The 576,716-nt window shown below is 44.2% G+C and overlaps 2 protein-coding genes and 1 non-coding gene across 7 annotated transcripts; 2 read left to right on the top strand and 1 right to left on the bottom strand.

The window, feature by feature from the left end:
• The first annotated feature begins 97,799 nt into the window (after nt 1–97,799).
• LOC126081602 (spidroin-1-like) lies at nt 97,800–98,171 on the top strand. Its single transcript, XM_049893561.1, has one exon. It carries the CDS (start codon nt 97,800–97,802, stop codon nt 98,169–98,171), a length of 372 nt encoding a protein of 123 aa, XP_049749518.1.
• On the top strand, nt 97,828–486,735 carry TNS3 (tensin 3). Of its 5 annotated transcripts, XM_049894028.1 has the most exons (31): nt 97,828–98,025; nt 151,596–151,707; nt 178,188–178,225; nt 228,168–228,206; nt 276,377–276,429; nt 280,275–280,446; nt 283,013–283,063; nt 284,846–284,968; nt 290,342–290,406; nt 294,503–294,586; nt 302,224–302,336; nt 302,906–302,966; nt 303,780–303,855; nt 329,901–330,030; nt 330,430–330,495; nt 331,635–331,739; nt 366,994–368,244; nt 395,684–395,856; nt 397,283–397,409; nt 397,507–397,590; nt 448,465–448,639; nt 450,343–450,983; nt 451,679–451,765; nt 461,956–462,087; nt 467,342–467,437; nt 470,523–470,600; nt 472,359–472,436; nt 478,571–478,739; nt 481,337–481,405; nt 481,508–481,534; nt 483,654–486,735. In XM_049894028.1, exons 6-31 carry the CDS (start codon nt 280,297–280,299, stop codon nt 483,796–483,798), a joined length of 4,356 nt encoding a protein of 1,451 aa, XP_049749985.1. In that variant the 5' UTR covers nt 97,828–98,025; nt 151,596–151,707; nt 178,188–178,225; nt 228,168–228,206; nt 276,377–276,429; nt 280,275–280,296; the 3' UTR covers nt 483,799–486,735. The 5 variants fall into 5 exon arrangements, with proteins under 5 accessions (XP_049749985.1, XP_049749981.1, XP_049749982.1 ...); XM_049894024.1 differs by lacking the exon at nt 97,828–98,025 and having other exon boundaries at nt 448,468–448,639; XM_049894025.1 differs by lacking the exons at nt 97,828–98,025; nt 228,168–228,206.
• LOC126082310 (U6 spliceosomal RNA) lies at nt 331,062–331,168 on the bottom strand. Its single transcript, XR_007518547.1, has one exon. It is a non-coding gene; the product is annotated as a U6 spliceosomal RNA (small nuclear RNA).
• Nucleotides 486,736–576,716: the final 89,981 nt, after the last annotated feature.

Below are 576,716 nucleotides of genomic sequence, written 5' to 3' on the forward strand. Positions count from 1 at the left end.
AACTGTCATGGCCGAACACAACAATTTTGTCCCACTTTATATGTGCTTGATGGCTTTCTCAGAAAATGAACTGGCATGCAGCATTTGACCAGACAGTGGGCCTCAGAGCGCTTTTCGTATAGTTTATCCATTCATATCTCCTGTTGTGTTCTTCAGCAAAAGGTAGTTTGCAAAACACTTCAGATAAAGAAGCTTAGAAGACTCGTACTTGTGAGCAAATTTCTACAGGTAAAAATACGTATGTGTGCAGGGATGTTTGTATGGGAAGAGTGGTGTGTGTGTGTGGTTAGCATCAGAAATTCAGCGTGATTCCTGCCCTCAGAAGACTTATAATCCACATGGGAAATACGACTTGAATTCCCTGTGTTCCTGGAGCTTTCCATGTGGTTGATGCTCAACAAGTTACATCATCTGCCATGTGTCTGTCTCTTCAATACTCCTTGAAGACAGGGAGTAGATTTCATTTCATTTCAGAGGTTGACACCCAGTAAGCACTCAGTAACTGCAGAGATATCGCATGTAGAGATATAAATCTGGACAACTCCAACATTGCAAAATTACGCAGTACAGAGGAGTGCTGTTGTGGCTCAGAGGGGAGAGAGAGGGAGGATAGTTTGGACAAACGGCATATTCCAGCCAGTTCTTCCTGGTGACCTGAAAAGAGGAAGGAGAGCAATAGGTGACTTAAATTCAAAGGTGGAGAAGTTTAAAGCATATTGAAAAGGTAACTTCTCTGTGTTAATTGCTGTAAGTTCTGTGAGACCAGAGACCACATTTAAATGAATAATTTCTTTCGTAAGGATCAGCACAAAGCTCGTGCCTATGAGGCAGAGTTTAAAGATGTCCCAAATGCCCAGCTTTTCCAAACTGCTGTACCACTCCGTCATCTCTAACACCAACTACTCCTTCTCCCCTCAGTATTCTCCCTCCCATCTTTGAGTTCTGTAATTTGCTGCAACGTCTCACAGAACTCATGAACCATATCAAGAAAATAGCTCAAGCAGTTGTGGAGGCTGGCAAGTCCCAAATCTGTGGGTCAGACCCATGTGACTGCAGGAGTTGCTGAACCCAAAACCCAAACCAGCAGGTCAGACCACAGGCTGCTGGCTCACAAGGCTGTGGAAGCTGGCAAAGCGGGTCAGACGATAGGCCGCCAGCCCACTGGGCTGCGGAAGTAGGTGAATCTCAGAATCAGCAGGTCAGATGGCAGGCCACTGGCTCAAGTCTCATGAATCAGAGATCAGGCAGTGATGAGCCAGATGTAGGATCCAGGTGCAGAGAGAGCCCTGCTAGAGTGCCCACATATGTATCTTGGATGCAGGTCACACCCCAGGAAGGGCATGACTTGAGTAAGAGTGGGAATTGAGTCATGCCCTCCTGCAAGGCCGTGACTCAGGATATGCCCTACACTAATCCTGCCTCATTAATGTGTAGAGGTTAGGATTTATAACACGCAAAAATGGAAGGTAATTAGGATAACTTTATCAGATCACAAAAAGGAGGACAACAATACACTACTGGGAATCAGGGTCTAACCAACTTGACACACAACCCCAACCATCACAGGTTCTGTATACCTTATTTGCATAGTCCCACTCAATCATTATGTGTGAGTCACAAAGACCATGGCAAGAAGGGCTATATTAAGTTATCCATTGCACTGCAACATCTGTCTCACAAATTTTTTTTTTTTTTTAGAGCACCTAGCACAATGCTTGGCATAGAAAAGGTATTCAATAAATATTTGTTTAGAAGACTGAATAGAAAATGGACATTAACATTTTTTAAGCACATGAAGTCAGGTACTTTACTCAGGGACTGTATATATCCAGTACATAATTTCCTCCAATTCTCATCACGTGAGATACCTACTGTTGTACCCACTGAATAAGTAGAGACAATAAGACTCAGCTAGTAAAAGCCAAGAGCAGGATTTGAACCCTGGTCTGTGTAGAAGCCCAAGGTATTTTTACTCTGCTGTGCTGTTTAAGTCGTTGGCTATTAACATGTAAATCATCAATATTTATATCCATGTCAGATTTTCTTTAAATGATTGCGAATGAGAATTGCTCAGCGAAGTTAGATATTTTAAAATATCTCAATCATTGAGTTTATGATACATCTTCTTCAGGCAATCGATCCACTCTTCTGCAATATATTGTCAATTCAATATTTAAAATATTCCTGAAAAAAATCATACGCAGTTAACAGTTGACCACGCCATTTAAAAATTGCTCTATTGTTTATTATCTTGTCTCTCAACTCTTCTTTCTTCTCCTGATTGGGTGCCTTTTTACACTTTGAGTAGAAAATCTAAACCATGAGAATTTCTCCCCCACCTCAGTAACCCTTTGCACTGGCCTGCAGCAGAAGGAGACAACTGAGCAACCTCTGAAGTTTTGAGCAACACTTCCAATACTACCCAGATGTTGCCTTTTCTCTCCTTTGTCTACAATGTCCAGGGCCACCAGCCTAGTCAGAGTCACCTCTTGTGTGTGTGTGTGCACGTGTGTGTGTGCGTGTGTGTGTGTTGCCTGCTCTACTGCAATCAATTTCAACTAGTCTCTCTCCTTCCACTTGTGTACATTTCTCCCACAATCCCTTGCCCACGTGCTCTGTTTTAAAAGTTAATCATATGGTATCATGCCCCTGCCTGAAATCCTCCAGTCATCTCCCATTGCCCTTAAAATAGAACCTAGCTCCTGCCTAAGCCCGTGAAAACTAGGTCCATGGCCCATCCTCTCTGCCTGCCTTTCCCTTATCCTTCCCCTCAGACACAAAGGCCTCTTATCCAGCTGGAAAGAGCCGTACCCTCTCACCCTGTCAGGACTTCCTAGTTCCTATCTTCTCTGCCCCGGTTCTAGGCTCCTTCTGGTCTGGCCAATATAACATTTCAGATACAGTTCCCATAGAGGCCCTGAACTTCATCTGCTTCTGTACACTCTACCCTTCCTTTCTAGCAGTACTCAGACTTCTAGCCCTTCTTTTTATTTTTAGATGTGGCTCCCTAGGGATTGCCCATCTCCCCATCTAGAATGTGAGCCCATGAGGGGGCCTGGTCTGTCCTGCTCTTGATTGTACCCCAGTGCCCAGTAAGGGGCCGGACACAGAGCAGGACCTCGGCAAACATCTGAGAATATTTGTGCAGATGAGGGGCAAGTGCCCCCCTGGAATTGCTCTTGGGACAGCTGACCTCTCTGAGCCTGTGGCCCCTCGTTCCTCATCCATCCTCAGCAGACCCTCCTTTGACCAGGGCCCCAGGAATGCAGGAACAAGGCCTGCATCTATGATGGGACAGGACGATGACCCACATGTGAAGTTCTGAGCACACACTACCTCTGGCTTTCCTGCGATCTAATGAAAACAAGCTGAATGGACTGCAGAAACTCATCACCCACAGGTTTCTAAGGCACTCGACAGAAATTTAGGAACCCCTGGGTGGTGTAAACAGTTAACATACTCAGCTGCTAACTGAAAGGTTGGAGGTTTAGATCCACCAGCAGATACCTTGAAAGAAAGGCCTGGCAATCTACTCTCAAAAATCAGCCACTGAAAATTCTGAGGAGCACAGTCCTATTCTGGTATACATGGGGTTGTCATGAGTCGGAGTGCACTCGATGGCAACCGGTAGATACAAATTTAACTAAGGAAACTCGTACAGAGCCTAATTTCATTCTCATCACACTTTTGCTGGGAGAAGTTGGGTATGCATAGAAATGCATTCCTTATTTACAATCTCCATTTTCAAATCTTTATCTATCCCCACCTGTTCCTTTTTGCCAGGAGGTTCCATGGCTGCATCCCTCTCCCCTCCTCCCATTACAAATGGCCACTCTTTCATCTGTCTTTCTGCCCCAGGGACACTGGCCACCCCCAAATCTCTCTGTCTTCTTGGGCCCTTTTTAACTTGCCCCTTTGATGTGCCTTTTCTCATTTGCTTAAAAAACACAAGATTCTTTCAGCCAGCAATCCAAAGGCCAGCTGGGTGGCCTTGCTTTTTTTATGCAGGAGTGTTGAGAAACTCCTGTCAAACTCTGAGGGTAATTAGCCTTTATTGCTTCTCATTATGAAGTCAATTGTCACTCAGCACAGATGTGGCCCACTGGCTTCATGGGGAGGGGAGGGTGGCTGTACTTCTCTGTTACCTGGTTAAGGGAAAAAAAAATTCCTATTTCTATCTTCATATTCCTTGGCTGAAATGGGGCAATTGTCCCCCAAAGTTATGATATTATTAATGCTGTGCATTTTCTCCAGGGAACATAGTCAGAACCCTAATATCCAATGATCTGATTTGGCTGTTGGAGGATAAACAAACCATCAATTGGGGGGGAGGGGTAAAACAATAATTACCAGTTTAATGATCCTCCTATGTTGTGACAAAAGTACTGACGCTTTTTAACTTTTTATTCTGAGATAATTGTAGATCCACAGGCAGTTGCAAACAAAGTACAGAGGTCCCTTGTACCTTTTCTCCAGTTCCCCTCAATGCTTTATTTTAGGTAACTGTAGTGCAATATGAAAACTAGGAAGTACACATTGTACAATGTGTGTATATACTTCTATGTCACTTGATCATAGATTTGTGGAACCACATCCACAATCCCAGTACAGCTCTCTTCCATCACCACAAAAGCTTCCATCCTGCCACCCCTTCACTGTTATTCCCATTCCCCTCCCCCACCCACCATCCCTAACCCCTGGCAACCACTTATTTGTTCTCCAAATACCGGTGTGAAAGGCAAGAAAAAGATAAGCTCAGCAAGAGTGAAAGACTTGAAGAAACATTTCATCAAAGAGGATATAAACCAAAAAAACCCAAACCCGTTGCTGTCGAGTTGATTCTGACTTATAGCGACCCTATAGAACAAAGTAGAACTGCCCCATAGGGTTTCCAAGGAGCAGCTGGTGAATTCAAACTGCCACCCTTTTGGTTAGCAGCTGAGCTCTTAACCTCTTCGCCACTGGGGCTCCAAAGAGGATATACCAATAGCAAATACACTCATGAAATGATTATCTACATGATTAGCTATCTTTAGGGAAATGCAAATTAAAACCACAATGAGATATCACCACATGCCTATCAAGACAGCTAAAATAAAAAATAGCGACAACACCAAATGCTGGCAAGGATACAGAGAAACTAGACCTGTGGTACATGACTGGTGGGAATGTAAAACGTTGCAGCCGCTCTGGTACTTGCTTTTATCAACTTAAATATTTCTAGCGCTTATTCTCTAACACAAATCTCTTCAAATCAGTCCCTGTTGAAAGTCTCAGGTAACAACACTGCCTATCACCCAGTGCCCCCTAGGTGCCCCTGGAGAACATTAAAAAGAAAATGTCCACCCTTTTAACCGAGGACTGAAGTCACTCCTGAGGTTCTCCCTTTAGCCAAAGATTAGACACGGTTATAGAACAAACAATAATATGTAGATCAACCATGTATTTGAGGCTAAATGGGTACGCCAGCCCAGGGACAAGGACAAGAAGGCAGGAGGGAACAGGAAAGCTGGATGAATGGAAATGGGGAAACCAAGGTCGAGAAGACGAAACTGTTGATACGTTGCGGGGTTGGCAACCAACGTCACAAAACAATATGTGTTAGTTGTTCAACGAGAAATTAATTTGCTCTGCAAACTTGCACCTAAAGCACAATAAAAGAAATAACAATACTAATAAAATATCCGCACCGTGCCTGCCAGTCCTCACCCAAATAATACTACTAATAAAATATCCACACCATGCCTGCCAGTCTCCATCCAAGGCACCCAGAGAAGGCCAGGCTCTGGAAAGCACTAACAACACTGTGCGGATTCTAAAGAGCCGCCAGAGCAGGAAACGACAGGGTCCCAGCAATTTATTTTGAGGTACAATGCCCCTCAGGACCAGGACCTTGTTGTCTCCCCCGCATGCATGTGCTCCATGGACTCTGTGCCCAGAGCCAAAATGCCATGGCTTCCCGCCCTTCTATGCTCTGTCTGCCCTGTGCCAATCCTCTGAAGCCCCTGGCCCCATTCTGGCAGACTCCAACCCATTTCCCACTGCCTGGAGAAGTCTGTCCCACACACTCCAAGAGCACTGCTGCTGCCTCCAAATCCTGCCTACTCCTCCACCGTTGCAAGCGCTGATTTGAATTTAACTGCATATAACCACATACCTCTCTTCCCCACTAGACTGCCCTCAAGGGCAAACCAGGTTGTATTCCTCTGCATGCCTTTTACGTCTAGTATGCAGAAGGTGCTCAATAATCGTTATCAGATTAAGCTAAGCACTTAACATGCCTGGTGAGGACACTGCTTGTGTTACTTCACTTCACAGATGAGATAATGAAGAGTTGAAGTCCAAATTCATTACTAATATACTGTGAAGAATTTTCCACTTTACAAAATCACGTGTGCTTGTTGTGGAAAACTCAAAACATATCGCCTAAAAAGTTAAAGAAAAAAGCAATCCCTATACAAGCCCACCATTATTGCTAATATCTTGGTGTTATAATTTTCCCCACACTTGTGATACCTCAAGTTTGCATGATGCTAAGAAAATGTTTCAAACTTAGGCTAAGAATAAAAGGAACATCAACAAGGAAAGCGAGAAACCAGAAGTCTGAGGCCAGCTGAGGGGAGAAGGCAACCAAGGCTCAGCTGTAAACCCACCTCTGATCCCCCATGGATGGCACCAGTCTAGCCAACTGCCCCTGTAGCTCACATCCTAGAAGCAAACTGAAACCCTATTTACACGTTGTTAAAAACAATTCCCCCAGTCTGTCTCTGGGGAAAAGAAAGAAACATCAGGAGTGTTAGTAGCTAAAATATAACAGAAGCTAAGACAAAAAGCCACCACCCATCTGTCAGTTTGTCATACTGTGGTGGCTTGTGTGCTGCTGTGATGCCGGAAGCTATGCCACCTGTATTTCTAATACTAGCAGGATCACCCATGGTTGACAGGTTTCAGAAGGCCTTCCAGACTAAGAAGAAAAGCCTAGTGATCTACTTCAAAAAATTAGCCAATGAAAACCTTATGGATCACAACAGAATATATTCCAATATAGTGCTGAGAAGATGAGCCTCCTAGGTTGGAAAACCAAAAAACCAAACCCAGTGCGGTCGGGTAGATTCCGACTCATAGCGACCCTATAAGACAGAGTAGAACTGCCCCATAGAATTTCCAAGGAGCGCCTGGAGGATTCGAACTGCCGACCCTTTGGTTAGCAGCCGTAGCACTTAACCACTGCACCACCAGGGTTTCCCCTAGGTTGGAAGGCACTAAAAATAAACAATGGCCGCTACAATGGACTCAGTCATACCAGCAATCATAAAGATGGTGCAGAACCAGACAATGTTTTGTTCTGTTGTACATGGGGTATCCGTAAGTCTAAGTTAGCTCGAAGGCATCTAACAACAACCTGTATTACATTACAACACTAAACAGTTCATTACTACACAGCCTTTTGTGATAATTACAGCAACTATCGTATATTATCATGTATTGGGTCCTTACTATTTCCAGGAATGGCACAAAGTTTTCACAAACTTTTTTTGTGTGTGTGATTTTTAAAGTTTTGGGCCATTCCTGAAAGTGTTATACCGCCATCCTCTTTTCTAAGGAGCAATCTGGCTGTACTTCCAAAACAGATTTGTTCATCCTTCTGGAGGTATATTCAGTATTCTTCAACACCATAATTCAAATGCATCAATTCTTCTTCAGTCTTTCTTTATCCTTGTCCACCTTTTGCATGCATATGAGGTGATTGAAAATATTATGGTCTGGGTCAGGTGAAACTTAGTCCTCAAAGTGACACCTTTGCTTTAAACACGTTCAAGAGGTCTTTGCAGAAGATTTGCTCAATGCAATACATTTTACTGACTGCTGATTCCATGGGCGTTGATTTTGGATCCAAGTAAAATGAAATCCTTGACAACATCAATATTTTCACCATTTATCATGATGCTGCTTATTGGTCCAGTTGTGAGGATTTTTACTTTCTTTATGTTGAAGTGTAATCCATACTGAAGACTGTGGTCTTTGATCTTCACCAGTAAGTGCTTCAAGTCCTTTTCATTTTCAGCAAGCAAGCCTGTGTCATCTGATTATCAAAGGTTGTTAATGAGTCTTCCTCCAATACTGATGTCCCATTCTTATTCATAGAGTCCAGCTTCTTGGATTATTTGCTCAGCATACAGACTGAATAAATATGGTGAAAGGATACAACCCTGATGCACACCTTTCCTGACTTTAAACCGCTCAGTATCCCCTTGTTCTGTTCGAACAACTGCCTCTTGGTCTATGTACAGGTTCCTCATGAGCACAGCTAAGTGTTCCCATTCTTCCAAGTGTTATCCATAGTTTCTTATGATCTACACAGTTGAATGCCTTTGCATAGTCAATAAAACACAGGTAAACATTTTTCTGGTATTCCCTACTTTCAGCAAAGATCCACCTGACATCAGCAAAGATATCCTTCATTCCATGTTCTCTTCTGAATTGGCTTGAAATTCTGACAGTTCCCATTGATGTAAGGTTGCAGTTGTTTTTTAATTATCTTCAGCAAAACTTTACTTGTGCGTGATATTAATAATATTGTTTGAAAATTTCTGCATTCCTTTGGATCATCTTCATTTGTATGAACACAAATATGGATCTCTTCCAGTCAGTTGGCCAGTTTTCGTGGCATAGACAAGTGAGCACTTCTAGTGTTGCATCCATTTATTGAAGCATCTCAATTTGTATTCTGCCAATTTCTGAAGCCTTGCTTTTCACCAATGCCTTCAGTGTATCTTGGACTTCTTCCTTCAGTACAATAGGTTCTTGATAATATGCTACCTTCTAAAATGGATGAGGAGCCCTAGTGGCACAGTGGTTAAGAGCTGTGATTAGTTACAGATGCTAGCCAAAAGGTCAGCAGTTCAAATCCACCAGCCACTCCTTGGAAGCCCTATTGGGGAGTTCTATTCTGTCCTATAGGATCGCTATGAGTCGGAATCAACTGGACAGTGACGGTTTTCACTTCCTCTGGGTAAAGTGACTCTGTATTCCCTCAATCTTTTTTTTTTTTTTTTTTAGTTCTTAGTACTAATATATTTTTTAATATTGATCGTGCTTTAAGTGAAAGTTTACAAATCAAGTCAGTCTCTCACACAAAAACTTATATACAGCCTGCTCCCTCCCTCCACTCTCTCTTTTCGTGTCCATTTCATCAGGTTATAACCTGCTCTACCCTCTCATCTCCCCTCCAGGCAGGAGATCCCAACATAGTCTCAAGTGTCAACTTGATCCAAGAAGCTCACTCCTCGCCAGCATCCCTCTCCATCCCATTGTCCAGTCCAATCCCAGACTGAAGAGTTGGCTTTGGGAATGGTTTCTGTCCTAGGCCAACAGAAGGTCTGGGGGCTATGACCACCAGGGTCCTTCTAGTCTCAGACCATTAAATCTGGTCTTTTTATGAGAATTTGGGGTCAGCATCCCACTGCTCTCCTGTTCCCTCAGGGGTTCTCTGTTGTATTCCCTGTCAGGGTAGTCATCAGTTGTAGCAGGGCACCATCTAGTTCTTCTGGTCTCAAGCTGATGTAGTCTCTAGTTTACGTGGCCCTGTCTGTCTTTTGGGCTTGTAATTACCTTGTGTCCTTGGTATTCTTCATTCTCCTTTGATCCAGGTGGGTCGAGACCAACTGATGCATCTTAGATGGCTGCTTGCTAGCGTTTAAGACTCCAGACGTCACTCACCAAGGTGGAATGCAGAATGTTTTCTTAATACATTTTATTATACCAATTGACTTAGGTGTCCCCTGAAACCATGGTCCCCAAACCTCTGCCCCTGCTGTGCTGGCCTTCGAAGCATTCAGTTTATTCAGGAAACTTCTTTGCTTTTTGTTTAGCCCAGTTGTGCTGACCATGCCTGCATTGTGTGTTGTCTTTCCCTTCACTTATAGGGTCACTATGAGTCGGAATTGACTCGATGGCAGTGGGTTTGTTTTGGTTCACCTAAAGTAATTCTTATGTTTTTATCTAGTGAATACCCCTTTCCCACCCTTCCTCCATCCCCCCTCTCTTAACCATCAAGGAATATTTTCTTCTCTATTTAAGCTATTTCCAGGTGTTGATCGGAAATGTCTTAGCTAAAAACTTTTTCCCAGTCTGTAGGTAATCTTTTTACCCTTTTGGTGAAGTCTTTGGATGAGCATAGGTGTTTGATTTTTAGGAGCTCCCAGTTACCTAGTTTTTCTTCTGCATTGTTAGTAATGTTTTATATACTGCTTATGCCATGTATTTTTTTTTTTGTGTGTGTGCCAAGTATTAGGGCTCTTAACGTTGCCCCTAATTTTTCTTCCATGATCTTTATCATTTTAGATTTTATATTTAGGTCATTGATCTACTTTGAGCTCGTTTTTGTACATGGAGTGAGGTATGGATCTTGTTTCATTTTTTTGCAGATGGATACCCAGTTATGCCAGCACCATTTCTTAAAAAGACAGTCTTTTCCCCGTTTAACTGTTTTGGGGCCTTTGTCAATACCAACTGCTTGCATGTGGATGGATTTATGTCTGGATTCTCAATTCTGTTCCATTGGCCTATATATCTGTTGTTGTCGCAGTACCAGGCTGTTTTGACTACTGTGGCGGTATAATAGGTTCTAAAATCATCTAAAATCATGTAAAGTAAGGCCTCCCACTTTGTTCTTCTTTTTCAGAAATACTTACCTTATCCGAGGCCTATTTCCCTTCCATATGAAGTTGGTGATTTGTTTCTCCATCTCATTAAAGAATGCCGTTGAAATTTGGATCAGAACTGCATTAAATTTGTAGATCGCTTTTGGTAGAATTAAAAAAAAAAAAAAAAAAACCCAAACCCGCTGCCGTCAAGTTGATTGCAACTCATAGTGACCCTACAGGACACGGTACAACTGCTGGATAGAGTTTCCAAGGAGCACTCGGCAGATTCAAACTGCCGACGTCTTGGTTAGCAGCCATAGCACTTAAGGACTATGCCACCAGGGTTTCCTTTGGTAGAATAGAATAGATATTTTTATAATCTTAAGTCTTCCTATCCATGAGCAAGGTATGTTTTTCTACTTATGTAGGTCTCTTTTGGTTTCTTGCAGAAGTGTACTGTAGTTTTCTTTGTATAAGTCTTTTACATCTCTGCTAAGATTTATTCCTATTTTATCTTCTTGGGGGCTACTGTAAATGCTATTGATTTGGTGATTTCCTCTTCGATGTTCATTTTCTTGGCATAGAGGAATCCAACTGATTTTTCTGTTTATCTTGTATCCCAATACTCTGCTGAACTCTTCTATTAGTTTCAGTAGTTTTCTTGAGGAATCCTTAGGGTTTTCTGTGTATAAGATCATGTCATCTGCAAATAGAGATACTTTGACTTCTTCCTTACCAATCTGGATGCCCTTTATTTCTTTATCTTGCCTAATTGCTTTGGCTAGGACTTCTGGCACAATGTTGAATAAGAGCAGTGATAAAGGGCATCCTTGTCTGGTTCCTGATCTCAAGGGGAATGCTTTCAGGCTCTGTTTCTTTATGTGATTTGGTATTGACTGTTGTTTCGAGCCATCTAAAAGTTATTGTATTAGTTTATTTTATGTTTGCTTACTGTTTCATAGCTTCTTGCTTTGTTTTGTTTTGGTATGCCCAAATGGGTTGCTTGAGTGAGCTAGCTTGATTATTTTCGCCTTTGGAGCTCTGACATCCTGTCCCCAGATGCCTAGAGCAGTTATCATGTATACCAGTATAGGAGTCCATTCACTTTTCTTGTATGAATTCAGCTCAGATGTCCAAGTAACTGATCATCAAGTGTGTGGTACAGACTCTGTCCTACAGTCTTGGAGGGGCAGGGGTGATTGGTGTAGGTATCAGAAGCTGGTTGCAGCTGGGGGTCACACTCTGAAGAAGGCAGGGGGCTGAGAATCATTCCCCATGCATCTCTGAGGAAAGCGTGTCCTTGTCCCCTAAAGCCTACAGGTGGGTGGGTTCTGCAGATGGACCATGGGAAACCAATGCTTTTAATTGTAAGGACTGGGATATACCAATTATCCTTGGACCCCTGTCGTGCGTGGCTGTGTGACCTGAGTGGAGCTACCAGTTCTTAGGCCCCAGATGTGGGTAGGTGTGGATCCTGTTTAACAGGCAAAGCAATGTCAAACATCAAACACCCACTTTTCCACCACACAGCTGAAATGGTTGGAGTCTGCCAACAAGGGCCTATTCTCCTGAAATAGGCCCACACAGGTCCATGCAGAGGGGAAAGGTACTCAAAGTCCATGGACCATTTATGCCTGGACAGGAGCCATTTCTGTTCTGAGCTCCCCCGCTTAGTGGAGCTGGCAAATAATTGCAAATTTATTCCTTCTCCAAGGCAGGGAGGATGGCTCTAGACGTTGAACTGGGCCTATCTCAGGCCCAGGGGGATCAACAGCCACTGAAGCCAGCTTGGGGTGGAGCATGTTAAAATATATGCAAGTACTTTAGCTTTTGCCAAGAGTGCCGTTCTTCTCTGGCTCAGGAGGTGTGAGTAGGCTGTGTGGCTGGCTGCTTCTCCCTGAGGAAACTACTGCCAAATGCTAGTACTAGCCTGCCACCGCCACTCCAGGGAATGGTGCCTGAGGGCTCCCTGCGATTCAGGTCGGGTAACTCCTCTCCGCTTCTGAAACGTCTCTTCCTCCCCCTGCCCCTCAGTTCATTTTCTAAGCTTGCTTTTGATGTTCAGGGCTCCTAGCTTGTCATAAATATACTCATTTCACTTGTTTTTCCTGGTCTTCATTGTAAAGAGGGCTCCCCGGAAGTGTCTGTCTAATCTGTCATCTTGGCTCCACCTCTCCTTCTATGTTACGATGCTTCCTGTGTTGTTCAATATTTTGTCCATAGAATCCTTCAATATTGCAATTCAAGGCTGGAATTTTTTCTTCAGTTCTTTCAACTTGAGAAATGACAAGTGTGTTCTTCCCTTTTGATTTTCTAACTCCAGGTCTTTCCATATTTCATTGTAATATTTTACTTTGTCTTTTCGAGCTGCCCTTTGAAATCTTCTGTGCAGCTCTTTTACTTCATTTCTTCCTTTCGCTTTAACTATTCTACTTTCAAGAGCCACTGTCAGAGTCTCTTTTGACATCCATTTTGGTAAAAAATTAAGTTAAAATTAAATTAAGGGTAATTCATGGTTTATTTAACAACTTGTAGGTACAAATAGAATTGATCTCTTATTTTTCAAAGTGAAACAGGCTTGAGTCTACACATACCAGAAATAAAAAAAGAAATGAGTATAAAGAAAAGCGTCATCTTTACCCACCTCTGCCCCACCCCTCATGAGCTATGCCTTCATTGTAGCTCCAGATCATGTAGAAGCTGAATGAAAAACTGAATTCTCTTAAACATATGTGTAATATTTAAGGAATTTTTCCAGGATGTATAACTCACATTCCGATTGAGGCAGCATTTTCACAGTCCCTCCCCAGTAGCATTCTGCACATATATTACAAAGGGGCCATTCAGCAATCAGAAGCTGAGGCTTGAGCAGCCTGCTGTAGGTCATGTAGCACATAAGGGGGGAATTCAGGTCTACTTTTTTTTCTGCTGCCAAGTCCAGTGCTTTATGTTTTATAGAAGAATCTAAATTTCCAACAAAAGCCAGAGAATCAATTAGCTAAAGGTATCATATTCTTCTTTGTAAGCTATCTTCAATCCTTCCTGAAACAAAATAGGCATGCTTACATAAATGCATATTATGCTTTAGCTAAAAAATTTATTGTATCAAATCTTTCCCACTTATTTGCATCACACAAACTGAAAGCACTCAGGTCAAATTTTTGATATAAGAGATTGAGTGAGTGGGGAATTTTTTTTTTTTTTTTCCACCATTTGCTAGATTGATGCTTGTAGAAGAGCTGGAGAGGAGGGGTTGACAGGGGTGGCACCACAAAAATGAAGACGCACAACCCACACAACTGCCCATTGACCAGTCTGCTGATATTTTGAAAGCAAGGGCTACACTCACTCACCTGTACCTATCCTCAGAAGTAGGCTCCATGTACACACTTAATAACTGCTCAGAATGTGGTTGGATGGATGGACAGACAGACGGATGGATGATGAATGGATGGAGAGATGAATGAATTGATAAAGTAATGAATTGAAAAACTTGATTTGCCCTGTGACTGTCAAATTAAACATCAACACCCATCAAAGAGCAGGATTTGAGCCATAGATGGTGACAGTAATTTGGGGAACCAGCATCATATATCATTCAGTCCCCCCCCCCCCCCCCCCCGCCAAAGAGCTGGCCTAGGTAAAAGGGAAAAGTCATCTTTGATGAATTACACTGTTTGGTGAAACACTTTACAAAGATAATTCTCTCTCTTTCTCTCTAGTCTCTAGATTATTTCTATCTCTACTCCTACTTCTTTGCTAAATAAAGGAACATGCAGAGAGAACTGTGAAGCAGGGAGAACTGCCTAGCATGCTGGTAATGTTGCTTGAATCTCACTGGACCATTGAGACCACGCCCAATGCCCAGTTCATGGTCTGAGAGGCCCTGACTGCCCTAGGCTGACCACCCCTCCTTCCTCTGTGTTGTAAGAGTTCCTTGTACTCAGCACTCACTCCCTGGGAAGCCCCTGGGAGGTACTCAGCAAGCTCTTCATCTGTATACCTCCCACACCCCCATGCTTGGCACAGTGTCTGGCACAGAGTATGGATTTGATAAATGATTAATCAATAGAATGGATGTCTACTTGTTGCATTGTGTTGTAATGGAGATAAATGTATCTGTTCTCCATTAACGCAAGAACTGTCTTGGCCATCTTGATACTTTAAACCAAAAAAATCAGTTGCTGTCAAGTTGATTCCAACTCATTGCAACCCGATGTGTGTCAGAGTACAACTGACCACAGGGTTTTCAAGACTGTGAACTTTAAGAAGCAGATCACCAGGCATTTCTTCCAAGGTGCCCCTGAGTAGTTTCAAACCACCAACCTTTTTATTAGTAGCCAAGCACTGTCTGGTTCAGAGTTGCTGTTCAACAAATAGCCAATACCATTCATACTAACAAACACAGTTTAATGCCTTTCAAATATAAAGAGTTGTATTGCTGAAGTAACTCAGTTATACAGATTCCTATGAAAGGCATTGAAAAGGGAATGGACCACATGTCAAAATGACCTGGGTTAAAATCCCACCTCTACATGGGGAACTTGGTACAATCATAAGGCTCAGTCACTCAACTCAGGGCTGGACCAAGAGAGGTAGGAGGAGATGTGAGAACAGCTCTCCCACATGAATTGTGCATCTCTCTGGATTTGAGTTTCCTCTTGGTGATGCTGCTGTCCCTGCACAAAGTACTGATGCTGTGTGTTCTGTGCAGCCACCGAGAGACACAGACTAAGGGCACCCCCTTCTCTAGCAGACTTTCAGTCTCTTCAAATTCAAAATGATGTGCTTAAACCAGGTGGTCTCTAATAGTTATTTCAGTTCCACATCATTGAATTTCTGAGAGATGAACAAAGGAGCTTGGGGTGTGTTTTGGGGTAATGTCTGCAGGACAGGAGGTGTTGGGGAGGGGTCTTCAGAATACCAGAGTAGGGTCTTGGAAAGTCTAGGTCGGGTCTTCATTATATTCCTGCCCATCTCTACCCTCTACCTTCTACTCCCTCACCATCTTCAGGGACTCCTTATTTTAATGTTTTGGCAGATCCCAAGCAAGAAATGCTCAGTTTAGGAATCTTGACTACTCAAAATATGTTTCTGATAACTGCATCTCCAGAAGCAACATAATTTCATCAAAAATTAATAGCTTCTAGCAACTGGTATTACAAATTTAGATAAAATTTTAACCAAAAGCAGATATTTAACATTTTAATGGGATATCATCACATTTATGAATTCCAGTAGGCTTTTAAGAGTATTTCTTATATAGTTTAAGGGACTCTTATTACTATTATGGACCCTTAAGAGTGTGGATTAACTACTCATCCTCTACAAGTCCACTCATTGTTATGTTAATGAGGCTATATCAATGTCCAGAGTGTCCTAAACTTAATCACTTCTAAATTACAAAGAGTAGAATGGACACAGACACAAACAGACACAGACACAAACTGACACAGACACACACACACACACACACGGAAAGACAGACAATAATTATCTACAAGCTAAGGAACCAAGGAATGCCCAGGGCAACTGACAAAGAAGAAATCAACATGGCTAGGACACTGATTTGGACTTTTAACCTCCAGAACTGTGAGAAAATATATTTCTGTTCTTTAAAGCCACCCTCTTGAGGTATTTATGTTACAGCAGCACTAGGAAACTAAGATAGGCACTAAGTCAGGAAGACAGCACGGTATGACAGAAAGAATTTGGACCTTAAAATGAGAAAGAAAGCTCTCTGTTTAAGTTCTCACACTTTCACTTACTAATCTTGTTACTTGAGCCTCAGTTTCTTCACCGATAAAACGAATCTTACCTGGAAGTCATGTGTTGTGATGCACTCACAGGTTGTCCCAGATTCCTGAATAGCCAGAAGACCATTAGAAAAAGGGCACCAATCACTATTACTACGTATCACTACCTAGCACCATAGCTGAGGGACCCCCAAAGTCCCTCCCCTAGCAGTTTTTATACCCTAAAGCCCATGTGATTTGCAGACACCTTGGCGCCTAGCCCTGAATTGTATCTCTGCAATCCTGCTGACAAACATCAGGCCTTAGAAAGTGGGGGCACAGTTTGTTCCAAGGCCTCATCAAGTGATGAGTTGGGGATTCCCAATTTATTTACACAAGTTTAAGTGTTGCTGAGCTGTTTTTTAAAAAAACAAAAGTCACTTTGGTTGCTCAGGATTTCCAAGGGTATTTTCAGAACCCAGAGACAAAAGGCCAAACCAAGTTCTTTGTCCCACACATGTTTAAAACACCAAACACGTCACCTGACACATCATCCAAACTCTGCAAATGCAACTCTGAGTTTTGCTGCTAATGCTTTTTGCCTATAATTCTGTTGTTCTTTGGTCATAAAAATAATTTGTTTTCATTACAGAAGAGTCAGAAAATAAAGACAGAAATGAGCAACAAGATGGTAATTATGTTAATACCAGTATTCGTATTCCAACAGTGTTAATATTTTGGTTCATATACTTCTAGTCTTAAAACAGATTTTTAAGATAGTTTGCATCATGTTATATGAATATTTTTCTTACTTTCTATTGTAAGAGGAACATATGTCCATATAGTTAAGATTATTTATAAACATCACTCCCACAACTAGCTACACATTTTTCCATCATATGAATGCATTCATAATTGATGTAGCCATTCCCCTGTTTTTGAACATTTCATTTTCATTTTTAAATATATATATATATGAATAATTCTATAGTAACTTTCCTAAGCATAAATTTTTGTCCATATCTTTTATTATTTGTTTTGTCTAGACTTTCATGGAGTTAATTATTTGGTCAGATTGAAGCTTTTGACATATTTTGTTGTGTTGTTTTCCAGAAACACAAAGCCAGTTTAATCTCTCCTTAGGAATATCTGATAACTAAGTTAAGCATTATAACCTTAAAAATCTTTGTTAGATATACTAGACCAAAAAAAAAAAAAAAAGAAAGAAATGGTAGCTTGTCATCACTTTTAATTTCTCTCTCTTTGAATCCTAAAAAAGAAATACACTTCCCTTCTCATGTTTACTTGCCAATGTTATGGACTGTCATCATGTCCAAGTATGGCCAAGAAGAATCCAGTCTTTTGGTCAGGGAGAATAATATGGCTTTTCCATATGTATTTATGGAATGACCAAAGGACTCTCTAGATATGTCCTATTAAAACAACAATATTGCCCACTCTGTGCAGTTTACTTTCTAAATACATTTAGAAGTTTTATGTTGAGGCGCTCCACTCTTTACACTCAATTAACTAATTCCTAGAAATAGTCCATTGAATTGATTAGCAATTTCATTACCTTGGGATATAATCTTTATGAGTGGGTAGCTTCTGACTTTGGTAAGTCTGAACACGCATGAATTTTCCATCAACATAACAAGTGCTATAAAGTGTTAATTATTTTTGATAGTAAGATCACATTCAAATTTTAGGGAGCTATAAAGGGGAACCCCCATGTGTCTGACAGTTCGTGGTACTGTGGGGGCTTGTGTGTTGCTGTGATGCTGGAAGCTATGCCACCGGTATTCAGATACCAGTAGGGGCACCCAAGGAGGATAGGTTTCAGCTGAGCTTCCAGACTAAGACAGACTAGGAAGAAGGACCCGGCAGTCTACTTCTGAAAAGCATTAGACAGTGAAAACCTTATGAATAGCAGCAGAACACTGTCTGATATAGTGCTGGAAGATGAACCCCCCAGGTTGGAAGGCACTCAAAAGATGACTGGGGAAGAGCTGCCTCCTCAAAGTAGAGTCAACCTTAATGACGTGGATGGAGTAAAGCTTTTGGGACCTTCATTTGCTGATGTGGCATGATTCAAAATGAGAAGAAACAGCTGCAAACATCCATTAATAATCAGAACCTGAAATGTACAAAGTATGAATCCAGGAAAATTGGAAATCATTAAAAATAAAATGGAACACATAAACATTGATATCTTAGGGATTAGTGAGCTGAAATGGACTGGTGTTGGCCATTTCGTATAGGCCAATCATATAGTCTACTATGCTGGGAATGAAAACTCGAAAAGGAATAGTGTTGCATTCATCGTCAAAAAGCAAGTTTCAAGATCTATCCTGAAGTACAATGCTGTCAGTGATAGGATAATATCCATACGCCTACAAGGAAGACCAGTTAATACGACTGTTATTCAAATTTATGCACCAACCACTAGGGCCAAAGATGAAGAAATAGAAGATTTTTATCAGCTGCTGCAGTCTGAAATTGATCGAACATGCAGTCAAGATGTATTGATAATTACTGGCGATTGGAATGCAAAAGTTGGAAACAAAGAAGAAGGATCAGTAGTGGGAAAATATGGCCTTGGTGATAGAAACAATGCTGGAGATCGAATGACAGAATTTTGCAAGACCAATGACTTCTTCATTGCAAATACCTTCTTTCACCAACATAAACGGCGACTATACACATGCACTTCACCAGGTGGAACATACAGAAATCAAATTGACTATATCTGTGGAAAGAGATGATGGAAAAGCTCAATATCATCAGTCAGAACAAGGCCAGGGGCTGACTGTGGAACAGACCATCAATTGCTCCTATGCAAGTTCAAGCTGAAACTGAAGAAAATCAGAGCAAGTCCACGAGAGCCAAAATATGACCTTGAGTATATCCCACCTGAATTTAGAGACCATCTGAAGAATAGATTTGACGCATTGAATACTAGTGACCGCAGACCAGATGAGTTGTGGAATGACAACAAGGACATCATCCATGAATAAAGCAAGAGGTCACTGAAAAGACAGGAAAGAAAGAAAAGACCAAGAGGGATGTCAGAGGAGACTCTGAAACTTGCTCTTGATTGCTGAGCAGCTAAAGCAAAAGGAAGAAGTGATGAAGTAAAAGAACTGAACAGAAGATTTCAAAGGGCCTCTCGAGAAGACAAAGTAAAGTATTACAATGACATGTGCAAAGAGCTGGAGATGGAAAACCAAAAGGGAAGAACATGCTTGACATTTCTCAAGCTGAAAGAACTGAAGAAAAAATTCAAGCCTCCAGTTGCAATAATGAAGGATTCCATGGGGAAAACATTAAATGCCACAGGAAGCATCGAAAGAAGATGGAAGGAATACACAGAGTCATTATACCAAAAAGAATTATTCAATATTCAAACATTTCAAAAGGTGGCATATGATCAGGAACCAACGGTACTGAAAGAAGAAGTTCAAGCTGCTCTGAAGGCATTGGCAAAAAACAAGGCTCCAGGAATTGATGGAATATCAATTGAGATGTTTCAACAAAGAGATGCAACACTGGAGGTACTCACTTGTCTATGCCAAGAGATATGGAAGACGGTTTCCTGGCCAACTGACTGGAAGAGATCCATATTTATGCCTATTCCCAAGAAAGGTGATCCAACCAAATGTGGAAATTATAGAACAATATCATTAATATCTCACACAAGCAAAATTTTGCTGAAGATCATTCAAAAACGGCTACAGCAGTATATCAACAGGGATCTGCCAGAAATTCAGGCCGGTTTCAGAAGAGAACGTGGAACCAGGGATATCATTGCTAAAGTCAGATGGATCCTGGCTGAAAGCAGAGAATACCAGAAGGATGTTTACCTGTGTTTTATTGACTACACAAAGGCATTCAACTGTGTGGATCATAACAAACTATGGATAACATTGCGAAGAATGGGAATTGTGCTCATGAGGAAGCTTTACATAGATCAAGAGGCAGTTGTTTGGACAGAACAAGGGGATACTGATTGGTTTAAAGTCAGGAAAGGTGTGTGTCAGGGTTGTATTCTTTCACCATACCTATTTAATCTGTATGCTGAACAAATGATGCCAGAAGCTGGACTATATGAAGAAGAACGGGGCATCAGGATTGGAGGAAGACTCATTAACAACCTGCGTTATGCAGATGACACAACCTTGCTTGCTGAAAGTGAAGAGGACCTGAAGCACTTACTAATGAAGATCAAAGACCACAGCCTTCAGTATGGGTTACACCTCCACATAAAGAAAACAAAAATCCTCACAACTGGACCAATGAGCAACATCATGATAAACGGAGAAAAGATTGAAGTTGTCAAGGATTTCATTTTACTTGGATCCACAATCAACAGCCATGGAAGCAGCAGTCAAGAAATCAAAAGACACATTGCATTGGGCAAATCTGCTGCAAAGGACCTCTTCAAAAGTGTTGAAGAGCAAAGATGTCACCCTGAAGACTAAGGTGTACCTGACCTAAGCCATAGTATTTTCAATCGCATCATATGCATGTGAAAGCTGGACAATGAATAAGGAAGACAGAAGAAGAGTTGATGCCTTCGAATTGTGTTGGTGAAGAATACTGAATACACTGTGGACTGCCAAAAGAACGAACAAATCTGTCTTGGAAGAAGTGCGGCCAGAATGCTCCTTAGAGGCAAGGATGGCGAGACTGCGTCTTACATACTTTGGACATGTTGTCAGGAGGGATGAGTCCCTGGAGAAGGACATCGTGCTTGGCAGAATACAGGGTCAGCAGAAAAGAGGAAGACCCTCAACGAAGTGGATTGACACAGTGGGTGTAACAATGAGCTCAAGCATAACAACTATCGTAAAGATGGCACAGGACCAGGCAGTGTTTCGTTCTGTTGTGCATAGGGTCGCTGTGAGTCAGAACTGACTCAACAGCACCTGACAAGAACAACATCATAAAGGCGATGATGTGTGTTGTACATCTGTATTCCAGATGCTTAGTTTTGAACACTCGCTCAAAAAGTGCATTGTTCTCATACATTTTTAGTAGGAGTACAAATTCTATGGAGGATATTTTGACAATATCATTCAAAATTACAAAACTGCACACATTAGACTCAAGAATTTCATTAGAATCTTATCTTATACTCATACATGAACAATGACAAAAGCACAAGGTTATTTTCAACAACATTTCTTACAATAGAAAATGATTGGAAACTATTGAAACATCCATCAAGTGGGAACTAGTTAAATACATTATGGCATATTAAGCAATGGAATACTAGGAAGCCATAAGAAAAAAATGATGTACTGATATGAAATAATCTTCAAGACACATTGTTAAGTGAAAACGGCAAAGTGTAGGATATGATATGTAGAGTGCTACCATTATGAGAAAAGAAGCAGGAAAGAAAAACTATGTATGCATTTATATGTGAATATACAAGAAATAGGTGTGGAAACACATACATACACACTAAACTTGGCTGCATCTGGGGAGGTGAACCAGTGGACTTAGGTGGAGTGGAAAGTTGGTATTGCGTGACCTTTTGTACTTGCTGGACTTTGAACTACGTGGTATTACTCATTCAAATAAATAAAATGATTTTAAAAATAAGAAGAGTAAAGGAAGTAAAAGAAGACAGGAAAAGGGAAAAAAATCAATTTGTAAATTCAATTGAAGATCAAAGATATAAAGACTGCCAACATACAACAATAGAGAAGCCATGGACTTGTGATGGTTAAGGTTGTGTGTCAACTTGGCTGGGCCATGATTCTCAGTGGTTTGGCAGTTATGATGTAGTTTGACAGTTGTGCAGTGTTGTAATCACCTGTATGATGAGATCTGATATAATGTAATTACCTCCATGATAAGATCTGCTATGAGCAGCCAATCAGTTGAAAGGAAGTTTCCTTGGTGGTACGGCCTGCAAAGCTTGTTGGCTTTTGCTTAGTCTGTATCCTGCATCTGGCTCGTCATCATCTAACCTCTGGTTCTTGGAATCTGAGCCAGTAGCCTGCAATTTTACCTGCCTATCTTGAGTTTATCAGCCCCTGCAGCTACATGAGTCAGCATTAGCCTCCGGCCTTACCCCGACCCACAGAGTTGGGACTTGCCAGCCTCTATAACTACATGAATCATTTCCTTGATATAAATCTCTCTCCCTCTCTCTCTCTCTATATATACATATATGCCCTTCACTGTCATCAGCATTCCTTTTATCACTACTTGATTTAATTCTGTGTCACATACTAGTCTTCAGCACAGATTCAAGTCCACGTTGGACTGATCACTTTCTTGTCTCAGTATGAAATGTGTGGAGAGATCCAGTCTACACATGCTCAGAATTCGGCGTTTACAGCACTTCTATTGCTCTAGTTCTTTGCTGCCTGACCAGTTTGTAAAAACGCTAAAGCTTGAGTTTTCTTCTAGAGATACCGTCAGTGAAGCTTATCCTGTGTCAAAGTCATCTGTCTTCCCTCAGTAGGACCTCATACAATACAGTTACAAATCTCCTCGTTACCCACAGACCCCAAAATATTGCTTCGGTTGTGTCAGCTCAGCTTCAGCACAGGGGCTTTGATACAGGCTCATGAAGCTACTGTTGCCCGATTACCTTAACATGGCAAAGGGAGTGGAATTTTACACCCCTTTGTCAGAAAAAAAATGACCAGGGTCCAAGCTGTAGTACGATATCCTTTCTCAGTAAGCTAAACATGCAATTTATCAAGCAAAGCAGGACATCTGAGAGGATGAAAAGGGCCTGAAAAAATAATTATGCTAAGTCCGCAGACACCAACCAGTACTCTCCTGGGCAAACCAGGGCAGAAATACGGATGTCTTGCCACACCCTGTGCAATGGGATGAAGAACAGCTGATCTCAGCACCAATCAGAAGTTTTTCCTATTTTAATTATGTCACAGCCTATGTCTACTTATTTCCTACTATGAGCTACAAAAACAATTCGTAGCCCATTGTAGCTGCTCCACGATGACTATGTGGATTAGAATCACTTGAAGATAAAACTTCACCTTTGTGCTAGGTGCAGAAGTCCCTGGGTGGTGCAAGCAGTTTGCATTTGCCTGCTAACCGAAAGGTTGGCAATTCAAACCCGCCCAGTGACACTGTGGAAGAAAGGCCTGGCAAACTGCTTCTGTAAAGATTACAGCCAAAAAAATCCTATGGAGCAGCTCCACTCTATAACATATAGGGGTCAACATGAGTCGAAATCAACTGCAACAGATTTTGTGTGTATGTTTGTGTGTGTGTGTGTGTGTGTGTTTGGTGGGTGCCCCTAAGGGTGAGCACCTGTAAGTCCTATTTTACTCTGAAGAGAAAACACAATTGAATATAAGTGGCATAAGGGCAGGACAGTATGCTCTGGTTCAGGAACCTCCCGGGCTGCCACTCCATCAGACAGGATAAGAGCCTTTTCAACTAACCTTCAACAAAGGTTCTTTCAGCACCCATTAGGTCCAGACCCTCTTTCAGATCCTTGACGCATGAGGCCACAGCAACTGTGCACTTACTCTGTGCCAGCTGTGGGACTGTAGGTTTATGCATATGCCATCACCCTCACAAACTCCTGTAGAGTTAGAGATTATTAAGCCAGTGTTACAGGCGAGGATATTTCACGATAAGGCACAGCTAATTAGGAGAGTGGACATGATCTCTACTGAGACTGCTCACAAGCACTTGTCCCACTGTTACATCACAGATTTGTGGTGGCCACACTAGACTCGTTAATGGAGGTTCACGTATACTGTAAACTTCTTGAAAGCAGGGACTGTGTCTGACTCACCGTTATATGATGACCCGAAGGCCTTCTGTTGTCACTTGGTATTCTGACATGAGCAAAGGACTGCATTGGAGAGCAATGGATTCATGAATATATGACTGTTCCAGGCCTTTCTTGCCCCAGCCTACCCCCAGTGAAAGGACGGAGGACTCTCGCTTGAGCTCATTCTTCCCTTTCTTTTGATGTGGAGAATATAGGTTACGGGAACAGCAGTGTGGAACTGGGGGAAGGCCAGGTTTAGGAAGAGACACAGAAAATTACAAATGAGGGGAGGGGCTGAGGGCGCCCCTTGGAGAATCAGAGGGTGACAGGTCCAGAGGATCTGTGGGATACAGAAAAATAGGGAAAAAAAGAGCAGAATGTGCAATATTAGGCCCGATTTGAAATCCCTTCTATGGTTTTCAAGGGACATACACAAAGATGGGAATTCTCTCTTTTTTTTTAAATCAAGGTTTTTGTTCTTGTTTATTTTTCTAGTTTAACATTTTCATTTGTCTTCAACTTGATATTTTGCTTAACTCCCGCTCCCTTATTCTCCCTGTCCCTGATAACCACTAATAAACTTCGGTATCTATGTATTTGTCTGTTCTAGATATAAGTGGAATCATACAATATTTGTCCTTTTGTGTCTGACTTATTTCACTCAGGAATATGTTTTCAAAGTTCATCCATGTGGTGGCATGTATCAGAACTTCATTTCTCTTGATAGCTAAATGATGTTCCATTGTATGTATATGCCAAATTTTTTTATCCATTCTTCTGTTGATGGCCACTTGGGTCGTTTCCATGTTTTGATTATTGAGAGTCGTGCTGCAATGAACATCGGAGTACATGTATCTGTTTGAGTCTCTGCTTTCAAGTCTTTTGGGTATATTTCTAGGAGTGGAAGTGCTGGTCATATGGTAGTTCTGTTTGATTTTTCGAGGAACTGCCAAACTGTTACCATTTTACATTCCCACAAGCTATGGATGAGGGTTTCAATTTCTTCACATCTTCACCAGCACTTGTTATTTTATTTTGTTTTATACTAGCCATGCTAATGGGGGTAAAGCAGTGTCTCATTGTGATTTTTATTTGCTGAATGTCTTCTGAAATACTATTTTGGTCCTGAATGCAACACTGGACTAATATTGACCCTGAGGGGTCTTGACTTTTATTTGTTTTTCCCCAAGATCACAGAGACCCCACAGGAAACAGCAGAGGGACACCTGGCACTCCTGCTTGCCCAGCAGCCATTCCCTCCCCCCTGGTCCCTGCACCACAGCTTCCTTCCAGGGAGGACCCCTTCCATACCTGCAGTTCACAGGACCCAAACTCCCAGTTTCTGAATCAAACCTGAACAATCAGCATCTTCTCCTTCTTTAGCCAGGATTGGTTCCAGGACAGGCACGGACCCTTAGCCAGGCCATAGAGGCACAGACATGAAGATTTTCAGGCACGGTTGGGAAAAAGAAGCTCTTTCTCTACAACTTATAGGATGTGAGCTGGGGCCTGCTGGTTGTCATCTTCTTTCCATAAGAGGAAAGGGAAATTACTCACAGCCAATGTTTGGGTCTAGTCATGCCCAAAGCCATTTTTTTTTTTTCACACTTTATTTGAGGGAATTTCCAACTTAACCATAAGTGGAGTGAGAGGATAATGAACCTCCACATACCCACCAACATCACGCAGCCAAAGCCAAACACCTATGTCAGACAGTTAATCCCCTTTTTCATAAGGTTCTGTCAACTTGCAAGAGAAGGATTCTTGACTAATAGAATAATATCCCAAATGAGTGTACAATAATGGTAATACTAACAACAATTGAAATTAAAAATTGTTGAGTGTTTACTGTATGTTGTCAAGCACGGTTCTAAAGGCTTAGCCTATCTTCATTCATTTGGTATTCATAAAAACTTCATGAAATAGGTACTATTTCATCTCATTTTTATAGACAAGGACCAAAGCAGAGAGATAAGAAGTGTCTGCCCAAGAGCACATATCTAGTGAGGACAGATATCTTCACTACTACACGACTCAGACAAAGCCATCAGGCACAAGAAAGAGAATCCAGCATCAACCAGACTTCCCTGGAGCTTCCAAAGTATCAGTTTGAGCCATAGAAAACTGTAGGCCAAAAATGGTCAAAAATAAGCAATTTCATATGATTTAATCCAATAGACAAACTGCTTTTCACATGGCTTAACCCATTCCACGGAAACCCTGGTGGCATAGTGGTTAAGTGCTATGGCTGCTAACCAAAGGCTTGGCAGTTCAAATCCACCAGGCGCTCCTTGGAAACTCTATGGGGGCAGTTTTACCCTGTCCTATGGGGTCGCTATGAGTCGGAATCGACTCCACGGCACTGGGTTTTTTTTTTTTTTCGGGTAACCCATCCTACAGCACCAGTGAGCCCCTCATCCATAATGGGTCTTATGGTAGTTCTAGCGAAATGCAGATAGGATCCCTGTCCTCAGGGAGCAGACCCCCAGAAGAAGACATGGAGCAATGAAGTGGCAAGGACAATCTGCCTAATCCATGTGCAGAGAGCTGAGACTTAGAGTTCTGGAACCACAGACAAGCAGAGACAGAGACAGCACTTCCCAAATCCCGGTACCTTTTCCTGCTGGGACACAACTGAACCACTTGTCTCCTACAATTGAGTGGGGCCATATGACTGGGTTCTGGCTTGTGGAATGGACTAGTGGGGATGGAATTCACTTCTAGACCTGGCTCCAAAGTCTCCCTTGCAGATGGCCATGCTCCTCCCTCACCGGCTGGCTGGATACAGAGGACCTGATAGAGAATACCGAGGACCGAGCTCAGCCCTCAAGGGCTGCACAGAGCAGAGTTTTCCCCACCCCACCCACCACCAGCCCACGTGGCTGGGGACATAACTGAGAAATCATCCTTGATGTAAAAAGCTCATGAGATTTAGGGGTCATTTGCTACAGTAGTTAGCTTCCTGTTACTGATGCATGTGGCTACATTTGACTACAAGAGTCTTCCCAAGGAAGTAACTGAATCTAGAAGGTCCTTAAGGAGAGAAGGCCTAAATGCTGGATGAGATGGGGCAAGGCAGGGAGCAGTAATTTCCAAATAGAAAGAGGCCGAAACGGTAAAAGGCATTTTTTTTTTTTTTTAAGGAAACTGCAAGTCATTTTACATAATTTGAAAGTGTGCGATAGTGCAGGACCTGAAGCCAGGTAGAAAGCAGAGTATAAAGAACTTTATGGGCTCAGCTTTGAAGTATAAAATTTATGTTAAAAACACAGGAAGTTATGAAAGTTTTTTTGTGTGTGCGTGTTTTTTTTTTTTTTTTTCCTACAAGGAAGTAATATGATCAGATACACATTATTGTTCTTAGGTGCTATAGAGTTGATTTCGGCTCGTGGTGACCCATGCGATAGAGTAGAACTGCCCCCATAGAGTTTTCTAGGCTATAACCTTTACTGGAGCAGATTGCCAGGTCTTTCTGGAATGATCATTCTAGCAACAGTGTTAGGGAAGAATTAGGAAAGTAAATTTAAAAAGGGAGACCAGTTTTAAGGTTATTGTGGTAACACAGGCAAGGGTTACAAGGACTTTAACTCAGACAGAGGCAGGAGAATTCAGTATAGATTTGAGACATGATAAAGAGACACAATCCAGAGGCCTGGTGGATGGACAAGAGGCAGAACAGAGAGAAAAGAGGTCACAAGGACCCCCAGCTTTCTGGGGTGGTGCCATTTACCAAGAAAGTGGACAGTGGAGAAGAGGAGGAAGGGTCTCTAGAAGGGGGCTATGGGTAACTTACCCAAAGAATTTGGTCTTTGCCTTCAATTTCTGAGAGACACTCTCTAAAAAAAAAAAAAGAATAAATAGAAAAAATAAACCTGGACTTCAAGCATCTTCAGTAAAGACCCCAGAAAACACCTAACTAACAGGTTAGGTGAGGTGATGAAGTAACTCTGGGGTGGGTCTAGACAGGATAGAAAGATTCACCTTGTGATCATCTTGTGATATCAATTACCTCAGTGGAGAGGGACTGGAGTTTGCACTACTAATGAGATCCCCAATAAAAGCTCTGGGCTCTGAATCGTAATGGGCTTCCTGGTTGGTGAAAGACATTGATGCACATGGGAGGACAGCATATCTTTTGGGGCATGGAAGTTCCACTTTGGGAACCTTCCCAGACCTCATCCTGTGCGTCTCTTCATTTTTATCCTTTTTTCCTACAATAAGATGGTAATCATAAACATAGCACTTTCCTGAGTTTTGTGAACTGTTGCAGTGAATTATCAAACCCATAGGAGTACTAGGAGATAGCAAGGTAGAAATGAGGAGGAACGAGAAGCCCTGAGCTTACAGCTGGTATCCTGAGCGGGTAGAGGGATCCCCTGAATTTGTAGCCAGAAGGTCAGAAGTAAGAAATCCCGGGGAGGGGCACCCAAGCTTGCATCTGGCATCCTGAAGGGGCAGTGGGAAGACCCCAAATTTGTAGCCAGCATGTTAGAAGTGAGGGTGTCCTGAGGACTCCCAAACTGTGGCTGGCATCCTGATCCCAGGTTTGAAGGCCAAATTCTGGGCTGGCTTCAGCCTCAGTGGCTTCCTCTTACAGAAGCAGCAGGGCTCTGGTTCCACACCAGGCTCTGAACACTTCCCAGGCATTTCTATAACATTGCATGCACTTCTCTGAAGAACTTCAGCATCAGTCCTGTGTGAAAGCAAGATGGGTTTTATTCATGTTTAACCACCCCACTACACCCACTCCAGAACACGTCCTCCATTCCCAATGGTATGTATAAACAACATGTAATGGCAGCATGGTAAATGGAAGGCATTTTAGCCTCAAAGGAAGCAGCCTTGGATTCAAGTATTACCTCTTTGCTAAACAGCTATGTGGCCTTGGGCAAGTTGCTTCACTTTCTGAAGCTGTTTGCTTACTTGAAAATAGCATGCACCTTCTTTTAGAAGGCTAAAGAAAATCACATAGAAGCAATGATGGGCACAGTGCCTGGTCGCTCTTAGTTCATCCTCCAGAAGAGCAGGGGAGCCTTTCCATAGTCTCATAATGTGTGTATCTGGGATCACCAAGGTACCAATTCCTATTTCCATTAGGCCTTATAGGAGATACATTGATGGTCCTGGGCAGATTTGCCTGGAATAATACCCATTTATCATTCTGTCCATCTGTTGCTCACATCCAGGGGAACATGTGTGGCACTGAAGATATAAAAATGCATATAGCTTCAGCTCCCAGATAGTTCACACTTCAGCAGGAGGAAGGAGGCACAAAAAGGTAAAAACCTATTAGAACACAAAGAGATAAATGCAATAATAACAGCTAACATTTGCCTAGTACTTTTCCCGTGCCAGGTGCTAAATGCTTCCCATATAGCAGCTCACTTAATTATCATAATAACTTGACAAGGAACACAAAATTATCAACCTCATTTTACTGATAAGAGAGTGAGTCACAAAGCTGTTCCAAGTTCACAAGGCCACTAAGTATAGAGAAAGATCCAGACTCAGGCAGTCTTGTGCCCAGTTCACACACTTAACTGCTTGTCTGAAGTACTAGTTCAGTGGGCAAAGTCCTTGGGCCTACAGAGAAGGAAGGTTTAAATCTACCTGGTAACCTTCAGGTTAAGTTCAGGAGGACGAATAGGATTTTTGTGGACAGTCAAAGTGGAAAGGGAATTCCAGACAGAAAACTCAGCTTCGGCAACAGTGCAGTGGCAAGAAGCTTGAAAGCTGAAGGCCAACCTAAAGGACAAGTCTAGGGAGGATGTGGTCTTTCCAATATCTACAAAAGATCTTGCTGAGATTTTGAGAGAAATTACGATAAACCAGTGTATCAATTTGGTGAGAATTGACATCTTTCTTATGTTGAGCTTTCCAATCCATGACACAGTGTGTTTTTATGTTCTACATGTCAAATAATGATAATCCTGCTATTTTATTACTATCATCATCACTTTCACTTGTAAAAACCTCAGCATCCCATTCCTCCAAGAGTGCACAGACAAGGACATGCAGCCACACTCAAGTGTGTAGTCCCTCCTGTGGTATGTGTCCTGTGGACCTCAGGGGCTCAGAGAAAAGGAGACCTTATCTGCACCTTCCATAAAAGATGGAAGATGCTGCATTTGAACCAGCCTTGAAGGAGAAGAGGAATTCATCAAAATTCATAGAAAGAGGAAGAAAAGCTCTGCAGGCAAGGAATAGTGTAATCAAAGGAACCAAGGAGAAAAAGGAAGGGTTTCCCACATGCTGTGAGGTATACCTGTGGCTGAGGCAAGGAACACCTGGGTGAAGGACCTTCCAGAGGGGCACTGGGTGAGAGTCCTTGGAGTCACAGGGATCCCTTCACACTCCCCTATACACACACATACACACAGACACCATTTGCCAAAACTGACATGGTCATGGTCAGATGTGTGGGAAAAGCTGGTGAGAGAACAGCAGATGCAGTGAGCCTGTCTTGAAAAGTGTGTGTAGGTACAGGTGTGCATAGAGGTGTGTGCACATGTGCATGCATGCATGCGTCTCTATGCATGTGTACATGTACACATGTGTGTATGTGTTAAGAAATGTCTGCAGCATGTTCAGCAAAACCTTAATGATGATATCTCACTGAGAAGTAGAATCTCGAGATATTTTTATTGCTTTCCTATGGCTCAAATTCTTAGAGAGTGTATCTCATTTTTTAATCAGAAAACAAAGCTATTTTATTTTTGCAAAAGAAGGCTTCTTATAACATGGTTGTGATGAGGGAGCTGGAGGTAGGACACCAGGCCAGAGGGGAGCGAACTCTTACAGGTTGCACACAGGAGTGGTGACTAGCTTGAGGCAGGTGGCACACAGATGGGGGTGAGAGAGAAAACAGGACAGGCCCCCCTGGGTTTGCTTGAGCAGTGGGCAGTGGTGACACTCACAGACAAGGAAAGTACTTAGAGATCAGGTTTGGAAGAGCACCTAGTTGCATTGTGGCTGTGCTGAGGCCAAGTGGTAATGGAGGCAGCTGTGTGTGAGACAGCCCTGGGGTCATGTGAAGGGCTGACTCCAGATGAACATCTTAGGTTTTCCCGATGCCTGGATTTTGACCCAATTGAGAAAAGGCAAAGGCAGTGTTCCAACCTGTATTACATGGAACCTGGGCTAAATTACTAAATCTCTTGGAACTTCAGTTTTCTCCTCTGTAAAATGTGGCTATTAAAAATAACTTCTTCATAGTTTTTAGTGTTTTCCAGCACCCCGACTTGGCACATAGTAAGTATTCAATAAAATTAACATCAGTATCACCATTATTAATGAATGTTGCCCCTCTCTCCTTCCTCTGCGGGTGTTTATGGGGAAAGTAGAGCTCCTCAAAGCAGCTTGCCTTTCAAGCACATTCAGTGTCAGCCTCGGTGAGTCCCACTTGGAACTTAGCAGGGAGACAACACAACCCAGCCCCCCAGTCTTTAAGAGGGATCGGTCACCCAACAGCAGAGACAGGGAACCCTGAAATGCTGCAAGGCATCTGCTTTCTGAACATCAATTAGACTACTGTTGGACAAACAACTCTTCTTTTCCATTGTGCGAGAAATGTCAAAAAGCCCTTCTTCTTCCAGGCTGATGGAAAATTCATTCCTACATTCTTGAGGCTCCCTTTAGCCCTGGGTTTTACTAAGGCCCTGGAATTTTTTTGCTCCCTCAAACCTTTATGTATAAAAAACATGTAGAAAAGTGTACAAAAAAATTAATAATAATCATAATGAATTATCACAAAGTGGACACATCCATGTGGCCACCTCCCTGGTCAGGAAAGAGAACATTGACAGCAGTGTGGAAGTGGCCCTTCTCCCCTGCAAGCCACCATCTCACCCTGTCACCAAAGTCACCACCTCCAGGCCTCCAGCTGCCAGCATCCTGGCCTGAGATTGCCTTTCCTTCTACAATCCTCCATCTCGGTGTCTGTGTCACCTGCTCTGCCAAAGACAAGAACTGGAAGTGGGAGGCAAGCTTAGGAGCTCACAGGCAACACCACATTCCTCCCCCCAGCCCCCAAGCTCCAAAGCATGGATTTGGTAGACAACCAGCTTTGGCTTGTCGCTGGAGTCCCTTAGGTGCCCTCTCTGGGGTATAGGATGGTGGATAACACTAGTCCTGGTCCAGGATCAGGTATTTGTCCTTCTGTTCCACTTCAGACTTTAAAGAAGTATGTGGCTTTGGGAATATCACCCAATTCTACAAATGAGAATAGACTGAATTATTCCTCACATTCGAAGATGTCGTAATGTGAGGGTTTGGTTCCCATTATTTCTAACTGCGAACACTCTGTGATGTTAGGGGTTAGTTCTTGGAGAACCTTGGGAATCCGAGTATTTTACTGAAGTCCTCTAATTTTCAGTGCCCTGCATCTATTTCAGGGATTGGAATATAGGAATGTAATGCAGTCCTACAATGGTACCAATTTATTCCTGTGAGTTGTAGGGTGATGATTACTGGCTGGGAGTGGAGATTGGCAGGGAGAAAACTGGATTTATGGCACATTTTTGATGTATTTTTAAATCATTAACAGCATCAATAAAAATCTTGTGCCTTCATGTTCATTTTAATTATTTTTTTCACCAAAATTAAAAAAAAAAAAGTATCCGTAACAGCTGGTGGGGAAAGGAGAAAGAATTTTGATAGCCAATGTGAAAGGAACATCAGAAGGAATTTCTGAAAGGGCACAGTGTAGGGTCATTCCCAGTTCTCTCAGAGCAGTGATTGACCCCTGCCCCCAAATAGGGAAATTTAAATATTTTAATACACTCACTTTTTTATTGTGGTAAATATGTAACAAAACATTTGCCATTTCAACATTTTTTACATGTGCACTCCAGTGACATTAATTATATTCATCCTGTTGCTCAAACATCACTACTATCCTATTTACGTATTTCCCCATGACCCTTAACAGAAGCTCAGTGTTCCCTGAGTGATGAGTCCCCCTTCCCCACCTCTTGTCCTAATAAACTTTGATCTGTATGCATTTTCCTATTCTAGATATTTCATACAAGCGATACCAAACAATACTTACTCTTTTGTGCCTGACTTATTTCATTCAGCATAATATTTTCAAGATTCATCCATGATGTAGCATGTATCAGGATTTCATTTCTGTTTATGGCCGAATAATAATACAGTCACTTTTTAATAGCCCATTTAACCCAATGATTTGGTACCAAAGGATATAGGTATCATTCAAATACTGCTCTCTCTAATTAAGACAATGTACTGTTAATAAAGTTTGCTTGAAACCAACAAACTTATATTGAAAAACAACTTCACATTAAGCAGGATGGCAAGAGCTGGAACTCGGAGAGCAGTGCTTCAGTCATAGCCTCAAAGACCCCATAAAAACAAAAAAACCAAACCCGTTGCTGTCAAGACTCATAGCCATCATATAGGACAGAGTAGAACTGCCCACTGGGGTTTCCAAGGAGTACCTGGTAGATTGAAACTGCCAACCTTTTGGTTAGCAGCCACCAGGGTTTCCTCAAAAAGCTCAAGGATGAAGCTAATCAGCGTGTGGTATGCTAGAGAAGTGGAAGATGTAGTGGGGGGCTGGGGTAGAAGTGGGTTAATTCTGCCCAGAGGAGCCTAGGAGCTCAGCTTTCAGGAGGAGACACACTGGGGTTTGCCCAGTGGATAATACAGATCAGGTTTATAACACCTCGCTTTTATGCTTTGTCTTGCAAACTGCTTTCAGACACACTGAAAAGACCCCAGGCTTCTGAGCCAAAGTGCCTTGGAGCAAATCCCATCTCATGAGCCTCAATCCTCCTCTCGAAATGAGTGGGCACCTTGCAGATGAGTGGAGCATCTGGTGTCGTGGAGGAGGAAAGTCCCAGGAAAGGAGATTTCTGGAGCTGGGATGGACCGTAAGATGTCTAGGTGAAAAGGATGTGGTAGAGACCTCTAGGAGGGTGGGATCAAATATGAAATCGTCAGGTTTAAGAGAGAGCCCTGGGGGTGCAGTGCTTAAGAGCTCAGCTGAAAACTAAAAGGTCAGTAGTTCAAATCCACCAGCTGCTCCTTGAAAACCCTATGGGACAGTTCTACTCTGTCCTACAGGGTTGTAAGAGGCAGGGTGTGTCCAATTGGGACAGCAGAAATGGGGATGGTGTCTGTGGATGAGCTGAAGTGATTATTCATTGGCCCAACTTCAGTGGGTTTAGGGCACATGACATAGGGATTGGCCTTCACTGGCATGAAGTTGGACATAAAAATGTAAAATTAAGTGAAGACATGAAATATGAAATAAAAAATAAGTAATCAGAAAAAATATATGAATAGGGATGGGGTCTGGGGACGATGGTTTCGGGGGACATCTAGATCAATTGGCATAACAAAGTATATTCAGAAAATGTGCTGCATCCCATTTTGGTGAGTGGTGTCTGGAGTCTTAAAAGCTAGCAAGTGGCTGTCTAAGATGCGGCAATTGGTCCCAACCCACCTGGAGCAAACGAGAATGAAGAACACCAAAGACACAAGGAAAATACTAGCTCAAGAGACAGAAAGGGCTGCATAAACCAGAGACTCCGTCAGCCTGAGACCAGAAGAACTAGATGGTGCCCAGCTACCACCAATGACCTTCCTGACAGGGAAGAAAACAGAGAGTCCCCAGTGAAGCAGGAGAAAAATGGGGTGCAGAACTCAAATTCTCGTAAAAAGACCAGGCTTAATGGTCTGACTGAGACTGGAGCAACCCCAGAAGACATGGCCCACAGGCTCTCTGTTAGCCCAAAACTGAAACCATTCCTGCAATCAACTCTTCAGACAAAGATCAGACTGGACTATAAAACATAAAATGATGCTCATGAAGAGAGGGCTTCTTAGCTCAAGTAGATAAAAACTAAATGGGCAGCTTCTGTCTGGAGGTGAGATGAGAAGGCAAAAAGGGACAAGAGCTGTTTGAACGGACGTGGGAAATCTGGGGTGGAAAGGAGGAGCATTCTGTCACATTATAGGGAGAGCAACTAGAGTCACATAACAACGTGTGTAAAAATTTTTGTATGAGAAACTAACTTGAACTGTAAACTTTCACTTAAAGCACATTTAAAAAAAAAAGAAAGAAAAAATATGAATAGCTTTCCATTGACTATACTTGTTTATTCTGATTATGTAATGTGGCTTGGAACTGGATTAATTTATGAATTTTTAGGTAAAGCAGCATCACGATAAACTCCAGAGGGCTTCAAATTCCAGTCGTGACCGCTTGAAGCCTTTTAACATTAATAGAAACCATATACAGAAAAAGTGATTGTATGCTTTATTTTATATACTAATTTCACCACCTTAAAGCTCAGGAACAAGGCAGAGAACTATTTTGGAAAGAGGAAGAAGAATTAGTATTTGTGTAGAGCTTTAAGAGCATGTTAAAAAGTTGAAATCTCACAAATACATTTTTGAAGAAAGTCTTATAACCTTATTTTATAGATGAGAAATTTGAGACTCGGGGATTCTAAACGGCTATTTCAAGACTGTGGAGATGGTGAGTGATAGCCCTGGAATTGAAGTCCAGGCGTTCTAGCATCAAAACCCACACTCTTGGCCTTGACTCTTTTCTGTCTCTCAAGCTAAGCTTTGCTTCTGAAACTTCTTCCCTACAAATCTTCCAGTCACTGGGCTCTGGGAGATTTGTTCATCTGGGGATAGAACTGGGCAAACACTCATATTTACTTACCACAAGTATGACATATTTTAGAAGAACCATGATTTATTTTACAAAATTCTTGTAAATTGGGCATTTGGTCCATAGTTCCTTTGTGGTTATTTTGAGGTTTTGTGTTGAAATGATTATAACTAGAGTTCTCCTGAGAAAAGTTGAAAACATTTAGACAGGACATCCGGGAGCCTGCTGTCTAAGGGACTTTTTAGGGGGCTGGTAAAGGAAGGAAAGGGTCAGCCTAAGGCCTGGTGTACTCGTGGGATCACAATGGGGTTGACCAGTCCTAACCTCTGGGAGGAAATCCAATAGGGCTGGGAGTGCAAGGGCTGTATGGTGGGTGGCCTGGCCCTGCCACTACAAGCTCTATGACCTTGGACATGGGGCCTCTCTGAGCTTCAGTTTCTGTTCTATAAAATGGGTTAATAACCCCATCCTTGTCTGCCATGTCGCAGGGTTGTTGAGAGGATCGGTTTGTCTAGAAGTGACTCATGAAGATGGTATAAGCTTCACTGAGGATGGTGACCCTACATGGTGAGTGCAGATAACGGCCCATCATGGTAAGGGACCTCCTGTCCACTCCACACAGGTGAAGGAGGTGTCAGTCATGCTATTTGGCTGGTAGGAATGGAGTCTCAGGGAATGGGGGCAATCAACAGTGTTGCTCCCCAGGGTTGTCCTGGGGCCGTGGGGGAGATGAGGTTGTGCCATCCCCCTGACACTCATAGCACCATTGGCCAACATATAAATAGTACCCCATCTGGGAGAAAGGAGGTACTAGGGAGGGGACACAGGAGAAATTACTGCAGTGTTCAGAGCAGAAAAACAAACCCAGCTGAGCCGATCTTAGTTCCTACGGACCCTGGTGGAAAAAAAGGGAGAAGATCAGGGTCAGCACACCAGGGAAGGAATGCAGTGTTGATTAGATGCCTCCTGTACTCTAGACATGGGGACAGTGGTGATTCAGTGTAGAATTCACACTTTTCATGCAGGAAACCTGTGTTCAGTTCAGGGTCAGTGTACCCAGTGTGAAACCATCACCCATCTGTCAGTGGAGACTTGTGCGTTGCTATGAATGCTGAACAGATTTCAGCAGAGCTTCCGGTCTAAGATGGACTCGGAAGAAAAGCCTGATGATCTACTTCCAAAAACCAGCCAATGAAAACTCTGTGGATCACAACAGTATGATCTCCAACCAAATATGCGGATAGTGTAGGACTAAAAAAAAAAAAAACTTCTTTTTTTTTTAGGCAGAGTTTTATTCATTGTTCATGGGGTCACCATGGGCCTGATGGCAACTAGCAATAATGACTACTACTCTAGACACATTCACACCCGCTCACTCCTTTAATTGTCACAGCATTCCTGGGAAAAGCACTTTGTCACCTTTTTAAAGTTGAAGATACAGAAATTCAGAGAGGTTGTTACTTGCCCAAGGTCACAGCTGGCAAGCAGCCAGTGTGGAACTCAGCACAGTTCTGGAAGTGTCTAAAGCAAATTGAGAGTGCTGGTGTCTAGCTTAGGTGCTGGGAGTGTAAAATGGCCATGATGTGCTTTCTGCTTTCAGGGCACCTCAATGTAACAGGAAGGTGAGAGGCCAACTTCCAGTGCATCTGATTTTTCCACTGTCACACCTCTTGTGAGCCAATTGGCACAGAGAAGATCCAAGTTGGCTCCATTTCACCTTTCTGAGGTCGTCCTAGGCTCAGACACGGATCCTTCCTCCAAGAAGCCACCAATAAATTGAAGATCTTCTTGAGAGGAAACTAGTTTGGCAAAGCCAGAGAGAGGCTATGGCAGTCTGCAGCCTGTTAGCAGCACCCCTCCCTGTGACTGCCCAGGATGGGGTCACGGTAGGTCTGAAAATTATAGAAAATGCCTTTAACCTACAGGGCGTGAGGGCTGCCAATCACCTGAAATAGGAAATGAGGGAGCCTCAAGTTAAGGGCAAAGGTGCCCAGAACCCATCTAGCTGAAGAAGGATGCACACAAGTCAGGCCTCCTGTGAAAGATGGAACAGACACATCGAGAGTTTGCTCAGGTAATTAGCATAAGCATGGAGGGAAATCTTCTTTGCTCGTGGAGTAACACCTCCTTCTCCTAATTTAACAAACACTAGCACTCACAAGGCTCAGAGAAGCTGCCGTGGAGGCTGCAAAAACAAGTAGGACTTTGCCTCTGCCCATAGTGGAGCACGTTTCATCGATGTAGTTACCCAAGGTGCTGTTCATGTTCTAAGGCAAGAGAAATGCATGCAGCTCTGCCGGTGCAGTGGCTAAGCACTACAGCTGCTAACCAAAAGGTTGGTAGTTCGAATCCACCAGCTGCTTCTTGGAAACCCTATGGGACAATTCTACTCTGTCCTATAGGGTTGCTATGAGTTGGAATAGACTCTATGGCAATTTGTTGTTGTTGTTGTCGTTGTTTTTTCATCCATTTTTATAACATGTTGATTCCCTAGCACCCTTCAAAGGAGACCAACGAGATTTCATTTCTTATTTCATGAAGAACTCAAGAGTTTTAAGAAACTGATGTGGTCTAGTCCAGTGCAGTCTTTGTTCTTTTCAAAGCTCAGATTGTCCCGTCTTGGCCATTAGAAGCCTCTTCAAATGGTTTTTCGTTCCTCGGACATGCCCCCAATAGCATCAGATGTTGTTGTAGTTAGCTGCTGTGAAGTCAGCCCTGGGCTCATGGTACAGCAGAATGAAATGCTGCCACCTCCTGTGCCAGCCCCATGGTTGCAAACTGTACCATTGTGATCCATAGGGGTTTCATTGGCTGATTTTCGGAAATAGATCACCAGGTCTTTCTTCCTTGTCCATCTTAGTCTGGAAGCTCCACTGAAACCTGTTCAGCGTCATTGAAATACCCAATCCGCCCCTGACAGATGGGTGGTGGCTGTGTGTGAGGTGTCCAGGCTGAAAATTGAACCCAAGTCTCCAGCATGGAAGGCGAGAATTCTACCACTGAACCACCACTGTCCCCCCACAAGTAGCGTTAGATAGTGTTCTTTTTTTCTAGTAGGACAAGATGTTCTGGGCTGAACTTGTACATTTCCTCTCTCAGAGCAGGAATCAGGAATTAAGGTGTTGTGGGAATGGTAATTTGAGAACACAATCTGAGTACAGCCCAGCCTCTTCCCCAAACATACGTGGAGGTCATTTACACCAGCAATTATTAAGTTTTTGGAATAGGACAATCACCTGGGGGGAATATTTTAAAAATGCAAGCTTCTGGGCCCTACCCAATTCAGTGGGTCCAGGGTAGATGCCAAGAATTGTGTTTTGAACACACTCCTCAAATGATTAACATGGACTATCATGAGAAATGGAAACCCTGTTGGTTAAGACCTGTGATTGCTAACCAAAAGGTTGACAGTTCAAATCTACCAGGCTCTCCTTGGAAACTCTATGGGGGCAATTCTACTCTGTCCTATACGGTCGGTATGGCTCAGAATGGACTCGATGGCAACCGGTTTGTTTTTTTGGTTTATCATGAGAAATTAGGTCCAGCAAGGAAAGACCATTGAAGGCTGTGGGAGAGGAGAAGTGTGAAGGGTTCTCCTTTTGACATTTTCAAGGACAAAAAACCTCAGGCGCTTACCAATTATCGCTGTGTGTGGTATCTTCTGCCAGACCTTTGAGTCAACATTTCAAAACTTTTTCTCTCTCTTTGGGTAATTTTCTGCTTCCATTTTCCTCGGGTGGTGGGTGAAAGGAGCAGACAATTTATGGATTCTTTCAAAACACAGTTTTCTCATCATCTCAAATGACTCTGAATGTATTTCTGAATACATCTTCAGAAAGAGACACAGATATTTTTAAACTTCAGTACAAGTTACTCAACAAAAATAAGGAAGAAATCTTAGAATGAAACCCCATCCATCTTCTGTGGTTTGGTTTGATGAAAGTCTGAGTGAAACATTCAACCCACGCATTCATCTTGGGTGGGAGGGAGGAAAATAGATATGTGGGTTGCGAGGGTACCTCTCAACATGTCAGAGACTTTCCCATAACTCTAGGCTATATGGATTTGCCTGTGAAATTATAGTTTTGCAGTCATTTCTGTTTTCAGCATTCATTTTATTTATTTTACTTTATTTGCGTTGCTATTCTATAGTCCAGCTGTTCTTCCTTTGTATGATATTGTCTAGAGAATGGGTATAGAGACAAATGGGACCCTCTAATTATGAAACCTCAATGAGATGAAAGAGATTTTAGAGATTGAAATAGGCAGGCCAGTGGAAGGCAAACATAACCAGATGTCTACTCCCCTACCCTGAAAAAGGCTTCCTGGGAAAACCAGGCATCTTCCAGGGATGAGGGAGGGTCCTTGCCAGGGCACCTTTCAGGAAACAGCTTCTCTTTTGATAACAAGAAAAGGACAATTCTTCGGCTTTTTTTTTTTTTTTTCCAATTATGAAATATGGAAGGCAGAAGCAAAAACTGAAACAGAGCTCCAAAGCAAAAGCTCTCTCTAAAAATGAGAGGAATTTGATGCCCAGGTGGTGAGTTTCTCTAGGGCAAGGGGTTAAGGGTTGATTTTTTGTTTTTTTTTTGTTTGTGTGTTTGTTTTTCCGGGTTCTCAGTGCCATTGTAAACTAGATGGAGTTCACTTCTACTCTGACACACATGGGGTTGCCATGAGTCAGAATGGACTCGGCAGCAACCGCTCTTACTACTAAACACCTTGCATAGCACATAAACCCACTGCCACTGAGTCAATTTCAACTCAGGGCGACCCTGTACAGCATGTCAAAGTAATTAATTAATAGCTGAGTGATGATTCCTCACTTCATCCAGTATTAAATCAATAGAAAAATCTCGCCCTGTGGTCTTCTCATAACGTAGGTGTTAATTATAGTCAGACACGGAGACTCCCATAAGCTGAAGCCCCCATTTTAACCTTGTGTGTTTTTAACTAATATATCTTAACAGCATTCTTTTCAAATTCTCCCACATAACCAAGAATCTACTTAGAGAAGGTACTCCTGATGAGGAAACCCAGGCCAGAAGTGTGAAGCATCACTGCCAAGGCCACTCAGCTCTGAATTAGCAGGGCTGCAACTGCTGGGTTGGAGCCCATGGTCTTTCCTGTTGCTGTATTACTCCAGAGAGGTCAGGTCTCATGCCAGGAAAGAGAGAGACTGACACTTTCTTCCTTGTTGTCCCTTGTACTCAAGGAGCCCTGGTGCACAGTGGTTAAGTCCTCAGCTGCTAACCAAAAGTCAGTGGTTCAAACCCACCAGCCACTTCGGTGAGAAAGATGTGGCAGTCTGCTTCCATGAAGATTATAGCCTTGGAAACCCTACAGGGCAGTCCTATTATGTCCTAAAGGGTCACTATGAGTTGGAATCAACTTGACAGCAGTGGATTTTTATCCCTTACGCTAGTTGTCAATTCTGTTTGAACATTCCAAAAGCTTAGTTGGTCTAGAGGAAGATTATATTTTAACATTTCCCCAAAACAAAATCCCTATTGGCCAACCTCCAGCCCCAGGACAAGAAGACTTGATTTGTTTTGGCCAAAAAAAAAAAAAAAACTCTGTGAGAAACACACCCTGTGCTTTGTGCTATGTCCAGTGCACTGTGGGTTTTCAATGATAGTGCTGGTGAGCAAAGGGCCCTATGGCTGAGCAGGAGAAAAGGCAGCATTTGGCCTGGCGGGCATGTAGCCACCCTCCATTTCCAGCCTTTTCCAGCCCTTTGTTCATACTCTGATATTCAGGCTCCTCTCATGAACAAGATCCAGACACACATGGTGCCTGGCTGCCAGGGCTGACTCCTATTGCGGCTATACAGTAACTGCCTCATGAGGGAGCAGGGGTTTTGCTGGTGGCCCTTCCCTAGTCCTGGCTGAGGCAGCCTTCACACGAGGTAGGTACCTCTTCAATCTCACTTGATTGACAGATTTGCAGATAGATTTACATAAAGGAGGTAGGTTTCATTGCTGTGACCCTTTGACTTGTTTCCAGAATTCTGACAGAGTTGACTCTGCCAGTTTCTGCCTTTGTTGTTGTTATATTTTTGGGAGGGACGGAAGCCTAAAGCTGCTCACACTGCAATCTTAATCCACACTCCACCTTTTTACCACTTCTAGCCAATGTTTTACTAGAAGTTTTAGCCAGAGCAACTAGGCAAGAAAAAGAAATAAAAGGCATTCAATCCAAAAAGAAGTAAAACTATCTCCATTCACAGATGAATGTTTAGATAATCCCTATGTTTAGATAATCCCAGGATATCTTCAAGAAAACTACTAGAGCTAATAAATGAATGCAGCAAAGTTGCAGGGTACAAGATCAACACAGAAAAATCAGCTGTGTTTCTATATACCAGCAATGAGCAATATGAAAAGGAAATTAAGAAAACAATTCCATTTTCAATAGCATCTCAAAGAATAAAATACCTAGGAATAAATTAACCAGGGATATCAACTCAATTGCCGTTGAGTTGATTCCAACTCATAGCAACCGTATAGGACAGAGTAAAACCACCCTATAGCATTTCCAAGGCTATAATCTTCATGAAAACAAATTGTTACAACTTTCTCCCATGGTATAGTGGGTGGGTTAGAACCATTGACCTTTCAGTTAGCAGCTGAGCACTTAACCACTGTACCACCAGGGCTCCTTATGAAATACTATAGACTGAAAACTATAAAATATTGCTGAAAGAAATGAGAGAAGACCTAAATAAATGGAAAGAGATCCTGTGTTCATGGACTGGAAGAATTAATATTGCTAAGATATTAATATTACTCAAAGAGATCTACAGATTCAATGCAATTCCTATAAGAATTCCAGACTTTTTTTAAGAAGAAATGGAAAAACATATCTTCAAATTTATATGGAATTGTAAGTGGCCTCAAACAGTCAAAGCAATTTTGAGAAAAAGCAAAGTTCCCAATTTCAAACACACTATAAAGCTACACTAATAAAAACAGCGTGGTACTGATTAAGGATAGGCATATAGACCAACAGAATAGAATTAAGAGACCAGAAATAAACCCATACATCTATGGCCAATTGATTTGAACAAGGGTGCCAAGTCCATGCAATGGATACAAGAACATTCTTTTCAACAAATGATGCTGGGACAACTGGATTTCCACATGCAAAAAGAACGAAGTTGAACCTATACCACATACCATATATGAAAATTAACTCAAAATTGATCAATGAGCTAAATGTGAGAACTAAAACCATAAAAAATCTTCAAAGAAAACATAAGGATAAAGTTTCAAGACCATCTTTTTTTTTTCTTTATATAATTTGATTTGTGGTAAAATACATAAAACAAAAGAATTTGCCACTTTAATCATTTTTAAGAGTACAATTCAGTGTTATTGATTCCATTCCCAATGTTGTGCAAATATCACTACTGTATTTCCAAAAGATTTCATCACAAAAGGACAAATATTGTATGATCCCACTTACAGGAAATATCTAGAATAAACAAATACATAGACACAAAAAGTTTATTTAAAAAAGTGTAAAAACCCACTGCCATCAGGTTGATTCCAACTCATAGTGACCTTATAGGACAGAGTAGAACTGCTGGATAGGGTTTCCAAAGCTATAAATTTTTACGGAAGCAGACTGCCTCATCTCTCTCCCATGGAGCGGTTGGTGGGTTGGAACCTCTTACCTTTTGGTTAGCAGATGAGCACTTTAACCACTGTGCCACCAGGCAACTCTTAAAAGTTTAGTATGGGGCATTATTGATGAATGGGTACTGAGCTTATTAGTAGCAATGAAAAACTTTTGAAAATGTAACCTGACCCTATGAATGCTAGTAAATTTCCATTAGGCAGAAAAGACTGCCTTAAACTAGCCCAAGCCAGACTTGGCCTGCTCCACATGTGCAGAAGGTCCAGCTGTGACTGTTAGTTGACCTCAACAGAGGATGCAGCAACAGGTGGGATGAATCAAAAGGAAAATCATCACCTAGACCCCATTCTGAAGAGAGAGGTCCAATGAGAACGTGTCACCTCCTGTTTCCTGGCTGCCATAATTTCTGCAACATCTTCCCTATGTATTCCTTTTAGAATTTTCCCTCCCCAGTACACCTGAGCAGCCACCATTTTGCTACCCAAATCACACATAAGCCCTGCTTCCCCATAGCTTGGAAAGTCTGATCTGAGGAACTTCCTCCCGGCTGTTTACTCTGCGCACTGCAATAAAGTTACTTTCTCTTTCTCAAAGGCCAGCGTCCGGATTATCTGCAGGTCTGAGTGCGCTGGACAGAACCCACCTTGTAGACAGTGGTGATAGTTACCCAGTATGGTGAACATAACTAATGCATAATTAATGTCACTGAATTGTGCACTTAAAAATGGTTAAAGTGGCAATTTTATGTTATATATTTTGCCACAATAAAATTATACATATTTTTAAAAGCAATGGAAGTGAGCATCTTTGTTCTTGACCTTAGGGGAAAAGTTTTTAGTCACTCACCATTGAGTATGACCTTAGCTGTGGGTTGTTCATAAATATTCTTTATCAGGTTGAGGAAGTGCCCTTTGATTCCTAGTTTGTGGGGTGTTATTATCACGAAAGGTGTTGCATTTTGTCAAATGCCTTTTCTGCATTAATTGGGATGATAATATAGGTTTTTTCTCTTCGCTTTATTAATATGGTGTATTACATTGATTGATTTTCATATATTGAACCACTCTTGCATTCCTGAGATAAATCACACTTGGTCATGTTGTATAAGCCTTTTAAAATGCTGTTGGATTTGCTTTGCTAGTATTTTGTTGAGGATCATTGCATCTACATTCATTAGAAATATTGGTCTATAGTCTTCTTCTCTTGTGATTTCTTTATATGACTTTAGTATCAGTGTAAAACTGGCCTCAGAGAATGAGTCAGGAAGTGTTCCCTCTTCTGTTTTGGAAGAATTTAAGAAAGATTGGTACTAATTCTTTAAACTTCTAACAAAATTCACAAATTGTCTTAGTTATCTAGTACTGCTATAACAGAAATACCACAAGTGGATGACTTTAACAAACAGAAATTTATTCTTTCACAGTCTAGTAGGCTAGAAGTCTGAATTCAGGGTGCCAGCTCCAGGGGAAGGCTTTCTCTCTTTGTCAGCTCTGGAGGAAAGTCCTTGTCATCAGTCTTCCCCTGGTCTCAGAGCTTCTCAGTGCAGGAGACATGTTCTACTCTTGGTGCTTCTTTCTTGGTTGTGTGAGGCCACTCTTCCCTCTGCTCACTTCTGTCTTATATCTCAAAAGAGATTGACTCAAGAAACAGCCTAATCCTGTAGACTGAGCCCTACCTCATTAACATAACTGCCTCTAATCCTGCCTCATTAGCATCATAGAGGTCAGGATTTACAGCACAGAGAATTATCACATCAGATCACAAAATGGTGGGCAACCACACAATACCGGGAATCATGGTCTAGCCAAGTTGACACACATTTTGGGGGCATACAATTCAGTCCATACACCTTCCAACCTTTTCAGGTAGTCTCTTGTTTGCCCCACTTTTTATCCCTTACTTCAGGTAGAAGCCAGTAACACATTTTCCTTACATATTTCTTTTTATTTTTGGGGGGGGGCTCTAACAAACAGGAATTTATTTTCTCACAGTTGAGACCAGAAGTCTCAATTCAGGGGAAGGCTTTTTTCTCTGTCAGCTGTGGGGGAAAAGCTTGTCTCAGCTTCTACAGCCCCAACACTCTTCAATTCCTTGGCCATCTCCATTTGACATCTATCTTTCCCCCATTCGTGCTCGCTTCTCTCTGTGCCTAATCTGCTTTTTTTTTTTTTTAATTGTGCATTAGATGAAAGTTAGAAAATTAGATTGCCATTCACACATAAAGTGTTTCATGGCCTTGATTCCATTCCCCACAATGTGTCAGCACTCTTTCCATTTCTGCACTGGGTTCTCTATTACCTTTCGTCCTGATATTCTACCCCTTCTGCCTTCTCATCTTTGTTTTTGGGCAAATATTGTCCTTCTAATCTTGTATAATTGATTGTTCTAAGGAGCACTTTCCTCTCAGGTGTTGTTGTTTATTTCATGGGCTTGTCTATTGTTTGGTTAGAAGGTGGTCTCCAGGAATGGCTTCAGTTTCAGGTCAGAAGGGTGTCTTAGGGCCATGACTCAGGAATTCATCCAGTTTCTGTCAGACCAGTAAGTCAGGTCTTTTTTGTGAATTCAATTTTTTGTTCTACATTTTTCTCTTGCTCTGTACAGATCCTATGCTGTGATCCCACTCAGAGAGGCCAGTAGCGGTAGCTGGGCACCATGTAGTTCCTCTGGTCTCGGGGTCATGTAGGCTGTGGTTCCTGTGGTCCATTAGTCCTTTGTACTAATTGCTCGTTTGAGTCTTTGGTTTTCTTCACTCTCCTTTACAGCAGCTGGGAAGAGATCAATAGTTGTATCTCTTACGTTTTTTCTGACAAATACCCCCTGGGTATTCACTTCAGCTCTGGGAGAGTTCTGGGTTAGGCAAAACAAAAGTAAGTCCTGTGACTCAGTCCTTCAGGGTACCCCCAAATGGGTCACAACAAGCGCCTACAACTCTTTGAGAATGAAGCCTATTCTGCTTTCTCTGGTATGAGGACCATGTTCCAGGAATGCAGGTGTTGTCTTTAAAGCCATGAAATTTTAGCTGTTTTTCCCTGGAGTAAACATTTGCCTGGTTGCTATAAATTTTTTTTACTGGTTTTTAGAGTTCTGATAAAGTTGATTCTGACAGTTTTTGTCAGCTTATTCATTGCTTTTATGGAGGGATGGACTTCTGGAGTTCTTTATTCCACCATTTCCATTGACATCTCTCCTCAAATGTATTTTTCCGTTTACTAATTATCTTATTGGCCATGTTCAAACTGCTGTTTTTTCCTCTTATTGAAGTTTTAGCCAAACACTATATTTTATGTTTCTAGAGATTTTATTTTATTCTTTGTCTAATCCTACTCTTTCTTCTTTTTTTTTAATACTTTCCTGTTCTTTGATAATGTTTTATTTTCCCTCCTTTATCTCTTTTATTACTTTAAGTAAAAGAAGCCCTGATGGTGAAGTGGTTAAGTGCTCCAGAGTTAACCAAAAGATTGGAAGCTTGAAGCCACCAGGCGCTCTCCCTGTGAGAAAGATGTGACGGTCTGCTTCCATAAAGGCTACAGCCTTGGAACCTGTATCAGGCAGTTCTACTCTGTCCCATAGGGTCGCTATGAGTCAGAAAGGACTCAACGGCAGTGGCTTTCGTTATTACTTTAGATACACTATCTTTTATCTTCACAAGGAGATCATTCTATTAGTTCCAGTTTCTGGGGTGTTACTTCCTCTGCTGACTCAGCTTTGTGGTAGCTCATTTCCTTACGTGGTCTATAATTTTTTTGTTATGAACCCTTCTGTGGGAATTTATTCTGCAGGAGACCTCAGTGCTCAGTGTGTTGAGTTGTAAATTTGCCTCTATGTAGTGATTTGGGCCATACTTCTTTTCAGTGCCCCAGGGAATTCAATGGTTCTGTACCAGTTTTGGGTCCCTGGAGCAGTGATTCAGAGCTCAGCTGCTAACCAAAAGATTGGTAGTTCAACTCTGCCAGCCTCTCCTTGAAAACCCTATGCGGTAGTAGTTCTACTCTGTCCTATAGGGTCACTGTGAGTCTGAATAGATTTGCCTGCAAAGGGTACCGGTTTTTATATTAATGTCTCAGATTGGAGTTATGATAAAACCTGCTGCCGTTAAGTTGATTCTGACCCTATAGGACAGAGTAGAACTTCACCATAGGGTTTCCAAGGAGTAGCTGGTGGATTCGAACGGCCCACATTTCGGTTAGTAGCCGAGCTCTTAACCACTACACCACCGGTGCTCCAGAATTATGGTGCAGGGAATACAAATTCAGATCTCTTACCCATGGGCAGCATAGAGCAAAGCAGTAACTTCTCAGGGACAATCTTTTTTTGTTCCCCTCACTCGAACCACAGAAAGAACCAGAAGAACTGGATGGTGCCCAGCTACATTTTGATCAAAGACTCTATAAAAGAATCCTGATCAAAAGGAGGAAAACACAGAACAGAATTTCTCATGGACTGTAGACTTTCTGGAGTTATGGCGGGTAGGTGAACCCCTAAAACTATTGTCCTGAGATAACCTTTAAACCTTAAACCAAAAATATCCTCTGGAGTCATTTTAAAACCAAACAATAGTGTAGCTTAACTAGTAAAAAAGGTCTGCCTTGAGCATTATGCTCTTTTAAGACTTATCTATATGGGATCAAAGTGACAATAGCAACTTAAAAGATTAGATAGGAACTTTAGGGGGCGGTGAGTTTACGTTAATAAGGGAGTAACAACTCAGAAAAAGAGGGTGAAAATGGTTGCGCAACTTGTAGAATGAAATCAATGTCACTAAATAAGACACGTAGGAAACTGTTCAATTGGTGTGTGTTTTGCTGTGTATATTCTCAACAACAACAACAAACTAAATAAAATTTAGAAAACACACACACACAGAAAGACTGGTATCTTCTTCTCCATCTCTTCTGTAATCTGTGAGGACAGAGCGCTTTAAATCTACAGGCTTCATGCAGGATGTTAGTTGCTCCCGTGGTTGTCGAGTGGCTGGATCATGTTTATTCTCGGGCGAGCATTATTATAGCTCCCATCACCTCTCCTGGGGCCATAATGGGTCAGCTTTCTCTTACAGCTCTAGCTTTACTATCTTATCTTTGTTTCTATCTTAAAGTGATCTTTTTATAATTTTGTTATACGGCTACATATTTTTTTTTTCTCACGATGTTTTAGTCGCTATTTCTAAGTTTTGTGCATAGAGGGAGGCATCACCTCAGTCTACCATATGGCTAGGCTGTGCACCCAGTAGTAGATGCTTTAAAATGAAGAAATGCAATGAGTTAGTGGAATATGCATAGAAATGCACATATATTTTTGATTAATCAGATGTTTAGTAAAATGAGCAATGCCATTGCTATGTTTTTTGGTGCAATGGTTAAGAACTTGGCTGCTAACCTAAAGGTCCGCAGTTCAAATCCACCAGCTGCTCCTTGGAAATCCTACGGGCAGTTCTACTGTGTCTATAGGGTCGCCGTGAGTCGGAATCGACTTGACAGCAATGGGTTTTGGGTGTTAGGACAGTGCATCAGAACCTGTCCTCGTTCTGAAAGGACATAGCCTTGGAAGGAAGGAAGACAGAGTTGCACACATATAATGAGGGAGCGAAGGAAGAAGGAGCAAAAAGGAAGTGTAAGGAAGGAGAAAATACAGAGTGCGTGTGTGGGGCTCCTGCCTCCAAATCCAAAGGAGGGAGGAAGCCACTCTTAAATCTCAACTCAGCGGCATGGTGCATAATCAAGCCTTTCCTGCAGGGCTACAAGCTTGGAGACTTGTTGAGGTTCCTCTAGGAGGGTGGCGACTGGCAGAGGGTCCAACCCAAGTCAAGGCTATATAAAATAAAATGTATTCGGTGGCTGCCACATTGTATATTCTGCCTCAGTCTGGGCAGCAGCTGAATTTCTGAAGAAGCTATATGGAAATGATCTTTTTTCAAATGTAGTCAGATTTTAAATTACAGAGAATTTATGCTCCAAGGCACCTCTTTTGGTAGCCTCTACCATACACAGCTGTGGCATTCACTGGCCTGTGAGATACTCCTAGGCCACTGTGGACACCATCCATGGTCACTGATATCTAGGTCACTCTTGAACCCCCACAACCTAACATAGAATGTAACACACAGAACAGGCTCAACAAACATTTGAAAGAAACCACTGCCATCCAGAGCCTGTGATCGGCTTCATGTGCCCAGTGGTTCTTCATACGTAAGTCATTGGAAGGCCCTGGTGCTTTCAATCCTGCAGAATCCATTGAAAATATCTTTTCCTTATGAGCAGCCCAAAGGCCCTGAATGGCTTCAGGTATAAGCTGCTGAGAGACAGCAGAGCACGGGATCTCTGCCTATTCTCCACTTCATCCCCATTATTATTATTATTCATTTATTTTCCTAATAGGAAGATGCCTAAGTAATAAGGATTAGCTCTATTCACATGGTCCTGCCTTCCAGAGGACCACTTAGCTTACAGCTGGAGGGGAGCTTGTTTCTGAGCCAAACTGAGTGAGTAAGCTGAGTGGCTGGGAAGCCTGAGTTGCAGGTGGAGACACTTGAATCAAAGTGGCCAGCTGAAAATTAGGCAGGACGGGGGTGGGGGGATATATATATACACACATATACACACACACACACACACACACACACACACACAGGGAAGAAGGTGGGCTTAGAGGAAGCTTTCTTTGGCTCCCCCTCTGCAGCAGACTGAACTGTTTTAGATACACTGGCATTTCATTTTTCTAGTAGTCCTTCAAGGTCTGTGTTACTAACCCTAATTTTGCACATGGAGAAATAGAGGATCAGGCTCCAGCTCCTGTTACTATGAGTGGCAGAGCTAGGGTTTATTTAACCCAGCTATCTCACCCAGACCTGAGCTCTCTTTATCAGCAGCTCCCAAACTCTTATGCTATATAAGTGTATGTTATGCCACTATCTTGAGGCTGTCTGCCAATTGTTCAGATGTCTGCAGCCGATTTTTATGGGCTGGGGTCAGCATCAGTTCATTCCGGTCTAATGTGTTTGCAACTCCTGGATAACAATCAACTTTACCCAGAAATGGGTTTCCCCTACTTGGCAAAGAGCAGAGTCATGAGATTCTAGTGACATGAGTCAGTCTCACACAGCTTGTATAGCTCTGTGATCTCACATTCAAGGCCCTCTGCAGTCCCCCCGCAATTGGCTTTGTCACCTCCCTTACATGCCCTTCCCATCCAGCTAAAGGAAAGTATTTATGTTTCCCATGCAATTCCCACCTCCTGCCTTTGCTTCTCCTCTTTCATCTGCACAAAGTGGCAAGGAGAGAGAGCCGTCTTTCCGTATCTATCCATCCTTCAAGGCCCTCCGAAGCAGAGTCCTCCAGGAGGCGTACCCACTGAGAAATGACCACTCCTTCCCTGATCATCCACTCGTTGCCCTCTAACAACACACTAGCCCACGCTGATTTAGGAACAGTGATTCAGGATCACTCTGTAGAATCACATAAATTGAAACTGTGATAAAAACCAAACCAGTTGTTGAATCTATTCTGACTCATGGCAGCCCCGTGTATCACAGAGTAGAACTGCACTCCACATAGGCTGTGACCTCTCTGCAGCAGATCACCAGGCCTTTTTTTCTGAGGCACCTCTGAGTGGGTTCAAACTGCCAATCTTCCAGTTAGCAGCCTAGCTGTTAGCCATTTGCACCACCCAGTGACTTCTTGGAAGTGTGATAAATTTAAGCCACAGCCTTTTACTTAAAGCTCCTACCTGGGTGCTGGGCCTCTACCATCCATGTGCTTGCTAAGCAAGCATTTACTGTACAGCTACAATTTGCTTTTTTCTGTATGTTCATGGTCCCTCCTCTGAAGAGGAAAAACAGCCCAATCAAAAAAGGAACAGGAGACCTTCAGAGTAGGGATCCTGAATGGCCAAAAAAATAGAAAAAGATGCTCAACCTTCCTATCAATCAGGGAAAAGTGAACTGGAACCACAAGAAGATGCCCTGTCACATCCATCAGCTTGGCAAACATGAACGAGTGTGACAGCACAAAATGCTGACCATGAAGTGGAGGCACAGGAATGGTCACCCACAGTGGCGGGAGTGGTCATTGGAACTGTTAGTGAGAGCCACTTGGCATCACATTGGAAGGTGGAAAGTGACCCACATAACTCCAGCAATTTCCCTCCTAGATACATGTTCTAACAAAACTCTTGTATATCTGCCCAAGGAGACATATCCAAGAATGTTTATGGCAATTTTGCTCATAAGAAAACCTGGAAACAACTTCTTAAGGAGCTTAGTCCTGTATGGGAGATGCACTTGTAAAGATGCTATGAAATGTAACGTGGTGTGCTACAATACAGACAGAAACTGAATTTTATGTGAGAGTAGAAACACAACTGACAACTGACTTATAAAGGGCAGGTAAAATTTTGTCACACAGAAAAGGAAAGGAAGGGCGTCCCAGGACATAGGAACAGCAGATATAAATATATGGGGATAGTAAACAGCATGTGTAGGTCCGAAGGTCCATGTGGTTGTATTATCGAGATATGAAGGTGGTTTGTAGGGGTTGAGACTAAAGGATCAGGTTAGGAGGAGACTGAGAAAGCTTTGGAGGCTAGCAAGGAGTTAGAACTTTATCCTGTAGCCTCCATAGGAAGCCATCCAAGGTTTTCAAGTGAAATCTCAGATCATTATTTCTGAAAAATTAGCACTGATAGTAGCATGGGTAAAGAGGCAAGGTGGTAGAAGTAGGGAAACCAGTAAAGATGAAGATGGTGGGGCCCTGAGGTGGACAGGGGCAGGGAGAATGTATGGAGAAGAAAATAACCTGGATATTTTGAAGTGCAATTGATCCCACTTGTAACCTATTTCTTGAGGTAAGCAAAATGTCAGTGATGACTGGACTGGTGTCTTTAAAAAATCAGTATCATAAGAAGATGGGTGTCATGGGTTGAACTTTGCCCCCCCAAAAATGCGTGTATCAACTTGGTTAGGCCATGATCCCAGTAGTGTGTGGTTGTTCTCCATTTTGTGATTACAATTTTATGTGAAGAAGATTCGGGTGGGATTGTAACACCACTCTTACTCAGGTCATCTCCCTGATCTAACACAAAGGGGTTTTCCTGGGGTATGGCCTGTACCAACTTTTATCCTCTTAAGAGATAAAAGGAAAGAGAAGCAATCAGAGAGTTGGGGACCTCATATCACCAAGACAGCAGCACCGGGAACAGACAGTCATTTGGACCTGGGATCCCTGTGCCTGAGAAGCTCCTTGACCAGGGGAAGATTGAGGACAAAGACCTTCCTCCAGAACCAACAGAGGGAGAATGCCTTCCCCTGGACCTGACTCCCTGAATTTGGACTTCTAGCCTACTAGACTGTGAGAAAATAAATTTCTCTTTGTTAAAGCCATCCACTTGTGATATTTCTGTTATAGCAGCACTAGATAACTAAGACAATGGGGATTATGCCAGGTTTGAAGACTCTAAAAAGAGAAAAGAACTAACAGAGTGCATGAATTTTGATTAGGTGTTGCTTCAAGGGAAAAAAAACCCAGCTATAATAGACATTTTGGGAGTAATTGGGGAGATTTGAATACAGACCAAATATTAGATAATATTAGGGAATTATTGTTAAGATTTCATGTGGGATTATATTGTTTTGATTATGTAAGGGAATGTCTTTATTCTTAGTACAGGCATGTTGAAATTTTTAGGTCTATAGTGTCACAAATTCTATGATTTAGTTTCAAGTGCTTCTGAAAAAAATGAAAAGAAGAAAGAGTGAGAGAAAAACATACAGAGAAAAAGCAAATAGTCAAAATGTATTAATCAAAAAATCTAGGTAGTGGATAAAACAGTGCATGCTATGTGTCTTAGTCATCTAGTGCTGCTATAACAGAAATACCAAAAGTGGAAGGCTTTAACAAAGAGAAATTTATTCTCTCACAGTTCAGTAGGCTAGAAGTCCGAACCCAGGGCACCAGCTGCTGGGGGAAGCCCCCCTCTCTTCATCGGCTCTGGAGGAAGTTCCTTGTCATCAGTCTTCCCTTGGTCTGGGAGCATCTCAGCACAGGAACCTCAGGTCCAAAAGACACACTCTGCTCCCGGCACTGCTTTCTTGGTGGTATGAGGTCCCCATGTCCCTCTGCTTGCTTCTTTCTTTAATATCTCAAAAGAGATTGGCTTAAGACACTATCTAATCTTGCAGACCTCATCAATATAACCGCCACTAGTCCATCTCATTACATCATAGTGATAGGATTTACAACACATAGGGAAATCACATCAGATGACAAAATGGTAGACAGTCATACAATTATACAAGGGACATGACCTAGCCAAGTTGAAAGATATTTTGAGGGGACACAATTCAATCCACGCCACTATGCTGTTCTTTCAAGTCTCCTAAATGCCTGAAATTTCTCATAATAAAAATTTAAAAAAGAGGAAAAAATGAAGAATATAGTACCAGTATAAAAGGATATGAAATAAAGGAGATGCTGGTCATTTGCTTTCTTACGCGGGACTTAAGTCTCCAAATTTTCTTACTAGTTTACTTTGAGACTAATTTCAGAAACACTTTTGGAATATGGCTGGAATCTGACAGTGATGAGAAAGGAAGGTGGCAGAGCTCTGCACTCACAAACACCTCTTCTTTGTGATGATTTAAGGTCTGGCAAGGCACATAACCAGGGAGACTTCATTCACCAACGTTCTTACGCCAACCACATACAGAAATTGTAACCACAGATATTTAAATGACAAGGCCATCTAAACTTTCCTCTCTCTATTTTTGAAACTTTTGAACATAAGAGTTCATTTTTAAACAGGTTCTTCTAAATCCGCTAATACTGCCCAGACCCAAATCTTCTAGCAAAAATGGAACCAGTGCCTGAAGGCACTCAGACACAAGAGTTTTTGTTTCTTTTTCTTTTCTTTTCTTTTTTTTCAGTTTTCCTGTAAGTGACAGCCATAGCGAATGCCACAGAGGAGAGGAAAGCAGCATTCTGTGCCCGCTGGGCGATCAGGGGCTTGGAAAAAAATGCTTCTGCTTGACATGGCCTTAAAAAAAATAGTGAAAACTTCTTGGTCTTTAAAGAACAGGGCAGGAATTAGAGCAGTGACCTGTGTTTCAGCTTCAAAATCATTTGGTATTGCTTTTCTTGGATGACTGATTTTATTAAAAGCCCAATTTACCCTCAGATTTAGTGCTTTGATGGTAAAGTCAGGGAAAACTCCAGCAGCCAGACGATGTAGGCTCACGATCACCAGCCTGGGACCCAAGGCATCATGTCCTCACCACAGAAAGACCTCCCCGCCTCAGCAGGGTCTGTGGCACTTGGCTGAAGAAGTGGATTTCCCACAATGACACAGCTAGAGAGGATCAGATTTAGTGCTTTGGCCCTGCCCAACCAAGAAGAAAAATCCCTAAGAACTTTACAGGCCATCAGTTGGAATCCACTAGCCACTCCTTGGAAACCCTATAGGGCAGTTCTACTCTTGTTCTGTAGGGTTCCTACCAGTTAGAATCAGCTCAATGGCAACAGGTTTGGTTTTTTTTTTATTGCCACCTCAGAGGTCTGCAACGAATACTAATGTATCCAATGAGAAGATGGGAACGACTGCTCCATGCCTGGGACTACCCTGTCCTCTGTCCTATCCTGTCTTGGCCCCCAGGCATTTTCCATGAGCCCTCCCCATGATTTCTTGGTATCTCCTGTGACCCAGTGTTTGTCTCCATAGACAAATGGGCTCGGCTTACTTGGGAAAAGTGAATCACCTGGCTTCCAGCCCCCATGTAGGCAGGTTTCCCTTGCTGGCAGCATTCCTGTGTCAGCTCCGGAATGGTTGCACTTCTGAGTCAGGTCCTGAGTGGCCTATGCCTCTGTGAGCACTCCATCCCCCAGTGTCAAAAAAAAAAAAAAAGTATCCTTGGTCACAAGTGCTGCTGAGAGATAACCAGCCCTTCTCACATCCAACTTTTCTCCAAAACAAGGTCAAAGGAGTCTCCTGCCTTCCACCCTTGCCTCCGCAGATCCTCAGATGGATTCCAGACCAGCTGTGGAGGAAACTAGGGCTCCAGAGCCTGTGGAGCTGCTTGGCCTGAGCGCATCTCACAAGATGCCTGCCATTCCTCTCCACCCTCATTGATTCAGAGACACACTTGCCCCCTTGGGGCCTGTGCCTGGTGAGCTAGGAGCTGACATTTCAGGAAAAGCGCACACCTCAGGAGGCCATGCCAGAGAGGGTAGGCCACCGAGCAGATGAGGCCATGGGCATGATTTGTCTAGGACTGAGGATGAGCAGGCAAGTGAGAGCCCTGGACTTGGACACAGAGCTCTGGGTTCAAATTCTGGGCATACCACTTCACCTCTGTAAGCCCCTCTCTCCTCATGGCAGAAGTGGGTCACAATAGCGTCGTCACACAGGAGTGTGGCGGACATTCAACAGCATAAACAGGACCCCTGCACAGGAAAAAATTTAAAAAACCCGCTTCCGTAGAGTTGATTCCGATTCATAGCGACCCTATAGGACAGAGTAGAACTGCCCCATAGGGTTTCCAAGGAATGGCTGGTAGATTCAAACTGCTGACCTTTGGGTTAGCAGCCAAACATTTAACTACTGTGCCATCAGGGTTCCAAAGACACACAATAAATGACTCTGATACAGAAGACCAAGAAGTATACAGAGTACCTCAGATTAAAAGAACTTTACCTGGACATTCATTTTCCTATATACTTCATTCTTGTGAAATATGAGTTCATAGACACTCACCCATACACACCTTAAACAGTAGCTGGCATCTAGTCAAGTCTGATTTGGCAAGTGAATTGATTGTACACTTACCCAAACTCACTCTTCCTCCCAGTGAAGACCCTCGTAGGATTAGTTTACACAAAACTGACCACTTGACTAATTGCTCATACTTGACTCATTTATTCAAGCCTCAGGCAGACTGAGCAGTGGCCTCTGACTGCATCTGTATAACTCTAATGGGGCTTCCCAAAGGAGCTTGAAGGCCATCTTAATCACCGACTGCTAGGGTCTCTAAGTGTCAGAGTTAATAACAAAAACAACAGCAATAACTAGTCCATACGGGGTGGCTAAAATGGGCCAGGGCTTATCATCCTGAGTATTTTGCATCCATTATCTTGTTTAATCTCCATCATGACCTTGTAAAGTAGGTGTTGTTATCTCCGTTTTACAGAAAAGGAAACTGAGGTTCAGAGAGATGAAAATCCTTGTTGTAGTTCACATCAAAAACCCAAAACCCATTGCCATCGAGTCGATTCCAACTCAAAATGACCGTACAGGACAGAGTAGAACTGCCCCATAGGGTTTCCAAGGAGCGACTGCAGACCCTTTGATTAGCAGATGAGCTCTTAACCACTATGCCACCAGGGCTTCTTAGTTCACACAGCTAGTGCAAAATGGACCAGGATCCAAATCCTCATTTCTTTGACTTGAAAACTTATATATTCAATAATTTTTTCTAAAGCGTTGATCAAGATCTTGTTCTTTCCTTCCATTCCTCTTTGTTTCTTTAGTTATTTGTTGTTGTCGTTGCTTCCTTACTAAAGAGAAGGCAAAGATGAATGTTATATAAAAAAAAAAAAAAAAAAACTCCACTTTATCATCTTGGAGAGACTCAACTGGGACCCATGGTTTGAAGCTTAGAAGGAGAGGCCTGTGGCCAGGGAGAAGAAGGTCACAGAAGTGGGAAGAAGGTATAAGAACCACACTTAGGCCATCAGCTAGGAACAATCTCCCTGTAGTGGGATCACCACAGGACCTCACACCTGGCCTCACTTCTGCCCTCACTGAACTTGAGAAGCTGTCTCGTATAAAAAAAAAAAAAAAAGGAAGGATTAGTAAATATTCCTAAAGCTGGATGTTCTGATGTCTCTCAAAGGCGATTGTTACCATCTGGATTCAACAGCTTTGATGCCTCTATCCATTTATTCTTTCACTCAGTGACTAGTACCAAGCAAGTTGTAGCCACACCTTGTATGGCAGCCCCACTGAAGCTGGCACTGGATTCAGGCAGAGTGGGGCTGGAAGTCTGACTGCCATTCTCCACCTGTGTTTCAGATTATCCTCGTCTGCAAAGTAGGGAAAATACAACATAACTCACAGGTTGTTGTAAATATTCATAAAATAAAGACTAGAGCCACCCACCACAGCTTTGGAGGGTCTGGGGGTGGCTTTGATATTGTAGGGCTCCTGGGGGCAGGTCCTGCCCCTTCCTTGACACTGCCCACAGCCTTGGTTTACCCCTTCTCTGACACATGGGGAACTCCCCAACCTTAGCTGTTGAGGGATTTCTGTTCCAGCCACCATCTATGAGCCTTGGGCCCCAGGCCCAGGAGGACAAGCAGCTCTGGTGCCAACGTGTCAGTATAAAGGGGCTTCCTGTTACTCTTGGAGTCTGAGAAAACAACCCTTCCCAGCCAGCAAGTCCCAAGGGGACTAGAAAGGCAACATTCAACAAGAAAAACAAAGACAAAAGCCCTGTAATGGAGGTCTGACCTCCTCGCTGACAAGGCACAGTAGGTGGGAAGGAGGGCAGGAAGAGTAATCACGATGCTCTCGAGCAGCTGCCAGAGTTATCCAGGACCGATTTCTGTGAGTGTAGCTTCACTGAACAACTAGAAAGAATGGCTTTGTTTTAAGAAGAGGAGCTCCTGCCCTCCTGCTACACTACTGACCACTCCCCTCCCCGGCATTCAGTTAGGGAAACTGCTAAGAGCCTTGCAAGCAGTTGCCATGGATTTAACTTAAGCAAAATGTGTCATTTGCTGATAACAGCAGCATGCTTTCCACTGAGTGGGTGCTCATACCTGCTCACCTTGTGAATGTCTTCTGGTATAGAGGGAGTCTGAGGTAGAGTGGGTTCCTGCAAAAAGGCCTTGGGAGTCAGGTCAACTTGCTCCACCACAGTTATATATACAATATTGGATAAACATCTGGGTTAGGAGGGTCAAATACTCCTCTTGGAATTGAGGGAAGAAGACTTCTTGCCTCATGTTGACCTTGAGGCATGATGGCCCCATCCCTGTGTGTCCTGTAGGGGTCTGCAGCTGGTGCAGCCTCGGTGTGCTCAGTGATGCTGGTCTCTCTCCAGTTCCTCTGGCTGTCTCGGCTGTCATGGGCACTGAGGCCCTGCTGAGCTCTGCCCCACTCCTCATGGTCCCTAGATTCAGCCTATACCCCTTGCCCTTGGCCTCCTAGTGCTAGGCCCCACTGAAGACCACTTAGCTTGGCTCCTGTAGGCCCCATGGCAGGCCACCTAGTTTTCAACACAGGAAGACTGAGGCATCCATTTCTCTCTGTCCAAGCACACCCATCCATCCTCTTCACCCTTTTGTCCCAACAAGGCAAATTCCAAAGGCAGAAGGGAGGGTTTTATTTTTCCAGCACATTCCAGAAAGCTGGGCCTGCAACACTAGGAGAAGCTGCAGAAGGTGAGAACAAGGCAGTGCGATGATCACCACTGGTTGGGCTTCCTGCAAATCTCACTGTAGTGCCAGACCAGCGAAATCGCCAAGGTCTTGAGGAGTTTAGCTGGGGAGGGCATGAGACCATGAGGCAGGGCCTGGCCTATATCATAGATCTCACTTTGGGGATCATCCCTTTTGTCTCCTGGCACTTCAGAGAAATGTATCACATTTCTAAATACTAGTCTATGTAGTTGAATTACTGTCCTTGTCTGAAAATGAGGAATTCACCTATTATTTTTCCTACTTATTATCTTGTTTAGTTTCCTATACATTTTGTCTTTTCTGTCTTTAGTGTTCCCTCAAAATGCAACTTCTCAGTCATATCTCCTGAATATTCTGATGCCCTTTAAATGACAGAGAAGAATGGGAAGGAAATGGCTGAAAGGTTCACATTAAAAACAACTAAGGATTTCTTCATCTATGATCAACATGTCAGCAAGCATTATTGTGCCTTAGTTATACACTAGACTCTGGATAAACAAAATGAGTATGGCACAGACCCTGGAGAAGGCACCCTGGGACACAACAAACGTACAATGAGACTCGCAAATGTCTAGGACCTAAAGGAAGGATCAGCCTGGGGAGAGGGGTGTTCTAAAAAAAAAATTCAAAGACAGGGTGACATTTTGAGCTTGGCCACAATGAAACTCATGTTTTGAAAATATCGTTTTAGCACAGTGGGCTAGCTGATCAGAGGAGACTGAAGACAGGCAGATGAGTCAGGGGTTGTTGCAACTGTCCAGTCAAGAGATTATGAGGCAGTGTCAGTGGAGGTGGGTGGATTGAAGAAAGTATTTAATAATATTGGTTTAATAGTATCATAATACAAATAATTAGTACCCCTTGAGTACAAAGAGCACTGGTGCCATAGTGGTTAAGAGCTCGGCGACTAACCAAAAGGTGGGCAGTTCAAATTCACTAGTCACTCCTTAGAAACTCTATGGGGGCAGTTTTACTCTATCCTACAGGGTTGCTATGAGTTGGAATTGACTCAATGGCAATGGGTTTCATTTTTGTTTTTTTTGAGCACATAGCATGTGCTAAAAGCTCTACATGCATTATCTTAGTTAATTTTCTCTGTTAGGAAATCATGCCCCTATTTTACAGATAAGAAAACTGAGGCTTACTAAGTTTCAAGGTAGTAAGGTCAAACAGCTAGTTACATGAAGGAAGATGAGATTTGATCCAGGCCATGTGCTGCCAAAGCTCACACTTACAACCACTGCTTCCCTGTTCTACACAAGACAGAGCCCAGCACCAATTGTTTGAAATGCCAAGGGAGTGAAGGGCATCAGAGACAGGGCCAAGATGGCTCATGTGGCAGAACCGCAGGGATGTGCTGTGTTATATACAGTCAGTCCTTGTTATTCACAGATTCAGTGTCTGTAAGTTTGCCTACTCACTAAAATTTATTTGTAACCTCAAAATCAATACTCTTGACACATTCAGGGCCATTCTTGTACATACACAGAGCAGCAAAAAAATTGAATGGCCAAACACACACATTCCCAGCTGAGGTGGAACAAGGTGACGGTCTGCCTTCTTGTCTTAGCACTCATATAGTAAACAACTGTCCTTTCCGTGATCTATTTAGTGCCATGTTTTTTGCATTTTTGTTGTGATTTCACCATTTTACATGACTTCCAAGCATAGTGCTGAAATTCTGCCTAGGGTTATTAAGTGATTTTAGAAAATGTGTGTGTTAGATAATTTCATTTAGGCATGAGTTATAGTGTTGTTGGCCATGAATTCAATGTTAAGAAACCTACAAAGTATATTAAATAAGATGCCTTTAAACAGAAACACAGATAAAACAAGGTAATGTATTGATTGATTGAAAAAATGTTGTGACCGGAGGCTCACAGGAACCTAACCCTGTATTTCCGCTAGGAGCAATGGCTCAACGGTCACTAATTCACTGTTCGTGTCACTTGATACAACATAACTACCACTACTAACAAGAATCAACTGTTTTATATATATATATATATATAAAACCGTTGCTGTTGAGTCAATTCCTACTCATAGTGACCTGATAGGACACAGTAGAACTGCCCCATAGGGTTCCCAAGAAGTACCTCGTGATTTTAACTGCTGACCTTTTGGTTAAGGCCATAGCTCTTAACTGCGATGCCACCAAGGTTTCCATATACATATATATATATATACCTGTATATATATGTGTGTGTGAGTTACATATATATGTATGTATGTGTATATATATATAACCGGTTGCTGTTAAGTCAATTTCAACTCATATTGACCCTATAGGACAGAGTAGAACTGCCCCATAGGGTTTCCAAGGAGTGTCTGGTGAATTTGAATTGCTGCCTTTTTGCTCAGCACTGAGTTCTTAACTGCTATTTTTTTTAATGCCACCAGGGCTCTTGTGTGAATACCTACATATACATATATATATATATATGTATATATATGTATAGGTAGATATACATGCATACACGCATGCACGTGCATGTACATATCATACACGTACATTAATATTTGCACAGAAAATACTGGAATGACAAACCTGAAACAATTAGGAGCTGTAACCTCTGAGAAGTTCAACTGGGAATTTGGGTGCAAAAGAGGAGAACATCTATTTTTCACTTTATATCCAGTCTTTAACATTTGAGTTTTTAATATCTATAAGCTCTACTTTTATAACAATAAAATAAAGACAATTTTAAAATCGGCCTTCTTCTGACTCTCAGCGTGAGAATGAATGTACCCTGCGGGTTGCACATGAAATTCTCCGCTTTCCACAATAGCTTGTCCATGCTTACCAGAGGGCTGAGCAGTAATATTTTCTTAGGAAGCTCAGATTAGCAGTTTAGTGTTTGACCCAGAGCACTCATGGGCATTCAGAAAGAAAATGTAAACAGTTGCAGTGAAGAAACTTGATTTACTTTGTCCAGGAAAATGAGGCCACTCAAAGAAAGGAATTTCAAGGGCTCTAAGATTCCTGCAATGAATCTGTGTAACTCAGTCTAATGGTTGAATAAGATGAAACAGCTGCTTTTGATTTTAGAAAATCCCCCAAACCCAACTGAGACCAAACTTGAGCAGTTATTTTTGAAGATGAAGTAGTCCTGGATCTTTTCAGAAAGCCAGGAGCATATCTATGGCAGCTCCTTATTCTTACACAACCCTTCACTTCCTGTTTCCTACAGAAATTGAGTGCTGGATTTTAATCCACATGGATCTTTTCTCAGGCACTTCCTGATCTCATTCGTTAAAAAAAAAAAAAAAAAATCATGATACTTTTCAAAACTTTCAAAGCTGAAGAGAAAAATCTAAAAGGGTTTGTGTCTAATGAATTCCCAATGCTAGAAAGAGTTAACGTAATATTTCTTCCATGTTTCTATTTGACATTCTGTACACTGTTTTGACTGAATTTTTTTTTAAAGAAAAAAGAGAAACTTCAGCTTGGTAGCAATACTTTAACTCATTAAGTATCAAAGCTGTTTGAAGTAAGGACCTGCTCCTCCAACTGTCTGCCCCAATAATCTTCTTTTGCTCAGTCCCATATCCTCGTGATTCTCACCTTCTTTCTCAGTCAGCATTGCCCCAGCATAAATCTGTCCTTATCCGGGAGGATTGAAGGTGCTCCGGCCCCATCCCCTGGGACTCAACTTCAGGTACCTTTCCACTGTTCCCTTTTGGACTTGTTTGAGTAACTGGGCTGCTGATTTACTAGGTCCTTGGAGTCCTGGTGGCATAGTGTTTAAGAGCTACGGCTGCTAACCAAAAGGTCAGCAGTCGAATCCACCAGGCACTTCTTAGAAACTCTATGGGGCAGTTCTGCTCTGACCTATAAGGTCTCTGTGAATCTGAATGACCCGCTGGCAAGGGGTTTGGTGTTTGGTTTTTTTTTTGAGATGGAGGCAGTGTCTTATCTAGGGTATTGCCCAGGTCCTTGGCAGGGGCGCCACTGAATAGTTTCTATTAACTTGGCATGGCCCCAAATCCTTCCTCAAGAAGCTCAACTTGTATTTTTTGAGTTGGTATTCTGGTAAAATTACCTAAAAGAGGAGTGTTGGATGTTTAGACAGGGGTGCAATTTCAGTGTTTGCCATGGGCACTGTTTTCTACGGATATACCACCGGCCATACGAGGTTGATAGAAAGAAAGTGCTCAGAGGCGCCACACACCCAGGGCCAGTGCAATACCTGCTGTTAAGCCTCTGCTGACAAGGCTCCACCTATAATGATCATCCTGGACCCACGGACCTGACTGGCTCCCCTTTCCCCGAGGCCCTGTGGCACCATCACCAGTCATGGGTATCCAATAGCTATTACCCCAGTCATGAGGTTCTCTTCTCCTTGGCAGCGATCACTTTAGGAATGGACTTGGGGCAAAATTCTGGCCAAAAAGGAGATTAGGTAAAATCTGCTATGGGGGTTTTGTTGTCCTCACTCTTAATGTGTGACCAAGGAAGGGACACATCTTCCTCCGTCTTGTGATTTTTGGCATTGTTGGGTGAGGATGTGCAGTCTAGAACCTCTGTGGCATCTCAGGACCATATGAGGACTAGCCGGGTATGTTCAAACAAAACTGTGGGAAGATCCCAGATCCTGGAACCACCAGACCTCCAGGGCTCTTGGCATAATACTCCATATTAATGATGTCAGTTGCCTCCAATTTTCTCTTACTTGCAGATGGGCCTAGTTAGGAAATCAACACATAAATCTACTGTTCAGTACAGGTCAACAGGAGCCTAGAGGATGGGCATCCAAACCAACCTGGGGGGTGAGGAAGAGAACACAGAAGAGGGAAAACCTGGCATAAACGGGTGATGGGAAACTAGAAGTTAGCCGAATGAAGTGGAATGGACAGCAAGGACATTCCAGGCCTGGAAAAATGCTTTGAGGCAGGGATGGAGGTAGGAAGCAACAGGGCGTGGGAAAGCATGGTGTGCTGGGGAACTTCATGATGTGCTTTGGGGTGAAACAGAGGATGAGAGCATAGAAAGAGATGAGGCCACAGAGCTACGAAGGTCAGATCAGGAGGCGTTCCAGTGCAGTTTTCTCATTCCCCAATGTGGCTATGGTAGGCTCCAGAAAAGTTGCTTAATTATCAGGCATATTTAAGCCTAAAAACATGTTTATTTTAGTTTTTATTATTTGCTTTTGTTTACAGAGACAAATATGTACTAAGGAAAAACATTACCTATCTGTAGATCTAGTTGAGATGTTGCCCTCACACAAAAGAGAATATCCACGAGATAATGTCTGAGCCTTCTGTAACTGCAGTTAGTGGTAGCTCAGTTTGCCACATGCTTCCAGCTCCATAAACAGCCTGAGACCTCCATCAGCGCTTCAAATCAGCTTCCAGACGGTCAGGAAGTTTTTCATCCATTTGACAGGAATTTATCGTTGTCCTGGGTGGTGTAGTGGTTAAAGCTACGGCTATTAACCAAGAGGTCTGCAGTTTGAATCCACCAGCCACTCCTTGGAAACTCTATGGGGCAGTTCTGCTCTATCCTATAGGGTTGCTATGAGTCAGAATTGATTCGATGGCAACAGATTTGGGTTTTTGTTTGTTTGTTTGTTTAGGCTTTTCAGGGGGCAGTAGTGGTTCATTTCTTGCCTTCCACGCGGAAGACCTAGTTCAATTCCCAGCCAACTGACCTCATGCACAGCCATCACCCATCTGTCAGTGAAGACTCAAGAGTTACCATGATGTTGAGCAGGTTTCAGTGGAGCTTCCAGACTAAGATAGACTAGGAAGAAAGGCCTGGATATCTACTTCCAAAAACCAGCCAGTGAAAACCCTATGGATCACAATGGTCTGATCCCATGGGGCATGGGGCATCATAAGTTAGGGGCCAACGTGATGGCAGCTAATGACAACAACAATAGGCTTTGGAGAAGGAGACTCTGGGTGGTACAGTTAACACACTTGACTGATAACCAGAAGGTTGCAGGTTTGGGTCTACCCAGAGACACCTCAGAAGAAAGGCCTGATGATCTATTTCAAAAAAATCAGCCATGGAAAACCCTATGGAGCACAATTCTACTCTGACACAGATGGGGTCAACCATGAATCAGAATCAACTTGATGGAAAGTGGTTACTGGTTAGGCTTTGGGGATGCAAAATGAATGAATAAGACACAGACCTGTTTCTCAAGTAGTTTATCATTTAGTGATGGAGAACAGAAATATTTCATTATGTAATAACAGTAACTGGTATTTACTGAGGAATTAATTTCACTGATACTAAGTGAAACCCTTTCTATGAATTATGTCTACACTCCACAAGAATCCTTCCATTATTGCTGTGGCAGACTGAAATTTTCAAAGATGGTTGCACCAATATATTTTTCCCACCCACATGCTCTTCTACGGTGTAATTGGCGCTCCTCCTACAGCTAGGCGCTGCCTGTGTCCCCTTCCCGTGGAGCCGGGCAGCAGCTATGGCTGCTCCAATCAAGAATATGACCAATGGGGTGCTAGTAAATATTTAACAACTGGCCCTCTGGAAAAAAAAAATTAAACCTGATTTTTAGCATTTGCCAATTCCTCTGGTGTAAATACTCCCTCTGTGGTCAACTTCAGACTGCTAGTGTGATGTCATGGAGCATGGAATTGGAAAAAAACGTGCAATAGCATACCATTATATAGTATTTCCACCACACAAATACAATGACATACATAACCACCAGAGTACAAATTATCATAGTAATATATAGTAAAATACTTTGGAAGTGATTCCTTTTGAGAATTCATTGCCTTTGTTTTTAATATAATTTACTTAATTATAAAAGAACAATCCAAACCCCTTGCCATTGAGTCGATTCCAACTCATAGCAACCCTACAGGACAGGGTAGAATTGCCCCTAAAGAGCTCCCAAGGAGCAGCTGCTGGATTCCAACTGCCAACCTTTGGTTTGTAGCCATAGCTCTTAACCATTGCACCACCAGAGCACTACTTAATTATAAGTTTATATAATTTCATTTTCAGTAATGGCTGTGTTTAACGACTGGCTAGCAAAATTCCTGAAATTTAACAGTAGGCTCTGGTGAGCCAGTCCTGGCCAGCTCCAGCACATTCCATCCAAGGCTAGGTCAGAGAGAGGATGTAGCCTCCCCCTAGCTCATACTCTCTTGGGTCGTTTGCCTTTGGAACCCTAAGCCCACCATGTTACCCTCGAGTTACCGTGAAGCAGCCAGGCTGGAGAAGCCACGTGCTCATGCTAGAGAAAGAGATAAGAGAGAGAAAGAGAGAGAGACCTGAAGATCAAGCTGTTTGAGTCTTTCTGTCCCAGGCATAAATATGGGAGTGAGGAGCCCAGCCCAGCCACAGCCTGACTGCAACTATGGAGAGACAAGAGACCCTAGTGAACTACCTCGCTGAGCCAGTCAGCCCCTAGAACCGTGAGATAATACTAATAACAATACACAACCATTACTGTTTACAACCACTATGTTTCGGGTTTATATATAGATAACTGACAGATTATCAGCAATAGATAATCAGAACATTCCTGATTTTACAGAAAAGGAAACAGCCCTGGAGTAAATGTGAATGTTTCTCAAAGCGGTGAGGGGCAGCGCAGGAGGCGCACCCAACCCTGCATGACACCAACGTCCTGCCCTCATTCTCGCCACCAAGTTGCCTCTTTAAGCACAGCATGACACAGGCAAAATTAAGTAAATTTATTTTAGAAACCAAACTGGCCTCAATCTTCTGTAAGCCATTTTAAGGCAGGAAGCGGAGTGTGTTAGATCCTGAGGCGCAGTTCTCTCTGAGGCTCACTGAGTTTAGCGAGGCTGCTTGGTTAAAACGTGCCATTTCCCTCCACCCAATAACTGAGGCTGCGGCCACGGGAAGCTCACCTCTCTCATGCACCTAGTTATTTGCTGGTTAGCAGCATGTTAGCAGTTCGGGGTGTAGAGATAGACGAGCCCATCCCTGTCTTCAGGTTGCTTATGGTCTAGGGACAGAGGCTGGCTGGTGGGGTCAGGTGGACACCTGGGGTTCCTGATGAGGGGTGCCACAGGGCCATGGGCCATGCAGCACAGGCAAGGAAGCTGCTCTCCCTTAGGGAGGTCCAGGAAGCTTCCCCAAGGAGCAGACCTTTGTAGAAGAGGAGGTAGGGCGGAGATTTGCCAGGCATAGGAAGCATGAGCAGAGGTGAGCAGTGGCACCCAGTATGGTACAGAGGGCTGAAAGGAGAGGGCTCTCCCCTCAACAGCTGTGTGTGCCACCCCAAGACACCACGGCTCCATCCTGTGAGCAGCCAGGAGCCTGCCTTCCTGGAAGAATCCTGCCCTTGTATGGGGATGATTGTTAAACTCATCAACCTCCTTCTTCCCAGTTTCAGTCTGCTGAAAGGCAAGGGCCCTCTCCTAGGCCTGTCTTCTGCATTTTGGGTCCCATGGGACCTGAGGTTTACACTTTATTGGATAAGCTCTGGAGTTGCTCCATTCCCACGCTGTCCCAAGCCTTTGTAACAGCTGGTCCCACACTTGAGTATATTTTTGTTTTAGGGATTGCACACATGCAGCGTCCCATCAAGATTTTCCCGGATTTCATATCAAAGGTCTTCTCACCAGTCCATACTGAGCCACATCTGGGGAAAAGCTACTGTTTAGAAACATTCTGCCATCCTGTGGGAAGGGTAAGATCGCAGTGCTTGGCTCCCGCTGCCCACTGCCCATCTGTCTCCACTTCCCTGTAAAGTGGAGCTCCCTGTGACCTGTCAGCGGGGCTCACCCCACAGCGTGGGGTGCTGCTGGGCATGTGCCCACCCTCACTTTTTAGAAAACATGGAGAAAATCTGCTTCTTCGCAACCTCAAAAAAAAAAAAAAAAAAGAGAGAGAAGAAAAAGAAAATGCCTCCAATTTCCACAATTTCAGCCTTCTCCATTTTATACGGCCAAGATGTTTACCTGTGAAAATGAACGCCGCCACCCAAGGCAGAGCGGGGACTGGAAGCTGGGCAAAGGGCGCTGAGAAGATGCTTATAGTAAAAGCACACCAGAAAGGAAGGCAGACGCAGGGCTGACCTCTGCTAACTTGAAAAGGGCCAAATTCCATCTCTTTCAAGGGGTTTTCTACATTTTTCATAACCTTTGCCCTAGCAATCCTCCTCTTGGAGAGAAAGTATTGTTAAAAAAAAATCTAAAATATGGGAAGGCGTGGCAACTGCATTTTATAGCAAGATGTTCACCACAGTATAATGTGCGACAATAAAAAATAAGAAATCAACCAAACGTCCATCCAAACAGAACGTTCAACAGATGATGGCCCATTCACGGGATGGCGCGGTGTGCTGCCTGTAAGAATGGCATTCACAAAGGGCTTGCTTATGTTATCCTGGGTGAAAAACACAATGCAAATCTGAAACATACATAAGACTCTCAACTCTGTTCAAGGGATTAAACCCAGATGTCCACTACCCTCATCTCTGTATAGTAGGAATACGAGTGGTTTCTATATTTTTTTACTTTTTTCTGCATTTGCTACCATTACTAAAAAATGATCTCTCAGATAATGAGACTTAGGCAGACAGACGGGAAATTACTTGAGCAGCCACCTCTCTGGAGCCTTGAGGTGCACTTACTACCTGGTGCTCTGTGTGTGGGTGGGTTTTCTGTTCTGAGTGCCCCTGTGGCCAGTGTCTATGTTCACAGGACAGCAGGCACCAACTCTATGCCTTTTACGGTTGACAACTCAAGCCTTTCCCCTTCTTCTTCTCCCACCTAAAACTTAGACAATTTTATCTACTAAGGAAATTTATCTACAATTTTATCCACTATGTTACCCTTTAACTACTAATAAATTTTTATCCTTCCCATCCGATATGGAGCCCTGGTGGTGCACTGGTTAAGAGCTTAGCTGTTAACCAAAAAGTTGGCAGTTCGAATCCACTAGCCACTCCTTGAAAACCCTGTGGAGGCAATTATACTCTGTCCTATACGGTCGCTATGAGTTAGAATCGACTCAACAGCAACAGGTTTGTTTTTTTGTTTGTTCGTTTATTTGTTTTATCTGATATTAAACTAACAGCTAGACAACACGCTTTTTCTATAACAAACTTTCAAGACTCAGAAGAGTTCGCCTCCTCTGGTATTCAGACTTGGCTAATGTTTCTATGTGTGGACTTGGCTTGTCTTCTCTGTTACTCAGTCTTTGCTGGGAATTACTCCTGGAAGTGACAGTGTAAGACATCAGAATACTTGTATTGGGGATTTGGAGGAGAAGGGCAGCTAGGATGAGATCAGCAACCTTTTTCTTGAGCAGGGGTTACTTTAGATTTCTACGAAAGATTAAAATTCCTAGACTGGAAGAGGGTGGGTGTGGACTAAGTCACACAAGCTGTGTGTCCACAGTGCAGACGGGCACAGTGGCAGCTGCCAGCCAGGGGCCATGGACTGCAAGCTTTTCAAGGTTTGTCCTCAGGCCTGAAAAATTCAGGGCACCTTGTATCACTAATTAAAGATGATCCATGTAAAGGGCAGAAGTTCCTGGGTAGCCCAAATGCTTAACACTTTCGGCTTCTAACTGAAACGTTGGCAGTTCAAATCTACCCAGGGCCGCCTTGGAAGAAAGACCTTCCAAAAAACCAGCCATTGAAAGTTCTGGGGAACATAAGTGTACTCTGATACATACAGGGTCGCCATAAGTCGGAATCAACTCAACAGCAGCTGGTTTGGTTTGGTTTTGGTTTTGGCATGTAAAGGACCTATTGTTATTAGGTGCCGTTGAGTCAGTTCCAACTCACAGTGACTCTATGTACAACGAAACGAAACACTTCCAGGTCCTGTGCCATCCTCACAATCGTAAAGAACAGCAAGGCTCAAAAAGAGGATTTGGTTGAGTCCATCTCAACCTCTAAGAAATTCTCCTGGCAGAGACAAACTGATTGAGGGACATAAGTCCTAAATGTCCTAGCCGTCAACAAAACTCATCTCAATAAACAAATCCCAGCCAGGAGGGCAGAATCCTGCTTCCAAGGAGAGCTGGCGCTTTGTACTGCTGAGTAATTGCAGAGATCACCCAACGGCTTGGTAAGACTACACATTACTTTTCTGATTGTGTAAATATAAACCAGCCAAGCAGGGCAGCAGCTAATCGGCTCCTGAGTGTCTGAAAAAAGAAAGCAATAATGGAGTCTGCTCCTGGGGACTGGCCACTAGCTCTCTGCTTTTCCCCAAGAACAAGGAGCTGTTTAGTGGCCTGGGGGGCCATTTCTCAGGTTGAAGTAAGTGATAGAGTTTCCTTTGTCTCCCTTAGCATGTGGTTTGGGACTTTGGAAGAATTAGAATTAAGAAGCAGAGTCCTCCACCTTTGGGAAGGATGGTGCCCCATTTCCCCCTTTCAGCTTTGCACGTTCCAAGCCATCCCGGAAAAATCCTTCCCTTTAATGAGCTCCTTGCTCACGGTATTTAAGGTGGGAGAACTGCTGATCATTAGAAATTAATTAGTCCCTCAGATCTCATCTTGAGCACCCCTGCCAAGTTCATGTCAGGGTTGAGAAACCAAAAGGACATTTTTTTCCCCCCTTTCTCACTCTTTGGAGAATCATTGAAAATGATTCATAACTGGCTGTGGGCAGCTTACCGAACTCTTGGAGGAGAGACAGATAGGGTACACACTGGCTTGGCCTCTGGGGTCAAACTCGAGTTTCGTATCCAAGCTCTGCCCCTGTACAGAACACAGCCTCCGTCTCTCCATCTATATTACGGGATCACAATAAGCAAACCTCCTTCATAGGGTGGTTATGAAGATTAAAAGAGCTGACACATGCAAGTACCTAAAAAAACCATACAATAATTGTTCAAAAATGTCAATGATAATCATTAATCATTTCTTTGGGGTTCAGTTTCATTACCGCGCAGGGTTAGGGTCAGAATTCAGTGAGATAAACCACATATCACGACTGGTTAATAGTGAGCATAAAAATGTATAAGTAATGCACATTACTGATTCTTTCCAATCACAGAGTTCACTCCTACGAAAAAAAGGGTTGTGAAGTGTCCCATGCAAGAAAAGGGTCTGGCACGTGAAAGAAAAGGGTCTGGCACGTGAGAAGTCCTAATAGGTATTCATTCACCCCTATCTTTAAAAGAAAGGAGGCTGAGTGATTCATTTTAGTTTATAGAGCAAATTTGGGAGGGGGGGAGCTAAACAAAGAATTCCAACTTCCTGAATGCTACAAGTGTTAGCTATATTATCAATTGACCCTTTTTCTCTTTCACCTATTGATGTTCTAACTATAATCAAGTAATTTACAATTTCAAATGGAGGGCATGCAAAACTTTGTCATCACATAAATTTTTGAAGTCTTGCTTTGAACAATCTACAAACTTGAAAAATGCCTGGAGCAAAAAATTAAGTAGATCTATTGATTGAGTTAAACACTGGCAGAACATCCTCTTGAGATTGATAAAATTCTCCTATGTTAACAGTGCAAATTTACAGATTTATAATTGTGTAAGTAAACCAAGAGGCTAATGTTTGACTTTAGGTGTGCTAATTTCACACTGGTCATTTGAACATGCTTGTGTCTTTATGGAGCCCTGGTGGGGCAGTGGTTAAGAGCATGGCTGCTAACCAAAAAGTTGGCAGTTCAAATCCACCAGCTGTTCCTTGGAAACTCTATGAAAGTTCTACTCTTGCTATAGGGTTGCTATGAGTCGGAATCTACTCGACGGCAACAGGTTTGGTTTTGTGTGTGTGTGTCTTTATGCTCAGTCACCTGTCATAGAGCCATTTTCTGTGAGTGAGGAGTAGAGAAACCTTTGCCTCCAGAGACCAGATCCAGCCTTTACTGTCTTCATGTTATTACTCTGAGGATAATGTTCTTATCATTGCTGATATAGCCCAGGTAATAACCTTAGACTTAAATGTGTTGACATGGCTATCCCACTCAGGGTAGATCTTCCAAAGTTGATCAGAAAGGTTAAAGAACTGGGACCAACCGATCAGCCTCCTAAAGGACACTGGCCTGGGTGTTTCCGGTTTTGTACTCGGAGACACCCACCTCTGAGGTGGCATGTCAGCAGGCGCACTCCTGGAGGTGGGCCCTTTGAGAACAGGTATACAGCAGATTGCAGGTGAGGGCACCTCAGGTCCGAAGACAAGTGTCCCTAAAAATCACTCAGATGCTCAGAAGCACATAAGTAAAAGTGAACATGCTAAGTTTCATTGGCCATGGAAAAACCAGTTGTCACCAAGTTGGCTCCAACTCATGTGTGTCAGAGTAAAACTGCGCTCCATAAAGTTTTTGGTGGCCGATTTTTCCAAAGGAGATCACCAAACCTTTCTTCTGAGGCACCTCTGGGTGGCCTCAAACCTCCAGACTTTCAGTCGGCAGCCGAGTGCACTAACCATTTGCACCAAACCACTCAGGGACTCCAGGCCAGAGAAAAACCACTTAAAAGTAGATGAGTGGCCAATATGGCATGGAGTCTAGAGAGACCAGATTTAAAAAAAAAAAAAAAACTCTTATTTTATGTTTCATGCTGTAATTTTTTTTCTTAATAAAATGCCATTTGCAATTAAAAAAAAAATAATAAACACATGGCAGGCAATAGGACCCTGGTGAGTAACTCTAGCATATCTGTCCCTGCCTTGAACGGGGGAGATCTAGCCACAGATGTTGGCCGCCACAACTATAATTAGCACAGATGGCTCAGGTGGGCCCATATTTAGCAACATGTCCATAGTTAAGCAGAACACAAATCTCACCAGCCAGTCGCTGTGCTGCTCTAGATGTTCGTCTTCCTGCATGCTGGGTCCTCACCCACCCCCGGTCCCAGAATTCTCCTCACTTGGCCATTTTTGGTCAGCCCTATCCCTCTACATCAGTGATTCAGTGGTAGAACTCTTGCCTTCCATGCGGGAAGCCTGGGCTCCGTTCCCAGTCACTGTACCTCATGTGCAGCCACACCCATCTATCCGCGGGGGCTTGTGCTTTGCTATGACATTGAATAGGTTTCAGTGGAGCTTCCAGACTAAGACAGATTAGGAAGAAAGGCCTGGCAATCTATTTCTGAAAATCAGCTGATGAAAACCCTATGGATCACAATGGTCTGATCTGCAACCAATCATGTAGATGGCACAGGACAGGGCAGCGTTTTTTTCCTTTGTGCCTGGGGCCACCATGATTGAAAGACTGACTTAACAGCAGCCAACAACAACAAATCCCTCTGCTGCCCAGATCCTCTGTGCCTTATCAGAACACCCTGGACTCACCGTGCCAGCAAACCCACTGTGATGGTGAAGGTTGTGTGTCAACTTGGCTGGGCCACGATTCTCAGTGGTTTGGCAGTTATGATGTAGCCTGGCTGTCGTATAAAGATATAACCATCTCTTGACCAGATGGGATCTGCTGTGAGTAGCAATCAGTTGAAATGGAGTTTCATTGGGGTCATGGCCTGCATTCAATATAGGTGGATATTCTGGCAAGGCTCACAGGCTCTTGCTCAGTCTGGATCCTGTTTATCTGACCTCCAGCTCTTGGGACTTGAGCTAGCAGCTTACCTGCTGATCATGGGATTCATCAGCCTCCACAGCCTGTGGGCCAGTGGCCTGCCGTCTTACCTGTAGATCTAAGGGTTTGTTGGCCTCCACATCTTGTGAATGAGCAAATCTACCACCCCATGGCATCTGGTCTACCTAGTCCTCAAGTTTGAGGCCATTTTAGACAGAACACTGGAGAAAGTAGGCTTCTTTCTAAGTCTGTTTAATACTTAATTAAATCCAGCCTAACATACCTGATAGATGGCCTTTATAGTCCCATGGGGCACCTGGGGTGAGGTACAAGTGCACCCTTTATCTCCCACCCAATCACACATGTCAACATGAAAAGGAGGAAGGATGATGTTGCTATAGAAATGGCCCTGGCTCTGCTTTGTTTCATTACTTTTTAAGTAAATCCATCTCATCTGCAGTCGTTTATTATTCATAACAAATTGCACTTCTCAAAACTGATAGTGACACAACAGGGGTCTGGACCCCAAACTCTTTCATCACACCTATAAAAGGAGCACTATTCAGAGCTCTGGTGGTGGAGTGGTTAAGAGCTCAGCTGTTACCCAAAAGGTCAGCAGTTCGAATCCACCAGCTGCTCCTTGGAAACTGTATGGGGCAGTTCTGCTCTGTTCTATAGGGTCGCTTTGAGTCGGAAGTGACTCAATGGTAGTGGGTTTTGTTTGGCGTAAAGCAGGGGCCTTACAAGGCTTGGTGCTGGGCAGAGTACACAGTACTTCTGGCTGGTAGACTAAATAGCATGAAGACATTGGAAGATTCACCCCAGAAAGGAATGTTGGCAAGTGAAATTATTTACTTAGAGGTTGATACTAGGTTGGTAATTGGGACTTTCCGTGCTATTTGGAAGAATTTTGGCATCCCAGCTATGTGACTAGAGCTGACCGGGTGAAAAGGCTACTTCATATCACTCTTGTATGGAGAAGTAAAATTTGCTTTACTTAGAAATAGCATTCACATTTAAATCAAGTAGAGGAAGGATAAGGTTACACGGGGATAACCAAAATATAAAGCAACCCTTCCACAGTCTTCATCATGAGGTGCTTAGAAGCTAATGGAGCCCAATACTGCAAGGATATATTATTCAAAACCATTGGAAAATTTCATTTTTTTTTTTTTTTTCACATTGTGAAAGTAATGTAAGCCCATAGGGGAACACTAGAAAACTAAAGAAAAGTATAGCATAAGACTGATAATTGTCAGAAATCCTACCACCGAGAGAGCCAAAAAACCAAAACCCAAACCTGTTGATGTCTAGTTGATTCTAACTTACGGTGATACCATGTGTTACAGAATAGAACTGTATTCACCATACGGGTTTTTCATAGGATTTTCTTGACTGTAATCTTTATGGAAAGATTTCTGTAATCTTTCTTCTGCAGCACTGATGAGTGGGCTTGAACTACCAAATTTTTGATTAGTAGCTGAGTGCAAGCTGTTTGTGCCACCCAGGGACTTCACTCAAACCTATTGTAGTTGGGTCAATTCTGACTCATAGCGACCCTATAGGACAGAGTAGAACTGCCTCCATAGGGTTTCCAAGGCTGTAAATCTTTACAGAAGCAGACTGCCACATCTTTGTCCTGCAGAGTAGCTGATGGGTTCGAAACGTTGACCTCTGGGTTAGCAGCTGAGTCTTTAACCACTGTACCACCAGGGCTCAACTTACTAAAAGATAACTCTTAATAAATCTTTCCAAGATTTCTTCTAAGCATGTTTTTACATATATAAGCATATAATGTCTATACAAATATACACTGTGCCTTTTTTACACTTTAGATAGTATTAGCAAAATCTTCTCATGCTATGAAAATTCTTTGGAGCCATCAATTTAAATGACTACATACAGTCCCAATCATGTGGAACTTAATTATTTATCGCCCCCCTCTGCCCCCCATTCAGAGACAGTCAAGTCCAGCAAGCCAGGCTCAAAGCCAGTGCTGGCTGAGTTCAAACCTAACCTCTCTGAGCTTCAGTTTCCCCACCTGTGAAATGGTCGCAATCATGGTCCCTACCTCATACAGCTACTGAGAGGATAAAAGCAGTTAATACTTAAAAAGTCAGTAAAATCATCCAGGCCCATAATATATCCTCAGAAAATGTTAACTTATTGTTATATTCCTAATAATTATAGGCGACTTTACCATGAACATCTTTGTGCCTAAATCTCGGATTGTATCTCTGATAACTTCTTGGGATTGACTCCTAGAAGAAAACAATTTAATAAGAATGAATAAACATTTTTTTTTTTTTGCAACATGAATTAAGGTTTCTTTTTTAAATAAAGAAAAATTTAAAGAAGACCAAAGAATGATCCATAATTCCAGTACTCAGAGAATCTTAGCTAACATTAAAAAAGAACAACAACCAGAAGCAAAGTGTGCCAATAAATAAAAAGGTCAGCAACATAGGATAAAAAAACCCATAGGATAGTAAAAAATAAAATGAAATATGAAAGCTGTTCTTGTCCTCCAAATTAAATTTTCCACTTCAAGTGACCTCTGGTGATCCCTTTTAGATTTAAAAAAAAAAAAAAATGCATCTAGCTGGGCACTTGTGGAGCTTGTATCCTATAAAACATTTTTCTTTCTAAGTGTACACCAAAGGGACCATATTACATCTTGATTTTTTTTTCATTTAAAGTAAACATGGGTACTCATTAAATATCAGCATGTATGGGTCTATCTTGTGATTTTCATGGCTACGGGGTATTTTGACACTTGGGCATGACTGATTTCGCCAATACTCTGGTAATGAGGGAAACTGTGGTGGCATAGTGGTTAAGCACTATGGCTGCGAATCCAAGGGTCAGCAGTTCAAATCCCCGGGTGCTCCTTGGAAACTCTATGGGGTAGTTCTACTCTGTCCTGTAGGGTTGCTATGAGTTGGAATCGATTGGATGGCAATGGTTTTTTTTTTTTTTTTTTTTTCTGGTAATGAACACTGGCACACCTGGATTTTGCTGAAAAATATAGCTGGAGAGAAGTTCCTAGTACAGACGCAATACTAAACAGATAATGTTTGTTAATGGTACGAGCCTGGTACTATTCTTAGAGTTTTAATCGTATTACCTCATTTTGTTCTCACCACAACCCTCCAAGTAGATACTATCGTAAGTCAGAATCCACTTGAAGGCACACAACAACAACATTCTCCCAATTTTAAAGATAAAAATACGAGCAAGAGAGATCGGTAAATCACTCAGTATCTCACATCCAAGAAAGTGGGTTAAGATGGAGAACCCGGGCTAACTCCTGAGAGTGTGTCTGTGGAGTAAAAAGCCCAACAGAAGAATTCTTGGACTGTGGGCATTTCCAGTTGCCCTTCAGAAAAACTGGGTAAAATTCAACTTCTTGTAAGGATTACAAGAGTACATTTTACCCATCTCCTCAGTCGCCAATATACCACGCTGTTAATTTCTGTCCATCTAAAAGATAAAACAGAGCCCTGGTGGTAGAGTGATTAAGATCTTGGCTGATAACCAGAAGGTTGGCAGTTCAAATCCACCAGCTGCTCCTCGGAAACCCTATGGTACAGTTCTACTCTGCCCTACAGAGTCACTATGAGTTGGAATCAACTTGAGGACAAGTTATTTGAAGAGGTTAAAAAAAAAATTATGTTAATGTACATTTTTTTAAGGATGAGTGAGGTACAGCATTTCTTAAGGTGATTGGCTGTTTCTCCTCATTTCTTCTAACTGTCGTATTCATATTCTGTGTCCACTTTTAAGTGTTTATGTTATTCTTATTTATTTTCATGAGTACAGAGTGAAAAATTTGAGAGCATCAGATACATACTGACCAATCACTTTCTGGGAAATTTTTCTCATGTTGTGTTCTCACCAGTAATGCTTTTGTGTGTTCATCTCACCACACCCTGGGGTTATCTTAATTTAATTCTGCTATAATGAGGTGTCCAGTGGAAAAATCTATGTGAAATGACGAGGCTTATTATTGCTAGTCAGGTGGGCCATTAAAAATCAACCAATGAATTATTTAAAAACTGTTGAAAGAACAACTGTTAACCATCAAGAAAACAGCAGAGTTTCAAAATCTAACACACCCCCTAACACTAAGATGAATTTTAAGTGGACCAAAGGCTTAAATATTAAAATAATAATAATAATAATAAGGTATCAAAAAAAAGGGGGTGAATATTTTTATAAACTTGGAATGAGGGAGACTTTTTAGAGCAACACATGAAGCCCAGATTCTGTTTAAAAAAAACCACTGACAATTTCAATGATGTCAATATTTTTCACCAAAACCCTAAAGCCAAAATTAACAGAAAAATTACAGTGATACCAGTTGTGGCACATAAAATAACTGGCCACTGTAGTAATAAAATTTAAGCAGGTACTGAGGACACACTATGGACCAGGGATTGAACTGAGCACTGAACTTAGCTTCACAACCACCCGTTAGGTAGGTGCTAGTTTTATACCCATTTTACAGATGAGCAAAGTGAGGCATAGAGAGATGGAGTAACTTGCCCAAGAAATACAGCTATCAATGGAGCAGTCAGAATCCAAACTCAGCCAGCCTGGTCCCCTATTCTTCACTCATACCCATTAGGTTACTTGCTTCAAACTCTTAGTTTATAGGGAGCTCTTCAAAATTATTAAGAAAAAAAAAAAAACTAATAGAAAAAGTGGGCAAAAAATAGCTAGAAGTTGTGCTTAAATTTATGCTTTTCAAGGTCCATCATGGTGCAGTCTCTACCTCAGTTTATTCTTTTGCTGACCAGGAATGCACTAAACAAAAAAAAACAAAAAACCCCAAACCCATTGGCTTTAAGTTAGTTCTGACTCTTATAGTCCCCACAGAACAGAGTAGAACTGCCCTGTAGGGATTTCAAGGAGCAGCTGGTGGATTGGAACTGCCAACCTTTTGGGGAAGGAGTTTGGGGTATGTACATAGCTGCTGTCACCTGTTCTCTGCCCGCAGGTTGTTGTTCTTGTGTGCCCTCGAGTCAATTCCAATTCATAGCCACCCTGTAGGACAGAGTAGAACTGAGTTACCTAAACTGTAATCTTTACTTGAGCAGATCACCAGGACTTTTTTCCTGCTGATTTGCCGGTGGGTTCAAACTACTGACCTTTCAGTTAGCAGCGAGTGCTTAACCATTGCACCACCAGGGTCCCCAGGTTGCTTACCTATAGAACAGCCAATTGAACCAGAGATTGGTGGTTTTCAAGAATTTTCCATTTATTGTTGTCAGATCACCTCTAAATCATGGCCCCCTCACATACAACAGAACAAAATGTTGCCTGGTCCTGCTCCATTTTCACGATCATTGGTATGCTTGAGTCTATTGATGCAGCCACTGTGTATTTTGCATGCCATCCAACCTAGGAGGCTCATTTTCCAGCACTATTTTTTTTATAGCTGGTGGCACAGTGGTTAAGAACTCAGCTGCTAAACAAAAGGTTGGCAGTTCGAATCCACCAGCCATTCCTTGGAAACCCTATGGGACAGTTCTGCTCTGTCTTGTCAGGTCGCTATGAATCAGAGTTAACTCAACAGCATCAAGTTTTGTTCTGGCATATCAGAAGATATTCTGGTGATCCATTGGGCTTTCACTGGCTAATTTTTGGAAGTAGATCACTAGGCCTTTCTTCCTAGTCTTAGTCTAGAAGTTCCACTGAAACCTGTCCACCATTGGTGACCTTGCTGGTATTTGAAAATACCAGTGGCATGGCTTCCAGCATTGTAATAAAAAAAAATAAAATAAAATAACATGACCTTTTTTTTTTTTAATAATTTTTATTGTGCTTTAAGTGAAAGTTTACAAATCAAGTCAGTCTCTCACATATAAACTTATATACACCTTACTACATACTCCCATTTACTCTCCCCCGAATGAGTCAGCCCGCTCCCTCCTTCCAGTCTTTCCTTTCATGACTGTTTTGCCAGTTTCTAACCCTCTCTACCCTCCCATCTCCCCTCTAGACAGGAGATGCCAACACAGTCTCAAGTGTCCACCTGATACAAGTAGCTCACTCTTCGTCAGCATCTCTCTCCAACCCCTTGTCCAGTCCCTTCCATGTCTGATGAGTTGGCTTCGGGAATGTTTCCTGTCCTGGGCCAACAGAAGGTTTGGGGACCATGACCGCTGGGATTCTTCTAGTCTCAGTCAGACCATTAAGTCTGGTCTTTTTATGAGAATTTGGGGTCTGCATCCCACTGTTCTCCTGCTCCCTCAGGGGTTCTCGGTTGTGTTCCCTGTCAGGGCAGTCATTGGTTGTGGCCCGGCACCGTCTAGTTGTTCTGGTCTCAGGATGATGTAAGTCTCTAGTTCATGTGGCGCTTTCTGTCTCTTGGGCTCATAATTATCTTGTGACCTTGGTGCTCTTCATTCTCCTTTGCTCCAGGTGGATTGAGACCAATTGATGCATCTTAGATGGCTGCTTGTTAGCATTTAAGACCCCAGACACTACACTTCAAAGTGGGATGCAGAATGTTTTCTTAATAGAATTTATTTTGCCAATTGACTTAGATGTCCCCGGTAGCCATAGCCCCCAAACCCCTGCCCTTGCTCCGCTGACCTTCGTTTATCCCGGAAACTTCTTTGCTTTTGGTCCAGTCCAGTTGTGCTGACCTTCCCTGCATTGAGTGTTGTCCTTCCCTTCACCTAAAGTAGTTCTTATCTACTATCTAATCAGTAAAGAACCCTCTCCCACTCTCCCTCCCTCCCTCCCTCCCTCCCCCCTCTCGTAACCACAAAAGAATGTGTTCTTAGCTTAAACTATTTCTCAAGATCTTATAATAGTGGTCTTATACAATATTTGTCCTGTTGCATCTGACTAATTTCACTCAGCATAATGCCTTCCAGGCTCCTCCATGTTATGAAATGTTTCACAGACTCATCACTGTTCTTTATGGATGTGTGATATTCCATTGTGTGAATATACCATGATTTATTTATCCATTCATCTGTTGATGGACACCTTGGTTGCTTTTAGCTTTTTACTAAACAGTGCTGCAATAAACATGGGTGTGCATATATCTGTTCGTGTAAAGGCTCTTATTTCTCTAGGATATATTCTGAGGAGTAGGATTTCTGGGTTGTGTGGTAGTTCTATTTCTAACTTTTTAAGGAAACGCCAGATAGATTTCCAAAGTGGTTGTACCATTTTACACTCCCACCAGCAGTGTATAAGAGTTCCAATCTCTCCACAGCCTCTCCAACATTTATTATTTTGTGTTTTTTGGATTAATTCCAGCCTTGCTGGAGTGAGATGGAATCCCATCGTAGTTTTAATTTGCATTTCTCTAATGACTAATGATTGAGAGCATTGTCTCATGTATCTGTTAGCCGCCTGAGTATCTTCTTTAGTGAAGTGCATGTTCATATCCTTTGCCCAATTTTTAATTGGGTTGTTTGTCTTTTTGTGGTTGAGTTTTAACAGAATTATACAGATTTTAGAGATCAGGCACTGGTCAGAGATGTCATAGCTGAAATTTTTTTCCCAATCTGTAGGTGGTCTTTTTACTCTTTTGGTGAAGTCTTTAGATGAGCATAGGTATTTGATTTTTAGGAGCTCCCAGTTATCTGGTTTCTCTTCGTCATTTTTGGTAATGTTTTGTGTTCTCTTTATGCCTTGTATTAGGGCTCCTAACGTTGTCCCTATTTTTTCTTCCATGATCTTTATCGTTTTAGTCTTTATGTTTAGGTCTTTGATCCACTTGGAGTTAGTTTTTGTGCATGGTGTGAGGTATGGGTCCTGTTACATTTTTTTGTAAATGGATATCCAGTTATGCCAGCACCATTTGTTAAAAAGACTATCTTTTCCCCAATTAACTGACACTGGGCCTTTGTCAAACATCAGCTGCTCATATGTGGATGGATTTATATCTGGATTCTCAAATTCTGTTCCATTGGTCTATATGCCTGTTGTTGTACCAGTACCAGGCTGTTTTGACTACTGTGGCTGTATAATAGGTTCTGAAATCAGGTAGAGTGAGGCCTCTCACTTTCTTCCTCTTTTTCAGTAATGCTTTACTTATCCGAGGCTTCTTTCCCTTCCATATGAAGTTCGTGATTTGTTTCTCCAACTCATTAAAAAATGTCGTTGGAATTTGGATCGGAACTGCATTGTCTGTATAGATGGCTTTTGGTAGAATAGACATTTTAGTGTGTTAAGTCTTCCTATCCATGAGCAAGGTATGTTTTTCCACTTATGTAGGTCCCTTTTAGTTTCTTGCAGTAGTACTTTGTAGTTTTCTTTGTATAGGTCTTTTATATCTTTGGTAAGATTTATTCCTAAGTATTTTATCTTCTTGGGGGCTACTGTGAATGGTATTGATTTGGTGATTTCCTCTTCGGTGTTCTTTTTACAACATGACCTTTTAATCAACGAAACTAATACATAAAAGGAGCCTAATACTGAAAGATCAATCTTATTTTCTGTATATAAACTTATTTTATATGTGCAAATTCAAAACGTTTCTTCTTGCAGGAAGCCCAGAAGGAACAGGGAGGGAGCTTTCCTGAATATAAGCCTTGATAAGGGGAGTGCGGCATAGGGGATGAGGGTTGCAGGCTTCTTCACTAATTTATCCCTCTGGTCCTGTTAGATAAGACAAATAAAGTCTTGATTCACGTGCAAAGAGAGCAGGTCCTAGTTTGTTGTTATCACTTTTAGAGACATTCTTATGCAGAATGGGGATTCTCTACTTTTAACTAGTTAACTAGTCCTCAGGGCTGAAAGTCTAGGAAGAAAGTTTCCTTTGAATCGTTGTTGTTAGGTGCCTTCAAGTCTGTTCTGACTCATAGTGACCCTAGGTACAATACAATGAAACACTGTCTGGTCCTGCACCATCCTCACAATCATTACTATGTTTGAGTCCATTGTTGCAGCCACTGTGTCAATCCATTTCATTGAGGGTCATCCTCAACAGGTGTCAGGATTGAAGGAAGACTCATTAACAACCTGCGTTATGCAGATAACATAACCTTGCTTGATGAAAGTGATGAGGACTTGAAGTACTTACTAATGAAGATGGGAGACTACAGCCTTCAGTATGGATTACACCTCGACATAAAGAAAATTAAAATCCTCACAGCTGGAGCAATAAGCAACAGCATGATAAACCAAAAAAGTGAAACAAAACAAACAAAAAAAAACGCTGCCATCGAGTTGATTCCTACTCATAGTGACCCTATAGGACAGAGCAGAACTGCCCCATAAGGCTTCCAAGGAGCACCTGATGAATTTGAGCTGCCGGTGTTTTGGTTAGCAGCCAAACTCTTAACCACATCATGATAAATGGAGAAAATAATGAATTTGTCAAGGATTTCATTTTACTTGGATCCACAATCAATACCCACAGAAGCAGCAGTCAGGAAATTAAAAGACACATTGCATTGGACAAATCTGCTACAAAACACCTGTGTTTGAATCGTTAACCCAAACCGGCTGCCATCAAGTCAATTCCTGCTCATAGCGACCCTATAGGACAGTGTTGAAAGAGCGTCTGGTAGATTCGAACTGCTGACCATTTAGCAGCCAATCTCTTAACCACTGCACCACCAGGGATCCTTTGACTCATTGAGACTATTCAAATGATTGGGTTTCTTATCAAGAAATTTGACTTCCAGAGGTCCAATAATTCCAGTTGCTCATGGAGTGAACTCCAATTCATGGCAACCCCAAGTGGGTCAGAGTAGAACTGTGCTCCTCGGGTTTTCAGTGGCTGATTTTTGGAAGTAGAAGTAGCACCCCTGGATAGACTTGAACTCCCAACCTTTTGGTTAGCAGCTGAGCACATTAACCCTTTGCACCACAAAAGTCCAATGGTGGCAACCAATACTCACTGTGCAGTTGTGAGCTCTCCGGAGGCAGTGTTCTTGTGACTCCATATGTCTCGCTCTTCGTCTTTGCCCAGCTGCTCTCCTGAGCTGTGCAGATGCCTGAGACTTACCCAACCTGGACGCAGCCACCAGCCCTCTGTGGGTCAGCACAGTATCACGTGCTTGGCTCAAACAGACCAAAAAGGCCAGTGCCAAGCTCTGACCTTCCTAACCAATTCCATGCTTACTGGGAGTTCACTTACACAGATATGGAAAGAGGGCTTTAGTGCGAGGCCTGCAGAGCATGGAGAGTCAGGGACACACTTGGATGTGATGCTGTTTGATCATGATTGTAAAAATACATTCCATAAAATAAATCTGACTCTATCCTGGGTGGAGCTTGGGGTTTCTGGAGGATTGTTAGGCAGCCTCAGCATAGGATAACCATGTTCCTTCTAGTGGTGGGCTCCTGGGGCCTCTGCTGCAGGCACTCCCAGAGTCCCACGAGTAACACAGGTATCAAGGGAGGTCAAGCGCAAGCAGCGGCGACTCTGTAGGTGTGAGTGAACCTCACTACTAGGACCCGCACTGGAGATACTCTTCTGCCTCTTTTGGTAGAAAACAGATTTTTAGTTAAGCACCTTACGAGTCTCAGTGCTTCTTGTGGCCTCTCAGATTGCAAAGATCTACTCAGTTGCCAACGGTTCACTCCCTCATCCCCGCTGAGGCCTGTGTGAAGGGGTCCTCCCACCTATCCAGCAGCAAAGGTGGGTCTGGCTGGTTGGTGCAGTGAGAGCTGGGATCTGTTAAGACTGTTTCTTAGAGCACAGTTACTGCAGCTAAGGAATTGGGCAGATTGGATTCTCTCTGAAGAACTGCTGAGAATAAAAACTCCTTGCCGTTGAGTTGATTCTGACTTATAGCAGCCCTTATAGGATGGAGTAGAACTGCCCCATAGAGTTTCCAAGGAGCGCCTGGTGGATTCGAACTGCTGACCTTTTGCTTAGCAGCCCTAGCTCCTAAGAGCCTAAATTCTTGAACTTGTGTAAAATCTAGGGGTTCGTCTTTCCAAGGAAAGACTGGCTTTAAACAGAAAACAGCCTCAGGTTAATGATGTTTCAGGAAAGCAAAGGGCCCCTTTCAGATTATCCTTGCATTCGTTTCTCATGTGGTAATTACAAACACATGGATGATGCTTTTGTGTTTTTTTTTTAAGAGCACATTCCTGGACCCAACCCTGGAATTCAGAAGATCTCAGTTCAGGAATCTGAAGACTTAACTCTGCCTCTCCTTCAAAGTTCTCTTTATATCTGCCGGGCTTGCAATCCACACCTCAGGCAGGAGGTTTTTGGACATCACAGAAGGTATGGTGGTAAATGAGGTTCAATTAGCATGAAGTCAAACCAACTTTTTTTTGGTGGAAAGATGGAGAGAAAACTTATCTTTGCTTACATTCTTAAGTATCTTATATTCCAGGCCTAGGTTAGCCCTGGGTGACCAATGACAATGGAATATAATCAGAACACCTGGCCTTGCATCACTGTCCTAAGTGTAACCTATAAAATGTATTGACTGACTTATTTAGCATTCGAAACAGCCCTATGGGGGAGTTCTATTATTTTCTCCATTTATCACAGAAGAGGAAACTTGACAGAACGATTAGTTAACTTGCCAAAGCCACACAACAAATAACTGGCCACTAGGATTTCAAAAAGGAACCCTGGTAGCAAAGGTCAGTGGTTCAAATCCGCCAGCCGTTCCATGGGAGAAAGATGTGGCAGTCTGCTTCTGTAAAGATTTACAGCCTTGGAAACCCCGTAGGATCACTATGAGTCGGAATCAACTGGAAGGCAATGGGTTTGGTTTAGGTTTTTGTTTTAGTACTTCCAACCTAGGCAGTCAGCCTGGCCCCAGTGTCTGTGCTCCGGGGAGCTTATAGTTTGGTGGAGAAGATAGACATGCCAACAGAACATGCCAATGACTGTGGCCAAGAGTGGATAAAGGTGTGCTTAGCTCTGCAGAGAGATATTTGAGCAAAGGAAGAATTCCATCAGCCTTTATCAACATAAAGCGCAAGGCCTGCAGTCCGAGAAGCGTTTCAGCGGCCTCCGGTGGGTCAGGTCACCTGGCCTGGCTTGCTCCCTGTAGCAACACTGAGGATGAGCCGTGGCTGATGCAGCCAGGGGCAGGCCCTGGTACCAGCAACAGATGCGTTCTTGAAATGTTGCATGTGCATATTTTATAAATAAATCATGTTTTACATTTCCAAAGCAATTTATGTTTTGAAAGAACCTTAGCAATAACCAACCCTTTATAAAGTAGTAGCATTTTATAAACAATACCTGGAACATTTTTTGTGTGTGTAAATTTGCAGTTGCATATACTAGAAGCCTGAAGCAAAACACGTCTGCATTGCTTCTCCATTTAAGGAGATACTCGCTAAGGAGAATATAGTCATCTTTTTAATGCACTTCTGAGCAAGTTTATTTATTCGTTTGCTTCTCTCCCTTCCTCCTTTTCTGTTCTCTTTTCTTTTGTCCTCCCTAGTGTGTTCCAAAAGACCACCCCTCTGAATACATAAGAATTTTTTTTACACCATAAGGCACATATGGCAAACCAAACCTGCTGCCATCAGGTCAATTCTGGCTTATACCAACCCCAAAAAACAAAGTAGAACTGCCTGTAATGTTTCCAAGGGGCAGCTCATGAATTTGAACTGCCGACCTTTTGGTTAGCAGCCGAGCTCTTAACCACTGTGCCACCAGAGGAAGTCGGGAGGGAAAAGTTTCTAACATTTGACATTATTCTTACCTAGATCCAACTTTGTAGCAAAAACCACACTATACCAAAACCAAACCACCCTAGGTCTTCTGCGTCCTGCACATTTTGGACATGGAAGAATGGAATGATTCTTTGACCAGCTTTACCGCCTGCTGGACATTTCATCTTGGGCAAGACACTTGCTCTCTCAAGTTAGTTTCCTATGACATGTGTGCTAAGAAAGGCTATTTGGGAATCTCAAATAAAATATGTAAAAGCACTTTGTAAAGGAAAACTCTGCTCAAATATTAAATATTGTTTTTTGAGGAGAAAGACCAAAATCAGATTTAAGTATAGTCATAGCATATTTCTCTTCATTTCATAGGCCACCTTGTCTATATGCTATCTCCTTGCTCATTGGATCCTTCAAGATTAGTGAGACAGGAATTATTATCTCAATATTGTAACAGAGGACACTGGCTTAGAAGGAAAGGCAAATCCCCATCTCACTCACAGTGACTGGCTGAGCTGGGGCTATAACCCTGCTCTCTCTACTAAGGCTAACCGGTGGGAGACACCAGGCAAGGGTGTTGTCCTTTAAGAACCCAAACAAAATGGTGCACTCTATGTCCTTGAAGACATAATTCCTACAAGCGTTGACCAGTTTTTATCTGAGTCCTAGAGTCCTATGGATATGTGCTTAAATGGAGGGTATAAAAAAAAAAAATTTTTTTTTATATGTGTATGCGTGGTATGTGTGAGTGTGTGGGTGCATGTATGCATGTATGTTTGTGTATGTTTAGGGCATGGGAAAGAGCCAGTTCCTGAAAATGCCACACTGTGTAGCTACTTTGATCTTATCTTTCTGCTCTTGGATTCCTAATCCCTCCCCCACCCCCAGGCCCTGCTAGCAGGGTCCCAGGCTGATGTTTAGGAATCCACAGGATGTTGACCTGAGACCCTCACCACAAAACCTTCTTCTCCAGGTCAGGCCAGCTGGTGGTCCACAGCAGTGATGGCTCTGGATTCCCACCCTTTGTTTTCCAAGGCCTTCCACCCTTCTCTGCTGGGCAAATTCAGAAGATGGGTTTTTCAATTTCCTTTGATGGTATTTTGGAATTAAGTTTTGCATACATCTAAGTGATGATGTTTACTCAGATCCAAAGAGCATTTTAAGCTCTGTGTGTACACGAGGAGAACTTGCACAGATAGAGAAATGGGTGAAGTCAAACCATTATTACAGTGCTTACATTAGCATCAGAACAGCACTTCAGTCACTGTGAGCCCCGGGTGGGGGTTCCCCAGGGTTTGGGGCACCAAAGGTAGCTTCGGGGTTGTCCAAGGAGCCAGCTCCTGTTTGGCCCAAGTCCAGTGCTGGTTCAGAAGTGGGACCAAGATTTAAGGACCCCTCCCCTCCTAGCATTCATTTCTCAGCAGAAAATGGGGTCATTTCCCAGAAAACTACGAAGCTGTGTGTCTACTTTTTAGAAACAGTGGTGTATTGTTTAAAGGACATAGGGCACAAACAATAGGAAGGGTGTTGTGGGAATGAAAGTCATTGCCAAATGCATTGAGGACTTAGGAGGTCACAGTATAGACCAGGAGCAGACAACATAGCAATAAGCTCTGTGTGATGGTGGGGTGGGGAGGCTCAGAAGGCAACTAATCCTTACCTGGTAGAAGAGTCAGAGGGTTCCTAGGATCAGACATCTGAAGGGAGTGGTAAAGGAGCTACACAGAAAAGAGGAGTGGAGAGGCCTTCCAGGCAGTGCCAGGGGCTGCTGAGTAAGTGCGCTTTCTCTTATGTGAGAGCATGGCAGCATGGCAGATCTGCAAAGAGCTTTAGGGTTCTCACCGAAAGTGCTGAATAAACATGAAGTATCTGGGTAGGCTTTTCCTTCTCTAATCCATAATTGTTTAAATGCAAAAGACAAAGCAAAACCACAAAGCCCCAGCCAATGGTCTGTCTGCTTTAGCATTTATTTCTATGTTGCAGTCTACAAAAACACAGAAGAGAATTGAGAGCCCTCCTCACAGCACCAGTCCCTATAGGTATTGGAATCTTATTAGACCATAGACTAGGGGCCCTTACACAGGGTTCTTGTCCTCCTGTTCTACACCCAGCCAATCGCCAAGGCCAATCCAGGCTGATGTCATTTCCCAAATGATCTTGCCATACTCTGTTGTTTGAGTTCTTACTATGTGTCTTACAAGCTTCATGAATGCAATTTCACGTATCCCTTATAAAGATGGTATGAGTTTAGTTGTATTAGCCCCATTTTGCAGATTATAAAACTGAGGCTCACGGAGGTGTCTGTGGTGAGGCTCTAAGATTCTTACTCAAATGTACCTGAAATCAAATGCCCTGATCTAACCATTCCGTGCACTGGCCTCCTCTGTATCATCACCTCTAGCCTAAGCTTGTAACAACCCCAACTGCTCTCGCCTCCTGTCTCATCCCACCCAGGCCATCTTCCCACACTAACTTCACACCAGCCTCATGTAACTATCTCCACCTCCTGGACACCACGCTCTTCTAGGATCCCCTGCAGTCTGCAGCTCCTCCATACACACTCCCTCTAGTAATATGAACCCAGCAAACCCCTCTCCTCCATGCAGCTCTTCCAGGAAGGCTTCCTGGCTGTGCCCCCATTGCCCTTAGGGAGACGTGAGTCAGGGCCTCATAGCATGATGTTACAGCTGTCAGGGGCTTGCCAGGGGTCCACCAAGCAGGGCCACTCCTATTACTGAAAGCTTCAAACCAGGGCCTGACAAGTGGGTGCCAGGGACAGTAATGCAGAAAGGTCTGGCACTGAGGGTAGAGGCTGGAGAACCTTCCAGTTGGAAGATGCTGGGATCCTCAGATCCACTCAGCATGGCCAACTGCCATGTAATCCAGGCTTTAGCTACTCCGAGCCATAATCACAGAAGCAGAGGGCAGCAGAGCCAGCACACGGTAAGGACTCAGTAAGGACCCGTGAAGTGAACAAACCCGTGGGAGCCCAAGCGGCACAGCACTGGGCACATAAGGTGCACTCACAAAGGTTGCACTCGGTGGATGATAAGCAAAACTTTTAACAGCATCTAACTGCCTTGTGTCCGACACATAGCAGGTGTTTGGTGAACATTTGTTGAATTCGTGTATCCATGAACGAATAGACAATCTCCAGGATGCTTTTAAGGCAACAGTTGGGGCCACTGATCAATAAATTACAGGTAGAATTTGGCTGAAGATGCACAGAGGTGTTCACAGGACCCAACTCATGTTTCTCTACCCTTTCCCTGTGGAATGCTTTCAAATCCACCTGGGAAAACATGCCAGCCACAGGCGCTGCTCATGTCTCCCTCCCCTGCACTGGGGCGGGATCCTGCCACTGCTCCTACTAGGCTGGCCTCTTTCACAACACAAAGCCCCTAAGCACCTTCCCGCTGTTCACGCTCTGTCTTTGATTGTGGGCACCATCCTCTTGGTAAAGCCAGCAAAGACCAACTTTCAGTTCAGTTCACATCTTGAAGGTGTTTTTTCCACCCTGATTCTTGTCTAAAGTGTCAGCCTGAGATTGCTGACTCACTTCCGGGAGGTTTTCCTGCACTTCCGAGAGGCTTAGTGAGGGCGCTTAGTGAGGGCAGGCACATGACCAGCCACCTTCTCCTGAGAGTCCCTTTCCTGGCAAGCAGCCCTAGGAAGCCTGTTGTGGTGTCTGGCCCTGTAGGTGGTGCTCTCAGGGTGGCAGACGTGCCGTGGGTTGAGAAAAGAAGGTGCTCTTGTGTACATCACCCTGGAACACTGCCCTGGATGGTTTCATTCTTCTGTTGTTGGGTAGGGAAAAAATTACTTTCACGGGTAGGCCAGATTGACACAGGGTAGGTTGGTAAAAAAGTGGACTTGACCACAAGATCCAAGCTTGGCTACTCCCTGTTTGTTAGTCCTGTGGGTGGGATGGGGGTTGGAAGCAGAACCACAGCGGCCTAGAGGGGCTGGGTGTTCTGTCAACTCTCAGCTGTCCTGACTAGGTTGGTGCCATCACCAGCGCCTTCTGGACAGGGGGCTGGTGATCTCCCTCTTTCCCAGGCTCTGTTGGTCCACTCTCGTGTCTTCTGGATCAGGATTCCTGAGGACTGGCAGCTTTAGCCCCTGACTGAGGCGCGGTGCTCCGATCACTTGCTTCCCATCCAGAGGTGACAGTAATAAAAAGTACATGCCATCACTGTCACTGACCACTGATGATGTTACCTTTGATCATTTGGCTGAGGTAGTGTTTGTCACCTTGCTCTGCTGTAGAGTCACCCCCTCCCCACACTCTGCTCTTTGGAAGGGAGTCGCTATGCACAGCCCGCACTTAGGGGTGGTGATTAAGCTCCACCTCCTTGCGGGGGTTGTTGTGGTTGTTAGGTGTCATTGAGTCGGTTCCGGCTCATGGTGACCCTATGCACAACAGAACGAAACACTGCCCGGTCCTGCGCCATCCTTACAATCGTTATTATGCTTGAGCTCATTGTTGCAACCACTGTGTCAATTCACCTCGTTGAGGGTCTTCCTTTTTTCCGCTGACCCTGTACTCTGCCAAGCATGATGTCCCTCTCCAGGGACTAATCCCTCCTGACAACATGTCCAAAGTATGTAAGACACAGTCTTGCCATCCTTGCCTCTAAGGAGCATTCTGGCTGCACTTCTTCCAAGACAGATTTGTTCGTTCTTTTGGCAGTCCATGGCATATTCAATATCCTTCGCCAACACCACAATTCAAAGGCGTCAGTTCTTCTTTGGTCTTCCTTATTCACTGACCAGCTTTCACATGTATATGATGCGATTGAAAATACCATGGCTTGGATCAGGCACACCTTAGTCTTCAGGGTGACATCTTTGCCCTTCAACACTTTAAAGAGGTCCTTTGCAGCAGACTTACCCAATGCAATGCGTCTTTTGATTTCTTGACTGCTGCTTCCATGGCTGCTGATTGTGGATCCAAGTAAAATGAAATCCTTGACAACTTCAATCTTTTCTCCGTTTATCATGATGTTGCTCATTGGTCCAGTTGTGAGGATTTTTGTTTTCTTTATGTTGAGGTGCAACCCATACTGAAGGCTGTAGTCTTTTCTGTTCATTAGTAAGTGCTTCAAGTCCTCTTCCCTTTCAGCAAGCAAGGTTGTGTTATCTGCATAACGCAGGTTGTTAATGAGTCTTCCTCCCATCCTGATGCCCCATTCTTCTTCATATAGTCCAGCTTCTCAGATTATTTGCGCAGCACACAGATTGAATAGGTATGGTGAAAGAATACAACCCTGGTGCACACCTTTTCTGACTTTAAACAAATCAGTATCCGCTTGTTCTGTCCGAACAACTGCCTCTTGATCTATGTAAAGGTTCCTCATGAGCACAAGTAAGTGTTCTGGAATTCCCATTCTTTGCAATGTTATCCATAATTTGTTATGATCCACACAGTCAAACGGCTTTGCATAGTCAATAAAACACAGGTAAACATCCTTCTGGTATTCTCTGCTTTCAGCCGGGATCCATCTGACATCAGCAGTGATATCCCTGCTTCCACGTCCTCTTCTGCCTTGTGGGGGTATCTACATAAATTATTTGGAATTCTTCTGTAGGGAGTTTTGGTTTCCCTCCCTCATTGATTTATTTATTTAACCATTTATTTATATCAGTATAGACTCATGTGTACTTTATATTTTAAATTATATTCCATGTGGAATTGTAATCCATATTGGCTGTTAGGAAACACTGGTGGCATAGTGGTTAAGAGCTACGGCTGCTAACCAAAAGGTCTGCAGGTCGAATCCTCCAGGTGCTCCTTGGAAACCCTATGGGGCAGTTCTACCTTGTCCTGTAGGGTCACAATGAGTCAGAATTGACTTGATGGCAATGTTTTTTTTTTTTTTTTTTATTGGCTGTTAGGAGCTTTTTCAAGGGCTTTCTGTGTCCCTTTGACATGCCCTAATCCTTTTGTTTTTTGAACCCTTCCTGACTGTCATGGGGCAGTGTATTGTTCTGTTGTACATGGGGTCACTATGAGTCAGAACCAACTCAATGGCACCTAAGAACAACCACAGTCTTACTCTCTAGCCCTGAAATGCTCCAGACTCATCTTGTATACTCCCTGTCCCAGTTTAAAAAAAATCATCCATTTCTCCAAGGAGTCTTGGTTTTACTTGTTGAAGAATGGTCTTAGAAACCAAGACCTGTTGCTTCTTGGTTTTCTCTGAGGGCATATTAAAATACAGAAAAATGTTCATTTTGAAGGAAGCTGGATAATATTGATGAATTCATGGGTACTAAAAGTTTTGCTCTAGAGGAGAGACTGAAAGGTCTGTCTTAAAAGGCTGCTAATGTGTGTCTGAACTTGGGCAAGTACAGCTGTCCTGGGCTTCAGTTCTCTGAACTGTCAGAGGAGGGCATGGCTCTTGGAGGTGCTTTTTGCTTTCTCACATCTTAGGATCCTCTTCCTGAAGACGCAATGTGGCAATATAATCTAACAGGTATGGAAAGAATATTAACTCCTTCAGGTCACTAGGCTCTGTTCTTAACATCTCTGGACCTCTGAAATGTCTTCGGGGCCCTGGTGGCTCAGTAGTTAAGGGCTCGACGCTAACCAAAAGTTCGGCAGTTCTAATCCACCAGCCACTCTTTGGAAGCCCTGTGGGGCAGTTCTAATCTGTCCTATAGGATTGCTATTAATTGGAATTGACTCGACAGCAAAGGGTTTGGTTTTTAGAAACATGTTCATTCTTATGTTGTCATCCATTTATTCAACACATGCCTTTACAGAAGACCAACCACAAATATGCTCTAAGGTGAACACTGAGGATACGAAGATACAAGATACAGCCCTTCTCCTGAGGAACTAGCTGTTCAATGAAGAAGGCATCAAGGAATACCCAGGTTATTTAATAGTATAAGAAGGTGTGTACAGGATGTTCTGGAAAGCTAGAGAAGGGCTTCTAAATCAGTGTGGGGGATGGCAGGGAGGGCTTCCAAGACAAATCATCACTGAAGCTGGCTTGACATCTAAGTTAAGGAATGGCGGGCTCGTTAAACCCTTAAATGGTATGTGGAAGAGATTGATGATGGTAAAAGACAACGAGGAGGAGAAGTTGCCAAGCTGCTCCCTTATCCCCAATAATAACTTGCTCCTTAAGGTGACCAGTCATCTTCCATTTGCTGCAGATATCTCCACAAAGCTGGTGGAGATGAGCTCATGCATCCAGATTTAGTTAGGAATGCATTCAGCTGCAAGGAACAGAAAAATTGACTTCAGGGGGCCTTTAACAATAAACATATCAAATGTTCACTTAATGGGAGGTCTGGCTTGGCTGTTCAAGGACTTTTAGCTGCTCGAACATGTCTTTGTCTTTATTTCAGTCTTTTTTCTGCTCTGCCATCATCAAGTGTTTGTCTTCATGATTTTTGCTTCACTGTTCAGAGCCCCAAGTCTAAGCATCACTTGAACACCAAAGGCAGGAAGGACAGGGCAAAGCCCATGCTTTCCCTGGTGAAGCTCTGCCTTTTTGCCTAAGAAAGGGCAGCACACCTTCTCCCCTCCTCTAGAAGGGAGACAGCTGGGTGAGGTGAGCAGGCTACACATGGATGGGTTGGTAATCAACAACAGGGTCTGTAATCCTTCAGTTTTAAATATGGAGACAGCACTGGAAGGCCAGTGAGTTAGTTATACCCAAGATACTTTCAGCTTCTGAGTTCCAGTTCTAGGACACATCAAAGCATGATGTAGTGGATCTGTGATACACTGCCCAGGTCTCCTTCTCTGAAGACTCGTCAGTCCCAGGTGCTAGGAGTGCTGCTGGGGGCCAGCCATTGGCTGTCAGCCCCCTTCCACCATTGCCTCAACTGCCAAGAGTTGCCTGGTCCAAGGCCTACCTCCAATGACTGACCCATTGACCCACGTGGGGTATAAAGACCTGGGTCCTTGGCTCTACTACGGGACAGTTCCATCCCAGCTCCAGCCCTCCTGGAAGGGTTGGCTCACAACATTGTGGCTCCATTTCTCTTCTGCCTGATTCTGCTTCCTTCTTGCCTTCCACAGGTGTTGATCCCAGGGCACCCCTGATTATCTTCAGCTTAGAGTCCATCCCTGGAAACCTGAACTGCAACACAGAATTCTTACTGTGGGTCCATAAAGTGGCTTCCAGGGGTCCATGCATGCAGAGTCTGGGTATGAGTGTATTGTTCTGGGGAGAGGGATACCATGGCTTCATGGACTCTCAACAGGTTCTGTGACATGGGGAAGGTGAGGTGCCCTGGCAGGGACTGGCAAGTATAATGCTCATGTCTTTGAGCTGCAGGAAAGGACTTACTGCACTTCTGGTGTGTTTGGGGAAAGAGAAGAAAAAGAAGGAAAGGCTGAGGTGTTCCAATAAGAGTCTCAACCAATATCAGTTGACATCAAGTCAACTTCCACTCATGGTGACCTCATGTGTGTCAAAGTAGAACTGTGCTCCACAGTGTTTTCAGTAACTGAGTTTTCGGAAGTATATCACCAAGCCTTTCTTCCAAGATACCTCTGAGTGGACTCGAACTTACGACCTTTGTTTAGCAGTTGAACTCAATAACTATTTGCGTTACCCAGGGACCCAGGGGTCTCAAGGGGCACAGTATGTTAAATAAAACATAGGCATGCGTTCCCACTCCTTAGAATCTGTTGTTAAACCATTGCAGAACTATGTAACTACATATTTTATAACATTTCCTGCTAACCCTTTTAGTAGCTCTTTGGAAAGTATTAATTTTCGGTGAAAGGAAATAAGAAAAAAATTCAAATAATTGCTCATATACGTCCCTTGATCTAGGGTACAAAATTAACAGACTTCTGCCATGGCAGAGACAACCTTCAAAACAGGAGCAGCAAGGTCAGTGAGAATGGCTAGGAGAAGGAGGAGCCCTGGTGGTGGATCATGCCCAGGCCCTTCCCAGCCCCTGCCTCTCCTCCATTCTCTCCTGCCTGGAAGGTTGGAAAGTGGGAGTCCACTCTTAGCAAATGACTGCTTGTTCTTGAGCTAAATCAGTTCTAGACTTGTTTTCAAAGTTAAGATATTTTTGGCTGTGTAAGAATGGAAAGAAATGCACGCTTGCTCCCTTTTTCCGGTAACTGCTGTATGCCCTGTTTTTACTTAACTTCTTGGAAAGTCAACTTCGTGGCTGTGAGGTGAGAGGCCCTGGGTGTGGGAAGGCTTCCTGAGCACAGCCTGGAGGACTGTTCTGGTCACACGCCTGAGGCTGCCCCACACGCATATCTGTGCGAGGTAGGGCCCTGCACTCTGAGAACCAAGGAACTACCACACACGTATGGCACACAGCACAAAGGAATACCTGGTTACCGGTATTCTTCTCCCGTCTCCTACTCTGCCAGGGAGTGTCAGGACAGATGCCACATGGATACGTGGTCAAGTCACCATGGCCACAGAACAAGGCTGTGGTGAGAGGCTAGCCAGCCTGGCAGGGGGCAGAGGGGTTGGTCCAGGGATCATCTGGCCTTGGGGGACAGCAGCTTGGGGGCATTTAGAAGAGGCTCCCTGGCAGAAGGAGTCCCAGAGTGGTGCAACTCTCTCGGCTGCTAACTGAAAGGTTCGTAGTTCAAATCTACCCAGAGGCACCTTGGAAGAAAGGCCTGGAGATATGCTTCTCAAAAAGTAACTATTAAAAAACTATGGAGCACAATTCTACACTGATACACATGGGGCCACTATGAGTCTGAGGTGACTTGGTGGTTAACTGATTGTTGGCCTGAGGGACAAAGAGCCCCAGCCCTGTTCTGAGTCCTTCTAGCTGTGGGGTCTTGGGCACATTTATCAGTATGAGCTATTGCAAATGAGTATCTTAAGTTCATATCATTGATTTATGCAGCCGACAACGGATTTGGACATTGTCAGAGCTTCTGGGGTGCTAGATGGAGAGCTCATGATTGGCTCCAGGGCTGGAATTTGCCCACAGTTTAGTGGGGAAGACATTTTTGCAGTGATAATTCAGGACAGTTGTACTGAATGGATGCGGTGAGCAGGGCAGCTGGGGGAACGTGGAGGGAGCAGCTTTGAGGCAAGACTGTCCTGGGTCCTTACTATGTTGTCACTGACCAATTAGGTGACCTTAGGTGAGTTACATAGGATTTTGGAGCCTGTTTTCTTAGCAATAAGGAGCCCTGGTGGTGCAGTGGTTAAGCATTCAGCTATCAATCGAAAGATGTGGCAGTATTCTTCTGTAAAGATTACAGCCTTGGAAACCCTATGGGGCAGTTCTACTTTGTCCAATAGGGTCACTGCGAGTCAGAATCGAGTCGATGGCAATGGGTTGGGTGGGTTTTTCTATCAATAAAAGAGAGAATAATGGTACCGCTAAACTACTAACTCCCATTTCTCCATCAGCACTCAGCTCCAAGGACCTCCTTCCAGCCCAGAGAGTGGGTCTAGGGTTCCTTCCTCAGTTCCCCCTGCCTGACCCTGTTCACTGGTGAACCCTTGAACCCAGAGCTCTGGGAGGGCAGATAAGGTCGGCCTCATCTCTACGGGCCTGGTGTTCAGGAAATGTTCATGTCAGTCTAGGGTGAGAATCTTAACCTGCTTTCTACTTCCAGAGATGCATTGCAGGGATTTCAAGTTTTCACAAAAAGGCTCTCGAACTTCACTGCCTGGTAGCAGTGGGTTTGGGGCATCACAGGAATTTGGTGTCTGTACTGATAAAATGAAAGGGGTGGCTGTGTGCCTCCTCCCTGGCTGCTACAGTTAGTCCAGGATCTCAAAGCTTCTGATGGCTACTTTAAAAAAGTCCTCTGGGGGCTGATTTTTCTTACTCCAATGTCTCCACAATCCCTGGCATGTTCTGGAGACTTGCTGGCCGAAGTCCAGCAAAGTCCTCTTCCACCTGTGAGGGAGACTCTGGGTAGGGGCATGGAGGGCTGGGGGTGTTTGGAGGCGCTGACCCTAAATCGGAAGCAGTTCCTGGTGACTGCTCTCTAACTTGACCTCAGCTCTCCTCCAGGGCTTTTCTAAGGCCATTTGTTCCAGGGGCAGATATAATCCCTGTCCCTCTTCTGCAAAAACACCGAGTGGTGGCTGCCTTCCGGGAATGTCTTTTGTCTTTCCTGTGTGAAGGAGCTGCGGCCACAGGATTGGGGAGTTGATGAATCTGTTCTGTGTGTAACCTCCATACTTCTAATTTCTGCAGAAGGCTCTGGAGCATGAGTTTGTTTTACCAGGTGACCTACAAGAGCACGCTGTCCAGTCCCCAGATTTCACAAATGGGGAAACCAAGGCCAGGAGACTGAGTGAGGGGCTATACCGGGCACGCTAGGACCCACGCCTCTTTCCCCTGGAATCCCTCTGCCGGAACTTCCCTTATGGCGGCCTGTCTAAACCTTTCTCACTAGTCCTGGCTCAGCTTAGAGTCACATGACTTTAAAGGCTTTCCTGATCCCTCCGCCGCTCTTCTGAGAGGAACCGTCCAGGTGCCCCTAGCGCACCTGGGGCTTTTTCTATCATGGACTCACTACCTGTGTCGTCATTGCCCACTTTATGTACACGCCCGCCCACTTAGCTGCTTGAGGGAAAGTCAGCCTTGCTCCCCTGGGAACATGATAATGACACTCGCTGAATGAGTGAACTCCTGGCTGCGCAAGAATCAGGACTTGAACCCGCCTCCCCAGGTTCTCTTCCCTTGCCTCAGAGACAGTGATTCTCAGAAACTCTAGGAGCCCGGGCTGTTGCATGGGGGTAATAATTACAGTTTCCCAGCCCACCGGGTGACCGGCGACCCAGGGCGCAGGCAGCCCCGCGGGCGGGCCGGGCACTCGGTCACTGCGTAGCTTTGTTCGGGAATGAGCCAGGTGGGCCAGCCGGGCGGAGGCAGCGGCGGCGGCGGCGGCGGGGCGGGCGCACAGACGGGAGCGGCGGTGGCGATTGCCCGCTCCGCCTCGAGGGGGCCCTGCGGCGGGCGCGGGCCGCGAGCCAGAGAACAAGTCGGCGCGCCGCGCTCCGCTCGCACTGCTCCGCGGACCTCGCTGCCGGCCATCGCGTCGGGACCGCGCCGAGCTCTCGGCTCAGGTACAGGCGGCAGCGCGGGCGGCGGGCGCGGGGTGGGCGGCCACGCGCCGCCGCCCTCTTTGTTTCGGGCTGGCGGTCTGCGCTTTGGGCGCGAGCGGGGACAGGGCTCGGGACGCGGAGAGGAGGGCTCAGGACACCGGGACTAGAGCGCCATGCTTGGGAACCGGTGCTTGGCACGGGGATCGGGGCTTGGGTCCAGGCCCCGGCGCCGCGGAGCGGCCCGGAGCCGCCGGCAGTGCTTGGAGCCCGGCGGACTTCGCTCCCTTAGGACGGACCGAGTGCCAGGAGGCCGGCTGCGCTCGGGCTGCCATGGGGACCGGAGCCCTTCTCCCGCTCTTTTCAAGAAAGCTCTGGGCGCGTCTGACTCCCTCTCTTCATTTTCCTGCGCTGGAATGGGGAGGTGGGGGTGGGGGGTTGGCTGGAGTGGGAGCGGGGGGCTGCGTCCGGCGCCAGGGTCCACCTGTGGCACGTGCCTCCTGGCACGCGGGCTCTGCCGCTGACAAGCAGAGGAGGGAGGGGCCCCGGCACACGGGGCCACCAGCCCTGGGGTCTCTGAGGGCGCGGTACTGGGGCCGGCAAGTGAGCCCAGGAGTCGCTTGCTGGAGGTGATTTGAACTCGGTGTGGCTGGAAGCGACCCAGTAGCTCGACTCTCACAACAGTGCAAGCAGGTGACCCTGGACTCTCCAACTTCGTTAAGAAAAAAAAAAAGCGTCACTTGGGGGTGCGAGGTGAACAGATAGCTCTGTTGAGAGGGGTCACGGCGTGCGTAGAAGCCGTTCAGATTCTGACAGCGTGGATGTCACTCCACACTTTGACCCCCCGATAGCGTTTCCCCCGTTTTTGCACCCCTTGTAATATTAATGCAACAGTAGTGAGGGCCCTTCACAGGTACTGAGAAGTGTGAATGCAAAAAGTTATCCTCAGTCACGTCCAGCAGAACTGAACTTGTTGACAACCGGGTATATTTCCTTTAGGCTTTTCGTCTGTGCGTGTTGTTCTTTCTAAAGTACTACAGTTGTTTGCCTTTTGAATGAGATTTGCTTGTCCTTGTGATTTTGGTTCTTCTTTCGGGACTGGGAGCTTATATTTGCAAAGCGATCAACAAGTATTAAAAAAAAGGCTTCTCAATGCCAAGACCTTGAGAGGCCTCGGGCGGGCCGGGGCGGGGTGTCGTCGCGGGACCTGTGGGCCTCGCAGCTGGAGGTTGGAGGGGGGCAAGATTCAGGCCCCAAAGAACCGCGTGGAAACAGGCCAAGGGTGGTGGGCAGCTGCGCATAGCCCTCCTACGGGGAGCTGGCCCTGGAACCGGTCGACTCAGTGACCACTTAGTCATAGGAACCTGCGGTGCCTAGGGCGTGTTTGCTTTTGCTAGGCACTGTGCTCCATGTTTTACAAGCACCCATTTAATTCACCCCTGGAGGGAGCTGGGATTATTGCCCTATTTTACAGATGTGGGAACCGAGGCAAAGAAAGGCTAAGTATCTGGCCCAAGATCTTGAGAGGTAGTGGGGCAACCTGGGATCCCAGGCCAGGACTGGATTCTGGAGCCCTATTGCTAGTCACTGCAAGGTCACTGCTGATGAGATCCTAATGCATGTCCTAGATGTAGATATCTCAGCTGTGGCTGCCAGAGCTATCAGCAGCAACAGATGAATTATTCCTTTAAAACCCACCAAGAAGATAGAAAAAGTAGTAGCAGGAAACTCTGTAGTCTTGAGTGCTAATAAACTAGCTTTTACAAAGTAATACTTGAGAACCTAATGTTTTTCAATTCAGCTACTTTGAAAATGCATGTATTTTGCAGGAGGATAAAGGGCAAAGCCCTGGTGACGCAGTGGGTAAGAACTACCGTGAGCTAGAGCTGCTAACCAAAAGGTCGGCAGTTCGGATCCACCAGCTGTTCCTTGGAAACCCTATGGGGTGGTTCTACTCTGTCCTATAGGGTTGCTCTGGGTTGGAATTGACAGGACAGCAACAGATTTTTTTTTTTTTTTTTTAATAAAGGTCAAGGTCAAGATATGTCCCCTTGAGGTGCTGTTGGTGGAGATAATACTGACCAGGAAAGGAGGCAATAGGGCAATAACAGTGAGCGAAAGGTGCTGAGAGGGAAAATGTCTGAAGTATCACTTGCAGTGGTAGCTCCTGTCTGTATAGGGTTTTGTACACAAGGACCCATTTTACAGATGAGTAAAATGCGAAGTAAATTTTTAACAGCCCCACAACAAAACACAGGATAGTTAGGGACCTGAACCAGAAAGCAGTTTTCTGCCTCTAAGGGAAAACCCTTTATTCTCTCTCCCCCTGGCCCCAGGGTACTAACTTCCCTATGTGGAAGGTGCAGTAAATTCCAGGAAGAAGAGGGTACAAAGGGAACCAGTCCTCCCTTCCCTGGCAGAAAGTTACTTTGTATCTCAGAAGACAGTGGCTGGCTGAACACAGTAAGAGGGTCCGTTTCTCAGGAAGAGGTCCTGAGCGAAGGAGGGACTGTCTGGGTTGAGTAACGGTGGGTCTGGTGGGTCAAGTCCAGGCAACAGTAGCTAGGGTGGGGTGGGGTCTGGCTGAAGCCTTGCTGACCCCAGGTGCACAACCTAGGACCTAGGTAAGTCCAGGGTCACTGACTAACCCAGACCCCTATAAGCCATGACCCGAGTGACCTAGGGCCACCCCTTGTACCCAGAGTCCTTTGCAGTCATCCTCAGTTGATCCAGAATGAGGTATTCTGGTTGACTGGCTAATTAAACAGAAATCTGGGTAAATCAAAGTTACTGTTTGTTCCCCACGATTGGCAAGAGTGTTAAGAACAACCAGTGCCTTCTGCATCCTCTGTGGTTTGAGTACTGTTCTAGGTGTTTAGATACAGTAATATCTTTTAATTCTCATGGCAAAAAGGTGAGCTGGGCGTTTGTGGCCTTACCTTTTCAGGGATCTCCGTGCCCCGAGAGCAGTGGAACTGGTATTGAAATGCAGGACTGTCTGTTACAAGGGATATGTTGTCTCACTGCCTTTAAGATACCAAGACAATAAAAATTGCTTACTACTGAAATGCTACTGAAAATAAGTTAACTTCTACTGTGTGCAGAAAATATTTTTGAACCTTACATTATGTTGAGTCTCCAAGCAACAGGCTGGTTTCTCGCTATGCAGAGGAGCTAAGGGTAGGGAAACTTAATTTTCTTGATATCTGCCATTTCTTATAAAAGCAGGAAACTAAAATAACTCAGTTTCTTGAACTTTACTGTTTGAATTCTGTATATGGGGACCATGCTTGGTATACATCCAGCACTGAGATACGAGGCTCAGTGTTGATCTCAGAATGAAACTAAAATTGGTATCCCTGGTGTCCAGGATGCCCTTGGAGCAAGCCCTGCTGGGGGCCTGGGATTCTCCCATTAGTGAGTGTGCCAGGCCTCCCTTCTGTTGGTCATACCTTCTGGTGACATCTGAGCTCCCACTGAGTGCCAGGCCCTGGCTCAGCCCTGCCTGGGGTAGCCAGCTCTCTCAGCTGGTGTCCCAGACCACCCTGGGGGTTACCTCTGCCGAACAGGAGGGAGGAGGCAAGAGAATCACTAGTGCGTGTTTGCTGTCTCATTTGGGGACAAATGACAGCACCCACTAGGAGGCCTCAGAGTATCTCACTGTCACGGAGGCAGCAGATAATGACCCCTTGCTGTTGTTAGGTGCCGTTGAATCTGTTCTGACCCATAGTGTCCCTGTGGACAACAGAACAAAACACTGCCCAGTCCTGTGCCATCCTCACAGTTGTTGCTGTGCATGAGCTCCTTGTCGCAGCCACTGAGTTAGTCCAACGTGCAGGCGCCACCTGTCTATCAGTGGGGGCTTGCGTGTTGCTGTGATGCTGTACATCAGCATCATAGCATTTTAAAGAAAGTCGTGACGCAGTGTTAATATATTTTGTCCCAAGTGGGCAGAATTAATTAAAAGTTGCACTTAAGGCGTCTGTTTCAGCGATTGGGAAAATTCCCTCGGGTGGCGCGTTCCCTGATCATGCCAGGGAGTTCTCAGAGACACCAGCATCGGGAGAGAAGCCCTCCTCTCCTCTGTCTGTGTGTCCGTGGGCCTTTGTGGATGCAGCCACGGGTGCTCGGCTGGCGGAGGCCTGGGAGCCTCATGCAGCATGTCTCCTGCTAGCAGCCTGGCAGCTTTGCCAAGAATGTTTTTGTTGTTGGCTGCCATTGAGTCAACCCCAGACTCATGGCGACCCCATGCACAATGGAATCAGACCGTTGTGACCCATAGGATTTCTTTGGCTGATTTTCAAAAGTAGGTTGCCAGGCCTTTCTTCTTACTCTCTTAGTCTGGAAGCTCCGCTGAAACCCGTTCAGCATCGTAGCAATACGTAAGTATCCACTGACAGGCAGATGGTGGCTGCACCGGAGGTGCGTTGGCCAGGAATCCAACCCAGGGCTCCAGTATGGAAGGAGAGACGTCCGTCACTGACCTGCAGGGCACTTTGTAGTTGACCTCTCATCTTCTCCCATCCTTGCAAGACGCACTCACTGTCTCTGTTTCCTGGAAGAGGCACCGAAATGGAGAGAGCTGAAATAACTCGCTGTGTCTTGGAGATAGTAAGTCCCACCGGGCCTGAAACTGGGTCTACCTGTGACAGAGCTTTTGCCTGGAGGTCACGCACAAAAGACGAATGGCCCCTTGGCATTCTGGACCTGAGCCTGTGAGGGCTGGAGGTGGTGCTTCGTGGGATACTGGATTTAAATCCAGGTCAGCCTGCCCATGTTGGGGCCTGCTATGGCATTTCATAGCCACTCTGGCTGTAGGCCTCCAGCCTCCTGCAGGAGGTGGCTGTCCTCACGCTGCACCCAGAGGGGGAAGTGGTAGCTTCATGAGTTTGTAGAATGTTCCTCACCCAGGTCCAGAACTGGCCAGTGTCCCAGCCGTGGCCACTTCCTCAGACACTGAGGCCTGGCCTTTACTTCTTCTCTTCCTTCCTCCCTCAGCTCTAATAATGGCACGCGTTTAAGCTGCCTCCCCTTCCTCTTCCTTTTCTCCCGTGAGAGATAATAACACTTAATAAGCCCTGGTGCTGCAGTGGTTAAGAGCTACATAGAGCTATGGCTGCTAACCAAAAGGTCAACGGTTCAAATTCACCAGCCATTCAGTGGAGACCCTATGGGGCAGTTTTACTGTGTCTTATAGGATCACTATGAATTGGAATTGACTCCAGGGCAACATTTTTTTAAATGGGTTTTAATACACCCTTTGCAGGCCGGGCCTTATTTTTGATTTTCATAAGTTAGACAGTGCCTTCCAGCTGCCTGATATGTGCTAATGACGGTGGCCTGCTGATAGTGCCCCAGGCGGCTCAGTTCCACCGCCTGGCCAGGCCTCCCCCATGGCACCAGGAACACTGGCAGGGGGACCAGGAGGGTATGGTGCTTCATGGTGACAGCAGGGTGTGACTTGGTGCCTTTTGTGTGGCAGACTTTATGAAACCGATTACGAAAAATAAAAACGAATCCCTGAAATTTTGAATGTACAAGAATGAAGTGTTTGCAATAGTTTAAGAAACAAAGTGCTCTCAGGAAGTGACCATGGCCAAGACTCTTTAAGAGCGGCCTGCGGTGCTGTTTTTACAGGAGAGGCAGGGTCGTACGTACGGCACTTGGGAAGCAGGTTATTTCACACCTGAGGATTCAGGCATCCCATGCTCTTGCCCCATGACCCTGGAGCACATCTGCAGCCCGCTGCATTTTACGCAGCTGAGAGCTTTCTAATAAACTGAGCAGGCCCACATCTGGCCTGCCACGTCCGCCCTGGGGCTGCGCTGGGCCATTAGTGAGGGTCTGCGTAATGTACACATTCCTCCCGGAGCCGCCAGGGCTCCTGCCATAATGCACAAAAGGCCGCGATTGATTGGGTCCTGCTGGCATTCCTCTCCACTTTGTAATCCGTCACCTTTCTCCAGTATTTCCCTGAGCATTCAGCCCTTTCATAGTCGGTCCTTTTGGACATAGATCAAAGACGCGTTCCAGCAAGAGGCAGAGTGGTGTGAGGAAAAGAAGCCGGGCTTTGGCGTCACTTGGACCAGGATAAAGCCCTGTGGCCCTGGACAGGTTCCTGTGACTTGCCTCATCCCTTCTCTCCTACCCTGCACCCCCTGGGGGTGACCATGGTGGGCTCAGGGATGGACATCATCTTCCTGGAAATACAGTGCCCCCCATGGGATGTTATTTTGTGTGGCTGAAGGATTGGGGCTGTGCATTTGTGGGGGGCGGGGTGTCTGGGGAAGGGTCAATCCGTATATGTGACCCGAGGCTCCAGTGCTTTCTGGTGAATTTCCATAGCCCCAGGGCTTGAAAAGCAGAGGTTCTCCTGCTGGGAGAACCACTTCCCCATTCTTGAACGTGCTATCTGATAACCTTAGGGGTGCAAGCTCTGTGATAACAGCATTGAAGTAATGGCTTGCCAGAGGCTAGAGGTGACAGATGGATTTGTCCTGATAACCCATGGGACAGGTGTATTTTCAGCTCAGCTCTTGTGGAAGAATCTGAAGAGACAGTGACCAGTTGGAGGAAAGGCGTGTAGGAGTTGATGCTTTGACTGGGCGAGGGGTGGGAGGAGGCTGAGAGGAACTCTGAGCTGCTTGGGGATGTGTATTTTTCTTGTCCTGAGCAGAGGAGTGGAGGGAATTTGTCATCTCTAACTCTGGTGGCTTGGTGGTTAAGACCTATGGCTGCTAACCAAGAGGTCGGCAGTTCAGATCCACCAGGCGCTCCTTGGAAACTCTATGGGGGCAATCCTACTCTGTCCTATGGGGTCGCTGTGAGTTGGAATTGACTCCATGGCAATGGTTTTTTTTTTTTAATTGGGGAGTATGGGAAATTCTCAAGTAAAGGAGATGTCTTTGCTTCCTAAATTGGACCTTTTTCTACAAAATAGTTTTCTTATTGTTCTGTCTTTCTATGTAAAATATGCTCATTTGAGGTTTGAAAAGATGGAAAAATACTAGGGAAGCAGGAAAATTTTCTTTCTAATATCGCCAGCCGAGAGACTAATTTATATGGGGGATATATTTTCTATGTTTTTTGAATTTACCGGGTGGAGCTCATATCATATATATTGTTTTGTATTCAGTGTGGCGGTGTACCATTATCCAGCCTGTAAGTAACTCTTCATACGCACGTCTTGATGATAGTATAAAACTCCACTATATGGATGTGGAGTCTTAGGGTATGGCAAGTGGTTAACATGCTCAGCTGCTAACTGAAAGGTTGGGAGTTCGAGTCTACCCAGAGGTGCCTTGGAAGAGAGGCTTGGGGAACCCACTTCCGAAAAAATCAGCCATTGAAAACCCTGTGGAACACAGTTCTGCTCCTGGGGTTGCCACAAGTTGGAGTTGACTTGGCAATTTTTTTTTTAAGTTTTTATATGGATGTAGCATACTATGCTAAAGCCTTTTCGATTGGTCATTTACATCCTGGTCCCCCGTTCCCGCCCCCTTCCACCACTCTGCCTTTTTTTTTTTTTTTTTCCTATTTTAAACAATGTTGCCTGAACATCCTTGTACAAAACCTTTGGGTAAATCTTAGTGCGGTCGTTGGAAGAATGTCTAGCAGGGCGATCCAGGTGGAAGAACAGACACTTTTCGAAGCCCCTGGACATATCTGGTCAAACTGTAGTTGAGAAGAGGTATGCTCCTTGGATCCTTGCAGTGCACGTCGGTGTCCCCAGACACTGGCTGGACTGGAGCCCATGGGGGAAACTGGGCCCACAAGAAAAGGAAGAGAGAGCCTTCTGACCAAGCTGCTCTGACAGATTGTGTAAACGTCATGATTAATGGAATGAGAAGGCAGGAAGAATGGCTTTCGTTTAAAAAAAAAAAAAAAAGCCTTCAGGGTTGCTTGGTTTTATTTCCAATTAAAAGGGTCTGATTTTGTTTCTGGAGAATGGTTTTAATTTGGAGAAATGATTCCGTCTGGGAACTGCATGCCAGAATCTATGATCTATGAGTGCAATTATACAGGGTTTCCTGACTGAACGACACAAACAGGCCCTGCTTTGGCTCATCCTCGGGCAAACGGAGTTTAAAGCAGCCACGCTGTTGGAATGAGACTTTGTCGTGAGCGGGTTTGTAAGCTCTTCTGATCAGTAAATAAAACTTGCTGGGGACCAGCGGCATTCACAGAGAGCGTGTTGCTGAAATGCCTACACAGTTGACTGTGGTTAATTTTTACCCCTTAAGATTGTGTTCACAATTATAAGTCAGGAATGTAAACAACCAAGACCTTTTTTTTTTCCTCGGAACATGTCGGACCAGAATGACTGGCATCTTTTCCAACGTGGGCTTATGCAGAACCGGTCAGAGTAGGAGGTGTGCTTGCAGGCGTGAGCAGGAGGGAGGCTCACACCTGCCTTCATCAGATGTTCCTGGAGGCTCCCTGGCCAGGCACAGGCTCAGGCCCCGGGAGAGGACCGAGGCCTGCTTTACTTGAGGGGCGAGATGGTTCTTCTTTCGAAGGGGATGCTTGGACTGACGCAGGTCGGGGAGGAGATCCTGGGACCTCCTGGGGAAAGAGTGATCTACATCAGGGGACCGTGGGGCAGAGTCCCTGGGCAGGAATGTGCTTGGTGGATCCAGGAGCAGCAAAGGAGATTCAATGAGGCATAAAGGGAAATGAAAAGACACCTTCTGGGAGCCCTGGTGGCACAATGGTTAAGTACTCGGCTGCTAACCAAAAGGTTTGCAGTTCAAATCCACCAGTTGCTCCTTGGAAACCCTATGGGGAGTTCTACTCTGTCCTGTATGGTCACTATGAGTTAGAATCAACTCGATGGCAATGAGTTTGGTTTTTGGTTTTAAACCACAAAAACTCAGGCCTTAAACAACTTTTCCTGTTGGTGATGACAACTCAAATCTACTACTCTTGTTAAAGATGAACGTTCACAAGCTATGGGGCATACGAGGAAAAGCCCCTGATAAGTAGGAGAAAGTCAATACATGATAATGCAGTATTGGTTTCTAGAAGTGAAAATGTCTCCCTGATCATTGATAAATGGCTCCCTGGAACCAGCTTAGTTTTCCAGTTGTCCTGGGTGGAGGCAGAGGCATGGATGAGGCCAGGGGAACTCCTTTTTATGCTCAGTGGTTTGGACTGTGTTCCTACAGACCTGGTTACCCGTCTGCATTTATGCTTACATTGTAAATACCATACTTGGTTGTATGCACATTTCGACGGGCGTGTGTGTGTCCTGGCTCCTTAACCAACTTTGGGAAGAGCACTAAGAGGAAATGACCGTTGCTCCCTCTCTACCTGCCATTGTCTTCATTTCACCCTTCTAGACCCAGGAGCTGGTGACGCTGGCTCCTAGGCCTCCCTTCTGGGACCAGCATAGTGCTCACCCCACAGTAGGTCGCAGGAGCTCTGGGGTGACTGAAGGATGGTCCCCGCCTTCTGGGGGTGTACAGTTGAGACCATTAGCATGTGGGCAGCTCAGGAACAGCCTGTGGGTGGAAGTGATTGGGAGAAGGTGGCTGAGGCTTCGAGAGGCTTCAGGTGAATCAGGAGAGTGGGGTTCTTGGCCTGGGCATGCCCCCTTCATGCCTGGGCTTCAGGTGGTTCGTTAGAATGGGTGATCTCAAGGGAGCCTTCTAGTTTGTTCTCTGGTCCATCTATCCATCCGTCCATCATTCCATTTGAAAACCAAATACTGAGAGGACTGGAGAAGTATGGAGGGGAGGGATTACAGGGGGAGGGAGAGATGAAGCTGTTTGTGCAATTGGTGAACTGCTGGAGGTGAGTCACCAGAATGCCGAGCAGCAAAGGTCGGGACGGAGTGACTGCTTTAGGGAAAGTCATCTGGCAGCTACATCTTACATGACCTTTTCTGAGGAAAAACAGGGTAAAAAAGAGGAAGTCATTGCAGGAATCCAGGCATGAAGTGAGGAGATTGAAATGAGAGATACAGAAAGGAGGAGGGGTGAAAGCTGAGGACGCATTCCAATGGGAAGGATGAGGTTCCCTTAGGAAAAATGAGAGGCTTGAGAAGAATGGAAACTGTTTTGGAATTGAGGGTGGTGGGAGAATTTTCTCATATTTTCAGCAGTATTTCTCAGTGTGGTCACTGACAACTGAGTCACCCAAAGTGCTTGTTGTTTTTGTCATTGTTAGCTGCCACTGAGTCGATTCCAACTCATGGTGACCCCATGTGTGTCAGAGTAGAACTGTGCTCCATAGGGTTTTCAAGGCTGTGACCTTTTAGAAGCAGATTGCCAGGCCTGTCTTTTGAGGTGCCTCTCAGTGGGTTTGAACCATCAACCTTTCAGTCAGGAGTCCAGCACTTAACCATTGGCACCGCCCACACACTCCAGAAAGCTTGGTAGCCATGTAGATATCCACCACCCCCCAGGCCCACCTGATCAGAATCTGTTGGGGTGGGGCTCTCCAGAGAACTAAAAACCCACTGCCGTCGAGTCGATTCCGACTCATAGCGACCCTATAGGACAGAGTAGAACTGCCCCATAGAGTTTCCAAGGAGTGCCTGGCGGATTTGAACTGCTGACCTCTTGGTTAGCAGCCGTAGCACTTAACCACTATGCCACCAAGGTTTCCTCCAGAGAACTACAAACTAGGAATTTACAGCTTCCCAAAGATGGTATAGGCTATCTCGGAGGCAGTGAATTCACTATCTGGGTAATGTTCGGAGCATCAGGCAACATTAGACCTTAAGGGGTCTCATGCCATAGGTGGGGAGTAGGCCTGGGTCGCTTACGGACTGTCTGTGTCTGAGGTGTCAGGGATGCTTATTATGCATCCATCTGTCCGTCTACCTACCCACTCTCCTACCCACCCATCTACCTGTCTGCCCACCCATTCACCTGTCTGTCTATCGATCCATCCATCCATTGAGGGAGATGTCTCATGAGCAGATTGAACAAACTGTATGAATGAAAATACAGAGAGGAGCAGAAGGCAGAGGGTGGGGAAGAGGGCACTGCACTTTAAGGATGAGGAAGGGGGAAGTAGTCGGGAATGGAATGAGTAGTCAGCGAGACAGAAAGACGGCGAGTGTGAAAACCAGAGGAGAGGGGATTTCGAGAAGCCTAGGGTATTGTGCCACAGCTTTGATGTCCTCAGAGAGGCAAATAGGTACGGTCTAGGAGAAGCTGGGACAGGCCGGGGGTGGAGGTGGGGGTAGGGCTGAAGCAAAAAGGGGGATCACAAGTGTGGGAGGTGAAGAGAGTCTGCCACAAACTTTCCAAGAGCGAAGTGTACAAAGGATAGGTGGGTTTGTTCTAACGGGGTGGGTAAAATAAGTAAATAGGAATAAACCAAACTGTGTTGTTGTGTGCCATGGACTTGATTCCAACTCATAGCAACCCTATAGGTCCAAACTGTAGGTCATTGTTATGGATTGAGTTATTTCCCCCCAAAATGCATGTCAACTTGGCTAGGCCATGATGCCAAGTATCGTGTGGTTGGCCTCCGTTTTGTGACCTGGTGTAATTATCTTATGTCTTGTAAATCCTAATCTCTGTGATGTTAATGGGAAACCCTGGCGGTGTAGTAGTTTTAGTGCTACGGCTAGTAACCAAAAGGTTAACAGTTCAAATCCACCAGGTGCTCCTTGGAAACTCTATGGGGCAGTGGGGCAGTTCTACTTTGACCTAAAGGGTCACTATGGGTCAGAATCGACTCGACGGCAACAGGAGAGAGAGAGGATATTAATGAGGCAGGATTAGAGGCAATTATGTTAATGAGGCAGGACTCAATCTACAGGATTAGGTTGTGTTTTGAGTCAATCTCTTTTGAGATATAAAAGACACAATGGAGCAGAGAGGAGAGGGACCTCCTATCACCAAGAAAGAAGAGCCGGGAGCGAAGCGTGTCCTTTGGACCCAGGGTCCTTGTACTGAGAATCTCCTAGACCAGGAGAAAATTGATGACAAGGACTTTCCCCCAGAGCCAACAGAGAGAGAAAGCCTTCCCCTGGAGCTGGCAGCCTGAATTTGGACTTCCAGCCTTCTCAACTGGGAGAGAATAAATTTCTGTTTGTTAAAGTCAACCACTTGTGGTATTTCTGTTACAGTTATAGCTATAGATAACTAAGACAGCCATTGTAAAAAGCATAATGAACTTTAAAGCATTTTGTGTATTACCAGAGGCAGTATGACAATATGACAACTTTAAAGGATGAAGTTCGTAGTTCTCACTCTCTAGCAAAACACATGCTCCTATTTCTCTTCCCATCTAGGTTTCTGCAGCTTTTCAGTGTTAGCGACATCGTGTCTGTTTAGTTTTCATGCAGATATTTTTCCTAAACGCAGATTACATCCTAAGCATTTCCTCATGTTTCTGCATTGTCTTCACAATTACAATTTCACTGACTTCGTAGAACTCTCTGAAATAATGACCACGCTTTGTGTGATCATCAAACTACTAAACCAAACCAAAACCCACTGCCGTCGAGTCGTTTCTGACTCATAGCGACACTATAGGACAGAATAGAACTGCCCCGTAGAGTTCCCAAGGAGTGCCTGGCAGATTCGAACTGTCAACCTCTTGGTTAACAGGCATAGCACTTAACCACTATGCCACCAGGGTTTCCATCGAACTACTGGGAGGGTTAAAACCCCAAATCAGTTGCCATCGAATTGATTCTGACTCATGGCAGCCCTGTAGGGCAGAGTAGAGCTGCCCCATAGGGTTTCCAAGGCTATAATCTTTACAGACGCAGACTGCCACAACTTTTCTCCTGTGGAGTGGCTGGTGGGTTCAAACCGCCCACCGTTCAGTTAGCAGACAAGTGCTTACCACTGCCCCACCAGGGCTCCTGGCACTGGGTTGGTTCCTTGTGAGTAAGTGATTCTTGTCACAGCTGTTTCAGAAAGCAACCACTCAGCCTCCATCCCGCCTGTTGGGAGTGTGGGCCCTCCGTGATTTTGCTGTGGCCTGGGGGGCAGTTCTATGCAGCGCAAACTCCTCTGGGTGAGATGGCACTTGGCACAGGCCCATGCAATGCACGCCTCGGGGAGCCACATTCCTTCTGCCCGCGCCCAGGGCTGGCTGCCAGGAGTTGCTTCAAGAGGGCCAGGGCGGGGCAGACTTGTGCCAAGCCAGATCTTCACAAGCTGGTTTAGCCATTTGTCTGCAGTAGATTCCCGATTCCCAAGACACTTCGTGCAAAGGTAAGCATGACAGGCCACAGCTGCAGGTGCTGGTGAATAGTGAGGTGCACAGAGCCCATGGCAACGCTGACCTTGGCCCTCTGCATCTTTGGGACCACGACGCTTGCAAAGTGTTTGGCCCTGCTGTGGCTGAATTCGGCTTCGCAAGGAATAACGGTCTAGTGGAGCTCCAGACAGACTCAGGTTTCGTGTTTTGGTGTCAATATGAGTTTGACCAATGAGCTGGAGCTGACAAAGACTTTCAGCGAACTGGGATCTCCATTGTCCTATGTCCCCTTGACCTCTTGGGTTGACTGCCTGGTCTTTTATTGGTACACACTGGCTGTTTCCACTGAGCTTTGTTATTAGACTGTGCATTTTGTGGACGGGGATAAGGACATCAGCTTTTCCATCTCCTCTGGTGCCAGATGGCACTGAGCAAATAGGGCCTCAGCTTGGGGCTCTTAGGAGCCAGCTGGCCCCTCCCGTGTTTACTCTGTGGTGGAGTGCAAAGGGAGTTGAGTAGCAAGTGTGGCATTGATCCTACCTGTGTAACCCTGGGACAGGCACCCACCTCTGAAGTATTGAAACCGGGTCGATCCTAAGGACCTCACTGAGTACTTAGGGGCACACAGTGACTTTTGGCATCTAAGGGTCCTCATTAATAGAGATTGGGTGTCATAGTTATTCCTTTTCTTTCATTTTTAGTTATTCACCTTTTTAATGAGTATTGAATCCGAAAGACACCAGTAACTGGGCTCTGAGCTCCACCACACTGCCCCCAGCAGATTGACTGAGAAGCAGTGGGAACTGTGGAGCCTCCTAAGCCCTCCCCAAGTCCAAGTCCTCTTCCCTGTTGGCTGTCAGCTCCACTGGGCAGGGACTGTCTGGATGGGCCACTGCCCACACTCAGTGACCACGCCCTTCACCTGCACATACTCTAGGACAGAGGAGTGCAATTTTTCTTTGTATCTCTCTTTCCTCACTGAAATCTGCACTTCTCCGAGGACAAGAACCAAGGCTTCTTTACCATTTGTAATATAATAAGAGCTTTGAGTAGGTGCCTAGTGTTAGCTGTGTGGCCTTGGGCAGGCGTTAGTCATTTACAGCTTCTGTCTTTGGAAAGCAGGAGGAGGAAGGCTGGGGTGCCTAGTCCAGCCCTAACCAAGCTGTAGCAACAACAGTAAGGTCATTATTTCACCGTCCAAGGGGACAGTTAAGCGCACAAACAGGCACATTCTAGAAGTTGATTCTTTAGCAGGAGGGAGGGAGATGCTTATATATTTTCCTAAGGTTTTGTGAATTTTTCATAGCCACGATTTTCTTTCTTGAAGTTTTGCATTGCAGTTATATTCTACTACCTTTGAAAGGAGAGTAGTTTACTCCTTATTTTACAGACCTCAGGATCTCGCCTGTTTAGTGTCTTGGAAAGTGTCCACGTTTGAATCGCCATGTTATTGAATGTGTATTCACTGCCTGCTGGGAATGCATGAAGGCTGCCTGACTGTAGGTGCAAAAATAAAGACATCACTTTACCGTTCTTTGTAGAACAAAAGGACATTCTTTTCGGACGGAGTGTGTTATGGGACTTCCTTGAGAGCCATATTGCAAAATGGCAGGAATTGTTTCCTTTGTCTTGCTCTAAAATGAATTCCATTCTTGATACAGACCCGCTAGCAGTGTGTACTCTCTTGTCTAATAGTAAATGAAGGGTTTTCCTTCTTATAAAAATGCAGGACTTAGAGCATTCTCTTGTTGGAAAAAGAGTTTCCTCTCCCACTTGTCTGCTTTCTGCTGAGGCTATCCAGATCATGTTCACAAATTCTTTATTTGGTGCTGGCTGCATTTAAAAGCCTGGCCAGATTTTGAAGAAACGTTTTGATCTGCTGTATAGTACACTCGGTGCCTGGAAACACACCAGCTAACTGTTCAGATGAAGAAAGGATGATATGATAGCAGACCACATTGCGAATAGTGTGGGCTTTGTTCATCAGACCCGGTGGGAAGATAGCGTGTCCGGGTACAAGTTATCTTTACATCAGCTGATCCATCTGTCCTTCCTCAGACAGGCTGTGGCCCATCGAGGGGCCATTGTCTTAGACCAGTTGGCGTTTGGCCTTGGCCCTGGGTTAAATGCATGGCACAGTATCACATTGTTATGGGGACACGGCTTCCCCCATCATCTGCTTGGGTTTCCATAACACACTGTTCTGTTTCTAGCTTAATGAATGGGGGGTTGAACAGTGTGAATTCATCAACCTCAGGCTGGTTGCTATGAATATAATGTTAGCACCTGAGGGTGCAGGAGGCAGGCAGGGACGTGGCTGGCATTTATTATTTACCACGTGTCAGGCCTTGTGCTGGGGGCTTCACAAGCTTGTTCCTTTGTTCATTCATCCGTTCACTCACTCTTCTCTTTCATGCAGTAAACATTTATGAAGTGCCAACCGTGTCCCAGATATAATTAACCCTTTCCAAACTCATGAGAGACTGAGACTCAGAAGGGTAAAGTACATTACCCCATGTCTCAGCTCAGAAATGGCAGAGCAGGGGCTCCAGGTGACGGATGCCACAGTCTTTGTTCTTTGTCTGTGTTGGGTTTCCTCTGGAGTCCCGGGTTCTTCCTGCCACAGTGTAAGGATCTCAGATACCCCTTTCACACAGCAAGACCACCATCACTGCCCTCCTGCTTGCCTCGACCCACTGTGAGTATACCAGGCCCCCTGGAGTCTGAGGGTTTGTTTTACTGTGAACAGGCTTTTCTTTGAAGGAGACCAACTTTCCTTTGTCACCTTTAAAAGGACTCAGCCTCGGGCTCTTGGAAGCACCTTGGCAATCTGCTTCCTTAAAGATTACAGACAAGAAAACACTATGGAGCAGTTCTACTCTGTAACACATGGGGTCGCCATGAATCAGAATTGACTGACCCCACAGCAGTGGGTTTGATTGTTTTGGTTTGCATCTGTGACTTAGTATAAATGGAAAGGAACCTTCAGATGAAGTACATGCAAGCTTAGTGGATGATCCGTGAACTTAAGGAAAACTTTTCAGGGAAGTTGAAAGAATAGTACAATGAACCCATGTGTACCGTTCACCTAGATTTGCTGTTTTATTTTTGCCATCTTGTTCCATTTACTCTGCCTGTCTTATTTGAAAATTAGTGTATGCAGCATGGGCTTCATCCCGAAATTCATTAGCATGAGTTTCCTAAGAACAAGGACGTTCCCACATCCCACAGGACCTCAAGACCATTGTCACACTAAGAAAGTTAGTACTGATTTAGTGACATCAGCTAAGATCCAGTCCACACTCAAACTTTCCCAGTTATCTCCAAAGTGGTATATAGCTTTGCTTCGATCCAGTGATGGTTTGCTTGTTGTCCTTGATTACCTGTCTGTGGTCTGAAGTCTAGGGTAGTACTCTGGCTCTCTTGATTTTGTTGTTGTAATGTTGTTATTATTATTTCATGACCTTGGGTTTTTGAGGAGTCTGGGCCGATTTTCTTGTCGAATGCCCTACAATCTGCATTTGTCTGATTCTTTCCTTGTGATGAGATTCAGGACAGACATTTTTTAGCAAAATTGTCACAGAGGTGTGAGGCGGGGACCTCTGTCTCACATGAAAAGATGTCGGTTCGCCCCACTCTTGGCCATGATGGGTTTGATCACTGGGTCTAGCCTCCCAGATCTTTTCAATGTCAATCCCTTTTCCTCTCTGTGCCTTTGACACTCTGTAAATATCCCACTTCCTTGCAATCTTTTGCCTAACGGTTTTAGCATAAAGGGTGATCCTTGCCTGAGCCAGTTATTGTATTGGGGGTCATGAAATGGTAGCTCTTAATTGTTTCTAAGCACGTTCAAAACACTCATTACCTTGCAAATAATCAAATAGTTAATCAGCAGCCCCTCTCTCCTGGGTAGCAAGCACTTCCCTGTCTGCAAGGCAGTGGAGAGTAAGTGACAGTTTTATTTATTGTGTTTATTCCTTAAATGTTTGTAGATATAGCAAAACACAGATGTCCATTAGCTTATCTTCTTCAGGTCATAAATCTGAAACAGTACTCTGAGGTGCTTTCAAGTAGTGCCCTATGCCATGGTCACCTCTTTCCTGTGAAGGTGACCGTAGCTCTTATTGTAGCCACTGGTTTGGCAGTTGCCCTGGCTTGCCTGCCGCGGTCCGGAGCTCATGTGGCGTCTGTGCTGACATTTGTCTGGGTCAGTGGTTCTTAGTGTATGATCATATAACCACCATCAGCATCACCTGGGCATTGTCAAACTAGAAATGCAAATTCTCGGGCGCCGCCCAGACCTTCTGGTTCAGAAACCTGGGGGCGTGGAGGTCCCTCCAGAGGACTGGGCTGCACACTCAGGTTTGAAAACCACTTATCTAGGTTAATCCTTGTTCCAACATATAGCACTAGCACTGAAACTCCAGGGACGCTGTGGAATCGGCTACCTTGAAAAGTCAGCTTGACTTTGCAATGTCTTAAACATATGCTATCAGACTGGCTGGCTGCTCTTCTGAACCCTTTTACCACCTCCATGAAGAAAAAACTGTGTTTATGATCCCTGGGTGGTGCAGACAATTAAGTGCTTGACTCCTAGTGGAAAGGTTGGCAGTTCAAATCCACCCAGAGGCACCTCAGAAGTAAGGCCTGGTGATCTGCTTCTGAAAGGTTGCCCTGGAAACCCTGTAGAGCAGCTCTGCTCTGCACGTGTGGGTTGCCATGAGTCGGAATCGACTTGATGGCCCCTAACAATAACACGGTCCTCATACTTAGGAGGACCCTTTTTAGCTCCCTGAACCCCACTGTGTATTCCTGCCCAAGATTAGAAACCAAAGAAAACCCAGCATGGGACAGGGAAATGGGGATTGCATTACCAAGCGTGGGCTGTGCCTGATTTCAGCATTGTTCGTATTCGACTTTGTCCCCAGTAGCTGGCCTGATACGACTGTGTTCTTGCTGCTTTGGGGAATGAAGGTCTGCATTTTGGAGGTCACTGTCTTTTGTAACCAGCTCTGCTGGTTCAGGATAAGTTTTTATTTTTCATCAAACAGGTGTAGGTTGAGCTGCTTTTGTGAGCAAGACAGTGCACTTTTCATACACTGAGGAGTCCCAGAATGCAGAGTCCAGGAGTGGCTGTTAGCCAAGTACACAGGTGTCACAGGCTATCACAGGGGATGTGTTCATAAGGGCAGAAAAATGTGCTGTGGGATGGTGAGGAAGAGAGAGCTAGGAAATACCGTAGGGGTTAGAAGCAGGGAATTTGGCCCAGATATAAACCTGTTGCCACTGAGTTGACTCTGACTCATAGTGACCCCCATGGGACAGTGTAGAACTGCCCCATAGAGTTTCTAAGGAGCAGCTGGTAGATTTGAAGCACTGACCTTTTGGTTAGCAGCCTGAGCTCTTAACACTGTGCCTCCAGGGCTCCAGACCAGATACAGTCAGGTTCAAATAGTGGCGTTGTTGCTCGTTATCTTGGGAACCCTGGACCATTGAATTTTCCTCTATAAGCTTCATTGAGGGTGGAGTTTATTAGGTCCAAAACCAAGCCCACTGCTGTTGAGTCAGTTGTGACTCATAGCGACCATATAGGACAGATTAGAACTGCCCCATAGGGTTTCCAAGGCTGTAAATCTTTATGGAAGCAACTGCCTCATCTTTCTCCCACAGAGCAGCTGATGGGTTTGAACTGCTGACCTTTTGGTTAGCAGCCAAACACTTAACCACTATGCCACCAGGGCTCCTTTAGTTAGGTTCAGTGGATGTTTATTAGTTTGTATAACTAGAACAACCAGAGATAGCGTGGGCATCAGGCTTGGTTTGATCAAGCAACTCAGCTGTTCATAACCATCTTTCTTCTCTGCCTTCTGAGTTGCCACCTCCATACCAAGGCTGACTCTTCTCATGAGGGTGCCAGCTGTCTCCTATTTACTTCCAGAGAGAGTGTATCTTCTCTACAGCCACTGAGCAGAAGTCCTAAATCAGTCCTTACAACCACGGAAGCCTTGCACTGACTGGCCTAGACTTAAGCTGTATAATCTTCCTGGAGTCAGTGACTGGGGCAGAGAAGGAGGGCATTTTATGCTGGTTGGCATATGGGAACCGGGGAAGCCACTAACAGTGGTACTTCACTCAATGGCCTCAACCCAGGGCTGTCATGACTTAATACGCGGAAAAGCTGATGCCCCTGCTGGCACGTAGCTACTGCCTTACAAGTGGTGGCCGTTTGTTATAACATACCCCCTTCCCCTCCAAGGAGAGTCAGGGGAAGGTCTTCTGTAAGTGAGCTTGAGTGGACCCTGAGGGAAGGTAGGGTTTCCATAGGAAAGGCTGGGGTCCTGTACAGAAAGGTACTTGTTGGCCTTAGGGGCAGAATGCTTGGCTGTTGCCATTGAGTCTTGTTCCATTGTTTACCAGCCCAGGACCCCGGAGCTCATCACTTATTTCTTGCATTTCAGTTTTTCCTTCTTAGAGGAATGTCTTTCAGGGTGGGGATCAAATGGGATATTAGGGACAGTACTGGTCCTCCCTTGCATTGGTGGACTGCTTCTCAGCTTAGAAGCCAGTTTTACATGTTTTGTCTGGTATCCTGTGTCTAGTTCATGCCTTCGTTGACTTTAGAATCTTTTCACTGGCTGAGGTTTTGGTGGTCCTTGACGGGTAAGCCCGAGACTGGAGGAGGCTCTGTTTCTAGCCAGTTCCATTGCTGTTCCTGGGATGAGAACCTGCCATCTTTTTATTTTACCTTATTTTTCGTTTATTGTGCTTTAAGTGAAAGATTACAAATCAAGTCAGTCTCTCAAACAAAAACTTATATATACACCTTGCTATGTACTCCTGGTGGCTCTCCCCCTAATGAGACAGCACACTCCTTCTCACTACCCAATATTCCCTGTGTCCATTGAGACAGCTCCTGTCCCCCTCTGCCTTCTCATCTCCCCTCCAGACAGGACCTGCCCACATAGTCTCATGTGTCTACTGGAGCCAAGAAGCTCACTCCTCACCAGTATCATTTTCTGTCTTATAGGCCAGTCCAATCCCTGTCTGAGGAGTTGGCTTTGGGAATGGTTCCTTACTTGGGCTAACAGAAGGTCTGGGGACTATGACCGCCAGGGTCCCTCTAGTCTCAGTCAGACCATTAAGTCTGGTCTTTTTAGGGGAATTTGAGGTCTGCATCCCACTCTTCTCCTGCACCATCAGGGATTCTCTGTTGTGTTCCCTGTCAGGGCAGTCATCAGTTGTAGCAGGGCACCATCTAGTTCTTCTGGTCTCAGGCTGATATAGTCTCTGGTTTATGTGTCCTTTCTGTCTGTTGGGCTCATATTTACCTTGTGTCTTTGGTGTTCTTCATTCTCTTTTGCTCCAGGTGGGTTGAGACCAACTGGAGAAGCTGCCATCTTGACCTGCTTGAACTGACCTCCATTACTTCTTGGTGATGCTAATGCGGCTGGCAGGGGCCTGGCCCTGGTCAGTGTCAGAGACTGTTGGTGGTTGCTGACTGAGGTAGCTGTTAGGGACATGAACAGTAATGGCCTTGGTCATCGTGGGCAGGGCTAAAGCAAACTGGCACAAGAGGCCTGGGCCTGGGGTGGCTTGGCATATAAGTGGTTGTTGAGTTGAGTTGGCCTCATGTATCCTTGGAGGTTGGCCAGTTTTGAAATCTACCTTCCCTGTGCAGTGGCAGGCCTTGAACTTACATGCTATTCTCACTTGTCTTTAGGTGAATAGAAAAGAGCAGTGCATAGCATACCAGACTGTCTTCACCTGTTCTGTGCACAGGTAGGAACTCTTCTGAAAAGGACATGACCACGATTCCATCTCCACAGATGTCCACATGGCCTGTTGTCAGATTTTGCCAGAATTTGGCCCTTAAGTAGACAGTGCATTGCCAGGCTAACAGGTGTGGTTGTTCCAGCGTTTATGGCAGCCAAGAGCTGAGTCTACCTTCGAGCTAATAATTCTCATTCCCGTTCTTGGAGTCTGCTTAAAATAACCAGAAACGGTATAGATAAAGATGTTATTTCCAGAATTGCATTTACGAACAAGTGGTTGACTTTTCCATTTTCAAGGCGGTTGAGTTGGCCTCCTCCATCACTCCTTGGTGATGCTAGTAGTCTCTTCCCAGACCCCACCACCTGCTACAAGACATGGATGAGGCTTGTCTGTCGTGGGCCCCCACTTTGTGTATGGTGCCATTGCAGCCCGGCTCTCCTCAGGGTAGCAGGTGGCGCAGGTCATTTTACCACCAAGGAGACACGGTTAAGCGGAAGGCTTTGTTGCAGTTACATCTGAGTTCCTGGGCAGTCTTGACCTTTGCTGAGGTTCGGTCGCCTTCCTTTCCCCTCTGCAGGCCATGCACAGGTTGGCATTGGCAACTGTATCCGTTATCTGTTGTTGTGAAACAAACCAGCACAACTTAGTGGTTTACAACACATTTTATTTCTCAGGATTCTGTGGGTTACTGCTCTAGGTCACTGCATAGTTTGGCTCAGTCAGCTGGAGGTTGGCTGGAAGCTGGGCTCTGCTGGGATGTTTGGGCAGCTGGGTTTCTATCTCTGTGTAGTCCTGTGCCCTGGGCAGCTTCTCAGCATAGTGAACACAGGTTCCAAAGGGCTAAGGTAGAACCGTAGGCCTCCTCAGGACTGGGTTCTCAAACTTGCTTACTGTTGCTTCCAGCACATTCTGTTGGCCAAAGTAAGGTCAGCTCTGATTCAAAGGGTGGTACCTAGACTCCATTTTGTAATGGAATTTGTGCAAAAATATGGTGGCCCCATTTTTCATTCTCAAATGTTGCTTGAATCTTTAGTCATTGAACAAATGTAAAAAATGGCTTGCTGTTAACGACATGGAGTCTTGGTGGCGCAGTGGTTAAGAGCTCACCCACTAACTGAAAGGTTGGCAGTTTGAATCCACCAGCGGCTTCTTGGAAACCCTATGGGGCAGTTCTGCTCTGTCCTGTAGGGTCGCTATAAGTCAGAATCGACTCGATAGCAGTGGGTTTGGTTTTTATTAATGATACATGGAAGGCACTGCACAGCCTTCCTCCAAATGTTGGTGTCACGTTCTGGAAGCTGTGCGATGGCCCGTGGCATCCAGACACAGGCGTGAGGGCAGTGAGCGCTCTGCCTCCGAGAAGAGGCTGAGGGCTGGGTCGGTGGCAGATTCTGGGAGGCACCTACCAGCCATCGTGTCCATTCACAACACCTGGTGGCATGCCGTGCAGCCACATTGACCACGGTGCCCCAGACCCGCCCTGCAGCTTCAGCCTTCTTGGGTTTCTTTTAATGGCCCTCAGCATTGGGCACGGGCCAAAATGAAAAGTTTAGTAACTAAGTAGATAACACGGAGTCCCTGGGTGGCACAAATAGTAAAGCACTCAGCTATTAACCAGAGGGTTGGTGGTTTGACCCTCCCCAGAGGCCCCTTGGAAGAAAGGCCTGGCGATCTATTTCTGAAAAATCAGCCATTGAAAACCCTGTGGGGCACATTTTACTCTGTCACATGCAGGGTCACCATGAGTCCGAATTGACTGGCAACTATTTTTTTTTTATAAAAACAACTTTCCAAGGGATCTAAACATTCTGTTGTAAGTACACAACTATTGGATACAAATAAACAAAGTTCAAATGTTGCCATCTACAACAGAAAAACAACCTCTCAGGGTTGTATAGGAACAGAAAGATGTTCACATCTATTCTGTTCTACCACTGCCCACCCCCCGGCCACCAGCCCTCCCCAGAGGCACCCCTGTGAGGGGCCCTGCACTTCAGGGGACCTGAAAGAAAGGTTAATTGATTAAATCCTTGTGGAAAATGTTCATGCCAGGCATCCCCCTGAGTTTTCCACCTTCTGCCTTTGCAAATGCAGCCTGCACGCATCCAGCAAGTGAACATGGTCTGCCCGGGCACTGGGTCTCAGATGGCCTGGGGCTGCACTGTCCAGTACCACCACAGAGGGCCATTGACCACTGAGAATTTGGTTAGTGTGACGAGGGAATGGAACTGCACGTTTTATTTAATTGTAATTAATTTAAATTAAAACAAAACAAAACTGTAGCAGTGTAAAGATATTTTCCCATTAAACAGAACTTTATTGTTTTGGTAGACCTGCATTTCATTTTATTCATTGATTGAGGAATCCTGAAAGTATAAAATACACACGGGATTTTGAAGACAGTAACAGAAGTACAAAATATCTCATTAATATTTTGTATATTGATTGCATGGTAAAATTATAATATTTTGAATACAATAAACCGGTACCAAAAACCTGTTGCTGTCGAGTCGATTCCAACTCATAGCGACCCTATAGGACAGAGTAGACCTGTCCCATAGGGTTTCCAAGGAGTCTGGTGGATTCGAACTGCTGACCTTTTGGTTAGCAGCCATAGCTCTTAACCACTATGCCACCAGGGTTTCCTTGAACACAATGGGGTAAATAAAATAAATTATTAAAATAAACCCCTCCTGTTTCTCTTTACTTGTTTTCAGTGTAGCTTCTGGGAAAGGCGAACTTGCTTTGGTGGTTTGCATGATATTTGTAGTGGACGGTGCTTGTGCAGGGGCGACAGATATCTTGGCTCTGAGCCCTCTTAATCCTGTGGATGGGACACGTTGCTTCTCAGATGACATGCCCTTGTCTTGCTGAACGAAGCACTTGGGAGTAGGGGTGTAGCATGGTCCAGACCCAGATTCTCACTTTCGGGGCAACACTTGGCCTTCAGGGACATAGAAACCAAAAACCAAACCCAAACCCAGTGCCGTCGAGTCGATTCCGACTCATAGCGACCCTATAGGACAGAGTAGAACTGCCCCATAGAGTTTCCAAGGAGTGCCTGGCAGATTTGAACTGCCGACCTTTTGGTTAGCAGCCGTAGCACTTAACCGGTACGCCGCCAGGGACATAGAAGGCACTTTGAAATGGAACGTCAAGTTGTGTGTGTGTGTGCTGTCATTTTAAGAGATTTTGTGTAGGTTTTCCAGATAGTCCAAGGGATGCATGACCTCCTGAAAGTGAAGACCAAGGATTTGAGTGAAGTAGCCAGCTCTGGAGTTGGGGACCTGAATCTGTTTTCAAGGCGCAGCCTTGTTCCTGAATCATCCTCTTCGTGTCAAGAGTGTCGGCTCCATGTTCTCGTCAGGTGGCACGGAGCAAGCCTCACAGTCTATCAGAGCCTTGGTTTCCCACCTATAAAGTGGGGTGATGGATACTGTTACGACTGCAGTCTGCTGATTTAGAAGGTCATTTCATGGAACTGTGATGATCCAAAGATGCTCCGTGAGCTTTAGCTCCTATGCACAAACATAAGGGCAATTATATGTATTGTTATTTGTGTTCAGGAGTTTGGCTTGTTTCTTTTTTCAATATATCTTGTATTGTGAAAATTTTCAAACCTACAGAAAAGTAGAAAAAAATATAATAGTGAAACCCATCACCCAGATTCAACGTTTATCAAGGTTTTGCCACACTTGCTTCATCTTCCTTCTTCTCGTCCTCCTCTCACGGCCCCCCTCCCCCGTGACAATTCCAGACACCATAGCTTATCAGCCCACAACTTAGGTGTATGTCCTTCCTGAAAGCACAGGCATTTTGCTCACATAACCCCGTGCCTTCCAGGCTTCTGAGTGATGACAATAATTGTCATCCCCACCCAGTTGTCACGTTCACATTTCCCTGATCACCTCCAAGAGGCCTTTCTACAGCTGGTTTGTTATCATCAGGGTCTTAGCAGGGTCACACCTGGCATTTGGTTGTTAGTACTTCTTTATAGCAGTTTTCATTCCTTTTATACCTGCCCCCGTGCCATCCCGTGTTGAAGACAGGGGTCATCATTAGCTGCTGGGTTGAGAGGTGACAAAACGGCTGTGGTGGGGGAGTGAGAAGAAGAGGGGGTGTAAGGACCTTGTGGTGATGGCCCAGTGTGAGGGCAGCCCTGGACAAGTGGGTGGCGTGACGTTTGATGTTTGCAGTTGGATCAGTGGTGATGTCATTGACCTTGGCCATTGACCTTGGTGGAGGCCTCAGGACAAGGCAAGCAGTGAAGGCTGTTCTGTGCCTTGCTGGCTCACTGATGTTTACAATGAGAGTGGCTGTTTTAACCCTCTGCCTGGCCCCTCCAGCTGGCAGGCACCTGTATGTCCTTCTGCCTCTCCCTGTCTACCCCTGTGCCTGGCACCCTCTGTGCTCCTGGGGAGGGTCAGTGCTGGCAGCTGAGCCTTTGCACACCATGGTGCCAGCACCCCACGAGCCTAACCCAGAGCTTCTGAGTCCAAAGCTCTGGCATGGGCCCTGGTGATTCTGACTCAGCGAGTCACAACTGTGTACCAGAAACTTCCTCGACTCCACCAGGCAGAAGTGCCTAAGGTGCAGTGACTAAGGCTGCTTCTGCTACCAGGACTCTGCCCCCCCCCCCACCTTGGGGAAGTCTTCCACCTTTTTGATTGTGTATACCATCATTACAAATCTGGACATGTATTCCCTGATGGATGTGTATTTAGGTATATATGAGACACGGCTTATGGACAGTCAAGTGAGAGATCAGTATAAATGGCGTTGTGATGTTCACGTCCACCTTTCTGTGGCTTCTTGTGGGCTCCCACTGCAGCCATTTCCTTGGGATCTTTCCAGAGGTCTTCCCATGCCCTGGTCTGTGGAAGGGCTCCTGGAGGTCATGTGATGCTCCCTTCTGCTCCGAGTTCTTGGAGGTAACTACGAGCCTCCTAAAGGAGGCTGCGTCTGATACCCTGAGCATGGTTTTCCTGCAGGGGTGTGAATGGGGGATCTTCCCAAACAGTGATCCTTGGGCGGAGCAGGCACGGGAGGGGGTACAGGGAACAGCGCCTGCAGTGGGGGCGCCAGCAATCCCCTCTTAGGTACAGGCACTCCGTACATGCAGCCAGCCTGCCCAGGGAGGTTTCCTGTGAGGACTCGGGAGCCAGTTGGAATCTGCAGGCTGGTTGAGTCAAGGTGAACTTGAGCAGCACCAAGTCCTTAGAATTAAGAATCTAAGAATCGACGCCCTGTCCTCTACCCTACGCACATGTGTGGATGTGTGGCCCTGTGTGTGTAAAGGGGAGGCCCCTAACTTCAGAGCTGGACCTCATTTCTGGGGAAGCTGGGGCGCTACAGGTGGGAACCCCTCCGGGTAAGAACTGGCTTGGTATCCTTTGAGGAATAGGAAGCCCATCTGAGAGGAGGGTGCAGACTGAGAGCTTTGCTTTCTGCTGTTGGGTAAGAACAGAAGAGAAAAACAATTGAAGCAGCCTAGGAAAGCATTCCTGGAGGGGATTACTTCTGAGGTGACTCAGGCGGCTCTTTTGATCCTTCCATCCAGCGGGCTTGTTTTCGCTTGTTGTTATCGGGACAGCAGATTCCCTTTCCTTTCATGTGAGGGGAAGCCCGCACAGGGCTCCGTAATCCGGGACTTCGTTCTCGCCTGCAGGAAGCACTGTTGGGCCTGCAGTGGAGGGCAGGCCCTGCCCCTTGCTGGGGCCCCAGTGGTCTGGGTGGGCACCCCCCAGAAGCTGCCACAGGCGTTCTGTAGGAGCCTGCTCATTACCCTCCTACCTGGATCTCCTGAAAATAGGCAGTGCTTCCAGTTATTTTTTTTTTCCAGTTATAGACATTCTCTGGAGCATTCTATAATACGTGCTTTTCAGACCATAGGTATGATCCCTTAGTGTAGTGCGTGTGTCATTGGCATTTTGGGTGGAATAATTCATTTTGGTTGGAGAGGTTCGTCCCAGGAATTGCATAGCATCTGCACCTCCTCCCAACAAATGCTAGTGCCATGCCAGCTGTGATGACGGCTAAAAAATAAAGACGCCTGCCATTTCTAAATGCCTCCCTCGCCGTGTCCTCTTGGTGCCGGGGAGCGTGCAGGTGGAGTTTCCCATATCTTTTTATTTGTGGTAACACTCCAGGCCTGGGGGTGTATAAGGGGAGAGTCCAGCCTGGCAGGGCATTTGTCACTTTGGAAATTGGGCTTCTGTCAGGGCCTCTGTGTTTGTCTGGGAAGGGGTCTGCTTCTTTTGCTTTAGCTAAGGACACTTTATTAGCTTCCACCCCATGGGTTAATTCGGACATACTTCCATTGAGCAGAATTATTGGGCTAGAAAAAAGAAGTCAAACAAACAAACACAAAAGTAAGACAACCTTCTCGCTGGTTGGTTAGAGCAACCCTGGTGACAGCCCCTGATGTGCCCTGAAATCAAACCTGGAGACTCCAGTGAGGCAGTCCCGTGACCTCTGGGTTAGGGCTCTGCTCTGCCCTCTGTTTTCTGTGTCAGCCTCGGGTGCCTGGTTCTCCACTTGCCACCCCCCTGCCCCCATCTCAGGGACAGGGCACCTCTTTGGTTCTCCCACCACACCCCTGCTGTGTCCCAGTGTGTGTGTGGGGGGGGGGCGGGGGGGCACAGCGGTGCCAGACCATTGGGAGAGACTGCTGTCCAGAGGGTCCCAGTCCCCCAGTGTGTCTAGAAGTGGGAGATTTGAAAACAATTTGCAGACCTCCCTAGGGTAGCCAACTTTTTATTTTATTGAATAAAGAGAACTGGTGAAAAAGTACCACATTTGAATTTAAGAGGATCTCCTGAATCAGCCGCATTGGGGCTCATTTTGACCAGAACCCCTCTCTGCCCGACAGTCACTGGGGTTTATTTTCCAAAAGAGGGGATTGGAGCTTAGAGGAATCCCAGTGCTCACTTCACGCACAAATGCCTCCCCTTCACCTGTACACCTGTGTGTGTGTGTCTGTGTGTATGTGTGCCTGTGTGTGTATCTGTGTGTATGTCTGTGTGTGTGTCTCTCTGTGTGTGTCTGTGTGTGTCTGTGCATCTGTGTGTATGTCTATGTATGCATCTGTGTCTGTGTGTGTGTCTGTGTGTGGGTGGAGGGGTGTGATTTCTGTAACGCAGGCAGAGAGAGCTGTTATTTTCTTTGTTGTTGTTATTTTATTTTATTTTTTGCTTCCCCAGGCAAATTGTTTCTCACCCCTGGGGCCTCCTGGCTTGGCCAGATTACCGTTAATGCATCCTTAAGCCTTCCTTTTATTTGCCAAATCCCCGTTATTTTGTTAGAATCTATGTTGCAGCCAAAATATCCTCAGGGGAAAAACAATGGAAAAAAAAAAATGACTGGGGTGTGTCAGAAGAATGAGACAGGGGATACATGCAAATGAGTAAGCCTGGGTAATAGTGCTGCTCTCTGAAATGTCTGCTTAACCGTCTCCTCTTTTACCATGCAAGCACTTTAACACTCTGCGATGAGTTTGTAGAAGGAAAGAAGAATGTGCCCATCCACACTAACTGAAAAGCTGCTTCCCTTCTCCATGGGCCCTTCAGTCTTGGATCACAGAAACATTTTTTGAATTTTTTTGCATAACCGTGCATAGCATTTGGTAGTTTTTTTTTCCTCTTAACATTCCTTAGCAGAAATCACGTTTTGGTATGGCATAGTCTCTGCACATGTAAGGGTTAATGTTAGCTGTTAGCTGCTGTTGAGTTGCCCTGAGTCATGGGCACCCCACGCACAGTGGAATGAAAGAATGCCAGGCCCTGTGCCATCCCCATGATCGGTTGTGGGTCGGACCGTTATGATTCATGGGGTTTTCATTGGCTGGAGTTTGGCAGTAGATTGCCAGGCCTTTCTTCCTACTTTGTCTTAGTCTGGAAGTTCCCCTGAAATCTGTTCAGCATCATAGCAGCACACAACATGAGATGCATTGACTGTGAATGGAACCCAGGTCTCCCACACGGAAGGCGAGAATTCTACCACTGAACTGCCCCTATACCTATAGTGCTGTTCTAGGCTTGGGGGACACTGGGTGAACCAGGTGGGCCCCTGCCTTCTTGCAGGTGACATTCCAGGGTAGGTGATGGACAGTAAACACACAAATGATTAGAAGATATAATGTTAAGTAGTGAGGCGGACAAGGAGTTCACTAGTATTGGCAGGGCTGGGGGTGTATTTTAGATGGACTATCCTGCAAGGCCTCTCTGAGGAGGTGATGTTCTGGCAGAAATTTGGAGTAAGTAAAGGAGTCAGCCAGGCAAGGATCTAAAAGGAGTGAGTTACAGGCAGAGGTATGTGCAACTGTCCTGAGGCAGTAGCTAGCTCAGCAGGTTGGAGAACTCCAAGGTGACTGTTAAAGGAACAAGGGGAGAAGAATGGATCAGAGGGGGCCAGGGGGTGGCTCAAGATGGTCTGTAGGCCCATGACAGAAACTTTGGTTTTTTTTCTTTTTTTAGGGATATAAATTTTCAAATCCTGTGGAGGGTTTTGTGCTGGGGAGTTGTAGTGGCCTGCTTTCTGTTTTAAAGAGATTAGCCTGTCACTTCTGTGGACCGTAGCCCATGGAAAACAGGAGTAGACAAGGTGAGACTGGTGGGTTTATTGGTGATACAGACTGGGGTGATGGCAGTTGGGGCCACGAGAGCCAATCCTTTCTGGGATACATTTTGCCGGGCTGGCTAGTGCATTGGATGTGCGCCATGTGAGAAAGAGAAGGGTTCTCAAGTACCGGAGTACTTGGTGGCACAGTGGTTAAGAGGTATGGCTGCTGACCAAAAGGTCGGCAGTTTGAATCTACCAGCTGCTCCTCGGCAACTTTCTAAGGCAGTTCTACTGTGTCCTATATGGTCACGATGAGTCAGAATCCACTGGACAGCAATGGGCTTTTCTTTTTCTTTTTTTAGAGTATTTAGGAAATGGCTATGTTGCTGGAGGGAATGGGAAGACTCAGTGGGGAGGAGTTAGTGGGAGGAAATCAGGAGTTCTGATTTAGAGGTTTGAGGTTAATGTGCCCGGGGCAGCCACTTGGAGAGGTGGAGAAGGTAGGAGTATTCAGAACTCAGGAGTTCAGGGGAGGAGCGGGGCTGGAGAAGGACATGGGGCCCTCAGCAAGTGATGGGGTGGGGCTGGAGATGACAGTTAGGGAGAGTGTGGACACACAGGTAGGGGGAGTGTCCAGGACAGAGCCCAGCACCCTAGGGAGTTGGGGGAGTCCAAGAAGACACACCCCCAAGAAGGCATGGGAGGAATGCTGAGATGGGGACATCCAGGACACCTGGCCATGGCAACCAAGAGGAGTTGGGGGAGTGTAACAGAGAATGTGAGTGAGATGACGACTCAGGGTCTGTCACTGGGGATGTGAGGGCAGTGAGGAGCTGGGGGAGGGATGAGAATCACTCTGAAGTTTTCCAATCAGGGAGCAGTATGAGGAAGGCATGTTGGAGCCATGAGGGTTTTTTAAGGATGACGTGTATTACAGTGTGTTGTACACTACTGGGGAAGTGAGAGCAGGGAGAAGAACGTTGGTGGAGCTCGAGACCAGGAGAGCAGGGCCACCATGACTTTGGGGGCCTGGGGCAGCCTGCTGTGCATCTGGAGTTTGAGCCTGGGCTTCTCAGCTTAGGTGCTGGGTGACCTGCGTTCTCTGAACTCTGGTTTGCTCAGAGCTTGAAGGCGCGGGGATTGTTTGGAGCATGAGCTGCAGTGTTGGTGCTCAGCTTACCCAGTCTTTCCAGGAGGCCAAGCCATGAGTGCCTGTGGGCATGGTTTGTGTTTTCTGTGACTGTCCCCTTCTGACCTGAAGCAGAGCAGGTTTGTCGTGTGGACCTAGCCAGTTGATTTGGACACTTAGGGTGATGCGTAGTGACCCTGTGGTTCAATGGTGTGGACCTGAAGAGCCGGCGGAAGCATCGCCCCTGGTGCGCCCTTTTTCCTTCTCTTCTCTCTCCTAGTGGGAGCTGTCCTCCCCGCCATCGAGGTTTTAGCTGAAGCAAATCTTAAATCTGTCATTGGGTGCTGATTAACTCTGAGTGTCTCACCTGACCAAACCTGTTCTTTCACCTTAATTCCCAGATGAAGTCATCGCCACTTGCCTAGTCATCCTAACCCCCTTGCACTGTGGTCCTCACTTCTTCCTCCCCACACCTCCCCAGCTCTGCTGCCTGCTTGGTCTTCCACTCACCATTGCCCTCACCACCAGGACTCAGTGCCCTGATCCCCTCTCTGTGGGCTGTTTCAGAGAAGGCTAGCTGCCTCCCTCTCCATCTCTTTACTAGGTCCCACCTTTTTTCTTTATGGTCTTCTGGCCCCATTTCCTCCAGGGCTAAGTCTAACTGTGAGCCTAGCAGGAGGACCCAGGACTGCTCTTTTACCTAGAATCACCGTCTAGCCAGTAGGCTTTATCTTCTCCCTTTTCTTGCCCCCTTAATAAACAGGTGGGGAGTGAATGAATGAATGGGCAGATGAAGGGGTGATGTGGATGTTTGTAAACCAGCTAATCAAAAAATTCAAAGGGCAGCAGATAACAGACCCAAATCTGCTTGGAGCTCAGCCCTTGTGACCTCAGGGTGTGGCCTCTGTGTGACTGTGGCCTCAAAACATGGCCTCTGCACCTATTGACTCACTTGTTTGTTCCATAAATGGTGGTTGTCAGCCTCACCTGAGAAACGTGCAGTCCTGGCCCCTAGTTTATAACACGAGAGGCATGAGATGCAGGCCCACAGTGAAAAGCAGCAGTGTCCAGTCAGAGCCCTGTCCTGTGCCCCAAGTGGCCAGCTGGTGATTGATCACTGCCATTCCAGATGGGGACAAGTGGGCTTACAGGGCGAGCTGATGCCTCCCTGCCAAGATGGGACTCGAACTGGATTTTTCTTCACTTGAATTAAAAAAAAAATTTTTTTTTTGGTTGTGGAGAATATACACAGCAAAACATACACCAATTCAACCATTTCTACATATACAATTCAGTGACATTGATTACATTTTTTGAGTTGTGCAACCATTCTCACCCTCCTTTTCTTAAATTGTTCCTCCCCCATCAACATAAACTCACAGCCCTTTAAAGTTCCTACCTAATCTTTAAAGTTGCTGTTGTCTCTTTGATATCATATAGATAGTTCTCAAGACAGCATAATGCTCAAGGCAGACTTTTTTTTTCTTTACTAGTTTAGCTAAACTATTGTTTGGTTTTCAGAAGACTTCAGGGGATATTTTTGGTTTAAGGTTTAAGGCTTATCTCAGGTGAATTGTTTCAGTGATTGACCCAGCCTCCATGGCTCCGGAAGTCTGGAGTCCATGAAAATTTTAAATTGTAATCTGCGTTTTCCCCCTTTTGATCAGGATTCGTCTATAGAATATTTGATCAAAATGTTCAGTAATGGTAGGCTGGCACCATCCAGATCTTCTGGTCTTATGACAAAAAAGGCAGTTGTTCAAGGAGGCCATTAGCCACACATTTCATGTCCTCCTGTTCCTGACTGTTCTTCCTCTGTCGCTCCAGGCAAATAGAGACCAATTTTCCTGCCTTGGATATGTGCTTACAAGCTTTTAAGACCCCAGGCACTATGCAGTGACCTAGGAGTTGAACTAGGAGGTAGAATAGAAGCGCTAAACACGTTATTAGGCCCAATAAATGATCCTAAATCTCCAAACCAAGGAAACAAATCCTGTGAGGTTTTTGGTTGTACATAAGCAATCTCAGCAGCTACTCTCTTTTTTTTGATGTTGTATATGTATCTATCAGATCAACAGTGGAAACCCTGGTGGTGTAGTGGTTAAGAGCTATGGCTGCCAGCCAAAAGGTCGGCAGTTCGAATTCACCAGGTGCTTCTTGGAAACTCTAAGGGGCAGTTCTACTCTGTCCTACAGAGTCATTATACCAAAAAGAATTAATTGACGTTCAACCATTTCAAGAGGTAGCGTATAATCAGGAACCGATGGTACTGAAGGAAGAAGTTCAAGCTGCACTGAAGGCATTGGTGAAAAGCAAGGCTCCAGGAATTGACAGAATACTAGCTGAGATGTTTCAACAAATGGATGCAGAGCTGGAGTTGCTTACTCCTCTATGCCAAGAAATTTGGAAGAGAGCTACCTGGCCAACCAACTGGAAGAGATCCATATATATGCCTATTCCCAAGAAAGTTGATCCAACCAAATGCAGAATTATTGAACAATAGCATTAATATCTCATGCAAGCAAAATTTTGCTGAAGATCATTCAAAAGTGGCTGCAGCAGTATATTGACAGGGAACTGCCAGAAATTCAGGCCAGTTTCAGAAGAGGACGTGGAACCAGGGATATCATTGCTGATGTCAGATGGATCCTGGCTGAAAGCAGAGAATGCTGGAAGGATGTTTACCTGTGTTTTATTGACTATGCAAGGGCATTTGACTGTGGATCATAACAAATTATGGATAACATTGTGAAGAATGGGAATTCCAAAACACTTATAATTGTGCTCATGAGGAACTTGTACATAGATAAAGAGGCAGTTGTTTGAAAAGAACAAGGGGATACTGAGTTGTTTAAAGTCAGGAAAGGTGTGCATCAGGGTTGTATCATTTCACCATACCTATTCAGTCTGTATACTGAGCAAATAACCTGAGAAGCTGGACTATTTGAAGAATGGGGCATCAGGATTGGAGGAAGACTCATTAATAACCTGTGTTATGCAGATGACACAACCTTGTTCGCTGAAAGTGAAGAGGACTTGAAGCGCTTACTGATGAAGATCAAAGACCACAACCTTCAGTATGGCTTGCGTCTCAACATAAAAAAAAAAAAAAAAATTAAAAATCCACACAACTGGACCAATGAGCAACATCATGATAAACGAAGAAAAGACTGAAGTTGTCAAGGATTTCATTTTACTTGCATCCACAATCAACACCCATGGAAGCAGCAGTGAAGAAATCAGAAGATGCATTACCTTGGGCAAACCTGCTGCAAAGGACCTCTTTAAAGTGTTGAAAAGCAAAGATGTCACCTTGAAGACTAAGGTGCGCCTGACCCAAGCCATGGTATTTTCAATTGCATCATATGCATGTGAAAGCTGGACAACGAATAAGGAAGACCAAAGGAGAATTGACACCTTCGAATTGTGGTATTGGCAAAGAATATCGAATATACCATGGACTGCCAAAAGAATGAACAAATCTGTCTTGGAAGAAGTACAACCAGAATGCACCTTAGAAGCAAGGTTGGTAGCTTGTCTTTTCACTTTTTTGGTTAAATCTTTTGATGAACAAAAGTTTTTAATTTTTATGAGGTCTCCTATTTATTTTGTCTTTGGCTGTTTGTGCTTTTGTTACATTACATAATCCATTGTTAAAAGCTAGGTGAGACTGCGTCTTACATACTTTGGACATGTCAGGAGGGATCAGTCCCTGGAGAAGGACATCACACTTGATAAAGTACGGGGTCAGCGGAAAAGAGGAAGAACCCTCAAAGAGGTGGGTTGACACAGTGACTGCAATAATAGGCTCAAGCATAACAACGATTGTGAGGATAGTGCAAGACCGGGCAATGTTTCGTTCTGTGGTACGTAGGGTCACTATGAGTCGGAACTGACTTGATGGCACCTAACAACAACAACGTATGTACCTGTCACACAACTTTTGCCAATTGAACTTTTTACATGTGTACAACTTATTGACATTAATTACCATAACTGGCTGTGCAGCCCTACCCTTAATGAATGTGATTCTTTCCATCATCATTAACTCCCCTTTTCCTCCTCATTCCCACCCCTGGTAACCACTAAGAAATCTTGATCTCTATACATTTGACTGTTCTTGTCTTTTTATATAAGTGAGCTCATACAATATTTGTCCTTTTGTGATTGATTTATTTTACTCAGCATAGTATCTTCAAGCTCCATCCATATTGTAGCATGTATCAAGAATTTGTTTCTTCTCCTGGCTGAGCAGTATTCCATTGTATGTGTATACCACATTTTGTTTATCCATTCATCTGTTGATGGGCATTTAGTTTGTTTCAACCTTTTGGCTGCTGTCGGTAGTGTTGCAGTGAACATTGGTGTACAAGAGTCTCTGTCTTGAGTTTCTGTTTTCAAGTCTTTTGGGTATATACTTTGGAATGGAATTGCTGGGTCATGTGGTAACTCTACGAGGCGCTCCTTGGGAACGCTATGGAACAGTTCTGCTCTGTCCTGTAGGGTTGCTATGGGTCAGAGTCGACTCAACAGCAGTGGGTTTTTTTTTTTTTTTTTTTTTTTATGGTAGTTCTATCTTTAGTTTTTTGAGGAACTGCCCTACTGGTTTTCACAGTGGTTATACCATTTTGCATTCCCATCAGAAATGGGTAATGTTTGAATTTGCCCACATCCTTGCCAATATTTGTTATTTTCTGTCTTTTTTTATCTTAGCCATCCTAGTGGAAGTGAAATGGTATCTCATTGTGGTTTTGATGGCTAATGATATTGAGCATCTTCCCATGTGTTTGGTGGCCATTTGAATATCCTCTCGGTGAAATGTCTATTCAAGTCCTTTGCCCATGATTGGGCTACTTGTCTTTTTGTTGTTAAGTTGTTGAAGTTTTATATATATTTTGGTTATTAGATTCTTAGTGAATATATGGTTTTCAAAGATACTCTCCTAGTTGGTAGCTTGTCTTTTCACTTTTTTGGTTAAATCTTTTGATGAACAAAAGTTTTTACTTTTTATAAGGTCCCTTTTATTTATACTTTGTCTTTAGCTGTTTGTGCTTTTTTTACATTAGATAATCCATTGTTAAAAGCTAGTTCTGACAGCATTGCCCCTGCATTTTCTTCTAAGAATTTTATGGTTTTAGTTTACACATTTAGGTCTTTAATTCCTTTTGAATTTGTTTTTGTGTATTGTGTGAGGCATGGCTCCTCTTTTACTTTTCTGCATGTAGAAATCCAGTTTTCCCAATACCATTTATTGAAGAGATTCGTCTTTCCCCCTTGAATGGATTTAGTATTCTCATCAAAAATCAATTGCCTGTAGGTGGCTGTTGGCTTTTCATATATGCCCTGAATCTTATTGGGGAATTCCACTTCTATTCCAATCTTCTTGAGGTTTTCATCAAGAAAGGGTGTTGGATTTTATCAAACAATTGTTCTGCATCTGTCGAGATGATCATGGGGTTCTTTCCTTTGTTCTATTGATGCATATTTTGTTGATTTATTTTCTGATGTTGAACCATCCCTGCATTCCGGGGATAAACCCCACTTTGTCTTGTTGTGTGACTCTTTAAATATGCTGTTGAATTCTGTTCACTAGTGTTTTGTTGAGGACTTTTGCATCTATATTCATAAAAGATATTAGCCTGTAATTTTTTTTTTTTCCTTATAGTGTCTTTCTCTGCTTTTGGTATCAGGGTTATGTTTGCTTCATAGAATGAATTAAGGAGTAGTCCTTCCTTCTCTATCTTTTGGAAGAGTTTAAACAGTATCGTTGTCAATTCTTCTCTAAATGTTTGGTAGACTCCCCCAGTGAAGCCATCTGGTCCAGGACTTTTTTTTGTTGAAAGGTTTTTGATCACTGATTCAATCTCTTCACTTGTTATGGGTCTGTTGAGACTTTCTGTGTCCTCTTGAGTCAACTTGGGTAGGTTATGTGCTTCTAAGGATTTCTCCAATTCATTTAGGTTATTCAGTTTTTTTGCCATACAGTTGTTCCTAATATTCTGTCAGAATTCTCTTTATTTCTATCTCATCAGTTGTAATGTAGTTTTCTAATTATAAAAGCAATATAACATTGCAGAAAGTTTGGGAAATGACATGTAAAATCACCCAAAAACCCACCCTGGAACCCATCATGGACTGTCTTTTGGGAAAAGTGTTCCCCAGGCTTTTTCTAAGTTGATATACACAGGTTGGGGAAATGGGAAGAATATGATTAAATAGCTTTTGTAGAGTTTATGCTCAAGTCCTAGGGAGCTCTTTATCTACAAATACCACAAAGAACTTCATCCAGCACCAAGACAGCAGTGTGCAGGGGTGGGCTGGGGACAAGGGGAGGGACCTCATGCTTCCTTCACTCAGCCTCCAGCTGGGTGTGTGCCTTAACAGCTGAGCCACCATACCCTCAGCTAGGAGATGAGGATAAAGCAACCTCCTTGCAGAATACTCCAAGAGCTTCATGAGCAATGTGGGTGAGCATGCCTGGCCCAAGTGGGTGTGACTGAGACTCCATTAATGCCTAGGTGGGAGAGTGGTACAGAACAACGTTGCTACCCTCTTTACCATGTGGCGTTCTTGACCACCTGTACTCTTCTCCCCTCCGTGCTAGTGCCATTCTCCTGATACTGGGCAGGGCACACTGCCCTGCTCTCCTCTTGGATAGCTTGGTGGTCCCCATGCATGTGGAGTCCCTGCTACTGCTGTCCTGGGCCTCTGCACACCTTGTCTCCTTTCACTCTCCTGAGAGTGCTGCCAGGTTGGACCATCCTTGTGCCCCTGGGAAAATCAAGGCACAGAAGGCTGGGGCCTGCCTATACATGGCCTACATGCAACAGACAGTGGGCTCTGCCGACCAGTGTGGCCACTTGAGGACCATGCTCTGGGCTTGGATGGAGAGTTGGGTTTTTCTTAAGTTTTTTTTTTTTTCCCCTCAGCTGGAGCACCCTTATTTATTTATAGGCAGCAAGTTTATGCTATGCTGGAAACTACTCAGGGTCAACTTTGGGCATTGCAGGGATTCTTTCAAGGCAATTTTGTGACACTCAGTTGGGGAGTGAGGAAGGAGATGGTATCCTCTACTGAAATCCAAGGCAGCAGCATTTTTATTAGCTCCCTATGAGCCCAGTGAGGAGCTTGCTGGGATCAGGGCCAATGTGTCATTTTCACAGTGACAAATTTATAGCTCTCCATCTATGTTTGGCCTCACCCAGTCTAGGAGGTGACCCCAGGACAGCCCAAGAGGCCCTGTTATCTGATAGGCTTCTCCAGAGCAAGCCTGACTCATCCAGCCATGTTGTTCTCACTAAACCCTTTGCCACTGCGTCAATTCCACCTTATAGTGACCCCATAGGGCAGAGTAGAATTACCCAATAGGGTTTCCAAGGAGCGACTGGTAGATTCAACTAACGACCTTTTGGTAAGCAGCTGAGCTCTTAACCTCTGTACCACCAGCTGGGATAAAAGCACCTACTCACATTGACAGTAACAAACAAACAATAAAAAAAATTCACTTTTAAAACCTTAGTAAGAAGTTAACCCTTGCTAATACTGATCAATAAAGCCAAATTTAGGCAAAAGCTGTAATATCTATTAAGGACTTCCCATCTTAGCCCCCTAAACCCTTTTGGCCTATGTAAGAACCCTCCTAGCAGGGCAAGAAGGAATATTTAGCAGGCATGGTACCAGAGCCCCTCTGTGCGCTATCTGGCGTCAACCTTATGAGAACTGTTTGAGGTAGGTAGTAATTTTATTATTCCCGTTAGCAGATGAGGAAGCTATGGCCAAGGACAAATCATACACCTGTGGGCCTGAGTGCAGGATAGGGGCGTTCTGGTCCACCTTCGTGCTCTCACTCCTGGACTCCGCCTGGCCGCATTGTTCCAGGTTATTGCTTTGTCCAAGAGCCTCATTGCCTAGGGGTTCTTAACCTGGCTGCACATTGGAATCCCACCAGAGGGAGAGGGGGGATCCTGAATAGATACCAGTGTCTGAGGTTTGCTCCCAAAGATTCTGCTTTAATGGTAGTGAGGAGTTCGGACATGGGTATTTTCTTTTCCCCCCATAGGCTCCTCCAGAAAACCCTAAGGTGCAGACAGATGAGGAACTGTCCAGGTGGATTCCAGGTGGGACACCAAATGCCTCACTAGATTCTAGTGGCCAAAGTCTCTATAAACAAAGCCCCAGGTGTGGCCCAGTGGTTATCACTTTCTGGTTTAAGCCAGGGGTTATGGGGACATTTTTGGTCCAGAAAGGAATTGGGGAGGAATAAAAGGACCAGGATCAATTTGTGGGATTAATTTTAAAACACTGTGAACCATGATCTCTACCTAGTTGTCCTTCATCTCACCATTTGAGCAGACTATTTTGTGGGCCAGGGGCCATGGCGGTCAGAGGCCCTTGTGAACCTGAGAGGCTGCTGAGGTAGAATGTTCCAGCAAAGGAGGGAAGCTCTGGCATCAGAAAGACCTGGGTTGGTGTCCTGTCTCCACTCTGGTGGGTAGGAAGTAGCATGAGCTTTGAGGCCACCCCACTTGTGGATTCAGAGATGGCTGTAACATGGCAGGTGCTGCAACACCCAGCAGGTTAGTTAACTTCCTGGGCCTCAGTTTCCTTGTCCCTAAGAAAAGAGGATAATCCTCTCTAAGCAGCTGAGATTTCTCTGGAGAGGTGTGTAGGGCACTGAGAGGGTTCACAGTGGGACATTATTATGTCTGAACTGCTTTTTGGTTTTTCCTCTGTGTCATATAAAACTTAGTCTTTGGTATTTTTTGTTGTTTTAACTGTGGTGAAAATATACATCACAAAACATTTGCTATTTTAACATCTTTACATGTACAGTTCAGTGACATTGTATTCATCATGTCATACAACCGTCACTGTCCCTTCGCAAAATTTTCCATCACCCTGAATAGGAACTTAGTGTTCTGACACAGTGACTCTCTCTTCCCCCTTCCCTTCCGCCCCTGGTAACCGCTAATATTTGTCCCTTTGCAGTTGACTTATTTCACTCAGCATATTATTTTCAAGAGTCATCCATGTTGTAGCATGTATCAGGACTTTTATTTCTTTTTATGGTTAAGTAATAATCCATTATTACCATATACCACATTTTGTTTATCCTTTAATCTGTTGGTAGGTATTTGGCTTGTTTTTACCTTTTGGCTGTTGTGAATAATGCTGATTGATGTTCAAGTATCTGTTTGAGTCTTCACTCTCAAGTCTTTGGGGCATATACCTAGGAGTGGAATTGCTGGGTCATAAGCTAATTCGGTGTTTAACTTTTTGAGGAATGAAGTATTTTAATATGATATTATTGAGGAAAAGTTTAAAAGGCCAGGTGTAGTACCAACAATTTTGTCCACTTTCTTTACTACCTGCAAGAGAGGGAAAGTTACTGTCCGTTTTTGGTGATACCAGGGCTGAAGTTAGTAGAGTGAGCTCTGAAACTGTAGATCTCAGTTTTGCTTATAAATGAACTCCATGGAGTCAGCTGATCTTAATAGATGCTTGCTAAGGAGTGGAAGAGTAAATCTGGACTCCTTAACTGTCTCCCCTTGTTACCTAAACAAAGGGCAGTTAACAAGTTCCCTTTGTAGTTTCTGAGGCTAAAATTAGAATGGGACACTTGTTTTACATGTGAGGAAGCCAGGGGTCAGTGGTTGCATGGTTAGACAGAGGGACTCTTTCCTCAACCCTTTGCTCTGCTCTCTGGCAACACCTGATCGGAGCCATTGAAAACTTATGAAGTGGGTTTGGGGCACTTGTGGGGCCCTAGGCTCTGAGGTTACTTACCTGTATGACCTTGGGCAGATCTATAAGCATGAGTGTGAGAGTGTGTGGTGTGAGCATATGTGCCTGTGGGTGGGTGTGTGTGTGTGTGAGAGAGAAGAAATTCTCTCTGAGCATCTTCCAAGCTTAAAATTCTCTTCCTTGTTGCCATTTTAATGACAGTGTCATCTTAAAATCTTTTAAATTTACTTGTCTGTTATTTCTGGTTTTAATACCCCCTTGTTTCCTGCAGATATTCTTTTCCAAGGGGAAGTGTGAGACTGTGAGTATTTGGCAGGGGTCCACTCTCACCCTAACCGAAGGGTGTCCTCAGCGCTTGTGAGGCATGGAGATGGGGACACAGAGTGTAAGAGGCAGTCAACGGTGTTTGCTTTTGTAAAAACCCTCCCTTTAAGTTTCAGGTTTGAGGCCGTGGCCTGTATGTTCCCGTGAACAGGAGTTTGTAAACCCTGGGCTTCCGATCCTTCTTCACTTACCGTATTCGTCCTTACTTGCTTAGGACCCCAGCCTGCCAACCCACAGGGCACATCAGTAAGGAAAATACTTCCCCTCCTGCTGGGATGTGAGCCTGCATCCCACCAGCCCTCTTCCTCAGGGACCTCGGAGGGGAAGACTGAAAGGAGGGCAGTGGGGCTCGGCCCAGCTTCCAGGGTGGGCCTGTGTTGGCTGCACGACATAACTGTCCTAGGGGCCGTTTCTTTTGCTATGTTCTGAGTGTTCTTTAAAGAACTGGTTGCTGTTTTGAGCAGGGAAGTGGGGAAAGCACGTATTATAGGATGTTAATTTTGTAGGGGAAGCATTTTTTTCTTTACTTCTCAAAGTCAGGGGGAAGGAAAGCGGAGAGCGGAGGGGGAAATGGAGCACAAATGCTTATTTCCTTAACATCGACAAAAACATTCTGCTAAGGATATAAAAAGGCACCATCTGTTCCTTATAAAGGCCACGAGATGTGCCTGTAAAATGATGACACTTGGCACAAAAAGAGTCCAGAAACTGTTCAGGTTCCCAGAGGTCATGCGTGGCTCTTGCAGACGACATCTGATGAGGCTTTCTCTGGGATGAGCGGTGGCTTGTGTTCAGAAAAAAAATTGCCCAAGCTTTGTAGCCAGTAAGTACATTTGGGTGAAATTGATAGAATGTGTGGACTTCCCTTGAGGTGAAGGGACTCATCAATCGACAGGTATTTATTGAGCACCTGCTTTGATTTTTATCAGGAAGAAGCAGTGCGTGGAGTCATAACACCAGAGTAAAATCCTGTTTCTACCCCTGAGTAGATAATAACTCTTGCTTGTCCCTGGGTGGTACAGACGATCAATGAGCTGTCTGTTGACCAAAAGGCTGATTGGAATTCACTAAGAGACTGTGAGGAAGAAAGGCCAGGTGATCTACTTCCAAAAAACCAGCCACTGAAAACCCTATGGCGCACAGTTCTACTCTGACACACGTGGAGTTGACATGAGTCAGAGTAACTTGGTGGCAACTGGTACTGGATTTATGTATCCTCTGCTGCTGTCTGACTGTTCACCTGCAGCATCCTTAAGCCTTGTTACGGGCCTGCTAGGTAGATATCCTGTCCCCTAAGGATGTCCCCTAGCTCAGGAACCTGGGAGGACGGGTTGGGGAGGGTGCTTGGCTGACTGCTGGGATTTGAAGCTGCTTTCCTGGCTGTGATGGTCTCACTCTGTAGTCTCCTAGGCCCTCCTGTCATCCCTGGGGCTCCTGTGTCCCCACTTGTTTTCTGGCCACCGCTAATCGCTATTCAGGGGAGTCGGTGGGCAGATGTTTGAGATGGACATGTAAAGCATTTTTGTTATTCCCATGAGCCAGGAAAGGGAAGCCTCGGAAATAGTCAAGAGCAGTAGTGCCTTGGGAGATCCCATTGGTCCCTGTGGCTCTCTGGAGGTGGGACTAGGGCACAAGCTGGCTGAGCAGGGAAAGGGATGAGGAGAAAGGCCTCCAATTTTAGAAAGGATTTCCCTAAGCTCTGTGTTTGAATCTGCCGGGTCCAAGACCAACACAGAGTACCTGGGAACTGGCCTCCAGCTGGCCAGCCTGGAGAAGGAGCTGAGACCAGGCATGGAGACTTCTGGAGATGACAGCTTGGTGATTTCAGAAATCTCTTAAAGAGAAGATAGTTGGTTTTCACTCTCAGAGGTCAGTGGGCTTTAAAACAGTACTTCTTTAGATAGCACTTAGGCGCCACCCTCACACTCAGGCCATCAGGGTCACAGAAGAGGAAGAACCATCTATGGGCAATGGGGTGTGAAGGGTGGCGGACAGACAGGAGTCTTTTGCCAAGGGTTTTTGGTGACCCAAACAAGGGTTTTTGGTGACCCCCAAAGGGATAGGAGCAAATTTGAGAGATGTGGTTTGTATTCAACTCCTTCCATCCTATTTCTTCATTCATTCGTTCATAAAACCTTTATTGACCTCCTGTTATGACAGGTATTAGAATATAAAGATAAATAATAGTTCCCTTCTCACCCGCAAGGAGCCCTGATGGTGCAGTGGCTAAAGCGCTCGGCTGCTAACCGAAAGGTCAGCAGTTCGAATCCACCAGCCACTGCATGGGAAAAAGATGTGGCAGTCTGCTTCTCTAAGAATTTACACCCTGGGAAACCCTATGGGCCAGTTCTGCTCTGTCCTGTAGGATCACTATGAGTCAGAATCAACTTGACGGCAGTGAGGTTTTGGTTGGTGTCACCCATACCACCTTTGAAAAATGGAGAAGTCTGGAATTGGGAAAATACTTAAGCAAGCATCTCATCCCCTTGGATTACTTTGGAGGGATTAACTCAGTGCTCTTGCATTACATATTTCCATGCAAGCATCAAGCCACCAGGGTGGTTTTTTGGAGCCATTGCATTGCTATTGGCGAGTTGTGATCATGTCTTTAGTTTCTCTTACTGCGGCTTTTCCCTGGAGGTCTTTCTGGAATTTCATATAATCATAGGGCTGCAAGAGGCCCCAAGAAGTCATTGAGTCAACGTCCCCAAATTTCCAGGTCTCCAAACACAAATGTGTTTCTCATCTGTGTGCTTTGACAAACTACATATCAAATATGTGTAGTTTACTACTAGTAATAAACTGCTGGAATGTTTTGAATGATATACCTTTAAAAAATAAATTCAAGCAGATTCAGGGTATCCCTATTATAAAAAGCCAAATGCAACTTCTTGTCTTCCAACCTGAGTGCACTCATGAGTGGCTTCCGAGAGCACAGACCTTGGTCCTTAAGTTCAAGGCACTTAAACATCTTTGGGAGTTATCTGTTCTTTGCTGGAGCTCAGGTGAGTTTTGCCGGTTCCTGTGGGCACCAGAGTCAGGGTGGTAGTAGATCCAGTCTGACTTCTGGAAAAAGTTTCCTCATCGGTGCCCTGACAGCGGCATAGCATGCTTTACATTCTGTTTGTAGACACGGCTCTGTGACAGATCCTGTGTTTGATGTTAGGGAATTAGGGATGAATGGGATACAGCTGTGTTCTCAGGGAACAACCACCCCCCCCCGCCCCCCCGCTGCCCAGTCTCCTGGGCAAGATGCGTGGGGATGTAGAAAAATAACCGAGAGGTGTTTGCAAAACTGAACCTTTGAATGAACTATAGACAATCCAGAGGAATACAGTCATGCTTCACTTAATGTCCATGACACGTTCTGTAAAATAGGACGTTATGTGATTTGGATGTTGGGTGAACACTGTGTTATATACTTAGCAAAGCTGTATGAGATACCTTTTATTTCACTTCCAGAGCGTTAGCTCTCCTTTGCCTCTTGCTGCTGCTATCACTAGCATTGGCTTTGCTAGGTTTGGGAGCCATGATGCACGTCACGGTAATATTTTCGAAAGAAAATTAAACAGAGATAAATCCAAAACACTTAAGGACACATGCAGTACATGAGATTGGATAGAATAGAAGCATACACTGTTCATTTGAACTTTTTATTTGTAAGTAGGGAAAGTTCACATTAAAATAATAAAAGGTACAGCACTTACATAAGACAGTAAGACAGGCATTCATTATGACTCTCAAGACATGTGTTATAGGTTATATTTGTACTGCACCATTATACGCCTGGCAGTGTACACAAGAGGCAGGAGATACACGTGTTGTGTGCAGGAAGCTGTTATATTTGCTGCATACGGATATCTGAACTCTGTTTTAACCTTATGGAACTGCAGATGTATACGCAGTTGGAAGTTGTCTGAATGGACATTGTGGGGTGCATGGCTGTCATGATCTAAGTAGGGGAGGGGACAAAACACAATCAATGTCTGCCAGGAAATTGATTTGGTCAGGACTCTGAACCCAGAATGGTATGTTCCAGTCCAGGAGGCAGTTCTGTTGTGGTTGAAAGTTGAAGAACAGCTTTGCTATTTAGTCTCCTGGGTGGAAAGATGGATATTCACTGCCAGAACCTGAGAGAGTCCCTGGAATCCAGGGCTGGGATTTGTGCACGTGTTAGTCATAAGGGCCCTAGTCTAGCCTACCCAGCCTGCTATCCAAATCCAAGACATTTGGGATTGCACGTGGAGTTGGAGATTTGAGGTTGCAGCATTGTATCTCACCAACTAAGGTCATTAGTCCCGCACATGGGCTGGCCCTGGGGGGAAGGTCAGGGAGGTCCCATGCCAGGTGTATGTTGGTAAACCAGGGGCTCCTCGCCAGCAGCTAGAAGACCCCTGTGGCCATTTTCTCTCCTCTCCTCTCCTCTCCTCTCCATGCAGGGACCTTCATCTGCTGCACCCCACAGAAGTGAGGAGGTGTCCTCCAGGTGGACACACGCATGCTCAAGGCAGACTTTTCCTTCCCTTAGGAGTTACAATTGCTATAAAATGTTTCCTTGTAGGAAGCTAAGATCCCCCTCCCTGGGGCAGATGTGTGGCAGTCTGACAGGCACGTGATAAGTGTTCTGTCTGTAGTTATCCCCACCCTCAGGACTTCCTTTCTTCAGGTTCAGTGACCCTTCCACTTTACAGATTCCCTGTTTACCCTTCATATGGCATATTTTTCTCTCCATTATGATCACCTTCACCTCTCTCACACTAGGGTTTTTTTTTTTTTTTGTAATTTATTTTATTTTTGTGTTATTGAGGATATACACAGCAGAACATACACCAATTCAACCGTTTGTACATGTAAAATTCAGCAACATTGATTATATTATTTGAGTTGTACAACCATTGTCACCCTCCTTTTCCCAGTTGTTCCTCCCTTATTAACATTAACTCACTGCCCCCTTAGCTTCCTACCTAGTCTTTCGAATTGCTGTTGTCAGTTTGATCCCATATAGATAGATCTTAAAAGAGCGCAGTGCTCAAGGCAGACATTCTTTATTAGTTAAGCTAAACAATTGTTTGATTTTTAAGAAGACTTCAGAGGATATTTTTGGTTTAAGGTTTAAAGATTATCTGAGGGTGGTAGGTTCAGGGGTTCATCCAGCCTCCATGGCTCCAGGAAGTCTGGAATCTATGAGAATTTAAAATTCTGTTTTGCATTTTCCCCCTTTTAATCAAGATTTCTTCTATAGAGTCTTTGATCAAAATGTTCAGTAATGGTAGCTGGACACCATCCAGTTCTTCTTGCCTCATGCAGAGGAGGCAGTTGTTCATGGAGGCAATTAGCCACACATTCCATTTCCTCCTCCTGTTCCTGACTCCCCTTCTTCCTCTGTTGCTCCAGGCAAATTGTGACCAATTGTTGTGACTTAAGTGGCTGCTTGCGAGGTTTTAAGACCCCAGGCACTACGCAATGAACTAGAAGGTGGAACAGAAGCACTAAACATGTTATTAGGCTAATTAACTGGGATGTCCATGAAACTGTGACCCTAAACCTCCAAACCAAGGAACCAAATCTCATGGGATGTTTGGTTGTGTGGCCTCAGTAGGTACCTTTTTTTTTTTTTTTGCCATTGTTGTAAATATATCTGTCACATCACTTTTGCCAATTCAGCTTTTCACAGGTGTACACCTTATTGACAGCAATTACCTTAATCGGTTTTGCAGCCCTACCCTTAATCAGTGCAATTTTTCCATCACTGTAATTCAAACCTCAGTACTGCATAAGTAATAACCTCCACCTGTCTCTCTCTCTCTCTCGCCCCTGGTGACCACTAAGAAACTTTGGTCTCTCTACATTTGCCTGTACTTGTCTTTTTATATAAGCGGTGTTATACACTATGTCCGCTTTTGTGATGGACTTATTTCACGCAGCATAAAGTCTGTAAGATCCATCCATATTGTAGCATGTATCAAGACTTCATTTCTCTCACTGGCTGAGTAGTATTTCCATTGTGTGTATGTACCACATTTTCTTTATCCCCATTCATTTGTTGGTGGGCATTTAGGTTGTTTCCACCTTTTGGTTGTTTTGGATGGTGCTGCAGTGAACATTGGCATGCCAGCATCTGTTCGAGTCTTTTCAAGTCTTCTGGGTGTATACCTAGGAGTGGAATCGGTGGGTCATGTGATAGTTCTATTTTTAGTCTTTTGAGGACCTGCCACTCTGTTTTCCGCAATGGCCGTACCATTTTGCATTCATACCGTCACCATCAATGGGTGAGAGTTCGAATTTGCCCACATCCTCACCAACATTTGTTATTTTCTTTCTTAGCCGTCCTAGTGGGAGTGAAATAGCATCTCATTGTGGTTTTGATTTGCATCTTTCGGATGGCTAATTACGTTCATCTTTCCGTGTGTTTGGTGGCCATTACAATGTCCTTGTGCTAGGTTTTTAATCTTTTAATACACAGACCCCAGAGAAGAAAACCACAAGCTGGATGTAATTTGTGGAAGGAGAATGGCTCTGAGCCGGAGTTGTGGGGGATAGGGCAGCTGCAGCTACCCCTGGTGTGAGAGAAGGAAAAAAACGGTTGCCATGGAGTCGATTCCAACTCATGGTGACCCTGTGTGTATCAGAGTAGAACTGCATTTCATAGGGTTTTCAATGCTGATTTTTTGGAAGTTGATTGCCAGGCCTTTCTTCCAAGGCACCTCTGGGTGGGGTTGAACCTCCCAGTGCATGGCATCACCATTTGCACCATGCAGGGACACCCTACCCCTTGCAACACATTTGCTTTTATGCTTTGCTTGAAATTCTCACCTGGTCCCTGGCCTTCCTCAGCAGGGCCAGGCTCCTCTTTTTTTTTTTCAGTTGCAGAGGCTAATTAGGAAAAAGCCTTTCTGCATTATTTTATTTCCTCTTTCCATTCCAAATAGAATAATTGCTAGGTGGTGTAGATTATAGGTAGATATTGACCATTGCAGATGCCGGCTGACTGGACTTTATTAAGTCATTTTAAAATTCTGAAACCTGAAGAGCCTAGGGTGTTGAGACTTTTCAGAGCCCTTTGGTCAGCATTCTTGGAGTGGTCTGAAATCCTAGTAAAGCTGAATCCAGAGCCAAATGGTTTGGTAATTCCAGTCAGATGGCAGTGCAAGGTTTGGCTTCCCTGGCTGTCCTGAGAGGCGTTTCTCCATCCACTTTTTCCTGTGTTTGGCTAAGAAGCCTTTTGCCTCTTTCTCCGCTCTATAGTCTGGGGAGGGGGAGGAGAAGGCTAATTCATGTCAGATGGAGGGGAGCTGCGGGACCATGCGCTCCCTCGCCTGGCTTTTGTTTCCAGTTTCTGACTTCCTCTGCCAGGCAGGGTAGAAGTGAATGTGGAGGGCCAGCCTCTTGGCTCTGACCAGGCCAAAGCCCTAAAGAGCCTTTTCAGACTGCACACAATCAAAGTTTTTCTTTGGGACATCCCGATACGTAGGGTCAGCATAGTGTGTTTCCTTCACACTGATTCTCTGAACCACCTTCTTGGGAGGGCTCCGCACTCAAGGTTGCGCTGGGCCAGGCCAGAGCCAGGCTCACCAGCAGGCAGCCTCCAGGAAGATGCGGCTGTGTGTCCTGACCCAAGGGCCACGAGCAGTGTTCACCCCCGAGTCCCGGCAGCGGCTGTGGCGGCGCCAAGTGAGTGGCTGGTTGGTTGGCGAAGTGGGCATGGGTGGCCCTGGGGTGCCGGGCCAGGGCTTAGGCGCGGGGGTGCTTGGGGCTCCTTCAGGCAAGCATGCGTACCTACATTCGCGTGGGCTCCTGTGCGAATGGAGAGTGCGTATGTGTGTGCATGTGTATATACATATGTGTGCGTGTGTGTGTGTGCGTGCACGTGTGCATGGGACGGGGAGAGGGAAAGTAGGGCTTTGCCTGGTGGGAGCTGTTGTAAGCACCTAGGAGAACCCCATCAAGGTGTTAGATACTTTAGGCTTAACTATTTCTAATCCAGTTGCATCTTTTTAAAGCTTCCTTGAAACATTTTCTCTGGCATGGAAATAGGAGACTATTGCACAGCCTAGGTGCTGTGCCATTGCTTCGTGCAAGGAGAAGGGCGTTGCAGATCTGCGCTGATATCTGTGGCTGGGCTGAGTGGTGGGGATAGGTATTAGTGTCCTTAGGATCAGCATGCATAATGCACAGTACTTTTAAATTCACAGGAATGTCCTTCAGAGGGTTTAGATTAACCTGAGCGGATGAGGGGAATGGCTCTGAGTGTAACGATCAGGCATTTCCATCATTTGTTTTCCCTGAATTTTTGAAATGTTCTGAGGAATGGGGAGCTACCAGGATGTCAGCTATTTCATATGGCTGGAATTGCATTGCATTCCGACGTTCAGTTTAATAGCTGAAAGCTCTTACTTGGAAGCCTGGGAACAATGAGTGGCTTGTGCGTGGAGGGCGTCCTGTGGTGGCTGTCAGAACTGGAGCTGCAAGATGGGCTGGGGGACGTCTCCCACGACTGGCCTCAACTCTGCTGAGGCGGGAAGTTTTCGCGGCTGTTTAATTTCAGAGGAAAGCTGATTCGGGAATGTGGTTTTGTTCAGTGTCTGCCTCCATAGAATGCTACTGGAGATTCCTCAGGTACGGAAATGTGAGCCTAAATCGTCTTCCGGCAGGTAGGGTTCAACATGTCGTTAAGGGAGGCCCTAATTTGGCTTGTTCTGATGCTGCTGCCTTGAGCTTTGTAACTGTTCTGCCGCCGCTGCATTTAGCAAGGAGAACCTAGCAGAGGACTGCACGGTTTTGCGTTTCTGCAGAGCCCGCCCTTGCTGAATTTTGCAGAGGTTTTTTCTTTCTGAAAAGAGACCTCACAATCAAAATCAACACTAATTACTGTGTACCCCTCAGGCAGTCCTTGTGGAACCAGCAGTCCTGCTCTCTACCTTTCCAGCGTTTTGCTCCTAACAATTAAATGCAATTTAGATTCCTGAACTGAGCTGGCTAAAAGCTTCAGTATTGCTGCCACCTCCCCCTGTGGGTTCCTTGGTCCCACCTCTTCCAGAGAAACGAAAGCTCAGTATCAGGTGAAAACAAAGGCCTTCTAATCCCGTCTGGTCTCATTTCACAATAGAGATGTTATGTACAGATGAAGCCTGAGCAGATGTTATTACACTATCTTAAATGGATTCCTCAGAGATCCAGCAATCGAAATGGCTTAGGCTGCAAAACAGTGCCTCTGGTGTTTCCTTCTGTGTGTCTTCTAGCTGTGGCCCAGCGGGCAAGGAAACTGTAGGAAAACAGTGTCTCTTTCTCCCTGATTGGAAAAAAAGGTATTTGTAAGGACTAAAAGGTCAGCACCCCTTCTTGGCCCGAAGTCTATTGCCAGTTCACTTGTTCAACAAATACTAATTGAGGGCTCCCCGTCCTCTGCCTGCCAGGCGCTGTGGGAGGGCCTTGGGGTACAAGGGGTAAAGAGCCCAGCCCCCCTGCCTTTAGGAAGTCACACTGGGCCCAAGAGAGATAAGGCGTTTATCCTAGGAGGGGGAGAGAGTGTGTCAGCTGACAGATTGAGATCTGAGTGCTTTTTCCCGTCCCAGGAGTTGAATCTGGGTTTGAGTCCCATACCCTTATCAAGTGGCCCTTAATGCTCTTTGCATATTAACCATCTCTGTTTTCAAAGCATTGATGATCATGAGAATGGCAAAGAAGGCCATACCAGTGTCATGAATTCCCTAATCATCAGCAGCATTGTTCCTCATTTTCAGTGCTTTGAATATGTGACCCCTGCTCTCAGAAAGTACACAGCCTCTTTTAGAAACCAGACACAAGCATATGAACAAACGCATAGTTACAGTGCCTTAAATGTATATACGTCCCTATGTTAAATTGTATTTTTGTGTACAGTCGTGGTTCTCAACCCTGGCTGAGACTAGAATCACCTGGGGGAGCTTTGAAAAAAATACCAGCTCTCTGGCCCCACCTCCAGACAATCTGATGTCAGGGATGGAGCCTCAGCAGTGCTGTTTTTAAAACCCTTCCCAAGTGACCCCCATTGACAGCCAGCGTTCTTAGCAAGGATCCATAGTGGAGCACTGACTCATTTACGGTAAAACCAAAAACCAAACCTGTTGCCATCGTGTCCATTCTGACTCCTGGGGACCCTATAGGACAGAGTAGAACAGCCCCATAGAGTTTCCAAGGAGTGCCTGGTAGATTCAAACTGCCAACCTTTTGGCTAGCAGCCTGAGCCACTATGCCACCAGGGTTTCTGGGTCATTTACAATAGCTCTGATACAAGTCATCAGCAATCCAGAGGGCACGGATAGCAGGGCACTCTTTCCTTTTGAGATGATCAGCTGGGGCCCGGAGAGGTTGTGACTTGCCCCAGGTCACAGAGCTTGTATTGCAGGAGGCTGACCTGGTTGGTGCTAAGACCTTTGCTGATTTCAGTGTCGTGATTTGCCGTGGAGTAGGCTTCAACTCACGACGACCTAACGTACACCAAAACGGAATGTTGCCTGGTCCTGTGCCATCTTCCGGATCTTGGTATGTCTGTCCATTGTTGCAGCTATTGTGTCAGTCCATTTCACGGGGGATTTCCCTCATTTTTGCTGACCCTTCACTTTACCAACCGTGATGTCCTTTTCCAGTGATTAGTCTTTCCTGATGATGTGTCCAAAGTAAGTGAGGCGAAGTCTCACCATCCTCACTTTTAAGGAGCACTCTGCTGTACGTCCTCCAAGACTGATTTGTTCAGTACGCGTGCCGTTATTGTTATTTGATAGCCTTGACAAGAGCAACAAGTACACAAGGAGATATGTGATTAGGCGGCAAGACTGCCGTTTGAGTGCTGAGGGAGGACACGATATTAAAACCTGAAGTGGAAAGAATGGACTTCCTGGAGGATGGTGGGGCTGGGAGTCACCGTGATGGAAAACTACAAGTCATCGGCATTCCAGAGGGCATGGATAGCAGGGGAAGGTTGAGGGTGGCTGAAGCGTGCTTTCATTTTGGAGTGGCATGCAGGATTCAGTCCCATGCCAGTTCCAGGCCATTGGTAGTGACTTGCTGGAGTTCCTAGACCTAATAACACACTTCAAAAGGCAGGAAGCAAAAACCGGTAGAACCACAAGGAAAAACAGACAAATGGGTAAATATAGTCAGATATTTCATGACCCCATTCTCAACAATTGATAGAGCAAGTTGTCAGAAAATAAGCAAGGCTATAGAGGATTTGGAGCCCTGGTGGCTCAGTGGTTAAGCTTTCATCTGCTAACCAAAAGGTCAGCAGCTCAAATCTACCAGCTGCTCCTTGGGAACCTTACAGAGCAGTCCTGCTCTGTCCTGTGGGGTCACTAGAAGTCGGAATTGACTCTACGGCAACCGGTTTGGTTTTATCTTTTGATATAGAAGATTTGAACAACTACAGGTCCACAACTTGACCTGACATTTGTAGAACATTTGACCCAATAGCAGCAGAATACACATTCTTTTCAAGTCTGCCTGGAACAGTTATGAAGGTAAAAAGTACTTGTACCATTTGTTCCGTGTCCTTGAAAACCTTTTGTCAGTTCACTTTCACTATTCTGGTGGTGAATTTTTTTCTAATTACTGCCAAGTAGATTCTGACTCCTGGCGACCCCATTGTGTCAGAGTAGAGCTGTGCCCTGTAGGGTTTTCAGTGGCTGATTTTTGGAAAGTAGGTCACCAGACCTTCTCCTGAGGTGCCTCTGGGTAGACTCAAACTGCCAGCCTTTCAGTTGGTAGCCAAACACGTTAACCATTTGCAAAACCCCAGGACCCCAACAAACCATGGCCCATTGCTTATATCCACTGCAGGAATATGTCCAAATCCACACAGTGGTTACAGAAACCATTTCACAGAGAAAAGAATATTTTCTGCCTTTTTGGAAACCAACTCTTTACAGGAACAATCTTTGTTTTCAAGTAAGGTACATGTGAATGTCACATTTGGTGGGGAGTTAATGGCCTCATTGAATACATATGTGTTATAATTAGTGACAGAATACACTGTCACATATCAATACATAGGTATAATGATTGGCATTTGGTTTCTAAAGCAAATTGAATTTTTATAAGATTATCAGGTAAAGCTGTGAGCCTTCACTATGCAAACATGAATTTGGAGAATGATCGGGTAATTTCTTCCTAGAACTAATGCCTGTCACTGAGTCCATCCCCTAAGGTGTTTAAGATGCCTTATGTCAGGCTGATCTTGGTCAGAGTTGTAGATCTTTGTGATTCTGGGACACCTTGAAAATCATTAGCATCTTTTAACCATAATTTTGCTGTTTTCTCATCGTTTTTTCCAGAGGCAAAAACATTAAGCATTCTGGAAGTGCACGTGCATTACTTGGTCATAGAAATAGGTGGTTGGAAGCCTCGTGTGGAAGCCTAATGCAGTATCACATTAAGCCATGTCTTTTAAATGCTCCTGGTGCATTTACAAGGAGCCCTGGTGGTGCAGTGGGTAAAGCAATTGCTAACTGGAAGGTCGGTGGTTCGAGCCCACCAATGGATCTGTGGAAGAAAGACGTGGCAGTTTGCTTCTACAAAAATTTACAGCCTTGGAAACCCTATGGGGTCCGACCATGAGTTGAAATCGACTCAACAGCTAGGGTTTGGGTTTTTGGTGCGTTTACAAAGGGGGTTTAGAGGCCCTGGGTGGGTAACCTTCCATCAAGACTTTACAAGGGAGAATGCCTGGCGGGGACTCGAAAGCTCGCCTCTGGAATTTTATTGTCACCAGGATGATTTCTCGTTCTGTTTGCTTGGTAAAGTTCGTGATTTAGCTGTTTACAAACTTCCACTAGATTTATTACCGCCTGAAGGGGAAAAGAAAAAAAAAAAAAACAAAACTATGAAAAGTTAACAGTCTCTTCCTTTACTTTTTCAGCCCGAGAAACTAGCTGCAAGTCCACACAGTTTTAAGAAAAAGGTCTTTAAGAAGTCCAAAGTTTGTGGAGTTTGCAAACAAATTATTGACGGTCAAGGTCTCTCATGCCGAGGTAAGTCCATGTTTGTAATTTGTCTGGTTAAAGCAAAGCAGAACAAACTACCAAACAAACAGAAAAGAAAAGAAAACATTCTTTCGGGAGTTTCCAAAAATTAAATCATGGAATTCCCCTCCTTAGCCTCTGTTTACCCCTACTCTTACTTGGCAGGGAGCAACCTTATTTATGAAAATATGTGCTCATGTGAAAAATTTTTCAGCAAGAGCAAAGCTATTCATATGGAACAGTGGGCGACAATTCTTTGGTCTGTTCTGCAGTGTCAGTAACTCCGCTTATTCAGGTTGACTTTCTGAACTCTTACTGAAGTTTACAAATGACATTTTTATATCCTTCTGAGGTCAAGGTTCATTTTGATGTGCCTTATTTCAGCCTGTTAAGGTGTTACTCATATCACTACACCAAGCCACTAGCTTTCTGGTTTGATATTTAAACGTCAGGTAATTAGGGGAACTTACTAATAGTTTTGTGATTGTACATGTATAATTTGTACAGTGGATATGTGGCTATGATTTCTCTTGTTTCCCTCGAACCCCTGGAACTGGGGCTGGAGGAGAGGCTTACTGGTGGTTCAGCAGGTATGCAGTCAGAGACAGGAGGCGGAGTTGGGGGCTGGGTCCTTGGCAAATGCTTGGGGTTGCTCTTGGACATCTTATATTTATGGGGTTTTAAATTTCCAGAAAGATGCTTACCTGTGTTTTATCGACTCCGCAAAGGCATTTGACTGGGTGGATCATAACAAATTATGGATAACACTGAAAATAATGGGAATTCCAGAACACGTAATTGTGCTCAGGAGGAACGTATTTATAGACCAGGAGGCAGTCGTTTGGACAGAACCAGGGGCTACTTCGTGGTTTATAATCAGGAAAGGTGTGCGTCACGGTTGTATCCTTTCACCATACTTATTCAATCTGTATGCTCAGCATATAATCTGAGAGGCTGGAGTGTATGAAGAAGAATGGGGCATCAGAATTAAGGGAAGACTCATTAACAACCTGCGATGGCACAACCTTGCTTGTGGAATGTGAAGAGGATTTGAAGCACTTACTGGTGAAGATCAAAGGCTCTACAGCCTCCAGTATGGATTGTTGTTATTGTTAGGTACCGTCGAGTTGGTTCTGACTCACAGTGACCCTATAGGACAGAATAGAACTGCCCCATAAGGTTTCCAAAGAGTGGCTGGTAGATTTGAACTGCTGTCCTTTTGGTTAGCAGTTAAATTTTTAATGACTGTGTCACCAGGGCTCCTCAGTATGGATTATACCTCAACATAAAGGAAACAAAAATCCTCACAACTAGACTAATAAACAGCATTATGATAAATGCAGAAAAGATTGAAGTTGTCAAGGATTTCATTTTACTTGGATCCATAATCAATGCCCATGGAAGCAGCAGTGAGGAAATCAAGTGATGTATTCCATTGACCAAATCTGCTGCAAATGACCTCTTTAAAGCATTAAAAAGCAAAGATGTCACTTGGAGGACTAAGGTGTGCCTGACTTTAGCCATGGTATTTTCAATCCCCTCATAGGCATGTGAAAGTTGGATGATGAACAAGGAAGACCAGAGAAGAATTGACCCTTTGAATTATGGTGTTGGTAAAGAATATATAATATACCATGAAGTTCCAGAAGAATGAACAAATCTGTCTTGGAAGAAGTACGGCCATCGTGCTCCTTAGAAGTGAGGATGGCGAGACTCTGCCTCACGTACTTTGGACATATTATCAGGAGGGACCAGTCTCTGGAGAAGAACATTATACTAGTTAAAGGATCAGCAAAAGAGAGGAAGACCATCAAGGAGATGGACTAACAGTAGCTGCTATAATGGGCTCAAACACAGCAAAGATTTTGAGGATGGTGCTGGATCAGGCAGTATTTCGTTCTGTTGTATATAGAATAGGCTCGTTATGCTTCAGAACTAACTCCACAGCATCTAACAACTAATAACAAAAATTTCCTCTTTGGGAAATGCCCAGGGCCTTGACTGCTGGACTTCTGTTATTGTGAGGCTGCCTCCTCCTCTGTGGACTGCCTGGCAGATAGTCTTTGATGGCTATTTTGGAGTAACATGGCCGTGAAAGGAAAATGCATGCTATTCAGACTTTACTGTGTGTACAGTGTGACCAGGAGTCTCTCAGGGTCTCTTGAGATTCCTTCAGAGTTAAAGGGTCTGGGTCACAGCAGGAAGACGCGTACACTCTTCTTCTCTGAAGAGGCCCTCTGAGGTGGCCAGTCTCGATGAGCCGGCTCTCTGTGGGACTACTGCATTAGCACCTCCTCTTCCTCCCCTTACTGTCTCCTTGTGGCTCCCAGCGCTGAGGCCTAGTCTTGCCTCCTGGACAACCCAGAAGTCCACCCCTCTAACTGCCTCCCTGCCACCCCCAGCTGTCGCTGTTGCAGGGTGGGCTTCTCAGAGCTTGTAACTCCCCTTCGCTTCCTTTCCTGGATGCAGTCTTCTTGTGATGGGGGCTTTGGAGGCACCTCTTCGCCCTGAGAGGGTGAGGCTGGTCATCGGGAACTGAAGCGTCACTCGTCTGAGTAAATATCAGGCAGAGATCAGCTCCCCTGGATAGAGTTGTACTGAGTGATCTCTCTGAGGCTCCCCTCCACTCTATCCCACCCACCAACAAGCATGCTTTTGGAGATTCAGAAGAGGGGCTCAGAGAGTCCTGCATCTCCTGTGGACACGCAAGGCACGAGTACCTGGCCTTTCCTTGTGACCAGGAGGCGTCAGCTGTGGGGTGCTAATGGGAACCTCATAGGGCTGCTGCACTGCTGTGACAGAGCGTGGAATACATGTGCACCATGGGGCACCCAGGGTCTATCCTGTATCGGGCAGATCCCATGGCAAAAAGATGGCATGGTCCAGTGGGCTAAATGAGGATTTATTTAGAGTTATGGGTGTGGGAGAACCACCAGGGAGAGTGCATCTACTGAGGGTTGTCGCAGCTGAGCTGTTTCCACCTCAGACCTCCAGGGAGGAGAGAGGGAGCTAGTGCCATACCTGGAGGGAGAGAGTGGGCATTGTTGGTGATCCGGAGCAGAACCTGAGGGATGCAGCCAGCCAGAAGTGACCTTGCAGGGAGTAGCCTTCCTCCCCTCTGTGTGTGTGATCACCCCTGGCTTCCAGGGGCTGGAGCCAGCCAGCAGCCAGAGGGCCAGTGTGCCATTGGCGTCATTGAAGCCAGCCTCCAGTGCAGAGATCAGATGGATGTGACATTGTTTGATGAAAACTTGCGTGAGCCCGTGTATGAATGACATCCTGGCTCAGCCCACGGGAGCTTTTGCTCATCTCCTATGTCATCTTCACACACTGGGTGTCAAACTCAGGAAAGGTGCTCTAACCCTAAGATGGTGGCTTCTGTTTGCACAGCTCTCTGCAGTCTGCAGATGTAAAGTGGTGAGAAGGTGCGTTGCCTATTCTCTGGGAGACACCCTTCTTTATCCAGGCTTGCTCCAAATGCCTGGGGGTGAGCCTCTAGGTGTCTTGTCCTCCACTGTCAATAGGCCCCCCTCTGGCCCCCAAGAACACAGTGGGGATTGGAGTCCTACGAAGTCTCTCCATATTTGGAACCCCATTTTCTTGTGCATTTCAGCTAGGTTGCACACTTAGTTGTGATTTCTCAAGGGTGGAAATAAGGAAAATGAGAATCATCATTGAATCAGGTGTCGTGTGGTCCGTGTGGCTGCCCTCCAGATCCTTCTCACACCCTGGGGTGGGTGAGCTGGCTGAAAGCCCTGGGCCTCACTGGCTCAGAGAGGGTGGTGGCCCTGTTGGCAGTACCTGGAGGGTACAGTGAGAGTTCACAGCATCCAACAGTGTTAGCCTCATGCTGTCGTCTCTCATTTCCCCAGTGGAGGTGGCATGGCGTGGGCAACACCCACAGAGGACACCATGTGGTCTATTCTTGGTTCATCACCCTGTGCTTTGGCATGGTCGGCAAGCCCACCATCCAGGAGGCACGTATAACTGGTCCCATGCGTGTTACGTGGGAGACGGTGCAGCTCTGACTTGGGAGCACAGGCTGGTGGCTCAGACAGACCTGGGCTGGAGGTCAGGCTCTGCTACCACGTATTTGAGTGGCCAAGTCTCTAACCCATCTGAGTCTATAAAATGGGCATGATGATTTCTGCTCCAAAGGGCTGATGGGGAGCTTAGATGAGATGGTGCAGGGAAACCTTTCAGGCAGCTTTCTAGCAACCAGTTTTGTTTTTGATGTTAGGAGGCTTTCTCCTGAATGCACCCATCTAAGGTGTCGTGGGTGGCCCAGCTTGGTGGATGTCACACTTCTTGTTGGGTTAGCAGCTGCACACATGCAGATCACGAATGTAGACCTCGTGTAGATGAGCCAGAGCTGGGGGCCCTTTAAATAAAATGGCCTTGTTTCCCAAGATTTATAACACAGACTTCGGTTGCACTGTGTTAATTGTCTCATTTGAAGAGTAGTTTTTCTTTCTCTTCTTGATGTGAACGAGGCCTGAGTTAATGAAGAACTATCCCAAACATCTTTTTTAATACTTCAGAGGTTCTGTTTTTACCACCTGAAGAAAGTATTTATTATTTTCAAAGTGAATAGACCCAGTGAAGTCGAAGTAGCTTTGAGAAGGCCATGCGCCAAGCACACAGGATTCACACGTGGCCGGTGTATGTTCAACAGCAGGGAGCCTGTGTTTCCTCAGCTCCCGGAGGGTGTTCACTGTCTCCTGGAGCCTCCCTCACTTTGTGGGGAGCACCTGTGTCGGGGCTCCGTTATGCTCCCCTGTCCTGCAGGTCCCTGGATTTATCTTCTAGTTCAAAATGGGCTCTGTTTTGTGGCACTTTTGATATGTAGCATGTGAACTGTTAGGGAGGGCCCATAGGGGCCGATCATGGTGGTGTGGGCACGTGTATGATCATGTGTACGTGGGTGTGAGGGCCTGCCTGTGTGCACGTGTTACGCGAGCATGAGTTCCAGGGAGTGAGAGTAAGGCTGAGAGCAGCTCTGCGCTCGGGACACTTTGTACAGTTCAGCTGCTTCACGGCATCCATGGTCTGGTCTTGAGAGAGAGGGTGAGAGTGAGTGAGTCAGAGAGAGAGGGTGTGCTGCTTTTCTTGTTGAACGAGAAAGGCAGCAATAGTATTCAAGACTGGCCAGAGGTGCATTATGCTTGTCTCGTTGTATATCATGTGGCTGTTTTTAGAAAGATGGCAAGGAGTGCTAACTACCAATAATGCTTTTTTTTTTTTTTCTCAACAATGTGTTATGGAAATTTTCAAGCATACACAGAAGTTGAGGACGTCGTTCTGCTTTAACGGGTATCAGCATTTGCCCATCTCATCTTGGTTGGAGTTTTAATTTGCTGTGAAGCAGAGGGATCCTGGGGGCAGGTGCCCCCTTACTGGGATAACTGAGGCATCCTTTGGCCTGGAGTCCTGCATGTATGGTAACTGTTCAACATGGACATGCAGATGGCTGAGAGCGAGCTATACTTTTGTAGCGTGATCTTCATGCCATGTGTGCTAACATTCCTCTCTTTTAAGAACCCAGGTGCAGCACCTTATTCCCCTAGGTGACCTAAATTCTAGGTCAGTAGAGATAGGTTGGCAGTTCCAACTCAGCCTTGGAAGACAGGGCCTGGTGATCTCCTCCCAGAATGCCACAACCTTGAAAACCCTATGGAGCCATTCTGCACTGCACACGTGGGGCACCATGAGTCACAGTTGACTCAAGGGCAAGTAACAACCAAAACAGAGATAACTTTTTTGATACATCTATTTTTTTTTCTTAAATAAAACCGTTCATTAACATTATCCCGTTCGGTGACCTTCGCTTTCCTTTCCATAATTGGCTCACCTTTCTCTTTCTCACTTGCCTTCTTTCCTACATCTCATTTTCCCTAGCAGGAACACCTTTGTGCCACTGTGGCCTCTGCCGCTGGGTCCTTGTGCCCGGGTCCCCTGCTCTGAGCCTTAGCACAGAGTGTAGGCTCAGGTGAACCAGAGCACAGAGGTACGTTCTTCCTCACAGGTTGCTGCCCTGTGGCTCTGGGGCTGCCATAGAACAGCTGGTTCTAAGAAAATGTCAGCGGGGAAGGAGGTGAAAACTTGGGCTCAAGTCCTGGGTCTGCCACTGGTATCCTAGGTGACTTGGATGTTTAGCTTTTGTGTCAGTTTTCTCAACCATAAAATGGGTCTCATAAACAGAACCCATGAATGGGTTGGGTCAGCTGTGCAGAGAGGTGGAAGGGGCAGGGCCATGCCAACCCCTAGAGGCCAGCTCCCTGCCCCCCAGGCCATCCCTCAGTGCTGGGGCCAGTGCTGGCGTTCCACCCCAGAAATGCTGAGCCTGCCCACAGGGTGCTCCTTCAGCTCTTCCTCCAGTGGCGAAGCTGGTGTGAGTGTCCCCAGAGAGTTCTCTCTCCAGCTCACCCCAGCGGGCGTGGACAGTCATATGGTGTGAGTGTCCCTGTGAGCTCTGTGTCTGGCTCAGCCTCCCTGGTTGGCATGGACAGTCACTGGTGTGAGTGTCCCCGCGAGCTCTGTGTCAGGCTCAGCCTCCCTGGTGGGTGTGCACAGTCACTGGTGTGAGTGTCCCCGTGAGCTCTCTCTCTGCACAGCCTCCCTGGTGGGCGCGTGCACATGCACCCTCCTCACATGGCTGTGGTACCTGCTGGCTGTCCTCCCCTTTCCTTGAGCTCCTCAGGTTGCCTCATAAAGGCAGTGCTCCTCTGCTTTGGGCTCCCAGGCTGGTGGGCCCAGTGTGGGCAGTCTGTATGAGGCGCTGGCTCCTGGACCATTTCTGGCAGCTAAGTGGTGGCAAGTGTCTTCCTGAAGCCTTGGCTGCCCTCTCCTGAGATCCGGTGGAGGCCAGGACCAGGGCAGGCTCCGTGAACTGTGTGGTCCACCTCATCCATGTTGCTCACACCTGGGCACAGGAATGATGGGTACCAGGAACATATTCTGAGGAGCAGTGCAGGGTGGACCCACCTGAAGGATGGCCCCCACCTTCTGGAGGAAGGAGTGCAGCCCCTCAGGGAACGCATGGTGCAGGGCCAGAGGTGGCATAACGGAAGGAAGGGCAGCAGCTGGGTGCTGTTATCCTGATTTCTGGAGAGTGGAGTTGCTTCTCTTTTTTCCAGGAGAGGGTAGTTTCATAGTGATACATCAGCCCGGTTGGTATCCTGTCCTTGGGTGTACGTACATACGTGGGGCCCCGGACAGCTTCTCCTAGATTCTTGGTGGAATGTCTGTTGTCTTTTCTACGCGAAGCAGTTTTATAGAACTTCCTCACATTGTGGAATCGAAAACATGCTATAAGAATTGGAAACATTGTATTTATATACATGACGGTATTAATTATTTAATAAACTACCAAAACCAAACCCGTTGCCATTGAGTCAGTGATTTTGTTTTAATTTAGAGAATTCTATGTGTTAGGAGTCTTTTAGATGTTATCTTTTTCATCATCATTTAAGTTAAATTAGATTGTTTATGCAGCCTACTAAGAAGAGGTTCCCGGATGACCCAGCCAGCCTGCCGCTCAAAGACAGGATCGCCTATTTGAGTACGGGAAGCACTGATGCATAGGCTGAGCTGGGCTGTGAGAAGCACAGAGCATCCCAGCTGTGGGGACGAGAGGTGCTGAGATTAGTGCAGCTGGGGTGGCCAGGAAAGTTTCCTGGAGGCGGTGAAGTGAGCCTGGGCCTCGGATGTGTAGTCAGGACTGACTGTGTGTGGAGAGTGTGGCTTCAGAGGCTACACCAAAAAAAACCCAAACCCACTGCCATCGAGTCGATTCTGACTCATAGCGCCCCTATAGGGCAGAGTAGAACTGCCCCATAGAGTTTCCAAGGAACGCCTGGCGGATTCGAACTGCTGACCTCTTGGTTAGCAGCCACAGTACTTAAGCACTATGCCACCAGGGTTGGAAGAGCTGAAATTCGTTGGGCAAACGCGCCTGAAGGTTGGCATGTGAGGTCAGTGGTGTTGAGCTCTGCCGTTGGACCAGACCCCCTCCATCTCTGCTCTCTGGTCTCATGGTCTCTTTATTCCCTGCTTCTTTGGAGGGGGGCTCTAGGAAGCTCATACGGATAATCTGGGAGTGGATTATCAGCAATCAGGAATATCAGAAAATGGTAATGCACGGCAGAGGCTGAACTGAATTTTATGGACCTGAATTTTAAAGCCAGAGAAACTAAGACTATGTATATGGAACCCATGCAGAGAAATCTAGGAATCTCATTTGTGAGCAAAAATGGCTTCAAAATCCGTTTGTCTCTCTCTGCTCCTAATTTGGTGGAGCCCTGGTGGTGCAATGGTCAAGAGCTCGGCTGCTAACCAAAAGATTGGCAGTTGGAATCCACCAGTCACACCTTGGAAACTCTATGGGGTAGTTCTACGCGGTCCTGTCTCTAGGAGTCGGAATTGACTTGACGGCAATTTTGTTTTGTTTTGTTTACTCATAATTTATCATGAATCGTAATCTCTCCCTTTCTTATGAAAGCAGAGTTGAGGTGTAGGAATACTCAGTTCACAAGTTTGTGAAAAGGAAGTATGACCGTTTGATAAAGATCTCGGCACTATGCCTACCAAAAAAGCCAAACCAAACCCATTGCTGCCGAGTTGATTCGTACTATGCCTAGCATGTAGTAAAACCCAAAAAGCCAGACCCGTTGCTGTCGAGTGTATCCTAACTCACGGCAGCCCCACGTATTACAGAACACAGCTATGCCCCGTAGGGTTTTCTTGGCTGTCATCTTTGCAGAAGCAGAGCCCCAGGCCCTTCTTCGGTGGCACTGTTGAGTGGGTTTGAACCATCAACCTTTACGTTTGTAGTCAGGCGAAAGCCGTTGCACCACCCAGGGACCAGCACGTAGTATATGTGTATTAAATCGTAGGTATTATTATTTTTCTGAGATTTTTCTCATGGTAATGCCTTTGGTGTAATGGTTAAAATTTTAGGATCTAGAGTTTTGTTGTACGCTACGGTTGCCACCAGCCATGTGTGGCTACTGAACACTTGAAATGTGGCTGATCCAAATTGAGATGTGCTGTAAGTATAAAATACACTGGGTTTCGAAGACTTGGTTTGATAAGGGGAATGTGAAGTATCTCATTAATACATTCACAGTAATGGCTGATGTTGAAATGGCAACATTTCAGACATTGGGTTAAGGGCAATCTATTATTAAATTTAGTGTCATCTGTTTATTTTTACTTTTTTAAATGTAGCTACTAGAGAATTTTAAAAAAGTATATTTTTAATTAAAATTAGAAATACATGTTTTTAACCAGCCCAGGCTGGGTTGAATGCTGCCTCAGCAAGACTGGGCCTAGAGATACTGGGGCTTGAAAGAGTGTTGGGATTCAGAGTTTGTAGTTCTCTAGTTTAATGCAAGCTGCAGTATTGGGTCCAGGGTGCATCCAAAACTGCAGGGAGAATCCCAGCATCGCCTCCCTTGTCTCAGAGAGGGTCAGGCTGCCCGATCAGCTCCCCTGTGGGTAGCTGGGGCCCAGGCCTGCCTTTCCCTAAGCAGGGTGAGCGGAGCAGAGGGTAGACAACCTTATCAGAGCTTGGGCGGTAGCCCCACCTCTGCCCCTGTGCCTGCTCTGCCTTCTGGAGGCCCGGCGCCACCTGCATGGCTGTCCACGCCCTGCCTTTCCTCACGTGATTACCCAGGTGTGTCTTTGCCATCCTTTCTCCTGTTTTGACCCCCATCTCCAGGGTGCCCTTGTCCTATTGCTGCCCATACCTAGAGAATGGCTCTGGTGACGCTGTAATTACCTAGCACGAGTGATGCACACAGTGAGATCCCCGAATTCTGAGGTTGTGCCCTCCCTGGTGTGTCTGCCAGCACTCCCCATCCCTCCCTGTGTGCTCCCTGAGTGGCCACACCCCCAGCTCATGCCTAACCTTCTGCCTGGAACACTCTTCCCCTGGCTGGCTGCCCGCACCTTCGGGTTCAGCTCAAGCATTCGTTCCTCAAATGCCTCCCCACCCATAATTTTCCTTTGTGTTCTGCTGCCCTTGTCCTTCCTATCACTGCCAAGAGTTAGTGATTAGCTAGCTATCTCTGCTCCCAGACTGGAAGCACAAGAGGGTCTGGCTGGGGTGAGTTGGTTGAAGGACCAGCCCCCTCCTGCTCTAGCTGTGTCCTCATTAGTCTTAGGGTACCTCTCTCTGAGCTGTCTTTGTTGAGCAACTACTGCATCTCAGGTATTATGCTCAAGGTGAGGCCCTCAGAGAGTTCAATGTCTAGGAGTAGACATAGGGTTATTCACAGAAACACAATCCAGTGTGATAAGAACTTCAGCCCAGGTATTTACAAGGTGCCCCAGGAGCACTGGGAGGGGACAGCATCTGGGGATGGGGTGTGGCGGGGAGGGGGGGGAGGTGGGTAGCTCCCTTGTCAGGAGATCACTGAGTTTACATGTTCTGTTTGCATACTTACCTGTCTGCTCCACTGGACTGGGTGCTCTTACAACACATGTGGTCTCTTCTTTATTTTTGTGGCCAAGCCTGGGCTGCAGACCCAGGAGGTGTGCCGGAAATGTAAGTTGCCTGAAAATCCAGATGAATTTGTGTGGATAAATGCCTGGCCCATCCATCCCTTCTTCTCTGGCAAATCCACATCAAATGGTTTAAAACAGTATTTTGACTTCCTTTTTTTTTTTTATTAAAAAGGAATTTATTGGGTAAATAAAGGGGAACCTCTTGGAGCCCACCAGCAAGAAATAAAGCTGATCTTGTGAGCTGGAAAGGTATCCGGTGACTCTTCTGCCTCTCTCTGCCCTTTGGAGCCTCGTAGCCTCAGACTGCAACTTTGAGTGTCTGCTCCATTTTCGTATCTCTTTTTTTTTTTTTTGTAGTAAGCATATATGGAGCCCTGGTGGCCTAGTGGTTAAGTGCTACGGCTGCTAACCAAAGGGTCAGCAGTACAAATCCGCCAGGCGCTCCTTGGAAACTCTATGGGGCAGTTCTACGCTGTCCTATAGGGGCGCTATGAGTCGAAATTGACTCGATGGCACTGGGTTTGGTTTGGTGATGCAGTGGTTAAGAGCTCGGCTGCTAACCAAAAGGTTGACAGTTCCAAACCACCAGCCGCTCCTTGGCTGGTGGATTCGAACCCCTATGGGGCACTTCTACTCTGTCCTGTAGGGTCGGTCTCTATGAGTTGGAATTGACTTGACAGCAGTGTGGTGTTTTTTTAAAAAACATATGTAACAAAGCATTTGACATTTAAACCATCTTTACGTGGACGGTTCAGTGACATTAATTATGCTCTTCGTGTTGTTCAGTCATCACCATTATCCATCCCCAAATTACACCATCTCCCTTAAGGGATGCTCGGTGTCCCCTAAGCTTTCAGTCCTCCTTTTTGTAGTTCTCTGCTAAACAATTTGAGGTAATAAGCCCCCCAAGCCTAAGGCCAGGCCCAACCCTGAGCCCAGCCAAGAGTTTACTCTGTTCTCCCAGAAAGGCTCAGGCTTGCCCACACCTGGAAGGCACACACGCTTGTTTTGCTTTGGCAACTTGACATTATTTTCCAGAAGCCCAAGAAGGGACAGTCAAGCACTCTGCCCCATTCCCTGGGACCACATTTCTTCCGTCTCAGCCCTCAGATGGAAAGCAGTGCAGCCATGAGAGACCTTGTACTGTTTCCATTTTTTCATGGTCCATAAGCCTGCTTCCCATCCTTTGAGTACAACTTCCAGTATGCCCAGTGTCTTGGCTTGCTTAGCCACCATACGCACACACTTTAATCTTCTCGGATTTGGAATGGAATCCTTCCTGTTTTCTGAGTCTGTGGCTGGAAGAAAGGCCTGGATGTCCCCACCCCCCTACCCCCCAGCTTTTTCATAAGAATCTGGCTATCCCTCTTTTAGGTTTCCATGTGCTACGAGCAACTGGGTTGTCTTAGTTAATTTGGCTAGAGGATTTTTTTTTTTAAACTTTTTGAGTAATGTAGCCAAACTGATAAATCCATGTTTTTAATAACGGTGATCTGGAATTTTTTCTTGAATCATGCGATCATTGATTTGCACAATTTTATTCAGATCAGTCGCATGTTGCTCTTCAGTACTCATTGTGTGACTAAGCTATTGACATGGAGAATTCAGTTAGCAGCCAGTTCACATGTTCTCCCAATTAGTAAAGGAACAGACTGTGATGTTTGACAATACCATGCAAGAATCAAAGAGATGTGATGTTGGCTGCCCTGAAGTGCCGCTAAGGAATGTTGAGAGGGGTCCTGATTCCGGGAGGTGGACTCCAAGGCTGGGCCCTCCATGGGGCTTGCAGACGTCTGCTGGGCCACGTGTGGACAAGCAGGTCCCTGAGTCCTTGCTGTACCCTGGGTACCTCCCTACAGCCACATCATCTCATACTGACTGCCGGGTGCAGGGTACGCACAGCCACGTGCACAGATGTACACCGGGTGCCCACAGGGATTGTGTCCCTCTGTCCCTTCCTGGTTGTCTGACTTTCATGTGGTGATGAGTCATGCTCACTGCTGAGCTCAGTGGTACCCGTGGCTGAGCTCAGAGCTCCAGCGAGACCCACTCATGGGTAGGATGGGGTGTGGTACCTGCCTCTTCCCCCAGATGTGCACCGTGTGTTCATAGAGTTTCCTGAATTAGACCTTAGACTCTTCCAGGGAATGGCATCTGCATCTTTCTCAACTTTTGCTTTTTAATATCCCATAGTGTATACCTTGATGTGTTCAAAGTAGACACATAAATAGTCTCCTTTGAAGCCATCACTTGTTGGGTGGGTGATCTTTGCACATTGAGTAGGGTACAGTTAGGGACCAGAGCTGGTTCCAAGAAACAAGGTGCCAGGTGGTGGGATGCCTGTCTCGGCATCCCTGGACTGTTCTTACCATACCGTAAGGCAGGCAGTGAGGTCCAACCACCTGGTTCATGGCTGTTGGGATGATGATATGAATGAGTGGATATAAAAGTACTTTGTTGACTAGTACTATCTAAACACTAGTCATTAGTCACCATTGTAGCTGATCCAATACACAGTGGTTGAAGATGAAGGCTACCTTTTTTTTTTTTTTTTTGAGAGTCAGCCCAAAGGCTCAGCATATGTCTTCAGAGCAAGGCAGAGCTGGGTTCAAGTCCCAGCTGCACTGCTTACCCCCTGTGCCTCAGTTTCCTCATCAGTAGCATGAGGATAATAACTAAAGCACTTCAAGGGGTTGTTGTGAGGAATGAATTCCCATATAAGCACTTAGCATGATGTTTATACAATAATAATCCCTTGGGTAATAACTTGTCATCTTCAGTGAGCGTTAATGATCATTTTTTGAGAACAGAAAATCAGTAAGTGGAAATAATTGGAGAAAGATTTAAGACTGAAATTCTAGGATTATGATATAATATGTTGTTGTTAATTGCCGTAGGGTTGCTTCTGAGTCATGACCACCCCGGGTGCACAGAGCAGAACTGTTCCACGTGGTTTTCAGTGCTGTGACCTTTTGGAAGTAGATCGCCAGGTCTTACTTCAGAGGTGCCTCTGGGTGGGTTTGAACCACCAACCTTTTAGTTAGTCCAGCGCTTAACTATTTCCAACAGCCAGGTTGCCTGAATAAAATAATATAAATAAATAATAAATATAAATAATACAAAATAAGATAAACAATATAATCATAACATAACATGTTTTTTAGGGGGGTTGTTTTCAAAATCTCCCCCAAGTGTCGTTTCACGTTCTCGGGAACATCTAGAAGGAGATGGTATCGTATCGCGTGAGATGAATGGGAACAGCTATCTGTGAGGGCCTGGAGATGATCTCTCCGGCATTGACTCTCTGGGGAGGGCAGGGGCGTGTGGGGGTGGGTGATGGGTGATAAGGAAGCACCTCGCACAGCCTGCCCTGGAGGAGGCCCAACCTAGGGCTCTGGGTGGTGTGGATAGAAGGCGAATGTCCTGAGCCTGACTCCCCATTTTGGGCCACATGTTTAGTGGAGCACCGTGTGGGGATTTTAGCTTCCACACGGGCTGTTGTAGGAGGGTACCCCATAAGGAAATGGCATGGAGTCGGGGTGCAGACTGTGCACAGTCAGCAAGTCTTAGGGTCTCCACAGCCCTGAATGACCTCTCCACAGGGCTAGTGGAATAGTGACCTCACTGACTGACTTGCTGACTAACTGGCTGAGTGATAGATTTTGATTAATGCCCCCAACAGCTTGTACCAGAGCCCTAGTTGATGCTGGCCTTGCTGGCTTTCTGCCACCTTGTCACTCAGTGGCTGCTACCCTTCTGCTTGCTCCTTCAGGCCTTTCTTGATACCCGATATAAAATGTCAGCCCATACGCCTCCACCTCCAAGCTTTCCCTTCTCACCTGCTTTGCTTTATTTTTCCGTAGCATGCATCACTGCTATCCGATTTATTTTTTTGCTTCTTATTTTCTCATTTTTACTTGCTTATTTTCTTTTGCACTGGAATGTACGTTTCATGAGGGACTTTTCCACTGTTCCCCAGTTGTATCCCAGGGTCCAGACCCCTGCCTCCCACATTGGAGATGCTCGATAAATATTTATGCAGCTAAGGGATGCGTCAGTTGTAGAGATGTTAGTGAGTACCTGTTGAATCAATGAGGAACAAAAGGTAAAAAGGATTTAGTGCACTTTAACTGCTGCTTGGCTTCACATGTTTCAAAAAAAAATATCTAACGTGTTCAAGATGGGCAAAGATCCCCTCAGGTTTCTGAGCCCACATGTTCTTTCTCCCGGTAGAGACTTATCTCGAGGAGAAGGTTTTCATTCTGTGGACGGGATTTTCTCTTAAGATTTGTAATTACATCTTTCCTCTCAGCTTTCCTTTGTAGATCAGGGGATTGCAGTACATTTCTGGCCTGTGTCCCTTGTAAGATGAGTGTAGTGATTGGGAGGGGACTTGCTGGAGATTGTAGAAAGAAAACAGCACAGCAGGGGCTTGTATTACATGATAAGGGGTTCCTGTTTTCAGGGAACATTAATCAGGCTCTAAATGTGACTCTTTGATATGATTTAAGGATAAAAAAAGTCCTGTGTAAGTGTACCAGAGCCATGGTGGTTCAGTGGTTATAGAGCTATGGCTGTTAACCATAAGGTCGGTAGTTCAAATCCACCAGCTGTTTCTTGGAAACCCTCCAGGGCAGTTTACTCTGTCCTATAGGGTTGCTTTGAGTAGAAATCAACTCTAGGACAACGGGGTATAGAAATGTACTGGTTTAAATTGGGATAGAAACATTTGAGCTAAGTTTTTTACATATGTGTTATGTGTGTGTGTGTGTCTTCAAATAAAATAATTTTAGCTGTTGTTTTTATTAGCATTCTAAGGTGTGGGAATAGAACCTGACCTCTTTTCCCTTCATGTAGATGTATGTATAGATGGGAGTAGTGGTGGGAAGTGGGGGGTGGGCTCACTGACGTGGGAGTCCGGATCCTGGCAGGATTAGTGGTTAGCTCTTTCACGAGAAGCTGTGGTCCTGGGTGGGTTGCAACCCTTTTCTGGTCCTCAGTGTTGTGGTCTTTACATTTTGCTATTTGAATCTGTAATCTCCGAAATTTCCGCCTTTTCTCAGTACATTTATAAACAAGCAACCCCCCCCCCCCAAAACACAAACTATTTGCTGTCAAGTTGACTTTGACTCCTGATGGCCCAGTGAGTATCAGAATAAACTGTACTCCAGAGGGTTTTCCTTTCTTTTCTTTCTTTTTTAACTTTATTGTGCTTTGGGTGAAAGTTTACAGCACGAATTAGTTTCTCATTCAAAAATTTATACACAAATTGTTTTGTGACATTGGTTGCAATCCCTGCACTATGTCAGCATTCTTCCCCTTTCCACCCTGGGTTCCCCATGTCCATTTGTCCAGTTTTCCCATCTCTTCCTTCCTTCTTGTCTTGACTTTGGGCAGATATTGCCCATTTGGTCTTGTATACCCGATTAAACCAAGGAGCACGTTCTTCATGTGTGTTGCCGTTTGTTTTATAGGCCTGCCTCATCTTTGGTAATCTTTGGCTGAAAAATGGACTTCAAAACTGGCGTTAGTTCTGAGTTAGTAGAGTGTCCAGGGGCCATAGTCTTGGGGGTTCCTCCAGTTACTGTCAGACCAGTAAGTCGGGTCTTTTTTCTGTGAATTTGAACTTAGTTCTACGTTTTTCTCTTGCTCTTTCTGGGAACCTCTACTGTGATCCCTGTCAGAGTGGTCAGTGGTGGTAGCTGGGCACCATCTAGTTTTTCTGGTCTCAGGCTGGTGGAGGCTGGGGTTCATGTGGTTCTTTAGTCCTTTGGGCTAATATTTTCCTTGTGTCTTTGGTTTTCTTTATTCTTCTTTGCAACAGACAGAATGGCACCGATAGATGTATCTTAGATGGCCGCTCGCAAGCTTTAGGGCCCCATTTGCTACTCACCAAAGTAGGATTTAGAACGTTTTCTTTGTGAACTATGTTATGCCAATTGAACCAGATAATCCCCAGTCTTCAGCTCCAGCAACTTGGTCCCTAAAGATGTTTAGATGTGTCTAGGAAGCTTCTGTGACTTTGCCTTAGTCCAATTGTGCTGACTTCCCCTATATTTTGTGTTGTCTTTTCCGTCACCAAAGTTGACACTTGCCTACCATCTAGTTAGTGATTTCCCCTTTTCATCCTCCCCCACCATGTAACCATCAAAGTTTGTTTTTTTCTGTGTGTAAACCTTTCTTGAGTTTTTACAATAGTGATTTCATACAATATTTGTCCTTTCGTGATTGACTTATTTCACTCAGCATAATGTCTTGCAGATTCATCCATGTTGTGAGATGTTTTGCAGATTCATCATTGTTCTCTATTGATGCTTCGTATTCCATTGTGTCTTTGTACCATAATTTGTTTATCCATTCATCTGTTGATGGGCACTTAAGTTGTTTCCATTTTTTTGCTGTTGTGAATAATGCTGCAGTGAACGTGGGTATACATATGTCTATTTGTGTGATGGCTCTTATTTCTCTAGAATATATTCCTAAGACTGGGATTGCTGGATCGTATGGTATTTCTAGTTCTAGTTTTTTAAGGAGGTGCCGTATCATTTTCCATAATGGCTATACCATTTTACATTCCCACCAGCAGTGCAAAACAGTTCCAGTTTCCCTGCAACCTCTTCAAGATTTATTATTTTCTGTTTGTTTTGATTACTGCCAGTATTGTTGGGGTGAGATGATACCTCATTGTGGTTTTGATTTACATTTCTCAAATGGTTAATGATCGGGCATATTTCCTTATGTGTCTATTTGCCACCTGAATATCATCTTTGGTGAAGTGTCTGTTTATATCCTTGACCCATTTTTTAATTGAATTATTTTCTTTTTGCTGTTGAGCTGTTGAAGTATTTTGTGGATTTTAGAGATTAGACCCTTTTTGGCTATGTTGTAGCCAAATTTTTTTCCCAGCCTGTAGGTTCTCTTTTTACTCTTTTGGTAATGTTTTTTGATGAGCATAAGTGTTTAAGTTCTTGGAGCTCCTAGTTATCAAGCTTGTCTGTTGGTGTTTGTGCATTCCGAGGGGTTGCCAAGCCTTTCTTCTGAGGCACGTCTGGGTGAACTTGAAACTCCAACCTTCCGGTTAGCAGGGGAGTGCTTAACTGTTTACACCACCTAGGGACTTCAGTATATCATAAACATTCACATGTCGAGCGCTGCATGTACATGCTATTTATTGGCAAAAAGGTATGCCTTTTACATATATTATGTAAGTAATCATACGTAAACATGATGTGATGTTTTGGCGGAAGTGTCCTTTCTTGGCTCATTTCTTGAGAAGCAGAGAATGGTAGAGGTGAGCATGGACCCTGGACAGACTGCCTGGGCTCCCACTGTGCCTCTCTGCTCTTGATTTTTCTCTATGAGTCATTTTGAGGAATAGCAGATTAAATTCATGGAGAACACACAGAACATTGCCTGGCTCAAGAAAGTGTTCCATAGTGTTAGTGATGGTCATAATAGTCATGGTGGTGATGACAATGGTGTTGGTGATGAAGATGATGATGGTGGTGATGGTGATGAAAGAGGAGGGGAAGGAGCATATTTTTTGACCCAGGACATTATTTTTGCTCTTTCATTTTTGCCTCATTCTTGACTTTCAAACCCCTGACTCTCACATTTTAACCTGCTATTTTCCCACAAATTTTATACATGGCTAAATTAGAAGAAAAAAAAATATTTATTTATTTATTTTGAAGGTTGTACAACTGTTTATTAAGTAAATTCAAGCATGTATCATAGCAATATAAAGAAGGAAATATAAAATTGCAACTGTCTTGAAATCTCGCTACTACAAGTCCCAGTATAGGCCATATAAAATAGTGTGGATTCCTGTTGTTCTTGTTATTCGACTCCAACTCGTGGTGATCTAAAGTGTAACAAAACAAACCATTACCCAGTCCCACACCATCTTCATGACCACCACCATACTAGACAGTGTTATGTTGTGACCCATGAAGTTTCCATTGGCTAACTTTGAAAGTAGATAGCCAGGCCTTTCTTCCTAGTCTGTCTTAGTCTGGAAGCTCTATAGAAACCTGTCCAGCATGGGTGGCCCTGCTTTTAGGATGAAGATGCCAGATCCTCGACATAGCCAACCAAGACCATGCTTTTGGCCTCAAAAAATTTATTTTTAAGAAATTGTTATATTTGCATGTAGAGGCTTCTGTATCCCTGCTTCTGGAGCTTTATCTAAGGTGAAAGCTGGATGGAGGCAGAAATGGTGGAGAGCAGTAGGTTTAGTGTCTTCAGTGGTTGCGTCATGCCGCCCAAACCCCAGTGGGTGCTGCTGTTGTTCTCACATCCTCACAACCAGCTAAGACTCAGTGGTAACCTGTTGCTGAGTTTCCCTGGGTGGTTTAACATGGTCCTGTGTACACCAGTAATCCTTTCACAAACCCAAACTGGTTATATTCCTGATAAGCCAGAGGAGAGCATGGGTGCATCTTGGCATTGTGGCGCTGGGTAGGGTGAACTTATTTTTATGGTGCTGAGAGTAGTACATTCTGGGGGACTCACCCATGAAAAAAGTGGATCCAGGGAAGATATAGAAATGATCCCCTTGAGAGAGGTAGTTTGCCTGGGTCTAGTAGTGGATTAGAAGAGAATAGATGGGAATGGAAAAGAAGACAAAGAATATAGAAATGCCGTATAGAAGAGACAACTGTAGAAAGACTCCTAAAGAAATGAAAGTTGAGAAACAGAGCAAAAAAGAGGCTAGAAGGAATATGGAGTGGAGGAGTTGCCTGAGGAAAGTTCTATAATGAGCTATTACATTCCATTAACCCAACATGTATTAGGCACCTACAAGGATAAAAAGATGAGAATGCCATGTGCTGTCCTTGAGGAGCTCGTGCTCTGGGCTGAGGGTCCTGTTTTGAGGAGCTCTCAGTCTACAGGAGGGAAACCTACCTTCAAGGAACTTCAAATCTGGTGTGGGGAGGTGTCCTGCTTTCGAGTAACTTGCAGCCTTTGGGAGGGGGAAAGCCTTGGCTTTGAGGAGTTTCCAGTCTTGGGGGTGGGGGAAAGTAGGTAGAGGGTCCTTCCTTTGAGGAGCTGAAAGTTTTGGGGGACCTGCCTTCAAAGACCCCCAGGCTACAGCAGGGGTGTCCTTCCTTTGAGGAGCTCTCAGTTTGGGGAGGTCTTTCCTTTGAGGAGCTCCCAGTTTGGAGAGATCCTGCCTTTGAGGAACTCACAGTCCAGGTGGAGGGTCTTGCCTTTGAGGAATTCACAGTCTGGGAGTTGGGTCCTGTCTTCAAGAAGCTCAGTCTATAGTATACTAAGTCATTATAGATAAAGGCTTGGAGATAGCTGGGCAGATTGGTTCATTCATTTGAGAGTTATTTCGTACTTGCTGTGTGCCAGGTACTGTATTAGAACTTGAAGACTTGGTGACTAGTAAGACTAAGAAGGCAAGGCAAATATGTGGATGGGTGCATTGGGAGACTCTACTGCTATGGAGGTCCAGTCCACTTGGTTTCATGGAACCTGTTACCAGGGACCTACAAAGCCTTCCGAGAGGCTAGTGAACGTGAGGTTAGACTCTGGGAGAAGCAGAGAGTGACCAGCAAGGGCTCATCTATCACATGACAAATATGTGTAGCGTGTTGCCTGAAAGATTCTAACAACCCTGTACAGCAGTGGTCTGGTTCCCAAGGCCCTTCAAGACATTTTGAAGAATAGCAGTTCCAGGACAACAATTAAAAATGTGGAATGCTTCAGAGCCAGACAGTTCCCGAGGGTTATTCCTGGAGTGGGAACCAGAATTCTTAAATCTGACTTTGGAAACCCCCATTTGACAGTGGAGCAGATGTGTGTTGTACAGACCCTCAGCTGTTGAGACAAAGCGTTTGGGCAGACTGGAGTTGTGTGTCATCGATTCCAGGAAAACCCATGAGAAATGTGCTTGCCACACACCCCCTCCGAGACCCAGGAATTTAAGCTGTGGGTGGAGGGGGAACTTTTGACAGGAAAATGTTCTCAGTGGAGACAGTAGCACTGGCTATCATGAATGCTTTCACTTGATATTTCTCAACTTTTAATTTTTGCCAATTAGCTTATGAAAAGTGGCATTAGTAGCATTTCATTTTTATCATATTTTTCGTTCTTCTGATTATTACTGAAGTTGGACATTTAAAAGTCATGGAGAAATCCTCTGTGACATTTCTGTTTATTATTTAGTAAACCAGCTGTTTGAATCCTTTGATCATTTAAAAATTAGGTTACTTTCTTTCTTGGTGTGTAAAAATTCATTATATTATGAATATTAATTTTTTTACCAGTTATATTTAGGCAGAACGTTTGTCAATTTTTGATGGCATTTGGCATACAAAAATGGCAAGTTCTTGTCGTCCCACCTTAATAAATTGCAAACGTTGTTTGTGGTGTGTTTATCATGGAAACATTTTAATGTTTAGTTTGTTCAGTTATACCTATCACTGTCATTTAGTTTATGTTTTTGTTTCTTATTTGATGATTCCTTCCCCACTCCGAGGTCATGCATGTATGTGTTCTGTTCTTTTTCATTCTAATGCTAACATCTGCTTTTCCAATTTTGGTCCAATTTCATGTTTGGTTCAGTAGAGCTTATATTATTTATGCTATGTTTTTCACTGAGTGAGCCAGTTTTCCCAGCATGGTTTATTGTCCTGTGATCTGTCTTCCTTACCTGATTTGTGATGAGTCCTCTGTCCTATGCCAAGTTCTCATGTACAGTGGGCCCACCGGGCATGTCTGTCTTTTAAGAAGTTTGTTTTGCTAACTCCATAGAGTTGCAGATCTTTTAATCTTGCATATTATAGGCATTTTCACATATTACATTTTCAGAAACGATGATTTTCAGTAGCTACCGATCTTAGTTATCTAGTGTTGCTATAACAGAAATACCACAAATGGATGGCTTTAATAAAGAAATATTTATTTTCTCATAGTAAAGTAGGCTAAAAGTCCAAATTTAGGGTGTCAGCTCCAGGGGAAGCCTTTCTCTCTCTCTTGGCTCTAGAGGAAGGTCCTTGTCTTCAATTTTCCCCTGGTTGAAGAGCTTCTCAGGTGCTGGGACCCTGGGTCCAAAGGATGCACTCTGTTCCGGGTGCTGCTTTCTAGGTGGTATGAGTTCTCCCTGTTGCTTCTGCCTTTTGTATCTCAAGAGATTGCCTCAAGACACAATCCAGTCTCACAGGCTGAGTCCTGTCTCACTAACACAATTGCTGCCCATCCTCCCTCATTAATATCACAGAGGCAGGATTTACAATATATAGGAAAATCACACAATACTGGGAATCATGGCCCAGCCCAACTGATACACATATTTTTTTGGTGGACACAAGTCAATCCATGGCAATACCTAATATTTAATTTTGGATATATTGGTTTTTCTTTTTTTATTGCTTAAACCCGTTGTTGTCCAGTGGATTCCGACTCATAGCGACCCTATAGGACACAGCAGAATTTCCCCACAGGGTTTCCAAGGAGAAGCTGGTGGATTTGAACTGCTGACCTTTTGATTAGCAGCTGAGCTCTTAACCACTGCACCACCAGGGCTTTTCTTGCTTTTTTTTTTTCATGGCAGAAAGTCATCTTTGATATCATGCTGTTCTGTGCCAACTACATATGAAGAGGGTGAGTGCCAGAGAGGGACCGTGACTTGTCTGGGACTAGCAACGCTTATGAGGGAGTCAGGGCTGGACTGTGCTCCTTCCAGTGCCTCAGATTGCCTGCACCTTCTCTGTGTTCCCTGGGATTAAAAAAACCCATTGCTGTCGAGTCAATTCCAACTCATAGTGACCCTAAAGGACAGAGTAGAACTGCCCCATAAGGTTTCCAAGGAGCATCTGGTGGATTCGAACTGCCAACCTTTTGGCTAGCAGCCGTAGCTCTTAACCACTAAGCCACCAGGGTTGCCACCAGGGATTCCCTGGGGTAGCTCCTATTATGTGTTTTCGTCATTGGTTTATCACATTTGGAGCCTCAACTCTTATAACACGAATAGCAGGCACCGTCGTAGCTAGTGCATCAGTTTTTTTTTTTTTTTTTATTGTGGTAACAAAGCATTTGCCATTTCAACATTCTTCACATTAATTATGTTCATCATGTTCTTCAACCATCCTCTCTATCCCCAAATTATACTATCATCGCTCTTAAAAGAAGCTCAGTGTCTCCTAAGCATTGAATTCCCCTTTCCCCCTCCTTCCGCCCATGGTAACCACTAATATACTTTGATCTGTATGTACTTGCCTGTTCTAGATATTTCATATAAGTAGGATCATACAATATTTGTCCTTGTGCATCTGACTGACTTCACTTAACGTGTTTTCAAGGTTCATCCATGTCGTAGCATGCATCCGAGCTTCATTTCTCTGTATGGCTGTGTAATAGTCCATTGTTTGTATGCACCACTTTTTGTTTATCCATTCATCTCTTGATGGACATTTAGGTTGTTGTGTCACCTCTTTAAATGAAACCTCATGGACCTTTCTGACAGGGATCACAATACAGGGTCCCAGACAGAGCACGAGAAAAATGTAGAACAAAATTCAAATTCACAAAAAATGACCAGACTTACTAGTCTGACAGAGACTGGAGGAACCCCTGAGACTGCGACCTCAGAAAAAACTCAAAAAGTAAACTCACTGCCGTCGAGTTGATTCCAACTCATAGAGACCCCCTGTGATTTCCAAGGCTGTAAATCTCTGCAGAAGCAGTCTGACGCACCTTTCTCTCACGGAGCCTCTGATGTTTTCAAACCACCAACCTTTCAGTTTAGTAGACTGCAGACACCGTGCTAACTCAGAACTGAAGCCACTCCCAAAGTCTACGTTTCAGCCAAAGGTTAGACAGTCCTGTAAAACAAACAATAACACACGTGAGGAACGTGCTTCTTAGTTCAATCAAGTATACGAGACCAAATGGGCGACATTTGCCCAAAAGCAAAGACTAGTAGGCAGGAAGGGACAGGAAAACTGGACAAATGGACACGGGGAACCTGGGGCGGAAAGGGAAGGGGGGAGAGTGCTGACACATTGCAGGCATTGCAACCAATGTCAGGAAACAATTTGTGTATAAATTTTTGAATGAAAAACTAATTTGTGCTGTAAACTTTCACCTAAAACAGGATAAAATAGAACGAAACAAAACAAAACCCCGTGGGTGTGCTCTGTTCCCCACTGAAAACTGAGCGGAGGGGTAGCTGCAGGCTCGGGTTCCTTCAGGAATGCTCTGTCACTTAATTTGCTCTGTCGCTGGGACAAGTTACTTCATCTCTGAGGCTTCAATTTTCTATTTAGAAAATGGAGATAAAAATGTGGTTTTCTCCCTGACTATCGAGGGGATGTGTAAGGCACTTGGAACAGCACCAACTGCACTGTGGCAGCTAGAGTGCCTTTGCATGCCAAAGAGCCCTCATACTCAAGCCAAACGGTGGTTCTTCTGCACACGCAGGACAGTGGCTCTTCTGTAGTGGGGAGTCCCCAGGGGGGCGGGCTCCCAACTCAGCATGTCTGGGCCTGGCTCTGCTCTCTGAGTTCTCGGATTTCTCCTTGTGGGATAGCAAATATGAAGGGCAAAATACTCCTATATTTTGTGAAAGGACTCAAACAGCCAACTCATAAATGGCCAGTTTACTTCAGGATGAATTACCGCTTTCTTAAAGCCATCAATGAGCAAAAGTTTTTTTTTTTTTTTTTTTTTTAAGGTGACACTCAGTGCTTGGAAGACCTCAATGAGATGACACTCTAATATGCTGTTGACGAGAGTGTTAATTGGTTAATTTTTCTGATATGTGATTTGGCAACATATGCTGAGAACCTTAAAAATGACAATACCACTTGGCACAGGCATCCCTTGCCTTCGATTGGCTCCTAAGAAATCGTACATGCTGACATATCAACAAAAATATATTTAGCTGGTTTTCCCTTAAGCATGTTATTGCAAGAAGACAATTTAGAAGTCCTTTGAAACTCCCACTTATTTTATGATTTTGCCCATCAATGGTCCATGGCTCTCTGTGACGGAGTAGGCCACCCACCATGAGTGTGTCACACCAGTATCATCCTTCCACTGACCATTGTATTAGTTATCTACTGCTGCATAACAAACCACCCCAGATCTCAGTGCCTTACACAACAATATATGTCTATTATCTCCCACGGTTTCTGTGGATCAGAAATTGGAGTGTAGCTTGCATGGGCGTTCTGGCTCAGGATCTGTCACCAGACTGTGGTCATCTGAAGGCTTCACTGAGGTTGGGGGACTGGCTTCCAAGGTGGCTCAGTAATGCTGGCAGGTTGGTGCTGGCAGTTGGTGGGGGAGGCCCCATTTTCTGTCCAGTTGGGCCTCTCCACAAAGCTGCTTGAGTATCCCCATGACATGGCAGTTGGCTTTTCTCAGAGTGAGTCATCCAAGACACCATAGCAGGCACGTACTGAGTTTTTATGAGGTCACACACTATCCCTTCTGCCATACTGTATTGTCACACAGACCAGCTCTGATTCGTGGTAGAAGGAAAGTACCTGGAGGTGAGGATCATTGGAGGCCACCTTGAAGGCTGACTACCACACGGGTGTAATGATCCAGTCAAGTGCTGCTGAAGTTGACTAGCCCGTAAGATTGAGTGTGTGGACAGAGTGTCCTATGGTGCCAGGAGAATGCTTCACTTGCTAATTCTCATCTACCAAAAAGCTGAAGGGCTTCTCACCCATTCCCTTTATCTCAGTTCTTCCTGCCGGCCTCAGGCCTCTGGCTGTTTTTCTGTCTGGGTTTTTAATCTAGGGTAGAAACCCCCTTTTTTCCAGTCTCAAGGTTATCTTGATTTGAAACTTATTCCTCACCTTGGTGCAATGTACCCATTAGAAGATATAGAATAACTGCTTGTCTTCGTGAATAGTCTCACACACTTCAGAGGCATGGAAAGACTTGCACAGAAGGTGATGGTGGGATGTCGCAGTATCATTCCTCATGTCTAAGTATTTCCTGGTCCTGCTGTCTCTGACTGAAAACGATGGGGCTGGAGACAGAGCCTGCAAGCCGCCACTGGGGCTGGGGACAGGGACAGGGCCTTTATGCTGCTTCGTTGGGGCTGGGACCGGGACAGGGCCTACATGCCACCATGCATCTTGTTGGCACAGCTGAAGGTAGGGTGGGAGGGGAAGGGCCTTTGAAATTCCCATCAGTCCCAGCTCTAAGTCTTCATCCTTAGCCCGTCCAAGCCAACACATGATGTGCTCTGGTCACACAGTTGGCCCCCGGGAATTGAGACATGGATTTATTTTGACAGTCAGTTCTTAGGTTATCCGAAAGCAGAAGGGGTACAGAAATCAAAGGCATTGACTTCTCAGTAACTTAAAGGTTCCCATCTCAATGCTTATAGGGCATTTTCAAGTTTCCCTCTTTTTTTCAGAGATAAACTATAATTTCTGGAAACCCTGGTGGTGTAGTGGTTAAGTGCTACAGCTGCTAACCAAAGGGTCGGCAGTTCAGATCCTCCAGGCACCCGTTGGAAACTCTATGGGGCAGTTCTACTCTGTCCTATAGGGTCGCTGAGTCGGAATCGACTTGATGGCACTGGGTTTGGTTTTTGGTTTAAACTATAATTTCTAGGCCTTCACGAATATCTCTTACTGCCCAAATTCACTGCCTTTCTTCTTTGAGATCACATTTGGCTGGATATATCCTTTCAGAAACCACTCTGTTTGTAACTCCGCTCCCAAGAAATGGCCCCTGAAACCATCATCACCACCTCTGCGAAGGGTTTCTAACAGAGAACAATTTTAAGTTGGTTCTTAGACACAGGCATTGCGTCCTGTTGAGATGGTGGATCACAGGTGTAGGTGAACAACTTTGCCCTCCCAGGGAGCGGCACTGGGCGCACTTTGAGAGCCAGTCATAGGATCTGCAATGAGACCTTCTCAAGGGTTGAGAGAGTTTGGAGAAGTAATAAGCACTGCTGCAGGGACTGCTTAACACACACATTCTTTCGGTTTCTTTTTCAGTCTGCAAGTATTCCTGCCACAAGAAATGTGAAGCCAAGGTAAGCATTGCCTTTCTTTTCTCACAGGACTTTTTATAGCCTAATTGGCCTTTGTCAAATGATACGCATAGAAAGTGGCGAGAGGGACTATTTGGAACATGGCCACTGAAATGAAACTCTTAAGAAACGGCTAGTAGATAAATTGTGATGGGTCGTATACATTTTTGTCTCAAGAATAAACTGGAGGGCTATGAAACCCATGCTTTTAGTTATAGAAAATAATTCTTAAGAATTTGATTTCAAATAAGAATGAAATCATTTTCTCCTGGTCCTGTCACCAGGACATTCTCGGTGACAAAATGATGCCTTGTTCCTTGTTCCATTGACATACTTTTCAAGGGAGAGAGGGCAGTGGGGACGGAGAAGGTCTAGGATGTCAGCCTGGTCACATGGATCTTTCTGACTTTCTCTTGGAGGATGGTTATTCATAGATTGACTGGGATTTTCAGCTTGTAATGGACATCTGGGGACTCTGAATTAAGTGACGTTATCCCAAGTTTGCACATTCTCTGAGGGAGTTGACTTGCTGAATGGCCTTCCTTCCACCTAGCATTGGGGACCTCAGTGTACTATGCTGCGTTTAGGGCTTTGATTAGCAGGTAAGTGAGATGGCAGAGAAATGGCACCTGGAAAGGTGCAGGTACCTGATGGTTTTCTAACTGGGTCACAGTGGTTTAACCTCCTAGATTTCTAGGTCTTGATGTTGGTCAGCAGTGGAACCTGGGTCTCTCAGCCCAACGCCTTTGTAGTTAACCATCAGATGTTCCTTTAGGCTCCTTTCAGTGGCTGTAGGCCTAGGGAGGTGAGGTTTTATAGACTTCTGGAATCTTGTTGCTGTATGGGCTTCATGGGTCAACTGTTCCTGAGACTTTTAAACTTATTCTCAGGTTCTGAGTGAAGGTGGTGCTGGAAGCCAACTTCATGTTCATGTGAACTGGCTTCATGTGGGTGGATTCCTACCCCCCTCCCCTGCCCCAAACACACACACACACACTCACACACACAGAGTTTGAAGAACTATAAGGATTACAGAGATGAAATGACTTTTCTTTTAAAACTTTTTATTTTGGAGTATTTTGAATACATGCAGAAGTAGAGAGGACAGCAAAATGTACCTGCTGTGCTCATTCCCAGACCCCAAGCCAGCACTCCCTCTTGTCCCTTCCAAGCCCCCTCCACTCCCTGCCTCTTTCAAGATGTCACAGGAGATGGATTTTGAGCTGTTTTAAAATGAGGCACCTCCTGGTAGAGCTTCATGGACGCGTCTGCTGACACTTTCAGTCTCACTCTGGAGAAGGCTTCCCGTTTTCAGCTAAAGCAAGACATTTCTCACTCATACTCATGGGAGTGGTGGATTTCCTACTGTGGTTTATTTTAGGTCCCCTTTGCTCACAGATATATTTCCTGGCTGCACTGTATACTTTAAAAATATATTTTGTTATGTTTTTGGTGAAGATTTATACAGCAGTTTAAGTTCCCATTCAATGGTTTCTACACAAGTTGCCCAGTGACACTGGTTATAGTCTTCACAATGCGTGAACATTCTCACTATTAACGGTTTGGCTTTTCCATTTCCATTAATCTAATTCCTCTGCCCCCTTACATTCTTATCTTTGTTTTAAAGTAACTGATGACCATTTGGTCTCATATTTTTAAAAAGAATGCGATACTTACAGGTGATATTCATTATTTTCTGAGCCAATTTGTTATTTAGCTACAAGGTGACCTCAGGGGTTCGTTTCAGTTCAAGTTTTGAAGAGTATCTCAGGGCAATAGTCTTGGGGAGTCCTCCACTCTTAATCTGTCCAATAGGTCTGGTTTTTTTTAGGAATTTGAGGTTCTGTTCCACATTTTCTCCCATTCTATCAGGGTGCATCTCTTGTGGCCCTGATTAGAACAGTCAGTAGTGGTAGCTGGGCACCATCTAGTTCTTGTGGTGTCAGGGTAGATGAGGCTGTGGTTTGTGTAGACTGTCCTGTAAACTACTTTCTTCCTTGAGTCTTTGGTTTCCTTTTTTCTCTTTTGCTCTGAACGAGTAGAGAACAGTGGTTGTATCTGAGGTGGCTGCTCGCAAACTTTTAAAACTCTGAACATTACTCACCAAACTAGGATTTAGAGCATAACTTTATAAACTATACTACGTCAGTTGACCTAGATGTCCCATGAGACTGTAGTTCTTGTCCTTCAAACCCAGAAATCCAATCGCACGAAGTATTTGAGTATGTCTAAGAAGTATCCATAACTGTGCCCCTACCTATGTGCTTTATTATATATATGAATATATGTGCATACAGTCACATAGATGGATGTGTGTATATATGTATGCATACATTCACATATGCACACACACACACACACACACACACATATATATATATACCTATACACGTATGGAACCCTGGTAGCACAGTGGTTAAGAGCTCAGCTGGTAACCAAAAGGTTGACAGTTCGAATCTACCAGCTGCTCCTTGGAAACCCTATACAGCAGTTCTACTCTGTCCTACAGGGTTGCTATGAGTTGGAATCAACTCAACAGTAGCGGGTTTATATACATATAATCAAGCCCTAGTGGCACATGGTTAAGCACTTGGCTGCTAACCAAAAGGTTGGTGGTCAAACCTACCCAATGGCTCTGCAGGAGAAAGATGTGGTGACCTGTTCCCATAAAGATTACAGCCTTGGAACTCCTTTGGGACAGTTCTCCTCTGTCACACGGGGTCACTATGAATCGGAATCAACTTGGCCTCACCTAAGCAAACAACAACATACATATATATGAGTCCCGGTGACACAGTGGTTAAGCTCTGGCTGCTAACCGAAAGGTTGGTAGTTTGAACCTGTCAGTTTCTCTGTGGGAGAAAGATTTGGCAGTCAGCTTCTATAACGATTTACAGCCTTGGAAACCCTATGGGACAGTTCTGCTTTGTCTTTTAGGGTCACTATGAGTCGAATTCAACTTAGTGGCAATGGGGTACACGTATATGCCTATATATATACCTATACCTGCACATAATTTTTTTGTTGTTGTTGTTTTTGCTGCTGTTTCAAAATCATATATGCCATAGTAATTACCAACAGGTCTTTTTTTTTTTCTTGTGAGCTTTTTATTGACATTTTTCACCTTTGTCAAGCTGTGGACACTTCACCCTCGTTCAGTGTTACCTTTCTGTAAAAACAGCGTGAGACAGTGTCTGACCTCTTCTAACTTCACAAGGGGGAAGTAGAATCAAGATCAACAGCCCAAAACTCCCATGGCAATCTCTACTTCTCTGCTGGGATCAATAATTCATTGCAATGGCCACACAGAACTGACAGACAATACTCATGATTATGGGGTTAATTAGGGAAGTAACAGGTTACAATTTAGGTTCAGGAACTCTCAGGATACAGCTCTTCCATCAGGACAGCCTTTTCCCAGCTGCGCTTGCAGGCACGCCTCTCCCTGGCCCAAAGGCACTCAGCTTTCTGTCTCCATCAGCCGGGAAGCCCACCACACTGACTCCTGCTGCTAGGTCTCTGCTGCCAAGACTCTGCCACCACTTTTCGAGCTCACTCTCTATCTCCTGGTTCCCGGAGCTTCTCAGCACAGGGTTCCTAGGTTCAAAGGATGCACGAGCTCCTGGCTGTTCTTCCTTCGTGGTGGTGGGATCTTCTCTTTTCCTACCTCTGGGGTGGCTCATTTCAAGTCCAGTGGGTTGATAAAACTGACCAACCCCTTTGGTGGGCCATGATTACCCTATCATACAGCCCTGCCCCATCACTTGAGTGGGAGTTACAAGACCATGGCTAGAAAGACCACACTAAAGCGATCCATTGCACCATACTGTCTCATCACCAAAAATAAGTGTCTACTGCCTAGAGAATGAATCCCCTTCTCCCTTCCCCACCATCCCTGGTAATCACTAATAAATATTAGTTTCTGTGTATTTACTTGTTCATGTCCTTTCATAAAAGTGAGGATATACTATATATATATATATATATTTCGTGATTGACTTATTTCTCTCAACAGAATTTCCTCCATGCTCATCCATGTTTCGGGATGTTTTGGGAATTCAGTTTTCTTTATCACTGAGTAGTATTCCATTGTATGTATGTACCATATTTTGTTTATCCATTCATCTGTTGATGGGTATTAGGTTGTTTCCATCTTTTTGCTATTGTGAATAGTGCTGTGATGAACATAGGCATGCATATGTCTGTTCATGTCACTTCTATTAGATCCTTTGAGTATACTCTTAGGAATGGAATTGCTGGGTCATATGGCAGCTCTACCTCTAGTTTTTTGAGGAACCTCCAGACTGTTTTCCACAATGGCTGTACCATTTTGCATTCTCACTAGCAATGGATGAGGGTTCCAATTTTTCTGCATCCCCTCTAACACATGTTGTTTTCCATTTTTTTATCTTGGTCATACTAGGGAGTAAAATGATATCTCATTGTAGTTTTGATTTGTATTTCTCTGATGTCTAATGATGCTGAGCATCTTTTCATTTGTCTGTTGGCCATTCGAATGTACTTTTTGGTGAAGTGTCTGTCCATGCCCTTTGCCTTTTGTTTGGGATATTTGTCTTTTTGTTGTTGAGTTGTAGAAGTTTTCTGTATATTTTAGATATTAGACCCTATCTGTTATATTGTTCTCAAAGATATATTTTAGATATTAGACCCTATCTGTTATATTGTTCTCAAAGATTTTTTCCCAGTATGCAGGTTTTCTCTTTACTCTTTGGATAAAGTCTTTTGATGAACTTTTATAAGGTCCCAGTTACCTATTTTGTTTTCTCTCGCTTGTACATTCATTGTTGTGTTCGATAATCTATCATTGAAAAAAATTAGGTCCCAAAGCTTTGCTCCTATATTTTCTTCCAAGAACTTCATGGTTTTAGATTTAACATTTAGGTCCTTGATCTATTTCAAATTAGTCATTGTATATGGTGTGAGGTATGGATTTTGTTTCATTTTCCTGCATGTAGAAATCCAGTTTTGTCAGCCCCATTAGTTGAAGAGACTGTTCCTTCCCTGCTGATTGGATTTGGCACCCTTGTTGAAAATCAATTGATCATAGATGTTTGGATATATTTCTGTATTTTCAATTCTATTCCACTGGTCTATGTGTCTATCATTAAACCTGAACCAGGCTGTTTTGATTTCTGTAGCTGTGTAGTATGTTTCAAAGTCAGGAAGTGTGAGGCCTCCTACTTTGTTCTTTTTCTTTAAAATTGCTTTGGCCATTCAGGGTTTCTTGTCTTTCCATATAAAATTGAGGATTGGTTTTTCCATTTCTATAAAGAATGGTGTTGGAATTTTGGTTGAGATTGCATTGTATCTGTAGATCATTTTGAGTTTTATTGACATATTAAGTCTTTCAACCCAAGAGCATGCAATATCTTTCCTGCTGTTTAGCCTTTAGCCTCTTTCAGAGCCCTGGTGGCTCAGTGTTTAAGAGCTCAGACGTTAAACAAAAGGTCAGCAGTTAGAATTTAGCAGCCACTCCTTGGAAACACTATGGGGCAGTTCTACTCTGTCCTATAGGGTTGCTATGAGTCAGATTCTACTCAATGGCAATGGGTTTAGTCTCTTTCATCAGCGTTCTATAATTTTTGTTGTATAAGTCTCTCACACCCCTGGGTAAATTTATTCCTGGATATTTTACTCTCTTAATGCTATTGTAAATGGAGTTGTTTTCCTAATTTCCTTTTTAAATTTCTCAGTGCTCGTGTATAGAGACCCCACTGAATTTTTGTGTTCACCTTGTATCCTGTATCTTTGCTCAATTTCTCCATTAATTCTAGAAACTTTTTAGTCAATTTTGGGGGATTTTCTACACATAGGATCATGTCATCTGTGAATAGGAGTGGTTTTACCTCTTCTTTTCCAGTTTGGATACCTTTTGTTTGCACTGTGTACTTTTGATCTGCGCAATTACAGGTTGAAGCAGTGATTCCTGTACGTAGCAGTGCACGGGGAAGTAGATCCTCTGGGGAACACTTCCAATTCTGCAGAGGATTTTAATGTGTCCCCCAACCACGAGGCCCTCGGTTTCAGTGACCCATGTAACTCAGCACTGATTGTGGGGTAGAAGGAGTTGGAGAGCCATCCTAGAGAGATGTGGCTTGTCCTGTCACTTGCCCATCTTCACTTGGGACAGTATGGTTGGGCCACCCACATCTCACCTGTAGCTGCAGAAAGGAGCCTCTGTCTTAAACTGGGTCCCTCCCTGGCTGCTTGGGGGATCGAATTCTTTGGTTTAAGGAATATTCCAGAAGTTAACTATCACTGATTATGGCATTTCTAACCACAGCAATTGGTAGTTTGCCTGAGAGATAGATATACTTTTATTCATATCAGATTATGGTAGGGGGAAAATGTATCCATATTCATTTTATCTGATAATACAACCCTGAATGGTAGGAGAGACTGTCACCAGCAATAACAAAGCTCCTTCTTATTCCAAAAATATAATGCTATCATTGTCAGGGATATCAGGGCCTGGAGTTCTCAGCTGTGCCTTGGGGCTAAGCACGTGGGAGAGGGCTCACCCCTCAGGAACTGAATGTGGCTGCTCCAGAACTTGAACTTGACTGTACTTGGGGTTTTGGGTTCTTGATTACCATGTATAAAACCACCCAGTGCTGTCGACATATACACTGGGTGGTTATATATATATATATATATATATTTATATATATATATTTATATATATATTTATATATATATATATTTATATATATTTATTCATATATATATGGATATATGAAGGCGCCCTGGTGATGCTTGGCTGCTAAACTGGAATGTTGGCAGTTCAAATTCACCAGCTGCTCTGTAGGAGAAAGATGTGGCAGTCTCCTTCTATAAAGATTACAGCGTTGGAAACCTTATGGGGCAGTTCTACTGTGTCTTATAGGGTCGCTATGTGTTGGAGTCAATTCGACAGCAGTGACGTTTACACAAATGTATATGGTAACTGCATGGACTCCCTGATATGTACGTATATATGGCAACCATATCGGCTTCCTAATATATATATATATATATACAAACACACGTGTATGTATATATATGTATAGTAATATCATGGGCTCCGTATTATATATACATATATATGGTAACTGCGTGGTATACTACTGTATACATATATATGTGGTAACCACGTGAGTGCTCTACTACATACATATACATATATGGTAACCATGTAGGCCCCTAATTACATAACATACATGGTGACCACTTGGATTCTTTATATATATGGGATCTGCATGGGGTTCCTACTATATACACACATGTATGTGGTAACCACATGGGCCCCCTACATAAACTGCATGCCTAGATTTCTTGAGAGTCAGTGAGGCTTTTGGTAAGAACACAGGCTGTGACCTAATGGCAAATGTAGTCTGGCGGGTTACTTGACTTCAGTGAATCCCTTGACCTTAGTGTACTCCTCTACAGAGTGGGAGTACTTGTGCTTGCTTTCACAGGCCTGGTGGGAACACTCAGTGAGGAGGGGAGGCTAAGGCTTGCCCTCTCTCCGGAGTGCTGTTAGTGCGTGGTGACCCCAACTGCCATTGCAACCACTGTTGCTGCCAACGTCACCATCATAAACCCAAAACCAGGCCTGTGATATTCCTTCTGCTAAAGACACAGAGAGGGCCAAGCTATAGGCATGGGACCCACTATCCACAGCTGTAGCTCCCCACAGGGCAGCTTCTTGCCTCCTTCATGGCCAGTGTGAGATACAGGCAGGAACCAGAACCAAGAGCCAGGACACTGAGAAGTCCTCCTGGGTGAGGTCACTGTGTCCTGAGCCCCAGGGCAGCATCTTCTTTCCCTTGAGACTGTGCAGCTCACAGAGCAAATGGAGGCAGAGACCTGGGTCTCAGCCGGGGGTTCTTTATGTCTGCTTATGCAAATTTCTTCAGTTTCTTTATGTGTAAAATAGGTTAATAATACTTGCTATATTGCACATAATGATGACTTTCTTTTAGCTGCTAATTATGATACTATTCACTATTTATCTTGTAATGTTTGCAAATTTAAATAATTTATGTACAATTACTTGAAGGTTTGGGATTCTGAATATTTTTTTTCTTGTGACGCTGGGTTTATTCACTTGAGCTACATGTGCTGTGTTGGGCATTGTGACTTGCTTTTTCCTAGCCGGCAGTTGACTCATCAGCATGAAAAAAAAAAAAAAGAAATGGGAGAAATGAAGCAATTTTAGAAAGGCTAATTTTGGTGAGGAGACAAAGGGGAAGAAGAGTTTCTGGGTGGTTTCCGCAGAAGTGGAAGGAAAGCCAAATCTGTGTCTCACTGAGATGAAGGTGGCTCTGTGGAGCTTTGGCCAGCAAGGCGTGGAACAGCCAAAGTGTGGGGCTACGAAGGCAATGAGGAGCTGAGGTGTGGGGCAGCTGAGGCATGAAACAGCTGAGGCATGGGGAAGCTGAGGCATAGAGAAGCTGAGGCATGGAGCAGCCGAGGCTTGGAGCAGATGAGGCATGGGGCATCTGTGGAAATGGAACTCATGGCCTTGCAATTTGACAACGACTCAGACTTTGGCCTCTTTTATATCAGCCTGCAACTAGACTTGGAAACCCTGGTGGCGTAGTGGTTAAGAGCTACAGCTGCTTACCAAAAGGTCAGCAGTTTGAATCCACCAGATGCTTCTTGGAAACCCTATGGGCGGTTCTACTCTGTCTTGTAGGGTTGCTATGAGTTAGAATCGACTCAATAGCAGTGGGTTTGAGTTACAACTAGAGTCATCTGCTTTTTGAGACGTATTTAATTCATGGTATTAAGCAATATCTTTGCATCATCAGAAGTCATATACACCTTGTTATTGATTGAATTGTGACCCTCTCCCCTAAATTATGTTGAAGTTCTAATCCCCAGTACCTGTGAATGTGACCCTGTTTGGAAATAGGATCTTTGAAGATGTTATAAGTTAACATGAAATCATACTGGAGTAGGGTGAGTCCTAACCTAATCGGAGTGCTGAAAAGAGGAGCCACAGAGGAAGGTTTGCCATGTGAAGATAGAGGCACAGATTGGAGTGATCCTGCCACAAGCCAAGGAATTCCTGGGCCGCCAGAAGCGGGCAGACACAAGGGAGGATCGTCCCCTTGAGACTTCAGAGAGAATATGGTAATAAAAATCAGCTGGCATTGTTGAAGAATTATCAATGATGTGCTGAGAGCTTTAGATGCGTTCTCTTTTACTCTTTACAGAGATCTTATGAGGTACTCTTATTCTTGCCCCAGTTCTATAGGTGACAAAGGTGAGACTGGAAGGAGTTAAGTCACTTGCCTGAAGTTACAGGGTAGGACTCTAGTGCTATGTCCTATTCCTGAGCCAATCTGAGGTACATGTTTAAACCTCCACCCCTTCTCCTTCCTTCTCCACCCCTTACATTAAGGGAGGAGGCAGTTAATTTTTAAGCTAGCCAATTCAGCAGACATTTCCTGAATTTTGTTCTAGAACACTGCCCTCAGGGAGCTTCCAGACCTTCATGGACCACGTGGGGAGACCAGATCAACCAGAGACCTGGTGCTGTTCTCCTATGTTTGGCAAATGAGTGTCTTGGGTTTTTCTTTTTTTTTTTTTTGGTTTGTTTTAGAAGTTGTCTCTGGAATCAGGAGAGTCATTAAGCATTTTTTCATACCACTTCTTTTAGGATTACTTTTGTTCTTTTCCCTTCAGTTCCCTTCCCTGGGAGGTTGTCCTCCCAAATCATTTTTTTTTTTTTAATTTTCATTGTGGTAAAATATATACATATATATAAACATAAAATGTGCCATTTTAACCATTTTTAAGTGTACAATTCAGTGACATTAATTACATTCACTGTGTTGTGTCACCATCACCACTATTTCCAAGTTTCTGACCACCCCAAACAGAAGCTCTGTACCCAGTAAATAATAGCCCCCATCCCTCTTCCCCCTAGCCCCTGGTAACCACTAATAAATGTTGGTCTCTATGTATTTGCCTATGCTGGATATATCCTGTAAGTGGGATCATGCACTATTCACCCTTTCGGGCTTCACAAATCTTTTTTTGACCCAGGCCAATTAGAAGAAATATCATTGTATACATTTCATCTCACTGAAGATATATGTGTACTGGTGTGGCTCTTTTCCTACCGGTCACCATCTTAGCTCAGGCTAAGAGTTTGAGGACCTGGCCCCACAGTGAGAATTCCAGCCAGGAGAGGCTGGGGCATGAGCTCTTAAAATCCATAAACCATGTGGGTCTGTGTTATGAATGGGCATAGTGTTTTGTACAAGCACAGACAGTTACTCCTTTGATAGGAATTACTGTTTTTTTAACCTAAAATGATCTTGGCCCTGAACAGGGACATCAATTGTGGACCCTTGGAGCTTGCTTGGACTTGCAGGTGGCTGTGATGAACTAAATAACAACATCAACTAAAGAACACAGCACTGGTATGGTCTGGACCCTCAGTTTCTCGAACAGCTCGTGGTCTCAGTGGTGGTACCCATGGTCACTGTTGACACAGGAGGAAAGTGCAGGTTTCAAAGCCGGTTGTAACGTGGCCGGAGTGACATGGCCAAGTTGGCTTGTATAGTTAAGAGTATAATCCTTACTTCATACTGGCAGATTTATTCTTTAGTGTGGTTGTTATATTTGTTTAGTACTTACTAGGTGCTCTCCCTCTCTTCCCCCTCCCCTGGGGCCCTGATGATGGAGTGGTTAAGCATTTGGCTGCTAGCCAAAAGGTCAGCAGTTCGAATCCACCAGCCACTCCTTGGAAACCCTGTGGGGCAGTTCTACTCTGTCCTGTAGGCTTGCTATGAGTCAGAATCGCCTTGACAGCAACAGGTTGGATTTTTGGTTTTTGGTCTTCCTCACCCAAAAAAAACCAAAAATGAATTATAATATTCTTTTGAAATAGAGCATTTGTTTTAAATAAATAATATAATTTAAAAACCTGTCCTTCTGTTTTCCCTAAATCATCAATTTTAATTCCACATTGTGTTGTCGCAAATAAAGTAAGCCTTGACACACACCTAGAATTAATGTGCACGTGTTTGCCACGTCATTGGACCTGTGGCTAGTTACCCAATTAGCAGCAAATCGCCTGTCTCGTGGGGCAGGAGCCAAATAGTGTGGCAATTAGAGAACCAGGCTCACATCCCGAGTCCCCTGTTATTAGCAGATGACACTGGGCCAGGCTTGCCTCCTGATGACTCTCCTCACCTGTACAGTGAGAGTAACTTTTCACCGTAAAAGCACATGGTGGTGTTAGTGAGAGGACAGGAGATATCAATGTCATTTTATAATGTAATGTATTTTGTTGTTTAAGCTAGTCCTTTTGAGAAGCCTTTGGAAACCTTCTTGTGAACCAGATCCCTCCCACTCCTGAGCTGAGTCTGCCCTGAGTCAGTAACTCTCCCTGCTTGCCCACAGCCACCGGTTCCATCCACCCTTCTCCATCTGGGAGGGCTTGTGGGGCCCACCATTTGAGCGATTGCCAAAAATTCTTCGCTAACAACGTCATTCTGTGAGGGGAGCGGGTAGCTGAGATGGCCTCTTGGTCAAAGTGTTTCTCAGAATTACTTCTGCAAATGCCATCGGAGCTGGGAGCACATATTTTCTAAAAACTTCCTTAGTGGCAAGACTTTTTGGGAGGATTTAACTTTTGATGATTCCACAATTATTAGGGCGAGAATGCTGTTCCAAGCTGGTGACCTTTAGTCACAAAAGAATTTCTTTCAGAGGTTGAGACAGATTCTGAAGTCCATTCCCAGAGAGGTTTGGTTTAGTTTAGCTTTAACTAATGACCCTTCAGGTGACTTGTGAAGAACTTCAGTCATTTAAATGTTTACATTCTGGAAGATGTATTAAAAAGCAACCGTGACTGATGGTCACACTTAGTGTGTAATCTGTTTCCTTTATTTTTGGAGACCACATCAATAGAGGCCCACAAAGCAAAGTAAGCTATGCCCAACGTTTTTAGGACTTGGTGGAGAAGGGGAGGAGTGGTGGTAGTAATGGTTTGGAATCTTTTTAGCAAATTAAATTCCAGTTTGGAATGGGAACCACCTTGTGACATGTGAGATGATGAAATGCAACTCTATACCGGATCTTTCACAAGCTAAAGTTCATGTATGTGAGGGTGTATGACAATGGTCCTGGCAAACTGAGCTGCACGTGATCCCTCCATGGATGGCCAGTCAGGAGTTAATGAGTGTCTGCCGGCTGGGGGTCAGGGGACACGTGTCATGTGACAACTGTCTCTAATGGTAGACTGAGGACATCAGGTAATAGGCTGTCCTTGAATTCAAAGCAGATGTCAGGAAGCACTTCCACGCAGAGGATAACACTCATGTGAATGGACTGTTCTGACCGGGTTAGAAAGGAGCTGTGAGGGCCAGGCCCGTGGAGCACTGCTTAGCGTGGTCCTCAGGAAACAGTGCCACAACCAGGGTTGCGGGAGTAATGGAGTGTCTGAAGATGTTCTTGATCAAGGGCGATTTACTTGCTCAGATGTAAAAAAAGAAAACAAAGAAGAACTCTTTGGTGCGTAGTTTCCTGCTGTGTGTGTGAAGGGACTGAATCGATCAGAATCTGAAATCTACGAGGTGATTGTTTATGACCTTATAGTTATCTTCTCTCCTGCCTTCTTTTCGATAGAACAAAAGTGAAAAAATGTTTATTTCCAAGTATACCTATCAGAAGCAACCTTGAAAACCTGAGAGCCCACAAGAGAACAAATCGCAGACCTGGGTCTGAATTCTGACTCTGCAACTTGTTAGCCAAATGGACTTAGGTCTCCCATTCCTCATCCACAAAGTAGGAATAAAAGCACCTCCGGTGAGGTGTTCTGAGAACTGAATTAAATATTAGCATACACAAAGCCCAGGGCTCCGTGTCTTCTGAAAGAGAGCTTGCCCCCTTATGGATATTTCGTTTAATTTGCATTTATCTTAGAAGGAATGTAAATATTTGAAGTTTCACTTTCTAGAAACCATTCTTGCTGTAATTGTAGTAATTTTCCAAATATTTAAGCTATCTCATGAAATGTCAGCCTACCACTAGCATTTTATTTATTGACTGTGAAAGCTACACGAAGCACCATTTATTTTCTGTGTTTTCTTCCTGAGAATGGGGTCTGCTCTTTCAAGCAAACAGATCCTAGTTAATTGGCTTAGTTAATTCCTCTAGCTCAGCCTGGCCCAGTCTGAAAGTAGTTCCATATGGCCAGGCGCCGAGGAGGGGATTGCTATTTCCTGAGACCGGGAAACAGAGAGGGTCTCCCCTGTACTGCTCTGGTTGGCCTCGTGACCCGCCCCCCACCTGGCCAGCGCCCCTCATCTGCTCCTCCATGCATCTTGAACCCCATACTTGCCTGCCCCAGCACCCGCTTAGCCCTGGGAGAGTTCTCTGTTCCTGGTCCACTGATACTGAAGCCAGGTGCTCAACCCAGCAGAATTAGGTCCCTTCGGGTGCCATCAGCTGCACATCTCAGGTACGTGGTACAGCTTCCTGTCTCCCTTGAAGAAAACAAAACCCAAACCCACTGCCGTTGAGTTGATTCCAACTTATAGCGACCCTACAGGACAGAGTAGAACTGTCCCATAGAGTTTCCAAGGAGTGCCTGGTGTATTCGAACTGCCAGCCTCTAGGTTAGCAGCCGTACTACTTAACGGCTATGCTGCCAGGGATTCCCTTACTTGATGAGCCAGGTGCTAACCCCTCATCTGCTCTCTCTGTCACATCAGGCCCTGTCTGCACCTGCCTTTCTCTTAAGCACAGGTGTGTATGGATGTCTTCACCCATCCTCTCTGCTGGTGATGGGCCACCACCCTGGTTTCTGAAGGCAGTCCCGGTGTCCTCACGATGTCCCAGCGTAATCACTGGAAGCACCACCTTCTCTCTCCAAAGGGTTCTGCTCAGTGGTGGGTGGGTGAAGGTTTGCAGCCAGCTGGGGCAGGGGCTCCTTTGTGGCCTTTGCTGATTTCTGTGGTGAAAATACTCCCCCTGTGGCTCATTTCCAGCTACCCATGTGGCGTTCATCATCTTGCAGAATTCCTCAAAGGATAGCATTCTGTTCCAGCACCCCATGGCTCTGGCTCTGAGGGTAAGCTGCATGGTCTCACCTCTGGCCTCTCCTTCCTGCCAAGATGACACTCTCTGACTGGTTCTCCACAGACCTGCTCCATTCCTCACAGAACATTCCTCAGGGTCTCTCCTTCCACTGGCTTCTTACTACTGTCTCCAGAAGCCTGTGGCTTATGTCTAGAAAAAAACAAACCCTTCATTCCCCCATGTGAGTTAGCACTCTGTTCATTGACTTCCTTTTTCCAACACACTTCTTTTCTATCTCCTTTTACTCACCACCATTCATTTTTTTTAACAGTTCAAAATCTATGGTATATGCCCTACTCTGCCCCTCCCCCCCATTATGTCACTAATCCCTCTTTCTTCTGGCTCAGGAGTATCTCCCTATTATGGATTGAATTGTGTCCCCCCAAAATATGTGTTGTAAATCCTAACCTTTATGCCTATGGTTATAATCCCATTTGGGAATGGATTGTCTTTGTGGCCCATAGTTAAGTGCTTGGCTGCTAATGAAAAGGCCTGCTGTTCGAACCTAGCAGCAGTTCCTTGGAAGAAAGATGTGCCAGTCTGCTTCCATAAAGATTACAGTGTTGGAAACCCTATGGGACAGTTCTACTCTGTCCTATAGGGTGATTATGAGTCGTAATCAACTCTATGGCAGTGGATTTGGTTTTGGGTTTTTTTCGTGTTTGCTGTGTTAATGAGGCAGGGTTCCTATAGGGTGTATCTTGTGTCAATCTTGTTTTTTTTTAATTGTACTTTAGGTGAAGGTTTACAGAACAAACTAGTTTCTCATAAAACAGTACACATATTGTTTAGTGACATTGGTTAACAGCCCCATGACATGTCAACACTCCCCCTTCTCAACCCTGTGTTCCCTATTATCAGCTTTTCTGTTCCCTCCTGCTTTCCAGTCCCTGCCCCAGTGCTGGAATGCCCCGTTAGTCTTCTTTTGTTCCATGGGTCTGTTCAGTCTTTGGCTGAAGGGTGAACCTCAGGAGTGGCCTAATTACTGAGCTGAAACGGTGTCCGGGGGCCATACTCTCAGGGTATCTCCAGTCTCTCTCGGGCCAGCAAGTCTGGTCTTTCTTTTTGAGTTAGAATTTTGTTCTACATTTTTCTCCATCTTTGCCTGGGACCCTGTATTGTGATCCCTGTCAGAGCAGTCAGTGGTGGTAGACAGGCACCATGTAGTTGTACTGGACTCAGTCTGGTAGAGGCTGTGGTAGATGTGGTCCATTAGTCCTTTGGACTAATCTTTCCCTTGTATCTTTAGTTTTTCTTCATTTTTCCATACTCCTGAAGGGGTAAGACCAGTGAGCAGAGTATCCTAGATGGCTGCTCACAGGCTTTAAGACCCCAGATGCTACTCACCGAAGTCAATTTGAGAACATATTCTTTACGAACTTTGTTATGCCAATTGAGCTAGGTATTCCCCAAGATCATGGTCCCCACAGCCCTCAGCCCAGCAATTCGGCCCCTCGGGGAGTTTGGGTGTATCTATGGAGTTGCCATGGCCTTGCCTTTTACAGGTTGTGCTGGCTTCTCCAGTATTGTGTACTGTCTTACCCTTCACCAGAGTTTCCACTTATCTATTAAGTGTTTTTGCATCCCCACCCCTACCTCGTAACCATCAAATATTGTTTCTTTTTGTATGTAAACCTTTTCATGAATATTTACAGTAGTGGTCTCAGAATATTTGTACTTTTGTGATTGTGAATCAATCTCTTTTGAGATTGGCTTGGCATCAGTCTTCATCTTTACTTCCTAGCTTGCTTGAATAATCTCTTTTGAGATATAAAAGACATTAATCAAGGAAGCTAGGAAGCAGAGATGAAGATTGATGCCAAGCCAAGAGGCGATCTCCAGGAAACCAGGGAACAAGTGGAAGAGACAATGACCTTCCCCCAGAGCCAGCAGAGAGACAAAGCCTTCCACTAGAGCTGGCACTCTGGATTTGGACATCTAGCCTCTTAAGCTGTCAGAACATAATTTTCTGTTGTTAAAGCCACCCAGTTATGGCATTTTTGTTATAGCAGCACTAGGTTACTAAGGCAGAATTTGGTACTAGGAGAGTAGGGTGCTGCTCTAACAGAGAGCTAAAATGTGGAAGTGGTTTTGGAATTGGGTAATGGGTAGAGGCTGTAAGAGGTCTAAGGTGCCTAATAGTAACAGCCTAGATTGCCTTGAAGAACCTGTTGGTAGAATTAGGATCATCAAGGGAAATTCTGGTGAGGGCTCAGAAGAAAGTGAGCTATAGAGAAATTCTCTATCATCTTGTTGTCTTTAGGTGCTGTTGAGTCGGTTTTGACTCATAGCGACTCTATATGAGAGTAGAACTGCCCCATGGGGTTTCCAAGGAGTGGCTGGTGGATTCGAGCTATCGACCTTTTGGTTAGCAGCTGTAGCTCTTAACCACTGCACCACCAGGGCTCCTCTGTTGTCTTAGAGAATACATATAATGCGTGTTGCTGGAAATATGGACATTAAATATGCTTCTGTTGAGGCTTTAAACGAAAATGATGAACGTGAATGGAGGAAGGGCGATGCTTTTTATGTAGTGGCAAAGAACTTGTTTGAGTTATGTTCAAATATTTGGTAGAAAGTAGAACTTGTAAGTGGTAAACTTGAATATTTGGCCGGGGAGATTTCTAAGCAAGATCTTAAAGGGGCCATGTGGTTCCTCCTTGCCATTCATAGCAAAATATGAGAGGAAAGAGGTGGACTTAAAAATGAAACTGTGCAAAATGAAAACGAAAGATTTGAGAAATTCCATTGCACAAACTACAAACTAAGGACATGTGTCCTAGAACGTTCACCAAGGACATGACTATACAAACTTTTGTTAAAGAGGTTAAACCTGTGACTAATGGATCTAACCAATACCACAGGAGAAAACTCATCAGCTTAGACTGAAGGGGACAGAGAAGGAATGAAAGGAAAGAAAGCTGTCTGTCTCTTGGAATTCTATAGGCAGGAAACAGGCCAAAGAAGCTACATCTGTTGTCCTCCAGGAAAAGAAAAGGACCATCTCTGGAGCAGCTTGAAGATCAGCAGAGCTGTTGGAAGATCAGCAAAGCCTTCCCAGCTTCAAATGGTGGGGCCATGGTCTCCTGGATCTCAAAGAGTAGGGCCACAGCCTGCTAGGTTTCAAAGAGTTGGATCTTCGCCAACTCAGTTCTGGAGTGTGGGGCTACTGTTAAGGTGTGCCAGGGGAATGGGGCCACCACCCAAAGCTGAAGGGGTGGGCCTGCCAAGCCCAATGAGTAGAAGAACAGGGACTGCCTGGGTCAAAGGGGTGGGATTGCCACTCAGTTGAACTAGGAGAATGGGCCTTCCAAAGCTGAGGGAGTAGAGTTGGTGTTGCAGTGGGCCTAGAAGACGGAGCTGAAGCCCAGGGCCGAGAGGCCTCCACTCAGAATCTAGAGTTCATTGCCAGTGCCTAGAGTTTGTAGGGCAGGGCCATTGCCCAGATGGTCTAAGAGAACAGAGGATTATTTTCCAGCGTTGAGAACTAACGTAAGTTGTTTCACTGGGTTTTGAACTTGCTTGGTGCCTGTTACCCCTTCTTTCCCTCCAATTTCTCCCGTTTGTAATCTAAATGACTACCTTGTGCCTGTCCCACCACTGTACTTTGGAAACAGATAACTTGTAATCTAGATTACACAGTTTCACAGATGAAGAGTAATTTTGCCACAGAATGGAATAAGCCTAAGGTTTCACTCATATTAATTTAGATGATTCAAAAGATGAGACTTTGATCCTGGAGTTAATTTAAGACTTTTGGGATGATGTGATGGGGAGAGTGTGTTTTACATATGCCAAGGACACGGATTTTGGGGGGCCAAAGGTTGGAATGTTATTAGTTGAATTGTATCCCTCAAAAATATGTGTTGTAAATCCTAACCTCTGTGCCTGTGGTCGTAATTCCAGTGGGGAATGGGTTGTCTTTGTTGTGTTAATGAGGGAGAATTACGGTATGGTGTATCTTGAGTCAGGAAACCCTGGTGACATAGTGGTTAAGTGCTACAGCTGTTAACCAAAAGGTCGGCAGTACAAATCCACCAGGTGCTCCTTGGAAACTCTGTGGGGCAGTTCTACTCTGTCCTATAGGATCGCTATGAGTCGGAATTGACTTGATGGCAATGGGTTTGGGTTTTTTTTTTTTTTTTTTTTAATCTTGAGTCAATCTTTTCTGAGATATAAAAGTGATTAAAAAAGCAAGCTAAGAAGCAGAAATGGAGGAAATAGATACTAAGCCACATGAAGATTGCCCAGGAGCAGAAGTTCAGAAGAGACAAGGATCTTCATCTAGAGCCGACAGAGAAAGCCTTGTCCTAGAGCCAGCACCCTGAATTCAGACTTCTAGCCTTTAAACTGTGAAAAAATAAATTTCTGTTTGTTAAAGCCATCTGTTTGTAGTAGTTCTGTTATAGCAGCACTAGATAACTAAGACACTTCCCAACTCCTAAATCCAGGACCCCCTGTTTGGCTCTGTTCTTCTTGCCTCTGAGTGGCATTCCCAGTGGTGGGCCAGCTCTTCTGCTGTCCAGTTCTTGCTCTTCTGGCTTGCAGGGTATTCTAGGGGTCTTTCTGTATTACAGCTTCCTTCCTCCTTCATCCTCTTATTCTCTAAAGGTGGAGATTTAGTCCTTATAACTCGCCGACAGTTACTTTCCTGTGTCTTCCTTTAGGTGGGTATTCTAGTATTCTATCCCTGCCGACTCTCCTCTTAGCCTTGGTGAGAATTTGGTGTCTTCCATTTGTGAACGCTGTCCTGGCATGCGGTACAGAGGGTGAGAATATGCCAAGTTCTCGTTTTTGTAAACACCATAAGCAGTGTTTCGTCTTTAAATTATCAGACAGTTTTGACCATGATTTTTCTCTTATGTTTACCTGGCTTGTTCTGGCTTCTAGCAATGTTATCTCTACAGTAGCAGATTTCAGAGTGTTTCTTCAGTCTTGAGAGATGCTTCCAGATGTGGTCCCGGAGCATGACCTTGGTCTCTGTCTCGCCTTTCCATGCGTACACCCTCTCTTGTCTTCCAAAGCCCCATTCTCAGGCTGGGAGAAGTGGTCCTCACTTCCTCAGTCCCAGAGGACTAGGGAGTCTCTCTTATTCTGCCAGGGTAGACACCTTGGTTGGTCTGAGACATCAGCCAGTCCTCACAAGTCACCCACGTCCATGACACTCAGACTCTCCACTGTGCGTGGAAGCATCCTCTTCCAGGCATTGCCTCCCACATGTTGTGAGAGCATGTGTATACCTGTGTGCTGCCTCTAGCTGAGTGTAGGACAGAGGATGAGCCCTGGGCCCAGGACTCATCCTCATGCTTTCTGGTGACTGCTTCCGTGTGCATCTGTCGAGGCTTTGTGTGGGGGTCTGTCTTAGGCTGGGGTCTCTAGAGAAGCAAAACCAGTAAAGCGTATGAATATATTTACAGAGAGAGATTTATGTCAAGGAAATGGCTCAAGTGATTGTAGAGGCTAGAATGTCCCAAGTCTGTGGATCAGGGTAGAGGCTTCCCTCGATTCACTTAACCACAGGGGCTGGTGAACCCAACAGAAAGCAGGTCTCTCACTCATAGGCTGTGAAGATCGATGAATCCCAAGATCTGCAGATAAGCTGAAAGCTTAAGTCCCAAGAACCAGAGTTCAGATGAACAGGAGGCAGCTGCAGGATCCAGAGCCAGTAAAGAAGCCAGAATGTCTGCTTATATTTGGATGCAGACCACATCACCAAGGAAACTGCCTTTGAACTGATTGGCTACTCACATCATGGGAGTGATCACATATAACACTGAGAATCGTGGCCCAGCCGAGTTGACACACAGTCTTAACCATCACAGGGTCTGTGCACGTGCGTTTTCACACCTCCCATTTTGAAATTGCTCAGTGTTATATACAGAGAAGAAATTTTCTAATCAAGTTGCTGGATTTATTTTTTTGGGTGGCTACTTCTGGAGGATAGGTTTCAGATGAAAAACGCCATGTCTTCTTCCTTCAGCCCTCTTTTTAACAGCAGGGCCAACATATATAACTAAGCATGCAAGTCCCTGCCTCCTCATTTTAATTTGTAAAATACAACTTCAGTTTCATCATGTGTTTTTCTTTTTCCTTTTCTTTTTTATAAAGCTGTTTATGTCAGCCAAGCATTCAGGAGGGGCTTCCCTCACATTTTCTTCAAGCACAGACCCATCCCATGGGCTCCCTCTCCCCGCTTCCTCAGAGGCCGCCAGCAGAGTTCACCCTGGTGTGCTCTGAGGCTCTTTGATGCCTGTTTCTCATGTCTCTGCACACCATCCAACTCCTAATCCCCCTCAGAACTTTCCAGAGCCCACAGGCATCCCTTCTGTTCTTACTAGAGCTGTGTGCCAGACTATGAGCTGTTAACCCTTCCTGCACCTACAAGGCGCCCTGGTGGTGCAGTGGTTAAGAGCTGTGGCTGCTGACCAAAAGGACAGCAGTTCGAATCCACCAGCTGCTTCTTGAAAATCCTGTGGGGCCTTTCTACTCTGTCCTATAGGGTCGCTATGAGTCGGAAGCAACTCTGCAGCAATGGGTTTGTTTTTTTGCCCCTACAGACGGCCCCCGCTCACTCAGAGAATCACAGAAGAATAACTCACAACTGTCTTTGGGGTGTGGGGAGTGACAAGGAGGGGAATAAAACATACTAAAGTCAGAAATTCCAAGTCCTGAACCTTTATCTGTAACCTTTCTGTCCTTTCAGAGATTTCATTTCTTTCTTTTTCTTTTTTGTTTTTTAAATGATGGGTGTGACGCTGTACTCAAGATGAATGGGGGAAGGGGTAATACTATTCATTTTGGATTTAGCTCATCTTCAAAGAGAATCATTTGAAAATGCATGTGATACTATTCCTTTAACAGCCCTTGGATTTTTAATAGCTTTTATCCAAATGTCAGGCCTCCCCTGTCTCCACTAGCAGCCCCTTTCAGAATTTCAGCTCTCTATGGTTTGATTGAAGCCCCAACATGGGGATGAATGCCCTGGTCCTCAGAGAGATGTGGTCTGGGGCCCTCCTGCGCCACAGCCCAATGCAGCCCACAGACCACATCCCTCAAAGCCTGGTGATTTCTTTTACTAGTGGAAGTAGCCAGCTGATAATGTGATGTTAAAAACATTCTCCTGCCTCATCCTTTATAGAAATGACAGGTGGGAAATGTCGTGAGTGCCCAGCAGCCAGGAAATGGGCTGGTTCTGGGTATCACTGTGGCTCCTGGAGGGATATTTCCCACCACTGCAGTGGGAGTTTCTAAAAAGCACAATCTTCCATCTGTACAGAGCCTTGTTTTGCGTGGTGGACGTTCCAGGAACAGGTACAAGAGTGTATCCTTGTGTAGAACCCTGAGCTCTGACATAAGGAAGTCTGGACAGGTACCTAACTGTCAGCTTTCAGCTGAAGGAACTGAAGGTTCAGAGGTGTGGCTCCCACATTCTGCCCGTGGGCCAGAGGCCTCACATCCATGAAGGCATCACAAAGGCAGAGGGATTGAAAAGGGGGGAGAGCCGCCCCAGGCCTTTTCTAGCATGTTAGTATTAACGGCCCTGTACCATATGCCAACCTCTAAGCAAGTCATCATGGGATACAGTGGGGCCAGAAGACCTGTTCCCATCCCTGACCCTGCAGGAGTGCACGTTGTCCTGCTAGACATGCCACTCCACGTGCTGCACTGGAGAGCTGCTCTACACTAGATAATGCATTTAGTAATCCTGTGAACTCACCTGGCTCTTGTATTTATGAAAAAGATATTGCATGTTGTACTGGTTAGTGATTAGTATGTAACAGATGTCCCCCAAGTTTAGCAGCTTGAGCAACTAAGCCACCTACTATGTCTCACAATTCTCTGGGTTGGTGATGTGGGCTAGGCTCAGTGGGCCTTGGCCCAGCTTTCTCAGGGTCAGCTCGACTGCTGGTTGTAGGCAGGCTCATCTGGGATAGTGCGATGGGACAACTAGGCTCTCTTCCATTGGCTCTCATCCCCCAGCTGGCTAGCCTGCTTGAGTACAGTGTCTTGAGTACAGTATTATACCCATGCTGGTAGCAAGGACATGTCCATGTGCTTCTTCAAGCCTCTGTGTGCACCTGGCTTGTGATGGTCCTGTGGGCCAAGGCCAGTGACATGACCACACCTCTTGTTCATGTGGGACGGCATTTCTGTGGGCGTGGACACAGGGATGCACTGAATCTCCTGAGGCATACATTCCTTCTTGACAGGAGAGGGCTAAAAGAGGAAGTTGTCTCTCCGTTGTCCCTCAGAATCAGTGTTCACTAAACCAAATATAGGCATTGAGTAGATTGCAGAGGTGGTCTTTTAGTAATGACCGTTTGATGCTCCACCTCTTGGTTGAAACTCAGACTAGTGAAGGGCTGGCTGCCTCCCCAGGACCTGTCTCTGCCTAGAGTGGCCTCCCTGTGGAGCAGGGGTCCCTCAGTCTCTGAGAGGCACTTGGAGTGCTTTGTAATTATGTCTGAGCCCATTGTTGTGGCCACTGTCTCAATCCATCTCATTGAGGGTCCTCCTCTACTTTTACTTTGCCAAGCACAATGTCCTTCTCCAGGGACTGGTCCCTCCTGATAACACGTTCAAAGTATGTGAGAGGAAGATTGGGAGATGAAGATTGAGAGATTGGATAGATAGTAATCCCATTTGCAGGATTTTGTAAATATTGATTTGAGCCCTGGTGGCACAGTGGTTAAGAGCTAGGGCAAGCTATGGCTGCTAACCAAAAGACTGGCAGTTCGAATCTACCAGCTGCTCCTTGGAAATCCTATGGGGCATTTCTACTCTGTCCTATAGGGTTGCTATGAGTGGGAATCAACTCAACAACAATAGATTTGTTTTTTTGTTTTGGTAGTGGAAGTTTAGCTTTGGACAGCGTCATGGATTGAATTGTATCCCCCCAAAATATGTGTATCAATTTGGCTAGGACATGATTCCCAATATTGTGTGATTGTCCACCATTTTGTCATCTGATGTGATTTTTCTATGTGTTGTAAATCCTATCTCTATGATGTTGACGAGGCAGGATTAGAGGCAGTTACATTAATGAGGCAGGACTGAACCTGTACAAGATTAGATTGTGTCTTGAGCCAATCTCTTTTGAGATATAAAAGAGAGAAGCAAGTAGAGAGACAGGGGAACTTCATACTACCAAGAAAGCAGTGCTGGGAGCACAGCATGTCCTTGGACCCAGGGTTCCTGTGCAGAGAAGCTTCTAGACTAAGGGAAGATTGATGACAAGGATCTTCCTCTGGAGCTGACAGAGGGAGAAAGCCTTCGCCTGGAGCTTATGGCCTGAATTTGGACTTCTAGCCACTAGACTGTGAGAGAATAAATTTCTCTTTGTTAAAGCCATCCGCTTGTAGTATTTTTATTATAGCAGCACTAGATGACGAAGACACACAGCATGAAATCTTTTAGGTTTGACCAGTTGCCATTGGGTCCACCCCAACTCATGGTGACCCCACGTGTGTCAGATAGGACTGTGCTCCATAGGATCTTTAATGGCTGATATTTCGAAAGCAGACCACTAGGTAATTCTTCTGAGGCACCTCTGAGTGGAGTTGAACTGCCAACCTTTTGGTTAGCAGCCGAGCATGTTAACTGTTTGCATGTTTGCACCACCCAGGGACTCCACTTTAGGTTTGTTGTTGTTGTTGTTGTGTGCCTTCGAATCTATTTTGACTCATAGCATCCCTATAGGACAGAAGAGAACTGCCACATAGAGGTTCCAAGGCGTGGCTGGTGGATTCAGCTGCCTACCTTTCGGTTAGCAGCCACCAGGACTCTGAGTTTAGGTTTAGTGGAATATATTTATATGGATATTCAGAGTTAGCTAGTTGGTCATACGCAGCCTAACGCTTATTATTATTTTAAGATTCAATGAGAAGTTGTGAACTATTAAAATTTCTCATTGTTTTCCTTTTCTTGTTAACGCTTCCCTAGATCAGAGGATGGATAGTTCATTGAGTTATCTTTAGGCACTTCTGATAACATGTTTTTGAGGGAGATTTCCTTCAGCACCAGCTTTATGGAATTCACCATTTTCTTCCTTGGATAAATGTTTATGTTTGTGCCTTTTCTTCCTTATTAAGCTGAATTCCTGAAGACAGCTTCTAATTCTTGTTTATCTTTGAATGTCCTGAGGTTTTGAGTAGATGGCAATAGTATTCAACAAGTAACTCTACAACGAATGAATTAATGAATGAATGAATGACTAGGAGGTTGAGAGCACCGACCAAAAAAGAATTTGAAAAGTGTACAGCTCATTTATTTGTGCTATCGGTTTTCTTTCTCAGCTGCCATTGGAAGTTGACTGTGAGAGAACAAGCATTTAACCCCAGAAGGGCATTTTTGTGTAGGAAGTTGTACAGTCTCCTCCCTTGAGGTTTGCACTTTCTCTGTATTAACAGAAGGTCAGTAGAAATCAAGATTCTGATCTGTGGAGCCTGTAGCTGGCTTCAAATGGAAATCTCAGAAGTGGCATTGACCTATGAATTCTTCTTGGCCTCTGAGAGAGGAGGAGGTTGGGGTAACATTAGCTAACGTTATCTGCTCGTGTTTTGCTCTCTGTGAGCTCTCAGGCCATCGTAATGAACTGCCCGATGAATGAGCCTCAGATCCAACAGAGGCAGGAGGACTGTCTCATATTCAGTAATGTGATGGCTGGAACCCACCCTTTCCTGACATAAAGCTTGCATTGTTCAAAGTACAGTATACATGTCTGCTCCAAGGAATTTGCTGTGCTCACCCGTCTTTTTAAAAGCCTCTGACGGTGCAGTATTTTAATATTACTGCCTCCTAGGATCTTTTTACTTTGAAACAAGAAGGGAGATGTTTCAAAGGTCATGGGGGTAGTAATCATTTCTAAACTTTTTCTTCGAGAAAAAATGAAAGCAGATGCTTCATTTTTCTTGGAACTTTGGTGCAGCTGATCATTTTATTTCTCTTCATTCTGTTCACCTGAGCACAGGAATTGTAGCTATTTAGGGTTCCTGTGGGTGAGGTCTTAAAATTGCCATCTTGAAAAGTCTGTGGGAGTGTGTTCATTCCCCTGTCTCCTTGTCCGCAAAGATGTCCTCACCAACACACTTCTTCCTTTAAAGTGTGTGTGTGCGTGTGCTTGCTTGTGCATAGTTTAATTAGTGTGATTAAAAAAAAAGGTGCCTTATTTAAGGGCATTAAGAGAGAGCGTACATGAATAACCCCATTCTGTACACACAGTGTAGGGATAGAGAGTGAAAGAAGGGTGGAGTGCGGGGAGAGAGAGGAAGGGGTCCCTGATGGTGAGAGAGAACACATTGTATTTATGAGTCTCATGACAAAGGACGCCTTCAGATTTTGGTGTCAAGTGTGGGTACCATTGCAACAGTGTTATTAGCTGGCATCAAGTCAGCCCCTGACTTGGGGGAACTCCATGCACAATGGAACAAAACGGTGCCTGGTCTTGTGCCATCCCTGTGATTGGTTGTGGATCAGACCGTTAAGATCCATTGGGTTTTCATTGGCTGATATTTGGAAGTTGATCTCCAGGTCTTTCTTAGTCCATCTTAGTCTGGAAGCTCTGCTGAAAACTGTTCAGCATCAGAGCAACACAGAAGCCTCCACTGACAGATGAATGGTGGCTGTGCTTGAGGTGCACTGGCTGGGAACTGAACCCGGGTCTCCCACATTGAAGATGAGATTGCTACCAATGAACCACCATTGGCCCCCATTTAGGGAATGGAAAAAGTGGTCTTTGTAGGCAGTGGAAGCAGCTTGAGCACAGACTCCTAGATAGGAAGGTTGGGGTCAGGCTGTGGTTGGAGTGAGGCTGTGCTCACTTTGGCTGGAGTTGAGGACAACAGGAGGAAAGGGTGAGTGGATGGACATGGGTAGCCCACAGTGTCGGGCTTTGATGCCGACTGTGCAGGGTGTGCAGGGCACTGCCTGCCTGTGTGCCTTCTGCAGCCTGCACGGAGGCCTGGCTTCCAGGTGAATGGGGCTGAGGTCCAGCCTGTGTGCCACTGTGCAGCAGAGTACAGGTGGCTGCTTCTGCCCAGTAGGGGTGCCTTCTTCTCCTTGATGGGCACCCACTACCATTCTAAGGAATGGTGGAAGAGCCACTTAGAAGGGTCCAGTACCACCATTGAGGATTGCTTCAATTTGGGAGAGGCTGGCTAGATCAACAAATTAGCAAGCAATTGTAGGGTGTATTCTTGTGATTTGCGCATGGAAATTAAGAGTTGCTGGAGGTAGTTTGGAAAGTTCTTGGTTTTGTCAAAAATAATTTTAAAGTTTTCAGTTATTAGTTCCTGTACACCTTCTTGGAGCCCTGGTGGTGCATTGGTTAAGAGCTCAGGCTGCTAACCCAAAGGTTGGCAGTTTGAATCCACCAGCCGTTCTTGGAAACCCTTCGATTCCGACTCATAGTGACCCTAAATAGGGCAGTTGTATTCTGTCCTATAGGGTCACTGTGATTGGGAATCAATCGGATGGCAACAGGTATACCTTGGGAGTCCAGTATTTTAACTTTTGTTTTAAACATGAGTAAACTGAAGCAAAACATATTCCTTCACTTGTTTGAGACCACCAGTTGAGTTGTTTTAAATGTTAACTGTGTCGAGCATGCCATCTAAACATATCTTTCTTAGGGACGGATAGAATTACTCCCAGGAGATGGCTGACCGCCGGGACATGTGGATCTCAACATAATCACAAGGGCAATTTCAGAGTGTCGGTGGATACTCAGATTTTACTCATTCTTCTCATTCCTCTCATCTTAGCCCCAACACCTCCGGGGCCTCCTCTGAGTGTGAGGGAAATGTCTGCTTTTATTTCCCTGTCTAGATATCATTACAGAGTCAGTCTTGTTAGTGCAGCTGTATTGTCAGAAATTTGTCTCAGGAGATAGACTGGAAAACACTGTAGAATTTGAGTGTCAGGAGAGACAGGGAAAGTCCATCAAGTCCTCAGGATTCACCAAGATTTTCTTAATTCATCATTGTGCCATCCTAGGAAGGAGAAGATGGCAGGGGTTCTGCCCCCTTCCCTCCACCTCCCACTCTAGTCTGATAAGTGAATGTTTATTTCATAAAAGGCTTTTCTGTTATCACTAGGTTCACAACCACTCTGTGAAGTAAGCTTGTTCTCATTTCACTGATGAGGAAAATAAAATTCAGAGATGAAGGTCTATGCCCTGGGTACTGCAAAGGGTTAATGTGTTTGGCTTCTAACCCAGAACTACCTCAGAAGAACAGTTTGGCGATCTACTTCTGAGAAGTTAGCCACTGAAAATGACTCACAGTTCTATGGGGCTGCCATGAGCCAGAGTCGACTTGATGACAATTTGGTTAGCGGGGGAAAGGCAGTGAGAGCACCGTGATTTAAGTCTCTTGATGGAAAGTCCAGAGCTTTTTCTGTTCAAATCCAGCTGAGTTTATGGGGCTTAAAACTTTTTGTGTCTTTTTTAAAATAGATTTTTGTTTAAAATTGAAGTCACATTTTATAAATGTACAGCTGGACAAGTTTTTATACTGAACTTTTCTAAGTAATCACAACATGGATGTGGAAACAGAGTGTGGCCAGCGCCCCAGGGCTGCCCTGTTCCCTTACCCACACACACACCCTTTAACACCATAGTGTAGTTTTGCCTGCTTTTGTCCTTCAGTCGAATGAATCACACAGCATGTGCTCTCTTGGGTCACTCCTTGAACAATACCATCAGAGTTTGAGTTCTAGTTGCCCTGTGTCCTTGATGGTGTTGGGTATTGTTGCTGCCATATGCTTTTTAAAGTTGTTAGGGATGTTTTTCTATACTTGCCCCCCTGTTGAGACACCATGAAGAACAACATTCTAGTGGCCAGCACACTCATCTGGACCTGCCCGGGGTGGCGTGAGTGTTTCCTGGCTCACTAGCTCTTTTTGGACTCCTTGGCCTCTGCTTTGGCTATCTGTTGTTGCATAACAAATTATTCCAAACCTAAATAATTGTTGTTTTAAGCAACAATTATTTGTTTGTGATTGATTCTGGGAGTTCACTGGGCAATGCCTCCTTCACATGATGTTGGCTGGGGTGCTGGGGTGGCCAGAAGGCCCCAAATGTCCTCACTCCCATTTCTGATGGTTGGCTCTGGCTGCTGATGAAAAGCCCAGCTGGGACTTTGGGCTGCCCTTGGTGTTCCTCCTTATTGGTCTTTCCATATCGCTGCTTAGGCTTGTTCTTAGCGTGGCCATTGAGTTCCAGTAGGCAAAGGCGTAAGCTGCAGCTCTCTTAAGGCCCAAATTCAGAAGTGACACCATATTTTATTGGGTAGGCCATAGGGCAAGCCCAGATTCAAGGGGAGGGGGCATAGGCTCTACTTCATGGCAGAAGATACTATGTGATGCTGCCATCTTTGAAAGTACAGTCTAGCTGAATGTTAATATCATGCAGGCGAGTTATTGCAGAAGTAATTGCCTGTCTATTCAATTATTTAAGATGTAAATTTTTCACAGACACAAATTACAAATCACTTATGACAAGCTGATCATGCCATAATTGGTGATCATGGCTCTGAAGTTGAGAACAGGATTTTTCTTGTGGAAATAGATCAAAAATTTTGATGCTGCTAAATGTTGATCCTTGGGGTTTCAAATGATTTTTAAAAAGATTAAAAAAAAAAAAGAAAGAAAACTTGTTAAAGTAAATGTTAACTTTTATCTTCCTACAGTTAAGTCGGACATATGAGCTTTTCTGCTGGTTCTTTAGCAATCCATTAATGTTTTATCAATCATCAGGCACAATCTTTTTCTCTCTTTTTAAGAAGACACAGGAATCTGATAAGTGCCCGTCCAAGAGATCTGACCTTGACTCTAGTGTTGCCTAGTTACCTGGGTGACATTGGACTTTAGACAGGCCATTTAACCCTGTGGGCCTCAGCTTCCCCCGCCATAAAATAGGCATGTCAGATGAGACACCCCTTCCCTCCTGTCAGCTCTGACCATATAGAACAGATGGCGTTACAGGGATGTGTCCGTGGTGGTTCAGCAATCTCAATGTGCTCCCATCACTGATACGTAGATGCAGTAGATACTAGTTGTACTGAAAAGTGAACTTTTTAACCACTTTGAGAAGAATTCCTAGGATATTTTCCAGCAATAAACTCACATTAGATTTCTGATCAGGGACAGATATTAGTAATAGATGCTGAGGGGATGGTGGTAGATCAGCAGTAGAATTCTTCCCTTCCATTCAGGAGACCCAGCTTCAATTCTGGCCAATGTGCTTCATGCCCAGCCACCACCCATCTGTCAGTGGAGACGTGTGTTGCTGTGATGCTGGGCAGGTTTCAGTGGAGCTTCAGATTAAAATGGAATGGGAAGAAAGGCCTGACCATCTACTTCCAAAAATAACCAATGAAAACCCTATGAATCACAATGGTCCGATCCAAAACCAATTATGGGAATGACATAGGACCAGGCAGTATTTTGTTCTGTTGTGCATGGGATCGCCATGAGTCAGGGCTGACTTGATGGCAGCTAACAATAACAACAGCGGATGCAGAGCTGTGTTTTATTGTTCTATCTATCATACTCCCTACCAGTGGGACTGTTTGGCTGAAGCCAAGGAGGACCCAGCTCTGGCCTCATGGGCTGTGTGGGCCATGGACCTCAGTTCATTGTGGGACACTTGGCATTGAACAGTTCCAGAGCCAGTCCTTGAACCACTCTGATAAACACATCGAGTGTTTGGATGGGCGCTCATGATGGGCTTAGCTGATCTCATCAGGTGTAAGAGCACAACTCTTTTCTCTAAAAGTTATTAGAAACCAAAGAAACTCTAATGACTATTTTGTCAACTGGCTGAGGAAACTAAGGCCCAGGGAGGTAAAGGGAGCCTAGACTGAGGACAGGGAGGAGGCCTGAAATTTTTTTTTTTTTTTTCAAACCACACCACAGGCATAATCTTCACTTGCTGCTTCTTAGCATTAAGGGGAAATGGGATAAAATGACTCCAGTGATATTTCTTCTCTTACCCTCCATTCGTGGCAGGCAGGAATGAGAAGGTTTAATTGCATTTGTGGGGAGGCATGCTTTCTCATGGGGCTTAGAGCAGGCTAAATTGGGCTTTACTGCTTAGTGGGATAACAGAGTTTACTGAGGAATGTGAACCTAATTAGGGACCCCAGGGTCAAGCCTGACAAAGGGTACACAGAAGCAAAGTTAAGGAGGAGCTCTTGAAGGAAGCAAATAAGGTTAATAAAGTCTTGAATGTTGGCATTTGGTGTAGCCATTATTTTGTGCAGATTCTGTGGTTGCTGTGAGGTTTGTGTGCCTGCACTGGGTCTCGTCTCCTCCTCGGTGGAGCTCGCTGACCCCAAAGGAGCATTTTCTGACCGGCCTTGAATGAATGAAGCACCCCACGGTCGCCCCTGTCCGCAGCCCTCCCAAGAACGCCTGTGCTACCTTAATTCTGCCTTGGCCCTCTCACGCCTGCGGTTTTGGTGTTCCAGGGGAGGATTACCCCTCTCATGGGGTCAGCACCCAGGAGAGGGGCCTCTCTTCTCCTCATAGCCCTGTCCTCCCATTTCTAATAACCAATAATCATGATAATAAAAAAGTAATTCAACAGACTGTTTCTCTTTTCTCAGTCTCACGTAACGAGCGAATACCAGCAGTGTGCTTATTTGTATTGACCAGCAAAAGAAAACGAAAAGAGGCTTTAAATAATAAAAGCTCCCCTTCCAGACATGCCCCCAGCCCTCCTTCCAGCCAGACTGCCCCTCATCGTAGAGATGGAGAAGGACAAGTTTCCCCCTAGTGCCTGCGCCAGGGCCTGAGAGAGAGAGGTCACCTGTAGCTGTTTTTATGATTTTGAACAAGAGAGTGCTGCAGTCTTGTTTTATTTAGTATGAATTTTCTTCGCAAGAATCGTTCATGTAAAGATAAAACAAAAGTAAACTTAGCTCCAGATTTTGCCCTATTTATCTTGAAATTCAAATTATTATGATTCAAAGAACTTCATTTAATGATTGAACTTGTGGGCACAGTGATACCTTTTTTCTTGGCTTGCCTCTGCCGAGTTGCTTCCTAACTCACCTGCAAACTGACCCCAGTTGGTGCTGACTCTTCCATACCTTGTGGCTCTTGTTTTATACCTGAACGACACAAACGGTTAAGCACTTGGCTACTGACTAAAAAGTTTGGGCTTTGAGCCCACCCACAGGCACCTTGGAAGAAAGACCCGATGACTTACTTCCAAAAAATCATCCTTTGAAAACCCTGTGGAGCACAGTTCTACTTGGACACACCTGGGGTCACCATGAGTTGGAATCAACTCCACAGCAATTGGTTTGGTGTTTGTTTCAGGCACTTTAACAGCTGTTCGTTGAGACTCTTGAGTTGATCCATCCTTTCAAGATGTGCTCCTGCCATCTATCTCGCCACCTTGACAGCACAATGTGGAGAATCACCTGTGGGCAGGATTACCTGGTGAACAGGTAGGACAGAATGGCAGAAGGGGAGAGCAAGCCGCCAGGCTGCCATTATAGCAGCTGGACATGTGAAAACATACTACACATTTGAGTTTACTTTCAGTTCTCCCTCTAGGCTTCTGTGGTGGTCTGTGAAGCTCATTCATTGACCTGGTACAACTGGAATTTTTGATGATTCAGAAAAGGTTGAGTTGAAATTTACCTTTGCGTACATGCTAATGGGTGGAAACTAGTGGAAGACATCACTCTTTATATGGCTTTGTCCTATGAAAAATTTAATAAGAAACAAGAAAGCAGAGTTCATTGTTGTGTTGTATTAATAAAAATGAAATTCTCTGGAGCACATGGAGAATTGAATTCTAATTTCTCTCTCCCAGTACTTTAATCTTCCCAGAGAGGAAGCAGAGAGGAATGACTGCAGTTTTAAAAGCCTGTCTCATTCCTCACTGAGAAAGATCTTCCCCTCAGCACCTGGCTTTCTGCCTCTGTAGGGGGTGCATGATGGTGTCTGCCTCTCTTCCTGGATTGCCTAGAAGTCAGAGGAGGCATTGTGAAAAGGCTTGTGGGCCCAGGGATTTTCACTCACCTCCAGGGTAATAAAATTTGAGTGCTGAGCTTTTGTTGCACACACACACCCACAAACACACGCGCAGGGAACACAGAAATATACACACGGACACATACAGGTGCACACAGACATACGCAGGCACACATGTGCACACACACAGCATGGGCAAACGGGCACATGCGTACGCACACAGGCATACACAGACATACAGACACGTATAGACACAGTTACCTGGGACTTGGAAAAGTCCTCCTCCTCTCCTCCTCAGGTCTTTTGATCTGCTGGCTTGGAGACAAGGTTATCAGTACCAGTGAGCTCCATGTGTGGGGGCCAGGCATGGCCTTGCTTGTTTGTGGTTCCTCCTTGGTGACAGTAGATTAGGCCCAAAATATAGCCAAGAGAAGGCCATAAGGTGGCTCTGAAGCAGGCCTATTGGAGCCCCCTTTGCCCTCCTGTGGGAGGGCTGTCCTGGGGGACCCTGGCCTTGTCCTGGGCATTCTGTGGCTGCCTGGCGGGAGCCCAGCTCTGCCCTCCCCCCCGCCATCCCTGTATTGTTACTTCTTGTGCAAGGTGCTCCTTCTAGTGACAGGAGGAGGAGTTCCCAGAAGGAGAACTTGGTGCATGGAATCCAGTTCACTCTTTGTGAGCATCTGTACCTGGTGCTTGACCTTGTTAGGCCTTAGGTCCTTAGGCACAGAATGGGTGCCCATTAGCTGGCCTGGTCTTTGGGAGGACCGATGGGAATGACAGGCAGACACAGTGCTGGACCCTGTTGTAAATGTTTATGGATGATTTAAGTGTGCAGAGCAGATGAGCCTTGGGGAGCCTACTCGTGGGCACTGATAGAAGGACCTCAGTCCTATCTATCCCCCAGCTCCCACTAGGCACACTCAGCACCAATTCCCAGGGCAGAGGCATGGGGTGTTGGGCTCTTGCCCTCTTCCCCTCTCCTGGCCTTCATCAAGCTATGAGTGTAACTGAGTCGTTCATGGGGGAGCATCTTTGGAACAGTCCCACGTGATCGAGCAACATTGGAATCTGTATCCACCTGGAGCCCTGGTGGGAGGTGCCCAGGTCTCAGTTCCATCTGGGAGGTGGAATGGTATCTGAGATCCCAGGTGCTAAAGAAACCTTGGCTGCTGAATTCCAGGTTGGGTGGAACCAACCTGGGAGTGACCCAGGACCACAACGTTCCTCTTGTCAAGCGAAGATAGCCAAAGAGCCAGACCACGCTGTACAGCATTTGATCAGGGTGAGCATGTGTGACTTGAGTCCCTCATGAATCCCTCTCTCCACAGCCAGCTCAGTTACCTGGTTTCTCCAATGCCAGAGGTGTGGGCAGGGTCTGCAGTTTAGAGGGGTTCTAGGAGGGCAGTGGGGAAGCCACTCTCCAGGACAGAGGCCATGGGGAGCAAAAGGAATACAGGGCCCCAATCCAGGGCTGACCAGGTGACCTAGAGGAATAATTTTCCCTGTGTAAGAGGTGACAGACATGGCAGCCACTGGAGCACTCTCGTGGAGTTGGACAAAGCTGGGCACCAACCCCAGCACCTCTGCTTGTGGCCTATCATTAGGCATGTTACTTAGCATTTCCAGGACTCCATTCTTCACCTGGAGCCCAGGTGGTGCAGTGGTTAAAAGTATGGCTGCTAACCAAAAGGTCAGCAGTTCAAATCCACCAGCTTCTTCTTGGAAACCCTATGGGGCAGCTCTATTCCACCCTGTAGGGTCACTATGAGTAGGAATTGACTCTATGGCAATGGGTTTCGTTTGATTTTTTTATATTCTTCACCTAAAAAATGCACATCATAACACCAACTTCCTTGCATGACTGCTAGGACTAAATTAGATACGAAGCAAGCACTTAACGAAGTTCCAGACCCTTTGTGAGTGCCATCCGTATTATTACTGCATTGTTGTTGTTGTTTTTAGTTGCCTATGAGTCATCTCCAACTCAAGGCAACCCAGTGTACAACAGAATGAAATGTGTCTGTTCGTATCTTTTGCCCATTTTTTAACTGGGTTGTCTTTTTGTAGGTGAGTTTTTGCAGTATCATGTAGATTTTAGAGATCAGGCACTGATCGGAAATGTCGTAGCTAAAAACTTTCCCAGTCTGTAGGTAATCTTTTTACTCTTTTGGTGAAGTTTTTGGAAGAGCATAGGTGTTTGATTTTTAGGAGCCCCCAGTTATCTATTTTTTCTTCTGCATTGTTGGTAGTGTTTTGTATTCTGTTTATGCCTTGTATTAGGGCTCCTATGGTTGTCCCTATTTTTTCTTCCATGATCCTTATCATTTTAGATTTTGTATTTAGGTCTTTGGTACATTTGAGCTTGTTTTTATGCCTGGAGTGAGGTATGGGTCTTGTTTCATTTTTTTGCAGATGGATATCCAGTTATGCCAGCACTATTTGTTAAAAAGACTGTCTTTTCCCCATTTAACTGTTTTGGGGCCTTTGTCAATATCCGCTGCTCATATGTGGATGGATTTATGTCTGGATTCTCAATTCTGTTCCATTGGTCTATGTATCTGTTGTTGTACCAGTACCAGTTTTGACTACTGTGGTATAATAGGTTCTAAAATCAGGTAAAGTAAGGCCTCCCACTTTGTTCTTCTTTTTCAGTAATGCCTTATTTATCCGGGGCCTCTTTTCCTTCCATATGAAGTTGGTGATTTGTTTCTCCATCTCATTAAAGAATGTCATTGGGATTTGAATTGGAATTGCATTAAATGTATAGATCGCTTTTGGTAGACTAGACATTTTTATAATGTTAAGTCTTCCTATCCATGAGCAAGGCACGTTTTCCAACTTACGTAAGTCTCTTGGTTTCTTGCAGAAGTGTACTGTAGTTTTCTTTGTATAAGTCTTTTACATCTCTGGTAAGATTTATTCCTAAGTATTTTATCTTCTTGGGGGCTACTGTAAATGGTGTTGATTTGGTGGTTTTCTCTTTGATGTTCTTTTTGTTGGTGTAGAGGAATCCAACTGATTTTTGTATGTTTACCTTGTATCCCGATACTCAGCTGAACTCTTCTACGAGTTCTGGTAGTTTTCTGGATGATTCCTTAAGGTTTTCTGTCTATAAGATCGTGTCATCTGCCAATAGAGATATTTTTACTTCTTCCTTGCCAATCTGGATGCACTTTATTTCTTTATCTAGCCTAATTGCTCTGGCTAGGACCTCCAGCACAATGTTGAATAAGAGTGGTGGTAAAGGGCATCCTTGTCTGGTTCCCAATCTCAAGGGAAATGCTTTCAGGCTGTCTCCATTTAGGATGATGTTGGCTGTTGGCTTTGCATAAATGCCCTTTATTATGTTGAGGAATTTTCCTTCTATTCCTATTTTGCTGAGAGTTTTTATCATGAATGGGTGTTGAACTTTGTCAAATGCCTTTTCTCCATCAACTGATAAAATCATGTGATTCTTGTCTTTTATTTATATGGTGGATTACATTAATTGCTTTTCTAATGTTGAACCATCCCTGCATACCTGGTATGAATCCCACTTGGTCATGGTGAATTATTTTTTTGATATGTTGTTGAATTCTATTGGCTAGAATTTTGTTGAGGATTTTTACATCTAAGTTCATGAGGGATATAGGTCTGTAATTTTCTTTTCTTGTGGTGTCTTCACCTGGTTTTGGTATCAGGGGTATGGTGGCTTCATAGAATGAGTTTGGTAGTATTCAGTCCTTTTCTATGCTCTGAAATACTTTTAGTAGTAGTGGTGTTAACTCTTCTCTGAAAGTTTGGTAGAACTCTGCAGTGAAGCCATCCGGACCAGGGCTTTTTTTTGGGGGGGGAGTTTCTTGATTACCTTTTCAATCTCTTCTTTTCTTATGGGTCTATTTAGTTGTTCTACCTCTCTTTGTGTTAGTTTAGGTAGGTAGTGTGTTTCTAGGAATTCATCCATTTCTTCTAAGTTTTCAAATTTGTTAGAGTACAATTTGTCATAGTAATCTGATATGATTCTTTTAATTTCAGTTGGGTCTGTTGTAACATCGCCCATCTCAGTTCTCATTCAGGCTTTTTGCTTCCTTTCCTGTTTTTCTTTTGTCAGTTTGGCCAATGGTTTATCAATTTTGTTGATTTTTTTCAAAGAACCAGCTTTTGGTCTTATTAATTCTTTCAGTTGTTTTTCTGTTTTCTTTTTCATTTAGTTCTGCTCTAATTTTTATTATTTGTTTTCTTCTGGTGCCTGGGGGCTTCTTTTCTTGCTCTTTTTCTGTTTGTTCAAGTTGTAGGGATAATTCTTTGATTTTGGCCCTTTCTTGTTTTTGTATGTGTGCATTTATTGATATAAATTGACCTCTAAGCACTGTTTTCGCTGTGTCCCAAAGGTTCTGATATGAAGTGTTTTCATTCTCATTGGATTCTATGAATTTCTCTATTCCATCCTTAATGTCTTCTATAATCCATTCTTTTTTGAGCAGGGTATTGTTCAGTTTCCAAGTGTTCGATTTCTTTTCGCTGCTTTTTCTGTTATTGATTTCTACTTTTATTGCCTTATGGTTAGAGAAGATGCTTTGTAATATTTCAGTGTCTTGGATTCTGCTGAGGCTTGCTTCATGACCTAATATGTGGTCTATTCTAGAGAATGTTCCATGTGTACTAGAAAAGAAAGTGTACTTGGTTGCTGTTGGATGGAGTGTTCCGTATATGTCTGTGAGGTCAAGTTTGTTTATTGTGGCATTTAGACCTTCTGTGTCTTTATTGAGCTTCTTTCTGGATGTCCTGTCCTTCACTGAAAGTGGTGTGTTGAAGTCTCCCACTATTATTGTGGAGCTGTCTATCTCACTTTTCAATGCTGTTAGAGTTTGTTTTATGTATCTTGCAGCAGTCATTGGGTACATAAATATTTAATATGGTTATATCTTCTTGGTATATTGTCCCTTTAATCATTATATCATCCTTCCTTATCCTTTATGATGGATTTAATTTTAAAGTCTATTTTGTCAGAAATTAATATTGCCATTTTTTTGATTGTTGATTGCCTCTTTTTTGAGTGTTGTTTGCTTGATATATTTTTTTCCATCCTTTGAGTTTTAGTTTGTTTTTGTCTCTATGTCTGAGGTGTGTTTCTTGTAGGCAGCATAAAGATGGATCGTGTTTTTAATCCATTCTCCCACTCTCTTCTCTTTATTGGTGCCTTTAGTCTATTTACATTCAGCGCAATTATGAATAGGTATGAATTTAGTGCTATCATTCTGATGTCTTTTTGTGTGTGTTGTTGACCGTTTCTTTTTCTCACTTAATTTTATGTGCCGAGTAGATTATATATTGTCCTTTCCTCATATTCGTTGGTTGATTTTGTTTCTGGTGCGTCTCTATTTTTTTCCTATATTTTATTTTGATGTCTAGGATAATTTGTCTCCTTTGTGATTACCTTAGTATTTACCTCTATTTTTCTAAATTTAAACCTAACTTTTATTTCTCCGTATCCCCTTCTGTTCCTCTCCATGTGGAAGATCTATGACTCCATTTCTTAATCCCTCTTTATTTTTTTAATGTTGCCTTCTTTTTCATGAAAACATCATTGTTTCCCTATTTTGAGTGTTTTTTTTTTTTTTTTTTTTTAATCTGGATTTATTTTTGTGATGTCCCTGTCTGGGTTGACTTCTGATTGCTCTGCCCAGTGTTCCAGTCTTGGGTTGATACCTGATATTATTGATTTTCTAACCAAAGAACTCCCTTTAGTATTTATTAGTTTGGTTTTCTTTTTACGAATTCCCTGAACTTCTGTTTATCTGGAAATGTCCTAATTTCACCTTCATATAAGCCATCCCATTGCCTTCTTGCCTGTATGGTTTCTGCTGACTAGTCCGAGCTTATTCTTATTGCCTCTCCTTTGTAGGTGACTTTTCGTTTATACCTAGCTGCTTTTAAAATTCCATCTTTGGTTTTGGCAAGTTTGATTATAATATGTCTTGGTGGCTCTCTTTTAAAATCTACCTTATGTGGAGTTCGATGGGCATCTTGGATAGATATTCTCTCATCTTTCACAATATGAGGGAAGTTTTCTGCCAACAAATCTTCAACAATTCTCTCTGTATTTTCTGTTATCCCTCCCTGTTCTGGTACTCTGATCACTCGTAGGTTATTTCTCTTGATAGAGTCCCACGTGATTCTTAAGGTTTCTTCATTTTTTAAAATTCTTTTATCTGATATTTTTTCAAATATATTAGTGTGAAGTGCTTTATCCTCAAGTTCAGAAATTCTGCCTTGCAGTTGCCCAGTTCTGCTTCTCTGACTTTCTATTGAATTGTCTACTTCTGCAATTTTATTGTTAATCGTCTATAGATTTTTCCAGCTTATTAAATTTTTCATTAGGTTCCTGAATAATCTTTTTAATTTCTTCAATTGCTTTATCTCTGTGTTCCTTGACTTGTTCTGCATGTTGCCTGATTTCCTTCCTGATGTCTTGAAGGGTTCTGTATATCAGTCTTTTGTATTCTGCTTCTGGTAATTCCAGAAAGTCACTTCAACTAGAAGATTCCTTGATTCTTTGTTTTGAGAGCTTGTTGAGGTGATCATGCTGTTTCTTTATGTGACTTGATATTGACTGTTGTCTCCAAGCCTCCTGTAAGTTATTGTCTTAGTTTATTTTATATTTGCTTACTGTGTTGTAGCTTCTTGCTTTGTTTTGTTTTGATATGCCCAAATGGGTTGCTTGAGTGAGCTAGCTTGATTATTTTCCACCTTTGGAGCACTGATGTCCTGGCCTCAGATGGATAGAGCTGTTATCACGTATATCAGTCTAGGAGTCCATTCACTTTGCTTGTATGACTTCAGCTCAGGTGTCCAGGTAGCTTATCATCAAGTGTGTGGTATAGGCTCTGTCTTACAGTCTTAGAGGGGCAGGGGTGATTGGTGTAGGTACTGGTATTTGGTTGCAGCAGGCGGTCACACTCTGAACAGGGCAGGGGGCTGAGAATCGTCCCCCATGTGTCTCTGAGGAAACACATGTCCTTGTTCCCTAGAGTGTACAGGTGAGTGAGTTCTGCAGAGGGACCATGGGCACCCAGTGTTTTTGGTTGTAAGGACTGGGAGGTAGCAGTTATCCTTGGACCCCTGTCATGGGTGGCTGGGTGACCTGAGTGGAGCCACCAGTCCTCAGGCCCTTGATGTGAATAGGTGAGGACCCTGTTTAACAGGCAAAGCAATGTCAAACATCAAACACTCACCTCTCCACTGCACAGCTAAAACTGTTGGAGTCTGCCAACAAGGGTCTATTATCCTGAAATAGGCCCACACAGGTCCATGCAGAGGGGAAAGGTACTTAAAGTCCATGGACCATTTATGCCTGGACAGGAGATGAAAATGCAGTATATTCTAAAGTGATTCCTCCCCTAGAATTTGACTTCAGCCACCCTGAAGGAATAAGTGCCCAATGTATACACTTGATGGTGATTTTTACTGAATTTTATGTTTGCTTTCCTTGATGTGAATATTTGGGCTCCCCCAATTAGTGTAGCTAAAACTGTCTTTTCCCCTAGTTGCAAATTTATTCCTTCTCCAAGGCCGGGAGGATGGCTCTAGGGGCTCAACAGGGCTTATCTCATGCCCAGGGAAATCAGCCATTGAAGCCAGGTTTTGAGTAGGGGCGGGGGCGGGGGGGTGGGTTATGGTAAAATATATGCAAGTACTTAGCTTTTGTGAGCAGGCTGTGTGGCTGGCTGCTTCTCCCTGAGGAAACTGTGGCTGAACGTTAGTACCAGCCCACTGCCGCCGCTCCCAGGAATGGCTCCTGAGGACTCCCTGAGACTCAGGTCCAGTAACTCCTCTCTGCTTCTGAGTTGTCTCTTCCTCCCCCTGCCCCCTGTTGATTTTCTAAGCTTGCATTTGATGTTCAGGGTTCCTAGCTTGTCATAAATATACTCATTTCACTTGCTTTTTCGGGCCTTTGTTGTAAGAGGTCTCGCTGGAAGTGTCTGTCTATTCTGCCATCTTGGGTCTGCCTCTGGTAAGTTTTTTTTTTTTTTTTTATAACTTTTATTAAGCTTCAAGTGAACATTTACAAATCCAATCAGTCTGTCACATATAAGTTTACATACATCTCACTCCCTACTCCCACTTGCTCTCCCCTTCTTGAGTCAGCCCTTTCAGTCTCTCCTTTCTTGACAATTTTGCCGGCTTCCCTCTCTCTCTATCCTCCCATCCCCCCTCTAGACAAGAGTTGCCAACACAATCTCAAGTGTCCACCTGATATAATTAGCTCACTCTTCATCAGCATCTCTCTCCCACCCGCTGACCAGTCCCTTTCATGTCTGATGAGTTGTCTTCGGGGATGGTTCCTGTCCTGTGCCAACAGAAGGTCTGGGGAGCATGGCTGATGGGATTCCTCCAGTCTCAGTCAGACCATTAAGTTTGGTCTTTTTATGAGAATTTGGGGTCTGTATCCCACTGATCTCCTGCTCCCTCAGGGGTCCTCTGCTGTGCTCCCTGTCAGGGCAGTCATCGATTGTGGCCGGGCACCAACTAGTTCTTCTGGTCTCAGGATGATGTAGGTCTCTGGTTCATGTGGCCCTTTCTGTTTCTTGGGCTCTTAGTTGTCGTGTGGCCTTGGTGTTCTTCATTTTCCTTTGCTCCAGGTGGGTTGAGACCAATTGATGCATCTTAGATGGCCGCTTGTTAGCATTTAAGACCCCAGACGCCACATTTCAAAGTGGGATGCAGAATGATTTCATAATAGAATTATTTTGCCAATTGACTTAGAAGTCCCTGCAAACCATGTTCCCCAGACCCCCGCGCTTGCTCCGCTGAGCTTTGAAGCATTCATTTTATCCCGGAAACTTCTTTGCTTTTGGTCCAGTCCAAGCTGACCTTCCATGTATTGAGTGTTGTCTTTCCCTTCACCTAAAGCAGTTCTTATCTACTGATTAATCAATAAAAAACCCTCTCCCACCCTCCCTCCCTCCCCCCCTCGTAACCACAAAAGTATGTGTTCTTCTCAGGTTTACTGTTTCTCAAGATTTTATAATAGTGGTCTTATACAATATTTGTCCTTTTGCCTCTGACTCATTTCGCTCAGCATAATGCCTTCCAGGTTCCTCCATGTTATGAAATGTTTCAGAGATTCGTCACTGTTCTTTTTCGATGCATAGTATTCCATTGTGTGAATATACCACAATTTATTTACCCATTCATCCGTTGATGGACACCTTGGTTGCTTCCAACTTTTTGCTATTGTAAACAGAGCTGCAATAAACATGGGTGTGCATATATCTGTTTGTATGAAGGCTCTTGTATCTCTAGGGTATATTCCGAGGAGTGGGATTTCTGGGTTGTATGGTAGTTCTATTTCTAACTGTTTAAGATAACGCCAGATAGATTTCCAAAGTGGTTGTACCATTTTACATTCCCACCAGCAGTGTATGAGAGTTCCAATCTCTCCGCAGCCTCTCCAACATTTATTATTTTGAGTTTTTTGGATTAATGCCAGCCTTGCTGGTGTGAGATGAAATCTCATCGTAGTTTTAATTTGCATTTCTCTAATGGCTAATGATCGAGAGCATTTTCTCATATATCTGTTGGCTGCCTGAATATCTTCTTTAGTGAAGTGTGTGTTCATGTCCTTTGCCCACTTCTTGATTGGGTTGTTTGTCTTTTTGTGGTTAAGTTTTGACAGAATCATGTAGATTTTAGAGATCAGGCGCTGGTCGGAGATGCCATAGCTGAAAATTCTTTCCCAATCTGTAGGTGGTCTTTTTACTCTTTTGGAGAAGTCTTTAGATGAGCATAGGTGTTTGATTTTTAGGAGCTCCCAGTTATCGGGTTTCTCTTCATCATTTTTGGTAATGTTTTGTATTCTGTTTATGCCTTGTATTAGGGCTCCTAGGGTTGTCCCAATTTTTTCTTCCATGATCTTTATCGTTTTAGTCTTTATGTTTAGGTCTTTGATCCACTTGGAGTTAGTTTTTGTGCATGGTGTGAGGTATGGGTCCTGTTTCATTTTTTTGCAAATGGATATCCAGTTATGCCAGCACCATTTGTTAAAAAGGCTATCTTTTCCCCAATTAATTGACACTGGTCCTTTGTCAAATATCAGCTGCTCATACGTGGATGGATCTATGTCTGGGTTCTCAATTCTGTTCCATTGGTCTATGTGCCTGTTGTTGTACCAGTACCAGGCTGTTTTGACTACTGTGGCTGTATAATAGGTTCTGAAGTCAGGTAAAGTGAGGCCTCCCACTTTCTTCTTCTTTTTCAGTAGTGCTTTGCTTATCCGGGGCTTCTTTCCCTTCCATATGAGATTGGTGATTTGTTTCTCTATCCCCTTAAAATATGACATTGGAATTTGGATCGGAAGTGCATTGTCTGTATAGATGGCTTTTGGTAGAATAGACATTTTTACTATGTTAAGTCTTCCTATCCATGAGCAGGGTATGTTTTTCCACTTAAGTATGTCCTTTTGAATTTCTTGTAGTAGAGCTTTGTAGTTTTCTTTGTATAGGTCTTTTACATCCTTGGTAAGATTTATTCCTAAGTATCTTATCTTCTTGGGGGCTAATGTGAATGGTATTGATTTGGTTATTTCCTCTTCGGTGTTCTTTTTGTTGATGTAGAGGAATCCAAGTGATTTTTGTATGTTTATTTTATAACCCGAGACTCTGCCAAACTCTTCTATTAGTTTCAGTAGTTTTCTGGAGGATTCCTTAGGGTTTTCTGTGTATATAATCATGTCATCTGCAAATAGTGATGACTTTACTTCTTCCTTGCCAATCCGGATACCCTTTATTTCTTTGTCTAGCCTAATTGCCCTGGCTAGGACTTTCAGCACAATGTTGAATAAGAGCGGTGATAAAGGGCATCCTTGTCTGGTTCCTGTTCTCAAGGGAAATGCTTTCAGGTTCTCTCCATTTAGAGTGATACTGGCTGTTGGCTTTGCATAGATGCCCTTTATTATGTTGAGGAATTTTCCTTCAATTCCTATTTTGCTGAGAGTTTTTATCATAAATGGGTGTTGGACTTTGTCAAATGCCTTTTCTGCATCAATTGATAAGATCATGTGGTTTTTGTGTTTTATTTATGTGATGGATTACATTAATGGTTTTTCTGATATTAAGCCAGCCTTGCATAGCTGGTATAAATCCCACTTGATCATGGTGAATTATTTTTTTGATGTGTTGTTGGATTCTATTGGCTATAATTTTGTTGAGGATTTTTGCATCAATGTTCATGAGGGATATAGGTCTATAATTTTCTTTTTTTGTAATGTCTTTACCTGGTTTTGGTATCAGGGAGATGGTGGCTTCATAGAATGAGTTGGGTAGTATTCCGTCATTTTCTATGCTTTGGAATACCTTCAGAAGTAGTGGTGTTAAGTTTTCTCTGAAAGTTTGGTAGAACTCTGCAGTGAAGCCGTCCGGGCCAGGGCTTTTTTTTGTTGGGAATTTTTTGATTACCGTTTCAATCTCTTTTTTTGTTATGGGTCTATTTAGTTGTTCTACTTCTGAATGTGTTAGTTTAGGTAGGTAGTGTTTTTCCAGGAATTCATCCATTTCTTCTAGGTTTTCAAATTTGTTAGAGTACAATTTTTCGTAATAATCTGAAATGATTCTTTTAATTTCATTTGGTTCTGTTGTGATGTGGTCCTTCTCGTTTCTTATTCGGGTTATTTGTTTCCTTTCCTGTATTTCTTTAGTCAGTCTAGCCAATGGTTTATCAATTTTGTTAATTTTTTCAAAGAACCAGCTTTTGGCTTTGTTAATTCTTTCAATTGTTTTTCTGTTCTCTAATTCATTTAGTTCAGCTCTAATTTTTATTATTTGTTTTCTTCTGGTGCCTGATGGATTCTTTTGTTGCTCACTTTCTATTTGTTGAAGTTGTAGGGACAGTTCTCTGATTTTGGCTCTTTCTTCTTTTTGTATGTGTGCATTTATCAATATAAATTGGCCTCTGAGCACTGCTTTTGCTGTGTCCCAGAGGTTTTCATAGGAAGTATTTTCATTCTCGTTGCTTTCTATGAATTTCCTTATTCCCTCCTTGATGTCTTCTATAACCCAGTCTTTTTTCAGGAGGGTATTGTTCATTTTCCAAGTATTTCATTTCTTTTCCCTAGTTTTTCTGTTATTGATCTCTAGTTTTATTGCCTTGTGGTCTGAGAAGATGCTTTGTAATATTTCGATGTTTTGGACTCTGCAAAGGTTTGTTTTATGACCTAATAAGTGGTCTATTCTAGAGAATGTTCCATGTGCGCTAGAAGAAAAAGTATATTTTGCAGCAGTTGGGTGGAGAGTTCTGTATAAGTCAATGAGGTCAAGTTGGTTGATTGTTGTAAGTAGGTCTTCCGTGTCTCTGTTGAGCTTCTTACTGGATGTCCTGTCCTTCTCCGAAAGTGGTGTGTTGAAGTCCCCTACTATAAATGTGGAGGTATGTATCTCACTTTTCAATTCTGTTAAAATTTGATTTATGTATCTTGCAGCCCTGTCATTGGGTGCATATATATTTAATATGGTTATGTCTTCCTGATCAATTGTCCCTTTTATCATTATATAGTTTTTAATGAACAAAAGTTTTTAATTTTTTTTTGAGGTCCCATTTTTTTTTTATTCACCTTTTGCCCTTTGTGCTTTGTTATTACGTTAGATAACCCATTGTTAAATGCCAGGCCTGGAAGCATTGCCCCTGCATTTTCTTCTAAGAATTTTATGGTTTTAGTTTTCACATTTTGGTCTTTAATCGATTCTGAAATTGTTTTTGTGTATGATGTGAGGCATGGCTCCTGTTTCATTTTTCTACATGTGGAAATCCAGTTTCTCCAACACCTTTTATTGAAGAGATACTTCTTTATCCATCAAATGGACTTAGGACTCTTGTCGAATTCAGTTGACCATAGATGTGTAGGGGCCCACAGAGTTTTCATGGGTACTTTTCAGAAATAGATTGCCAGGACTTTCTTCTTAAATCTGTCTTTGTCTAGAAGCTCTGCTGAAACCTCCCACCCTGGTTGACCCTGCTGGTACTTGAAATACTAATGGCATAGCTTTCAAGCATCATAGCAACATGCAAGCCTCCGCAGTACACCAAACTGACAGACGCGTGATGGATTACTGCATTAGGTGGCAGAACAACCTTCTCTTTTCAACACATTTCCTTTAAAAATTGTTTCAGGAAAAACCAGTTAGTACTCGAGGAGGCAAACTTCAGTGATCTGGACAAAAACACTCAATGCGAAGTAGATTGTTTGCTGGGGATGTTGGGCTTATGTGAGAGAAGAATGCAGGTTAGGAGGCTTGTCAATAAATACACGTGTCCATTTCTTAAAGGCCGGAGAGAGCTGCCAGGCCGTGTCGTAGCAGGCAGCCATGTGCACAGGTGGGTGTGAGCAGCCCCTTCCTTCTTGCTTCCCAGCACTCTATGCTTTTCCCTCTCAAGGTCCTTAATCACACTGCACTGCAGTAGTTTGTTAGTTTGTCCGTCTCCTCCACAAGCTGGGGCTCCTCAAAGGCAGAGACCCAGCAGTGGCAGCAGTCTGTGTCCACTGGTACTTTGTTGGTGGTGCCAAGGTGATGAAGTGGCGGTGGGGAGGCACGAGGGCAGGGAAGATGGCCTGTGACCGCTGCACCTGGTCTGCAAGAATCAGTTGTGTTAAAGTGTACTTATCGTTGACCTGTTCGGTAGTTATATCCTCTGCTGCATTGTGGGCAGATGCTACTCATGTGGGGCCCTGAAATGTGACAGTGACAACCAGCCAGGGACATGAGAGCAGCAGAGCCAGCTGGTGTTAAGTGGCTCTGCAATGTAGACTGTTGAGAGCTCCCAGGCTCTAGACCCCATGTTTGGGGTTGGAGCCCTATGTAACCTGGACACTCACCTAGGAAAAGCTGTAGTGGCCAGTGCCCTTTGGTGTTTCTGGGACTGATCAATATACAAAATTCGAGTGGATTTGCAGCTTGTGTTTTGCATAGGGTAGCCCGAAATACCTTAGGGGTGGGATAAACTGAGGTTCCCAGACGTAGAAACAAGAGGAGCTAGGAGCTCGATAGCTGTGTTCTAGTTGCCAGGCTGAAAAGCGCTCTGTGTCTGCAAAACACTGTTCAGTTTACCAAGTCACCTGGGGGTCACCCTGAGCTCTGGGCAGCACCTTGGTGTGCACTGTGTGAGGACGGAGGAGCAGGCGGGCAGCTCTGGGTAAGGTGCCTGGCTTCACGTGGGCACCAGCTCACTGCTCCATGGTCAAGGTAAAGGATGAGAGCCAATACCCAGGTCTGCAGTCAGTGCAACGGAGGGTGGCGCTGTTGTGTACCTTCTTCCTCTCAATGTGCTCTAACCCCCAACAGGATGGTTTGAAAGGGAACACTCATCCTTGAGCAGATTGCATCGTTTCACGATTCTGTCAAGGCATGACAAATAGCCCATCTTAGAAAGGGTTTATTTTCCTCTTCCTTATTCTAAGGGAGAAGAAATCAGATGAAAATTCAGTGTATTTTGAAGTGATTCCTCTCCTAGAATTTGACTTCAGCCACACTGAAGGAATAAGTGCCCAATGTATACACTTGATGGTGATTTTTACTGAATTATGTATTTGCTGTCCTTGATGTGAATATTAGTTTCCTTTCTCTGAGTAAATGGCTTTTTGTCTCCTGAAGATACTCTTTTCTCTGTGTTGGTGCTTCATAGGTATTTTCATTTGTGAATTCATTGTAGCCTAAAGTCTTTGTGTTTCATGACCCATTTAAAAAAAAAAAAAAAAAAAACCATTGCTGTCGAGTTGATTCTAACTCATAACAACCCTATAGGACAGCGTAGAACTGCCGCATAGGGTTTCCAAGAAGCCACTGTTGGATTTGAATGGCTGACTTTTTGGTTAGCAGCTGAGCTCTTAACCACTGTGCCATCATGTGAAATCAGAGCGTGGGTTGTCATTGATTCTCTTGGGGGAGTTTGTCCTGTGGTCGGGATGCAGGTGCGGACAAGCAGCGCTTTGTGTGCTTCCCCTTTGGTTCTTTGTCCTAGGGACCCTCCCCCCACCACAGGCTCCTGAGATCACTTCCTAACAAACCATGTAATGTCATATATTTGTTGCATGTATTTGTCATGTCTTCTCACTAGGATGTAAGCCTCATGAGGATGGGGATTTGCCCATTTTGTTAGTAATTCATCACTATGAAGGAACAACAAGGGCCTGGCAAGAGAAGGGACTCAATAAAAATGTGTTGAACAGATGAGTGAAGTAGATGAGATCAGATATGTAAGGGGAAACTCTTTAGTGATGTTAGCTCTTGAGGTTGGATCATTGTGATGGACCAGGCAAGGTCAGATTCTTGGCAACCCCAGGTCACAGAGAACATCTGTCATTTTCTGGAGGATACCCTTGGGCCAGGCCAGGTGGACAGGTGCTAATACCTATACCTGGCCACAGAGGGGTGAAGGGTGCATGGCACACGTCTAAGTTCTGGGGCTGGATACTTGAGATGGCTGCCATTTTTGAAACCCAAGTTTCTAACATTGTATAGGGTTTTCTTTTCCATTATCTCAACAAACAATTTCTTCCAGATACTGAATTTGTAAAAATAGGACCTCTGATTCCTTGCACATTCCTTGCCAACATGTCACACATGTAGAGAAGCATTGTGATACATTTGTGCTCCAAGTGAATACTGTGTTAATCCCATTAAGCACGGAGTTAACCACGGGCTCCTTTCCTGGCTGCCTCCACTGTCCATGAGTGAGTAATCAGTTTATAACTCCTCCTATTTCCAGAGCCACTTGTTTGGATTTTTGCTTTGCATTTGTTTGTTCATTTATCCCCTCATCCGTTCATAAAACTTCAGTATGCGTGTGTGGAGCTGAGAACACACAAATAAATAAAATGCTGTGGTCCCTGCCTGCAGGAATTCTCAGTGTAGGGGGAAGCAGACCCCAGGTCAGTTGTCCCGCCTGTGTGAGGCCCACTGAATATGTGGGTGAGTGGAGGAACTCAGGCAGGGGTGGGGTTCCATGAAAAAGAACCACTGCCCTAGACAAGAGTATGAATCAGCATGCTGGTGGACTAATAATTCACAGACAAATGAATGACCGTGTGTCATCTACTTCTTGAGGAACTTACTAGGTTAGGTAACTGAGTACTATAAATAGTTGCCATGGCAAGAACAAAGGTCACCCTGCTACCTACTGCAAGCCACAAAGCAGATGTCAGATTCCGGGGGTTTTTCCTCTGCACATTTCGGAAAACTATCTAAGAATGGGGGCGTTAGGGGCCCGGGGGTGGGGGGAGGAAGTAAGGAGCAGAAGCAGCTCCATGGGAAGCTAACACATGTTTCCCGGGACCCCAGGGTCCTGGTGGACCTTTCAGAGTCACGCAAAGCACACCTGGTTCCCCCACTCATCCAGGACCCTCTCTACTGCAGGGCCAAAGTACTCTTCTGCTCCTGCAGGCAGAGAACTTGTCCTGCGCCAACCACTGCTCTGAGCTCCCCAGACGTTGTTTCTTAATCCTCCCCAGTGAGGAAGGCACTATTATTACCTTCATTTCTCAGATGAGGAAACTGAGAGAGATTAAAGATCAGGGTTATTGGCTAGTAAGTGGTGGAGTGGAGCTGCTCCCTGAACATTGACTCCAAAGCTGGTGTCTCCATCCTTGTTGGGTCAGCAGTCTCAGTGACGTTAGCTCTGTCTCTCGTGACTCAGATTAGGTGCCATCTCATCACATTGATTTGTGTCTTCTTTCTGTCTTTGTAAGCTCAGAGTTCTCCAGAGGATGACAGTAGAGTCAGAGGAAACGCCTTCCCACTGTCTCATGCATTGCACCTCTAAGCCTAGAGCAAAATGTTGTTATCAGCTGTCCAGTCCGCCCCAACTCATGGTGACCCCATGCACAAAGGATTGGCATGCTGCCCAGTCCTGCTGCACCTCCATGATCTACATGGTTTTTATTGACTGATTTTCTGAAGTAGACCATGAAGCCGTTCTTTCTAGTCCATCTTAGTCTGGAAGCTCCACTGAAGCCGGTTTGACATCATGGCAAAACCCAAGCCTCCACTGATAGATGGGTTGTGGCTGCACATGAGTACATTGGCCAGAGTAAAACCTGGATCTCTGCCGTGGAAGGCAAGACTCCTACCACTGAACCACCAGTGTCCCCTGGACAGCCTTATAAACCATAGGGCCGAATGCCCACATTGATACCACCACAGCATTTAGAGTCTGTTTTCAGTTCCGCGTGTGGGAACAGTTCTAGAAAAGGCTGTCTATTTGAATTTAAGTCCCGGATTGGGGGGCCGTTTGCTGACATCCTTGTGAGGAGCACTGGGCGGTGTGGAGACCCCGAAGGAGTTCCCCTTCCTTCTCTGAATCCTGCTCCCTGTGCTGTCCAGAGAGGAGGGGGCTGGACTCTGCAGAGGTCCTTAGCTTGGAAGCCTGTGAGTCCTTTGAGTCTGAAGGTGAAGTTCTGTATACAGAGGCAGTGTGGCTTTTTCTTGGGAGGGGTGTTCCATGATTTTCATGAAATCCTCAAAAATGACTATGACTTAGAAAAAGTTGGAAACCCTGGTGGCGTAGTGGTTAAGAGCTCAGCTGCTAACCAAAAGGTGGGCAGTTCGAATCCACCAAGCTCACCTTGGAAACCCTGTGGGGCAGTTCAACTCTGTTCTGTAGGGTTGTTATGAGTCAGAATTGACGCAGCGGCAAAAGGTTAGCAAACGTTAACACAAACCTGGATTCTAAACTCCAGGTTTTGTCAGGTTTGGAATTCTAGAGCTTTGTGACAGTGGCCATGATCAAGGATGGTTTCAGTTTTTGGAAACCTGGATCACTCTATTGCTCTGCCAGATTTTCTCTTGAGCACCCCTTCGCTAATCAGTCTGCTTCTGTCTTTAAGGTGGCGGTCCCCTGCTGTGTGCAAGTCCCCTGGGAACAGGTATGTCCTTTGCATTTGTTTAGGTTGCTACAGTATCTTGTGGGAGCAAGTTTCTTCCTTGACTCTGTGTGAACCTAGCAAGCTTGCCAAGACTGCCGCTTTTGGGGAATGGGCCCAACTCTGCCCTCTCTGGGGAGTACAAGGCTCTCTCTGGGACCCACTCACTCCGTGTGCCAGTAGCTTTTATTCTTGAATCTCCCCACGGGGACCTAGGACCACCCTGCACCAACCCCGGCCTGCCTTCCTCATGAGGAGAGGGTCCATGCGCCTGTGTGTGAATAGTAGCTGACTTAGGGCTCATGTCCAAAATGGGAAGATAATTCATATCCCCACTTGCCCACTTCATTCTGACACCATCCACCCACCTGGCACTTTTTCTTTCTGACCCTAACCACCCAGAGTTGGGTCTCCACAAGTTAGGGCTCTGTCCTTCCAGCCCCTGCCAAATAGGCAAACAGCCTCTCTGCTGGTTCCCACGGCCTTCCTGGGTTGGATAGTGTGCTAGAATGACTCACAGAACTCACAGAAACTATTACCTATACTTACAGTTAACCATTTATTATAACTAGAAAGGGTACAAGCATAGAGACCCATCCGGCAAGGTCTGGGAGAGTGCCACCATGGGGGCCTCCATTGTCTCCAGGGACGTGCTGCTCCCTCTCCTAAGCATGGATGCTCTCCCTAATCCAGGAGGTCCCAAAGAGAGAGCTCCAAGGTCCAGAGTCCCCTAGTCATTGGAACCCAATGAATATGCATGACTAGTACCTCAATGCAGCCAATGAATATGTGTCCAGCCAATGAATATGCATGATTGCATCATGCCCCCTCCTTTCCTGAGGTTAGTTCACCAGGTGTGGGGCCTGTGCAGCCCCTACTTGCCAGGCTATTTTAGAAAACAAAGACATCTCGAATGCTTGGGTTATTTTCAGAAACCAGAGTCAAAGGTCCAAAGCAAGTTCCTTGTAAGAACTGCCCCTAAGGATGCATTTCCCAGAGCCTTAGTTTCCTTAGCTGTGAAATGAAGACCCTGTGTTTCCATTTTCTTAGCTATAGAGTCGCAGACAGGAAAAGTACCTCTGTCACAGGCGGTTGTATGAATAGCATAGGGTTGTGGATTTGTGAACCCGAAGCTGTGACAAATACTATACTTTTTTAATCAAATTAAACATAAACATACTGATGGAACTTCCTCTTTGGTTTGTATTAATCCAAAAACCGAAACCAGTTGCTGTTGAGTGGACTCCGACTCATAGCGACCCTACAGGACAGAGTAGAACTGCCCCCATAGGGTTTCCAAGGAGCGCCTGGTGGATTTGAACTGCCGACCTTTTGGTTAGCGGCCTTAGCTCTTAACCACTATGCCACCATTAGGTCAGTATAAATAGTAGCTCTGTGTATTTTCTCTGCCTTCGCCAGTTGGAAGTGAGGGGAATAGGGCATTTCTAATGGCTTTTGGAGGTGGGTGGGGCACCCATGGGCTACACGCTGTTAAGTACCACAGGACGAGGGCTGTCCTGGTCTCTTATTGCAGGTGGGGAGTGACTCACAGGTCCAGGTGAGGCGGCTGCTTTGCTGAAGGGAGTGTGCTCACTTCCTAGCTGCATCAGGAGCTCAGGAAACAGGTGCAGGTGCAGCCTCCCTCAGGGCATCTGCCAGGTGTTTCCCTAGACCCCCCAGACTGGACACGGCCTCGGGTCCGGGCCCAGATTTTGTCATAGGCAGCACTCAACTACTTGGGGTTTGGTCAGTTTGCTGTGGTGTCTCTGGGCTGAGAGACCAGAGCTGGCTGGTCTCTGGTGTCTCTGGGCAGGAGCTGGCCCTTCCTTCCCGGCAGCAGCAGGAGAGCCTTCCCTCTGGGCTCAGCACTGCGGCAGCCGGCACAGTGCACTTACTGTCCTGGCTGAGTGGCTGTGCAGTCTCCTGCCCTTTCTGAGCCTCAGTTTCCTCGCTTATTCAGTGGGAATGGGGGTGCTGCCCTCACCGAGATGACGAGCAGGTAAAAGAAAAGGAGCTGTCAGGGGTAGGTATGTGCTTGGTGCTGTCATGAGGCTCCGCTAAATGCCTCCAGCCTCTGGTCCCCTGCTTTGAGAGAGCCAAGTGTGACTCGAGGCCACAGGAGGGTGAAGCCATATCCCTCTGCATCCCGGAGTGTCCAGGATGGGGGCATGCATTGCAGCTGCCAGGGCTTGGGCCCTCAGGGGGGCAACGTGCTGATGCCCAGCCCCCTGCTTGCAGCCTCAGTGGGGCCCTGCAGGGACGTGGGGTCCCCACTGCTCCACTCTTGCCTATGACACGCAGTAGCCGTGTGCTTTGGGGACCCATCTTTGTCTTTGGACAGTGACTGACCTCCTTGGGCTCATCCTTAGCAGTGCAGACAGTGAACCTGCCCAGCTGCTCAGCAAACACTGGAGTCCCTGGGTAGTGCAGATGGTTAAGTACTCTGTTGCTAACCAAAAGGTTGTAGGTTTGAGCTCACCCAGAGTTGCTTCGAAAGAAAGGTCTGGTTATCTACTTCTAGAAAATCAGCTATTGAAAACCTTATGGAGCACAGCTCTACTCTGCACATATAGGGTTGCCATGAGTCGGAGTTGGTTGGTCATAGGCCCAAGGAAGGGGAAGCGGGAAGAAGCCTGCAGTGCCAAGAGCTGATGCCCAGGGCAGCCCACCCGGGGCTGTGGGTGACTCCCTGAGGCTGGGGCTGATGTCTGTTCAGCTTTAGCTGCGGGCTCCTGGGGCTCCCTTGGCAGCCCTAGGCTTGTTGGTGAGCTTGGCCATGGGTCCTGGATGTGCCACATGTGCACCATCTCTGCAGGGGTCTGTGGGTCTTACCCAGCAGAGCCTGCTCATGCTGCAGGGCTGTTTGCACTGTGCACCGGAGCCCTGGGGTCCTTCCAGGAGCCCCACAGTCACTGGGGGCCACCCTATCCCTTTCGCTCAGAGCACCCCTTTGCTTTTGCTTTCTCCTGTGTGGTGAGTGAGTTGAGTATTCTTTCAGCCCAGCCCCTACTCCCTTCACACCACCCCGCTCAGTGGCTCTGAGTGTGTGTGTCTATTATGTATGTAATTTTACATGTACCTGGAATCGACTCGACGGCACTGGGTTGGGTGTGGGATGTTTCACTATACACATGTGTGCATGTACTCATTTCTCTGAGCGAGCTTGCACTTTATACTAAGATCTGTGTGACTTTGCTAAATTGCATGGACCAGTGGGTCTCAGAGTGGGATATTGATGGATGCCAGCCACATCAGCATTCCCTAGGAACTTGTTAGAAATGCAGATTCTCACCACAAACCTGTGGAAGGTGGCGCAGGGTGGCGTGGCTCCACTGTGACCTGCCTTCATGCCTTCTCCCTTCCCTGGTGGCAGGGCTGGATTATCCAATAAGCAGGGTAAGCATGGTGCTTGGGCTTCAACACCAACCCATATGAAATTGTTCACTACAGAGTAGTAAGTAAGCACAAGTAAGTCCATGCTTACCTTGCTTACTGGGTCACCCGCCCTTGTCAGGGATTGTAAATTTAAAAAGAGGCTTTGATTCTATAAGATGGTGCTGTGGGGCTGGGAGGGAGACAGATGCCAAGCCATACCTAGAAGCAGAGTCTTTGATGTGGAGAAAAATGGATAATCTGCCTTGCAGGCAGGTGGGCAGGGTGGGGCACGAGGAGAGACCCAGCCCTGCCACAATGCATTTCAACAGGTGAATAGTTTCCTCACTATGATGGGGACAATGCTGCCCCCGTCCTGGGCACTGGGAGATGAGTGCCAGCCTGGGTCCAGGTTCCGGCAAGGGGGGAGCTCTTTGAACCCTGGCTCCTTGCTGCCTCCTGGAGCTGGGCAATGTGTGTGGAAGGACCTGTGTCTCTGTCCAGGGCGGTAACAGCAACTGCAGGGGTCACGCTCCCCACAGATTTAGTGAAGGGTTTCCACCCTCATGTTCTCACCTCTTGGGACAGGAAGCACAGGATTCTTTTTCTCTCCTGGCCCTGCTCTGGCTGAGAGCCTTTGGATTGGCACGTGTCTTTAGTTGACACCAGCATTCCCTGAGGGCACCTTGGGAGTCGTTGGCCTAGTGGGTCATGGGTTACCTGAGACCCTGTTTTTTCTCTTTGTTGCCATATATTGAGAATCTGCTTTGTGTCAGACCCCCTGACAGACACATTTGCATTTAAATTTAACTCATCCATTTTGGAAACAAAGAACTGGGGCTCAGAAAAGTGACCTGATTTCCCATAATCCAAAAAAAAAAAAACAAACAAACAAACCATTTCTTTGGAGTCGTGGTGAACACATGCGTGGTTCACCATGTGCTACGTAGGGTCAGGTTCCCATTTGACAGTTTCTGCAGAAATTGTTCAGTGACCTTAGTTACACTTATCACAATATGTCAGTGTTTGCTTTAATTGTGGTCTGTTTGTTCCCTTTCCTGTACTCTAGTTTCCCTGCCCCCTTATCTTCTCATCTTTGCTTTTGAGTAATGATTGACCATTTGGTCTCATTCTGATGGTTTTTAAATAGAGCGCTGATCTTACGGGTAATAGCCTTTATTTTGTGTGCCACTCTGCTAGTTCGCTAAAAAGTGGTCTCAGGGGATAGGCTTGGTTCTAGATTTAAAGAGGATCCCAGGGCGATAGTCTCAGGGGGTCACCTCTTCTCTATTATTCCAGTTTGTCTGACTTTTTTTTTTTTTTTTAAGAATTTAAATTCTGCTCCACATTTTTCTCCCAGTCTGCCTGGGACCATCTATTGTAATCCTGGTGAGAATGGTCAGTGATGGTCAAAAACAAAACAAAACCCGTTGCCACGGAGTCGATTCCGACTCATAACAACCCTACAGGACAGAGTAGAATTGCCTCAGCGTTTCCAAGGAGCAGCTGGTGGATTCCAACTGCCGACCTTTGGTTAGCAGCTGTGTGCTCAACCACTGCGCCACTGGGGCTCCTATCCACTTTTTCTGGTCTCAGCGTAGATGGGGTTGTGGTTCCGCTAGGCTTGTTATGTCTTCTAGCTGAATTGGCCTCTTTGTCATTATGTAATGTCCGTCTTTATCTCTTTTAATGAATTTTGATTCAAAGTCTATTTTGTCTGATATCAGTATGGACACCTCTGCTCTTTCTTGTTTATTGGTTGCTTGGAATATTTTTCTCCATCCTTTTATTTTCAGCCTGTTTGTGTTTCTTGTATACAGGAAGAGAATGCATCATTTTTTTAAATCCATTCTGCTACTCTTTGTGTTTTGCGTGGGGCATTTATACCATTCATATTTACTCATTTTGCTATTTGGTTTTTGAGGGTTTTGTCTATTCTTTGTTTTTTTAATTCGAATTTTTATGTCTTTGTATTTGGCTGCTTTCTTGTAATGAGCCTTTTTGTTTTTTTCTGAATTTTTTTTCTCAGTGATTTCTTAGTGGTTAACACGTTACATTACACAACTTACAGTTGCAACAATGTTTAACATATGAACAACAGTTAACATACAGCCTTAACATAATAAATTTATTCCTGATATGCCCCTCCCTCCCCTGTTTCTCTTTTCCTGTCTCCATTGGTATCAATATACAGTCTATATTCGCTAAGTTAGTTTATACTTGCTTGTTATAAATTTGCCGTTTGTATTGTTTGTGGGATTTAATTATTGAGTTTATACCCTGAAAATATCATATACTTATGATTGCCTGCTGTTGCGTTTTTTGGTGATCTCTCTCTCTTATTTTTTATTTATTTGTTTATTTCCCCATGTATAAAAAAATAGGAGTATTTAATGATCTTGTTTTTCCATTTGGAGTACTCCCTTGAGTAATATTTGCAAAGCTGGTCTGGTAGTGGCCAATTCCCAGAGTTTCTGTTTGTTTGACAGTGTCTCAATTTCCCACTGATCTTTGAATGACAGCTTTGCTGGGAAAAGAATTCTTGGATGGCAGTTGTTGTTCAGTATTTTATATATGTCACTCCGTTGTCTTCTGGCTGCTAGAGTTTCTGGGGAGAAATCTGCATTGACTGTTATGAAAGACCCTTGGTATCTTATATTGTGTTTTTCTCTTGCTGCTTTTGAAATTCTCTCTGTGTCTTTGTTTTTCAAGAATTTTATTAGGATATTGTGGAGAGTGATCTTTTCATGTTTCTTCTAATTGGGGTTCATGTAGCCCACTGTATTTGTGGATTTGGTTCTCTGTTCAAGTCTGAGAAATTATCTCTGATTGTCTCTTGGAAAATTGTTTCTATGCCTTTGTCGTTGCCATGGTGCTCTGGGATTCCAGTAATTCTAATGTTAGATTTCTTAATTGAATCCTGTATTTCCATTTGGGTTTGTTCACTTTTCTTTGTTCTTTTCTCTTGTTTTCTTGAGACTTGATAATTTCAGTTATTTTGTCTTCTAGTTCATGTACCCTGTCTTCTATTTGACTGTTGTATGTTTTGCTTGCTTTTTTCTAATTCAGTTGCTTTATTCATCAGTTTCAGTAGTTCTCTCTTTTTTTTTTTGATGTTTTCAATTTTCTTATTGTCTTTCATTTTGTTCCTCCATTTGTTTCCCAATCTCTGCTAGTTGGTTTTCCGTGTTTTTTGCTTTCTTTAAGTGTGTTTAGCACTATTGTCTGAAAATTATCAATTTTTTCAGTTACCGTGGTCTCCATAGGAGAAATTTGCTCTTCCTTATGTTTTGCTTTTGATTGGTCCTTTTTCTTGTGTGATTTTTTTTTTGTGTGTGTGTTTTATTATTTTTTTTATTGAACTTGGGCTATTTTGTTTTCTTTAAATTTTGTATTCTGGCTTTTGTGGGAAAATTTTCTGATTGGGCACTGTCATGGCACAGCAGCCAAGTGCCTGGCTACCTACTGAAAGGCCAGGGCCTACACCCCACCAGCCACTCCATGGGTGAAAGATGTGGCAGCCAGCTTCCCCAAAGACTCACAGCCCTGGAACCCCATGGGACTGCTCCACTCCATCCCACAGGGTCACTATGAGTCAGAATTGACCTAGCAGCTGTGGGCTTGGTATCTCCTCCTGAGGGCACTCTTACCCTTTTTTTCCTTCTTTTTTTTTCAGCACTAGTTCAGGAGTGCTAAATGTTCAGTCAGTGGAATTCAATAGGCATGTGTGGCAGGGGTGGGGGTTAGCTAATCACAGATGCTGATGTAAGCAGTGGGGTTCGGACTTCCCTGTGTTGAAGAGGGGGCACTCTCTCTGTCTTTCCCTCCCAGGCACCCCTGCACAGGTTCTCTCACATTGTCCTGCTGTGGGCAGGGAGCCAGTCATTTTTTCTGCATTGTCCAAATATTCCCCTCACCCTGCTGCCTTTGCAGTTCCTCTCAGTGCTAGTGCCTGTCCATCTCTGGCCTCAACGAGATTCAACAGTACTTTCTCTCAACCCCATGGTCTTCCTTCACCCTGTACCGGATGCATGGCCCACGGACTCCCATGGCCAGTTTCCGCTGCCTTAAGAAATCAGGCTATAGCTTCCTCAGATTGGGGTGTTGCCCAGCCCCACCCCAAAACGTCTGCCATGAGCTAGTGCTTCAGATGTTAGTTGGTAGGCTCTCCCAGCTTCTGTGCCATCCCTGCTCCTCCTCCCCCCCCCCTTCTGGACTCACCCCAGCTTTCCAACACCTCAGCTGCCATTCAGAGTTCTGAGTTCTCAGTCTGGGCTTGTTTTTATTTGTTGTTCAGTGGATTAGTTGCTGGGGGAGTAAATGGGAGCATCCACTCACTTCACCATCTTGCTCCATCCTTCCTGTAGGATTTTCAGTGGCTGATTTTTTCTTTTTGGAACTAGATCCTGGGCCTGTCTTTTGAGGTATCTCTATGTGGTCTCATACCTCCAACCTTTAGGTTAGCAGCCAAGCATGTTAACCCAGCAACTCCTTTCCAAGGTCATATAGCTGTCAAGAGGCCATTAGAGGACCTTGCTCCTGGCTTCCTCTGCCTGCCCTTTGACAATTACTTTTCCACAGTGTTGGAGACCAGGTAGGTATGTTCATTAGCCTTCTTCTAGTATTTTTTATGTGCCACATTTTAGAATCAAGGATGATTTGTGTAGGAAAAAAATTTCAAGTTTTATTAGTAGAGCTTGGAAGGAAATTAATGATTATTTAGTGCCTGGGATTTTTCAGACCCCCAGGTTGGTGTTTCTGGCCCTCAGTGCATCATTAAATTATCAGAACATCTCTCTGGGATGTACACCATGGGCAGGAGTAGGTGAGTGACTTTCCCAAGGTTACCTGGCTCATAAATGAATAGAAAGGACATATGAGAATTATAATGAACATCCAGACCTCTTTGGCCATGCCACACCACCTCCTGATTCAGCCCCTCCCGGCCTGACCTAGACAGGGTCTCCTTTGTTTTTGTTCCCTCCCAGTCTGTCCTCACATGTTATCGGAGGCCATGGTGAGTCAGTCGCCCTTGAATCTGTGAGTCATCAGCCTTTCAGAGCAGGTGGCCTGCTGGGCTTGACACGTTGCTCTTCCGGCACTCTATCTGAGGCTGTGCTCTGGGCCCGGGCCTTGGGTGTACTGGGGTGTAAGTGTGCCTTCAGGGCCTCTCTGTCCTTCCTCTGATTCTGGGAACTGTGCTGCTCATCCCTGGGCCTGCTGCTGCTGCTCCACATTGGCATTCAGCTGGTTCCAGGCTCTACTCTTCTCCTGGGACTGCCATCACAAAGTACTACACACTAATGGCTTATAACAACAGTACTTAATCCCTCATATGTCTGGAGAACGGGAGTCTGAACTCAGGATGTCAGCAGGGATATATTCTCTCTCCCAAGGCTCTGGGGGAAGATCCTGTCTTTCCCACTTTTGGTGGCCCAAGGAGGTCTTTGTCTTGTGCCATCACTCCAGTCTCTACCTTGTTCTTCATATGACCGTCTTCCCTCTGTGTGTCTCTGCATCTCTCCTCCTGTTTTATAAGGACACCACTCAGATGGGATTAGGACCCACTTGGAAGCTCTGATGGCATTGTGGTTAAGAGCTACATCTGCTTACCAAAAGGGCAGCAGTTCGAATCTACCAGGCGCTCCTTGGAGACCCTATGGGGCAGTTTTATGCTGTCCTGTAGGGTTGCTATAAGTTAGAATCGCCTTGATGGCAACAGGGTTTTTTTTGTTTGTTCATTTTTTTGGTGCTTCAGCATGACTTCATATTAACTGATAATGTTTTCCAAGACCCTATTTCCAAACAAGGTCACATTCACAGGTATGGGGTTAGGACTTCGGTGTGTCCTTTTGGGGGGACACAATTCAATCCATAACACTGCCCAACCTCCCCTCTGCAGATGAAGACCTGAGGGCCTTGAGCCCTTCCAAAAGTTTCCAGAATAGCTTCCTTCCAGGACATTTTAACACTGAGCTGCAGGGTTTGCCTCAGTGCAGTGGTCCTGGCCTAGTAGCGGCTGTGGCATGCTTGCTTAGAAATGCTTGGGCACATTACACTGGTGTATTCAGAGGGGAGGCGTCAACCATGGCTGTGACAGCAGGATTTGACAGCATCCCCTGATGGACTGTACTGGACTTGGTTACCTTGGTGATATTATACTTGAGAGAGCCGTTTGTCTGTTGGAAGTGGGGTCTTCATGATGCCCGGGGCATTTCAAACACCATGAGGGAAGAAGTCTTTCCCATGGTTGTAGTGCCTTGAACCTTGAATACTGCCCACTCCTCTATTACTTTTCCTTTAGTCGAACCTTCTTTTGTTTATCGCAGTGGCTGACAAAATTGGGATGTGAAGCTAGGTTAATACATTAGACTAAGAATGGTAGGTAGTGAGGTTGAGAAGAAAGCCAGGAGGCTGACCTACCTTTTGTAAGTGCTAGCTGATTCAACATGTAAACAGGCTCCTAGTTTGTGGACAGCCAACTTAAAAAGGAAACCTCAGTTGTTGGATGTGTCTTATCAGGAAGAAGGGAGATAAACAGGAATCCTCAGAGAAAGTATATGATATTGGAACCACACAGCGTATGGGCTGAGCTCTGGGGACATGTCCTCACCACAGTTGCACAGTAAAGACTCAACGCCTGTTCCCTGGGTAGAGTCGGATGATTATTCTAGAAGAAAGTCAAAGACAAGCTGCTGCAAGTGGCTGCCCCAGTGTTTGTAGTTGGAGGACCTCTGGCTCTATGTCAATGAGGCCCTTGATTCTGCTTTTAGACATAAAAGGATTATTGGTGGTGCTCAAGTCTGTTTATGCCACGCTTGCACTACCTATTTATGGGATGTGATCTATTGGCTAATAAAGGGGATGCACCATTGTTTCTCCAGATAACTGTGATCACTAGTAACTGGAGAGATAATCAGGCTATGTAAGACGGAGTCTTAAGTTTTAACTGTTCCTATATATCGCCATCAAGGTCCCTAGGTAGCGCAAAAGGTTTGCACTCAATTATTAACCTAAAGGTTGGCAATTCAGACCACCCAGTGGTACCACAGAAGAAAGGCCTGACGACTTGCTTCCAAAAAGATTACAGCCAAGAAAACCCTGTGGAGCTTAGTTCTCTGCAACACATGGGCTCACTATGAGTTGGAAATGACTTGATGGCAATAGGTTTAGTGTTTGGCTTCTATATCTATATGTGTGTGCATACTTCATATATGTAGAGGCACAGTTTGTACTCATAATTGAGCTTGGGACTGGCATCCAAGTGGGGTTGAATCTATTTATGACATGCTAGAGCCTTATGACCTTGAATGGAGCCCTTCAACCTTTCTGGGCTTTACTTTCCTCTTGTGTACAATGGAATGTTACCATGTTCCCTACAGGGTGACCGTAAGGACTATATGAAATGATGTATTACATTCTTAGTGCTCATCATGACCAATAGGAAATACTCCATGAAGGGAACAAAGCCGTATTCATTGTTTAGTGGGTTCAAAAGGGCAAAGAAGTCCTTTTCCTTCAAGCAGCCTTTGTATTTTTGTTCATTTGTTCCCCCGCCATCTGAGGGAGGGAGCAGGTTGATCAGTACCAGAGCGCGTCACCTGCTTCCTGAGTAGGAAGGCTCCACTGGCTTCCAGAGCAGGTGGACTGGAGCCCCTGTGCCACCGGAAGCTGCTGGTGACTAGATCCACCCTCAGGCTTTGTGTTACTCAGAGCAGCTCTACACATTTCAGACAGACTTTTTCAGTTGCATCATTTTGAGGCCTTTGTCTCTGTGTTGTAGGCCTGTTATATCCAAAATAGTGGGGGAAGGGGGAGTTACATACATATGCGTACATGTATATGTATATGTATATGTATACGTATACGTATATGTATATGTATATGTATATGTATATGTATACGTATACGTATACGAATACGTATACGTATATGTGTGTATATATATATATATATATGCGATGTTTTCCTTGTTGTTGAGGAAAGAAAATCCCTTTCTTGGTCTCTGCCTCATGGGCCTCTTCCCTACCCTGACCCTGAGTCCCTGGGTGGTGTAAACAGTTAACACGCTCAGCTGCTAACCTACAGGTTGGCAGTTCAGGCTCACTCAGAGGCACCACGGAAGAAAGACCTGGTGATCTGCTTCTGAAAAATCAGCCATGAAAAACCCTATGGAGTACAATTCTGTGTTGACACACAAACTGTAGCCAACTCAATGGCAACTGGGGGATGCTTCCTTGGGAAGATGGGAGAATGTCCTAGTTACCCTTCTGGCAGTGAGGAAGACTGGGGTGGGGTGGTATCATGGGGAGTGTAGGCGTTGAAGGCCTTGGTTGGAGTGAGGACGTTGTTATGGATTGAACTGTGTCCCCTAAAAATGTGTGTCAACTGGGCTAGGCCATGATTCCCAGTATCGTGTGGTTATCCTCCATTTTGTAATCTGACGTAATTACCTATGTGTTATAAATCCTAACTTCTAAGATGATAATGAGGCAGGATTAGAGGCAGTTACGTTAATGAGATAGGACACAATCTACAGGCTTAGGTTGTATTTTGAGTCAATGTCTTTTGAGATATAAAGGAGAGAGTCAAGGAGAGAGAAGACGGACCTATTACCACCAAGCAAGAAGAGCCAGGAGTGGAGTACCTCCTTTGGGCTCAGGGACCCTGCACTGAGAAGCTTGTAGACCCAGGGAAAGATTGATGATAAAGATCTTCCCCCAGAGCCAAAAGAGAGAGCTGATGCTCTAAATTCAGGCTTTTAGCCTCCTAAATAGTGAGGGAATAAATTTCTGTTTGTTAAAGCCATCCATTTGTGGTTTTTCTGTTATGGCAGCACTAAATAACTAAGGCAGAAGACAACAGAAAAAGAGTCCAGGAGGTGAGGCTGGTCTGTGGGCACGTCATGAACCCAGGACTTGGCAGGCATAATGGAAGCATCTGGGGCCATCACAGGGGAGATGTCTGTCGAATGGTAATAGCAGGCCAGGGGGCAGAAGTAGGTCTCATATGCAAATTATCTGCATGTCATAGTTGGAACTGGGAGTCGAGGAGGGAATCCAGGCAGAAAAGGGCTGAAGGCACGGCCTTGGAAAGACTTCATGGTAACCTCTCGTTAATGGAGGCCTGGGTGCTGCCAGACACCATAACCTGTTGATCTAATAATGCTGTGCTTGGAGACTTAGAGGAAGGAAGGGGCTAATAGGAAAGACAGCCAGTGGTCAGAAGTGTGGATGGGGCATGCGGGCCCCAGTCAGTGATTTGTAGGATCTGTTCACGGTGCAGTCTGAACAGTGGCCTAACAGGTTTTTATTGGCATTCAAAGGCAGAATGGTTCCTCTCTCCCACCTTATCTTTACTTTTCACACAATATCCAGGAAGCTGATGCATATCAGCACATGGAGAATCTGAGCCTATTTCCCAGGTGCAGGTGTGGCTTCCTCCAGGAGGTTACTGGTTCCACCTCTGTGGAGCCATTCTTGCTGTCAGCTTCCTGGGCCACTCCCAGTGAGCCCCGTGTTTGGGGAGGTGGCCATGGGGCCACCAGCTGCCGGTAGACAACCTGAGTTCTGTGCCTGGGAAGTCCACCCCTTCAGTGGGGCCGCCTTCTCTGAAAGAGGCCTGTGTCCCCACCTTCCCGGACCATGTGTGGGGTGCTGCAAGCAGCAGGCCTTGTGTTCCAGCAGCAGGTTCAGCTGCTCAGGATGCAGGTGTGAAGCCCCACCTTGTTGCCCCTGCTCCCAGATTGATTGTTTTTGCTCAGCCATTGTGGTTCCTTATACCAGAGAAGAGGTCGTATAATAATAGTTACTGAAATATGAGTCAGCTGTTCATTGAAATCATGGCGGTTGTACTTCCCTTTGTTTAACTCAAGTGAAGACAATGGGTTGTTTCTGTCCAAGGGGACATCAGGAATCAGGTTACACAGACTGAAGTCAGAACCTGAGAACTGGCTTCACTACTGTCAGCTGTATCCTGGTATCTGTGCATGCAGGCTGTGCACGTGTGTACATGTGTAGCACGCTATGTGCATATGTGTGTATGTATACATGTGAGTGCATGTGTGTGTGCGTGCTGTGCAGGCATGTGTGTGTTGGAACTTTGTTCAGTATGGCTGGCTTAAACTCACAAAGTCAAACAGAGGAAGTGATCATGGGCGATGAGATTAGAACAAGCTCAGACTCCGAGTATCTAGAAAAGCTATGCAGCAGCAAATACTTCCATTGCAGCCATTCTTCCTCTGATGGTGAAAGACAGATTCTCCCAAATAGGGTATTTAATTGTTTCAGAAAGAGTGGCCACCAGATTGGGTGATATTCGAGACGGATGAAGACAAATCTACTTGAATGGCACTTACTTTATTCTATGTCAAAATTAGATAGCAGCCACACATTTTAAACAGAGCATACAAGCTTTTCATGCATATAGTATTGGCTTGGGGCTCAGTGAAGAAGACAATGGATGTACAAGAATACAGCAGAGCAAATCCTGGACCACTCCAAGCCTGATGCTACGTCAGCCTTTCCTGACGAGCCTAGTCCACAGTTATCCCTTTCTGTGTCTGGATTTCTTGTCCTCATAGTCAGTGAGTGCAGACATTTGGCCTGCTCTGGCTATTTCGTGCTCAGACGTTATTTCCCTCACTGTAGTTAACTTCAGAGACACAGACACACGTGCCACAGTGGAGCCTGAGCTGAGTGCTGGGCCCTGCTATCTGGAAACCATATACATACATAAGCATGCACACGGATGTCTAGACCCACTGTTGGCCCGTCAACTTCTATATTGCTCATTGAAACTAAATTACATCAGGCCTGCAGAGACTTGCAAACATCCTTGCCCCTGGATCTCTCTTGCCTACAGGAAATAGAGAGAAGAGGCTCAAGAATACCATTGGCTGAAAGTCCAAGCGTTCAGTTTGGTCAAGAGAAACAAACTTAATGGCCCTGGTTCTGGCAAAAACCTGTTGAGACTCAGAAATAAAATATATATTGATGCTTTCCCACAATTTCGAGTTGAAAATAAATTATTCCAGAGTTGTGGCTTCTAGTTGACTGATGTACATAGCACCAGCTCTTTGGAGGAAAGCGGCAGAGAATCATGTTTGAAAGTGATACCTTGAGAGGATGGAGATGTAGGAAAGGAGGGTCCTGGTACTCAAGGATGACCTGTGGGTCCTCTTTTCCCGGGGCTGCGTCCTAGGCAGCGGGAGCCCTGCAGAGCCCCTCCCGCCTCACCTCATAGAAGTTGTGAGTACTGGCGCTGGCTGGCTGGTTCTTTGACTCCTCAGAGGAGGTTCTGACTAACATGAGGTCCAGGATTTACTAACTGAAGAAGAGTGGGGACCTGATGATGAACTGGGTTGTAAACTGGGGTCTCTATCCCCAGGTACCCTCTCATCCCAGTGGTCCACACTCCCGCTAGATGCTCTGGGGCAGCTTGGAGCAACCACACTCCCTGGGCTGGGCTTGCTGGCAGTTATTAAGTAACTTCACTTCTCAGTTACTTATTTATTACATCTTTCTCAGTTCCCATTGTGAAGGCCAGGGAGCTGTTTGAATCTAGGACCCGGTCAGGAGAAAAAGTTTGAAGGCATAGTCCTGAACTATTCTCAGATTTGCTTTTTCTTATCTCTGTGTATTCACCCCTTGGGTGATATCTCTTGATGACTTTATTTCGATAGAATTAGTTAAGAAATGAGAAGAGACCACACCGTGATTTCAGACTTCTTGTCTTCAGAACTGTGAGAGAGAGTAGATCTCTGTTGGTTGAAGCCACACAGTTTGTGATAGTTTATGTGGCGGCTCTAGTGTGTCAGGTGTCCTCCCTTCACCTGTTCCATATTGCTCATTTGTTCACCAAGTGTTTCTGGAACTTCGTTATGGCCTGCAGCATCAGGAGGGAGCTGTTCCTGGCCTGGTCAGGCAAGGCCCAGCCCATACAGGGGCACCTATGATGGAGACCCCTCATAGGCTTCAGCAAGACGTGAAACAGCGTGGCCTGCTGAGGGGGCCAGGGGATGAGGACCACATTCCCCCGCAATCTGTCACGTACTGCCGGCATGGAACAGATATTGAGGATGGGCAGAGAAACAAAAGAGGACGGTTGTGGACATTAGTTTGGAAGAGGTACCTTTGCATATGAGCTGAGCTGCAGACTGGGTAGGACTAAAGCTGCCACCATTGGATAGTTTTCAGGGAGGGGAAGTGAAGCCCTTGCTGTAGAGGGAGGGCTCCAGGCGTGGCCTGAGTGTGTCTGGCATTAACGCAGCAAGAGTCCAGGGCTGGGACCTGCTGACACATCTCCCTTCTTCCTGGAAATGACCCCATGCTTGAGCAGGGGCCTGGATAGCGAAGTGTCAGAGCTAGACCTGGGTCCTGGACCCCTGGGGCAGGTGCCCTGATCTTTGCCCACCAGCCTCTCTTTTGAGCTGCTTCTCAAAGCATTCCACAGGTGGCCGTACTGCCATCTTGATGCCATGGCCGTCGATTTTCCATGAAGTCAGTGGCATGTCCTACCCTCCTGTCCTTCTAACCACAGGCTAAACTTTGGTTTATATTTTTCTTTGATTTTGCCATTTCGTCCCACATCTAAAACAGCCTCCAGCCCTTTGGCGTTTTTCAACATTGGAGGACAGAAATTGCTTGGGTTTCTGGGAAAGGCCCTGAACTCCTGAGGAGGCTCTCTGGTCTTCCACAAAGTCATTTGCATTTCCTCCCCACAGACTCTGCACACAGCCCAGGAGCCTTCCTCATGTTTGAGTTCCTTGACCTTCTAAGAAAGGGGGAAATCCTAAACACATTTACAAAACAGCAATGCTGAGCTTCAGATTCAAAACCCAACCCCCTTGTAGCTTTGTGAGCCCAGCTTTCATTGCAGCGATTGTGGACCTCCTTTGCAGGTGGAGGGGATTGTGAAAAATTAGCAGCAAGGAACATGGTAACTCTGGTGTCAGCTTATGGCCCTGCCGGTCAGCACAAAAGCATTGGCTAATGATTAAACCCGGGGTGGATTGTCCAATAGGCAAGGCAAGCATGGTGCTTACTTTGCTTACCAGATCATCTGTAGGAAAAGATCACACGTTTTTGCACCAAATCAAAGATTCTACTTCTAGGTATGGCTGGTATCTATCTTGCTCCCAACCCTATGGCACCTTCCTACAGAATCAAAGCCTCTTTTTAAATTTACAGTTCCTGACAGGGCAGATGACCGAGTAAGCAAAGTAAGTCCAGGCTTCCTTGTGCTTACTTACACATCTGTAGTGAACCATGTCACGTGTGAAATTGATCACTACAGAAGATTTAGTAAGGATGCTAAGCACCTGCATAGTCCACCCCTGATTATAGCCCACATCTCCACGTGGAGGTCTCCACAGGCCTGGGTTACCCATGGGTGATGGACATGTCTCTGTACTACTCTTGCCTCTGAGAGGTGGGAGTCCAGGGTATCTTCTGACACTGCCCTGAATTCCTGCCCGGCAAGTTCCTGACCTTCCTTGGATACCAGGTTCTCATCCCTGAAATGAGAGAGTGGGACCAGGTCTGGTGCTCGCAGCTTTTGTGTCCGGGTTCACCCCATGCTCGGGCAGCCCTGGGGTGATGAGTTTGGCTCCCAAGGTGCCCTCCAGCTGAAACATTGACTAGCCTCTTAGGTTTGAAAACAGGCAGTGCCTCCCACAGGGATGGGACAATTGAGAAATGTTTCTGAAGAATGAATGGCCACCAGATTTGATGACTGGAAGTCTGCTGTGGATGAGAGAAATCTAGATAAATGATATGTCTCCTTGCTTGTCATCTCGTAGAAATGGCAGTAGCTGTTTCACTCGTTCAACAGGGAATACCACATGCTTATTTTTCTAATGTGCCAAATTAGTAAAAATGTTACCATAGCATACTAATGGCAGCAGACATCCCAGGCCCGCATGGAAGACCCTTGACTTCGTAAAGGAGGCATTGTGTTGGCACAGTGGTTAAATTACCTGAGAGCATTTTACCCGCAAGACAACCACTCACTTATTAAAATGCACACAACACAGTCACACTCTCTTTCCACAAACAAATGAGTAGACAAAAAACTAATTGAGGAGAGACAGCAATGGGGCATGAAGTACACCTGGGCTTGTCAGCTTGGCAGCTCCGGTTCCAGTCTCAGATTCCTCCCTAAGTTACTGAACAGTTACCCTCGAGTTGATTCCAAACTCATGGCAACTCCATGTGTGTTAGAGCAGAACTGCTCCATGGGATTTTCAATGGCTGATCTTCTGGAAGTAGATTGCCAGGCCTTTCTTTGGAGGCTCCCATGGCTAGATTTGAGTCTCCAGTCATTCCATTAGCAGCCAAGCACTTAACTGTTTGTACCACCCAGGGATTCCCCTTAAGTTATACATAGTCTTATTCTCTAAGTGTCTGTTTCCTTGCTTTCTCCCTCTCTTCCTTTCTCTCTCTCTCTCTCTCAATAGAGAGACACTTTGTTCAGAAAGAAAAGGGGAAAGGGAAAGGGTCTATTGAAATAGTGTGGGATGGGGACTACTACAGTAAGGGGAACACTTCTACTATAAGATCTGCAAAAAACCAGTTGCCACAATTTGCCGCCAACTCATGGCGACCCCCTGTGTGTCAGAATAGAATTGAGCTCCATAAAGATTTCTACTTTCTTTTGAACGTAGATAATCAGTTCGTTCTTCCGAGGTGCCTCTGGGTGAACTTGAACCTCTAACCATTTGATGAGCAGCCAAGCATATTAACTGCACCACTGAGAAGCTCCATAAGTTCTTCAAGCCTCTTATAAGCTTTTGTTTTCTCTCCAAATGTGGGTGTTGGCTAATAGGATATCTGTGGTGTCCTCTTGCACAGATAGGCTTTTATTCTTTAAGCTTTTAAGTGGTTAGATAACCAGGTACCTACGGCTGTCCCGTTCCTCAGGTCACCGAGAGTACATTTAAGCTTTTGGGGTGGAACCTCATTTGTACTTTTGTGGGACCAGGGTTTGGGCATGAACCTGCAGGCTGCACAATGTCTTCATTCGGAGAAACTAGCATCGATTCACAGTTCTCACAGCTGCTTTTCACGGTTTATTGTTTTGCTCTTCTTGTGAACTTGTTTAAAACATTCACTTCCCCAAGACTATTTATTGTGAAACAGTTTTTGTAAAAGAAAAAGGAATTTTTGTCCTTATAAGAAACCATGTGTCATATATGGGGTGGTTAAGAGCTATGGTTGCTAACCAAATGTCGGCAGTTGGAATCCACCAGGCACTCCTTGGAAACCCAATGAGGCAGCTCTACTCTGTCCTACAGGGTCGCTATGAGTCAAGTTCAACTCAACAGCAATGGGTTGGGTTGTACAGACAAAAACAGCAACAATTGGCTTGGCATTTTCTGTTTTAGTTAAAAGCGCCTCATTTAGCTAACAATCTCTTTTCCTACCAGTGTCAACTGTGGCTGTCCCCAGCCTGCCCCTCTCCTGGGCACTCAGGAGTGTGAGGAAGTGGGTGGCCTGTCTTCCTGGAAAGAACTATGTCTTAGTCATCTAGCACTGCCATAACAGAGATACCACAAGTGGATGGCTTTAACAAAGAGAAATTTATTTTGTCACAGTCTACTAGGTTACAAGTCCAAATTCAGGGTGCTCCAGGGGAAAGTTTTCTCTGTCTGACAGCTCTGGAGGAGGGTCCTTGTTCTCAATCTTCCCCTGGTCGAGGAGATTCTCAGGCACAGGGACCCCATGTCCAATGGACATGCTTTGCTCCTGGTGCTGCTTTCTTGGTATTAGGAGGTCCCCAACTCTCTGCTTTCTTCCCTTAGCTTTTATCTCTTGAGAGATAAAAGGTAGTGCAGGCCACACCCTGGGGAAACTCCCTTTACCTTGGATCAGGGAGGTGAGCGGAGTGAGGGTGGTGTTACAATCCCACCCTAATCCTCTCAACGTAAAATTACAATCACAAAATAGAGGACAACCACACAATACTGGGAATCATGGCCTAACCAAGTTGATACACACATTTTTGGGGGGACATAATCCAGTCTGTGACATACTGGGTCTTGGGTCTGGAAAGCAGGATGGGGCAGGGAAGAATCAGAGACCTTGGGGTGACAGACATGGGTGTGCATCCAGGTGAGAACAGTTACTAACTTTGTAAATTTTCTGATCTATTGAATAGACTTTTAAAAATAGCTACTTATTAAGAAACAAAACAAACAAACAAAAACCAAACCAACCAAACAAACAAAAGCCTCAGTAGTTACCTTCAGAGGACCCTGGGAGCCAGTTGATTCTGAAAATTGGTTAATTAAGGGAAAGAACCAAGCACATAGCCTCCTTTTCTCATATGAACGATACCTCAGGGTTTCCAAGTAGATAAAGAGGAAAGGTTCTCTTTAAAGAGGAACCCCAGCTAATAAATGTTAAAAAGTGATGAAATTAAGTTGTTACCATTTTTCTAACCCCTAGTATATGAATGTTGGCTGCAGGCAGTGATCAGCAGCAGCCTCTGCCCCCACAAATGAAAATCAGCTGCATGCCATGTGCCTCCTGCTGGAAGGACACTGTGCCACCCTGCATGTCCTTGCCACAAAATCTAAACAGCTTCAGATAGAGTCTCAGACCTTTCTACAATTTACGGGAAATGCAGGGGCCAGAACCATGTCTCAGATTATACCAGAGCAGCTGGTAAAATCCAGAGTTTCTACTGGGCAAAAATAACCCCCGTTTTTTTCAACAAATAAATGGGAGGAGGAGGAGAAAGAACCTATATTTTATAGCAACTGAAGAGATATAGCAAATAAGCATTGCAAGGCTTTATTTGAAACTTCAGACAGACAGTGAGGGTAAAAAAAAAAATAGCAAAAAAAAATTATGATGCAGGGAAATTTGAGCTGAATAGATATTTGATCTAATCAGGGAATTTATTGTCAAAATCCTGGTATTTTGTTGTTCTGTTTTTTAAAAAGAAGCCCTGGTGCTACAGTGGTTATACAGTTTGGCTGCTAACCGAAAGGTTGGTGGTTCTAACCCACCAGCGACTCAGTGAGAGAAAGATGTGGCAGCCTGCTTCCCTAAAGATTTACAGCCTTGGAAACCCTATGAGGCAGTTCTACTCTCTATAGGGTCGCTATAAGTTGGAATCCACTCGATGGCAGTGGGTTTTTGGTTTGGTATTTTAGAGATGCATACGGAAATATTTATAGGTGAAAAGATGTGATGTCTGTTGCTAGCTTTAAAATAGTCCATTGAGGCGGGAGGGGCAGGTGTATCCATGGGGCGCTTTGGGGCCTGAGTTGGTAATTGTCGAAGCCAAGTGGATGGTCCCCGGGGGTTCAGGATCCTCGTCTCTCTGCTTCAGAGCTGTAGGGTACAGATGTTGTGTATGAAACACAGAGCTCAGGGGTGGCAGTGGACCTTGCTCAGTAGTCAATAGCTGTTTTATCATTATTGTTTAAATCACAGCCCGGTGTTTTCCAATCACTGCCCTGGTATCTTCCATTGCCTCATGACTGAAGACTGCTGAGTCCTTAATGTGGAATGTTGACATCTGGAAGGACAGTCTCTTAGCCCGGCTACACTGTGTCTTTTTGATGAAGTGTTTAGAGGAAAGCCTGCTGAACTCATCAACAAATGACACAAAGTTGATACATTGTTTTTTTAAATGGAAACATTTACCTCCTAAAGCCTTATAAAAATTTGTTCCAAATAAAGGGTTGTTTTAAACTGGCCAGCTGAACCCTTACTTCTTTTTCCCTGGGAAAATCATATACCTCCATTGTCAGGAGAACTAACTTTAATGTGGATTGCTCATAGGAAGAAATAGGCCAACGCTCTGACATTGAGTGAGTGCAGATTTTGACTCAATACAATGAAAATTTTGGAAAATTAAGACAGTTTAAAATGGGCTTGGACTGCCTTATGCGGTAGTGAGCTCCTTTTCGTTGGAGCTATTCAAATAGAGGCTGGCTGTGTTGCTGCAGGTGTGGTGCTTAACGTAGTTGAGAGATTGGGTGAACCTGACATGGAGGAACGCTCTCATGAAGCCGCACCCTGTGCAATAACAAGGTCGTCAGCCCAGTCCAGGCTGTGTTAGGTCAGGGTTCTCACGGTGGTCCTGGACCAGTAAATAGCGTTAGCATCCACCTGGGAACTTCAAGATGCAAATTATTCAGCCCCCTCCCAGACCTGTTGAATCAGAAATTCTGGGGTAGGGCCCCCAAATCTTTTAACAAGCGTTCTAGGTGATTCTGATGCAAGCTAAAGTTGGAAACAGTTATTCCAGAAGGCACTGTCTTCCCAGGGGTAGGTGAGAGTCTTGGGCTCTCACCTTGAGAAGTCAGGAGTTCCTGGTGCCTGGTGGTGTCTAACGGAGCCTTGGGTGAGGAGTCTGAGGACTCAGGCAGCTTTGAATTGTGTAGGTCACCTGACTTTTAAGAGTCCTTCCACTTGAGGACCTCCTGTTCTCTGGTATCTTTCTCTCCTCCATCCTGGGCAGGGGCGGTCTGTGGTTTTCTTCAAACCGCTCCAGAATGCTGGGTTCTTCAGACTGTCTGTCTAGAAAGTAATCCAAGCTTCTCAGTGCAAGACATTGGCAAGCTGGTAGAAATTGTCAGGTGGAAAATAGATACCTGGAAGCGGAAAAGCATGTCTTCAGAAGCTAGTGTCCAAGCATTAGCTTGTCATCTGCTAGCTTTCTTCTAAGGAGAAAGGATTACTCCAAAACTTTGCTTCCTACAGACACATAAGCCAAACAAACCAACAAACAAAAAAACGTTGCTGTTGAGTTGATACTGACTCATAGTGACCCTATAGGACAGAGTAGAACTGCCCCCTAGGGTTTCCAAGGAGCAGCTGGTAAATTTGAACTGCTAACCTTTTGACATATATACATAAACCCAAACCCAGTGCCGTTGAGTCGATTCCGACTCATAGTGACCCTATAGGACAGAGTAGAACTGCCCCACAGTTTCCAAGGAGTGCCTGGCGGATTCAAACTGCCGACCCTTTGGTTAGCAGCTGTAGCACTTAACCACTATGCCCCCAGGGTTTATATATGTTTATGTATATATATGTGCTGGGCTGTGATCATGATTCTTTTAATAATAATATAACCAAAACCAAACCCACTGCCATTGAGTCGATTGTGACTCATAGCAACCCCATAGGGTTTCCAAGGCTGTAAATCTTTACGAAAGCAGGCTGCCACATCTTTCTCCCTCGGAGCTGCTGGTGGTTTCCAACCACTGACCTTTTGGTCAGCAGTTAATTGCTTTACCCACAGCACCACCAGCACTCCTGAATGTTATAAACCAAAAAAAAAAAAACCAAAACCCAGTGCCGTCAAGTCAATTCTGACTGATAGCGACCCTATAGGACAGAGTAGAACTGCCCCATAGAGCTTCCAAGGAGCACCTGGTGGATTTGAACTGCAGACCCTTTGGTTAGCAGCTGTAGCACTTAACCACTATGCCACCAGGGTTTCCAGCCTTGATGTTATAATGACATGTTTGTTATGTGGGGAGATTAGAATTTGAAAGTTTTTCAATAGAAGGAAACTTTGCTGGGTCCTGCGCCATCTTTGCAGTCATTGGTATGCTCAAGTCCACTGTTGTGGCCATGTTCAGAGTGACTGACTGGGGTTGTGAAGGGAGCCTTCCCTCCATCCCATGTTTCCTTCCCTGTCTTCCTCTTTTTTAGGTGAAGAAATACTTTTTGTTATGTAATAATTTATAAAAAGAAAAGAATACATTGTGTGAACAGTTCTATGACCACAAATTTTATAACTTAGATAAAATGAACCAGTTCCTTGAAAGACTTGGCCTGCCAAAGATCATCTGAGTGGGACTGTATCTGTTAAAGACATTGAGTCAATAACTAATAACCTTCTGAAGCAGAAAGCATCAGGCTCAGATGGTTTCGCTGGTGAGTTCTGCTTAACATTTTAGAGAAGAATTAACACCAATCCTCCTCAACCTCTCTCCTCCCCACTCTCACCGCCCCCCCGCAAAAAAAAAGCAGAGTGAGCACTTCTCAGCTCACTCTATGTGGCCAGTATTACCCTAATGCCAAAACTAGACAAAGACGTTATTAGGGAGGACAACTATAAACCAATATCTCTCATGAACATAGATGCAAAATCCTAAGCTTAATATTAGCAAATCTAAAACAGCCATATGGAGAAATAAAAGAATATATGCAAAGGACGTGCAAGGCGTAAAGCGTAATTATAAAATGAACACCTGTGAGACCAACTCTCTGTTTAAGATGTATAATGGGTCCTTTAAATAATGACATCCATGTGACACTGATCAGTTTATGCGGTGGTGGTGGGTGTGACTCTGAAGCAGGTGATCCAAATAACCCTGCCTCAGGACGTGGGCGTTGTGCCATTGCCGGTGCCCTCCCTCTCACAGTTCTGGTTGTGAAGTGATGAGTTAAGTCACTATTGGATGGGTTTAGTGACCTTTACAGTTCCGGTTATCACCAGGATTTGAAATTGGCCCAGCCATGGTCACCTTTTGCTTTGGCCTTCAGGAAGCTCAGAACTCAACAAACATGTGGTTATATAACTGACTGAGGTTTTGTGGGCCACCCCTGTCTGATCCAGCTATGCTTTTTGTGACCCTGTTTTTGTGATTATTGATTTTTTTCTATTTTAAAATTTGTGTTAATTACTCTTAATTTATTTGGTAAGTCATCCTCAGTTCTTTTTTAAAATGAGGTGGAACAAAAATGAGTGAAGTAAGGAAGAAAGTGGAGAAGGAGAGAGAGGAAGGAGGGAAGGTAGAAAGGAGGGAAAAGAAGAAAGGGAGGAGGGAGAGAATGGCATTGGGTAGGAACTGGACACCTGCTAGGTTTTATCCCCTGGCCTCCCAGGAACTCAAGGCAGGTTTTTCCTCCTGAAAGAAACTTGGGAGGAGGTGGAAGCCCAGCTGTGGTCAGCAGGTGGGCTAAGGTGCTGTTCGTTTCAGGGCTTCAAAGTGGTTCATTGCCCATTGAACCCCTGCTGAGAATTTGCATTTCTAGCCTCCATATACTGAATCAGAATGAACCGGTGGTTTGTAGGTCTGGTTTGTTTCTGCTTCTCAGGGAGGTGGGTCCCAGCTAGTTTTCCACCAGGACTCACTGTGGTTCAGCCCTGCTCTGTGGCAGCCGTTCCTGGTTAAACCGCTCTCAGGGCCAGTACTTATTGCCTTAATCCAGTGCCTTGGCAGGGGATGGCCCTGCTAGCCTTGGGCAAACATTGTCCTTGTGCGGTCGATTAAGCCAGTGCTCACCTTTATCGTGGCACTCTGAGGCCTTCCAGCTCCCACCTGCTGTTGCCCTTGAACCTCCCACCCTCCTGGTGCTTTCCCAGTGCTAGTGGCCAGCTGCCTGCACTGCTGTGTTAGCAGATGGAGGAGGCGCTTCCACTGTACTCAGGGGAGGAGGAACAAAGCAAGAAGGAGCTGCTGCTGGCCACGAGAAAGGCCCTTCTTCAGACCTCCTGGCTGGGCTGCCTGCCCTCTCAGCACCGTGAGTCCGGGGGTGCAAGGGTCTGGGGCTGGTCCCCTGAAGGATACACCGCGTGCACGCGTGTGCTGTGACCTGCTCTGTTTCACTGTGTGGGGAGGGGCTGCTACAAGCCTCACGTACCAGTCCTCCCCAGCCCTGATGCTGCAGATATTGGTGGGACTTTCCTTTTTCCCATGGGGAGGACTGCTTCCCTGCCAAAGACTGGGCTCTGTCAGCCCTTCTTGGGATGTTGAGCTTGTGAGAACAGGAAAATGGAGCATCACAGATGTCATTGTAAAATTCTCGTCTTATCCCCCGTCCCCTGGTTAATGCTGGCCTTCCTCTGGCTGGTTTTTCATCGTCCTCCTTGGCTAGGTTAAACCTCCTGGTTCCATATGTTCCACACCAGCCCTGCTCCTGACATGGGGTGCAGGGGTCTCTGAGGATTTGGTTAAAGACAAGCACAGATACAATCTGAATCTGAATGAAATATTTGTTTCTTAGAGTTGAGTGCGATTGCAAAATGGTGTTATTTTAGCTTCTCACTCTCAGTCTATGTATTTTATCTGGCAGTTCTTGGTGATATGGCTGTTTGTATTTAAGAGCATTAAGAAAAAAAATCAGACTGGGCAATCTTACTTGTCAGCTTTTTCTAGTATTGTCATCCTGGAAAGGAACAACATCTGACCAACTGTATGCTTTGTGGAAATTCCCTCAGCACTCTGCATCTCATTTCTTCCTCTGTAAAATGGGTATAGTCTTGCATGGCGATAGGGTCTCATAGGGCCTTGTGGGGAGGGGGCAGATATACTTTTCAGGTACCTGTATATGCCAGGCACACAAATAAAATCATTGAATAAACAGCTGATATTTATTTAGCACTTATTATGTGCCAGACACTGTGCTAAGCTCCTTACAAGTGTTTCCTTATTTAATCGTCCCAACAATGCTATTATTATCTCCACTTTTCAGATGAGGAAACTAAGTCACAGAGGTTGAGTAAATTCCCAAGGTCAGACATTGAGTACAGAAACAGAGCTGGGATTCAAACCCAGGCAATAGGATTTCAAAGCACGTGAGCTTCACCCCCCACACCACATGGCCTGGGAGATGAGTGAATGAATGAATCAGTGAACGAACAAGTACACGCCTTTAAATTTGTCCATTGAATATGCCTGGTGGTTGCCTTCAAAATTTTTGAAAAAGTTTACTCTGCTTTGCCTGGGGAAGCAAAAACAAATGTGCAGAGTGTGTCAGCCTGCCCTGTTTACTTGTCCTTTCCCTCCAAAGCCCAGCAGCCATGGGCTATGACCTACGTCACCAGACCTGGGCCCAGCCTGGCTTCCTTGTGAGTTTGGCTCTGGTTACGCAATGCCAGTTTTGTTCATCTTTTGGAACTGTTTACAATGCGGGTTTCAGGATTTGTCAGCACTGCCGGAACAGGACACAGTCCCTAGCGACTCCGGGGGAAGCTGACGTTCTCTCTGCATCTCTACGCCTTTGCCGAGATTCCTAGTAAGGTATCTTACTTTGGTTTTCATCCAAAAGAGAGAAAAGACAAGAGATGGCAGGAGGCACAGGCACAGGTATTTAGTCTGTTCTAGGTCAAGGATCCTGTTGCTATCCCTCACTCCTTGTTGGTGACTCCAGGTGAGCTGGGCAAGGGATAGGGCTGGTTGCTTCTGGCTGGAGCCAGAGGTCTGGCATAACAGGGAGAGAGATCTTCCCCCTTCAGCTGACCTGCCCAGAGCAAGTGGCTGAACACCTCTACTTTAGGCACTTCAACTTTAGAGTGGGGGCTTGATACTGAAATCTTGTCTCATGGGGTAGTTTTGGAGAACAACATGAGAAGGTATTTGCAAGGATCTTTGTTGTTGACCTAGCACCTGGCTAGGCACGGGTGGAGTGAGTCTACCCTGGTTGAAGAGAAGAACCTGTTTTTATAGCAATGTGTAGCTAAGGCATATTGTTAGTGTTTACTGAGTTTCCTGAAGTTAAACAGTAACTACGTTGCTATTCAGTTGGTACTTTCTTCCTAAATAAGTCTCTCAGGTCAATTTATTCCATATGTTATGACTTTGTTAAGGAATGGATAGTTATTACTTTTTATCCTGATCTCTTTAGGATGAGAAGTCTGTTAAAGTAACTTGGGTACATTTATTTCTATTATCCGAAAAATGAAGCTAATTCAGTATTTGTTACTGCGGTGTGAACAGTATCATCACAACTCTTAGAATGGCCCTGTCATTCCTTAGACATTTGGGAGCTAGTGGTCAATTTATTCCTTCTGTCATGCCCCAGACCTTTGTCCTCTTTCTGTCCTATGCGCAGGACCCTGTGTGAGTGCTGGTGGGGGCAAGACAGGGTGCGCCTCTGCTATTATTTTCATGGGAGAAAAATTCACAAAATTGGGTATTTCAGTATAGTTGTGATGAGCACAGTAAAGAAGACTAAGATAGAATGGGAACTTAGGAAAGGGGCTGGGCAGGGCTATCTGGAATACTTGCCGGGGAAATGACATCTTGAGATGAGAACTCAAGGGTTTGCAGGGGTTAACCCAGTGAAGTTTGGGTAAGTGAGAAGGGGTCATTCCTGGCTGTGAACAGCGTATGCTAAGGCCCTGGGGGAGGGGGGGGCTTCGTGTGCTGTGGGAACTGAAAGGAGGGCTGTATAAGGGCAGGCACTGGTTCACTCAACACCCCATGGGCTAGGCCGACTACCCGCCCCTCACCCCAGAGCAGTGGGTATCAGTGAAGGATGCTGCACTTGGAACGTACCATTTAACTACAGAAAACAAGCTTGCTTTGCCTACTTGGAGTTGGTATTCTTGGGTTCTTTCCTACCTGTAGGGTTTGTACCTGGTACCAGGTACATAGTGCCTGTGTTATAAATGCCTGTTGTGTGATCAGGAATGTAGGAATTCTATCACCTCACCTGCAGCTTGGTCCTCTTCTCTGCTATGAGCATGAGAATTATCTGCTCACTTCAGTGATTCTCACTGAGGCACTTCTTCCTTTCTCTTTTCCGTTTCACTAGCTCTGACAGCTCAGTGAGGTCCCAGAGAGCGTGTTGTCTTGAATGTTAATATCTCTACCAATGCCGTTCTAAGTGTTAGAGAGGCCTTTGCTACTTTAATCCTCCCAACCATGTTGTGAAGACGACTACTGCAATTATTAACCCATTTCATGCATGTGGCATCTGAGGCACAGAGAGGGCAAGCTACCTGCCTAAGGTCACACAGCTCATAAGTGTTGGTGCCTGGATTCAAACTCTGGCTGCAAGGCTCCCCACTCCAAGTTTGTCATCACGGTTCTGTTGATTCGCAAGTATGTCCAACTGGCTGTGCTGTGTGATTGATTCAGTGTGGCATTTGTGCCCTGGCTGGAGGGGCCATAGTTTGGATCATCAGGCTCGGGGGCAGCCAGGCCCATCTCCTCCTGGCTGGCCTTTGGCTCTCCACAAGCCACACAGTGCAGACTTGTCCTCTCACAGGGAGGCCACGGGGCTGGTCTGGAGGCCGTGCTGAGTGCCCTGATGGGCAAGGCTTCACGTCTGCAGAGGCTGGCTAGGAGAGGGGTTGGCAGCTGCCCGCCCTTGACCTGTGTTTGAACCCCGGAGAGGAAACATATGTGAGGGCTAGAGCCTTCAGCATTCCTTACTTAGAAGGAGGCCCTGATCTCCATGAGAACAGGCCAGGTGGTGCTGGTGGGGGCCTGTGTTCTTTGTCCTGGGGTGAGTCAGTGCATTGGTCCAGGCTGCCCTGTAGCCACAGCCCCAGATCAGAAGGAACCTGGCAAGGTGGCCAGAGGGGCAGTGAGGTGCTGAGGTTAGGGCCATGAGCTTGGACTCCAGCCCTGACCACATTGCCTGCCTGCTGTGTGGCCAGGGTGTGCTCCCAATATTTCCGGTGGCCTAAAGTGGTAATGGTGGCAGAACGCTGGGCTCGGTGTCAGCACGTGGCAAGGACACAGAAGACAGCACCTGTCATCCTCACCCGACCCTCAGCCCCAGCCTGGACCCCATTACCTGTAGGCTCTGCTTGGGCCCTGCCTGTAGACTCTGCTCGGGCACACAGTCATGAGGAGCTGATGCTATCTCACTCTTGTGTTTGATTTTTGAAGTATCGCTTTTGACAGAAACCTATAGAAAATAAGTTAATTATGCTGATCAGAGATTAAATTTTCAGAACCTTAGTTAAGTTATAGATCATCAGCATTTTTTTTCTTTTCTTTTCTTTGTGGTCTGGACACAGATAGACTTATTTTTGGCTAATAGTACTGTGTTTTCATAGTAGTATAGATGTCTTTTCTCTGACATCGAGGCATTTGTTAACCTGCTTCACTTTTTACATTTTATAGTGTGATCTTCAGGGTGTTTTCCTCGTGTGGTGCATTGATTATACTCTTTTTTATAAGGTTATCGAAGCCAAATGTCTACCAAATAATAATTGCCATCCTGTTAAAGGAAGCGTTGGCAAGGATCTCGACTTGAGGCCGCACAGTGTGTTTGAAGGAGCAAAGGTGCCAGAGCCAGCCTGATTTGGGTTTAAACCTGCTGTTTATTCATGCTGTGTGACATTGGACAGGTTACTTAACTGCTGTACAGACCTGAGAGCTAAGCCCAGGTCTGTACAGGGGGCAGCAGTGCCCATTGAGTAGGACTATGAATGCTAAGGACCAGTCACTTACAGTGTCTGACTCCTTGCTTGGCAACAGGTGTCTCTCTGTCGTGCTAATCAGATTAATAACACGATCAATAATCATTCATACCACTGACACCTCCCGTGAAATGCGAACCAGAAATCTGAAACATGGGGATGTATGTTCTGAAAAAGAAAAGATTTGGAGACATTTAATAGCTCTTATCAAATCATTAAAGGGCAAGATAAAAAGGGCTATACTGTCCTGTGTAACCCCCGGGACAGATCCAGGACACTGGCTGGGAGCGACAGGAGGGGTTCAGCCCAGAAGGAGACACTTTCTAAACATGGTGAGTGCTGTTCCAAGATGGAGCGAGCTTCCTTTTCTGCAAGTGGTCAAGCAGCTCCGAGTCTGGCGGTTACAGCGTGGTTTTTCACATCTCATGGGGACTTGGAATAGATGACTGCTCCGTCTTCACTGGGGTCAGCTTTCTTCAGCTTCACCCTGCCCTGACCTCTCACCCACCTTCCCTTGAATCCTGTGACCCTTCCCTTGGACTTCCTAAACATGGAACAGTGGGTTCCTCTAGGAAAAGAGGAACCATACAGTTTACTATCTATGCATCAACAGTAATGTGCTTCATAAAAAATATGGGAAAAGGAGGTGGAGACAAGATGGCAGAATAGATAGATGCTTCTGGTGAGCCCTCTTTACAACAGTGACCCGAAAAAACAAGTGAAACGAGTATACTTATGACAAGCTAGGAGACCTGAACATCAAAGGCAGGCTTAGAAAATGAACTGAGGGGCAGGGGGAGGAAGAGATGGTTCAGAAGCGGAGAGCAGTTACTGGACCTGAATCGTCGGGAGCTCTCGGGCACCATTCCCGGGAGTGGCGGCGGCTGGCTGATATTAGCATTTGGCTGCAGTTTTCTCAGGGAGAAGCAGCCAGCCACATAGCCTACTCACACCTCCGGAACCAGAGAATAAAGGCGCTCTCGGCAAAAGCTAAGTACTTGCATGTATTTTACCGCTCCCCCTGCTCCCAAGCAGCCTTCAGTGGCTGACTTTCCTGGGCCTGAGACAGGCCCTGTTGAGTGCCTAGAGCAATCTTCCTGGCCTTGGAGAAGGAACAAATTTGCAACTTTGGGAAAAGATAATTTGCCAGCTCCACTAACCTGGGGAGCTCAGGACAGAAGCGGCTCCCGTCCAGGCATAAATGGTCCAAGGACTTTGAGCATCTTTCCCTTCTGCATGGACCTGTATGGGCCTATTTCATTAGAATAGGCCCTAGTTGGCAGACTGCAACTGTTTCAGCTGTGCAGCGGAGAGTTGGGTGTTTGATGTTCGACATTGTTTTGCCTATTAAACAGGGTCATCACCTACCCACATCAGGGGCATAAGGACTGGTAGCTCCACTAAGGTTACCCAGCCACCCGTGACGGGGTCCAAGGATAACTGGTACCTCCCAGTTCTTACAATCAAAAGGATTGCGTGGCCATGGCCTGTTTGCAGAACCCACCCACATGTACGCGTTAGGGAACAAGGACACGCTTTCCTCAGAGACGTGTGGGGGATGATTCTCAGCCCCCTGTCTTGTTCAGAGTATGACCCCCTGATGTAACCAGACACCAGTAGCTATACTGCTCACCCCTGCTCCTCTAAGACTGTAGGACAGAGCCTGTACCACACACTTGATGATAAGCTACCTGGACACCTGAGCTGAATTCATACAAGAAAAGTGAATGGACTCCTAGTCTGATATACATGATAACAGCTACAGACATCTGTGAACAGGACGTCAGAGCTCCAGAGGCAGAAATAACCAAGCTAGCTCACTCAAGCAACCCATTTGGGCATATCAAAACACAACAAAGTAAGAAGCTATGACACAGTAAGGAAATATAAAATAAACTAATTCAATAACTTATAGATGGCTCGGACAGCAGTCAGCATCAAGTCACATAAAGAAACAGACCATGATCACCTCAACAAGGCTCTCAAAACAAAGAACCAAGGGATCTTCTAGATGAAAGTTCCTTCCTGGAATTACCAGAGGCTGATTACAAAAGATTAATATACTGAACCCTTCAAGACATCAGGAAGGAAATGAGGCAATACGCAGAACAAGCCAAGAAACACATAGATAAAGCAATTGAAGAAATTAAAAAGATTATTCAGGAACATAATAAAAAATTTAATAAGCTGGAAAAATCCATAGACAGACATCAATCAGAAATTCAGAAGATTAACAATAAAATTACAAAAGTAGACAACTCAATAGAAACTCAGAAAAGCAGATTTGAGCAAGTGGAAGGCAAAATTTCCGAACTTGAAGATAAAGTACTTAGCATTAATATATTTGAAGAAAAATCAGATAAAAGAATTTTAAAAAATGAAGAAACCTTAAGAATCATGTGGGACTCTATCAAGAGAAATAAGCTACTGGTGATGGGAATACCAGAACAGGGAGAGATAACCGAAAACACAGAATTGTTGAAGAGTTATTGGCAGAAAACTTGCCTGATATCGTGAAAGATGAGAAGCTATCTATCCAAGATGCTTATCGAACTCCACATAAGGTAGATGTTAAAAGAAAGTCACCAAGACATATTGTAATCAAACTTGCCAAAATCAAAGATAAAGAGAGACTTTTAAGAGCAGCTAGGGATAAACAAAAAGTCACCTGCAAAGGAGAGACAATAAGAATAAGCTCAGACTACTTGGCAGAAACCATGCAGGCAAGAAGGCAATGGGATGACTCATTTAAAAAATTGAAGGAAGAAAATTGCCAGCCAAGAATCATACATCCAACAAAACTGTCTCTCAAACATGAAGGTGAAATTAGGATATTTCCAGATAAACAGAAGTTTAGGGCATTCATAAAAAACAAATCAAAAGTACAAGAAATACTAAAGGGAGTTCTGTGGTTAGAAAATCAATAATATCAGGTATCAACCCAAGACTAGAACACTGGGCAGAGCAATCAGAAGTCAACCTAGAGAGGGAAATCAAAAAATAAATCAAGATAAAAAAAACACTCAACACAGGGTAAAAGCAATGTCATTATGTAAAAGAAGACAACATTAAAACAATAAAGAGTGACTAAGAAATGTAGTCATAGATCTTCCATATGGATAGGAAGATAAGGTGATACAAAAAAGTAAAAGTTAGGTTTAAATTTGGAAAAATAGGGGTAAGTAATAAGGTAACCACAGAGGAGACAAATTATCCTACACATCAAAATAAAATACGAGAAAAAAATAGAGACTTAGCAGAAATAAAATCAACCATAATGAATATGAGGAAAGGACAATATGTAATCTACTCAGCACATAAAATTAAGTGGGAAAAAGAAACTGTCAACAACACACAAAGACATCAAAATGGTAGCACTAAATTCGTACCTATCCACAATCATGCTGAATGTAAATGGGCTAAATGCCCCAATAAAGAGACAGAGAGTGGCAGAATGGATTAAAAAACACAATCCATCTATATGCTTCCTGCAAGAGACACACCTTAGACTTAGAGACACAAACAAACTAAAACTCAAAGGATGGAAAAAAAAATATATCAAGCAAAGATGAAAAAAGAGCAGGAGTGGCAATATTAATTTCTGACAAAATAGACTTCCAAGTTAAATCCATCATGAACAATAAGGAAGAACACTACATAATGATTAAATGGAAAATATACCAAGAAGATATAAACATATTAAATATTTATATACCCAATGACAAGGCTGCAAGATACATAAACTCTATCAGCATTGAAAAGTGAGATAGACAGCTCCACAATAATAGTAGGAGACTTCAACACCACTTTCGGTGAAGGACAGGACATCCAGAAAGATCAATAAAGACACGGAATATCTAAAGGCCACAGTCAGCCAACTTGACCTCATAGACATATACAGAACACTCCACCCAACAGCAGTCAAATATACTTTCTTGTGCACATGGAACATTCTCTAGAATAGACCACATATTAGGTCATAAAGCAAGCCATAGCAGAATCCAAAACATTGAAATATTACAAAGTATCTTCTCTGAACCATAAGGCCATAAAAGTGGGAACCAATAACGGAAAAAGCAGGGAAAAGAAATCAAACACTTAGAAACTGAACAATACCCTACTCAAAAAAGACTGGATTATAGAAGACATTAAGGATGGAATAGAGAAATTCATAGAATCCAATGAGAATGAAAACACTTCCTAACAGAACCTTTGGGGCGCAGTGAAAGCAGTGCTCAGAGGTCAATTTATATCAATAAATGCACACATCCAAAAAGAAGAAAGGGCCAAAATCAAAGAATTATCCCTACAACTTGAACAAATAGAGAACAACAAAAGAAAACCTTAGGTACCAGAAGAAAACAAATAATAAAAATTAGAGCAGAACTAAATGGAGAAGAAAACAGAAAAACAATTGAAGGAATTAACAAGACCAAAAGCTGTTTTTTTGAAAAAATCAACAAAATTGATAAACCATTGGCCAAACTGACAAAAGAAAAACAGGGGAGGAAGCAAATAACCCGAATAAGAAATGAGTTGGGTAAGATTACAACACACCCAACTGAAACTAAAAGAATCATATTAGATTATTATGAAAAATTGTACTCTAACAAATTTAGTTGTTCTGCCTCTGGGGAGAAATGGCTGAATTCCTAGAAACACACTACCTAGCTAAACTAACACAAACAGAGGTAGAACAACTAAATTGACACCTAACAAAAGAAGAGATTGAAAAGGTAATCAAAAAACTCCCAACACAAAAAAGCCCTGGCCCAGACAGCTTCACTGCAGAGTTCTACCAAACTTTCAGAGAAGAGTTAACAACACTACTACTAAAGGTATGTCAGAGCATAGAAAAGGATGGAATACTACCAAACTCATTCTATGAAGCCACCATATCCCCGATACCAAAACCAGGTAAAGACACCACAAGGAAAGAAAATTACAGACCTATATTCCTCATGAATGTAGATGCAAAAATCCTCAACAAAATTCTAGCCAATAGAATTCAACAACATATCAAAAAAATAATTCACCATGACCAAGTGGGATTCATACTGGGTATGCAGCGACAGCTCAACATTAGAAAAACAATTAATGTAATCAGTCATATAAATAAAACAAAAGGCAAGAATCACGTGATTTTATCAAATGTTGGAGAAAAGGCATTTGACAAAGTTCAACACTCATTCATGATAAAAACTCTCAGCAAAATAGGAATAGAAGGAAAATTCCTCAACATAACAAAGGGCATTTATACAAAGCCAACAGCCAACATCTTCCTAAATGGAGAGAGCCTGAAAGCATTCCCCTTGAGGTCGGGAATCAGACAAGGATGCCCTTTATCACCGCTCTTACTCAACACTGTGGTGGACATCATAGCCAGAGCAATTGGGCTAGATAAAGGAGTAAACGGGATCCAGATTGGTAAGAAAGTAGTATCTCTATTTGCAGATGACATGACCTCATACACAGAAAACTCTAAGGAATCCTCAAGAAAACTACTGAACCTAACAGAAGAGTTCGGCAGAGTATCAGGATACAAAAATCAGTTGGATTCCTGTACACCAACAAAAAGTACATTGAAGAGGAAATCACCAAATCAATACCATTTACAGTAGCCCCCAAGAAGATAAAATACTTAGGAATAGATCTTACCAGAGATGTAAAAGACTTATACAAAAAAACTACAAAGCACTTCTGCAAGAAACCAAAAGAGAGCTACATAAGTGGAAAAACTTACCTTGCTCATGGATATATATAAAAATGTCTGTTCTACCAAAAGCGATCTATAGATTTAATGCAATTCTGATCCAAATTCCAACGACATTTTTTAATGAGATGAAGAAACAAATCACCAAGTTCATAGGGAAGGGAAAGAGGCCCTGGGTAATTAAACCATTACTGAAAAAGAAGAACAAATACGGAGGCCTTACTCTACCTGATTTTGGAACCTATTGTATCACCACAGTAGTCAACACAGCCTGGTACTGGTACAACAGATACATAGACTAATGGAACAGAATTGAGAATCCAGACATAAATCCATCCCCATATGAGCAGCTGATATTTGACAAAGGACCCAAAACAGTTAAATGGAGAGAAGACAGTCTTTTTAACAAATGGTGCTGGCATAACTGGATATCTGTCTGCAAAACAAGACCCATACCTCACTCCATGCACAAAAATGAGCTCAAAATGGATCAAAGACCTAACTATAAAATCTAAAACAATAAAGATCATGGAAGAAAAAATAGGGACAATGTTAGGAGCCCTAATACATGGCATAAACAGTATATAAAACATTGGTAACAATGCAGAATAGAAACTAGATAACTCCTAAAAACGAAACACCTAATCTCATCCAAAGACTTCACCCAAAGAGTAAAAAGATTACCTACAGACTGGGAAAACATTTTTAGCTATGACATTTCTGATCAGTACCTAATCTCTAAAATCTACATGATACTATAAAAACTCAACTACAAAAGGACAAATAACCCAATTCAAAAATGGGCAAAATGTGTGAACAGACATTTCACTGAAGAAGACACTCAGGTAGCTAACAGATACATGAGGGAATGCTCACGATCATTAGCCATTAAAGAAATACAAATCAAAACTACAATGAGATTTCATCTCACTCCAACAAGGCTGGCATTAATCCAAAAAACACAAAAGAGTAAATCTTGGAGAGGCTGTGGAGAGATTGGAAAACTTCTACACTGTTGGTGGGAATGTAAAATGGTATAACCCCTTTGGAAATCGTTTTGGCACTCCCATAAAAGCCTAGAAATAGAACTACCATACGATCTAGCAATCCCACTCCTTGAGTACATCCTAGAGAAATAAGAGCCTTACACGAACAGATATATGCACACCCATTTTCATTGTAGCACTGTTTACAATAGCAAAAAGATGGAAGCAACCAAGGGGCCCGTCAATGGATGAATAGATCAATTATGGTATATTCACACAATGGAATACTGCATACAACAGTGATGAATCTGTGAAACATTTCATAACATGGAGGAATCTGGATGGCATTATGCTGAGTGAAATTAGTCAGTTGTAAAAGGGCAAATATTGTATAAGACCACTAGTATAAGAACTCAAGAAATAGTTTAAACAGAGAAGAAGATATTCTTTGATGGCTACAGGACAGGGGAGGGATGGAGGGTGAGAGAAGGCTATTCACTAATTAGGTACTAAATAAGAACTGCTTTAGGTGATGGGAAAGAGAACACACAATCCAGCTGAGGTCAGCACAACGGGACTAAACCAAAAGCAGAGAAGTTTCCCGAATAAACTGAATGCTTCGAAGGCCAGCGTAGCACGGGCAGGGGTTTGGGACCAGGGTTTCAGGGGACAGCTAAGTTAATTAACATAATAAAATCTATTAAGAAAGCGTTCTGCATCGCATTTTGGAGAGTGGCGTCTGGGGTCTTAAATGCTAGTAAGCGGCCATCTAAGATGCAACAATTGGTCTCAACCCAACTGGATCAAAGGAGAAGGAAGAACACCAAGGACACAAGGTAATTATGAGCCCAGGAGACAGAAAGGGCCACATAAACCAGAGACTACATCAGCCTGAGACAAGAAGAACTAGATGGTGCCGGCTACAACCGATGACTGCCCTGACAGGGAACACAAGAGAGAACCCCTGAGGGAGTAGGAGAGCAGTGGGATGCAGACCCAAATTCTTGTAAAAAGACCAGACTTAATGGTCTTACTGAGACTAGAAGGATTTCAGTGTTCATGGCCCCCAGACCTTCTGTTGACCCAGGACAGGAACCTTTCCCAAAACCAACTCTTCAGACAGGGATCAGAGTGGACAATGGGGTGGAGAGGGATACGGGTGAGGAGTGAGCTTCTTGGATCAGGTGGACACTTGAGGCTATGTTGGCATCTCTTCCCTGGAGAGGAGATGAGACGGTAGAGGGGGTTAGAAGCTGGAGAAATGGACAGGAAAAGAGAGAGTGGAGGGAGGGAGCGGGCTGTCTCATTAGGGGGAGAGTAACTGAGAGTACGTTGCAAGGTGTATATGTTTTTGTGTGAGAGACTGACTTGATTTGTAAACTTTCACTTAAATCATGATAAAAATTTTAAGAAGTATATATGGGAAAAGCTAGCTAGAAATCTACAATAAATAATAGCTACCTCCTCATAAGTGTTGAGCAAGCATTTAGCGTGTTTTGTCTTTATTCCATGGAACAACCTAACGAGGACATTGTTAATCCCACCTGACAAATGAGGTAACTGAAGCTCATGAATTCTCTGGCCCAGGATTATACAGCTGGCAGGGGGCAGGATTCATAATTATAACCAGGTCTGCCCAATTATGTCACAAATACGACATTTCTGAAATGTTAGATTTGTCAGAATAATCAGCCTACAATGAGTTAGGTAAAAAACCTAGGAGCTCTCATTGACTAAGAGCTGGTCTCATGCTCGCCTGCAAGTCAGCTGGGCTCGCCCATGATCCTGTCTACAGAGGGGCCCATCCAGGAGCTGGAATCCCACCTGAACTCCAGTTGTGTGCAGTCTCCCTGAATCTTTCCTGGACTGAGCCCTTTACCACGATCCACCCCTGCCCTTCTCGCATTTGTGAGTGTTGTGTTACTGGCTGTGTTTGCTTGTGCCCAGGTGGTGGGCACAGGGCTGTTTATGTTACAGCCCAGCAGGGCACACTGATGAAGCCTAGACTGCCCTGATCCAAAATGCTCTTTGGCACACTCTTCTCTGGGGAATTTCCAGTAGCCTTTTGCCTGAGTAATCCCGGCCTCAAGACCTCTTGCCAGAATCCTGGGTTTCCCTCACCTCTCTTCCATGTATCTATGTGTTCAACCTCTGGGGTCTGCTCCTCACTGGCTGTGTCACCGCAGCAGGGAGTCTGTCTGACCACAGGTCTCCTTTGATTGCATGCACCCCCTTCAGAATGAGGCTGTGGTAACAAGTGGCAGAAAACAGTTTTCCCATGTAGGCATTTAGGCTGGTAGCACAGCTACCACTGGCAGGTCTGAGGGCCCACCCTCTGTAGGACCCGATGGAGCTGGGGTGACCATGTTAGCAGTAGGCATTCCCTGGCTAGCATTTGTCTAAAGGCCCTGTGGGAATCCATAGCCCCAGGGTGGGGTGGGGGCTATTATCACCTCCAGTGTTATCATGGGAAAGATAAGGACGATAAGGCTCTAACTAGAGCAAAGGGTTACCAAGGTCATAGAGTTCAAAGTGGCAGAGCCTGAATTTGAACCCAGACAGTAGAGCATAGGTGGCTGACTAAAGTTGTTTCTCCCAAGAAAAAGTCTCTTAACTTCCATGCCATTCTGCCCATGTTTCCCCATCCCCATGTACAATGCACAAAATGGTGTCCAGAGGATTTTCTCTCTGTTGATAAGGTATAAGACCACTAATGGCCAATAGATAACTGTTTTCCTTTGAGTGTATGACCACATAGGTTGATTGCTATTGCCACATTTATTTGAAATAATAAAAATAACTTCATTTGAAAAAGAGATGGTTATTAATAATTTCAAAAAGTAGATTGAGCAAGATAGGCCCTTCAGGTAGTTCATCCACGCCTCGATCTGAGGGAATACCCTGGATTGGATTTATGGATGCCAGGACTGGGTGGACCTAAAAAGTGCTTGATCCTAGGTCATCTTTTATCAGAGAAGAACCTGGTGGCCATGGGGGTTTAGTGACTTTATCGAGGCCATGGAACCAATTAGTCACAAGACAAAATCAGAACCCAGGCAGGAAGAAAGGCCTTCAAACAAGAGCTGCCAAGGCTGAAGCCTGGGTTGGCTCATCTTTCCAGGCTTACTGATTCTTCTCATCCTCCTCAGGCTGTTCCTTAGCCATGGATTCTCCTTTGTCTAGTTCTTTTTCCTAGCACCCTCAGAAGTTGAAGGCAGTGATAATAAGCCAGAGTTCACTGAAGTATCTGGCCAAAAGGGACAGAGGTGAGCAGGTGTGGGCTGGGCTGAGGCTGAGTGGGTGATTTCTGCTGAATCCTGGGAAGCCAAAGCAACCCAAGTGCTGTGTGCATATGGCTCATTGAAGACTTAGATTTGATCACAGCTGATGATGGGTCCGTCCACTGGGGTGGAACACAGCTGAGTGCCTGCAGGTGAAAGTGGCTGAGCGATGAAGACTTCAGACCATTTTCCTTTTGCAAAGAGAGATGGAGTGGAGCCTTTTTTGAGAGGGTGAGGGCTAGTTCAGAGTCCCTAACAGGATCTGCTTCGTGGGGAGCTGATGCTGCTCTGTGCAAGCCAGGGCCCTCCTCACAGCTTCTGGTGAGCCCACTGCTGCCCCCTGCAAATTGGGGCCCTTCTTCCATCTCTGGGGAGCCCATGCTGCCCTCTGCAAGTTGGGGCCCTCCCTGCAGCCCGTGGGGAACCTGTGCTGCCCTCTGTAGGCTGGGGCCCTCCCTGCAGCCCCCCGGGGAACCTATGCCATCCTCTGTAGTCTGGGGGCTTCCCTGTAGCCCCTGGGGAACATATGCCACCCTCTGTAACCTGGGGCCCTCCCTGCAGCCCTTGGGAAACCTGTGCTGCCCTCTGCAGGCCTGGGCCCTCCCCACAGCCCCTGGGGAACCTATGCCGCCCTCTGTAGTCTGGGGCCGTCCCCGCAGCCCCTGGGGAACCTGTGCTGCTCCCTGCAGGCCTGGGGCCTCCCCACAGCCTCTGGGAAACCTGTCCCGTCCCCTGTAGGCTGGGGCCCTCCCAGCAGTCCCTGGAGAACCTGTGCTGCCCCCTGCAGGTCTGGGCCCTCCCCGTAGCCCCTGGGGAACCTGTGCTGCCCTCTGTAGGCTGGAGCCCTCCCTGCAGCACCTGTGGAGCTAGCATTTCATCAGGGTCCTTCAGCAGGAAGGCCGCCTACCCAAGGTTTAATTCTGGGGAAAGTTAACAAGTAAAGCTAAAATGGTTACTGTGAACCTCCCAGACTGGACAGGACAGGGTGTGGAAAGACTGCAGGTGTGGAGGCACTGGCGGAGCCCAGTTCTGGCCCTTACTAGTGTGCCGTCTCCAGGCACCATGCTGCCTTCTTGGAGTTGTTTATGCGGGTATGGAATGACCGTAGTGTGACATGCCTTGAGGAATCTCAGCAGACTGTGTGTGACACGGTCTGGTCCCGGGGTAGCTAAGGAGGACAGGAGGATGCCTAGGCTCCAGGCATGAGTGGCACTCAGGTTCCCTACAGCTGACTCCTAGCAGCCTGGCCAATCCCTCAGGGTGACGCCCACTCCTTGACACCCCACGGCCCATGCACATGGCTCCCCAGCGCAGGGTACTCACCTGCCACCCTCTCCACAGATGCCGCCTCATCTAGGAAGAAGGGGATCCTTCTTCTGTGGCTCACCCCTCACCCCTCAAATGACCTGCAGAGCTTGGGGTCCCTTGGGTCTGAGTTGGGACTGCTCCTTCCACCCCTCCTGCCTGCCTCACTGGGATTACTCCTGTGTCAAAGCCCAGGGGACTCATCCCTGCTAGCATCCGGCCCTGGACAGTGGTGTTGCTGGATCCCCAAGAGAGGTAAAGCCAGTGTGGCAGTGAGGGTCTGTGAGGTGGGCTGAGGTAGAGAGCTAAGAGGGAACAGGAGGGGTTCAAGTAGACCCGTTTCCCTTTCCTGGGTTTTCCATACCGGCCTACTCAGCATTTTCTTGAGAATAGACGTTTTTGTTAGGTGCCGTCAAGTTGGTTCTGACTCATAGCAACCCTGTAGGACATAGGGTTTCTAAAGAGCTGCTGGTGGATTCGAAACTGCCAACCTTCGGGTTAGCAGCCAAGCTCTTAACCATTGCGCCACCAAGGCTCCTGAGAATAGATAGGTTAATTTGAGGTGCCCAGGCTGTACCCTCCCAGCTGACTGTTGGTATAGACTTGGACGTGAATTGTCCTCCATGATCCTTGCTTTGCTTATCTGTAATATGAGGTGTTGACAGCCATCACTGGTGCAATACCGTTGGAGGAAAGAAAAGTGACCATACGTAAGAAAGCTTCGCAAGTTAAAAAGCCCAGGAGCCACGTGTGTGTGGCTGTGCGCGTGCGCACATGAGTTATTCTTAATGCAAAGAGTGTGAGGAAGCTGTGAGTGATAGATCTGAGCAGATTTTTAAAGAAACTTGCCTGTCTCCTCAATTAAGTATGGAAGGCAATAAGAAACACAACACAACCTTCTTCATGGGACGTTTTCCTGAGACAAAGGATTTGAGTGCCCACTTGTATGTAGTGGCAGCTCACTTTGCCCACCTGTGTTCTCTCTCTCTCTTATTTTATTTTTTGGTGAAAATATACACAGCAAAATATACACCAATTTAACAACTTCTGCATTTTCAACTTGGATACTTTAATTACGTTCTTCAAGTTGTGCAACCATTCTTGTTATCCTTTTCCAAATTATTCCACTACCATTAACAAACTTACTGCTCCCTAAGCTTATCATCTCACCTTTTGAGATGCTGCTGTTAACTTGATCCCACATAGATAATTCTTTTCAAGGGCAGAGTGCTCAAGGCAGACATACTTTTCTAAGTAAGCTAAATTATTGTCAGATTCAAAGACTACTTCAAGGGATAGTTTTGGTTTGAGGGTTAAGGTATAAAGATTATCTCAGGGCAAAGCTTCAGGGGTTCATCCAGCCTCACTGGCTCCAGAAAGTCTGGATCTCATTGAGAATTTGAGATTCTGTTTTATATTTTCTCCCCCTTTTGATCAGGATTCTTCTGTGGTAGCTGGGCATCATCTAGTTCTTCTGGTCTCATGATGTATGCCTACCTGCTTTCCTTTTTTAAAATTTATCCATATGTTTAGGAATCTCTGGGTGGCACAGATGGTTAAACATTCAACTACTAGTGGAAATATTGGCTGTTGAAACCCATCCAGAGGTGACTTGGAAAACAGGCCTGGTGAACTGCTTCCAGAACCCTATGGAGCAGCTCTGCTCTGCACACATGGGGTCACCATAAGTTGGAATTGACTTGATGGCAACTAAGAACAACAACATCTATATCAACTATTTTTGGTGCTCTCTGTTCCTTTGTACAGATCTGAATTTCCATTTGGTATCATTTCTCTGCTATTAGAAGCACTTCCTTTAATGTCTCTTGTAGCGGAGGTCTGCTGGAAGCATATTCTCTCAATAGTATTTGTTGTTGATGGTATTGTTGTTGCTGTCCCAGCACTTTAAAGATGTTATTTCATTGTATTTATTTTTCTCTTTTTCACGACAGAAAGACAGCTATAATTCATTTATTTGTTCCTCTTTAAGTATGTGTCCTTTATTCTGGCTTCTTTTAGCATGTTTTTTCTTATCTTTAATTTTCAGGAATGTGATTATTATGTGTGGCATCATTGTGCTGCAATGGTTAAAGCTCTCAGCTGCTAACCCAAAGGTTGGTGATTAGAACCTACCCAGTGGCTCCATGAGAGAAAAGATCCAGCACTTTTCTCCATGTGAGGACTACAGCATAGGAAACCCCAAGGGGCAGTTAGTTCTCTGTCCTACAGGGTCACCATAAGTCAGAATTGAGCCAGCGGCACACAAACACCAAAAGTTGTCCACTAGTCTTTTGGAATCAATAGGTTGATGTGTTACAACAAATTTCAGCAAGCTTTGACTGTCATGCTTTGACTGTCATTCTTCAATTCTTTTTCTGAGAAATTCTTTCTTTTCCCTTCCATGAAGTTCCAATTACATGTATGTTATAAAAAGCCACTTGCCATTGAGTCAATTCTGATTCATGGTATCGGAGTAGAAGTGTGCTCCATAGAGTACTCGTTGGCTGAAATGTTGGATATTGATCTACAGGCCTCTCTTCCAAAGTGCATTGGAGTGGACGTGAACCTCCAACCTTTCGGCTAGCAGCTGAGTGCATCAATAGTTTGTACCATCAGTATTCCACATGTACCTTACAACTTGATAATTTAACACTGGTCACTGAGTCTTTCTTTCTTTTTTTTTTTTTAAACCACTGTGCTTTCTTCCTCTTCTTTGGGTTTGATAATTTCTATTGGACTGTGTTCAAGTTCACTAACACTTGCTTCTCCTGTTATATTTAGTGCCCTGTTTGCCTGCCCAGTAAATTTTCCATGTCAGATATTGTACATGGTGTGGTAGAGCTTCCATTTGTTCTATCTTTTTTAGAGTTTCTTTGTCACTGCTTAGAGTCCCCATCTTTCCCTATAGTACTTTTATTGTATTTAACATAGCTGTTTGAAAGTCATTAAGAAAATTTTTTCTTGTGCTTTAGGTGAAAGTTTACAGCTCAAATTAGTTTCTCACTCAAAAATTTATACACAAATTTTTCGTGACATTGGTTGCAATGTGTCAGCATTCTTCCCCTTTCCCTTCCACTCCATCCATGTTCCTTGTGTGTATTTGTCCAGCTTTCCAGACATTGTCTGATGTTGTTAGTTTTCTAAGTGAAGGACTTCCTTTAGTATTTCTTATAAGATTGGTTTGGTTTTTACAAATTCTCTTAATTCTGCACACCTGGAAATGTCCTAATTTCACTTTTTTTTTTTTTTATTAGAGAGAGTTTTGCAGGATATATTATTCTTGTTAAGAATTTTTTTTTCTTTCAAGGTTTTATATATGTCATCCCATTGCCTTCTTGCCTGCATAGTTTCTGCTGAGCAATCAGAATTTAGTCTTATTGTTTCCCCTTTGTAAGTGACTTTTTGTTTTTCTTGAGCAGCTCTCAGGATTCTTTGTCTTTGCTTTTGGCAAGTGTGATTACAATTGTCTTGGTGACTTTCCTTTGGGGTCTATCCTGTATGGGGTTTGTTGAACTTCTTGGATCATCAGCTTTTCATCTTTCATATTTGGGAAACTTGCTGCCAGTAAATCTTCAACAATCTTCTGTGTGTTTTCCATTTTCTTTCCCTGTTCTGAAACTCCAATTGTGCACAAACTTTTGCTCTCCATTGTGTCCCACATAATTCTTAGGTTTTCTTCATTCTTTTCTCTGATTTTCCCTCAAACAATGTGGTGTCCATGGATTTGTCTGTGGGCATGATAGCTCTCCTCACCTTGTCTGGGTGGGCAGGGCAGCAGCAGGTAGGCTGAGCCCACTTTGCTGTATGCTGGTTTTGGTGAGGTGGCTGAGGGTGGACTGGGCAGCTGTTTTCTGCCTCCTGATGTTGGTCCAGTGGTGTGGGAGCATTCACAGCCCCTTGCCAGATAGGCAGGAGTGTCATATCGGGAGTGGTACAGGTTTGCTTTCCACTGTTTAGTGGTGGGAGGTCTGGTGGTCTGGGCCTGGTACTGTCTGGGTCCAGCAGGAACATGGGGGAGGTTACATATGGGGCTAGGTAGAAGGGAGAAAGAAAAGAAAGAGAAAAAAATAAAAAATAAACAACTGACAGATCAGTGGGGGCTGGTAAGTGGGGGTGGGGCAGACCCGAAGATTGATGGGAAGCAGGGGAGGTGATGTACAGGGCCATGTGGAAGGATAAAAAGAAAAGAAAGAAGGATAAAAAAGGAAAAAAAAATGGCACAGTGGGAGCTGGTGGGTGGGGGTGGGGCAGAACCAGGGTGACAGCAGACTGGTGGCTCTCTAGCTGCAGCAGTACTGCGGGGCTGGCAGAAAGTGGGGGAGGTGGTGTATGGGGCTAGGTGTAAAGAAAGGAAAAGAAGAAAGAGGAAAAAAAATCTACTTGATGGGAAGGGGTAGGAGGGAGGGAGATCTCGTATTGTGGGCCTCAGTGGTGTGGGCTGCCAGGATGGGAGGGTTTTTGCATCTACTCACCAGGAGGGTGAGGGGTGGGAAAATGTGTTTCTCTGGTTACCAGGTGCTCTGTCTCCTGTTGAGAACTCTGTGAAGTTGCCTTTCTGTACTCCCTGTCCAGAGTCGTTGCTGGCTGCGTTCCAAGATGGTGACTCTGTAGTGTTAGCTGGCAGAGGGCCTCTGCTCTGTATCTCTCCTCGTTCTCTGTTTTTTGTTAGTTTCTTCTTCTACTTGGTGTTTAATCTAGATCTTTATCCCCTCATTTGATGCTTAGGACTCCACGATTGATGTTTGTATCTGTTTTACTTAGTTTTTCTGGTCTCTGCTGGGGAGGGATGGCATGACACATCTGTCTAGGGCACTATGTTGGCTCTGCCTCTGCAAGTCTTTTTTTTTTTTTTCTTTTGTGCTTTAGGTGGAAGTTTACACCTCAAGTTAATTTCTCATATAAAAATTTATACACATTGTTTTGTAACGTTAGATGCAATCCCTGCTATGTAATAGCACAGTCTCCCTTTCCACCCCGGGTTCCCTGTGTGAAAATAATTTTTTTGATAATTCCTAATTAATAATCAGGATTATCTTGAGTTTTATTTTTTCTGTACTCTTTTTTCTCCCCTTGATTTTGGGTCACATTTTCCTTTTTTGCATGTTTACCCATGTCTCAACTCCTATCCCTGCCATCCTCGAATGACCCCCGGTATCTCTATTAGCTATCACTTGTCATCACTTGCTGCCTGTTAGGTCTTGTGAAGTCTCACTGTGCACTTGTGCAGGCTTGCCCTCTGACAATAATGTGTGGTGAACTACACACAGAATTCCAGATCTACTGGTCTGCCTTTTTCTATCCTTTCTGTTACTTATCCTTCAAATTCCAGCCTCTTTAGAGGTTTAAAACTTTAGTACCTGCTCCACAGCTCAGCAAGCTGTACTGTGTTTATACTTATGTTCTACCTTCCTTGATACAGCACCCTCATGCTTCAGGCCCAATCATTCTTTCCTGCCACTCTCTTATTGCTCAGCTGCTTGTGTGCATGTTGCCTTCTGTGGGTATGTGGACAGAGGAGGAAACGGGGAGCCAGTGCTGTCTTGAGGTTACCCCACGAGGAAGGGGTAGGACCAGGATTCATAGCCAGGGTGGCGTTTCTAGAGTGCCTGTGGCATACAGATTGTCAGGTAAAGTATTTATTTTCAGAGTTGAGCTCCAGCTGCCTATTTGGGGTTTAAAAAGGTTAGTAACTCCTAGAGTTAGAGCTTCTAGAATGTCAGGGAAGGGGGAAGACACAAGACTTCCATCACAGGGCTAGTGGCATCATGGCAGGTGAGAGGTCTGCAACATGTGGACATGACGCCACTCCCTGGCTCACACCTGCCCTCCTCAAGCTGAGGAGTGGGAAGACTGGGTAGCCAGCAGGCTCTGCTCATTTTCTTCTTTGCGTGTTGTTAGTTGTTGTTGTTGTTAGGTGCCATCATGTCAGTTCTGACTCATAGCGACCCTATAGGACAGGGTAGAACTGCCTCATAGGGTTTCCAAGGAGTGGCTGATGGATTCCAACTGCCGACCTTTTGCTTAGCAGCCGAGCTCTTAACTACTACACCACCAGGGCTCTGTCTAGACACAGTAATTAACTGAGATGGTGGGACAACATTGTCCAGGGGCCAGGTCTGGTCTCTGGTATTTGGTTACATAAACTCCTTCTCATTAGTTAAAAATCCCATTCAGAATGTTCTTGACATCTTCAAAGACATAAAGCCCTTTTAAGCCCCAAATAAACTTGTTGTAGTTTGACAATCCATAGAATTTTGGGCACTATTAAAACAAAACAAGTGTGGCTTGTGGAGTAGCAAGGGCAGGGTTTCTGTCATGATTGTTGTATGCTCTGGTTATGGAAGCGAGGGAAGAGCTGAGAGGGTAGGAGTGTGCCTACTGCCACTCTGAGGCCTTTAGAAGAGGGCCCTACCCTGGATCTCCTTTCTTGAACTGTGGGTCCTTGGGGCCAATGGAATGTGCCAGCAGGAGCCTGCTCCCCACTTTCCCCTCCTGACCATGCTGAGGATACCAGAGGTTGTGGGATGCCCTGCCCAAATGTCCTGTAGCCCGCTTCCAGGTGGGCCTCTTTCCTACATCCATTCTCGGGGGCGGCCGTGGGGATTGGGATGTGCAGGCTATAGTGTCCACACAGGTGTGAACCAGGTCCCTCATGATGCAGGACAGAGGTGGAATAGGAAAAGAAGGGGGATGAGTCAGGCTTTGGGCCTGGTTCTCTCCATCTTCATGGAATAAGAGAACTCTAAATTCAAACCTGGCCTTCCAGGACATTATAAAGTATATTCATCGTGATAAGAGGATTGAACATGGCTTATTAGCAGTTTGTTATTATATTGTCAGGTTGCTGGGCATACCTCCTAAAACAGTATATACATGGAAGGGTTATATAAACCGTGAAGTAATTATATCCTGATGCTTTTCTCCCTGTTGGATACGCTTAAACAAATGAGCGGGTAATTGAGAATTCCCTGAAAATCATTCACTGGTTTTTTCAAGTAAACAATAATAAATAGTAATAATGGCTGACATTTATTGAGTGCCTGCTATTTAAGTGAGGAAAGCAGTTTACATGTGTCTAATGACTCTTCACTTCCTTGTCCTGACTGGAGGGATATTCCTGCTGTTACACCAGGGAAGCCCCTAAACCCTTCCTATTGTCTGTTAATGGAATTGTGTGACTTGGCGATCGGAAGTTGTGGGGTGGAAATGCGTTGATACGGTGGGGACCCTTCTGAGGTGATAAAATGGGCTGTGAGTTAACCAGTGTTTGACTTGCCGTTTATGATTAAGCCACGGAGCAGCTGTCATTGTTCCTTCTCTGAGGCATGTGAACATGAGAACCTGCAGAAGGAAACTCACACAACCCGCTCTTGTGATTTGCAGGCTTCTGGGAGCTCCCTGTCCACAGCACCACCCTGCCAGCATAGGAAGCCCAGGTGAGTCCATGTCCCCAGGTCCTCCTTGAGCCTCCCTGGGAAACTAGGGTGGGTATTAATTTATTCTGTGGTAGTTTCTTTTTAATTTTAAAAATAAGTGCCCAAAGGTAACAGTTTATGCCCCTTTTTGTGGATGTGATCTCATGGCATTTTAGACATAAGAGTGGTGAGTGGTTTGATTGTAAAAATATGACTTTTGGGGTGGGGGGGGTGGGTTGGGAAGAATACCAGAGTTGACTGTAGCATCTGAGGAGACAGCCCCCTGTGCCTCCTTCAGAGGAGGTGCCCCCGAGAGACCGCCCTTGGCCAGGAGCCCCTCTTCGTTGATTGACTTTGGCTTAGGAGATACATTATTTTTTTATATACCAGTGTTCAAAAATATGATTTAAATTTTAAAAATAATCAGAATTCTTTTGTGTCCATGTCTGAGGTGGAGAAAAAAAAAAACCTGTGTTAATTTTTTGGCTCCTGATTTGAATAAATTCACTGTGTAAAATAAACAACATGATATGGGATATTTGATGATGTTGAGGTTCTTTAGTGTGATAAGAGCCTTACAGATATTTGTAAAAAGCATTCTTATATTTTAGAAATAAATACAAAGTATTTATAAATGAAATGATATAACTGGGATTTGCTTCAAAAGAGTAAGTGGTGGAAGAAATATTTGGAAATATAGGTGGGAACAAGTTGGCCATGTGTCGATAATTTTGAAGGTGGGTGATGGGCTAATGAGGATTTATTAAACTATTTTTTTGTTGTTGTTTTTAAACTTTTTCATAATTTAAAAAAAAATTATAATAGGAGTAATAAAAGGCAAACAACAGCCAGTGATGGCCCCTTTGATGAATTCACCAACCAACCAAGTGCCTCTCCTGCCTTCCTTCTCAGGCTTTGCTCCTCGCTGTTGCCATCTTGGTTTTGTGCCTCAGCACCTCTCCCATGGACCCTTACTCCTCCTGCTCTGGGCCTGTTGTCTCCATTCCATCCAGACGCTCTGGGCCCATTTTCTCCATTCCATTCATATACTCTCGGCCCTCTTACAACCTCTCTTGGGATGGCGCTCTGGACCTGTGATCCCCAGCAGCTTGCTGGTGGCCTCATATATGTCACTAGGCCTCATCCCTTCTTGTTGGCAACACTGGAAGCTCAGATCCGGCCTCTTTCTCATGTGATGGGCTTCTAGGGGGCAGGACCAGCATATCTACATTCTCCACCAGCACCTCAGGAACTTGTACCCAAGGTAGCTGGGCTGGACCTGAGGTGCGCAAGCACTCTGCCCAGTGTGCCCACAAAGAGGAGGCTTCTGCCTGTCTTGTGCCTGTAAACTCATCCCCAAAGCTTTTATTCCCCCAACTTGTTTTCCCTCATTGTTAAACTAAAATATGCATATTGGAAATTATTCAGGAAAGGTAGAAAATGTGAAGAATGTGTAAAAGTCATCTGTAATCCCCCCTTATCCTTCCAAACATTTTCTTCCTGTGCATGAAACATGAACACATACAAACACACATTCACATCCACTCTTAGGGGAAGGGGATGTTGCTGTGTCGTTTCGTAACCTGATATTTATCAGATTCTGCATTCCCACTGGAATTGCTGGGAAGTGCAAATGGTTAATGCCCTGGGCTACTAACTGAAAGGAGGTTCAATTCTAGCCAGAGGATCCTGGGAAGAAAGGCCTGAAAAATCAGCCATTGAAAACCTTATGGAGAACAGTCCTACTTTGACACGTGGGATCATCATGAGCCAGCATCTTTTTTTTTTAATATTCCCATTGGGTTTTATTCAGTCTCTCTGCCCATCTATCTACCCATATTCTATATATATATAGCAATATCATTGTTTCAAAGGCTGTATAGCATACTGTTTATTTAACCAATCCCTTCTTGCTGGATAGTGAGAAGGTTGTCATTTTTTGCCCAGCAGTGAACTGCAGTGAATCTCATTCCAGTTATGTATCAACTCATTTTCCATGAACTGTCCAAGGACATTGCTCAGAATGATTTGTGGTCAGGCTTGGAGCCAGGGCAGCCTTTTGAGAATACAGCTCTGTGGCTGCATTCACTCCAGCTTGAACCTCGCCCTGTGGTCACACCTTTCAGAGGCCTGTGCTGGCTGGAGCCCTGGGAGGCCCCAGGAGGCCACGGGGTCCTTGTGTATGAGGTAGGAGGGTCACATTGCTGGGAACCACAGTTGGCACAGAGCAGAAGGCTGCAGAGGTCCTTGTCACAGGAGTCACGCCCGGCTGCTTGCTCTCCCCCCACAGAGAACCAGTCATCGCCAAGTCCTAAAATTCTGTGAGCTTGAAGTGTTAAAAAGCAAAGATGTCACCTTGAAGACTAAGTTGCGCCTGACCCAAGTCGTGGTGTTTTTGATCCCCTCATGCGCATTTGAAAGCTGAACAATGAATAAGGAAGACCGAAAAAGAATTGATGCCTTTGAATTTTCACGTTAGTGAAGGATATTGAATATACCATGGACTGCAAAAAAAAACAAACACATCTGTCTTGGAAGAAGTACAGCCAGAATGCTCCTTAGAAGCAAGGATGGCGAGACTGCGTTTCACATACTTAAGACATTTTATCAGGACGGATCAGTCCGTGGAGAAAGATGTTATGCTTGGTAAAGTAGAGGGTCAGCAAAAAAGAGGAACACCTTTGATGAGATGGATTGACACAGTGGCTGCAGCAGTGGGCTCAAGCATAGCCACGATTGTGAGGATGGCGCAGGACCGGGCAGTGTTTCATTCTGTTGTACGTAGGGTCGCTATGAGTCGAACCAACTCGAAGGCACCTAACAACAACGACAACAATGCAACCTGGCCATTTCTGCCTTTGAGTCCAGTTCCTCCTCCCATGACTCATGGTCTCCTACCTGGACGCAGCACGGCCACCTGGCAGGCTTACTTTTCGGCATCCCATGCGCCCCTGGCTAGCCCATGTACAGGCTTTCAGCAGAGCTGGCACAGTGCTGTTTGCAGTAGAGGGTCTGCCTACTCCCCACCCCTGTACCATCAGTTCTGTTCCTGGCCTAATGAGCTTTATAGATAAAAAGCCTCTTTAATTATTCCTTCCCAGCTCATCCCCTCCGTAAGGGTCAAGTCCAGCCTCCTTGGGGCCTACGAGCCCCCTTGGTCTGGCCCTCCCTCGTCACTGCCCCAGGAGGCTGCAGGCCCACCCAGAGAGCATGTATATGCAAAAATGAGTTGATACATACAAGATGTAAAGCTCTCCCCTGTCTGCAGCCTTGGCCTCTGCTCATGCAATTCTCCCTGCCTGGCCTTCTTCCCAGCTGCCTTGTGTTTGCCCAGAAAGAACTTTTAAGCCTGATTTGAGGTTCCCTCCCTGCAGGGCACCTAGGTCTTTCAGAGCCCTACCCCTAAGGAAACCAGGGCTAAAAAACCAGTTGTCATGGAGTCAGCCCCGACTCACGGTGACTTCATGTGTGTCAGAGAATAATTGTGCTCCTTAGGGTTTTCAGTGGCTGAGTTTTTAGAAATAGTTTGCCAGGCATTTCTTCCAAGCCATCTCTGGGTAGACTCCCACCTCCAACCTTGCACCACCCAGTATTTGCCTACTGCACCCTGCATGCTTCGCTGCTGCAGACAGCTTTTTCTGTATTTCTCTGTTAGTAGCTTGCGATGGCCCAGAAATGACCTTGAAGGAATTGTTTTAGATTACATGTCATCCTGTGATTAGAAAACAGCTCAGGAAACATACACGTAGTTAAACTCCCCCTCCAAGTGCTTGTATGAAAATCCAGCACACTGGCTGCCTGTCCTCTTTTTTCTCTTCCTGGCCCCTTGTCCCTGCTTCCTGACAAGCTCTCCTCCTCTCTCCTAGGCCGACCACCCCAATCCCAACGATGGAGGACGGCCATGAGCTGGACCTCACGTACATCACAGAGCGTGTCATCGCTGTCTCCTTCCCCGCCAGCAGCTCCGAGGAGTCCTATCTCCACAACCTGCAGGATGTCACACGCATGCTCAAGTCCAAGCATGGTGACAACTACCTGGTGAGTGTAGGGAGTCTGGGCATGGGGGTGCATGAAAGTAGCAGGCCTGGGGAGGCGCCGTGCAGGCACCGCAGGTGGCCCCAGCATTGGCAGGTCTGTTATACACATGGCCTCACTTGCTGTGGCACGCCGTGAATGGCAGGTCCTTTGCGGTCCCTGTCCCTAGTTTACTAAGGAGGAAGCACTGGCCTGTGCTGTTGCCACTCTGCCCTGCTGCAGGGACAGGTGGACATACTTCCATGTGGGACTGTCTGCATCAGGGATGACCACTGCCCCGCTCCTGCACGCATGTGGCCATCACCCACCGGGTCAGGCCTCTTTCCCATTGCCTGAATATTCTTCTCAGGCTATCACTGCAGACAGCCACTCCCACTGGGTGGGTATAGCATCACCAGTAGCAAAAGTGATCTCTGACTCTCCCCGTGAAAAATAAATTAGGAAGACAAAGGACTGGGTGCCCAAGAAGCCAGCGGCTGCCCTGGAGACAAGTATAGAGTTGATTTTCAAAGCTCATGTGTAAAAGTTGGTAGGAGGAGCCAAATGGGAGGAGAAGTAGAAGAAATGCCTCTTCTTGATGCTCCCTGTCAGATCAGCTCCCTTATTGTCTGTTCTCACTGTTGCTAGTCTATGTAGAGTCTGCTGGCTCTTCTGCCTTCTCCTCTTGGCATCATTGTTTGCACTAAAGGCAGCTTCTCAGCTCCCCCTCTGTATCGAAGCTAATCCTCACCGTCAGTGAACAAGGACATGTTGTCAGCATTATTCTTGCTCAGCAGATGGATAAACTTGAGCTCTGGGACCTGTGCCCTGGGGAGCCCTCCTAGTCCTACCTGTGCAGGCCTCCAGGATGACCTCTCCTATATAGGCACAGGGTACGGCTTATCAGAGCTCCTGGATGCACTGAGGACCCTGTCTGTCCTCCTGACATCTGTCCTTACCATCTCCTGCCTATTAGATGTGACATCTAGACCCCTGCTGGCAGTCACACGCCTCTGATAACTTCCCTCCCTTATCTCTGGGACTTCTCCCTTGATCACAGGGTAGGTCTCCTCATCTGGAACCTTTATTGAGCCTCCTGCAGGCTCAGACCTCCCTTCTCCAGCATCCCCTCCTCTCATCCCCACATGCTTTCACCAAAGGGATCGTGGAGAGATCCCCCACAGACTGGGGCCTTGGGCTGCTCTTCCATTGACACTGGATGGGGCCCAGTTGGGGCCAGAACACCCTCCCACTTCCCTGTAAAATGGCCAGGGCAGCGGTTCCCTACTTGTTTTCGGATGAAGACCCTTTTGAAAAATCTAAAGAAAGACACATGGGCACGTCTTGTACAGACCCTGGATTAAGAATCCTGGAATGGGCTGGTCTGCATTTCTCCTCATACACTGAAAGGGCTCTAACGTCATGAATTAGATTCTCAGACGATTAAATGTGGGAAAAACAATTCCCCAAACCATGTATGAGACCATGCCATTGTGATGCGTCTTGTCACTCCCTAGTGGGTCATACCCTTTAAGGAGGGCTGTGCCTATGATAATGCTAACATGCTGGGAAGTAATTGTGTTTAGTATGTGCAGCAGCAGCCTGTGCCAGGGATAAAAATCAGCATGGGCCCTAGAGTGGGGCAGAAGCAGTACCCGGCTGGGTGACTTTGAACAGGCCAGTCTCTCAGCATTCCTCCAGCATCCTGTCTCTGAAATGAGAGGTGCCTTTAATGAATTTTTAAGGTCTTTTGCTGCTTGAACATGGTCTTTTTCGCTTTCGTTGCATATTTACTACCTTTCCGCAAACATCTCTGCTTTTTCAATGAAATTAAAATGTGGTTCTTAGTTGGTTGGAACCCTGGTGGTACAGTGGTTAAGCATTCGGCTGCTAACCGAAAGGTCAGCAATTGAAATCCACCAGCTGCTCCTTGGAAACCCCATGGGGCAGTTCTATTCTGGCCTATAGGGTCACTATGAGCAGAATTGGCTTGACGGCAACAGGTTTGTTTGTTTTTTTTTTTTGGCTTCCTTGGTTGGTTATATATATATTAGGAATACGGTCCTTGCTGATACTTTCCAGGTATGGTCCTGCCCGCACACTGTGGAATGGAGTCCCTGGATGGTGCAAATGGTTGATGCACTCAACTGCTAACCAGAAGATTGGAAGTTTGAGTATTCACTGAGGTGCCTTGAAAGAAAGGCGTGGTGATCTGCTTCTGAAAAATCTGTCATTGAAACCCATATGGAGTGCAGTTCCATTCTGACCCATGTGGGGTCACCACGAATCAGAGTTGGCTTGACGACAGTTGGCTTCCACACTGTCCAGCCATCGCACAGCTAGCCTTCTCCCATGCTGTACCTCTCTCCTGAGTAAGCTTCTGTGTTCCAGGGGCAGGGCAAGTCCTGTAGGATTTGGTATGCCATCCTGATTTTATTTTTTTGTTCTGTGACCAAACATGCATCTGTGCATTGTAGTCTTGTAATTCTCAATACGTGAAGGGCAAACAGCATGAAAAAATGCAGTTGCTTTCTCTTTTGATCTCTGAGGAAGGTGACTTGTCTAAAAGTTTTCTCCTTTCCCTTTGTAGGTATTAAACCTTTCTGAAAAGAGATATGACCTTACGAAGCTTAACCCAAAGGTATGGATTTTATTGCTTCATGTTCTGAGTTTTATAAAATGCAGATGATGCTCACCTAGCTCATGCAAAAATAGTCTGTTAAAAGTCTGTGGGATGTGACTTGATAATAGGTATTAGGAACTGTTCATATCCATTTGTTGTGTTTTTTTAAATTATTATATTTTTTTAAATTTTGAAGTAATTATGGATTTACAGGAAGTTACAATAATAGTACAGAGAAGTCCTGTGTCACTTCACTCAGTTTCTCCCATGATGCTGTCTTTCGTAACTACTAGTACAATACCAACACCAGGAGATGACATTGTACAACCCACAGATCTAATTCATACTTCACTTGTTTTGCGTGACTGGTGTGTGTGTGTGTTGGGGTGGGGGGTTCCTCTGCCATTTGGTCTCATGTGTAGATACGTGTAACCACCACCAGTCAAGATACAAGACTTCTGTTACCACAAAGGTCTCCCTTGTGCAACTTTGTTATAGTCGCAATTGCTCCTTCCCACCATTATTATTTGCAATGACAAACATTTGGGAATGTTTTTAAAAATGCAAATGTGTAAGTTATGCATGTATTGGTTTATTTTGCAGCCATTAGAACAAAAAAATTTAAAAAAACCAGTAAATTGCCCCTTTAAATACTAGTTAACAAAAATAGAATGCAGAATTTATGTAAAATGTTATTTCAACTAAGGAGTCCAGGTGGCACATTGGTTAAAATGTTCAGCTGTTAACCAGAAGGTTGATGGTTTGAATCCACCAGCTACTCCTCGGGAGAAAGATGTGGCAGTCTGCTTCGGTAAAGATTTATAGCTTTGGAAACCCTATGGGGCAGTTCTATTCTGTCCTATAGGGTCGTCGAGATGGAATTGACTCCGCGGCAGTGGGTTTGGATTTGGTTTTTTGGTATTATCTCAAATGTGTTAAATACACATAGAAAAAGAGATTTAGGGATTCATGAAAATGCTGTTGTGGTTACTTCTGAGCAGTGGAAGGAGTATGTGAGTTTTCCTTCTTCCTGAGAGTTTTCTGATGTTTTCATTTTTTACGTTATTTCTATTGCTTTTCTCATCCAATAGAGCTTTGCGTCTCCTCTCCCCTTAAAAAAATGAATAAAATGAAAAATAAAAATCCTAGTTGGCCAAAGTAGGTTTTAGAGCTAGACATATTTATCATGGTTGCTCAGAGTTGCTCTTTTTTGCACCTAGACCCACTATATTCGTTATCACGTGATTATTAATTTCTTCGTTTATGTCTGAAATTATAATTAAGATTCAAAGGCGCTTCCTCTTCTGTGGGCTCATTTCTCTCCGGTGAGGCGTGTTGCTGTCTCCCAAGTATGCGTGATGGTCCTTTGTCTCTAAGGTGCTGTCTGCACAGAGTGTGGGGAAACGGCTAACTGCATTTTCCCAAACCGTGATTTTAGTTTTAGCAGGGGAATTTTGGCAGCGGCTTGGGCCAAGAACTCCTGTTTCAGGTCCTGCCAGCTCTCAGCCCCTCCCCACATACCCTTGCACCATTTTCTGCTCCTAAAAGGCCTGTTGGGGATTGTCGTTCCTGCTGCACGAGAACAGATAAGACCCTTGGAGAGACGTCTCATTCAGGCAACATTATACTTCATGTTTTTCTTTCTAGTGAAGGAGCCTGGCTACACTTCTCATTAGGTTTTAGAAAAGGCACACGCAGCATCATTCTTTACTCCCAAACAAAATACATTGACATAAAAAACACAAGATGGCTGTAGAACCTTCAGAGAGTGGAAACTGAAGAAGTGTTCTCTCATTGCAGACGATGGATGTGGGCTGGCCGGACCTGCACGCCCCACCCCTGGATAAGATGTGCACCATATGCAAAGCCCAGGAGTCCTGGCTCAACAGCGACCCCCAGCATGTGGTGGTCATCCACTGCCGGGTGAGCGAGTGGAGGGCGCCCCCTGTAGTTGTGAAGGTTGTGGGTTGAAGGTTGATGCTGGCTGCGTGGACGTGTCCACGAACCGCATGTTCACTCTCACATTCACTTGTGTGATGTGCTCTGAATATGTTTGTGGTTAGGTTTCCTACTTGTCTTTCAAAAAGAACACCAAACCTCCCAGAGTTTGACTTCAGAGCTTCTAGAATTGAGATCCCTGAAGGGACATTTTCAACTAACAAATGATACTACTGAAAGTGAATTTCTTCCTTCCCTCCCTCCTTTGTCCTTAACCATGGAAAGCCCCCTTTTTAAAAAAGAAAAAGGCACTTTTAAGATACATGGCATCAGATTTTCTGTTCCGTCTGAGTTACAGTGATTAACTGGTTGACATGTGACTATGGGCGTGATGCTAAGCATGTCTCAGTAAGCATGTCATCTTTTGTAAGCGGCACCAGCCTGCAGGAGAATCTACCGGTGCGTTTTCACAGGCTGGCCGGCCGGCCCCGGCTGTGGTTGCTGCGGTATGGGCAGCCTGCTCTGCTCCCTGGGGTCCAGGCCCGCGGTGCAGCCAGGGCATTTGTCCTGGGGGCCACCTTTTAGGCTTTCACCTCTTACCTCCCGGCATCTTTCTTAATTCTCAGGTTTCTCAGCTGCCTTGGGATTGGTTTTTGCCTCTTACTGAAAAGAGTTCCTTTCTCAGCCCTGGTTTCCCAAGTTTGGTTGATGTTCAGAGGGGCAGAAGTGAAAGCACATTTCCCTAAGGGGCAAGGAGAATTGGGGCTTAACCCTCCTGTGAGATACTTTTACTATAAAGGAGAAGTTATGATCACACACGCAGCTTAGATTTTTGCAACGTGTGGGAGGAATGGTTTGACAGGAAGTTTGCCAGTGGGGTGGAGGCAGAGTCCTTTAAGGGGCAGTTCTCTATTTCTGACATCCTGCAGTGCACGCTGTGACCCCCAGAATGTCTAGAAAATGTTGGTGTTTCCATCCTGAGACAGTTGTATTCTGATTGTTTAATACTCAAAAGTTGCACAAAAATCCATTCAATTATGGAATTCAGTTTTAAAAAAAAAAATCATTAATTTTGTTGTTGAGAATATATGCAGCAAAGCACACATCTGAGCTTTTTCAAGCACTATGTTAGCTTAAGGAGTTTCCCCTCAAATGTGTGCTTTGGTACAAACTGGAAAAAAAAAAGACATTTTAGAAATAATTCTAATCAATTAAAGCTAAGTGCATGTTTTTTTCATCCAGCCTGACCTGGGTGTTTTTACTCACTGATGGGCCGTTGGTGCCTAAGATTGGACACCTAGCCGTTCCCAGGCATGATTCCCTAACCAGCTGGTTCTTGAAACAAGACCACAGCAGCGTCAGTAGCATCTTTGTACTTGTGAGAAATGCAGATTCCAGGGCCCCACCGTGGACCTACCAGGCCTGGATGGGGTCCAGCAATCTGTTTTTTTCTGAGAATTCTGGTGCGCTCCAGAGTTCAGGAAGCAGTGCCCTGAACTATTCATTCAGTTTCACTTTTCCATATCGATTTCGTTGATGAGATAAATTGTAGTATTATTTAAAGCATCTGGATAACAAGCGATGAAATTCCCACACAGAGATTTCTAAAATCCTTCTTGTTCCTAAGCAACTCTCGGCCCTCTGGGTAAATCTCGATAATGGAATTAATTGGAGTCATATTGAAACTTATTAAAAATAATTTGCTCATCACTTGTGCTATTCTGGTGTCATGTAAACTATTCTTCAACCATCTAGACAACACACTCTGAAAGATAAGTTCTCTTTTAATTTAAAATGACTGATGTTGTTGACATTAACAGAAGTTTATCATAAATCACTGTTGGGGTGAAATCGCTGACATTTGCCAAAATCTGCGTGCTTTGCAGAATGTGCGTTTCCTTTAAAGTTGTGCCGGAAATTGCTAGCATAGTTGGGTCTGTCTTGGCTTGGATGGGACAAATGGAGAAGCTAGCATAGCAATGTTTCCCCTTCTCTTTCTCTTTAATTACGGTAAACTATATGTAACACAATATTTGTCATGGTAACCATGTTTAAGTGCACAATTCAGCGACATTAGTTGTATTCACCATGTTGTACAAGCATCGGCACTGCCCATTTCCCCCATTGTCTTATTCGATATAAAGGATATGGTTTTTGTTTGTTTGTCCCATTCCCTCTGCCCCTCCCCACCCCGCCCTCCAACCCGAGTTATTGATTTAGGAGGAATAGCCTGTAGTTCCTTGGGTAGATTTCATCCCTACTATACTTTTGTTTTTGTGTCGACGGTGAAGAAAACACACAGCAAATTGTGTCACCCAGTGATTCCGTGATTTTTGTTAAAAACGGATGAAAACTGTTCAAGTTCAAGAGAATGTTGCTTGTGCTAAAGGACTTCCTATCTATGAAGTTGTTGTTAGCTGCCATTGGGTCCGCCCCTGAGTGATGGCTACCTCATGCACAACGGAATGAATACTCTATCCAGTCCTGCTGTATCCCCATGACCAGATGTGGCCAGGACCCTTGTGAGCCATAGGGATTTCATTGCCTGATCTTCTGAAGTAGATCTCCAGGGCTTTCTCCTTAATCTGTCTTAGTCTAGAAACTCGGCTGAAACCTGTTCAGCATCATAGCCACATTCAAGCCTCCAACGACAGATGGGTCGTGGCTGCGTTTGAGGTGCGTTTGCTGGGAATTGTGCTCAGGCCTCTAATGTGGAAGGTGAGAATTCTAGCACTGAGGCACCACTGCTGCCTATCCATGGCTGGTAGCATAAAAAAACAGTGATAGACTGAAGATGGTAGTGGGAAAGGCCATCCTCCTGCCTGGTTCTGACTTGTAGGTCAATTTATGTCTTTAAAAAAAAAAAAGTTTTATAAGATAATTATACCAGTAGCTGTACAATTAATAACTGTAAAGAAACATTTAAGGATTTAAGGATTTAAGCATGCCTGCATTGAAAATCTAGAAGGCGTGTGCTTTGCTTTCCTGAGACAGTGTGGAGAATCCTGAGTAACATACACATGTGATTGTGGGTTTATTGGAATTGGGATTTGGATTTGCTCTGTCATTTCTTTTAAAGAGTGGACTTAAGGACCTACATGTTGGTACTCTGCCGTTTTGACTTTAAGCAATTCTAGATCGAGATCGACAAGTTTTTTGTTTTTTTGAGTTTATGTATATTTACTTGTTTGTCATTTCATTAAAGTGACAACATATGATACTTGTTTTTTGTGACTGACTTATTTTGCTCAACATAATGTCCTTTAGGTTCATCCATGTCCCAAAATGTTTTGAGAACTCATTTTTCTTTATTGCTGAGTAGTATTCCATTGTATGTGTGTACCACATTTTACCTATCCATTCATCCATTGATGGGCACTTAGGTTGTTTCCATCGTTTTGCTATTGTGAATAGTGCTGTGATGAACATAGGTGTGCATGTGTCTGTTCATGTCACTTCTATTAGATCCCTTGAGTATATCCCGATGAGTGGAATTGCGGGTCATATGTCAGCTCTACCTTTAATTTTTTGAGGAATCACCAAACTGTTTTCCACAATGGCTGTACAATTTTGTATTCCCATCAGCAATGGATGAGGGTTCCAATTTCTCTACATCCCCTCCAACACATGTTGTTTTCCATTTTTTTTTTTTGCCTTGGGAGTGAAATGAAGTCTCTTTGTGGTTTTGATTTGCACTTCTCTGATGGCTAATGACATTGAACATCTTTTCATGTGTCTGCTGGCCATTTGAATGTCCTCTTTGGTGAAGTGTCTGTTCATGTCCTTTGCCCAGTTCTTGATTGGGTTATTTGTCTATTTGTTGTTAAGTTGTAGAAGTTTTCTATACATCGTAGATATTAGACCCTTATCAGTTATAGCATTCCCAAAGATTTTTTTCCCAGTATGTAGGTTGTCTCTTTACTCTTTTGATAAAGTCTTTTGATGAACTTTCATGAGGTCCCAGTTACCTATTTTGTTTTCCATTGCTTGTGAGTTTGTTGTTATGTTTGATAATCACTGAAAAAAATTAGTCCCAAAGCTTTGTTCTTATATTTTCTTCCAAGAACTTCATGGTTTTAGATTTAACATGTAGGTCTTTGATCTATTTTGAATTAGTTCTTGTGGATAGTGTGAAGTATGGATTTTGTTTCATTTTTCTGCATGTGAAAATCGAGTTTTGCCAGCCCCATTTGTTAGAGACTGTTCCTCCTCCATCCAATGGACTTGGTATCCTTGTTGAAAATCAGTTGATCATAAGCAAGCTTTTCCTTAAAGAGTTAGATAGTAGATATTTTAGGCTTTGTGGGCAATGTGGTCTCTGTTGCAACTGCTCAGTTCTGCCATCGTAGTGCAAAAGCGGTCATAGATAACACGGAAATGAATGGGTGCGGCTGTGCCACACTGACATGTGAATTTCAGATCAGTTTCATATGATACAGATATTACTATTTTGAATTTTTCGAACATTAAAAAATGAGAAAACAGTTCTTAGCTCATGGGTCGTAATAAAACAGGTGGTGAGCAGAATTAACTAAAAAAAAAAAAATTTTTTTTTTTTTTTTTTTTAGTTTTTTTTTAACTAGTGGGCTATAATTTGCCAGCCACTGTGAATCGCCTCGACCGCAACGGGCTTGGTTTTGGTTTGTTGTAGGTCATGGCGGTATGTTCGAGAAAGTAGCAATCCATGGTCTGGGTGAGAATGGTCTGTCATATGGTTTTGGTGGTTCTGGACAGTGTTATCCTGCTGCTGGTAACACTGGTCTGTGGTGCCAGAGCCGGCTGGCCCTGTTTAGGATGTGGGATGTCTGTGGTTACTGACTGGTAACCTGTCTTTTTCAGTACCACCTGTCTGGAGGAGTGGACCGTGTGTCAGTGAGCTGTGGGCTGTCAGGGGCACTGACAGTGTGCCTACTGCTGCTCTGGACGACTTGAACTATGTGTGCCATCCTGACCTTCGCCACCCCAGAGCAGGCATCATTTACATTTCACCTGGCTAATTAGGTTATGCTAATTGCCTCTGCCCCAGGCACAGTTTCTTCTGCTCTAATTGGGAAATGGTGAAATTACTGTCTGATGCTGAGCTGTGCCGCTCTGCCCTAGGGGCTCCTGCAGGTGCCCTAGTTAGTATCTGCCCTTGTCATCTGCCTCCCCCCCTCCCCATGCAGGCTCCCACTGCAGAGGCTGCCCTTGTATGAGGTGCTGAATCTACCTCCGCACAGGAAGGCAAAGGAGAGAGACGCCGGTTTAATCTTGACAGCAAACTCCTTATCGCCTGTGCAGTGTGTGAGCATTGTCCTATTCTAGTTACACCTCTGCCATGGGACTCGAGCAACTCAGCTCCTGTTTTGTCTCCTGCAGGGTGGGAAAGGACGCATAGGAGTGGTCATCTCCTCCTACATGCACTTCACCAACGTCTCAGCCAGGTAGGATGAAGTCCGAGAGCCACCTGCGGGTGCTGTGGGGCCCTAAGGCTAAGGGGGAGGGAGGCCAGCACTCCAGGAGCTGCCCTGGGGTCTGAGGGCTCCCTGAGTAGCCACCCCAGTGTGCTGCACCTCTGAGACCCAGCGTCAGTGCTGCCAGGTTGGGTTAGGGGTTTTACACTGGGGGAAAGGCCCTTTCATAGTTCAGAAATTACTTATAATTGATTCGTGGAGACATCAAAAATACACTGAGCTCACTGTCATTCTCTACTAAAAATAATAGAGGTAAGTATTACTGTTGTTAATAGCAAGAAGAGTGCCATCTCACTCTATGCTGCCACACCTTGTAAGTGATAATGCCAGTAGCCACCATATTTTGCAGGCACTGGCCTTTGGGAAGGAGCCCTGGTGACATAGTAGTTAAGCGTTGGGCTGCTAACCAAAAGGTTGGCAGTTTGAATCCACCAGCCACTCCTTGAAAACTTGATGGGGGCAGTCCTACTCCTTCCTATAGGGTTGCTATGAGTGAGAATTGACTCGACGGCAGTGGGTTTGGTTTGTTTTGGACCTTTGGGAAGCACTTTACCGGTATTCATTTTCTCACTTAATCCTGCCAGCTAACCTGTGAGATAGTTATCATCATTCTCATTTTACAGATGAGGAAACCAAGGCTCAGAGGGGTTGGGCGGCTTGTTCTCAATCATGCAGCCTGGGAGTGGGCAGCCAGGTTTTACCTGGGGGATGGGGCTAGGAACGCACTGTCTTGCCTAGCATAGTGTCCAGAGCATTTGGTTCTCAGAAGGTGAAGACCATTGTGGAGATATCCCTGGCCTCTGCCTGCTCCCCAGGCCATGGGTGATGGGCACAGCTAGGCCGGGAGGGGTGTTCAGCTGCCAGCCAGCCCTCGTGGCACTGGGATGAGCAGGGTACACTCAGATACCACCTCCTGGCACACAGATCTCCACTTATGCTGGAAATTCAGCTCAAAAATATCATTCTTTCTGGGTTTTAAATTTGCATCTGCCCTCTTTTTTCAATGCCCACTTTGTGAAGTATGAACTGTTCCTTTCTGAGGAAATATAAGCCCATTCGTATTAGCTGATAAACCTTGTCTTTTCTAGCATTAGGGGGTGAAATTTGACTTTCTGAGTGTTTTTTCTGGAAACAAATTGGGGAGCTTGTGCCTGCTGGGAAGGAAACCCAAGCCCCAAGTGAAAATCAGATACCCTTGCGGCGATAATAAGTGTTTGTGTACGTGCCAGCCCAATTGAGATTCCTGGACACATTGAAGCACTCCATTCAGCCAAAGACATTTGGTCAGAGACCAAATTGAACCTGGTAGAATCTGGACGAAGACTACCCTCTGCATTTCTGCCCCCAACAATGCAGTTCTTTATGGAACTGAAGGTCCAGGTACTCTGGAGAGACCTGTCCTTCTTAGGAAGGATGGTGAGAGATGGGTTTGTCACATAAAATGTGTCAGTGATCTGTTTCTGAAAGCGCTGCTTGTTCAGAATATTTAGCCTGTATTTCAGCTGTGTGGTGGCATGCAATTTACCTGAATTTCTCTGAGCCTTTGTGTCCTCATCTGGACAGTGGGAATAATAGTTGTACCTTAGAGTTCTGGGAATGTGGAATGTCATCATATGTAAAGCAGTCTGTCTCAGTCATCTAGAGCTGCTGTAACAGAAATACCACAAGTGGATGGGTTTAACAAAGAGAAGTGTATTCTCTCACAGTCCAGTAGGCTAGAAGCCTGAATTCAGGGCGCTGGCTCCAGGGGAAGGCTTTCTCTCTCTCTCAGCTCTGGAGGAAGGTCCTTGTGATGCGTCAGTCTTCCCTTGGTCTGGGAGCATCTCAGCGCAGGAACCTCAGGTCCTCAGGCCCAAGCACGCACTCTGCTCCCTGCGCTGCTTCCTTGGTGGTATGAGGTCCCCAACTCTCCGCTAGTTTCCCTTTCCTTTTATCTCTTGTAAAACAAAAGGTGGTGCAGGCCACACCTCAGGGAAACTCCCTTTACATTGGATCAGGGAGGTGACCTGACCAAGAGTGTTATGTCCCACCCTAATCCTTTTAACCACAGGCAGACATTATGATTTAAAACACATAGAAAAATCCCAAATGGAGGACAACCACACATGGCCTAACCAAGGTGACACATATTTTGGGGGGACACAATTTAATCCATTACACACTTAGAACAAGAAGCGTGCACAAGTATTAGCTGTTATTAATGCTGCAGTTATTAATAAGAGCAATAGAGTTAAATACGTTTAAGTAAAATGGGATAGCACTACAATAATGTTTTTTAACATGCTTTTCTAAATTCACACTATTTTGTAAATGTCTGTCCTTGATAATACTATTATTTTAACGGCTACTTAGTGCTCCATTAGATGGATATAATAATGTGTATTTAATCAGTGGCTGATTTTGTATATGCAGGTTGCTCCCGGTTTTTCTTTAAAACCTATGTTGCTTCTATTACTCTCTACTCTGTAGTATGCCATGATAAATGCCTTCTTCTGTTTATCTCTTTGATCATTTCTATGATCTTTTTCTTTTAGAGTAGGTCATAGGAAACACACATTTTTAAGCCTTTATCACAAATTGTGCTCCAAAACGGAACGAAAACGGAAGCTTCAAGTCACAAAGGAAGAACAACATTTGTGTAGAAGCACCCTAAGAAGAATAGTTCATAAAAATAAAATGAATCATAATGTCCTTCATGCTAATGGTGATATTAATATTATACACAAATATTGTCCCAAAGGCATTATCATCATTTAATAAAACAAGTGAATTCCAGAAAAAAGGAGGCTTAAAGTGAATGAATGGATATGTAACTAGAGTTTTCAGCGTCAATAAAAAGAGCTCTAGTCAATATATTAAATAGACTTTAAATGGACCCTTTGGTGTATGACAGTCCCATCAACTCAACCCCTTATTCAGACAGACTCAAGCATTGATACCCGCTCTGTAACCTATGGTGGACGTCAAGCCACACTGAATTTAATTTTGAGTATTTGCTTTGTCCTTCTGCCTGCCTCTCTACATATATTCCCCTAGTCTTTTTCCCAGGTCTTGGGGGTATCACAATTCTGGAACTGTATATAAATTTTGTCTGGATGGGCACATGTTAAGGGGAGGGTCCAAACTTACATCAGATTTTCAAGATTTGGCTCAAACAGTCTTAGGACTTTGGGCTTAACTGCACTGATAAAAAAAAAAATTCTTTTTTTTCACTGATATTCCACTATTAATTTTGAGATCATGTCAGGAAACCTTAAGGCCCAGTATGATGCTCCCTAAAAGTTCTTTGAATGCTACTCTGGCATTGGGAATTCAAATACATTATTTGGAAAAGGTGGTATTCCTTCTGTGACATTAACTTCAAAAAAATGCCCTGACTACTCCTAAGACATGAGGGTGCTGTTGCAATGCCCCGCTGGGCTGAGCACTGTGCTCTCAGCCCTTGTCAAGCCTGTTGTTGGAAGAGATTTACTAATCTGGGGCTTGCTGGCCATCCCACACCTGTCCCAACCTGGCTCCTGAAACCTGGTGGGGTGGCCACCAGCTGAGGTGTTCTGGGGCTCTGTTTCTCGTGTCTGTACCCCTGCTGGTTTGCCAAAGCTTCCTCGTGAAGCTGGGACTCAGCCTGCCTTGTTGTCTCCTCCTGGGGAGCCCCATGTAAACTGGCCTCATTTGTTTGGGAGGCAGAGTGGAAACGGGCTGCTTTTGGATGCCAGTCCTGCTGCCGGCCACCCGGGAAACCTCCAGTGGGTTATTATTATGTGAGCCATGCCTGCCGTACATTTAAGTCTCAGACCCTGAGATAAGATGATAGCATTCCAGCTGAGGTTTCAGACCCTGCTGATGTGGCTTTCACTTTGAACCGAACATACCCCTGGGGAAATGAATTCTAAGAAAAGATGGTTGAAGTGGGTATACACACAAGGTGTAGCAAAGGAATGGGCTCCTTTAGGAGTGGTCACTCAACGCGGCCACCAAACGCCTGCCACGTTCCACCTGGGTGTGCCATGGGAACACAGCTGAGTTAATGCGCCTGCTCTCTCTCTGTCTCTCTCTGCTTCCCTAGTGCCGACCAAGCCCTTGACAGATTTGCAATGAAGAAATTTTATGATGATAAAGTTTCAGCTTTAATGCAGCCATCCCAAAAACGGTATGTATCTACCATGCTCCCATACCCCCCCCTCCCTGAGCCAGAGGAAAAAGGTAAATGGGATTTTACATTAAGAAATGCCAAATGACACTTTTCCCCTGAAGAGACAGAAGAGACCCTCCTCTGGCCCCCTACTGGGAATGGCTGGCCTAAGTCCTGCCAAAGAATCTGAAAACCAAAAACCTGTTGCCGTCAAGTTGATTACAACTCATAGCGACCCTATAGGACAGAGTAGAACGGCCCCACAGGGTTTCTAAGGGGCACTTGGTGGATTCGAACTGTCAACCTTTTGGTTTAGAGCACAGTGCTTAACCACTGAACCACCAGGGTTTCCATAAGTTTTCCAGGAGCAGCTGGCGGACTCGAGCTTTGGACCGTTTGGTTAGCAGCCTGAGCTCTTAACCACTGCACCACCAGGGCCTCTGTGAAGAATCTGAGGGAGGAGCTTTTTTATGATGAGAGGAGAAATTAAGCGAGGAAAAATTGTGTGGTGGTAGTGGTGGTGGTGGTGGTGGGAGCCACCTATGGCACTGGCTAGCTCCGGAGAGATAAACGGCTGCTTTCCTTCTCCACACTCTCAGCAATTTGGGTCTTCTGCCCCTATGGCAGGTTTTCATTTCCATTATTACTATTCTGAGACTTGTTTCTATCCAGGCTCAGTAAACAAGATAGGTAGTAAGTATTTTAGGCTTTGTAGGCCATCCGGTCTCTGTCACAGCTGCTCAGCTCTGCCGTTCTGACAAGATAGCAGCCCTAGACAATACGTCAATGAATGAGCACAGCTGTGTTCCAGTCAGACTGTTTTATACAAACATGTGGCCAGATTTGGCCCCAGGGTTATCATTTGCTGACCCCTGTCCTAGACAGCAGCCTCCCTGAAGCCAGGGTAGTACCATTTTTTCTATTGGCACACTTCCTCTTTCTCTACTGCGTGTGCTGTACCTGGTCCATGGAAGATGCTCGGTCAGTGTTGGGTAATGGCCATGGTGGAGCAGGACATTCTCCTTTTTCTGTGTGCCTGACAGGCTGAGGTGAAGAATGAGAACTTGAGGAAGCTCAGTGTCCAGAGGCAGTAAGAAAAGTTGGTAGGCGGCTTTCCTTCCAGACCCACTTGCTCTGCAGATGGTGATTTAACACAGCCAAGGACATAGCGACACTCCTTTTTTTTTGGTAAATTGAGTGACAGTTTTTAAAAGAATTGCCAAGGCATTTGCCAAAATGAACGTTCTGTCCTAGAGACACCTTCGTTGTGTGTGAATTCCAATCCGTCCCTCTGTTCTTGCCTGTGCACTGAGGGCCCAGTCAGCTGATGTGGGTGGAAAGGTTCTGCATCAGGGAGGCAGGCCAGAGGTAGATGCTGGTCCGGAGCAGGGGCTCATTATTTCAACTTGGGACCACCAAGGGCACCTTTGGCTTTTATCTTGAGTGTTTCCAATGGCATGGGTCTGTTTGTGTTCACACTAGAATGTGCTGGAGAAACATGGACTCTAGATGTGGGCCTGGCCTAGCCTACTATGAGCAAAAGACCCCACAGAGAAGGCAAGTCGCTTGAGGAAAAGCCAAGGTTCTATCAGTATTATATTTAAGTAACCCCTTGCTCTGTCTTGAACCATTAAGTGTCATTTCTCTGTTGAGCCGTTTCCAAAACAGGACCATTAATGGGACCTCCTATGTAGGAAGTGAGGAGTGACCCATGCAAAATGCCTAGCACACACCAGGAAATTATATTTGCTCTTATTGTCTTCTCTTGGTTCTTATTACTGACTGCTCTGACAGCTTTCTAGTAGCATTAAAAGAGAGTGAAAAAGGAGAAAAAATCTGATTTCAGTATGCCCCAAATTTTCACGTACAATGAGTATACATAAGGTCACCATGAGTCAGTCAGAACTGACTCAATGCCAACTAACAACCACAACAACAAAGCTTTCATGTATCCTTCCCATCATTATATATTTGAAGGTCTAGCAATTTACATTTCTGTAAGGTTGGCTTGGGTTTGATTTTGCATTCCAAGACTGTAATCTCCCTGTACCCAGAGGTCACGAGAAATGACCCTTATTCCTGGCTCCCTGCCCTGTGCCTGCACTTAGGGGATGCTCACCGAATTGTTATTTATTAAGTGGTTGAATAACCAAACGAACACATAAAAATGAATCTAGAGGAATATTTCAAACCAGGGCTAAATTTCTTGGCATTTCATGTCACAGTGAGGTGGCTGCATTTGTAGGTACAGGCTCGGTAGTGAGAGCTCTCACCTGGTCCTAAAAACCCTGTGTGGGAGCTTTGTGGGCTATTTTAGGACTGAGCTCAAGAAATTATTTCAAAATCTCATAATAATGAGAGTGAATTAATTAGCTTGGCATTTGTGGCTCTAAGAAGCTTACAGCTTTAACAGTAATTTCCCCAGCAGTCATCAACAGAGAAATAACAGAGCTTCGCTGGAGCCTTTACATAATAAATATTTGGTTTAGCTTGCTTGTTATGCATGCAGTCCATTTGGTGGGAAGTAAATTCTCTGTTACTTTGCTCATTACATGTAAAAAAGCCATCAAGCCCACAGGAGCCAGGTCAATGATGGCCTGTTAAGTTACTTGTTTCCAGCAGGAACTGTGGCCATGGGCAGTCCTCTTTTTGTACCTTTAGGCTTCAGCAAACAGGGCTACCATGGGAAGCAGCTTTTCAAACCCTGATGTTGGCCTCCTGTTGTTGTCGGCTCTGTGCAGTCAGCCCCTAATGCATGGTGACCCTATGCCCAATGGGATTGGACCGCTGTGAGCCATAGGATTTCATTCACTAATTTTTGGAAGTTGCTTGCCAGGCCTTTCTTCCTAGTCTGCCTTAGTCTGGAAGTTCTGTTGAAACCTGTTCAGCATCATAGCAACACACATACCTCCACTGATGGACGGGTGGTGGCTGTGTGTGAGGTGTTTTGGCTGAGGATCAAACCTGGGTCTCCTGCATGGAAGGTGAGGATTCTACCAATGGACCTGTCCTCCTGTTACCCAGTGATAATTGTTGATGGTGTGTCAAAGGTGTCTGTCAGCTTGGAGGCCCGTGTATAGTTTAATTTATCATCAACATAAAGGAAGTGATTCATTAAATTATTGAAGTTGTTGACCTTCTTCCTTTTCTTATCCTTTCTTGTGAAGAAGAAAGAGTTGAGAGAGCAGCACCCATGTCTGGCTTCCATCACTTTGTGTTTGATAGGGAAGAATGGCTGGTGACCAGTAATTCCTTGGGACAGCTAACATCTGGGGACGAGGTATAAAAGTGACCACCGGGGGCCCGGGTTGGGTTACGGAAGTCTGTCATCCCCATGTCCTCTGCGCACTGTTGTGGGTGTCCCTTTGAGGTAAAGGGAAGAGAGATCAGAAGTTGTGACATGCAGTAATTAGGATTTCCTTGATATTTCCAATAGGTGGAAATGATCCTAACCTTACAGTATTGTCTGATCTTTGATATTCTGTAATTTTTGACGTGATTTTTTACCCACAAAGTGTCTCAAAGAACACTCGGACCTAAGGCAAGGGAAGTGGGTGTCCAGGCTTTTTCTCACAAGGGCGTTTGCTGCTTAGCGAGGGCCCACTGTGACAAGCCAGGCTTACCGCGCTTTGTGATATGGAGACCCCCCAACCTGTCCCCACATGCAGATGTAGAGACAGAGAGGGTTGGCCTTGCTTCAGAGCTGAGCAGCTTCAAGCCAGCTGGCCGCTTCTCTGGACCACATGCCCCAGCCCTCTTGGGCCCTGAGGGTTGCTGCCACCTGACAGTGTGTAATGGGGGACAGAGGCTGGGACCTCTGCATGTGCCCATTACCTGCTTCTCAGGCGCCATTCCTGGCTTTTAGATCTAGCGCGACTCCTCTTGGCAGCCATCCTGCGGGCTCGGTCTCATCATTCTGTCCTTCAGCAAAGGGAGAAGGAATCCTGGGGGGTGCGAATGGTTAATGTGCTCAGCTGCTAACTTAAAGGTTGGAGGTTCAAGTTCATCCAGGGGTACCTGGAGAGAAAAGCCTGGTGATCTACTTCCGAGAAACCAGCTATTGAAAACCCTGTGGAAACCAGCTCTACTCTGACATACATGGATTCCCCCACTCTCTTTGCTAATTGGGAGCATCTCAAGGCCACCACGCATCAGAACCCTCCATGTTTGTATGTAGATGTGAGATGTAAAGCCAGTTCCCCTCAGGTGCTGGGGTCCATGCGCACCACAAGCCCAGGGAATGTGCAGAAGGGGTGGAGGGAATCATCACACCTGGAGTGGTCACCTGTGTGTGATCCACCCGAGCAATTGCCAGGTGCTGATAGAGTAAAACACCTTCCTGTGACTAGAGCTACCCAGTGCCGGAGGGAGGGAAAGCTGCGGTTCAGAGAGATGGATGATTCAGTCAGAGGTCCCTCTGATCAAAACATCTGTGATTCAAAAAAAGCATAATAATAATAATAATAAAAGTCTATGATTCCCTTACCTTGCTGAAAACTAGGGAAACCAAGAACCATGAAATCTGCAGTGGGTGAAATTTGTGGTCACTGTTGTGTGCTGTCAACGCGATTCCGACTCAAAGTGACCCTATAGGGCAGAGTAGAACTGGCCCACGGGGTTTTTGAAACTGTAATCCTTACTGCCACCGTGTGTCCGTCAGTTTGTCGTACTGTGGTGGCTTGCATGTTGCTGTGATACAGGAAGCCTTGCCACCAGTATTTCAAATACCAGCAGGGTCACCCTTGGTAGACAAGTTTTAGTGGAGCTTCCAGTCTAAGACAGACTAGGAGGAAGGACCTAGTGGCCTACTTCTGAAACATTTGTCCAGTGAAAACCCATGGAACCAGCAGTCAAGAAATCAAAGGATGCATTGCATTGGGCATATCTGCTGCAAAAGACCTCTTTAAAGTGTTAAAAAAGAAAGTCACTTTAAGGACTAAGGTGCACTTGACCTAAGCCGTGGTGTTTTCAGTTGCCTCATATGCATGTGAAAGCTGGACAATGAATAAGGAAGACCGAAGAAGAATTGACACCTTTGAATTATGGTGTTGACAAAGAATATTGAATATACAGCAGGCTGCCAGAAGAGCAAACAAACCTGTCTTAGAAGAAGTACAGCCAGAGTTCTCATTAAAAGCAAGGATGAAGAGACTTCATCTCACATACTTTGGACATGTTATCAGGAGGGACCAGTCCCTGGAGAAGGACATCATGCTTGGTAAGGTAGAGGGTCAGCAAAACAGAGGAAGAACCCTCAATGAGATGGATTGACACTGGCCGCAACGGTAGGCTCAAGCATGACAAGGATTGTGAGGATGGCGGAGGACTGGGCAGTGTTCGTTCTGTTGTACGTAGGGTCACTTTGAGTCGGAACCATACCTGAAGGCACCAAACAACAACAGTCCTTATGGGAGCAGATTGCCAGGTCTTTTCTCCTATGGAGCATCTGGTAGGTTCAAACCGCCAACCTTTTGGTTAGCAGCCAGACGCTTAACCATTGTGCCACCGTGGCTCCTTCGGTAAAATTTAGGAGATTAAAAATAATTGAACTGTTCACCCATTTCTATTTTAAAGTACAGTAGAAGTTAAGAAATCTTGTCAAGGAAGAAAATGCCAGAAAGGGCAGCAGTGTGGGCGCCCTCTGGTGGCGAGACCCACTGTGTGGGCCTCGTCATCTGGGCTCTCAGGGCCTGGTGACCCACCCCTTGAAGTCCACCAGCAGCATTGCGAGGTTTTGTGCTGTCTTAAACAAGAAGAAAGTGTTTGCCGTCAAGAAAGTTGAAGTACTGGAATGCCTTGTTTTCTATGAAAAATAGAAGCATAACTTCCTTTCTAACACTCTCCTATTTTTTTTAGTGTTTACCAGAAATTTCTTTTTGTTCAGTTTGCTTTGTATACGGATTCAGCTGTTTGACATAATGGCCTGTGTCTGAATTGCCAGCATAAATTAGAGATTTTTTTTTTTTTTTTTTTTAAGATAAACGAGGTTAAGCTTAGTGGCCATTTCAGATGTGGGATGGCGTGTTCTTGGTTCAGAGGGAAATGGACTGGGCCTGGGTGGTTGGAAGCCTGAATAGTCCTCTGCGAGCAGTGTTGGCATTGACCTCTGTCAGTCAGTACTCACTGACTGCCCCCGTTTGCTAGGTTCTGCTGCAGGCATTAGAGATATACATAGATGATTAGACTGTGGGTGTTTTGGTTTTTTATTTATTTTTTTTCTCTTGCAAAGACTGCAGTACTTTGGCAGGAAAGACATGGGAACAAATAGATTGAGTGTAAGGTGTTGCGTGCTATGGCGGCATGTGCTTGCAGGGTGCATTGGGGATGCATGCAGGGCATGGGAGGGGGTTGAGAAGCCAGGGAGAGGACCTGGAGGGAAGGAGCTGCCACATGTTAGTCACGTGCACGAGAGATGAGATTTGCAGGGAAAACAAGAGACTCTCCAGGTGGAGGGAATGGCCAAGGCGAGAGCATGGCTGGTGTCTATACTCACTTCTCCATCATTACTGCCACATCTGTCGAGTACCACGAAGATACAACCCTCCTGCTGTGGAAACTTCTCTCGCAGCCCCCGCATGCACAGAGAAGATGTCTGAAGTCAGCATTGATACAGGTGCACAGTGTTTAATTAATCACTTTATCAAAGAAGAGGAAGTAGAAAAAAGAAGTCATGTCTTCCAGGCATGTAGTAGGTGTTGACTTAGCCAGAGTGGAGATGGGGGCCTGAGGAGAAGCCAGGGAGAAAATACAGATAGAAGCAGTGCAAGAGTTCAGAAGCCGGGGTTTCATACATGTATTTGAAGGTCAGGGGACCTCTGGCCAATCAGATGTGGCCTCTGCAGGCTTCACTATGGTGGGAATCTATTGGCCATGAGTGGACTCCTACTCATGGTGACCTCACGTGTGTCAGAGTAGTGCTTTTCCGGGCTTTGATGGCTGAGTTTTCAGAAGCAGATCACTAGTCCTTTCTTGTGAGGCATCTGTGGGTTGACCTGAACTTCCAGACTTGCAGTTAGCAGGAGTGTGCATTAAACATTTGCACCAAGCAGAGACTCCATGATGGGACCAAGGATGGTCATGGGTGTGCTGAGAGAACACAGGTGATGGAGGTGGAATGGCTGGACAGGTAATTGTGCCGCCTCAGAGGGCAGCTTCAGCTGGAGGGAGCACACACATTGTGGCAGGTCCTTTGTGCTCCTGCCTCACCTTCTCTGGACTTCAGCCACAGGGTCGTGATGCCCAGCACATGGATGCGTGGAGGGTATGGGGGCTCCTGCACCTGGGACTACACAGCCTCAGGCTCGTGCCACAGCGGGGATCCAGCGTGGGCAGCTGCGGGCTAAGAGGCTGCTTTATGGTCCCGGATCCCTGGTTCCAGGCACACAGTAGGTGCTCTGTGTGGAAGTCCCCCAGAGGTGTATGATGGATTTCCAAGTTCCTCCCTGAGGCTCTGTAGGGAAGTTGGCCAAAGGATGCTGAAAACTCGTCATGTTGTCAGCAGCTAGGATGGCATCCCCCCGCCCCCTCCCCCCCAGAGCCCTAAGTCTGGCAGGCTCTGGGTCCACATGTCTTCATCCTCCCCTTCCTGGCTGTGCTTACACGTGGGGTGGGGCCGGGGGTGCCCCTTGGAAGCTCTGAGCTCCTGTCCTTTGCAGGTATGTGCAGTTCCTCAGTGGCCTCCTGTCTGGGTCGGTGAAAATGAACGCCTCGCCACTGTTCCTGCATTTTGTCATCCTGCACGGCATCCCCAACTTCGACACAGGTGGAGGTGAGTGATGGCATGCAGCGGTGGTGCTGGGATTTGCTGACGCAGGTGCAGTGGTGCTCCTGGCTTTCTGGATTGAAGCAAGCCTCCCTTCTCCTTCTTTGAGGACCAGCAAGTTTCTGTTCCTCAGTGGTTGTCATGGGCCACCACCCTATAGGCAGAGCAGTGTCTTGGTCTGATGAGGCTGACTAGCATCAGAGGACGGGTGTTCAGTGAGGTGGGCTGGAGTGTCCTTTTCCCCTGGCACTCTGTGGTGACATCCTGGGCCAGCAACACCTACGAGTTCTGAGAGGATCCGAGCAGGGAAGAGGCCTCAGCCCACCCACTCATCTCAATGACTGTCCTCCTAAGTCACATCAGACACCTCATCTCCCGAAGCCCCTTCAAAGTGACTTGACAGGAGGACACAGAACTGCAGCCTGTGGTCCCCTTATACCTGAACCTCTGGGGCAGCACGAGCAGGCTCCTTGCCTGCTAATGCCCCTCTCTCTGTTTGCCTCATGCCTGTGGGTTCCTGCTGCCGGACACTGCCCAGGTGGGGGGTGTCTGACGGCTAACTGCCTCTCTTTCAGTGTGCCGGCCCTTTCTGAAGCTCTACCAGGCCATGCAGCCTGTCTACACGTCGGGGATCTAGTAAGTGTGTTCTGACACCTGGAGGTTGTGGGGGGGCCCGAGCTGCTCCTTCCGCAGGGAGAGGGTGGGGTGAGATAGCTGGCAGAGAGCCCAGAGGGGCGCACAGGGAGACTGGCTACCAAGTCTCCCTCACCACCTCTACCTCCTTCCAGTCTGAGTGCTGTCACTCCAGACTGGCAAAGGGGCGTGGGTGCTGGGGCTTCGAGGGGAGAGAGGGTCATTTGCCATTTGAGAGTGAACATATGGGCAAGAGTCCCATGACAAGTACTGGTTGCATTTTTTCTCTGTCCTTTGGATTTTAGACACTGGGTTACCACACATACCCAGCAATTCTAGGGATTTCTGGGCTTTTTTTTTAGTTTTGAAAAAGCCTTGTATGGGCACGAGTGGAGAGCTAATAAAGGTAAAAAATGTTCCCATTGTAGGGTCACCACTTGCAATAGCTGGTGTCCATGTTTCTGTACTCGCTCTGGACTCTAAATGTTGCTGCCACATCGGCAGTCGCCCTTAGGGTTTCTACAGCAGTTGCAGCAGTCTGCATGCCCCACACACCAGGGCTGGGCCGGGCCAGGTGCTTGCAGGTCACGGCCCGCCCCCGGAAATGCTGTCCAACCCTCCCTGGCCTGGCCACTTTTTGTACCTGTTTGCACTCATTTTCATAGACTAGATTCTTAGATGGCTGGGTTGCTGAGCAAATCAGGCCATGTTGTGTAATTGCTGGGTTTTCACTTGTAGTGTTGCTTTTCTCAAGATGTTTTCTTCCCGTTACATCAAGCACTTGCACACTTATTCACGCTTTTGTTTATCCCAAAGCAATGTCAGCCCGGAAAACCACAGCAGGGTCTGCATCGCCATCGAGCCGGCGCAGCTCCTGAAGGGGGACATCATGGTGAGTGTCCCCAAGTCTGCCGGGGCTGCCCTCCCTGCTCAGGGACAACGATGCAAAGGGAAAACCATTTTATCTTAAAACATTGTCCCCCCCCCCCCCAAAAAAAAAGCCCATAGGAAAAATGAAAAATAACCCTTACTGTAGGCATTTGGTTAATTTTCGAACGACTTTAATTAAAGAGGCAGAAGAAATCTTTGTCCTCATTTCTCTTTCATTATACAGCCACTAGGTAAACTTGAAATTAAAGTCCTGACTGAGCCACAGAGCATCTGAGGCCTCTCACTTCCTGATCGTGTTTGCAGTCTTAACATGACAATGAGACCTGCAGGGTGTAGGTGCAAGAATAAAATATTTATCATTAATAGCGAAAGGGTGAAATACAGGTAGTGCATTTACGGCTTGGCTAATGATCAAAACAGTTTTGAATCTCGGGTAATTTGGTTCTTGGCTGAGATTAGCTGCTAAATTTTTACCTTTCATGTATGTTGAAAGTAGAAAAGTTTATAATTTTTTCAAATAATATTAGGACAGATTTTGTATAAAATAAGGAAAACCTTTATGGTAAGTATCTGTTGCTTTAAACATGCATGTTGGTGTTGTCAGGTGCCATCCAGTCGGTTCTGACTCATAGCAACCCTATGTACAGCAGAACAGAACACTGTCTGGTCCTGCCTCATCCTCACAATTGTTGCTTTGTTTGAGCCCATTGTTGCAGCCACCATGTCAATCCACCTTTACAAGGGTCTTCCTCTTTTTCGCTGACCCGCTGCTTTACCAACCATGATATCCTTCTCCAGGGACTGGTCCCTCCTGATAACATGTCCAAAGTAAGTGAGATGAAGTCTTGCCATCCTCGTTTCTAAGGAACATTCTAACAGTACTTCTTTCAAGACAGATCTGTTCATTCTTTTGGCGGTCCACGGTATATTCGATATTCTTTGCCAATACCGTAATTCAAAGGCATCAATTCTTCTTTGTTCTTTCTTACTCCTTGTCCAGCTTTCACATGCATATGAGGCAATTGAAAACACCATGGCTTGGATCAGGCACACCTTATTCCTCAAGTGACATCTTTGCTTTTCAACACTTTAAAGAGCTCTCGTGCAGCAGATTTGGCCAATGCAGTGTGTCCTTTGATTGCTTGACTGCTGATTCCATGAGCATTGATTTTGGATCCTTGACAACTTTAGTATTTTCTCCATTTATCATGCTGCTGCTTTTTGGCCCAGTTGTGAGGATTTTTGTTGTCTTAATGTTGAGGTATAATCCATACCGAAGGTTGTAATCTTTGATCTTCATTAGTAACTGCTTCATGTTCCCTTCACTTTCAGCAAGCAAGGTTGTGTCATCTGCATATCGAGGGTTGTTAATGAGTCTTCCTCCAATCCTGATGCCACGTTCTTCTTCATATAGTCCAGCTTCTCGGATTATTTGCTCAGCATAGAGATTGAACTGTTGTTGTTGTTAGGTGCTGTTGAGTCAGTTCCGACTCATAGCGACCCCATGCACAACAGAACAACACACTCCCCGGTGCTGAGCCATCCTCACAATCATTGTTATGCTTCAGCTCATTGTAGCAGCCACTGTGTCAATCCACCTCGTTGAGGGTCTTCCTCTTTTCTGCCGACTCTGTACTCTGCCAAGCATGATGTCCTTCTCTAGAGACGGATCCCTCCTGACAACATGTGCGAAATATGTAAGATGCAGCCTTGCCATACTTGCTTCTAAGGAGCATTTTGGTTATACTTCTTCCAAGACGGGTTTGTTTGTTGTTTTGGCAGTCCATGGTATATTCAATATTCTCGGCCAACACCACAATTCAAAGGCGTCAGTTCTTCTTCGGTCTTCCTTATTCATTGCCCAGCTTTCACATGCATATGATGCGATTCAAAATACCATGGCTTGGGTCAGGTGCACCTTAGTCTTCAGGGTGACATCTTTGCTCTTCAACACTTTAAAGAGGTCTTTTGCAGCAGATTTACCCAATGCAATGTGTCTTTTGATTTCTTGACTGCTGCTTCCATGGCTGTTGATTGTGGATCCAAGTAAAATGAAATCTTTGACAACTTCAGCCTTTTCTCTGTTTATCATGATGTTGCTCATTGGTCCAGTTGTGAGGATTTTTGTTTTCTTTATGTGGAGGTGTAATCCATATTGAAGGCTGTGCTCTTTGATCTTCATTAGTAAGTGCTTCAAGTCCTCTTCACTTTCAGCAAGCAAGGTTGTGTCATCTGCATAACACAGGTTGTTAATGAGTCTTCCTCCAATTCTGATGCCCGGTTCTTCTGCATATAGTCCAGCTTCTCGGATTATTTGTTCAGCATACAGATTGAACAGGTGTGGTGAAAGAGTACAACCTTGACACACACCTTTCCTAACTTTAAACCAGTCAATATCCCCTTGTTCTGTCTGAACAACTGCCTCTTGATCTATGTAAAGGTTCCTCATGAGCACAATTAAGTGTTCTGGAATTTCCATTCTTTGCAATGTTATCCATATTTGTTATGATCCACACAGCCGAATGCCTTTGCATAGTCAATAAAACACAGGTAAACATCGTTCTGGTATTCTCTGCTTTCAGCCAGGATTCATCTGACATCAGCAATGATATCCCTGGTTCCATGTCCTCTTCTGAAACTGGCCTGGATTTCTGGCAGTTCCCTGTCAATAGACTGCTGCAGCCATTTTTGAATGATCTTCAGCAAAATTTTGCTTGCATGTGATATTAATGATGTTGTTCTATAATTTCCACATTAAGTTGGATCACCTTTTGTTGAAAATAGGCCTAAATATGGATCTCTTCCAGTCAGTTGGCCAGGAAGCTGTCTTCCATATTTCTTGGCATAGACGAGTGAGCACCTCCAGCGCTGCATCTGTTTGTTGAAACCTCTCAATTGATATTCCATCAATTCCTGGAGCCTTGTTTTTCACCAATGCCTTCAGAGCAGCTTGGACTTCCTCCTTCAGGACCATCGGTTCCTGATCATATGCCACCTCTTGAAATGGTTGAACATCGACTAATTCTTTTTGGTATAATGACTCTGTATATTCCTTCCATCTTCTTTTGATGCTTTCTGCATCGTCTAATATTTTCCCCATAGAATCCTTCACTATTGCAATTCGAGGCTTGAATTTTTCTTCAGTTCTGTCAGCTTGAGAAACGCTGAGCGTGTTCTTCCCTTTTGGTTTTCCATCTCCAGCTTTTTGCACATGTCATTATAATACTTTACTTTGTCTTCTCAAGACGCCCTTTGAAATCTTCTGTTCAGTTCTTTACTTCATCAATTTTTCCTTTTGCTTTAGCTGCTTGATATTCGAGAGCAAGTTTCAGAGTCTCCTCTGACATCCATCCTGGTCTTTTCTTTCTTTCTTGCCTTTTCAGTGACCTCTTGCTTTCTTCATGTATGATGTCCTTGATGTCATTCCATAACTCGTCTGGTCTCCGGTCACTAATGTTCAGTGTGTCAAATCTGTTCTTCAGATGGTCTCTAAATGCAGGTGGGATGTACTCAAGCTCATATTTTGGCTCCCGTGGACTTGCTCTGATTTTCTTCAGTTTCAGCTTGAACTGGCATAGGAGCAATTGATGGTCTTTTCCTCAGTTGGCCCCTGGTCTTGTTCTGACTGATGATATTGAGCTTTTCCATCGTCTCTTTCCACAGATTTAGTCGATTTGATTTCTGTGTGTTCCACCTGGTGAGGTCCATATGTATAGTTGCCATTTATGTTGTTGAAAGAAGGTATTTGCAATGAAGAAGTCGTTGGTCTTGCAAAATTCTGTCATTCGATCTCTGCCGTTGTTTCTACCACCAAGGCCATATTTTCCAACTACTGATCCTTCTTCTTTGTTTCCGACTTTTGCATTCCAATCACCAGTAATTATCAATGCATCTTGATTGCATGTTCTATCAATTCCAGACTGCAGCAGCTGATAAAAATCTTCTATTTGTTCATCTTTGGCTCTAGTTATTGGTGTATAAATTTGAATAATAGTCTAATTAACTGGTCTTCCTTGTAGGCATATGGATATTATCCTATCGCTGACAGCGTTGTACTTCAGGATAGATCTTGAAACGTTCTTTTTGGCGATGAATGCAACACCAGTCCTCTTCAAGTTGTCATTCCCAGCATAGTAGACTATATGATTGTCTGATTCAAAATGGCCAATACCAGTCCATTTCAGCTCACTAATGCTTAGGATATCAATGTTTATGTGTTCCATTTCATTTTTGATGATTTTCAATTTTCCCAGATTCATGCCTCGTACATTCCAACTACCGATTAGTATGGATGTTTGCAGCTTTTTCTTCTCATTTTGAGTTGTGCCACATCAGCGAATGAAGGTCCCGAAAGCTTTTCTCCATCCATGTCATTAAGGTTGACCCTACTTTGAGGAGGCAGCTCTTCCCCAGTCATCTTTTGAGTGCCTTCCAACCTTGGGGGCTGATCTTCCAGCACTATATCAGACAATGTTCTGCTGCTATTCATAAGGCTTTCACTGACTAATGCTTTTCAGAAGTAGACTGCCAGGTCCTTCTTCCTAGTCTGTCTTAGTCCGGAAGCTCAGCTGAAACCTGTCCTCCATGGGTGACCCTGCTGGTATCTGAATACTGGTGGCATAGCTTCCAGCATCACAGCAACACTCAAGCCCCCACAGTATGACAAACTGACAGGCACATGGGGGATAAATTGAAGAAGTATGGTGAAAGGATACAACCCGTACACACATCTTTCCTGATTTTAAACCACGCAGCGTCCCTTCGTTCTGTTTGAACCATTGCCTCTTGGCCTAGGTACAGGTTCCTCTTGAGCACAATTAAGTGTTCTGGAATTCTCATTCTTCTCAATGTCATCCATAATTTGTTATGATCCATACAGTTGAATGTATTTGTGTAGTCAATAAAACACGGGTAAACATCTTTCTGGTATTCTTTGCTTTCAGCCAAGATCCATCTGACATCAGCAAGTTGTCCCTCGTTCCACGCTCTCTTCTAACATGGCTTGAATTTCTGGCACTTCCCTGTCGATGTACTGCTGCAAACATTTTTTAATTCTTTTCAGCAAAATTTTACTTGTTTGTGATATTGGTGATATTGTTGAATAATTTCTGGATTCTGTTGGATCACCTTTCTTTGGAGTTCAGCACAAATATGGATCTCTTCCAGTTGGTTGGCCAAGTAGCTCTCTTCCAAATTTCTTGGCATAGATGATTGAATGCTTCCAGCATTGCATCCATGTGTTGAAACATCTCAGTTGGTAGTCCATCAATTCCTGGAGCCTCGTTTTTTGCCAATGCCTACAGTGCAGTATGGACTACTTCCTTCAATACCATGCTACCTCTTGAAATGGTTGCGTGTTGACCAATTTCTTTTGGTAGAGTGACTGTGTGTATTCGTTCCATCTTCTTTTGATGCTTCCTGTGTCATTCAATACTTTGCCTGTAGACTCCTTTAATATTGCAACTTGAGGCTTGAATTTTTTCTTCAGTTCTTTAAGCTCAAGAAATGGTGAGTATGTTCCTCCATTTTGGTTTTCTGTATCCAGGTCTTTGAGCGTTTCATTATAATACTTTACTTTGTCTTCTTGAGCCACCCTTTGAAATCTTGTGTTCAGTGTTTTACTTTATCATTTCTTCCTTTCCGTTTAGCTGCTCTGTGTTCAACAGCGACTTTCAGAGTCTCTTCTGACATCCATTTTGGTCTTTTTTATTTTTCCTGTCTTTTTAATGACCTTTTGCTTTCTCCATGTAAGATGTCCTTCCTCAGCTTGTCTGGTCTTTGGTCATTAGTGTTCAGTGTGTGAAACCTGTTCTTGAGATGGTCTGTAAATTCAGGCGAGATATACTCAAGGTTGTACTTTGGCTCGAGTGGACTTGTTTTAATTTTCTTTGCCTTGAACTTGTATGTGAGTAATTGATGGTATATTCCGCAATTGGCCCCTGGCCTGGTTCTGACTGATTATATTGAGCTTTCTCTGTCATCTCTTTCTGCAGATGTAGTCTATATGATTCCTTTGTATTCCATTTGGCGAGGTCCACCTTGTATAGTTGCTGTTTATGTTGTTAGAAAAAGGTATTTGCAATGAATGGATCCTTGATATTGCAAAATTCCATCATGCAATCATCCTCATTGTTTGTGTCACTAAGGCCATGTTTTCCAACTACTGATTCTTCTTTGTTTCCAGCTTTTACATTGTAATCACCAGTAATTATCAATGCATCTTGATTGCATGTTTGATCAATTTCAGACTGCAGAAGTTGATAAAAATATTCAGTTTCTTTATCTTTGGCATTAGTGGTTGGTACATAAATTTGAATAATAGTCACATTAACTGCTCTTCCTTGTAAAAAAAAAAAAAAACTAGTGCCATCGAGCTCTTCCTTGTAGGTGTATGCATATTATCCTATCACTGACAGCATTACACTTTAGGATAGATCTTGAAATGTTCTTTTTGGTAATGAACATGATGTTATTCCTCTTCAATTTGTCATTCCCCAGGTATGCATAAACCAAAAAAACCAAACCCAGTGCCATCGAGTCGATTCCGACTCATAGCGACACTATAGGACAGAGTAGAACTGTCCCATAGAGTTTCCAAGGAGCGCCTGGTGGATTTCAACTGCCGACCCTTTGGTTAGCAGCCGTAGCAGTTAACCACTACGCCACCAGGGTTTCCGCCAGGTATGCACAGAATACTGTAAATATAATCTTTACATAGTCTTTGTTGTCCTTCTTTAACAAGAAGGTAAGAATGTGCAAGAGTTACCTTTTTATTTTTATTATAAATGACACAGTCAAAGGTTTTGAGGATTTTCATTAATTTCCCCTAAAAATTTGCATTTTAAAATCCCTTGGTAATGGATGGTGAACTTTTTCCTCCCCCGTTCTGAAATCTCGCAAATTCTCACGGAGTGAGATCCATAAAAATGAAGATCCCATGTCCTCAGTCGTAAACTCAATGCCCCATAAGGAAAAACTTTTCTTTCCCCACTCCCTCCTCATGTAACCACTAACAATATTTAGTTTCTGTATATTTGCTTATTTCATATAAGTGAGATCATACAGTATTTGTCCTTTTGTGAATGACTTATTTCACTCAACATAATGTTTTCAAGGTTCATCCAAGTTGTAGTGTATATCAGGACTTCATTTCTTTTCATGGCTGAATAGTGTTCCGTTGTTATCCATTCATCTCTTGATGGACATTTTGGTTATTTCCCCCTTTTGGATACTATTTAAAGTGCCACAATGAACATTTTTTACATTCCATGAAGAATGGAGACGTCTGTGGGGAACCACAGGGACTAACTGGCTTTAGAGTCGCCCAAGTCTGAGTTCCAGCCAGGTCTACCATTTAAAGGGAGTCTGTGCCAGTCACTCAAGCTCTCTGAGCTTGAAGTTCCCCTTCTGTAAAGTGAGGATCATACCTTGTGAGGATTTAATGAGTTAATGCACATAAATCTCTTAGGATAGCACCTGGCAGAGGGTAAAGGCCCAATCAATGTGGGTTTGTGTCATGGTCATTATCATTGTTATCCACTAGACCAGATTGTGGCTTGGCTGCCAGGTGGCCACCTGCCTCCTCCTTCTGGGCTGGTGATGCTTTAAAAGAACCCCTGGGTAGATCCCTCCACAGTGGTGTCCAACCAACCTTCTTGCCTGTAGCCCTATCACATGCCACCTCCTCCCTGCCACCACAGCTGCTGCAACAGCCTAGCCTTTACTGCAGCCAAGAGCTCCCCTGTTGGCCTCCTAGGCGAGAAACAGCTTCTCGGAGGGTCAACACCACCAGAGCCTGAGTTCCATCATGGCACCTGGGGTGTGGCTCTGCCAGGTGGGGGAGGGCTCTTCGGAGGGGACATGGAGTGGGAGGGAAGCTGTTTGGCCTTGGTTACAGGGAGGCCAGTCCAGGAGTGAGATGGGGCAGGTGGAGAGGAGGCATGAGTGGGTGAAGGCAGTGCCCACCGACAGATGTGCCTGGACTTGGCTGTGATGCATTCCCATGACTGCACGCTATTCCTCGGTGAAACCCCTTGGCATTAGGGGCAGCATGAAAGCTGTGTGCTGTACAAGCTCAGGGAAGCACAGTTCCTGGGTATGTGAGGGCAGTGCTGCCCAAAGTGTCTTTAGATAAAGGATGATGCATTCTGGGCACCAGAAGCCACAGGAAAGGTACCTTTCATCATGTGGCATTGGCCCCTGGGTGTTTCCAAATGTATCATTTATAAATGGCATTTCATCCGTCAGCTATACAGGCCATTCACTGTAGGGTCTGGACATTTCTGGTCCTTCTTTATTGCCCTCATGAACAGTTAATTTCAATATGGCAGGAAGTTTGGAATAATTATTATTTGGACCTTCTGAGAAATCTCGTGTCCAACTCAAAATGATGAATCTCTTCAGTGCTGAGCAGAGACATTCTAAGTGGGAGCTGCAAGTAAAGGAAAATCTTGCCAGCAAGCATTTGTGGGGCCCCTGCTGTTTGCCAGTATGGAATGAGGTACTGCAGGCCTGTGACAAGAAGGTGCTGATGGGCTGAAGACACAAAGACAGGCAGCTCTTGTCCTCAGGAGCCAACAGTCTAATTGTTGGGGTGCTCTGTGGATTCCCTGTTTTACAGCACTTGAGGACTCATGAGGTCCTGAGTGGGGCGTAGGGTCCTAGGACTGTGTGTAACAGTTACTGCAGGCAGGGTAATCAAGGGGAAAGAGGCCCTCATAGCTGAGAAGAGAATAGAGAATCCAGGGCTAGAAAAGTAGATGGAAATGGCCGGTTCATGTTAGAACACAGGCCACCAAGAAGAGCATCAGGGTTGGAGAGCCAGGAGCTGTTGACATGAGGAACACATTAGAAGACCAACGGCCAGTTCCAGGACTGTGCTAGGAGCCCACTCTAATGGTCAGGTGCAGGCATGGGCCTGACTTCTCAGAGGTGAAGAACTAGAGAGTGTCCCCGAGGCAGAGCTCAGCCTTGAGAAGCTAGAAGGTTAGAGCAGACGTGACAGGTGTACAGGTGCACCTGCCGGATTCATAAAAGAGAAAACCCACTGCCGTCGAGAGGCCTGCGTTAATGGGTGATGGTAATGACTTCACGAAGCGTCAGCACTTACAGTTGAGCTTGTATCCTGGAGGAACACAGGGCTGTGCTGATGTGGGCTGCTGCACGAGAGAAGGAAGCCCGGCATGCTCTCCCCTCTTCTCCTGGCTTACTTGTGACCTCCAAGACCAACATGCCCAGCCTGCCCTTGCCATTCCAGCCCATCTCTGCTCTGTTCTCTCTGTGTCTTCCCCTCACCTGCACTTCACTGTTGGTGCCTTCATTTTGGCCTGTAAGCAGTGCCAGGCCAGGCCCTCTCGTGATTCTTTATCCCTCCTGGGTACCAGCTAGTTTCTGTCCCTCTCTCTCATCCACATTTTCAAATTCGGATGGTTTGCACTCACCCCCTTTCCGTTCTCCACTCAACTTAGTGACCTTGGTGCTCTTCACTTCTGCCTGACAGCAGGGGTCTCCACTTGGCCATGTCTGTAGCCCTCACCTTCTGGCCATCTTCGTTGCATTCCTCAGCATCTGTCGTTCTATCCCTGCCTCTGGTGAGAAGCCTCTTCCTTGTCCACCCCTCATTGGAGCCCCTCCAGCCCCTCTGTAGCTATCCACTCCACTGGTGTCTTCTACACTCCAGTCTTCAGAGCACAGCTCCTCCTTCCCTTCCGACTGTTCCTGGGTCTCCTCTGCCTTTTATTTGCCATGGCCCCCAGACTCAGCCTTTGATATCGATAGCCTGCTAAATTCTGCTTGGCTGCTCCAGGCTGCCACCAACACCTCTTCTGCAGAATTAATCTCACCATCCTGTTCTATGCCTGCTGATTTCCAGGACTTCCTGCCCAGCCCTTCCCCAAACTAGAAATGTGACCTCCATCCTTGATATCGCCCTTGCCCCCTCCATATCTAATCAGCCATGGACTTTGCATGTAGAAGGTTTCCTGAGTTTTCCTCCCTTCTCCCCAGGACCATAGATGATTACACTCCCCTCTGACCTGTCCTCCAGGAAGCACCATTTAAAGCCCAATCTAGCCACAGCATCTCCCTGCTTCCATGGCCGTCTGCCCAACCCCCTTCCCAAGACCACAAATCCCTCCTTGTCCCTACTCCCTTCTAGTCATTCAGCTCCGGCAGTATGCATTAGTTGTCATGTTTTGCACGTGCCACCTGTCCTTTTCCTCTTGCCTTGTTAATACTGTCCCATGCACACCAGTCACCTGTCTCTTTGTGCCCACAGTTTTGCCTCCCCAGTGGATGCTGTGCAATGCGAAGGCAGAGCCGTTTGTTACTGACCTCACACTCCCCAAGCCGTCTCCATTTTGGTCAGAGAGTGGACAGACACACAGCACATGTCTGAAAAGTGAGAGAGGAGGCAGGACGGCCCACACATGCTATAGTGCTGGTCAGTCGCTGGGCACTGTGCCAAGTGCTTTGTCGTTGTCCCATCCTCCTCCAGGCAAGGAGCCTGAGGCTGGGAGCAGAGGAACAACTGGCCAGGGCCAGGCTAGTAGGCTGAGCCAGGCTTTCTGCTCAAAACCTGCTCCCAGAACTACCACACTCGCAAGCCTCATGTCACAGGGACCTGCTGTCCTCCTTCTGTTCATGGTGGCAAGCAGCGTGATGACTCATGCGTGTGTGTGATTCCAGGTGCACTCACAAGCATCCTGAGATTCAGACCTTGGCTCAGCAGTGCAGTTTTTTGGGTTGAGCATTTCATGTATGGAGGTGCTGTTCCCATGAGTTATTTGTTGCCCTGTGAAATGCTGGTGAATTCAATACCCCTATCTTTTCACAGGAGAGACTTACTTTGATAAAATGATTCCTTTCTTGCTGCTTTGTTCACTCCTAACATGGACTATTTTAGGGTTGTTTTATTATCTGATTTATACTTCCTGTGTTTTTGAGTCATTTTTGTAGACTCTGCACTTATTTTCTGAAATGTTATCAGATGGTGGGAGGATGATGTGGGTGACAGCTGAAAAGTGGTGTTTTTCCATGACAAAGGATCATTTTTCCTGGTGCTGTTAATAGAAGTGATGAGCTAAGAGGTTTAGTTCAGTTACCTATCTTTAATAAAACTAAAAGTACTTTTAGTATGTGCTTATTAAATAAAACCAGTCTAGGATGTTTGGGAAGATTCATTATGAAACAAAGTGTTGCTCATCACCCAGCGCCTTTGGCGATGATTTGTCTCCAGCATTCGTTTACATCACGTAATCACAGCATGGGCCCTGAACTGGGCCTGTCCTTGTTACTGCGTGAGCATTCTTAGAGGTTGAATGGGCCATCTTCCTTCCTACTATTAAATCAGTTCTAGGTTTCTTGAGGCTTTGTAACACAGAAAGCCTGTCACCATCAAGTTGACTCCAACTCATGGCGACCCCGTGTGTATCAAAGTAGAGCTGTGCTCCATAGAGTTTTCAATGGCTTTGAAAGCCAGGCCCTTCTTTTGAGTCACGTCTGGGTGGACTTGAACCTCCAACCTTTCAGTTAGCAATCCAGCGTGTTAACTGTCTGCACCACCAGGAACTCCTCCATTCTGGCCCCTCCGCCATCACCAAATGAACCAAAACTGTCCTAGGAAACATAGAGAACACATGCTGCTTTCATTTGGCCCCCATCCTTACGTTTTGACATATTACATTTCTTGATACATACCTCTGCAAATTCACCGAGCATAACTTAAGTCAAGACGGCTGCAGATGGGGGAGGATCACTGAAAGGGTATTTTCTGTGTGAAGGTTCAAATATGCAGGCAACTTCATTCCTCAGGAAGAATTTGGCAGCAGTCATAACTTGGAAAAGATCCTAAGCAGCAGAAAATGCTTCATAGATTTACCACGCAAAAGTCTACAGATGCCTCAGCCTGTTTTCTCCATCTGGGTATTTTCTTGGGCTGCAGTGGCGCTCTGGAAGGTGGAGAGTAGCTTCTAAAGGGTGACTTGCTATTTGCCATCAGCATCCTTGCATCGGGTTCTCTTCGATTTTTCCCCTTTTTAATTTTGGTAAATGGCTGCCTACTTTGCAGATAAATTTGTCTGTCTTTCCTCATGAGGGATTCTGCATTGTGACATGTTAACAATGATTGTTGTTATTAGTTGCCTCCAAGTTAACTCCGACTCGTGGCGGCCCCATGGACAACAGAGTGAAATGTCGCCCTGTCCTGTCCCATCTTCACAATTTTGTCGATATGTTCTAGTCCACTGTTGTAGCCACTGAGTATTTTGAGTGCTTTCCAACCTAGGAAGCCTATCCAGCACTTTCGAGCAATCTCCTGTTGTGATTCACAGGGTTTTTATTGGCTAATTTTCAGAAGTAGATCACCAGGCCTTTTTTCCTTGTCTATCTTAGTCTGGAAGCTCTGCTGAAACTTGTCTATCATGGGTGATCCTGCTGGTATTTGAAATACCTGTGGCGTAGCTTCTGAGATCATAGCAACACACAAGCCACTACGGTACAACACACTGACAGACAGGTGGTTGTAACAAAGATGTTTGTTGTTGTTGGGTGCCGTTATGTCGATTACATGGGTGAAGTTAAAATAGAGCTAAGGGCTACCGTCACCTCTAACCACTGCCTTAGAAAATGTCTTGGGAAAGCGGAGCTACCTTTGTTATTCCTTCACTGAGGCTGACTGTGGATGACGCTACCCTGAGGGGGGACTGCAGACTCCAAGTAGACCTGTTGCCTGCCCTCCCTGTAACACACTTCCTGCCCCAGAGCTACTCCCCAACACAGAGCCAACCCATCCCGTCTTTGCAATGTGCTTTTCTCTAAGTCAGATTCTTAATGCCTACTCTTTCCTAAAGTTCAGGACCTCGCAGCATTCAGTAAACACAACGTTGTCAAGCAAGGGGGAAGTGGATTCCTGAGCAACACAAAAAGCAACCCAAGCTGCAGCGTGGTTATGTAACCTCACTCAGGAATGCACATGGTCTGAGGCTGGCAGGGATCTGGCGGGGAGCCAACAACCTGATCCAACTTGTCCCCCGCCCAGTCTCTGGTCCAGGGCTGGTAAACAGGTCTCCTGGCATGTTTCATCTTGCTTCTTCTTCTGGAGCAAACCCATTGACCACTTAAGTTTTGCCTTCATGGTTGCTGGGCTCTGCGGCCTAACTCCAATGACCTGAATGCTATGTCAAGGGGATGCCTCCTCAAGAAGCTGTCTCAAGCAAATAGCTCTATAACGTGCTATTTCCTACCCAGGCTCTCATATAAGATCAGGGAGAATGAAAGTGCCCTTTGCTCTTTCCTGGGACTTTGCTCCTAGGGCAGATAGATGGTTTATATAGACTTCTATTATATCCATCATGACACTATTTGTGATGATCTGTGTATGTCTTTCTGCCTTCCTTGATTCGGGGCCTTTTAGACCCGGGCAGGTCTTAATTCACCCTGGGATCTCAGCTCAGTGGACTGGTTTCTATTTTCATTTGCAGCCAATACCCACTAACCTTTCGATAGTTTTGCATAATGGATTACAATATTGTGACCATTTGAAATCACTTTCAACCCTGAGTGAAATCATGGTTAGTGTTGGCCCTGAATGACGTAGGTACTTTGGCTTGTGCAGGTTGGCTATCAGGCTTTTTAAACATTGAAATTTGTGGTCATAGCTCATGACCTGAGGACACTGCTTCTTGGTGACCTGGATAGACTGGGGACAGCAGGAAAGTGTTTGGATACAAGGTGGGGCTCTCTGTTCCATCAGGTGGTCCTTTAGGGTCCTGCTTTTTTACTATTTTCATTAACAACATGGGGAAAGTTGAATCTGAATAGGAGCTACTGCTGAGAACAGCTGGTGTACAGGCAGGGAAGAGGACCTGAAGAATCTTCAGAGCTGACTTCTGAGTCTGGAGCGGGTGCACTGGGGGCTGCCACCTCCAGCCTGGACTTCCTTGGCCCAAGGCATCTTTTCTATTGTTGATGGAGAGTTTGAAATAAAGATATATCCTTGGAGCCTAGGGATTGACTAATGAGCATGTCCCCAGCCTTTAAACACCAGGTTGATTGATAACTTCTTTGAGTCAGAATTCAGCCTTGTGCCTGCTGTTTCCCGTGGTGTGCTCCAGGAGTAAAGGAGTTCAAGGCTGGCCTGCGCTCCTGTTCCCCAGCCTCATTGGGCACAGGCGTGCTTTTAGGCAACTATTGGGAAATGAGATTGGCCCAAGTTGTTCAGTCAGACTAAAATATGCGAACCTTCCCATCGAGATCACTAGCCAGTCAATACAACACATGTGAGTACTTATGACCCTTCCTCTCTAGAAGTTTATAATCATATGTACATACAAAAATAAAATATACGTAATTTGGGATTTACATATTGTATTCCTATGTAGTATCAATTTAATCTTCATAACTAAATAGTGAGGTCACTGTTATACTATCCGTTGTACAGCTGGAAAACTTAAAATCCAAAGAGACAATGTAACTTTTGCAAGATCTGAGAGTTGCCAGTGTGTTGTGATGTAAACATCTGCACCTATGGGCTCAGGTTCGAGTCCTGGGTCTCTTGTAACGACATATTGACAAATGAGTGCTACTGGATGCATTGCTTACTATTTTTTATTTGGCCACGCTAGAAAATTAGAGTATAATGCTTTTCTTTTGTTAATTTTATTCATTTTGTTGTAGTTGCTCAGAATATATGCAGCAAAACATAACACCAGTTTCACAGTTTCTACGTGTACCTGATTAATGACATTGATTACATTTGTTAAGTTGCGCAGCCGTTCTCACCCTCCTTTTCAGAGTTGTTCTTCCCCCATTAACATAGATTCCCAGCCCAGCAAGTTTCCTGTCTAATCTTTTGAGTTGCTGTTGTCAATTACATCTCATATAGATAGTGCTTAAAAGAGCGTAATGCTCAAGGCAGTCTTTCTTTTTAGTAGTTAAGCTAAACTATTGTTTGGTTTTAAGAAGACTTCAGGGGATAGTTTTGATTTAAGGTTTAAAGATTATTTCAGGGCGATAGTTTCAGGAGTTCATTCAACCCTCATGGCTCTAGGAAGTCTGGAGTCCATGATAATTTTGAAATTCTGTTCTACATTTCCCCCTTTTTGATCAGGATTCTTCTATAGAATCTTTGATCAAAATGTTCAGTAATAGTAGCCAGGCGTCATCCAGTCCTCTTGGTCTCATGGCAAAGGAGGCAATTCCGCATGGAGGCAGTTAGCCACACATTCCATATCTTCCTCCTACTCCTGCTTCTCCTTCCTCTGTTCTCCAGGTGAATAGAGACCAATTGGTGTGCCTTAGATGGCCACTTGCAGGCTTTTAAGACCCCATGCACTATGTAACGTTCTAGGAGGTAGAACAGAAGCATTAAATATGTAAGTAGGTCAGTTAACTGGGATGTCCCATGAAACCGGACCCTAAGCTCCAAACCAAGAAACCAAATCCCGTGAGGTTTTTGTTTGTACACAGAAAGCATCAGCAGCTATTCTTTTTTGTCGTTGTTGTTGTAAATATATCTATCACACAACTTTTGCCAATTCAACTTTTTGTACCTGTACAACTTTTTGACAGCAATTACAATAATTGGTTGTGTAATTCTACCCTTAATGATATATTTCCATCACTGTTAGCCCCCCTTTTCCCCCTCCCTTCCACCCCTGGTAACCACTTTCTTCTCTATACATTTGCATTTTCTTGACTTTTTAGATAAGTAATGTCTTAATTATCTAGTGGTGCTATAACAGAAATACCACAAGTGGATGGCTTTAACAAATAGAAATTTATTATAACCACAGGCATAGAGGGTAGCATTTACAACACGTATTTCGGGGAGACACAATTCAATCTGTAACAAGTGGTCATACCATAATTGTCCTTTTGTGGCTGACTTTTTTCACTCAGTATAATGTTTTCAAGTTGCATCCATATTGTAGCATGGAAAATAATTCATTTCTCCTACTGGCTGAGTAGTATTCCATTATATGTATGTACCATATTTTGTTTATCCATTCATCTGTTAATGGTTTTTTAGGTTGTTTCCATGTTTTGTCGATTGTGAATAGTGCTGCAGTGAACATTTGTGTACAAGTCTCTGTTTGAGTGTCTGCTTTCAAATCTTTTGGGTATATACCTTGGAGTGAAATTTCTGGGTCATATGGTAGTTCTATTTTCAGTTTTTTGAGGAACCGCCCTACTGTTTTTAACAATGGCTGTACCATTTTGCATTCCCATCAGCAATGGATAAGGGTTCCAATTTCCCTACATCCTTGCCAATATTGTTTGTTTGTTTTAATTTTACCCATCTACAATGCTATCTCATTGTAGTTTTGATTTGCATATCTCTGATGGCCAGTTACACTGAGCATCTTTTCATGTGTTTGTTGGCCATTTGAATGTCCTCTTTGATGAAATGTTTATTCAAGTCCTTTGTACATTTTATGGTTGGATTATTTGTCTTTTTGTTGTTGTCAAAGGTTTATATATATTTTGGTTATTTGATTCTTGTCATACATATGCTTCCCAAAGATATTGTCCTAGCTTGTCTTTTCACTTTTTTGGTAAAGTCTTTTGATTAACAAAAGTTTTTAATTTTTATGAGGTCCCATTTATTTATTTTGTCTTTTGCTGTTTGTGCTTTTGTCATTATATTAGATAATTTGTTTTTATAAGCTACGCCTAGCAGTGTTGTCCCTGTTTTTGCTTCTAAGAATTTTATGGTTTAGTTCACATTTAGGTCTTTAATCCATTTTCAGTTTGTTTTTGTATATGGTGAGAGGCATGGATCTTGTTTCGTTTTTCTGCATGTGGAAATCCAATTTTCCATGCACCATTTATTGAAGAGACATTTCTTTCCCCATTGAATGGACTTAGCACCCTTGTCAAAAATGAGTTGACTATAGATATATGGGTTTATTTCTGGATTTTCAGTTCTCCCACCATTGGTCCTGGTAGTACAGTGCCTAAGCACTCAGCTGTGCCCCATGTCTTAGCAGATGCCCTGCTCATTGGGCAGATCACTTTCTCTGTACTGAAGTTGTGGGGGGTTTATGTGTCTGCCTCCCTCATGGGCTGGAGATTTTTTGTGGCCTTGCTTTATTGGTTTTTTTTTTGCAGAGCATATGGGAATTTTTTTTTAAAATTGTGCTTTAAGTGAAAGTTTACAAATCAAGTCAGTCTCTCATCCAAAAATTTATATATACCTTGGTATATACTCCTAATTGCTCTCCCCCTAATGAGACAGCCCGCTCCTTCCCTCCACTCTCTCTTTTCATGTCCATTCCACCAGCTTCTAACCCCCTCTTCCCTCTCATCTCCCCTCCGGATAGGAGATGCCAACATTATCTCAAGCGTCTACTTCATCCAAGAAGCTCATTCTTCACCAGCATCCTTTTGTATCCCATTGTCCAGTCCAATCCCTGTCTGAAGAGTTGACTCTGGGAATGGTTCCTGTCCTGGGCTAACAGAAGGTCTCCGGGCCGTGACCACTGGGGTCCTTCTAGTCTCAGTCAGACCATTAAGTCTGGTCTTTTTATGAGAATTTGAGGTCTGCATCCCACTACTCTCCTGCTCCCTCAGGGCTTCTCTGTTGTCTCCCCTGTTGGGGCTGTCAAAGGTTGTAGCTGGGTACCATCTAGTTCTTCTTTTCTTAGGCTGATGTAGTCTCTGGTTTATGTGGCCTTTTCTTTCTTTTGGGTTCGTAATTACCTTGTGTCCTTGATATTCTTCATTCTCTTTTGGTCCAGGTAGGTTGAGACCAATTGATGCATCTAGCGTTTAAGACCTCAGACGCCACTCTCCAAAGTAGGATGCACAATATTTTCTTAATAAATTTTATTATGCCAATTGACATAGGTGTCCCCTGAAACCATGGTCCCCCAACCCCGACCCCTGCTATCCTGGCCTTCGAAGCGTTCAGTTTATTCAGGAAACTTCTTTACTTTTGGTTTAGTCCAGTTATGCTCACCTCGCCTGTATTATATGTTGTCTTTCCCTTCACCTAAAGTGGTTCTTATCTACTATCTAATTAGTGAATACCCCTCTCCCTCCCTCCCTCCCTTTCCCCTCTCATAACCATCAAAGAATATTTTCTTCTCTGTTCAAACTATTTCTCGAGTTCTTACAATAGTGGTCTTATATAATATTTGTCCTTTTGCATGTGACTAATTTCACTCAGCATAATGCCTTCCAGATTCCTCCATGTTATGAAATGTTTCCCAGATTCCTTACTGTTCTTTATTGATATGTAGTATTCCATTATGTGAATATACCATAATTTATTTATCCATTCATCTGTTGATGGACACCTTGATTGCTTCCATCTTTTCGCTATCGTAAACAGTGCTGCGATGAACATGGGTGTGCATACATTTGTTCGTGTAAAAGCTTTTATTTCTCTAGGATATATTCCAAGGAGTGAGATTGCTGGATCCTATGGTAATTCTATTTCTAGCTTTTTAAGGAAATGCCAAATCGATTTCCAAAGTGATTGTACAATTTTAACATTCCCACCAGCAGTGTGTAAGCGTTCCAGTCTCTCCACAACCTCTCCAACATTTATTTTTTTGGATTAATGGCAGCCTTGTTGGAGTGAGATGGAATCTCATTGTAGTTTTGATTTGCATTTCTTTTTTTTTTTTATGTCTAATGCACTGGGTTTTTTTTTTTTTTTTTAATGTCTAATGATCGTTAGCATTTTCTCACATATCTGTTAGCTACCTGAATGTCTTCTTTAGTGAAGTATCTGTTCATATCTTTAGCCCATTTTTAATTGGGTTATTTGTCTTTTTGTAGTTCAGTTTTTGCCGTATCACGTAGATTTTAGAGATCAGGAACTAATCGGGAATGTCATAGGTAAAAACTTTCTCTCACTCTGCAGGTAATCTTTTTACTCTTTCGTTGCAGTCTTTGTATGAACATAGGTGGTTGATTTTTAGGAGCTCCCAGTTATCTAGTTTCTCTTCTGCATTGTTAGTAATGTTTTGTATACTGTCTATGCCATGTATCAGGGCTCCTAACATTGTCCTTATTTTTTCTTCTATGATCTTTATCATTTTAGATTTTATGTTTAGGTCTTTGATCCATTTTGAGTTAGTTTTTGTGCGTGGTGTGAGGTGTGGGTCGTTTCATTTTTTTGCAGTTGGATATCCAGTAATGACAGCACCATTTGTTAAAAAGACTTTCTTTTCCCCATTTAATGGCTTTGAGGCCTTTGTCAAAAATCAGCTGCTCATATGTGGATGGATTTAAGTCTGGATTCTCAATTCTGTTCCATTGGTCTATGTATCTGTTGTTGTACCAGTACCAGGCTGTTTTGACTACTGTGGCCGTATTATAGGTTCTAAAATCAGGTAGAGTGAGGCCTCCCACTACATTCTTCCTTTTTGGTAATGCTTTACTTATCCGGGGCCGCTTTCCCTTCCATATGAGGTTGGTGATCCGTTTCTCCATCTCATTAAAAAATGTCATTGGAATTTGGACCTGAATTAAATCTGTAGATCATTTTTGGTAGAATAGACATTTTTACAATGTTAGGTCTTCTATCCATGAGCCAGGTATGCTTTTCCACTTATGTAGGTCTCTTTTGGTTTCTTGCAGAAGTGTTTTATAGTTTTCTTTGTATAAGTCTTTTATATCTCTGGTAAGATTTGTTCCTAAGTATTTTATCTTCTTGGGGGCTATTGTAAATGGTATTGATTTGGTGATTTCCTCTTCTATGTTCTTTTTGTTAGTGTAGAGGAATCCAACTGATTTTTGTATGTTTTTCTTATACTGAATACTCTGCTGAACTCTTCTACTAGTTTCAGTAGTTTTCTTGAGGAATCCTTAGGGTTTTCTGTATATAAGATCATGTCATCTGCAAATAGAGATAATTTTACTTCTTCCTTGCCAATCTGGATGCCCTTTATTTCCTTATCTAGCCGAATTGCTCTGGCTAGGACCTCCAGCACAATGTTGAATAAGAGTGGTAATAAAGGTCATTCTTATCTGGTTCCTGATCTCAAGGGGAATGCTTTCAGGCTGTCTCCATTTAGGATGATGTTGGCTATTGGCTTTGTATAAAGGCCCTTGATTATGTTGAGGAATTTTCCTTCTATTCCTATTTTGCTGAGAGTTTTTATCGACTTTGTCAGATGCCTTTTCTTCATCAATTGATAAAATCATGTGATTCTTGTCTTTTATTTGTATGATTGATTACATTAATTGTTTTTCTAATGTTGAACCATTCCTACATACCTGGTGTGAATCCCACTTGGTCATGGTGAATTATTTTTTTGATATGTTGTTGAGTTTTATTGGCTAGAATTTTGTTGAGGATTTTTGCATCTACATTCATGAGGGATGTAGGTCTATAATTTTCTTTTTTTGTGGTGTCTTTACCTGGTTTTGTTATCAGGGATATGCTGGCTTCAAAGAATGAGTTTGGGAATATTTCGTCCTTTTCTATGCTCTGAAATACCTTTAGTAGTGGTGTTAACTCTTCTCTGAAAGTTTGGTAGAACTCTGCAGTGAAGCAATCCAGGCCAGGGCTTTTTTTGTTGTTGTTATTGGGAGCTTTTTGATTACCTTTTCGATCTCTTCTTTTGTTATGGGTCTATTTGTTCTACCTCTGTTTGTGTTAGTTTAGGTAGGTAGTGTGTTTTTTAGAAATTCATCCATTTCTTCTAGGTGTTCAAATTTGTTAGAGTACAGTTTTTCATAGTAATCTGATATGATTCTTTAAATTTCAGTTGGGTCTGTTGTAATATCACCCATCTCATTTCTTATTTGTGTTATTTTTTTCTCTCCTTTTTTTTTTTTTTTTTGTCAGTTTGGTCAATTGTTTATCAATTTTGTTGATTTTCTCAAAGAACCAGTTTTTGGTCTTGTTAATTCTTTCAGTTGTTTTTCTGTTTTCTATTTCATTTATTTCTTCTCTAATTTTTATTATTTGTTTCCTTCTGGTGCCTGAGGATTTTTTTTTTGTTTTTGTTGTTCTCTTTCCATTTGTTCAGGTTGTAGGGATAATTCTTTGATCTTGACGCTTTCTTCTTTTTGTAAGTGTGCATTTATTGATATAAATTGGCCTCTGAGCACCACTTTCACTGTGTCCCAAAGGTTCTGATCGGAAGTGTTTTCATTCTCATTGGATTCTCTGAATTTCTCTATTCCATCCTTAATGTCTTCTATAATCCAGTCTTTTTTGAGCAGGCTATTGTTCAGTTTCCAAGTTTTTGATTTCTTTTCCCTACTTTTTCTTTTATTGATTTCTACTTTTATGGCCTTATGGTCAGAGAAGATTCTTTGTAATATTTAAATGTTTTGGATTCTGCTAAGGCTTGCATTATGACCTAATATGTGATCTACTCCGTAGAATGTTCCATGTACACTAGAAAAGGAAGTATACTTGGCTGCTGTTGGGTGGAGTGTTCTTTATGTCTATGAGGTCAGTTGGTTGATTGTTGCATTTAGATCTTCCGTGTCTTTTTTGAGCTTCTTTCTGGATGTCCCGTATTTCACCAAAAGTGGTGTGTTAAAGTATCCTACTATTATTGTGGAGCTGTCTATCTCACTTTTCAGTGCTGATAGAGTTTGTTTTATGTATCTTGCAGCCCTGTCATTGGGTGCATAAATATTTAATATGGTTATATCTCCTTGGCATATTGTCCCTTTAATCATTATATAGTGTTCTTCCTTATCCTTTATAATACATTTAACTTTAAAGTCTATTTTGTCAGAATTTAATATTGCCACTCCTGCTCTTTTTTGATTGTTGTTTGCTTGGTATATTTTTTCCATCCTTTGAGTTTTAGTTTGTTTGTGTCTCTAAGTCTAAGGTGTGTCTCTTGTAGGCAGCATATAGACGGATTGTGTTTTTGAATCCATTCTTCCACTCTCTGTATCTTCAATGGTACCTTTAGTCCATTTACATCCAGCGTAATTATGGAGAAGTATGAATTTAGAGCTATCATTTTCATGTCTTTGTGTGTTGTTGATAGTTTCTTCTTCCCATTTAATCTTTTGTGCTGAGTAGTTTATATATTGTCTTTTCCTCATTTTCATTGCTGTTGATTTTTTTTCTGCTGAGTCTCTATTTTTTTCTTGTATTTTATTTCAATGTGTGGGATAGTTTGTCTCCTTTGTGGTTACCTTATTATTTACCCCTATTTTTCAAAATTTAAACCTAGCTTTTATTTCTTTGTATCGCCTTGTCTTCCTCTCCGTATGAAAAATCTATGACTACCTTTCTTAAAAAATCCTTCTTTATTGTTTTAATGTTGTCTTCTTTTACATAATAACATCTCTGTTTCCCTGCTTTGAGCGTTTTTTAATCATGTTTTATTTTTGTGATTTCCCTGTCTGCGTTGACATCTGATAGCTCTGTCCAGTGTCCTAGTCTTGGGTTGATACCTGATATTATTGATTTTCTAACCAAGGAACTCCCTTTAGTATTTCTTGTAGTTTTGGTTTGGTTTTTATGAATTCCCTAAACTTCTGTTTATCTGGAAATGTCTTAATTTCTCCTTCATATTTGAGAAACACTTTTGCTGGATATATGATTCTTGGCTGGCAATTTTTTTCCTTCAGTCTTTTACGTACGTCATCCTATTGCCTTCTTGCCTGCATGGTTTCTGCCAAGCAGTCCAAGTTTATTCTTATTGACCCTCCTTTGTAGGTGACTTTTCGTTTATCTCTAGCTGCTCTTAAAATTCTGTCTTTATGTTTGGTTTTGGCAAGCTTGGTTATAATATGTCTTGGTGACTTTCTTTTAAAACCTGCCTTTTGTGGAGTTCGATGAGCATCTTGGATAGATACCTTCTCATCTTTCACAATATCAGGGAAGTTTTCTGCCAACAAATCTTCAACAATTTTCTCTGTATTTTCTGTTATCCCTCCCTGTTCTGGTACTCCAATCACTCATAGGTTATTTCTCTTGATAGAGTCCCACATGATTCTTAAGATTTCTTCATTTTTTAAAAAATTCTTTTATCTGCTTTTTCTTCAAATATATTGGTGCCAAGTGCTTTAACTTCAGGTTCAGAAATTGTGCCCTCCATTTGCTCAATTCTGCTCCTCTGACTTTCTATTGAGTTGTCTAATTCTGTAATTTTATTGTTAATCTTCTGAATTTCTTTTTGCTGTCTGTCTGTGGGTTTTTCCAGCTTATTAAACTTTTCATTATGTTCCTGAATAACCTTTTTAATTTCTTCACCTGGTTTATCTGTGTGTCCCTTGGCTTGTTCTGCGTATTGCTTCATTTCCTTCCTGATGTCTTCAAGGGTCCTGTATATTAATATTTCGTATTCTGCATCAGGTAATTCCAGGAAGGCATTTTCATTTACAAGATCCCTTGATTCTTTGTTTTGAGATCTTGTTGAGGTGCTTATGGCCTGTTTCTTTGTGTGACTTGACATTGATTGTTCTCTCTGAGCCATCTATAAGTTATTTTATTAGTTTATTTTATGTTTGCTTACTGTATTGTAGCTTCTTGCTTTGTTGTGTTTTGATATGCCCACATGGGTTGTTTGAGTGAGCTAGCTTGATTATTTTCACCTTTGGAGCTCTGACATCCTGTTCCCATATGGCTAGAGCTGTTATCAGGTATATCAGTCTAGGAGTCTATTCATTTTTGTTGTGTGAATTCACCTCTGGTGTCCAAGTAGCTGATCATCAAGTGTGTGGTATAGGCTCTGTCCTACAGTCTTAGAGAGGCAGGAATGATTGGTGTAGATACTGGTATCTGATTGCAACAGGGGTTCATGTTCTGAAAAATGCCAGGGGCTGAGAATCATCTCCCCAGTGTCTCTGAGGAAAGTGTGTCCCTGTTCCCTAGAGCATACGCGTGGGTTGGTTCTGCAGACGGACCATGGACTGGGAGGTACCAGTTATCTTTGGACCCCTGTCGCAGGTGGCTGGGTGACCTGAGTGAAGCCACCAGTGTGTGGAGTGTACCCCCTTCCCTGAACAGGTCTCTCTCCATTGGTCCCCACTGCAGTAGACAAGGGCCAGCACACTTGTGAGAGGTCAGTGTGGTGAGTGTGGACATGAGCATGGGAGCACAGAGGAGGGGTAAGTGTGAGAGGCTAGGGATCCTTCAGATAGATGTAGGGGTTGTGTGGTTAAGGTGCCTTTGCTGTTGCAAAGTAAACTGCAGTTTTAACATTTCTTTGACATTCTTGTTGGCTGGTTACACAGGCTTTTATCCAGAGTCCTGGAGGACAGGGTGGTAGGCGTGCCCCCTCTGTATTTACAGCAGTCCTGCCTCCACTCTGCAGTGGGAGTGAGTGTTCAGGAATGTTTGTCAACATGAAACATCCCCTAGTGGTCTTATGGGAATTTTTTCATTTATTTATCAGGCTGTTTCCTTGCAGATATGACAAATGTAAACAGCTCCATGTCTGTCCAGAGGGTCACAGTCCTCACATCCACTGGCAAGGGCTTCCTGAAGTTTTTTTTTTTTCTGTCTTTAGTGGAATAGTTCCTCTGATTGACTGGGATAAGGGAACCTTGTCCTGCAAAATTCTTCTGCATCACTAGTCTATATCATACTGGTTATAGCTATTTTGAAGTGCCTGGGTGGTAAAAAAAAAAAAAAAAAATTTTTTTTTTTTGGGTGGTAAAATAATTAACACCCTAGGCTACTAACCAGAGGGTTGGAGGTTTGAGCCCACCCAGAGGCACCTCGGAAGAAAGGCCTGACACTCTATGTCCAAAAAATCAGTCACTGAAAACCATATGGAGTACAGTTCTACTCTGACATTCATAGGGTTCCAATGAATAGAAATTGAGTCGATGGTAATTTTTTTTTTCCTCATTTACTTTTGTAAAGCTTGTAATACTTAAAGCTGTCTTTCTCTGAGATAAGTACCTTTCAAAGAATGTAGCTACCTCAGAAAGGGCCCAACCCTTGAATTGCCAGCAAACCCACCTCCCCGCTTCACCGGGGATGGCGTCAGCTGCCACCTGGCTGTCTGTTTGATCTGAGAACAGAGTTGGACCTGTCACTGGGCTCTGACCCTCCCTTGGAAAGGTACCTTCTCTCTTGATCCATATGTGGGGCAGGGGCTTCTGTCCCTTTGTCTGGTGAGTGGAAGGGCCCCCTGCCTCTAGTACTTTGCCCCTACTATCCTCATTCCAGTCAATTATGCTATGGGCCAGGGTCCCTCCAAGTGGTCCAGGCTACTCACAGACACCTGAGGGCAAAGAGCCCTCCCCCAAGCAGAGATGGGGAAGGTAGATTCTCCCCACCCATTGTCCAATAGTGCAGACACCTTGAAACTCGTACTTCTCACCTAGGTTATGAGCACAGTCACCCAGAAAGGCTTGGGCTCTGTCCCAGAGGACCTGCTGAATCCTACCTCCAAGGGGTGGCGTCACCATCTCAATTTTAAATCACTTCAGTAGTAAAGACTGATAATCAGTGGTAAAGACTGATATCCTTAGTGACCACCTCCAGGACGTCTGGACAACCTGAGCATGTGAAATTAAACACTTCTGTCAGTCTCTGTCCCTCTGTCTTTCTTTCTGTCTATGCACATAAGCATTTATCATATTACAGATGGTAATGGCCAGCTGTTTCTTCCTTTGTGAAAATAGAAAGGCTTTAGGTTGAAAAATGGAGAAATTAGATAAAAGAAAACCTTCCTCAGCTCACTAGCTGTTAAAATTTAGGAAAAGGGGCCGTAGAATGTCGTTCTCCAGTGTCTTCCAAAACACGGCACATTCTCATCATCTGAACGGGTTTACTAGGTGCGGCCCTTCTGAAGGCTAAGAATCATGGCATTTCAGAATTTAGGTCCCATTAAAATGTCACAAGAGGGAAGCGCAGTAAAAAGTCCTATTAAATAGTGCAGCCAGCATAACATTAAGTGGTGCCTCTGTGTGTAGCCAGAGGTGTTTGCAGAGACCCCCAAGGGACCCCGGGATTAGGATTTGACTCCACAGTGTAAACCCCCAGCCCCATTTATTATAAGTGGGAGATGACAGTGCACACTACCACAAAGGGTAGTTCATGGTTAGTGACAAGCTCCACAGTGACAGCTGTTGTGTGTTTTCTTTCCTTCTTTACACCAGGTCAAGTGTTACCACAAGAAGTACCGGTCAGCCACCCGCGACGTTATCTTCCGCCTGCAGTTTCACACCGGGGCTGTCCAGGGCTATGGGCTGGTGTTCGGAAAGGAGGATCTGGATAACGCTAACAGGGGTAAGGCTCCTGTTGGCCTGCGTGGCGTGCGGGGAGAGGCCGCTGGAGGAGGCACATACCTGGCATGCGTGGGGGTGCTCTTATGCTTGCTCCTTTGTTTCTTCTCTATTTTACTATCCACTCCCCAGTCCTCCCTTCCACATAATTTTAGCCTATTAACAAAATTATCAGCCTTGGGAAAAGCTGATAACTGGTCCATCAAAGAAAAAAAAAAAAAAACAATTATAGAAAAGCAATGAAACTACCACCACTTTCTTTGCCCCTGGGTATGTTTGTTGCTGATGTTGGAATAGCATTGTACTACTGGCTGGAATACAAGGACAGAATTAATCCAGAGGATCCACACCAGATTTTTGTTCCATTATCTCCAGATTTGCTGAAATACACTTTCTGTTTTAGATGACCGTTTTCCTGACTATGGGAAAATCGAATTAGTCTTCTCAGCTACTCCTGAGAAGATCCAAGGTGGGTAGACTAGATGAACGAGGTGACCCGATGTGGGTGGAGGGTGAGGACGGTGGCGGATGCATTTGGTGGTCGTACAAGATTTCCAAATTTGTGCTTACGTATAATCTTCCTGATAAAAAAATGGGGGAATAGAGTTGAATATTGGACAGTGGGGAGGGGGTGGCTTGGAGAGAATAAGGCGGTAGATACCCAAGAGATGGCATGACTTACCCACACCACTCAGCCGGGTGGGGACAGAGCTGTGTCTGGAACCTCCACGCCTGGGGACCTGTCCTGTTGGTGGTTTTAAAGTTCTAGGCTTTGGTTCCCATGAGATTGGGCTAATTGTTGACTTCCTCCCTAACAAAAAACCAAAGGTTTTTTTTTTTTTTTTTTCAAAAAAAAACAATTAAAAGCACAGTAGCCTGCAAGTGTTTATGTGAACCAAACTCTCCTTTCTTATAAAAATACATTTGAAAAGAAATGAGCCCCTTTATGGTCAAGAGGAGTGATTCAGTTTCATCACCAGGCCCATATGCATAAATCTTTTAATTGCTATGGAAAATAATTGCCTTTTTTTTTTTTTTAGTATGGAACACTTCGTGAATTTGCATGTCATCCTTGCACAGGGGTCATGCTAATCTTCTCTGTATCCTTCCAAGTTTAGTATATGTGCTGCCGAAGCAAGCACAATTGCCCTTTTTTTAATGAACAGGCATGAACAGTTAGATGTAAGACTTGTGAGGTGAAATCATCTTGGTGTTCTTAAAATGATTTAAGGAAGGAGCAGAGACCTGGGAGTCCAGAAGGCCCAGGCAAAGGCTATGCCTCTCCCATGTACCCGCTCTGGTACTTAGTTCTCCCTCTAGGCCTGTTTCCTGGTGTTGGCCAGGACCTAAGTGTTCCTATACTTCAGTGGTAACACTCAGAGCCCAGCACACAGTAGTCAAATGACAAATCCTCAACTTTCCTTTCCCCTGAGTGGTTTTAACTGTTGTTCGGTTGGTTGAAAATACACAGCATCTCTGATTAACACCATCACCTATAGAAGGAGGGTGGTGAGTCTAGGCGCCTTACTTCCACCACTCATCTCTGGCGGGTCAGATGGGCAGAGGTGCTGGGTCTCTGGGACTAACTGTTTTCCTGTGCCCTTGCAGGGTCTGATCATCTGCACAATGACCACGGAGTGATCGTCGACTACAACACCGCAGACCCACTGATTCGCTGGGACTCCTACGAGAACCTGGGCGCAGATGGAGAAGGTGCGTGCAGTTATCTTGTGTGAGAGTCACTGGAAAGAAGGGAATGGAGAAAGCAGCTATTGCGTTTATAGCAGAAATACACCACAGTATGCTCAGAAGGTGGAAATGCTGCTGTATTTTCAGAGGTGGAGAGCCCCCATCACTGTGAGGGCAAGCATGACAAACAGGCTGGTAGAATTTGGGTCAGTGCTTTGCATAACTGTGTGTGACTACAGGGATGGCCAGTCAATGACATCACATATAGGGCCTCCCCTGCCTGAAACGTTAGGTTTGGATATTCCTAGGGACCACATCCCCCAATTCCCTCCTCCCTCCCTGTTCGTATATGGTGAGTGCCAAGTGTCTGGTCCTGGACAACCTTCTTCCTATTCTGTGACCTTATGGACAAGAGCCATTTGTTTTTGCTGCTGTTTGCTTGGTGTATCACTGTAATCTCTGCTCTTGTGAGTCCATCTCACCTAATCCTATTCTCTGTCCACCCATGGAAAGTACCACTTGGGTCACAAGTAGAAGCAGGAAGGAGGAAAAAGGAATGAAGATACAGCGGTATGCTGGAATTATTTAAAGAAACAACCAAAGTTGATTTCAAAGAAGAAGAACGAAGACTTCACCCTGGCTCATAATAACCTTACTTTTTCAATCACTGACTAAGAATCAGACCTTACTTTAACTTTTTGTTAAATTAGCTATGTCCAGATGTAATAGAGATGCAAGCAAGTATTGGGGAAATAAAAATCACACTGCCCCATCTTTGTGGATCGCTGAACTCCCGGTGGCTCCAGAAAGATGACCTCTGTGATCAGTACGGGAGAGTCGCTATTATATACTCCCCTGATTGCACGTCCTCTGCTGTACTTATGCTGGGAGAGGCATGCTCCTTCTTGGGCTTGTGGGATGACATTGCAACTAAAGAAAGTGTTAGGGCTCAGAGTAAACCTGGAAGAAAGGTCAAGACCTAGAGATGGACTTTCAGTGCTAAACCCATTGAAACCCATTGCCATTGAGTCGATTCTGACTCAGCAACCCCATAGGACAGAGTAGAACTGCCGCATAGAGTTTCCAAGGAATGCTTGGTGGATTCAAACTGCCAGCCTTTTGGTTAGCAGCTGTAGCAATTAACCACTATGCCACCAGGTTTCCTTTCAGTACTAAGGGCATTCATAATAAGAAGAGGAAGTTTAGGGGCCTGTGGGCAAGGCATTGGGGAAGAGGAGGATCTTTCTGTGACCTACAAAGTATCAGAGCATTCTTTCTTGATGTGTTTTATTCAGGATACCAGTCCTTCAAGGTGCCAGCATATTACAAGAATTATAGCTGAAAACGCTTGGGAAAACTGTGCTGTACCTTAAAGATGCACGTTAGCATCTTAAGGGCTGTGAGAATTCCTGCAGAAATGATCCACTTTAACTTTATTCAAACAAGGGTTACCAACATTTGACTACAGAACCCTTTTTTTTTTTTTTTAACCAATGTATCCATTGGTACAGTGTAACTCTTTTCTGTAGAGCACTTCTGAGGTTTTCCATTGGAGGAAAGAAAGATGAAGGGGTGGCTCATGCAGAAGCGAATAATTAACAGAAGGGTAAACTGAGAGTAATTTGGAGAGGGGGTCAAGAGATTCAGTTGACTCAGAATCTTGAATGCCAGGCTGATTTGACCACAGAAATTGTGTTCTCTGTGAGAACTGGTGAGTAGGGCAATATGATAAGAAGATGTAAGTATTAACAGGTCTGAGCAGAATCTACCAAAGACCAGACACCCAGCCGGGGAACCCAGCATTATTGTGAAAGTTGTGAAAAGGAAGAGGCTGAAATCTTTAGGCAGTCCACATTCTGTTGATGGTAGAAGGTGCCTTGTCTGCTGAGGGAAGTACCAGCCTGGAGAGTCAGTGATGCTGGGAAGGAAGGGCTTCTAAAAGAGCAGGTCACACAGGTGGGTGGCTTGCGTATTAACATGCTGAGAGGGGAGCAGGAGGGAGTCTTGTGGGTGGCCCTGAGGAGCCCTGGGTTGCAGGGATGAGAGGGGGCTGCTTCAAGGGAAAGTTCTGGACACTACGACTCACTTGGACCCTGTCTCCCACCTTGTGGGAACAGGCTTCCTGTAGGCCAGGCACATAGGCAGACTTCATCATCCCCATTCCACAGTGGGGGAACTGAGAACCAGCAAGGGGTCCAGGGCCGCGCAATTCATTGGAAGGTCCACAGTGGCTTGTGTGGGAAAACAAGACAAAAGTACAAACAAGACAAACAGCTGAGTATCAACCTTGGTGAATTATATGAAAATTTATGGAAAATGTATAGACGTGTGAGAGAGATTATATCTAAAAATACATACATTATAGAATATATGTGGATATATACATTTAGGAAACCCTGGTGGCGTGGCGGTTAAGTGCTACGGCTGCTAACCAAAGGGTCGGCAGTTTGAATCTGCCAGGCGCTCCTTGGAAACTCTGTGGGGGCAGTTCTACTCTGTCCTATAGGGTCACTATAAGTCGGAATCAACTCGACAGCACTGGGTTTGGTTTTGCTGGTTTTTGATATACGTTTATGTATGTATGGTGGTGCAAATGATAAGGGAAAATTTGGCCATTCAAGTTCATTCAGAGGCTTCTTGGAAGAAAGGTCTGGCAGTCTACTTCTGAAAAATCAGCCATTGAAAACCCTGTGGACTGCAGTTTTTCTCAGACACACATGGGGTTGCCATGAGTCAGAATAGACTCAACATTAGCTGTTTCTAATGTGTGTATGTGTGTAGAAAGAGAGTGTATAGATTATACGTATATATGTGTATATATAAATATATATATGTGTGTGTGTGTGTATATATATATACACATGGTGGGCAGGTTTCAGCAGAGCTTCAGACCAAGACAGACTAGGAAGAAAGGCCTGGTGATCTATTTTCAAAGACCTGCCAACAAAAACCCTATGGATCAAAATATTGTCCAAAATAGTGCTGGAAGATGAGCCCCCTAGGTTAGAAGGTGCTCAAAATGCAAAATACACTAACAGTGGATCATACCAACAGCAGTGAAGATGGCACAGGACTGGGCAACGCTTCATTCTGTTGTCGAGCTGACTCGACAACAACTAACAACAACAACGATATAGGAGGGAAAAGGAATTTGTTGGAAGGCCATGAAGTGGCTCACAAAGTGGAAAACCAAGCCATCTAGCTGCTGGTGGTTTTGGAAAGGACACAGGCCGTGCTCTTCTGTGGGCTGGGTTGCGGAACTCAGGGGTACTCTCAGCAGGGACACCATGAGGATACTTACCTGGCTCCAGCCATTTCTGTCCCTGTGCCTCTCAGCTCAAGGTTCAGAGTCCAGAAAGAGAGACTAAACAGCCCTGGTTGGGTCACATGCTTGCCTGCGGCCAGGGTGGGCAGGAGCCTTACCGACAGTCCCTCCAAGGATGCAGTTGGTGAGGAGGGTTATGTTCCCAGAGGAACGTCAGAGGGCCATTCCTGGGGAATGGGAAGGTGGATGCTGAGCAGGAACAATCACAGACGTCCATTTCAGGCCAGCATTTAGCTTCCGGTGGCTTCTCAAGGAGTCAGCAATGGAGAATTCATTGACAGTCCCCATTGTCTTTGTGAGGCAGTGACAGTGTCTGGATCCAGCATATCCACAGAGTCAGTTCTAGAAGGTCAATCAGTTCTAGAAGTGCTGTGCTATCTAAGAGTTCTCAGACTCTCTAAGCAGATGGACCTCATTCCAAGCAGTAACCCCCGCCAACTCCCCACAGACAAGAGACGAAGTGCCATTCTTCTCTCTGCCTCCCATGCTCCCGTATCCCCCGGGCCTGTCTCCCTCCATCCTTGAAGCTCATGAGCAGAGAGACAGGTTAGCCAGTAAACATGGTACACACCTGCTTACGTTAAGCAAGGTATGCACGGGCTTACTTGTGTTTATTTAATAATCTGTAGTGAACAATTTCACATGGGTTTCACCACATCCTTGGCATGGTAAAAAACAGGTGAAATTGTTTGCTACCTTTGGTAAGTACACACAAGTAAACCATGTGTACCTTGCTTATTGGGTAATTCGGCCCTGCCATGAGCCCCTCTGAGGAGCTCAGTCAGGGCAGCAGTCAGATCCAAGGGTCCAGTCTCGGTCTGAGCCCAGAACTCTCCACACAGCATTCTGGTCCTCTCCCAAAACCTGGGTGGCGACAGGCTAGGGTCCCCTGAGCCACCCAGAGGAATTCCTGCAGAATTGTAGCCCAGGAGTTACAAACGAAACACGAGCTTTTTCTGTGAACTCTATTCACTTCTTGTGACAAAAAATTGGAGTTATGGAATATGTCTGTGGCATTTGATTCCATGGGATAAGTTTTATGCTTTTATCTTCTTATTATAAATCAGGTGTTTCTATTAGTATTGTTGAAGATACAGACTAGCAAAAAGTAAAACTGAAAAAGGACCACCGCTCTTGCTCCCTAGAGATAAAGCTCTTACCGTTTGGTATGCTTTAGGAATGAATTTTATATACCAGGTAAATGTTTAACAACAGTGGGGTCGTTCTCTGCATTGTTGTTAACCTGAATTCCCACTTATCCACATATCTAAACATCTGTCCATGTTTTTAGATCATTTTTCCTTTCCCCTAGTCACCGGCTATACTGGATTCCACTAGAGGGATTACCAAAATGCATTTAATCTCTTATGGTTGAGGTGATGTGAGTTCCTAAGCTTTCCCTGTTGGAAACAGTGCTGCCTCGACAGCCCTTGCTGCTAAAGCTCTGCAGAACCCTCAGACTTTTCATCCTCCTGCCCTTTGCCAGCAGGTACACATGGTCACCCTCTGATGGGAAACTTACTCTCCTGGAATTTCCCTCCCATTCTTCAACTCCTCAAAACTCTTCTACTGCCTACATGATTTTGAGGCTCTTTGGGCCTGGCAAAGTCTCACTTCCCTGGAGGGACCCTTGCTCTACCCAGCTGGCCCCAAGACTCCTGCAACTGCCCAGAGCAGGCTGTTCTTGGCTTGGGTCCTTGGAGAAGGACGCAGATGGCTACTGCTCCAGCCACAGGCTGGGGCCCTGCTGGAGCCGGGAACAGCGTTCCAGGCATGTTTTTTGCCAGGGCAGCAGCTCCATCCAGTCTTAGTTCTTGGAACTGTTTATAGCTTTCAGAGGCAAAGGACAGTTTGTCAACCCATAAAATGCTTTCCTCTAGATGGAAGATGATGTATTACAGTGCTGTCTTTCCAGTCCACCCTGTCTCTGGTCCTTACTGGAAATAAACACAGAGACCTCAACTTTTTAACTACCTTCATCCCTAGAAATCTGTGCTGTCCTGGAATGCAGCCTTCCCCATCTGCCGTCAGCTGGGGTCCTTGTTAGAAAAGCCTCCACCTTTTATCTCTGAACGTTTTGTTCTGCTTTCTTTACTGAGAAAGAAGCGGGCATGAAATTAATTCAAATGTGGGCCAGGGACAAGAAGCGTCTAGTTGTCACAGTGGTCAAGTGCACGTGTGGCCCTGGTGGTTACCCTGGTGGGGTCTGGGTGCTGGGACAACCGGGCCCATGGGGGTTATGGCTGCGTAGGCACTTATTACCCCTGAGGAGGAGAACCGGGGAAGGGAAAGAATGTCTTTGAGCAGATAGTGTGGCAGCCTGCCAGAAGCTTCACATATGTGATTATATTTACTCCCACAAGAGCTCGTTTTAGAGTTAAAGGAAACAGTTCCCAAGAGAAAGCAAACGCTAGATCCTCACGAGGTGTCTCAGTGCCCATCCATGGTGACAGCAGTGTCTGGTAATTGTGGATGAGGCTCAGCAAGCTCATTCTGTGCTCGAGGTCACAAAGGAGAGGACCATGGAAATGGGGCTCGAGTCTCACCCCAATTCATTACCAGCTTCATCCCTGCAGTTAGAACCCTTCTGGGGGTCCCTGGTCAAGGCAAGTCCTGTAGACAGCAGTTTGAGGAGAAAAAGGTAGATTCAAGGGTACTGGGCAGCTCACCAGCTTCTGGAAGGTCAGGGAGCAGGGCAGAAGGAGAAGTGCCAGATGTACCATCTCTCAGAGACCCCATCATTGCCACACCCCACGTGTTGTTGCTCGAACTGCCTGGAAAATGCAGACATCACCACCAGTGGGCTTGAACAAGCCTCTGGCCTTTGCCATTGTGTCAGGGTGTCACAGTGCCTCAGCCTCACGGGGTCCTGGAAGTGGGATTTTTGTTCTCTTGGTCTCTGGTGGACAAGGAGGCACAGTGGCATTGGAATGGGTATTGGGCCAGCAGTCCAGGTGTCTGCCTCCCACTTCTTCATCTAGGGGGGTCGGTGGCACCGCCATATTGTATATTAGAGACCAAGAAAGAGAGGTGTGGTGGGTGTGCGTGGGGTTGGCTAACACCTTCTCCTCCGCCCGCATCGAGTTCCCTCCTCTCAGGGTCTGCTCTGTTTTGTTCATTCTTTACACCCTCATCAACTGCATATTTAGCTGGACCCTGGGAGATAAGGATGCACTGAGCAGATACATCCCCTGGTTAAAGGGGCTCCCATTCAAGGATGTGGGAATAGAACAGGTGCACAGGCTTCTCTGATGGGGAACCCAAGAGAGGCAGAACAAGCAGTGGAGGGAGGTGCAGCCGCCTCTGCTAGGAGTAGTGTCGGAGAGTGTGGCAGGGACTGGGCCACAAAGAGTATGTAGGAGATTGGTGTCTGCTAACATAATACTTGCTGGTTTTGCTAATTTCTGAAATTCTTTTGCTTCCTTTTGTCCCTCCTGTTGGGCCATGCCCCTTTGGCTCAGGGACCGTGTCTAGTACCTTTCAGGGAGTGTGTAAGAGCCAGAGCTCCAAGCCAGACCAACTGGGATTGGCTTCCCCACTTCTCTACTCACTGGATGTGGCCTTGGACAAGCTACTGAGACTCTTTGCCACAGTTTCCTCCCTTGCAAAGCAGAAATCAGAATAACACTGTCGTTGTTGTTAGGTGCCACTGAATAGGTTCCAACTCATAGCAACCCTGTGTACAACAGAACGAAACACTGCCTGGTCCTGCATCATCCTCACCAATGTTGCTATGCTTGAGCCCATCATTGCAGCCTCTTTTTTGCTGACCTAGTTTTACGAAGCATGATGTTATTCTCTGGGGAATGGTCCCTCCTGACAACATGTCCAAAGAACGTGAAACAAAGTCTTTCCATGCTTATTTCTAAGGAACATTCTGGCTGTAATTTTTCCAAGCCGATTTGTTCGTTCTTTTAGCGGTCCCATGGTATATTCAGTATTCTTCTCAAACACCTTCATTTAAAGGCATTAATTCTTCTTTGGTCTTCCTTATTCATTGTCCAGCTTTCACGTACATACAAAATGATTGAAAACACCATGGCATGGATCATGCATGCTTTATTCCTCAAAGTGACATCTTTGTTTTTTAACACTTTAAAGAGGTCTTTGCAGCAGATTTGCCCAGTGCGACATGTTGTCTGATTTCTTGACTGCTGCTTCCATGGGTGTTGTTTGTGGATCCAAGTAAAATGAAATCCTTGACAATGTCAATCTTTTCTCCATTTATCATGATGTTGCTTATTGGTCCAGTTGTGAGAATTTTTGTTTTCTTTATGTTGAAGTATAATCCATACAGAAGGCTGTAGTCTTCAATCTTCCTCAGTAAGTACTTTCACTTTCAGCAAGCAATGTTGCGTTCTCTGCATATCGCAGGTTGTTAATGAGTCTTCCTCCAATCCTGATGCCACATTTTTCTTCATATAGTCAAGCTTCTTGGATTATTTGCTCAACATATAAATTGAATAAGTATGGTGAAAGGACACAACCCTTGCGCACACATGCTCTGATTTTAAACCATGCAATATTGCCTTGTTCTGTTCAAATAACTGCCTCTTGATCTATGTATAGGTTCTGCATGAGCACAATTAAGTGTTTTGGAATTCCCATTTTTTGTAGTATTATCTATAATTTGTTATATCCACGTAGTCGAATGTCTGCATAGTCAGTAATATACAGGGAAACATTTTTCTGTTATTCTCTGCTTTCAGCCAACATCCATCTGACATCAGCAGTGATACCCTCATTCTACATCTTCTTCTGAATCTGGCTTGAATTTCTGGCCATTCCTGGTCGATGGTTCTGCTGCAATCATTTTTTAAATATCTTCAGCAAAAATTATACTTGTGTATGATGTTAATGTGGGTTTGGATGATGTTAATGATATTGTTTGATAATTTCTACATTCTGTTGGATCACCTTTGTTTGAAATGGGCACAAATATGGATCTCTTCCAGTCGGTTGGCCAGGTTGCTATCTTTCCAATTTCTTGGCATAGATGACTGAGCACCTCCAGTGCTGCATCCCTTTGTTGAAACATCTCAGTTGCTATTATGTCAATTCCGGGAGCCTTGTTTTTTGCCAGTGCCTTCAGTGCAGCTTGAAATGGTTGAATATTGACCAGTTCTTTTTGGTAGAATGATTCTGTGTATCCCTTTCATCTTCTTTTGATGCTTCCTGACTCATTCACTATTTTCCCCATAGAATTCTTCAATATCGCAACTTGGAGCTTGAATTTTTTCTTCAGTTCTTTCAGCTTGAGAAATGCCGAATGTGTTCTTCCCTTTTGGTTTTCTAACTCCAGGTCTTTGCGTATTTCCTTATAGTACTTTGTCTTCTTCAGCCACCCTTTGAAATCTTCTGTTCAGCTCTTTTATTTCATCATTTCTTTTGTTCATTTTAGTTTTTCAACGTTCAAGAGCAAGTTTCAGAGTCTATTCTGGCATCCATTTTGATTTTCTTTCTTCCCAGTCTTTTTCATGACATTTGCTTTCTTCATGTATGATGTCCTTGATGTCATCCCACAACTCATCAGGTCTTTGGTCATTATTGTTTAGTGTGTCAAATTTATTCTTGAGATGGTCTCTAAATTCAGGTGGGTTGTACTCAAGATTGTATTTTGGCTCTCGTGGACTTTTAATTTTCTTCAGCTTCACCTTGAACTTGCATATGAGCAATTGATGGTCTGTTCTGCTGTTGACTCCTGGCCTTGTTCTGACTGATGATGTTGAGCTTTTCCATTGTCTCTTTCCACAGATGTAGTCAATTTGATTCCTGTGTATTCCATCAGATGAGGTCCATGTGTATAGTTGCCGTTAATGTTGTTGAAAAAAGATATTTGCAGTGAAGAAGCCAGTCTTGGAAAATTCTATCATGTGATCTTTGTTGTTGTCTTTATCACCAAACCCGTATTTTACAACTACTGATCCTTCTTTGTTTCCAGCTTTCATATTCCAATGACCAATAATTATCAATGCACCTTGATTGCATGTTTGATCAATTTTGGACTGCAGAAGTTGGTAAAGATCTTCATTTTTTTCATCTTTGTCATTAGTTGTTGGTGTATAAATTTGAATAACAGTTGTATTAAATGGTCTTCCTTGTAGGCGTATGGATATTATCCTATCACCGGCAACGTTGTAATTCGGGATTGATCTAGAAATGTTCTTTTTGACAATGAATGCTACACCATTCCTCTTCATTTTGTTATTCCCAACACAGTAGATCATATGATTGTCTGATTCAGAATAGCCAATACCAGTCCATTTCAGCTCACTAATGCCTATAATATTGACCTTTACGCGTTCCATTTCACTTTTGATGAGTTGTAATTTTCAGAATGTACATTCCATGTTCCTATTATCAGTGGATGTTCCGGCTGTTTCGTCTCATTTTTGAGTGGTGCCACATCAGGAGATGAAGTTTCCGAAAGCTTGACTGTCTCCATGTCATTAAGGTGGTCTCTACTTTGAGGAGACAGCTCTTCCCCAGTCGTATTTGAGTGCCTTCCAACCTGAGGGGTTCATCTTCTGGCACTATATCAGACCATGCTTCATTGCTATTCATAAAGTTTTCCCTGGCCAGTATTTTTGGAAATAGACCGCCAGATCCTTCTTCCTAGACTGTCTTAGTCTGGAAGCTCTACTGAAGCCTGTCCACCATGGATGACCATGCTGGTATGTGAAATACCAGTGGCATAGCTTCCAGCATCACAGCAAAACACAAGCCACCTTAGTACAACAAACCGACAGCACTACAATTGCTGAAATGATTGATGTGAAGCAGTGTGCCATAAAGGTTTAGCTATTATTCCCTCCACATCTCTGAGCTTGGTCGAGAACTTAGTCTAAGTAGGAGGTCATTGAAGATTTGCAGAACTAACATGAACTCTGGTATACCTGTGAAAAAAACACATGTCTTCCCAGCTTTCCTGCAGAGTGGGGCAGCTGGCCACAGCACGGCAAAATCTCGGTAATACCAGGGTTTATGGCAAAAGGACACCTCTCTTTAAACTTTGTGATGACCTCCCTGTCCCACTCTGGAGCTCTGCTGTCTCATCAGCCTCTTGTGTGATGGCTCCCAGGTACCCAAGTTCTGATTGCCCAATTTTCCGTTGGAGACTATGACTATTACTAACTGTGTGATGACCCACAGCCAGGCCAAAAGACCTTTTTGTCACAAGAGGGCTGTTGGATTTCTTACCATAGCAGGATTTGCCCTGTGGTACCCAGATCAGATTTGTTGTCACAGGCTGAAGAAATCCTCCACACCTTGCAGGGGGTCTCTAAGTTTGGAAAGCTACCCACAAGAAAGCAGGGGGCAGAATAGGTCCCAGTCAGTTCTCCTCCAGAATGGCTTAGGGGTTAAGGCGTGTTGAAAGACTGGCCTGTTGATCACAAAGGTGCTCCCAGAAGGGCAGTTGCCATGAACAGCCTTGTTCTCCTGGAGTTTAAGGAAGTTACCAGTGCTTGGGGCATGTCGTGCTGTGGCTGTTACACCACTGCTCACCCATTCCGTTAATCTTTTTTCTTTTTTTCCGAAAAGGAGTCTAGACTTCCTTTCTCTTTCTCAGCATCTTCAGTCCTCGACCTCTGCAAGATGGATTCTTTGCTCAGTACTTTGCAGTGTCGCTGTCTGTAAGGCACTGGGTGCCCCCATGTTGCCAAGCACCTTGGAGGACTTGGCATCTTCTCCTCACTTGACTTCTCTACTGGCTGGGTACTGCTGGCCATATCCCCACCTAGAAATTCTTTGCTCGCTTGGATGAACCAGGCTGTCTTTATAAACCTCAGTTTCTGCATCTGTAAAATGGTGTGCTTTAATTAGGGATTCCTAAATTATCCTCCAACTCAATGATTTTTTTTTTCTCTTTTACATGCATCGCCCATTTCTTTGTTGTTGTTATTAGTTGCCATCCAGTCAGCTGTGACTCATGGTGACCTTAGAGTCAGTGCTTACTCACAGCAACCTCATGTATCACAGAACAAAACATTGTCCAGTCCTGCGCTATCTTCATGAGTGCCTTTAAACCTAGGGAGCTCATCTTCCAGCACTATATCTGACAATATTCTGTTGTGATTCACAGGGTTTTTATTGGCTAATTTTCAGAAGTAGATCACCAGGCCTTTCTTCATAGTCTGTCTTAGTCTAAAAGGTCTGCTGAAACCTGTCCACCATGGGTGAGCCTGCTGGTATTTGAAATACTGGTAACATAGTTTTCAGTATCACAGTGGCATGCAAGCCACCACAGTTCAACAAACTGACAGAGGGCTGGTGTCCTATTTCCTTAGAGCCTGCTTGCTGTGTGCCTGTTGCTGTGAAGGGTTTGGGGAGGGAAAAATACAGCAGACACTCTTATTGGGAAGATAGATGTGCAACAGTCATCATAGAATGTGCCAGGTTCTGTAATTGGGGGTGTGCCAGGAATTATGAAAGTCTGGAAGAGAAGCAGCTACTCAGCTTGTGCAGTCCAGAAAGAGTCACAAGAGGATGACCCTTGCTAGGCAGGGATGCAGGGAGATGGCAGGGAGATGGAATATTCTCGGCCAATTTACCAAGCAGTGGCAGGGGCAGCCTAACTGGAACACAGGGTGCATTGGGAGAGGTAGCAGGCACTGAATGGCAGGAATTGTAGCTCAAGCCCAATGGGGAAGCACCACAGTGAGGAGCCTGGCTCTTTTCTGGGTTGTTAGTAAGGATTCAAGGAGTGAGTTGACCAGAGCAGTGATCCAGAAAGGTAGCACAGAAACCATGCGGAAGGTGCCTGGACAGCCACAGAATCTGGAGAAGGGGAGGGCAGAGAAGTGGTTTCTGGAGCTCCCTGGCCAAGCTGCCGAAGACCTGGGCTCTTGGTGTGGCTGTGGGATGGAGCATAGATGAATTCTGATATTTAGGAGGTAGAAGAATAAGAGTCTATGATAGATTCTAAAGACAGAGTGGGGCCAGGGAAGCTTCAAGAATGATGCAGAGTTGGACATGAAGACTTGTTCTAACCAGTTGCCATGGAGTTGACGTCAACTCACGGTGACCCCATGTGTGTCAGAGTAGAACTGTGCTCCATAGGGTTTTCAGTGGCTGGTTTTTTGGAAGTAGATCACCAGGTCGTTATTCTGAGGCACCTCTGGGTGGACTGAAATCTTCAGTCTTTCGGTTAGCAGCTGAGTGCTTAACCGTTTGTACCACCCAGGGACTCCTTTGTCCTCTTTACCTAGGTTTTCTGCCATAGCTAAAACCCTTGCCAGTCGAAGGGAGTGCAGAATGAGGGCCACTGCACCGCCAGATTTGGGTTCTGCTAATTTAAGTTGATACCTTTAGAACATTCCAAGGCTTCAGACCTGGCTTCCCGGACAACCACAATTGTTTCAAAGCTCCCACAGTGGCTGGCTGGAACAGGCAGCCTGGAGGAGATTCAGAGTTTTCAGTACATTCACGGTAAGACATGGTTTTGAAAGGGCTCAGGGTGCTCTGCCAAGTCCCCAGTACTCAGGATCCGATGGAGACAGGTTGGATCAGAAAGCACCTAGCCGTGTCGTTGTGAGGAGCTGGCCAGAACAGGGCCCATTGGAAGAGCCATATCAAGTTGCAACTTGTTAGGTGTGGCCATTTTGAAAATGTATTTGAAAGCCTGTCTCCCCAGAAACTGTTGTTGCTTTTAAGATTTTGAAAAGTGAGCCAAGTTTTGAAATTTAGTGGAAGGAGAAGGCTCTTGAAATCTGAAACATAAAACTTCAAGCCCTGGCCCTGGTCTCTGGTAAGCTCTGGGCTGACAGCTCCTCAGCCTACCTGAAACCCTGGTTCCTCATCAGTGCAATGGTGTGTGATACCTGAGCACCCCGCACTTGGCCTACCTGATCAGGTGTGCTTCAGCCACTGTCTGGACATGGTAGTCACCTAAAGAATAGCATGGCTCTCTGTACCCAGGCAGGAGCATTTCTTTTTTTGTTTGTTTGTTTTGTAGTTTCTTTTTTTATATTTTTTAATTTTTATTGTGCTTTAAGTGAAAGCTTACAAATCAAGTCAGTCTCTCATAGAAAAATTTATATACACCTTGCTATATACTCCTAATTGCTCTGACCCTAATGAGACAGCACACTCCTTCCCTCCACTCTCTCTTTTCGTGTCCGTTTGGCCAGCCTCTGATCCCCTCTGCCCTCCCATCTTCCCTCCAGAAAGGAGATGCCAACATAGTCTCATGTGTCTACTTGATCCAAGAAGCTCATTCTTCACCAGTATCATTTTCTTTGCCATTGTCCAGTCCAATCCCTATCTGAAGAGTTGGCTTTGGTAATGGTTCCTGTCTTGGGCTAACAGAAGGTCTGGGGACCATGACGACCAGGGTCCTTTCAGTCTCAGTCAGACCATTAAGTCTGGTCTTTTTACGAGAATTTGGGGTCTGCATCCCACTGCTCCCTCAGGGGTTCTCTGTTATGTTCCCTGTCAGTGCAGTCATTGGTTATAGCTGGGTACCATCTAGTTCTTCTGGTGTCAGGCTGTTGTAGTCTCTGGTTTATGTGGCCCTTTCTGTCTCTTGGGCTCATAATTACCTTGTGTCTTTGGTGTTCTTCATTCTCCTTTGCTTCAGGGGGGTTGAGACCAATTGATGCATCTTAGATGGCCACTTGCTAGAGTTTAAGACCCCAGATGCCACTCTCCAAAGTGGGATGCAGAATGTTTTCTTAATAGATTTTATTATGCCAATTGACTTAGATGTCCCCTGAAATGGTCCCCAAACCCCTGCCCCTGCTATGCTGGCCTTTGAAGCATTCAGTTTATTCAGGAAACGTCTTTGCTTCTGTTTTAGTCCAGTTGTGCTGACCTCTCCTGTACTGCATGTTGTCTTTTCCTTTGCCTAAAATAGTTCTTATCTTTATAATTAGTGAATACCCCTCTCCCTCCTTCCTCCCTCTCTCCTCCCTCTCTTAACCATCAAAGAATATTTTCTTCTCTGTTTAAACTATTTCTTGAGTTCTTATAATAGTGGTCTTATACAATATTTGTCCTTTTGGAACTGACTAATTTCACTCAGCATAATGCCTTCCAGATTCCTCCATGTTATGAAATGTTTCACAGATTCATCACTGTTCTTTATCGATGGGCAGTATTCCATCGTGTGAATATACCAGAATTTATTTATCTGTTCATCCACTGATGGGCACCTTGGTTGCTTCCAACTTTTTGCTATTGTAAACAGTGCTGCAGTGAACATGGGTGTGCATATATCTGATCATATAAAGGCTCTTATTTCTCTAGGATATATTTCAAGGAGTGGGACTGCTGGATCATCTGGTAGTTCTATTTCTAGCTTTTTAAGGAAGTGCCAAATCGATTTCCAAAGTGGTTGTGAGGAGCATTTCTTTATAGCTTGCCCAGAAGACCAGGTTTTTCTTAAGCATTGCTCGTTTAGGTAGTTCATGTGAAAAGCAGCTGTCAGAATACAGCCAGCACAGTGTCAGATGATGACACTGGCCACTTTACATAGGCGGTCTTACCCTGCTCAGGGCTTCAAAACACACCCTCCTTTTACTTGCTTGACTTATAGCTTGCAGCCCCCAACCCCAGGGATCTGTTTTGGGAATAATCATGTGACCCAAGCAGCAAATCCTCCTGACCGTCACTTGATAAGGGACAACTGGTACAACTTAGCAGCTCTTCCATTAGAAAGGAGGGTAACTGATTCGTCTTGTCTGGAAACCATGCTGTCCCCTCTGTGTTAAGAGCTGTAGAAAAGTATTTGGCTGTTAATTTTTTAAAGTACCTGGGACCCTGTGAGAAGAACAAGAATGGTGTGGAGACAGTTTAACAAGTCATCCCAGGCCCTGAGCTGCCATTGCATGGAAAGTCAGTTGCCCCCCTGAGTGATACCAGGGGGTATTGCTGGTGGTAGAACAGCAGGGACAAGTGAGAGGAGACCCCCAGGGGGGAGCAGAGAGCTGTGGGCAGGGGGGAGAGCTGGCTGAGGTGGTACCTGCCCTGCTGTGCCCCCACCAGCACCTTCTGTCACCTTTACACTTTGTACCTGCCGCCTCTCTGGGGGCTCCCACACGCCACACTCTCCATTGCTCCTGACGCACTACCTAACTACCGCCAAGGTGCTCACCATTGCAGGCCTTAATTTTCTTGGCTGGAAAACAGTGGTTGACCTTTCATTTTAGAATTCAGTAAATCGAGCTAGCCCTTGAAATTCAGAAAAATCACCCCACTATTCATGTAGCCCTGTATAAGTTTACATGAGTTCCCCCGTTCAGCCTTCTCAACTCTGGCCCTGGCATGAAGGAGCCAGACAGTGGACAGGGGCACTGGGAAGTCAGCCTGCCCATGTCTCCATAGGTAGCGCTTGGCCCCTGACCCATGCACAAACCCTGGGCCTCTCTGCCTCCCAGGAGGAAGTGGGAGAACTGCAGCTTCAGTGCCCTCTGGGCCCCTGACTTCCTGCTGGACAGAGCCCCCTGGGCACATGGGCATGGATCTGAAAAGTCCGTGGTTTGCTCATGCGACTGCAATCACTGGATCTTCTTAGAGCCATGCCACCGTATGCTATTTCTGTCTCATTTTTTCTCTAGTATTTAAAATCAGTGTCAGTATTGACAGTAGGCTGTGATGGCCACGGCCTATTTAATCAATACACATCCGGTTATTTACACTTGTGTCCTAGACTGTAGTCCCTAAGGGTGGGGTTCATTGGACTCTAATACCCACCTGAGCCTTGCCTTGGGGACTGACAGCTTTCATATTATTCTGGGGAGCTCTCTGAACAGAGACGTGAGATTGGACGTGACTTTCAGCCCCCAGATTCCCTGACTCTGGACTCATACAACTTCACATAATAGGTGGAAGCTGCAAAGTGCAGATGTCAACAGTGGCTGCTGTGATGGGTTTGTATCTCACCCTTTCTTCTTTTAAACCTCTAACTGACATCTTTTTACCAAATCACATCAATTAAGTCCCAATTCCTGGGTATGCTCTTCCTTCTTTCTCCTGCCTTGTAGAATTGCAAGTTGACTCTGAATTTAGCTGAAATGGAACCTGGTGGGTTTTCTCCATTGCCCTTCACGGGGAGAGAGAGCCCTTTCTCTTCATTGCCAAGAAGAGGCAGGATTGAAAAGTTCTCATTCCACCTCCCTGTACGGCTTGAATTGCACTTCTGCCAAGTTAAGGCGCAGGCATTTTAGCAATGGCTCCAACACCGGCAGGAGTGCCAACTTTAAATACGTGATGAACTGAATCAAAGGCATGAGAGAGAAGAGGAGTGGGGCCAAGGAAAGAGCCATACCATTTCCTCACTTGCTCTCCTGTGCCTCCACCCCAACACACTTGCATGCCCTCTCCTTCCTCCTCAAACTTTGGCAAGACATGATTGTCAGAGGTGAGTGGATCAGACTCATGTGTTAGCATTCTCCCTTCAATAGGACCATGTTTTCTGTCATCTCTTCCAGCTTAAGCAAGGTCTGGGAAGGCCTTCTGGTTTACCAGTATATGCCTTTATCATATACTCCCTTCTTTGGAAAGTGCTGCAGAGCAGAAAAGACTTAGGGTCCTAAGGAGAGGAAAAGCTGGCAATGGATGAGGAAAAAGAATGAGGGTGTTCATAAGGAAGAGCAGCTGGGAAAATCTCTTTGACATGGGTCTATTTATTTCACCTCTGTAGAAACAGACATCTCATACACAGAGGTGTGCCCTCCCACCTGTGCCTGGGCCCCAGGGTAGGTGGTCTGGGCTGAGGAGACCCTCACTCTCATGCCTGTTCGCTTGAAGGAAGTAGCTCTCATGCCATTTCTTGTGGTACTGTCTTGTTGACAGAGCTGATCTTGGGAATAATGGTATTCCTGGGGTCAATAGCTGTCAAAATGTATGTCTTGTAGCTCTAGAATCCAAGTAGATACCTGAGAAACTGCTTGACCCTCTCCCCACCCATCCCCCTGATGAGACCCTCCACAGCCATGCTCTCTGCTTTTATCTTTTTATGTATTTTTTAATTGTGCTTTAGATGAAAGTTTATAGAGCAAATTAGTTTCTCATTAAACAATTACTACGCATGTTGTATTGTGACATTGGTTGCCAACCCCATGGTATGTCAACATGCTTCCTTCTTGACCTTGGGTTCACTGTTCCCAGTTTTTCTGTCCCCCCGCCGTCTTGTCCTTGCCCCTGAGCTGATGTGTCCATTTTGTCTTATGGGCCTGTCTAATCTTTGGCTGAAAGGTGAACCTCAGGATTGACTTCAGTATCTTTTTGTATTTTTAATATTGGGGTTCTGTACAAGGATTTATTTGAAGATTGTTTTACACATGTAGATTGCCTTAAAGGCTGTCTCTGGGTCCTGAGTAGCAACCGGAATACTCGGTGATCATTCCACCCAGTGACAACAACCACTCCATGGGTGTTATGTCATTTAGCCTGATCAAGTCATACACAAAAAACACGTACGGAGTGTTGGCAATAATGAAAGCTATTTTAATTACAGACAGCAGACAGTATACAACAGGAAAAGCTCTGCTATGAGCAGTCCCTTGGCTCAAAAGCCATTCAGGCAAAAATGACAACTCTTTTATGCACACCGCACTTTGTGCCGTGGGCGAGGGACTTAAAATTGGGGGGCTGCCTTCTGCAGGCCCTCCTGGCCAGGTGAGCTTAATTAGGTGGGCTAAGAACTTCTCTTACACTTGCTTCCCACTAACACCACAGCTAAGAGACAGAGAAAAATCCTTCCCCCAGCCATTTTTTGTACCCCCAACCCTACCTGTCCCATTACATGCCATCCTGACTACCCGAGGAGGGGATGTTTAGACATCGTGGTGCCTAGCCCGGAATGGCATCTCTTTCACCCTACTGACATTTAGACAAACCATTAGGCTTTGGGGGATGCGTGGTCGTTTGTTCCTGAGGCACAAAGATACTGTCGGGGGAGGAACAGGGAAGACATGGCCACCTGGTTTGTCTGAAGGGTTGCTTCCTCACAAAGATCAAATTTTACCGTTGAAATTTGTAAACCATTGCCCTATATGGTTGTTTTGGGGACTGTAGTTAAAATCGTGTTTAAATCTTGACAGACAAGAGATTTGATGGTAAACACACACACAGTTTCATATAAATAGTAAGTTTTCTATCCTTTCTCTAGGCCTGAAGACAGGGAATGGCAGTTGTTTTATTCTGTTCTCTGAGATGTCATTAAGGGCAGTGTGTATTAAAGTAGAAGGCAGAGGTATAAGACAACCAGTGAGTGTGCTCACTACTTAGATTATTTAACATGTTCAACACAGACGTGGAGGACATATTTGTAAAGCATCCAGCTGTATCTTTAAAATTAGGGTCATTTTAATAGTGATGTGTGATGTTACATAAGTAGAGTGATCTTCAAAACATTTGCTCAGTTGATCATGTTCATAGGGTCAACTTTGACCAGATTTTTGTAAAAGCTGATATCCCTAACTTCCTTTTCTCTGCATGGATAGTATACTGAATGAAAGACTCACTAAACACAGCAAAAGTGATAGGCTTGCCTGGGTTTGCTGCTCCAGGACAGAAATAACCTTAAGAAAGTGATCATTATCCAGTACCTTTACTGGTGTAGGGTGGTCTGCATACAGGTCCCACAGACCAGGGTAGGTGACAGGTAACCACTTCGATGCTTGGAGTCAGAGGTATGTGTCCGAGCAAGGGGCCCTAGAGCAGGGCCGAGGGATGGGTGCCTGGTGAGAGAAGCGAGGTAGCTGCTCTGGCTGGAATTGGGAGCTAAGACTTCAATGATTAAGGTCTGAGAGATTGACAAGAAGCATAAGGAAGAGCGATTGACAGCAGAGGCCATTAATGGGAGGAGCCACTGACCACAGGAGCTAAGGAAGGGCTCATTCTGCTCAAATAACCCACACATCTCCTGCCTGTAGCCTGTCCCTCACAGGTGCTGATGACCTGTGCAGTCAGTGGTCTCCGTCCATTTAATGGGGCCCAGACAGATGGACAGCTGTCCCCGGAAAGTTTTCTTCCAAATAGCTAAGAGCCAGAGTTTGTCTGGTTGTTGCTTATATTTACATAATTATGACTTGTTAACAAGAACAACATACCCCGGTAAATACTGTGGCCTTTGGGATTTTATTATGGAAAATGAAATAGTTGAGAATGCATGGTGGTGACATTCTCTGGAAAACTATACTATGAAAATTCAGTATGAGCTAATTTGTTACCTGGAATCCATTCTCATGGAAATGATGCCTAATGGTTAGTGCACTAGCAATACTTTGGTGTTGATCTTGGGAATTCTGCCATTTCAGTAATGTTGCTTTGCCATTGGCTATTATCAGTGGTGGTACTTTGATGCTGAGCTGGGAGCAGGCCCCAGGAAGCAAGGAATGCTGCTGGGCTTCTGCACAGGACAGGACAGAAAGAAAAAGAGGTAGGGTGCCCCGAGGGGTATCATCCATCTGGAGTTCTTTTCTTTACTGGGTAGAGTGGGGGCTGTGAGAAGACCATCTTTCTCTTAGTGTCGGTGGTTAATTCTTTATTGTTGTGCATATAGTTTTTAAAGTGTTGCGCTCTCATTCATCCTAAGTCATAGGATTTGGAAGGTCCCCTGGAAAGCCAAGGCAGTGCGATCGCTTGCTGAGTACTTCATGTATGCTGGTGAGGCAGGCTTTGTATGTCCCTGGACTCATAGCCTCCCTCCCTCCTCCCTCCCTTTCTTCATCCACTGTGTCCTGAACATCTACAACACTACCTGTTGGAGATGCACAACCCATGGGACACTCACAGCCCCTTGGAGAAGGCAGGCACACACTGTAATGGCTAATGGCTGTTGTTATTAGAACTGTTATTAGTCCCATAGACCTGATGCTGGCTGCTAGCCGGACACTGTTCTGAGCCTGTGGCTTGTACTAACACGTTCAATCTTTACCACAACCTGGCAGGTAAGGAACTTCCTGAGGTCAGGTGGCTGGTTTGGGGAGGCCCTGGAGTGTTGGCCAGGCTGACTGGCAGGGGTCAGTGCAGGCAGAGGGACTGGCCTGACTCAGGCAGTGGCTGAAGTGTGTGTGTATGCTCTGGGAGGTACAGTGTGACCGGTGGATCTGGGGCCGAGTGTGCACTGGGGATGGTGCAGGAGGCAGGGAAATTGCGGAAGGAGATTAGAGATGAATTCATAGACAGAAACATCTAATTTATTTGTGGGGGTGCCAGCAGATCACCTGCTGAGAGGGGTGGCAATCAGGGTTGTGGGGGCTTGGAGGTCATAGAAAGGCTGCAAGTCTTTGCTGGCAATGGGCACAGCTGCTACAGTGGACAGCCTGGTGTGCACGGGGGAGGTTGCAGGGCCACAGGCCTCTTCCTCTGGTGACTCTGGAGGTTTCACAACAGGGTGCCATAGGGCACTAGGCAGGGTAGTTAAGGATGCACTGAAGGGTTAGGAAAGGAAGCACGGTAGAATCGATCTTACACTTGACATTGTGCACTTGGTGCTGGCATTAAATGTACATGAGCTCAGACTCCACCATGAAGAGAGAAGGAGATCAAGGTCTTTGGAGAAAAGCAGGGAACTTTAGAGGATGTCACAGAAGTTAGGTCGTCGGACACCATATTTGAAGAGTGCCTATCTGGAGTTTAAGGTTTACAAAGTTTGGTGACAAGGTTAGTTTGTAAGGAAAGGTAGTTAAAGCTAAGCAGGAAGTAAGTTCTCTGAAGTCCAAGGAGTACAGGCCAGGGTGGCCACCCAGTGTTAATGACTTCCAGGAGAAGCCACGGAAGGGTATTTGATGGGGGCGCTCTAGTTTGGTGCCAAAGTTCCTTATAAATTCAGGGGCTGACTGGAAGTCAGGGATAGTAGTGACCACAAGGGCTGTAGAACGGTGGAGCCAGAGGGCACAGTTGTCCAGGGGGAAATGGCTTGTGGATGGAGGTGAGCATGGCCTGATGCAGGAGCTGCATGTGGGGATAGGAGGCCGGGCAGGTGAAGGCTGGCCCTCCTTGGCCTCTGAATGAATGGGCTTTACAGGCAGCGTAGCTACCCTCCCAGAAGGCGCCTGGGAGGGCCAGGTCTGGCCAGGCCAGGTCGGGCAGGGTGCAGACATGGGAACAGGGACCCCTAAGTGTAGTGGGAGGAAGAGTCCCTGGGGAGGAAGTCCAGGCAGAGGCATGAGATGGAGACAGAGGAGGGGCTAGGGAGACCTGGATTTGTTAAAGTCAGTGGTTTTATTTTTTCAAATCATATCTTTATTCCCAGAAGATACATTGACTTAGGCATCAATTTGATGTGCTCTTCCTTGTGGTGCCATTTCCATGATTCCGTCAGCATCCACTCCGACTGGCTATCAGGGCGGTGCTTCCTCAGCAGTCATCAGTGGCATCTCGTGGACAGCAGCACCCCAGATCCGTCAAGAGTGGGTAGTTCCTCTCAGTGTTAGCTTTGTCTGGGGCCCTGAATGTGAGGGCTATCTGCCTGCAGCATCTGTCTCCTTCCTCATGGCCCAGATTTATTCTGAGATTCCTGTGGACAAGGCAAGAGGGTCTCTTTCTCCTTTATGCTCTCTGCTCTCAGGTCAGGCTCTGTTGCAGAAATCCCCTCTTCACTCAAGGTGAGAGCCAGTGTCCTTTCTGAACTCCCGGCATTGAACATGTACGTGTGTGTGTAAGAGAGAGAGAGATACTGATTGCCTGTGCTGTTTAAAACTACCATTTTTACCATGTGGTTCCTCAGCCTTAGAATATTCTTATTTTTAATTGAGATAAATTCACATGACATAAAATGCACCATTTCTACCATTTTAAAGCATACGATTCAGTGTTTTTTAGTATATTCGCAAAGTTGTGTAACCATCACCGTTATTTAATTCCAGAACGTATCCATCACCCCCAAAAGAAACCTCATATCCACTAGTGGTCACTCACCTTTCCCCTCTCTTGTCCCTCAGCTTCTAGAAACCACTAATCTAGCTTCTGTGCCTGTAGATTTGCCTGTTCTGGACATTTCATATGAATGAAATCATGCCGTGTGTGGCCTTTTGAGTCTTCTTTCCCTTGGCATAGTTTTTTCAAGGTTCACCCACATTGTAGCATGTATCAGAACTTTACTTCTTTTTATGGCTGAATGATATTCCATTGTATGTACGTACCGTGTTTTGTTAATGGGCATTTGGATTGTTTCCATCTCTTGGCTATTATGAATCATGCTGCTCTGAACATTCACATGCAAGTTTTGACTTAAGGATATTTTTGTAACTCTCATATTTACTACTTTTTAAAGTTTAAGCTTTCTGTACCATCTTCCTAAGGGGCTTCCACTTCTGGAAGTTTATTCTGTCTTGGAGTTTCCAACAGAAATCCCACCAAACGTTTTGCAGGCCTTCTGCTTCACTTTGCCAACTGTTTTCAGAGATACTTGGGAAATCTACCCAGGCTTTTCTTTATTAGATTTATAACCCCACGCACAAAATTACAACTCTTCAGGGTTAAATGATTTGGAGACTTTCAAAGTACCATGAACCACAAAGCTCCCGTCTGGCCAAATGTCAGCAGAGCCTCAAAAGACCATGTTGTTTCCGGAGAACTTAATGCTTACAGCCTGACTAGGCTCCATGTAATCAAAACCAGCTCGTGGGGACCAGATGGAAATGACAGCCTTTTGAGCGAGCCACTCAGTGGCTGTCAGCAACATAAACAGCAGGATCTGAAGGCCACAGTGGTGCCAGGTGCTTATAACAGCTCATTTATAAAGTTACCGTCAACACGAAGAAAACCCACCTTCAGCCACAAAGACCACTGAGCAGCATTAAAAGAAACACTCCTTTGAACCCATAACCAGTTCTGCAGTTTCTTTCATGCAAGAAAGACCCTGGTCAGTTTAAAAATGCTTATGTTCTCTTCTTCAGTATTGGTGCTTTAGCGGCTGTTTTTCTTGCACAGTTGGCAAATTTACGAGGCCAGAGCCTGAGTCCAAGATTTCTGTACAAGGCTGAGACTCCAGAGCACATACACATGTAGGGTCGGTTACAACTTGGCAAGGTCCCAGACGCTCAGGAGAGACACAGACATTTGCCTCTGTCCCAAACTAGATCAGTCAAGCCTGTCTTTCTAATCTCTTTTATTTTGATGGGCCTTCTTTAAAGAAAAATATTACGTGATCAGTTAGTTGCTGCCTTTATGACTGTGATGATTTTAGGCAATTTACTGAGCACAGGCATCACCCTCTGCCTACGTCGATGATCTCACGTGGGCTGATGGAGTGGTGACTTTTATAAGGGCTCTGATTCTGTGGTAAGGCTGAAGGTGGCGGAATAGGTTTTGGTTGTTTGCCCTGAAAAAAAAAAAATTTTTTTTTTTTCTGGTGGGTTCTATTCACTCAAGGAGTGAAAATGCGGGTGCCCTGTGGTGATACCCAGCCAAAGCCAGATGAGTAAGACATTTGCTAAATCCACCTTGGTTGAATGTAACAAGTCCTGAGGTGAAAAGGAGCTGCTCAGCAGAATGCAGGGGCTTGGGGTTGAGAAGGAAACCGTGCAAAATATGCCCTACGCAGTCCACGCTGCAAACTTTCTCCTGGCCACAGGGAGCACGGAAGATAGAAACGGCTCCCAGAAGATGGAGGTCATAAGGCAAACCTTTTCCAGCTGGATTTTGGAGAGAGCAAATGGAGGCTGAAACTGTTTGTAAACCGAAGCAGGTTAGGTTTAACTTTCCAACATCAACTTAGATGGGGAGCCAGAAAAGCTTAGAAGTGAAGGCAGGAATCTGGCAGAGTTCTCTTTGGAAAAACACTTTTCTCCGCCTCCTCAGCCTCCAGAGTTCAAATTTCACTAAACCTGATTGCACTAAACTCCACCCTCGTGTTTACATTGCACAGGCCTTTTTGGCTGAATCAAAGTCCCACACTTACCCAACAAGATCATTTACCTTTGGCAATAGCTGGAGCAAAATTGGGGAGCCTGTTGAGAGAGGAGGCACACTCCCAACCCTAGTTGCTTTTCTGCTGCTGCTGAAGACTTGCTGCAAGGAAAACTGGGTCTAACACAGAGACAGAGAGCTGCTGGGCTGTTTGAGGACAGGTAAGCAGGGTGCGTGCGTCTGCGTGCAGTTCCATCCTGGCACACAGATCTGACACAGAGCCAAGCTCCTGGCAGAGGCTCGCACACTAGACCAGACTCCAAACGGGGCGTAGGTGGTGCGAAGCAGCAGAGGGCAAGCCTTGGAGTTAAATGATAGGTGAAGAGAAGTTTTAGCCTGGGAAGAAGGAGTGTCGCTCAGGACTTGTTTCGGTTTGCCCTTAGGAAAGAATATTCGTTGGTACATTCAAGGAGTACATCCAAAGAGGCTTACTGGCGTCTTCTTTGGGAGGGTCCAGGGATGAGTGGAAAGGTGTTGGTTGGTGTTTGGAAGCTCTTTGCCCAGCATCACGCCTGGCTGGCTAAGGTCGCCTTTGGTTAAGCTGACAGCACCTCCTGTTTACCTAGCCGGCTCAGGTCTGAATGTGTTTTCACAAGTTCAGAGTGCCTGAAAGGAACTCGTCTACAAAGTCAGAAGGCTGCAAAGATAAATGTCTTTGGTATGACAAGGCCATGTCGGTGGTATGGTCTTCCCAGGGGTGGCCCAGGAAAAGGCTGTCTTATAGGAGCAGGACTTCATTCTGTGTAGGGTCTTGGTGGTACTTTAGCCAGGCCTGGGGGCCACACGTCCTAGCACAAGCCCACTCTGAGCTCCGGCGCTTGGTTACCACAGCATTCCGGAGCCCTGCCCTGAGGGCCTCCAGCAGCACTTGGCATGCCGCCCGGCACTCACAAGGCACGCGTGTCTCTGAGGTGGAAGGTGTTCCCTCTTCTGAAAGGTGCTATATGGGGCGTTTCTGTTTGGAATGTCCCACGCCTGCTCTTGTTTTTATTATTTCTGTGCTACTCTGTGTTTCTCTAAGAATGTACAGCATGCCTTGTTTTTAGAAAAAAAATGAAGACATTGCTCAGCTTTGCCCCACTGTCCAACCTGGCAGTCCTTTACAAGGTTTCTGGGGGTGCCCTCCTACTGCCAGGCCTCTCTCTTGCCTTAGGGCTTCTTGCCTTACACTTCAGAGGGGGTTTGTGTGTGTGTGTGTGTGTCTGGGTGCTCAGCAAGGAGTTTGCTCTCAAAGGTGAGACTGACGCACCAAGAGAAGTTATGTCTTAAAATGGAGTTATGTCTGGCTCTCTGCCTAAATAAAGGAATAGAGGGTGCTTTCTATAAATAAAAAAAAAAATTTTTTTTTTTTTTAGAGATCGGAAATGCCAATGCTTCTGAGCCCATGGGTTCTGAGCAGTTTATCATCATCTTCTGTTTTTGTTAAAAAAAATAAAAATAAAAAAGTCAGAGGAAAGGGCACATTTTCTCCAGCCCTGGAATATATCATAGTCATAGAGCCTCTAGTTTTGTAAATTAAAGGTAATATTTTCAAAAGCCCAAGCGTATTCATCATCTCTTAGCTCTTGACTTTCCCTGCAATGAAAAAGAGTTCAGTACAAAGGCAGGGAAACTTCAATTATGACAGAGGCAGAATCCTGTTGCAATAAAATAAAAATAGACTTTATTATAGTGAGAGATTACAAATGCAAGAATTAATGTCCCAATGAAAAAAGAGAGAGATTTTTGCCTTTTGGTGAGAGAACACCTATTGGCCATGAAAGAAAGTAGTCTCCTGCCTGGCCCCAGGTATCTTTCCTGACTTGGGAAGGGGTGGTAGTTGGGTGCCTGCAGTATGCGTCTACACAGTCCCCTCAGGGCCAATACTGCACGCCACCCCCACCTTCCCACTCTGCCAGAAGGTGGAGGCTTTCTCTGCTGCGTCACCAGCCCACTTCTCCCGGTCTTTCTCCTGCCTCCAGTCTACATTGAAGACGCTCTGAGCACTGGGGCTCTGTCCTAAGTCCTTGCTTCCAGCCTGCCTTGCCCTGTGGTTGATTTCCACATGCTTCTGAGACTATGATAGTGGCCACTGTGTCGGTGCCCACTAGAACTTGCCTACTCCAAAAGCACAGAAAATCTGGAATTCTATCAGCTGATTCCCCAGCTGCTCGTGTTCATTCAGGAGCACGTCTGGGGGAACCACCTCTAAGTACCTCAGTGGTCCTGTGGTGTGTGGAGATAGGACTCCTGGTGTGCACCAGGTGGTCCTGAGGGAGTAGAGCCCTCTGTTCACATACCTGTGACTGGAGCACGCGCCGACTTCCTCTGCCCCATCACATGGTTGTAGTGTGAGCGTCAGGTGAGGAAATAGATATGAAGTGCTTAGAACATGGTAGCTGCTCAGCTAGTTTATTACTGCTGCTTTTGTCATCATCATTGCTATCAGCGAGTGAGGAAACTAAGAGTCAGAAAAAAACACTGTGCCTTAAACACAGTTGTACAGCTACTAAGAGCATGATCGGGGTTGTTTATCCAAAATTGGGAAAATTGATGCCTGGGAAGATTTGACTCATGTCAAACAATGACTTATGGAACTTGCAGATAAATTAAAAATATAAATCAACCCTTTACTTTAGATTTATATTGAAAACAATTTATCAGTGTAATTACCAAAATAAGCTGACCTGAGTTATAAAACCAAAAAACCAAACCCACTGCTGTTGAGTCGATTCCGACTCATAGAGATGCTATAGGACAGAATAGAACTGCCCCATAGAGTGTCCAGGGAACACCTGGTGGATTTGAACTGCTGACCTCTTGGTTAGCAGTCATAGCACTTAACCACTATGCCGCGAGGGTTTCCAACCTGAGTTATGTGTACTCATTAATTAGACACTTTGCAACAAACACTCTGATTCCCAAGTTCTGCACCCAGAGGGTACATAGATATGAATCATGTGTGAATCTCAGGACTTCATCTCTGGGGCAAATAAGCGGGGTGTGCAGAAACTCAAATTTGCTGAGTGCCTGGTGTGGGCCATGCCCCTCACATCCATGAAGTTCCGCGGTGACCCTGGTGCAGGTGTCCTTGTCACCCCACTGCTGAACAGTCAGCTGGGAATCAAGCCCAGGAAAAGCATGCTAGCTAGTCTAGAGGGGAAGGGAGGACATGCCCATTATTAACTCTGATGAAAAAGTCAAAAGCTTTATGCGTAGGGAGGCCCAAAAAGACTGAGGCAGGTACTCCAAGCCTCAGAGTTCCTAGCACCTTGTGGACTCTACAAAGAAGAGGGAAGACCCTTGAGGGACAGGAGGGGCGGAAGAGGGCAAGGGAAGGGGAGTGGGCCACTGCAGGGTGGGGTCCTTCACACTGGAGTCTCATTTCTCTTTTGCTTTCATGATCATTTTTAAGAAATTAAGGTATAATTTACATACAATGAAATTCACTCCTTTTAGTGTACAAGTCTATGAGTTTAACAGACATTCTCTCAGGAAATTCTCACCTCAATCAAGATACAGCCTAACAACTCATTCCTTCACACCCACCAGGGCCCAGCCCCACAGATCTGTCCTCTGACTACGTTTTTGCCCATCCCAGAATGTCATGTAAATGGAATCAGACACTACTTGGCCTTTGAAATCTTGCTTCTTTCACTTGGCACAGTGCTTTTGAGGTTCATCATGCCATTGCACCTGGATGATCATTTGTCTTTGAAAGCAAACTCTTTCCTTCTTCTTTAACCCAGGGTTTTCCACAACCTTTCTCTTTGGGAAGGCTATGGTTATGAGAAACCCTCCACTGGAGCTGAGCCCTGCTATGTCAACATGGTGAATCCATTTAACTGGGTGGCACCCAGTGAGTCATTCGGATGGCGGGCTGGAGAGTGTCCACCACGAGGCAGGCACCAGTTGGGGTTTGGCACTGTTGGGAAACCAGTGTTCAGAGAAATTGCCCTCGCTCTCCTGTGGTGATGCAGGGCCTGGGCAGTAGGGAGCCTTTTGTTTCTCAGGGACTCCTGAGCCCATGGGGCTGCAGGCACAGTGGGGCAGTGGGGAGGGAACTGAGGTGTACGTGCAGTGGAACCAGTACCTAAAGTTACTAACTGTAAGGACAGAAATGCAAAGCCTCCAGCAAGCACTTGCTTTTTCAGCTTAGGAAATGGAACATAAAACTGTGACCACCAACACAACTGCCACTAAAACTCAGGTTTTTGTCCCATACCAAGACCCACTGCCATCATGTCGATTCTGACTCATAGTGACCCTGTGGGACAGAGTAGAACTGCCCCATAGGGTTTCCAAGGCTATAGTCTTTAAGGAAGCCGACTGCCACATCCTTGTCCCGTGGAGTGTGGCTGGTGGATTTGAACCACCGACCTTTTGGTTAACAACCAAGTGCGTTAACGACTGCACCGCCAGGCTACATTTTCTGTCCCACACAGTGAACAATTTCAGTGGTTAGGGAGGAAAAGGCAAGGTGCAGGGGATAAGGGTGAATTTAGAGCTTAGTAGTGTCTGAAGAATGTGTGTGTGTGTGTGTGTGTGTGTGAGAGACGGAGGGAAGGAGGGAGCATATGAGGCATGCTTTAGATATTTTATTTGTAGAAGTTACTGAGAAAACATTCAGGTGAATTGCTTTCCAAAATTGCTGACTCATTTATAGGGTTGGACAGTTTTACAATTCCAACATTTTAAAGGAACAGGAAGCATGGACTTTGGAGTGGGACAGATGTGAGTTTGAATTCCAGATGCTCTATTCAGTAGCTTTTTACAAATCTTAAATGTTAGCACAACCTCTCTGAGCCCAACTTTCTCCTGTCTACAGTGAGCTTTCAGTTCCTGCCTCACAGGGTTGCTCTGGGAATTACATGAGATCCTGAGTGTGAAACTGCGCTTGGCACATATGAGGTGGTTAGAAAAGGTTTTGTCTTTGGAATGTCAGCTTGATCTCCACAGAAGGGGCATTTCCAGCATTCTGTCTGTCCTGGAAGATGATGGAAACCCCATGTGGTATCACTCACCTGAGAGTGGCTGCTCCTTTGCGCACTTCGTCTCATGTATTCTGCTCTGTCTTTCTCCTGCCTCTGTTAACCCATCTACTCAGATACTTGGAGCTCTGGTGGCCCAGTGGTTAAGATGCTCGTTGCTAACCAAAAGATCCGCAGTTCGAATCCACCAGCTGCTCCTTGGAAACCCCATGGGGGCAGTTCTACTCTACCCTGTAGGATCGCTATGAGTTGGAATCGAATCAGTCGCAAGGGGTTTGGTTTTTTGGGTTTGACTCAGATACCTATAACATGTTCCCAGCTCCTTTTGCATAACGTTTACCCCCAATGCTAATAAAACTCTGAGAAGGGAAAGGCCATTTTTTGTTCCTCTTTTTACCCCCCCTCAAGGGCAAGTCCTTTCCCCAGCACGTAGTAGGAATGGAGCTGAATAGTGGTTTTAGATCTCCATTGATAACAAGGAATGAATAGCAAGTGCTTAGTAAACTCTTATTAACTTCAGTGAGAAGGATTTTCTCTTTTTCTCCACTGAAGACTTGTAAAAAGAATACTGTTAGTTCTTTTGAAAGAAAAACTGCTCTTCAAATAAAGCTGTCACAAAAATAGAATATGAGGTGGGTATGGTCAGTGCATTGAAAGAAAAAAGATTCCAGGTAGCTTGCTTGTTTTAATACATCAAAAAGTTTCTCTTTTTTCAATTTTCGTGTGTGTGTGTGTATGTGAGCAGGACTAATGGGTGGTTTAATGTATTACAGTCAGGTATAAACCCCTTTGGCTGTTGACCGGTCAGTGCTTGGAAGCAGGTGAAGTGTGAGACCCAGTCCTTCCTTGACTGATTGTAACATACCTGTGAGCACAGGTGGGCGTTAGTTAATCACTGTTCAGCCAGGATGGGAAGGAATGTTTTCATCTTTTTTTTTTTGGTCTTCCCTTTGTCTTAGACGACTTTCAAAATATTTTCTGAGTGCCTCTTCCCTGCTTGTGGGAAAGCCATGTTCCAAAAGTAAGGTGAGGCGGGAAGGGTAGGGGTGGAGGTGGGGATGGGGAAGTCTATTGTTGCACTTCTTGCCCTTTAATGAAGCGAGAGTGTCCACTTGGTATTTTCTTCCTAACTCTTTTCCAGAGCGTCCACTTCGTATTTTCTTCCTAACTCTTTTCCAGATGATCAGTCCCACTGGTGTGTCATTCAGAGGAAATCATCAGAGCCGTGCTTAAGTGTTTGTCTGTTTTTTAACTAGGCTCCAGCCACAGGGATGTTATTGCCAGACAATATGCAGGTTCCCTTTGAAAGCAAGGCCCTCTGGTGGGCTGGTGTGGGGGCAGAGCATGTGTTTTGCCCTGGCCTGGAAAGGATGAAGCTCCTAGCCCCACCTGCACCTGAGATGCTGGGTGACCCTGGGCAAGTCACTGCTCTCCTCTGGGTAACAGGTTCTTCATTTGCAGAAAGAGGGCTGATTCAAACGACCCTAAGCTTCCTTTGAGCCCCGAGTTCTAAGGTAATAATCTGGCAACAAAAAGTTAAAACATACCATTTAAATATTTAAAAAAGAAAAATGCAAAGGGCTGGCTAAGTGACTTCATTCCACCTTCCAGACCGCTTTGTCTGTATTCAGGCTCCACTCCACAGCAGCAGTTGACACTGATAGAACGTTAAGTTCCAGGACACAGCAGAACTTTCCAGTTTGCCTGGAGGGGCTCCTGCTCCCTGGCCAGTGGGGCCCATGCAGTCAGCAGCAGGAACTACAGATGGGAGGGGGTATGATAGGCTGCATCCTTTTTCTGGTCTGGATCCAGAAAGCTCCTTTTGGATCCCTTTCCAAAACCGGAAACATCATAAGTAGCAACCTGTCATCCATTAAATAAGGGCATCCTCTAATTATTGACTGTAGTCTTTGGGGGCCTGTACACAGCAGGTGTTGAGCTCACTTTTTGTGGAGAAGTTGGCAGTGACCATGTAGTGCCCCTTTCCGCCAGCTACCCTGTGGGGTGTCATTTCTAGCAGGGATTCTCTTTCCCTTGCTTTTATACTGCAGTATTTAAAATGGGTATTGGAAAACATACCGACAGCAGAAAGTGTGTAGGTAACATGGCTGTTTTCTCCATATAGTCATTCAGAGGTAGTGAAAGTCTCCTGTGAGAAGGTGGGTGAGCACCCAGCCCTGCCACTTCCAGCTATGTGGGTGTGAGCAGTGGGATGTCCACCTCGTAAGTGGCAGAGAAGAATTCCGATTGCCATCTGGTGGGCCTCGACTCATGGTGACCCCATGTGTGTCAGCGTAGAACTGTGCTGCACAGGGTTTTCAGTGGCTGATTTTGACAAGTAGGTCACCAGGCCTTTCTTCCTAGTGCCTCTGGGTGGACTCAAGCCTTCAGCCTTATGGTTTGCTGCCAAGTGTGTTAACTTTTCGCATCACCTAGGGACTCCGGAAGGACTAATGGAGATCAAAATGCCAAACAGCATGTTGCCATTTGTTGTGCACCTTCTGTAGGCCAGCAGTTGTGTCTCAGTCATCTGTATGCCAGCAGTTTTAACACACTGTGGCCACATACGTAATGTTCAGAGAACCTTGGTTTTCTTGCTGCTGCATCCTGTTCCTTGGTGCATTTGGCCAACCTTTAGGATCCCAACTTTTTCTTTAAGATTTTTGGAAACTTAGATCGGGTGACTTCAAGTCACTTTTCCAATTTGTTCTGTGGCATGTGAAGACCAGCAAGGAGAGTGAGCAGTGGCCAGCTCCCATGGAAGTCCAGGCTAGCTTGTCCGTGCTGCCTTAGAGGAATTGCTTTGAGGTGCAAGAGCGGGGGTCCCCCATGGCTGCAGGCAGCCATGGGCCGTGGGGGCAGTTCTGCTTTCACACCCTAGTTTGTTTATTAGTTTGTTTTTGGTCGGTTCGTTGGTTGTTTCTGGGCTTTTTTTTGCTTACTAAGGCAGGCCGTGACAGCCCCTCCACATGGGACCTTTTCCTTTGAGGCCTGCGTTTGCTCATATTGGGTGATTTAGAAGTTTGGATAGTTCTGTTTTGGGAATGAACTGGTTTTGTTCATATTCTTTTACTACAGACATCGTATCCATTGGTCACTTCGTATCTAAAAAGTAACTCGTGTGTGGCCTGGTTTAGAAAGAGCCCAGCATGGTCCTTACGGTGTTGGGTGGCGTTGGGCTTGGCCTCCACCCGCCATAGTGCTGTGCTTTTGGGAATTTTCTATCATTTAGCGCCACTTCTGTGGAAAGGCTGTTGTGACACCCATGTCCACCTAGGTTGTCAGGATTCAATGAGATGGTGCTTTTAAATGTTCAGAACTGGGCCTGGAGTACAGTGAGCATCTTCAGTAAATGGTAATTGTGTTGCTTTTAATATACTTTAAGATTTCTACTAATAGTAAAAATAATAAAAATATGATTACTCATAACTCCTAGCCAAAGGAATGTCCTGTTACTTACCATTTCACAACAATACTATCTTCCATGTGGGACTGGCCAGTGGATTCCACCCCAGAATGACTAACAGGTACTTTCTGGCAGTATCTCAGTTCACACAAGAGGGATTTTTTACAACTCATTCTTGGGGTCTTTTTTTTTTCCATCAGGTCACAGAATTGGCTCATTTTTATTTGTATTTAGGGGGAGGGATGTGGATGTTATGGGCATGTGATCTTAGTCACATTAGTTCTCTGGTTGTAACTGGCACACTGCTCCCTGTGGATGTTTGGCCTTGTGGTCTGTGCTCTGTGCTCTGGCAGGTGGCCCTCCCGTGAGGGTGATGGGTCTGTGTGATGCCTACAGAGCAAAGCCATTTATCGGAGCCTCCTCCTCCTCCCTCACACCCTGCAGAATAAAACGTAAAGCCCAGGATTTATGTTAGTTGTTTCTTCCTGGTAAGCAGAGATTCTGTAATGGGAGCCCAATTAGCCTGGCATTTACTCAGGGCCTATAAAGACATTTATCTGAGTGCTATCTCTCAATTTTCATGTCAAACCTTCAGGAGAACTATCTGCCCACACCCTCATGTTCATAGCTAGAAACCTGAGGCGCAAAGTGATTCATCAAGTTGGTAGATTAGATCGATGACGGGGGTCCCTGGTGGAGCTGGGATGTGCTGGTTCAAACCTGGTCCCAGGCGTTTTCAGCTGGGCTGTTGTTTCTCCACACTCTCCGCATGCCTTCACGCTTGACCTAATGAGGCAATATATGGGTTACCTTTTACACTGTCAGAGCTGTATGATGGCATTTGCACACACCTTGTAATCTGGAGCCATCTTTCCAGCTGTCCTTTCATTTAATTTGCTCAGAGCCCTGTGAAGTAGGTGTTTTTGTCCGTGCCCGTTCTTGAGACTTGCCCAAGGTCACTTGCTGAAGCGCTTTTCAGAGTGTGGTGACCTCCATGCCACCTCTAGTGTGAACAGGACCACAGATTCAGGGCCTTCTGCTGTGTGCTCGTGTGACTCTGTCTGAGGAGGCAGGCAGCGTGGTGCAGCAGGAGTACATGCAAGCTCCTAGAGCCAACAGACCTGGGTTCTAGCCCTGCTTCTGCTTTGTAGCAGCTGCCTTCACTTGGACAAGTTATATATTCTCTTTGAGCCTCAGTCCTTTATTGATAAAACAGGAATGACAATATCAAATTTTTATACTGTGAAAATTAGAGAAAATGTGGTTATGCGTCTGCCCTATAATACCAGTATACCAGTTGCCATCAAGTGGACTCCAACTCATGGAGTCCCAGGTGTGTCAGAGTAGAACTGCCCCCCACAGGATTTTCAGTGGCTGATTTTTTGGAAGTGGATCACCAGGCCTTTCTTCTAAGGTGCCTCTGGGTGGACTTGAGCCTCCAGCCTTTCAGTTAGCAGGAGAATGCCCTATAGACGGCAAATACCCCGTTACTCTTACCTTATATTCATCCCATGGCTGAACCCAGAGGATGGCCTTTTACTTGAGTTCATGTCACCAGTTGCCTGTTCTGAAGAGCATGGTTTACAGTAATTTTTGTTACACTTTTAACACCCCCTCACTCCTGAGCTCTGCCTCAAGATGAGGTCAGTGAGGTTCAGGTAGGGACCATAGCCTGAGGTCTCTACCTTCCATCGCCGGGGCATGTGCTCAAGGCCAGGCTCTCCAGGGCAGCTCAGAAGACAGGCCTGTTACGTGGAATATGTGCGGCTCATGCCTCCAGACCCCCAGGTGCCTGCACAGTGCCGGTTGCAGACCATCAGCAGCTGCTTGTTGTGGTATGCCAGCAACCTCGGAGTCCAGAAAGCAGACAAGGCGGGGGAGACCAGAGGGAGGAGGGAGGCAAGCCTCTGGGTGGACTGTTGAGGAGGTTCTGTGCTGGAGGTTGAGATGCCTGGCCGAGGGGGATGAACGTCAGTAGTTAGCAGTTTATGGCTCAGGGAGTTGCTGAGTGCCACCATGAGTGCTGTAATTAATAATAGTAACAGAGCATTCAGCTTTTCCCACCCACATTTTAGGCCCAAGCTTTGTTTTCCTGACATTCCAGATTGATTGAGATCAGGGCGTGAAAACCAGCCCCAAGTGCCAGGTGGCCCTGCCGTGAATTCATGGGCACCTAGATAGCCCGTAGATACTGCGCTGAATAGAAAGGCCTACGTTTAGACTTTAACAGGTTCCAGGATGTTGAGAGAATGGCTGATTTGTTAATCAGATGCTCTGTGGATTAAGAATCTGTTAAGCAGCACATAGTAGGCATTTAGTAAAGGCTAGTAAGACAGATTTATGACTGGAAGCTCTCCTTTGTCATACACGAACAGTGGACTCTTGGGGATTGATGAGCTGAGCTGTGTTTCACATTCAAAATCACGATGGAATTAACAGTGGGCCATTGAAAGGATGACTGAAGTGCAAGGAATTCCAACAGGACTCTTAGTGACAATTTTCTTTGCATAGAAAGGTAGAAATAATTCTAGCTCCTGAAGATTTTTGATTATTTTAATGCTTTTCCTCATTTAACACTTTGCATTGCTGCAGTATAAATAGAATTTGGGGACCTGAGAGGAGTCCTTGTCCTGTTTGTTACGTTATATTATGAATTTATTTATAATTTATCCCAGATGGGTCACCTGTCCCTGATCTCCACTTCTGCTCTCTCTGCAGTGCTCCACACGCAGGGGCCCGTCGATGGCAGCCTCTATGCTAAGGTGAGGAAGAAGAGTACCTCAGACCCCAGCATCCCAGGTGGCCCCCAGGCTGTTCCGGCCACCCACAGCCCAGACCACAGCGACCACACCCTGTCTGTCAGCAGTGACTCAGGCCACTCCACCGCCTCAGTCAGGACTGACAAGACTGAAGAGCGCCTGGCTCCTGGCACCAAAAGGGGCCTGAGCCCACAGGAGAAGGCCGAGCTGGACCAGCTCCTCAGTGGCTTTGGCCTAGAAGAGTCTGAGAGCTCATTCAAGGATATGACTGATGCTCAGAGCAAATATAGTGGGACCCGCCATGTTGTGCCAGCCCAGGTCCATGTTAACGGGGACGCCAAGCTGCGAGACAGGGAAACGGACATCTTGGATGACGAGATGCCCAACCATGACCTGCACAGCGTGGATAGCCTCGGGACGTTGTCATCTTCAGAGGGGCAGCCCTTGGCCCACCTCGGCACCTTCACCTGCCACAAGAGCAGCCAGAACTCCCTCTTGTCTGATGGCTTTGGCAGCAACACTGGTGAAGACCTGCCTGGCAGCCTTGGCCCAGACCTGGGCATTGGCATGGACCTGCTCTACGAGCGGTCCTTTGGAAACCGGGAGCCCCGGCAGCCACCGGCCCTGCTGAGGAAGCCCTCTGTGTCTGCACAGACGCAGACCTACGGGCAAAGCGGCTACTCCACACAGACCTGGGTGCGCCAGCAGCAGATGGTAGCTGCACACCAGTACAGCTTCACGCCCGAGGGGGAAGCCAGGCCCATCAGCCGCAGCACAGCCGAAAATGCCGGCCTCATCCCGACCCAGCCCAGAGTGCCAGTCACCCCCACCCGCGGGGCTAGCAGCAGAGTGGCCGTCCAGAGGGGTGTAGGCAGTGGGCCGAATCCCCCAGAAACGCAGCTGCCACCTCTCGGCAAAGCATTCAAACCCGTATTTGCAAATGAAAATGCCATAAACGGGGTTGGCATAGAACTGAACTCGGTTGTCTCACCAGGCTCCCCCACCCTGGACATCGACCAGTCCATTGAGCAGCTCAACAGGCTCATCTTGGAGCTGGACCCCACCTTTGAGCCCCTTCCAACCCACATGAACACACTGGGCAGTCAGACCAACGGTGCCGCACCCCCAGACGGGGTGGCCAGCCGGATTCGGGCCAGCGGCAGGCTACAGGACCCAGGAGAGGGCTCCAGCAGGATGCCCGGGAGGCAAGGTGAGCTGATGTGCGACAGGGTGCTGGGACTGGGCGTGTCCGACTTTTCACAAAAAGTCAGCACTAGGACTGGGCAGGTCAGACTTTTCACTACTGTTAGCTCTTGGTGAAATTGACAGTCAAGAGGCCCTTCCATTAGATCTTACACTCAAACGTTTTGACATAGGCTCACTGATAGCAGGTTTGGAGCACGGGAAGAAGGGCCAGGTGGGGCTGAGCAGAAGGCAGGGTAGGGACTAGACACTACCACATGGAGAGGGTGGGTCATTCATCCATCTGACAAATACTTATTAGTGTCTATGAGCAGTGGTGCAGCAGGCAAGGGATAGCAGGGCTCAGAGCCAGAGCGCCTGGGAATGGGTCCTCGCAGGGCCACTCACAATCTGTGTGATGCCAGGCCAGGTGCTGAACTCTTCTAAGCCTCAGTTTCTACATCTGCAGAATGGGCTCAATAATGAACCCTGTCTCACTGTGAAAATGGAGGTGGTCACTACAGGAAGGATACCCAAGAGTGTGTATGATTGACAGGACAGGACAGGGGTGGGAGGAAGAAGCAGGCACCACACTGAGTCTAAAGGTTGGTAATGAAGATGACAGTCCAGGGGGACCCAGAAGTCGATAAGCAGACAGCGTATAAAATGGTGGGAGGCCAGGAGCAGGAGAGCACAAGGTGGGTCGTGGGGAGGGAGCTACAGCACCTCCCTGTGGAAGCAGGGGAATGGGGAACGCGGAGGGGGAGGAGGCGATGCCCCCTGGATGTGGAGGCTTGCTGACAGCAGGTTCAGGAGTGCTGTGCTGTGGGCCTTGGCAGGGAACCTCCAGCCACACGGCCAGTCTGCTAGGGAGCAGCAGTGCTAGCCTGGGGGCGCCTGGCCTGGTGGGCTGGCTGCAGCGGAGGTGTGGGTGCCTGTGAGCACCTCCAGCAGGAGTGCATACCATCTGCCACAGCACATGGAGGGCAGGAGGGAGCCTCCCTAGATGCTTGCCTGAGCCCAGCCACAAGGCGCTGGACAAGCAAGGGAATAGCAGTTCATGAGGGTACGTGAGTGTAACATGGCGAATGTTGAGGAATGGCTATTATAACATGCTCTTGGTGTGGAGAGAGTTGTAAAGGGTGGGGAAGGTCCCCAGAAAGGGACTGTGGTCGGCTCGGGCCTGGAAGGACAGAGAGGAGAGGTACTCCAGGCAGGGGCTGCCAGAGAACATGCTGTCTGGAGAGAGGGACTTGGGAAGACTGGGCCAGGTGGTCGGCACTTCACTTTAGAGAGCTACCAGGCAGTGCATTCTTGGGTGACCAGGACCACATGGACGACCTCCTAGGGAGAGCTTCCCTTAGGGACCTGGAGTGTAGTGTCTGCATGATGCAAGGGCTTCCACCCACTGCTGGTGTGTGAGATGTGCCTTCCCAGGTGGCTTCGTAAAGGGGGCCTGCTTCACAGAGTGGATAGCCTACAGTGGCAGTGCATGAAGGGGACATTGGTTGTTTCTTTTGTCCTGGCTTACCCCATTTCTTCTGGTGCTCCTAAGTGAGGTCGTGAATATCATCCAATACAGTGCTAGAAGATGATGCAGGACCATGCAGTGTTTCAGTCTGTTATACATAAGACCACCATGAGTCAGAGCACACTTGACAGCATCTAACAGCAAAGTGAGATCATGAGTATCAAATCAGCATGGTGTACTAGTAACACTGATAAGAAAAAGCAGCATTTACACTGGGCGTTGTTCCCTCAGTTGCCAGGATTGTTTTGCTATTGAGTTTACAGAGGGGTCAGTAGGTTAACTGACCTGCCCAAAGCCACACAGGTAGCGGGGGGGTGGAGCAGGAACTGGAGCCTGCAGTGTGGACTCAGGGTCAGATGGGCCCGGCTTAACCCTGGCTCAGGCCTGGAAGCAGGATGGGGAGTAAAGCGGGCACAGTCTCTGTAGCTGTCCCTGTTGGCTGCAAGGCTGAGAGGCACCATTGATGACTGTGGAGCTTTGGTGGGTAAATCATATCACGTCCATGAATTTCTGTGTGTTCCACCTCTTTAGAAGGAAACCCTGTCACAGTGGGAGGAGTTCACGGGCACCTCTCTTACACAGAGACCCTAACTGAACAAACTGCGTGGCATTCCTACTTGCATGAGTAACTTGGACCCTTTCTATCATTAACTGGGAGAGGAAGGAGTCGGGAAAGTCTTCCACGAGTAGATTATCAAACACTATGCTACAACAACTCAATGATAGAGCAACAACAGCACTAGTGGCAATGACTTAATGGACATCCAGGCCAAAGAATTTAAATGTATTGGCACATTCAACCATATATCTTCAAGAAATTCTGAGTTGATTTTTTTTTTCCAGGTAAAATGAAATTTTTTAAAATGAAACCATCCCAATTCTCCTGGCCCATCACTTATCTAACCAAACCTTTTTAAAATATATTACCTGGAGAAATTAAAGTCAGAAGCCTTTTCTTCTAGATTAACACCTCTTCTGAGATTTGGCAAAGATTGGAGGCTTCTAAGTGTATTTGTACATATGGGGAAAAGACTTCAAAACTCAGGGCAGCATACAACAGCCTCTTGAGGTTAATGTATTTTTCAGTTGACGGAATTCAGCACTTAGTAACACCTTGTTCTTGCTGTAACAAAGTGTTGTGATGCGAGGAGTTTTTAAGAGGTCATTCATAGCCTCCAGCCCTCAGGGTGACTGTATTTAAAGTATATAATAATAACCACTGAAATTTTGATTTTTCTACAGTCAGGAGGATAGCTGAAGCAAAGGAATGGGGAGGAGAGGTGGAAAAAGAGAGGGACAGTTTTTGACCCTCTTTAATTCCTTTTATTATAAAAATAATTTAATGAAAATTTTTAAATTAAAGAACTTAAATACCTCAAAACTAGACCACTAAAATTCAATGGACATTTGGTTATTAATCATATAAATTTAAAGAATTTATTAACCCATTCATTTTTTAAAGTTTTTATTGTGATAGAATATATGTACCATAAAAGTTTCCATTTTAACCATTCTTAAGTGCACAATTCAATGGCATTAATTGCTTTTACAGTGTTGTGCAACCCTCACCACTATTTCCAAACCTTTTTAATCACCCCAAATAGAAACTCTATACCCATGAGGCAATGCTTCCCCACTAACCCCCCCCATACTAGCCCCTGGTAACCCCTACTCTATATCTCTCTGAATTTCCTATTCTAGATATTTCATATATATATATTTCAAATGCACAGTATTTTTCCTTTTTGTGCCTGCTTCATTTCACTCAGCGTAATATTTTCAAGGTTCATCCATGTTATAGCATATATCAGAACTTTATTCCTTTTTTAATGGCCAAATTATATTTTATTGTATGTATATGCCACATTTTATATATCCATTTTCTGTTGATGAACACTTGGGTTGCTTCCACCTTACAGCTATTGGGAATAATGCTTTGGTGGACATTGGTGTACAACTGTCTGTTTGAGTCCTTGCTTTCGCGTCTTTTGGGTATATCCCTAGGAATAAAACTGCTGAATCATAGGGTAATTCCATGTTTAACTTTCTGGGGAACCACCAAACTGTTTTCCACAGTGATTGTACCATTTTACATTCCTACAAGCATGTACAAGTATTCTAATTTCTCCATATCTTTGCCAGAAACTTGTTATTTTCTGTTTGTCTGATAATAGCCATTCTAGTAGTTATGAAGTGGTATCTCAAGGTAGTTTTGATTTGCATTTCCCAATGACTAATGACATTGAAAATCTTTTCATGTGCTTAATGGCCATTTGAATATCTTTGAAGATCTATTCATGTCTTTTTTCTGTTTTTATATTGAATTGTTTGTCTTTTTGTTGTTGAGTTGTAGTTCTTTATATACTCTGGAAATTAAAACCCTTATCAGATACATGATTTGCAAATTTTTTTCCCATTTTCTATGTTGTATTTTCACTTTCTTGAAAATGCCTTTTGATGCACAAGAGTTGTTTTTTTTTTTTAATTTTGATGATGCCACATTTATCTATTTTTTCTTTTGTCATGTATGCTTTTAGTGCAAAATCTAATAATTCATTGCCAAAACCAAAGTCACGAATATTTAACCGTATGTTTTCTTCTAAGAGTTTTATGGTTTTAGCTCTTATATTTAGGTTGTCAATCCATTTTGAGTTAATTTTTATATATGGTGTGAGGTAGGGGTCCAACTTCATTCTTTTGAGTGTGGAAACCGAGTTATCCCAGCACTGTTTGTTTAAGAGACTATTCCCATTGAGTGGACTTCATATCCTTGTTGAAAATCAACTATTAACTCATTTATTTATTTTATTGTGCTTTAGGTGAAAGTTTACAGAGCAAATCAGTTTCTCATTCAAAATTTTATACAGAAATTTTTTCATGATATTGGTTGTCATGAATGTGTCAGAACTCTCCCCCTTTCTACCCCAGGTTCCCATTTCCATTAGTCCAATTTTCCTGTATGTTACTGCCTTCTCATCTTTGCTTCTGGCAGGTGTTGCCCATTTGTCTCATATACTTGATTGAACCAAGAAGGATGTTCCTCACATTGTTTTATAGACTTGTCTAATCTTTGGCTGAAAGGTGAACTTCGGGAGTGGCTTCAGTTCCAAGTTAGAAGGGTGTCTGGGGGCCATAGTCTTCGGTGTTCCTCCAGTCTCTGGCAGACGAGTAAGTCTGGTCTTCTTTGTGAATTTGAATTTTGTTCTACATTTTTCTCCCAGTCTGTCTGGGACCCTCTATTGTGATCCCCATCAGAGCAGTCAGTGGTGGTAGCTGGGTACCATCTAATTCTTCAGGGCTTGGGCTGGTGAAGGCTGTGGTTCATGTGGTCCATTAGTCCTTTGGACTAATAATTTTCCTTGTGTCTTTGGTTTCTTTCATTTTCTTTTGCACCAGATGGGATAGGACCAATAGATATACCTTAGATGGCTGCTTGCAAGCTTTTAAGACCTCAGATGCTACTCACCAAAGTAGGATGTAGAACATTTTCTTTATGAATTGTGTTATGCCAGTTGATCTAGATGTCCCCCAAGACCACAATCCCCAGCCCGCAGCCCCATTAGCTCATTACCTCAAGGTGTTTGGATGTGTCTAGGAAGCTTCTATGACTGTGCCTCCCTTTGTGCTCTATTATATATATGAATATAATGCTGTACATACAAATATGTATGTAAAAATATCCACAGCCTAACCAATATATGTGCATGGGTATACTCCTATATACCATCTTGCCCTACTTACTGTACATATCTGCCTATGTATCTACTTGTAAATTATTTGTTTTTACTGTTGTTGTAGAGTTGAATATGCTATAGTATTTACTGTGGTTGCCTCTTTTTTTTTTTTCCCCTTGTGTTCCTCTAAGTGTTTTCCTTTGCCTTGGTCAAGTTGTGCTGACTCCCCTTATATTGTGTATTGTCTTTCTCTTCACCAGAGTTAACACTTGTCTACTATCTAGTTAGTGATTTCCCTTCTACACCCCTCCCCTCCCTTGTAATCATCAAATATTGTTTCTCTCTCTGTGTAAACCTTTTCTTGAATTTTTATAGTAGTGTTCTCATACAGTATTTGTTCTTTTGTGATTGACATATTTCACTCAGCATAATGCCCTCCAGATTCATCCGTGTGCTGAGATGTTTCATGGATTCATTCCTGTTCTTCATCGCTGCTTAGTACTCCACTGTGTGTATGTACCAAAATTTGTTTATCTATTCATCTGTTGATGGCACTTAGGTTGTTCCCATCTTTTTGCTATTGTGAATAATGCTGCAGTGAACATGGGTGTGCATATGTCTATTCACGTGACAGCTCTTTTTTCTTTAGGATATGTTCATAGGAGTGGGATTGCTGGTTCATATGGTATTTCTATTGCTAGCTTTTAAGGAAGCGCCATATCATTTTCCATAGAGGTTGTACCATTTTACATTCCCATCAGCAGTGTATGAGAGTTCAGTCTCCTCTCAACCTCACCAGCATTTATTGCTTTCTGAATTTTTAATCAGTGCCTGCCATTCTCACAGGGGTGAGATGGTATCTCATCGTGGTTTTGATTTGCATCTCTGTAATGGCTAATGATTGTGAGCATCTTTTAATCCATTTATTTTTTATAGGAATCTTGGACTGTTTGTTTAATGTTTTTCGTAGCTTTAGAACTATAAAGATGTCAGAAGATTAGATATTAAGAAATTGGGCACTAATCTTCACAGACTTCAGTAAGAGTTGGAAATTACTTCCTAGTAGGAAGCTGGTTAAAAACGAGCAACTTTCCCTAAGCAATGATTAACTAATAGTAAAGTGGTAGCTCACACCCATTCGGAATATGACTGAGCAAGACATGCCCCATTTGTCCCCAGCTTCGTTTCCTCATCTAGAACGCACTTCTTGTTTTAGGTAACCTCTAAACTGGGAAATGTAACGAGCTTTTGTGACTCGACTATATTTAATGTAAAGAAGATGGAGAAGGGAAGAGCCATTCTCAGGATCACTTATACAGCAGTACATCGAATTCCATTCAAGAACATCTTGACTTGATAAAAATCCCACCTAAAGAACGCTTAAATCTGTAGCTGTAAGCCATTCGAGTTGAGTGGGGAGAGGGAACATTCCTTTACTCCCTGGCAGGTATAAGGAATGTTGGAACCCATTTGATTTTAAATTTAAATTTTAGTATTATTTCTCTCAATTGGAAGAGGCTAGATTGGCTATTAATAGAAAAAAAAATTACTAGATGGCATGGAGATACTTAAATGTGTGGTAGCTCAACATCTGGCTACGAGTCCCTGGAACATTTTCAGAAGATTAGAGGGTAATGGAAACCTGTGCTTTGAAGGAGTGCCGGATCCCGAGACCACAGCCATCCCCCTCAGTCAGGGGCAGCGAGATGGCAGGCTGAGCTCTTCCATGTGTGCTCTCAGTTCCATTATACCATGTAGGAGGGCCCCGCGAGTCGCAAAGGCTTTATGAAGTGCCCAGGAATGCAGCCATTACCCCACCCGGTGTATGGTTCCTGTCCCTGCGTGCGTGGGAACAGCAGGACAGTGAGGGTTTGGCCCAATGGACAGCGCAGCATGATTTGACCAGCGCCCATCTGGAATCTTGCTCAGACACAGGAAAGGCTGGTCTGAAGCTTCTAGAGGGCTCTGTCTTCTGCATAAGCAAATCTTTCCTGGCTTACCTTCTATCTCCTCCCCAGACTCTGACCACTGCACTATTGTCTTCATTCTGGCTGTAGATAAAAGTTTGTCCCAGAGGTGTCAGCATCCTAAAGTTAGCAAATGTGTTCACTCTTTGCAGATCATGCCCTGAACGTAAGAAAGACAACCAATTCCCTGGGTGGTGAGGGAGTTGGGAATATATTACCCAAATATCCTCATGGGAACTGCTGAGTTTCCTGTACAGCTCTGTAGGCAGAAGCCCACCCACTGGGGGTCTTGTTATTTCTGAGATGAAAAATTACACATCAAAATGGCTGAGAATTTCCTGAGAAAGTCTTGTTCATACTAGCAAGATAATGAAAATGCTGAGGAATAAGAAAAAAACAAGGATATAAAAGCTGCTGTTCTGAGCACCCTCTCTATTCTAAGCCGTGCCCGTGACTTACTCATCCTGCTGCTGGCATGTCCACGGATGTGATAAATGTGTCAATAAAAGTCCAGTGCTGTCTGGGCAGCTCATGACAGCACAACAGGGTGGAGTGCGGGAGAGACGTCAAGTCGCACTTCAATGACCCGCATGGCTCTGTGGAGCACCAGTGTGGGCGGCAGGGAGGTTCACCATGCAACAGTGTGGATTAACTTGCCCCACCCAGAAGACAGGCAGACAGAGAGGCCTCAGCTTCCCAGCCTTCCTGCTGAAAGACAAACCGCCTGCCTTGAGAGAGCTGTGGAAGACAGAGGCCAGTGGAATCTCAGCACCAGTGCCATATTGTGTCCCTCTTTAACTTGGGGTGAAGTGGGGAAGTCGAATTTAGGGCACTGCTCCCTTACAGCACTGGTTGCCTCCTCACCTGCTTGACTGTCAGGGGAGGCATCTCCTGCTCAAGTCTGACTCCCTCCAGCAAGTTGCTGGGTCCTGGGCGTCTGCTGGCCCCATAGTGTCTCAGGTACATCTGTCCTGTTAAAAAAAAAAAAAAAGCAGGGGGAAATTTAGACCCATGATACTTGAATAACAAAAGAATTGACTCAACCTGGGAGATTTAAGAATCCATGGATGGAAAAGCCCTGGTCTGTTTTTTTTTTTTTTTTCCGTATCTTGAGGGCTTCTTGCTTCAGGCTGTCAAAATATCTTATTTATGTTTAACGAACCCCAGAGAGATGTTTACTTGTGTTTTATTGACTATACAAAGGCATTCAACTATGTGGATCATAACATATAGTGGAATAACATTGTGAAGAATGGGAATTCCAGAACACTTAATTGTGCTCATGAGGAACCTATACGTAGACCAGGAGACCAGGAGGCAGTCATTTGAACAGAACAAGGGGATTCTGCATCATTTAAAGTGAGGAAAAGGGTGCATCAGGGTTGTATCCTTTCACCATACTTATTTAATCTGTATGCTGAGCAAATAATCTAAGAAGCTGGACTGTATGAAGAACACAGCATCAAGATTGGAGGAAGACTTATTAGCAACCTTCCATATGCAAATGACACAACTTTGCTTGCTGAAAATGAAGAGGACTTGAAGCACATACCCATGAAAATCAAAGACTACAGCCTTCAGTATGGATTACACCTCAACATAAAGAAAACAAAAGTTCTGACAACTGGACCAATAAGCAACATCATGATAAACAGAGAAAATAATGATATTGTCAAGGATTTCATTTAACTTGGATCCATAATCACCGTCCATGGAAGCAGCAGTCAAGAAATCAATGAATGTATTGCATCGTACAAGTTTGCCACAAAAGTTTTAAAAGGCAAAGATATCATTTTGGGGAATAAGGTGTGCCTGACCCAAGCCATGTTATTTTCAGTCACCTCCTCTGCATGCAAAAGCTGGACAATGAATTATGAAGACCGAAGAGGTGATGCCTCTGAATTATGGTGTTGGTAAAGAATATTGAATATATACGGAGTACATGGAAAGCGAACAAATCTGTCTTGGAAGAAGTACAGCCAGAAAGCTCCTTAGAAGCGAGGATGGCAAGACTTAGCCTCACATACTTTGGATATATTATCAAGTGGGATCTGTCCCTGCAGAAAGACACTATGTTTGGCAAAGTAGAGGATCAGTGGAAAAGAGAGGAAGACCTTCAACGAGATGAATTGGCACAGTGACTGCAATGGTGGGCTCAAGCATAACAACGATTACGAGAAGGGTGTGAAATTGGGCAGTGTTTTGTTCTGTTGTACATAGGGCTGCTGTCAGTTGGAACTGACTGTATAGCACCTACCAACCTCAGTCAACCCCAAGCCCATGATTACACAATCTGGCAGGTACCTTGCTCTGTTTACAGGCAGTGAGTGCTATGCTGTTTCCACTAGTGCTTTTAATTTCCTTATGGCTTTATTAATGGTAATCTAGATCTGATAACTTATTTACATTGAAAATATTCAGAGAAATATCAAATTTTAATAATGAATAGTGGAAAGCCCATTGATTTAAATTATGCATTAAACTGCCACTACAGGAATCAAAGAAACATAGAATTTTCATTTGCTTTCTTCCTAATGTGTCTTAGTCTGGAAGCGCCACTGAAACCTGTCCACTATGAGTGACCCTACTGATATTTGAAATACTGGCACATAGCCTCCAGCATCATAGCAACGTGCAAGTCACGACAGTACAACAAACTGACAAAAAAAGCAAAACCAGTCACTCAAAGAGGACATCATGGTTGGTAGAGGGAAACCCTGAATGACATGGATTGACATAGTAGCGGCAGCAGTGAGCTCAAACATAACAAAGATCGTGAAGATGTGCAGGACCATGCAATGTTTCCTTCTGTTATACATAACGTCGCCATGAGCGGGAGCTGACTCGACAGCAGCTAACAACAGCAAAGGAATCAAATATAAAAACTTGAAGGTTGCTTTTCAGTTCAGAGAGCCCACTTTGATTCCACGTGTAACAGACTCGTGGAGGAGGAGGCATGCAAACAGGTTACCCTCCTTTCAACATGTCAGGATCACTACTGAGGGCCGGGAGGGAACAGTGTGCAGAGCTCAGGAGGGGCCTCAAAGAGAGGGAAGTGGCTGGGGGCGTGGGAAAGCATGGCACATTAGGGAAGTGCGTACAATTTGGGGTTGCTGGAGCAGCTGCACAAGGCAGGAGTGGCAGGAAGGGGGGTGAAGAGGAGTGCCAGTACGGCAGCAAAGGAGGCAGGAGGAAACCCACAGGTCCTGAGTAGAGCCTCATTGTGCTCTTGCTTATTAGACCCTCCCTGGTCCCACCAGTGGAGAGGAGGAGAGGACAGCTTGCCCAGGTGACACCGAGGCTGGGAGCTACGTTCGGGCCTGTGGTAATGAGGCCTATGAAAGATGATGGAGGGGTGGCAGGCAGGGCATGGGATGACCTTGCTTCCAACTGTGCCAAGAAAAAGTTTGGGGAAAGTGGGGCTTGGCCATAGCTCTTGTCCCCAGAGTAGTCGGGCATTAGGAGACAAGAGAAGTGCCCTTTGGATTTGGCCGGTTAATGCTTTGGCTTTTGGGGGTTCAAAGCTGTGTTGGGAATACAGAGATCTGTGGTGGTCTTCCAAAGCTCCATACAGGTTGATCCATGTACTGAGCATTTCAACTGAGTAGTGCCCAGCTGGGGCCCTTGTGCTGTGAGTGCCAGGTCCCCTGAGTGAGCATGGGTGCATGCAAGCACAAGGTGATGGGACAGAGGTGGAGTAGCAAAACCTAAGAGGAGGGGAACACACCCACAACCCTGCCACCCTGCTCTCCCCCAGATGAGCAGAAAAGGAGAGTTGGAGGAAGGCTGTCCAGGCTCTTGGCAGACCTTGCACCAGGGCACATGATGTGCTCATGTGTTCCTCGAATGGGCATCCATGCTGCATGGGAGAAGAGGGGCAAAGGGGGCACCCCTGCCCTGGCCACATCATGTAAATGGCATGCCTGACCTGCAGGGCGTCCTTGGTTCTCGGCAAGTATAGTCTCAGGATTGTTTGAGGAGCAGCCGCTCAGGCCCACAGCAGCATGCCAGGCCTCCCCCAGAAGTAGCCGCTGCGCAGGCTGCGAGCAGCAGGCTGAGGGCACAGCCTTGAATTGAGCTCCAACAAAGTGCTGCGAGGCTCTGGGGGTCAGCTTCCAGAAGAAGGGTGCTGGGAAAGTGACTGGGCTGTATGCAAAAAGGCAGCGGCTCTCATCAACCCAGCCTGCATTGAAGGCACTTCCTGATGTAGTATCGCAGAATGCGATCAAGACCACATTCCAGGTCACAGAGGCCAGCTGACTTCCGCAAGGCCTCCCAGACAGTTGGGATCACACGGGGCCTCTAGGGCCCTGCTCTCATAGTCACGCTGGGTCAGTTTCCGTACATTCCCAGGCATGGTGCTTCCTCCCTGGCCCTGAGTCAGAATCTAGTCTTGACAGTTCTGGTGTGGGGGCAGCTTCCCTCTCCGGCCTGCTGGACAGACAGTGATGGGGACAGTGACAGCCTTTTACTCAAGACTCAAGGCCCTTCCTCTTCCTCATCCTCTTTAAAGACAATATGAGTGTTTCCAGTGTGAGTAGTTTACCCTCAAGTCCAGATGGCAGACAGACACCAACATGCTCCCTGGAGAAAGAGGCAATAAATGACACGTGACCAGTAGCTTAGTCTTTGATCCCTGTGTCACTCACAGGAGATGCGGCTCCTTCACAAGCACCATCCTTGAGAGTTGCCACTGATCTGAGCAATGAGGTGTGTGAACAATCCTTTCTGCTGCTTTCCCTGGAAAATACAAAGTTGTTTGTCTTCAACGCTGTATTGTAGCATTGTTTTGTGCTCATTCTATTTTGGTGTCTTTCACTTGATGGGGTGATGTGGGCATGTGAATGGATACACTGGCAGACCTTTCGTTAGACATCAATATTTTGGTTACAAGTTGCATGCAATCTGCTTTTGGGTTGATTGAATTCATTTGAAAAGCTCTAACAGAATAGAGTTTAAGGGCATTTATAAATACCTTATAGGTCCCTGGGTGGTGCAGACAGGCTGCGCTGAAGTGCTAACCTAAAGGTTGGCGGTTTGAACCTATCCAGAGACACCTGGAAGATAGGCCTGGCGATCTGCTCCCATAAAGATTATAGCCAAGAAAACCCTATAGGGAAGTTCCAGTCTGTAACACATAGGATTGCCCTGAGTTAGAAGCAACTCTACAGTAATGGGTTTGGTGTTTTTTTGTTGGCTTGCTTTGTTTTTAGCTAAGAGTAATTCTTTAAAATGTGGATCGTTTCTTAGCTGATCTGTTTTGTGTGTGTATATTGGCATCCCTTGTGGTCTCTCAAAGGAATGTACTTCTGTCTGTCTGCCTGACTCCATCTCCCCTCTTCCTCCCTCACTTCTTCCATCTGGGGCAGGGGGGTCATGATTATGCTTTTCATGAGGAGTTTACAGGCTAGGGCTGGAATTGCTGGCTACTTTCTCTGCTTCTAGAGCTTAAACTCCGTCACTCTAGCCCTGCCTTCATGCACTGCCCTCTCACCTTCTCCTTAAACGCCCTGATTTCTCCTGCAGCTGCCTGGTCAGGCCAGTACCCACCAGTACCTACAGGGAGAGGGATTGAATGTTTCCACACTGGACCACAGATCCCATTGCAAAGCTTCCTGATGCAAACATTGTATGTTGTGTTTTGAAACCTAACCCACAGCACAGTCATTTCAAACTGTTTTTAATGCAGTTTAGTGTTACTCAAACCGAAGACACACTAGCTCTTGAGATGCGCCGTCGTGGAGGTGGACTGGCGTTTGAGTATTCATCCATGTTACATGTGACTCATTGGGTAAGCCCATGGGGGACTCAGAATTAATTAATGTCATTTTTCATGACAGTGGGTCTGTGCCTGTCAGGGGACCCTCTGAATTGTCATAGGCCACCTCAGGGGTCACTCTTCCACTGAGAGTCCTCCTCTGACCACCCTGCTTCCCAGAAGCTGGGCAGGTCCTTTTCCTTATGCCCAGTGTTTTCTCCCACTTCAGCCCCACAACCTGGGACTATCATTGCCCCGTTGGTTCTCAGCCTCCACCACCTAGCAGTGACTCCTGCAAGGCAGGAACTGGGTCCTCATTCCAAGACCTGTGCACCATAAACCAAAACCAAACCAGTTGCGCTCAAGTCAATTCCAACTCATGACAACCCCATACATGGGTTTTCAATGGCAGATTGCCAGGTCTTTCTTTTGAGGCACCTCTGGATAGATTCAAACTGCCAACCTTTTGGTTAGGAGCTGAGTGCTTAAGTATTTGTGCCACCCAGGGATTCATTGTGCACCACAGGGAATCAGGAGGCAGGAGATCTGGGAAGGTTGGTGTGTGAGTGAGGGTTAAGGGAACTAATGATATTTCTATGAGGGAGTCTGCCTTCTGTTAGCCATCACAGTAGAATCTTCTCATAATTTAAAAAAAGAAAAAAAAATTAGATCTCTCTAATTCAGAGCTTCAGGCAGTAGAGGTGAACTTGGGCACCATGAGTGTCCTAACAAGAGAGCCCTGTCCTGGTGTCAGGACTGGCCACAGCCCCTGTCAGGCCCCTCTTACACTGGTGCTCCAGGACCGTGACCGTCGACAGACATGTATGTATAAGTGCATACTGAGGTACCGACTCAGCTCCCTGCTGCCCAGAGCTCTGTGCTTTTGCATTTGGAAAGCATTTTAGATGAGAGCTACATGGTCATCGCTGGGAAACTGTGTTACCATTATTTTCTTTTATTACATAAAACCAAGGAGCCCTGGTGGCACAATGGTTAGGTGCTTGACTGCTAACTGAAAGGTCAATGGTTTAAATCTACCCAGTGGCTCCGTGATCTGTTCTTGTAAAGATTAAAAGAAAAAAACAGCCTAGAAAACACTATCGGAGCAGTTCTACTCTGTCACATGGATTCGTTATGAGTCAAAAATCAACTCGACAGCCCCTAACAACAATAACATCACATGAACCCAAGCTGGAAATTCGAGAATTCATGAATCAGTTTTTTTTTTGCTTCAATAACTATCCTTCCTCAAACCAGCCAGATTCCAGTACCTGCCCTGCCCCTTTTGACGGGCCCTCTGTGGACATCCCTGAGGTACCCTCTCCACCAGGTGCAACCTTGACCTCAGGCGCTTTCGGCTTGGCCTGGGTTGCCACTATGGGATGTACCTCCAGCAGAGCTGCTCAACCCTTTCTGGCTGCAAGTTCTGCTTTTTCTAACGAGTATTTCCTAATGCCATCCTTGCTATCCTGAAATGAAGGTCACGGCTAATATAAACTTAAACAGCTTATAGCTAAGAAAACCCTATGGTGCAGTTCTACCTGTAACACTTGAGGTTGCTATGAGTTGGGATCCGCTTGACGGCAACGGGTTAAACAAATATTTTTAAAAAAGGCTATGTAATACCCTGGCACAAATGTTAAAGGATAAATAAAAGGAAAGTGATTTATAATAAAACAATGTGTGTTTCAAGGTGAAAACCTTTGGGACAGGCCTGTTCTAGAAAATGAGTACCACTCCCTTAGAATTTATTTATTTTTGTGGTAAAATACTAACATAGAATTTACTGTTTTAATTATTTTAACACATCCAATTCAGTGGCATTCAGTACGTTCACGGTATTGTGCAGCCATCACCACTGTCTTTTTCCAGAACTTTTTTTATCACCCTAAAAGGAAACCCCATAGCCATGAGCAGTTACTCCCCACCTCACCCTCCCCCAGCCCCTGGCAACCACTGGTCTACTTTCTGTCTCTGTGGATTTGCCTGTTCTGGACATTTCATATAAATGGATCATGCAATATTTGGCCTCATATGTTTGGCTTCTTTCACTCAGCATAGTGTTTTCAAGGTTTGTCCATGTGGTAGCATGTATCAGAACTATACTTCTCTTTATGCCTAAATAGGATTCCATTGTATGGATATACACAAATTTTGTTTATCCATTTATCTACTAATGGACATTTGGGTTATTTCCACCTTTTGGCTATTATGAATAGTGCTGCTATGAGCATTTGCATACAAGTTTTTATTTGAATACTTATTTTCAATTTTCTTGGGTATACACCTATAAGTGGAATTGCTGGGTGAGAGCTTGGTCAGCAGTTCGAATCCACCAGCTACTCCTTGGACACCCTATGGGCCAGTTCTCCTCTGTCCTATGGGGTTGCTATGAGTCGGTATCGACTTGATGACAATGGGTTTGGGGTATGGTAATCCTATGTTTAACTTGCTGAGGAACCACCCTTTCAGATTTTTGAATCTCAGCTTTGGAAGCCCCTGTCCTCTGATGTGGATAGGACTGGACAGCTCCCAGTGTCTCTGGAATCTGTGGCCTTAGGTAAAACAGAAGCCAATTGTTTTATACAGGCGTGATCTCCTGACAGACAAATGTCCTGGGAAGACAGCCTCTTTGGCTCAGAGAGCATTGATCCAACCTTAGGTGGTGGTACAGTTCTCTACCCATCAGGATAGAAGAGGTTATGACAAACCTTTCCATAGTCTCAGGGACTTAAAGCAGCCCCGTTTTACTTTTGATCATGAATTACGTCCTACGCCCATGCGTCCTGGCTAGCCTATACCTCATACAGGGACGGGTCTAAGGAAGCTATCTCTCTGTGCTTCCATGGCTGTCCAAGCAGGGAGAGGGCTGGAGAATCACACTGGTGCCCTTACCTTCTGCCTAGAAGTGACGCAAGAGGCATTTCTGCTCACAATCCACTGGCCTTGCAAGCCTGTGGTCCCTCCTAACTTCAGAGTGGGAAGCGCCACCCCACCATGCAGCCTAATGGTGGCCAGCACGAATGACCATTCGGAGGCACGTTGTGGTGAACCATTGTTTAAAGAGAATGACATGAAGATCAAATGATTTGAAAAATAAAAGGTAACAAACAAAAGGGAGATAATTAAAATAAGCAAGAATAAATGGAAGGCCAAGTGCTAGCATTCTGTTGACGGTCCTCTTAGTGATAGGAGTAATGCTGAGGGGAATGAGGATCCTGCTCTTTCATTTCTGTGCAGCTTTTTACAGCTGCTCTGTAAATTATAGTTTAATTTAAGGAGCATGGATCACATTTCTAATATTGGAAGAGCATGCTTCCTAGTTTTTCAGACATATCATTTCCCTTTTGAATATGTCTCTTTAGAGGAAATGCTGCCACCCAAACAGGCATACCAGTGTTTCCCAGAATTTTCAATTTTGCAGTAAAAATAGTAGGATTCTCTTACACTGCCTCTTGTAGTAATTTTGCTGGTGCCTGTCCACCCACTTAAGTTCTTGCTAAGACTCTGGGACTCGTGGCTTCAAGAGAGGGGGCCTCAGAAGGAGAGAGCCGCTGTCTAAGTAGAGGTTATTGTTTCTTGAGTGTGTCAGTTACCATTCGGGGTAGTAATTTTCTAATAAATTATGTTGGGGAGAACTTCGTGTCACCTAGCTCTTCAAGAATACACTCTACAGATTAAACAGCCTGCTAAATTAATCCCTATTTCAGTTTATGGGAAACACAAAACAAAGGCTCTTTCAGAATCACTTCTGGGAACATTTAAGCTGAGAGGAGTGTTTGGGTGTTTCATTATGATGCCATCCACCGCCTTTTACACACTCTTTAGAAAATACTTGTGTTTAATGAGCTGAAATCAGGAGGCCTCAAACCAACTATGAAGCAGTCTTTGGCGATGATTTGGTTTTGCTCCTAGGAATGCTAGGGTGATTCCAGAACCCACTCTGCATGCCTTTGTGACCCAGAACTTCAGTTCTTTCTTTTTTTTTTTAAACTTTTAATTGTGCTTTTTAAGTGAAAGTTTACATATCAAGACAGTCTCTCAAACAAAAACTTATATACACCTTGCTACATACTCCCAATTGCTCTCCCCCTAATGAGACAGCCCAGCCCTCCAGTCTCTCTTTTTGTGTCTATTCTACCAGCTTCTAACCCCCTCTGCCCTCATCTCCCCTCCAGACAGGAGATGCCAACATAGTCTCAAGTGTCCACCTGATCCAAGAAGCTCACTCCTCACCAGCATCCCTCTCCAACCCATTGCCCAGTCCAATACCTGTCTGAAGGGTTGGCTTTGGGAATGGTTCCTGTCCTGGGCCAACAAAAGGTCTGGGGGCCATGACCACCAGGGTCCTTCTATCCTCAGTCAGACAAATAAGTCTGCCCTTTTTACGAGAATTTGGGGTCTGCATCCCACTACTCTCCTGCTCCCTCAGGGGTTCCCTGTTGTGTTCCCTGTCAGGGCAGTCATCAGTTATAGCTGGGCACCATTTAGTTCTTCTGGTCTCAGGGTGATGTAGTCTCTGGTTTATGTGGCCCTTTCAGTCTCTTGGGCTCATAATTACCTTGTGTCCTTGGTGTTCTTCATTATCCTTTGCTCCAGGTGGGTTGAGACCAATTGATTCATCATTAGGTGGCTACCTGCTAGCATTTAAGACCCCAGACACTGCTCACCAAAGTGGGATGCAGAATGTTTTCTTAATAGATTTTATTAAGCCAATTGACTTAGATGTCCCCTGAAACCATGGTCCTAAAACCCCCACCCCTGCTACGCTGGCCTTCAAAGAATTCAGTTTATTCAGGAAACTTCTTTTCTTTTGGTTTAGTCCGGTTGTGCTGACCTCCCTGTATTGTGTGTTGTCTTTCCTTTCACCTAAAGTAGTTTTTAATCTGCTATCTAATTAGTGAATACCCCTCTCCCGCCCACCCTCCCTCCCCCCTCTCGTAACCATCAAAGAATATTTTCTTCTCTGTTTAAACTATTTCTTGAGCTCTTGTAATAGTGGTCTCATACAATATTTGTCCTTTTGCAACTGACTAATTTCACTCAGCATAATGCCTCCCAGATTCCTCCATGTTATGAAATGTTTCCCAGATTCATTACTGTTCTTTATCGATGAGTAGTATTCCATTGTGTGAATATACCATCATTTATTTATCCATTCATCTGTTGATGGGCACCTTGGTTGCTTCCAGCTTTTTGCTATTGTAAACAGTGCTGCAGTGAACATGGGTGTGCATTTATCTGTTGTGTAAAGGCTCTTATTTCTCTAGGATATATTCCAAGGAGTGGGACTGCTGGATCATATGGTAGTTCTATTTCTAGCTTTTTAAGGAAGAGCCAAATTGATTTCCAAAGTGGTTGTACCGTTTGACATTCCCACCAGCAGTGTATAAGTGTTCCAGTCTCTCCACAGCCTCTCCAACATTTATTATTTTGTGTTTTTTGAATTAATGGCGGCCTTGTTGGAGTGAGATGGAATCTCATTGTAGTTTCAATTTGCAATTCTCTAATGGCTAATGATTGTGAGCATTTCCTTGTGTATCTGTTAGCTACCTGAATGTCTTCTTCAGTGAAGTGTCTGTTCATATCTTTTACCCATTTTTTAATTGGGTTATTTGTCTTTTTGTAATTGAGTTTTTGTTGTATCATGTAGATTTTAGAGATCAGGCACTGATCAGAAATATCATAGCTAAAAACTTTTTCCCAGTCTGTAGGTAATCTTTTTACTCTTTTGCTGAAGTTGTCAGATGAGCGTAGGTGTTTGATTTTTAGGAGCTCCCAGTTATCTAGTTTCTCTTCTGCATTGTTAGTAATGCTTTGTATACTATTTATGCTGTGTCCTTATTTTTTCTTCCATGATCTTTATTGTTTTAGACTTTATATTTAGGCCTTTGATCCATTTTGAGTTTGTTTTTGTGCATGGAGTGAGGTGTGGATCTTATTTCATTTTTTGCAGATGGATATCCAGTTATTCCAGTACCATTTGTTAAAAAGACTGTCTTCCCCATTTAACTGCTTTGGGGCCTTTGTCAAATATCAGCTGCTTATATGTGGATGGATTTATGTCTGAATTCTCAATTCTGTTCCATTGGTCTATGTATGTTGTTGTACCAGTACCAGCCTGTTTTGACTACTGTGGCAGTATAATAGGTTCTAAAATCAGGTAGTGTGAGGCCTCCCACTTTATTCTTCTTTTTCAGTAATACTTTACTTATCTTGGGCCTCTTTCCCTTCCATATGAAATTGGTGAATTGTTTGTCCATCTCATTAAAAAATGTCATTGGAATTTGGATCGGAATTGCATTAAATCTATAGATTGCTTTTGGTAGAATAGACATTTTTATAATGTTAAGTCTTCCTATCCATGAGCAAGGTATGTTTTTCCACTTATGTAGGTCTCTTTTGTTTTCTTGCAGAAGTGTTTTGTAGTTTTCTTTGTGTAAGTGTTTTACATCTCTGGTGAGATTTATTCCTAAGTATTTTGTCTTCTTGGGGGCTACTGTAAATAGTATTGATTTGGTGATTTCCTCTTCAATGTTCTTTTTGTTGGTGTAGAGGAAGTCTTAGGATATATGTCCCATTTACAGATTTGGGTCTGAGATCCCAGATCCGAGGCTCAGCCTAACTCAAGGCAGATGTTAAGAGGACAGGAAGCCTGTGTGAAGGTATCGAAATACCCTGCAGTACATGGGGCACTGGTGGCATAGTGGTTAAGAGCTTGGCTGCTAGCCATAAGGCCAGCAGTTTGAATTCACCAGCTGCTCCCTGGAAACCCTATGAGACAATTTTACTCTGTCTTATAGGGTCGCTATGATCGACCTGATGGCAACAGATTTAGTTTTTCTTTTTTTTTGTTTGGGTTACTGTTATAGGACCTGTGCTGCACCTATCCCTTTGGTGTGCTGCAGCGGTTCCAGGTCATGTCATAACACAGTGAAAAAAAAGAACATTACTCAGGCGACAAGGAAAACCATGCTTTCCCTCTCCTCCTGGAGGCCCTAGTCTGCAGGCAGGTGTCAGCATCTCTAGGAAACCCTGGGCAGGGCTCGTTCTTGGAGTCACCTAGTCCACGTGGTTCTGTTACCTGTATTCTCTGCATGGAGTTCGATTTCTGTTGTGACTGCGACGGGTGGGTGGGGCTCTGATTTCCTTTTAATAGCTCAGGAGGGGAAGTCTTCGAGTTCTGTTGCAGCCCCTGCACCAAGGGTGAGGCACGTCGTGGGTGGGAGGCACTCACCCTTTGCCCAGAACACCTGTCCCGAAATCCCCCAGGAATCCAGGCTTGATTTTTTCTTTTGTCTTCCGTTTTTTCTTTGCATTTCCAAGAAGTGAAACCAGCACCTTTAGAGGAGCGAGGGTTGAAGAGGAGCTGTCCGTGGAGCACCTATAGTGCCGGGCAAAGGCGACACAGAGTCTCTCTGTCACATGCAGGCCACACACCCTCAGCACGCGGTTACAGCCGCACTATTTATATAGCAAGAGCAGCCCTGCGCAAACACTTCTCGGGGCAGAGTGCATTCCTTTTTTTTTTCCTTTTCTTGGATTTGACTTCTTAACTGAAAAGTAAAAATAAGTATAGTCATGACCAGTTTTATGGAATGGATGTTTTAATGCTATTTGGAAAATAGATTTTAAATATATCATTATTCCACTCATTAAGCATTTCATGATTCAAATTGCCCAGTCGAATTCACTGGCAGTTCCTTCTTAGCTGTAGCTGTGGCTCAGTTCTGGGTGGCCTTCACATTTCTGTTTGACACTTATATGGAGATGCTAATCTGATAGGCCTTCTGCACCTCACACCTCCCTGTGCCACAGGTGAGAGGGAACAGTTACAGGGAGCAGACAAAGACATGAGGGGCCAGTGCTGGCAGCACCATGGCCATCCCACTGGGAAAAGTGTGGGTCATGTGGTGTGGCAGTGTGAGGTGACCAGTGGTAGCACAGATGGCTTGGGAGAAGGCCAGTGGATACAGAGATGCAAGAGACTGTGGCAGATCAAGACCAGGGTGAAAAGAAGAGATGGGGCTTACTGTTTAGTTCAAGTGCTCATGATTTCATATTAAGTATATAAAAAGTAATTTGGAGTCCTCGGAGGATAGAAGTGGGTAATGCGCTCAGCTGCTAACTGAAAGGTGGAAGGAAGGCCTAGAGATCTACTTCTGAAAAAATCAGCCATTGAAAATGCCATGGAGAACAGTTCTCTGACACACATGGGGTTGCCATGAATCTGAGGTGACTCAATGGCAAACTAGACTGGTTAAAAAGTAATTTATGAATGCAAGCCTTTATATTAAACCTGTTGGAAATGATCATGATTTAGGACTAAGTGTGGGAAAAGCAATTTGAAAATATAGATACTTAAAAATGCATAAAAGTTTAAAACTACACACATGTGTGTTGGAATACAGGACACCTGCTTCTCTCTGGGTACGAAGATTTGACATGAGCTTTATTTTCTTCTTTCTATTTTTGTGTATTTTCCAAACTTTTTACACTGACTTTGTAATCAATCAGAAAAGAAAGTAGTACCAAAAGAAAAAAAAAAAACTAAACCTATTAATAAGCGGCTTTTTTTTTTTGGAGAGACAGGGTTTGAGCAGGGAGTGTGTTTGTTTTACTAATGGGCCGTGGTATCTTTTGGGGTGGCCCAGGATTCAAGTGTTCATTCCCTTGCTTCCTTACCCTTTTAAAACTCATCCACCTAGCAAAGAAGCATTGAGTTCTCAGATGAGTCAGGGTCAGGGCCCTCTGAAGCCATTTGAGCCAGGTAAGGCTGATCCCAAGGAGCCCTGGTGGTACAATGGTTAAGTGCTCGGCTGCTAACCCAAAAGTCGGCAGTTTGAACCCACCAGCCAGCCACTGTGCGGGAGAAAAGATATGGCTATCTGCTTCCATAAAGATTCACAACCTTGGAAACCCAATGAGGCAGTTCTACTCTGTCCTACAGGGTCACTATGAGTGTGAACCTATGGCAGTGGGCTTGGTTTTTGGTTAAGGCTGTTGCCGGTCCCACCTGCCAGGGAGAGGCAGCTGCTCAGTGTTTGCCCTCAGAAAGGAAACTGTGGGCCCCTCCGGCAGGGACGTGCACAGGTAAGCTGCTTACAATTTACACAGAACTTCCCAAAAGAGTTAAACATAGATTCCAGTGGCACCTAGAATGCAAATGGAGTGCCGAGGACAGCATCCTTGCAGTGACCACAGCTGCTCACAGGCCTCTGGGTGGCAGGAATGAGGCAGAAATGCTTTGTTCCCTACCCCTCTGAGACAATGGCACTCCAAGTCCTTAGAGTTGCTTTGGTGTGAAGATGACCCTTGACCCGAAGTCAAAAAACCAATAATGTATTGGTATCAAATACCTGGGCATTGAAGTCACAATAGAGGCAAGCCTGAGGTGTTCCTGCCTGTGGGAGGGTCTGCTCCTCTACCCTGGTTTCACCCATGGGTGGCCCCTGACAGTGGTTCTGTGAGGCAACAGGGCCTGTGTACCCCAAGTCCCAGCCCGGGGCTCCCTGCAGTCCTGGGCACTTGGTGGGAACCAACCTCAGGTTTCCTGAAGTTGGGCCAGACTGTAGCCATTGGATGGGTCAGGGAGGGCAATGCAGAACACTATGAAGGGGCTGGGGGCTGTCAGCGAGCCTCGCACAGGTAGGCCAGGCAGCTTTCAGGGGAGGTGGAGGAGCCACCAGTGAAAAGAAGGGTTCCCTCTGGCTTCCCCTGCCTCTCCCCAGCTCATGGGAAATAAGCCATAAAGAAACTCCCCTTAAATAGAGCAGCTGTGGTTCCCCCTTATCGCAGGAAAGCAGAGTGCCAGGGCTTTCTGTTAAGCATCTCCCAAAGGGTAGTGAGGGCTTGTTTTTACACAGAAATGAGGTCCTGGAGAAACAGGTCAGTGGGTTGCGATATGAAAGCATGAGCTTCCTCTATGGTATTGAGAACACAAAAAGTATATTCTAACACAGTGCCTATGGTAAGTATGAGCGTGGCCAACAGCTTGCGCAGCTGCGGGGTTATCCTAGAGCACAGAGGAGTATATATGTGTGTATGAAAGAGAGAGAGAGACAAAGAACTAGAGAGGAGAAATCTAACCCTCAGCCTCAAAGCAGCGCTGTTTGGAATCCTGGGTCATCATTATTGAAAAACAAAGGGAAAATTGAAATCCCTTTAAAAGCTGCAGTGGGAGAGCAGGAACATGGCCTATTCCTAGACCTTCTCAGCTTATACAAAGATAATCTGTATGTTGTTTTTTCTAATTTTAAAAGTCTCACATGTTAGCTCAGGCTGCTAATCAAAAGGTCAGCAGCTCGAATCCACCAGCCGCTTCTTGGAAACCCTATGGGGCAGTTCTACTCTGTCCTATAGGGTTGCTGTGAGTTCGAATCATCTCGACAGCAACAGGTTTGGTTTTTTGGTTTACATGTTATTAGAGTGGCATTTCTCAAGCTGAAGGAACTGAAAAAAAAATTCAAGCATCCAGCTGCAGTATCGAAGGATTCTATGGGGAAAATATTAAATGACGCAGGAAGCGTCAAAATAAGATGAAAGGAATAGGCAGAGTCACTATACTAAAAAGAACTGGTTGATGTTCAACCATTTCAGGAGGCAACATATGATCAGGGACTGATGGTACTGAAGGAAGAGGTCCAAGCTGCACTGAAGGCACTGGTGAAAAACAAGGCTCCAAGAATTGACAGAATATCGATTGAGACATTTCAACAGGTGGATACAGTGCTGGAAGTGCTCACTTGTCTATGCCAAGAAATTTTGGAAGACAGCTCCCTGGGCAGCCCACTGGAAGAGATCCGTATTTATGCCTATTCCAAAGAAAGGTGATCCAAATGAACGTGGAAATTATTGAACAATATCATTGATATCACACGCAAGTTAAATTCTGCTGAAGATCATTCCAAAGTGGCTGCAGCAGTACCTCGACACAGGGAACTGCCAGAAATTGAAGCCAGATTCAGAAGACTTGGAACGAGGAATATCATTACTGATGTCAGATGGGTCCTGGCTGAAATCAGAGAATACTAGAAAGATGTTTATCTTTGTTTTATTGACTATGCAAAAGCATTCAGCTGTGTGGATCATAACAAATTCTGTGTAACATTGCAAAGGATGAGAATTCCAGAATGCTTAATTGTGCTCACGAGAAACCTGTATATAGACCAAGAGGCAGTCGTTCGAGCAGAACAAGGAAATACTGCATGGAAAGGTATGCATCAGTGTTGTATCCTTTCGCCATATCTATTCAATCTGTATGCTGATCAAATAATCCAAGAAGCTGGTCTATATGCAGAAGAACCGGGCATCGGAATTGGAGAAAGACTCATTAACAACCTGCGATATGCAGATGACACAACCTTGCTTGCTGAAAGGGAAGAGGACTTGAAGCACTTACTAATGAAGATCAAAGAGCACAGTCTTCAATATGGATTACACCTCAACTTAAAGAAATCAAAAATCGTCACAACCGGACCAATAAGCAGCATCGTGATAAATGGAGAAAAGATTGAAGTTGTTAAGGATTTCATTTTATGTGGATCCACAGTCAACACCCATGGAAGCAGCACGTTTCACATACTTTGGGCATGTTATCAGGAGGGATCAGTCCTTGGAGAAGAACATTGTGCTTGGTAAAGTAGAGGGTCAGCGAAAAAGAGGAAGACCCTCAATGAGATGGCTGAGACAATGGCTACAACAATGGCCTGAAGCATAATAACGATTGTGAGGATGGCGCAGGGCTGGGCAGTGTTTCGTTCTGTTGTACATGTGGTGGCTATGAGTCGGAACTGACTCAACGGCACCTAACAATTACGTGTTATTAGAGAAAATTTCAGAAAATGTAGGCATTTACTAAAATATTAATAGTACCTAAAAGAACCAGGGAGAATCTGTACTAACATTTCGGTTCATTTCCTTATGTTTTAAGTCAAAATAAGTCATGCCACATACATATTTTTGTGCTTGCTTTTTTTCATTTAATATTTTAGCATATTTGCTGATTTTAAGCCTCATAAAACGAGTATTTTAATTACTACATAAATATTTCATTTTGGGTTGTTGGTCTGCTTTTAAACATTTTAATATTTGCTGCACTGACATTTGCTCTCTTACCTCATTTAATCACCACATGACCCTGTGAGGCATTGCTCTCATTTCACATATAAGACGATGGTCAGGGCACAGCTCTTGTGAGCACAGAGGCAGAATCTACACGGCAGTCTGGCCCAAGCCTGACCCGACCCCAGCCGCCTCTTGTACTGGACTCTGAGAGCCCACGCCTCTGGCCAGGGGGCCTGTGGTCAAAGGTAGCATTAACCGGGTTCAAGTTCTGGCATCCAGGGGACACTGTAAATGAGATTTCTGATTGGTTTTCCTTGTTTGACCATCCAGGTCAGACAATTTTAGGACAGCAAGGATTTTCTCCAGGCTGTTTGCGCTCAGACGTCACTGCCAGCCAGGTTCATGCAACACAGTGCCTTGTTCTGATGTCACTCTTCTTTTCAAGATAAATCACCATTTATTAGCTTGCCAGGTGAACAGGAGGAATATACTTTCCTCTTCCCAAATCATATCTCTGAGAAGGCTGAGAAGCTACACGGCCTCTAAATTTCCAGGCTGGAATGGATTGCTGATGTCATTTAAAGAGCAGCTAAGCCCTCCAGTTCACAATTACAGATGGATTTCTTGAAGGTGAAATTATTTCTCATGCTGTCACGCCCCTAAGCCTGTCTCATCCTCACTACAGCCCACCTGTCCCGTAGACACCTCTCCTCCTTCCCGTCACTAATGCCTGCATGAGCTTCCTTCCCCTACTTATCTTCCTGAAACCCTCTGTTGTGATTGTGGCACCTTGACTGCTGAGCTGACACAACATTGCCTGTGACCTCTGCCCCAAGTCATCAGGGACCCCAGTCTTCCTTTGTGGCCTCACACCACCCTATACCTTTATCTCTCCTAGGACTGCCATGACAAAGTACCACAAACCAGGTGGTTTCAAACAACAGAAATTCACCCTCTCACAGTTCTGGAGGCTGGAAGTCAGAATTTAGGGCATCAGCAGGGCCGTGCTCTCTGATGGCTCCCGAGGAAAAATCTCTGCTAATCCCTTCCAGCCTCTGGTGGCCCCTGGCATTTCTTGGGTTGCAGCAGCATTGCTCTAACCTCTGCCTCCATCTTCACATGGCCATCTCCCCTGTGTCTGTCTATCTGTGTCCTTTTTCTTTTATAAGGACACTGGTCACACTGGATTAGGGCACACCTGACTGATTGCTTCTGCGAAGACCCTTTTTCCAAACCAGGTTACGTTCCCAGGTACCAGGGGTTAGGACTTGAACATGTCTTTTTGGGAGAACAATGCCCGTCTCCAAACTTCTTCATTGATGGCTGCACATACATGAGTGGCAGGGCTGTGTTAGTTGCTGGGGTAGGACCGGGGCCCCTCTCTGTCTGCAGCGTTCATCCTGTGGTGGAGGAAAGGTGAGCGTCATGGTTAGTAGGACTGTCAGATGTGTGATTTTCATTTAATCCCTACCCCAGGGTCTGGGCAGAGAAAAGCATGTATTATGCTCATTTCACACACAAGGAGGCAGAGACTTAAGGCTGTCACGCAGCTGCTGAGCGCTGGGCATGGGATTGTGAATCCCACTTTGGGATGCCATGCAATGCTGCCGCTCTCCTCTCTCGCTTCCAGCCCTATCCTAGCCCCCTGAGTGTGCAGCTGGGAGCTGGTGGACATGGCATGATCTGGGAGAGAACTTGAGCCTCAGAGACCTGGGTTTGGATCGTAGCTAGCTCTGTTCCCTGCTGGGTGGTTCTGAGCAGATATTCTCACTGGTACACACTGTGGCTTCCTCCTGTATAGAGTGTAGGCATGGGCCACCAGAAATCCATACTGGGGCCTTGTAACACATGGTAGCCTGGAGCTAGGAGAATCTCCTGAAAGGGGTTAAAAACTACAAATCCCAGCCCTGCTCCCCATCTCCAAGCCCCTCAAAAACAAGGAATCGGCATAGGTGAGTATGTAGTCTTGGCACTTAGATGAAGGTGTTCCCCCCTCACCGCCAGGGTTTCTCATTGCTGTGAATCTAACAGTGCTGAAGGAGTGTCACTGTGCTCTGCATGGAGCTGCCATGGAATGTGTAGTCATGGAGACACACCAGATTAGGCCTCAGAGCACAGGAGCTCACTCCCAGAGCTGGGGACATGGAGGCGCTCCCTAGCATTCAGTGGCAACATGGTCACATTCCCACATGACCTTCCACAGGGCTGGGAGATACAGTCCCGTCCCTCAGAAGCCATTCTGGAAGGTCAAGCCTGGCTACAGGAGTGTGTATCCAGGGACTGCTGCTCTGTCGCCTCCCCCGTCCATGCTGCTGTACCTGCTGGAGGTGCACGTTTGTGTGCACTAGCCCATCTGTCTCCCAGTAACACAAGTAATGATATATGAAGGGCCTTTTAGAAGTTTCAACCCTGGATTTTAATTGTGAGTTTTCACAGTCAGCTGAAGCCAGGTGTGTCCTTTCTCCCGACAGGCCCTATAGTTGACGACCCCCTGGGTGGAAGACACCGGAAGCTGAGCCTTGGGCAGTACGATAATGATGTTGGCGGGCAGCCATCCTTCTCCAAATGCAGCTGGGGAAAGACCACTGGTGTGGACCAAGATCCAAGTATGGCATCCTTCCTCGATTCAGCGGATACCAAAGAGGTAGATAGCAGGGCCCCGAGAGGCTGACTTAGCCACTTCCCAGATTCCAGCCATGTTGATGTCCCGGACCTCAGGGTGAATGTGATAATGCTGAGTTTGGGAGCTTAACATACCCCACCATCACCCTGGTTCCTGTCCTGCCTCTCCTCCCCATCACACACATAAATTTCTGCTTTGAAAATCACATAATATGGTTAGAAGATTTGTTGATGGGTCTAGGTATGAATCCTGGCTCACCCCAAAAATTGTTGTGGCGTAGAGGCCAACTCACTCAGGTCACACGAGCCTCTGTTTTTATCTATAGAATGGGATGCTAATACAAATCACGTAAATGGTTGTGATGCTGGAGATAATGCAAGCGAAAGCTCGGCCTTGATCAGAGCTAAGTGAGGCGACAGAAGAGCATGGGCAAACAGAGACTTCCTCTGAGGTCATCACGTTGGGTCCCGAGTCCTTCATCCAAGGCCTTCATGAAGCCCAGGGAGGGATGCAGGAAAAGTACATGTCAGAGTATGTTTGTTACTCTTGGGTAAGATCAACAGAGGAAGGGTGTGCTCTTCTGGGTAGCTGAAGCTTTTCATAGACAAGTTGGGTACTGCAAAATGATTACTAATATAGATTCTATTTATTCTCAGGTTGAAAAAATTGGAACAAACAGAATAGATGAAAAAAGAGTTACTCACAGTTTTCACACACATACACACAAACAGTGTTAATGTTTTGGAATATTTCCTTCCAATCCTTTTTCTATGCCTGTTTTTAGTTAAGTGCATATTTTTACATGTCTGTGCATATACCATAGTTAAAAATTCCTTATCCTGCTTTTTTCACTTCATGCTACAATGGCCATTTCCTCCTACTGTTACAAACTCTCTATAAACTTCACTTATTAGCTATCTAAAATTTTATTAAAGGAATATTTATACATTCCTTACTGTTGAACAGTAAGGTCCCTACCAAACCAAAAATCCATACCCATTGCTGTCGAGTCAATTCCAGCTCATAGCGACCCTGTCCTGAAGTAGCAAAAATGGCTTGCCCTCAGCTACCAACCTAAGCGTTGGTGGTTGGAACCCACCCAGTGGTAGCGCGGAATCAAAGGCCTGGTGATCTGCTTATGTAAAGATTACAGCCAAGAAAACCCTATGGAGCAATTCTACTCTGTAACACATGAGGTTGCCATGAGTAGAAATCAACTCAGCATCAACTAACAACAACATCAACTATTGAACATTAAAATTTTTGTCCCAATTTTCCATGGCTTGAAGGAAAGCCTGGTTTTTGGGGTTGTGGATCTGGAACTTGGCCTCGTCATCACCACTCTCAGACAAGAACTTGGGGCCAGCCTAGAGAAACCCACAGCTGCTTGAAGGTGGCATCCCCCTGTTCCTCCATGCTTATATTTTCTCCCTTGTGCCAATTTCAGACAGTGATCACCAGTTACCCTTCAGACATTGATGTGATCGATGGCAGGATGTTCTCTCCAACCAAAAATGGCGGTGAATCAGCCTCTTCAACACCAGCATTTCCTGTGTCACCAGAAACACCGTATGGTAAGAAAAAAGTAGAACAAGCTAGACACTGACTCAGTGATATTCCATCTTTAAGGAGGAGCATTACAACAGGTCCTTGTTATGCTTTCTTTTCCAGTGAAGACCCCTCCCCACTATCCTCAGTTCCAACCCTTGGAGCCTAAGATGAGTAACCCAGCCAGTCTGTACAAAGGAGCACATGGTAAGATATTCACCCACTTCTGACATGTTGTTAGAAACGTCAGCTTCCTTGGCTCTGGTTACTACTCTGCATAGCCACCATCTTTACAAATGTGTCCCCTTAAGCAGAAGTGTTTCGATTTGCATCAGCTCTCTAAGCCTTGGTGAGGATGGGTCATGCAGGGACAGGTGTAGGAATGCTTTTATGAAACCAAGTGGGGGTTTAGCAGCACACCATTGACTCTCTGCCTGCAATCCTGGTGGGGATCATTTCTGTTAGACTCTTTCCATATGCCTATGGAGGCATGTGTTAACAGGAAGGGTCAATGGTGCTTGTTGACAGCTTAGCGTTAGTGCTTCTAACTCCTAGTGGCACTGTGGCCAATCTGGAGTTGAAAGGAATAAACTAGAGTACCCTACCCACCCTCATCCAGAGAGAGCGGGTCCCAGCAGCGTCATCCTGCCAGAACAACCCCACACCTTTCCCATGGCTGCCTCCTCACCCAGGCCTTGTCAGAGCCCCTGGTCACTTCCCACAGTGGCCATGCTGTCACAGGCAGTTTCCATGTTGTTTCACTTAGGACCATGTTCAGTACACTGCACTGGTCCATCTGCAAAGTCATTGGGTCTGCCCTTGTACAGCCAGTGCAGGGGAAAGTTGCAGTGGGGCAGAATGACCAGGGTGATGACTAAGCACATCTTCCTATTGAAGGTCCTTTACTCCTTGTCTTGAGGTTCTAGAACAGGGTTGAGATTGGGCAGATGGAAAGAAGATGCAACCTAAAGCCCTATCTACGTTCTAAACCACGCTTCACCATAATTTTGTATTCTTTATACTTCTGCTTTTCTACCCTGGTGAAGAGAATGGAGGGTTCTCTGTTAATCATTATTAGACACATTTCTCGGGAATGGGAGTTTTACAGTAAGCCTTTTGTAAATGCTGCCTCTTACCAATGAGACGTTGTAATAATGGCCGCTATCTACGTTTTCCTTTTGTCTCCAAAGAAAACCATCTATGTATTAATTAGTAGAAGGGCCATTTTTCTTCTAAAATTTCTCTTATGGTTTTAAGACCATAAATGCTTCTTCTTGTACATCAACTATCCAGTTGCCATGGATTCAGTTCTGATTCATGGGGACCCCACGTGTCTGAGTGGAACTGTGCTCTATTGGGTTTGCAGTGGCTGATTTTTTTTTTTCAATTTTTATTGTGCTTTAAGTGAAAGTTTACAAGTCAAGTCAGTCTCTCACACAAAAACTTATATACACCTTGCTACATACACCCAATTGCTCTCCCCCTAATGAGACAGCCTGCTCCCTCCCTCTACTCTCTCTTCTCGTGTCCATTTCAATAGCTTCTAACCCCCTCTACCCTCTCATCTCCCCTCCAGGGAGGAAATGCCAAAATAGTCTCAAGTGTCCACCTGACCCAAGAAGCTCACTCCTCACCAGCATCCCTCTCCCACCCGTTGTCCAATCTAACCCCTGTCTGAAGAGCTGGCTTTGGGAATGGTTGCTGTCCTGGGTCAAAAGAAGGTCTGGAGACCATGACCACCAGGGTCCTTCTAGTCTCCATCAGACCATTAAGTCTGGTCTTTTTACGAGAATTTGGGGTCTGCATCCCACTGCTCCCTCAGGGGTTCTCTGTTGTGTTCCCTGTCAGGGCAGTCATTGGTTATAGCCGGGCACCATCTAGTTCTTCTGGTCTCAGGCTGATGTAGTCTCTGGTTTATGTGGCCCTTTCTGTCTCTTGGGCTTGAAATTACCTTGTGTCCTTGGTGTTCTTCATTATTCCTTGATCCAGGTGAGTTGAGACCAATTGATGCATCTTAGTTGGCCACTTCTTAGCATTTAAGACCCCAGACGCTGCTCTCCAAAGTGGGATGCAGAATGTTTTCTTAATAGATTTTATTATGCCAGTTGACTTAGATGTCCCCTGAAACCATGGTCCCCAAACCCCTGCCCCTGCTACACTGGCCTTTGAAGCATTCACTTTATTCAGAAAGCTTTTGTTTCTGGTTTAGTCCAGTTGTGCTGACCTCTCCTGTACTGCATGTTGTCTTTTCCTTTCTTATCTACTATGGAATTAGTAAATACCCCTTTCCCACCCTCCCTCCCTCCCCCCTCCATAACCATCAAAGAATATTTTCTTCTCTGTTTAAACTATTTTCTGAGTTCTTATAATAGTAAAAACAATTATAATAGTAGTCTTATACAATATTTGTCCTTTTGCAACTGACTAATTTCACTCAGCATAATTCCTTCCAGATTCCTCCATGTTATGAAATGTTTCACGGGTTCATCATCAATGTGCAGTGTTCTATTGTGTGAATATACCATAATTTGTTCATACATTCATCCATTGATGGGCACCTTGGATGCTTCCATCTTTTTGCTATTGTAAACAGCGCTGCAGTGAACATGGGTGTGCATATATCTGTTCATGTAAAGACTCTTATTTCCCTAGGTTATATTCCAAGGAGTGGGATTGCTGAATCTTATGGTAGTTCTAGTTCTAGCTTTTTAAGGAAGCACCAAATCGATTTCCAAAGTGGTTGTAACATTTTACATTCCCACCAGCAGTGTATAGGTGTTACAATCTCTTCACAGCCTCTCCAACATTTATTATTTTGTGTTTTTTGGATTAATGCCAGCCTTGTTGGAGTGAGGTGAAATCTCATTGTAGTTTTGATTTGCATTTCTGTAATGGCTAATGATTGTGAGCATTTCCTCATGTATCTGTTAGCTACCTGAATGTCCTCTTCAGTGAAGTGTCTGTTCATATCTTTTGCCCATTTTTTAACTGAGTTATTTGTCTTTTTGTAGTTGAGTTTTTGCAGTATCATGTAGATTTAAGAGATCAGGCACTGATCGGAAATGTCATAGCTAAAACTTTTTCCCAGTCTGTAGGTAAACTTTTTACTCTTTTGGTGAAGTCTTCGGATGAGCATAGGTGTTTGATTTTTAGGAGCTCCCAGTTATCTAGTTTCTCTTCTGCATTGTTAGTAATGTTTTGTGTACTGTTTATGCCATGTATTAGGGCTCCTTACGTTGTCCCTATTTTTTCTTCCATGATCTTTATCGTTTTAGATTTTATATTTAGGCCTTTGATCCATTTTGAGTTTGTTTTTGTGCATGGAGTGAGGTATATGTCTTGTTTCATTTTTTTGCAAATGGATATGCAGTTATGCCGGCACCATTTGTTAAAAATACTGTCTTTTCCCCATTTAACTGTTTTGAGGCCTTTGTCAAATATCAGCTGCTCATATGTGGATGGATTTAAGTCTGGATTCTCAATTTTGTTCCATTGGTCTATGTATCTGCTGTTGTACCAGTATCAGGCTGTTTGGACTACTGTGGTGATATAATAGGTTCCAAAATCAGGTAGAGTGAGGCCTCCCACTTTGTTCTTTTTCAGTAATGCTTTACTTATCTGGGCCCTCTTTCCCTTCCATATGAAGTTGGTGATTTGTTTTTTCCATCTCGTTAAAGAATGTCGTTGAAATTTGGATCGGAATTGCGTTAAATATATAGATCACTTTTGGTAGAATAGACATTTTTATAATGTTGAGTCTTCCTGTCCTTGAGCAAGGTATGTTTTTCCACTTATGTAGGTCTCTTTTGGTATCCTGCAGAAGTGTCTTACAGTTTTCCTTGTATAAGTCTTTTACATCTCTGCTAAGATTTGTTCCTAAGCATTTTATCCTCCTGGGGGCTATCATAAGTGGTATTGGTTTGGTGATTTCCTCTTTGATGTTTTTTTTGTTGGTATAGAGGAATTGAGCTGATTTTTGTCTGTTTATCTTGTATCCTGATACTCTGCTGAACTCTTCTATTAGTTTCTGTAGTTTTCTTGAGGATTCCTTAGGGTTTTCTGTATATAAGATCATGTCATCTGCAAATAGAGATAATTTTACTTCTTCCTTGCCGATCTGGATGCCCTTTATTTCTTTATCTAGCCTAATTGCTCTAGCTAGGACCTGCAGCACAATGTTGAATAAGAGTGGTGAGAAAGGGCATCCTTGTCTGATTCCCGATCTCAAGGGGAATGCTTTCAGGCTGTCTCCATTTAGGATGATGTTGGCTATTGGCTTTGTATAAAGGCCCTTGATTATGTTGAGGAATTTTCCTTCTATTTTGCTGAGAGTTTTTATTGTGAATGGGGGTGTTGAACTTTGCCAAATGCCTTTTTCTGCATCAATGGATAAAATCATGTGATTCTTGTCTTTTGTTTTATTTATGTGATGGATTACATTAATTGTTTTTCTAATGTTGAACCATCCCTGCATACCTGGTATGAATCCCACTTGGTCATGGTGAATTATTTTTTTGATATGTTGTTGAATTTTATTGGCTAAAATTTTGTTGAGAATTTTTGCATCTAAGTTCATGAGGGATATAGGTCCATAATTTTTTTGTGTGTGTGGTGTCTTTACCTGGTTTTGGTATCAGGGATATGCTAGCTTCATGGAATGAGTTTTGGAGTATTCAGTCCTTTTCTATGCTCTGAAATACTTTTAGAAGTAGTGGTGTTAACTCTTCTCTGAAAGTTTGGTAGAACTCTGCAGTGAAGCCATCTAGGCCAGAGCTTTTTTTTTGTTGGGAGTTTTTTCATTAATTTTTCAATCTCTTCCTTTTTTATGAGCCTATTTAGTTGTTCTGTTTGTGTTAGTTTATGTAGGTAGTGTGTTTCTAGGAATTCATCCCTTCTTGTTTTTCAGATTTGTTAGAGTACAGTTTTTCATAGTATTCTGATATGATGCTTTAAATTTCAGTTGCGTCTGTTGTAATATCACCCATCTTGTTTCTTATTAGGGTTATTTGCTTCCTCTCCTGTTTATCTTTTGTCATTTTGGCCAGTGGTTTATCAATTCAGTTGATTTTTTTCAAAGAACCAGCTTTTGTTCTTGGTAATTCTGTGGATTATTTTTCTTTTTTCTATTTCATTTAGTTGTGCTCTGATTTTTATTATTTGTTTTCTTCTGGTACCTGAAGGCTTTTTTGTTGTTGCTCTCTTTCTATTTATTCAAGTTGTAGGGATAATTCTTTGATTTTGGCCCCTTCTTCTTTTTGTATGTGTGTACTTACTGATATAAATTGACCCCTGAGCACTGCTTTCGCTGTGTCACAAAGGTTCTGATAGAAAGTGTTTTCATTCTCATTGGATTCTATGAATTTCTTTATTTCATCCTTAGTGTCTTCTATAATCAGTCTTTTTTGAGCAGGGCATTGTTCAGTTTCCAGGTGTTCGATTTCTTTTCCTGTTATTGATTTCTACTTTTATGGCCTCATGGTCAGAGAAGATGCTTTGTAATATTTCAATGTTTTGGGTTCTGCTAAGGCTTGCTTTATGACCTAATGTGTGGTCTGTTCTAGGGAATGTTCCATGTGCACTAGAAAAGAAAGTGTACTTGGTTGCTGTTGGGTGGAGTGTTCTGTATATGTCTATGAGGTCATGTTGGTTGATTGTGGCATTTAGATCTTCCGTGTCTTAATTGAGCTTCTTTCTGGATTTCCTGTCCTTCACCGAAAGTGGTGTGTTGATGTCTCTTATTATTATTGTGGAGCTGTCTATCTCACTTTTCAATGCTAACAGAGTTTGTTTCATGTATCTTGCAGCCCTGTCATTAGGTGCATAAATATTTAATATGGTTATGTCTTCTTGGTATGTTGTCCCTTTAATCATTATATAGTGTCCTTCCTTATCCTTTATGATGGATTTAACTTGGAAGTCTATTTTGTCAGAAAGTGATAATTGCCACTCCTGCTCTTTTTTGATTGTTGTTTGGTTTACATATTTTTTTCCATCCTTTGAGTTTAAGTTTGTTTGTGTCTCTAAGTCTAAGGTGTGTCTCTTGTAGGGAGCATATAGATGAATTGTGTTTTTTAATCCATTCTGCTACTCTCTGTCTCTTTATTGGTGCATTTAGTCCATTTATATTCAGAGTAATTATGGATAGGTATGAATTTAGTGCTATCATTTTGATGTCTTTTTTTGTTGTTGACAGTTTCTTTTTCCCACTTAATTTTTTGTGCTGAGTAGATTATCTTTATATATTTTCCTTTCCTCATATTCGTTGTTACTGATTTTGTTTCTGCTGAGTCTTTTTTTTTTTTTCTTGTATTTTATTTTGATGTGTAGGATAGTTTGTCTCCTTTGTGGTTACCTTATTATTTACCCCTATTTTTCTAAATTTAAACCTAAGTTTTATTTCTTTGTATCACCGTATCTTTCTCTCCATATGGAAGGTGTATTATTACATTTCTTAGTCCTTCTTTATTGTTTTAATGTTGTCTTCTTTTACATAATAACATCACTGTTACCCTGTTTTGAGCATTGTTTTTTTTTTTTTTTAATGTTGCTGTTGCTTTGTTTTTTTGATTTCCCTGTCTGGCTTGACTTCTGGTTGCTCTGCCCTGTGTTCTAGTCTTGGCTTAATTCCTGATATTATTGATTTTCTAACCAAGGAACTTCCTTTAGTATTTCTTGTAGTTTTGGTTTGGTTTTTACAAATTCCCTAAATTTCTGTTTATCTGGAAATGTCCTAATTTCAGCTTCATATTTGAGAGACAGTTTTCCTAGATATATGATTCTTGGCTGGCAGTTTTTTTCTTTCAATTTTTTAAACAAGTCATCCCATTGCCTCCTTGCCTGAATGGTTTCTGCCGAGTAGTCCGAGCTTATTTTCATTGGCTCTCCTTTGTAGGTGACTTTTCATTTATCCCTAGCTTCTCTTAAAATTCTCTCTTTATCTTTGGTTTTAGCAAGTTTGATTATAATATGTCTTGGTGACTTTCTTGTAACATCTACCTTATGTGGAGTTTGATGAGCATCTTGGATAGATATCCTCTCATCTTTCACGATAGAAGGGAAGTTTTCTGCCAACAATTCTTGAATTCTCTCTATATTTTCTGTTATCCTTCCCTGTTCTGGTACTCTAGTCACTTGTAGGTTCTTTCTCTTGATAGAGTCCCACATGATTCTTAGGGTTTCTTCATTTTATTAAATTCTTTTATCTCATTTTTCTTCAAATATATTAGTGCCAAGTAATTTATCTTTAAGTTCAGAAATTCTTCCTTCTACTTGCTCAAGGAAACCCTGGTGGCATAGTGGTTAAGTGTTATGGCTGCTAACCAAAGGATTGGCAGTTCAAATTTGCCAAGCACTCCTTGGAAACTCTATGGGGCAGTTCTACTCTGTATAGGGTCACTATGAGTCAGAGTCGACTCTGTGGCACTGGGTTTCGGGTTTTGGTACTTACCTAATTCTGCTCCTTTGACTTTCTGTTGAGTTGTCTACTTCTGTAATTTTATTGTTAATCTTCGAAATTTCTGATTGCTGCCTGTCTATGGATTTTTCCAGATTATATAAACTTTTCATTATGTTCCTGAATAATCTTTTTAATTTCTTTACTTGCTTTATCTGTGTGTTCCTTGGCTTGTTCTGCATATTGCCTCATTTCCTTCATGATGTCTTTAAGGGTCCTGTATATTAATCTTTTGTGTTCTGCCTCTGGTAATCCCAGGAATCCACTTTCATCTAGAAGGTCCCTTGATTCTTTGTTTTGAGAGCTTGTTGAGGCCATCATGGTCTGTTTCTTTATGTGACTTTATATTGACTCTTGTCTCCGAGCCATCCATAAGTTACTGTATTAGTTTATTTTATGTTTGCTTACTGTGTGGTAGCTGCTTCTTTTGTTTTGATATGCCCAAATGGGTTGCTTGAGTGAGCTAGCTTGATTATTTTTGCCTTTGGAGCTCTGACACCCTGTCGCCAGATGATTAGAGCTGTTATCAGGTATATCAGTCTAGGAGTCCATTCACTTTTCTTGTATGAATTCAGCTCAGGTGTCCAGGGAGGTTATCATCAAGTGTGTGGTACAGGCTCTGTCCTACAGTCTTAGAGGGGCAGGGGTGATTGGTGTAGGTACCAGTATCTGGTTGCTGCAGGGTGTCACACTCTGAACAAGGCAGGGGGCTGAGACTCATCCCTCACGTTTTGTGAGGAAAGTGTGTCCCTGATCTCTAGAGCGTACAGCTGGGTGGGTTCTGCAAACAGACCGTGGACACCCAATGTTTTTGGTTGTAAGGACGGGGAGTTACCAGTTATCCTTGGACCCCTGTCACAGGTGTCTGGGTGACCTGAGTGGAGCTGCCAGTCCTTAGGCCCCTGATGTGGGTAGGTGAGGACCCTGTTGAATAGGCAAAACAATGTCAGACATCAAACACCCACCTGTCTGCCACACAGCTGAAACGGTTGGAATCTGCCAACAAGGGCCTGTTTTCCTGAAGTAGGCCCACACGGGTCCATGCAGAGGGGAAATGTACTGAAAGTCCATGGACATTTACGCCTGGATAGGAGCCGCTTCTGTCCGGAACTCCCCCGGTTAGTGGAGCTGGCGAATTATCTTTTCCCCCGGTTGCAAATTTTTTCCTTCTCCAAGGCCGGGAAAATGGCTCTGGGTGCTCAATAGGGCCTATCTCAGGCCCAGGGAATTCAGCCGCTGAAGCCAGCTTGGGGGCGAGGGGCATGGTAAAATGTATGCAAGTACTAAGCTTTTGCCGAGAGTGCCATTGTTCTCTGGTTCCGGAGGTTTGAGTAGGCTGTGTGGCTGGCTGCTTCTCCCTGAGGAAACTGTGGCTGAACGCTAGTACCAGCCCGCCGCCATCGCTCCTGGGAATGGTGCCTCAGGGCTCCTTGCAATTCAGGTCCAGTAACTCCTTTCCGCTTTTGAACCATCTTTTCCTCCCCCTCCTCTTCAGTTCGTTTTCTAAGCTTGTCTTTGATGCTCAGGGCTCCTAGCTTGTCATAAATATACTCGTTTCACTTGTTTTTTCAGGTCTTTGTTGTAAAGAGGGCTCGCCAGAAGCGTCTGTCTATTCCTTCATCTTGGCTGCACCACAGTGGCTGATTTTTTAGAAGTAGATCACCAGGCTCTTTTCCTAAGCATCTCTGAATGAACTCAAACCGCCAACATTCTAGTTGCCCATTTATACCACCCAGGACTTGCACTTTATACACAGTGTATAACCATTAAGCTAGCCATAGTTCTAAACAATTATGACTGAAATTTAGAGAACAATTATATGCAGTGTCATTGCATTTTTATTTATGCATTATATGAGCAGTACACAAGATGAAGTGTATATATTCAACTCTAACAGACTCACATATATAGGTTATTGTTGTTAATTGCAGTCAAGTTGATTCTGAACCATGACAACCCCATGTGTGCAGAGTAGAACTGCTGCATGGGGTTTTTAAGGCTGTGACCTATTGGAAGCAGATCGCCAGGCCTGTTTTCCAAGGTGCTTTTGGGTGGATTTGAACCACCACTCTTTTGGCTAGTAATCGAGCACCTAACCATTTCAACCACCCAGGGCGTCACGCACATATATAGCCATTCGTGTATTATATATTTTTATAAGTTAGATGCAAGCAAAAACAGGATATCCCTTTCCATCTCTACCCAGCCCCATTCTTCCTCTTTGCGCTAACCACACTTGAATCTATGTTGCTTCTTAACTTGAATGGATTTGTTGGGTTTGAACTAGAACTGAGCCCTTCTGATTTGGAATTCAGGCATCTCCCCATGACACCAACACCATGTTCATTAGAAACATACTATGATAAGCAGCGAATGGTAGATGATAAACACAGGAAAGGAAATATCAGAGAAGACTTTCGAACTCATGACAAAGGCGTTTAGAATTATTATGTTGAGCATCAAGAGAATATTGAGCCTCTTCTAAACTTGACAGAGACCTAGGAAACTGGAGTGAAGGTGATAGGCTCAACCTAGGGTGCTCAGTAACCTAGCAAATATATGCCAGTGTGATTCTCCAGCTGCAAGGCTGTGTAGGGCAGATGTGGACCACTATGTTCTGTGTCTCAGACCACCAGGCCAGTTAAGAGCACCATCCCTCATAGGTATAACTGCAGGACCCCACACACCCAGCATGTGTTAGAATTCCAGTCCCGCCAACATGCCTAAGTACGTTCCATGTGCAGAGGATCCATATGGAGAAGTAGAGGCTTTGTTACTTAAATAAAAAGGAGATATGGTAACTTTGATCTATTTAACTTCAAGAACACCTTAGGAATATTAATATGAGTATTTTAGATTTTTTTCTCAGTTGTCCGCAAAGAAGGTTAGCTTCAGGTAAGACCATTAGAAACAGAGGTATGCACTCAAAGCACTGTAATGCTTTAGTTACAAGCAGGTCACTATGAGCCTTCTGCCTTTGCCTGGAGATCAAGCCCACTCTCCAAAGTCAAGCTGAATCGTTGAATTCCACTGTAGTCTCAGTAATAATAGTGGTAGCTCACATGTATGAAAACATTTGTGTGCCAGACACTGTTGTACACACTTCACAGGAAGTATTTCCATTAATCTTTTCTATCATGTTATAAAGGTAACTCTTATACTTATCCCCATTTTAAAGATGAGGAAACTGACACAGAGGAGTTAAATAAATCGCCTAAGCCACATAGCTAGTAAGTGGCAAAACCAGAATTCCACACCAGTCGGTCTTATTCCATAGCCGTACAGTAATTTTTCTGTTATATTGACATTTTTTTGTTCCTTGTCAGATTACACTGGGCTTGATTTTCACTCTTCAGTGTCTAATGTGGATGCAACATAATGAAGTAGTAAAAGTTCATGAAAAGTCTGAGAGGTCCTGCTTTTAAATCCAGACCCAATCATGCAATAACTCTGTGACTGTGTGCTTAGGTTAGCTCAATGAACATCTGTTTCCTCATTTACAAAATACAGACAATAATACCTACCATGCATGACAATTGTGCAGTTTAGAGATTGCATCCATTAGGCATCTAAAATAATGTCTGGTCATGTACTTTTAGAACTAGGTAATGTACATAAGTGAAATTATTTGCCCTAAAATACCATTGAGGCAGAGGCTTCTGCTTCCTGGAAGGAGCAATAGACATACTTCTCCCTATTTCTCCTATTAATTACAGCTAAAAACCCTGAACATTATGTATAAAACAAACAAAAAGACTCTGAAAGGGAGAAAGAGGCAGATAGCTAGGCATCTTGGGATTTGACGCAGAACACATCTTCCTGGGCCACTAAACAGACGTCATTTAGAAAAAATTGAAACCATGGGGAGTGTGCTTTCCAACCACAATGCAAGCAAACTAGAGAACAGAATAATAACAGAAAGGTAACGGGAAAATCTCCAAACACTTGGAAACTAAAATAATCCATGGGTCAAAAAGGCAATCAATGGAAATAAATATATTGAGCTGAATAAAAATGAAAATGTAACATATCAGAATTAGTGAAACACAGCTAAAATAGTGTGGAGAGGAAAATTTATAGCCATAAATACATACAGTAGAAAAAAGGAAAAGCCTCAAGTGAGTAATCTAAGCTCCCACCTCAAGAACCTAGAAAAGAAGAGAAAAATAAATCCACAGAAAGCAGAAGGAAGGAAATAATAAAGAGCAGAAATCAGTGAAATTGAAAACAAAACAGCAATAGAGAAAATAAGTAGAACAAACAGCTGTTTCTTTGAAAAAATCAGTAAAATGGACAAACCTCAAATAAGACTGACAAAAAAGAGAGAAGACACGAATTACAATATCAGGACTTGAAACCGGAGTTTTCACTGCAGACCCTGCAGACATCAAAAGGATAATAAGGCAGTAATACAGGAGCTCTACACACGTAAATTTGACATTCCTTGATAAATGTAAGCTGACACAACTCACCTATAGTTAGGGTCAGATTATCCAATAGGCAAGGTAAGCACGTTGCTTACCTTGCTTACCAGATCAAAGATGTGATGAAGTTCACGTGAAATTGTTCACTAGAGATTAGTAAGTAAGCACAAGTAAGCCCATGCTTACCTTACTTACTGGGTCATATGCACCTGTCAGGGATTGTAAATATGTAAAGAGGCTTTGATTCTATAGGAAGGTACTGTGGGTTGAGAGAGACAGATGCCAGCCATACCTAGAAGCAGAGTTTTTGATGTGGTGGGAAAAAAATGAAATTATTCACTACAGAAGACCTGATAAGCAAGGTAAGCACTCCACTTACCTTGCCTATTGGATAATCTGTCCCTGCCTGTAATGATATAGATAATTTGAGTACCCTATAACTATTAAGGAAATTGAATTTATAATTTTAAACCTCCCAAAAGAGGAATTTCCAGGTTCAGTTGGTTTCACTGAATGGGAGGTTCCTCCAAATGCTTAAAGAACAATTAACACCTGTGAGGTGTGGCATCACCTTGCAGCAAGCCATTTGGGCTTTGCTCTTGGTTCTTTCTAGCTATACCAACACCTGAGGCTAGTGAATTGGGGCTGACCAGACCAAGAGGCCCATGTGGGGGCTGCACAAGACATGATGTAATCTGTCATGGTCACATGGTACAGCTGATACAAGCCCTGAACATGCAGGCTCAGGTGGAGCTTCCTGGTTGGTGACCATGCCTGAGAGAGGATAGCAGTCCATCTTTGAGACGTGGAAGCTTTGTGCTGTGACCCCTCCCATACCTCACCCTATGTATCTCTTCATTTGTGTCCTGTTTGGATAGTAAGTATGGTTTATTCTCTTTGAATTCTGTGGTTGTTCCAGTGAATTAATGAACCCACAGGGGCAGTGAGAGCTAGCACAGGCTGCCTATTTGTCAGTCTGAAAGAAGGTGTCCTTCTAATGTGTGTGCTCTGACTCAGCTCTGGGTGGCTGGGGCTGAGAGGGAGCATGTAGCATGAGTGGCTGACAACAAAGATAGAGAAGTGGGAAGGTAAGGACTGGATCCATTGCCACACTTGAGGAATTTAATTCATACGGAGCCTTACACTCAGGTAGCAATGAAGGTGGGATGCGCCCACCATGCCACTTGCTTAAAGCAATAGCAATTCTACACAATTCCTTCCAGAAAATAGAAGAGGAGGGAGCACATCCCATTAATTTTTTGAAGCTAGTATTACCCTGATACAAAAACTAGACAAAGACAAACCACAGAGAACTATAGACAAATATTCCTCATGGAGATAAACACCAAAATCCTTAACAAAATGTTAGCAAATAGAATTCAGTAATATATAAAAGAATTATACAGCATGACTAAGGGGGATTTAATCGACAGATGCAAGGTTGGCTCAACATTTGAAAGCCCATCAATGTAAACCAGCATATTAACAGGCTAAAGAAGAAAAACCACGTGTTTGTATCAACTCAGGAAGAAAGCATTTGATAAAATCTAATGCCCGTTCATGATTAAAAACTCTCAGCAAAATAAGCACAGAGGACTTCCTCAACCTCAAAAAAATCGTCTTCCAAAAACCTACACCTCCATTGCTCTGACTCAACATAGTGCTGGAAGTTCTAGCAGCTCAATAAGGCAAGAGAAGGAAATAAAAGACATAACAGATTGGAAGGGAAAGCATAACACAGTCCCTGTTTGCAGATGATCTGATTATGTAGAAAATCTCGAGGGATCTACCATGAAAACTAGAACACATAAGTGAATTCAGCAATGTAGCAGGATATAAAGTAGACATACAAAAATGTAAAAAAAAAAAAAAAAAGAAAAATCAATTGTATTTCTATGTACTGGCAATGAACATGGGGAAGCCAAAAGTTGAAATATACCACTTACAATATCTCAGAAAAAGATCTTAGAACAACTGATTACAGAGCTGAAATTCAAACAAAGGCCTGGGATTCCATGACTGATGCCTGTTCTCTCTACTTCATTATATGACATTATCATGAACCAGGACAATTACTGCTTATAACATGTTAATTTCACACCTCCCAGCACTTATTAATTTCAGCACTATACTTTGTAAGGAAGAAACATAGTTCTGTATTCACATAAATTTGAGAAACAGCATTTCTCCTCTGGCAGCATCTCAATGAAAGTTATTAAAGACCTGGAAATCCTACAGTTTGTACATTTATCAGATAGATTTCCTTTAGCCAGGCATTTTGTAAACATATTTAACCACAGAACCTGTGTCCCACATTATAGCTGCTTACTTTCTTTGGACCTAGAGTTTCACAGCTTTTAACTACAAAAATAATACTCAGCTTCAAGCTTGGTGAAAATCCAGAAAGCAAGCTAAGATATATACCAGTGTTGCAAATTCACAGAGAAAGCTGAGATATATACCAGTGTTGCTAATTCAGAAAGAAAGCTGAGATATATGCGACAGGGGCTAGAGTTATTTCAACCGGTCACCCTGTAATTGGCTCTCCTTTGGAAAACATTTTCTTTTTGATCTCTTCTTGACAGTATAAAATAATTGGAACTATACCCCTTTTTTCCTGTTTAATTATTAGCTAACCAGTCATAAAGAAAGGAGGCTAAAGTTACTAAGTAGATGTTTTTGCACTTTGACATCAAAATATTTTGAAAAATTCTAGGAATCCCAGCATTTGGATTCTTGTCATGTTACCATGTGTAAGTAGGCCTTGCTATAGCAAAATCGTGCTGTCACGTCACAACCCTGCTGCCCTAAGCACCCTTGATGGAGGGAGGTCTGGATAGACCTGGCAGAGTGAGGCTCAGTGATGACTCCCACCCACTGGCAGCTGTGTGCCTCTAGTCAAATGCTGGATGCCCGCGTCTCTTGACCCCAACGCTTTCTAACTGTGTGATCATAGGTAGGTCTTGCAAGCTCTCTGAGTCCTGGTTTCAGTCCTGTAAGATAGAATGAATAATTCCTACCACACATGGTTATGGGGAAGATAAAGTGAGAATGTATCAATGAGGCACTTGGCCCAGAACCTACATTCAGTAAATGTCAGATGTTAGTACCATTGGTAGAACATTAACAGCAAAGCAAAGAAGCAGTGTCCTAAGTGAGGGAATCAGTGATAGGCGCTGTAACAATAGACAACGGTATGAAGCATGAGTTATGGCGCCGGGCCCGTGGTGCCCTGGAGACCAGAGTCACCTTCTCTTGCCAGATAACTTGATTCTGTGGTGTGGGTTTGTGCCCAGAGCACTGGTCTTTTAAGTTACAACACCACTCCAGGAACGTGGTCAATATTTAAATATTTACTCAAACAATTAATATTTGTGAGTTTGGTTCCTATTTAATTCTCACAGGAGGCTGTGGTAAGAGGCTATGATAACATGAAGGGTTGGGACCAGGTATCGGGAGATGGCAGAGCAGCTACAGATGGTGGAGGATAGTCAGGACCAAGGCTGACCATGTGAGGAGCATCTGTGAGCTTCATGAGGATGAGAACCGGGCCTTACCTACCCGGGCACACCTGGTTACCTCAGGTACAGCAGGGACACAGCGGTCCCCAGGATGGTGTCTGTTGGTGATTGCTGAGACAGCCCACGTGGCATCTCAGGAAACTCAGTTATTTGTGGAGAGCGTCCTTAGATCTCGCTGCAGAAATTCCAGATGCAAGCCTCAGGGGGAAATGCTTTTTTTGAAAACAAAAACCATTTTTGCAGTTTATATAAAGAGGTCATTTAACCTCTGTTCTCATGTAGGCAAAAGAATGAAAAGTATGAGCTTTCAGCTGTAGATTATTCTGTTGTTTCTTGTCTGATACTTAGCCTTGATGATATTTTCAAAATAAATGAAAACAAGTGAGGAAACATTTTATGAAAAACATCTTACATCTCTGGTATTTCTCAGCTTCCAAACAGTTCCATAATAGCTTTTTTTTGTATCTAGGTGAAATTCACATAGTATTAAAGTAACCATTCTAAGGTGGACAATTCAGTAGCATTTAGTACATTCACAGGCTGGGCATCCATCGCCTCTGCCAAGTTCCAAAACATTTCCATCACACAACGATTTTACAAATGATGTTTAGATGGCATTCGGAGACTTTTTACTTTAATGAAGATCATTAACAGTTAATGTCATCTTCACAAAAATGCCTTTTATCTTTTGTGATTTCCCTTTCAAATTCAGTTGACCAGGAGAGTAGGATTTAATCTTTTTAGGGACATGGCTTTCAAGAGTTCAGTCTTCCTTCTCCTGCCAAGCAGAGGGCTTTGTGAAGGTCCCGGGAGAAAGGGCTTCAATCCAATTACCTGTTTGTGGGACTGACAATGAATGAGAACATATGAGGTTTTTGTCATGACTTTAAGAAGGGTCACCTGGATTTGGTTAATGCTAGTTGGACCCCTTGAATTTGGTAGGTTTCGAAGGGCAGAAACAAGTGTGTGTTTATGGCCAAAGAGAGGAAGAAAGGGAGTACCCGAGGATATATTGTTGAGAGAGCAAGAGAGAGGGGTGGGGAAAGGAAGAGGGAGGGAGGAAGATAGAGAGAGAGAGACAGAGAGATTGCATTACTACTTTGGTATATTGCTTTATTTTGGTTTCAAAAAAAATAGTCGTCATTCTTCAAAGCTTGACAAATCATAAAACACTTTTCGCAGCCGTCCCTCTTCCTTCCTGTGTCCCACACCTTTTTTCTTTTGAATTTTTATGAACTTTTGATGAGAATGTACATATTAAGAATAAAAATATGTACTGAATGTGAACATGTTGGCCATTTATAGATGCCCTTGATTACTTTGAATTTTACAGAACTTAAAAAGCAGATATGTGTGTGTATTTTTATCTATGTGTTTATATTCATGTGTATTATCAGTTGCTATTGAGTTTTTTTTTTTTAGATTCCGACTCATGACGACCCATGTGTGTCAGAGTAGAACTGTGTTTCATAGAGTTTTCAATGGTTGATTTCTTAGAAGTAGATCTCAAGGTCTTTCTTCCAAGGCACCTCTGGGTGGACTCCAACCACCAACGTTTTGGGTAGTAGCTGAGTGCATTTACTATTTGCAATACCCAGCGACTCTATTTATGTGTATATGTGTAGGTATATACATGTTCGTGTACCTATGTGTGGGTATCTGTCACATTTTGATTTGTGCAAAAGAATGTGTACTGGCGAGGTGGTGAGGTGACAGGATAACCTTTGAGCCCAAATGCCTGGTGTGGATTATCAACATTGCCCCAACCCCTGCCCCAGATTAAGAAAATGAAAATGTGACTGCTCTAAATATATTTAAAAGTAAGCATCGGTGATGGGTTCATGCTGGTCAGCATAAAGCACTGGCCCGTGGATGTGCCACTAGAACTCATTGAGATGGGGACATTAGTTCATTCGAGTGAAAAGAAGCTCAGAAATGAAGTGTTGGCTTTCAGCACTGACACTTCATCAGAAAATGAGTCAGCTTGGAAGTATCCCCAATGAGCCAAACTACTTCTTGACCATAACTAATGTTCACTTCTGTTTCCTTGCACTTGGTTTAAAGGAATCTTTGTTTTCCTAAATGTACTTACCAGCCCATTTCATTTCTCCCCGTTGGATGTACTGCCCTTGAACCTCAGCATGTGAAAGTTCCTCTGACTTGCTGCCAGCAGCGTTTTTTGCCCTTATCCTGATTCTATCCCCCGCATGCCAGATGTGAAGAATGGTGTTTGACTGCAGCGAGGGTGCTGTTAGTGAAGGAGGCCAAAGGAGGAGAGATTCCTTTAGCAGTGGGTTGTCAGTGGTGTGTGAGAACAGCCACATATCTAGACCTCACTTACCGGCTATGAGATGAGAAGTAAATACCTTGAGCTGGCCTCTGTTTTCTAGTTTGTCAGAAAGAACAACAATAGCGGCCTACCTCATCTGTTATTGGTTTCTCCCTAGGAGTGAGCAAGTTGACATGTATGGATGTGCCCAGGGCATGGTAGTCGCCCCCCCAGGTGATGTGGGGTTTTGAGTTCTAGAAGTCAAATTCTCAGTGCTGATGGTGGAGGCAGTGTTGTGAGGAAAAGAGCTGTCTCTCCTTTGATCATCAGATAGTGAGCCTAACTTCAGTACTTGATTGTTGCTGTTGTTAGTTGCTGTCGGGTTGGCTTTGACTCATGGCGACCCCATGTACAACAGAACAAAATGTTGCCTAGTCTTGCACCATCTTCATGAGAGTTAGTATGCTCGAGTCCATTTGTTATAGCCACTGTGTATTTTCAGTGTGTTCCAACCTATGGGCTCATCTTCCAGTGCTATATTCTTCCAACCTATGGGCTCATCTTCCAGTGCTATATTCTTCCAACCTATGGGCTCATCTTCCAGCAACATTCTCTTGTGAGCCATAGGGTTTTCATTGGCTAATTTTCGAAAATAAATTACTAGGCCTTTCTTCCTAGTCTGTTTTAGTCTGGAAGCTCTGCTGAAACCTGTCCACTATGGGTGACCCAGCTGATACTTGAAATACTAATGGCATAGCTGCCAGAATCATACCAACATGTAAGCCACCACCATACAGGAAACTGAGAGACGGGTGGTGGTCAGCACTTGAAGTGTGGTGATAAGTCAGCGTTGTAGTATTGCTTCATCATACTTCTGAAGTCTCCATGGGCAGGCGGGAGTCATAGGAGGGCCTCATTTTACCAAGGAAGAGACTGAGGCCCAGAGAGCAAACTGAGTTAAACTCCATGGGTCTCCAGTTTTCATTTTCCATGGCCTTCATGAATAAAAACAGCTGGACTCTCTACAAGACGCATTTGATGGAAAATGAGGGGAGAAAATGGAGACCTAGATGGAAAGGCTTGCCTTCAAGGAGGTTACCGTAACAATGGCAGCCATGTCCTGTTCCAGGCCCAGGCCGAGCCCAGGGCTCTGTGGGAAGGAGGGAGGGAGTAAGTGAATGTACAATAAAGTGATCATGGGTAGAAGATCCTCTTATTACCATCTTCAGAAACATTGAGCTAGACCATCCGACTTCAAAACCCCCAATGCCTTCCTGAAGTAGCTCCACGTCTTTGTGACACATTGCTGACTCTTGGAGGGGCTTTCCTAGGAACTTTATTTGTCCTCTCTTTTGATCAGATGAAAAGCTACATGAGGGAAGTTGTCATGACACTCAGGGCATTTTCGCCCTTGATTGTGACAAAACATGAGAATGAACAGCAAGTAAATTGTGGATTGGGGAACGAATTAAAAATCAAGTGACTTTTCTTAAGCCTCAGAGTATGGTTGTGGTCTCACTATCTGCTACATTCAGTTCAGCATCTCAGTAAAAACCGTGGTCATCATCGGACAAGAATAGGCCACATGTTATTATAAACTTGTGTAGGAAGGGGGTGGCAGAGGCTAGCATGATGATATGGAAATTTCTTGGGCTTACTGACAGGTGGATTTGAGTTCAAAGCTGCAACATTGTAGCTGTGTGATCTTGCATAAGTTCCACAACCTCTTAAAGCACCTTTTAAATTTAAGCAAAATAATTTTTTTTAATACCCAGGTGTACTGTGCATGGAGTTGAGGAACAGTCTCTTAAAAATGAAGCTAGATTTCAGCTTATATATATTGTAAAAAAAGTAAATATACCAAAAATTTGTCTTGAAATTTAGTTTTTTAGTTAAAAATGTGTTTTCTTGTTAAGGCATTTCCAAAGGCCCTTCATTTCTCAAAATTGTTCTCAGCCCTGAAATGGAAGAAGTGTGTCTGTCTTGGCCCTGGAGCCCATTGCAAGCCTGGGGTCTAAAGCCAGTTTACCTCCTAGGGAACTGCGCCACAGGTGGGATTCATCTCCAAATACCATGACACTAAGGCCTGTCCTTATCTCCCCAGTGCCCTGAACAAGGGATGAAGTATGGCCGGGTTAAGATGGCCTCTTAGAGCTGGGGAGAAAGTGCATGTGGAAGCTCTCATGTATAATGGTGAGAAAGATAAGTTTGTATTGAAAGCATTCCCTCTAGGGCTGCTGGCATGCTGACTGTCCTCCATTCTGCCCTGTCCCTGTCCCCTGCTGACCCAGGCATGCCCCATGGTGGGGCCGAGGGGCAGGAGAGGTGAAACACCCAGATGTGTTCTTTGGAGCACCTTCTGATATTATTGCCTTGGGCTGGCATTCCCTGCCAGAAGATGCCAGCATCCTGCTGAATACACCTGGGAAAGTATGGGGTTATGAGATTTCGAGAAGGGTCATAGGTCTTGAGTCACTGAGCAGGTGTGTGTTGAGGGACCCAGAGAGTTACAAATGCAGTCTTGCCTCTTGCCACTTGTTACTGGTTGTGGTCCACCCTGTCAGAGCCTATGGAAGTACTGACAGCAGGTGCCTGGATGCACCAAAAATTTGGTCTCCCCCTTGACAGAGAGAGACACCATGTAAATCACCCTTATTAGGTAAAGAAGCATCACATCTTTGGTTTGAATCCTGTCACATTTTGGTATCTAAGCATATACATACGACAAAGCACAGCAATGTGTTGTATATGTTCATATTTATGCCTAGATTTCATTATTTACCATTTTGAGCACTTTTTATATGCTATTCACTTATAGATATAAATATAGAGAGAGTGAGCAAGTTTATAAAAAAAATCTGAATGCCATGGAAATAAATAAGAAGTCCATAGTATGGACAAAAGGAAAAAGCTTTCAGACTTCTTAGGACCAAGCCAGTACTCTGAAGGGGCATTTTGGGGCGAATTTTGTGTCCCCTTAAGGGAACCAGTGTGTAGCCAGGGCAGAGATGGTTGTGCCTAGCTCTGGAGTTTTATTCCTCCCGAAAAGCATGGGCCTCAGCTACTCTGAAGTCATAATATGTAACTGGGGTTGTGGGGAGTTTGCTTTTGTGTTTGTTTGTAATTCCTTCTCTACAAAAACAAAAATGGTTATTCTAATCAGAACTTAAGATCCTACCAACCATAAAAACCAAACCCATTGCCATCGAGTTGATTCCAACTCACAGCGACCCTATAGGACAGAGTAGAACCGCCCCATAGCGTTTGCAAGGAGCGCATGGTGGCTTTGAGCGGTCGTACTTTTGGTTAGCAGATGAACTCTTAACCACTACGCCAGCAGGGTTTCCTAAGAGCCCACAGAGAGGTGCTTTTGCATGGTGCTGGGGCGTAGGAGATTCAGGAAGCCAGGAGAAGGAGTTGGAACAGAACTGGGAGATGCCAGCATGACATGTATGATTATTTGGGGTCTTTTTGATACCTTTTTAGTTCTGTTTTAGTAAGGCAGACCCTGTTGCTGAAGACGTCTGCTGCAGATAATCAGAGTCCTCCTCTCCCATCACATGGCTGTTGCTTCACCTTTGTTGTTGCTGTTAGCTGCCATTGAGTCAGCCCAGACCCATGGTGACCCCACACACCCTGGAGCAAACGTTGCCTGGTCCTGCACCATCCCCAGGATTAGTTATGGATTGGACCATTATGATCCATAGCATTTTCACTGAATGATTTTTGGAAGTAGCTTGCCAGGCCTTTCTTCCTAGTCTGTCTTGGTCTGTAAGCATCATAGCAACACACAAGCCTCCACTGACAGATGGGTGGTGGCTGCACACGAGGTGCATAGGCCTGGAATCGAACCTGGGTCTCCTGCATGGAAGGTGAAGGTTGTACCCCTGAACCGCCAGTGCCCCCTGCTTCACTTTTAGACCCTTCTTTTTATATATAATAGAGAAACCTGCAGGTGTCATGAATTGCCACGAACTGCACCTTTCTTTGTAGCAGCTTATACATAAAAAAAAAAAAAAAAAAAAAACCCATCGTCACTGAGTCGATTCCGACTCGTACCGACCCTGTAGGTCAGACTAGAATTGCCACATAGAGTTCCCAAGAAGCGCCTGGTGGATTTGAACTCCCAAACTTTTGGTTAGCAGCTGAACTCTTAACTACTGTGCCAGCAGGGTTTCCTAAGCTTCCAAATATCCCTTGCTACACCATGTACTAAGTCCTGAGAAATATACCATATATATCCCAATTATTGGAGGAAAACTAGCCCTGGGTTCCGTTTAACTGAATGGCCATGGAGGGACCAAAGTACAGAGTCCAGGTGGAGTGACTGTGCAGGGATAAGTGATGGACCTTAAACGCTAGTGGGCAGGCAGGGTTGGGCTACCTGGAGCAATTAGCAATTAGCCATATGGAGAACTGCCAGACTTATCAAGACCACGCCTTAGGAGGGTGCAGACCCAGTCTGGGGCTATGAAATAGGCAAGAAAGGAGGAAACTCTTAACATTCCCCTCTTCCCACGCCCCCTTCCTTCCTGGACCTTAGTTCATGACTCTGCATCCTGACCTGGCCCCACCCACTGCATTGCTGCCCCTTTTCTCTCACCTAGTGGACTGTCTCCTCTTCCTCCTAAAGACAAACTGGTTGCCTCCATTTCCTCCTTCCTTCTCTCTTTCCCTCCCTCCTTCCATTCTTTCTTTCTTCTGCCTCCTTCATCCTCCCTTTTTTCCCCCTCCTTTTCTCTCCTCCTCCCTTCCATCTTCTTTCTCTACCTTGTCCCAAAGGGAATTTGGACCCCTCCTTGCAGCTGCAGCCCAGGCCTCATCTTCTCTCACCTCCAGGTTGCTGCCCAGAGTTGAGCAGGTTTCCACCATTCCCACTCCACCACTGGTAGGGGGTATGCAATAGGGGCCATGAATGTGTGGGGATGGGCTTTCTGCTGTGGTCAAGCTCCGCCAGTTGGCATGAGTTTTGTTTCCACTCAGCAGAGGAGGCTCCAGGTCATCCTGGGAACAGGGCTTCTCTCTCCCTGGCATTTGGATGGGCCTTCCTGATGGGCAGAGAGAAGGGTGTGGTGCAAGGGTAGGGGTGGCTCCTAATCCTGCGACTGCCACAGAGTGGGTCTCATCTGTGACTGGCACTCTCAGGTCTGGGTGCTTGGAAACCGTTGGAAAACACGGTCCTACTCTCCCTGTTTTCAGGGCCCCCACCCCAGTCCACTCTTGAATGAAATTCAAAGGTGATCTAAGACGTAAGCCAAATGGCATCAGCCTGCTGCTTAAAGCTTCCATGGATGCCCCCAGCAGCCTTCATAGTCAGCTCATGCACAAGCCTTTCCGCCATGCCCTTGCTCACATGACCAGCCCTGGTCACTGATCGCCTGAGGCTGATCACTGTTAGGCTCCAGCAAGGCTCCACGCTCCATGCTGGGTGGTCCTTCTGCCTAGAGGCCCCTTTCCTCCAGAGTCTACCTGGTTACATTCCTCTCTGCATCCAGAGTCTACCTGGTTACATTCCTCTCTGAATCTCCTGATCTGTCTTGAGGTCTTCTACTGATTCAGGACAGCTGCCACCTCCCCCCCCACCCCCTATGGTTATGGGGTTGTTCTTGACTTTCAGCTTTCTGAGGACGGGGTCTGTTTTAGACTGTGTTTGCTCATCTTTACGTTATCATCTAGCATATATACAGCTGGTTCTGGGTAAAAGGTTTTTTTTTTTTTTCCAAATAAAGTTAGTAAATGAATGAATGAAGAAGGAGCATATCGATCTTTTAGTGAAAGAAAGCCAGCACTGTGGCACCACAGAGGGTGTGAGCTGAAAGAGTGCATACAGGCTGGGGAGCAGCCTGTCGGGTGTGTGCCCACGGGAGACTGGAGGGAAAGGTTGGGCATCTGTGTCTGTGCCTGATCCTCCTGGTCACACATGGGGTGGTAAGTGGAGTCCCAGTCAGGCACAGAACTGAGCTGCAGAGCCATTCATGCCATTCCCTCCTACCCCTATACAGCTCTCAGTTCCTAGATGACGGCGGCATAGCTTCTGGGGCATCTTTTCTGAAGGTGCTTTTTCGTCAGCAGAACTTCTGCTGCAACAGAACATAGGCATGAATCCCCTTAACCCCTGCCATCCAGCCTAGCAGAGAGAAGAGGAGGAAGAAAGGCCAACGGATCTCAAGAAGGCTCTTAGTGTCTGTAAGATCCAACTCAGGACAAATGGCTCAGACACAGCGGCATGGAAGCCACACAAAATGTCGTCCTTGTTATAGCAGGGCTGGCCATTCCTCCTCTGCCCGTTGCTGGGGACCTGCCCAGACCCACCGAGCCTGTGGTACCCAGCAGGTCACAGAGGAAATGGGACCCACCCTTAGAAGGGCCGTCACAGTCCCGGGCCTGGTTGCACAGCAGTCACTCTGCCTTGCTCAGAGGGACCTCAGCCTCTGGAAAGGCCACTCCATCTGCTGGTTGGGCTTGCTGTGTGTCTGTGTGAGGCATTTATGAGAAGCATCCTTTGCAAGAGCCTGCTGCTCTACAGACACATAAACAACCGGGAGGAAGTGCCCTAGGATGGGGTCTCATGGAGGTAGCCTGTCTTTCTTTGTGAGGGTTGTTTACCATGTCAGTGTTCATCAGGTTGAGTGTATCAGAGGGCAGGGCAGGGGCTGGGTGCGATTATCATTTCAGCTCAGTGCCATTCACCAGATGTTTTCTGCAAATCTACTGGTGTGTACTGGGAAACACACAGATGCATGGTTACATTAAACCAGCTTCTGTCGAGTCGATTCTGACTCGTGGTGAACCTATGTGTATCACAGTAGAACCATGCTCTACAGGGTTTTCAATGACTGATTTTTTGGAAGCAGATCTCCAGGCCTTTCTTCTGAGTTGCCTCTGAGTGGACTCGAACCTCCATCCTTTTGGTTAGCAGCCGAGCCCATTAACTGCCCCATCCAAGGAATCCCACAGTTACATAATGGTGCACCAAAGGCACTGCGTGCAAAAAGGAGGCATCAAGGAGGAACACGGGGGACATCTCTTCCAGGGAGAATTTCTCAGAAGTCGTGTCAGTGCTAGCATTTGAAGAATGAGTGGGATTTTGCCAGACCCAAGAGATGCAAGAAGCAAGGGGTAGCTGCCTACTATGTGCTGTGCAGTTCATGGCTATGAACATGAGTAATGCTCACTGCCCACCCCCAGGAGCTTAACAGTCTCAAAGGGCAACACACCTGGCAGAGCCCCTGTGCTGTACTATGTGGACTCTGCTACAGGCGTGTTTCAGGACACAGGGGAAGGAGCAGACATCTATTTGATTGTGGGAGATAGTGTACCCCAAAGTCTATAAAAACATCGTGGGGTCATTTGAACTGGGTATTGAAGAATGCATAGGAGTCCTTCACCAATTGACTAGGAGCTGGGGGCATTTCATATAGAAGGAAGAACATGAGCAGAGGAGGTGGAAAGGTACAATGTGTAGAGACCAGCTAACAGCCTGTTGGTAGGATAGGCTACTAATCAGGTAGAATGGGCTCAGAACAGGAGCTCTGGGCAGGAAGTCCTGGTTGGAACAGGGCAGCGGCAAGGCTGGGTCTGCATTTTCTAAGAGCCTTTGGGCTACCTTGTGAAGGGCCTTGAGGCTGATGCTAGGGTCAGATCAGAGGCAAAAGCCACCATGGGGTGGGGGTGAGGGGTGGAGATCAGGGTATGGACTCCAGCAGCGGACAGTGTGGGGACAGGCCAGTCCCAGCATTTATCAGGGACATCCTCATTGCGAGGACTTTTTGGACTTCAGTTCCCCTCTGCTCTAATCTGATGCTGGAGGCTTGCTCCCTGCAGTGGGTGTTGAGCCCTGGAGCCATCAATCCAGACCCTGAGGGAGGCGACCTGGAGGTGGTGCAGCCCTGGAGGCAGGTCAGCCCTTTGCAGCTGTTCTTCCTGGTGTCCTTCTCCTAAGGAGTCCTGGACTCTCCCCTGGGCTCACTGCCTGTCCCTGGACAACACTGAGGGAGGGGCTGAAGCAAAGTTCCCTTGTGCTTCATCAGGGAGGTTGCAAGAGATTAAAAGGGGGAAAAGGAAAAAGAGAGCGAGAGAGAAAAGGAAGGAAAGGAAAGCAGCCAGCCCGTGGGTTGAGGCGGAGTCACTGCAGTCAGAGCACTGAGTGGGCAGGCCGCAGTGACAGCCAACGGAACAACCCCGGGTTCTTCCAGGCCGGCCCGCGCTCCAGCCTCCTCTGAATGGTCCCTTTGGAGGTGGCGGCCCCGCCCCGCCTGTCCCTGGCGGCTCCCCCGGGACAGGCCGAGCCAGAGTGGCCCTGCCCGGGTGCGGGACGCTGCTGGACGGGCGTCCAGGCCGCGGACGGGGCGCCCAGCACCACGCCCGCCGGCGGGGAACTCCCGTGCCGCCCACGTCCTCTGGGCCCGTCCCCGGACTTTCGGGTGCCTGGGGCGTCCAGGTAAGCCAGGCCGGCACGGCTTGCGGGCTTCTTGCGCGCGTGGTTCTGGGCTCCAGGCTCCAGGGCATTTTCTGTGCTTCCCGGCCCCTCGCCAGACTCCGGAGATCACGGAAACCCAGTCTCTTGGGACGGTGGGGGAGGGGAGGCGGTGTGTGCTGGGGATGGGTTGGGGACGTGGTGGGATGCAGCATGAGGTGGGACGCAGAAGGGTGAGTAAGGCAGGGATGTGATTTAGAGGAGGGCAGCCTGCCCCCCCCCCCCAGAAGACAGTGTCCCTTGTCATGCTGTGACAGCTCTTAAGCCCCTGAGGCTGTGGAGCCAAACTTCCAGCCCTTGAGCTAGAGGGCTTCTTTCTCCTTCCAGAAACTGGGAGAGTCCTGCTTTGTCTTTGCTGAGATTCATTTAGGGTGAACAAAAGCCTGGTTTACAGATGTGGGGCGGTCCTGAGCCTGGACTGCTCCCAGCCCAGCGTGTTCTTTTGTTAAAACCAAGAACCCACTGGAGGGCTGTCATGTCCCTCCCCCCAGCCCTGGAGGGGTCACTGACGGCCCCACACCATAAAGCGCTTTCAGGCGCCTGCAGAAACCTGGAAGGCTGCACATTTGTGGCACTGAGTGTAACTTCCAAAGAGAAGCAGTTGTTACTACTAAATACTAAAAACAAGTGTTAGCAGCAAATGTTGGGGTTTTAAAATGAGACTTACTGTTGTCCATTCTGCTGCTGGAGCAATGAACGGGAAGATTTCTATGCAAGTCCATGACATTAAAACAAAACCATTGCTGAAATGACTTGTCCAAATAATCTCCTCACTGCGTCTCACCTCTGGAATCTCGCTGCTGGGGCTGGAGTCCAGGGGGAGCTGGCCCAGACTCTGAAGGGACCAGAACTGCAGGGACAGCTGCCTGGTGCAATGTGGCCTCCTGACCTCCCCAGGCTGGCCCCTGGGTTGCAGGTTCTCATGGGCCCTTGCATTTTGCTGACCCCATGGCTAGCATGAAGCTGTGTGTACACTTTAGCTGGAAGAATAGGGGAGATTAAGAGGGAGAGGGCCAGGAAAACCCAAAACACTTTATAGTGGTGGGAGCTATGTAGTTGCTCTAAAAAGAACGCGTCCACGCAGGTCTGTGCCCACCTCTCATCCTTCCCCATTGGAAAACGTTGTTGTGTTACCCCTTCCAGGGCCAGGAGATCTCTCTGCAGTTGAAAGAGGATGCCTTTGCAAATGTTTCCTGTTGTTTTAATGTAATTTAAATGTCGTAGTCAGGTTTATCATTCCCATTTTTCCACAAAGACCATGCGTTTGTCAATGTATTAGAAATTGTCTGGTTGGAATAGGAAAATTTTTCTAACCCTATGGGTGAAATGGAGAGAATTCTGATTTGTTTATATCAAGAGACGGACATCATTTTTTCCCCCGTATCAGTGCATGGTGATGGTGGCTGGTGGGATCCTAGGAGTATGTTTTGGGGGACTTCCTGTGGAATGGCCTGCTGTCCTTAAACTGCCTACAAAGCAATCATGTGGCTCCCCTATAAGGCACAGTGAGCCTTTGCAACAGGCTCCTCTGCCTTCCAACAGGGGTTTTATATTGTATTTGAGGGGAAAGCAGTAGTTACTTAAGGGGAGGATAAATTTGAATAAATTAGGGCTGCTGAATTTGACTCTCCCTGGTGGGGGGAGGGACATCCAGAGGAAACAACAGAGTTTTACAAGTCAAAGAGACCTATTGGTTTTCTCTGGACAAGTTTCTTAAGCTCATCTTTCAGAACCTCAGTTCGCACATACATAAGATAGACCCAACCGGCTCCCCTGGGGTCGGTTCCTACTGATGGTTACCCCATGTGTTGCAGAGTAAGACTTTCAAGGCTGTGACCTTTCAGAAGTAGATTGATTACCAGGCCTTTCTTCTGAGGTGCCTAATGGGTAAGTTCAAACCACCAGCCTTTTGGTTAGTAGCTGAGAGCTTCATCGCTTATACTACCCAGGTGCTCCTATTCATGAGACAGGGTAATAAGTTGTTGTGGGAATACTCTTCTGAGGATTAAATGAGACCATGCCCGTATTTAGCTTAGCAGAGTACCAGTGAGTAGTACATGCTTGGTAAAAAGCTGCTGTTTTGACCTCTATTATTTGTCTCTATAAAGCAAGTTGATAATGTGTAATATAACCAGGATCTTGAAACACTGCTGCCCGCTTTGCCTCTTCTCTCTCCTCCCCTTCAACCCTCATCTTAAAATAATAATGATATTATCTAAAGGCATTATTATTATTATCGTAGATGTTATTGTCTATGGCCAAAGACATAGAGCTGCCCATCTGAAATGGAATCAGGATGGGTGGAGGTGATATTTTGTATAGACAGAAGGGTGTTAAGTGATGTATCTAAGCCAACCATATAGGCATTAGAATGTAGATCTGGACTTGAAACTCGGGTCTTTTTGACTCCAAGTCAGGTAGTCTGTGGACAACATCACACACACTCCCTTAGCATAAGGCTGATCTGAGCCATTCTTTACTCTAGGTATCCTCTTTCCCCAGGAATTACTTGTGATTAAAAGCAACTGAATCACAGTTTACATTAAGAGCTAGGGGACTAGAAGACCCCATTTCAGAGGCCACACTTTTCCTATTTCCTAGTTAAATCCCACTGTTCACTGTCCTTTAGCCAGGAGGTATGTTAAGCATGTGGCACTGAGCAATCAGGGAGCCCAGTTAAACTTCCAGTTCTGCTGCTGAATAGCTCTGTGACTTTTGACCTGGAGCCTTGTTCTTTGTCTTACATTTGCTGCTAATTGCTGCTCCTTGAACCTTAGGTGGAGAGGGCAGATGGCTGGATGGGAAAGGTGGACTGGGACGAGGCCCCAGTCCGTAAGACAGAAACAGGATGTTCCAAACTTGGGATGGAAGAGAGGACAGAGTTAGCAGGCCTATGGTGAGAATATGTTTTGGACTCAGTTGGGCTTAAGACTAGGCTTTCTCTGGTGACCAAGTGCTGATAGAGCTCGTTTATAGCCCCTAGAAGGTAAAGGAGGAGAAAGGTCTCCGCAAAGACAAGCTTGGTCCTGGAAGGTCTGGGTCTTATAATCTATACCTTGTTGATCTGCTTAAAGGAACACACCAGAAGTCACACGACCTAATGTCAGTTGTACTTTAAGGCAGTCTGTTTTAGGATTTTTTCCAATAGTCCCATCAGTTCTGACCCTTTTGGCAGCAACAAAGTCTTGGCTGCTTTTGTAGCTTGCACTACACTTTGGCTGCGGGATATAAAGGCAGGAATATAACGGTAACAATTAATGGGAAACCTGAGTGATACACTGTTTAAAATGACATTGTTTTCCTGAAAGGGGGAGAGCCTGATATTTCATCTCCTTGGCGAGTAGAAAGGAGCCCTGGTGCCATAGTGGTTAAACGCTCAGCTGCTAACAGAAAGGTCGGCAGTTGGAACTTACCAGCTGCTCCATAGGAGAAAGATGTGGCAGTCTGCTTCTATAAAAATTACAGCCTTGAAAACCATATGGGACAGTGTTACTCTGCCCTGTAAGGGTCCTTATGAGTTAGAATCGACTCGATGGCAACAGGTTAGTTAGGTTAGGGCAGGAAGAAGAGGAAATAGGAGTGGCATCTTGCTGGGTGGGTGCATGGTGGTGGAGAAGCCCTGTGGACATGCTTTTGTTGCATGCACCTCCAGCTGGCCTATGTAAGCAAAGACTGTGTGTTAGTGCACACGGCTACCACGATCACAGATAATATTGATTCAGGACTCAGACCACACCACCAAGACCCAGTTCCTTCCTCTCACCCCTCAGCTCTACCTCTCTGTGAAGGCTTCCATGGCAGGAAAGCTTCCTCCCCTCCCAGGGAGATGGCTGAGCTAGCTTAGGCTCATGCCCTCCCTGGTCTAAGCTCCTAGGAATGAGAGAAATTCTATTTTTTTTTTTTAATAACTTTTATTAAGCTTCAAGTGAACGTTTACAAATCCAATCAGTCTGTCACATATAAGTTTACATACATCTCACTCCCTACTCCCACTTACTCTCCCCCTCTTGAGTCAGCCCTTTCAGTCTCTCCTTTCTTGACAATTTTGCCTGCTTCCCTCTCTCTCTATCCTCCCATCCCCTCTCCAGACAAGAGTTGCCAACACAATCTCAAGTGTCCACCTGATATAATTAGCTCACTCTTCATCAGCGTCTCTCTCCCACCCGCTGACCAGTCCCTTTCATTTCTGATGAGTTGTCTTCGGGGATGGTTCCTGTCCTGTGTCAACAGAAGGTCTGGGGAGCATGGCCGCCGGGATTCCTCCAGTCTCAGTCAGACCATTAAGTTTGGTCTTTTTATGAGAATTTGGGGTCTGCATCCCACTGATCTCCTGCTCCCTCAGGGGTCCTCTGCTGTGCTCCCTGTCAGGGCAGTCATCGATTGTGGCCGGGTACCAACTAGTTCTTCTGGTCTCAGGATGATGTAGGTCTCTGGTTCATGTGGCCCTTTCTGTCTCTTGGGCTCTTAGTTGTCGCGTGGCCTTGGTGTTCTTCATTTTCCTTTGCTCCAGGTGGGTTGAGACCAATTGCTGCATCTTAGATGGCCGCTTGTTAGCATTTAAGACCCCAGACGCCACATTTCAAAGTGGGATGCAGAATGATTTCATAATAGAATTATTTTGCCAATTGACTTAGAAGTCCCCGCAAACCATGTTGCCCAGACCCCCGCCCTTGCTCCACTGACCTTTGAAGCATTCATTTTATCCCGGAAACTTCTTTGCTTTTGGTCCAGTCCAATTGAGCTGACCTTCCATGTATTGAGTGTTGTCTTTCCCTTCACCTAAAGCAGTTCTTATCTACTGATTAATCAATAAAAAACCCTCTCCCACCCTCTTTCCCTCCCCCCCTCGTAACCACAAAAGTATGTGTTCTTCTCAGGTTTACTATTTCTCAAGATCTTATAATAGTGGTCTTATACAATATTTGTCCTTTTGCCTCTGACTCATTTCGCTCAGCATAATGCCTTCCAGGTTCCTCCATGTTATGAAATGTTTCAGAGATTCGTCACTGTTCTTTATCGATGCGTAGTATTCCATTGTGTGAATATACCACAATTTATTTACCATTCATCCGTAGATGGACACCTTGGTTGCGAAGTTCTATTTTTTAAGAGTTCCCACATATTTTATCACATTTTAATATATTTTATCAAGTCTAAAAAAAAAAAAAAAAAAATTTTTTTTTTTAAGACTTATGGATTATAAGAGAAACCATTCAGTTATACACCACTAAGGAAGAAGAATGAGGCTGTAATGGTTCAGTGGTAGAATTCTCCCCTTCCGTCAAGAAAACTGGGTTCAATTCCCGGCCAGTACACCTCGTATGCGGCTACCACCCATCTGTCAGTGGAGACTTGCGTGTTGTCATGATGCTGAACAGGTTTCAGTGGAGCTTTCAGATTAAGATAGACTAAGAAGGAAGGCCTGATGATCTACTACCAAAAAATCAGCCAACGAAAGCCTTATGGACCACAAAGGCCTAATCTGCAACCAATCATGGGGATGGTACAGGACTGGGCAGTGTTCGTTCCATTGTAGATGGGGACCCCATTCATCAGGGGCTGACTTGGCAGCAGCTGGCAACAACAAGGAAGAAAAGACTTGCCAAGTAAGCTAGTACACACCATGGATTAAAAGCTACGTGCTAATTTCAAAAACGTTGTTACGTGAATCACGTCACCCCTACTGGAATGGCAAAGATTAAAAAAAAAAAAAACAGAAGATAACAAGTGCTGGTGAGGTTGTGGGAAGATTGGATTTCTTATCCATTGCTGCTGGCAATGTAAAATGCCGCAACTGCTGTGGAAAGCAGTATGGCATTTCCTCAAAAAGTTAAACTACCATATGACCCAGCAATTTCACTCCTAGGTATATACCCTAGGGATCTAATAGAAGTGACATGAATTACAGACATACACACCCATGCTCATTGCAGCTATCTGCAATAGGAAAAAGATGGAAACAGTGCCCATCAACGGATGAATGGATAAACAAAACGTAGTACATACATACAATGGAATACTACTCAGCCATAAAGAAAAATGAGTGCCTGAGTCATCTCGCAACATGAATGGGCCTGGAGGACATTGTGCTGAATGAAATAAGTTAATCACAAAAGGACAAATACTGTATGATCTCACTTTTATGAAATGACAAGTATAGGTAAATATACAGAGAACAATGTTCATTGGTCATTACCAGGGGCAGGATGGGGTGGGGAGGGGGAATCATTCTCCAGATAGTGGTCACTTTTTGTTTACGGTGATGGGAAAGGTGGCATCACGGAATGTTGGTAAAGTTTGCACAGCTTGACTAATGTCATTGATACCACTAGGCTATACACAAGAAAAGGAAGAATTGGCAAATGCTATGTTACGTATAATTTTGCAACAACAATAACCAGAAAAGTAAAATATAAAAAAGGGCTACAGATGCTGATATTAGACATAACCAATCACTTTACAGTAGTGTGGGGTGCTTGTTGAGTGCTTATGTGCCTAATGTCAGGGGAATAAGGCTGTAGCAGCCGCTACCACCAAGGATATTAAACCTGCTTTGAAGATACCACACAACCTTTAAATAAATACACAGGGACACAATAGATGGTCCCAGATAGAATGGGAAAAAAATGTAGAACAAAACTCAAATTCCTAAAACAGCCAAACTTACTGGAGGAACCTTCGAGACTATCACCTTGAAATACCCTTTGATTTCCGTACTCACACCACTCCTGGAGGCCACCTATCAGCCAGAACACAGAGTGGCTCACAAAAAAATATCAACTGTGATTACTGCGCCCCTCTAAACAATCATCTAAATGAGACCTATGGTCAAAAAATTAAAAAAAAAAAAAAAAAATATTGACCTATGGTCAATATTTACCCTAGACTAAAGATGAGAAGGTAAGGGGTGGTAAGGGGCGGGGAAGGGCAAGGAACCTAGCTTCATGGAAACAGAACAACCGGAATGGAAATAATGAGAATGGTGACACATGGTGAAAAGTGCAACCAGTGTTACTGAAGAATATATATAGAAATTGTTAAATGAGAACCTAATTTGCTATGTAAATTTTCTCCAAAATCACAATAAAATATTTAAAAGGAAGAAGAAAAATTGGTGCATTCAGACTGTGATGTTGGTGAAGAATATGGAAAATACTATGGACTGCCAGAAAAACAAACCAATCAGTGAGAATGGCGAGACTTTGGCTCATTTACTTTGGATATATTGTCAGGAAAGACCAATCACTAGAAAAGGACATCATGTTTGTTAAAGTAGAGGACCGTAGAAAATGAGGAAAACCTTCAATGAGATGGATTGGCACAGTAGCCACAAAAATGGATTTAAACATACTAAGAATCACGAAGATAGCACAGGGTCAGGCAACATTTCATTCTGTTATATGTGAGATTGTCATGAGTTGGAGCTGACTTAATGACAATGAACAACAACCATTTACCAAGAGATTACATTTTCCAAGTGAGAGCACCAAGGTTCCAGCCCACAAAGTCTGTATGCAAAGTAAAACGAACGAAGTTTTGACTAAAGAACCAAGGTTGAAAAATCCAAGAATTGTGTTCAATTCGCAGGCCAGTCTCATACCAGCTGGGTGATACGTGTTGGATTTCTAACTGGTGCAAGTTAGGGAAGGCGCTTAAGCCTTAGCTTCCCTGTGAGTATAGGATAACGATGGCACAAACTTTGAAGAGTGGTTTTGAGGATCAACTAAGCATGCCAAGTACCATACAGGTAATAATTATTAGTAATATCTTGGTAATTTATGAAGAAATATAGCCTACTTTTTCTTTAAAAGAAAAAGTGTATTATTTTAATTCCCTGCTCATACATTGTGGAAATCCAGCTTAAATTAGTCAGCAAAAGTATGAAGTACAATGAGAATATACCTTTTTGTTAACTTAGAGGTGCAGACATTTCAGGAGATAGCATATGATCAAGAAAGAACCGATCATACTGAAGGAAGAAGCTCAAGCTACACTGAAGATATTGGCGAAAAACAAGCCTCCAGGAATTGGTGGAATACCAACTGAGATGTTTCAACAAACAGATGCAGTGCTGGAAGTTTTCACTTGTCTATACCAAGAAATTTGGAAAACAGCTACCTGGCCAACTGACTGGAAGAGATCCATATTTATTCCTGTTCCAAAGAAAGATGATCCAACTGAATTTGGAAATTATTGAACAATATCATTAATAGCACAGGCAAGGAAAATTTTGCTGAAGATCATTCAAAAGAGGTTGCAGCAGTACATTGACAGGGAACTGCCAAAAATTCAAGACAGTTCAGAAGAGGATGTGGAACAAGGGATGCTATTGCTGATGTCAGATGGATCCTGGCCCAAAGCACAGAATACCAAAAAGATGTTTACCTGTGTTTTATTGACTATGCAAAGGCATTTGACTGTGTGGAATGTAACAAATTGTTACAAAGAGTGGGACTTTCAGAACACTTAATTGTGCTCACACAGAACCTGTACATAGATCAAGAGGCGGTCATTCAAACAGAACAGAACAAGGGAATATTGTGTGGTTTAAAATCAGGAAAGGTGTATATCAGGGTTGTATACTTTCACCATACATATTCAGTCTGTATGCTGATGAAATAATCTGAGAAACTGGACCATATGAAGAAGAACAGGGCATCAGGATTGGAGGAAGACTCATTAACAACCTGTGTTATGCAAATGACACAACGTTGCTTTTGGAAAGTAAAGAAGACTTGAAGCACTCACTGAAGAGTATTAAAGACTACAGCCTTCAGTATGGATACACCTTAACATAAAGAAAACAAAAATCTTCACAATTGGACCAATAAGCAACATTCTGATAAACAGAGAAAAGACTGAAGTTGTAAAGGATTTCATTTTGCTTGGATCCACAATCAACACCCATGGAAGCAGCAGTCAAGAAACCAAACAATGCTTCGCACTGGGCAAAATCTACTGCAAAAGACCTCTTTAAAGTATTAAAAAGCAAAGATGTGACTTTAAGGACTAAGGTGCGCCTGACTTAAGCCATGGTGTTTTCAGTCACCTTATGTGCATGCGAAACCTGGACAATGAATAAAGAAGACTAAAGAAGAATTGATGCCTTTGAGTTATGGTGTTGGTGAAGAATGTTGAGTATAACATGGACTGCCAAAAGAATGAACAGATCTGTCTTGGAAGAAGTATAACCACAACGCTCCTTAGAAAACGAGGATGGTGAGACTTTGTCTCACATACTGTGGACGTGTTATCAGGAGGGATCAGTCTCTGGAGAAGGACATCATGCTTGTAAAGTAGAGGGTCAGTGAAAAAGAGGAAGACCCTCAATGAGATGGATTGACACAGTGGCTGCAACAATGGGCTCACGCATAACAACAATCATGAGGATGGCGCAGGACCGGGCCTTGTTTCGTTCTATTGTACACAGGGTCGCTATGAGTCAGAACTGACTCCATGGCACCTAACAACAACAGCAAGAGGTCTAATTTAACCTGAGATTTTGAAAGCTTACCTGACAAGGGGTCAATGATGCTGCATTCATTATCATTTAGAGGGCTATCTAGAAGTACTGGGCAAAGACTCCACTGTGTAGTCAGGGACCTGCCTTTAGAGTCTGACCAGGGACATTCTCTTGAAAACAGCTGTCTACCAGTTTCTGAAATTAGACTAGAAACGTCCTGTTGGAGGCCTCAAGTCCCAGCTATTTTATGGGAATTCTTGGGTAGCATAATGGATACAGACCACCCAAGCGCCTTGGAGACTTTGAGAGGAGCCAGTCCTTGATGTCTTCCCTGGATTTATGTTTGCTGAAATCTTCCACAGGAAATAAACTGTTCCAGTGACAGTAAGATACTTTCTGAGATTATAGGGTGCTTGTCAGCCCTGGGCCCTCTGTGTCAGCAGGATTTTACACCTCTCCAGTGCAGTCAGTTTAAGAGAAAGTTATTATTTTGGATAAAGGCTTCCCAGGATTTCTAACAGCAAGTGATCTTGCACCATGCTGAAGGAATCACTTCTTGGAAGAGTTCTGATCAAGTTTAGCATGTTTCCCAGGCCCCGTTTCCCCAGGAAAACCAGATCCTCTGGCGATTGGCCTGTCTGACGGAAACAGCAGAACCACTTGGCCTATGAACAGGACCAGTTAGGGGACGGGAGTTATTCTGGGAACTGAGAGTTCTTAAGCAAGGTGTGGATCAAAGTGCAGCATGATGTTGACCCAGACTTCAATGTCACCTTGAGTCGGCAGTGCTTTCTGCTGACAGTTACCCGCTCCTGCCTGTGGCTTGGTTGGTTTGTGATCATCTTTACTCACCACCATTTCGGCCAGCCCATTATGCTCAAGGCAAGTGTTTTGTCTCAGACTGACTTACACAGGCTTCACCGTCTGCTTGGGAAACCTTCCTCTTTTTTTTGATTCAGTACAAGGACGGCTTCCTTGAGGGGAATTTTCAGGCCTCTTTCTTTTCTCTGGAAACTGTGGTGGCGTAGTGGTTAAGTGCTATGGCTGCTAACCAAAGGGTCAGCAGTTCAAATCTGCCAGGTGCTCCTTGGAAACTCTATGGGGCAGTTCTACTCTGTCCTATAGGGTCGCTATGAGTCGGAATCGACTCAATGGCACTGGCTTTTTGTTTTTTGTTTTGTTTTGGTTTTGGTTTTCTTTTCTCTGGCGCCACCTGCACAGTCCTCAACCATGGCTCCTGTGGCCCTCTGCTATAAATATCCCTGTCTGTCTTGGTTCCTGTAAACCCTGGTGACGTAGTAGCTAAGTGCTACGGCTGCTAACCAAAGGGTCGGCAGTTCGAATCCACCAGGTGCTCCTTGGAAACTCTATGGGGCAGTTCTACCCTGTCCTATAGGGTCGCTATGAGTCGGAATCGACTCGACGGCACTGGGTTTGGTTTTGTTTGGTTTTATCTTGGTTCCTACAGATTGGGAACAGCTTTGAGGCAAGGATCCTGTATCACTGACGCTGCTTTCTGTTGCAAGTAGCCAGTCCCAACTCAAACTGGCTTAAGAAAAAAAGGAAGAATTTACTGATCAGCCAAAGAGTGGTTCTGGCTTCAGGTATGGTTTCATGAGACTCATCAGAGTTGTCAGAGCAGGTCTCGCTCTGTATCTGTCAATCTGTCTCTGTCTCCCTCTTCCTCCCCTTCCCCCCACCCTTGCCCTACATTTTCTCGCCCCTGCCTCTTATGTGTTGGTTCCATGCCCAGGCTCCGTATGGTCTCAGGGGGCCTCAGTAGTGCCAGCCTCCATGTCCTTTTTCCTTAAGGACTGTCAGAAAAGAAGTTTGTTTTCCTGAGCGCTCAAACCAGAACCTTGGAATTGAGTCATATTTTTGTAAGATGCTTATTTTTTCTGGAGTTTTTCCTGGGACAGGTAGGACGATCAGGAATGGAGGTGGGGCTCTGATAGATGATACCTGGAGCACATGGAATGGGGTTGACTACTGGCAGCACAAGGTCTAATAATGGGAAGAGGTTGGTTCCCCTCATCAAAATCGGAGTACTGTTGACCTAAGTGGGTGAGAATGCTGAACGGCCAGAACAACTACTACTGCCCACCCCACCATGTGTCTCTGTATTCCTAATGGTTATTGGCAATTTTGGGAGCACAGTAGTGCAGAGTGCTTGTTGAGTGCTTGTGTGTGTGATGTCAGGGGAAGAAGGCTGTTGCAGTCCCTACCACCAAAGATATTAAACCTACTTTGAAGACGTCCACACAACCTTTAAATAAGTACACCGCGCAGTTATTTTCATCCATTCTCAATTGTTGAGCTTTACAAAAAAGAAGAATCTTTAGTTCAATTTATTGAAGATTTGCACTGTACTAGGACTCAAACAGCAGAACAAACCAAAGAATACAAACCTCAGCTCATACAAGGTGACACTCACTACCTGAATCACTGCTCACGAAACGAGGTTGTTATTTATTTTTTTTTAAGGAGCAATACCATCAATGAATTATGGCTGTACCAAACTCAAGTGAAAAGGCAGCTGCCAGTGGTCAGCTCAGATCCAGATGGCCTAGTGAAGGGGAGACACCGGTTGGGTCAGATGAAGGAAGCAATGACCAGCTCTGAGATGGGCAGTCTCGAAGGGCAGAACGAGGATTTTAGAGTGCTAAGGTGCTATTTCTATTAATTAATGTTTTTAGTATTGTTATAAAACTCATACATGCTCTTGTTAAAATGACTAAAACCATAATGTAGGGCAATTGGTTAATAGTAAAAAACCAAAAAGCAAACCCATTGCTGTCGAGTCAATCTGACTCATAGCGACCCTATAGGACAGAGGAGAACTGCCCCAGCTGGGTTTCCAAGGAGTACCTGGCAGATTTGAACTACCGGCCTTTTGATTAGCAGCCGTAGCTCTTAACCACTAAAAGAGCCCTCATATCCCCACTTGTATTCCTTAGACGCAATCACTGTTACCAGTTTTTTATAAAACCTGTCAACTTATATATGAGTATACACATACAGATGCATGACTTAGTTTCTCTACACAAGATCATCTACAATATTGTGCCATTTCTTTGCTTTCACAAAACTTGGACATCTTTTGCTATCATTATGTCTGAATCTACCTCTTTTTTTTTTTTTTTTTTTGATCCACATAGCATTCTATTTAATTGTTTTTATACCAGTTTCTTCCTGGTGGGCAATTGAAATTTTCTTTTCCTTTCTTCTCTTTTATTTTTGGCATAGTTTATTGAATTCTTAAATTCTTGTTTTTAACGGATGTTGCCAGATTTTCCTCTAGGTGGTGGTACCAGTTTTGTATTCTCATCAGAATATGTGAAAGCGACTGCTCGCCCCAATCTTTGTCAATATGGCATTATTAAGACATGGTAATCTTTGCAAATCTGAAAGGTGAAAATGGCATCTTGATATTGTACTGTCTTGGAGTTTAAGGGCTTGGAAAGCAGTGATGGGTGTCTTTAAGGGCTGTGCTGCTTGCATTTGGGAGGGGTAGAGTAAAGAGGAGTTCAGTGCACAGATCCCTCCAGAGTTATGCATGCCACAGCCTTCCAGACAGGAGTGAGAGAGAAGGAGGAAGTGGAGGAGAGGACAGTGATGATGAGCCTCCACTGGGTGCCTTCTTTTACTCTAGACACAAATCTCACATACTGTGCTGCTTACTTGTCCAGCCCTGCAAGAACTGGGAAAAAGTGTGTCAGGGAGTAACTAGCAAGTGGAGGCCACAGCACTGAGTGTCACATTTCCCTGAAGGTGGCGCGAGAACAGGCACACTGTAAAGAGTGGGCCAGGGCCAGTGGCCCCTCTCCTCCTGACCTTCCAGTGTGTGTCACTCATCACTTAGGGCAGAAATGGGGCTCCTGGAGATGTTCCTGAGGGGTCCTCTCTGAGTTCTCACTAAGGCTAGGAGACATGATCCTTTTTACACTCGCAGTCAAAGTTGGAGCCCCTGGTCAGTCAAGGCCAGCAATCCAGGCAGGCAGAGGAAAGCTGTGACTTGCAGCATGTCCTTAAGCAGGCTGGTTCTCACACGCAGACTCCCGTGCCCACCTCTGTTACCTGCAGATAGTCAAGCTGCCTCGTCAGCATGTGGTCATACCCCATAAGTGACATGATGTCCATGTTTTAGTCCAAAGAGTGGGCATGTGGCTGCCGCTCCCCAAGTTCTGCCAAGAGCTTTCCTCTTTGTAGGTTGCCAAGGGCCCTTGTTGGTCACTTAGAGAAACAGGCCTCGTTTAGTGCATCTTAAGAATAGAAACTGCTTGGGAAACCCCCCTTGATTCAACATTAGAATTCCCTACACAGCACTAAGTAAATGCAAAATGTGTTTTTTTTCCAGTCTGTTTGAATTGAAACGTGAATTTAAATAGGACTTCTTCAAAAGGAAACCCTGGTGGCGTAGTGGTTAAGTGCTATGGCTGCTAACCAAAAGGCTGGCAGTTCGAATCCGCCAGGCGCTCCTTGGAAACTCTATGGGGCAGTTCTCCTCTGTCCTATAGGGTCGCTATGAGTCGGAATCGACTTGACAGCACTGGGTTTGGTGGTTTTTTTTTGTTGTTGTTTCTTCAAAATAATGAGAGAAAAGAGGATCCCCCTCATAATAAACTATTTTATCTGCATTTTCTGGTTCCTTTTGTCGAGGGTAACGGGTTTTTGTTTTTTTTTTGTATTATTGGGTAAAAGGAAGACTGTGGCATAATTGTTTTAAGGATAATTCACAGAAGAGTCACCTATCTGTTAGCAGGCAAGAATCCCAACTCCACACCTGGCTGGGGCATGCCTAGCCCTGTAGGGGAATAAGGACCTGGTGTGCTTCAAGAAGAGACACAGCGGGTTTGGTCATTTTGAGAGCATCCCTTAAGTTGTAGAACAAAATCCGTAGGGTGTGATTTTAACATCAGGATTTACAAAAGAAAGAGCTCAAGGCCAAGAAAGTGTTGTGTATGTAATTGGGATCATTCCTTGTTTATACGTTTGTGGAGTATCAGGACTTTGGTTTCCATCAAAAAACAGGTACAGTGTTATTTTCCTTTTCAGGATTTTTCACTAATTAAATTTTAATCGTATCTGGCTGGCTGCCCATGTTCCCTTTGCTTTCAAGTAAAAGAAAAAAAAAAAAAAAAGGCTGGTTAAATGGCCCGTTGTTCACAGACAAATAATAGAAGGGTTATAAGTTAAGGAGTGTCTTAAAAAAAAAATCACTACTGTAGAACCTTGCATACAAAGTCTTGTGTTTTAAATAGTATTTTGAAATTCAGTACTAAATAGATCATAGAAATCATCTAATCTGATCCCAACTGAAGGGATTCTATAGATCCAGGACCTGAGGGTCTCAGAGGTGAATGGGCCCAACATTCCAAGGCCTGCAGGAGGAGGAGCCCAGACTAGGACTTGTAGATCAATGCTACTGCTCCTCAGCAGCCCCAATTTTACCCCTAAAAATATACTGAAATAAAGAGACAGAAGATTTGCTAGGGTGCCATTTGGCAGAGCCCTCTCAAACTGCAGAATGGGGCTGCATATTTAACAGCGTAATAACCCCAGGATACAACCAGAGGGAGGGATGGAGAAAGATCGCCACTCAGTCAATCAGGCTTTTCACTCAGTTCTCAAAGTTGATTGTGAATATGCCTGTATATTAGTAGGCCAAAGGCTAAGTCTGACCTTTTAGGTAGTTAAGTAATAAAACTCAGGTTTCTTCTTCTGACTGGGAGAATATAATCTTGACTTAAGCTAAATTTATTTTTCAACAAAGATAATACAAAAATTTAAAAACAGTATATAGTTATTAGCAGTAATTGATGCATTATACCTTTGTAAAATTGGTTTTTTATATGATTAGGAACACAGGAGAATATTGACTTTTATGTCAGAAGTCCTGATTTTTGTTGAGTAAGTTAAGATTCCTGCATCTTTAGATAAGAATCGCACACCAGGGGTGCACCTTCATTTTAGATCCCCCATTAGTTTTTAATATGTCTGGCAGGTCCTTCCACAGTTAGGCTTCAGGCGTTTTGCCAGGCACCAAGTCTTTGCGGATAGTGAGCCAGTGACCCTGCCTTGAGCAATATGGGTTTCTTTTCTTCCTGTGAACTTACTTGTCATGTAAATAGTGTACAGCAGAGAGTGGGTGTTATCCAACTTCCCACAGAACCTTCCTGCAGCAGCTTGAATGAAAGCATAAAAATAGATCTCTTGGAACAGAGCCTGTGACCCTCTCTCACCCTCCTTCTGGGTAAGGGAAATGGAGGAAGTGGGAGCAGAGAAGTATCTTCCTGGAGAAATGCCTGAAGTCCCAGGAAGAATGGGAGCTGGCCATCCTTGTTCCAGCCCTCTTACAGGGCCAGTGGCCAAGCAGCCACCCTGCTCCTCACTTCCCGCAGGGTGTTGGGGACACCAGCCAGCTTGGGGGGTGGGGAAGAATGAAATGAAGTTGGATTTCCAAACACTAGCGAGTATTATGCATTCCTCATTTGGGTTTCAGCAGGGAAGGAAAAATGTGAGGCTACTGCTGCTCCCACTGAGAACGAACAGAAATGAGATTCTGCCAGGATGGTGGCAACTAAAAGAAGTTTCTGTCCAGGGCCCAAGATCCCATCTGGAAGCAGGACTCTACAGAGTGCAAATGCTCCTGAAAACAGTGACCTTGTGACTGCCCTTCAAAAGTAAGGGAGTGTACAGTTCAGTGACATTGATTACATTCTTTCAGTTTTACAACCATTCTCACTATACTTTTCCAAACTATTCCACCATTAACATAAATGTACTGCCCCCAAGCACCTCATCTAACCCTTCTCATTGGCGATGTTAATTTATACATGTAGAAATTGTTGACATGGTGTATCCTTTGCTGTGTACATTTTCACCAAAAAAAAAAAAAAAAAAAGAAGAAGAAGATGAATGGAAGCATGAAAATTAAAAAAAAAAAAAAGTAGGGGAGTGCATTGCTTCAAATTACCTTTCGGGAATTTTGACTGCACCCAGATTGGCTTCCAAACCCATTCCATTGCCACTTCTGCAAAATTCAGCGAAAGAGAGGCTGTGAGAGCCTCGCCACTGAGGAAAGCCTGTGTTGTCCCATTCCCCTTCAGACCTCAGTGAAATACCCTGTCCCAGGCCTTTCTTGCCAACTGGAAAACCCAATCTTTATGATCACCATCATCTGCATTCCTGGCCCATTTCCCTAGCTGCCTTTGAGGCACGGGGCTGAACAGTTGTCATTTGTGAAATTCCACCTAGACTTGGGTTTAGTTGTGAATATCAAATGTACAATTTAAACCAAAAAAAAAAAAAAAAAAATTCTGCCTGCTCTTAAAAAAAAAAAAAAAGCTCTTAGGGTGAGTAAAATTCTAGAAAAGAAGGGCAGAGGGGTTTGCAATCTGTGGGTCTAGCTCCTTTAACTGGTATATTTATCTACAGTAGTTCTAAGATTCTAAATGTCCTACCCCCCCAGCTCTGCAGTGTCCCCGTTCATCTGCTTGCTACATTCCCAGCAGGGAAGGCGAACCCTACTCTTGCAACACTTACTTAAGTGACTCAGTTCTCTAAGCCTCATTCTCCTCACCTGCAAAGTAGGGAGCGTAACATCTCGTATTGTGCAGACCAAATGGAGGTAGAGTCGTAAAACCAAACCAAATTTGTTGCCATTGAGCCGATTCCAACTCATAGCGACCTTATAAGACAGAGTAGAACTGCTCCCATAGGGCTTCCTAGGAGCAGCTGGTGGATTCAAACTGCTGACCTTTGGATTAGCAGCCAAGTTCTTAACCTCTACACCATCAGGGCTACAGAGTTGTAAAGTGGCATAGAACTGGCATAGGAAGTCGATGTTCTCTGAGCTGAGGTCCTTGGAGTAAATACTGAACCTTGGTGCTTTGGGCAGCCCACTTCTTCAGCTGAAAGACTGAGTCCTATAGCTGGGACAAGAGGGAGTAAAACACAGTACTTGACATGTGGTAATGTTTAGTAAAAGGAAGCAGTCATCAATGTCCTCATCATTGTCTAATCACAGTCATTAGAACTGGTCATGTTTGTGCTGGCCTAAAAATGTGCCAGGACCCCACTTATCTGTCAGTGAAGAGTATCTTCTTAGTCTCCTCTGAGTTCCAACTAACAAGTGGTTTGAATTGTTGTGGCATTCAGCTGTGCAGTGGTTGCTTTTAGCTGACTTGCATCTCTGAGTACACAAAGGAGCCAGGGTTCTGCCGAAGAAATGGCATAGGAAGTCGCTGTTCCCTGAGCTGAGGTCCTTGGAGTAAATACAGAACCTTGGTGCTTTGGGCAGCCCCCTTCTTCAGATAAAAGACTGAGTGCTGTAGCTGGGATAAGAGGGAATAAAACACAGCCATATGCCCCTAGAGTTGGTGCTAGTTGAATTATAAACAAAGCCACTTTCATGGGAAGTGCTTTGCTGGCTGTTTTCAGGGACAAGCAATGTGATAAGGGGAACAAAGTGGGGTTTTATTTTCCTTCAGCCTCTTGGCATTTGCTGAAACCCTCAGGCGCCCTGTGAGTGTGGCTGGGGCCTCTGAGTCTCGGAGTGGGATTCTGTAGGCTGTCATGGCACCCTGACTGTACAGCAGCCACAATTGCACTTGCCACTTCATGGGGACCATGAGGAGCAATGTTAGTAGCAGAAATAGCTGAAATCTGCAGAGTAGGTGTTACGCATGATGCACAGCACCATACTCTCATATATGAGCACATTACACTTAGCTTTCAAAACAATCCTAAGGGGAAGGTATTGGACTTGATTGACAAGACACATTTTTTGTTCTGATTCCCAAGTTCTGTTCTGCTCCTCCACGTGGGACCCTCAGTGCTGACCCGCATGCCCTCACTCCTCTAGGCCAGCCCCCAAAGCAGGATTTCCACAGCACACTTTGCACTTTCCCCTTCCACATCTGCATCTTTGCTCAGTCATCCACTGAACTTCTCAGTGCCAGTTCCATGCTGGGACATAGCTGTGAACATGGGGAGGCAGCACCTGCCCAGTAAGAAAGTAGCCTGCAGGAGGCTGCCCAGTATGCCCTTGACACCCATAGGGTCTATCTGAATTCCACTCATCCTTCTAGGATGCCACTTCCTCCAGGAAGCCCTCCTGCTGTCCCGAGACAGACACAATTCCTCGTGTGGATGGTGGCTGAAGCTCGCAGTCTTATACCTCACACACTCCTGAGCGCTGTGGTAATTTCCCCAGGATCTTCTCATTCTGACAAAATACCTCCTCAAGGGGGGAGCCTACAGGAACTCACTCTTTTGCTCTGGTTTTCTCTTTTCAGCTCTGCACATTGTCTAGTACCATGTTATCATTGAGTTGGTACTTAGCAAGTACATCGTGTGTGCGTGTGTGTGTGTGTATAAGAAGTACATATAACACAACATTTTTCAGTTCAACATTTTTTATGTATACAATTCAGTGACATTGATTACATTAATTATGATATGCAGTTATCACTATCTGTTGCCAAATTTCCTAACACCATAAATAGGTACTCAGTGCTTCTCGAACAGCGACTCCCCCGTCCCCACCCCTGATAACCACTAATACATTTTGGTCTCTACACACTTGCCTATTCTATATATTTCATGTAAGTGGGGTCATATAATATATGTCCTTTTGTGATTGACTGTTTCATTTAGCATGTTTTCAAGGTTCATCTATGTTGTAGTACCTATCAGTACTTCATTTCTCTGTCCTTTTCATTATTTTTTTTAAAATACTAGTGGGGCTTTCTGACATTTAACTGGAGTTAAAAGACACAGACTTTAAAATAACAAAATTTAATGTGTCACCTTTTGATGTTTTGTTTTTGTTTCCATTTCTTTGTCTTGGATCCTGGCATGTCTGATAATTTTTTATTAAACAGTAGATATCATGTTCCCCCAAAATTATAGATAGGTAGATAGATAAATAAAAGGAGCAGCGGTGGTTCAGTGGTAGAATTCTTGCCTGGGTTCGATTCCCGGCCAGTGTACTTCTCATGCATAGCCTCCACCCATCTGTCAAGTGGAGGCTTGTGTGTTTCTAGGATGCTGTACAGGTTTCAGCAGAGCTTCCAGACTAAGATGGACTAAGAAGAAAGGCCTGGCAATCTATTTCCTAGAGTAGTATACAGAAATAATTGGCACTAAGCTGAGAACTGCTCTAGTCCTGCCTAACAAGCGTTTAAAGCAATACATAAAAGCAGTAAGTTGTTTCCAAGTAACTTAACTGCATCCCAGTACAAAGATTAAGAATATTTATAAGAGTACAAAAATACCTAGAATCCAACAAAGTAAATTCAAAATGTCTGGTATTTGAATTAACAGACATTTAAATTTGAATTACTACACATTTAAATTTGAATTACCAAACATTTAAAGAAGCAGGAAAATACTCAGCATCGTTAAGAGCAAAACCAGTCAATTGAAACTGACCAGAAAATGATACAAATAGTTAAATTATCAGATGTTTGAATTACACTAAAATAATTATGGTGACTGTGTTCCATATGTTCAAATTGTAAAACAGAGATACAGAACATATAAAAAAGACCCAAATCAAACTTTTAGAGAATCTAACCTCAGTGTCAGAAATGAAAAATACCCTCAATGGGTATAAGATTAGCAGATGAAATGGTCAGTGAATATATGACGTAGTGATAGAAACTATCTAAAGTGAAACAGAGAAGAGAAAAATTTTTTAAATGTATAGGACATCTGAGCTGTGGGATCACTTAAAGTGGCTTAATGGACATATAATTGGATTTCCTGAATAAGAAGAGGAACAGAAGAAATATTTGAAAACATAATGGCTGAACTCTTCCAAATTTAATGAGACCTTTTTTTTTTTATAAGCCCACAGATCCAAGAAGCTCAGTAAATTCCCAACACAAAAATCATGAAGAAAACCATACCAAAGCACATTATAATCAAACAGCACAAAACAAGCAGTAAAAAAGAAAATGTTAAAAATCACCCGTAAGGAAAAAGAAAAAGATACTTTGCATACAGAGGAAAAATTATAAGGATAACAACTTTCTTATCAGAAATGATGCAAGCAAGAAGACAGTTGAACAACATCTTTAAACTACTAACAGGTAAATCCAAACTAGAATTCAATACCCAGTAAAAATATCTTTCAAAAATGAAGGTGAAATACATTTTTAGACATGCAAAGGCAGGAAGAATTATAAGAAGTAAAGAAGTATTTCAGGCCAAAAGAAGCTGATACCAGATTGGAATATGGATCAATGCAGAGGAGCAAAGAGCACTGAAAATGACAACTACTGTGTAAATATATAAGATTGTTTTCTTCATTCTTTGGGATAATTGTATATTTTTTATGATTTCATTTTATCCCCTGTGTTAACTTACTAACTGTATATTAAAAAAAAAAAGTTATAGCTAATAACTCAATAAAGGAGATAATAAACCAAAACCCATTGCCATCGAGTAGATTCCGATTCATAGCCACCCTGTAGGACAAAGAAAAACTGCCCCATAGGGTTTCCAGTGAGCTGCTGGTGGATTCGAACTGCTGACCTTTTGGTTAGCAGTCAAGCTCTTAACCACTGCACCACCAGGGCTCCAGAGAAGATAATATGTAACCATAAAAAATTATTCAAAGGAAGGCAGAAAAGGAGGCTAAAAGGAACAAATAGAAAACAAATAGCAACATGAGAGATTTAAGCCTAACCATATTAATAATCACATTGATAGTAAATAGTCTAAATTTTAAGGCCAATTAAAAGGCAACACAACTTTGAAAAAGAAAAATGAAGTCGGAAGACTAATGCTGTCTTACTGAAAAACTTATTATAAAGCTATAGCGGTCAAGACAGTATGCATCTGGCATAAAGATAAGAAAATAGGACAATGAGACAAAATGGAGAGTTCAGATATAGACTCACACATATATGAGCAACAGATTTTGGATGAAGGTACAGAAGCAAATTGGGAGAGAAAAGAAGATCTTTTCCAACAATTGTTGCTGAAACTATGACAATAAACTTTGATTCATACCTCACATCATGTATGAAAATTAGCTGAAAATGGATTGTATACTTAAGTGTAAAACCCACAATTACAAGACTTCTGGAAGGAAATGTAGGCAAAAAACCTTTGTGACTGTGGGTTAGGCAAAGATTTTTGTAGCTATAACGTGAGAAGCACTGTCTGTAAAAGGACAAATTGACAAATTGGACTTCATGAAAATTACAAACTTCTCTTTAAAAAAGATACTGTTAAATGAATGAAAACACAAGTGAAAGACTGGGAGAAAGTATTTGCAAATAATATATCTGACAAAATGCTTTTATCCAAAAATGCTTATAACTCAATAATAAGAAGACAATAGCAAGAAGAAAAGAAGGAAAAAGATTCAAATAGACATTCTACCAGAGAAGACATAAAAATGGCTACCTAACACACAAAAAGGTGCTCAACACCATTAGTCCTTACACCCAAAAACCCAGTGCCGTCGAGTCAATTCCAACTCATAGCAACCCTATAGGACAGAGTAGAACTGCCCCATAGCATTTCCAAGGAGCACCTGGTGGATTCGAACTGCCGACCCTTTGGTTAGCAGCCATAGCACTTAACCACTACGCCACCAGGGTTTTTTTTTTTTTTTTTTTAAAAAAAAAAAAAGGTTTTAGGGAATGCAAATTAAAACCTCGGTGATATTGCACTAGAATGGCTACAATCAAAAAAGACAAACTATGCTGAATTTTCGCCAAGGTGTGGAGGAACTAGAACACTCATTCGTTGCTGGTAGGGATGTGAAATTGCACAACCACTATGGAGAAAGTTTCTTAGTTTTTGAAAAAGTTAAACATATACCTGTTATATAATCCCAACATTCCATCCCCAGGTATTTACTTAAGAGAAATGAAAACACGTGTGATTGCAGAAGTGTGTGCATGAAAGTTTCTAGCTTTCTTTTTTTTTTTCTTTTTTGTTTATAATACCCCCAAACTGGAAGCTACCTAGATGTCCATCAACAGGCAACTGGTTAAACAAACTGGTATATCCATGCAATGGAAACCACTCACCAATAAAAAGGAATGAGCTATTGATAACATTCCACAACGCTAATAAATATCAAAGTAATTATCATGAGTGCAAGTATCCAGGTAAAAAAAGAACTCATATCCTATGATTCTATTCATATAATTTTTTGAGGAAATGCAAAATAACATGATGTGACAGAAACAAGATCAGTGGTTGCCTAGGGATAGGGTGGGGGGAAGGGCCTGGAGGGATTACAAGGGGCATGAGGAGACTGTTGGTGATAAACCAAAACCAAACCTGTTGATGTCCAGTCCGTTCCAACTCATGGTGACCCCATGTGTTGCAGAGTAGAACGCCTCCATAGGGGGTTTTCTGGGTGTAGTCTTCATGGAAGCATACCGGCGTGCTTTTCTTCTGTGGAGCCACTGGGTGGGTTCCAACCGGCAGCCTTTAGGTTAGCAGCCAGTTGCAAACCATTTGCACCCAGGACCTGTGGGTGGTGATAGTTAAGTTAATTATCTTGATTGTGGTAATGGTTTAATGGTGTTTATATACACCAAAATGGATCAAATTGTATGCTTTAAATATGTGACTTCTTTTGTAGGTCTGTTGTACTTTAATTTCTAAAGCTAACCGTCTTTTTTTAAATAAACATTTTGCAGCCCAGTTTTCTCTACTAAGATCTATTAGATAATTTAGGAATGTTATTGCTTTAGTAATTAAAAACTTCAGGCATTTTATGTGGAGTGATATCTAAAAAATCTATGAAGTTTGATCAGAAAAAATACTGCTAGATTAAAAAAATCGAAACATTAATTTTTATCAAAATGCTTCACACCCCATATTTGGTGGTAGTTTTTAGAATTTTTTTTTTTTTTGGAAGAGTCGTTGGACGTTTACCTCAGTGAAACAGAGTGTAATTATTTTAATAACCCTGTTTGTGAATTTATAGTGCGCATTTTGAAGAGGGGTCCATTTTTGAAGGATGTTAAAAACTGCATCCTGTTTGAGCAGTCTTAGGGGTCAAGTGGTTGGCAGTTTGCTCGTGCTGTTGTAGGTCTCATTTCCTGGCTGATCTGGGTAATCCACAGCTGGGTGCCTGTTGACCCTTGGTTTAATACAAACTTCTAGACATCTTATTCCTCAGAGTTCACGTATGCTATTGATAATTCCTTTCCAAATATTCTTAGTAAATGAAACAACTCATTTCTACAATGAGTGTGATTCTGGTGTTGAATTTTATTACAGATTTTCGTTGAAGAGAAAAGGTCGCTTTTATTTAGCATAATTAAAAATAACATTTATTGAAAGCATCCTAGGAGATAATCTTGCAAGCTGAGGTAAAAACCAAAGCTTTTGAAAATCACTAACTTTTGATGCCCTCTTCCCAGGAGTTGAATAACACGAGTAATATGGAAAATCTTTTTTTTTTTTTTTGCTTTTACTTTATTATTCTCTTATCAATCCCCCCATGTTTTAAAGCAGAAAGCAAAAATGGCTTGTACTTCTCATGGCATTATTTTAGTGACCATGGTAGGTTTACTCAGTTCTTAAAACCTAGTTAGTCAAAAAAAAAGAATTAAAGTTTAAAAAATAAAAAGGGCAAGGTATAGTTTTGGGCCACAGCGAAGCAGACATTTATTTCATAGATGAGGTTAATGAAATTCCTTGGAATGTTGTGGTGCTTTCCTTCCCTCTGGTACACATTTTCCATATGATGTCAGGCAGGCAAGACCTCCTCCTCCTCTGTGGGCATGGTGGTGCCTAGAGGTGGGCAGGTTTTCATGTCGACAGGAAGTGCCATGTGACAGGCAGGGCCTGCACTTCACAGAAGGGACGCCATTTTGCTGAAGAACCTCCCTGTTGGTCGTGCATCCTGCTGCTTTGCAAAGAGACGGCCTTGCACTTTCTAAGTGAGAAATGGACTACATCCATTGTCATGGGATTTTTACTTGATGACGGAGGCCGTGAGAAGACCAGCTCAATAACCATGACGCATGTTGAGTGTTTCTCTTCCTTAGGGTCACGGGGATCCCAACCGGCTTCACAGTGATGATGTTGATCAGGTCACAGTATTTCGCTGAGCACTGTGTGCAGGGATTGAAGTTAGGAAGCTTCCGTTCTGGAAGCAGTGACGGCAGGAGTAAATCTGCACTTGGTGGACACAGCCGTTGCTCTTGGCCCCTTTGCTTAGTGCACACCTGGGGGACGTAAAGCTTTCCAGGATCAGCGTCATTCCTTACAGTGGTACCAGTTGCCACTGAGTCAGCTCCAACTCATGACAACTCCACGTGCGTCGGAGTGGGATTGCACACCACAGGGTTTTCAGTGGCTGATTTCTCCGAAGTAAATCACCCAGACTTTCTTCCGAGGTGCCTGTGGGTTAGCACGTTAACCACTCTAAAGTTATAACCCGTCGCATCCTTTAACCGAGGTCCATCTGTATTTATTTTTCTCCCAGCAGACCGCCGTGGCCGCCCTGAGGTTCTGAACCACTCTGTGGGGATGTCAGAGCGCCCCACCGGACCCGAATCTGCAGTCCTTTGGGCCGACATGCCGACCACACCTTCCTTTCAGCAGGCTTTTACATCATCCTGCACAATCTCAAGCAACAGTCCCGTCCAGCGGAGAGAGAGGTAAGAAGGTGTGGTTCTAAGAACTGAGTAAACCTACCATGGTCACTAAAATAATGCTATGAGAAGTACAAGCCATTTTTGCTTTCTGCTTTAAAACATGGGGGGATTGATAAGAGAATAATAAAGTAAAAGCAAAAAAAAAAAAAAGATTTTCCATATTACTCGTGTTATTCAACTCCTGGGAAGAGGGCATCAAAAGTTAGTGATTTTCAAAAGCTTTGGTTTTTACCTCAGCTTGCAAGATTATCTCCTAGGATGCTTTCAATAAATGTTATTTTTAATTATGCTAAACAAAAGCGACCTTTTCTCTTCAATGAAAATCTGTAATAAAATTCAACACCAGAATCACACTCATTGTAGAAATGAGTTGTTTCATTTACTAAGAATATTTGGAACGTAACACATACGTCTCTGAAAGGCCCAGAGTGCTGGCCAGTACAACAGGAACATGGGGAGCTTGCTGTCCTAATGATCCAGGCTACCCCTGTGAGTGGAAAGAAGTGACTCTGCAGAAAATAAAATCAATGCAAGCTTTTTGCTCCCCTGACTGTTAGGAGACAGAGTGCTGTAGGGATGAGCGTGGTTTTGGAGTCTGAGTTCCGATGGAAAACTGAGGAGGCTCTGTTTTACAAAGAGACAGGCCTTGAGCAATTTTTATGTGATGCCACCCCCTTGCCCAGAGTAGGAATACATTTCTTTGTGTTTTATTTGTCTGTGGGCACATTGCCTCCCTAGTTAATGTTCTGAATTCTACTGCCTTTCTTATTTATTATTTATTCATTCATTCATTTATTTACTTATTTATTTAAAAGTCTCATTTTAGGAATTGGCACACACACATTGGGTATGTGCCCAGTGTTTGCTGATGAAATATGGGTATATGTGTACATTATGTGGTGTTTTCTTAGCTGTCTTTCTGTATTCCTAAATGTATGGTGTTCCCTGGTACCATTGGTGGTATCCCTTAATTAGCTGCCTCGCCCAGCAAACATCTATGGAAAATGGACTGTGTGTGAGGTACCCATGTTAGGCATCAAGGGGAGATGAAGAAAATGGGGAGATGAGGTTTGTACCTTGAGGAGCATTTGTCCTGAGAGGAGAGGCAGACAGTTAATAAGCAAATGGCCTGACCGCAGTGAGAGTGCTGTAGATGACTTATGTGCCCAGGGTTGTGGGACCAGAGAGGAACACATTACCTCTCAGCCTGTGTATGCACATGGATGGAGACTGGGATGCTGGATAAAGGGCTGGTAGGGCCTCAAAGATGGGGACAGATTTGGACTTGGCCTTGAAGAAAGAGGGGTATTTTGCCAGGTGAAGGGCAAGGGTGGAGAAGACTTTGGAGGATGGGGAAGCAGCACAGGAGTTTGTGAGTAGATGGGGAGACTGGAGTGAGGCAGGTGGTCCCTGGGGCTGTGGGAGCAGGAATCTGGGGAGAGTGGTGGAATGTGAGGCTGGAAGGGCTGGCAGAGTGAACTCAGCAGGGGCCTGGAATATGGACTCATCAGTGGATATTCCTTCTCAGTCTGTAGAGGGTTAGCATACGTATTCCATTCTTTGTGAAATACCTCATGTGATACATGGTGGTCTCAGTCCCCAGGACCCCCATTCCTGTCCTCATGGGCCTGGGTAATAGTCCCTTATTTTGAGGGACCTCGTAGTTGACCTTACCTTCTCCTTTGGCTTGCTTCTCTTTCACACAGCCCTTCCTCTGCAGAGCACCAGTGGTTAGAAACTAGCCCTAAATCCACGCTTTCTGTGTTGGGGAGCAGCCAGCCAGCAGGGGCTCTCCTTGGCACCTCAGAGTTCTCCGGCCCCATGAAGGACTCCCCACTTCTGCCCCATTTCCAGCCTTCAGAGCTCCAGGGCTCTTTCAACAGCCACGAGCTCTCCCTGACAGAGCCATTGTCGGAAGCTCTGGCCACCCAGAGCGGCCCATCCTTCCTGAGCTTCAGTGGAGCTGCTGTGGGAAGTAGTCTTCCACCCGGGGAGACCCCGGGGACTCTGCTGGCCAATTCCCATGGAGTCTCACCAGCCCCCAGTGCCCCGCTGACTGCCCCAGGGGCTGTCGACAACGGCTTCCTGCCTCATCACTTCCTCACAGTCGCGCCTGGACACAGTGGCCAACACAGCCCGGTCTTGCAGGGTCAAGGGATGACCCTGCCCGGGCAGCCACCTCTTCCTGAGAAGAAGCGAGCCTCAGAGGGAGACCGCTCCTTCGGCTCCGTCTCCCCTTCCTCCAGCGGCTTCTCCAGCCCCCACAGCGGGAGCACCATCAGCATCCCCTTCCCAAACGTCCTTCCGGACTTCTCCAAAGCTTCAGAAGCAGCATCCCCTTTGCCAGGTAGGTGTGTTTCTACGTGTGTAGGCACCTCTTCCATATTTACTTGCTCAGAAAAAGGTCCTTGGATTTATAGGTTGAACTGGACAGCAAGCCACCACAAGAGCACAGTCTCTTGTGCTGGGTTGAGAGCTGTGAAAGAAAAAGTCGGAACTGTCAGGGGCTTGGGAGATGTTCGGATGAATTCTACCTTTGCCATCTGGCTTGCCTACAAGATAAATATTGATTCTGCTTCTCATTAATTCATTTTGATTTTGCATTTATCCAAGTTAGATCCAGTTTAACAGTAGCTAATGCCAACTTTGGCAGGGGCTCTACTTTTTTTTTTTTTTTTCTTCCTAAAAATAACTTTCTTTTTAAAACTAAATGAATTCATTTAAGATTTAATTATGCAGTATTTCAAATGTATAAGAAATAATAAGATACACTGATTAAACACCAATCTTGCACTATTTGCTTCATATCTATGTATTTTGAAATGTATTGCAAAGTCCTAATCAGAGTATCATGTTGTATTTGTCTGTGTTATTAAAACAGTCTCTCCTCTGCCAAGACAGTCATTTCAAACATAGCGTGGTTTCCTTGTACAGTACTCTGCCCTGGTCCCAGGGATTGGAATTTGAACTAGGTTAATCAGAGGTGAGAGGTTGCAATAAATAACACCCTTCAAGTTACTCCCTTTAAATTGTGTTTTACAGATAATCCAGGTGATAAACTTGTGACAGTGAAATTTGTCCAAGACACATCCAAGTACTGGTACAAGCCAGATATTTCACGAGAACAAGGTAGGCCATGAAATCCGGTTTCCTTGGACATCTGTTGTGCTGAGCACTTAAGATTCCTTGTGTGTGGGCGTGTCTGAGAACCATCCTTTCAGTATGGGTTGAATTAGAGCAAGGTCTACACTTGATGACATGCCTTCAGGGGGGATATGCTATGATCTTTAGATTTTTGTGGGAAGAACTCAGTGCTAATGAGGGCGTCGGAGAGGGAACAAGACACAGCCGTAAGATTCCAGCATGTGGTGTGTCATTTTTGGCTGCTTCCACCAGCCAGAAGCTCTGCCCGACGGTATGCATTACATCTGCATACCTTCATTAGTTCAAATATGGAAGACAAGTGCATAGTCGTAGTAAGATCTAGAGAAATCAAGTTCTGACACATGCCACCATGTAGATGAACCTTGGAAACGTTAGGTTAAGTTAAATAAGCCAGACACAAAAGTACAAATATCGCATGATCCCACTTATTTGAAATATCTAAGACAGGCAAATGCCTCCAGATGAAAGAAGATGAGTGGTTACCTTGGGGTGGAGGGAAGTGGAATAATCAGAATAGTAATAAGACCTAGCTGAACAATTAAGCTAATGCTTCAGATGCAAACTAGACAGATTCTCTACATGCCTGGTTCACCCAAAGGGCAATTTTTAAAAATTTGAAATTATTAATATTTTTGAGCAACGAGATCACATCAGAAAAGGAGGCTGATAATCTGCTCAGAGTGGCAGACCCTCTCAGGTGGCAGGCTCTTGGGTGATCAGCATTCATTTGTTGAGATGAATTCCTCAAGTCCCCACACCGTGCTGGTCTCAGCCCCAGGAGCTTGCGGTCCCCACCACAGGGTTTGACACAGCAGCTTGGGGTTGGCCTCTGAAAATGGCTTTGGGGGCAGGTAGAGCTCCTGGCTCTTGGGCTTGCTGCAGAGTGGAGGATGTGGAACCAGGGCAAGGCCATGCCCGGAGGACTGGGATCTGGCACCCCGGAAATGACACTCATGCCTGGCGCTGTATGTGGATGCTGGCTTGGAGGCAGGGAGGGGACGATAAAAGCAGTGAATTCTGACAGAACCACCACCAGCAGCCTGAAACATGTGACTGCACTGTGCCCCTTATTCTAACTCCAGGCAGAAAAATCATCCAGCCTTCTCCTCATGATTGTGTCCCAAAAGTGCCTGAAGGTGAAGCGTTTAGTGGCTGAAAAACAGTACTGTCAGATTTTCTCATTGAAATTCTTCTGTTCAATTAAGTAGATAATAGAAGTTGTAAGAATGTGCATTTCTTTCCGTGAACTCAATGAAGCTATTGTCATTTTAAATGGAAAAAAAAAAAAGAAAGAAAGAAAAATATGCCCTGGAAAGACTTTTCTTATCCTGAATTGGCCTTTTGTGAAAATGCTACCCTGCAGTGTTTAATGGGCTCTGGTGTGGCTTGGTGCTGTGTTCTTGTTGCCACCATTCTGTCCCCTCTTCTTGTCACGGGGAACCTAATCTTGGCCTTAAGCTAGAGCCCTTCTTTGCCTTGCCCCATTAGACAAACTGTGAGTGGTTCTTCAAGTGCCACGTTCTAGAAGATTCTTTGCAGACCCCCCTCCTCTAGTTAACCTGGTCACACTGATTGTATTCGCAAAAGCAATGGTGTTGCAAAAGGCTGCAACCGCAGAGCACACATTTGGGTTGCAGTTGCCACTGAATTTCTTTGTAGAATAGAGGTGATCATGCCTGTCTTCTAGGGCCATTGTGAAGGATACTTGTGGGAAGCACCTACTGTGTTACCAGCACATAGTGGGTGCCCCCAAAAAAGGTAGTTTTTGTTATCATTCCTTTCATTTTAGCCACACATTTAAAAATGTTTCTATGGGTGTGCTCCGTCTAAAATTGGCTAATATGTTTTATTAGGTGTTAGTTTTTTCTGCTGGACTCTCAAAGTCTAACTTCCTCCAATTTCTAGACATTTTATATAGAAGACAACCAGCACACAGACAGGCCATGGTCTCCTGGATGTCCTTACTTCTCCAAAGAGCAGGAGGCCACCCTTGGGTTTTGCTTAATTTGGTCGTGACTCTTATGATGTGCTTTGTTGTAGAAAAGCTGCAATGAAATTTCAGGTAGCTACTTAGGAGGTGCAGCATAAAAGAAATAAGATAGCCTCCTTCAGAGTGCAATTTTTCACATATTAATATTGCAAGATTAACTCCTTGGGATTTTTCTATGGTGAACGTGAACATACTTCAGAAAGAAGAGACCAGTATTATTGATCCATTTGTATTTTCTCAGGCTTTTGTTTGTCTGAACTGTCTTTGAAAGTATTAGTTATAAGGGGTGGAGTTGGGATGAGAACCTGTACCCTTTTCTCCCTCCACTGCCTACCACCATCTTTAAAGGGGAACCTGATGCCCAAGCTGAGGCTGACTACTTGGCATGTGGGATATATAAAAGCTCATTTTTACAACTTCAGCACATTGGACTCCTAAACTCATTTGTGCTTTAAAAAAATAGTGGGTCTAAAATTATCCTCTAGCTTCCCTTTCTGGCATATCTTCCTTGCCCCACCCAGCCCTAACTTACTGGGCAGGTGGAATCTGTCCAGGGTGTAGTGGCTGGAACTTCCCAAGGGGCCCTTGCCTTGGAGAAGAGAATCCTCCAGAGCAAGACTGGTGTTTTCTTGGAGGCACCCCCATTGGACCAAAAGTCTGAGGCCCATGAGGTCAAGGCACTTCTGTTCATCACAGTAAAGTAAATCGTGACTTAAAAAACAAACAAAAAAGCTCTGATAAGGTATATAACAATTGAAAAAGGTTTTCTCTGTGATTTAATTCCTACCTACTTAAAAAAAAAAAAAAATACATGCTTAACCCCCAAAATTTAGAACATGTTCTGTGAGAAAAATCCACTATCATACAGGGTTAGAGGCTCTCCTTTACCAATCCCAGTGTTACCAGAACCATTTTTAGAGGAAGGTACCTGGGGGCTGCCCCGCCCCAGGGCATCCCTCTCCCCAGCGCCCTGAGCTACCATCTTGGACTTGGTAGGGCAGCAGTGGCTCATAGAAGCTCTGGCTTTAGTATCGTAAGCATCAGATGTGCACCTTTTTCTGGGGTCAAACCGAATCTGTCCCTATTTGGTCCTCTCCTGCTTTCTCTCCATACATCTGGTTTAGGGGCCTTTGTGCAGCCAGAAGGAGAGTATTGAGCTTGTCCCACATCGCCTCACTCTGCACACGGGGCAAGGACACAGGGCCGCTGAAAAGTGGTGGAGGAAACCCTTATAGCCCAACAGCTACCACAACTGTGGGATGGACTGACTTAGCAAAACACAGGAGGCCTGTGGTGGAAAACACCATGAGTTATTTACAAGAGGAAACATGGGTGTCCTGCCATTTAGTGGTTGTGTCCCATATGCTAATCTACTCCAGACAACCTTTGATATTAAAGAAGACTGTGTTTCCACAGCTGTAATTTTGTATAACTTTATACTTTAAATCCCAAATTTTCTCTTTAATAAAGAGTGATGGTAATAAAACAAAGGAAAAGGATCACATGATCATCTTAATTGATGCAGAAAAGGCATTTGGTAAAATCCAACACCGTCTCTTGATAAAACTCTCAGGAGAATAGGAATAGAAGGGAAATTTCTCAACATAGTTAAGGGCATATATGCAAAACCAACAGCCAACATTATTCTCAATGGAGAAAGACTGAAACGCTCCCCCTCAAGCATAGGAATGAGACAAGGATGGCCATCATCACCACTCTTATTCAATATTGTATTGGAAGTTCTAGCCAAAGCAAGAAAAAAAGTAAAGCATATCCAAATCAGAAAAGAAAAAGTAAAACTATCTCTACTCACAGATGATGTGATTCTATACATAGAAAATCCCAGAGATGCCACAAGAAAGCTACTGGATCTAATAGAAGAATTCAGCAAAGTTGCAGGTTATAAGATCAACATACAAAAATCAGTAGGGTTCTTCTACACTAACAAGGAGAGCTCTGAAAAGGAGATCAAGAAAACAATACCTTTTACAATAGCCCCCCAAAGGATAAAATACCTACGAATAAACCCAACCAGGATTGTAAAAGATCTATATGATGAAAACTATAAAACATTACTACAAGATACTAAAAGAGACCTATATAAATGGAAAAACATTCCATGCTGATGGATTGGTAGAATTAACATTGTGAAAATATCAGTATTACACAAAGTGATCTATAGATACAATGTAATACCAGTCCAAATTCCAGCAACATTCTTTACTGAAATTGTAAAACTAATCACCAACTTTATATGGAAAGGAAAGAAGCCCCAAAGAGCCAAAGCAATATTGAAGAAGAGAACAAAGTAAGAGATCTCGCATTTCTCAATCTCAGAACATACTATACAGCCACAGTAATCAAAACAGCCTGGTACTGGTTCAACGACAGACACATAGACCAATGGGATAGAATTGAGAACCCAGAAAAAAAATCCATTCATCTATGAACAACTGATTTTCAACAAGGGGTTAAAGTCCAGTCAATGGGGAAGAAACAGTCTCTTTAACGCTGGTGGTGACAAAACTGGATACCTATTTTTAGAAAAATGAAACAAGATCCATACCTCACACCATACACAAATACTCAAAATTTATCAAAGACCTGAACGTTAGAGCTAAAACTATAAAGTTCCTGGAAGATAATGTAGAGACAAAACTATGGGACCTATTTTTTTTTTCGAAAGTAGGTTATCAAACACAAGTGTAAATGCAGAAACAGCAGAAGACAGGTTACATAACTGGGACCTCATGAAAACCAAATGCTTATGCTTATCAAAGACCTTGTCAAAAGAGTAAAAAGAGAATGTACAAACAGGGAGAAAAATATTTGGGAAGACATATTTGAAAAGGGCTTATCTCTAAAAAACAGAAAGCTTCAACAACCAACAACAGAAAGACAAACAACTCAATTAAAAAATGGGCAAAGGATGTGCACAGACATTTCACCAACAAACACATGAAAAGATGCTTGTGGTCACTAGCCATTAGAGAGATGCAAATTAAACTACAATGAGATACCATCTCACCCCTGCTAAAATGGCACCAATAAAAAAAAACAACAAATGCTGGCAAGAATGTGGGGAGAATAGAACCCTTATCCACTGCTGGTGGGATTGTAAAATGGTACAACCACTATGGAAAATGGTATGGTACTTCCTCAAGAAACTAGAAATAGAAATAACTTCTGATCCATCACCCCCACGTGTCTGTCAGTTTGTCCTACTGTGGGGGCTTGTGTGTTGCTGTGATGCTGGAAGCTATGCCACCGGTATTCAGATACCAGCAGGGTCACCCACAGAGGACAGGTTTCAGCTGAGCTTCCAGACCAAGACAGACTAGGAAGAAGGATCTGGCAGTCTACTTCTGAAAAGCATTAGCCAGTGAAAACCTTATGAATAGCAGCGGAACATTGTCTGATATAGTGCTGGAAGATGAGCCCCCCAGGTTGGAAGGCACTTAAAAGATGCCTGGGGAAGAGCTGCCTCCTCAAAGTAGAGTCGACCTTAATGACGTGGATGGAGTAAAGCTTCCGGGACCTTCATTTGCTGATGAGCCATGACTCAAAATGAGACGAAACAGCTGCAAACATCCATTAATAATGGGAACCTGGAATGTACGAAGTATGAATCTAGGAAAATTGGAAATCGTCAAAAATGAAATGGAACCCATAAACGTCGATATCCTAGGCATTAGTGAGCTGAAATTGAGTGGTATTGGCCATTTTGAATCAGACAATCATATAGTCTACTATGCTGGGAATAACCGCTTGAAGAGGAATGGTGTTGCATCGATCCTCAAAAAGAACTTTTCAAAATCTGTCCTGAAGTACAACGCTGTCGGTGATAGGATAATATCCATACGCCTACAAGAAGACAAGGAAGACCAGTTAATACGACTATTATTCAAATTTATGCACCAACCACTAGGGCCAAAGATGAAGAAATAGAAGATTTTTATCAGCTGCTGCAGTCTGAAATTGATCGAACATGCAATCAAGATGCATTGATAATTACTGGCGATTGGAATGCAAAAGTTGGAAACGAAGAAGAAGGATCCGTAGTTGGAAAATATGGCCTTGGTGATAGAAACAATGCCGGAGATCGAATGATAGAATTTTGCAAGACCAATGACTTCTTCATTGCAAGTACCTTCTTTCGCCAACATAAACGGCGACTATACACATGGACCTCGCCAGACGGAACACACAGAAATCAAATTGACTACATCTGTGGAAAGAGACGATGGAAAAGTTCAATATCATCAGTCAGAACAAGGCCAGGGGCCGACAGTGAAACACACCATCAATTGTTCATATGCAAGTTCAAGCTGAAACTGAAGAAAATCAGAGCAAGTCCACGAGAGCCAAATTATGACCTCAAGTATACCAAAACCCACTGCCGTCGAGTCGATTCCGACTCGTAGCGACCCTATAGGACAGAATGGAACTGCCCCATAAAGTTTCCACGGACCTTGAGTATATCCCACCTGAATTTAGAGACCATCTGAAGAATAGATTTGACGCATTGAACACTAGTGACCGCAGAGCAGACGAGTTGTGGAATGACATGAAGGACATCGTACATGAAGAAAGCAAGAGGTCACTGAAAAAACAGGAAAGAAAGAAAAGACCAAGATGGATGTCAGAGGAGACTCTGAAACTTGCTTTTGAGCGTCGAGCAGCTAAAGCAAGAGGAAGAACTGATGAAGTACAAGAACTGAACAGAAGATTTCAAAGGGCCTCTCAAGAAGACAAAGTAAAGTATTATAATAACATGTGCAAAGAGCTGGAGATGGAAAACCAAAAGGGAAGAACACGCTCGGCATTTCTCAAGCTGAAAGAACTGAAGAAAAAATCCAAGCCTCCAGTTGCAATAGTGAAGGATTCCATGGGGAAAATATTAAATAACACAGGAAGCATCAAAAGAAGATGGAAGGAATACACAGAGTCATTATACCAAAAAGAATTAGTTGATATTCAACCATTTCAAGAGGTGGCATATGATCAGGAACCGATGGTACTGAAGGAAGAAGTCCAAGCTGCTCTGAAGGCATTGGCGAAAAACAAGGCTCCAGGAATTGAAGGAATATCAATTGAGATGTTTCAACAAACAGATGCAATGCTGGAGGTGCTCACTCATCTATGCCAAGAAATATGGAAGACAGCCTCCTGGCCAACTGACTGGAAGAGATCCATGCTTATGCCTATTCCCAAGAAAGGTGATCCAACCAAATGTGGAAATTATAGAACAATATCGTTAATATCACATGCTAGCAAAATTTTGCTGAAGATCATTCAAAAACGGCTGCAGCAGTATATCGATAGGGATCTGCCAGAAATTCAGGCCGGTTTCAGAAGAGGACGTGGAACCAGGGATATCATTGCTGATGTCAGATGGATCCTGGCTGAAAGCAGAGAATACCAGAAGGATGTTTACCTGTGTTTTATTGACTATGCAAAGGCATTCAACTCTGTGGATCATAACAAACTATGGATAACACGGCGAAGAATAGGAATTCCAGAACACTTAATTGTGCTCATGAGAAACCTGTACATGGATCAAGAGGCAGTTGTTTGGACAGAACAAGGGGATACTGATTGGTTTAAAGTCAGGAAAGGTGTGCGTCAGGGTTGTATTCTTTCACCATACCTATTCAATCTGTATGCTGAACAAATAATGCCAGAAGCTGGACTGTATGAAGAAGAACGGGGCATCAGGATTGGAGGAAGACTCATTAACAACCTGGGTTATGTAGATGACACAAACCTTGCTTGCTGAAAGTGAAGTGGACTTGAAGCACTTAATAATGAAGATCAAAAACCATAGCCTTCAGTATGGATTACACTTCAACATAAAGAAAACAAAAACCCTCACAACTGGACCAATGAGCAATATCATAACAAACGGAGAAAAGATTGAAGTTGTCGAGGATGTCATTTTACTTGGATCCACAATCAACAGCTATGGAAGCAGCAGTCAAGAAATCAGAAGACGCATTGCATTGGGCAAATCTGCTGCAAAGGACCTCTTCAAAGCGTGGAAGAGCAGAGATGTCACCCTGAAGACTAAGGTGCGCCTGATCCAAGCCATGGTATTTTCAATCGCATTATATGCATGTGAAAGCTGGACAATGAATAAGCAGACCGAAGAAGAGTTGACACCTTTGAATTGTGGTGTTGGCAAAGAATATTGAATATACTATGGACTGCCAAAAGAACGAAGAAGTCTGTCTTGGAAGAAGTGCGGCCAGAATGCTCCTTAGAGGCAAGGATGGCGAGACTGTGTCTTACATACTTTGGACATGTTGTCAGGTGGGATGAGTCCCTGGAGAAGGACATCATGCTTGGCAGAGTACAGGGTCAGCGGAAAAGAGGAAGACCCTCAACAAGGTGGATTGACACAGTGGCTGCAACAATGAGCTCAAGCATAACAACGATTATAAGGATGGCACAGGACCAGGCAGTTTTTCGTTCTGTTGTGCATAGGGTCGCTATGAGTCGGAACCAACTCGATGGCACCTAACAACAACAACAACAACATGATCCATCAATCCCACTCTTAGGTATATACAGGTCCAGTAAATGAGACATGAATAGACATATGCACACCTATGTTCATTGAAGCATTATTCACAATAGGTAAAAGATGGAAACAACCTAAGTGCCCATCAATGGATGAATGGCTAAACAAAATGTGGTACATAAATTGAATTCCACAAAGCCATAAAGAATAATGATGAATTTTCAAAACGTATTATAACATGAGTGAATCTGGAGGACATTATGCTCAGTGAAATAAGTCAGTCACTAAAGGAGAAATATTGTATGATTGAACACTTATAGGAAGATAGATATATATACAGAGATCTGCGTTCATTGGTGGTTACCAGGGATAGGTAGGGTGTATGACGGGGAATCACTCTCAAGATGGTAGACACCTGTTATTTTAGGTGATGGCAAAGGTAGCATAGAATGTGGGTTAAGTGTGCACAGTCTGACCAAGGTAAGCAATGCCACTAAGAAATACACAGGAGAAAAGGAAATTTTTGGTAAAGGATAAGACATATACAATTTTGGAACAGCAGCAACAATAGCCAAAAAAATACATGTGGTTACATAATGTGTATGGGTGTATGTATGTGTGTACTACATGTATCCATATATATATACAGGTATGTGTGTGCATGCATATATATCCATATATATAATAAACCACAGAGAGCACACACAAAGAAGAGTAATAATCTGTGAATAAAATTCTGAGATTTGCTTGTTATCCAAGGAAATTCTGGCCTGGGTCTGGGCAGCCTCAAGCTTGTGGGCCACATTTCCCTAACACAGCCCCTCTTTCTTCCTAAATCACGAGGTGAGGACCTGGGAGTGCCAGATTCTGAGCGTGAAGGGGGCAGTTTCCCTTTCATCTTGTTTTAAACATCAGTTATGTTGAACTGCATCCCCTCCAGCCCTCCCTGGGGAGCTACGGGCTCAGTTGTCAGCCCTGACTGATCAGGGCCGTGGAGAGAAGGTTGTGCAGCCATAAGCTCGGCTCGGTCTGTAGGGCTGGCCTGATGCCACAGGGCTCCTGAGATGGGTCTTGGAATTTGTGTTTAACACTCAGGAACTTTTGGGGTATATCCTTTCTCTCTTTATAATCTGTGATTAGAAACTCCTTTCCTTTTATCTTCTTGAAAAAGCACATGCTGTAAAATCCTTAAGAAAAACACTACCATGGAGTGTAGAGGGCAGGGACATGGTGTGGCAGCTCAGATTCCACTCTTGCTCTACACCTGTGTCTGCTTGGCAGGTCCACTTATTCATGCTGGGGTATCCTGGGCCTCCTGGGCTGTCTGGTGACCCACCTGTGCTGACTTTGCAGGGTGCCAAGAGGCCTTGTGGGCAGGATAGTCCCCGCCCCTGTGGGTGCTGAGGAAAGGGTGGACCTTTTTGCTTCCTCCTTCACAGCTGGTACCCCCACGAACCCTGTGTGTCCTACAACACCTCTATCACGGTCCCTCTACTCCATTCCAAGTTATTCCTCCATCAGATGGATCAATCTCCAGTTCTTACATGGAGTGAGTGGAAGAGGGCCTTCTCGATGTCACAGATGGAGATAGCCTTAGCCTAACGCTGCAGACACTCATTTCTTTCTCTCCCACCCCTCTAGCCATTGCCATGTTGAAGGACAAGGAGCCTGGGTCATTCATCGTGCGGGACAGCCATTCCTTCCGCGGCGCCTACGGCCTGGCCATGAAGGTGGCCACTCCCCCGCCTTCAGTCTTACAGATGAACAAGAAAGGTAGCTCCCCAGACACTGATCCTGTACCCTCAGCTCCTTAGGGTGTCAGCTGCTGATTTGTGTGCTAATAAGTTCTTACATGAGTTACAATACTCAAAGGTTTTCTTTTTAGTATTTTTCAGGTATATTTTATTAAGTACTATGCTTGCTCAAGAAAGAATGTTATTTTTTATTTTGTGACTAGATAATACATTCCATTGTTCAAAAATCAGAATAGAACAAGGAATCCACTGAGAGACCTTGCTTCCATTTTCAGCCCATCAACCTCCCTACTCCCTCAACTTCTCATCAGTAACTGTTTGTAAAAAATTCTTGTGTATCTTTTCATTGATTCTCTATCAATACAGTCAAACATGCATTGTTTTCTCCTTTTTCTTACACAAAAGTCAGCATATCACATATACAATTCTTGCGTCTATACCCAGTAGACTTTTTTAAGATTGATATACAACAGTGGTACCCTAAGCCCAGCGGTGCTAGATTACCACCTTCTCAAGGTAACCAAACAAAACCGACCCAGCTACTGTCGAGTCTATTCTGACTCATGGTAACCCTGTGTGTTGCATAGTAGAATGCTCCACAGAGTTTTCAAGGCTGTGACCTTTCAGAGGATGATCACCAAACTTTCTTTCCTAGGTGCCTCTGGGTGGGTTTGAACCACAACCTTGCAGTTAGTAGTTGGGCGCTTAACCAATTGTGCCAGCAGGGACTAACTCAATAAAATGTAGAAAAGAACATGGGGATCCAACTTAGAGAAAAGTCTGGTTCTATAAAAATGGCATGGGGGCAGTGTCTGACCTCCTCTAACTTCACAAGGGGGAGGAGAGTCAAGATCAATAGCCCAAGGCTGATTCCTATGAGGTAGAGGTCAGACCTGCCTCCTCTCTCCACCATCTTTACCAATTCTGGCACCAACCGTCCCTTCCACAGCACTTTCTACTTCTCTGATGGGTTTGATAATTCACTGCAGTGGCCACACAGAACTCGCAGACAATATTCAGGATCATGGGGTTTATTAGGGAAGTACCAGGTTACAGTTCAGGCTCAGGAACATTCAGGATACAGTTCTTCGATCATGACAGCCTCTTTTCAACGGCCTCTGCCCTACTTAGGCAAGGGTTACAAAGCTCTTTCAGCCCCCTGCCAATAAATCCCCAGAGGCACCCCAAGCACTCAGCTTTCTCACTCAGTGGGCTGGGAAGCCCATTGTGAGGTCCCCTGCTGGTCTCTCCTGCCAATGTTTCTCGGTATCCTCAGAGTTACAGTTCTGTCTCTCTTTCGGTCTCTGGGTTCCAGGAGCTTCTCAGCACAGGGATCCCGGGTCCACAGGACACGCTGTCTCTTCCTGGCTGTTCTTCCTTGGTGGTGGTGGGATCTTCTCCTTCTTGCCTCTGGGGTTGCTCATTTAAAGCCAAGCAGGATGGCAAAATTGACCAGTCCCCTTGGTGAGCCACAGTTACTCTATTTACACAGTTCTACCAAATCACTTGGGTGGGAGTTACAAGACCACGGCGAGAAAGGCCACACAAAAGCAATCCACCACACCACAGGTTCCCACCAACATCAAATATTTACTCTCTTGCTCTATCCTGCAGTATACATAGAATAGGTCAAATTATTTATCAACACCATTGCAAAAAGAAACCTATTAAGGAAGTAAAGTGCAGTTCAAGTTTTTATATTAACCACCAAAAGATGAATCCCAAAACATTATAGTTTTTCCTGTTTTTAACTTTACAAAAGAAAACTAATATGTATGTTTTCTTTCGTGACTTGCTTCTTTTCCTCAACATTATGTTTTAGAGATTCATTCATTGTACTTTCAAGATTGTTTGTAGCTGTTGTTCTCTGTCATTGTTTATAGTCCCATCCTATGAATATGCTGCGATTTATTTATTCATCCTATTGTTGGTAGACCCTTGGTTTTTGGTTTCTTCTATTTTTCTTTTTATCTCACCCTACCCTTTCGCATCTTCTTCTTCACCACTATGCCAGAACCTCTAAGGAATAGGAAAGGATTCTTTTACCCTCTCTTTTCCCCAAAAATGGAAATCATGGACTGGGATATCACCAGGTCACTTGGTTTTAGGGCTTCCTGGCTCAACAGGAATCGGGGAAAATAGAATAAGCCAAGGTTTTGAACTCACTATGTTTAAAGAAAAAAAAAAAAAAATAGGCATCCACCTGCCTCACTCCCATTCATGGTTAATACCTAAAAGGATTTATCCAAATCCTTTGATGAAGCCTCTGCTTTAAGCTTCCTAGGGAAAACCACCTTTGAATTAGGCCTTGAAGAAAGTCAGGTTTGGTCGCCAAGCAATCCAGCCTCAGGAATGACTGGGGTATCTTCAGGATACACAGATGGGTTTGTTTTGGCAAAGTCAGCCGTTGATTGCATGAATGGAAAGGGTTGGAGATGAGGTGGGGAAGGACCACAGGGCTCAGTCAGGGCACAGACTCCAAACACCTGTGCAGACTGAGCTGTGTCTTGTAGGTAAAGGGGGAATTGGTTTTGTGTAGGAAAGGTGAGGCAGGTAAGCTTTGAAAGATAGGGTCTAGAGCACCCTGAAGCTTAACAAATTGCTATTTTCGAGTGGAAACATGGGTTTTGTCACTTAAAAGCTGTCATGGATTGAACTGTGTCCCCCCAAGATATCTATCAACTTGGCTAGGCCATAATTTCCAGTATTGTGTGATTGTCCACCATCTTGTCATCTGAGGTGATCTTTCCATGTGTTATAAATCCTACCTCTATGATGTTAATAAGGTGAGATTCGTGCCAGTTATGTTAATGAGGCACAGGACTCAATCTACAAGATTTGGTTGTATTTTAAGTCAATCTCTTTTGAGATATAAAAGAGAGAAGTGAGCAGAGAGACATGGGGGACCTCATACCACCAAGAAACAAGAGCTAGGAGAATAGTGCGTTCTCTGGACCCTGGGTCCCTATGCTGAGAAGCTCCTCAAGCAGGGGAAGAGTGATGACAAGGACCTTCCTCCAGAGTGACAGAGAGAGAAAGCCTTCCCCTGAAGCTGACACCCTGAATTCAGACTTCTAGCCTACTAGACTGAGAGAGAATAAATTTCTGTTTGTTAAAGGCATCCACTTGTGGTATTTCTGTTATAGCAGCTCTAGGTAGCTGAGACAAAATCTAAAGTGAGCCTGATTGTTCAGGCATTGCTTAAGGCATTCAGGCCTTAGTTTGGAAACATGCTGAATGAACATTATGATAGAAAAAAGAGGCTCAAGGCAAGAACACCTGGCAGGTCTATAAAAAAAAAAAAAAAATAGAGACGAGAAATTAATGTGTTGACCAAGTGGATGGCAGCGCAGCTATCACTTTTTTGCTTTGTTTCTTGGTTTCAGTTGAAAGTTATAAAGAAAGGGCAAAAAAAAAAAAAAAAAAAAAAAAAATCCCACACACATGATCATTTTGGGAATACAGATAGTTGTATATTCTTCCTTCTTTAGCATTCTAAGGAAGGAAGGTGTCATCCTGCCTCTCAGACAGACTTTGGACTCATTCTTAAGAGGAAGGTAACGGATACAGGATATTTGAATAGCAGACTTCCTGGAATTAAATGTTGTCTTTGACCAAGCGCCCCACCCTCTCTTCATCCCCTGGATTTGGCATTTCGATTTCACGGTTCAAAGCTATATGTGAGAGGAGAGTTCCCCAGACCAGTAAATGTTCAGAGTGAGTGCCCACACCATCCTGGTCATCACTCTTGTGCTGGAATTCAGGGCAACTTCAGATGTGTAGCTGTTCTCCAGAGAGCTCCAAGCAGATGGAGCTCCAGTTATTTCTCACAACTGGCTTCCAGACCTGAACTTTGCATCTCCTGTAGTTTGGCAGCCATGGATAATTTTCTTCTTTTAACCGAATGGTGATGTGCCCCGCCCCCCACATTTTTATTTAATACGGCCTTTATGTGACCTGACCATTTCCTTTTCTGCAAGCTTTGCTGCCCCTGCTAGATGCTGACGCTCACTCTTTATTTTCATCACTGTAGTTTGTAAACATCATTTTTCAGCCTCCTATGGGCAAAATAGGAGCCCTGGTGGCACAGTGGTTAAAGTGATGGACTACTAACTGAAAAGGTGGTGGTTCAAAACTACCAGTGGGCCCATGGGAGAAAGATGTGGCAGTCTGCTTCTGTAGTAATTTACAGCCTTGGAAACTCTGTGGGGTCGCTATAAGTCAGAATCGACTCCACGGCAGTGGGTAGATGGGATGGACAAGATGCTGGGACCAATTCAGCTCTAGTGGGGTCCTCCCATGGGAGGTGTCAAACTTGAATTAAGCAGACGAACACACAGGTGGTAGTGCTGGACAGTGCATTACTGTTGGATTCATTAGGGTAGAGCAAGCATTCCTTTTTCTTCTGTTTCCTACCACTAGGCATTCCTGTGCGGGCGTGAACAGATACTGCTTTGTGTTCCGCGCATGTAACTAAGTGCTTTCTTTCTGGGGGTGTTTATTTACCGAGGCCCTCTTGGCTAAATTGCAACCAGAAGACTCACATCTTCCAGCTCTTTTCAGTGGATCATTCTTATGTATCACTTTGTGTTCCCTTCTCTTCCATCTGTTGGAGCTGGATAGGGGCTGTGGTGGCCCAGTGGTAGAATTCTCACCTTCCATGTGGGAGACCCAGGTTCAGTTCCCAGCCATTGCTCCTCATGCACAGCCTCCACTCAGTAAAGGCTTGTGTGTTCCTGTGATGCTGAACAGGTTTCAGCAGAGCTTCCAGACTAAGATGGACTCAGAAGAAAGGCCTGAGGATCTACTTGTGAAAATCAGCCAGTGCAAACTCTCTGGATCACAATGGCCCAGTCTGTACCTCATCGTGGGGGTGGAGCAGGACTGGGCAGTGTTTTATCCTGCTGTGCATGGGGTTGCTATAAGCCGGGGCCGACGCTGCAGCACCTAACAACACTGGAACTGGAGGTCCAAGTTTGTATCTGATTCCCTTCACTGGGGTTTATTGCAGAATGTCAAGAGCTCCCCTGGGTACCTCCATCCCAGAATCTCCCCTGCAGGGATTCTAGCCGCATACCCTCTGTGCCCCCCAGCCATCCTACGCTTAGCTCCCATCCCTAGATGAGTATTGTCAACCCACCTGCTGCAGTGACAGAGTCAGTCACACGTGCCTTCTTACGTATAGCTCTGTGCTCTCATTGCTGTTCGCTCTCAGCTCCTCTCCTTCGCTCATTTTGAAATTTTTTTTTTTTTCTTCTTCTTTCTCATCACAGCTGGAGATTTGGCCAGTGAACTCGTCCGGCACTTTTTGATTGAGTGTACCCCGAAGGGAGTGCGGTTGAAAGGGTGCCCGAATGAACCGTACTTCGGTGAGTGACCTGAGAGGTAGCCTTGGGGCTCTGAATGCTGAGGCCAGCTCCCCGTGCTGTCTGATGGGAGATTCGTGACCCTCCCTCACGTGGGCTTTCACTCACGACAGTTGGGGTTTGTCTCCAGTTCTGAGATGCCTCTGACCTGAATTATTACCTTTAAAATAAGCTGGACGTGAAATTTTTCTGAAAAGCTTTCTGAAAAACGAATGCTTAGATGGCTCTGGGCTTCTGTTAATGGTTATGGAAAAATGTGGGAACAAGTAACCGTCCCGGCTGTACAACAGGAACATAAATTAATGTCACTGAACTGTACATGTGAAGAATGGTGGAAGAGCAGATGTTTTGTTGAATTTACCACACACAAAAAAACCCAGAAAGCACCATTCTAGGACTGAAATTACAGACAAGATACCACCCCTGTAGGCACTCAGACATGTGCCCTGGTGGTACAGTGAGTAAAGCACTCAGATGCTAACCAAAAGGCAGCAGTTTGAACCTACCAGCAGCTCCACGGGAGAAAGATTTAGCAGTCTACTTCTGTAAAGATTTGCATCCTTCGAAACCCTGTCAGGCAGTTCTACTCTGTCCTACAGGGCTACTATGAGTCAGAATAAACTCAACGGCAATGGGTGGTGGATGGGCAGTGGGCAGTGGGCTGTGGGTGGGCAGTGGGTGAGCAGTGGGCAGTGGACAGTGGGTGAGCAGTGGGCAGTGGGTGGGCCATGGGCAATGGGTGGGCCGTGGGCAGTGGACAGTGGGTGGGCTGTGGGCAGTGAGTGTGCAGTGGGCAGTGGGTGAGCAGTGGGCAGGCAGTGGGCAGTAGGTAAGCAGTGGGCAGTGGGTGAGCAGTGGGTAGGCAGTGGGCAGTGGGTGAACAGTGGGTGGTAGGTGGGCAGCGGGCAGTGGGTAAGCACTGGGCACTGGGCAGGTGGTGGGCAGAAGGTAAGCAGTGGCAGGGGCAGTGGGTGGGCAGTGGGCAAAGGGTAGGTGCTCAGACAACCCTTGACAGAGACGGAGGTTAGAGCTTGCACGTGACCCCTCCTACTGCATAGAGACAGGCACAGGACTCCCTAGCATCCGTCCTCCTCTGTAAAATGAGAACCATCCCTCCCTCCCAGGCTTGTTGGAAGGACTAAGTGGGCTCACCCACATGAATCATCCCTGTGGACAAAAAGCATCATTACTTTTACAGCCCTTTTAGAAGCATTTGGTGTTGGAGTTGTCTTGATCTTAGACCTCCTGGTTTCAGATTCAGCAAACTGTTTGGTTTATTTCTTGTAATTTGGTAAGGATGTGTATATGCTAAGAGTTATCTGTAGTTCCCTTTGCTTACCCCTCAACCGTTTCATTGAACTTTCCACTTTATTGAAGTTTAGCCCAAAGTACCATTTGTTGGAACCTTAGTTGCTACAAATATAAGGGCTTGCCCTTTGCAGCAATTTCATTTCAGCTCATGATTTGGCTGAGCAGCACAGTATCTATTACAGTCTCATCTGTGGGCTGTAAGGACAGCTTTCATGAGGATTAGTTGGGAACCTTTGCCTAGAGCAGGGGAAGGGAGTGGGCCCTCTCTTCTAGCAACAAGATGAGGCTGGGGGCAGCTCTCAAAGGCCCTTTCCTTGAGAGAGCTTGAAGGGCTCCGAAGTAACCCACAGAGATTGCACTACATGTTCCATTTCCAAGGAGCTGGAAGGAGTTCCTTGGAAGTATGAGGTTTTCCAATTAATAGAAAAGCTTTCTGGAAGTACAGGTATCTACTGATAGCTTTTCCACTTGCCTCTAGCCAAGTGTGATGGCGGGAGCAGTACTTCATAGATAGTCTCCATTTGTCCTCAAGGAGGGATCCCCAGTCATGACCTCAGAGGGACCAGCTGTCCTTAAGCTAAGATGAGGTCTTAGGCTTGCTAAGTGTGTGTGTGTGTCTGTGTGTTTGTGTCTCTGTCTATGTGTCTCTGTCTATGCTGTGTGTGTATGTGTGTGTCTGTAAGAGGGCAGGGGCCAAGTGGAGGGAAGTCTGTTTAACTGCTGACTTGTCATATTTAACTGCAAGAGTTAGCTATGAATTTGAATTACTTTATCCCTTGATATTGTCTATGGTAGTATCTTTCCAGAAAAATTCAGAGAGAAAGTTGTAGTTAAAGCTAAGAACAACATACTTAAAATGTCATTCTTTGTTCCATTTTTTTATGTACTGTTTTCATAGTGTTGTTTATATGTAAAGTAGGATTTGTAACAAAATGAACTTTCTGAAGTCCTTGCCATACCACAATGTGAATGCCTCTGCTGGTTATTCTGTATTCCGTAGCACTTCTCAAAACTGAACTGCACGTCTCAAAACTGAACTGCCTACAACTTTGAGTGAGTGTAGAACATCTCACACAACATATGTAGCCAAATTTAAGTGGTTTCTGGTGGGGAGATCTGGCTCCCGAAGCTGAGGGTTTGAACCAGGGGCTGGGGGTAGTGTTTAAAACAACTGATACATATGGGGAGTCCCCTCTGAATGACGCAAGGATATGAGAATGAATTAATATGCTTCATCTAGAACTTCCTTTTCTATAGTGGGACATGGAAGTGTAGACCCAAAGAATACTAGCAGATGCTCCTCAAGGTAGAAGTCCAGTGTTCAGATGAGAGGAGGGACCCTGAAGTTCAGCAGAAGGTCTCAGCTTCTTCAGGGCTGTCTCCTCTTGAGTGTGTCATAGGCCAGTATGAGCCATGGCCCCCTAAGGCAAGGACATACGTGTACGTGACAGAACCGAGGAGTTCTTTCCCTCTCAGAGCATCACTGTGTGCCTGTGTGGCTGGTACACACTCTGGGAAACCTTTCAAGGAGACAAGCTTGGAATTTCCTGTCACTAACTCTTGGTGTAGTGACCTCTCCCAGGATCGCCTAGACAAACATCATTTTTTTGTTTTTGTTTTTCTTTTTTTTTAAAAAATATTTGGTAAGAATAGGGAAGGAATTAAAGCACTGTGGTAACCTGATGGTGTTTGATATTTGCTGGCAAAACTGATAGTTTTTATGACATGAGTTCAGAGCTGTTGCTAACTCTCTTTTTTCTGTTCATTCCTTCTGCAGGGAGCCTGACGGCTTTGGTATATCAACATTCAATCACCCCGTTGGCCTTGCCCTGCAAACTGCTCATTCCAGACAGAGGTAAGGATGTTAGGACCTTACTGCTGCCTTTGGCTCTCCATATAAGATCATCCACAGCTGCTAAAGGCACAGTGGTTTCAGGGATCTAAAAATATCCATTGAGAAAAAAATCAAACTTGAAGTTCTTTTCTACCGCATACTCTGGGGTGAACCCAAGAAAAGGCAGACTATTTACCCTGGTCTCCTCTGCATATCACAGGCTTTGATGAAAGGTTTCTATAAAGAGTCTGTAGCTAAAAATATAATGCACTCAGACCTAAGAGACCTCCAAGGTCATTTGCATTTTAATGTTTATGATTCTACAAAATTGGCAAAATATTGATTTTCTTTTTCTTCATTTTTCCTTATTCATTGTCCAGCTTTCGCTTGCATATGAGGCAATTGAAAATACCATGGCTTGGGTCAGGTGTACCTTACTCATCAAAAGTGATATCTTTGCTTTTTAACATTTTAAAGAGGTCTTTTGCAGCATATTTGCACAATATAATACGTCATTTGATTTTTTTTTTCTTTTTTTTTTTAATTGTACTTTAGATGGTTACAGAACAAACTAGTTTCTCATTAAACAGTTAGTACATATTGTTTTATGTCATTGGTTAACAACCCCACGACATGTCAGCGTACTCCCTTCTCAGCTTTGGGTTCCCTATTACCAGCTTTCCTGTCCCTTCCTGCCTTCTAGTCCTTGCCCCTGAGCTGGTGTGCCCCCTTAGTCTCATTTTGTTTTATGAGTCTGTCCAGTCTGACTGAAGGGTGAACCTCAGGAGTGACTTCATTACTGAGCTTAAAAGGTGGCTGGGGCCATACTCTTGGGGTTTCTCCAGTCTGTCAGGCCAGTAAGTCTGGTCTTTTTTTGTGAGTTAGAGTTTTGTTCTATATTTTTTCCAGCTCTGTCCAGAACCCTCTACTGTGATCCCTGTCAGAGCAATCAATGGTGATAGCTGGGCACCATCTAGTTATACTGGACTCAGTCTGGTAGAGGCCATGGTAGTTGTGTGGTCCATTAGTCCTTTGGACTAAGTTTTCCCTTGTGTCTTTAGTTTTCTTCATTCTTTCATGCTCCCGAAGGGGTGAGACCAGTGAGTATCCTAGATGGCCGCTCACAGGCCTTTACCCCAGACACTACTCACCACAGTAGAATGCAGAACATTTTCTTTATAAACTTTGTTATGCCAGTTGAGCTAGATGTTCCCTGAGCCCATGGTCCCTACAGGCCTCAGCCCAGCAATTGAGTCCCTTAGGAGTTTGAATTTGTCTATGGAGCTTCCATGAAAATGTCGATATTTTTAACCTGGGTGATGGGGGAACTGTTCTCTGTACTATCGTTCATTTGAAAATATTTGTAATAAAAAATTTGACTATATGTCCCAGCTTTCATACCAAAAAACCAAACCAAACCTGTTGCTGTCAAGTTGATTTAGTCCCAATTTCCATAATTATATTGTTTTCCAAAAGGATAATTAATTAAAAATATAAGTAAATGTGATTTATCTTTTAAAATGTGTTTAGTTATTTATATAAATTAATTCAAAGGTCACAAGGTTATTTTGTCAGACCATGTCATCCCTATTTTTGTTCAAAAATGTGATTATAACTTCTATAGACAATATCATTGTCCCTGAGAGAATCTTCCAACTTTGTAAAATCAGTTGCATGTTACTGTCCAGGAATTCTGTCATAAAGTTAGCTAACTTCGTCATGAGGATTCTTTGTTGGTCAGCAGGACTCATTTCTGTGTTTTCTTGCTCCTTCCTGCAGATCCGCTGGAGGAAATAGCAGAAAATTCTCCCCAAACAGCTGCCAACTCAGCAGCTGAACTGCTGAAGCAGGGGGCAGGTTAGTAGCCATGGCCTCATCTTCCATATCTCCTTTGATTGTGCAGGAAAATGATCCCATGATACAATTTTCTTTTTCATTTTCATCATTCAGGTTTCCCATGACTTTGTCCCTTCTTTTCTCTGTGTTTGAAGGAGGGTTCCTTTTATAGAAAGCCCACACAGAGCCGGGTGGAGTAGTAACTGTCAAGTGACAGAACCCAGACCCCCCAGGCTGGAAATATTGGTTATAAATCTAACAAGATACAATTCAGTGCAATAAATGTCAAGTCCTGTGTTTAGGGAAAGTGTAATGACACAGGATGTGGGTGACCTGCCAGTTGCAAATCTAAAAATGTTCAAGAGATGTGACTCAACAAGTTACTCACCATGAATCAATAGTTTGACCCACACTACCAGCAACCCAAGCTGCACCCAGCCCTGCTGGCTCTGGACCCGAGAGCCAATTGCCAGCTGCATCACTCTCCAGACACCACTTTGCTTCTGGGGCATTCGGTACAGGTCCAGTGGCCTCAGTGTAAGAGACTGAGGACAAGCCAGAGACCTTAGGTTGCTTCTAGATTGAGAGACCATGAGTAAGGGACACAGCTGAAAATAATAGGGGAACTGTTCTCTTCACATTTGTTTGTTTGAAAATATCCATCATAAAACATTTGCCCATATGTCCCAGCTTTCCTAGGGAGTCTCAATTTTCACCAGCCTACCAACTCTGAAACACTAACCGCCACCCTCACCCCCAGTGGGAGAGCATTAGCTGTCAGAGATGTTGGCAAGGGAATTTCTGAGTCTGCTAGAAGGTTGGACTAGTAATACTTCCATTCTCTACCTCGTATAACTATAACTCCTTGAGGAAGGTATCTGAAAAACATAGGCATTTTCTTGTTATTTCCTATGTAAAATTTGGATTGTTTTTCTCTGTAATTTTCATGTGTGACATTATGATTCACTGTGCCTGTTACCTCGCTGAAGTAGAATCACTCTGGGTTTCAAAGGAATGTTTGTAACATTGTCCTCTTTAGAATCTTCTTAAAGGTTCCGTCATGGGTCACGGGTCTGTGAGGATTAGTTGAGGTTGTTTAGCAGCAATGCAGAAACAGCTATTGTAGGAAGATAAAAAAAAATAGCTGAGATCAATTCAAGTAAATTCGGTGCTTTCTTTTTTTAAAAAAAACTAAATTTCATTAGTTGTCCTAATCTACTTAGAATCTGAGACTCCTGGACTTACAAAGTTTCTTCAAGATTGTCTCACCCAACTTCCTCATTGTAACGATTGAGGAAAACCAAAAATCCAAACCCACTGCTGTGGAATCAATTCCAATTCATAGTGACCCTATAGGACAGAGGAGAAGTGCTCCACAGGGTTCCCAAGGCTGTAATCTTTATGGGCGTAGACTGCAACGTCTTTCTCCCACAGTGCGGCTGGTGGGTTCAAACCACCCATCTTTTGGTTAGCAGTTGAGCACTTTAACCACTGTGCCACCGGGGCTCCTTAGATTAAGGAAACTGAATAATAGGTAAATTGGACATTTTACAAAGATGGAAATAAATTCTTACTTCTATTCAGTTTAATCCCTTGTCATTTGATATTGAAGCCATTATGAGTTTATTCCAGTCTCTGAAACAATTTCTTTTTATGGTTTGAGCCTAGTTCTTAATTGGTTCTTGTTGAAGCAGAGGAATGTGGTATAATCATCAAAAGAAAGGCATTTTTACCAGACTTCTTCTGATAGATTTCCCATAAATTTGTGGTTGTGTTTTTAACTTAACCTACTTTAGGGTATATTTTCTTTACAAAAGCAGTATGTGCTCTTTAATTTAAAAAAAACGAAAATAGAGAAAAGATAGGAAAAAACGAATTACTCATAGACCTATTACCCATATGCCACCCAAACATTGGAAAGAAGGTCTCTCACTCAAAGGTCACCACCCCTAATGTGAAACATGGTCTTTTATATATTACTTGTCCCTTCATAATCCCATCGTGGTACATATATAATTCTATTATATTCTGCTTTTCTCCCTTAACATATTTAAGTTTTTTACAAACACAATGTAGGTATTATTTTTATTGGCTATGTAATGGACCAACTCTTAATTCAACTCCTTAGGGTTATACATTTAGCTTGTTTTCAGTGCTACAAATAATGCTTTGAAGACTATTTTTCTGCTGTGTTTCCTCTTTCTCGATTCTGGATTGTTGCCTTGGAATAGACTCCCAGGAGTGATATTGCTAGGTCTAAGTATGTGGACCTTAGACATTTGTTACACAGTGTGAAATTGCTTTCCCAGGCTAGCCTAACAATTTACACACTGCATGCTTATGCATATGAATGACACATTACTACTGGTTAACATCTCACCAAGCACCATGGCTCTGAATCTTCACCACGACCACTTCTCAAGTTGACTGGACTGTCTTGGGCTTGGTTCAGTTGCACAGTCACGTCATTGACTCTGCTGGCCCACCCGCCCCAGGATGGCTCTCTGCTAGAGACAGTAGGGGCTTTGGGGACTTAATGTGGATGGTCTGACATATCCTCATTAAAACTGCCTCCCAAGATATGCTTTGAAAAAGGACAGCATTTCCCTTCTTTGCTTTTAGGGAGAGAGAACTTGCCTAGATGTCAAGCTAGACTACTCATTATCCAACAACCATTTGTGATCCTACAAAGACCACACAGATTGTGGCAGCCTGTTGTTGCAAATTTGCACCGGACCCAGATTGTGCCAGTTTTATGAAATCGTAATAGTCGTTAAAATTAAAATGTTCTTTTTTTGTATTTTGTAATTGCATAATCAGCATTACAATAATACTAATGAAATCAAAGAAAGAATATTCACGCTCTTAAAATGAAACTTTTGAATTTTCCAGGCACTCTTCCAGCTCTTGTTCCTAAGCATATGAGCTTTTTATTTTATACTTGTAATCTTAGCAAAGGTACTTTTTTTTTTTTTTAATTCTGCTTTTCCCATTAATGGTTAACAATGTGTTTTCCACGTTGCTATGCAATTTTCATGATTACCGTCTGCTGGTTGCTTGGTATTCTACTGAGGGGATTTATTTAACCACTCTCGCATTTTGGGGCATAATTTGTTTCTGGCTTTTCCATCTATAATAAATACGTGACACAAATATCTTCACTTATAGATTAGTTATCTTGCCTGGTTATGGGGTGTTTCCTTTCTAAACCTTCTCAGAGGTGGGACCACTACGCTACTGAGTGGGGTTGTTACTGATTCTCTTAATAAATAGTGCCAAGTTACCATCCAACAGGGAAACCCTGGTGGCGTAGTGGTTAAGTGCTACGGATGCTAACCAAAAGGTCAGCAGTTCAAATCCTGCAGGCATTCCGTGGAAACTCTACGGGGCAGTTCTACTCTGTTCTGTGGGGTTGCTATGAGTCAGAATTGACTCGACGGCAGTGGGTACCATCCAACATAGCTCTCTCAGAAGCCAATAGACAGCGTTTCACAGAAGCCTCCATTTCATCAAAACTTGGCAGCCATTGAGAGCTTGGCAGCAGTGATAGCAAGGAATTTTTGCCAACTTTACTGTCTTTCCCGAAAGGACACAACTAAGTCCCTCAAGTGCAAATAGGAACTGAAATGCAGATAAACCACTGCCTGGCAGTTAACGCCTCAGAAAGCCTTCTTACCTGATCTATCCAATAAGTGGCAATGCCAACCAGCTCCAAGGAGCAGAGTGTGGAGAAGGGCTGTGCTTGCCGTGGAGACCTTGGGCCTGCCTGAGACGTTTGGATGCGATGTCATTGATCCCTACGTGCCTGTCTGCATCTCTGGAGTCACACATGTGCAGCAGTGACAGTGACCACCTAAAGAATGTGTCACTATCATGATAATTACATGAGATTGTCAGTGGGCGTTACCTGTAACAGAGGAAAATTGCATACAACCTGAGTGCCTCACATTGTAATTAACAGCTAACCCTAAAGGAATGTTTTCCATTCTCACACGGGGTGTGTCCTTTCCCATGCCTGGTACCTAGCAGGTTCTCCATCAACATTTAAAGGGTCTGCCATGGAGATTTGTTTATCACAGTACTATCCTGGACATGTAGGGGCTGGAAGGTTTTGGTGAATTTCTTAATGCCTTCAGGCCTGTTTCCTTATTTGTAAATTGGGGATAACAATAGAATCTTCTTCATAAGATGATTGTGTGGATTTGATGAAATAAGATACGTGAAATATTTAGCCAATTCCTGGCACAGGGTAAGCATTCTTATTAATCAGCAGCCTTAGGTTAAGCTTGAAGAAATGAAAACAAGTGTGTTTGGGGTTGTTACTGTTGTTAGCTGGCCCTGACTCATGGCAACCTTATGTATAGCAGAACAAAACATTGCCCATCCTGTGCCATCTTCATGATCATTGTTAGGTCTGAGTCTACTGTTGCGGCTATTGTGTAGGGCCTTCCAACCGTAAGGGGCTCATCTCCCAGCACTCTGTCATACAGTGTTCTCTTGTGATCCATTGGGCTTTCATTGGCTGATTTTTGGAAGTAGATCACTACGCCTTTCTTCCTAACCTGTCTTAATCTGGAAGGGCTGCTGAAACCTATTCTTCATGGGTTCCCCTGCTGGTATTTGAAATACTGGTGGTATAGCTTCCAACATCATAGCCACACATAAGCCACATCAGTACAACAAACTGACATATGAGTGGTGGCTGTTTGGAGTAAACACTTCTCTTTTAAATTTTACTTAATGACACCATGCCATTTTAGTAATCATAGGAGCAAAATATCAAACTATTTTTCATGAAAAAGTAAACTGTTAACTAAATTTTATAGAAGAAAATGATACTGAGTTTGGGGAATCTAAGTTGTTTAAAAGAAGCAGGAGTGGTATGTGCCAGTCTTTCTCTCCTGGGTGTTGAAACCTCCTTGTAGTGGACAACCCTTCTAGACAAAAGTTGTCCCCCAGGTCTTTGAAACTATTTTGTTTCATAGGAAGTTCTCTGGTATCTGCTACCTTTCTTGGGATGCTACCTTTTTGGCTGGTCCTCGTCCAGTGAGTAAAATTATTCTAGATTCCTTTTCCCAGCCATGGTCAGTGAAAATTCTGTCCTGACAGACGTTTAATACTCATCACTCACAGATAAAGGGACTGGCTTGTTTTTTCTTATTAACTTATTGATACAAACACCAGTTCCTCTTTTCTTTCCCATCATAGTTACTTTGTTTGCTTACTGATGTAGAAATTTCGTAATGGGCCAGGCTTCAGGAGCCCCAGAACTGTTCAAAGTAACAATTCACTGTGGTATTGCATTTGCTTTTGAGAGAATAGTGGTTTAGTAGCCCACAAGTGGCCCTGCACTTTTGCACCCAGGAAAATACTCCACTGTACCTGTCCTCCTTCGCCATCTGTGTGAGTACATGTGTCTGTCCGTGCATGCAGGAGGCAATGGCCAGCATGCTTGCTGCTTCTCTATAGTCAGAATAAAAGGCAAGGGAAGATGGGGCTGTTCCAAGGGCCTGAGAGACTCTCGCGAAGGAAAACACTGCAAGCCAGGGCGGCGCCATTCCTCTGACTGCGCCTACATATTTGTGTGGATGGAGAGGGGTGGACTTTGCTCCCTGCTTAGTGGAATCCAGAAGCCTTTAAAAATGGAATTAAAATGCCCCACACACCCACGCGTAGAGCCTGGCCTACAGCTGAGAGTTGTGTTCCTTAGGGGAGGAAGCATTCTTGGTCCTCGGCCAGGCAGCGGATTCCTTCAGTTGAGTGAACGTTAGTCGAAGTCTCGACCTCTCCAGCACGGGCAGGCCGGCTCCACGCACACTCAACTGGAGCCTAAGGGGTAAAATGCAGGAATGGCTTCTCCTCCTCTGGGACCTGTGGGCGGGCATGGGGTGATGTCGCAGCCACTGTGCTCGGGGTCTCCTTTGCGTTGCATTGGAGAAAGTGCAAGTGCATGCATAGGTCACTCACACTCCACGTGTTTAGAATTAGGGGAAAGGGGTGTTTTGCTTTAGATTACGCTGGGCATGGGTTACACCTGCAAGGCATTGCAAACCCAAGGTCTGTAAACTGGTGACCACCTGTGTGGCACAAACAGCCTGTGCGTTTCCTGAGGAGAACACATTAACATGCTCACCTCCCTCCTTTGTGTCTTGCAGCCTGCAACGTGTGGTACCTGAACTCTGTGGAAATGGAGTCCCTCACAGGCCACCAAGCAGTGCAGAAGGCCCTAAGCATCACCTTGGTCCAGGAGCCTCCTCCCATCTCCACAGTTGTCCACTTTAAGGTGTCTGCCCAGGGCATCACACTGACGGACAATCAGAGGAAGTGAGTAAGGGGCTTTAGGGCAGGGGGTGTTTTTGATCACATTGGGAGTTAGACTTTCCCACTGGCTTTTCTCTCAGAAAGAAAATGCCTCAAGAAGTGTTGATAGTCAATCTTGAAATAATTAGCAATCAGGCTTCTGCCTAGGCTTTTCCCTGTCATTAAAAGTGTCCCACCCATAACCAAACCAAACCTATTGCGACTCATAGTGACCCTATAGGACAGAGTAGAACTGCCCTATAGTGTTTCCAAGGAGCAGCTGGTGGATTCGAACTGCCGACCTTTTAGTTAGCAGCTGAGTTCTTAACCACTGGGCCACCAGGGCTCCAAAAGTGACCCAGTAGCCACATATAGACTATTGGTGTTTAACCTGAAGGCTTTTCTTAGGAACCAATAATTTTTTTTAAAAAAAAGGTAATTGGTGTTTGAATATTGCACATACCCAGTGCAACCTAACCCAGTGCCGTTGAGTCGATTCCGACTCATAGCAACCCTATAGGACAGAGTGGAATTGCCCCATAGAGTTTCCAAGGAGCGCCTGGTGGATTTCCATACACATACATAATTTGCAAATGCAAAAATCTCGTAAGTCACTAGTTTAAAACCTGAGACTGTAATCATAGTACACTGATCTTTGTTCAGCTATTATTATTTTTAACCAGTGGTCATTTTGTTTGGGGTAAGAGCCTGAACTTGATATGTTCCTTCCTGTTGCCAATTTTAAGTGACTTTATCAAAGTTTTCGTTTACCAGAGCTGCTCTTGATGATAGCAGCATGTTCCAACAAGGAGCATTATCACCTCCCTGCATGGAATGCTGCTCCGTGCTTTGAGGTAACAAGGAGGTGCCTGTTCCCCTGACTCATCTTCAGGCTTGCCTTCCTGGTATTCTTCCTGCAAAGCCTTTGACTTTAGGAGTTCCCAAGCAGCCGCAGTCCTTCTGCCCACAGAGCTCTCCCACAGTAGAACTGCCCCATAGGGTTTCCAAGGAGCACCTGGTGGGTTCCAACTGCCAGCCTTTTGGCTTGCAGCTGTAGCTCTTAACCACTGTGCCACCAGGGCTCCTACCAGTGGAGAAGGGAAGGATTTTCTGTCTTTCTTGACTCTGCTACCTCAGGGCTCATCCCCAGAGAGGGGAGGTTTTCTTCATCCACCCGGGATACAGGAAGTTGGGAGCAGATTTTATTCCTAGCCTTTCCCCAGCTAATAGGAGTGTAGGGTGGGACTTGGGCTTTGCTAATTGGTCTGAGTTCAGGTGCTCTGCTACTTCTCAAAGGGTGACTTAAGCCCTTGATGCCCGGTTTCCTCCTCTGTAAAACCTGCATCACAGATGAAAAGAGTCTTTCACAAAAGCCAAGCAGGTTCAGCCTACTGATAGGTGCCGGCCGTATCCAGTTCTGTGTGCACCTGGAGATCCTCAGACCGCTCTTCCTAAAAGCTCTCTTCTTCATGCTCCCAGCCTCCTCTCCTAGCTCCTCTCAGAACTGACTCTGTTTACTGTTGTCACAGTGTGTTTCTCCATCTTTTCTCTTATCCTTTATAAAATTTTGAGGCAGGCAGCCTCAGTCAAGCTCTTTCATATGGCAAGAGTCAGAATGTGGATTTGGACTGGCTTATGGGGGAAAGGGGTTCGTTTTCTCTGACAATTAGCTTTAAAAGGCAGCTGAGGAGGTGATGCAGCATGCCATGGTCCACCTTGGAGTGAAAGGTGTCCAACTCTGTCTCTCCTTTTCCCCCCATGTTGGCCTATCTCTCTGTCCTTTTCCACAGGGGCCTTCTGGCTTCCTCCCTGTGGCAGAAACAAAGCCCTCAGCAGCTGGAAGACACATGCTTATAGCTCTCCCCCAAAGGAGGGGCAAGCTACCCCCAAGCGCCTATGAGGCTGGCCCCACCTGGATAGGAAGGACAGGGCATTATGATGGCTACTGTCCCCAGGATGGGGTAGACCAGGGGTGGGGCAGTGGGGTCCAAGGAGGCTGAGAGAGCTGGTCAGACAAACACAAGAGGCTATGAGCCCTGGACAGGACCTTCTGGTTGTAACATCATTAGTGGAGCTGAGCTCAGTGTTAGGGGTGCTTCTCCAACAAATACAACACGCACAGCCCTTGACAGTCTATAAAGTGCCCTCACATCCATTGGCTTATTTGATTTTAGCACCACTCCTGTGAGATTGAAGGGGGTAGGTATTGCATTTCTCCTTTTACAGGTGGGGAAACTGAGCCTCAGAAACAGGAAGTGGTTACCCCAAGTTCACATGTAAGGGAAGATCAGGCCAGGCCCTGCAAATGCTTCTGTGTACCTGTCTCACTCACACACTCCATCACCAGTCAGTTGAGGCCCTTTAGTTTGATTTCTGTCCACCATGGTGCTAAGGATGCCACTCTGTATGGAGCTATGTTTTACCGTGATGCCATTTTTCTTTCTGAGTGCCTATTTCCAGCTTCACACTACCTTTTGACTCTTAATGAGCACAGGCTTTGTTCCTGTCTCCATGTGACCATTAAAGATGTAAGACTATCACATGTGGGAGACCCATGTAGTTTGTGATCCATTATCATATAATGCTGGCACACTCATCTCCCCTTCTTGTTTCCTGGACAGGCTCTTCTTCCGGAGGCACTACCCTGTTAACAACGTGATCTTCTGCGCCTTGGATCCACAAGACAGGAAGTAAGAAATTTGCATGTTTATTAAGCAATGCATGTACTTCATTTTACACCTTAATTTTATAAAAATTAACATAGTAATTTTCTTTTCTCTTTAATTCACAAGGTGGATCAAAGATGGCCCTTCCTCAAAGTAAGTTGCCAGGATTTATTTACGTTGCCTCTTAGTTTAGAGTCACAATGCAACAATGAATTCTGTTCCAGGTTTCCTAAGAGAGTTGCTGATAGGAGCGTGGCTAAATAACGTCCGTGGTTTTGGTTTTTGCTTTTAAAATTAAAACTGCTCTTATTATGTAGGGAGGGACTGGGTAGTGTTCATCTTTCTGCCTGCTTTTCACTGCGTGTGCTGTTTACATTTGATCTATAAAGTTAGGTATAAGTACAATGAGGCAGAGTACAGCTTTTTCAGCCATTTAGGAGAGGATGTGGCTCGCAGTTACTTTGAGGTTTCCCGTGAACATGAACACAAATGAAGTGGATATTCAAAGTTTATCACACGCAGAGCAGAAGACAGATCTCACAATGCCCTTGCTCTGAGACAGGCCAGGCCGTGGTTTCTCAATCCCTCAGGGAGCCCTTTGGAAGATCCCCTTTGACATATGGGCCTTGTCCTAATTCTCTAAGTGGTCAAGTAGCCTGCTTCAGTGTGGGCCGTCCACTCGGTGTCTCTTTCTTACAGCCACCTGGGGTCTCAGGTGTGGCACCATCAGCTGGCTTTGCTCTCAGACAGGCAACAGGGGTCTCATCCTGCCCATGCTGTCTGAGGCATAGCTGTCTCGGTTTCTTGATTGCCTTCTCCAGAATCTAAATTTAATTACCATAATGTCAAGTCCTCTAGGGTCGCTATGAGTCGGAATTGAATCAACAGCAGTGGGAATGTCAAGTCACAGGTCCGCTTTCCTAGGATTTCTTCAACTGTCTCCCTAGCTTAGGGATGTGACAAAGTGCTCAGATGACCCCACCCCCACCCCCACCCCCACCCCAGGTATAGACTGTTCTGGCACATTCCCTGCAACCTGGCAGGCAGGAATGAGACAAGGACTTTGTCTTCATAGACTTTGTAACTGCAATGGAGTCACATGAGTCATTCGCGGGTCTCCTCTGTGGTGTAGAAACTGTTACGCTTAATCCAACAATCTTTCATTTTTCTAAGAGAAAGGAGACCTGTACCAGGGATTTGGATACAGATAATGGTAGTTATTGTGTGAACTTTAAGACTCATAAAAGCCTATTAAGATACTGGCTTCCATTCATCTAAGAAAAATAATTAAATGTACTGTTCTTTAAACAATTGCCCTGACTTACTTACAAAACCAAAGAAGAGAGTCATCAGAGTGGTTACTTTCTTATTTCCCTTTTATTAAAAATCAGGGTTTTATGGAACTGATATGCCTCCTCTATGTGGTTTTAATCCTTGTGTATGTTTAAAAAAGAAGTGCTAAGTTTATAAGCCATGGTCTTAATCTCTGTTGAAATAAATATCCCATTTGAGGTCACTGGTTCCCCATGAATTTGGGTGCTCCTCCAGTTGGTTGGGTTTCAACTTTCATCCCAGCCCATATGCTTGTAGACACGTGCGTCTGGTTACACTCGCTGCTTCTGGCACACGGGGTCAGGGCTTGGGTGTATGTGACATCACCCCAGGAATCGACATTGGGTTATTAGTACTACCCAATCGGTCTCTAGCAGTATTTTGAACTTTTTATCCTGTGCTTAAGGGCAGTAACTCAGGTGCCTGGAACCCGTCTGGTTTGATTTCATGAAGTGAGAACAGGTGGTCTCATGAGGCAGAATAGTGGTCCTCATACCATAGTGCCCTGAGAAATCACCTGGCACCCTGGACCCACCTTCCCCTCAAAGACTCCTGTCCTTTAGCTAGAGAGTAGGGCTCAGGGATCTGCATGAACCAGTGTCCAGAGGGTTCCAACCAGTGACCTTGAGCCACACATGGAGAAGCATCTGTGTGTGCCTGGAGCCCTGTGCAGTACGTGGAGCCCTGGCTTGGAGTCCAGCCCTAGCACTGGGCTATGAGCCGGTCACTCAGTTTCTCTCAACCTCAAGTTTCTCGCCTACAAAATAGAGGTAGTGATATCTTACCTGCAGAGCTTGAGAAGGTTAGAGATAAAGTGTGTGGTCAGGTACCTAGAGGGGCCTTGGCACAGAGGAGATTTTAATAAGTGGCAGCTGAGATCACTCCTGGTGGTGGTAGTGGTTGGTGGCTGGCCACTTTGACCTTGGCTTTTCCTTTGCAGGGTCTTTGGGTTTGTGGCCCGAAAGCAAGGCAGCACCACAGACAACGTGTGCCACCTGTTTGCAGAGCACGACCCTGAGCAGCCAGCCAGTGCCATCGTGAACTTTGTATCAAAGGTCATGATCGGGTCCCCAAAGAAGATTTGAGAGTCCTGCATACCCCAGACCCACAGGAAGCCTTTCAAGGATCTTGAGACATCATGGGATTGGGATGGGGCCACCACTTTGTAGCAAACTGACATTTGGACATTTCTGGCCCGGGAGGGAAAAGTGGATCTTCCAACTTTTCAAAACAAGAACAATCAACCTCACCATTTATTGGCCTTTCTTGACAGAAACTCCTCATGTGACACATTTCTGTAGCCAAGTGCTTCTTAGATGAAAAAAGGTGAACAAAGAGTGCACCCAACAGGGACCACATTGGAAAGAAACATGCAAGAAAACACACCAGAGAAAGGGGTAGTGTCCCCTCCTTCCAAGTGCACCAGCCCTTGTGCGGAGGAGTGGCCAACTCACTCCAGCGTGGTGTGACAGTGCCGCCCATCCTTATAGGCCCCTGGCCAGGCGATGTGTGGTGATGGCAGCCCTCATCTCGGTCTTCCACAGCAGTGGAGATGTTACCTGACCCAGAAGGGGATGCATGTTTGGTGAAGGTCAGTGCAGGTCAAGCCCTTCTAGAATGTTGAGGGGTCGTGAACAAGGTGACGACGGGGTGTATGGTGAGGATGAGGGTGATGGGAGCCTTCAGGCTTCAATCTGAAAAGAGCACTGGGATGCTTTAGAAACTGATCCTCCAGTGGGTGATGATTCACACCCCCTGCTCTTGTGACGGGGTTCTGAGTAATGAGTGAACCAGGGAGAAGCCGTTTTGACCAGAAGAGGATAAAAGGAGAAGATGGAAGTAAAACGCCATTTCTATGTAATTTATATTTTTCTTATGCCAAATTATTTATGATATCAGTTTGCCATTGCTGTATCGTGCGTGTGTACAAACACTGCTGCCTGTCACGCTTGGGTTTTAGGGGTTCATCACGATGTAGATGCTCTGCTAGTGCCTTGACACACAAAATGGTGTTGTGGGGACCAATGGGGTGCTGTTAGAAGTCTTCCGTGTACCAGGTTACCAAGAGCCCACTCTAACTCTTTACTCCTACCTTTTCCCATATTTTTAGATGACTTTCTTTTGGTAGAAAAAGTTCAGAAGGGGTAGGAAGTGATCAGTGAGAGCACAGTCTTGCTTAGCACCTGCTTGGTAGGAGTTATTGGAAGACCCAGTGTAGCATTGCATGAAGTACTTCTCACCTTCTTAAGCTCTGGTGGGAGTCCTTCTCTTTATAGTGCTCCTTGCCATGCTTGTTCCTTCCTGCCAGGGATCCTGTGTGTTTATGGTGTCCTTGAGTAGAAGGAGGAAAGGAGGAAGAGGAGAAAGAATAATTCTCAATATGTACAAGATCTGTTTCAGTGCCACTTTCCCACATCACCCTGGCCATTGGCTCAGTATGTCATTTTATGCTTATATGACCGTTCTGAGGCAGTGGTTTTTCCACCTGAAGGTGCCCGTGGTCATAGGTTTGGAGGAAGCGGTTGATTCTGGAACTTCCCAGAGTGAGAGATGGAGCTGGGCAAGGTCATAACAAAGCCACGGTCCCTTCCCTTAATGCCCAGCGTGCTCCACGGCGACTGTTCAGACTGTAAGTCATTGTGAATTTCTTGTTCTTCTCTGCTTTCACAACTCAAGTGCAAGCTCTTAGATCACAGGTACCACAGCAACAGATTAGGGTTTGAAAATAAGTCTGGTGAATTCTCTGTTTTAAAATGAGTGACAGAGAAAATCCTAGCAATGGACAGAGCTGGAATCACCTGAATTCCAGCAGGTATTGTACATAGATGTGTGTATATAGAAAAGCAGGTGGATGGTTCCACATTTTAGCTCCTATTGATTCACCAAAGGCAAGTGCCTTGTTTCTGTGCCAAATGTTTGCCTGGTCCTTGTGGACCTGCCTCTCTGACGCATGTCGGCATGACCATTACAGGGAGTATGCTGGCCTGTCCTAGTGGCCCTGATGTCTTCAGCAGAGGCATCTAGCATTTCAGTGTTTCCTCTACTGCAGGAATCAGTCAAGGGGAAGTAGAGGTGTATCCTCTAACCAAGTGGCTGCCGCATACTGAGGTGGTTTGTACCAATGTTTGACCCAAAGACCACAGGCTGGGCACCTTCTCCTCTGATGAAGGAAAAGAGGGCTTGTTTAAAATAAAAGCAGGAGAGGGATGTGCTACGTAGAATTATGGAGCTATCAGGGCCACCCACAAGACTCTTTGTTCAGCTCCTTCAAGAAGTAACAAAAATTTGCCTTTTAAACTTACTGGCCAGGTGTGGTTAGTACTCACATCGGTCAAGGGCATCAGGGAATTTGCTCCAAGCAAAGCGCTCCCTCTGAGGAACTGAAGGAAACCTCCATCTGCAGGTTTCTGACAGACTGGTACGACCGGGTTGTCGTCTGGTGTGCCCCATGTACATGAAGGCGAGAAGACAACTCCGTACAGTCACAGACACCTGTGCAGGCCCAGACACCTGGGCAGGCACAGACACCTGTGCAGTCACAGACAAGTGTGTTGTACCCTGGAGACCTCATGCGTGCTCCACCAGCTCCGGCTCTGGGGGTGTGCCACAAGGCGCACTCCAAGGCATCACGCCTCTCAGGGCCTTGCCTGGCACGGATGTGCTGTCCTGGAGAGGGAATGCTGGTGAGGTCCCAAGAACTGTTCGCAGCAAATATTATAGCCAGGGTCCTATTAACCTACTCACAAAATATATTGTTGTAATCCTCCAGTGTTAAACCTTAACTGCGTTAAAAGCCACGCTGCATTAAAGAATTTCATGTGTATCCTCAGTGTCAAAGACCTTGTAATGTCTCCTTAGCAGCCTTACTTGTTATCGAATATTTTTACCTTTTCTGATACTGTAAAGAGTATATCCAGTATGTAAATGAATGTTCTATAAATCCTTTGTATAGTCATTTGCTCTGTTCTTTAAATATCATCTCTGTTCAGAGTATAATAAAATTATGAACTTGGTAAGCTTCAGTGAACAGGTGTTTGTGTTTGTTGGTGTGGATGGTAGTACCCCTACTAAATGATTAAAGTATTCCACGTTTGTGTGTGTCTATGTGTGCCTGCCTGTGTTTCTGTGTGTCTCGTGTGTTTATTTGGGAGGTTAACAGGGGTTGTTTATTGGTCAGTGGATTCAGTTATAAATCCGCATAGATTTTGCCTTCAGGAATATATTTTAAAATTTCTGCTCAGAGGCCCTTGAAAAACTATATTCAAAGATTTAACATCATTTAACTATGATGCCCAGTGGTAAGTACTCTAATACTTGATATAAATAGGCTCACCCCCACCACACACACACACGCACACGCACACACACGCGCGCGCGCACACACACACACACACACCCCCTAGTGGCTGCAGGAGGCAGCCCCTGGTGTTGGGCCAGCTCTAATTGGTTCTCCTCATTTTCTAACTGGTCAGTTTCTGGACATGAATATTAAATCTGGTAGATTCTCTTAGTCATGTCGCAGATGCTGGATGACAGTCCTGAGACATGTTGGGTGAGTGCCTGCCCCTCTGGCATTCATGAGCTTACCCCTTCCCCCACCAACCTCTTCCCTCTCTGCACTGGCCTGGAGCCATAGAACTGACTCCTCCCTCTTTCCCTTGAAGGGGAATTGTGCCCTGTTGGCATAGGCCCTTCGCTCCTGTCTTGGACAGTGTGATTGGGAGCAAGCCCTCACCCTCCTCCTGAATTCCTGTGAGTTAAGATGGGGCCCAGCACTGCACCTTTGCCTAATTCCCTCTGGGTCTCATTGTTCCGAGCAGGGCTGTGATCACAGGAAGCAGAGGTACCATGCTTGGAGGATCTCAGTTTGAATCCGATTTGTACTTGGTCACCTGGGTTTGGAAGGGCCACTCAGACACCCAGCCCTGAGAGCCTTATACATAAAACAGGAATGGTATTGCAGCCTCCATGCCTGTGGCTCCTCCCAGGGCAGGCCTTCTACAGTGTTTGTTGGTCGTTATAGGTATTACATTAAGGATGGAAGCATAACTGCTTATAGAACTGAACCTCTGGTGACCACTTCAGCTCCAAAGCAGAAACAAGGCAATACTTTGGGCCATTTCCGTCATGGACAAATAATACAGATTTAACTTGTTGCCCTCTACCTTAAGTCCGGGTTTTCTCTTGCTCTCTCAGCCAGTGGAGGCTTCAGCTTCCCAGTCTGATGAAACAGAGTCTGTGGGGCCTCAAAGTGGAGTGAAAACAGGCTGGGGCAGGTTAGATCTTGTTGAACAGGAAGTTCCCAATGGGCCCTTAAGCCAGACAAGGCCCAGCCCTGGACAAATGTCACAATGTGGTGTAACCTGAACAGGGCACTTTGCTCACGTTAGCTCACAGAGGACAACTCAGAGCACCACCTGGCTGGATGACATTGCCCAACTCACACATGTCCCCAGACCTCATGACAGAGCCTGCCAGGTGAGCTGTTGGAGAGCCCCCAAGATCCGAGGCCATGGCTAGAGGAGCTCCACCACATATGCCCATCATGCAACACCCTGCTGTGATGGGCACCTGGGCCACCATCCAGTCAGGGGGCCACATGTCTGTGCTTTGCTTGTAGTGTCTGCATCTCTTAGCCACAGTAGAGATTGGTTTGTGGTCACAGGATGGTGGGATGACATACATGGTGGCCTTGGGGAAGTCACCTTTCTCAGAACAGAGGGCATTTGACCTGAGCTTATGGGATGAATTAGAGTTTTCTAGGAGAACTTGGGGCTTGGGTAGTGGAGAGAAGGGACATTTCATTACACAGGAAATGACCTTCTCTGCGCAAATAACAGCAGCAGGGCTGTTGAACTGGCAAACCCTAAAAATGAACTAACCACAAATGGCCTTAAGTCCTGAGAAACTAGAAGCTGCAAGGCCAAGCCTGGCCTGAGGCAAGGGCAGGGGTAGGGGTGGGCTTACTGAAAGCTTGTCACAAATTCGAGTGACCAGGGCATCAGCAAAAGGGGCTTCACCACAATTGACCTGACCCTCTTTGTACCCATGGATCTGAGACTCCTTCCCTATCCTGGAGGAGCCCTGGTGGCTCAGTGGTTAAGCACTCGACAGCTAACAGAAAGGACAGCAATTCGAACCCACCAGGTGCTCTGTAGAAGAAAGACGTAGCAGTCTGCTTCCATAACCATAATGATTTACAGCCTTGGAAACCTTATGGGGCAGTTCTACTCTGTCCTATAGGTCACTATGAGTCAGAATTTGACCAATGGCAATAGTTTTTTTTTTTTTGGTTCCAATCCCAGAGATACTTGATGGCTGGGGCAATACCAGGGGCATCCAAGCAAAACAAGCACCCTGCCCAGGAAGCATGCCATGTCTCCCTCAAGCAGAGGAACCCACCACAACAAACACCAGGCCAAGGAAGCCTTTTTAAACCTATGTCCCTGCTGAGAGACACCTGTTCAGCCTCCTCAGGCAGCACCATCAGGGACCAGTGGGAGCCCCGACAGCACTAGATAAACCAAGCAGACAAAAATAGCACCACAAAAATTCTTGAAATTAACCTGGCACTGGAACAACAGCCCACAAAAGTAAGCCAAGACCTATGTGCTGAACCTAAACAGAGTGACTGCCTGCTAAAATAAAGATTTAAATGGGACCCAGAGTCTGATAACATAGTAGACAAAATGTCCAGGGTACGATTAAAATCACTCGTCAGACTAAGAACACAGAATTTACAATCTAAATGAGAAAAGACAATCAACTGATGCTAACATCCATAGGAATTAGATGTTGGAATTATCTGGCAAGAATTTTAAAACAGTCATTATAATGATGCTTCAACAAACAGATGTAAATTCTCTTAAAAAAATTTTTTTAAACAAATGAAAAAATAGAAAACTACAGCAAAAACATTAAAGTTATATAAAAAAAAAACCAAATAGACATAACAGAACTAAAAAAAATAATGACAGAAATTTTAAAAAACTCACCCGATGGGATTAATAGTAAAAAACCAGTGCCGTCGAGTCGATTAATAGTAGAGAGCAATAAACTTGCGGACCGAAAAACCAAATCAGTTGGCACTGTGTTGATTTCAACCATGAGGACTCTGCCCCGTGTGCGTCAGACTAGAAGTGTGCACCACAGGGTTTTCAGTCACTGATATTTCGGTAGTAGGCTGCCAGGAATTTCTTCTGAAGTACCTGCAATGGATCCGTACTGATGACCTTTCAGTTAGCAGCTGAGCGCTTAACCACTTGTGCCATTCAGGGCCCTGAACTTGAGGATAGAACGTTAGAATTTACCAGTCTGAACAAAAGAAAAAAATAGGCCAAAAATAAAGCCTCAGGGACCCGTAAGACAATCATAAAAGCTCCAACTTTTATTTCATTGAAGTCCTAAAAGAGGGAAGAAAGAGAGCATTCAAAGATACAATGTCTGGAAACTACTCAAATTTGGCGAGACACAAACCTACGGATTCAAGAAGCTGAGTATATACTCTTCTCCCCTCAAGAAAATCTATTCCAAGACATAACTAAACTTCTGAAAACTGAGGACAAAAAAAAAAAAATTTTTTTTTTTTTTGAAGCAGAGAGAAATGATGGATTACCTATAGGGAAACATCAACTTGAATGTCAACAGATTTCTCATATTAAACTATGGAGGCCAGAAGGAAATGAAACATTTTTCGAGTGCTGAAAGAAATGTCAACTGTGAATTCAATATTCAGTGAAACTATCCAGTAAGGAAGGGAAAATAAAGACATTCTCAGATGAAAAATTAAAAGGATTATTGATAGCAGGCCTATTCTTAAATATTGGCTAAAAAAACTTCTTCAAACGAAAAGGAAATGATACGAGAAAGTACCTTGGAGAAGCAAGAAGGAAGAAAGAACAACAGAAAGAACAGAGGTAGGGGTACATACAGTAGACTCTCCTTCTCCTTCTGCTCATGAGTTCTATAAATCATATTTGATGACTAAAACAAAAATGATAATACCATTTGATACTCAAAATCATGATATTTAAAGGTGGGGAAGGTAAAAGAGCCTAAATAGAGGTGAGGTTTCCACACTGTACTCAAAATGGTACAATGTTGATACCAGTAGGCTGTGATAAGTCACATATTTATATTGTTATAACTAGAGCAACCACTACAAAAACTATACAAAGAGACACAGTAGCACTAAGTAAACCAAGACAGAACCCTAAAAATGTTTAAATAGGTCACAGGAAGGCAAGAAAAAAGAAATAATAGAATGAAAACAAGATAAAATAATAGGAGACAATAAAATGTCAGACTTTAGCTTTAACATACCAATAATTACCTTAAATGTAAATAGTTGAACTAAATCAAGGAACAGAAATTGGGAGAGTGGATTAAAAATAAATAAAACACTATTCAATTATATACTGTTTATAGGAAACTCCAAATTACATAAATAGGTTGAAGTAAAAGGTTGTGAACATTAATTTTAAAAACTGCAGGTCACTATATTAACATCTGATAAAGTAGACTTCGGACAAAGAAAATTACCAGGGACAAAGAAGGACATTACACAATGATAAAGGGATCATTTCATCAGAAAGACATAATGATCCTAACGGTATATGCATCCAGTATAACAGCACCTCAATACATGAAGCAAAAAACTGATTGAGCTGAGAAGAGAAAGAGACTAATCCACAATTATAGATGATTTCATCACCTTCCTTTCAGCAACAGATAGAACTACTGAACCACACAACCAACCAATATTGTATAATGTACATATATAGAATACTCTACCCAATGATAGCAGAATACACAGTTTCACAAATAGCCATAAAGCAGGACTCAACAAAATTAAAATAATATTGTATGGGGTGTTCTCTGATCATAAAGAAATCAATCTTGAAATTAGTAACAAAAAAATCTCTAAACTCATAGAAATTAAACAACATACTTCTAAATAATCCATGGTCCAAAGAGAAAGTCTCAAAGGAAATTAAAAAATTCATATAACTGAATGCAAATGAAAATAGAACTTTTCAAAATTTGTGGGATGTAGCTAAAGCAGTCCGGAGAGGAAAATTTATAGTACTAAAATGCTGTCAGGAAAACCTGGTGGTGTGGTGGTTAAGTGCTACGTCTGCTAACCAAAAGGCTGGCAGTTTGAATCCACCAGGTGCTCCTTGGAAACTCTGTGGGGCAGTTCTACTCTGTCCTATGAGTCAGAATCGACTTGACAGCAACGGGCTGGTTTGGTTTTTGGTTTAAATGCTGACATTAGGGACGAGGAAACATCTCAGGTCAATAATCAGAATATAGCTTGGATAGGATTGGGGATGAGCGAGTATCATTTCTCCCCTGACCCATGCAGCTGAGTCAACTGGCCCTGCATGGGCATAGGAAGTTCTGGAAGCCGTGGATGCCACCTGGGTCTTGGGCAGTCATCCTTATTTGTCAGCACACATAAGGCATCCCTTGAGAAGGTCCAGAAATAACTGGGGCCACTTTACAAGGAATGGGCTAAGAACTAGCCATCAAAGCTCCATAAATGAGATATGCAATGTGCCACAACAGGGGTGAAAATTACAGACACAACATCAGGCCCAGCAAACCAGATGCTAAAGAGGATACACTATGTCATTTCATTTATATAAATATCAAAAACAGGCCAAACTAACCTACAGCAGTAGGAGGCAGAATGGTGGTCTTCTTTGGGGAGGAGAGCGAGGGAGCAGATGGGGAGAAGCCCCCAGAGGGCTTCTGGAGTTCTAGAGCTGTTCTGTTTCTTCATTTGAGTGTGATTGCTTTGTGAAAATTAATTGAGCTGTCCACTTATAATTTATGCACTTTTTTACATGATTGTCTGCATTTTTTTTTTAATTAATGTAGCTTCACTTTTCCCTTAAAAGTTGTTGAAATCCAAGCTATCTACTTTGTACTAGGAATATCGGCGTTCATCAAAACTGATGTATCCAATAGCCAGGGTCCCCGGCTCCAGTGGCCCCAGCACAACCTCATACTAACACCAGCCACTTGCCTGTGCTCCACTGTTCAGTCTGGTGAAGGCTGTGTCATTGCAGAAATGGCTCAGGCCCTGACATGGAGCTGGTTGTCTGGTTTGGAGTTGAGGGCAAGGAAGACAGGTGCGGAACAGACAGAGGGAGACCTGTTACGTGCCTTACCTTCCTCCTGGGGAGACTCTACATGGCTCCACAGGCCATATTAAGTCACCTAAGTTCTCTCACTACCTTGAGCTCAATACCAGATTAGGACAATAAAACAGAATTGGTTGAGTGTTCACTGTTCACCAAGCACAGAGCAAGGACTTGGCACTTAGCTGTGGTTTTAAAGCTCCATGTTTCCAAGCTCCCTTCTACTGGAGAAAAGCCCAGGAAAACAACACACTTCTGTCAGAGTCACTGTCAAAGAGCCATTGCTACCATCTGTGACAGGTGTCTCCTGTCTAGTGGGGGCCGTGAGTGTGCGTCAGTGTGGATCACCCAGGGTGGCTGGGCTGATAAGTCTGCAAACAAGGTTCACCTGGCAGGTTGGAAGCTGTTTATGATTAACTTGTTAGAGCTGTGAATGGTAGCTCCTGCATTCAAGGGCTGGAGGAGACAGAGGCAGATGGTCTTAGCCGCTTGGAAAAGAATAGTTACCAGTGCCCAAGTTCTTACTTGGAGAAGGAGGGGAACCACCACAGGCTGCTCACAGTGGGCACCAGACTAGGACATCTTCTCCCACTCCCATGGTACAGAAAATGATGCTCAGGTTCGGAAAAGTTAGTGACTTGCCATGGTCAGGAGACGCACCTGAAAAAACAGTAGAATAAGATGTTTTATTGGTGCCTTTTAAAAAAATTTCCTCCTGTCTCAGGGCACTCACTTGGCCAGACAGTATGGAAGGCGGTGAGTACTTAGCCATCACCGTCCAGAGCCTGGGTCCGTCCTATGGCACTGAGAGGCCTCCTGTTCCTCTCCCCAGTTTCCATGAAATCAGTTCCTGCATCCTGTACTTTGACAGGAAGAGCCTAGCTGAACTTAAATCTTTAATATCATAGGACTGGTACTAAATGGAAGCCCTGGCCGAGAAACTTGTGAGGCAGTCTCACTCCCGGTGGGTAGTACCACTTACTACATAGGGGCTTATGGGAAAAAAATTCCTTTTCAAAGACTAGACTATGTATTAGGTGTAATTTACAAATAGAAATCTTGTGAAATCAAAACATATATCAAGTTGTTTTAATGGTAAAGAGCATGGGTTCTGAATCCACGTTGTCTGGCTTCAGATCTTGTCTCTACTGCTTCTTCACCATTTGACTTTGGACAAGTTATTTCTCCAGACCTCAGTTTCTCAATTGTAAAATAGGAAAAATAGTAATGCTTAAATGACAAGATCATCATGATAATTAAATTAGTTTATACATGTTTAGTGATTAGAACAGTGCCTGACAAGGAATCAAGGAATTAGTACTTGATAATTGCTAGCTATGTTATCTTATTAGATAGATAAAGGATGGATAGATTAGAGAGAGATGATGGATGGGTGGATGGGTGGATAAAAGGATAGATAAATAGGCAGGCAGGCAAGCAGATAGATAATGGAGGGATGGATGCATGGATGGATGGATAGATAGGTAGATAGACAGGTGTCTACAACACCTATCAAGTCAATTGACAGTATTTGTGGTTGTTCAGGATTTCAAACCCTGGAATATTGGGACCCATTTCACAAAAAGTGACCAATTATCTTCTGTACTAGTGACCAACTAGAACATGGTTGGCAAACTTTTCAAATAAGAGTGGATGCAGTGCACTGGCTCTCATGAAGAGGACCCAGGTGAGCCCCTATAACAGTGTTGGTGGGAGATGCCCATCTCAAGCTGTGTGCTGTATTGGTCTGCTGGTCTCCCTGCCTTATTCACAAAGGACCTAAAATAGTACCTGTGTAAGGTCCTCTAGGAAGGAAAAAACATATCATTTTCTCTACCCCTCTGCGCAACCTCCCTGCTCCCCATCCCCAACCCATACCTTCCCCCCCCCTTTGCTCCCCAACATGTTTCAGCCATCCATGATCTCTGACTATAAGTATAAAGAAATACCAGGAGATAAAACAGAAGAAACGTTCTTTAAGGAGTGCTGACAATGTTCTAAAATTGATTGTGGTGATGGTTGCATAACTCTGAATGTACTAAAAAGCATTGAATCATGTACTCTAAATGGATGAATTGTATGTGCATTATGTCTAAATAGGGTGTTATGAAAGTGAAAAAAAAAAGAAACTAAAGACTAAAGACACGCTCCTGAGACCTTGATAATATGGACAGAGATCTGCTTGGGGAGACGGGGTCATCTGGCCATACCCAGTCAGTACAGGGGCCACTGTCGTCTGGGACACATGCTCTAAGGCAGGCCATTTCAGAACCCAGACTTATGAACAAGCATGAGCATGAATTTTATCTATCACACATTCGTCTAGCTGGTGTTGATCTCAAGAAACACAGAAGAGCCCACTGTGGATGAGCCTATATGCCTGCAGCATCTCAATCACTCCACCAAGGATGGTTATTACTTGGCAGCCTCCACAGTAAAGTGTGCTGGAAGGTAAGTGGGGCCAAAAGAATGGGGAGTCAGAGAGACTGGAAGAGGATTTAGGGGCTGGCAAACCTCCCCAGACATAACAGGGGCTCTGAATGGAGGGGGGCAGCTATCCAACAGATCTGAGATTAGGAAATCCAACAAGTAGAATTCACAGTGGGGGCTGAGGTGGGCATTGCTGCTCTGAGCCAGCCAAGAGGAGCCCAGTTTATTTGCCTCCATAATTTAGTTAATGTCTGGGAACAGGAAGAGTAGCAGAATCTGATAAAAGACAAGAGGAAACCAGCGAGAACATGCCAGAAATTCACAGTTTGGCCAGATGTTGAAGTGGGGCTCAGCCTGAGCCACAGCCCCAGTAGAGAGCTGGAGGGTTTGGCAGGGACAACAGGAGATGGGCTCCAGAGGGGGGAGTCTAAGGTAACCAAATGGGTTCTAGACCCACCTGCTATGGGGCTGAGACTACAAATAAGCTGCCTTTTTTGGTCAAGGCTGGCTCAACCGAAGGTCAGATCTGCAGGTGTTGTTCCATGATGCCAGCTGGAAGGACAAAGTTAGATGCAATCATCCCTCCACCAGTTGACCTCACAAGGTTCTGAGGCTTGAGAGATGAAGTCAAAAGGTCTATTTAGATGTTAGGGGAGGAATTAGAGAAAAGGTTGTTGTTTGTGTCTATAGTCAGCTTCTTGGTAAGCCCCTCTTTCTTTGGGGGCCCAGTGGCTGGTCTACCCAACAAAGGCTGTGCTCCTTTTGGGGCAAGGTCTATGCCTTGAACTTTGGGTGCTGTGTATTTGGTGCTGGGTATGTGTGTTCATTGATTAATTAGCTTCTTAAACATTTGCCTAGAGTTTTCTAAGATCCAGGTATTATGTGAGATGATGAAAAACACCCACTGTTTTCAGTTCGATTCTGACTCATGATGACCCAATGTGTTACAGAGTAGAACCACTCCATAGGGTTTTCTTGGTTGTAATCTTTGCAGAAGCAGATCACCAGGCCTTTCTTCTGCAGTGCAGTTTGAACCCCTGTTGAGAATTTGTGTTTCTATCAAGCTCCCAGGTGACACAAATGCTGTTGGTTAGGCACAAATTCTGAGAACCGCTAGCACAGCAGTTTTCTCAAAATTTATTATACATAAGAATCACCTGGGGATCTTGTTAAACTAGATTTTGATTCCGTATATCTGGGGCAGATATGCAAATTCTCCACAGGAGTTCAAACCAGAACGAACTGGTTCAAAGCTCTGGTTCAAACTGCCTAACTTTAGTAGTAGTACCACCCAAGGATCTTGAGATGATTGGAGAGATACACAAATAAACATGACTTGTTTCTTGCCCTCAGAAATCTTATGGGGAAGACAAACATGTAAATTAATAATACCAATTTCTCATAGCAGGTGCTGTGGTTGAGGGCCAGTGTGGTAGTGCTACCCAGCAGGTAAACAGGTCTGAGAAAAGGCACAGCTGTAAGTGGCCCTTCTAGGGGCCAAGGAGGGAAGCAGTGACTTAAAGAGACAGCCTTCCCTGGGCCAAGGGATGTGCCCAGTACCAGGCCATTGACTAAAGAACCACCAGTGCACCCCCAGAGGATGGCCAGCCTTACCCATGGTCCAGGCCAGCTTGTAGCCCAGTTCTGAGCACCTCTCAACCCCCACTCCTTCCACCCAAGGTCCCTCCCTGAGGGTCCAGGACAGACTCTTGCAGGCTGTTCCAGGCTGGAGTTGGGGACGAGAGATGAACAGCTCCGCGGCATGTTGGAAACTTGGATTCTTACAGGCCTGCACATCCGCCACACCAAAATGAGGTGATTTCTACAGTTGGAAGTGACTGTGGGACATTTTATTACTTAAGAAGGAGCAAAGAAGTCACTGGGCCTGCCCGAGTTTTCAATCAGCATTTGCTCCAACTGAGCAGGAGGAAAAGGAAAAGAGGGCCAAAGTACAATAGATTCCACCATGACTCTGTAAGGCCTGTGTGCACCACGTCTGGTGTCATATCCTCACTACAGTTCAGGAAAGCTTGTCTCATCCTGCAGGTGCACTGCACACAGGTCCCTGGGACCTGCATCCTGGGGGCCATGGTAAGTGGAGGGCGACACAGGGAGGCAGGGGAAGGAGACAAGGGTGGGGAAGGTTTTCCTTTTTGATGAAATGGAAATGCCAAGAAAACCAATTCCTGGGGTTGTGGAGAGGATTCAATCAAACCATGGTTGTGAAGCACAGACGCACTCCCCAGGCACATTTAAAACCAGAGAGAAAACCAATCAAATATTTGGAAAGTGTTGGTAGAGTACTGCATGACCACTGTGTCTTAGTGCCTTGAGCTCTGCCCCCCACGGGGGTGGATACAGGCTGAGTGGGCCCCACCCTGTGATCACAGACTCTGTCTTCAAAGGGTGGCTTTGAAGACTGAATGGAACCATGTATAAAAGGAGCCAGGGCAAAGCTCAAGACATTGCCACACCATCATCATTATCACTGTCTTTACTATTTCTAGGTGTTAGGTATGATGGGTCTTTGGCAGCACAAAGCTGGGAAAGAGGTATCAGCGTAGACTTGGGGGAGACTCACTCACTAGGGTGGGCTGGCTAGGTTCATATGTCTGAACCTGTGTGTATATGTGCCCTCTGGTGCACATCCATGTACATATGTACACACATATTCAGGGTGTCCTTGGATTCTTATTTCATCTTAAAGTGTTGTAGTAGCCCCACAGAGGAAACATCTAATGGGGTCCTGGACAAGCTTCCCAAGGAAGTGAGAACAAGCGTTCCCTTTCTTCTCCCCCCTCTGCAGCTGCAGTAGCAGCTTTTTTTTTTTTTTCTTTTTAACCTCCTTTGGCAATCTACAAACGGAGTCCATCCCACAGTTTCTCTAAACAGCTCCTTTGTGTCCTGGGTACCCAGCAGTAGCATCTCAGGAGGTGGGCTCCAGGCTCCTAAGTCACTCTCAGCTACCCTGGTGCTGTTGGAATATCTCTGAGGACCTCACTCACAGGAGAACTCATAGGGGCTGCTGCTTCCTAAACCTTCTAAACCTGCATTCTGGAATATAATCATTTTTAATTAAGAGCTGCTGATTTTCTTGCTCTGTCAAGTATCCCCTGGGTGGCCCCAATAGTCAGGGGAACGATGGGGAAGCCATTGCTCTGAGGTTGGGTTTAATAAATCCTGGCATGACTCCCCCAAGAGCTCTACTTGCTGAGAATCCCTGTTGGCAAAGCTGGTCGTGGGGAGGAGCTTCAGGATCGTGAGCAGCAGGAGTCTTCTCGGATCAGCAGAAAGTATATCCCTGAGATCTGGAGGATGGGAGTCAGGTTGGGAAGGACTGACTTCCTCCTCTGTTACAGCCCAGTTGAAGGGAAAGGCAAATAGATGACCAGAGTGTAAAATTAATGAGAGGCACTGAGTTGAAGAGGAAGATCTGATCAGCAGACTAGCCAAAGTATTGATGAAACTTAAGGACGTCTGCCAGCCAACCTGGAAAAGATGGCAAAATGCTAGGCGTTCTGGCACATGGCTAGAGGTGGGCTGGCATGGATATCTTACATAGTTTAGTCTCTTAGATGGGCCTATTATCCTTCCAGTTCTCCAAAGCAAAGCAGGGAAATATATGTGGGAAATAGACAAAGTTGCATATAAAATGAGAGCTCTGGTGGCACAGTGATTAAGCGCTCAGCTGATAACCAAAAGGTCAGCAGTTCGAACCCACCAGCTGCTCTGTGGGAGAAAGATGTAGCAGTTTGCGTCCATAAAGATTAAAGCCTTAGAAACCCTATGGGGCAGTTCTACTCTGCCGTATAGGGTCCCTATGACAGGAATCAAATCCACTCAACGGCAGTGGGTTTGGTTTTTGCATATAAAATTGAGTGTTGGTAAAAACAGTGAGGAGAAAATATACAGCTAGCAAATAAGCACGTGAAAATAATCTCAATATCATTAGACGTTAGGAAAATGAAAGTTAAAAGCACCATCATATGACTTCATCTGCAAATAATAATAATCAACTAACAATACCAAATGCTGGTGAAGATGCAGGGCAACTAGAACCCTTGTGCATTGCTGGTAGGAATGAAAAAATGGCATAGCCACTTAGGAAACAATTTGACATTTTCTCATAAAGTTAAACATACACCCACCATGGAATCCAGCAACACTACTCTTAGGTATTTACCCAGCGGAATGACAATGTATGTTTATACAAACACTTATACCTGAATGTTTATAGCAACTTTATTCATAATAGCCAAAACCTGGGAACAACCCAATAGCTTTCAACTACTGAATGGACAAACTGCAGTGCATCCGAACCATAGAACACTGATCTGCAATGAAAAAGGAACAAGTTATTGATACAGTCAGCAAAAAGAATGAATCTCAATAATTATGCTGACTGAAAGAAGCCAGAATCAAGGGCTACCTTCTTTTTTTTTTTTCTTTTTCTATATTATTTCATTCATGTGACGTTATGGAAAAGTCAAAACTGTAGTGAAGGAGGTTAGAGATGGGGGAGGGGAGAGTTGGACTTGAAAGGGTAGCGTAAGTATTTTTAGGTTGGTGGGATTGCTCTGTATCTTGATTGTGGTGGTGATTATGTGACTACGAATTCGTTAAAACTTAAGAACTGCACATAAAAAAGAGGGATTTTACTGTGTGTAAATTTAAAAATAAATACCAAATATTAGGGGTTGGTTCCTGAGCTGTGGCCCAGTAAGTTATCTGAACAATATTAATGTTCAATGTTTATTGAGTGTGTACTCTGAAGCGTTATCTTATGTATTGTCTAGAACAACCTAACAAGGTAGATATTACGAGGTAAGGCCCCATATAACCACCTCCCCCCAAAAAACCCAAACCTGTTGTCATTGAGTTGATTCTGACTCATAGCAACCCTCTAATGACGCTATAAGACAGAGTAGAACTGCCCCATAGGGTTTCCAAGGCTGTAAAGTTTATGGAAGTAGACTGCCACATCTTTTTCCCTCAGAGCAGCTGGTGTGTTTGAACCGCTGACCTTTTAGGTAGCAGCCCAATGCTCTAACCACTGCAACCAGGGCTCTGGAGCCCCATATAAAGATGGGAAAACTGGAGGAGGCTCTGAGTGTTTAGGGGATTATGGCAGCTGGCAATTGCAGAGCCACAGCTGAGTCTCAGATGGATCCGCCTGTTGGCCTGAGCGCCTAACCCCTGTCAGTGCTCCCCCCTACCCCCACTTCCCCCCGCCCCCGCACTCCTACTTTTCTTTCCCTCCTGATCTTTCTCCCTGCTTGCTTAGTGCCCCTTAGATAAGCAAGAAAGCTCCTGGGAAAGGGCCTGAAGGTGCCCACAGCCGGGAGAGGGCAGTCAGATGCATTGGACCAGGACCCCAGCCCTCACCTCCCATCCTACCCAGCTTCCTGGTCCTTCCCAAAGGAGCCCTCTTCTCTTGCCGTATTTCCTTTAAAGAAATTTCTCTGAGTGGGATGATTTGATCAAAGGCATGAAAATGTTCCTGGCTCCTGATATTTCTGTCCCAAAACCTTAAATCAGTTTGCAACCAGATGGTGTCATTCTGCCGGCCCTTGTGCGCTTAGGGAGAAGGAGACATTATGCCCAGAAAATCTCTTCCTGCAGACTGCAGTGCGGGCACCCCACCTTCTGTCCACCTCCTGCTACCCGCACCCCCTCCTCACAGCCTGTCTGTCAACCTTCCTTTTGACTGGAGGGTAGTTCCTTACCTGAGTCCCCTTTCTTAGCAATGTTGGCGCTACTCTTCACCTTCTCTGACAGCCTTTCCATCTCCCACTTCTAACTGCTCCATCCTTAGCCTTTCTTTTGGCCTCACTGCTTCTGTCTAAGGCTGCCATAATAAAGACCCACAAAGTGGTTCTAAGTTCATTGTCTCATGGTTCTGGAGGTGAAGAGTCTGAATTTGGGTGTTGGCAGGGCCATGGTCTCTCTAAAGTCTCTAGGGGAGGATCCTTTTTGATCTCTCCCAGCTTCTGGCAGACCCAGGTGTTCCTCAGCTTCTAGATACATCTCCACAAGGCTGTCTGTCCTTTCTCTCTTTTTTTCTGTGTCTCTTCTCCTCTTTTATAAGGTTGGATAAGGCCCCATCCTGCTCAAGTATGAATTCATGTGAACTGATAACATCTTCAATGACCCTATATCCAAACACAGGTGCCAGGGGTTAGGACTTCAACGTATCTTTTTGGAGGACACAATTCAATCCATAAAATGTCCCAAATGAATCACATTTCTTGCTTGAGATTGATGCTGAGTCCCTTGGATGGAAGAGGCTGGGGAAGTGGGGTATGTCCAAGGAGGTCTCTCTCTGAAAGGGGGGAGCAGCAAACCCACAGTGGACCCAGGCCCAGGCCACCTTGAAGAGGGCCCAGGAAAATATCCCACTTGGCCAGGACAACTTTATGGGGGAATCCTTCTTAGGTACGTGACACAGGCACGTGTCCCAAGCCAAGGTTCAAGATGGGAGTACTCATTCTTTATATAAACACAAAAATGTACAGGGGTAAGGGTGTGGAAGGAAACTGAGGGAATTCTTTGTGTTTTGTTCTTTGCATTTTAGAGAAATCCTTTGTGCCTCCCAGCATCGGGGTATCAGAGGAGTTCCCAGGGCTGAACACAGAGCTCCTTGAAGACTTAAGTGCTCCCTAGTGCTGCGGAAGCCTCTGCTCACTGAGAGGACAGTGTGGGCAGGCCCAGAGTGGCTGCATCCTGGGGGTATCTCTCTTCCCCTCCCCACCACTGGGACCTCTGGGGGGCGTTAGTGATTCTGCTCCACAGAGTGTGTGTGAGCATGTGTGTATGAGTGAGTATGTGTGATTGTATGAGTGTGTGTAAGACTGTGTGTGAGTGCTGTGTGCATAAGTGTATGTATATCTGAGTGTGTGTGAGAATCTGTGTATGAGTGTATATGAATGTTACGTGTGTGTATGTATAAGCAAGTGTGTATGAGACTGCGTGTATGTGTATGAATGTGTATGTATGAGTGTGTGTGAGTATATGTGAATGTGTGAGTATGTGGAAGTGTGTGTATGAATGTGTCTAGGTGTTGAGTATGTATAAGTGTGTATGAGTGTGTGGATGTATATAAGTATGCGTGTGTGTATAGATGTGTATTGTGCGTGTTTGAGTGAGTATATATGAGTATGTGTGAGAGTGTGTCTATGGATTGAGTGTTGTATGTTCACCAATGTGTATGTATGAGTTTGTGTGTGTATGCATGTGTGTGTGTGTGAGTATGTGTGTGTGAGTGTGTGTAAATGTGTGTATGGATGTGTGTGGGTGTTGAGTATCTAAAGTATGTGAGAGTGTGTATAGGAGTTTTGTGAGTGTATGAATGTGTGTGTGTGTGTGTGTCTGGGTTCAGGTTGGTGTGACCAGTAGTAGGCCAGGAGCAGTAGTGACCACTGAGCTTCAAGGACCTCCCTGCTTCCTCAGTGACACAGCAGGAAACCAGGTAGGGCTTAGGCCTAGAGGGACATCTGGGGACCTCAGGGACCTTCCTGTAGCCTTTGCAAGGGTGTGACAGGAACAATCAATGGAAACTGGACCTAACAATGCACCAGGGTTGTAGCTTAAAGTCACATTAGCTTCAAAATAAAGAAAATAAAGTGGGACAGCACATTTTGCATAACTGAAGTGGTTGTGGGTTCCCACAGGTGCCACCAGGACTTGACAGATTGCTGCCCACGGGCTATGTCTGCCACCCACTGTCCATGGATGCTTTCCCGCTATAACAGCAGAACTGAGTAGTCACACCAGAGACTGTTTGATCTGCAAAGCTGAAAATATTTACTATGTGGCCCTTTACAAAATAAGTTTGTCAACCCCCAGGTACCACTATCATCATTGCCATTATGTAGAAGTACAAATACAGTGGAAAGAAGATCTGAGAGAAAAACACAAAATGGCAGCTATAGTTGTGCTAGCATAGTGGGGTTCTCTTTTTCTATTTTTTGTATCTTCTCAAAAATGGCCATAATTCTTTTAAGCATTTATTTTAACAAAACACCTATAAATAAGCACTAACACTAATGCACTTAGTATGTAGGAATCTGTACAGAACACTTATGATTAGGGCCATTCTAGTTTGAAGCCCCTGGAAGCTGTTCCTCAGGGGTGTCCTAGTAAAATCCCTGCCCAAGGTGGCACCCGTGGACTGTGAATGACCTAGTCCTGACTGTAGTCCTGGCCGGCCGGCAGGTGGTGCTCCTGTAGTTCTCCCGGAGGCTGGAGCAGAGCCCAAGGGGCGAACCCCAGGCCCTAGAGGGGCCTGATGGGCCCTGTGACTAGTGCCTTGTCTAAGAAGCTGGTGCTCACAGCATCTGCTGGAACTGGGCTTAGAAATGCCCCCTCCTCCATATCCTTCACCCAGACCTTAGCTTGGCTAGCTTGGCCAGGCATGCTGGGGTGAGGCGATTTTCAGAAGTTGCCCCCAGCCTTTCTGGGAGCCCTGTGGGGCTACCCAAGTGGGGCAGGGCCAAACAGTGGGAACCCAGGGCTAGACAGAGGTGACAGGACAAAAGAGGAGGTGGCCATGTAATTGAATAAACAGTGCACATAGAGGACATGAGCAATGGAGGCAGAACTAGGGAGCCTGAACCCTCAGGCCCACTGAACCAGCTGCTTTCCCTGCCCCCAAACCTGGAGCCCTTCTGGTCACCTCCTCCCTTGGGGAGGAACTTGGCCAGGGATCATCAGGGAACCACAGCTGCAGTGGCCACAGCAGTGATACCTTCATAGCACTTACCTGGCACTGGGCTCAATTTTAAGTACTTTTCATATATTAACTCATTTAGTTTTCACAAGTTATCTCTACAAAAGTGGAGATGAAACCCCTCAAGGTTAAGTGGCATGGCTGTGAGTGGGCTTTCCCTCCACATCATTCTTGGAGGGCAAAGGAAAGGAACATCAGACTTGCCGAGTTCTGCCACGTGGAGCTCCCTGACTCTGGCTAATACCCTCTGCTGGATTCTGGGAGCTCAGTTCTCCCAACTCTGTAAATGAAGAACAAATGCTCTCTGAATTGTAAATACACGAACATAAGAGAATATTTTGTAAGCAATTACTAAATTGTAGAGGGCTGGCTTTGTAGCTCAGAATCGGGAAATGTTATTCCTCGTTTATCACTGTGAAGGTATTTATACATCCTGCAGCTACAAAGGAAACGCTGGTGGCATAGTGGTTAAGTGCTACAGCTGCTAACCAAAGGGCTGGCAGTTCAAATCTGCCAGGCGCTCCTTGGAAACTCTGTGGGCAGTTCTACTCTGTCCTATAGGGTCACTATGAGTTGGAATTGACTCAACGGCACTGGGTTTTGGTGGGTGGCAGCTACAAAGGCATGGGGGCAGCCAGTCCTGCGTTCAGCTATTTCACATGCGCAGGCTCTAGGAGGTGGATGTCAATCACCGTCTCACCCTGGGCAGGGCCAGGAAGGGCAGAAGGCTTGGGCCCACAGCTGCTTGACCTACAGGCTTCTGCTCTCTGCTCCTTTGGTGAGGCGCCACTCTCAGAAAATGCCCTTCGTGATCTGGTGTGGATGTCCTTCCTGCCGTGAAGGGACCTCATGCTACTCAGGCCAGACTGTCCGCTTTGGGTTCACTCAATGCACAGTGATCCTTCCCCACTAAGACTTTGCTCAGCCAGTTGGCTTTCTTGGGTCATCCAGCTAAGTCCTTGAGAGCCAGCCTCTGAGCTGGGTCTGCTGGCGTAGACACCCTCACAGGTATATTTGGGGTGTTGCCCTGCTCCCCTACTTCTTGTATTAACACCTATCCCAGTATACCTGAGATCATTCCTTTTATGATAAGTAAAAATTTCTCAGTATCCTAACTCAGGGGCTCACACAAGGAGGTATTGTAATTCTATTCTCTCCTGCATGTACTAGCTGGAACTACTCTATTTGTTTGCCTTCTGCATGTACTAGCTGGAATTATCCTATTTTGTTATTATGAGATACAGTTTTTTTTTTAACAGGAAAATCGGAATAAATGTTAGATCCCTCCCCCTTCCTTTCTTACAGCTTTCAGAATGAGTTTATTCCCTAGAATCCTCCAGAGGGTTCCAAGTAGATTTATTGTTGTTTGTTTTAATCTTTATGACCACCTGTTTTTTTTAACATTTTTTAAAACGTATTTTAAGCTAATGTCATTTTATAGGAGGCAGGTGGCCTTGATGTTTTGGCGACTAGATATCCACGGCCCTGACAGTGGACACATTCCCTTTGTCCCGAATTTCATTTCTGGGAATTGATCCTCAGGAAGTCATTCAAAATGCTTTGAGTAAAAGCTTTACAAGCAAATATATTGGTTGGTCATAACATTTAAAACGGTGAAATTTGGAAATAATCTCATTATTCAATAACTGGAGAATTGTTTAGTAAAACACGACATATATCCTTGATGGAATGTTATGTAGCAATTAAAATGATAATTATGAAAATGAATCATCTTTTAACAACTTATTGAGATATAATGTACATAACATAAAAGTTACCATTCAATGACTTTTAGTAAATTTATACAGTTGCATAACGATCATCTCAATCTAGTCTTAGACCATTTTCATCAACCTAAAAAGTTACCTTGTGCCCTTTTGCAGTCAAACCTTGCTCCCACGCTTGACCCCAGGTAGCCACTAATCTGCTTTCTGTCTCTATAGACAGAAATTTCACATAAATGAAATTTATATAAATCTCATATAAATTGAATCATATAAGATGTAGTTTTTGTGTTTGGCTTCTTTCCCTTAGCATCATGTTTTTGAAGTTCATCTATGTTATTGCCATATCAATAGTATCTACCTTCCTATTGCTGAGTAGTATTGCATTGTATACCAAACCAAAACTAAACCCAGTGCCGTTGAGTCAATTCTGACTCATAGTGACCCTATAGGACAGAGTAGAACTGCCCCATAGAGTTTCCAAGGAGCACCAGGTAGAGTTGAACTGCTGACCCTTTGGTTAGCAGCCATAGCACCTAACCACTACGCCACCAGGGTTTCCATTCCATTGTATAACTATACCATATTTTGTTTATGCATTCAACCAGCTGATGGACAATTGGATTCTTTTCAGTTTTTGGATACTACGAATAATGCTGCTATGAACATTCACATACAAGTCTTTGTGTTAGCATATGTTTTCATTTCTTTTGGGTCAATACCTGGCAGTGGAATTGTTCTGTGTATGGTTAAGTGTATGTTTAATTCTTTAAGAAACTATCCAGCTCTCTACCAAAGTGGCTGCACCATTTTACTTTCTCACTAGCATTTTTCAATATGGATATCCAATTGTTCCAACAGCATTTATGAAAAAATTGTTTTTTCCCCACTGGTACTTCAGTCAAAAATCAATTGGCCATATATGTGTGAGGTTTAGTAGTCTTTTGACAGGTAATACAATGAAAGGGCTCTGGTTGCACAGTGGTTAAGCATTTGGCTGCTAACCAGAAGGTCAGCAGTTCAAATCCACCAGCCGCTCCTTGGAAACTCTATGGGGCAGTTCAACTCTGTCCTGTAGGGAAGATTTGATTGCAACTCTGACCCTTTTTTACACTGTATCTGTGGGAAAACCTCTTGGAACCTGTTTCTTTATCTGGAACACACAGTAAATCTATGTCAATGCATGGATTAAATGAGATGACATCAGCACAAATGCTTGGCACATTTTGAGAAATGAAGTAGTAGTAGTCATGAGAAGGAGGAGGAAGTATAATGAAAAAAGCAAGACATGAGCGGGATGTTCTCAGTGATTACACGACTGATGTTGTCCCCTTGCCATTACCCCTACAGCCCGCACTTCCACCACATGTTCCCCAACTGTGATACTTGCTACAAGTTGCTTAATTACTCCAAGCCTTTGTTTTCTTACCTCTAGAATGGTAATGATGAGATAAGCTCCTCCCTACTAGGTGCTTACGATGCCCATCCCTGCTGGTGGAAATTTTGCAGACCCATGCTATGGAATTTTGTAGACCCATGCTGTGTCTGTTCCACTTGTCTTCCATGATAATGAGAACCGAAGGGAGCATGTGCATAAAAGGGCTGATGGTATTTGTGATGGTGTGCTTTTGTTTTTCAAACTGTAATTTTTTTTTTTTTTTAACATTTGAAATTATATTCTGGTTGGCAGTTACTGAGCTCTTGAGAAGAACTCAGAGTGCGATGAGCCCTTTGGACAATATTAAGGAAAATTTCACAAGTGATCTGCCCTCAGAACTGTGTTTTGTGGTTTAGTTTTAAATGCGATCTCATGTGTACCCTACACGGACCTGGAAGACAGCATGAAATAGCAATAAGCGATGTTAAGTATGTAGCCCTCACCACTTTGGACCTCATATTCCTCCAAGGAAATGGTGAAAACCATCTTGATGAACAAAGGCCACTATGATGAGGTGAATTGCTTGATACAGCCCTTATAGCCATAGTCCTTGTGACTCCCACATGATCATTGGGGGGGACCATGCAAATAAGGTATATAGAACTCTAACAAGGGGATTGGTCAGTTTTATCATCCCACTAGGCTTAAAATGAGCCATCCCAGAGGTGGAAGGGGAGACCTCACACCACCAGAAAGAAGAGGTAGTAGTAGAGTGTGTCCTTTGGACTGGAGATCCCTGCACTGAGAACCTCCCAGACCCGGAAGAAAGAGAGAGAGAGCTGTAACACTGGAGTTGGTGAGGGATGGTGAGAGACAGTGAGAGATGGTGAAAAGCAGCAGAAAGAAATCACAGCAGGAGGGACAACAACGGCAGCAGAACCGGGAGACTGGTAGGAGATGGTGCAGTAGGCTTCCTGGCTCATGGAGCAAGAAAACTGAGTGCCTTCAGGCAGGAGGTTTCCTGGCCAAGTGAGGTGCCTCTGGGCACTTGGCAGAGCTAGGCTTGCTGACCCATGGAGCAAGAGAGCTGAGTGCCTTTAGGCCAAGGCTTACTGGCAGAGTGGCGTTCCTCTTGACACTTACTGGTGGAGCTAAAGAGCTTTGTAACACTTGCTACAGCAGGCCAGAGGCTGGGCTGAGGCACTGAGGGGCTGAAAGGCCATGGGCCAGGAAAAGGCTTGCCTGTGGGCACCGCTGAGAAGTAGCTGTCCTGACTGAAGAACTGTATCCTGAGTTATCCCTGATCTTGTATCGTACCTTGGTACTTCCCTAATAAACCCCGTAACTGTGAGTAGGATCTCTGATTTCCATGTGACCATTACAACAAATTATCCAACCCAGCAGAGAAGTAGAGAGTGCTGTGGGAGGGATGGCTGGTTTCGGAATTGGTAAAAAGTTTGGAGGGTAGAGGTAAGTCTGGCCTCTGCCTCATAGGAATCAGCCTTGGGCTGTTGATGCTGGCAATAGTTCTCCCCCTCTTGAAGTTAGGGGAGGTTAGGTGCTGCTGCCACACCATTTTTACAGCCACCATGACATTGTGCTGGAAACGCTGGTGGTGTAGTGGTTAAGAGCTATGGCTGCTAACCAAAAGTTCAGGAGTTCGAATCTACCAGGTGCTTCTTGGAAACCCTATGGGGCAATTCTACTCTGTCCTATAGGGTCACTCTGAGTCAAAATCGACTCAGTGGCAATGGGTTTGGTTTTGGTTTTTTTAATGACATTGCACTAGGGCTAGTATAAGTATGCCCCAGGCAATGTTTTGGGACATACTTATACTCAAATGTATTTATTTTTTATCTGAAACTAAAATTTAACTGTCATCTTGTATTTCTCTTTGCTAACTCTAATGACCCTAACCAAAGCCCATGGCTGAGGGCAGTTCACAGCTCAGAGTTGTCTAGGGTGAAAGACCAACTGCCCCAAGCCCTCTGGCAGCTACTCCCCCTCTTAACTCCAGCCTATGGACAAATGCAGGCCTGCAGAGGTAGGCTTACTCTGGCTCCTGCAGTCTGAGTTTTCTGAGAACAGCTTGAGGTCCTTGGCTTTAGGTAATTCAAATCTTGAACAACCAGTATGTTCCTGCCATTTAGCATTAGGAGGATAAAAAGAAAGAGCAAAGGGAAGAAGGAAAGGAGGAAGAAAGGGAAGAAAAAAAATAGGAATGGTAAGAAGGAGGAAAAGGGCTGTTTACCTGCCCTTTTATGAGGAATTCAATAGCTCTGTCAGACAAGGTCACAAGTTCAAGGTGTTCTGTTCCTGAGGACTGTCATCGTGACAGGGGCACAGTCAAGCTCAGGTGTTTAAGAAAAGAAACACAAACAGAGGCCTGTTGGGCTTCACTAAAAGGTGCATCTTGTCCCTGGTTCCTGGTGTGGTGTTGAAAAGTTAAGGTTCAGAAACACAAAGCTGGAAGCATCTGCAGACATCCCAGCCAGCCTGTATTGGTAATTTAGGGAAGCTTCTCTAAAAGTGGCCAAAGTCTGAAGCTAGGCTGGGAGTAACTGTTACAGTTTCTGAAAGGTTTTCCTTTGAGAAGGAATCCAGTAGTATCCACACTGGATTTGGGGTTTGAGGACCTCATCTTCTTCCACCAACTTGATTCTGATCTTGGCTGGTTCTCAACCTAATGGAGTCATGATTTCTTCCCCTGTAAGAGAGGCTGGGATCGGAGGGTGTCTGAGGACCTATCTTGTCTGAGGCTTGATGATATTAAAGAATGCTCTTGTCAGGTGTCAGCTCTGTCATTTACTTATTTTAGCAGTAAGACAACGGAGGAATGTATACATTGGCTGTTATCAGAACAGGGTAGTTGGGAGGGGTGGTCAGAATGCACCCTTGAGTGACACAGTCTTGGGCTAGGAGATGCCCATCCAGTCACTTGGCTCAGCTTGACCAGTGCAGTCTGGCACATGCCTTCATTCCCAAAGGCAACACTGTGACCACCCTACTCAGAGTAAGGGGAGGAATAAATTATTTTTCTTCCTGTTTGCTAGAATTTTACTAAATGTTACTAGAACCTGAGACTATCTCAGCAGGGTGGGGTGCCAGGAGAAAGCTCTGCCATAGACTGGCCAAGTGGCCATGGGCAAACCAATTCCCCTGCTTATAGCTCTCTACATAGAAAAAGAGGGGAAATATCAGCAATAACTGGTAATAATGGTTATGCGGCCTTAAAAATTATTCCACCACGCTTGGTACTTCAGTTTCCAGTAAGGCAAGCTTTTATTCTGTCTCCCTCCCCCGACCCACCAATCCAACTGTAAGGGCTTGCCTGGGTTTTTATCCTGCCCTTTTGTACAGTAGAATATTCCTTACAGGCCAGGCAAAGTTGTTGGGTGGTGTTCCACAGGTCACTCTCAGGCCGTCAGCCTTCTTTCTACATGTCTCAGTGCTACAGGACAGAGTGCCATCTTCTCGTTCCCATCCCCTCAATGCCCCTCACTGTGAGCAATTGTTTTGTGCCTGGGGTCATGCCAGGCGTTGGGGATACTGTGTGAAGAAGACACAGACCCTGTGCTGAAGGAGACTTGGTCCAGTGAGAAGAAAGATGAGCAAGCCAAGAATGCAGTCATGTTGCATTTTCTATCCTCTTTACAGGCACACCTCAGAGATATTGTGGGTTAGGCTCCAGACCACTGTAATAAAGTGAATATCACAATAAAGCAGCTCACGCATTTTTTTTGGTTTTCCAGTGCATATAAAAGTTATTTTTACATTATACTGTAGTCTATTAAATGTGCAATACCATTATGGCTAAAAAAAAGTACATACCTTAATTTTAAAAATACTTTTTATTACTAAAATATGCTAATCCTCATCTGAGCTTTCAGCAAGTCGTAATCTTTTTGCTGGTGGAGAGTCTTGCCTAGAAGTTAATGGCTGCTGACTGAACACGGTGGTGGTTGATAAAGGTTGGGATGGCTGTGTCAATATCTTAAAATAAGACCACAATGAAGTTTGTGGCATTGATTGACTCTTCCTTTCCTGAAAGATTTCTCTGTAACATGCAATGCTATTTGATAGCGTTTTACCCACAGTAGAACTTCTTTCAAAATTGGAGTCAGTTCTCCAGGCCCTGCTGCTGCTTTATCAACTAAGTTTATGTAATATTATAAATCCTTTGTTATCATTTCAACAATGATCACAGCATCTTCACCATGAGTAGTTTCCATCTCAAGAAACCACATTCTTTGCTCTTCCATAAGAAGCAACTCCCCATTGGTTAAAGTTTTATCATGAAATTGCAGCAATTCAGTCACATTTTCAGGCTCCACTTCTAATTCTAGTTCTCTTGCTATTTCCATCACATCTGCAGTTACTTCCTCCACTGAAGTCTTGAACACCTCGAAGTCATCCATGAGGGTTGGAATCAACTTCTTCCAAACTCTTGTTAATGTTGATATTTTGACGTCTTCCATGAATCATGAATGTTCTTAATGGCAGCTATAATGGTGAATCATTTCCAGAAGGTTTTCAGTTTACTTTGCCCAGTTCCATCAGAGGAATCATTATCTACGGCAGCTATAGCCTTATTAAATGTATTTCTTAATAATAAGACTTGAAAGCTGAAATTATTCCTTGATCCATGGGCTGCAGAATGTATGTTGTGTTAGCAGGCATGAAAAAACCACTAATCTCCTTGTATAGCACCATCAGAACGCTTGGGTGACCAGGTGTGTTGTCAATTAGCAATATTTTGGAAGAGATCTTTTTTTTTTTTTTCTGAGCAGTAGTCTCAACAGTGGGTTTAAAATATTCGGTGAACCATGTTGTAAATAGATGTGCTATCATCCAGGTTTTGTTGTTCCATTTATAGAGCACAGGCAAAGTGGATTTAGCATAAATTCTTAAGAGCCCTAGGATTTTCAGAATGGTAAATGAGCATTGGCTTCAACTTAAAGTCATCAGCTGCATTAGCTCCTAACGAGAGAGTCCTTTGAAGCTTTGAAGCCAGGCATTGACTTCTCTCTAGCTATGAAAGTTGCAGATGGTATCTTCTTCCAGTTTAAGGCTGTTTCATCTACACTGAAATCTGTGGTTTAGTGTAGTCATCTTCATCAATTATCTTAGCTAGATTATCTACATAACTTGCTGCAGCTTCTCCTTCAACACTTGCTGCTCCACCTTGCACTTTTATGTTATGGAGATGGCTTCTTTCCTTAAACCTCATGAACCAACCTCTGCTAGCTTCAAACTTTTCTTCTGCAGCTTCCTCACCTCTCTGTGTCTTTGTAGAATTGAAGAGAGTTAATGCCTTACTCTGGATTAGGTTTTGGTTTAAGGGAATGTTGTGGCAGGTTTGATTTTGTACCCAGACCACTAAAACTTTCTTCATATCAGCAATAAGGGTATTTAGCTTTATTATCAATTGTATGTTCACTGGAGTAGCACTTTTCATTTCTTTCAAGAACTTTTCCTTTGCATTAACAAGTTGGTTAACTGTTTGGTGCAAGTGGTCTAGCTTTCGGCCTATCTCGGCTTTGACGTGCTTTGTGCCTTCCTTACTAAGCTTAATCATTTCTAGCTTTTGATTTAAAGTGAGAGATGTGTGATTTTCCTTTCATTTGAATACTTAGAGGCCAGTTTAGGGGTATTAATTAGCCTAATTTCAATATTGTTGTGTCTCAGGGAATAGGGAAGCCCAAGGAGATGGACTGAGATAGAGGAACAGCCAGTCGGTGGAGCAGTCAGGACATACACAACATTTATTGATTAAGTTTGCTGTCTTTTATGGGGGCGGTTCGTGGTACCTTAAAACAGTTGCAATAGTAACATCAAAGATCGCTGATGACAGATCACCAAAAACAGATTTAATAATAATGAAAATGTTTGAAAAATTGTGAGAATTACCAAAATGTGACACGGAGACACAAAGTGAGCATATGCTGTTGGAAAAATGACACCAATAGACTTGCTTGATGCAGGGTTGCCACAAACCTTCAATTTGTAAAAAATAGTGTCTGTGAAGTGCAATAAAATGAGGTATGTTTGTATTCTTTCCTGGAAATGTTGTTAGATATAGTTGAAGTTTTTCATTCTAGTCATCAATATCTACATTCTCTTTCATATTTGATATTTTTTTATCTCTCTGTGCTATCTTTCCTCTGTTGTGTTTTCCAATTCATAAATTCTCTTTTATATTGTGTGTAGTTCACTGTTTAAGCCATCTATTGCATTTTTAGGAGTTCTTCTGGTACAGTGGTTAAGTGCTTGGCTACTAACCAAAAGGTTAGCGGTTCAAACCCACCAGTCAATCTGTGGGAGAAAATGTGGCAGTCTGTTTCTGTAAAGATTATAGCCTTGGAAACCCTGTGTGCAGTTCTACTCTGTTTTACAGGGTCTCTATGAGTCAGAATCAAGGGCAACGGGTTTGGGTTTTTATTGCATTTTTTTTTTAATCCTATAGCTATATTTGCAAGTTCTTTGATTCAACTTGATTCGTTTCTTATTCACCTGTACCTGTTTTATTAATGTTATTCTTTTCTTTGGAGACCCGAGATGGTGCAAATGGTTAAGGTGCCCAACTGCTAACAGAAAGATTGGAGGTTTAAGTCCACCTAGAGGCACGTTAGAAAAATAGCCTAACAATCTGCTTTCAAAAAATCAGCCGTTAGAAACCCTATGGAGCACAGTTCTACTCTAACACACATGGGGTTGCCACGAATTGGAATTGACTCAACAGCAACAAGTTGATTGTTGGTACTCTTTCCCTTTAAATCTTTGAATCTTTTAGACACACTTATTTAAAATTACTATCAGATTACTTTATTGCTTCTAATACCTTAGGTGTAATTTCTCTCATTTGTCGTGTCCTAGGTTGTCCTTCATGGCCTTAGTTTTCCCAGTGTGTCATGTGATTTTTGCTTGTGGGCTCATCTTCAGTTGGAGTTCTCACCCACATATGCCTTGGGTTTGGTGGTCTCTCTGCGGCAGTTTTATGCTTGCTTTCCTTGGGTGGTATGGTTCCTATTGATTCAGAATCGATTTTCCCATTGTGTTTCTGTTGGGGCTTTTGTACCATGGCAAGGTTGAGAATTTGGGCCTTGCACCTGGGTGCAAAGTAACTATGAATTTGGTTCCTATGAGGGCATCTCTCCTCCCATTGCCTGGGATGGCAACTTCCAGACTGGCAACTCCGTCCCAGCTCTTACCGCTGGCATTTGATCCCTGCAGGTGATGTTTATCCATCTTTATTCCTCTGGGCTATGAGGCACTGGCTTCACTACTTGCTAGGGTTTCCTCTTTATTCCTGTCATACAGAGATTGCTCTTTCTTGCTTCTGAATGAAGTACTTTTTTAATTTCAAAAATATTTTTTTTTCTCCAACATGTCTACGAATTGGGAATGGAGTTAGTTTTGGTGCAGAGGGATTTCCAAATATGCTCAGTCTTCCATTTGGAACTAGAAGCCCAAGTCCAGCAGAACATTGGGACCATGGAAGGTAGTCAGTCCAGGAGTGAAGAGATAAAATAGGCAATTTAGGTGGAGAATTTTGCTGGCCATGGAGACAGAAGTTCAGAGACTGGAAAGGTAAGTCTCCCTCACACTCTCTTGCAGCTGGCATGGTTTCTTATGTCCTACATTAGCCATCTTAAGTTCATTGTTTTGTGGCCTAAATTTGTCTAGAAAATATTCTCTGGATCCCTGAGGAACTTTTATGCCAATATGGCTCTGGTTCCCTGTACAAATTTGTCTTTATAGTGACCTTCCCAATGAAATACTGGGTCTTTGAAACACTTTTACATAAAATAACTCTCACCACTGATCATTTGCTCTTAGATTCATTTCTCCTAGTCTAATCAGTATCACAGAAAACTATGTCCCCCAGCCTCCTTTGCCAGTTAATTTCTGGATACATGTCCCAGTGGGAAGAATTGGTGGAAGACTGAAAGCCAAAGGAGGGGAGAAACAAGGGCCACGCACCTGCTTGGCTCTTGTTGTACAGTCTCCTTCTATAACCCCCACTTCCAGCCCCAGGATTTTTAGTGGCTTCCTGATTTCCTTCATCTCTGGCTGCCTCTTGGGCTTTACACGGTTTTAACCATGTACTTGTATTAAATTCCTCTAATGATGGACCCTGGCAGGGCAGTGGTTAAGAGATACAGCTACTAAACAAAAGATTGGCAATTTGAATCCACCAGCTGCTCCTTGGAAACCCTATAGGGAAGTTCTACTCTATCCTATAGTGTTGATACGAGTTGGAATTGTCCTGACTGCAATGGGTTTGGTTTTTTTTTTTTTTTTTTTTTGACTATTTAATGATATACCTGGAGTGGCTCAGTTTTCCAGACTGTATCTTTACTTATACAAGCTCTCGGAGATTTTTTTTTAAGGCAAGCCTTATTTAAGTTCTCCCTACAACTGTCCTTATGATATATGATGTCTATTCTTGGTTTTATTATTGTTGTATATTGAGCAACTCAAGCATTTATTATGATAAATAAATACTTCTCATATTTATTTGAATAAATAATTTACTTATTTATTACAACACAAGTTTGGTAGATGGCAGATGGAACAGGATGGCATGTAGGAAAATGCTGGTGATGGGCTCTCAAAACGGTGTTTCAGGTGCAGGAACCAAGGACAGAACACATGGTAGGAAAATTAATTGAGCTATTATCATGCTTTGTTTTCTATGTTGTAGCTACTTTTCCTCATCTTTTCAAATAAAGTAGCCAAGCATTTGTGTTCCTGTGCTTCAGAGCATTTTGGATGGCGAAATGGAAAGCAATATTAGCCAGGATATACTCCTTCTGCTGATTTGTTTTTTAAAGCTGGGATCATTGAATACATAATGTTAACTGGTCCCAGGAGTATGAGGGGAAAGGAGAGTGCACTTGGGATCAAAGAAAAAGTGGAGAGTCTCCACTTTTCCTGAATGAGCATGAGGACAGGAATTGGGGAGTTTCCTCACAGGGCAGAGAGCCAGGCTCGGCTGTCCCCAGCCACCCAGGGAGGACACTGTGGGGTGCTCATTGGGCCTGATCCTGATAACGATGTCCTGGAAGAATAGCCCATGCCCTGCCAACATCCAGAAAATATGCAGCCTGGGGCGTGCGCCTAAGCAAAGGCTATCTGTGAGCTAATGGCCAGAGGGCCCTTCTGTAGTTGTCTGATATTGCCTAAAATAAGACCTCTGAAGTTTTCACATGGCATGTGGGTATGGAGTCCCCAGTAACAATGGTAGATTTTTTGCCTGCCTGGAGGGATGGGGACACATTACACACGCAGAGTTGAGAAGTAAGCTGCATATCAGCTGCATGCAGGTTCCTCTTCCCAAGTACAGACTTTCTGATCACCTCCCAAGACCCCTGTGGACACCACCTTCCCACCTGCCCTCCTGGCCCTATCTTGTGGGCCCTGCACACACAAATTAGTCTAGAGAGCGAAGGGACCTTGTTGAAAGGGCTGACACAGAAATCCAGTGGGGTATATAGAGCAGGGTTCACACACATCTGGCATTGGTGGGAGACCCACTGCAAGTTCCTGTGCTTGGAGTTTAGGCAATCTATGAGCACCCACTCACTGGTCCCAAGACCAGTGTGGCAAGGTCTTCTTGGAAGCAAAGTCTCACTGGTCAGGGTAAGGTGAGTTTTATGAGCACCCACTCACTGGTCCCAAGACCAGTGTGGCAAGGTCTTCTTGGAAGCAAAGTCTCACTGGTCAGGGTAAGGTGAGTCTCCAGGTATAGCTAAGTGTCTGTGTCTTGGGTTTAATTCCTGGCCCAGCATTCACAGATAAATGGCTGGGTACAGGACCATGAGTAAAATCAGTTGCACTTAAACTCTAAGGCAGGAAACCCTGACACAGGGCCCATATGACCAAGTGTAGCACACAGGGAGGTAGTATCGCCTGTCTTAGAAACAGACCATTGAGGAACTTTGTCATATCTCAGGGTCAGGGCCACAGTAACATTAGCCTCAGTGTCCACGGGGAAGGCATTGCCTAGGAAACATGAAAGTACTCAATGGAAGCTGCTGTGAGGCTAGGCAGGAGTGACAGATCCAGCAAAAGTGGCCATAAGCTTATGACAGGGCAGCTCAGAAGCCAACTGCCTACATGGTCAGTATTGCCAACGGAAGCATTTGGGACATGTCCCTGGGACTTGAGGAACACCGGCACCGACACTGAGGACCCAGCACCAGCAAGCAGGAGCAAGGGCCAGTGAGACTTGGGCTATACAAAGGGAAAGAACTGTAAGAGAATGAGCTAAGAAAAGGATGAAGGAGAGAGAGTGGCTGCTGCTGGCCCCGGGTTCTCACCGCTCTCCTCCCCTTGTCCTTAGTACTACTACCTGCAGAGTGGGCTCTGCTCCACACAGATTCTCACTGAGTCCTAGGTGATCATCTTTGGGAAGTTTCTGCTTTCACTTCCTCCCCACAGCAGAAAAACCAGGAGCCCCTTTACCAGTTGCCCCCTCAGGAAGCTTTCTAGATCACAGGCTTCTCAGAGTGGGCTTTGGGAGTTTGTGTGGGAAGGTTTAGAGAAGAGGGCACCAAGGAGCTTATCCATAGCTGGATTTATAAAGAATGGATTTTAATTGAATTATTTGAGATGGCTTGGGGACTCTTGGCTGTTCTGAGGTTGGGGCTAAAACCATCACAGTCCACCTTGTGGCATTGCCACCATATTTCAATTACTCCCACTATGACATTCCTCCATTCAGTAGATTGTCGGACTCAATCCTCTACAGCCCCAGCAAGAATGTCACCTCACTTGAGAGTGAACCATTGGTTCCTGGTTGGGGGGGGAATGGATGTTTACTGACAATCCCTCAGGAAGAAAATGAAGTTGTCAAAAGTCACCATATCCTGAGACAGACTACGTGTGTTTTAGTCCCAGTTTGATCATGAACTTGACCTGAGACCTTAGACAAGTCCCTTCCCTTCTTTCCTTGCCTGTAAAAGATGTTTGTTGGACTAATTAATTGTGAGGTTGCACTCTGCTCTCTTATTCTGTAATGGAGAGGCATATTTTATGTGAAATGTACGTGGTAACTCCAGACCATGGATGAAGAGGGCCCAACACAAGTACATGGAAAGGCGTTTGAGTGGATTACTCATATGTCTGCCCAGACCACTCAGTGTATAGGGCAAATTATTTCTCTTGGCTATTTATGAGCCATATTTCTGCTAATGAACCAAATTCTGTTAAATGTGGTTGTTTGGTTCTGTAGAACTCGACAGCTTTCTAAAGGTACGTCACCAGCAAGAAAGACATAAAAAAAGATGTCTTCTACTTTTCCTTATGCTAAAGCTTCAGTAACAGGCTTTTCTTGTTTCTTGTCCTCTCTTGTTCAGAACACAGATATTTCTAAAAACATGTGGTATTTTCTTGAATCAATATACATTTTTAAATAGTAGAACTTTATGTCATCTGATAAAAGCATTGAGTAGGAACTAGCTAGAGAAAATGTTTGGCCATTTTAAAATATTTATTTTTTGTGACCCATTTCTGTAAAGTGTTGATTGTTAACACGGCCTATGAAGTCAGTTCTGAAGATGCTGTCTTCCCGCTAGGGTCAGGGTCCACCAAGAGAGAGGAAGTATCCAAGAGAAGTCTCAAGTTCAAAAGAAATTTCAAGCTGTCTTGATTTCTGAACTTCTGTGAGGAGAGACGTGGGGGGACCTATCCTGGAGGGCGTGGGTAAGGGCTTCTTTGAGTTGGGAGTTAACCAGTACAGGGTTAGGATTCTGTACCTTTCAGCTTTTGGCAGGGTATAAACAGGGCCAACAAACACCATTGCTCAACAAGTTTCATTTCTCTCTCACATTACAGCTCCTCAGGGTGGCCCTGCCCCATGCTCCTTCTTCGTTCTAAAGTTGGCCACTCTGCTGTAGAACATCTCATTCTCACTGCTGAGAGAAAAAAAAGCACCAGAACCAACAAGCCAAGTGTCTTTCACAGATTCTGCTTGACTTTGTCATATGTCACATCTGCTCATATCCCACTGTTCTTGGCAAATCACAGGCTGAGTGCATGTTCTGAGTAGACCAGATATCCATAACCCCCGTCTTTTTAGTTCCTGAGGTCATCTCCTTTGGAGGCAAGGCTAAGATGTGCCTGGCAGGGGGTAAGGGGCTGGAATCCTTCCACACAAACTGGGGACCAAATAGAGTAGCACAATAATACTAGCCTCCACATGGTCCTTCAGGTGCAGCGGGGAGAAAGCTCGGCCTAAGCTGTCTTGCCAAAAAGAAAAGTGGAGGTTTACCTAACTGAAAGGTAGTTCTGCGTTTGCCTGGTTAGATCCGGGAGTTCAACCAGTCCCCAGCCCTGCTGTTCTGAGAGTTTCAACTCTCAGCATCACTCACCACCCACTGTCTCCTACTGGGAGCAGAATGCCTGCAGCAGCCACGGCCCAACCCCTCTCAGCTTCATGGTTCTCCAGGATGAGGCTGCTCTGCTTTGAGCTCAGAGCCTCTTTGTTCTCTGATTGGTCACCTGTTCCAGAACCAGTCTGCAGCCAGAGGAGATGCTCTGACTAGCTAGCTTGGGATAGCACAGCTGGAAGCCAGCATTGAGGCTGGGAGAGGGTCTCCCAGAGGAATGTGAGAAAAGGGTAAGTGGGTGCTCTGTGCAAACACCAGATATCCACAAGCCTCATCTTTTTAGTTCCTGAGGTCAAAATGGCCAAATAAAGAGCAGGCAGTCATTCCTGATCAGTTTATAATTGATTATATTTACATTTACACTGTCTGTTAGGAAGCTCAGAGCCAATATTTTTCTTCTAATTTTATTTTTGATATACTGTCATTGTAACACATTTGTACAATTTACATAGAACTCAGGTTTCACTCTACCATCATCCATTCCCCCCTCCCTTTTTTTTTCTCACAGTGGTAACCCTTATTACCAGTTTAGTGTACACCTTTGAAGGGCTTTTTCTATTTGGAAACAAATACATAGCCTACTTCATACGATGCTCAGGAACGAAATCAAGAAACACAATCCTGAAAATTTGGAGAAGCCAGGTGGCATATAATTTCCTACATGCTTTTCACTGTAATGACTGGAAGTTAAATGCCTTAAGAGAGAGAGAGTGGAGAAGGGGGAGGGGAGGGAAGGGGGAGGGGGAGGGCAAGTGAGAGCCAGCTAGCTCCTGGGCTTATTTTCAGAAGCAGTAGGGACGGTGGACTCTGGGGATATTGTCTTATTATGAACCTCATCTTGAGGGGAGAGGGATAAGCAGAGCAAACTCTGGCAGCCATGAGAAGACAGAGAGAAAAGGGCTGTGTTCTCTGGGTATTTAAGAGAGAGGAGAGGAGGACATGGAGCTGGCCCATATTAGGATGTGTCACTGAGGAGTCACAGTGATTTCAGTTACTTCATGCATTTTCGTTTGGAAAAAAAAAAAAATCAAAGGAACCACATCTGATCATTTCTTGGATAGTCTCCACTGTGTCTGAGTGAACAATCGGCGCTGGGTGGGTTCCCATGTGGTTTTGAAAATTAAATCAAATGATAGTACATTTGAAACCTTCTACTTTTTTCTTTTGATTATAGCAAAATGCATTTTTCTTAAATTAGTTCTGTACCCTGAAAAAAATGAGAAGGGAAGTGTCTGCAAGGATATAGAGAATTCTTTGTCTTAGTTTTAAGGCCTCTACTTTTGAAAATTCATGGGGAAATTGATGTTTCCTGCAAGTCTTTATTTCTCCAGCCCCGATCCTGAATATTTTCAGAGGAGAACAGAGGTCTGAGGACACTAAATTAAAAAGATTTAATTGTGAAATCATGAAAAGGTTTACATGTGAAAAGAAACAATCTTTGATGATTACAAGGGAGGGGAGGCGTTGGGATGGAAAAACACTAAATAGGCAATAGATAAGTGATAACTTTGGTGAAGGGTAAGATAGTACACAACACTGGACAAGCCAGCACAATCTGTACAAGGCAAGGTCATGGAAGCTCCACAGACACATCCAATCTCCCTGAGGAACCAAATTGCTGGGCTAAGGGCTGTGGGGATCATGATCTCAGGGAACAGCTAGCTCAATTGGCATAACACGGTTTATAAAGAATGTGTTCTGCGTTCTACTTTGGTGAGTAGAGTCTGGGGTCTTAAAAACCTGTGAGCAGCCATCTAGGATATTCCACTGGTCTCACCCCTTTGGGGGCAAGGAAGAAGGCAGAAAACTAAAGATACCAGGGAAAGATTAGTCCAAAGGACTAATGGACCACGTGTACTATGGCCTCCACCAGACTGAGTCCAGTACAACCAGATGGTGCCCAGCAACCACTATTGACTGCTTTGACAGGGATCACAATAGAGGGTCCTGGACAGAGGTGGAGAAAAATGTAGAACAAAATTCTTACTCAAAAAGAGGGACCAGCAACTTGCTGGCCTGACAGAGGCTTGAGAAATCCTGAGAGTATGGCCCCTGGACACCCTTTCAGCTCAGTAATGAAGTCACTCCTGAGGTTCACTCCCTTCAGCCAAAGATTGGACAGGCCCATAAAACAAAACAAGACTAAAGGGGCACACCAGCCCAGGGACAAGGGCTAGAAGGTAGGAGGGAACAGGAAAGCTGGTAATAGGGAGTCCAAGTTTGAGAAGGGAGAGTGTAGACATGTCATGGGGTTGTTAACCAGTGTCATAAAACAATATGTGTACTGTTTAATGAGAAACTGGTTTGTTCTGTAAAGCTTCATCTAAAGTACTATAATAAATAAATAAAGATTTAATTGTGGAGGAAGAAAGAGGAAGGGAAAAGAAAAAAAAAATAAAAAACACAACGATTTGGTCAAATTTGTGAGTACCAAGATGAGTTTCAGATCGGGTCTAGATGTGACCATGTCCAGGATTTCTGATATGACTGAGGATGAATAGGCATTCTCCATCCATTGATTGCTGGGTGAACAGGCATTCTCCATCCATTGATGGTCACCCCTCTGAAGTAATAAACCAGTTTACTTTTTTCATATTTGTTTCCCCAGCACCCAACGGGATCCCTAGCACACGGTGTTAGACAAATGTTTGAAGAAATGTGTTTAAAATAGTAGCCACATCACTCCATCCCTGAACTCTGGTTGCCCTTCTTCCTACTTACCACTCCTAATAACATAATTGTTTATTGGGCTCCTATCTGTTTCCCCAACAGGAATGTAAACTCCTCGAGGGCAGGAGTTGGTCTTGTTCTTTGCTGCTTTCCTTCAGCTAGAACATGCCAGCACATGCTGGGCAATTGCTCACATTTGTTGACTAAATGAATGCATCAAGAAATATCTCATCCTGCTGCAGGTACTCCTGAAATGGGGATGGAGGGCTAGACTTTCTCAAGGGGACAGAGTTTACATTTATCAAGCGCCTAATACCTGCACAGAATGGGCTTTTCCATATCATTATGGTTATTGAGGAAACCCTGGTGGTGTAGTGGCTAAGTGCTACAGTTGCTAACCAAAGGGTCGGCAGTTCGAATCCACCAGGCGCTCCTTGGAAACTCTATGGGGCAGTTCTACTCTGTCCTATAGAGTCGCTATGAGTTGGAATCGACTCGACGGCACTGGGTTTGGTTTTTTTGGTATGGTTATTGAATCCTCCTGCAGGGTCGCTATGGGTCAGAATCTACCCGATGGCAACGGGTTTGGGTTTTGTTTGGTAACTACTCAGCATGCTGTATTTCATTTGTCCCTCTAAATATGCATTCTTCTTTTAAGCTGGGACTTGAGGCATTGGAAGGGGCCTCAGGAAGCACATTTCTACTTGATATATATATGTATTTTTTCTATTCTTTTTTCTGCTTGGTGACAATAGCAAGGAAGATAGCAAGTATAATTGCTATCACCACCAGCATCTTTGTTTATTAAGTACTTCTTGAGGATCAAATGCTATACAAATTACTTGGAATTACAACATCTTCAGGTTGTAATGAGAGCCCATCATGGAGGAAGGAGTCAGACCACTCTCAGGCATGTAATACTGCCATAACAGAGGACAGCAGGGTTCTCACAGGTCATATGAGGAAGGTCAATGTCCTCCCCATGAAAAGAAAGAGGAGAGCAGAGGAAGCCATTTGTGTTAAAGACTGAGGGATTAGCTGGGGTTTCAGGGGAATGGTGGAGATGGGATGATGCTGGGGAGGGAGACAGGTGTTGGTTGAGGTTTTCAACAGCGGAGGAAACTGGAATAGTACCTGTGAAACATCAGGGCTAGGGAAGATGCAAGGTCAGATTTATGATTTAAAATATCTCCTTGATGGATTCATGGAAACCATGAAGGATTCTCCTTAGCTTGACTACCCGTGTGTCAAGCAACAGCCCAGAGCAAACCCGGAGCTCAAAGGAAGGTGCTCAGTGCTGTTCCCTGTGCACCAAAACCAAACTCATTGCCATCAACTCCATTATGACTTACAGCATCCCCAAATGGCCCCAGGAAGCCTGTTCCTGAAAAGCTATCAGCAGGGAGCCCAGGCCCCTGTCCTTGTAGCTTTTCATGGAGTTCTACAACACGGTGTCCTGTGGGAACCCAGGCCTCTCCCACCTCTCCTGGTTGTAAACAAAGGAAAGGCCACAGTAGAAACTTGTTCTCCCTTCCCCATAATGATAATGTGCACTATTGATCATTTTTATTTTAGTGGGGTGAGCCATCCACATTCACATCAGACATTCCTTCTCTGCTGGCTTGAGCACATTTGCCCCCATCAACAATTGGCCCTGGCATCTACTCATGTTTATTTAAACTCAACTTTATGATTAAAGAAAAATGTTAAATGTACAATTCAACTTTATTCCAAATGCCGGAAAGATCTGGAACAATCTAATCCCTTTTGGAAAGCTTAGAGAGAAAAAAATGTTTACAAATAACAGAGCGTCTTAGTTTGGGACACATGCAACTTTCCTCCACTTTTTTTCTTTTAAACAAGAATCCTCTGAAAATCAACAAAAAGAGGCCAACGGTAGTAACAACTGCAGAATAACCACTAGCAACCAAACAAAGGAAAACATCTGGAGACAATGGGTATGAAGATACAAACATCTGTATAGAGAGCATCATTCCATAAAAGTGACCAATGAGAAAGTATAAAAATGCAACCACACAGCTCTCCCTGTATCCTCATTTGTTTCAAATTACAGAATTTTAACATAATATTTTATAGAAGTGAGGGCATTTGTTCAGTGCTATAAATCTCACTTAGCATGCTAAAGGCCAGGTTCCGCTTCTGGTCAATGCGCCTCAAATGCAGCTACCACTCCCCTGTCAGTTGCTATGATGCTGAACAGGTTTCAGTGGCCTTTTCAGACTAAGATGGCCTAGGAAGAAATCCTGGAGATCTACTTCTGAAAATCCTAAGGATCACAATGGTCCTATCTGCAACGAATCATTGGGATGGCACAGGATTGTGCAATGTTTCTTCCATCGAGCATGGGATCACCATGAGTCGGGGTCTGCCTTGAAGTGATTATTTTTTTATAGAATTTTATAGAAAGAGGGGTATTTGTTGCCTATCTGTTTTGTACAATATACCTCTCTAAACTGCAGCAGTTCAGGCAGGTCCTATTGTCCTTGTGTTGCGGATGGGAAAGCTGAGAAAGGCTCCCCGGACCGCACAGCTGGCAGGTCTGATCTCCGCTTGGGATCTCTCTTTCTGGCGGCAAAGCATGTGCCTCCTCTGCTCTGCAGCCTGGTCTACCCGAGACGGCCCGATCACATGCCTTAAGAGGGTTGTTTAACGCCTCCAGGAGACTCGGGAAAGGACATGTGTTCGCCTGGGGACTGCTCAACCCTCTGGGAATACTCAGGCATAGGGCCGATTCAATGCAATAGATGTTCATTACACATATGCTCTCCTCTAGATTCTCCTTAAAGGCTAATTGATCTGCCCAATGGGCTGCAGAAAATCTGTTGTGATGGAGACATTCTATATGACGTTACAAGTATGGAAGGTGAGGCGTATTTTCTAATGTCACTGTTTTTCATGCATTTCTCTATGCGTATTGCATTTTTGAAAGTTAGCTTCTCCATGTGAGATGAGAAATGGTAATTCAACCTATCACAGCCTCATCAGAAACAAAAATACACAATGTCAAGACAGATATTAATAGTTGTCAAACTATTTTTTTAACATATTTTTTATTGAACTTTATTTGTTTTGCTGTTGTTGAGAATATACATGGCAAAACATATACCAATGCAACAGTTTCTACATGTACCGTTTAGTAACACTGATTACATTTTTTGAGGTGTGCAACCATTCTCACCCGCCTTTTCCGAGTTATTCCTCCCCATTAACGTAAATGCACTGCCCCCTCAGGTTCCTATCTAATCTTTCAAGTTGCTGTTACCAGTTTGATCTCATAGATAGTTCTTATTTAAAAGAGCATAATTCTCAAGGCAGATGTTTGTTACTGGTTAAGCTAAACTACTGTTTGGTTTTAATACTTGAGGGGATATTTTTGGATTAAGGTCTACTTACATGGGATCAAACTGACAACTGCAGTGAGTTTATGTTAATGGGTGAGAAACAACTCAAAGAAGGAGGCTGAGAATGGTTGTACAACTTGAAGAATATAACCAATGTCACTGAATTGTACATGCAGAAGTGGTTGAATTGGTGTTTATTTTGCTGTGTAGGTTCTCAACAATAACAACAACAACAAAGACACTTTCCACAAGTGATAGAATGCACAAGCATTGTTATGGTTACCTTCATGTGTCAACTTGACTCAGTTGTGGTGTCCAGTTGTTTGGTTAAGCCTTTCATCTGAAGCACTTCTGGGTGGACTCGAACTTCCAACCTGTTGGTTAGCAGCAGAGTACTTTAACTATTTGTACCACCCAGGGACCCCCATATATATCTTAATAAGGAGAATGTGTTCTCATGAATCATGCATGTATTTAATACTAATATGAATGTCAGTTACATTTCGGATATTCAAGACTGTTTTAGCTAGTCTTGATCCTGTGAATTTCCATCTGCATTTTAGGATCAGCTTTCAGTTACTACACAAGAGCTTAGCAAGGTTTTTGCTATGGATTAGATTGAAACTTTAGATCAATTTGGAGAGAAATGCCATCTTAACTTAGTGTGTCTTCCAATCCGTGAACATCAACAAATGTCTTTCTAGTTATTTTTAGATCTTCTTTAATTTCTTTTAGCATTATTTCAGTTTCCAGTGTATAGTATTAAATTTATTCCTAAGTATTTTATTCATTTGGATGCTATTGTAAATAGGATTATTTTCTTAATTTCATTTTCAGATTATTCATTGTTAGTAAATTGAAATAAAATTGACTTTTGTGTATTGATCTTGTATCCTGCAACCTTGGTAAACTAGTTTAGTTCTAATGGGTTTTCTATTTTTGTGGATTCCTTAGAATTTTCTACATAGATTAGAAAATGTTTAATGACAACAACAAACAAGGTAATTTCTTTAATAAATATAGAACTATTCAAGTTACTTATTTCTTCTTGAATGAGTTTCAGTAGTTTGTGTTCTTCAAGGAATTGGTCCATTTCATCTTAGTTGTTGACTTTATAGGCAAAGAGTTGATCTAGTATTCCATTATTATCCTTATATTGTCTGTATCATCTGAGTAATATCCCCTCTTTAATTTCTAATATTAGTAATTTTCATCTTCATTTTTGCATTGTTGGTCTTTCTAGGGGGTTATACATTTTATGGGCCTTTTCAAAGAACCAACATTTCTTCCACTGATTTTCTCTATTGTTAAACTTTTCAATTCCGTTGATTTCTGCTTTTACCTTTATTATGTCCTTCCTTCTGCTTGATTTGGGTTCACTTTACATTTCCTTTTCAAGATTCTTGTGGTGAAAGTTCAGATTACTGATTTGAGCCATTTCTTATTTTCTAATATAAGTATTTAATGGTATAAATGTCCCTCTAAGCAGGGTTTTTGTTGCACACTACAAAGGTTTATATGTTGTATTTTCATTTTTCTTTAATTTAAAATATTTTCTAATTTACCTTGAAATGTCTTTTTTTTTTTTTTTTTAACAAATATATTGTTTAGAAGTGTGTTATTTAATTTCTAAATATTTGAGGGGATTTTTTTCCATATTTCTTTTTGTTATTGATTTCTAGGTTAATTCCATTTTTGTTGGAGAATATAATTTGTATGATTCCAAATATTTTACATTACTAACATTCGTTTTATGGGGCAGGATATATTCTATCCTGGTGAGTATTCCTTGTGTTCTTGCAATGAGTATTCTGCTGTTGTGAAGTAAATTGTTCTGTAAATGTTAATTAAGTTTGTCAGTAGTGTTATTCAGATCTTTTGTCTTCTTTCTGATTTTCTCTCCCTTTCCTATTGATAACTGAGAGTAGAATGTTGAAGACTCTGGGTATAATTGCGATTTGTCTATTTTTCTTTTTAGTTCTATCAGTGTTTGCTTCACGTATTTGGAGATCTGTTGTTAGGTGCATACAGAGTTAGGATCATTCTATCTTCTTGGTGAAGTGATTCTTTATCATTATGTAATGTCCTTCTTCATCCCTGATAATTTTCATTATTCTGAAGTCTATTTTTCCTGATATTAACATAACATCTCCAAGTTTCCTTTTTTTCTAAATAAGCATTTTATTTTGTAGTAATTTCAATCTACTGAAAAGTTGTAAAGATAATACAGGCAGTTTGTCACATCTCACCAAGGTCCCTTAATGCTAATATTTTACATTATCAGGGGTTTATCTGTCAAAACTAAGAAACCAAAATTAATGAATTACTATTAACTACACTCAGACTTTATTCAGGTTTCGTCAGTTTTCACCATTAATGTCTTCCTGTTGTTGTTGTTCCAGAATCCAGTTCAAGACACCACATTGCATTTAGCCGTCCTATCTCCTTAGTCTGCTTTGATCTGTGACAGTTTCTCAGTCCTTACTACCCTTTTAAGACCTTGACAGTTTTGAGGAGTAGTAGTAGTCAGATATTTTGTAGAATGTCCCTCAATTTAAATTTTCGTGATGATTAACTTGGGGTTATGAATTCCAACTTTCTTGTGAGTAACACCAAAACAAGTTACCACTGAGTTAATTCTGACTCATGCGACCCCTTGTGTGTCCAGGTAGAACTGTACTCCCTAGGGTTTTCAATGACTGATTTTTTGAGAAGTAGACCACTAGGCCTCTGGATGAACTTGAATCTCCAACCTTTCAGTTAGCAGCCAACCACCGTGTTTGCATCACTCAATGGCTCCAAGTCAGTTCAGATTTCAAACTCTTTTCTATGCTGTTTAGATCTGTCACTCTCATGCACAATACAGTGGTTGTTCCAAGTCTTGGGTGGTGCTTTATGTCATATTTCAGTTCTCAAAGCCGTTTCTATGCTTCTTTGCATGTTTTTTTCTACATGTACAGCCTTGGGGTATATTGGTTCACACACAGAGATCTTGTTTTCCAGTTCTCTCCTCTAAGGCATTCTCTCCCATACTCTGGCTTCAAGAGGCCCCTTGTCCAAGTTCCTCTCTCCAGAAACTCTGAAAGAATTTTAGCTCCCACTTTTTTGCACAGCTGCACCCCACTGGGTTTACACTTGGGTTGAAGTGGAGAGAATAAAAAGACAGAAAAAATAAGGATACCCCTGTGACTTTTTATACAACAGAGGTTCTCTTCCCAGTTCCTATACCCAGAGAGAGAGAGGATTTTCTATCGTGGTTTTAAGGGATTTCGCTGCCGCTACAGCTGAGGTGACACAAATCCACAACAGTGGCTGCCCTTAGGATACAACTGGGAGAGACAGAAGACAAAAGAGAGAAAGAGAATAAAAACAAGGATTCTGCCCACACTCTCCAGTTTGCAGGAACTTTTTGTCTCAGTCCTCTGGCCAGAAAGACAGGTTTCTGGAGGTCTTCCTGGCTTCACCTCTTACAGAGTCCCCTGCTTTGGCCTGCCCTCTAATCAAAAGACTGGGAGTTAAAGAGGGATAAATCACTATATTGCTCATCAAGTTTTTACTTCTCTTTGGAATCCACTTGCTATTATTTACGGGGAACCCTGGTGGTACAGTGGTTAAGAGCTTGGCTGCTAACTAAAAGTTCAGCAGTTTGAATCCACCAGCCACTCTTTGGAAACCCTACAGGGCAGTTCTACTCTGTCCTATAGGGTCACCATGAGTTGGAATTCACTTGATGGCAACAGGTTTGGTTTTGGTCTTGGTATTATTTACAGAGTCCTTAATTATAGTTGCCTTTTGTATATTGTCCAGAGGTTTGGTTTCAATCAGTGAGAGAGAGAGACTGTAATGGTCTTACTATATCTTTGCTGAAACCAGAAGCCAGTACCTACCATCCCTTCCTTTTGAATGTGGTCTTTAATAATCTTATGCCCTCTTTGTGTGAAATTCACATATGTTCCTTTGTCATATGAAAGAAGATATGCAAACTTTCTTTTAAAAATGTATATGATGTGGCTTTACTACCTCATCTAGGAACAGCCTCAACAATTGCTGTCTGCCTGATATTAATCACCAGAAAACATCCTCTTCAATTATTTTTGGTAGACATTTCCCAACTTTGGACTGACTACATTACACCACCACTTACAAATCTTTACTGATGTTCCTTCACCTCAGGGTAAAACCCAAGCTCCTGAGTGCGGGAGATAAGGCCCTGGTTACCTCCCCACCAGCAGTCTCACTTTCCCCTCTCTCGCTCTCTGAAACCCCTTCTCCAGGCATTCGGGTATTGTTCCAGGGTGAAGTTTCCCCTGGTCTTCAGAGAAAATGTTTGTGTAATATCATTGACTGTTGTTTATCCTTAGATATGTCTTTCTCAAATTTGTGATATTAAAACAGTAAATACTTTTTTTTATGTCCTCATTTTACTAATTAAAATGTCAGGCCCACAACTTAAAAAAAAAAAAGGAAGCCTCTGTATTCCCCATGTCTGCTGAGCTTTGCAGTGGATTTCTCTTACATTTTCTAAGTGTGACCATGAACAAGGAACTTACCCTTCCTATAAAATGGGGATAATAGTATCTACTTGAAGGTTCTTGTAAGGATTGCTATATGCGAACTGTCACATACATCACAGGCCCTCAGCAACTTCTCATTTTCTTTTTACTGTACTGATTGCGGTTCCCTGAACCCTCAAGACTGTTCAACATTTTGAGCCTTGGCTCACACTGTTCCTTCTACTTGAAGTAGCTCCACCATGAGTAAACAGCTCCTCTTCTCTCAGAGCTCAGCTTAGAAGCCTCCTTAACGAAGTCTTCTCCACCTCCATATCCCCAGAAGTTTTGGGATTTCCAGCAGAGTTGAAGGCATTTTAGTGAAGATATATGTCTTGTCTGTCCTCTACTGGACTTGTAGCTACCTTAAGGTCAGACACTATGTCTTATTCATTTTTGTATTTAGCGCAGGCCCACCTAGCACCTTATGACTCAAAATGTGGTCTATGGACTAGATGCAATGGCATCACATGGGAGGTCATTAAAACTCATATTTTTAGGCCCCACCCCAGACCTGCTGACTCAGAATCTGCATTGTAACAACTTCCTAGTGTGCTTCAAATGCCCACCCCAGTTTGAGAATCACCAATTTTTGTTAGGGACTTAAAAAAGAAAAATCATGTTTATTGAATGAATTAATTAATTAATGATGGAGGCTGGCCCTTTCTTCCTCCAGGTGATGAAATTGGGTTTAGCTGATCTATGGTGCAGATTTCCAGATTACCACAGCAAATGAAAATAATAGTCTTTATCTCATTGAGTTATTATGTGTATTAAATTAATATAACATATGTGAAGCCCCTAGCACCATTGTTTGGCACTTTGTATGTGCCAAAACATACAAAGTTTGTTAAGTTAAGTTAAGTATATTAAGTTAAATTTCTTCAAGACTCCTGGTAGTCTTTGTCTATTTCTCATTAGTAGACTCATTGCCTCTTGTAATACATATATTCAGTTCTTGTTTGTTAGGTCTTTATCTCCAGAACATAAACATATTTGAAGGTCTGCTGGAGGGCCTTCCAGGGCATTTCTGTTAATCACATCATGGTAGAAAATGAACATCTGACTGATCACAGAAGAATGTTGTACCAGAAGAATTATTCTAAAATAAGATAATCCAAAAACAGTCAAAATAATCCAAATTTTGAATGTATTGGAACAGGCTGGAAATCGGTTCTACTTTCTTTCTCAAGAGTTCTGGCACTTGTTATTCTAAAGGGAAATACTACAAATATAGCCTCTCATTGAAATTTCAACACCTCAGGTTAAGCTAATCTCTTGATTTGTGGAAAAACAGATTTCTTCAACTCCCTTGACACCTCTTGTTTATTCTTTGAACTCTTAGGTGAGCTTATCCTTTAAGCAGAGATAAAGGTCAACTGACCATGCTGATCTTTTCTTGACACTCAGTGTGCCCACTGATATAACTAACCTTTAATTATTTTGAGCAGAGTGAGCAGATAGACTTTATTGCAGCTCAATCATCACTCCTCTTAGAGAGTGACTTTTAGCAATTTCTCATCCTTTTGATGCTCTTTCTCTTTGGAATGCCATTTTGTCACTATTTGGAGCTTTCATCAGAGAACGAATATGATGTTTTGACCCATCAACATAAATATTATAGAGAAATACAATCATAAATTTATAAAATATTGGAGCTGGATGGAGGGGTGAAGTGATTTGCCCCAAATTCCAAAGTTTGTTCATGGCTGAGTCAAGACCAGACCAGTTTTCTGACTCTAATTTGTTTCAAATTTTTAGACATTTTGTACCTGAAAGTTACTGCTATCAGCATTTCAGCCTTGCCCCACATATCCTCGCCTCTTTTGTGCTCTGGGGTACTATAGGCAAGCAGGACACTTGTCTTCGTCATAAAATCTTAGTAAATTTTATTCATATTATAATGTATACCACTGACACCATTATATCAGGCTGTGTGTATCTTAATCTCAAAAGGATATATTTTGACTAAGGCTTTTGTAAGAGGAAATTACTTTCTTCCATTACAGTACTCTGTAATATCTTTCTCATTCAGCTTCTTTTCCATCAATCTAATAATAACGCATAGCCCATAACAAAACGAGAAGGCATTACATGAAGTTGTAAGTCTGCAGTTCTATTTGCCTTCAAGAGTCTTTCTCAAACACCCCCCTCTTCACACACATACAGGAATTATTAATAACCCTGATAATTTTCTGGATAGATTCAGATGTGTCTAAGTCTTGATACCAAATATATTTCTTCAGTCTTTTCCATGTCAGGCTTAACAGACCACACACAACTGTCAAAATTATACAATCTATATGTTATTTAAAAAATTATTGCTTAATTCATTTAGTTATTCAACCTATGCTTATTAATGACTTAGTGCCAGATTCTCCACTGGGTGCTGGGGGCAAAATGGCGAGAAAAGAAGACAAGGAACCATTTCCGCCCTCATGGACTTAGAGTCTAACGAGGGAGATGGACGGTAATCAAACAGTCACTCTGTAAGTGTAAAATCATAAATGTGGCAAGTGTCATGAAGGTGCTAAGAAGAATTTGGCCATGTCTAGGATGCCAGGGAGACTATTATGGGGAATTGTGATTGAGCTGAGACCAGAAGAAAGAGGAGGCATTTCCATGCCCAAGGCGGTGGTGGGGGGTGTAAGTAGAAAGACCTGTGTGGGCAAACTCAGTGGTGAGAGAGCATCTGCTACTTCACAAATCATTTTCAGTGGGATATAAATGTGCCAGGAGATGTCAAGGGGTGTCTCATGAAGGGAAATAATGCATGAACATGAGACACATTTATTAAGTATTAAATTTAGATTAGCAGCCCTGATGTTGCTATGGTTAAGCACTCAGTTGCTAGCCGAAATGTCAGCTGTTCGAACTCATCAGTGGCTCAGGGAAGAAAGACCTGGAGATCTGCTCCCATTAAGATTACTGCCTAGAAAACCCTATGGGACAGTTCTGCTCTGTCATATAGGGTCACTGTGAGTTGGAATCGACTCAATGGCACACACATACACACACAAAAAAACAAATTTAGATTATACCAATACCATGCCTCAGGATCTCAACACATACTGCTTATTGCAAATAATTTAAAAACATATTAAATAACTACAATTCAATGATTTGTTGCAGCCTTTCCTTTATTTGAGGACCTATAGTCATTTATTCTGAGCACTCCTTCTACCCCTTGTTTTTCTAATGGGATTCCATCCATTCATTGTCATGAAACGAAGTCCTTAAACTAGCCCAAGACAAATTTGGCCCACCCAGCATTTGCAGAAGGGCCAGCTGTGACTGCCAATTGACCTCAACAGAGGACACAGCAACAGGTAGAAAGAATCCAAAGAAAAATCATTACCCATGCCCTATTCCAAAGTGAGGTCCACAAGAACCATGTCACCTCCTGTTTCCTGGTCACCTTCTAGAATTTTCCCTCCACAGTATGCCTGTGCGGCAGCCATCTTGCTGCCCAAATCACATATAAGCCTTGCTTCCCCCATAGGTCAGAGAGTCCGATCTGAGGAACTTCCTCTCAGCTCCTTGCTCTGCGCAATGTGATAAAGTTACTTTCTCTTTCTCAAAGACTGGTGTCCAAATTATTGGCAAGTCTGAGCATGCTGGGCAGAACCCATCTTCTAGGGCTCGGTAACATCTTACAGAAATTTGGGTTTTTGTGATTCCTAGTGAATCTGAGCCTTCTCCAGCCCCTGGAGAATTAAGATAGCTCCAGTTTATGTTCTAGCTGCACTTTAGGCAAATTTATACTACAGCATGTATGCCATTTTATAGTATCCATTCTTTTCACTCTCTAGTGAAAATTGCTTAGTGTTTCTTACTGAGAATAAATATATCTCATTTCCAAACAAGCTTTTTGTAGTTCTTCTTGTAGCATTTTCCTTTTCCTCTCCAAAGTGGTTAACTCTTAAATACACTACTTGTTTCAGAATGAACTTTATTTCATTGGTGAGGCCTTCTCTAAACACCCCCCACCAACACAAATTAGGTTAGGTGCCCTTGGATTTAATTTTTCTACTATCCCTTCCACTTGTAATTAATTTATTAATATCTGTTTCCCAAGTAGCATGAGAACTCTACAGGTCAGACGCCATGTGTGTTTTGTACCATCATGTGAGTTTCTGCCATAGAGCAGCATTTACACATATGCACAAGGAAACCTATAACTATGTTCATTTTAACATATTTTTTATTCACAAATATTGGAAGCCATGTAGATTTCTAGCAAATAAATGCAGAAGTAATTATAGAATCAGAATATCAATGAAAACCCTGGTGGCATAGTGGTTAAGAGCTACAGCTACTAACCAAAAGGTCGGCAGTTCGGATCCACCAGGTGTTTCTTGGAAACCCTGTGGGGCAGTTTTACTCTGTCCTATAGGGTCGCTATGAGTCAGAATCAACTGGACAGCAATTTTTTTTTTTTTTCTTCTTTTTAAAGTAAGAGTGGAAACCCTGGTGACGTAGTGATTAAGAGTTAGGCTGCTAACTAAAAGGCCAGTATTTCAAATCCACCAGGTTCTCCTTGGAAACCTTATGGGGCAGTTCTACTCTGTCCTACAGGGTTGCTATGTGTCAAAATCAACTCAAGGGCAATTTTTTTTTTAATGTAACAATGGATCAAATGGCTGCAAAAACTGTTAGGTAAGAAGCTGATGAGAAATGAATAAGATTGATAATATGGAAACCCACTCTTCAATCATAGCATAGAAACTTAGACACGATCTGTTTTTATGTGCTTCTTGTTGTGGTGTAATAGAAAGCAGACAGTACAAACGAAACAGCCTTGCCAAAAATCAAATCTGAATATGTTTAAGCCTCTAGACTTAATTATCAGTTTACAGGAAAAACAGAGGACAGAGAAACATGTTCTACAAAACCATGGGGGATGCCATCAGTCAAGTCCATAAAGTAGGAACAAACACACACAAAAAAAACACAAGTACAAAAGCCTGGGTTTCTTTCAAATAAATGGCAAGAATAAAGAAGAGAGAAGATAATGTAGAGTAAAAGGGACTTAAAAGACATATCAACCAAGTACAATGTGTGTCCCTTGCTTAGATTTTGATCCACACAAACTGAAAGAAAAAAAAAAAAGTTTATAAGACAATCAGAAAATATTGAACAATGACTTGTTATTTGATGATATAAAAATGTTAATTCTTATTAGATATGGTAAGGGAATCATGGTTATAGTTTTAAATAGTTCTTAATTTTATAGATACATATGGATGTATTTAAGGATGAAGTTGTATAAAGTCTTGCATATGTTTTAAATAATCTAGTAGTGGGGAGAAAGTCAATTGTGGTTTGGATGGAACAAGATCCTTCATGTGCTGACAAGTACATAATAGGTTCAGGAGTATTATATTTATTTCTCTTTTTTGTATACATTTATAAATTTTATAATAAAGAGTTAATAAAAGAAAAACAGAAGGAACAACACAGTAGGATAACAATCGCCAACCAACCAGTTGCCCTCGAGTTGATTCTAACTCATGGAGACACCATGTGCTGCAGAATAGAACTGCATTCCCATAGGGTTTACATGGTTATGACCTGTCAGAAGCAGATCACCAGGACTTTATTCTGAGGTACCTCTGGTGGGTTCAAACTGCCAACCTTTTGCTTAGTAGCTGTTCTGGATTAAATTATGTGCCCCCAAAATATGTGTTGAAATTGTAACCCCCATGCCTGTGGATGTAATCTCCTTTGGGAATAGGGTTTACTTTGTGATGCTAACGAGGCCATGCCCATCATGCCAATCACTTTTCAGATATAAAAGAGGAGATTGTTGTAGTTGCTGTTAGGTGCCCTTGAATTGGTTCCAGCTCATAGCAACCCTGTATACAACAGAATGAAACACTGGCTGGTCCTGCACCATCCTCACAACCACTGCTATGCTTGAGCCCATTGTTGTAGCCACTGTGTCAATCCATCTCATTAAGGTCTTCCTTTTTTTTCACTGACCCTCTACCAATCATGATATCCTTCTCCAGAGACGGATCCCTCCTGATAACATGTCCAAAATATGTGAGATATAGTCTCCCTATCCTTGCTTCTAAGGAGCATTCTGGTTGTGCTTCTTCCAAGACAAGTCTCTTCATTCTTTTCACAGTCCATGGTATACTTAATATTCTTCTCCAAAACCACAATTCAAAGGCATCAATTCTTCAGTCTTCCTTATTCACTGTCCAGGCTTTGCATTCATCTGAAGCAACTGAAAACACTATGGCTTGGGGCAGGCACACCATAGTCTTCAAGGTGACATCTTTGCTTTTTAACACTTTAAAGACGTATTTTGCAGCTGATTTGCCCAATGCAATATGTAGTTAGATTTCTTAACTGCTGCTTCTGTGGGTGTTGATTGTAGATCCAAGTAAAATTAAATCCTCGACAACTTCAGTCTTTTCTCCGTTTATCATGATGTTGCTTATTGATCCAGTTGTGAGGATTTTTGTTTTCTTTATGTTGAGGTGTAATCAATACTGAAAGTCCTCTTCACTTTCAGCAATCAAGGTTGTGTGATCTGCGTAACACACGTTGTTAGTGTTTCCCCCGCATGTCTGTCAGTTTGTCCTATTGTGGGGGCTTGCACGTTGCTGTGATGCTGGAAACTATGTCACTGGTATTCAAATACCAGCAAGGTCACCCACAGTTGATAGGTTTCAGCTGAGCTTCCAGACTAAAACAGACTAGGGAGAAGGAGCTAGCAGTCAACTTCTGAAAAAGATTGTCCTGTGAAAACCTTATGAATAGCAGCAGATGTTGTCTGATATAGTGTCAGAAAATGAGCCCCTCAGGTTAGAGGGTGCTCAAAGGCTACTGGGGAAGATTTACCTTGTCAGTCGAGTCGACTTTAATGATGTGGATGGAGCCAAGCTTTTGGGACCTTCATTTACTGATGTGGCATGACTCAAAATGAGAAGAAACAGATGCAAACATCCATTAATAATGTACAAAGTATGAATCTAGGAAAATTGGAAATCATCAAAAATGAAATGGAATGCATAAACATCAATATCCTAGGCATTAGTGAGCTGAAATGGATTGGCATTGGCCATTTTGTATTAGACTATCATATGGTCTACTATGCTGGAAATGACAACTTGAAGAGGAATGACAATGCATTCATTGTCAAAAAGAACATTTCAAGATCTATCCTGAAGTACAAGGCTGTCAATGATAGGATTATATCCATACACCTACAAGGAAGGCCAGTTAATAAGACTATTATTCAAATTTATGTGCCAACCACTAAGGCCAAAGATGAAGAAATTGAAGATTTTTACTAACTTCTGCATCTGAAATGGCTCAAACATGCAATCAGGATGCATTGATAATTATTGGTGATTGGAATGTGAAAGTTGGAAACAAAGAAGGACTGGTAGTTGGAAAAATATGGCCATGGTGATAGAAACGATACCAGAGATGAAATGACAGAATTTTGTAAGACCAACCACTTCTTCATTGCCAGTATCTTTTTTCACCAGCATAATGGTGACTCCACATAGACCTCACCAGATGGAATACACAGGAATCAAATCGACTACATCTGTGGAAAGAGGTGATGGAAAAGCTCAATATCATCAGTCAGAACAAGGCCAGGGGCCAACTGCAGAACAGACCATCAATTGCTTATACGCAAGTTCAAGTTGAAGCTGAAGAAAATTAGAAAAAGTCCACAAGAACCAAAGTACAACCTCGAGTATATCTCACCGGGATTTAGAGACCATATCAAGAACAAATTTGACGTGTCGGACTCTGAAGACTAGACGAATTGTGAAACGACATAAAGAACATCATACATGAAGAAAGCAAGAGGTCATTAAAAAGTCAGGGAAGAAAGAAAAGACCAAAATGGATGTCAGAAGAGACTCTGAAACTGGTTCTTGAATGTCAAGTAGCTAAAGCAAATGGAAGAAATGATGAAATAAAAGATCTGACCAGAAGATGTCAAAGGGAGGCTCCAGAAGATGAAGTAAAATATTATAATGACGTGCAAAGACCTGGAGTTATAAAACCAAAAGGGTAGAACATACTCGGCATTTCTGAAACGGAAAGAACTGAAGAAAAAATTTAAGCCTCGAGTTGCAGTATTGGATCAACAGGGAAAATATTAAACAACACAAGAAACTTCAAAAGAAGATGGAAGGAATACATAGAGTCACTATACCAAAAAAAATTCGTCGACGTTCAACCATTTCAGGAGCTAGCATATGATCAGGAGCAGATGGTACTGAAGGAAGAAGTCCAAGCTGTACTGAAGGGATCGGTGAAATCCAAGGCTACGTGAACTGGTGCAATTCCATTAAGAAGTTTCAACAAATGGATGCAGCGCTGAAAGTGCTCACTTGTCTATGCCAGAAAGTTGGAAGACAGCTACCTGGCCAAGTGACTGGAAGAGATCCATATTTATGCTTATTCCCGAGAAAGGTGATCCAAACGAATGCAGAAATTATCAAACAATACCATTAATATCACATGCAAGAAAATTTTGCTGAAGATCATTCTAAAGTGGCTGCAGCAGTCTATCGACAGGAAACTGCCAGAAATTCAAGCCGGGTTCAGAAAAGGATGTTGAAAGAGGGATATTATTGGTGATGTCAGATGGATCCTGACTGAAAGCAGAGCTTCGGAAAGATGTTTGCCTGTGTTTTATTGACTATGCAAACATTTGACTGTGTGGATCATAACAGATTATGGATAGCATTGTGAAGATTGGGAATTCCAGGACACTTAATTGTGCTCATGAGGAAACTACATAGATCAAGGAGCAGCCGTTCAAACCGAACAAGGGGATACTGTGTGGTGTAAAGTCAGAAAAGGTATGTGTCAGGATTGTATCCTTTTACCACACATTTTCTAGTGAATAACTGTAAGGTATTTTGGAATTGTACCATTATCAGGTCTGTTAAGCACCTCATCTTTCCTCGTTAATTCCTCCCTCATATAAGTTGATAATTTATGTCAATGATTCTTAAACAGGGAAATTTTCCCTTCCCGGTGATAATTGGCAATGTCTGGAGATATTTTTGTTTTTTACAACTCAAAAAGAGGAAGTGCCAATGGCATTTAATATTTAGAGCACAGAGATGCTCTTAAATATCTTGCATTGCACAAGAGAGCCCCCTCTACCCAAACAACATGTGGCCCCCAAATTCCAGCAGTGCCAAGACTGAAAAGCAAAAAATTCCGCTATGCATCTGTCAGTTTGTTGTAAGGTGGTGGCTTGCTTGTTGCTGTGATGTTGGAAGCTATGCCACTGGTATTTCAAATACCAACAGGATCACCCATAGTGGGCAGGTTTCAACTGACCTTCCAGACTAAGGCAGACTAGGAAGAAGGACTTGGTGATCTACTTCTGAAAAATTGGCCAGTGAAAACCTTATGAATACCAGCAGAACACTGTCTGATACAGTGTCAGAAGATGAGCTTCTCGGGCTGGAAGGCACTCAAAATATGACTGTGGAAGACCTGTCCCCTCTAATAGAGTCAACCTTAATGACAAGGATAGAATCAAGCTTTCAGGACCTTCATTTGCTGAGGTGGCAAGACTCAAAAATGAGACTTGTTGGTTAAAGTTTCTTTCAAATGAAGATGCGGCCCTGGCTTTAATCCTGTGTGCTGCTCTGACCTTCGTTCGGCTTCCTGGGCATAGCTGGCCTTCTGATCATCACATAATCTGGGAAATTATGTGGATGGGCCAGAAAATATTTCTTAACAGCTCTGAAGTCTTTCTGGCAGCTCTTTATGGTTTCTGGGTTAGTAGCATCATGTTTTTATGTGAATATTGAATCATTTATTTTAAAGAGATGACTGGAGTTGCTGCTGGGCTTATGGTTTTTTTTCTTTTGTTTATCCTTGTGGAAAGGTGCATACTTACCAATCCGTTCCTTCAGAATCGTTTCAAGTTGGAAATAAATTCATATTATACCTTACATTGACCTCTGCTTCTTGCTAAGTTATATATCCAAGCGTTGGAGGCATGAACTTCCAAAATACTGGTGCCTCTTTCCTTACACCATGAGGCCAGAATTTAAGTAGAGAGAACTCTCAACATTCCAGCCTGGTCTCAAGAAAATGTCTCAGACCCTGTCCCCACTGTATGCCTTCCTGAGTACACCATTTCAGAATATACTCATTTCCTGAGCTTTTGCTTTGTCTCCTTTCACAGCCTTGTGTTTGTGCTTTGGTATCTAACTTTTCCTGTTTGACCCTTAGCATTCTCATAGACATGAGTTGGTCCTCATTCTCTGGCTCCTTCTGTTTATAACCATGTCAAATCAATGGTTTCTTCAACCCTATGAAGCCCTAGTCACTAAAAAAAAAACAAGTCTACCCCTGCCAGGTGCATAGCAGCCCTCAACCACATAGTTAGTGTCCAACAAGATCACTGAGATTTTGGAGTTCAACCCACCCAAATATATGAAGAATTTGAGGCCCACAGAGTGAATGGACTGGTCTAGTCATGAATAGAGCCAAGATTAGAACTCACGTCTCCTAATTCTAGTACTGTGTTCTTTCCACCACAGGACACTGATACCAATTTTTAGAAAAGGCATGTTACTCTAGATTACCTATTGGAAATTAATTATTTGCTCTGATTTAATAAAGTGAAATGGTTAAAACATCCAGACAGGAAGGAGCCTGAAGAAAAGAGGCCAAGCCACTCTCTGGGAGGCCTGCCGGGAGGGACTCAGCCATCTCACCATGTGAAACAATATATCTGCCAGTTTTGCAAGTTTAAGAAAGGAAGAACGGACTTGTGGGAAGTGACTGAACTCACACGGTGGAATCAATGCTAGATTTCTTTTATGATATATAAAGATTTAATGTAAGTTACAAAATTACAAATGTTATTCATTGAATCATTAAACAAAATTCTAGGTGCTCCTCACTAAAAAACTGGTCAGAACTTCTTAGTATGTATGGTTCTGAAAACAGTTTCAAATCTAGTCTGGATATTTCTTTTTCTGTTGATCACACTGTGCTGGTCACAGTCTATTACCAACACCTTTTTTTTTTTTTCCCTCCCCCTGGCCAAGTCCATGCTGGATAAGGTATGTTCTTATTCAAACCCTTACTGCTTTAAATGAAAAACCTGTCTTTGGACCTGTCAGTGTTGAGACTACAGGTTTTACCTATTGCCAACAAAGTGCTGGCTGCCTGCCCTACCTGCAGAGCCCTGAGGATTCTATTGATCTAGCTGGCAACTTTTGCAATTGCCTTTGTAACCTAAGTGTTCATCTCACATCTGTGTTCTCTGCATAGTCAATTTTTTTACAGCTCTATGACATACTAGTCTAATACTAACTGGGATTTGAGGTAAAAATACATTTCACATTGGGCAGGAACATCTTGAAATTTCACAATGCAATTAAATTTGCCCCCTCCCTCTGCTTCATTCTCTAGCAAATTATCGTTTACCCATCTCATGTTTCGTATTGCACAAGCCACCAAGACATTTGTTTTTAATTTTAAGAGGTCTGCTCATTAGAGAACACACGAATGCGTGGAGAAGGAATAACGATTGAGCAAATAGTCATTGTTGATATCTTAGTGTTCATTTGTTTCTAATTGTTTTATTATTAAAAATAAATATATATAATTTTGTGTCTGTCACACATTTTAAATTTAACACTATAATGTACCTTTTATCATTTTAAAATGTCCAAAATTCTTTGATGATTTATGTTCTGGTCAGTAAGTAATATTTATTTATTGAAGAAAATTATGTGCAAAGTTATCTTCTTGTACTTGGGGTGTAGCAATTAAGAAGACTTAGAAGAATAGCCCAGAGTTAGTAAATGAAACAAAGAAACATATGGACAGGTATGGCCTACAACAGAGCAATGTGTTGAGAGTGGCTGTGGAGGGTGTGCTGTCTCAGTGGGGTGATCAGACAGCCTTTCTGAGGGGTGAGGGAGGCTGCCAGGTAAGGATACAATGGGGGTACTGCAAGAAGAAGTAGAGAAAAAGCACACACTGTGAGAAAGAAATGGACATAGGGGTTTACGGGGTAGGAAGAAGGTAAGGCAAGGCTAGAAGGAGATGATGCTGGGGAGGACAGACATGAATAAAAAGATAGGTCAGTTGGTTGACTTCCTTGGGGACTAGGTATTTCTTGCCATCACGTTGGCTCCGAGTCGTGGTGACCCAATGTACAACAGAATGAAACATTGCGTGGTCCTGCACCAGCTTCACGATCATGGTTATGATCAAGTTCATTGTTGAGGACACTGTGTATTTTGAGTGCCATCCAGCATAGGGGGCTCATCTTCCAGCAATATATCAGACAATCTGTTGTGATCCATAGGATTTTCAATGACTACTTTTCAGAAGTAGATTGCCAAGCTTTTCCTTCTAGTTTGTCTTAGTGTGGAACATTTGCTAAAACCTGTCTGCCTCAAAAAACTAAAAACAGAACTACCATATGATCTAGCAATTCCACTCCTAGGTATATACCTAGATGACTTAAAAGCAGAGACTCAAACAGAGACTTGTACACCAATGTTCATTGCAACAATATTCACAATAGCCAAAATGTGGAAATAGCCTAAATGTCTATTAACGGACAAAAGGATAAACAAAATGTGGTACATACATACAGTGGAATACTATATTGAGCCAGGAGGGGAAATAAAATCAGTCTTGATACACGCTACAATATAGATGGAGCTTGAAGAATTTATGCTGAGTGAAAAAAGTCAATCACAAAAGGACAAATACTGTATGACCTTATTTATATAAAAAGACAAGAAAAGTCAAAAGTATAGAGACCAAAGTTTATTAGTGGTTACCAGGGATAGGAGGGAAGGGAAAAGGGAAGGAGCCCTGGTGGTGAGTAGTTAAACGTTTGGAAAGCCTATGAGGCAGTTCTACTCTGTCCTATAGGGTAGCTATGAGTTGGAGCCAACTAGACGGCAACAGGCTTGTTTTTTTTGTTTAATGGTGATGGGAAAATTGCATTAAGTGTAGGGTTGCACAGCCAATTATTGAAACTGCTGTCAATAAGCTGTACACTTGTGAAAAGTTGAATTGGTAAAAGCTGTGAGATAAGTATATTTACAACAATGACAAAAAAAAAAAAAAAAGTAGCTGCTGAGGTTGCCTATGTATAACCAAATGCCTCATAGGATTTTGTTCCTTGATTTGTAGATTTAAGGTCATGGTTTCATGGGACATCTCAGTTACTTTACCTAATAATGTGTTTAGTGCTTTTCTTTTACCTCCTAGTCCATTACTTAATGTCTGTGGTCTTAAAAGCTTGAAAGCATCCATCCAACACAACTGGCCTCTGTTCACCTGGAGTAACAGAGGAAGGAGAGTCAGGAATAAAAGGAGGATATGGAACGTGTTGCTAATTTCTTCCATGAACAACTGCCACCTTTGTCATGAGGCCTGAAGAACTGTATGGTACCTGGCTGCCATTACTGAATATTTTGATCAAAGATTCCATAGAAGAATCTGAACAAAAGGGGAATTTTCAATTTCAATTCTCATGGAATCTAAATTTTCTGGACCCATAGAGTCTGGATGAACCCCTGAAATTATTGCCCTGAGATAATCTTTAAACTTTATACCAAAAATATCCCCTGAAGTCTTCTTAAAGCCAAAAAATTGGTTAGCTAAGCTAGTAAGGAATGTCTGCCTTTAGCACTGTGCTCTTTCAAGTGCTATCTGTTTAGGACCAAACTAACAACAAAGGTGGATGGAGCCACCATGGTGGCATAGACAGACACACTATGCCGTCTTTCTGCAGCAAGGACCTGAAAAACTAAGTAAAACAGATACAAATGTCAAACCTGGAACCCTAAGCATCAAATGAAAGAATAAAGAACTAATTCAAACACCAAATGTGTTATGGACTGTGTCCTCCCAAAAGGGGTATCAATTGGGCTAGGCCATGATTCCCAGTATTGTGCAATTGTCCACCATTTTGTTATCTGATACTATTTTCCTATGTGTTATAAATCCGACCATGTGATGTTAATGAGTCAGGATTACATGCAGTTATGTGAATGAGGCAGAACTCAATCTACAAGATTAGGTCGTGTCTTAAGTCAATCTCTTTTGAGACATAAAGGAGAGAAGGGAGCAGAGAGACAGGCGGACCTCATACCACCAAGAAACCAGAGCCAAGAGAATAGCATATACATTGGACCTGGCGTCCCTGCACTGATAAGCTCCTTGACCAAGGATGATCAATGACAATGACCTTCCCCCAGAGCTGACAGAGATAGAAAGCCTTCTCCTGGAGCTGGCATCCTGAATTCAGACTTCTATCGAAGGATTGTGAGAGAATAAAATTCTCTTTGTTAAACCCATCTACTAGTGGTATTTCTGCTACAGCAGCACTAGATAACTCAGACAAAATGGAAGAAAAAACTGATGGAAAACTGAGAATGAAGAGAGATACAGACTGGAGGTTCCCTGCTAACTAACATGGCACAGCGTTGCCATCTTGGAGCACAGCTAGCAACAACCATGGACAGGGAGTACAGGGAGGGGGCAAATTCACAGAGCTTCCAGCAGGAGACAGAACACCCAGTAACCAGAGAGGCATGCTTTCTCATCAGTTATCTTTCTGCTGTGTATGCCACCTCCACCCCTTCCCAGTGGGCCACATTTTGCCACTCAGCTAGAGAGCTACTGGCCCACTGCCGCTCTGGGTCTGCATAACCACAACCTCACTGGCTCCCATCATGCTATTTTTACATTTTATTTGTTTTTGCCTTCCTTCCTTTTCTTTCTCTCTCCCACCTAGCTCTGTACTCCACCTCCCCTCCCGTTCCAGCTGGGCCACGCCACACCCTCATGACAAGTGAGTCACTGGCTTACTGTCACCCTGGGTCCACCCAGGCCCTACCGGCTGGCTCCTGCCACACCAGCATTTTTTTCCCTTTTTTTCTTTCTCTTCTTTATTTTCTTTCTCCCTTTCTAGCCTCATAAATCACCTCCCCTCCCTTCCAACCAGCCCTAATGTCCACCCTTCCTCCACCCACTTGCCTCCACTGTGCCACCAGTTTATTTCTTTTCTCTTTCTTCTTTTACTTTATCCCTCCCACCTAGTCTTGTATGTCACCTACCCCCCTGCTGCTAGTCCCTGAAGTGCTGCCACAGATAGAGGCCACCACCCTGCTGCTGTGCCAGGTTCACTGTGCCCCCACCCATCAGCTCCCTCTGTGTCACTACTTTTTTTTCTCTTTATATTCACTTTTCTTTCACCCTCCCACCTAGCCTCATAAGCACCTCCCCTCCCTTCCCAATGACCCTCTGTCCTGCCCCACCCCCAGCCCCAAAAGGGCAGCCAGTTTTTTTTAACTTATTTGTATCTAAAATTTCATTTTTTCTTTCCTTTCACCATCTGACCTAGCCCTGTACACCACATATCTTTCTTCCTGCCAAGCCCTGCTGCATCACCACAGCTAGATAGCTACTGACATAACAGCCTGTCTCTGCCCTGAGCCCAACCCACCCCACCCATGGCCCCCACCATGCTGCCATTTTTTCTTTTTTCTGTTTTTTTTCTTTCTTCTGTTTCTTCCTCCCACCTAGCCCAGTACATTACCTCCCCTTCCTTCCAGCCAGCCCCTGTGTCCACCCCACCCCTACTGGCCAACTCCCATCATACCACCATTTTTCCTTTTCCTTTTCTCTTTCTTCCTTTTCTTTCTCCCTCCCACTTAGCTCCATACACCCCGCCCCCATTCTTACCAAGCTCTGCTTCACCATGATGGCTAGAGCACATCCATCCTGCCACCACCTTGGGTTCACCTTGCCGCCACACGCTGACTGCCATCACACAACCATTTTATTTTTTCTCTTTATTTTCTTTCCCCCTCCTAGCCCTTCAAGTCACCTATCCTCCCTTTCCACTGGACCCTTGGTGTGCCTTGCCTGCATTTGCCAGCCCCCACTGCCCCACTGTTTTTCTTCTTTCTTTCTTACTTTTCTCTCTCCCTTTCACCTAGCTCCATAGACCACCTCCATCGCCATCCCCCTAGCCCCCACTGTGTCACTATGAATATGGTGCTACTGGCTCACTGGCCTGCCTCTGTCCTGCCCCCACCCAGTGGCTTCCACCATGCCATCATTTCTTTGATTCTTTTTCTTTCTTTCTTTTTTTCCTACTTCCACCTAGCCCTGTTCACCACTTCCCTCCCTTCCTGCTGGACCACAGGTTGCCCCACCCCTACCTGCCAGCTATATTTTTTTCTTTCTTTCTCTTTCTTTTCTTTTCTTTCTCCCAACCACCTATCCCTGTATGTCACCATCCCTTCCTGCTGGACTCCACTGTGCCACCACTGTTAGAGTACCCCCAGCACTCAGGCCTTTGGCTGCACTGGGTCCACAATACCTCTCTCCTCCTGCCACTAGGCCAGATACTGAACAGTGGGAAGCAAGCCCATACCACACCAAGTCTGACACCTCTGCCTATCTGATTAGGGGCTGTGAATACTCCCACACTACTGGACCAACCACAGGAGGCAGACAGCACCCACACAGTCTGCCCTCAGCTACCTCACCAAGCCAGTGTAGAGTGAAATGGGCTCACCTTGCTTGATGCTGCCCTGCCCACCTGGACAAGGTGGTGAAAGTTATCTTGCCCACAGACAAGCAGGAAGCAAAGCACACCTGGCCAGCCTGCCCTGACATATCAAAACAAAACAAAAAGTAGAATGAAACAAATAAACATAAAATCAATAAAGAAAATGATACCATAATAACTTGAAGATAGCAGACAATATCAAAACACATAAAAAAGCAAATGAGATGGCTCCATCAAGTGAACAGAATAATTAGATGATCTTCTGGTAGGAAAAAATGCAGTGGAACTACATAATATGGAATTCAAAAACCTAATATTTAGTTATCTCCAAGAGATTAGAAAAGAGATGAAGGAAAACACAGACAAAAATGTGGAAAAATAGACAAAATCATGGAAAATACAGACAAAACCAACGAAAACATAGCCAGAATCAAGGGAAACACAGACAAAACAATAGAAAAATTCAGGAAAACAATACAAAGATGAAACATCAAAATAAATAAACCATTAGAAATCATACAAAAGCAGCAACTAGAAATCCAAAAGATAAAATTTCAGAAATGGACACCTCAATAGAAGATTTTTAGGTAGAAATTGAAACAATGGAAGACAGAATCAGCAAGGTTAAAGACAAATTCATGGATACCATTTTGTTTGAGGAAAAATCAGAAAAGAATGAAGAAGTTTGAGAAAACCTAAGAACTATGTGGGACACAATTCAAGAGCAAAATTTGTGCATGGTCATAGTTCCAAAACAGGGTGAGAAAATGGAAAACACAGAGAAGATTTTTGAAGATTTGCTCGCAGAAAACTTTCCAAATATTGTGAATGACAATCCAAAAAGCTCAAAGAACCCCACATAGGATAGACCCCAAAAGAAAGTCAAAACCAAAGACAGAGTCCTGAGAGCAATTTGAGAAAAATGATGAAGCAAATAACCTGAATAAGAAAAGAGATGGGTGATATCACAACAGACCCAACTGAAATTAAAAGAATCATATCAGATTACATATTTGAAAATCTAGAGGAAATGGACAAATTTCTAGAAACACACTACCTACCTAAACTAACACTAACTGAAATAGAAAATCTGAACAGACCCATAACAAGAGAAGCGATTGAAGAGGTAAAAAAACAAAAAAAACAAAACAAAACAAAAAACTCACAACAACAACAAAAAAGCCCTAGCCAAGATGTCTTTTCTGGAGAATTCTAATAAACATTCAGAGAAGAACTCACACTAGTACTACTCAAAGTATTTCAGAGCATAGAAACGGAAAGGAGATTTCTGAATTCATTTATGAAGCCAATGTAACCCTGATACCAAAGCCAGGCAAAGACACCACAAAAAAAGAAAATTACAGACCAATATCTCTCATGAATATAGATGTAAAAATTCTCAGCAAAATTCTAGCCAGTAGAGTTTGTCATCGTATCAAAAAAATAATACACCACAACCAAGTAGACTTCATACCAGGTATACAAGGATGGTTCAACATTAGAAAATCAATGTAATACATCACATAAATAAAAAAAAAGAATCACATGATCATCTCGATTGATGAAGAAAAGGCATTTGATAAAGTCCAACACCTATTCCGAATAAAAACTCTCAATAAAATAAGAATAGAAGAGAAATTCCTCAACATAATAAAGGACATCTATACAAAGCCAACAGCAACATCATTTTCAACAGAGGGGGGCTGAAAGCATTCACCCTGAGAATGAGAACAAGACAAGGATGGCTTTATCACCATTCCTATTTAACATTGTGATGGAAATTCTAGCTAGAGCAACAAGGCAAGAAAAAGAAATAAAGTGCACCCAAACTGGAAAGGAAGAATTTCGCACATGATGTAACCCTATCTGTCTTGGTTATCTAGTGCTGCTGTAACAGAAATATCACAAGTGTACGGGTTCAGCAACAAGAAATTGGTTCTTTCACAGTTTAGGAAGATTGAAGTCCAAATTCAGGGTCCCAGGTCTAGGGGAAGGTTTTCTCTCTCTGTCCTATCTGAGGGAAGGTTCTTGTCATCAATCTTCTCATGGTCTAGGAAGTTCTCAGAGCAGGAACTTTGCTTCCAAAGGATGTGCTCTGCTCCCAGCACTGCCTTCTAAGTGGTATGAGGTCCCACTGTCTCTCTGCTTGCTTCTCTCTTTTCTATCTCAAAAGAGGTTGACTCAAGATGCAACCTAATCTTGTAGACTGAGTCCTGCCTCATTAACATCGTAGAAGTAGGATTTACAGCATATAGGAAAATCACATCAGATGACAAAATAGTGAACGATCACACAATTCTAGGAATCACGGCCTAGCAAAGTTGACACATATTTTTGGGATACACAATTCAATCCATGACACTATCTATACATAGAGAACTCCAAAGATTCCACAATAATATTACCGGAATTGATGAAAGATTCAGCAGAGTAGCAGGATACGAGATCAACTTACAAAAATGAGTTGGATTCCTAAATACCAACAAACAGAACTTTGAAAAGGAAATCAGGAAAACAGTACTATTTATAATGTTGTTGTTGTTAGGTGCTGTCGAGTCAGTTCCGACTCATAATGACCTTATGTACTACAGAACAAAACACTGTCTGGTCCTGTGCCATCCTCGCAATCATTGTTATGCTTGAGCCCATTGTTGCGGCCACTGTGTCAATCCATCTTGTTGAGGGTCTTCCTCTTTTTAGCTGACCCCATACTTTACCTAGCATGATGTCCTTCTCCAGGGACTGATTCCTCCTGATAACACGTCCAAAGTACGTAAGACGCAGCTCTCTGCCCTGAGACAGGCAAGCTGGCCCTGCTTCCCAGGGAGACGCACTCTGTAGAGATCTCAGGTAACCCAGTTCCAGCTGATAACACCTGATTTCTAGTGGCCTATTTTATTACCCAACGGTCGGGTCAGCGCAGGGATAAGCCACTCCAGGCACTCAAGACCCTGGAAACACCCTCCTTATCTATCAACCCAGGAGACAGAGCCTCTCTGCAGGCACCCGGTGTCCTAGCCGGGAATGTAAGCCACTGTCCCCAGGGAGGAGGTGAGGCGATGGCTTGGTTACTTATTGCTGTCACTGCTAAGCAGTGGCAGTGTACTCTGAAGGAGACGCATTCCCTGCTGGTCAAGGCCGGGGCTCGGTGGCCAGGGCCGACTTCTTGCCACTGTTTGTCCTGGCCACAGAGCAGATGTTGGTCCATAGCTAATGGCTTTTCAGGCAACATATCTCTTTCTAGTTCACTCCTTCTCAAGGTGGGAAATACCGTGTTAAAGAAAGAGAAAACCAAGCATGCTGCATGGGCCTAAAGGCCAGAGCAATTCTGAGTGGAGCTCAGTGCCTACCTTTTGAAATTGTCCTCCAGTCCAGGTCCCGAAGAAGACTCCCTTCAGAATCCCAGGGGATGGAAGAGACGTCAGTAAAAAATAGTATGTTCTTTACATTAAAACTCTTCAGGCCACCTAGGCCGTGTGCCAATGGGTGACCTGGTGTGGGCCAGTGGGCATTTCCCCCTGCAAGGAGCACAGGGTGGTCTTGAAATCCTGCAGCACCAATGTGGCCTGGTGAGAGCTTCAAGTTATAACTGGGTCCCACAAAGATGTCCTGTAGAGGTGAGGTTGCCCAAGGGGACTTGGCAAGGGTGGGTAGGAGGTCATTCAGCTGCAGCCATTGGAAGTGTTGACAGGACTCAGATTGATAGACATGGGGCCCTACACTTAATTTCATCCACATGTCCCAGTACAAGTAGAAAGAAAATGGAGATGCTGCCTGGTGGTTGACAGGGTTGGTAAAGAAAGAAAGCTGGAAACCGTTTTCAGGGATAGAGTGTGTGTGTGTGTTTGTGTATGTGTGTGTGTGTGTGGAGGAGGTGAAAGTTCTGTGGTAGTCCTGGGAGGATAGTTGAGTACATATGGGTTACACTGTCAGTGTAGCACTGTTTAATATCCTCAGGGTGGGAGTCTTGAAAACTTTGGTTATTCTCCTAGCAAGTCCATGGAATGATAGTTAGAATGCCCACTTTGTAGCTGGGGTAGCCAAAACTCTAGGCCAAGTCTAACAGATTTGTAAAGCTAGTAAGAGGCAGAGCTAGGACACGGCCTCATGACTGTTGCTCTCAGAGTACACCCTCTGCTCCTCCATGGAGCCCTGTCTGTGTTTATTATGTTACTCAGTGAGTTCTTGAAAAGAGCAGCTCAATCCTAAATTAATTGGATGTCATGAATTTTGATTCTTCGACTAGAAGGTAAGGATGAAGCTGGGTAGGGAACAACCAATTTAAAAAACGCAAAACAATTTACTGAGCTCTAAATTTCATGCCACTTGATATTTAACATTCTGCAATGTATTTTGTTACTATTATTTACCTCAAACAAGTCACTCCTCATGCACGATGGAGAAAAACCTGGGTCGTTAAGTTTGGAAGGTAGGAGGATAGACTTTAGTTTTAAATGCATGTCTATGATTTTTGGCAAGTTACTTAACTGCCATTAACCTTAGTTTCCTTGCTTATGAAATGGATATAATGGTTATGTTCAGTAATTAGGAATTAATTTAATTTAATTAAGTTTTTAAAAATATCTTGCTTTAAAAAAGGGTTTATTTCTTCTTTTTCTTCCCCTTTCCTCTACATTCTTCTCCTTGAAACATTTTTGTAACTTTAGGGTTTTCCCTTTCAACTCTCTCCACTGTAACAATGTGCTCCCTCTTGCTCTGGGGTGGTCTCTTGCTCTAGGATGGTTCCAGGAAGCCCAGAATTCACACCAGAGGACATGGCTTGATGGGAGAGGTAGTGGCATAGTGAGAAAGCTTACCTTTTGTCATAAGAATGATTGGGCTCAAGCTCAAGTTCTTCCATGACCTGAGGTATGTGTGACACTGAGGAAGTAGCTTGACTTCTTTGGACAGGTTATGTGGAGTCAGTGGCACTGAAAGTTCTGAATACAAGCAAAATCCCACCCAGCAGAACCAGGGACAATGCTACCCCTCCATGGCCATCTTTCTCCAAGGGGCTAAGAAGGCTCTGGTAGAATAGCCATCTGTTGAGTTTAGGGCAGCAAGTCAGACTGCAGGGTCAGGGATCAACCTAGAAGCCCAATTCTAGATGTGGTGACTCAGAATCTACACTGTCATCAAGAATGTGTTGGAGCCCAGAGATTGTGACTGGGTCCTAGCATCCATGGAGGGAAATAAAACTTTTCTCCAAGCCTGTAAGTTGTAGGGTGTTCTTGCTTTATTCAGGAATTACTAAGGCACTGGTATGCTTTAGTCCACTCACAAAACTCTGCTCACAAAAGGGGTTCTCACTGTACCCACTGGAAGGGACTCAGAATGACAAGGAAAGTGGAACAAACTTTGAAAGTCCTTGCACATTTGCAAGTAACAGTTTGATTGTAAAAGTAAGATGAAGTTATGCTTGGTATACAGAGAGATCTAAGACTATTTTGTGCCATCTAAACACTCTGCAGGAAACCTTGGTGGTGTAGTGGTTAAGAGCTGTGTCTGCTAACCAAGAGTTCGGCAGTTTGAATCCACCTGGCACTCCTTGGAAGCTCTACAGGACAGTTCTACTCTGTCCTACAGGGTTGCTGTGAGTCAGAATTGACTCAGTGGCAACAGATTTGGGTTTTTTTGTTTGTTTAAACACTCTGCAGAATTTTTTTTTTATTGACTCTTATTGAGCTTCAAGTGAATGTTTACAAATCAAGTCAGACTGTCACATATAAGTTTATATACACCTTACTCTGTACTCCCACTTGCTCTCCCCCTAATGAGTCAGCCCTTCCAGTCTCTCCTTTTGTGACAATTTTGCCGGCTTCCAACTCTCTCTCTCCTCCCATCCCCCCTCCAGACAGGAGATGTCAACACAGTCTCAAGTGACCACTTGATATAATTAGCTCACTCTTCATCAACATCTCTAACCTACCCACTGTCCAGTCCCTTTCATGTCTGATGAGTTGTCTTTGGGGATGGTTCCTGTCCTGTGCCAACAGAAGGTTTGGGGGCCATGACCGCCGGGATTCCTCTAGTCTCAGTCAGACCATTAAGTATGGTCTTTTTATGCGAATTTGGGGTCTGCATCCCACTGATCTCCTGCTCCCTCAGGGGTTCTCTGTTGCGCTCCCTGTCAGGGCAGTCATCGATTGTGGCCAGGCACCAACTAGTTCTTCTGGTCTCAGGATGATGTCGGTCTCTGGTTCATGTGGCCTTTTCTGTCTCTTGGGCTCTTAGTTGTCGTGTGACCTTGGTGTTCTTCATTCTCCTTTGATCCAGGTGGGTTGAGACCAATTGCTGCATCTTAGATGGCCGCTTGTTAGCATTTAAGACCCCAGACGCTACATTTCAAAGTGGGATGCAGAATGTTTTCATAATAGAATTATTTTGCCAATTGACTTAGAAGTCCCCTTAAACCATGGTCCCCAAACCCCCACCATTGCTCCGCTGACCTTTGAAGCATTCAGTTTATCCTGGAAACTTCTTTGCTTTTGGTCCAGTCCAGTTGAGCTGACCTTCCATGTGTAGAGTAATGCCCTTCCCTTCACCTAAAGCAGTCCTTATCTGCTAATTAATCAGTAAAAAACCCTCTCCCACCCTCCCTCCCTCCTCCCGTCGTAACCACAAAAGTATGTGTTCTTCTCAGTTTATACTATTTCTCAAGATCTTATAATAGTGGTCTTATACAATATTTGTCCTTTCGCCTCTGACTAATTTCGCTCAGCATAATGCCTTCCAGGTTCCTCCATGTTATGAAATGTTTCGTAGATTCGTCACTGTTCTTTATCGATGCGTAGTATTCCATTGTGTGAATATACCACAATTTATTTAACCATTCGTCCGTTGATGGACACCTTGGTTGCTTCCAGCTTTTTGCTATTGTAAACAGAGCTGCAATAAACATGGGTGTGCATATATCTGTCTGTGTGAAGGCTCTTATTTCTCTAGGGTATATTGCGAGGAGTGGGATTTCTGGGTTGTATGGTAGTTCTATTTCTAACTGTTTAAGATAACGCCAGATAGATTTCCAAAGTGGTTGTACCATTTGACATTCCCACCAGCAGTGTATAAGAGTTCCAGTCGCTCTGCAGCCTCTCCAACATTTATTATTTTGTGTTTTTTGGATTAATGCCAGCCTTGTTGGAGTGAGATGGAATCTCATCGTAGTTTTAATTTGCATTTCTCTGATGGCTAATGATCGAGAGCATTTTCTTATGCATCTGTTAGCTGCCTGAATATCTTCTTTAGTGAAGCGTGTGTTCATATCCTTTGCCCACTTCTTGATTGGGTTGTTTGTCTTTTTGTGGTTGAGTTTTGACAGAATCATATAGATTTTAGAGATCAGGCGCTGGTCGGAGATGTCATAGCTGAAAATTCTTTCCCAGTCTATAGGTGGTCTTTTTACTCTTTTGGTGAAGTCTTTAGATGAGCATAGGTGTTTGATTTTTAGGAGCTCCCAGTTATCTGGTTTCTCTTTGTCATTTTTGGTAATGTTTTGTATTCTGTTTATACCTTGTATTAGGGCTCCTAACGTTGTCCCCATTTTTTCTTCCATGATCTTTATCGTTTTAGTCTTTATGTTTAGGTCTTTGATCCACTTGGAGTTAGTTTTTGTGCTTGGTGTGAGGTATGGGTCCTGTTTCATTTTTTTGCAAATGGATATCCAGTTATGCCAGCACCATTTGTTAAAAAGACTATCTTTTCCCCAATTAACTGACTCTGAGCCTTTGTCAAGTATCAGCTGCTCATATGTGGATGGATTTATATCTGGGTTCTCAATTCTGTTCCATTGGTCTATGTGCCTGTTGTTGTGCCAATACCAAGTTGTTTTGACTACTGTGGCTGTATAATAGGTTCTGAAATCAGGTAGAGTGAGCCCTCCCACTTTCTTCTTCTTTTTCAGTAATGCTTTGCTTATCCGAGGCTTCTTTCCCTTCCATATGAAGTTGGTGATTTGTTTCTCTATCACCTTAAAAAATGACATTGGAATTTGGATCGGAAGGGCATTGTATGTGTAGATGGCTTTTGGTAGAATAGACATTTTTACTATGTTAAGTCTTCCTATCCATGAGCAAGGAATGTTTTTCCACTTAAGTATGTCCTTTTGAATTTCTTGTAGTAGAGCTTTGTAGTTTTCTTTGTATAGGTCTTTTATATATTTGGTAAGATTTATTCCTAAGTCTTTTATCTTGTTGGGGGCTACTGTGAATGGTATTGATTTGGTTATTTCCTCTTCGATGTTCTTTTTGTTGATGTAGAGGAATCCAAGTGATTTTTGTATGTTTATCTTATAACCTGAGACTCTGCCAAACTCTTCTATTAGTTTCAGTAGTTTTCTGGTGGATTCGTTCGGGTTTTCTGTGTATAAGATCATGTCATCTGCAATTAGAGATAATTTTACTTCCTCTTTGCCAATCCGGATGCCCTTTATTTCTTTGTCTAGCCTAATTGCTCTGGCTAGGACTTCAAGCACGATGTTGAATAAGAGCGGTGATAAAGGGCATCCTTGTCTGGTTCCCGTTCTCAAGGGAAATGCTTTCAGGTTCTCTCCATTTAGAGTGATATTGGCTGTTGGCTTTGCATAGATGCCCTTTATTATGTTGAGGAATTTTCCTTCAATTCCTATTTTGCTGAGAGTTTTTATCATGAATGGGTGTTGGACTTTCTGCAGAACTTTTTATTCTCCATTTTACCTTCCATAGTTATACTTCCCTTTCTGCTTTAGATTCCTATAACTTGGAAAGAAATTCTGAGCTCAAGGGCAAAAATTGACTGGAAAGGAATGCAGAAAAACTTCCATTCATTATTGAAGAATTCTGCTGTTCAAAGGACTGTGTGATCTACTTTACAGATGTTATTCCATTTAATCCCCACAACAAGCATGTACATGAGTGTACATCTGGCTCCAAGAGCCCTCTCTTTGTATGATATCATAGTGTCATTACTGTCAGTTCTGACCACAGGTAGGAGTCCTGCATTGTACACCATTTCTTGATGGCACAGTATTTGGAAATGTACTTAACCTTTTTTAGTTTCAGTTTCTTTATCTAAAACATCCAGGAATAAATTCTGTCATCTAGAAAGTGACTTCCAGCTGGAAATTTTTATGATTTTTCAACATGTAAAGAGTTCCAAAAAATCTATATTCAGAAAAACTGTCTTCAAAAACTGAAGGAGTAATAACTTTCCAGATTAAAAAAAAAAAAAACTGAGAGAATTAATCACTAGCAGACTCACCCTAAAGGAAATACTAAAGGAGATCCTTCAGGCTGAAATGAAATGATAGTAATTTGAATCCACTTGAAGAAATAAAGAGCACCAGTAAACCTAATAGGTAAATATAAATGAATTTTTTGTAATGTTTTTAATCCTGATTTAAAAGACAACTGAATAAATCAATAATTATAAATCTGTTAATGCACTTACAATGCATAAAGATGTTATTTGTATGACATTAAAGCACAATGGAGTGGGGAGAAAACAGAGCTATGTAGGAGAAAAGCTTTGTGTATTTAAAAAATTAAATTGGTATTAATGCAAACTAGATTGATATAAATTAAGATGTTAATTGCAATCTTCAATTCAACCACTAGTAAAATGACAAAAATATAGTAAAATAAAAAGCAAGGGAATTAAATGGTAGACTAGAAATATCTATTTAACACAAGAAGGCAATAATGATGGTGCAGTGGTTAAGAACTTGGCTGCTAACCAAAAGGTCAGCAGTTCGAATCCATCAGCCACTCCTTGGAAACTCTATGGGGCAGTTCTACTTTGTCCTACAGGGTCACTATGAGTCAGAATTGACTCGACAGCAACAGGTATAGATTTTTTTTAAAAAGCCTTAAGACACATAAAAAACAAATAACAAAATGGAAGCTGTAATTCTTAACTTATTAGTAAACCAGTTTCTGTCGAGTTGACTCTGACTCATGGTGACCCTATGTGTGTCAGAGTAGAGCTGTGCTCCATAGGATTTCCAGTGACTGAATTTTCAAAAGTAGACCTTCAGGCCTTTTTCTGAGGTGCCTCAGGGTAGACTCAAACTACCAACCTTTATGTTAGCAGCCAAACATGTCAATCTTTTGCACCACCAGGTATACAACTTATCAGTAATTACATTATATGTAAATAGATCAAACACTACAATTAAAAGAAAGAGATTGGCAAAATAGATTTTGAAAAAATGACCCAACTATATGCTGCCTATAGAGATACATGCCATATTCAAAGACACAGACAGAAAGTAAAAGTATGGAAAAATATTTACCATACAAACAATAACAAAAAGATGGATGGAGTGGCTATACCAATATCAGACAAAATAGAATTTAAGAGAAAGATTGTTATTATAGACACAGACACATATTTTATGTTGATGAGAGTCAATATAGCAAAAGATATAACAATGATAAACATATATGCACCTAAGAAAAGAGTCCCAAAACACATGGAGCAAAACTGACAGCACTGAGGGGAAAAATGGATAATTTAAAAATAATGGCTGGGGACTGCAAAACCTTGCTTTAATTAGTGTATAACACAACATGACAGAGGATCAAGAAGAATATAAAAGACTTGAACAATACTAAAAACAAACTAAATCTAGCAAAATATCTATATGCTACTCCACCCAAAAACAGGAGTACACACTTCTTCCCAAGTGCATGTGAAACCTTCTTCAGGGTATGCTGTGTGTTAGGGAATAAAACAAGTGTAAGTAAGTTTAAAAGAATGAAATAAAACAAAGTTTGTTCTCTGACCACAATGGAATGAAATTAGAAATCAACAACTGAAGAGTATTCACCAATTTGTGGAAATTAAACAACACACTCCTAAATAACCAATGGTCAAAGTATAAATAAAAAGGAAAATTGGAAAATACTTTCTGATGAATGCAAATGGAAATACAACATACCAGTCATACCGGTTGCAGTTAACGCAGTGTTTAAAGGGAAATTTATAGCTGTTAACATTACATTTTTTTTAAAAGGAAAATCTAAAATAAATAAATAACCTAATCTTTCACCTTAAGAAACTACAAAAAGGAGAGCAAACTAAACCTGAAGTTAGCAGAAGGAAGGAAATTGTAAAGACTAATGCAGAAATAAATCAAATAGAGAATCAAAACAATAGATGAAATCAACAACCTAAAGATGGTTCTTCTTTGAAAAGATCAAAAAAATTAGCAAACATTTAGCTAGACTGACCAGAAAAAAAGAAAGATGGCTCAAATTACAAAATCAGGAATGAAATAGGGGACATTATTACTGACCTTACAGAAATGTAAATGATTGTACAGGAATATTATAAACAATTTTATGTCAACAAAGTAGATAACCCTTTCAAGACCCAATTATTTTCCACTTTGAGTTTTTAAAATTTTTTTCATATATGTATTTTCATTAATGGAAGCATGCTGAGTCACGGAGTATGTTTAAATTTTTGGTTGTTAATACGAAATTTAAGAAATATTATCTGGTACTACATGGTTATCAACGAACTTTTAAGATTCTCAACCTGCATAATTAGTGGTCACCCATCTGTACCTCTGGACCTTGGTTTTACTGTGTATGTTCTCAATAACAAAATAAATAAAATTATATAATTTTAAAAAAGCAAATATTATGGTGAGTGAATTATATCATAACAGTATTTATAACTCAGAAAAGATTTACACACAGAAAAAAACAATCTTTGATGGTTATGAGCGAGGGAAGGGAGGGGTGGTGGGAAGAAATCACTAATTAGATAGTAGATAAGTGTTAACTTTGGTGAAGGGAAAGAACACACAATATAGGGGAAGTTAGCACAATTTGACCAAGGCAAAGTCATAGAAGATGCCTAGATACATTCAAACACCTTGAGGGACCAAGTTCCTGGAGTTGAGAGCTTGTGACCATGGTCTTGGGGACACCAGGGTCAATCGGCATAACATAGTTTATAAAGAAAATGTTCTACATCCTACTTTGGTGAGTAGTATCTGGGGTTCTAAAAGCTTGTGAGCGGCCATCTAAAAGATACATCTATTTGTTCCAGCAGTTTTGGAGCAAAGGAGAATGAAGAAAACCAAAAACACAAGGGAAAGTATTAGTTCAAAGGACTAATGACCACATGAACCAAAGCCTGCATAGGCCGGAGCCCAGAAGAACTAGATGGTGCCTGCCTACCACCACTGACAGCTCTGACAGGGATCACAAATGGAGGATCCTGGACAGAGCAGGAGAAAAACGTAAAACAAAATTCAAATTCACAGTGAGAACAGATTTACTGATCTGGCAGAGACTGGAGAAGCCTCCGAGACTATGAACCCCAGAAACCCTGCTAACTCAGAACTGAAGCCACTCCCAAAGTCCACCTTTCAGACAAAGATTAGACAGGCCTATTAAAACAATAACACATGTGAGAAAAGTGATTCTTAGTTCATTCAAGTATACAAAACCAAATGGGAAACATCTGCCCGAAAGCAAAGATGAGAAGACAAAAAGGAACAGGAAAACTAGACAAATGGACATGGGGGACCTGGGGTGGAAAAGGAAAGGGAGAGAGTGCTGACATATTGCAGGGATTGCAACCAACGTCACAAAACAATTTATGTATAAATTTTTGAATGAGAAACTAATTTGCACTGTAAACATTCACCTAAAACAAAATTTAAAAAAAAAAAAAACTATGTATAGATATAAAGGGCTAACTTTCAATTAAATAAACAGAACCTGTAAATGAATAAACCCATTGCTGACTCACAGAGACCCCATAGGGGTTAAAATAAAAACCCCAAATAATTAATGGGGAAGGGAAAGGATTCCATTTTAAGACAGAAGATTAGATATACGTACCTCCTCCTATTCCTTAAAGCCCACTAAAATAGGCATAAGAAGTTTTTTTTTTTTTTTTTAAGGCATTAATTTACAAGACCAGGAGAGGAAACCAAGAACACTGATTCCTGAGCTGTCAGTAGAGCAGGAGACTTGGTTTGTAGGACAAGCATCCAAAGAGGCTTAGCGAATGGTGTCAACCTCATCCTGCTTGAAGTGAGAGTAAATGTGATGCTAAAAACTGAGTATAGTTGAAAAAGCTTAATGTCGTGAAAAATGACAGAGTAGAAAGCTCCAACTGTTCGTTCCTTCAGCAAAAATCCCACTAAGCTGGGGAAAAAAAAAAATCAGAATTATCTATTTTGGAACTCTGGAAGCTAGCTAGTAAGATACTTAGGGCAACCAGAGGAGTGCTTGATGAAGTGAGAGGCTGCTGAACTTTAGTAAGAGGCTAGTATGGCGGAAACAGCTATTCCAACCTCCGTTCCTCAGCACTACCACTCACATGGGGACAGTAGCTTTTATTCCTAGAGTGGCTAACTGATGCCAGCACGTACATAAGTACCTTGCCCACCAAAAATTTGGGATTGTGCATTTTGGTGGGTCAGGTGACTACTTGAGGGATCACTGAGGATGTTTGCCTTTTTTTAGCTTTTTCAGGATCCAGAAGCAACCCCAGTAGCATTTATGGAAGGACGTAAAGAGATATAGACTCACTAATCCCACTACCATTGAGTTGGTTTCAACTTATATCCACTCTATACAGAGATACACACACCTTATAAAAAATATATCCATATTTAAGGAAATATCTGTAAGGTCACAAGACTGACCACAGGGATAATGGAACAGATACCTGAGTGACCACAGACTTTGCATATGTAATTTGAAAAAGTCACTATGTAAACGAATGGCTAAAGCCCTCAACAAGCAACAGCAGTAACCCCTGAAGAGTGGGAGAATGTGATTTCCAGAACTAACTACATTTTAATAGTAAGAATTTCCATTTCTCATAAAAATATTCCAAAACATATGAAGAAATAGGAAAATATGGCTCATACATAAATAAAAAAAAAAATAAGAAAGAAAAAGTCTGACAGAAACAATCCCTAAGGAAGTCCAGACATTGAAATTACTAGTCAAAAACTTTAAATCAAATATCTTAAACAGGCTCAATGAAATAAAGAAAACCACGGACAAAGAGGTAAATCAGGAGAACAATGTATGAACAAATAGAAAATGTCAATAAAGATATAGAAACTACAAAAATGAATCAAATAGAAATTATGAAGCTGAAAAGCACAACACCTGAAATAAAAATTCACTAGAGTGGCTCAGTGACAGATTTGACAGGCAGAACAAAGAATCTGCAAATTTGAAGATAAGACAATTGAAATTATTCAGTCACGGGGCAAAAAAAAAAAAAGAAGAAAAGAATCTGAAGGCCCTGTAGGATACCATCAAAATATGCCAACAAACACACCATGGGCTCCCAAAAGGAGAGAAGAGAGAGAAAGATGTAGAAAAAAATTTGAAAAAAATGATGGTCAGACACTTTTCAAATTTGACAATCATGGAGCAGACTGGCCTTGGATCAAATCCAGGAGTTTTCAGGGTTCGTAGAGCAGCCATAGGGCAAGCCCCAAAGCCCAAGTTCTTTCAGTTCTCTGCTTGTATCAGGTTTGGTATTGCCCAATGGCCAAGGCAGTCATAAGTTCAATTGAATAGATTTCTCCCTTGATGAAAGGAGCTGACAGGTCATTTTACAAGGGCATGGTAAAGACACAGAAAGAATATGAGGTTCTACTGTATTCAATTATAATAAATAAATGCACTTGAGCATATTCTGAACTATGGCAAAGCATTTCTTGAGTATGAGAATTTCCCAGAAGTGGGGAGGAGGATATTCTACAAGGAACAGTGTCAAGGAAGGCTTCGATCAAGAAGTGACGTTTGAACCAATTTGGAATATGGGCGCAAGGTTAGGGAGTGAAAAACGGCTCAGGTACCCAGGAAAAAATAAAAGGGCATGGATACAGAGACAGCAAGAATGGGTGGCCATTTTTACAATCGATCACAAGAAGCAAGTGCAATCAAGTGTGTTTCGAGCTATGGCAAATTGTTCCTAGAGCACAATGGAGTACACAGCAGGGGTGATGACTTCTACCAGGGGTAGGTTCAGAGAAGAGTTTACCAGGAAGTGATGCTGAACCAAATGTGGAAATACGAGAAGGTGGTTAGGAAGTACGAAATGGCTCAATATATTCAGGAAACCCTAAGTATTGCCCTGAGAACACAGTGCAAGTGATGGGTGTCCGAGGTATAAAAATCCTAAGGAGATACGGTGAAGCCATTGGGGTATTTTTGCTACATTTCTGAACACGCTAGACCTTCTTTTGTCCTTTGTGTTTACAGACGCTTGTCCCAGTTCTACGCTCTGTATCTACACAAAATAAGCTCCTTTTCCTCCCCATCTGAAGATTTCATTTTCCTCCAAGTTATCAGGTTCCCCTTTGTCTACCAACAACCTTCTAAAGCCCCTTCTCAACTGGTTTTGACAATTTTACCAGTAACTTTTCTAAATAGCCTCTGGCACAAAATCAAAGGTGCGGCCCAAGCAAACAGTGGGCTTTTTCCTGAGGGTTCTCCTAGACTTCCAAGGTAGCTTAACCATGGAAGTCCTAAGCCTCATCGCTTTTCTGTAAGGGCATAATGCTAACCTTTTCCAGAAGGCCCGAGGGAAAGCATGCAAAGGGGGTAAGTATACCATATCCTGGATTTCACAGCCAGGAAGGTCAATGAATTGGGGTCAACGGCCTACCCATGAGTGATGGTGCCTTCACAGTAAACATCAAAGAGTTCTATTCTGCATTGGTTGTCCGTAAAGAATGGGTCTTTTGAGAGAGTCATCATTCATTCACTCATTGATCCAACTAACATCTATCGAGTATCTACTATGTGTCAACCAATGTCCTACTCTCTGAGTCTTCAAAGATGACGTAGACCTTGTGTTTGCCCCCAAGATGTTTATAGTTCTTTTAATGAAGACAGTTTTAAATGATCATCTCCCATGAATGGGGCATGCGAAGTGTTGCCATGTAGGGATTATTGGTGATCTGATACATAAAGCAGGGACATCAAGTAGTTTAGGTACCCTTAGCAAGCTGTGACCTGAAGTATAACAATGTTGCTGTTTTTAGGTGCTATCGATGTGACTCTGATTCCTACTGACCCTGTGTGACAGAGAAGAGCCCCATAGGGTTTCCAAGGCTGTAATCTTTATGGGAGCAGATCACCAGGTCTTTCTGCCCTGGAGCCCTTAGGTGAGTTTGAACATTTTGGTTAGCAGTCAGCACTTAACCATTGTACCACCTGGGCTCTAACAGTAAGCATTCGCATAATCTTAACCTGTAGCAGTCACTGTTGTTGGTGGTTGCATCCTCTCAACAACCTTATGAGAAGGATAAAACAAAAAAACCAAACCTGCTGCCGTCGAGTCGATTCCAACTCATAGCTACCCTATAGGACAGAGTAGAACTGTCCCGTAGGGTTTCCAAGGAGTGCCTGGTGGATTCGAACTACCAAACATTTGGTTAGCAGCTGTGTAGCTCTTAAGCACTATGCCACCAGGGTACAATTCTCTTAATCTGACAGGTGATGAAAGTGAGGCATGGAGAGGTTAAATGTCTCATCCAAGGTCACACTGCCAGTAAGTGGAGAAGTTAGGGCTCAAGCCAGGAGTTTGCTTGAGGTCTGTTCTCTCCACCACCATGTTTCACCAGGGAGAGTGAATCAGCAGAGGGGAGGGCAGAGAGCATCTTGCAGTCAAAGGGAACAACCTATGTGAAGCCTGAGTTGCAAAGGAGGCCTTCAGAGTGTACAAGTGTTTCTAGGACTGGAGTGATGTGGTTCAAACACAGTTCGAGGAGAGGTTTGGGGAAAACAACAGCCATCACACTGTTACCATTCCCTGCACTCTCATGTCACCCCAATGGATGGTAACCTGTTTGAGGGCAATGAAAGTTCAATTCATTGTTTTTGTATGTATGTTCCCTATACTAACATCTTAACCCCTGCCACAAGGGTTGCCACTTTTTTTCTTGTTGCCATGTTTAGATTCAAAGTGAGCCCTTGGAACTGAGTGATGTCAGTGATGGTGTCACACAAGGGTTACTGGAAGCCTTGGTGCTCACTCAGATCCCAATTGCTCTTTGGAGAGGTGGTCGATCTGAGGTCTCCTGTGGGAGAGCGACTTAAGCTTCCAATTCACAGAGAGTGATTCCTAAATCAGAGTTCCCAGCTTGTGAGAGTTTGGGACATCATCTCTAACTGGGTGGAGGGAGTAACATCCTTCAGAAGACCATCGTTTTTGGCACATCTTCACCCAGCCAGGATGGAACGGCAACATGAGAGGAAGAGGCCTGTCTCTAGGACTCGAGGTGAGGGCGGAGGAAGATTTTCCCTGAACAGTGGAAGCTGGCAATGAGGGAATGTGTTTCCTTGGAAAAGAGGGCCACAAGGAGAGAAGATGTGTGGTGATGGGGCTCGCTAAGGCTTTCTCTGAGAAAGTACTTCCTGCCATTTAGTAGACAATTTCCTGAAGTGTGTGATGTGAATGAATAAATGAAGGCATAAATCATTAATCATGACATTCTACTGTGATCTGAGGGCTTTCCAGAGTAGGGAGAAGAAGTCACTCAATGGTTTAGGCCTACAATATTTCTGCTTATGTCTCTGGGGTAGAAGAAGGCAAGTGATCAACTGGGGCAGTTGCTGTGGGACCAGAGAGAAGAATGGTTATGAAGACTTGTACTTATTTTTAATATGTTCTAATGAGATTCAATTGATAAATCGTGTGATGAGTTAAATAAAATGTATCAAGGAGTTTTTAGAGTGGATGGTGTGAAAGAACACAGTACTCCATGCTCCAGTCACTATGAGCTCCAACAGTCCCCTACTTGGACTCAGATGGTAGAAGTTCTGGGCATGACATGCCCCTGAGCTCCAGGGGCTTCCCTTTTCCTCCAAGTTTTCCTCCAAGATCTAAAGTTCTTCTTAAAATTGAAGTTTTAAAATCTTACCACAGTGAGCCTGAGCTTTTGCTGTCACTCCTGGTGGTGGACCCTCAACCTACCCAGTGTCCTTCTCCTCTACCCACTCCTCTTTCTTCTCTTCTGCTCTCCTGTGTTGCCCTGCAGTGGCTGAGCTCTGCTTTCTGCTCCCTCCTTGGTCTCTGTATCCCTCTAACATATTCCTAGGAGGTTCTTCCTCTCTGTCTTGTTTGCCTCCCTGGAGTTTCCTTCCATCAAGCTCACATAGATTACCTCCATCTTCTTGTTCATTCTGAACTCTCCAGTCCTTTCCTCATATTCAGAAACGCGTACAGACCTTCACGCTGACATGAACAACCCACCCAGATACACCGAGGTGAGGTGGATGTATTTGACCACAGATGTGTGTGAAATCAAGGCTCTCAGATATAGTCATCTGTTTTCTGACCAAGGACTTTGAAAGAGTTTATCTTAAAAGGACCTGTTACGGGGGCTTCTGTTTCATAGAGAGGCAGCTTTAACCTTCTGCTGTTGCTTGTTTAGGAAGGGTACAGGGAAGAGATACATGTGTAAGAGAGCCTTAACAAAATATACAAATTATTCTTTTACTTTAAGTACAGTTTGTCTATAAAAAGCCTTCCCACAAAAGAGGTTAAGGAGGTGAGCATTTTTCCTGTTTGAGTGTTTACAGTATAAATTTACTAAGAAAGCCATCCTCATAGAAAAGTTTTTCAAGAGAAGTCCCACACTATTATGAAGGTTCAGGAAAGTGAGGTTTTTCATGTTCCAAAGGAGCAAATTCATTTGCAATCCAACGAATAAATGTCAGAAAAAAAAATAAGCAATTTAAAGATTCCTTATTTACAAATATAAAATCCCAAGATACTATCTTCAAAGTATATAAGCATTCATTATATGCTACTTCCATCTTCAGTAGGGTCTTTGGGTGGCATGAATGGTTTGCCCAGGACCACTAAACAAAAGGTTTGGTGGTTTGAACCACTCAGGAGCACAGCAAAGAAAAGCCTGCCATCTGCTTCCATAAAGATTACATCCAAGAAAACACTGTGGAGCACAATTCTACTAAATAACATATGGGGTAGCCATAAGTTGGAATTAACTCCACGGCAATGAGTAATATTATCAGTACCATCTGTAAAGATTTTATCATCCATAGCAATGCCCCCAAAGGAGGAGGGAGCTCTCTGGAAAAAGAAAGGAAGGAGGGTGTCTCCCAAAGTTGGAGGATGTGGTGATAGAGAAGCCTCCAGGGGTTCCTATGAGCAAATCTTTGGGCTCATAGGTGAGGACCCAGGACCCTGAAAGTTCATGTAAATTAACTCTCTATTCTCAGAGGTCTCCACCCAAGAGGAAAATGCCCAAAAGCTGCCAACATCCACAACAAAAAAGCCAAGCTCAGGACCCAGGAAGATTCCACAACCATCAGAGAGGTCTTTTACCTCAGCTTCCACTGAGCAGACCTCTCACTCATCCAGCTACGGGGATGCTCCAGAGAAGCGATGGGTTAGGTGCGCATATTTCACCCAGATGTGCACGGTTAAGGGGGTGGCTATGGCCTGGCAGACCAAAACTTCCTTTGCCCTCGTGGGCAAGATGCCCCAGGTCTTTGAGGCTGAGCTCTCTGAGGAGAGTACCATTGGCTCTGCCCCAAGTCAGGCCAACACAGAGTCCCTGGTCAGCACCCTGGAGCCCTGGCAGGAGGGGCCCGAGGTCCGCACACCAGAACCCAGCATCTGGGGACAGAAGCACAGGCAGAGGCCCTGCGCTGGCACCCCGGAGTGGTTAGTGACCTGTGAGTGTGGCTTCCGCTGTGTGACCTGCTGCCAAGTTTTTGAGTTCCAGGGGGCCCTGGTGGTGCATGCGGAGCATGGGGTGAGCCAGGGCTTCAGCTGCTGGGTCTTCTATGAAGAGCTGCTGGAGAGGTGACTGCCACCCTCAGTCCAGTGAAGGTCCTGACTCTGCCACCAGCTGGCCATGAGCTGCCTGATTGCTGCCAAGAAGAGGGAGGTGAAGGAAAAGAGAGGTCTGCATATGACTGAAGGAGCAGCTGGAGAAGCAGAGAGAGGAGCTGAAGAGGCTGAGGCACCAGCCGGAGAGGCTGCAGAGGCAGGAGGCCAGGCTGCAGAGGGCGCAGGCACAGCCACAAGGCTGGAGGGGGAAGTACCTGAAGACTCCCTAGCGCCCTGGGACTGGAAGAACCAGGGCCTTTGGGCTGGAAATGTGTGCCCTTTGGGAGAGACATCCAGTCAGTCTCCTTTAACCCAGCTCCTCTGGAAGATCCTATACCAGCTCCTGTGCCCCTCACCCTCCCACCCCAAGTGCATGGAGAGCTCCAGCCCTAGGGGGGCCTGGATGGAAGAAGCCCCAGGACAGCTGACCACACACACTAGGTCCGTTCAGAGGCTCCCAATGCCCGGGAGAGGAGAGGACAGGCCTTATCTGGATGGTGAGGTCTCGGGACCCTGACGATGAGCACAGTGTAAGTAGGGAAAGGGAAATGGGATTTCAGGGGGACTTGGAATGCTGAGAGGGGGCCTTGCAAAGACATCTTTAAAGGAGGTGTGATGATGAAGGGGGTGTCACTGAGTTCTTTGTAGTAAAGGAACCAGAGAGACAGCAGGCTGTGGGGAAACCTGCCTGCCCGCAGGTAAGCAGTGGGCATAAAGCCCTAAACCAAAGACTCTGGATCCCTTCCCAGCAGCCTGCAGGCAGAGAAAGCATGGCTTGGCAGGAGGAGAGGAGGGCAGGGTGAAGGAAAAGGAACCCACCCCATCCATGTCTTCTGGCCTGACATGGTGAATTTGAGTTTAAGATTATGATGTATCGTTGTTGCCTCGTTAGGGGAATGTTAAGTGGGAGCTGGTGTAGAAAAATCCCCATGTGTTATCCTCTTCTGGATAAAAGTTGATCCCGTACTTAAGTGGACAATTCCTATACAGCATGTCCTAGGGTAAGGGGTAGAGCTTTGGAACTTTTTCCTCTCCATTAAATCAAGCTGTACTTCCTGCTTTTTGACATGTCTATCAAACTTGCTAATTTTTTTTCTTTTTTTTCCTGTGCTATAACTCTTTTCATAACCTGACCTGTCCTGAGGTCAAAGAACTGGAAGAAAAAGGCCAATTGATATGAAAGAAGCAAAAGAGAGGGCAGGCTTCTAAACTCAGGGAGAACAGCAAGAACGCACGTGATCAGAGGAGAGAGTGGGAAGGGGCAGATTCAGGCCCAGACTCAACAGTGGACAAAAAAGCCCAAGTGTCAGCCACAATATCAAGTCCCAGGTTTGGGGAAGCCCTGGACATGACAGGGGCATATCCACCTCCCTGGAAGATGAAACCTCAGTTGTCACAGTGAAGCCTTCAGAGGCACAGGAAGGGAGGGCAGGGCCTCTAGGATGGGCACCTCTATCCACAGAATGCCCTGTGTGTATTTCTCAGAGTGACAGAGATGGCTCCTACGAGGGGCAGTGTCAGAGGCAGAGGGCAGCAAAAGCTTTCAGACGGGTAAATTCTGCAGTCTCCTAAGCATCCAGAAGGACAATCAGAGCTTCTCAGGGGTATCAGAGTGGGAGGGGCTGGCATTCCCAGGTTGGGGAGGTACTGTTTTCTGAAATCTTTTGATCACCATCTTTCTTCTTACAAGCTATCTTCTCAGTTGATGTCATTTATGCTCAGTCCTGGAAAGGGCCTAGGTTGCACAAGGGTGAGTTATCCAGTGGGGCAAGGCGGGGAGGAGGTGGTAGAAATATTATCAAGGAAAGAGAATCTTCGAGGGTGCGTGAGTTACCTAGTGAGTTGCACGTGATGTCCAGGCTTCTTCATTTAGCTATAGACGTGTGCTTGCAAGAGGTGTTTGACTTCCCCAAATTATTTTTGGTCATTTCCAGCTATAGAGACCAGAAGAGCTCATTGACTCCAAGAACAAGCAAGAAATCTGCTGGATTAGATTATTACTGTCTGTGGTGTGCTCTCCTTCCAGTGATTAAAATCTTTTGTCTGTCATAGAGAATTTTCACATATTTAAAAATGTCTAACAGAAAATTTAAAAATATATATCTATATTGTTTCTTAATTTCCAAAGCTATGAAATTCTTTATTACATGTCTAAGAATACAAATTTATATAATAAAAAAGTTACATTTAGAGTCCCACTATCATGTATATTTTGTTCTTGCTCTCCCAAGGTATCCAATGCTAATAGACTCATGTGTATCCTTCCCTACATTTCTCTGCTGGGACACATATACACAGTCACAGGTATACAAGTAGATCTGCAGGGGTGTTTGCTTTTATGGAAACTTGGTCACACTCTACCCACATTGTTCTCACCCTTCTTGCACTTGACATTCTATCCTGATTCTCTGTATGTCATTAGATATGGCACTAACACTATATTTTTGGGTCTTCTCAGTTACACAAATAATTTAAATAGATGATAACAATTAAGTATACTTAATCTAGACTTATACATGTTGTTGTTGGTTGCCATCGAGTCAGTTCTGACTCACAGTGACTCTATGTGCAACAGAACAAAACACTGCCCTGTCACATGCAATCCTCATAATCTTTGCAGTGTTTGAGCCCACTGTTGCAGCCACCTTGTCAATCTCACTGAGAGTCTCCCTCTTTTTCGCTGGACCTCTGCTTTACCAAGCATGATGTCGTTCTCCAGGGACTGGCCCCTCCTGATAACGTGTCCAAAGCCATCCTTGCTTCTAAGGAACATTCTGGCTTTCTTCTTCCAAGACAGATTTGTTCCTCTCATACCACTAAAATGGAAACACATTATCATCCATGCTTTTTAAGTCCACTCTTCCTGCATGTTCTAGCTCTCCTTCCCCTGTCCTTCCCACAAGTGAATCCAAGGTAACTCAGGTTAACAATGTGGTAAGTAGTCTATCTTATCCTTGCTTAAACAAGCACACATAGACATACATGTATCCTCATCTGCTCATTTATACACACACATAAACAGGTATTCACATGTATTTAAACAACTGCTGCTGTTTTACCCAAATGTGCTCATTTTATATATACTTTTCTGCATCTTGATTTTTTCAGTAATGCTTTTTTTTTGATAATAGTACACAGAGATTTCTCCTACTCAACTACTACAACTCTTTTTCATTAACCACTGATTTTAATGTATTTTTCTTTTATTCAGGTATGCAATTATATCATTATTTAAAAAAATCTCTTTTAATACACCAGTTATTTAAATTCCTTACTTCATTCCTTTACCTTAAAACTATGTTGAGTCATACCAAAATCTAATTCCAAATTTATCAGCATGAGTTGAATATTTTTCCATTTATCTCACACCTGATAAGTTTGGGGATAATCTGTTATGCCCCAATTGATAACTAATACTTTGACCTGCTGACCATTATGATAATCATGCACAACTTGTTTCTGACAGTTAAGTACTTCCACTTAGTCTCTGTTGTGCTGGGATCCCATTATTTGCATTGCTACTAGGCAGCCCAGCTCCCACTAACAACCTGAGCCTACAGAGCATTGTTGTTAGTTGCTGTCAAGCCATTTCCAACTCATGACAACCTCATGTGTGCAGAGTAGAGCTGCTCGATAGGGTTTTCGTGTGACCCTTTCAAAGCAGATCATCAAGCCTGTCTTCTGAGGTGCCTCTGGATGGGTTTAAACTGCCAAACTTTCAGCTAGTAGTCAAGCTGAAAGTTGTTTGTGGCATCCAGGGATCCCCTACAGAGGATAGATATCAGTAACCTTCATGTTGCTGGTGTTCTCCTCAACTCTGCATTCCTTACTATTTTGATGAAATGGATGTCCTTCAGGACCTCCAAAAAATGGTCTTATAGAAAACTAATTCTGGCACACCCACATATTGGAGACTTTTATCCCCTCTTTCAACATCTGACACAGGAGGTCCGGCATTTCTGTTTAACAGAATGTGGCCCATTGCCTTTTCCAAGCTTCCAGGAGCAACCCCAGCAGCATATTAAACCCATTTCCAGAACCCCTGTTGTGACAATAAGTCCTTGTTAGGGGATAGCTCCCCCAAACCAACAAACAGTCCTTGACCCAAGTTTATATTAAACTCACCTTGACTCAGCACCTTCAGCACTCGTTCCTCAGCACACCCCACCCAGCTCACACGAATCAGCCAGATCTCCCAGCTCCTTAAGTGTACAGTCCCTCCCCCACTTACCACAACCAACATTTCCCCGGGTGGGCTATGCTGACATCTGACAACTAAATATCTGGACAACTGCATGGGACATCTTTCTAAGAACTCTGCAAAGGAAATAGTTGAAGGTGGATGGCAGCGAGGGGGAAACCAGAACGTAAAATATGAACATTCTGGAGGCTGACATTAAAAATCCCAAATCCCAGAACTGCACACCAGTTGTGGACAGAAACAGCTCCAAGAGAAGCCCTCTCTCATATCAAATGGGAAAGAGGGTCTGTGAAGGAAAGAGGTGGGCAGGTAGGCAGACACCTAAATATCTGGCAGAGGAGAATCCTTCTCTCTGACCAGAGTATGGAAGGGCCAAAGAGTAGAGAGGAATCTCCATTACATTTTCTCTCTCTCTGTCTGCTGTTAGTTGGCATCTAGTCAGTTTTCCTTAAAGGGTGTGACTTTTCAAAAGCAGATCACCAGGGTTCCAAGGCACTTCTTGGTGGGTTCAAGCTGCCAGCCTTTTGGCTGGTTGTCGAGTACTTTGGCACCATAGGCAGAACCAGTCACTTAAGTGCACGACAGAATGAAGAGATTAAAGCCCCACCACTCCTGCCAGTGGGCCAGGAAAGCACTCCTTCAGAACTCAGAGAATCAGAGAAATAAGGACGGGAGGCGGTGCAAGGAAGAGATTCTGTAGACTTGTTATGAACTCCTGGATCACCCCCTAGATGCACATGCATTGCCCTGTCCCTAAGAAAATATCAAATCCTTTAAGAGCTACACTATGGGTTAGAATACCATCAAGGTTCCAGACTGAGTGGCACTCACATAGATTAGGCCTGAATATCACTGCAAAGGCTTCAAAAATTGAACCAACGTTTGAGCCACAGAATACAGAAGACAGGACAGAACTTGCAGCCTTAACATAACTGGGTAAATTGAATGCTAAAAAAATAGATAAATAAATAAAAACCAAAAAAAATCCAAAACATTTTCCGCAAAATTTAAGCAAGACTTATAGTCTTGATATCATAAGACACAAATTTTAAAATGCTATTCTAATCATGCTCCAAGAAGTAACAGGGACACTTTATGTAAATGGAAAGATAAATAGATGCTATTTGCAAATAATAATTTTACATGTTAAAAACACAATGGTAGAAATAAAAAAATTAGTTCATAGTTTCAACAGCAGAATGGTGATGACAGAGAAAAAAACTAATTGAGTTGAAAACAGATCAGTAGAAAATATCCATTCTAAAAACACAGAGAAAAAATATGGAAAAAAAATGAACAGAGCCTCAGAAACTAGACAAAAAAGCCTATTTATTTATTGGAACTCCAGAAGAAGTGGAGAAAATATGTGGTGTAGAAAAAACTATTTGAAGAAATACTGGCTGAACACTTTCCAAATTTGGTGAAAGACATAAACTTACAGATTCAAGAAAAAGCTCAGAAAACCCCAAAAGGTTAAACCTAAAGAATTCTATGCAAAAATATATTTTTACGCAAGTATTGTTATGAGTTTTTTGCCAACCACTCCCTCCACCCCCCCGCCAGGTATATTTGCAAGCATGCTATGCTAAAATTTTTACAGCAACATGTAAAAATAAATTAGGTGCTGTGCTAATGAGAATACCTGGGAGGAGGAGGGCTCAGTTGGCAAAAAATATCTAGAATGTGTGCATTATTTGCGTAAAATTATGGGACATCATAATCAACTGCTGAATAGCAAAGATCAAGAAAATACCCAGGAAGAAGCTAGAGACAAAACGACACATTTCACAGGGGAAAAATAATTTGAACGACTCTTTTTTTTCTATTCACTATCAGAAACCACAGAGGCTAAAATGTTGTGAAGCAACATTTTTCAACGCTAAAGGATCAGAAACATCAACCCAGAATTCTATATCTAATCATTACCTTCAGGAGTAAAGAAAAAATAATGCCATTCTTAGGGAAGGAAAACTAAGAGAATTCATCACCACCAGGCTTCTTGTAAATAAAACACTAAAGGAAGTGCTTCAGGTAGTAGACTTGGAATTTCAGTCGTATTTAAGGAAAGCAGAAAACATGGGGACTATGTGAGTAAATATACTCTGTCAACACTGTAGTCACTGTACGACATGGCTCTGGATATGCCTCTTTGGAAAGTTTTTCCAGTCTCTTGGAAACACTTGGAAATACACTCTTGGAAAATCATTACTAAGATAATGGAATTAATTTTGACAATATCTGAGAAAAATTTGTAGTCAATCTGGTGAATAAACTGGAAAATAAATTTTTGGACCCAAAATAAGATGTGGTAACAAAAAAAATGAGTCTCAATTCCCATGTGGCCATGAGCCTGCTCTGAAGGCCTTCCTCAGAAAGGCATTTCATGCTCATCGGGAGCAATGGCTTGCTGTTCTTGTTGCTAGGTGCCATTGAGTGGATTTCTGAGTCATTGCGATCCAGTGTGATGGTAGAACTGCCCACATAGGGTTTCCTGAGTTGTAATCTTAATGGGAGAAGACTGCCAGATCTTTACTCCTTAGAGCCTCTGGATGGGTTCAAACCACTAACCTTTTGGTTAGCAGCCAAGCACTTAACCTTTGCACCACCAGGGCTCCTTGGAGCAATGGCAGCACCACAGAATTTGGTACAAACGTCCCCATGGGCTTTCTCTGAGTGAGAGGTAACCACTTGCTTAAGGACCAAGTTTAAGTTTCGTATATAGTCGTTCTGCATAAAGTCTAGGTAAGAGTTAGAGTGCTTCTTTGAGTGGACAATATTTTGTATGTGCTCCATAAACAAAATGCCTCATGGGCAAAGGTTAAGAGTAAACCAAGGAATTTCCCATCAGTCCTTACCTGAGAGGGTCTTTGTGAGGATTACCTGAGACTCATGGAAAAGGATGTAGTAGACACTGCCTTCCTCCTAAACAAACAGGAACTGGTGCTAAGATGTCAGGTGAGGAGCCCCAAACTCCTCTTCTCATCCTGTACGTAAGGTGTGTAATAAGACCAGGAACCAGGCATTCGGTTGTGTGAAGAGAACCCAGCAGTATTTCCCATCTTCCAAAGTTTCGAGTTCCAGTGAAATCCTGCTACAAGTCACTAGATCAGCCCAGGAGCTGGAAGACTGAGATTCCTGGTCCTCTGACAAGTGGGAACGGTAGAGTGGGGTTGGGCAGAGCCTCCTTGACCAGCACTTGCCCAAAGAAGCTCTGGGAGGCTGGCTCATGTTATAAGTCAAAGGCCCTTCCCCCAGTCCCATTAGAAGAGAGAAAGACTTTCTCCATTGAAAGAAGAGATGGGCTCAGGAGCAGTAGGTCTGAGGCCGTTCAGCTTTTGTCAGCTTTGTGGCTTCAGGACATCCTGGCCCTTGGTTGCCTTCACAACCGGGCCTTTATAGCCTTTCTACCTCTCTCTCCCTCCCAGCTTTCTACCAGCACCATGGGCTTGGTTTCTGCTAGTTTCAACGATTTCAGTGTTTCAGTAGCACCTCACCACACTCAGAGGAGAAAGGTTTGCAGGGTGCACGGCAGAAACTCACAGGGCCGCTTAGGTGTCCTTCAACAGAAACGCTCCTGGTGAGGGGACAAGTTGGCCTAACTGATCCTGAGACCCAGACAGAGAGAAACCCAGGGGAAGAGTCACTGGCTTTAGGAAGTGTCAGCACCCTGAAGGTCATGTCCCTGGGGTCATGTTCAACTGCAGGAAAAATGAAGTGGCTCTGAACATCAGTGTGTTGGCCACCCAGTACACAGGCTCTGGAAGCCACCGGAGGATTCTCAGTCCTTAGCCTAACCCAGCACTGGGGAAATCCTCACGGGGTGAGAGCAGTGATATTCCTGGGGATCTTTATTCTAAAAATCTCAAAGCAGTTGATACAGTGGGAGATGAGAAAGCTTGGGACCAGAGGAGTTTGGCAAAACAAGGAATCGCCTATCACTCACTCCTTCTTGGGTCTTGTTCAGAATTTTTTTTTTTTTTAATGCAACTTGGGCTGCAAGCAGGCACTTATTGCTAAAGTCATTTTTCTCTGTGTTAATTTATGATATTTAAATAAAATCTCGAGTCTTGAGCTCATTTTCATAATTCCTCTTTAGTCTGCACAGACAAGAGTCTGCTTACAGCCAGTTTTGAGAGTAAAAAGAAAAAAAATTTTTTTTTTCTTTTTGAGAGTAGAGGAAATAAATCCCCTAGCCTAGACCAGGGTAGGTTCTGCTGCTCCCCAAACTAGGGGTGCTGCCCCTGGGGATCCCTTCTGAGGGCAGTGCAGGTGGTGGGTCCAGCCTGGTGAAGGGGAGGGGGTGGTGTGTACAGTGTGGCCTCTGTGGCTTTGCCTTCTTCTCCAGAAAGTGCATCTCGAAGGTCTCCATGTGTGAAACCTGAGGCTGACCATAAGTTCCCACCCTTCTGTGTCCACAGTCTGGACCCTAGTCCCCATATGCCTCCTCTGTCCTCCTATCCCAGCATCATCAACACTGTCATTAGGCTCAAGTATGTACCCTGGGCCTCGCCCTCTATGGCCTTAGGCTTCCCCTAGTTCTGGTGGGACCTGCCAGCCTGGTGGGTCTGAGGTCTGGGCAGGGCTGGGTGGCCTGAGACTGTTGCAAGAAGGCTCCTGAAACCAGCTGTGTCCTGCTGCCTGCGGGCTTCTGGTGTGGCAGCCTGGGATCTCCAGCCTCCCTTGGGCGCACCTCTCCACTCGGCCCTGCTTCTCCCCAACGCCTCAACTGTCCAATTGCAGCCCCTCACCTTCTAGTTCTAGAGGTGTGTTCTCTTTATGCACGGATGCAACTAGGTACCGCATCGCACTGTACCAGAGTCAGTCTCAGCTAGATTAAAGACCTGAACCTGAAATGCACAACCTTAAAACTGCGAGAACCAAAAACCCGTTGCCATCTAGTCCATTCCAACTCATAGTGACCCTAAAGAACATAGTAGAAGTGCCTCATAGGGTTTCCAAGGAGCTCCTGATTGATTCAAACTGCCGACATTTTAGTTAGCAGCTGTAGCTCTTAACCACTATGCCGGAAAGGTTTCCTAAAACTGCTAAATAGGTGGGAAATGAAAGAAAAAAAAAAAAGTAAATGAAAAAAATTTACCAAAATGAACAATAACAGAAAATGTAAAAGAAAAAAAAATTAACAAAAAAGAACAATTACAAAAAAAATTACATAATGTGAGACTGTATTTTCACATTACGGGCTCAAGGAGGCTGGGTTGTATACTTCTCTGTACATAAGTCTTGGATAAAGGAATTGGCACCAGGAGTAGACACAGAGTCTGACTTTGGGAAAATGGGGGAAAATCTGGGATTGAATAGTGGGCCTGGATGAGGCTGAAAACAGTGATGATCCACATAATATTTAAAGATGAAATCCTAGTAGCTTAGAACATGCAGTCGAAATTTTTCTAAGTAAATTAGCACCAGAAGAGGCCTTTAATCACTACACAAAATGGGTCAGTAGTTCCAGATCTCCCTATGAAGATGGAATCGACTTGATGGCAACTGGTTTTGGGTTTGGTAGATCACTTTCAGTCAGGTTCCAGCAAACATGCAAAAAATAGATCATTTTAATCTTGTACATAGCCAACAAAGAAGAGAAAAATATGAGATGCTCCTCAACTTGATCCTTAAGGCTAGTTTAATATTGATACTGAATTAGGCAAGGATGCCATAGGAAGAGTTACAGAACAAGGACACTAAGTAATTGAGATACAAAAACCTACATAAAATGCCAGCAAAGGAAATCCAGCAAAGTATAAACCATGTACTATGCCATGATCAAGGGGGATTATTGTAGGCATACAAGTTTGAGTGAACATTAAAGACTTAATAATTTAATTCACACATATATAGGTTAAGGAAGAAAAGACATAGGCTGACCTAAGGAGATGGTGAAGAAGCAGTCACAAGATCCAATCACACTGAGAGATAAGACTCTGAGCAAACATGGAACAGAAAAGGAGTTCCCGAACGTGGAAAGCTGCAACTAGCATAATTCATGGTGAAAC

Source organism: Elephas maximus, chromosome 8 (genome assembly GCF_024166365.1).
Source record: "Elephas maximus indicus isolate mEleMax1 chromosome 8, mEleMax1 primary haplotype, whole genome shotgun sequence".
NCBI lineage: Eukaryota > Metazoa > Chordata > Mammalia > Proboscidea > Elephantidae > Elephas > Elephas maximus.

What these genes read in the sequence shown, in the direction of transcription:
- LOC126081602 (XM_049893561.1), top strand. Translation starts at nt 97,800, where the DNA reads ATGAGCCAGGTGGGCCAGCCGGGCGGAGGCAGCGGCGGCGGCGGCGGC.
- TNS3 (XM_049894028.1), top strand. Translation starts at nt 280,297, where the DNA reads ATGGAGGACGGCCATGAGCTGGACCTCACGTACATCACAGAGCGTGTC. An exon ending in CCTGGGCGCAGATGGAGAAG is followed by an intron (nt 331,740 to 366,993) that starts GTGCGTGCAGTT and finishes CTCTCTCTGCAG; the next exon opens with TGCTCCACACGCAGGGGCCC. An exon ending in AGATATTTCACGAGAACAAG is followed by an intron (nt 451,766 to 461,955) that starts GTAGGCCATGAA and finishes CCACCCCTCTAG; the next exon opens with CCATTGCCATGTTGAAGGAC.